The following is a 576,716-nucleotide window of genomic DNA, read 5'->3' on the forward strand; positions in this document are numbered from 1 at the left end:
TTGACTTGAGTCATGACCGACTAATCGTAGAACGGTCTAAATTATAGGTTCGTGGTATTATTAGGTAATAGTTTAAAGTGATCTAAATATTTTGAAAATGTCATTGAGTTTATAATAATATGCGTAATTACGCAAGTTTTAAGTCCTCATGAATAATATTTTTAAATTACAAAAAAAAGTAGAAAGTAACTAAAATCGTTTTTATTCATTTAGATATTTAATTTATTCTAAGATGAATTTCATATAGTTCAAATGTCTATTATTAAAACCATAAATTAGGATTGAGAAGCTCAATCTACGAGTGTGTTAAATTCTCAGTTTCTAAGTGTAATTCAAAACAACATAATAAGTTATAACGCAATATTCTATAACTTTCTACACAATTTAAAATAATTTGGTAACAATGGTAACTATTTTTTAATATTTACTATTCTGAATTTATACTGTATTTCAATAATTTTATTAATGGCTAGTATAAATTTACTTTGAATAGAACAGTTTTAAAATTATTCATTTATTCAACTGTAGTATTAAATTGTTTATATTAATAAAACTCTAGTTAAATGTATTACTATAGATTTTTTTTTTAATTATGAATATTAATATTAAAATGGAAATTATTAATTTGGATATGACCTATAAGCGGCTATAACCCTATTATGGACAAGAAAATAGTCAATATTGAAGAAATGGTATATTATAGACTATAGTAATTAGTAAGACTGATATGTTAATATTAAACAAAAAGAACAAATATTTCAAAATTTTGTTCGCCCACAGATTTATGAATTAATTATTATTATGTGTTTATATTTCTATAGAAATAAATTTAATCTCATATTAACAAAAAGTGTAAAATTGAATCGAACAAACGAAATAATTTATGTATCCTTTCAACAATATCAACAATCGTATCTATTTAGGTACCGGAAATCAACGAACGGTCGGACCGTCGGGAATATTTTAAAGTAAACTAATGTTTAGAATCCTTAAAGGTCCTTAAAGTGCCTACTTTTATATTATTTAGATTTCAGTATCAATTACTTAAGAGAAAATTTATATTACATATTCAATCCGTCGATATAGAAATGGAATATACATTTAATATATATTTTCAATTGCAAAATAATTCGCAAATTTTACGATTATTTTCCAAAATTTGAATTTTAAACGCTTTAAAAAAAACAAAATTGTTCATGTATTTTAAATATATTTAAATTGCTAAAATAGCAACTTAAATATTTGGAAATTTGTAATCAATTCCAATAACAGTTTAAATATCGTACACACAAGTTTTAAGTATGTCAGTCTTTATTATAAAATGCAATGGGGATTTCCTTTTCATTACCTATTAGCCATGAAAATATTTCAACAAAAATTTCGATTTTACTGAAAAATAATAACAAATAATAATGATGTACCTATTATGTATTACACATTTTGTCAGGTTTATATTTTGCACGTTGTATAATGTTAAACTCATTAATCTATACTTTAACCATATTTGAGTGAAATACAATTTATATAAGTGGAATAATAAAAAGACTGTTCAGTGTTTTTCTGCTTTATAATGTCAAAAAGTGTGATCTTGTCTGTCACATTAAAATAATTAACTTTTTTCTCATACATAAAATCATTTATACTAATAAAAAAAGTAATAGTATACAATTCAATTTGCGTCGTCGTGTACCTAATAACATTGATTATAAATACTATTTATAATCAATGGTATAGATATGGTGCAGTGGCGTGGCGAAGTGAAATATTTGATTCGGGCAATTCATTTTTTGAATAGTCTACCAGTTACCACCCCTTGATTCTTACGCAGTATCCGCTACCCATGTAGCATACTCTACACAACAAAAAAGTGTTACTTTATTCCGAATGCTATAATTAAAGTATTAATTACTATGTATGTGTTTGCTTTGTATAACTATTGAAGTTGTTATTCTTAATAAATATCAAATTAATTCAGATGATGTAGTAAGGTAGTCTTGTATAACAATTTCTTACTGAATCCAGTACCCATCAACCCAGCCACCCGGTACCCACCCTTTATTAATGATCGGGCAACTGTCCTTCAAAATCACGGTCAACACGCCACTGGTATGGTGACCAGACGTACTCTTTTTCGACGTGTGTTTTAGTGTCCTTAACAATAGTGTTAAGTATATGATATTGTACTTTTTTTTAAAATCATTATGAGCTAATACGTGTTTGTTTTTTACTGTTTTTTATAATTTGATTATTAATTTATATTTTATGGTTTGACCTAAAGCATTCTTATTGGTCGGTAGCACGATTTAAGATAATATACTAAATTGTATATATTTAAGTTTTACACTTGGTATTTGGTACCTTTAAAAAATAATCTATAGTTTAGTTTAAGTTTACTTTAATTTCTTCAATATCGAAGTATTTTCATCATAAAGACACACACTAAATGAGTTGACGTTGCAATTTCAAATAATGGAATTTTATAATTGATAATAATAAAAATAAAATAGAGTAATCAGATGAAAAAAAAAATGTATAGAAGGACCTATGGAAATATGGGTAAAACGGGTAGAATAGTATACGCATTGGGTAATTACGACGGAGAAGGAGTTTTAAAATGTACTTTTTTTTTAAATTTTTATATCCGGTCACCATTATAGGTCGTCGCCTCGTCGGGAGACGAAAAAAACTAAAAACTGTTTTAAACATATCATTATTAATTTTAAAGTATCCATTGTAAAGTACGGTCTAACGACGAAACGGGATAAGACTGGGAGAACATTTTTACGACATTCGATTATATTTTGGGAGTGCTGTTCTTATAAAATTACAATACGAGAGAATACGGTCGGCGTTCTTGTCTAATCGACGACGACGGACGAAATAGATGACAACGACAATATAAAGTGGTAATAATAAATTAATATTTAATTATAATAATAGCCCCGTCGGAAGACAACATAAATTCTTCGTAACGGGCAACGGGTCTATTAATAATCGTAATAACAACGAATAACGACGACGCCGCCGCCGCCGCGCACGACCGGTGCGACGAACGGCGGTGGCGGGGCGGGTGTCCGAGGTTATTCGCGTCGACTTTTACGGACGCAGATGCGCGGGGAACGGGTGTCGAGCGGAGCAAGGAACCGGAGGACGGGTGTCGCGCGAGTCGGCGCGGCTCCGACCGCGTCGCCGGCTCACCGCAACAGTTGCTGCGGGTAGCGTAGAACGAGGATCGCGGCGGAATCCGGATCGATAGCGGCGGCGGTTGCCACTGCTCCGTTGCCACGGACAGCAGAGCAGCCGCGAGCGAGCTAGCGCGACGGAATACGCGGAACGAATTGAAAATACATTGTAACGCGTGCCGTGCGCGCATCGACCTCGAACGCGTTCGCAGAACACGGACGTCGCGGAGTTAGCGAGGCGAGCGAGCGAGCGATCGTCGCTGCTCGCTAGTGGTCGCTGAGCGATATTTGCCCACACCCGGCGTTCATCACCGCCGCACGCGCTCCCGTCGGCGGGCGGGCGCGCGCGCACAACCGAGCAAGAACGCGACGATAATAATAATAGTAATAATAATAATAATAATAATAATGATAATGATAATAGTGTGGCATAATAGCGACAAACTCGCCGTGGCGGCGCACGGAACTATGCGTGCTCAAATGCTCAATAATACTGGCCGGCCGGCCAAACTTTGCGTAGGGTGGCGGACGGGTGGTGGTAATGTCATCGGTGGCCGGGGCAGTGCGCGACACTTGAGAGAGCCGTGAGTTCGCGACCGGAGCAGTGAGCAGTGAGCGCTCGACACGGGCACCGCTTGATTTCGCCTCTCCGGCCGGTTCGCGTGTCGTCACCTCGGCAAACTTCGTGCACCGTCGTCGTCCAGCGACTCGCTCCGTCGCGTCCGTCCGCCGATCCGCATTTCGTCCGGGCCGGCCGCCGTGTCCGTTCTTCTTCTTCTTCTTCTTCTTCTTCAGCGTCCGTCTCGACTCGCTCGCGTCGTTCCGCGTTCGCTTCGGCGTGTTTGTTTTTCTTTTCCGTTGGGAAGCGTATACCCGTCGGCCGTTTTATCGTGTACGGTTTCGCGCCTGCGCGTCCGTCCGCGTGTATCGATTGCCATTTGTCGGTCTGGTTGCGAGCCAGATATCACACGCCGCTCGTCGTCGTTAACAATTTATTATTATTATTATTATTATTATTATTATTATTGCCGTCGCTGTTGATAATAATAAAATATTAAAAAGATAGTGTAATAATTTAAATATTATATTTTTTACTGTGCGTGTGTCCGTACGGCCCATCGACTCTTCCGGCGGAGTTTTTCGTTGTTTGCTTAATTGGTATTACGTATTATCATCGCCGTTATGTCTGTCGAGTGTGCGTGAACATCTGCACGACCACACGAGACCCGACTGAAAAACTGAATAAACATTACGACAGAGAAGGTAAGCCGGCAATAAGGTGGATCGGCGGCGGTCCGCCCTAACGATATTTCCAAGTATGATGGTGTGTGTGGATCGTGTCACAACACGATCATACGACGTTTCGGGCGGATCGGACGTCTGTATTGTCATACGAATGCCGGGAGTGGTAAACTGAGTCCCAAATAATTGGGTAGATATTGGGGCTAGGTAAATTGGATCCGGAAAACTTTAACGTGACAGGTAAATCGAGTCCTAAGTAATAATATTTTTCTAAAGAAAAATTTATAAATAACGACGATGTACCTACTTAAAAATTAAGTCTCAACATTCAATGAGTACTGTATAGTGATTAAAGTCACCAATTAGTCATTATCGATTATCGATTTGCTTACTTAAATACATTCAAATAGATATATCATGTATGAAAATATGTAGCAGATTTAGGTAATTAAAATGAAAAAAATAACAATAGAAAAAAATTTTTTTTTGAGATAAGAAATGTTGAAATATAAAAATAAAAATAATTCAAGGTTTGAATTTGCTAAGAATATATCGAATAAATTTTTACCATGTACATAATAACATTTAATAGTAATGAATAAAAAAAAAATTTGATTTGAATTTGTATATTATATATATAATTAATTGTGATTTTTATATACAACAACGTGAATTATATTAGATATTAAAAGCAAAAAAGCATATTCTTAACCATGCCAGTTATGTTAACATAACAGATAGTACTAAGTCTGTAAAAGTGTGAAGGAAAATGTGCTGTTTTGGATTCTAAACCTATTATAACCAGGGACTCAGTTTACCACAAAAACGGTATTTCGGACTCAATTTACCTAGCCCCTATGAATTCTTATCGGCTGTGATTCAAAATTTTAAAAACGATCAATCGTATCAACTTTATAAGCGTCTACTGTACATACCTACTTTTAATGATATTGACTGTTGACTAGATGATCTTTTTTTTCGCGTTTTACCATGTAAAACTGGTATTATTACCGTTACCCACCTGTCCTTTCATCGTCTATCATTTTGAAATTGTTATTAAAAAAATATTTTATACGTTAAAATTATACTACTATACACGTCTTGTTGTGTTTCAACGATTCTTGTAGATAATCGTGTTTGCCTTGATTTTGAAAATTCAAAATGCAACACCCACTGCTACCCTAAAATTTACTCTAAATAGATGTGTTCCTAATCTTAAGTTATTGCCCTAGTTAATAGTTCTGAATTGTCTCGTCTACTACTAGAGTGGTTTTCAACAGTATACTGTTTGATTTAAATGAGTCATGTCAGCAGATCTGACTATTCTGTGGTCTTTGCATCTGTCTCTACAATTAGAACGCATTGATATTTTCTCTTATTTTCTTCATAATATTGAATTCTAATTTGATATTTGCTTATCAATAATTTATGTCAACCAATTAGATTAATGCTCCAACATTATCAATTTATCATTATTAAATTTAAAATTATTTGTTGTATTGTTTTATGTGAATAAAAGGACTTTTCAAAGTTATAAGTAAATGGTCCATACAAGAGCGTGTACGATGGATCCAGAAAAAATGAAGAAAAATCAGAATAAAAATCCAAATAGAAGTAGAGCAAAGAACTCTGGTTAGTGCTTTATTTTGTGATTCGTCCTTTGAATTTAAGTATAATATAAAGCTGTTTTGTTTTTTTAATTTCAAAATTAAAACTATATAAATATTTGAAAATACATTATAACAAGCTAGGTACATCTAAATGTAGTATGTAAAGGTAGGTTCAATAATTAGTATTAAATAAGAAGAAGTGTTTAATGTTATAATGTATAATACTTAACAAGATACCTGTTTTGAATTCAATTTTTTTTAACCTTTTGTAAAAACAGAGATTTAGATACAATGTAGATATATAATAAAATATAGTCTCAACCTTTTATGTTTAATTTTTTTCTATTCAGTAATACAATTAGTTTTTAATAAGAAAAACTAGATTTATTAAAGTATTAAGTTGAATATCAAAATAATGTTAGCGAAAATGATAGTGTTTTCTTTAGGTACAAGCTATACACCCTAAAATATTCTCTTAAGAGGAGGTCTCACCCTCATGTGTTGTCTCCGTCTTACACACGAACAAAATAGTAAATTTTCGTTCACCAGTTTCAATAGTGTGCTTTTAGTTTTAATATTAGAGTGAATTGTCCTATAATCAAACTTTTAGATAAGAACATTATATGTGTTCCCTCATTGGCTTTTTATGATATTTTAATTTTTAGTTAAGTTATGGGTATGAAATTATTTAATAAATGAAAATCATCATAACTCACCTAAAAATTAAAATATCATAAAAAGCCAATGAGGGAACACATATAATGTTCTTATCTAAAAGTTTGATTATAGGACAATCCACTCTAATATTAAAACTAAAAGCACACTATTGAAACTGGTGAACGAAAATTTACTATTTTGTTCGTGTGTAAGATGGAGACAACACATGAGGGTGAGACGTCTTCTTAATAATTCTTAAACTGGTAAAATATGCTTTTTTTACTTATATATAATAGTATATACTTACATTTACCATCCACTAATGCATATCATATTATGCTTTAACTTTAAAATAATTATTGTATACATTTTTTTTGGAAAATTATTTAAATTCAATTATTTGAAATAATTTCTTATTTAGTTATAGAAATGTTATTGAACAATTTCTATCATTTTTTTATTTTAATTAAAAACATTTTTATCTTGTAACAAACTAATTAAAATTCAAGAAATAAACAAATGTGATTTTTTTTATTATGAAATATAATACAATTTATTCTTAGAACATGAAATATAGCCATATAGGCTTAATATTTCCTAATCTCCAAAATATGTTTTAATTTTAATATTCTTGAAAAATACATTTTTACTACAAATCCTGTTACTAATATGTCGTCCACAATTTTTACCCTCGTTCACCTGTTGTACTTATTCATGAAATATAATGGAGAAACTTAAAAATCTGCTTTCTAGTGATAACCATCACATTTGTTGTATAAATCAAGCTGTTTAAGAGGACGTTATACCCGCATGTGTTGTTTCTGTCTTACTAATGTAGATCATAGCAAATTTTCATTCAGCAGAACACATTTTGTGATGTTAGCTTTAATATTAGAGTCAATTTACCTATTATCAAACTTAAAGGTAATAATGTTATCTAAGGTATCTTATAGGCTTTTATTGGTATTTTAATTTTTAAGTGAGTTATGAGCATTTTAAAGTTTTAATATTTTATATAACCATAACTCACTTAATTCACATAACACACAAAAATTAAGATATCAATAAAAGCCTATGAGATGCCCTAGATAATATTCTTATCTTTAAATTTGATAATATGTAAATTTACTCTTATATTAAAGCTAACATCACAAAATGTGTTCTGCTGAATAAAAATTTGTTATGATCTACATTAGTAAGACAGAGACAACACATGCGGGTATAACGTCCTCTTAATCATTGCGCATTTAGATAACTAATAGGGTACTAGGCACCTCGTCAAACTATATACAATTGAATACTGTAAACACCTTTCCATTACATTTTTGTTTGGAATTTATTTTTTGCTTTTACCAGATAATTAAATCACTTTTTTGAGGGAATTGAAAATTAACTGTAATTTTCTTTAGTTGTGTTCTTTATTAGTATTAAAAATTCAAAAGGTTCATAATATATTGCATACAAAAATTTGATGAAACATTGTTTGGCGTTTCAAGTTAAGTAAGGCGTCCAGCTCTAGATTATGCAACCCAGTAATGAGCTTACTCAGAGTACCTATGATATTCCCATTTAAATTTTCTTATTATACTATCAATATAATACCATGCAATTTCAGAATGAAATCATCTATGGTATGTTAAATTTATGTAGCTACTTTTTTGTTGAATTAATAATGAAAGTGGTGATTGATGATATATTTGTAACAAAAATGTATTTTACCAGTACGTATTGGTGTTACTTATTGTTTTTTTTGTTAATAGAGGTAGATTTTTAAAAGTATTTTTCAATATAGATCATGTTTAAACTTAAAATTTCTTCATAATAACGTTTACATTTATTATTTTTTAACAGGAAATGAAAAATCAAAAATGAAACCTGACAGTAAGTCGTCCTCTAATTGTTCAAATCCAGAGAGTGAAGGTAATTTGATTTAATTTTTATTTAAATCAATAAAAGTGTTTTACTTAAAATTATTCTATTATTATTTAATTTAAATTATTTACTTTAAACTTTATTATTAATAAAGCGTGGATTTCTATGTACCTAATTGCATATTTCTGTATATTTTTATGAAATTCAAATTGCATTGAATTAAAGCAAAATTTTTTAAAAAAAGGTATAAAATAAAATTTTATCTATTAGAGAAATCAAAAATTAAAAAAATTCTATTTATAATTTGAGGATGATAATGTTGTCAATGAATTAATATTTCATATACACACATTTGCAATTTTTATTTTTTAGTGATAGCAATAAAGAAACTAGAAACTTAAAACGTAATATTATATAAAAGCGTTTCAATAATTGATGAAATAAAAGAAAAAATTCAAGCTATTACTATTGACTATTATCTATTACTATTTAACTATGTATATAGTTGCTTCAAATATGCCCCATCCATTTGGTCGATGTCGAACGATCGTTCTCTGTATTTAAAATTATTTTGACAGAAAACGTTACAGCTTCACTGAATAAAAATTAGAAATATCTATGGTTATTCATTTTAATAAAATATAAAAAAATATATTAATTTATAAATATATAATATATTTATAATTAATATGTATATAGGTAATATACCTTTTTTACAATATTTAAATATAAGTATCAATATTAATATTTCTATTAGTATTGAAAAAAATTGTCTAGTAAATAATTAAAACGTTCTTGCATATTTTTCGTGTATTTGCATATTTGTTTCATATTTTTACAATTTTGATTGCATATTATGATACTTTTTAGTACATGAATATCCACGCTTTAATTATTAGTCTATCATTGATTAGCGATAATGTATAAAAATTTTTTTTTAATTTATTGTGTATATTATGATTATTATCATTGTTAAAAAAATATTTAAAAATTACTGATTAAAAAAAAACGTTATTTATTAAATAACTACAATAAAATATTATTAAAAAAAATAAATGTTAATTTGAAATCAGTAATGTTATTAAATTATGAACTGATTATCAATAGTAACTATTATTTTTATCTGAGATTTTAGATATTAGTTTTACTAGTGGCAAGATTTTTTTCTTTGTCAAAAAGCTTGAAAACATAATAATGAGTACAAAATGTTAATATTATTCAATGCAAATTAATATGATTTGTAATTTTAATACTAAGGCTTACAAATATTGCACGCGGTTACTTTTTAAGTTACAGTAATTTTAAATCATCGTAATTAGGCATAATTTATTTTAGCCACTTAAAATTTTAAATTGTTAAAATATCAACAAAATTGTATTGCTTTTAAATTTCAAATTATATAAATAATGTATTAATGTATTTTTTTTAAATTGTATTGTTTAGATGATGATCAAAATATACCTACAACAGCATCAAATCCATCAGAATTGGCTGGGTCATCAATAAAAGTAACTTTAAAGAAAACAAGGTCATGTAGCAGTAGTTCTTCTAGGGAATCCACCCAATCGTTTGAAGTGAGAAACTTTACACTATATTTTAGTTATTTATCTTTTCAATTAATATGATTGCACCGAGTAATACCTAAATATTTTTTCTGAATTTTGTTAATTGGGTTTAAAAAAAGCATATTATTGCATATTGGCTTAAGTAAAAATTATGTATAATGTATTATAATAGTTAAACATTTAAATTTAATAGATATAAGAGTAAAGTATATTTTTTTAACTTAGTTCATATTTTGTTGATGATTGATGGCTAATAATTGAGCATTACGAGTATGGTAATTAATTAATGATGTTAGATTCTGAATGGAATGATGATTGTATTTATTTTACAATGATGTATGTTTTTTTGTGTTTGACATCACTATAAGAAAAAGTAGAAATACATCAATCTATAACTCTGTGGACGGTATTTGGTAGAAAAGTTGATCTGATTGGAACATAAACCACATTTTTATGCGTTATGTATGTACAAGATGTATCACAAAGTTCTAACAAATGAAATAACTTGTGTTCTAATAATAAATATTTTTTTTTTTATAAAATTAATAGATGCTTGTACTACACGTGTAATATAAACTTTTTTATTTTTATTTTTTTTTTACAGAAAATAAAAAAATTAATTTTAATTTAAATTATTTTGAAAAAATCAAAATAGCTAATTTATAAACATATTTAAAAAATTAGTTTTGATGTTAACAGAAATTTTTTGAGTAATCCATTTATGAATTATGAAAGTTTTAGTATTTGTTCAACTTTCTGCTACTGGGTATTTAAACAAAACCAAAAGTAAAAACCAATAGTCAAAATGAAATTTTTATCTGTAGTTAACGATAACCATATCCAAATATTTATATTATTATATAAAATTTAGATAAAGCCGTTATGGTGATAGGGCTGAAAGGTTATAGATAATAAAAAAAAATGGTTATCAAATTTGTTTTGACTTGATTTTGATTGAAAACTTGATGTTAGTAAAAATGTTTATGTTTGGTCAAAAAGTTTAAAGTGGGTTCTTATAGTTCTTTAAAAAAGAACAATTTTTACATTAAGGCAAATTTTTTTTTTATTATTTAAAGTTTAAATTTTGATTAAGTTGGATAGATATATAAATAAAAAATAAAAATTTTAGTAATTTTGTTACAATTTAAAAAAATTTTATTCTTAATGACTTTTTGCCTCTAATATAACTACAGTAGAACCCGTTTAAAACGCTCTCCAAGGGACCAGTTAAAAATAGTGTCTTAGGAGAGAAATCATATTACGTGGGTACAAAAATGTTTATTATATTTTACAATACATCCATGTTATATACATACAAATTATATTTTTTACTTTGCAGAATGAATTATTACATATAAAAATATTAAAATTAAATTAAAATATTACAATTATGTTACATATATTATAACCTATTTTAAAAAAATCATCTATCTTTGTTTGTTTCACATTTTTGATGTTTTTTGAATACAGAAAGTTTTCAATTTTATTAAGATGATGTTATCGACGATGGTTATCGTTCGATAACCAGTACAAGTACACGTACACATAATTTGTTATCATTATTATTAGTAAGGTATTTCTTTAAATTGTATACAATGTATTTTTATAAAAATCATTGACAAGATGAGCGTCTTATCTGGGAACATAGAGCATCTTAAACAGGTTTTACTGTATTAAAAAATTATATTATATTATGAATTTTTTTAAATATTTAGATTATTTTTAAACTATTTTTCTTTACAATCATTTTATAATACTTCAATATTGACGTATAAGGCAATAACAGGTAGTTATTTCGCTTAAAATATATAATTAATAAAACATAATAAATGTAATTTTTTTCATAAAATTTAATTAATCTACTGATTCAAATAATTCGTATTTATATTTAAGTCTTCTATTTCTATTATCTGGTTCTTTTTTTTCTTATAAAACTATATGTATTAATTATAATTAATTTCAGGTTGTAAGAAGACTTCCACCTACAGCTGAAAGTGTTTCTGGTGAAGAAGATTGTGAAAATCCAAAGGACTCTGATCCGAAAAAATCTACTGACAAATTACCTTCTGTTGATGAAGGTGAAAATGAAAAAGAATCTGAAGGAGAATCTCAAAATGCTAATAGTTCTGACGACAGTGATGTAGAAATATTATCTGATGATTCTCAAGAATCATTTACTGAAAGACCAAGTCCAGCTGTTTCAGTTAAATCTGAGGAGAAAAATGTATCTATTAATACAGTAATAGATTTAAAAACTGAAGATTTACCTCAAAATTCTACAGTGGTTAAGAAAGAAGAATGTAAAGTGCGCCTTAAAACATTGAAAGAAGAACTCTTAAAAGAATCAGACCTGGAAGGTGATATAGTTGTCTTGAAAGATGATGATGAAAATGATAATAATCAACCACAAAATGGCGTTGAAAAGAAAGAAATAAAAGAGCAAGTCAAAGAGCAAGTTAAAGAGCAAAAAGTTAAAATTAATGTCCGTTCTTTTGATGATTTAGTAGATCCCCGTACTGCGATTTTAATTAATATGCCACCACCTGGACAACAAATAGATAGAGCACCAAATTATTTAACTCAAAATGGTGGGTCTTTTCCACCACCATATTTGTCATGTGATGTTTGTGGAGTACAATATGATTCTCCAGAGTTATTAAATGATCATAAAGTAACCATGAAACATTTCAAATGTTCTTTCAAGGAATGTGAACATTTAGTAGTATCGAGTCAACAAGAATTTCTAGATCACCAGCGTTTGGCTCACAATATCATGCCATCACCAGTTCAGCAATTAGCACATCAAGTAATAATAAATTAATAACATTTTGATAATAGGTTGCAAATAGATTTTATTTTATTTTTTTAGACGGTTTCAAATTAAATTTTTTTTTTTAAATTATTCTTTCTTTAATACAATATATGTTAAACTAATATTTATTATAATGCAATTGATATTTAGTGAAACCTTCCAATAGTAGACAATTTCTTAGAGATAAGGACATTTTAATTATTTTCCAAAGTACTTCCCAAAATTGGACTCTCTAAGAAGCAGATACTTCTTTTAAAAAAAAAATCATGAATAACAGAAACTTTTATGCAAAAATAGTATTTGACAAAATTGATATTTTTTTTTTAGTATAACCTAAAAACAAAAACCTCAATAACAAATGTTCACAAAATATTTATATTAACATTTCCAACTTGAAACGATTTTCTAAATATTTTCTTTTTGAGCTGTTTATAGATATTTAAGATTTTAAATTTTTTTTCTTTTAATGTTGATTACATTGTTTTGGCTCAAGATACTTGAAAATTGTATCTAAGTTTTCCTAGAAGTTGTTCATTTACCAAAATCTTATATAAAATGATAAAACAATGAATTTAAATTGAACACATTCATTACAATAGTTCATTCGAAACTTGCCCATTTTTTTATCTTGAGATTTTTTTAATGGGAAATTGGGTGTTGTATTGATATTATATTTTAATCGTTAACAGTAATATTTGTTAATATTTTATTTTACTAATTTATCAGTTGTTAAAACATTACAATTAAATGTTATATAGTGCATATTTTTTCCTTTGAAACATACATTGTATAAATTTCAAAAATTTACCCGCCTAAATAGCGGATAAAATTTTTGTTACCAAAAATGTCCGCTATTAAGAGGTTTCACTGTAAATATTTCTTTGTATCAAAGTTTTAGTATCAAGTTGAATTGATTTATTAAAATTAGGTCCAACGTTTACCAGCAATGGGTTTTGATCAACAATTGCAGTCTGGTGTTCCACCATTACCTGAGAACCTAACTCCTAGTATGTATACACAATCATTAAGGATGCCAAATCAGCCAGTTTCTATGCAACGTGCAATGCGTCCAATGATGAGGCCTGCCATGCCACATATGATGTCTTCTCCAAGAGGGCGTAATGTACAAAGAGGATCAACTATGAGTGGGTCTCAAAGTGTTATAATATATTATTAATTAATTACAATTATTTATTATTCATTATATTGTATAGGAGGAAGAACGCCTTCTTTAAATTCAACTCCAAGAGGTAGTTCTTTAAAAAGACCATTAACTACTCCTAGGAGAGGAGCTCCTCCTATGAAACGTACAAGTTTAGATAGGTTAGTTACATATTATTGTCTATAAAATATTCCATATTCTTTTATTATACCCAAGGTAAATATATGAAGTTGTCAACACTGTCTATAATTTATTGTAATGTCTTCACCAGTTGTAAATACTACCAGGCACTAATAACTTGAAAAGGGCTCATTTTCTATAATCTGTACTCTATAGCATTGAACAGCTATAAAATATAAATTAAATTAAAATAATTAATGAATTAATGAACTTTTGATATAAATCCATCTTAAATTATAAAGTTGTCAAGTCAATTAGTCATATTTTCATATTTTTTAAGGAATAGTGTTTAAAGCAGGGACTGGAACCGTACCGAAAAGAACCGGAACCTCACCGAAACCCTAATTTAAATTAATTTAAAAACCAGAACCTTACTGGAACCGTTACTTTTTTTATAAATGTTGTTTACGATTAATTTCGGTTTTTAATAGAGTAAATAGTATACTATAGATATAGTATGTGGTGATAATAAATAAAAAGTTGGTGATATTTTAAAATTTGAAATACCGAATACTGTTGATACAATAAGTGGTAATTAGTAAATAATAAATATATTACATAACAATTAAAATATAAATTAGGTATAAAAATTAAAAAATAAAACAAAAAGGGTTATTTAAAACAGGGTTATGTTTAATGTGCATAACATTAGGGTTTAGTAATTTTTATAACATTTTTTTAAAAATTCGACACAACCAAATTTTTTTTGACAGAAGTATAAAACCAAAATAGGAAACGTATTTTTCATTTTTTAGGAACCGAAAAAAAACCGAAACTCAAATTTAAAAACCGTAAATAAACTAAAACCGACATTTTAGTTTTTTTAGGAATCTAACCGAAACCAGAACCGTAAAAGTCATTAAGGTTCCAGTCCCTGGTTTAAAGTAGGTATCTAACTCAACATTAAAATTTCAACTGATGTAATTTATCTGGCTCACTTTATAATGATAATAAAATATAGGAAGTGTTGACACATATAATATCTACATTGTTTATAGTATAAGATTTAAATATTATTTTGTTTTAGAAATTCCTATACAACTACTTTGAACAAGACTCCTCCGATTGTTAAATCTATAGCAGAATCTTTAACTAAATCTGTAACCAAAAATTCAGCTTCTCCTGCTTCACAGCAAGATGTTGTTAATTTATTTTCTAAACGAGGGCTCACTATTAGCACGGTAACTTATATTTTTATTTCTAAATTGATATTTTTGAATTTATTATGAATTAAAAAAAAAATTGAATTGTTATAATATAATATTAATTATTATTATTAAAATATTCAATACTATTATTATAATATATAATATTAATTTATTAGCAAATTTAAATATCGATAGTGAAATAATATAATAGCAGGCATGTATCTAGGCTCAACAATTTTAAATCAAAGCCTGGTCATGTCAATAAATATAATATTTTTAATGGTCTCAAACACTTAAATATGAAGATATTGATAAAGATTAGTGATCTGCTTATGTCTTTAGTACAATAGACCACTCTATTTGGACATATTTGCATTGGTTGAATGTTATTTTGTCTAAATAAAGCAGTTGTCCCAATAGTCAGAATTAAAAAGAAAGAATCATAAAACATAAACATTTTGGTAATTAATTATTGATTTATTAAAATGTAAGAGTATTTACCAAGCCTATACATTACTCAGCAGGAATTGCCCATTCATATAGATAAAAATGTGCACCCATTTTTCATGTAGTATTTTTTCATTTTAAAATAAATATTTTTTTAATCCTTTACTGTATTAATTCTAAAGTTGATACCTTGTTGACAATAGGTAAGGCTAATGGCCTGACTGATCTGACCCATAGTTTTGCATTTGCTTCTGAATCATGAATGTACTTATTTATATTGAGTAATTAAAATAATACATTTTACTTTTTAGTTAATTTATTTTATTTTCAATTTAGAGGTTTAGTTATGATTTTAGTATGTAGAAACTGGCAAGTTCTTAGTTCATGTAAGCTATGCCAAATTCTCAACCCAAGAAACTATTTAATTTAAGTGAATTTAGAAATTGTTTCCTCATATTTTTTTCCTATAGTATTACAGTCAGTTGTTATTAAAATACATGTAATTTATGTGTTCTAAGTTTTATTTTATGTTGTTTGGGTAAGGCTTAGATTACTAGATCATAACTATAAATAATATTTTTGTTTTATATGATAGAAATACTATACTGGTTTCTATGAATTAATATAACTTACTACATAAAATATAATTATTGAGTTAAAATACAATTCTAGCAGAATTAAGTTATTTTGTGCTTAACACAGTACACTAGATTATGGTTTTTACTTATACGTTTTTCTTTGATTTATTTACATTAATATATTTTTTTAAACTTTTAGGTGGATAATGGAAACAACTCAACTATTCCTGCTGGACTTAGCTTGAACTCTGCTGTTTCTATTATACCTACATCACCTCATAAGGTATCTAGCAATGTACCTAATAAGATATCTAGCAATGCACCTAATAGTGTATCTAATACAGTATCTAAAAATGTACCACGTAAAATAATAAGTCAGGTAAATTTAGTTTTTGATATTATTTTTCAAATATCTTTCATTCTTAAAAATCAGAATCAATTTTTACAAGAAAACAAGGTAATTTTTTCAAGTGTTTTGTCATTACAATACAATTCATTTTGATTCAAATATTTATGAAAATATATGAGTATTTATATATACATAAATATCATACCTAACACTTGTCACTTATATTATATAACATACATATTCATAAATTATTTTATGTAATTTATAATAAGTAAGTTGGTTAATATTAGTAGCATATGAGTTTATGCCCATGTAAATATACTTTAAGCATAAATTTAATAATGTTGATAGTTTAATATTTGAAATACTTAAAATTTATCTCAGTCTGAAATAATCTTTAGATGTAAATTATTTATTATTATAAGACTGATAAAATTTTTTAAGTTTTATTAATAACAGTACAAATGTAGTGTATTCAGCAAATATTTGATAGATTTTGTGAATCTAACATTTGTCTGGAAAAACTGCCATAATATTATTTAAATTTTATTTATTTGTATTAATATACATTTATTTTATCTTAGAGTATGGATACTGTTGATTTAACTGGTCCAGATAAACCAAAAAAGTATTATCCTTGTGAAGTATGTTCAAAAACATATACAAGTTCTGAAAAAATGTATGAACATTTAGCTATTGCACATAAATCAGTTTCATTTCCATATAAGTAAGTAATTGTTTCTCTATGGCTTTGTTACACAAAAAAAAAAAAAAAATTGAAACAAAACAAATATAATATTTATTTTTTCTTTATTTATAGAAATTTTTTTTTGATATGTTTACAGATGTAACTTGTGTCAGTTTGCTTCTCAAACTATTGAGGCATTAAATCGGCATAAATTAAGTCACAAATCAGAAACCAATAACATGTCAATGGTGATCCCTATTGTAGACTTAAGTAAATCCAATACTCTTTTCAGAATGAGGCAAATGGGTATCACCAATTACATACCGATTGCCCAACTAGATAATCAAGGTGGTCAATTTGGTGTGCCAATCATGACTTCTAATAATAAGACCGCCCAAGAAGGATTGAATTTTACTAGCTATTTCAATTTTGGAAGTTTACGAAATATACCATGAATATTAGACAAAGACTGTTTTTAAATAACATCCATTTTAGTTGTAACTTCTGCATTTTCCTCAATAATAGCAGTTTTACACATTTTATTATAAATTCATTATGTATCAATATATTTTACTTTAATTTGGTACAGTTCAAAACATTAATTTTGATTAAGTTATTTTTTTAAAAACAAAATAGTTTCAGTTTTTCAAGTAGTATTTTTTTATGATTTAATTTGTTACTCATTTTATTATTATTATTTTTTATGTTTCATCAAACTAAGCCAAATTACAAATTCTAATTTTGGCAAACTGTCTTGTATAGATAAACGACTACTTCTATATGATTATAAATAATATTTGTATATCTTTATTATTTAAGTGAGAAATTGATTTTTAAAGGTCATAACTCCAATGTTTATTTTTTATTATTACTATTTTTAATAAAATGTTAACCATTGACATTTTTTACTTCCTGTAAAAAAAAAATTATAATTTTAAATTAATATATTATATGACATTTTTATTTTATGTCTCAGTGTGGCATTTTTGTTATTGTATTTTTATTATATGTAGTCATGTAGGACAAGATGGCAGATATGTCATACACTTTATGACATAAATTATGCTCTAATAAACATTTGACCATATATTAATTAACCAGTGTGTCTATAGTTTTTTTTAACAATAGTTAACTTCTTTGTCAGTTAAGTTAAACAATATATATATATATATTAATAATACTATCAGTAAAATTTAAACAGCACGTGTACATTTTTGTCACCAAAGACTTCAAAAATAATTGAGTTTAAAATCTGTGGTTCTATGTCTTTATTTAAAATTGTCTTATTAATTAATTACTAAGTATTATAATATAACACAAACATAATTTTATTAAATTTATTTATAGTATACTAATATCTAGTGTAGTTGTTTATATTTAAATATACAGGCACATTTCGGTAAGTTTCTATATTGACATATAGTATATACATATATATATATATATATATATGTTATGTGAAATATATGTGCAGTTTTTGTGAGATGGTCCAATTAGATTTTAATAATTTATTTGACTCATATTTTCTATATTTCATAGTAAACTTCAATAATAATAAATCATTGTTCCTCAAAAAAACATACCTAAATACAATTTGAGTGTTTGCTAATCAAAAGAACACAAAGTTAAGGACATTTCATATAAATTTGATATTTTAAATTTTATTAAAGAAAAATGTATATATTTGTTTACTTTTCTGTTCAGCATACTACATTATATTGAATTCTTAGGTATAATTAAAGCTATTAAAATTTATTTTTATAGTTATATTACACAATACAATGGTATATTAAAAATCTTTAGGTCAAAATTTATACATTTTTGCAGCCTTTATTAATTATATTGCTACACTAAAATATTTTTAGTATATTTACCCATATAAAGATAGGCCCTATGTCCTTAAGGTTATACATAATAATTATGTATAGGTTAATTGCATAGACGAATTATATTTAGTAGGTAAGTATTTTAAAATGGATCTTGTCTTATCTGCAGACCCGGATTAAGACATAAGCAGTGTAGGCTGCAGACTACACAACAACGGATTTCTGCTGTCCTGATATTATTTTTATTAAAATATCTGAAATCTGAAATAGTAAATTAAAGCCGGTATCGGGCGGTATTGCACTTTCTTGTATAGATAAGTGTATTTTTTTTATAATTTTGAATCCTATTTTTTAACTGTAACATAATATGTATCTTATATTTAATAATTATATTATCCAAATTAATTTTCAAAATTGTTATCACTTCACGTATAATATTATATACTTATATAATGTCGTAAGCATTTTGTAATAGTTGTATACCTATGTTGTTAATATATTCCTATATTTTGCATTATTGAATAATACCTACATAATCTATCTTGTAGAACCTACAATTGCCCTATATTGCTGCCCTTATATAAAACGTAGGTAATATACTTTATTTAATACAAATACTATCTGTCATCACTCATTACCCACTAAACTACGAAAATTATCGTACGTGTTGTTTATAAATAGCTAGGCTAATTGTTGATAATTGCAGGTTAACGAGCAGCAATGCCTGCTCGAACGCGGATCGATTATCGCATTATCGAAATTAGACAATTCCCCCCAGATCGTGCAACGGATGACGAAACTTCTCGAGCCGGTTTTACCCCCTCCCTCTTCGAAGTTCGCCACCGTTCTGAAACCGTGAGTGCTAATTTTATATAAGCTGTGCCGCCAGCCTTTATATTATATGACACCTTTTTCCAAGCGTTCGAGCCCGACGCACCGTCGCGTCCGCTCGCCGCCCCGCGCCGTGTTGTGCGGCAAAACCCCGTGCGCGGTCAATGCGTTTGTGCCATTTTGCCAACTTATACGCGTTCCTTTCCAGCGGTCGACCGCAACGTACGGTATGTCTTTTTCGTCGCCCGTGTGCTTGGCGCGTCGTCACCGCCGTGGTGGTGTTGTTCTGCGCGTCTTATTCCGATCCGTCGAGTGACCACTTCCGAATTGGTCCTCTTCCCGATGTTTTGGGCATTGTCGGCCGATCCGAGTCGCCAGTCGTTTTGCTGTACGTCGTTGTCCCGTCTGGCCGTGCGTGTGTGCGGGTTGTACGAACCACGTGTTTAATGAGCTCTTCCTGTGCGTTGTCGCCAAAGAATCTCGCACGTTTCCACCACCGTGCATGACGTGTTCATATACACCAATTTTATATACGCATATTTGCGTCGCCGTGCGTGTGCGTCGTGTATCGGCGCGGCGCCTATCTGTGTGGTGTGCGTCTACCGCCCCCAGTCTGACCATCTTCATATTATCATCCTTCCAGCGTCCCGGACCACAAGGTGAAGATCGAGCGGTGTCGGTATCGTTCTATTGTTATTTGTATTTTTAGTGTTTATATTTTCCTGATTTATGTAATTATTATACATGTAGGATTGATTATATTATTATTATCTTATGGGCGCCCACCTCTATTAGGATACTTAAGTCCGATTGTGTCAATTATTATTGTCTATTTGTTTAATATACATTTTTGGTGGTGTTATATGCATCCGTATTATAATCGATGTGCTATTATATTTTATATATACCGGGTAACCTTTTTCCGTTTCCAACACCTCGCGAGTCGTGTCCGATATAACCGTGGAATTCCAAAAGTACGACCGGACTCGGCGCCCACAATGCCAGTTAGCCATGCCGCTTGTACCGGTTTTGGACCTTGAGGCTTCGGTGTTGGACCTACTGGCCAATGAGTCAGTATAAGCCAGCGCCCAGCAAAATGGAGATAAGTCTGAAGCGGTGGACTCGGAGCCGAATGTGCTTGAAGCACAGGTTAATCGCCAATCGGCAGGAAGTGACGACCAACGTTTTACCGAAGCCGTGAACTCAGATCCCGCTAACCTACCGTGCGAAGAAAATGAAATAAGTGAAGCGATGGACTCGGTGCCAGAGCCGACAGCACACTTTGATTGGGCCGATGAGGTAGATAGATATTTATCAGGTCAATAAACCCAAAACGAAACATGGAACGCTCTACATTAATTGTGTTCTAAATTATATGTTATATTATGTTTATATTAAAATGGATATACTCAAGGTGGATATACTTTGGAGTAACTGACACTAAATGGAATGTTCGGAGATCATTATCAAATGGTGAAAATATTGTAGCATCGTAAGTGTTATTTACTTAGTATGTATAATTTGTATTCATTCTAGTTCCAATATCAGTAATAAATACCTAATAATGGATGATTATTGATCAGATTAATATATTTTTAGGAACCTATTCAACTAATTATCAGTAGTAGCATACCTAAATAGGTACATTTTATTAAAAACAAGCCATGGCAACATAATATATTATTATCTTTGTTAGCTACGGTAATACGTACCTATTACGTATACAATCGGAGGCTAAAGTCCTGTAGGTATAATAATACCATACGAGGTGTTTCAGTGAATGGGTACATATGCTTGGGATGAAGAGGGATTCTTTATCGGTTGGTGGATGGATTCAGTGTAAAGTACGAAGTAAGTAGACAGTTAAGTCTTTGTGCTAAAGTTGAATAAAAAGATAAAGAGGGTAGTTTTATCTTGGTACTTTTAAACTTTGCCGTTAATTTTTATAAACATTTTTTTTTTTTAAAGTTGTTCATAGAATATAATGCTTATGTTATTAAATTAATAAATTTAATGTCCAAACGTGGGGCAACATGGGGCGATAGTTATTTTTTTTAGTTCTCTCAATAATTAACTTTCTAAGACTATTAAATAAAATAAAAAAATCATACGTAGGTATATATTAATGATCATATTCTATCTACATAATATAATATAGTGTATAGGTAAGTTTGAAAAATCAATTTGATTTATATATGGCTTATAAGTTTTTAAAGGTTAGCCTTTCCACTCAGTCTAACGTTCCTCTACGACCTTACGGATGTCGAATGAAATAGACATATTTACCCGATACTTACATCCTTTGTGGTCGATTAATAATATGTTCCTGTTTTGGATTTTTTAATAAAATTTTCCATGATATATTGCAAAAACGTCGGGTTTTAGAACACTTATGCAAAGTGAGTAATAAAAAAAAAAACATTCAATTTAAAATATCTGAGCCTCTTTGTACAGTATAGGTCCCACACGCATGGTAATGAAATTGAATACCTACTTTCGAGTACAATGCAACGTTTGATCAAATGTATTGCTGAATTAATCAGCACTCAAAGTAAAAACGATCCTTATTGGTAGTTCATTTTCAAAGTAAAAAGAACGTTAAATGAAATGGTAGCTATGAAATGATATAAAGCGCCATAATATGCTCGTTTAAGTATATATATACTGTTGTACATAATATTTTATATAATATTGTTTAATATGTATATATTGACGTATTACCCATGATTACAGTTATCACTATCATTTATAGCACTCACGTAGTCATGTGTTTAAGCGTAACATTAAAATATTCGTAAAAAGTGTTTATATTGTTATTATTGAGTCGTTGATCCTAAACAATATTTGGGTTTTGTTTTTGAAAACTATATACAATACACCTATTCAGTTAATCTAAATGTGAAAAATTAACTGTTCTATAGTATACATTTTTTACTCTCCGTGTACCTACTTACTGATTTAATATATTATTTATGTCTTAATAGTTAATAGTTATTATGTACTTACGGTTTCGTCATTTTTAAAATGTTTTTAAGTTCTAATATACCTAATATAACCTACTATTTTTATTTATGTCGATTGACGAATAACGATTATTAAGAAATTAGTTATCTACGAACTCTTATTATAAGGAATGTAACGTAGTTACATTACTGGTTAGAATATAAAATAAGTGTATAATAACAATTTTATTTGAATAGCGGGTAAATAAATTTAATTATTTTATAAAAGTATCTCACCCAACATTGAATTTTAGACGCTTGTAGCAACCTTCATGCAAATTTCAATTTTAATAGTGATTACGCCTTAAGTAGGTATTTACATATTATTTTTATTCAAATAAAATTGTGCAAACTGTAGTCTGTAGTAGATAATTATAGTCATATAGGTAGTACTATATTATGCACTATTAGCATTATATACAATGTGAGGGTGTAAAGTGGACATTCCTTGCACCTTGCATACAATATTATATATTATATGAAAAATGTTTTCAAATTGAGTTTGTGTAAGTAATACTTACACTAACCGTATTTATAGACAACCATTTTATACCGTTGACTGTCCCTAGCTGGATAATTACTCGGAAATACACCAAATAAGTGCTCTAACTTTACTGTTGGAAAATGAAAAATAAAAAACGAAGATAAAACATTATTCATACTCGACAAGAACATGAATCTTCTTATATATTAAACGTAAAAGGTATGCGAGTGGCAAGAGGACGGAAATAGGACAAGAGTAGCCTTTGTGAAGGGCCTGAGGGCCTGTTACATTTTGAGATCATCACCACTACCCATCAGCCGTCTCAAAGTATATGTCAGTTCAAACAATAATTATTTGTCAGTTTTAACCGTGATTTTACACTGTTTAGTAAATCAAACAATACGAATTTTCGGTTGATATCTTATTAAAAATTTATGGTTAAATATGTACATTTTAATTCGTATTACATTTATTTGAATTTATTAAGGTCACTTTTTAATTTTTAAAAATTTTTTTTTTAGAAAAAATATTCGCTTGTATTATAATTATTGTCGAAATAAACTATTTGATTACATAATGATTTCTACTTTTTAAATTATAACCAATAAAATAATTAAGAAAAATATTTCATATTCGACACGAAATAATAAAATAATAGTTGATCTTGGCGCTTTGTAATGACTATCTACGTTACTTAGTTGTCTCACTAATCAATCGGTTCTGTTCATATTAGCATAAAATATATGGCTCCTATCTAAATCGTTGTCGACAATCCGTAATAATATCATGACAACGGACGAATACGTATTACTATCTAGTATTTACTACACTTGTATGGGCTCGTGCCACTCGTTTTAAATCGTATTCGATCCGTTTTCGGTCTAACACGAATTTTAGGATCTTGACACGGTAATCCTCGAGGTGTGTAAATCGCAGATTTAAAGACGTCTAAATTGAGTGGCAAGATAACAGTCGACGACAAAGGCTGAGTATCCTACAAAAAAGATCCGGTCGAGTATAAAAGATTTTACACATTTTTCTTAGGATTTTAGTGTATTTTATTTATTTTTTATACCCTTCACTGTGGAGTGGTCGGACATTTTGCCTTGGTATCTGTATTCATAGCGTACGCACGTTTTGCAATATATTTTTCAGCTACCATTTTTCAGGGAAATGAATAAACATTTTTTTGATTTTATCAAAAGTAAAAACTTTTTACTACATTTGTAAAAAAACTAAATCAGTAAAAGTATTTGAAATCCTCTTATAGTGCGTTACACAACGTACAGAATACGAATACATTTAATAATAAAATATTGCATCATCATCATCATACACAAATCCTACTAATATTATGTAGAAACAACTATATATATTAAAAAAAATATAATTTTAATTTATTACTATAAAAGTTTGTGGAACTTTATTTACCTAACTTTAATCTTTTGGCACTCTAGGAAATTTACCATATATACATGTTTCTGACTTACCAAGTAAAATAAGTAGTAAAATTACCAAAATTAGGTATATAATAACGAAGAGTTACAATATTATATTGCTATATTATAAATTATAATACCAGTAAACTGTAGACAGAAGAACAAAAATCCGATTCATCGAGAGCTCATTAATAGCTACTGGTTGTTAAGCGTTTATTCATGACAGTCATTGTGCTTCATTGAAGTAAATTATGTTGTTAGAATAAAACCGTATCGTGTTGTTTCAATGAAATAATGAAAATCTCGAAAGGCGATTTTTGTGTAAGTGATGGATATATTTTAGTGAATTTGAATGTGCGTTTAAGGTGTTAAAAAATGATTATGTATCGGAGTTCATGAATAATGTTGCAGTGCACTCGGAAGCGACATTAAATGAACTATAACCGCTTTAATTGGTTTTCCATACAACCACATGATTTAGATTCGATATTATAAGATGGTTTTTGATCACTGTTGTTCTTTATCAAAACTCCAAGGACCAAGATGTGCAAGAGACTTAAAATTCAGCAAAAATGTTGCGGTGAAAAACAGAATATCTGTATTTTTTTTATTTTTAAAGAAAATTCAATTTTATTTTAAAACATTTTTTTTTATTATTCAATCTGATGTTGTTGTATATTTTATGATAATACAAGTATTCAGTATTTAATATTAAGTATTATTAATATTTTTTACACTTTCTTGCATTAACCGTGCCAGAAATAGACAGTAATGTAGCTAAAATGCCTATGTAAAGCGCCGCGTGATCTTAATTGTATTAATTACCAAGCCATCTGTGGTAAGGACCTGACGTCAGTATAAAACTATTTTGTACTCTAAAGTGTCTTTAGATCGACTCGAAATGAGTACTACTGCAGCGACGAAGTTGATACTTTGACTTTGCGTGGGATTTGTTCGTGCTGATTATGCGTCATCGTCAAAATTCTCGTGTCTTGCGTATAATTATTTATTTAGTAGTACTCTGAAATTGTTTTCAATAATATTTATGTCAATCAATCATATCGATATTAACTATAGTTTTTTGTTTTTTATTAAATACACTTATTGGCTTTTAATAATTGTAATAATTACGTGTTAACGTTTTAAAACGTTAGATGTAATTGCACGCAGATGAACTCAGAATCTTGGTTAAGCGTTATATTACAAAATCTGTCCGAATGAAAAAGTGGGAAAAAACAAAATAGATACCTGCTACAGATTTAAATAGTGGTAATTAAATTAGAATGAAAATGTTCAGGCGTTTAAATGAGTCTGTCGTTTCTGTTTGTTAAATAATGTATACAGTTAACTAGTACCGGAGTTGGGTTTTTGTTTTGTTAATTTATCTCTTTCCTTATATTATACAGTGCAATTTAACTATCGCGTAAAATATTCCATATTGTATTTATTTTTGGAGATTTTTGTTGTGTGTACTGAAATCTCATTTAATAAAAAATAAAGCAATCAAATAGAATTCTTTGTACTATAAATAATAAATAATTTGCGACTAATATTACTAATCAAGTGTTGTATACAGTATTGTAGTAGTGCCAAGTCACTTAAATGTTTTATTTCATATTAAATTTTAATAGTCATATGTTTTAAATTGGATTTTTATCGTTTATTTATATACTGATATTTATAAACTCTTGTAAGTGATATGATAGACAAATAATTTAGTCGCAATTGTATTTAGTTTATTATTGGTAGAATATGATATAGGTTTTACTTTAGATTTTTATTATAAAAAATGAGGTGAATATAAACAAATTTATGAAAGTTTACAAGAAATAGGTTATAAATTATTCAATAACGCATTTCATCAAAATATCAAATACAAATTCATATTTAATTTTTTTACTATTGTTCATCCTTACGAGTAATAATTAATTTACATAAATTTGTATGCATAATTATTTACAGCATATATTAGTATAAATAAACGACAACAACAATCTAAATAAATATTCAATTAAGAATAAAAAAAAATAATGAGAAACTTGTAGAGAAATATAGAACAAAATGGTACTTTTAATAATAATTATTATTATTGAAATCCGTACATTTAACACTTGTAATACTTTTATGATTATGTTATACTATATTATATAGTTTTTAAGTAGTTCATTAACTTACTATGTATATGATTGGTATTATAATTAGTTTTATTGGACAGTAATTTTATAATAATTTGTTATGCGCTAAGTATTTTAATAGGTTCATATAATATTGATAATATAATACTCATAATAGTGATATTTAGAATTTCCAAATCGGTCACGGTATCTATACTCATTGTTTTTCAATTCTATATATGCAACACACACACACACACACACACACATATATATATATATATAGGTACTTATTTGTAGTCATTATAATGGAATGCATTTAAAGATTTAAAGGAGATAATGTAAGTCTGACAGTAAAAGTAAATTGAAAATTGGTTAAAATATATTGAATAAATAATTCAATAATTACTGTAAATATAAAGCACCTATATTATAATATGATATTAGTTATTAGTAAACTATTAAGTTTAATAAATTATAATGAAGGAGTACAAACATATTATCGGAACGTTCTTTGCATGGATATATTTAATTAATACAAATGGAACTATGGAACTATGGTTTAAAAATATCTTTTTACAAGCTCTTTTAGTCTTAAATATACAAGTATCATCTACATTTACATTGTTTAATAAAACTTGATTAATATGATAGCTGGTTTGTGTCCCGCAAACTCATGATATTTGACCTGATGGTTGTGGTAGTGATGATGTTTGGTGTTATACAACACGCTTTGGTAAAATAATATAATTTTTTTCTAAAAATTTATTACACATTATTAGAAGTACCTATGTAATTTAAACCATAGAATAATATTAAATTTCAGAATTAAATATTATCATTTACAAAAGAATTATAGCAAATGGTTTTTTAAAAACATAAAAACATACCTACGTGATTTAAATTTGTAGTGGATTGAGGAATGCACTGGTAGTACAATAGAATGTGTTTTTATATAGACTTTTTTAAAGCAACAATTTTTGTTGCAGTAAAAAAAAGTTCAATAAGTGTTTTATGGTAATCATGGAAAATAATGAAAATATTAATATTTAATGGTTAGAGTTCTTTTTTAGAATTTTATTGTTATTAAGTTAGAACCTATTAATGATTTAAATATTTTCATGGATTATTTATTCTGATTTAAGATATCTAATTTACTAATTCGGTAGGTTAACTGTTGGTTCTTACTTGAACCAAATTAGAAGTTTCAAACTTGATCACAATTGATAATTTAAGAATACAAAGGTCTTAGTACTATTCAGAGAGTTTCAGTAATAGTTTGTAAGTTTTATGTGAAATATGAATTGTGTATGATACCATAGTATAATAATATATATTGAGGAAGTTTGTTGTAGAAAATAGCAATAGATGGTTAACTTTTAAGAAATACAGAATTTTGTGTGAAGAATTATTTTTTTTGTGTATAATGTGAATATTTTGTATAGTTAAAGTGGCTACATGATTAGGAAGTTTTAGTGTCTCAAAATGTATTTTTAACAGCAAAAAAAAAATATTTTCGGAATAATAATATTTAAGTAATTATGATATTATAAGTCTAAAAAGTATGTGTATTTCATAAAAAATAACATCGTTTTAAGCAGAAGTTCTTATTTTGTTTTTAAATAAAAATTATAACTAAATATTAAAATATTATTATCAATATTTTTATAAAAAAAAAACTATTAAAATATTTATGCCAGTTACTGGAATTTTCTTATAAAATATTTTAGTAGAATTGCTATTTTAATATTTTCGTAATAAAATAAATACGAAATGAAAAATACCACGGAAATAAAAAAGTTATACTCGAAAAAAGTTGTTAATTTATTTGAATCTGAGTTTTGTACTTAGATACTAAAACATCTGAGAAATGGATTGTTTTATAAATAAAATTAAACTTATTTTAGGTGGATCAACATTTTATCAAGTAAGTAGATAAAAAATTAGATATTTAATTGTAGAATATACCTTTTCTATAATATATTATGTTTGTTTAATGATAGTAATGACGTAATTTACTTTTTATTTAATTTTTTTGAAGACTTTACAATTGGGTAATATTGATGTTTAAATTATGTTAATAAAGTATTTTTTATAATTTTTTCTTTTGTATATTTTGAGTTTTCTCAAAATGCTGAGAAGTTAGTGTTGTCTGCCTGTAATTATTGTAACCATTATTACACTTTTACTAGCAAAAACATTAACAAAAAATTACTCATTTTAGAACTAATGTTATTACGTATTTCAAATGATACTGATATTCTTAACATTAATATTAGACCCATTAAATTAAAACAAATTATTTGTTTTTATTGATACTTACGTTTGTATAGTCATTTTAATTTTAATTTTTTCTAGTTCTACCTAATCATTATCTTAATACAAATTACAAAAAATGCGTAAATATTCACTAGTTTTTAATTTTACCTTTTTACCATCATGCGTTAAACTAAACCATTAGTATCTGTTCGGAGACATGTAGTTTTGTCAAAGACACGGTTGAGAATACACTGCTGAGATCATCAACTGCAGTAACAATGTAAAATTGAAACAATTGTAACTTATATGAATTTTATGAATCATAATAAACATCAAGTATTAATGACTTCCTGGGTAAAATTTTTTATTTTTTTTTATTTATTTTTAATGTTCATCATATATTTTAAAACACTTTAATAATACTCGACAAGAAAAATAAAAACTTCTAAGAATACAAAAATATTCTAAAACGATGTTTTAGTAATATAATTGCATTTTATTGTGTAACATATTAATTTTGTTATTTTTTGGCATTTAGGCCGTACATTTTTCATAGTATTATTGTTGTAGTCATAACTTTTCATATTCAACTTATTTTTATTTCATTTTTCTTTGCAGAAATATTTGGGAGACATTCTACTGGGTGAATACATTTTTAGATTTTGATATTTATAATCATTTAGTTCAAAAAAATATGATTGAAGAATTGAATATTTTCTAGTATTTATTGTTGAATTGTTGTAAAATAAAAATTCAGAGATCAATCCGTCAATCCGTGTTGTAAGTAAAATGTAAATATTTTTATAATAAACTTAACATAATTGAAAAAAAAAGTATAATTAACAATAAATATTATTATCAATATTAATACCTATAATTATTCATTTTTATACATCTAAATACTATAGACTATTGTATTACCCATGTTATGAACTCCTAAATCATGTTTATAATTTGTAGAACAAAAATAATTCATCTATAATATATTATATACAGTAGTAAACAAAAATAACAAGATTTATAATTGGTATGTTGAAATTAAACGAATGGAAGACAAAGCGAGTAAAACGAAAATTATGAAGAAGAATAAAAATGATTTTTTATTTTTCACTTTTTGTCAGTAAATTTAAGTTCACTATTATCAGGTAACCATACTATCGGAATTTACATTAATTTATTACCAATATTCTAAAGTCAATTAATTTGATTAATCGGTCAAACACGCCTCTGCAGTCTGTACCCTAATTATATTATTCACAGTCACCACATTATAGCTGATTAGTTTAAAACTAATATTTCAAGTAAAATGTAGGTGTAGGTATGATATATTTAAAAAGTATAAAAACCAAATTATAAGTAATTGGAAACCTTTTTTTATTTTTAATGAGCTATAAAAAAATGTTGAAGAATAAGATTATTTATTATATTATTGTTCAATACAATTTTCAATATATTATAACTTTTTGTATCACGGTGTTAACTTAATAATTATGTTTTTGGATTTTTTTCTAATATTTATTAAAATATCATATTTAATATATATCGTATATATATTATATACATTTTAAACTATTTATCTTTTATTAATTTTTTTTGAAACGTAATATTTTTTTTTTCTATGATTATTTAATTTTAAAATTAATAAAATGCAAAAAAAAGTTTTTATAGTTTTATTTATTCTTTCACGTATGGTTTACTATTTAACGTAAAAAACCCTAAACACGAGTTTTTGAAAATAAACTTTGTACTATTGAACTCTTAAACTATTGACATTTTAAATGTATATATAGATAGAATGTACTAGAATATGGTAAAAAGCCGGAATGAGAGTTCACCAACTACTCTAATCCAAATTGAAATATTCGAATGGGAGCTTTATATTTGGGCTTATTATCTTTTACACAAAGTGCTATGTATATAACTATGAATTTATCATTTATAAAATTTCAAGATCTTGAAATATTTTTATACAAAATCAATATATAATATGTACATAATATTGTATTATATGCCCGTATTCACGAAATTTGTTCTAGAAGAAAATTTTATAATCTGTAACGTTTTCATTGTTTTTTATTTTCATAACAAGTTTATCTTTACAGTTCAAAAATGTAATGTTTGAGTAGTTTCGTTTTTCACTCAAATGTATTTGTGAATATAAATTTCAAATAGTTATCCTCTAATTGATTAAATTATTTTTTCAAAGTTAACACGTTGAGTTTTGGCTTCTTCATTGCTAATGACCACGCAAGAATGTTTTTGTGTTTAAGGTGATTTAAAATTCAAGACGAGTATACGAATTTTTTTTAAATACTTTGAGGTACATTAAAACAGTTAAAATATAGAGTTTGATATCAGTTTTAAGAAAATAACTGGATAAGTGTGCTCCAAATATTTTTAAATAATATATTAATGTATCAGGTATGTATTATGTACTAGTCCTTTAATATTAAAATATATTAGTCATCATATTTTAGTTAATTTATTTCATAGGAAAAATGGTTTTGGAATAAAATGTGTACAGTATTATGCGTGATAATTTATTATATTTCAAGATTTGATTTTGAGAAGTTGTGTTGTGTATAATACTTCAAAACTCAACTTTTACGATGACTCAGAAGTTTACAACCACATCAATACAAATCGACTATTTTATGCAAGCTGTCGGAGAAGTGGGTAGCATTTTTTTTCTCGGAACACTTATTATGCGAATTTTGGATTGCACTTTCGTAAGATACAAAAATATAAATATACACGCGCGAAGAAATAATAATATAATTATGATAATAATAATAATAATAATAAAACATCAAAAACAATAACAATCACAACGCACTATATAATATGGAGTTGCGTGGCTAAAACTTATATATTAATATGCGATTTAAGGACCGTCGACGTCAACATAATATTATTATTTTATTTATGCACACTACCTACCGCGTATAACAATAATTATATTGTCATTTTCGTTCGGACAGCGTATATGGCTTGCCGCAACTTTGCCATAGTATGACGCACTACTGGCACGCGGCAACTATAAGTACACTTATCCACGTTATACGTGTATAGAACTACCGGTAACAAGAAGTCAATAAACAATACACGACATCGTGCCGTAGGTACATTATTGCGTAATGAAAAATATTATGCGACGACGATAAAATATTATAATATTACGATTTGAGTACGAGTCCCGTGAACCGCACCCGCAAAGTCATTGCGTCCGAGACGGTCACTCGTATTGGCGTCATAATAATATATTAATATGATATTTTATGGTTTAATATTATGATAATAATATAATAATTATAACAAAAAAATTCGTCGGCACTCCGTTCGGTGACGAGGACGATTGACGACGACCCCTGCGCGCTTGGTTGTATTACTATTACTATTTTGAGACGTCATAATAAAACAGCGGCCATACGACGACAACTAGCTATATAGCTAAGGGGTAATATACGAAATTAATACATTTTTATGCGTTGATATCGTGTGGATTTAACCAGAAGAGACCACTTTCCGTTTGCCACGTAATACGCCTATATTATGACGCTTGTAATAATATTATGTGTTCAATATTGTTAAATAATAAAATACACAAAATTGTTAACACATTATCATCTAGTAGAGATCACTGTAGTTTATTAGATTTATTCTGTTTTATTTCGTGCAAACATCGTGATTCGATTATATAAAAAAATAAAATAGTAATTTGATGATTACTATTTGTGAGTTATGCTAGGTACTCCTCTTGTGTATATAATAGTTAAATCATACGGTGTCGGGACCTCTCTCGCCTATTATACATTTACCCTCCCCCCCTCTTCCTCACCATTAAATACTACCCTCGCGTCGCAAACCTGATAAGTTGTTATAATTGCGCTAGTCATATATACACTTCACCTACAGCTCTTTGCTATATTATTATTATTATTATTATTATTTGTAGCGAACTCCGCGGGTAAGTCTATCACGGATGTTGCACCGCACGTGCGTGACGGCAATAATAATAGTAATAATAATAATAATTATTATTATTATCGTTGTCGTCGTTTCACGACAACTACCCGACGCGCGTATAGTCGCTACCGCCGCCGCCGAGTACGTACTTCAAGCACGGCGGTGGCGCGCGCGATTTTGACGGCGGCGGCGTACAATAAACGTGGCGCAACCTCTCGCCCCGCGGCCGAGTCACACATCATTATTATTATTATTACCGTCTGCCGACCGTCGTCGGCCGGTCGTCGCACGTCGTTTCGCCGATCCCGCCAACCGCCGCCGGTCATCGCGTTTCCTGATGCCGTCGAACCGTTGCGCGGACGACGATCGCCAAAATATAACGGCAATAATAATATAATATTTTATCAACCATACCTACGACATGACGATCGGCCGCCATACCGCCGCATGCCGTTATTTATAAATTTATATACCTACTACCTGTTTACCGCGGGCGGTTACCGCTGTCGCCAGTCGGGCTGTTATTATATAGGTATTATTGTGTACATTCTTAAAATCAAGTCGCATACCGTGGTAACCTGCAGTCTGTACGTTTACGCCGTCCGCTGCGCGCGCGACCGCCGCCGCTGTGTACAACGTCCGCGAACAAAAATTTTTCGCCGTTAAAATTTACCTTTAGCCACATAATTAGCTTCACGCTCCTTGAATTGACGCGAAAATCACACCATCAATGACGTCTTAACGTTTCCGAAAATGTATAATTATTATTAGATATACATACTGTTTAGTATTTTTATTTTTTCAAAAGCTGTTATACCGATTTACTTTGACCCTCTATCCTATAATAGCTACTGGTGTACGCGAGTGTAGTTTAGTGTATTCGATACGGCGTGGTTTAAGTTATAAGTATGTTCACCGAGTATAAAGTCTGTCACGTTCACTGTGAGTATTATAAATTATAATATTATTATGTGTTAAGTGTATTTCTATTTACGATCGCGTTATGTCATACCGTACAAGTACGACTTACTATTCTTTCGTAACGTGAAATATAGTTCCTATACCCATATAATATAATATGGCAGTTACAGTTGAAAACGTTATTAAGATATAAGTTATAACGACTGTCCTTCATATACTATGAGGAAAGCTCATATTATAATACATTATATGGGGAAATGTGGTACGCAAAGAGAAGTTTTTTTGTATTTATTTCTAATAAAATGTATACAATTATTATTAAGTAATATAAATAAAAATGAAATTATGAGTACTTTTTTTAAGCTTGGCTTGTGGCTGAGGCACAGAGTTACAAAGTAATTATTACTAATTATATTAATTATTAATATTATAATTAGGTACGAACAATATAATATAATAGTTATTTACAAATAAAATAAAAATAGATTTGTTATGCAGGTTTAGAATTAAAAGGCATGAAAATAAAAAAATTTATTTAGAAAAATACAAAATAAGCATTGATTTTTACTTATAAATATTAAGAATCCATTTAAGAATTGATATTTTTAACTTTTATACGATTTTTAAAAGTATTTTTTTTTATATATTAATAGGTAAAGAATTATTTTATGTCGGCATAAAGTTACTTACGAATTTCTGACCAAACGACTTTTACAAAAACATTATTCCATCATAATACGTTTTCTGTTCTCTTTTGTTTATAACTTGTGTAATTCAATCCAGTTACCTAAGACCTGAATCTTTTACTATCTACATAATTGATATTTTTACATACAAAAATTTTATAAAAGAACATTTAAAATTTTAAAATCAAGATTAGTAGAGCCTTTTAATTCTTTTTACTTACCTAACCTTATAGCGCAAATTCAGTTAAACCATCCCAAATCATTAAATCGTACTGAACAATTGACTAATATAGAACTAGATAAAAGGTTTTCATAGTATTTATTGATACAATATAAGTAATTTTTATAAAACTAAAAATGAAAGTACATAAAACGCTTAACTAGGTTGTTTATATAAATATTTCATTAAATATTACAATCAAAATGTATACCTAAATATCGAATATTATAATGTAAAATTTTACTATCTGTATTGTAACATTGGTTAAATTCGGTACAAAAAGTAATTCATCAAATTATTTTCAAAATTCCGATTGAAAATTCATAAAATTTATTTATTTATTTTTTGTAGTTTAGTGTCAGTTTCCTAATTAATTACTTTTTTGAAACCAATAGATACTTTTATGTAAACATTACACTAGGAGTCAGTAAAAAAGATTAGACAAGTGTCGTCAGCATATGTAACTATTATAGTATTAGACCATTGATGTTTAGATCATATATTTTATTTATAAATAAGATAAATTATGTTGGACCAAGAACATTCCCATGTGATATACCGCAATTTATTGACATATAGACTCCAGTTATTTCATTTATTTTAACTTTTTAGTTCTTGTGTTGTAAATAACTATAAAAGCAGTTTAAATATGAGTTCTTAATACCAAATGAGGGTAGTAGATTAATAAGTATAGAATAGTCGACGGAATCAAAAGCCTTTGAAATGTCCATACATATTTTTATGTTTTTTTATTTAATTTTGTCAAGTGATTCATAAATAAAGTTAGTTGTATTAAAAAAAATTTAAATCCAAATTTGTGTTTTGAGAGAACTTAAAACTTTTTTAAATAGGACATCAGTCTTTTGAAATATTTTAGAAAAATTACATAACATAATATAAATTATAAATAAATTATGTTATAATTAAATAATTATAAATAGACCTATAATTGTTTATGATTTGTTCATCTCCATTTTTGTATAAAATTTTGACTATTGTTAATTGAATTTTATCTGAAAATAAATTATATTTTATACCTTGATTGTAGATATACAGGGTGATTCTTTTATCATGAACGACTAATTATTTCAAAAAGTATTCATGTTTTTGAAAACATTTTTTTACATAGTTTCAAGTTGTTAAAAAATCAACGTTTTTATTAAAAAATTATATTTTTAAATATTTTTTATCCTGAATATTTTTCTGAGTATTTTGATACATAACAACCGAATTTAGGGCGAGTAGTTTATGAGTTATAAGTATATAAAGTTTTTGTTGCGCGGAGTGGAGTGGTACGGGGTAACCCCGTAAAATGTTTGTCCACTACTCCACTTGTCTAAACTTTAAATACGTATAACTCATTAACTACTCGCCTTAAATTCGATTTTTATATATCAAAATACTCAGAAAAATATTTTGTTTTAAAATATGAAATTAAAACTATGTTGTCATTCAAAAAAGTAAAAAATTTAAAAAAATATAAGTATAAAAAATATTTAAAAATAAAATTTTTTAATAAAAACGTTGTTTTTTCAACAACTTGAAACTATGTAAAAAAATGTTTTCAAAAACATGAATAATTTTTGAAATAATGAGTGGTTCATGATAAAAGAATCATCCTGTATATATATAGGTTTAACAATACAAACAGTTACACATTACAAAATTCTTATAGATACACTATAAAACCCACAGATATTTTGTCTTTCAAGTTCCTTGTAATTTGAATAACTTCTGATTCATTTATAATTTTATTAAAATAGAGTTTAAGTAGTTCATTTGTTTAGTCTTCTGTACAATCAAAATTAGACGTAATACTATTTGTAAGATTTTAATCTATACACTATATTATTAAAAATGTTTAAATTAAATAAATTAAAAAATAAAATTATTAAATAGATTATAAACTCTGGTTTTTGTTAGTATCAATAATATTATCACCATTATCATTAAAATTAGTTTTAGCAGTTATTAAAATGTATTTTTATGTTAAGTAAAATAAGTGAAAATTTTATAATTATTTGGATGTTTTTTAATTTTTATTGATAATTGTTGTTTATTTCACAAAGAACGAAGTAATTCGAAGACATACATTCATTTAAACGTTTATTCTTCTTGTTATTGCTGACATATCAATAGCCACATTTATTTATTTAGTTATGAATCAATAAATTAATATAGGACATTATTTTTACTTTGGATATCAGATTACTTATCATTAATAAGTTTATCGTGCAATTTATTGTAATTGATAATTTTTAAAATTATCATTAAGATTTATTTTTGCGTTTATATCCATTGCTATAATAGTAGAATAATGATCTGTAATACATGTTTGTACAACTCCTGTATTTAGTGTTTCTATTGAAATGATTTTTTTAATTAAAATATGATTTACACACGATTGTTTTATATCCAAGTATGAGTTTTCATCATGGTAACGTAATTTATACCTATTTATATTCATATCTCTAATAATTGTAATATGCTAATTACTAGATTTAATAAAATCTAATATATTTTCAAATATGGATAGAGATTCACGAATATCACTAAATAAAAATCAGCTGTGCACAAATTTAAAAAAAAATTAGTCGATAATATCAAGATGCTCTTTAAAATATTTACTTCTACATGATCATATTCTAGAAAATGAATATTTAAGTATTCTTTCAAAAAATAAAAATACAGCCATTTCGGTTTCTTTTAACTTAAGAGTAAAACATTTTGTATTCGGTAATTTAAACATTACATAAATGAATACCATGCTAGGTTTCTGTAAGTAAAATAGAATCTAAATCGTTACCGTATACATGACTTAAAAAAAAAAAAAAAACTCATCAAAGCTAGTAGGTATTAATAATTCTTATGTTACAATTAAATATTTTAACAAACAAGTTATTAACTAAATTTAAATTTTTTAAAAATCTTATACTGATATGAAGTATTGTGTCTTAAAATCTAAAAATCTATTTTATACGTTAATATTTATATCAAACTTTAAGCGAAAAACTTTTCTTTGTATTATGTACACAAAATAATAGAGTTTTCACAAGTCATTTCTATCATGTAAAATAATTAATTTAGAATTTTCGTTCTTTTTATAAACATTTAAAAATTTTTTAAATCATAAAAATTTAAACCCTTTTTATTTTACTAACGTTTTAGTCTTAAAAAAGATTTGTATTAAAATTAGTGATAACACTATTGAAATAAATTCAATAGTTTTAGTAATTTATTTAATTTTTAATTCTAATTCATTTACCGTTTTTAGACCTTTTTTAGTCATTTCCCAAAATCAATAAACTGGTTAATCATAAACTATATAGAATTAGTCAATTACTCAACACAGTTTCATTAAAGCCAACAAGATAGTGTTATTCAGTGTTACCAGTAGATTTTATCATTTTCATCGCAATTGTATAACATTTTGCACAGCAGAAGAATAGAAATTATTTACAATTTGAACACTTCACTTCATCTCCATTCAGTATGTTTTCCATAAACAATGAGCATAGCATGTTTAATTTAAAAATTATAAAGATAAAATATTTCGATTATACTATTATTATAATTCTAAAACCACAGATTATAAGAGCAAACGACAAAATAAACATCCTACTTTATCGATAGCATTAATCACTAATTCAACTGAAATAGTTTAGATTATCATTTTGAAGTTTTTAAATATTATTTAGTTTCTGATAGAACCGTTCATATCATAATTTCTCATCATAACTGTACTTACTTGAAACTTGAAAGAGCGTTTTTTGAAATAGTACATGGACATTTTCAAGACATAGCAGGCGATACTGAAATATAAACAAACAAACGTTAGAGAACAAAAAAGCTTATACCTTAGATATATGGATACCTTTATTTGATAAGTTGTCCTCATGTTTGATAAGTACGTGGATAGCCACGATAATAGATGTTATAGTATCTGTCGGGTTTCGCGCAAACACGCAACGGTGTAATGTTGTCAGAATGCTATTATTGTCATTAGATGTTATAGTTTGATTTGTCTACTGTATCGTGACGTCAAAATTATTTTTTTTGACCGTTACTTGGTTGTCCGATTTAGATATAAATATGGAAAAAGTATGATTCACTTTGGATTTGTGTATCTAATTAACTACATGTATTTTATTATTATTATTATTTGATAAAGAAAACTACAATATTTGTACAATTTTAGATTTAGTAATTGAGATGTAAGAATACAGGTAATAACAATGAATATTTCGAATATGGGAAATTACCCAGTGACAACACCCAGAAAACCTATGTGTATTTAAACACAACTTCTTGAAATTTAAAGTATTATGTTTTTTATGTTCAAACTATGTCACGCTAGTTTTTGATAATGATTGAGTTATGATTAAATACCTAAATCTCAGTATCGAAAATTGGGTTTTGAATGTTTTGATCACGGGTACTTTTCGTGGTGACTACAACACTATTTGGTATAATTGTTTTTTTTTTTTTTAACTACAATTCACTCTAATTCTTAATTATGTAACATATCGATTTTTGTTGGTTATGGACGTGCGTACTCAAAGAAACACTATATAATAAGAAGATAAATACATAATGGTAGTCCATCATTATAAGAGTTAAGTGGAAAAAAAACTATATCTTTATGGTTGTCTACACTAGATCCAAGAACTAACTAATTGGATTTGTTAAAATAAAATGTCTATTTAATTTAAAAAATAAATTATTATTATTATTAGAATTTGCATCTGTTAAATTTTAAAATTATATTTATATACAATATACATGATTAGTTGTACTAATTACATAATTTTATATCAATGAAAAATTAATATGCAAATGTTTCAACGGCTAAATATTGATTTTAATTTTTATTTGTAACATATTATTAGTATACCATTTGAAAACACTACAAATTGTGGTTATTTTTAAAGTTTAGATAAGATTATTAGGTACTATTATTTAAATTTTTATTTTTCTATTATTTTATTAATCTAATCAAGTTAAGTTTAAAACATTAAAATATAATTTATATTTAGTTTATTGTATATTTGTATTAGATATCTAAAATGGACTATATAGATTAATTATTATAAAAAAGTACTGGCAGTATTGTGTTGGAAATAAATTGTTTTTATTCAGGCTTCTATAAAACAATAAGTGTTAAAACTGCTTAATTTTTCATCATAGATTCTTAACTATTTAATTATACGATTATAAGTTACATATTTTATTTTTAAGAATAACAAAAAAAAAAAATCACCCGAGAACGCATAATGTATATAGCTATAATAATTTGTTATTATTAAAATAATTAAATTATATAAATTATTAAAATAATGTTATAAATTGTTTTTTTTTTTAAAATGAATATGAATAATTTGTTTACAAAAAATAAGTTAAAGTTGTAAAAATTAACTTTGTTGTAAATAATTCATTGAAAATTAATTTTATTAAAATTATTTGTTATTTTATTTATTTTTTTAACAATAAAACTTCACATAATTTAGTACTTAATGGCTTTTAATAAGGTACTGTCCTTTTTAAATATACAATTACGGGCGTTTTAAATAGTTTTAAATATACCTTGTTAATTATTTACGGTACAATAACCAATTCACGGTGATTTGGGAACATTGTCACTCATGGTGAAATTTGTTGATTTAGGGTGCAGACATGATGGCTGATTTGTGTTATGTTGTCAACCGTCCTAAAAATAAACATGCCATTGAATAATAGTACAACACTTAACAATGCCCTATTATAGGTATAAATATTGAGAGTTATTTTACTGTTTGTAAGCAATTAGTATTCTTTTTGACATGATTTTTAACATCAATTTTAACACAACAAATTATTTTAGAATAGTAATTCAGTTTTATATTATTTTCAATAATTTTTGAAAATAAAAATAATATAGATTTTATTTGAAAAAAAATAATAATTCATAGCATCAATTTAATTTATTGTAATTAATACAACTATAAAAAGATTTTGAATTGTGACTTATGAGGTTGGAAAAAATAAATTATTTATACACTTTTAATATCATCTATTGAATTACATTTACAAACTTAAGTTATTAAGTAGGTATTAACAACTAATGCAGTTATCTAAATTCAAAAGTATAAAAATTATATGAAGTTTAATGTTAATTTAATTTTTGATTTAAACAATAATTATAGTTTCTTAATTAATCGAAAAATAATTAGGTATCGTGTAGCACAAATACTCTATACTGTGTGTTAATTGAAATTGATGTTTGTTCATTGAATCTTTATTTATAAGTTAAATAAAAAAAAATAAGTTAAAAGAAAATTAATGAAAATTTCCCGTTGTGTACTGGTCAAAAATATATAATATTACATTATTCGTTGAAAAGAGTTTTTGAATTAACTTAAAGTTTACAAATAATTGTTTTTATTTAATTAATGTTATATCATATTTTACTCAATATATGGTATACAGAGTAAGCACTTTTTCATTTCAATGTAAAAATGTTTTTGCAACAATTTGTTTTTATTCTTCATAAAAACAATTTATTTGAATTATGTATTTTATTTATTAGTTAGTATTTTATGTGTAGGTATATATATTTTTATATAGTTAAAAATTTAAGCATATGCTGAACTAATTCGAATGAGTTCAAATTATATTCTTTATAATAAGTGTTACAAAAATATATAACTTATTTAGTTACGAGTTAAAATTTAGGAACAATTTTCTATAATAAAAAATAAAATAATTTTAAAGTTGATATGTTTTTAATAATCTTATTATAAAATATGTATTAAAATATTTATTAATTGTGGTGATACATTTGTTTCTATACAACGAAATTGTTTTTTGTTACATTGCGCTATTTATTTTTAGTTTTTGATTATACAATATCAATAGAAAAATTATCAACATTAGTCACTAATATAGAGATTAAATGAATGTTTTTTTTTATTTATATTTCATAAATCTTTCGAAACTGATAAATCTTAGTGCATTTTTTTTCGAATTTAAAGAAAAAAAATACTCGTATCTATAAATTATTGATCATAATCAATATAAATACTATATTCTATAAATTTTATAAGTGATAAAGACAGTTTATCTAAGTACATGGTAGTGCATTTTTTTAATACAAATTAGCCAAAACAACTAAAATCAGTTTGATTTTTTAGTAAATTTTGTAATTGTTTTTATATAAAGTAAATGCTTTTTTTTAATTATAATTTTTTCGAATTCGAACCCTATTTATCATGAATAATAATTAAATATATATTAACTTACAACTTAAATTAATTTCATTTTATGTTAGTTTTGTTATTTTTATATGTTATTCTTTACATTTCAAAGTGACAATAATTTATAAAAATTGTTAGATTAGGGAGGTTTGGCGTGAATTTCAAATTCATGTAAATTAATTTAATTAATTCCGTGTAAGGTATGAGTCCCACCACGATTTTCCCAGTCAGTGATATAAGATGGTATAAGGTTAAAGATGATATAATATATATATATATATATATATGTAGTAGGAATTTTATATAGGTGTATGCGTTGGACAGCTACGGTGTAACTAAATAAAGAAACATTATTGTGGCTCAAAAATTTTTTATAGTAATATAATATATCTGACTTTATGCCATGTATTGAAATTCAAAACGTTGAATGGGAAAAACTGTTACGTCTGTCACAGATGACGTCACGTCGGTCTTTCAGACAGACGAGGAATCATTGGTGTACGCATTGAACGTATATTTACAGAAAGTGGAGATGGTACTTAAATATTACGAGTATAATTATTATTGGGAAAAAACGATTTGGAATAGGACCGTTATAATTGCAGTGACTGTTAGAGACTTTTTGGCAACGTAAAATATAGAGTAGATTAGGAAATTGATGCTGGAACGGATTTTGGAGGTTTTTCAGCTCCTTGTATTGCGATTTCTCAATAGCCACACATAAGAGTGATAACTTGGGCTTTTTTTCTAACGTCGACGTTTAGAGCATAACTTACTGGAATATCTAACCGACGAATTAGTAAAATAAGTATTGTACTCGTGAAGGTAATGTTCGAAATTCATAGATAAGTGGGGTTGGAATTGATCCGATTAGTTCATATGCATGTCATGTAGGCGGTCACACCGTTTTCGTGTGCAATGATGTGTGATATTGGGCTCGAGTTAAACTGGTGAGGGGAGTCGTTAAAGCCAAAATGAGGTATCGGATAAACCTGGAATTTCATGTGGGATCAATTTGGTTACGAACGTTGAGCGTCCTAACCTCTCGTCCAAACACTTGTCCACCCAGGATTTGCATTTGGAACCAGCCACATCAGTACAAACGGTACTTAGCCATTGACCAAAATCGTACATGTAGATGTCGATTTAATGATACCTAGTTATTGCGTTTCTCTTATTTTTGACCTTCAATCCTGTTTAAATTGTATTAGTAAGTTTCAAGAGTATTGTTCACCGTCGAGTAGATTATTTATAGTTTGGTTTTAGTGTACCTACCAGAGTATCTCAGTCCACATGTATAAATTAGCAGCGGTGTATCTTGCTTTGTGTTATTCGACCGAGATAGACATTATGTGACGGATTGAATATACCACTAAGTAAATTTTTTAATATGATTGAAACTACTCTCTAAATTTGTTTGATATCTCTAAGAACAATCTTTGAAATTTTCAAAATCGATCGAGTAATTTTTAAGTATACAAGTTTAAACATACATTAATTTATACATGGTATAATATAGATTGTATTCCTGTAACCAATGGCAACCTTATATATAAATAAAAATTATTCAATTGTGAACAAAAGTATAATTTAGGTGTGAGCAACCTAAATAGGTTGAAAAAAGCTATAATCACTCCCAGTCTCATTGACACAAGACTTAGTCTCAGGTATGCAAAATATGTTGCCATTTAGTTTAGTAGTTTCAGAAATTACTGGATACTAACAAACACACAATTATTTTTATTCATAAAGATACTAACGATTTAAGTAAATCAATGTTTTATTGTTATTTAACAATTTAAAATTAAATTCACTATTTCAACAAAAATTAACTTGAATTTTGATGTAAATGTATTTTATTTTTTCATGTCGCCTATTTGTATTTGTAGTCTACCTACACATATAATGTATACATATAGACATGACATCATTGGTCTTACGCATAGTATGAATACAGTAAAATATATCATGGCTGCATTACGAGTGGAAACGTTGAATCTTTGAGTATAGATTACTACGGTTGATGTGCATTCAAAAGAACTTGAAGGAGGTAATCATTAATTTTATATGAAATACGTATCATTAGATAATAAAAAGGCGAATTTTTTTTTTAGAAAACTAAAAAACATACTAATAATAATACTATAGTAGAATAATTTTAGTATTTGTATAGTTAATCACTATTATTATCTAATAAAATGTTTTACTATAATTAACTATGATACATACATTCCGTTTTTTAAATTATTTTTTAATTAAAAAAAAATTTGTGTAGATATATTGTTTTTAAATTATAGCTTAAATTCCAAATTCTAATAATTTTTATGAATTTTTAAACTGCTAATATTGTATAGAAGTATAATAAGTATAATATAAAACATGGAAATATTAGATTTTAGTGTTAATTTACTTCATGTAACATGTGTCTTAACGAAATCGTAAACATCTAAACTGTTGATATTAATTATTTTGTGATTATGTAATTTTAATTTTAATTGAGTTACGATATCATTTTCTCCCTTCTATCGTTATTTGTATTAATCATAGTTATCTTTATCATGTCAAATTAATCCTTGTTTTATTGTATATTATTGTAATATTATCAAACTATATTAGCCGTAGCTGAAAGTTCTAAAATAAAAAAACATTGTTGATAATGATAATATTTTGATAATAGGCAATTCGAAATAACTTGAATAACCTACTCGTTCTTTTTAATTTACCATCACTTAAATAATTTTTTTATTAGTTCATATATATATAATATGTTAAGGTTAGGTTATGTTAAATGAAAATATTTTGTCAAATAATATAGAAAAAAATTGATTGGTTTTTAAATAATAGTTTTAAAATTAAGTTAAAATTATATTAGTATTCATCAATATTATTATTCAAATTGTGGGTGACTACAGACGGTATAAAGTCATGGTACGGGTGGCATGGCATCAGCCCCTGCTTATTTCTTGTATCCCCATCTATTAAATATTGAAGGAAAAAATTTTATTTTTTATATTCTAATTTCTAAGCGGAGTGAATATAATCATGTGTTTTATTTGCGTCTAAAAATATTAAGTGTTAACTGTAACAAACCAGATAAATGCTTCAATATTGAGAGTAGTTTCTGGTTCCAAATGGTATTTTGGGGTTTTAAGTAAATAAAAAATGTTTGGTACTTTTTATAAAACTGAAGAAAAACAAAAATAAATTTACAAAATACGTTAATATTTACGAAACACAAGTTTTTCCATAACAATTTAATTAACATTATTGTTATTAATTTCCAAAATATTTTAGTTATTTTTTTGCTATTTGTGGGCATTTTTTTTTTTAAGTTTAAGTTTTAATTTTTGATTTTGTATTGTTTGATTAAATGGAACAAAGCTTATAAATTTAATTAATTAATTTTTATATATTTCAAGTAACTGTATTTTTTTATTTATTAATGAATATTATATTCTACCGTGTTATATTATAATCATCGTGAAATTTTGATTAAATCTCAATGAACAAATTATTTATACATTTTTTCATACTTTTACTAATTTTCATATTTTTATAAATCAATATCCCAATTATTTTATTAATCAAAAATAAAATATTATAATATAAATTGAATAATAAAAATAATCAAATGGTCTAATACAAATATATTAAATCTTAATTTTAATTGTTGTTATACAGCTTGAATGTTAGAATAAGTATTTATTTTCAAACAACGTTTATTATACGTAATATACCTAGAAATTTAAGTCTTAGTAATCACTAATCAGGATTTAATTTAATCTTTAGGTATTTCATTGATATCTCAATTATAAAACTATATTGTTGGGTATCATTGTATAATAATATTAAAGTTAAAAGTTATAACTATTATTATCACGAAAGTGATATTTATAAAATTGGAATTTTAAAAATTTAGATAAATATTATAAAAAATTATTTGTAGACCATATTATGAAAGTAGGTAATTTTTATTTGCATTGATTAATTATTTTTTCATTATTTTGATTTTAAATAAAAAGATAGCAAATTATTTTTTATGATTATTAATAATACAAAATACGGGATGTTTTTAGAAAATATAAGTTAAGTCTATCGAATTAAGAAAATACTAATAATAATTTAGCATTATTCTTAAAAGCGATAAATCGTATATATTCAATAAAATTGTGGTTGCCGGTTTGTCGTTAATTCTAAGTGGGTGTGGTGGCATGCACATAACGGTTCATTTTGAACTTTATTTTTTAAAAATAAGGTCACATAGAAAATTGGTAAATATCTTTAGTGGGATGTATCTATATTCTACACAAAGGTTGAGAACTGATGAGCTTAATGGTATAGTTAAATTCAAACGAAATTGTACATTGAATAAACAGATAAATAAGTGTCTAATCAAAGACAGAGGAACATAACATATTTTGTAATGGCTAGTAATTTTTGTCATAATATAATTTTCAGTGTTAGTGGTGAATAAATAAAAGAAGGTACTACTTATAAAACAAAATTCAAAATTTAGTGTGTTGAATTAATTATTTATATAATAATTTTCAATTTAAATATATTATTTTTAATTAAAATCATACAAGTTTAAATGCTCTTATTAATTATAGTCGTATGTTATAGAGCTGACAAGAACCACCTATCTGGCTCGTTCTGGGGCAAATCGATTAAAAAAAAATAACACATGATCTATAAACAATATTTATTTTTCATTAATATGTGTTCCTCTATTAAACCTTATATTTTATCGTATATTATTATATTATCAATTATCATCGTTAAATCATGCAACACCGTTCTTCATAACAGACGTGTAGGGTTGGATTCGAATAACCAAATAATGGTAGCTTAATAATAATAATGTTATTCAAAGAGCATGGTGCGATAAGGACGCGCGGTACGGATAGATAGGCTAACTTTACTATGTGAAAGCGTATTTCTATACATCTTTGTTCTATCACACATGTGTAGAGGAGGTGATGGTGACGGCCAAATGTAAGTTTCCATACGATATATAGCAGATACAAATCACCCTTGGATATGCTTATGTAAGTTCATACATGAAAAAAATCTACTAGTATGTAATTTCCTTCACAAAATAATAATATACCGGTACATAAGTTCCTACAGTCTACGCGAATTAAAATTATAACGAATACAAATTTCTTTCCCTCTTTTGGAATTGAATTCCGAGTAGAAACTATTACAGGCATTGTAGTAAGACTTCTACAAGAATTAGTACTAGTCCGAATGAATACTAGGGGGAACGTACATTTTTATTCTATGTAATTAGTAGGCACTTATGTACATGCATATTTTTTTCATTTAGAAACTTATATTATTTTGTTATCCAAATGGAATTTGGCACCAGACGATTTCATTTAAATTTTCTATTTATAATAGGTTCATTATATAATAATTAATTACGCAATATTATGATCAGGGCTGTGAATTTTATGTACTAAAAACCATTTAATATGCATGCAAGTATGCACTGAAAACTAACGAAATATGCACTTAACAATTTTAAGTCATAACTTATGGTTATTATGAAATCATACTAGCCATACATGATTTTATATGGGCATAAAAATGTATTGTAATGTTAGATTATTCAAACTTTTTTTACTAACTATAACAGTGTTAACAAGTATTTGTTCACATGGATACCTATAATATATAAACGAAACAACAATGTATAAAAATATAGTTTTTAGAATTTCAGACTGACCAATAGTTTTGGTATGATAGGATAACTTTATTTATACAGAGATTGGACAAACAGTTTTTGATTAAAACTAAAAAAGAAAATTTAAAAACCTAATTTATTGTTTGTTGTTACGTCTTGTTGAGGTCACAACGGGGTCGCGTAGGTTCTTAATAATTGCATTGTATAACACAGCATATTTTATTGTTTCATATAGTTATTGTTGACAATATTGTTTGTCGAATCTCATTAAAATAATCATTATTTTAAAATGATTTAAATGAGAAATAACTTAAAATCAGGCGCAATTCTTAGTAAAACCCAAAACGTTTTAGATACTTAGAACACATTTACCGAATGCGCAAACGAGGATTTGATACGTACGTGATAAGTGAAAACTAAAATTATGAACTGATTTACCAGAAATTGTAATTACGGCCCCATTTATTGTGTAATATGAATTTAATATTTTTGTGTCTAGGTATATCAATCGACTACTAGCTGGAAAACGACACAATTTAGTATGAGATTGACATTGGTTGTTAATTATAGTTATTGAATCTATGAAAGTGTTCTATGTTTTATATTATACTGTTATTATTGCTAGAAATAACATTTATTTTGGAATTGTATTGAATTTATTTTTAAAAAAAGTTTATTGATTTAGATTTAGAATTGTATGATATATGTTTAAAAAAATATGCTTTCAATGAATTATTATGAATAAATAATAAACAAAAGATGTTTCTCTTTCAGAGTACAATGAGTAATATCGATAAAACTGTTCATTCTGAAGAAAATATTATCAATGACCCGGCACCAGCACCTGCAGTGGCAAATCCAGTTGCGGAATGTGAAATGGACGCACTACTGCTCGGAAGAATCGGGGTAAGTAAAATTTATTTTAGTATGGATTAACTAAAGGTAGTCTGTATTGAAGAATGGTATAAGAATTTAAAAAGAAAGGAGTTTTATTTATCTTACGACTTGACTGCGGTTAAGAGTAAATTTATTTTTATACTTAACGTAATATAATATTACTTTTAAGTTTAGTGACGTAAAAAACGTTTTAAACGCCACGTGGCAAATAAAAATTATTACGCATATGGGCGTTTTAAAATAGGCAAATATCCCTAAACGAAATCATCCAACAAAAACTACTACTCTGTTCGTTCCCGGGCTCTTCATAACTAGAAGATATTTATTAGATTATATATTAATTATATTTGTATGTACCATATTGATGGGGATAACAAGTATCTATCAATTAATATAAGAAAAAAACCAATTATATACATTTTGAACAAAAAAAAGATTATCACTTTTATTGTTTTTGATTTATTGAAGTGCTTTTAAAACTTAGATAGGTAGCTCCGACGTAATGCAAACGTAGTCCGGAGTTTTTAATGATTTAGAATAAAAAAAAAGTCCTGGAAAATACCCTTCTTGTTACCTTTAAACAATGGATTTTCTCACAGTTGTTACTTATAACATTTAAAAATAAAAATTTTAAGTATATTTATTAATAAAACTACTTAAATAAATTCTAAAATGGATATTTTAAAATAGGGTTTTAATTCAAACCCGCTTAATTTACAAACTATAGAGTAGTATTAGTTTTGTGCAATAAGTAAAGGTAGGCTTAACATTGTCGACGTGTGTTATAACTATTGTCTTGGGAAATTCCGTTATTGCCAGGATAGAACTTTTAAAGAAATTTAATTATTTCTTCAGATGCTTGAATGTGATTTACAACTCCCAATAGATTATTACTAGAGTTATTTTTTCTTGAAATTGATTTCTACGTATTTATCCGTATAATGTTAATTATTTCATCCAATTTTAATCAAACAAATTACATTTATAATTATACATACCTATAAAATAATGTCTATATTTTATACCTACGTGTTTAATAGAACAAGGGTCTTGGAAAATACCTAATTGTCATCGAGAGGTTAAAAGTATTTCAAAACTTTCATTTAATCTCCTTAAAATTACAATTTAGGAATAGTATTTGTGTCATTTTACTAAATTTTAGTTGTTACAGACAATTTTTGATAGTATAATTATATACATATTTTTTGAAATTTTTGTGTAGATGCTTCAAATATAATGTTTATGAAATAATTGCAAGTAGGTACTGAATTGAAAACATTAATAAATACCTTATAAATATTTTTTATAATATTGTTATATTTAACAAAATGTATTGTATATAATAACTAATGAGTAGTATATTTTTGTCAAATATTATTAAATTTTATAGTTTTAACATAGCTTATAAGTTATAACTTATTTGTATATTGTACACTGTACAAGTAATTAAAAACATTTTTATTTTTTATGGTTTGCATTTAGTCAATTAATTCTAAGTGTTAATGTCATATAATTGTACATATGTATCAATACAACTGTACAAAATGATAATTGAATATATTTCATGAATTAGCTATAGCTACAGTATACATTATTGACATAAATAAAATTTAATATTATTTTTAGAACATTTTAAGAAATTAATTAATTGATAAACCTACTAATTATTAAATTGATAAGTATTCGATTGTTGAAATATAAAACTGTTCTAAATATTTTGTATAAGAACTAACAATAATTTTGGTTTTAATTAGAAAAAAATGTATGTAAAAAATGTATGGCTTCTTTTAAATTGTTTTAGAAGTCTTTTAATTAAAGAATTGTGGTTCTAATTATAAATATATTTCTAGCGTACGTACTAGTTTAACAAAAATTACTTGTTTATACGTTGATAGGGGAAATTTGCATAAAATGTATCAATTTAAATACATAGACTAATCATTGGTTTTGTTCTATTTTAATACCACAGTTTATTTTAAATGACTGTTATATACTATTTGTCATAGCATTGATTTATTTTATTTTTTAAACATGTTGTTTTATTGAATAAATTCGTACAGATGTGAGTATTGTAAACAATTTTCTTCTTTAAAATTTAAATAAAAACACTTTTAGATGTATGCTACATAATACGTTTTTTTATAATAATACATTTAAGTATATAATTCCAATAAGTGAATTTTAATGTTTTATTATTTTAAATTTATAAAGTGTTATTTAAATAAATAACATTGTATAACATACAGATTGTTAAGTATTTAAATTATAGTGAAACTTTCACTTATTATTTAAAATTGGATATAGAAAAGAATGCATTACTATCAATAAGTATACTTATAATATTTTTTTGATTTTACAAATATAAACTTCTAGAAACTCACTAGAATTCCTGGTACCTGAAACTAAAACAGTGTCTACTAATATATTAATGAAATTTATAAATAAAAAATAACTAGAAGTGAACCATGGTTTTATATTTTACATTATAAATTATATAATTATATATTTTCACTAATTGTTAATAGTAATACGTGCATACCTAATACACATATATATATATATGTATATACAATATATGTGTTTATTATACACTTGATATTTCAAAAGGCTTTTGGGTAATAATAATTATTATTTATTCAAATAATGTTTATAAATTTTATGATTTGTTGAGTTAAAGATGAAAAAGATATTTGCATAATTAATGATTTTTTTATTTTAAGCATATTTATTTTGTTAATGGAAAAGTAGTTTTTAATTTTAAATTCTGAAAGAAACCCGAAAGATTTTGATTATTCAATAGTTTAAAATTATTATTACTTTTAATTTTTTCTCTTTTTGAAGTATTAGTGGTACTACTATAATTGAGATTTCTTAATTTACAGAGGGTTTGGTTTTAAACGATTTTATCAGTGCTTACTTATATCTGAATGATATATAGCAAATGTTTTTTCTTAATTTTTAAAATAATTTTGGTTAAATTAAGCTTTATTAAGATTTTTTTTCTAAAGTGCAATGACTCATCACTGTATATCGGTAAATTTATAATTTAATATAAACGATAATATATGGATTTACGAGTATTATAATGATAAATACTTAGTGTAGTTGATGTTAACGAGATTACATGGTTAAATGTTTTTAATAAATGTATATATATATACATAAATAATATTATATTTTAAGTATATATAAAATCTACCTACTGTAAACTGCTTAAAACTTTATAATTGGTCAAAAATACAATTCATAAATTATTATTAGGTATACTAAGTTGAAACGTTAAAATATTATTATGCTAGGATGTAAATAAATATAAATTAATTTGATTTTAGTCTAACATTTATTAGTTATTATATTTGTATAAATAATTATTTTAATTATTGATCATTATATCTAATTAAATTCGAAAAAAATGATGTATTATAATGCATAATATGAGCACTCGGAAATTGGGATACTATTATTGTATTATTTATATCAGTTAGATCCGGTGATAAAGCTAATATCTTAAAAAACCTTAATTTAAATTAATAATATTTTTGATGAAATTAAAAATTACGAAGTAGGGGAAAACCAGATTTGAATTTGTGAAATTGTATCACATTATTTAAAAAAATAATAATTATTATTTTAAAAATTATTGTTTTATATTGTATATTTATTAACACATTTTTTTTTACATTTTATCGGTTATAAAATTTATAAATGGTTTAAATTCATAAATTTTTTGTGTTATACATTTGTGGCCCATTCGTATAATAAAATGTAAACAAATATTGTATACGGAGCAAATTGATAAAATGTGAACCAATTAACGACCGTCTTATAATATTAATGTAATGTTACCTACATGTATTTAGTCCTTTAAAATTGAATATTATAACAATATAACTTATGAGGTTGGATAAAAATAGTGGTTTATTGAGTATAACAAATAAAGAGTAAAAAAAAATGATAAGTTTTTACAGCTTTAAACTTACACAATAATAATAATAATTGTTATTAAATAGTACTTTATAATTTTATAGAAGATTCTGTTGGTGTAGCCGAAGTTTAAGTTCAGAACTTTTTTATCCATACATATTTACAAACTAAAGTTTTGATGTTTACGGATAATTCTTCATAGACGTGGTGTGCAGATGTTGTTACGGTATTAATGTAACTTGTTCAAAGCTATAGCTACAGATACTAAAACTGAACTGCAGTCGTTTTTAGTAGGTAGTTATACTTAATGCGAATATACTCGTTGTATATTGATGATTGGTCTTAGTGGCGTTATAATATCTGTAAACCCATTTTGTATTCAGTATTCGATTTAAGTGTATCACAGTAAAATCTGCACTTTGCAGTATAAATAATACAACGAAAGGTACTTTGTTTTTTTTTTTTTTTTGAGGATTTTATATTAAATTAATTCTCCTAATCTCTAAAAATGAGGTAGTACTTCTTTCAGTTAATATCCGTCTATATTAAGTGAGATACAAGGAAGATAGACAGCTGATTGGAAAACCATCTTCGTGATTTCTCAAGGTTTCCGGTACGCGGAATTGTATAAAAAGCACACTTCCACAAATTAGCATTTCACAAAAAAAAAAAAAATAATAAATAGAAATCAACGTTTCAAAACGTCAGAATCTCAAATAGTAGGTAGGAATAGTTTGTCTGGCTTGGAAACCTATACAATCACAATATATTATATCATAACGCCTTGGTTTTAATTTTACCATTGAGATTTGCTTTAAAAAAATCGAAGAAGTCACTTTTCTGTATCTATTCAGTGTACCACCATAGATAACTGTAATGGATATGTTAAATTTAAATTTAATATTAAACCATTTTATACTAAAAAGATTTGAAGCTGAAGCTAGGACGTATCAGAATTTATAATAAAAAGTACTAAAGAAGCCAAAAAAAGAAATGTTCAATAAACTGAAAATGTGTTAAAGAAATTAAAATAATAGATAATTAATATGTCGATCTATATAGGTACGTTAATGTCGATTAATAATAATATATGATTATTAACCAATCATATTGTTTATCAGATTTATACGAGATAATTTATAAATATGATATTCGATAAGTATATGGGTATTATGTCTAAAAGCGTCTGTAATATGACTGTATTATGTAGTAAATCTCATCATAATAAAACCATAAATAATAATTTTTAGAGAACGGATTTAAATGCTCTAAAAAACAAGAAAAATTCTTTAAAAAAATACTATTTAATGCACTCATAACAGATTTTTTTTTAAAAGACACTAAAAAAATGTTCTAAAAATTATTTTTAACATTGATAAATGTTTAAAATTTACTTTGAAAATTCTTTCAAAAAATGAATATACAGTTTTTATAGATACATTCGTTATAATTTTACTTTGTGTTTCATAATAGCACTGTATAATTAAGTGCTGCTTAATTTTTATCAAATTTTATCAATTCCCATACACGTATTAATGACTTAAAAACATAAAAAATGCACTAAAAATATCATAAAATGCAAAGTTACATTTTTTAATTCCTTGATGTATAAAATGAACTTTGTGCTTTGAAAGCAATGTTTTCGGCCATTCAGAAAAAAAGGCAATTTGCATTTAAACCTGTTTCCTAATAATTAAAATAATCAAAATATTTTTTAAAAATGTAATTATTTTCTTTGGCATTTTAAATTTAAAAACTAAAATGTATACACAAATATAAAAAGTGGGAAAATCGGAACCAGTACATTTTTACACTCAAATTTTTTCATTTATAATAATAATAACAATTTATGAGGAACTTAGTATTACATTTTAAAGTTTTTTTACATAAAAAATTACTATGGACATTTATAAAAAACTAAAAAAAAATAATTGAAGATTTTAATTGTCTATAAATAGCTTAAAAAGAAAATTATATCGTTCTTAAAAAAGGATAATTTAAACACTTGGTAAAATTTCGAGTTTTTACGTTTATTCGTAATTTCTATTTAAAATATTTGGTGGACATTAAAACATTCAATTATTTATGGGCTACAGTTATTTAATAAAACATAATCGATTTTAATTTTCCCGTTTTTTTAAATAATTTTTAGAATTAATCTGATTTTTTTTAAAAAATCTTGAGAATTAATCTACTATGATATAGCAAAGTACCTACTATAGCAAATTTTTTACTAGAAAACCATCATTAAATTTTTACTGCTCCAAAAAGTGATGATAGACAAATAAACTTGAATATTCATACATTTTTGTAAGACAAATTACATATATTTACTAAATAATTATGTTGTTAAAAATATTCTTGTATAAATCATAATATTTAAATAATAAGACTAAAGTACCAATTATTTAAAGTACTATTTTTTAGTATAGTTAATGAATGGATAATTTAATCAATGTTTTTGATAAATAAGATGTATAATCTGCACTAATTTAAATTGTTTAAACTTTAAGCCTGTTTTTTTTCCCGAGGCGTGATTTTTCTATGTGAAATGTTTTATGAATGTATGCTGTTATTATCAATTATATTTTTAATTTACTTGAATAATAGTTATGATAAGAAATTCATATTCTGTAATAAAGATTAATATGTAAAATGTAATATTAAACCATACTTAATTTTTAATTCATTAATTATAAATTGATTAGTTGGATTAATATTATTGTATTTTATGATGTAGGTTTTTCGTAAATGTTTAGAAAATTATATTATAGCATGTTTTGAAATTAATTTATTAGTACCTATTCGATTAAAAAATATACCAATCTTATTCACACGTGATAAAATATATTTTTATTTTAAATCTTGGATTTTATATTACTGATAGAAATCTGAAAATTGGTAAGGTCTAGCAGTCATCATAAATCTTAGCGATATCGTTTTTCAATCCATCAATGGTTTAAGTATTAAATAAGAGCTATAAAAGAGCAGTAAAAATGTAACATAGTATAGAATAATGGTTCAAGTAGAATACCAGAAAAAAATAGAGTGATGTGCAATAAATTCGTTTTACGACTGTTGATTTTAACGCCTATCATGGTAATAGTGTATTGTTTTTTCGAAGAAGAACTTTTTTCGTTTGTATCGTTTTAAAGAAATGTAAGGATTCTACTTCATAGTAGTTAATTAAGTTCAACAAAAAGCAATACAATGTTCGGTCAGTACCCTTGAGGGTATTCTTATTCTTCTCAATTCATTCCCTCTCAAATATTCGAGTAGGTAGTAATAAAATATATTTGTTTCGATTTATTTTTTAACCAATAAATTTTTTTTAGAAGTTCTCGTTTTCCATTCGCACATACGAGACGGATTGTGTAATTTAAACCTGAATTAAATACAGTTTTTGTTTATTTTATGAATTCAGTTGTATATAACAAACTGTTGAAATTGTTATTATAATGTATAATTAAATTTGATAATTTTGTGTTAGAATTTCATCATACCAAAATATTAATGAATTACTTATAAACGTATCAAATTGAAAATAAAACCACTGTTATTTTTAAAATTAGTTATTATTTTTTTGATAATTAAAATTAAAATTATCTAAATTGACATTAAAAAGCATTTAAAATTATTTTGTTGATAAAAATACATAAATTTTAAATTTTCATTTAAAACATTATATTAGTTACTAGAGAGAAACTATTATAAATATTGATCTATAGATGTACACTGATGTTCGTGTATTTTGAAATTGTGCCTTATAAATTATCAGCCTTTTATTATATTCGAAATATTGTCTAAATTAGGACAAAGCTAAACATAAATAATTATTTCTGGTTCAATAAAAGAGTTAAATCGATTTTTAATTATTTCTTTAGGTTTTAAATGGGTTTTTTCTTATTATTTAAATTTGAAAATAATTTAATATTTAATCAATTAAGTCAAACAAAAAAAATGCGTTTTCTACTTTTATTAAGTATATTAACATTATTAAATAAATAAATATATTTATATTATTAAATATGAATTTGTTGTTTTGGGATATAAATATTTTTTTTAACTTCTATTTTTTTTAAATTTACTTTATAGTAATTTATGGTTTATTTTTAAAACGAATATTTTTCAACTTTTTAAATCATAATAGTGAATATGGTTCTTGGATTAAAAAAAAAATATCTACTTCATAAAACATTAAAATATTATGTTATTTATAGGCAGATAATTAAATATATAATGGAAATGAACTAAATTATGAAGTAGAACAACTTGAGTAAAATAATCTTGTTTGAAAATATGTGTTTAATGTTCATAATTCATAGTAATTTTATAAAATAATGCTCTTTATTTATTGAAAATCAAATAATACCTTCTTTAATTTCCTTCGAATTTATGGTTTTATTAAAATTCAAATATTTTAGTGTTTTCAGTTAAACTCATGTTCAACAATAGAATATAGTTAATACATATTTATCCAGTACAAATAAAGATATATTTTAATATTAAACATTTATAATTTAATGTTTTTAAATAAAATAACAACAATTGATTCAAAAATAATAATACTTACTGATATAATTAAATTTGGTTTGGTTTGTTTTTCATTACGTTTAGGGAGTTATGTATATAAAAATCGAGAAACAACGTTTTTAGAGTGTCAAACAAATTAAATTTTCTAACTGTAAAGTAAATAATGAAACTCATCGATTATCTTTTTTACATGTACATAAACAAAAACAAAAAATTAAGTTGTGATTTTAGTATTTTACTTTAAACTATAGTTGATGAAATATAGAATAAAGTAAGTGACTGCAAAAATGCGAGTAAAAGAAAAAAGGATTAGAATTATCTTATTAGGTAGGTATATAACTTTACTGTTCACTGCAAATGAAGTGTCTCAGTGACAAGTCAACGGGTGGTTTTTTTCAACTGAGTAAAGGACCCCGTAGGGAAAAAAAGACAAAAATGCGTATTTGGCGTATTTGTATATATTTGTGTGACAGACACACTGCGTCCAGGGCGTGGTCGTTTCGAATGTAATAAAATTACATATCAATTCAGCTCTACTACCACTATCACCTGCTCGACAGGAAACACGATTCTCGCTTTAATCTGGCAGCGTTGTATTTGAATAGACATGGAAATTGATTGTGTATAAATAATTCAAATGGATATCCAAGATGTGTTAATGAGACATCGAAGAAATCAAATAATTTGTCTTGTATAGAAGTATCATAGTTTACTTTCAATTATTTTTCAGGTTTTCAAGCGAAGCATGCATACAATGAATTATCTTAAAATTATGTTTTTATTTTCAACTTTATCCGTGATAATTTTTTCGTGTAGAATAAAGTATAACAAAAGTTATAGTTACTATAGTTAGACTACATATTTCAATTAAAAATTGTATCTAATTGGTACACTTAAGAGAGTTAATATTTTTTTAGTTTCTCATTCGATTTACTATACAAGAAAGAACTTCCAAAAATGTCGAGAATATTTTAAAATGTATTCCATGTCTATTTTTAACAAAATCGATTTTGATAATATTATGTTGTGAATAAAAATTTACTCATCTTAGAATAGGCTTAAATTGTTTATATGTATTTACACGAATAATTCTTATTGTATGTAAAAAAATATCATATTTTTCATTATCATTGTAACCAACAACTAAAACCATCGATAAAAATTTTTTATTTATAAATATTTCTATGAAATAAAATATTTTAACGAATAATAACGATTACGTTTTAAAATAACCAATTAAAAGGTTTTTTTTTTAGTGGTCTACTTTTCAATTGATTTGTTTACTTTTTGAAATATTAAACGAAAATGTCAATTGGGAAGACCTGTCAAAATCAACAATCGTTGTACGAATAAATCGTAAAACGTTAAAATGTGTACATCCTTTTTAAATAAACTGAATAAAGCAACAGTGTAAGCTTTAATATAGCAAAATGTCACAATCATACCAGAATCAAATACTTACCTATACTACCTATACTTTCGTCACATTTTAATTTTATTTTTCATGATTCAAAATTGTACTTCAATGTGTTTAGGTAAATATCATAAAATATATACAAATTCAAAACAAATTCCTGATATTATAATTTATTTATAAAATAAATAATGTATTAAATATAATTTTCTCAGTTTAAATTGTTTAAACTCATAGTGAAATAAAATGTTTGTAAAATAAATTGTACTATTATCGTTATCACATTATAGATGAAAAAAATAATTCATTACTTTTGTTATTATTTAACCATACACTGCATGATGTGCCGTATACGGTACAATTATTATTTACAAAGGAAAATTGTAGTATAATAACAGAAAATATGCTATCTATTGAACAATATAATAAGTAACATAAACATATAGCATACGCCATATGAATAGGGATTTATAACATAATAATTCAATCAATAAACATTTATAATTCTACGAGAAAATATATTTTAATTTTCATATCAATAATAATTAATATCTTGAAATTTTTTTATAAAATAATAATATTAAACAAAATACTACATAGAACAATGTTTTCAACTGTTATTTGAAGTGATTTGTTTATAAATATTATGCTACTCTTACTCTAATGTTTCAGAAGAAAATAAGATATAATGTGATGAGTTGTTTTTGTATTGGGCTGATTGTGGTAGTGACAATAAATAAATTTCATTAATGTCCTCTTAGTAAATAAAGGTACTTATTCATTCGACAAAAAAAGTATTTATTGATTAAAATTACTATAATACGCAGTTAAAAATTTTTAATTAACAGTGGGTATATGACAAGTTGTTGAAATTTAAAATATATTTGTAATACACATATGTTATCGGTAAACCTACTACAGTTTTCCTTTTTTTTATACATACAAATATAATATTTTTTCCGGCTCGGAAGCTACAGATGATACATTTTTATTATAAATAAATCTTTTTTATTAGGATCCCATCGGAATTTTTAGGTGACTTAAAATGGTGGTATTTACATTAATATACGAACAAATTAAACAATTTTATGATAACTTTTTAAAATAAACAAAATATATTTATTAGGAATTTTTCAACAGCTAATACAAATTGAAAATGACACTAAGAAAAAAAAATATTGGTTGAAATATTGTACTGTTAAATTTGTTCTTAGTTACTTATACTTAAATATAAACTTCTCAATTTAATTATTATTTAAAGTTTTTAATTTAATATAAAACATAATGTAGGGGTAAATATAAGAACATTAGAGAGTGTTATTGTAATTTATGTAATTATTTTTAAATCATATAAATCAGTAATTTAATTAATAAAAAACCTAGATATTGATATTTTTAGATTTTGAGCGGAGTGACGAATGTATTGATTTTACGATGATAAGTTTTTTTTTTTATTGTTGTCACCATTTAAATCAACAAAAACGTTAAAATTTCTAACTTCAATACCAACTCAATTTTCTGTTAGGAAATTGAATCTTTCTGATAATTTTTTTTTTTTTTTTGGGGGGGGGTCAATAGTGAAAATTCCCAGTATTTTTATTAATGAATAGGAGAGACGATAAAATAATGGGGGACGGGAATTTTTAAGTAATGCTAGTTTTTAACAAAATACATTTTTTTATTTTGTCATAATTTAAAAAAAAATGAATGTAAACACTTAAAAATCTTCATATCTTTAATTGTATTTATACACAATATAATTTTCAAAATATTTTAAATTTTATTAAGCGTTTAATACTCTCAAATTTATTTTGGTTTTAAATCTAAAAAAAATATGTAAATAAAAAATTTTCAGTCACTCAGAAAGTTTGAAAATGTAGTGCAAAGTTACTAATAAGTAAAGTTTAATGTTAGATTTTTGAAAATATTTAAGACATAAAGTTAGTATTATTTTTATATAGGTATTTTAAGTCTACATTTTGACTAAATTAAATATTTAAACAACGAATAACAATTTTACTTATTTTGTAGTAATTCAAAAATATTATTTGTGAGATCTCGAAACTTACATACGAGTACATTATTATATTTTATAAAGAATGACAATTTTAAAGCTTTGAAATTTATACCACGAAATTATTCTCACCGTTAAATGGTAGGTTAGTATTGACTAAAATATTATTAATAATAATAATAAAAATATATGAGTATAGAATATACAAAACCATGTTATTATGAAAATCGATTCTGAGTGAAAGAAATTGGAAGAACCGCATATATATATATATACAGAGTGATTCTTTTATCAAACAACACTCAATATTTCAAAAAGTATTGATTTTTTTCAAATTTTTTTTTTTCAAAATATTTAGTTTCATACTTTTCTAAGACTATACAATATTTTAATTTGTTTCACCTTTATATTTAATAATGAAATAACTATCAACTTTTGATTTTCAAATGGCAACCTATACTTAAAATGTTAAAAAATAGTAGGGATATTTTTTTTATGATTTCTATTGTTTAAATTATTATTTGTCATTTAACCGTTCGCGAGTTATAGCTGCTCAAAGTTGGGTGGTTTGAGGTTTTCAGGTGTTAGTCCCAAAGGTTATTACGGCTGTGAGACATTGATTAGAACACAATTATTATTTGCAAAGACAATAGTTCAAATTATAAACTGTTATCGTTCGACCAAAGGTACTAATATCTTTGTAGTTTAATTTGTACCTCCTACTACCTATACGAATACGGAATACGAACTATGGGCTATTGTGGACTATGCCACTATATTATTCGTAATATCACAAATTATGATTAATAATAAATCAGATGAAACAGATCTTATCATTTTAAATTTTTATTATCGTGGTTTCATTATGATAATAATATCATAATATGAAAATACTTCCTAAACCACTACACGTGACAAATGACAATACTTTAATCACAGATAAACTCTCATCGAATCAAACCGTTGGGTATTCCCAATAAAAATAGATAATACAAATATGTACTTATTAGTGCTATGGCCTATGCTAATATACCAAATAATGTCCTATAACTTTTAAACAAATAAATATAAAATTTATTTGACATTTAGTTTAATTTAAGTCGTTTTTACTGTGATTAAAAATTCAATTATTTTATTACTTTTATTACTAACGTAAAGAGTAAACACTTCATACGCCAACATTCATAATATAATTAAATATTGAAACATTTATCTCTAATATAATGTAATATAATTATAATAATTATGATGGGTAATCATAAGTAGATTTTTATGACGTATTTTGTTTAACTACTTATTTAAACCTAAGTTTCATTTAAATTGGTATTACGCATGTGAATACTACTTGGCGACCTATTAGGAACTTGCAATAATTTATTGGTAAGTTTTACTAATTTTGTAAAAAGCTGTCAAAATTATAATAAATAATAACAATAATGTATTTAAAAAAATTTAATTTCAGTTTTATCAGTTCTATATAATTTTTGTTCAATTGTATATTGATTGGAAATATTATAGATCTATTATGCATTATTCATAAATTGATAATGTATAGCTAGTTTAAAATCAAGTTGCATTGTAACTATACAGCTATTGGCTCCAATTAATCCAGAACATTTGTTGCATACTAACATTTTAAGATAATTACATGTACTAAGAATATTCAATGGACAGATGATTTGAAGAATATACAAATTATATACAATTGTATTCAGAAAAATTGAGAATAATTTAGTTTTTAAACTAAAAAATATACAGCTAAAATACTATATTGGATTTTAATGTTTTAACATGGAATAACATAAATTATAGGTATGTATAAATATTTTTTACCTGAAACATCACTCAATTTTATAGGCAAGTTATTAGGTTTTTACTGATTTTTTTTTAGATAATCTAGTTAATTTCAAAGAAGTGTGAAATAATCAAGCCTGCCCAACTATGTTCCTGAGGAAAACTGTAACCTACTAATAAATAATATGTAAAGGAAATTAAAAACGATAAACAAAAATTGTGAATGATAAAAAAATATTGTAAGTGCTAATGTACTGTAATTTTAATGCTTCATATGTAGTTAAATTAAATATGAGGCAGCAACATCAATCATTAAAACTTAAATGATAGGTAACTCTTATGTATTTAATAATAATAATTAAAAGAAAATAATTATAATACATATAAATAGAGTACCTAAATTAAATTAATATTTAAAATAAAAAAAAGAACTTATCACATGTATATTATGATTATCACTAAGTATTTGTTTATATATACGTGTTGGTAATTATTAATAAGTTATTAGTTATTATTATTAAATTTATATAATAATAGTGCCACTTTTAAATGTTACTATCGTTCTAAGTCTGGGGTTAATGGAGAATTTGTTCTGAATTTCTTGAACACATTTTTATCATTACTCATATTTTGCATAACTGCTTAATGTTCATTTTGATTAAACTGTGTCATCAAATTTGGAATAGAATTTTTCATAATCCTGGACTTATGAATGATATTAACCAAATTAATATATAAATATAATTAGGTAGGGATTCATTCGTATCTAGGGCCTGATCTTAAATGCAAACAGTTAATTGTAAAATAGAACATATTTATTAAACATATTAAAAATTTATATATTGTTTGTGAATATTATATTAATATGTATAAATATCTATAGTATAATTTATTTCTTAGTCCACGTTTTTTACTTATACTGCAGTCTTTACAAACAAAATGTACCCATTTATTTAGAGTGATAAGCACTTGTCCTAAAAATGATAAGAGTGGTAGACCTTTGGAAGACTGCCCCCAACTAAATCTACAGGTACAGGTACAAAGTTCATTATCATTACTTATAACATTATTTCACTAATTTAGTAAATAGTAATACACATTTATTTATTTAAATAGAATAATTGGTCCTATTGAGTATGCTTGTATGAGGACCATGAAAATGTATTTCTTTATGTTAATTTGGTATTATGGATTAAATTACAAATACAAACCATTTACAGTGGATTAAAGTTGCATATATTTACAATTACATGTTCATGATTAGTTTTATTATTTTCATGACATGGACAGATATGGGCAATATGTTAACTTTAAACATATAAACATTTACTTAATTTATGTATTTTTGGAATTTTTAGTTATAAATAGCTATAAAAAAATATGATAAATTTTGTTTTTAATTTAAGACCAAAGTTAATGTTTTATGATTTCAAAAAATATAGAAATAACTACATGAATATTAAAGACGGTGAAATAGATTAAAGAATTTTAAAGAAAAATGTTTTGTTTATATTGTTTATTACTTTCTATATAATATTTTATAAATTATTTTTAAAATTATTTTTTGTTAAGTCATCAATTTTAAATATTAACAAAACAATAATTATTTATTTTTATTTGATTAAAATAGTGTATATATATATATTTATCATATTGTTTTAATTAAATGTTACTTTAACCACTGAATTGTTCGATTTAGATCGTTTAAGAACTTAAAATGTTGAATGTTACAACTACATCATTTTCTATATTGAATAAATTGATATTGTATAATATAAATACATAATAATAATAATATATACAATATACATAAAATATATTGTATACTTTATTGATACATTTCAAAGTAAAATGTAATCTATTTTGTTATTAGCTTAATCCTACTTTATTAGTTAGTTTTTAAAGAAAAAAATAAAGAAACAACTGTGAAACTTTTTGTGTACTTGTAGAAAGTTCAAATTTATCTGTCAGACGGCCTTTAAAAATATGTATAACTTATAGTGGAATGGAGGTTATCATACAATCATAAAATCAATCCTTTTTTATAGTTTGATATAAATTTGCAATTTTAATTGAGACGCTACTGAATCTTATTAATGATAAACACATATATAATATTAAATTTAAGGTTTTAACAAGTAATAAATATATGTTTTCTCATTAATTTTGAGTAAGTTTGCAAATACTATATATCAAACTAAAGATTATTTTTTATCATTTGTAAAACTATAATATTTAATTTATGTTTGTCTATTTTTTTAATATAATATTTGTCTTGAATAAAATTAAATCTGAATACAATCTTTACCATAAATACTTTGGAAAAATAATTTAATGGATTCGGGTCAACAAAGGTACGTTAAGGATATTTACATAAATTACACAGTTGATTTTTTTATATTCATTAATAAAAATTTAGTTATGAATAATAAATTATTATAGTGAATTAACAGTTTAATAATATTTATTCTTTAATGTTTATAATTTGAATAATGACTAATAAATTTATATTTGAAAGTTAAATACATTTCCTGGTAAACAATATATAGATTTTATTACATTAAAAATACGCTTATCTACAATAGTTTTTAAAAATATCGCATGTATATATGTTTTTTAAACATTTAAAGTTGACTACAGAAGACGTCGAAACGAAAAATAACTATGTTAGTTAAGATGTAGTTCAAAAAATATTAAATGTGTTGTTTACAATTTTGATGGTAATCGTTTTTATAAATAATCATATTTTCAAAATATTTTGACTAACTGGGTGCTATTTAGAACACCGTTCCTTTAGTACTCGTTATACTGAATTTAATGCCAGTAAATATTATACTATGTGATAGAATATTGTAATAATTTATTGCGCAATATATACGTTTTTGAATGATGATAAAAATTAATTCAACTTACTGTGTTAATAAGTGTTATATTAATACATTTTTAAATATGCTTAAAGATAGCGGTTGAAACACCGCTTTCGTTTATATTCGTTTTTCTAATTTATTATTAAATTAAAATTGTACACATTTATTATATTGGCTTACTTAATAATCAGTTGCAAATCCGAAACATACTTTAAACAAAGCAACTTCCCTGGTATATATATTTTTTTATTTAAGTTGTATTTATATAGTTTATAATAATTAATTATTTCACGGCTTATAATATACATGCTTCTTTTATTAATATGATATAAGAAAATGTAGTTGATCATAAGCTATATACATATAGTATTAATAAATTTCATCACATGTTATGTTTTGTTATTTTAATCAGCACAGAATTCATATTATTAATCGTAACATTAATGTCTCAAAATTTTATTTGAATCATATCTTACAATAATTTGAGGTTTTATGTTCTTGTCTTTTTTCTTGACGTATTATTTTTTGTAACTGATGTTACTCGTGTTTGACGCACCATTGGCTCCAGTGAAAATTATTTCACTCTCATCCGTTCGAAAATAATAAATAAGACAGCCCTTTCTTTGCTTTTCTCGACTTTTTTCCTTTTGATTTGTGAGCTTTATTTTTGCTACATTTGCGTCTGCCTATAGACAAAACTGAACACATTCAACACATCCGTGCACACATTGAAAATATGAATGTACGCAATATGTTTTCATGTACACCATAAATACATCGTAACACCTAAAAATGTTAATAATATAAAATTGCGCTGGATGGATGGTTAAATATTTATATGTACATTTATTTGCTTATTTTTTAAATATAATATTAATTTATTATTATTTGTATGATAGAATATTTTTAAATGATGGAAGTTTTATGTATTTCTATAAATTGTCGTAAAATTCTAGTTGAAATAGTCGCGCATATAATATATAAGTATATACATGATAATATTAAGAAAACCATCTTTATGACATAGCTGGAACATGAAACATTTTTGAATGAAAATATCACCGTCATAAATAATTTTATTAAACTATATTGTAAAATAGTTTTTATTATATAGCACTAAGAGTATGCAAAATAGTGTAAACGGGAGACTTTTTTTACCTTAGTACTAGACAATGTTGTGCTTGCATTATAATTTTTTAATTATTTTAATTTTGTTAACACGAATTTATGCCATTTGGCTTTTGTAGGTACAATAGGTATATATAATATGGAATATAACAGATTAATTAAATAGTATATGATAACATTATTAATTATTACAAACAAAATGGTTTTAGTAGGAATGATAATTTTTATTGACTATGAAATCGAGCATCATTCTTACTATTTGTGATTTTTTTCGCAAAAGTTGTTTTACTTATTGGCGAATAAAAAAAACTTTGAAATATAGTATAACCTTGAACACAAGTGCAGAATCGTTTTAATAGACGGGAAGTTTCAATGTGCCCTTCTAATATTATTATAATTTTAATAATTTTATAGTAAAGTTATTACGAAATTTATTACGACGATCTATTAGTAGTTCGATTAATATTTCATAAATAGTTCCATAACTGTGTGGTGGGTGAGTAATATTAAGATAATTATCTGCAGTGAAGCTGAGGATACGATTAGGTACACTGAACACCTTATATCGTTGTGGAAAAGTCCTAAAATTTTTATTTTATCTATTCATAAAAGAGACTGTATGTCTTGACAGTAAGAATATCTTAATGTATCCTACGTATGATAAAAGGACGAAACCTTGCATTTGCCTATATTCAGAGATAAAACGATAGTTTCACACCAAATAGTTAATTTAATATGGTCTGAAAAATTATTCAATCATTCTATGGATATATTTTGTAAAAAATTTTGGGATTTCATCAGCAAAGAGCCTACATGGATAAATTATGGAATATACAGTATTAAAAAAAATATTAAATAGTAATGAACCCAGGTGACTGCATTCAAAAACTCCAGATAATATCCGAATTCTTACTAGTTGTATTGAAAAGATTTATGAAAATATGGAGTTGCTCACCGACACCTTATCAATCAAGGATATAAGATTGTGTATCATAGTTAAATGATTCTATGGAAAATCCTGTAAAAATTACATCAACCTGCTGTTTAAAGTTGAATTACCCGTGTTTCTAAGAGATAAAATCAACAGCACTGGTAACTGTTGAGTACCCAGAGAAAAATTCACATGTTGACTAACTGAGACAGTCGTCAACATTGATTTAAATACAATATGTTGGAGGTTTTAATTTTTTTCTTTTAAATTAATACATTGACTTTTTTTTCGTTATTGTATTGTTATTATTTTCTGAATATTATATTAAATGAACAATTTTATTGTGCATTGTTTTGTTTTGTGAACAAAATAAAAAATGAAATTTATCCAGAAAATCCAAACTTTCATCTAAAAAATAATCAATTTAGTATTTACTCAATTTATTATACCATTTGGGTCGTGTTTACTTAAAAATTAATAATACAAATTAAAATACGTAGAACATAGATACGTATATAGTACATGCGGCCTTGTGTGGGTGTACATTTTACAATGCGCATACATGAATATGTGAGTTTTATGCGATTTTATAATTTAGTTTTAAATAAATAGACATGAAAATTATTATTTTCTTCTAGATATTCCTAATAATAGATAAACACAGAAAAAAATAAATCGATCAATATTAGTTGTATTATTCACATAAAAAATAATTATATCAAAAAGAAAAATCCAATCATTCTCAGGATCCATAGAAAAAAGTTTTATTTTGATATGTATTTCAAAAATAAAAATAATTAAAAACAATAATACATTTATTAAAATCAGAAATAACTAGAGTAAAATTTGGTTTAATTTACTAAGGTATAAAAATCGACATTTTTTTTCGGGACTTATGGATTCCAGAATTACTGTCCATAATTTGTCACTATTATATATATATTTTTTTTTTTTGGTGGTTTATAGTCTCTTATTGTGTGGTTTGTTGTATTTGTTATTTTAAATCGGTTGATACAACCTGAAAATATTTAACATTATAAAACAATATTATATTAAAATTACTAAAATTTAGTGATGCAGCTTTTAGGAAATTAGCTAAACGTTTTGAATAATGTACCTACTTGATATTTCTTAAGTTTTTAAATTGACCAAGTATTTTATGATGAAGAAACCAGCAGATTGTACATGTATGTATCAAATGTTAAGTGTTTGAATGCTCTCGAAAACTTTTTGCATTCAAATAATTGCCAGTGATTCATTTTAAGTAGGAAGGGGAGGAGGAGAATTAATAGGATGTGTTTAAAGTTAGGGCATCAAATCTATAAATACGTTTATGGATACCTATTTTTTAACTTATCCCGTTAAGATAATGGTATAGAAGTTTTTATCTATATACAGCAATATAAATTGTAGTACTATAATTTAAATACATGAAATTATTTTCTACGTATAGTGTTTTTTTTACCGTAACATTTGTATATTTTAGTTGAAGTACAATCTCATAGAGCGCACCGATTTAAAACATAAGATTTTTAAAACAAATTTTTTTAATTTGTAGTCTGTTTTATACCAATAATCTAAAATATATGAACTATAAATTGTGGTATTAAATACGATAAAAAAAATAAAAATAATTATATACAATCACACATATGTAAAATATACATAGTGCATAGTTTAATGTTAATTGATTTTAAACTAAAATCCAAAATATCAAATTTATGCACACCAAAATGACATAGTGATAACTGATTAGCAAGGCTAGGATTTATATGCAACAGCATGTTTTTTTGCAACTTCTGATTATTGATTTTGTCAGTAATGTCCACGAATCACCTTAAGATGAGATAAATTGTGGTGTTTTTATTTTGCATTTTTTTTTACATATTTTGGATAAAATGCATATTATTGCATATATTGAATAAAATGAATATTATTTCATATTTCGATTATAAGAATACAAAAAATTTATGTTTTATAGTATATTTCGTGATTAATATTTCTTATTTAATTATAGCCTTGCGTTGATTAAAGTATAAAACTTTGTTTTTTTGTCAAACATAAATTTTATTTTTATAAATACAATTTTATGGTATAATTAAAAGGTATGCGATAAAATCTTCAGCCAATATAAATCAATACTAAATCGCCGATCATTTATAATCAAAAATTTAAAAAAAGTATGTGGTCGTAGCATGTAATACGTATTCCCACTGTTGAATGTGAATTATAAATTTTATTTTTAAATTATTTTATTTTATTTCTCGATTATACTATATTAAGACAAACAGCCAATCACTAATGTATTTCAATAAATAAATAGGTTTTTTGTAATTATATTTTTGTTTTTATCTTATAAAAATTTAAATGCATATTTTGGTAAATAAAATGCATATTTTACAATTTTTTATTGCATACAAATCCTAACCCTGCTGATTAGTGAGCGAAGTTGGCCTAATGTATTTTACTATTTCCCATGTATACATAATGCATACATATTTAATATATATAATATATACATAGTTTTACCTCGGTATATACCTGTGAATCTCGATAATGGAGAGGTCAGCCATTTATGGTAATATGGTCACACATTAATGTACACACGGAAACTTATTTCATATTATTATTAATATTATTATCTCTGGTCGTTGCTCAGCCGTCACCGGTCGAGCGGATAATGGAGACTTGATGGACTGCTAGTGTCATGATGTGCTGAGAGATTTCGTTTAATATTGATATGTTTAAATTAGTTAGTCCAGTTGACGGAAATTTTCACTATCCCCTTATTTTCCCCTATTCACTCACTTATTCTCCGTGAGCCTTTATTTATGAATACGTTTTATAATATAAGAGTTTATCACAAAGTTACGAAGACACATTTAGTGATTGTTTAAATATTATTCAGATACTAGATAGTATGAATCCGATTCAAAGACATACAAAAATCATTATTTCGTTTTAATGTTTTAAGAATGTCATATTAAATAAACAAATAGAGATCTAATGATTGTTTGTAATCAGCAGGAATCAGTAAAAGCAGGGTTCACTTAAAATCATAAAAATATGCCAATATGCGTAATACACGTGTTAAAAACAATCAAAATATTGTCATCTTCTGTCAATTAAAACCTAATATACGGAAAATTATAATACATATTATTTAATTTTAAAAATATTTTGAACTGTGTTACATTGTAATATTAGATGGTTTTTATGAGATACCATTTAATATAAATATATTTTGATTATTTTTTTTAATGTAAAAACGATCTTTTGTAATATATATATTGTGTATTTTTAAAAACAGAGATAATTTGTATTTAGGTCTTCGTGCACGGTTTATTATATTTAAGATAAAAATTCACCGTTTTGAATTTTTTGCAATTTATATAATTACATATTTGAAAACAATATTTTTCTTAAACAACTTCTATTTAATTTTATGTAGACATATTGTCTTTTTATAGAATTTTAATGTAGTTTAAATTTTTAAAGATGTTAATTGAATTGTCTAAAAACCAATTTTGTGATTGTAATATCGTGTAACTATCTATATAATATCACATTATGTTATGTTGAATTTCTTTTACTAACATTTTTGTAAAATTTTCATAGTTTTAATTTATTTTAATGGAAAATAAGATTTTTCGTGTAAATAATTAAAAATTATATAAAATATCAATTAATCTTCAAAGTATGCATTTATGAGGAAATATACTACAATATTATATAGAAATTCATAAAGCCTTAAAACTAGATTATTTAATTATTTAATTTGTAACTCATGATTTCATGCATTTTTATCAAAAATTCCAATATTTTATATTAATATACTTATTATAGTAATATTGACATTAAATATTACTATTTCAATTATATAGATGATTTTACTATCACACTAATTAATTATTATTAAAGCTAACAACACAAAATTGGTTCAACCAAATGGAAATTTGTCATTTTGAACGTTTCACGTTTGTAAGGCAATGATAACAAATGATGCGGGTAGTATCCTTATATTCTTTATAATTTAAAACCACAAACTTTATGATTCCGAATTCCAGTGTCTGATATTACCGGTCATCTGTAGAATGTAGACCATTTACCTTACTGGTTGTATCTACAAATAATACAGAACTGGATTTGACAAATTTACAGTAAAGCCAACGTACCTATTCAATGGCATTGATCAATAGTTATTACAGTTCACAAGGCGCGATTGAAAATCGCATTCCTCGACTGTGCATTGTATCGAGTATGCGTTCTATAAGTTGACAGTTGCAATTTAGAATTTTCTGATACTTCGCTCGATACTGAGAACTGACCAATCATTGTCCAATCTTGTATTATGGTCTATGTCGTGTAGTGCATTCCCAAGAAAATGCGATGCATATCTGAAAAGTATTTCTTTATGAACAAACTAAATTCATGAAGTACTATTTATTTATTAATGCAATATAATAAGAATTAAACAACAAAATATGTATAAAGTCATGGGATAGTTATTTGAGAAAAAATACTCTGGGATAGAGATTCCTTTGGTCTTATTATTTCTCTTTCGAATACTCCATTGCGTACAGCCCATTTAAAACCAATAATTATTTCATGTACAATCGAACAGTGATAACCCGAAAATCTTGACAACTAGGTCTTTTTTTTTATTCCCCTTGAAATGGTTACAATAGCAACACTCAACGAATTATTAACTGGACATGTCTGTAAACACATGAATATGTTGTATGATAACTATTATTGGGATCCGACTGTATAATAATAAATATAGTACACAGAGATAGAAACGGATTTTTATTGTCTGCGAAATTACATAAGTAGGTACTGGTTAGTGTTGTATGTCTGCCGTGCGTATTATTTGAGTTTTCATTTAATTTTTGTTTTAAACATGTTTCAAAAACGAAAGCTAAACTGTTTTACCATTGCTGAAAAAGTTCAAGTATAATACGATTGGCGGAGAAACTATAAAAAAAAAACAAAATATCGTGAAAGAATTTAATATTCATATATAACATTTTTTAAAAATAAAGTGGATATTTAAAAAAAAATAAAGGTGACAATAAAAGATCAAAACCAACCGAATATCTAAATTTAGAAGTATGTTTATTTAAATGGTTTGCTCAGTGTAGAGGTACAAACATACATATAAGAGGAACAATACTAAAAACAAAGGTAGAATATTTTGCAACTCAATTTGGTTATTTTAATTTTAAACTAAGTCAAGTCTGTTTGGAAAATTGCAAAAATCGTCGTAGTATAATTTTTGTAAAATATGTGGCGAAAGTGCTTCTGTAGATGAATTTATATGTAATAAATGGCAAAAAAAAGTTGTTAAATAATGGAATATTCTCCTGATGATGTATTTAATATGGATGAAACAGTATAGTTTTTTAAATGACTATCCGATTGTATTTTTTTTTTTTGAAAAGAGAAACTTGTTTAGGTGGTAAATAGAGTAAGGAACGGATAACTATTTTTTTAAGATTAAGTATGTTAGGTTTGGGAAAAAATCAAACTATTAATAATCGGAAAATCAACTAATCCACGATTTTTTAAAGCAGTTAAAAATTTACCGTTAAATTACGAGTCAAATAAGAAAGAGTGGATAACTGGTGATTTATTTAAAAATTGGTTTATACAATTTTATTAAAAAATAGGTACGATGAAATCAAAGAAATTTTTTATTATATATTGATAACTCAATCGTCCACATTGTTCACATAATATACAGTTCATCATTCAGTAAACTTAATTTAAAATCGATAAAAATTGATTTATTATCTCCAACTATTGTATATCAATTTAATTTATCAGGGAATATTACAACATTTTAAAATATTGAACCGTAAAAAATTATTTATGAAATTGACGAACGCATGCCACGTGGTTCAATAAATTGATTACAATCTATCCGATTGCATCTGTGAATGTATGAAAAAACATGGCGTAATATATAACAATTATCAATAGTATCAAAAGTAGCTAATTTCTATTTTAATAAAGAGCAGTGTGATGACGGTATATGTTTATAAAACAATGACAGTGATGATGGTGGATTTAATGGGCAAATTGTACTATAATATAAACTTAATACCGATCAACAAACTATCTTTCAATCGTAAGTAATAATCGATGATAATGTTATAGACAGTGCTCTGTTAACTAACAACAAAACCACGAGTATAAATATATTTATAAATAGTTCTGTTTCCAAAAATAATAAAAATGACGAGTCTCAAAGAAAAACTCTAAATATTATTACGTTAAACCAAACAATATCATCGTTACAAAACATCATAAATTAATTACCAAATATTTGTTTACCGTATAGAGCAGGGGCGGCCAAACGGTCGATTACAGGCAATTTCAAAGTCGATCCTTAGAGGTGAAGTATATTTTTAGTAAATCGTGATCAAAAAAAGGTTGTCCACCCATACTATAGAGTAAATAATATAATTGGGGTTTTTTTTAAAGTTATTATAATATTTATGTATATATTTATCATAACGTTTTTATCGTATTTTTTTTAAATGTTATTATATTACATAGCATTATAATTATTAACAAATATTTTAAAATTTTATTACATTATAGGTATATAACTCGAAGTTTTGACTTAAATTTAAAAAGAGTAAGGTATTTCTAATAATACATAATTTCGAAGTGATTTTTTATCTCCCTTCAACTACCAGTTATCGCGACTCGATTGTAGTTTAAAATGTAACTATAGACAGTAGGTATATAAATATATCTAATTTAAATAATGATTAATGGAAACCTATCTGATTATAACATTGATTTTACCAAAAATAATTCTGTATGATTTGAACAAGATTTTTTTTTAAATATCATGTATTATAAATTCCTATTATTTAATCAGTTATATTTAATAATGTCCCTATTGTTAATATAACGGTTTCTGATATAGGAGTACCTATAGGACTATACTTATATCTAAAATGTAATAATAAAAATAAATTTAGGTTATTACAATATTATTATGCATGTTATAATTGTGTGGTTGTAAATAAATTAATAAATTATACCTGCATAATAAAACTACAAATGATAAATACAAATATTGACACAATAAAACATATATTATATATATGTTTATAATATATTATATATGTTATATTATATAATTTAAAATATAATATTTATTCATGATTAAAATTATATAATTACTTACAACTTCATTTGTTAATTTTGACACGCATTTAAGAATTTATACATATTATTATTTTAAATTGTTTTAATTCTTCTCCATCAGGTATTTGGATGCTGCAGTCATTAAATAATATGTTTGTTTTTAATGATTGGTGTATTTATTTATTTAATCTTTAGTTTCAGTTGATATTTTCAAGCATAATATTTACTTTAATTTATATATTTAAGGCTATACATATTGATAATTATATTTTAATGACATGTACTTAGTTAGCTCAGAAATTCACAATTGTTATAAAGTTTTATTTTGAAATAAATGTAGATAACTAATAATAATTATTAAAATTTCTGTACGTTTTTATTATAGAAATGTTTTACTCGATATATAGTCGTTGGTTTTAAAATGTTTGTTTTCTACTTTAAACGGTAGATAACGCTTCTGTATATTTAACAGGCATCAAAACCGTACGCATACTATTAAAACGTGTAAGTACAATCCGTAGATAGTAAACCAAGAATTAATTTACAATTAAATAAAAGTTATTTTTTTAATGAAGTAATATATAGTTATGGTAATTAATATCATTAGTATTTTTCTTAAAAATTAATTGAAAACTATTATAAAATGTACGATAAATATTATCTTTACGTATAGGCTATAACTATTAATCCCAATGTAGTAAAAAATTTGGAAAAATAAATAAAATTAATAATAGCTAATTGTCAGTTTATAAATGTGTTAAATACTTAATAAACGTGTACTTATTAAAAAATAATAAAGCAATATAGTCATATTATACATAAAGACTATTCTATGTTGTACCTGTGTAATAATATTTAGAATACGTTATCTTGTACTATATATTCAAATTTTAATAATTTTTATTTTCGTTACATAAAAGTACTAATACTAGGTTATTTTTTTAATTATATTTAATAAAAGTATAATGCGTGTAGTTTTTTGGGTGTGCTATTGAACACTAGAAAAACGAATCAAATATCGATTAGATAGTAAACCAAATAATACTGAGATACAGTAGTATATTATGATAATAGTGTATTTTATTACGAAGATACCTAATAATACTATGGCTTATCGTTGAATGTTAGTATCTTAATTAGATTTCATCAACACTATATACTATATTATAATGTTTGGTGTGTACCAGTATAATTCACCACTATGGCACTAAGGCGACATCCTTTGGTGATTTTTTAAACCATAGTTTGCTCTAATGATCGATGAGAGGCATTCTTGTTATTAGTCTTTTAAATGAATATTTAATCAATTAATATGACAAAGAAAACTACAAAAAAAAATAATTAAATAAAAAATAAAAATAGTTTAAGAATACATAAAGTTTAATTATTCAATGAAAGATAAAATAAATATAAATTTAAATGTAATTTATTGAATAAAACACATAGATTACAATTAATCAATGGTCGGATAATAATTAAAATTGTCTATAAATCAATAATAATTATTATAAAATGTATATAATGTATATTTATACAGGTTAAATTATTATAATATAACACAATCATTTAAGTTGGAATATCATATATTTTAAAAGTACATACATTTTTAATTTTACATGAATTCATAATATTTGTTTGTATAGGTATCTAGCAATATTAAATGTTGAACACATATTAGGCTAGAAAAATGATATTTTTTCTAGTATTATTTTTTTTTTATTTTTCATAGTATAGGTAATTTTGTGTTTTATATTTTAATTAAGTATTCAAAATCAATTGCATCCATACAAATTGAAAATTTTATATAATAACTAAATTATTTAAATTGAAATTTTTTTGTACTCATAATCGACATCAACAATGTTTACTTATTCAATAATTTTCTATTTAAATCGATATTTTCTATAACCTTTTCTTAGTATTACACAATACAATTTTATTGTATGTACAATAAAATTACCTATATTACGTTTCAATAAAATCTAACTTAAAATGACATTTGTCATCTTATGAATATTTTTATTCATATAAAGTTATTTGCTCCACTCGAAATAATTGAACACGCAAAGAATGGAATGATTTGATTGGTTCAGTTTTTTTTATCAACTACAATTGAACATCATTTGCCAGAATTTTGCATTGCTTGTTTCGTACTTGTGTTTGCATGTGGGTGTCGTTCGCGTAAATAAAGGCGCACATCCAGTTGTCAGATCAATTTTTTGCAATGGTAACTCTAAATAAAATAGCACATTGTATTTGTCAAACAACAAAATATTCATCGTATAAAATTGTTATATTTGATCAAATTGTCTAAAGTAATAACAATTCTCCGTGTAATGATTATTATTTATTACTATATAGTATTGTTTTTTTATTTCTTGTTCAACCTTTAAACATCACGGTGTGACAAAATTGTCTTTTGGAATTTTGAATTTTATCAATAAAACGAGTATGTAAATGAAATATTCCTTTTTTCAGTGCTATAATAATATCGATTACTATTTTTCCATTTTAACTGACTTTACTAGTGCTCTGTGCTCTTGTCCAATGTCATAGGCCATACGCCCATAGCATACCAATAATGAAAAGGTGAAAACGCAAAAATAAACACATCATTCATTTTTATTTAAAAAAAGATGGCATAACATTATAAAGGTACATATTTTTACTTTATTGGACTTCTACGACCTCAATACATATTTACATCCGGTACGAATAATATTATGTGTTTCCGTAGGACTTTTCGGTTTATTTCGGTAGGAAATCTCTACGTTATTTATGGATACTATATTTCTACCCATTATTACATTTATAATTTTCGTTATTTTTTGATTTTATGTGGTTGGTAAGTGAGACATTTTATAATCTTTACTTATATAATTGTTATATTCTTTATGTTAACGTTTTTTGTTACAAAAAAAAAAAAAAAAGAAGAAAATATTTCAATAAATCAAAAAAAAAAAAAATTGAACTTTCATGGTATTTTAAACTTATTTTTCATATATCAGTGGTTATAGATAATATTTCGTAAATGAAAATAAGCACTTAAGTAAATACTTATTGATATAAAATAAGAAATATTTTTGCTGAAATCAATAATATTCGTTAACCCATAGTACCAAACTGGATATAATATATTATTATGTTTTAATTTTTTTAAATTTATATCCAATTGCATATTAAATTAAATATCATAAAAATGTTTTAAAATAACTATATACAAATAATATAAAGAATTTTAAAATATATCAATGTACTTAAATTATAACAATAATATTCAAATATACATATTTAATAAAATAGTAATTAGTTGATTTATTTTTTTACATTATTATATTATTATAGAAAATAATATGTTATACATTTCTACTTATAAAAAATAGTTGAGTTTATATTGTTATCGAAGAAGAAAAATAATGTAAATGAACTTTCATTTAAATAGTCGTTTATGAATATAATTTTTGTAGGATTTAAATCTAAAAACTAATAAACTAATAGTGTACAATAAGAATTTGAAAATTTAAATAATTATATATATTATATATAATAGGTAACTAAAATTAAAAATAAAAGTTATAAGTATAATAATGATAATTTCGCATATAATTATGCAATTTTTTTTTTTAATTAATTGCACATTTAGTAATAATTTTTTTATGCTAAATACTTGATGATTTTATATTAAATACATTTTTAGTTACTTATAAAATATATGTGACCAACAGCACGTTCTGATGTTTGATAATAAGGTTTAACATATTTATGTATATGGATAATGAGTCTGTATGAAGGCAGAGTTCGTGTCGAGGGCTTTTTGACCTCAATTGGTATCCGTAAGGGTAAGGTATATTTTAATTTATCTGTATAATTGTTCAAGAGAAAAAACTAAGCAAAAAATAAACTTCTTTTGCTGAAAAAAAAACAACCATATAATAGTAAATCCTCGTGACCTATTTCGGCAAATGTAATAGAAGTTATTCAGTAGAGATGTGTGACAACTGACAAGTATATTATTATACATTGTACAAAACCAAAGTGTTATTTAAATATATATAAAGTATATGGTAATATATCGATGTATAACACAACAAGAAAATCAACTATGTTTTTATAACCTACGGAATGAATCAGATACAAGTTTTTCATTTTATTATGTTAACATTTTACAACTTTTTAAATAAATAGTAAAAAAATATCACTTAAAAGATTTTATTTTTAGTAAATATATCTGATTGCTTTGAAAAATATTCGTTATGATGATTCTAGAGCTAATTGTTTATATTCAATGTTTCTATTGAATTTGTATTATAATATGTTGATCAATTTAAATTAAAATATTTCTTTTATTGTCAACATATTACACGGTATTGTTAAAATAATATAACCATATTCCCTGAATATCTTTAGTAAGTAATTAAAAACTGTCTCTTTGGTAATAAAGTAATAAAATACTTTCTTTATATTGGGATGAAATACATAAAATGGTAGAATATTATACAGAATTATATTTACATACAAATACGTTTATGTTTTAAGTTAAACAAAAGTGTAGATTTATATTTTTGTATTTTATGTTTATTTTAAATATAAACAGTTAAGTGTTTGCGAATTAATCTTTATTAAAAGTACATTTCTAAATTTACAAGATTAATTTATAATTTTGACAAGTAAAATAACACAAAGTTTACATAATAAAACCATTATTTTTTCTAATAAGACTAAAACTATTTTTAGATGTGTGCAATTCCATAAAATTTAAATCTTAATTTAAGATAACTAATTTAACGTATCTATAGGTGTAAAACTCTTCTTATAACAATAATATTAAACCTTATGTTAAATAAAGACTTTGGATAAATTCAAATACATATTAAACATATCTTCCTGTATAATTATTTTAATTTTGAACTTTGAATAGATATTTATAATTTTTTCTTAACAAAAATAATTGTGTAATACTATGAATATTGTACTTATGTCACAAATAAAACATATTGACTAAAATGATTCAAAATACAGAATATTCATTTATAACGATTAAAACAGTACCTACTATATAATATTATTGTGTATTATTCCAATTGAAGATTAGAGAAAAATTGTATTTTACTGATTATGTGTATTACATACAATATTTCGATAAAAACATATAATTGTTTAAAGAAAGTATTCATTGAGGAATATTAGTGTTTTACAATATCATCACGATATCTGGTATGATAAAATTAGATAGATACCTTTATTTAAATTATTTAAGTGAGTTATGTTGAAAAAATTAACCATTTAATAATATTATGTTTTTTTATGAACAAAATATAATCAGTTTTATATTGTTTTGTTTTTATGAAATTTTAATTATCCATAAGACTTCACATTTTTGTAATTTTCCATTTGTATGCATTAAATATAATTTGATTTAAATATTAGAAAAGTTCTAAAAATGCTAACAAGAATAAAAGTATAAACAGAAATAGCTTATATTAATTGCTTAGAAAATGATTTTCACGACATAAAAGAAAGATGGACTTTTTAAATTAATCTATAGACTTAAAAACAATTTAACTAAATGAAGTGTCTTTTATTCTTAAAAGTTTATATGATCGTAAACGGTCATTTGTAATAATATAAAAAAATTTTTTTTCTTCATAAAATGCTATTATTACTTATATTTTATTTTTATAAATAATGTTTAGTATTATAGTATGTTTATTGAATGTCACTTGTCTTGATTATCATAAAATACAAATTTTGACATACAAAGTTCCACAATTTGCTCATTTTGGAGCGTATGTTTAGTTATATTTAATTAACATAATGAAGTCGGTACAACAAATTATTTATGAACAATAAGACAAAAAGTCATGCTTTTATTTAAAAATATTATTATTTTTTTATTGATTGTTTAAAATCAGTAAAAATTAATTTTCAAAAAATATAAATTTCGTTAGTACATACGATACAAAAATTATATTCATGTATTTATAAATTTTATGACATTTTATTATAAAACAGACAAAAACTTAGCCTAATGTTATTATAAATTTATTTTATCTTTTCTATCAGATGTTGAATATTATATAATATATTTAGAAATATTATTTATATTTTTTGTGTTGAATTACACATTTTAAATTTGTACATCTTTATTAGTTTCTAATTTAATCACTGTAGTTTTATTAAACTAGAGATATAAATATATTTGATATTTAAAACTTTATTATTTATTACAATTTAATTTTATCTTAAATAGAAAATACTTAAATAAATAATGTATTATAACCTGTAAAATGTTTAAATTCGTAATAATGTTATCACGTTCATATCTTATATGATATCACAAATCTTATTTAAAACTACATAGGTGTTCTCATTATCTTTGTCCAATATTTAAATTTGTTTTTATTTATTTGTATAATTATTGCATTTTACTCCATAAATTAATGATCATTTATTTAGGCCAATATTTTATAATTTGATGTTTATTGAACCTATTTTGTGTACAATTTATTGTTCTTTAAGGCATTGTCATCCAAGTTCTAGTTTAGATTAAGGTTTATCAAATAGGTACTAAATTTATCTGTTTGATTGTAAAGTTACAAGCACCGCAAGTAGTTTTCAATAGTACCTACCAGTTTTCTCCTTAATATTATGTTGACAGAGTTTCTGAATTAACTTGTGATTTATATTATCAAACTAATCTTTAATGTTCTCTTTTCATTTATGGTCGGAATTAACTACAGTTTATATATCATTCTGATATTAAAGTATTTCCATATTTTAATCATATTATTAATATAAACAGAGTTTAAACAAATAAATAAAATTATTTTATAAAAATAATATAATATATAATTTATTTGTATTGATTGTAACATACCTAATTATTATACATATTTGTGTGCGTTTGTTTATAGCTTACCTAAATACGTTGTACTACCCAGTATTATCTTTTTGTTTAAAACAAATACAATATATATTTTTCTTAAGCTGTAAAAGTACTTCTATAAGATTTTTTAAAAATCAATAAAACACTGTTTTAAAAAAATTACTATAACATTACACATTTTCTTTATATTCATTATTTTTAAAATCAGTCAAGAAAAAATTAAGTAAGAAATATTTTGTGAATTTGATGAAGCCGAACATGGTTTATGATATCAGTTTTGTATCGATGTCGATCTTTCTAACTTAGTAAGGTTCACCAGACATGTGATTTTCCATCAACTGCCATGATGGATTATCTGGTTCAACTCTTGAGTGAAATACACACGTCTGTATAGTAACTTATACAGCGATATTAATATGTACATTGTGTAATACATGTGCAGTGAACATAATATGATTATCGTTAAATTTATGACACACTAAAGAACACGGATTAATCAGAATTATTTTTATAATTTGGTTCGTTGGTTTTTTTTTTTTATGTGATATTTAAACATTTTTATTTTTGCAATAAATATGATAGATGTTAATTTTATATGACGTATTTAAAGCGCAATTAAACACGCACAGTATGTTAAGTTTGAGAGTCGCAGAATCGAGAGTTTCTTATTAACACGTGCACAATGCATACACAATTTGTCTTGTAGAGAATCGTGAGTTACAACAACAATTAAAAATGCTGAACAACGCGCAGTCCTGTACTATTGTAACGATTGCATAGTAAATATTGTACAACAAATACACTCATGCTACATGGTATATAGAAACTATGATAAAATGACGTTTACATCAATAATAACTATAGTAAACAGTCATATATTTTCTATCGCTCGCGTAAACATCGTGGCCAAACATACCCGGAAATAAAGTGTGTGAAAGTCGACTGCGCAATTAATACACTACTTCCAGTTTCAATGCGTCGAGCGTTGTATAGGTTTGGTTTTCGAATAAGAGCTGTAAGGCGAAGTGATGAATTGTGGGGGAGTTGGTTTATATATATTATTTTTTTTGTTTTATCGTTTCACCGATAATGTTCGTCACATAATATTATCGTCGAGAATACAATGTTTAATTCTACTATAACTGAAATACGTGCACGCTCAATATTCGATTTTAGCCGATTTTATTAGTATCATAATCGTATAACATCGTTTATTTGTAGTTTTTTTTTTTATTTTTTTTATCCGTACTTATGATATTAATAATAAGTTATTGTAACACGGCGAATTGAATAGGCAATTTCACTACACTATTGTCGGAATTTATTCCCCCATACAATTTCATAATGATAATATTATATGTATTAAAAGTAATGATACGATATCACGTGGATGTTAAGTGGATGTCGATCGAAACAGTATAATATAATCTTTATTTTTGTGATATCACGACGTGCACTGAATGATTGAAAGTATTATTATACATAGTAATATTTATTCATTTTATTATAGAGGTACGCAGATTATCTAAAATTCGGAATTGTATTAGAAAGGTTACTATTTGAATCCATACTAAGTTTATATGTCTCAGGAGATGTAGTTATCTTTGGATGATGTACGAGAGCAAAGGATGTGTAAATTCATGAACGTAATCTATTTTAAATTTAAATTGTATTGTATTACCATCTAAAATTTAAATTAACACACGAATATATAAATTATTAAGGACGAATAACGAATATTAATACCTTAAAATGGCTAGATGTTTTAAATTCAACTACCTGTATAGGTTACAAAATAATTAAATCTTCACAATTCTGTAGGTATTTAACTCATATATTTATTTTGAATGGTAAAAATCATATAACTGTGCCTATTAGAAATTATTAATATTGTTGAGTAAAAGTATTTATACAAAACATAATATTTAATTTAAATTTGTTTAATTCAAAAAAATATTTATAATGCCTTAAAATTATTAAAGGTAGTCTGTAAATTAGAAAAATAAATATAAAATATAATGTAAGCATAATTAAAAAATAAGTAATAGTTGAATAATTTTACATTACAACTCATACCATTTAGATTTCAGTGGTATGAAATATTATTTAAATAATATCTACTCGATAATTTAGTTTACCAAGATTTTCAAGTAGTCATACACTTTTATTTTTTATATTATATACTTATTTTTTGTGTAAATACATATTGTTAATTTTATTGTATTAGTTATTTATATTTTTATAAATATTAAATTATGTATTGCATATTTAGTTAGGTTTACAGATATTTTGTCATATAATATTTGTTTAAAAAATAATTTAAAACATATTTTTCACTTTATTCCATTGAGTTGTTCGTACATTATAGATATAACTGTAACTGATTATCTAAACAAAATAAATATGTACTAACTCAATAAAAACTATTTAAGTCATTTATTTTAAGTCATTCTTTATAATATTGTAATATTTTCTTGACATTTTTCTAAGACTTTATTTTCATGAATTGATGATGCAAAATTTGCATTGTATAAAGTAAATTGATATTTTTAAATTTGAAATTCAATGCAATAACTAAGATGACGCAATAAAGACTGCAATAACTTTTATATACCTAATAAAATTCTTACATGTTTATATAGTATTGATAAGAAAACTTATAAATGTATCGTTGCATTGCCATTATTTAGTAAGAGCTATTATATTTTATTTGTGTTTTAATGATGTATTTTTTTATAACCTTAAATCTATATAGATTATCATTTTTGTTTCAAGTACGTGACTGTACATAACTACTTCGAGGTATCGCAGTTAATAATTTTTTATATTATAAATGATAATTATTGTTTAAGCTAAAAATAAATTATATTATTCTTAATAGTTACAATATAAATTATAGTAATTTTAAATTATATATATATATATATATTTCACTTGAAGCTGTATTTAGCATTAATAAATTAATAAAATATTATATATATAATAATATATTAATATTATAATATGTATATGTTCAACGTTATAATAAAAACATTGAATGATAATACACTTTAAAACTATTACCTATTGAGAATTCACCAAAAAATGGCTTAATTTCGATGTAGAGATGAATATATATATAGGTATTAGATATACGTGGATATATTACGACTGTCAAATAATTATAACTGATCAAAAATATAATAAACAGTAGATATAGAAGAAAGAAATAATTCACTCATAACAATATTGTCTTATAATTTAACAAATAATTGCTTATTCATAAAATTATAATAGTTATGTTTCAATACGAATTTAAGTAAATATTACGAGTACATCTTATAAAGTATTTCTGTAAAATGAAATATTTTTGGAAAATCAAATATAAAACATTTTATTAAATATAATTTTATTTTATACGTTTATTATGTTGTATATTTTGTTTTCGTTTTTTATTTTGAGTTCAAAATCATATTATTATTTATTTATTGTTTATACGTGTCTAACGAGTAGTATTGCACGAAAACTGAATTACGTTAATGCAATTTTCAAATATTATTAAGAAAATTCCAAAGAAACTGTCACGGTTAAAATTTAAATAGGTATACTGAATATTCATGTTTTTAAGCTGAATTTAAGATGTCATTAATGAATCATTGGGTTTTAAAAATATCATAAAGATGTCAAACCTTTGGTGAGTAATAATATTATACTCATATTTAATATTTATATTTATTTATATCTATATCTCTTTATTTTTTATTATAAAACACTAACATCGATATAAATATAAACTAAAATGAAAAATTTATTCTAAAATATATTTTCAACAAAAAGTTTGTTAATTTTGTATTTGTATTACTGGAAAATTTGTTCTAGGCATTGTAAATGATTAATTCTGTGAGAAAATGTTCTTACTCGAGTCACAAGCATTCATTAGTAACATTATTATCATTATTATAAGCTTTTTTGAATGTTAAGGACAATAATATTATGTATGTTTTAGTTGACATTAGACAGTTCTAAGGTATAATATATAAACAAGTGAATAAATAAGTGTCAACAACCTTATAACTTTGAACAGCTTGGTTTTCTAAGTGAAAAGTTTATAATGTTTGCCTAAAACTTTGTGTTATTAATGTAATTGTTAAGGTCATATTATATTAATACTGCTGTACGACCGTAAAATAGTGTATTGTTGAGAATATTCGAGAGGAGTTCATAGTTCTAGAACAGCTAGTATTGTATTAAAAATTATGATATAACGTTAGTTTGTATTTTAAAATACAGTTTATTGTTAATTTAAATAATAAATAGTTGTTGGTCGTTTATATTTTGTAGGTAATTAAATGAAAATTATGATAAAATTAAACATAATTTTCTTAATACTTATTAATGTATACACGTGTTTAAAGCTATATGTTGTACTTGGGTTATATTTAGATCAAGTTTATATCTAAAAATTGAGCGTGTCATTTTATTTTTAAGTCAACGTCACATAAACGTTTTTGTCGATCTGCCATATTTAAACATCTAAAACCTTTGAATATTCTAATGTGAGTTTTTTTAAATAAAAAAAAAAAAAAAATAGTAATTAGAGTTTGGCAACTGTATACCTATGGGTTAATACAATGTTCAGATGTAGGTGGACTCCAATTGATTTGTTATTGTCAGTATTTATGCCAGGTTAACACTTTATATTTTATGTATGACATAAGTATTTTATATTCTCAGCTTTTTTTATAATTCTGAACCGAGTGATTTGTTCGTGATTTTGCAACTATGTATTATTGTTATTAATTTTATATTTGTATGAAATACTTAAAGGTTAAAAAATATACTCATAAAGTTTGTTTTAATAGTTTGATAAATTAAAATCGAACCTGTTTCAAATATTTAATATTTTAAATTTTTGATAAAATTCAATGGAAACCGTTAAAGAAATTTAATCAAGCATCAGTCATCCAGACTAGGTTTTAAATGTAATAAATTATCATTGTTCTTAAATTAAAAAAACCGGCCTGGAGGCCCTTCAATTATTCCTGTATTTTACTATATTTTTTTGTAGTTTAATAAAATATAAAAATATGCAAATTGATGTCCTTAATCCATTATAATGCTCACCGTTAAATGAAAATAGTATATATTTTTAAGCTTATTGCTTAAATTTAAATATTAAACACTTAATAAGAATCACACTTTACGCATAATCGTTTTAAAATGATTTAATTCAAATAAAATTTACAAATGAACTCAAGCTTTTATTAATTAATATATTTATCAATTAAGTATTAACTATTTGAATATTAATTATTATTTCTGGAAAACATAGCTTTTCTGTATATTATATTAGTATAATTCTGATACCTAATTTTTACAATACTCAATAATTTTTTTAATCATTAATTACGGTTATTTATAGGTAGTGGATTTAAATTGCATAAAAAAAGTATCATACAACAATTTAATGAAAATTTCTCATTTGAAAGAGGTATATGGTTATTCTATCTGTTTTATTATTGTTATAAATGGATATGGTAAATTTTTAAACATAATTTACGATATTCAATAATCTATTTTTAATGCGCATTTTATTGTGTTTAATACCAAATTTACCAAACCTACATGCTACAAAAAAATTGTATTGAATACAACTATTTATTGTGACTACAATTTTAACTATATATGATTATTAGTATTTATAGTAATTATAAATAATTTATTTTAATTACCTACAAGATACTTGTTTGGAAACAATCTACTAAAATATAGACAAAATATGAACGCTATGTATTATGTATTATAATTTAAAAAATTTAAAAATATTCAAAAATATTCATTAAACACTTTTAAATTTTAATTTACAACAAAACAAAACGTATTTTATCCTTACATAGCATTTACTATAATATTATACTGCAGGTGACTATTAAGTGCAATACATTAACTGCTGAACAATGCCATAGTTGATTGGTGTACCACTTATATAGTATTATGCAGTATATACACTTAAAGCTTGAAATGATGTTTCATCTACCTTATGGCTATGCCACATATAGTATTCAAGTCAAACTTCAGAATTTGAATGACATTGAGATACTCGTTGTTAGTTAGAAACCATCATTATTAATATGAAATAAAAAAAAAATAAACAAATGGTATAGGCACATGTGTGTGTTTTTACAAAAAGAAAAATATCTTTTTACAATGGTACATACATGGTTTTATCTAAAAAAAATATTATAAAGATTGTGGTTATAGAAATTCTTATTTCATTGAAAAATGACCCCATTACGCATTTTATTGGTAATTTTTAGATTACCTTACATCTAAAATTCCAAATTTTAATTACATTAATATTTAAATACGATTTAAAAACGTTAATAATAAACAATAATTATATTATAATAGTTCAGTTTGTTTAAAATTGCATATTAATGATTACCGAATTAACCATATTTCTCACGATCGTTTTAAGTTCATGTCGAATTACCAAATTACTAAAAAAAATAGATAAAATTAATATTGACAAACAAATGTCAACTATTGTAACATTCGTTATTTACCACGGAATTATGCGCACATATAATTTAATAACTGGTTATACGAATTATTTTAACCTTTTAAGAATTATACGGATGTTAGTAGTAAAATGATGCGCGTGAACGTTAGATACTGATAACTGTTAACCTTATAACTTATAATGTAACATGTATAGCCTTATAAACAGAGAGTCAGTATAAAATATTTAATTATTTCTTTGAATAGTCTATTTAAAAAATGACTCGTCTGACAAATTAGAAAATGGTGTTTGCATATGTGTGAGTATGCATATATGTTTGTTGTAGTGGATAGTTAGAGGAGACGCAGGTAAAATGCGTGGTAAATTATAACGTTATATTTTGTGTGCACAATGATTTGGAACGTTACCGCGAGGAGGATTTCCAATTAAGCTGTCTGGTCTGTGTTGTTTGAAAATGGATTTGCCACTGCAGCTGTTTGTTCACACCTTGTTGTGTGCCGTGCCAGAGACAATGACTGATTTTAATTTTCTGAGTGACAAGAGACAGACCACCGCTGCAATTGTGAATCCGCTACATGCCTCAGCTTACGGCTGACTTTAATCATTAGCCTTCAAACATTCACCTATAGTCGTGGCATTAAATCCAACGAATCGCCCATTATTATTATTATTATTATTATTATTATTATCATAGTCATAATCATCATAATCATCATTATCATCGTCGTCATCATCTTCTGGCAACTGTTTAACGAGACTCCATTTCGCCACTGGCCTCCCTATTTATGACTGTAACGACGTCAGTTTGACTTTGTTTCGAGCGTAATAATGATGAATACGCTAACACCGAGAATTGAGTTCTATCAAAATGGATAATAATTTAAAATCCAGTGATTTACTAAGATAACCTAAGATTACCTATACCTAAGGATTATGAAGCGTAAAAACATTGTCACCTCAAATATGCTCCTCAACTACACAAAAAAAAAAAAAACGGAAACGCTAATTAGTAAAATACGTTATGACAAGTGAAAAGCATACTGACATATTCTATAATATACACAGTTAGTGTGGTTTTCATCAAAAAAGTCAACTAACCACAAGCCACGCTCAAATTGACGTAAACAGTATAAATGTTTGGTGCACCACACCCCAATTATGTCTTCAGTTTTCATAAAATTATCTTAAAAGTATTAAAACCTAAGACCGAGGACAACTAAGAACCATCAATAGTGTTCTAGTCTGAACCTGCCACATTCCCCGAGAACCAGCAATCGTTTTGCTGAGTATGAATAAAATCGAAAAGAAAAACACATGTATGAGCTTTTTCGTTAATTATCCTGTATACCCTGTATATAAATTATAAAATATTATGTACTTATATAATAAATATTATAGTAAGTTTAAATAGTTATGTTCGTTCTAAAAACTTCAGATACATTATATACACTATAAAGTTTATATTACAGAAGTCTCTTAATGTTAATTTATAATATTCTTTATTCGATTCATATATTAATATTTTATAATATACTATTTAATAATATTATGTAGAAATAACGATGATTTCCGTTTTCGTGTATGAAAAATAGTACGATACCGTGCAAAATTATTGAAACCAATATTAATTGAAATATTAAAATATTTCATATAATGAAATTATTCCATGAAATCAAAATACACAATTCAAAATAAAAATGTGTTTGTTACATCAATATAACTAAAAATAGCATTTATATAGTGATAATTTTTAATTATAATGGAATAATTTAATGATGAATATTGTAGGAACTCTAGCTACCATTGGTTTAAAATTAAAATTTGTTTTTTAAACATATTCTATTGTTGTCAGTTTGTTTGATAATAAAAGCAAATACTGATATACTAAAATTGTTTTCTCGTTCTGGATCACATTTCCACTGTATTGCTTCAGTCCTCTTTTTAATTTTTCGTATTTTCGCTTCATTAATCACTTGTTGATCTATTAAAATATCAATCTAAAAATATAAATAAATTACTACCAACATTTTAATAAATAGTTTTTATATATTTTATAACTTGAAAAATAGATGAATGTGGTAATTAAACCACAAACTCTGAATTTTTATCTTAGTACTCTTTATGAAGTATTGGAATAGAATTTATTTTTCGATACCATGCTTGGCATAAATTAAACTGGCATGCTTTAACTTTAATATTTTCAAATACATAACCCGTTGTAGTATGAGCTCTGACTTCAAAACCGATAAGTAATAGTTGTGGATTTATTACATTGCTATCTGTTAATAATTGTTAACATAGGTTTTTTAAATTTTTCTACATGCAAATATTACATTTTAAATTTTTAAATTTTTAAATTGCAAAAACAAAAACTATTGGAACGTATAGGGGCTTCTTTTTAAACTATATATGGTATATTGCTGAAAAAATGTTTTGGTCAATACCGTAGGCTAAAAGAATTTCCGTATTTTCGTTGAGAAATAATAAATTGGTATTACAAGTTAAAATTATTATTATATCCACTTCAACTACGTGAACAAATAAAATTTTTTTAGTTTAATTATCAATACAAGTGGTTAAAGTTACTGAATAATATCGATTATAAATTATGGCAAGGTAGGTAAAGTTTTGCGTTCTTCTGGATACATGGATTTTCAAAGAGCATTTATATATTAGTTGAACATACCTGGGGGTCTTCGATACTTGACAATTCTTTTCAAATTATTTTTCATATAAATTTTCAATAGTTTTGCGTTTCATAACTATACGAATTGTTTGCAGTTATTTTTTTTTGTCTATTATTATTTTCATCGTGTTGGTGATCTTTAATATGTTTGTTAATTAAAACCGTATTTTCATTGTTGGTGAACTGCATTTTATTTTACATACATCGTCAAACAATATCCTGAACTTGATTAATTCTAAAAATAACGAAAGTTATAATGGTCAAAATTATTGAAACTATTTCCTTGATTATTTATAAAAAGTTTAATATTATATTTATTTTAAATTTAAATGTCACGATAATTTAAAGACTGAAAACAGAATAAAAACTCACTACACAATTGTATCCTTTGGATAAAATATTTTACAAATAAAGCTTAATAATGTCTCACAAACTTGATTAAAATATATTTATTTATCTATAAATAACAATAATCGTGAAGTATATACAGCTAAATTCGTGTACGGTTATGAGATATTTAGTACTTTAAAATCTGTATGTGGTTTGTCCCATGCGTATTTTGTGCATTTGCGCGGTAATGGGTGACCCCCAAAAATAATGTAATAAGTAAAAAAAAAGAAACAGGAATGAAAAATACTTCATCGTTGAACTTTTTGGTCTACATTCAAAAACATGATATTTTTTGGGATGAAAAAAGAGTTTTTAAGTTGTTTGAAGTTAACTAGTGAATCTAAATAATGTATTCGCTTACATTTGTTTTGAAGCAAATGGGATTCAAAATGAAAGTATTTCTCAAACTAATAGTAATTATTGTATTTCTTAAAACATTTTTAAAACGAATTTAAATCATTTTTAAATGTACACAGTTTTTCATATTGTTGGGTTGCAAATAAAAAAAAAAAAAAATTAAACATTTTATCAAGTTCTCAACGCAAGGGATTTTCATTTTTAGATATATTTGGTTTTGTCCCCGTGTAAAATGCTAAATTAAATCATTAAAACATAATACAATTTTGTTTTTTTTTATTTTTAACTCATTGTATGAAAGATAAAAAAACAACATGTACCGTAGAGTATTAAAAACACGTTTATATTTTTGTGGTTTACTCTAGGGAACATTTTTATATGAATACATTTTTATGATTATGATTATTTTACATTCGGAACGTTTTATTTTTTTTCGTAGTATTTTCTTTTATCATTTATTTTTATTAACTAGTCTTGTTCAGACTTTGCGCTTATACGGATCATAAACCACTGGTTTGGTTTAAATTCATTTATCATTTGCTAAGATTTGTGTCTAAAGTTTCAGTCGAATAGAACCATATAAATCTCATATAAATCATATCCACAGTCACTTGTTTCTTTTAGAAATGTTTTTTGGGCTCATAAAAAAGACAATTTTTTGTACTCTGTGTGTAGAAATTGTACGATGATGATTATTATTGCTATTTTAACTTGCAATTACTTTTCAACATGATTATTTTTCACATCTATATTTTTTCCATTGTAAATTTTATTTTTATAAGTATTTTAAGTATTCGTACCTATTATATAATTATTAATAGTTGCATGTTAAAAACATTAAAATTAAATAGTTAATTAAAAAAGTTTGGCTGTTTAAGTAAATTAATTACAGCGAACAGTTAAATAATAATAAATGGGAAAGGTTTCTTTGTAAAAAAGATAAATTACTATAAGTGTTAAGTTCTTAAAATCTTAGAAAAAAATTGTTTATGATTATAATAATTTTAATTTAATAATTATCTATTATAAATGTATAATTAACGCATCACATGATAATTTATAATTTTATTCGAATATTAATATTATTAATATAATAAAAATTAAAAATTTGAAAAATTTAAATTAATATAATTGTTTTTTTTTTATTATTATTAAAAAGAGCTCATAGAATGTTAAATATTAGACTGAAATAAATAAATTCTTTAAAATATAAAAACTTTTAAATTGTTAAAAAAAAAAAATAATCAAATAATGTTGTATACATAAGTTATTTAAAGTTTGATGTTTTCAATAAATTAATAAGAAATACAGAAATATATACATTATGAAATTTTAATTGAGAGAAAGAGAGAAAGACAGAATATATATTTGTTATCATGATAAATGGAAAAATAGGGTAGAACTGTGTTCAAATGTGTCGTAGTCGTAATGATTTTTTTTTTCATATCAGAAAATAAGATAGTTGCGGAAACGCTTTGTCCGAAGAACGTAGCAACGTAGATACGAAGTCAACATATTGCATTGTTTTTTGCTAATGTATATTTCAGATTCATCATAGGAAATTAATGGATATCTACTTGATTCCGCGCTGGTAAGTAAATATCGTACACGGCAATAGCCATGTGGCTTTTCGTGTGTATTTAGCTTAATCTACGTGAAGTGAGGAAGGTGATTTTTTCATTATACAAACTATTGTATATCTATGTCCGGGGGTGTAACGCACAATTCCCACTGCTGATATTGATTAATGTCAGGAATTGAATTATTTAAACTGTCTACATCCACCGTGAACTAGGATAATTGATTCAGCGATATCAAAGTCATCGGGGGTTTTTTTTCATTGCTTCAGGAGAGAGACACGCGACAAAGAGAGATTATTTTCAGTCAAGTTCGTGTCATTGGTTACTGGTGACTGTGATTAACATACAAATTGTTATTTTTTGTGTTCGAATTTGTGACAAAAACGATGAGAGGAGTCTTAGGTGAAAGTTAACATTCGATATACCTGTGTGTAGATTATATCACATTTTAATAATATAATATCAGTGCTACTTTTTCCACTACTTTTATTTGAAACAAAAAAAATCTTATTTTAAGAATAAAATAAAAAATCCGTAATTTTGAGATGAACTATTAATAATATAATATTATAATGGACAACAAATATTTAGCCGGGGTAAGATACATTTTGATTAAACTCTTGCAGAGATTATATCTACTATTGACATTAATTATTCATTGTTCTAAGTATAAGAACTAATGAAACGATTGCTGTTACTAACGAAGATTTTAATGTAATAGTAATCCTATTGACTTACTCTTGACTTAATCGTAGGTTAACGATAAACAATTCTATACTACCGTTCTCATTGTTTGTATAATTTGATGGTATTATGGTAAGCAAGATCAGCATCTATTCTATAGATACCTTCCATTTGAACACTATTATCCAAAGAACTTTAATGTTGTGACAAATTATTATTAATAATGGTTAATAAACCTATCTGGATATTAAATGATATGGTATTCTACAAATGTTAAGTAATATATTTAGACAACAATACTATAATAATAATTAATTAACTTTGAAAGTTTGATAAATAGTTAATAGTTATAAATTAATTTCTAAAATGTCTAGACATAAGAATAATTATAATTTAAATAATATGATTGTACGACGTATAGTACATACCGCATATACATTCATCATTATTATATTATGTGATCTTGTTAAGATATGTAAATTTATCAGAAGTTTATTTATAAGATTATAACTTTTGCATTTTAGTTGTAACAGAGAGATTTTAATATGATTTAAAGATATATGGGTTTTAAATGTATACTCGTAGTAAATTTATGTTAATTTAAATAACTTTTTTTTCATATTTATAATAAAAGTAAATAAAATTGGTATACAATGTATATTTTTAACTGTATATTGTAGTAAAAAAAAAGTATGTGTGCGTATATCAACTATTGAATAATTAAATTATTCATCATTATTATTATTATTGTAAATAATAATATTATTTAAATCGTTATAAACATTAACATTTTTCACTCTGAAAAGATGATTTTTCTTTGTTGAAAAATAATGTTATTCTTATTCATGCATTTACAACTATGATTACTTCTCATTTAAATTGTAATTTATTTCATGGTGGTTCATTTTATTAACTGTGCAAAATTAGTTGACATTATATTTGGCTTTAAAAATTGTTTCAAATATCAAAATCGGTATTAAAAATATTAAAATATCTTCACTAATCCTTATGACAATTATTTATTAATTTAATATTTTAATAGGTAACAAATACAATTTTAATATATTGTAATTTAAATGATGATAATAACTATTTATCCGCATGCACATATTTAAGGGGGAATTTTGAATAGGTAAAATATTTAAATGTATTGTAAATAAAATAACAAAAAAAAGAAACATTTGTTGATGTATATTTATAAAAGGTATGTTTTAATTTTAAATTTTTAAACAACATACGCTGTATTTATTTTACTTCAATTTCCTATTTGTCATCTTTAAAAACAACTTTATGAAAATCCTGTATAATTATAATTTTACTGCAGGTACATTTTGATATTATGTATAATGTGCGCATATGTTGGGTGTAAATTATATAGTAATATACTATAAAAAATGTAAATAATAATAGTTAATTAGTGTACCATAACATGGTGTGTTAATTATGTTTACTAAAGTCAAATCTATATAATACATTATACGACTATAATTCAATGTAATTTTGAAGTTATTCTGTCCATTGTAGTGTGTAATTTATAATTAACACGATGTCGTCTTTTGTTGTCTGGTGGTTTTATGGTATCAACATAATAATATCCCTTATGTCTAAAATTACTCCTATTGTATGCCCTGCGTATCTGCTATACTTCAGTGTTAATTAATACTTAAGAAAAACGTTGAATTTTTTTTCAATTTCATTAATTCGAATTTTATCGTTCATAGTAATATATAGTTTTTTAATTACGTTTTCACTAAACAAGTAACATTGCACGGTGAATTTTTTGTTTATTATTGGTTTCAATTATATATTGTGTGCTCTGTAATAATTGAGTATCATATAAATAATAGTACGATGCTTAGTGTTTTATGACGCTCGAAAGGTCTGGAAAACACGAAAACTATGTCAATCCGAGGAGATTTTATCGTCTGTCCGTCGCGGGCTTCGCGTGTTCTACGTCTGTCGTCGGTATAGAATAAAACAATAATATTATTGTTTTCTGGTATTTCGTAATTTTCATCGATTGGTGGTCGTACAGCCTATATTTACGACCTATACGCGATAAGAGTTTATTATCTACATAAAACACGACGTTGTCATACCGTGGCACATATATAATATGTATTTTTTTTTTTTTTTTGGTCGACGTCCGGGAAACACCGTTAGATTTTTGAAAATAAATATTAACTCAAAAAAAAAAAAAGACAAAAACGTTATTTCATTCCGGAGAAATGCAGAGCCCACTCTCCGAATTCGGCAAACCAGGGGGCGGCACTCCTGGCACGCGGACATGTTAATACAGCTCCCGGAAGTCTGGAGGGAGGGAAATTCGGCTGCACGGGTCGGGGGTCGGGTCGGGCGCACAATGGACGAAAGTGTCATAAATTTTAAAAACGTGTCGTGTGGCGGTGGGTCCTCCTCTTCAAACCCCTATTCGCTCCCCCCTTCCCGATCTACCAAACACCCCTTCATCAGACCTCAACACTCCCGGACCCTCTCCTACCGTGGTTGAGACCGTGTCGGATCACGCCGCCGCCGGTAGTTTGAGAATTTGTGTGTGGCGCCTACACGTTGTCGTCGGTGGTCGGAACCGCCGGAGAGGGCCGGCCAGCCAGTTCGTACGGACTTTTCGCAACAGTCAGACGTGTGCGCACCGTTCGTCGTCGTGACGTCACCGCCGGAGTCTCGTCGTCGTCGTCCGCGAGTTTGCGTATATTTTTATCCGATGCAATTTTCGCACCCGTCCCCCTTCCAAAATCGGTGGATCGGACGCATTTTTGTCGTCAACTCATACGTTTTCCACATTGTCTCGTGTCGATAACAATATTGTTTACACGTCGTATAATTATTGTTATTATATTTTTGTTTTCGACGTGCTTGTAGTCTGCACTGGTGTCGACTGATCGTACATCGTCTTGTCTGAACTGCCGTTTGTTGTCGGTAGGTAAATACTCAATTATATTCTAAAATACGATGTCATCGTTGTTACACTCGAAGACGGACTCGATGTATCCCAAAATTTCAGATCTACATTGATTAGTAGTAGTTATATTTTTACTAGGTAACAGTGTAACTCACGTGCGACTTTTGCGTCGAGTTATGTTATTTATATAGTGTTATGCTATATACTGTTGGCTATGACGAGAGATATAATCGCACAAGTTTGATTTCTGCGCGACGAGGTTTAAGAGTTATATTAAATGTCGGTATTGCATTGTTTAAATTGAACGGGACGTAAAGAAACATAATGAAAATAGATATTTTTTTCCCTTTGTATTTATTATGTAATATTATAAGGTTATATTATTTTAAAACTAATTTAATAATTTAAATTGAAAAACAAACGATGTATTAAATATTTATTAGGAAGTATAAATGTTATAGTTTTATTTTATTTTATACTTAGACGCGTGACGGTGAAATTAAAAACGTTTTGATTAAATTTTGACTGTTGAAAAAAAATAAATATACCATGTATCGACAACAATTTAGGTAGGTAGTTGTTTAAAATTTAGACAGCAAATTAATAATAATAAAAAAAACCAGAATATTATACCTATCATTATTATTTTTAGTATACATATAATGTTGTCTGTGCTTGAAGAGAAAAAATATATTTTAAATCGAATATTTAATAAAGTAATTTTCAATTTTTATGCGATTGTTTATAATAATGTTACGTGCAGCTAAATCGTTGTTGAAGCATTATTTTTATTTTATTTTTTTGTTATAAAAAAAAAAGCTACACGTTTATTGTTCTAAAATAGTTCAGTGTTTATTAAGATGTTTAAACTAGGTATTTAATGTATAACATGTTATACAAAATCTGTATTATATAGCTTTTATTTATATTATATTGCGTTCACTAAGTAGAAACGCCTTTCATAAGACTGGAAAGATAACATTAAGTCACGACATGATAAAAGTCGGGTATTAAACGCTACACAATAGATTAATCGGAATTTAGACACGCGAATAGAAACTGTTATTAAAAAAATTAATACATCATAAAATACTTTTAACTATTTATTTTTAAAATAAATATTATTGTATTTGATTAGAACATATTCGGTTGCATGACGAACTTCATGTCTTGGATCATCGAAATAGTTGGTATTAATTAAAAACAGTTAACCGACGCTTTAAAAAGTTTTTGATCATCCATTATCGGTGCCAAATTTAATAATGCTTTGCAAAAAGTTTCTCTCGTTAAATTTGTAAGATGACAGAGATCGAATTATTTTTAATTTAATTTAACATATTTGAACTATTTTTGTTTTTTACTACGTTTAATTTTAAACTAGAAGTCCTGTTCAATTACAATTTGTATTACTTAAGAAAAAGGCACGGAACACATAATATGTCGAATTTCAGTTGTTTTGTTTAAGTAACTTATTATATTTTCAATACGTTAAAATAATAAATAATATTATCATGTGTTGGTAATGTAAACATTTTAAGTACTAATCTTAGTTAAATTAATTTTTTTTTATCCAGTTTTAAAAAATAAGAAACTGAACAGTACCTAACAATTAATCTTGTACATTCAATATATTTCGATTTTTACTTTACATAACTATAATATCTATAAACTTTTATTCTAGGTATGTAGAATAAATACGTCGGTCATAAAGTTATCCATCTTATTGACCTATTTATTTAATGTTCATTGTGAACCATAAAAATACTGATTTGCATTTAATTTTAGGTTCCCTTATGTTAACCAACTAGTAGCTACATTATAACATTATATTCATATTAATTATTCTTTTAAGTTTATTACATGTAAGTAGGTATTTAATATGGTTTGTGTGATTTTTTTTTTAACATTTAACATTAATAATTCCGAAAAAAATGATTTAATCTTTCTGAAAATATATTATTTTTTATCGTAATAATTTAATTTTTCTTTCTATTAATTACAGGTTAGTGTTCTAAATTTAGTTCAGTGGAATAAAGTTGTAATAGGGTACCTCAGATGTTTGTTTACTACTCTGCTCAACTTAACTTGAAATACTTACAATTAGGTAATAAGCTACACCATTAAAATTTTATTCAAAAAGATTCTCAAAAATATTTTTTGCATTGGAATAGAAAACTAAAAATATATATCATTTAATATTATATAGCAGTTTTTCTCAAACTAGGTGCTAAGGCCCCTTAAGGAGCCGGGGCTATATGACTGGTGGGCCGTGAAATATATAATATATACTTAACCTAATTTTGGTACGTATTTTCACATTAAATCTAAGGTAAGGGGCTCCATGACAAAAAAAAATTGAGAAGTACTGCTATAAAGAACTTAAAAACGATAATGATAAAAATAGATTATTTCAATGTCTTATAAACAAAAAGTGTGTTTTCAAAAACGTATTTTTGAGATAATAGATGTTTTCCAATAAAATTATCACTCCGTGTCAACTATATTCAATGCATTATACAATTAATTATGCCCAGTATTTCTTGGTTAAAAATTTATTTCTGTACTAATTTATATTATTTTTATAATTATAAGACCTAATAGTTCTTGTATATATACCTATTTTAAAGTGTTTATCTTAATTTTCCTAATTAAATTATTTTGTTTAGTTTTAAGTTTTTTTTTAATTTTAAATTATATTCGTCATTTTCATATTGAATGGATAGTTGTAATGAATGGTTATGATTTTTATGGGAAGGTATAGTATATATATATATATATATGGTTTTAAAATAATGCAAAAAGGGAACATACAGATTTTTTTTATTGTTTTTACATATTTAATTACAAGCATTGTAGCTTATGAATGTATGTATCTTGTATTATTATCCATATCAATTTAATTATACCACAATTACTTCTTACTTTCTTAGTTACGTTAAATACTCATAGTTATAAACAGTATGTTCTTGGACTATAATATTATTGTCGTAAGCATTTTAACAAAAAATAATAATGTGATCAATACTAAAGTTATATGATTTATCGCGGATAATATCGATATTGATTAAATAACATAAATTATAAATATTTTGTTAAAAATTAAACAATCCTATAATACGTGACTGTTGAGTTTCCAAAAATTGTGTAAGGTATTAAAAAAATCACATATTCCATGATCGTCGCAATGCTTAACTTAACTTGAGAAAATTTTGATCTTGAATTTTAAAATACATTTTGAAATTTAATACTTTAACCTTGTTTTTATTATAGTCACTGAAATACGTTAAAATTGTTTGCCTTACTTATTTTGTTTACTTAAGATAAAAAATAATGGCTATCATTGTACCTTTATATTTCGTTTTCGTTTTCAATAAATGTCATATATCTTTTATGTCTTACAGCAGCACATATTATATTCCTTTTCTTCTTATTATTTTCATGTTCATTGTAAATTATGACTACACAGTTGAGATGTATTTATAATTTATTATCTGACATCTGTACTCGTCTTTACCTCTGAATACTTTCCCTGCGTTAAAGTGTCAAATAATTAAATGATTTTTTTAGCATTTTATTTCATGCTAAATTTGAAAAAAAATATATTTCATAATTTATTATTATTTATAAATAATGAAATGCATGTGTCTAAATTGTTGAACATCCAAAATAATTATTAAATGTGTTAATTAGTTTTTAATTCCGTGGAAGTAATAAATTATTTAGATACTTAAAGTGTATAAATGTATTATTAGTTGATTTAAAAATATTTCAGATTTAAATTGTTTTCAATTGTTGTATTGTGCAAATAATATAATTGATTTGTTTGAATGATTTACAAAAATATCTTGATTTGGGTATATAATATAGAAAAAAACATTATTAACAATTAAATAGATGAATATTTGTTTTTGAATTATCGATTTTCATGTATTATAATACATATTATAAAAACTTTTTTTTAAATTGTATTAAAACCAAATATACTCACTTTTGATACTATTATCATTATATAATTATTAGTTTTACTGTACTCTATTATTTAGTTTACTATTAATTTTCTAATATGGATTAATAATACTTACATAATATTATAAAATTTATTTACTTGTTTATATATAAAACGGACTTTTTATTGCCACAATTCAAGAAATAGCAATATTATATTTATTTTTCAAACAACTTTTAATAGTTATGTTTATTTGATTCAATATTAGTTTATATTTTTATAAATAGTTTATTAATTGAATAGCAAACAAAATCTTTATCGTAAAAATTTGTACATTTTTTCAGTTGAATAAGTCGTTTTAAATTTTTAACACAACTATTATATTGTAGTTGTATGAAAAATCAACAAAAATATTTTATTACCTAGTTATATTTAAAAATATTTTTATCTAAAAATGAAAAACATTTCGATTTGAAGTATCGATAGCCCTAAGATAAGGAGAATGCTTTTTTTTAAATAAAAAAAATATTTTTGTAATAATATCTGGTTCAATTTAGTAAAAAACTTTTACAAAAACTTTGCTCCTCGCAATAATATTCTACTGTATATTGCTGCCTGGGCCACATTGTTCATTTTTTTTTTTTTTTACAAGAAGTCACTGCTTACAGTAGTCTTCGAGTTATATTATGTCCTTAAGCTTCCTACAGTTCTTCCCTACCCATCCAATCCCTCACACTATTTCAAACTTATAAATTAATGTTTTTATCTTTAACGTCTTTTTCGACGATAACCACCGTTACCACTACCATTCCTCTGTTTCTTTTATTTGCTCCTATCGAATATTGTGCAATAAAAAAATCATTCATGTATCTAAATTGAACGGTGGCCAAGATCCTGGGAAGTCATAAACATAAATTATATTTAAAATCGCCTATATATGTGCTATGGGGATACATCATACAACAGAGAAATGAGCTGCCGAAAATGAATGAAAAAACTTGCACACAATGTATGTCTGAAAAGTAGACGGTCTGGGTATTATTGTTATAGTATGTTCCTCGTAGTTTGTTCAACTAGACATAAATTTTAAACGTCAACGGGTTTTACGGATTATTATTTGAAAATATATTTTTGTTGCATTATTTTTTATTTCAAATCACGTACGGGTCCTTCAGTGAATAGCTTTTTCTTTATTTTCTTAACCTCTTCTCACCACACAATGCCAATTGACTTTTGAAGCCTTAAACAACTTCAATAATAATAATAATAATATGCCAGCTGTTTATTCACTACGTACAAGCGTAGTCGATATTATCTACTTGGACCGTCACCCTTTGTCATTTCATTATTTTCTCAGAGATCTAAAAAAAAAAATGATTTATTCAATTTGTTGTCGTAAAATTTGTATTGTATTATTATACTTGTTTGATATTATATTGCATTTTTAAAACCATTACACTGTTAAACTGAAATGAAAATTATGTAATATATTTTTCACAAAATAACGATGTAAAATTTGTGAGCTATCTAGAATTTATTTTCAAGCAGATTATAAAAATGTTAAGTGGTGCTTGTTAAATAATATTTTATAATATTGTATATGTATAATAAATAAGGAATAAGGATTTTTTTCAGTAATTTGTTTAACTCGTTAAAATATTATTTTATGAAAGTCGGTATTTATAATTAGGTACTAACATAATACCTACTATTATATATAATTAAATTATACGAGTATAAGCAAAATGTTAATGTTTAATGTTTATGTGAAATTTTGAACAATTTAAGTAACGTATATCTTAATTACATACATAGTTATCTATAAAATATATGATAATATACATTTAGTTTTTAAATGTATAATAAAATACCTCAGATTAGGTTACTAATACATTCTGCACATTTTAAAATTTTATTCACATTTCTCTAGTAAAGTATTATAAATAATTTAATACTTATAGAAAGCTTATATTGATTCAACCTTAATTTTGTTTTACATAAATCTTATATATAAATACTATACATTCGAAAAAAAAATAAAAAAATTAGATTTTTTTAATAAATATAGGTTGATAAATTGATGTTAATTATGTAAATTGCATAGTCATTTTCTATTTTGCTAGTCCTTATTGTGTTGAGGTCCGTATCGATTTTCTAATGCTTTCAGATATATTATTTTATTATAATATATTTTACTGATAGTATAGTTCAACACGTCAACAACGCCCATTGCTCAGAACTCGGTTAACTTCCCATGGGATGTGTGTAAATCGTGTTTCTTTCCATGTAGTTTTCGGTTTGTCCTTCGTATGCAATACGCGTGGGTGGTAATGTGATACTTAGGGCGGTACGTTTCGAGAAATGACATAGAGGTATAGGATGATCGTAATCTGATTTAAATTATTGGACAACGGCGACGACGATGACAACGAAATGAAACGAAATTAATAATAATGACGCGAATATGTTTCTAGCTCATTATCGATGACATTTGAGCATTGTCTGGCTTTTCATATTCGTCCTTTGCAAAATAAAGACTAGAGAAAAGAGTGTATATAACCATAGTGGTAATTTATTTTATGTATAAAAATATCTTTTATATCGTTTTATCCGTAGTATCGTTGGTCTGGTGCAATCGAACAAATAATGACTTTATTGAACCAACGACCATATAAAATCCAGTAATGCAAAGAACAATATAGTCTGGGAAAATAAATAAGTTTTTGTTATTGTGGTTTAAAAATTTGTCTATAAAAGGAAATACACGAGTTAATTAAATAAAAATAAAAATATAATATTTTAACTGGGACATTTTATTGTAAAAAACATTATAGCTTATAAAAAATACAAAATTATTTTTCTAATTATTACTACATTAAATTTAAGAAAAACATAGTACAAATAATCATAGAAAAAAAAATATAAGATTCTTTATTGTTGAAAAAAATCTAAAGATTCTTTATATTATCTAAAATTTTTTCCTAGTTCATGATTAAACGACAACTCTATGAATGCATAGTGAATTTTGAGTAAACTATTATCAAACTCTTGATGCAACAACAAAAGTTAACATTAAAAAGCTTAATTAATTACTATCAATATGATTTTCCCTTGCCATCCACAATCACACCATTAATCTGAACCAAAATGTTTTTTATCGGATTCAAAAGTAGTTGCAGAAAATTCGAATAATATTAGTTAAAACGATGTATTAGTGTAAAACTAAACGAATTATGCTGTTTCCGATAGAATTTGATTATTTTCATCTAAACTAAATGTATTTTTGATATATTCTCACATATATATGTTAAGGACGCATATTTTATCTTCTGAATGTGTACAATGTTCGGAATATTTACTAGGTATATTATTATTGAGAATTAACATTACAGAGGGTATATCCTAATCGATATTTAAAGGTTCAATAAGTTTGTTTATTATTATATTTATTCAATGTATTTTATTACAAATATTATTATCTGTTTTTACAAATCATGTTTATTGCTAATCTTGTTTTATTTGACTAAGTAAGTTTTACAGTAGAATTAGAGAGTGGATTGTTAACCCAAATCTGTACCCTTATAATCACTTTGGTAACTTTCAAAGAATCCTCAAGCTTCGTAAAGCAATTTTCGGATTTCAGACATCGAGTGATTTCCAAATGATCGTTCATTTTAGTCTCTTGTTTATAAAGTTTGCTAAGAAAAAAGGGAGTATATGTTTCGGATTTTAATAAATTATTTGTTTTTTAGAAAAAAAATATATTTTCGACTAATAAATTATTTTTATTTATTTTAAAATCCAATTGGTTTAAGTATGAATGATTGATGACCCTTCAAAAATATTAAAAATTCATCTAAATTATCTCTTATAATTATTTATTGTTTTTACATAGTATTGATAGAATTTACTTTAATTACAGTAATCGTCTAACAAATTGTGATTTACTGTTTATATTTTAATTAAACGTAGGCGAAATGTACGTATTTAATTTTATACAAAATGTATATGTATATAATTTATTATAAGCATAACATTTTGTAAAACATATTGTTTTTTTTATCCCAAATTTAATAATAAACGAAATCAAAAAAATAATTGTTTTAATTCGCGATTTGAATCTACTTTTATATTCTATCTTTTTTTTAAGTTCTAGAGGTATTTTAAATTACTTTAATATACGTCCAATGTTTTAAATAAACTAATATTTTTTAAAACATTAAACTTTGTAGGACATAAATATTTTTGTTATACCTACTTGAATGATTAGGTATTCATGAAAGCGTATTAAACAAAAGATAATAACTGAACTATGTTTAAAATTAGAACTTTATGAGAACTTTTTTGTAAGGCATATGTACTCGTATTATAAACAATGTAATTTAAATGTCTTGTATACTTGAATCTTACACGGAAGTTAAAATATGTTATAAAATAATTCACTTTATTTTATGCAAAATAATAATATATTATATTGCATACTTTTTGCATATTTCAAAATAAGTTGTTATTATATATGTTTTGAAAGTATAGCATTGTATTTTATACATAAAAACTAAAGATAATATTATGTGTAAATCAATTGTATTTTTGATTTTTTAATGAGCATTTTTTAACCTGAAGGAACATATTTATTATTTAATGTATATTTGATATTTTTTTTGTTATTCAAAGCCTTATATTTCCAAAGCAACATGCCTTTAATACATTAAAACCTATCTTACTTTTATCCTTAATATAGTTTTTACTAAATAATACACTAAAACATTCCGTATTAATTTTAAACCTAATAATTATCGCGATATAATAATTTATGTTCGAATAATTATTTTCTTTACTGAAAAAGTTACACATTTCTAGCGGGTACTTATTATTTGTATTATTATACAAATGTATATAATATGCATAGTATATAACAATTAATATTCGCATACAATAGCATTTGATCGGATTGTTAAGCATTTTAGCTGGCTTCTGTCCCGACCGCAGTGTGCCTTCCAAAGCTATAAACTTTCGCAGAAGACAGCACAATCGAATGTCGATCGATAAAATATAATCCGTTCGGAGGAAACCGAGATTTACGTGCGGATTTCGCCTGATCGAAAACTTCGTCGACGGCTCGTGGCAGTATCAAGTGGTCTCTGGGAATCGCACGATGGCTGTTGTACAACTACGCGTGCCTAACAGCTCTGTACGCCACCGCCATTATTACATGTGAGTGCTACAGATACGCGGGCGCAAACAATAATATTATTGTCGTCCCGTTATCAGAGATGAACGAAATCGAGGTTTGGCATCGGTACTTTAATAATCCTCGAGCGGTGGTCGTCAGGTTATTATCCGCTGTTTGTTGGTTCACGTTAAAAATAAAACGGCAAACAAATAATTCAAACGATTAATTGACCGTTGTGAAAAAAATGTGGAGAGAGAGAGGAGATTACTACTGGAAACCGACAATTATTATTCCGCAATTGTTCAATGATAAAGCAAACGCACTAGAATTTTTTTTCAAATTTTCAACGTCAAACTCGGAGGAAGTCGCATCAGCTATTGATATCGATAACGTTTAACAAGGCATGAGTGCATGTTTTAATACACATGTTCTGTATTCGATTATCCAATACAGAGTACATTACGTTTCCTAACCACAATATATTTGTTGAGAATTAATTTATTCAAATTCTTATTTTCGGAATTGTTAGGCACAAACACCATGTTTTTAAATACTTGAATTTTTTATTATAACACCAAAACACCAAAAAAGTATGTTGTGATAATATCAATCTCTTTTTCCTGAAGTTGCTAACAAAACGACTTTAAATAGAATTTAAAAATCTAAATATTTGAGAAAGATTGTCTATAAACATAATTAAAAATCCAAAAATTCAGAATTTGAGAAAAATTATTACTGTAGGAAAAATAGGGGTAAGCCTGCTTAATAAATCGATCTGTTCATATGAATTTCCGCACAAAAACAAGTTATAACTACAACACTAATAATATATGCTACAGATATGTGATTGATAAATTTCTGTGTGCGGTTTTTATCTTTCAGTGTACACATACGCACATAATCACGAGGCACCTGGATAGAAGAAAATTCGAGATTAAACAAACGCTATTGTTTTTTGATAACGCGTTTAAAATCGAAAGGAATATCTGATGGTAGCGTTCATCTTAAACTATATTGGCATACCTGCAGGAGATATCTTGTTCACAATATGCTCGTGATTATTGTCTTTGATGGTTTTGAAAAAGCCATAATAAATCTTGTTTGTGATGTATTGGTTTCTGGTTGTTTTCCATAAACTATGCTGTGTGCACTACGTTTATGTTTATTTAAAATTTAAACGGACAATATGATTACGTTGTAACCAATAACTAGTGCGACACGAATAGTTAAATTAATATAAATCCACTAAAAATAAATAAATGTAAGGTTTTTTATACAATTTTAAAACCTTACAGCAGAGTACTTAGCTGGAAATTATTTTAATTAAATGAATAATTTAGTTAATAATTTAATTTATTAATGTACCTAGTCTAATTCTGAAAAATGACGATTTTTGTGTTATTTATTTGACACGTTTTTGCAATTAAATAGTGTCATGCAATTGATTATTTCTACACATATATGTATTTAAAATTTATATTCAACCAGATTAATAGGTCAATCGGTATTTCGACACTTTTAATTTTTGAACAAGTTTATTACCTATATAATTATTATCCATAGTTATTAACTGTAGCCTCGGTAAATTTTATAATAATATACGTTGATTTGAGTGTGCTAACAAATAATGGTAAAAATATATCTACCATCAAGTATTTGTCTACATTTAATGTTTCATCAGATTTTAATAAGTTTAAATAGTTTTGAATCGTACTCAATCTAGATCATTCATGTTCATTTTAAGATTATTTTTTTAAAACAATGTAATCTCGCGTAGAGCGACAATATTGTAATATTTACAAGTGAACGGTATAATATGGAAATCATATTATTATTATTATTATTCATCTTAAATTCCTTTAACTTGTTATTCAATAATGTAGTTTATCATCGAAAAAAATCTACTTTGTCATTTGTATAATTCAAAATGATAACTAACCCATTTTTTAGAAACATATAATATGGCTAATTTTATAAAGATTTCACATTCATGAAGTTTTGTACGGTATTTGTATATTCAAGCATTATCAAAAAGAAATGAAAATGAAATAAATGAAAACATATGAAACATAAACAAATGAAAAATAAATATTTTAAACACATTTGATTGTATCGCTATTTTCTTTTAAATAATCATATATTTTAAAAACTTAACACTAGAATGCATAATGACAAAGAATATGTCTGTGTTAGCTCCGTTGTTTAAAATATGTGTTGTTCAAGTAAGTTCAAGTAAGAAACAGTCGGTCGATAACAACGACATAGGTACTTGCACGAATGCAACCACCATATAACTTATACATAATACATTTTAATTACAATACTTATTTTGAATGATTTCTACATATAGAGTTAATTTTTTATAATTATGACAACACTCGCCACCTCTACATTTTAGATAAGCAACCTAATGTAGAAAAAACACTGTTCTCAAATCACTGACAAAATATATTCTTCGAATGGAAATTTAGGAAGATGCTCATTAATAATACATTGATTATTTATAATATAGATAATATGATACATAATATATGCCATTATGTATAATGGAAATATGTTTTAGTAGGTATAGAACAATAACTATAATATTTAACGTTTATCATATTATTATATTCACTACGATAGTCCAATCAGTGTACAATTATGTAATATTAAATTTATAATATATTTTTTAAGTATTATTTTTGTCGATTTGTATATAATTTCATACAATTGTGTACATACAATAAAATAATATATTATAGGACATGGGTAATTAATAAAAAAATGTTTTCATTGGTGTTTTGAATTAAACAGTTATTAATAAATAATAATTAATATAATTAACATAGTATGTTGTATGCTATTTTTTGAGATATAATTTACAATTTACTTATTAATTTGTTAAAAAAGTAATGAACTAAATGCATCACTGAATCTTCGAATGAAATATAAATTAATAAATAATAATAATAAAAAATAAAATCAAAGTAACGATAGTAACATACATTTTAAAATTGAAAATAAAATGGACCAATAATTAATTCAAAAAAACATTTTAATTTAAATTTTGAATTATTACAATCGGTAAAGTAAAATTACAGTGAGTATTTCCGTTTATTGCTTTATTATAATCACTATACAATGCAAATACATTAAAATGAATGATTATAATAATAATAATTATATTGCTGAAATAAAAATGTAACTATCATCAAAAAAAAAAAGGATATATACTATTTTGTTGAAAAGTGGTATAACGATGGTAGTTAGTTATTTCAGTATTTTCAATTTAATATATCTACAAACAGTAGAAAATAAAATTAGTTAAATAAAATATTTTCAATGCGAATGTTTTATAGGTTTGCTTGGCAGTTATAATAATTGTTACTATTTACCCCAAATTGGTATAGTATATAAAGTATAATAAAAAATGATTCAAATGGTTATTATTGCGTACTTGAGATTATATTCAAATTTTATGAAATTGATAATATTATGTGATACGTGAATATAATAGCCGATTGTGGGTTTCACAGTCTAGTTGGTTTTTATTTATGTACCATTTGTTTTGATAATTTGATATTATTAAAATAATTTTTGCAATTGTGGTAAAATGTAAATAAAAATCGGGCGTTTAATACAAAGATAAGATTATATTATTTAATAAACAATTTAATTTTAAAATTTAAAAGCTATTACAAACTATTCAGTTTTAATTAAACGTTTGGTTAGGTAAAAAAATGTAAAAACAATATATACGTATTATACAAATATACTCTTTTCACATTGTCTAAAAAAAGGATAATTTTTCAGTAAATGATATTTTTTTTGTTTATAGAGATTTTATGTTAATATTTATTAGGTATTAAACTTTTGTTTTATATTATTCTGAGTTTGGAAACTATTTTTAAATATCTAGTCATTATGTTATTAAACATTCGTTTTTCGAATATTTAAATGTATGGTTCTAGCACATTCGATTAACTTACACCGGTAACCACAAATTGTAATCAAAATTTGAGCAGAAAAACAATTGGATACTTCACTGCTGCATTATTTCTTAGCAATTAATTACATAAGTTTTTATATTTATCAGCAACCATATTAAACGTCACCGGCACTGTTCGGTGATACGAATCTAAAACATTGGCGGCACTTTAATTTTGCACGACAAGCAGTTACGTTTTTCCTCAGAAATTTAATTATATCCTGAAAACGTGTGCACTGCGAACAGATAATTTCTTGTAATACGTCTTATTAAATACACAGAAATACTGCGAATGAACTTCGATGAAAACATAACAATATTATAGCGATCGGTAATTTATTACCAAAATGGCGAATGAGACGTAATTAGCTGCTGTATGAACAGCTGGGATGTACCTAACCTAACTGTTATTGCGGTATATTTAAATGCCGATGTGGTATTACAGACAAAAACTAATCTTGACGGAGAAAAGAAGAAAAATATTTATACTATTCGAGCACTGCGTCCGATCGCGAAAAACGTGATCAACGACTATAATAGCAGCGGACGTTACGCTCAGATTTTAATTTAATATAATGAAATATTTGTGCGGCAGTGGCGTGTGATCGGTGCGCGTACGAGAAGCGTCCGAAAAGCGGCGGCGACATATCTCATATAGCAAGGACAATGACAAAACGGGAAAACTTTTTCGCGTTAATAGAGCGTAGCGGTAACCGCCAATAGCTCGTCGGTGAGCCGACACACACTCATTTACTCCACGACTGGCGCAATCATAAACTCTTAGTTTTCCAGCGTCGGATTTGGGGGTGGGGGATTACCGGACTTGAGTGGAAAAAATGATTAATTGCTCCGTCGCGGTATGCGGATAGTGTAAAAATCGGCTTTTGTATAAATTGTATCAGATTTTGGTGGCCCGAACAGAACGTTAACCTGGCTGTGTGTTGTCGGACCTACTTTTTGTGGTGAACTCTGCTCTACTCGTGGTTGATGAATAATATTCTTACCAGCACAACAAATATTCGGTTTCTATATTATGTTTTGCTCTTTTCACTTTTGAACTACCTCGATATGTTAAGTTCACGATTGAGCACAAGCCTGTACTTCGAATTAATTTTCGGGAGTGAAATAATTTCTAAATTATCTCAATGTTAGAAAATGTTATGGAAGGGTTTGATCCCCTCCCCCCGGTTGATTGAGCATATTATTTAATATGACTACGTTTACACTATCGCAACTGGACGACGTAACTTCACTTATCATCGTAGTAGGTACATATTGAATATATAATACATATTTCGTATATTGTTAGGTTCATACTCGATTCCAATCACGATTTTTGTAGTTCGATTGATTTTTCGTTTGACTCATTTTATACAAATCCCATGATGTTTGACCGCAGAGAACAGTTGGATGATTTGCCGTGTTTGCAATTCCAAAATTGAAATTAAAAAACGTAACATTATTCGATCAAATAAATTATTACAGTACGTAGTGAAAATAAAATATTATATGTATTTAACATTTAACTAGGTACACATGCTGGTTTTTTCAATAATTACATGTTTGGTGTATTTTATATACCAATTTGGTTTACACCATAGGCGAGCGAACGGGTGCGGCCTATACGACCTGCGCCGCCGACCTGTGGCGGTTTCCCAACTGCAAATTCAAAGTATTAATTCCGGGGAATCGCCGATTAATCTTATAAAGTTAAAACTTTGTGTTTTTGTGTGGCGGATTTTTTTTTCGAATATATATATATTCTTTTAATTGTTTATTTTAACTGTAGTATTGCCACAAGACATACACTAAATAAAATTACTATTGAGTACATAAAAAATTGTGCCGTACCTGTACCAAAGTTCTGCGCACGCCTATGGCTTACACAGAAATCAATGTAGTGTTGAGTACATAATTTCCTTTATTTTTACTTATAAAACAACAAAGTGTTACAAAATTTTGTTTGAAGTTTATCATTATAACAATGTATAAGATATAAAAAAATGTTGTAGGTAATCTCTATGTTATAATAATTCATAGGTAAAAGTAATACACGTGCGGTGTATTTCTTTTATCATCACAAAAATAATTTAATACGGGACTTGTTTATGCTGCTACAAACATTGAAAGGCGGCTGAAATGGATTTCTAACTATTAAGGGTACCATAAAGGTTTAATTATAAAAATAATTGAAGACAAATATGAACCAAAATAGAATAAGTTAAATGGAAAGGTTGGCGTTCAAAGTACAAATTTACTGTACCAATGCGTGTAATAAAGGATTAATTATTGTTTCTATCGTTCGATGTTTTATTTATTACGATGACAATCGTGTTATTTAGTTTAAAACATCAGTTTTTCGTGTGCTGTATACATAAAATATACCTTCTAATATATCAGTCGTATAAGTGTCAATTTTTTACATTCAAAACAGTTTTAAACAATATGATAATGCAATTGTGTCACTCGTTTCAAAAACAGTGGTGGAAAAGGTATAATATCTGTGACACAGAGGTGCAGTAAAAAAATACTGCCGTCGTTTTGTGTGACAGTTTTACGGTGCAGTACTATTTAGCAATAATATAACGCCGTTTCATGCGTTATTAAATCCAAAACACATGTTTATAAATTTATATAAATGAGGCATGAACACAATTTCAATAAACATGGTAATAAATGTACGATATTGTTCTGATAGTGATTGAGTGGAGAGCAATACTTAAAGATTTTGTTCTTATTATTATAGTTTATAAGTTTTCAGAAATGTTTAACATTTGAAGCTCCAAATACTAATAAATGTATTGTTATTATTATTTTTTTTTTTGAAAATGCGTTTTTAGTGATTGAAAAAACAATTTAAACCAATATCAAACTTGCGAAAGAGGGAAAAGAGAGATTGCGAATATAGGTCACCACAAAAAAAAAATTTACTACTAGAGCCGACAACGTAAATAACTCAATAATAATAATAATAATATTCTTATTCCCTACTCAACAAAAAGTCGGTGGTATTAATAAATATCTATTTTTTATTTTCATTATCATGTTTTATTTTAAGAAAAACAATTCTTGATCATTTTTTCTCGGCCTTATTCGCGTCAACTAGCTGAAGTTTATTTTTATCAATCAAATCCGTCTTTATAGCTATGTTTTATTTTATATACATTTTATAAGTCATTCCGTAATTATTTTATTATATAAAACGATAAAATCGTCCGTTTTGAGAAAACCATTTGAGAATTGAGATGGCGGCAGTATGTAATTAACCACGGATGAATAATTTTGAAACTACTGTAGTTAGTAATGTAAAATATAAAAACAAATTATTATTGTTCTGTGCGCATACTTTATAATTTTTTTTTTTAAGCCTATTGTGTATAATCTGTACCTATATTATAATAAATCGTCAACCCTCATGATTAAAGTACTTTTTTTTCTCCACTAGCTCTCATCAAGAAACGTATTTCTTTATATTTTACGATTTATTCCTCTCTGTGAATTAATTTAAAACTAGAAAAAAAAAATATAAAAACAGCAAGAGAATCGGTAATCCCTATGACGTATTCATCGAATTTGCATTTCACGAATTTCGAAGCGATATTACGGTGGTTATACAGTTCCGGTATATTAGAGCTTCAAACACGATAGTCGATGGATTAAGATTATTATTCTTTAAAATAAATATTCATACCACTTAAAAGTTATCTCGGGGACACTGAACGTGCATTTCCATTAAAATCGTGTCCTCTAAAACTACAGTGAAAGCTTATACTTGCTCAGAATAAATACTATTGTCTGTAATATGTTTGCGTCAGGTTTACTATTTATTTATTTTGATGTTCAAATAAACTTCCACATTACATATGCGCATGCGTTATTATTATTTATTATAAATATAATTACATATTCATTATATTATGCAATGTGTTTATGATATTGTGAAAAAAAATCATTTTATCAAAATAATAAATAAACCGCACAAAGTTAGTTTTGTATAATAAAATTGCAATACGAATATACATTTATATTTATATATACCTAATATTGTTAAAATGTTTATAATACCTTTTTATTATGTTGGAAATTCTCTGTTTACAAATACGGGACTTACCTCATAAGCGTTTGATATTTTTAGTTTTTATAAGTGTCCAACACAAAGAAGTTTCGCTCTATGAAGTTTTTACAACAATTACGGAATAATAATAGGATTATATTTGAGAAAAGTAGTTTGTTATTTTGTTTTGTGACAAACGTCTAAAATTTCCCATGTGATGCTTGTATTTTCAAAATATTCATTGTCTCGTATTAAACTTATTAGTTTTTTGAGATATTAAATAGTTGTTTATCCGCCAAGATAACTTGAATTATGCATATAATAATGAGGTAGGAGATTGAATGGATATGGGGGTTACAATGTAAATATTAAGTAGTCTGAAGAAACAAATGCTTAATGGAAATCTAACACACCACCACCGTGTATTCATAAAGTCTTAACACGTATTTCGTATTTTGAGAATAACAAACTAAGTTTTAACAGGTTTATTTTTTATATTTGTTTTAATATTAAAACTTTAAAACTGGGTCATGTGATTTGATTTACCGACATTATTTGCAATGACCGCAATTACTTACGCAGACTGTATTCCTATCGTGTACTACGAATGATGATATTCAAGTATATGTAATATGTATGTCTTCATAATCACCATACATATCAATGAAAATCGCATTAGCAAAATACAAATGTTAAAACAAATTTTCAATCTATAATAATTTAATTAAGGATATGCTAAAATAATAAATCTATTGATGAGTAACTAATAATACCGTTAAAATAGGTATAGGTATTTCAAATTAAACAAAATACCATGAGATATAAAATACCTGCTGAGATACAATCATTAATAGCCGTCTACCGGCCTGTCAGTAATTTTTTGTTTTTCATAAATTAAGTAAATATTCACTGTTAATGTATGTACTCAAAGTTCGAAGGTTAATTGCAGTATTGCATTGCACACAATTTAGAACACATGTGTAAAAAAATTCGTGTTTCATTACAATTAAACAGAGAAAGTTGTATAGATTAATGTAAATTATTTTAGTTTAGTATTATGACGATATGTTTGGGGAATTAATATGATGATAATTTGATTTTAGGAAAAAAATAATTTAATTTTGTACGTACATTACTTATGCATTACCTATCCTGTAAAATATTTGATTTATTCACGCATATTTATCAAACAATAATTTAATATTAAAATAGATGACTATCAGCTATTTACATACATTTTTTAATAATATTAAAGCAACAAAAAAAATTAGAAAAGGTAAAAGTAAAATATTTATTTGTGCACTTCATTGAACTAGAACCATCGGAATCGATACCTGTAGTTTGTTGCAATTTATCATATTTTGTTATTCATTTACAATATATATTGTTGTGTATTATAAAAATGGTTATGATTAGTGTTGAAAAAAAGTTATAAGTTGTCGGTAACGTAGAAGTATTATCGTACCTATGTAAAGAAAAATGATTAAAAGTTGAAAATTAATAATATAATTTAAATGTATCTAATGAATTAATTCCCACAAAGTTTACACTAATAATTTAAGTCAATTACATTTTTAATATTGAATCAAAAATTGTTGTAATTGCATAGAAAAAAATGTTTCGACAAGTTAAGTCATTTCGTTTAATGATTGGATGTGTCTTTATAGACACAATATAAGTTTCTTGAGTTTTCCAAGTTAGTATTAAATATTGATAAATTGATTTCCTTACACACAACTATGCCACTACTGGGATTAATATTTTGTAATGTGAAGTTTAATATTGTACATTTTATAAATATTTTACTCTGTGGTTATATATATTTTACCTAGCTCTAAAATAGAATTAATCGATTATTATTCATAAGCGCATAGTGACAAGCATACCGCATTTAATATTTAAAACTGGTAAGTCTTAAGTAGTTTAATTATTAGTAACTGAATATAATATTGTTGTTAATTACATTTTCCTGAATCGTATGGTGTTTATAATATTTGTATTAGGAAATAATACTATGAAAAACACTCAGCAATGTGATACGGTTTGAAATATTATTTATTATCGACCGATAGAAATAAACAATATCGTAATATAACTTCAACGGATATGTTTGAAAACAAATGCACTCGACGTCGGGAAAATAAACATAAATGCTACGAAGAGTTAGTGTATTGAATGCTGATACCTTTTGAAACACGTTGAAATAAATACGACACTGACAATATCCCAATCACAACATCGAGTCCGTCTGATTAATCCGTTCCGACGGATCATGGTGATATCAATATAATAAATTATAATATATCCAACGCGTTGTACACTGGTGGATTCATTGTTTTCATTGTTCAAAATTTTTTTTTTTTTTTAGGCGAAAAGGACGAGCGCGTTTCACCCGATAAAATATCACGTCGTTCGTTACCGGGGCATAACGTGCGTTATTATTAGCTAATAACGATATGATTATTATAACCTAAAACAGAGATACCTTTATACCCGCTGTTATATTTTATAATAATCGACGCGATCATGTTGTTATATCATAAAATATGGCCACGGGAAAATCGCGTTTCTCGCGAAAATCACCGCCGGCGATAATGCCGTGTGCGCAGCGGACATCGATTGCGACGACTACAACGATAATAACAACAATAAACCGCGGAAACAGAAACAACGACAACGCGACAACAATGACGACGGCTGCAATAACCGGTGCAAAAGTTATATTATCAGTACCGTAGTAGTCGGGGCGCCGGCACATTAGAAAAGATCGCGGTCGTCGTTAAAGCGCGGAATGATAAACGATCGTAGTCGGCCATGAACACCGTGCAGAGTTCCCACGGAGGCGGTGGATCCGGCAAGGAAAAAGGCATCGAGGTGAGTATATAGGTAGCATATAGCGCGGTGTGCAACGTAATAATAATAATAATACTAACGCATTATAATGATATCACATATTATTATTATTATTATTATTATTGTAACGGTTAAGGAGGAGTATCGGGGTCGACACGTATATATAATAATATATGGGTAACGGTAATATACAATACGCCGCGCGTAAGTACACGATACGCGTATTATAGGCGACGAAGAGATATTGATAATATTACGGGGGCGCGCCTGTCCATTAATGTGGCGGGGGCGGAGTAAAAAAAAAATAAAAAAAAAAAATGAGACGGTATCGAATGCGCATTTTATCGTGATAATATCGTGTGCGCGTGTCTAAGTACCTGTACATAATAATATACATAAATATATATATATGTTATAGGTATATATTATTTTTTACTATATCGAGTGTAATATAATATTATACTTATATTTTTTTTTTTGCGCACCTACGGCGCGAGAAACCCCGTCTGACATTTACCCGTCAACGTTTTCCACAGCACTTTATTAATACTTGATTTATTGTTATCTCTGATAATTTCGCGATTCGGTCAACGTGTGAAAATACAGGTGTTTTGCCAAAGATTTTTTTTCTAATCGTCAGCGATTCCCGTCCAACTATCTCTGGAACGTATTTATTACGCGTTTTGTTATTATTTTCCGGGGTGTGTTTTTCCAGCCGGTGGTCTTAAGCACAACACCGTTTGAACTAGTACTCGGTCAACCTCAATATAGTAACCATACGTCAATCGCGTCTACTCAAAACTAGCTTAGCCTCGTTTAACGGACTTACATCGTTTCTGATGACAAAACTAGTGACAAGGGGGACTATCGCGAAATCAAAGCGAGTGGAAATTGTCTTGAAACGCGAAACCCGCATTATTGAGTGGTTAGCCACGGATGCATCTGGGACGAACGCCGACGATTAACGACATGGTTATATTTCTGAGATGTGTATTATCATGATATTATCGCTCGCAATGTCCTTAGGTGTGGATTTTACTAGAGTGTATTAATTTTAGATAAGCATGTTACCATGGCGACGAGACATCATTGTTCAACAGGTGTATATGATTAATTCTGTATTGAAAAGAAGGAAAAACACCTGATGTTTTATGTGCTGTGATGAAATTGTTTGAACATCGCAACAATTATTCATGACAGTATTTCAAATGACCTTATATTATATTTATAAATATACCCGTGCATAGTAGACAGCCAGACAGGGAACCCGTAGATTCGTAAAATACATATTATAATGACTGCATTGCTATTATTTTATTTATCCAGTAAGACATTTTTAAAATACCGTTGATACTATGAACAATTCCATAAGTTCATTTCTTTAAATTACATTACAGTTTTTATTTATTTAAAATACCATAATATAATTTATGTAAACATATATTAATATTCCGGTATCTTAGTAAGTAATAAAAATGTATATCGCTTTTAATAATAATATGCTGCTGCTTGTTCGAGTATTTTTTTTTTTTTTTTTTAATTGACTATGTGGCCTGCAAAATATACTTACTTACAAGAGCAGTTGCTAATACTTTTCACAAAGAATAACACACGTGTATAGCCACCTCAAACAATGTTGTATTTCTATACACAACTATTAAAGACTTAATAATACTCATTTATCACACTTACTTTATTTTTTGGCATAGTTGTATGTGTGCGTGTTACGAATACATTTTTACTTTTGTTCTTCGGACAACAATACAGTTTGAGGTGGATCGATAAGCTCCTATGATGTGACCTGCAGTGAAGTGAGTTCATGTGCTCAATGAATACTAAAACAAAACCCGAGAGTCCAATTAAATGAATTATATTTGAACGAGTTAAGTTTTTAATTAAAACTGGCATAGCCGCCGAACAATTATCTGAGTTTAGAGAAACTGCAATTTATTAAAACATTTAACGATTAATTCGTGTGTAGTATTTAGTCGACCGTCCGACGACGATATACACAGACGTGATGGAATACAACAATAACAGAGTGAAGGGAAAAAATAAATAATTAAACTATTCGTTACATTTTTATGTATTTTTATTTAATTTTTTTATTAACAAATTAATTCCCGGTATTAGGTCTACACCACGTACACATTGTCTTATTACTGTCGTCCAACGCATTTTGTGATATCCATTTTTTTTTTGTATTTAACGAAGCAAACTTTGCCACGATTAAAAATTTCAATCTTTTTTTCCTTCTCATTATTTCATTTTTTGTTTCCCATAAACCGATTTAATTAATGTCTCAAATCGAAATTATATTTTTGTGCGCGGCGATGCGAAAAAAAATTAAAATTATAGAAAACAATGAAAGTATAATAAGTTATCAACAGTTAACGAGATTTCCTTATTGACGGATCTATTTTTTTGTTTTATTACTTTAATCAAATTTTTATGCAACACCAATGATGTATTTGGGCGAGTTTCCCAAGGAGAACATTATGGTGTTTTAAAAGAATAATTATTGTAATATAATCATTGCTATGACATGTAACATACTGACAATTTTATTTTTGATACCGTTTTTTAAATACCAAATAAAAATATAGATTTATTTTGTTTATTTTTATTTCTTCATTAAAAATTAGCAGTTTCTCAATTAAACATAATACTGTGATGATTACTATTCAAATTCCTTAATTTCTGTTTTAATTAACTAATATTGATTGTGAATGTTCTGTAAATAGGAATTCGAAGAATTGTTTAATATTGCCGACGGAAATTTTTTTAGAAAATTATTTTGTATTAAATCTTTGCAGATATAATACGTATAAATATTTTGAATGAAATTTAAATTGTTTTTTAAGAGTTTATGACTATTAAATAGTAAAAATATATACATTTTATATAATTTAATGTGGCTCTCCAAACACATTGTTGCAGTTGATGAATTTTTTTCTTATTATTGTGTTTATTAAATTTGATTGTTAAAAATAATTATTTTTGTTTTATATAACCTTATATCTTATTCATTTTTCAAAAATGTGATATAGTATCTAATTTGTAGATCTGACTTCAACAAAATTAAAAAGGTAAATTATTAATATCCATAAAGTATTCACAACAAAAAGTTATTAACGGTAAAAAAAACACTACAGAGCGGCATGTATGTAAAACAATATTATATATAGTAAATATATACAGGATAATACACCAAAAATGCTTATTGCCATTTTTTTTTTTTTAATAATTAATTTATTCAAATTATGCTTTTTGGAAATAAACATAAATGCCGTATTTTAAAATGCTTATGTTATTTTTGTCCTGTGGAGATAAATACTTAAATTTTAATACAATTCAAAGTTTTCTCTATACATTAATAGTGAAATATTATTTAAAAGATATTGATGTAGTTCCTCAGTTATTAAAATACTTATATTAAGATTAATTATTCTAAAAATAATTTTACAAACATATAAATTATATGTAATTTATGTTTATTAATTTATTATATATTATTATACTTGGATATTTTTAATAAATTATAAATGCTGATAATTATTAATATTAATTTATAAAATATTAAAATTATTATAGTTTCATAAATTCCAAATCTATTATGATGGACATATTATTCAAAATACACAAATTTAAATAGTTCAAAAATTAACCGTTAAAATTTTGATATATAAACATTTTTAAAGAAAATATCCAATAAATAATGTAAAAACAATTAGGGGAGAAAAGCTCTAATTTGAAAAATAGAAGTTTGTATTTCCACAGGACTAAATAGTACAAAAATCTGAAAAATCTTAAAAATTGAAAATTTTCATAATAATGATATAATAATAATATATCCATCGAATAGATTATGTTTTACTATTATTATTTTTTAAATATTGATATATAATCATATTTTATGACTTGCACACTATTTTTATTACACATTTAATTTTTAATAAATGTGTTTAATTATAAGTTAATAATATTATGCTGTACTTAAAAACTACTTTTTTTTTTAATACAAATTTAATTTATTATTTTATGTTTGATTATTGAATGTGAATACTTGTTAGTAATTATTGATAAGTTTGTGTAATTTTTGTTATCGTAAACTATAACTATATTTTTTGTTAAATATTTTGCTGCTTATAATGCGTTACAATACGGATAATAATATTTGAAATTAATTCTTTTAGAAATAAAGTTTTCCGTATTCATTTTTCAAGTTTTAATCATTTTAAAATGATAATTTATTCATAATATGCCATTATACTGAAGTATATTTTACTATTTTACAAACAGTACAAAAATTTAGTAACAAATTACAAGCTATTTAGAAGGTTCTTTTATGAAAAATAACTTTACCCTTCTGATATTTTGTAGATTTCCTTATATTTCTCATTAGTTAAATTATTTTATAGTATATTTTAAGTCTTTAAAGTATATACATGATATATTGTATATTTTATGTATTTTTTGAGTTGTTAACTTTTATGTATAGCTTGGAAATTGTTTGCAATTAATACATAAAGTATTTAAGTGGCGATTATTTAAATTAATGAAATATATTGAAAATGTAAGTTGTACCAATATAAATACTATTATATTTTTTAACAATATTTCCGATTGGATTAATGACCTGTTTAATGTAAATCTCTATGGAAAGATCATGAAATATATTAATATAAGTGTCAACTTTATTAAACTGACTCCAGTTGTATGAAAATTTACACTAATGAAGTTCTATATTAATAATATGTAGAATATTAATAACTAACAACATTATTACATTTTAATTTAAACATACAGTTGTGTGACTAGAATATAATCATGCATTTAAAATTTAATAGTCTTGAATATTACATTAATAATTTCGTGAAAAAAAAGAATAACCTGTCGATGAACTTTAAAAATTGATACCCGATGAAAGTCGTGGGATACAAAATATCAGTATGAATAGAACGATTTATGAACTAAAAGACACAATTTCCTGTTAAGTATGATTGACACACAATAAAAAATTGAATATTAGGGTTCTATATACTGGTTTACAGCTGCAAATTTTACTTGCTATAGTGCTATATAGATTATATAATCAATTTTGGTTTTATAAATATATAATTTTCACGATTTATTGTTGTCAATGTATATTGTTTTTTGTTTATACATTAATAATATGGTTTCATAGCTCATTATGTTATTTAATATTTAGCTTTTATTATTGAGATTGAATGACCGTTTTAGTAATTTCAAATTACTAGGTACAGAAATCAATTAGGTGGTAACTTACATTAAATATATTTAGAAACCTTTTCAGTTTAATTTTAGATTTTTCAATCATAGAAAGAAATCAAGAACTTTAATTACTCACCGAGTTTGAATTTTTATTATTTTTTTATGATACAATGTTGTATATTTATATATATATATATATTATTTTTAAGACGTCATACGTCATAGTACATAGTTACTAGATTAAAAATCAAGTAATTTTTTTATTATAATTACTTAAAATTAGATTTAAATTACATAACCAATTGAAAGTGATCATTATTTAACTACCCTTATAATGGATTGTATATCCAAGTTTATGATTTTTGGCATCAAAATAGTCTATTAACACTTTTATAGGGTAGACAATTTCCGACGTTTAATATAGAAGCTATGAGCGGTTGGCCGGAAGGAAAGCCATTAGTGATTCGATCCTATCAATATTATTATACCTACATGCGTTATATAATACGAGTTCATTTATTCAAATTCAGAGTATTAACATTTTATGGTTGCTCTCTTGAGTTTATTTTTTAGTACTCTATTTGATTAATATTACTTTTTGTAAATTAATTGTGCACAGTACAGAACCATAAGTATTTATAAATTAAAGTATAATGTTTAATATTTTGTAATAAGTTAAAAATAAGGTAAATAAGGTGTATAGGGTAAAGAATATATTATTTTAATAAAACCATATAATAAAATTATATCTTAATATTATAAATATATTTATGCAAGGTATAACTTAATACTATATATATTTATTTGTGGGACCAATATTCTTGTATCCAGTAAGACTTATGTGTATAAATAGTTTTAAAAATGTAAAAAATAATACACATATGTATAGTATTATATAAACCATTATATTTTCATAATTAGATAGGCAATGAATAATCAATGTGTTTATAGTTATTAGTATTATTAATATTTATCCTTAAAAATAAGATTTACAAATTTACTTTAATAGTTGTACATTTTATATAACAATTCATACTATAATATTTTTTAATTATATTTTACGTACATTTATGCTAATGAAATGTATGTTTATATTATATAACATGATTTAATGCTCTATATTTAATAAAACAATAATATTTTAGATTTGTGATATTATATTGTATTATATTATTGCCAACGATTATTAACCCCTAAAAATATATATTAACTGTAGTTCTTGATATATAAGTAACACATGGAAATACATTTATAATAAAAATACTAACTAAAAAATACAAATTTTTAGAAAAAATATTATATATGTCTATTGAAATATTATCATAATAGATAAAAAAACCCTGTATCATTCTAAAATATTATGTTCAACTAGAAACATTTTCTTAATAGAGTAAAAGCTTAACTGAAGATGTTTATGTAATTAATGTTTTTTGGAATATCATATTTTAAAGTTTTTATTTTGATTTAGTTATTTTGTAAATGGTTATTTCGATGTGAAGTCGGTATTTTTGGAGGAGAAGTTTACAGTGCAAATTAAATGCCATAAAGTTCCGACTATCTTCCTCCATTTTCAGTAAATCATTATGTATAATTTATTTGAATTATTAGAGTATCTATTAAATTGGGACGCTCAAAGTTCCAAGCTAATAAAATGGTCAATTAGAATCCGTGGATAAGTATAATGTTTGTTTAGTGTTTTTGAAAACACAAATATAAATTAACTATACAAATTTTAAAATAGGAGGCAATGAATAACAGTACTAAATATTATAATATGTGGTACTATTATTTTGTTTACATAAACATAGAACACATACAGTGTTTGTTAATTTACTTGTTATTACTTCTAAAGGTTATTTTTATTTTGAGCAGTGATAGTAATAATATCTTATTTCACGTTTAATCTAATCGTGCGACCACCAAACGGGACTGTCTTATATTCTCCGCTCCGTGGGTGGCTTATTGGGCATATCAAGGGTAAAATGTTATTTTTTTTTTTTTATCGGCTTACATGTAATTTATCGTTTTTTTTCTAGGTCATAGTTGCCCCTTACGTTTTAATCTAGTTATTTTTGACTGTTTAATTTATATTTATCGTGACATAAGAGTATTCTTTTATTTTTAGACATTTTTTAGTTGAATATTTTGTTTATAATTATAGTGTCAAGAGTTTGGTAAGTGTATACGAGTATCAGCGTTTATAAAAACGACATATATACACAATATAATTTATTAAAATGTTTATACTCCAAGAGCAAGAACTAGTTTAAATATCATTACGTCTATTAAGTTAGATTAAATTAAAATTGTTCAATGAGATTTTATTACACTATATTTGTGTAATAATGTGTATATTAATCCTTTATATAATTAAATTTAATAATACAAAAATTGATATTTGATCTTTTAAGCTATAGTATAAATATTTGCAATTTGACTATATAATTTATTTTAAAAGTCCTCGAGTCAAAAACCAATTACCTAATAATAAACATAATAAATATTGGGACTTGTGTTTACTGAGCTGAAATGTCATAATATTTGTCCTAATTTACGATGCTTTTTTTTTTTCATTTTATGTTTAACATAATATTTACAGCTGACGGCTTTCCTCCTTTGGTAATAAAAGTTAATGAATATTTCTTGTATCATTATCCTATCCTAACTACCTATCCAAAAAGCAAAATATTTAGGTTATATATATACATAATTTTTTTTTAAAGTTCAGTATTACATTCATTATTATTATTATTAACTAAGTATAATGTAAAAACATAAAATTCAAAAATATAATCAATGTAACATCGTTGTTTCATCGAAACCTAATTTATATCAATGATTTCAAGACACTTATAAACATATCCTTTATTATAAATTATTGTTATTGTGCTATACATTTTCCAAAATCAGAATATTAAAATAAGAGCAGGTTCATTTTTTTAAACTCTTATTTTATTTCACTTAGGTAAATACAAAAAAATATTTATCGTTTTTAGTTACGATATAAAAATTTAAAGCATTCTTACCACATAAATAATTGATCAATTTATTTAATTGTTTTTCTTTGTGATTGTCTTTATAAATGTTTACTTGTTATTTCCGGTAATTATAAAATTGAACGCTAAATTTGTTTTCTTAAAACAATAAAATAATCTTTCAATAACACTGTCTATAATGTAGAGTGTAGACCATCAACGTCATATTTTGAGGAACAATACATATGTTAAATGATTATATTATATTATTGTTTCGTCATAAAAATATTTCTACACCTTAGTACTTATAAGTATTATCTTATAAATACAAAAAATATAATTTTTAGAAAAAATAGATTATTTATGTTATCGACATTTTTAATTTATACTTTTAATAAATAAACAATTATTTGAGTATGATGTTTTATGTAAAATAAACATTTGAAGATAAATTGACAAATTTTAGATTTTGAGCGGAGCGATTAATGTATTGATTTTAAAATGATATTATAATGTGTGTGTGTGTGTGTGTGTATTTTTGTGTATTATACGTACATGGTTTATGGTTGAAAGTAGAAAAAATATATGGATTTTCAATTTATATATCTATTTTGGTAGGAAAGTGGATTAAAATACTTTTGAGAGATCAAAATTAAAAATTCATAATACTTTTCTTTTATAGATATTTGACATTGACGACTTATTTTTAATGTTTTTCCATAAATATTGATAAAAAATATTTAGTTAATCGGAATACTTTAAAATTTAATAAAAAATTTCTCATAAGCCGTTGATGAAACAATAATTTTAAAATATTGAAGGTCTAAGTGTACGATTAATTTTTTAATGCATTTAAACTTCAAATTTTCACAAAATTCACGTTAAAATCATGAAAGTTTTTAAATAATTTTATAAATTGATAAAAATTGTAATAAATTGTTATATAAGTTTTATTATATGTACCTAATTCATACTATCATAAAAAAAATCTAATATAATTATGAATACTATTTTTTTTTATAAATATTTTAAGTTAAAATAGAATGATATTAGATATTTAAACAAAAAATAATAATTTGAGTTATTTTTTTGTAATTTAAAAACTTTATTTATTGTTATTTAAAAGATTAGCTAAATTTTGCTATTGTATATTATTAACTATTATTTTAAATTGTTATGAAATTAATTTATTCTGTATTATTAGGTATATATTTTATATATACATTTTTGATAGTTTTTTAACGAACAAAACCCACTTATAGCCGAACTTTCAATAATTTCACCCTTCCATCACTATTTTCCCAGACCCAGATCTAACATAGAGTATTCAGATTTTTTTAAATCGATTCCTTAAAAAAATGTTAAAAAACTGAATAAACCCAAGATTATAAAACGAAAAAAAAATAGTTTGTACAAAGTAAATGTTAATGTTATCACAAGGTTGAATAAATACTTTTTCAGAGTCAGAATCTCAAATGGTTGTAATGATAATATACCGTATCTGCAGTACAACAGTACTTATACAAACCGATAAAACATTTTATCCTATATTTTGTTGGTGAATCATTTATATATACATAAAATATATTAGTCATTATTCAATGTTTCAATGTTTTATGTATTCTAATTGACTATATAAACTTTTCGGATTTATCAACTGGAGAAAATCTTCACTTAATTGTTATTGTACTTGCACATTATTTATTTAAAATAGATTGCAGTATGTGAAAATTGCTAACCTTTATATCATGAATTATTATTATTTACGTTATTCAATAGTATTATTTTGACTTGAAACTATTTCAAGGAATATGTTTGCTTGTAACTGAATTCAAATATCTCTACAATCTGCATTCCAAATTATTCAATTAAATACGTTTCATTTAACGTTAGATCAAACGTATCATAATATACTTTTCTAAGAAATATATTTTACAGAATTTAGAAACTCTTCTGATCTTCCAAGTATAGTTGAAATTTGTCCAAAATTATTTACTTTAAAGGACCTGGATCAACCTATATGTCTCATGTGTTTAGAATACTTAAGATAAATAATCGGGAAAAAAAAACAAATATTCCAATAGCTTGGATTCTTATAGTTATTATGATTTTATTATTTTTAATTTAAATAGCTATTTTCTAGGTTTGCTCGAAATTGGATTTTTTTTTTTAAATAATGGGTAAATTAATTAATTTTTTCAAACTTATTACTAAACGATTAAAACAAATTGAATATTTTTCTTTTTTTGGAATGCTTAAATTATATGTGTGCCGAAGTAAAAATATTTTTTTTCATGTTTTTTGAGTATGTATGTTTGTACGTATGGGTGAGAGAAAGCTTTTGAAGAATTTTTGTAGCTGTAACAAAAATAATACTTTCATTATAAATTATTATAAATCAATGATTTATTCAAATAAATTAAAAAATAATGTTTAAGTAGGTAATGTTTTTTTTTATTATTATTAACTACAAATGTCAGTTATTTAACTAATATTTACTAAACATATTAAACTATTCAATTATATAATAAGTAAATTGACTATTACAAACAGCAATAAAAAATAAGACGAAAAATATTGTCTCACTTTGCAACCTTGATAGATAATTTTATTTTAATAAGTCAATGAATCAAATATGATTTGTGTAAAACTGAAGAAGTAGAGTTAGAAAATAATTAATACTGTTTAGGGGGACCGTTGAGTTTTCAATGAATTTTCTATAATACTTTATTTTGAAGTTGTTAATTTTTTCAATCCGTGTATCAATATAATATATACGTATAGTTATAATATAATTTAAATTATGAATATTAAAAATATATAATTGGATGGATACCAAGGCGCAGAAGTTATAAGAAGAATAATTCATTGGCACAGTCTTATGTTTACACTCTGTATTTTCATAAGTGTCCTAGTTGGAATATATAAACGGTGTTTGTTAAATATATTCGTCCATAATTAGTAGTGACGTGAAAAGAGGGACTGTAAATACATTGTTCAGTATGTATCAATGTTTAAGCAATGGTTGAACTAGTAATTATAGTATATGACAGATTTTTTACGTAAATAAAAGTTTTTCTTTTCAAATTCTCGGAGTGCGAACACAGTATGAGTCCTTAAATTAAACATCTAGTACTTAAAAATAGAATAGTTCCTTTTCATATTAAATGGATTTATAATAGTTGAACAAGTTGTCGAAATTTAATAGCACCACGCAATGTTTTAATAGTGCTCCGTAGGTAAACTCTATTGTTATACTGAATTCAGGAAGCTAAAGTTGATGAATTTATCTTGACATGATTCCAAATTACTTCGTATGTACATTAAATCTCTATTGTTGTCTTTAAACCAAATATCTTGAATATAAATTAACTAAACGTGTTTGTGTTACAAGTTTGAAACCCAGTTAGAAAACTAATTTATCAACCTAATATTTCACTGATATTTGTGAAAACATTAAATACATTTTTGTATGCAAAACACCGTTTACATAATGTTTATTCTACATTTGATTCTACTAACCACATAATATTTACAAATAATATTAATGCCAATTAAAATGTTTTGTTAAATATTATTAATTTCTGGAATGAATAAGAAATAAATAATTATGCAAGAAAAATGAGCAAATTACTTTTTTATTTTATATCTTATTTAATATTTAAAAAATAAAATTAAATAAGTCAATGAATTTTCTTAGTAATTAGAATCTCTTTGATCTAGTGGATTAGTCCCACTTAACATCTATCAATATTTAACTTTATTTGAACACTTAATTAAGATTAAATTCTGAATGTTCTGCAATCAATTTTTGGTTAATATAAAAATTAAATTTATTTTTAAAATATTAAATTAGTATACTAATCAATGATAAATGTTTATTTATTTTTATTAATCAATAACTTTTTTAAGCTCTTATCAAAACCAACCTAAATTACAACCTATAATAACATATTGTCATATCTGATTTAGATAAAAATCAGAGATATACTAGTAGTTTTTATAAGAAATTTAATAAATAATACTTTTCGTTTGTAAATACCACGACATAGGTAAAAATAGTAACTACACGTTTAAAGAGATGAGAGGAATATAAAAGACGGTAGAGATAATGCTTATAATATGCTTATATGCTTATTATTATGTTTTTGGAATAATATAAAGGTTTTAAGGTTTAAAACCTTACATAATAATATAATATCACAACTCGATTAACTTAGACAGTGGTATTCTATTTATAGAATAAATTATATTTTAATATAATCTGTAAACCTACATTCTACCTGTATTTCTTTCAAATTATAGCAACTACCACGAATAATGAATAATATCTTAATTCGTGGTAACCACTAACCATTAGTAATTTAATCTACAATCTTTGTCTATGCTTACCTAGTTTTAAATATTATTATTTCTTAGTATTTCTTAAGTGATATTAAATTTTATTTTTCGTTTATGTATTATTTTATGTGGTACAATTATAAGTACAAATAGGCTTTGATATTAATGTCATAGTATTTATAAGTAATAAATAAAATATAGCACAGTTAAATTTTAAATAAAGGTTACCATTTATTAAATCAAAAGTCGATAGTGGTTTTACTATTAAATACCTATAAAAGTGAACAAAATTAAAATAATATACAGTATCCCGTGAGGATTTACCTATTGCAATATCTCCTGAAATAATGGAGATATCATAATTCTGGTTTTTTAATAAAATTCACAGGGACAAGAACTACAAATATTTCATGTTTTAATTTATTTTTATTTTTTGGTAAAAAAGTTAAAAAATGTATTTTTTTATTTAAAAAAAAAATTGAAGATAGCCATTCTGTAGTTTTTTTTTTTTGAAAACGACGTTTAGACATTTTAATTTCATCAATCTCCTGAATTTTAATATTTTTTCTAGTTTCGAAAAAACTGCGAATTATTTAATACGATAGTGTCATAGTGGTATCATTGTATCAAACATGTGGCCCGCGTGCTCGTATGGCTGGCGAACGGGTTTCAGTGTGGCTTGCAATAAACTTCATATTTTATTTCTTCAACATTGTTAAATTTTTAAATAAAGTTAATAACTATTGTACAAAATATTAATATGTACATTTTTGTTATACCTAGTATTAAATACGGTTATATCAAAATAATTATAATAAATATATAAAACAAATGTATTTTGTTTACTTTGAATTTAGTAAAAAAATAAAGTGTTTTGTCCGCGAACGTATCAATATGTAATAGTTAATATTTTATGGTTTGTTGGTAATTTGAGTATGGCATAGTTCACAATTTAAATACCTAATTTAATGTTTTGATATTATTATCTTGTCCCATTTTTCAGCAAGACATAAACATAATAATAATTTTGCAGTTTTTTCAAAACTAGAAAAAATATTAAAAATCAGGAAATTGATGAAATAAAAATGTTAAAACGTCAATATTCTCAGAAAAAAAACTCTACAAAATGGCTATCTTCAATTTTTTTTAAATAATTAAATAAAAAAAATACATTTTTTAAATCTTTTACCAAAACATAAAAATAAATTAAAACATGAAATATGTGTAGTTCTTGTCTCTGTGAATCTTATTAAAAAACCAGAATTATGATATCTCCATTAATTCAGGAGATATCGCAATGGGTAAATCCTCGCGGGACACTCTGTATCATAGTTAAGGAAACAGGAAACTAAAAATGTTGAAAAAAAAAATTGATAAAAGTCAACATATTTTAAAATAATGAGTGTTTAATGATAAAAGAATAACCACAACATAAACGGATTGAACCCAATTTATAATGTATTAAAGTTAAACAGATAAACCAAGATTCAGCAAATTTAAAAATGTATAAAATGTAACAGTTATTAAAAAGGTAAGAAAATTAAATTAAAATAGTATAATTAAAGTAATAGTAATAAAAACAAATAATAATAAATTAAAATTAATTAATTAATATTAGTACTCTTTGGGCAACTTCATTATCCTGTAAAAACCATGAACAAAAAGATGTTAGTACCTATGTAGTAAAAAATAGGAATATAAATGTATTGATAATAGCGAAGATTCTGATATAGGACAAGGAAATTTGTAATGTCCAATAATACTGTAACATATATATGACTGAATCAATAGTTCATATGATAAAACACAAGATAACTATCAACCCCTTTATTAGTTAATGATTTTAAGTTGAAGATAAAAACAGGAGAGTAATCTTGCGATGGACATTAAAATTTTAAAACAAAAGAATAAAAATTAAGAAATTTTCGCTGGACACGCAGAAATTCGAAATGTCTAAAGCACGCTAATGCCATAATTTAAAGTATGACAATTTTGTATTTATGCATATTCAGGTTCACCCTGATTTTTATTGAAAATCGTTCAAAAAAGCTTTAAACTTAATTTACTTGTTTTGATCGTCAACAAAGTTCTAAGCGTTAGTTTGAATTACAAATATTAAATACTAAAACGTATAGATCATACAACTAATAAAATATAATGAGAGAACAGTGTTATACGATATTATGAGTGTGTGTGGAGTGACTGTGCAGATAACTCTTGAAAACCGCTTTGAACTTGAAACACACTAGAATCTTGTACCTTTTATGATTTTGTCTTAAAGAACAGAATTAATTCGGGTCAACTTTATCAAACTATAAAGAACTCAATTGGCAAGTAATCAAATAATTTTACAGGTAGGAAAAAATCAATTTTTAATAAAACAATTTAACTTGAATACATTTCAATTTTATCTATTCATCTGATTAATGATTTTAATTTATTTTGTTTTAATCTTCTAACTAGTTCATACTATATCATATAATTAAACCACGGTTTTTATACAATCATATATTATACCTTGGTAGGTGGTGTATGGTTTTGATAAAAAAAAAAAAAAGTATGATGTATAAATAATATCGTATATAATATGTATATTCAACGCATACGTTTATAACATCACGTAATTATAACATGTAATGATTGATTCTATGTCGTTGTATAGTCCACCATTCCTTTTCCGGGCGTTATGTTATTTTTTCAATTAAATATGGTATTTGTTAGTGTTACGAGTGATTAGAACAGACAAAAATAATATCTCCTAGTGTTCGAGATTTTATTTTCTATAATAAGTACATACATTTTTGTAAAAAAATATAGGTAAGTTCATCATATTAAATAATACTATTATTTACATTATATTACTATTTACTTACTAAATCTAGCATCTTCTTGTTTACTAAAAATATAATAATATGTATTTCATCTATAACTAATCACAAGTTTTTCATGAACTCGTACTATAAATACTTTAAAATTTAATGTTTTGATACGTGTTTTATAATAACGAATATTAAGAGCCAAACATTTATTTAACGGATTGAATTGTTATTGTTCGTAAAAGACCTATACAAAAACAAATTTATAAAATTCAATTAGAACTAAATCTAGATATTAAAACTTTAAGTATTAAACATCGTTATATATAAGATACATAAACAGTTATTCTTTGATCTAAATAACAATCTGTATCCAATATTCAGTAAACAATTAATGCCGATTTTACTTTAGTAGTTTAAATTGTTAGAATTTTTAATTAGTTGGAAGTCTCTAAGGATAAAGTAAATGTGTTAAATTAGTTAGAATAGTTCTCTACGTTTTTTTTTTTTTTATGGGCTCGAGTAGAACTACTAATCATATTGATTAGACATAATAATTTTTAATTAATCGGTCAGTTTTTGTGGGATTGATGTTTTTAAAGTTAAGACTAACTATATTTTTGCTGTACACGGTATTCATAATTTAATAATTATTATTGTTAAATAATTGAGAAATATATAATCTGTTGCCAATAGAATATTTTCGGTTCACCATTATACATTTATACAATTACTCATAATTTATATTTTGTTTTATATATATTTAATTATTGGCTTGATTATACATATTGCTTTTATATAGTTACAGTTAATTTACTCAATATACAATTAACAATTTTTATGAAATATTAATTAAAATATAAAAATAAATGTAGAAATTATAGTTTGAAAATACCACAAAATTATATATTGTGGAATGATTCGTTAAAAACGAAGTTTATTGGTTTGGAAATATAATATTAAATATTTCTATTGTTGTTTAAGAATTAAAAAAAACTAATAATTATAAATGTGAACATCGGTTTTATAATATTATTCATAGTATTATAAATGTAAATTTTATGCGAATTTAGTTTTGTTTATCTAATGTATTTAAAACAAATATGTTTATAATATTATGGTATGATAAAGTTAATAACATAAAAATAATTAATAATAATCAGCAAGTAAAAATAAAAAATTCCACACATTTTAATATTTCATTATTTTTATGCTTCTTACACACAATATTTATGCATAAAATCATAAAAAATCATTTAAATTATATTAATTTTCATTCAATTTAAAACTGATGATTTAATAATTAATATTAATATAGAACTATTAATTTCATATAAAATTAGTTTAAACTGTATAGTGTATATTCGCGTGATCAATATTCGGTCGTATTGTTTGAAGTTTCATGGATTCTTAAATTCCACATGACTAATATATAAGTAATACCATTCTACTATTGTATTTTGAAGGTGATCAAAATTCAGATAGATGTTTCCGATTCGTTTGTAACCATTGCATCAAAGGCATACCAAACGTTATTTGGGCTAAAAGATCGTAGTCCAGTGCGTGGCATTAATAATAAAATGTGCCAAACATCCCAAGAGAAAAGGCTTAACTTTTTTTTTTCAAAAGGTCGACTCGTGTATTTTAGATAGGTATCTGTAGATCTGATTACGACTTTACCTCGAATATAATATTCAAAGAATATCCATTTTGTCTTCCCTATTTTAAGTATTACTGTTGTACTACAAAAAAAAAAAAAAACCTCTATGTATATTATTAAGTACACCAATTTTTATTATTTTCGTTTTAAAATACAATTACTACGACTATATTTTTAGTTAAAGTTTTTATTTAGTTTTATTTTAGTTGTATAAATTTAGTATGTTTTTTTTAACAGACTATTCAGATTTATACTTTTTTTTTACCAAGTACCCAACGCTATACTTAAATATAACTTTTATGGTTATAACCAATAAATCAGGTTTTTATAATACCATATTATTGTTTGTAATACTTATATATTCCTAACAACAATAAGATTTGTGTAAAATGTTCTTTTGTGAAAATTAATGATCCGTTAAAACTTTATAAATTGAGCATTTAAATATCATAAACTAAATTTATTTGTGCTTACAATATATTAAAAAGTTTACATTTAATTTTAAATATTACTTTAAGTACTATTTAATATTATATTGAATCACTTAAAAATATTGATGAAAAATTTTGATTTTAGTATTTAATTACAAAAGGTTTAGTTATTATCTAAAAATATACCTAATAAGTTTATTATTAACAGGTGCCTACTTTTCATGTGCGGAATAATAAACGTATTGATTTTACATAAAAATTGTCGAGTAATTAATATTGAATATCAAAATATATATTAAATATATAAAATAAAATTCCTAAAATATTTAATTTTAATTATTTATCTATTTAACATCATCAAAATTTTTTTTTTTACAGCTATTAAAATTTTTATTGTAAACTAAGTTAGTTTTTATACGTTTGAAATTTCAATTTTCATATAATCGGATATTTGAACGAGTTTGTTATTTTATTATAATTAAGAGTAAAAGTGGAATGCACTTTGACTAAAATAATCATTTCTTACACAAGCTATACACAAAGAACATTTCAAAATAATTAAAATGAGCTTAATAAGATATTTTTACTTCATAGTAATTTACAATTTTCGTATTTTCTTTAGTTTATTTTTATCGGTAAATAAGTCTAAAAATGTAATATTATGTTTTTCACTAATTTATCTTATCAAAACTTAAAAATATGAATAATATATAGGTAGACATAGTCAAATTATATAAATATATATAAATTCAAATTAACTTAAAACTTTAACAGAATTAGATTTTTCAATGTTTCCCTGATATCTTTTTTTAATTCAATAAATGTTTGTGGCGTGAACTTTAAACTGATCTTACAAATATTAATTATTATTTTTTGCAAATTGTATAATTGTTAACATATTTAAATACATTTAAATATATTTATAGTAGGATAGTAAGACTACTATTGACACCATTTTTCTGGGTGTTGGTATTGATATTTAAATTAATAAAATACAATTACATGACATAATATATATAATAATATAATTATGTGTATAGCAAAAATTAAATTGACACATTGTATTAATATTAAAAAAATAAATAATTACTAATAGTAATATGAAAAAAATTATAAAATACCTTTAAAAATAGAGTTTCACACACAATCTCTGCTCATAATAGTTTTTATATGCAATGATTTGTCATAAAAATGCATAATTAAGTAATTATTAAAATTGTTAGTATTGATTTTTAACATAAATATTTCAAAACTAGTACCTAAATGTACTAAATTAATATTTAGTTTGGTATTCGTATCTATTGAGTAGGAATACATGATACACATATTTCAAAAATTGAGTTTAAGTATAAAATATTGTTAAATATGTACACATTGTACACAGAATTTTCTATTATAGTTATACTAATAGTGACATTTTAGTCTTAGAAAAAATGTTCGGATCGGATTTTGTATCCTGGCATCGACACAAAAAACACTATATAAGTAATTCAAAAAGCCAAAAACAATCTTAGGATTTCCACTTTTTATTTTTACAAAATAGTCTGTGTCTTACTTTGTTTGAGATGATTAAGTGTGATACACATCCATTATTCGTGTAGTTTTCTTATTTTTTTTAATACATACATGAATTATGATACTATGCGAATAAATTGATGATTGGTCACAAATTCTATAATTTGTATAGGTATTGTCTAAATTAAACATACTTTTTAATCTGCTTAATAATATTATATACTAAAACTATTTTACATTTACTCAAATAAAAGTGATTTAAATTAATAATGGATGCATGTTGTTTATAAAATATTACTATTCAAAAATAATATTAAGTATACATGATTTTAATTTTAAACTCTAAAAATGTCAATACAAAATATACAAACCGTATTTAGTTCGTTAAATTATAAAGATAATGATTAATAAAAAAAAATATATTTCATATAATTCATTTTAGTTTTGCTGGAATTTTTTTCTTTATTTTTTAGTATAACAATATAAAATATTGATGATATATTGTTATACATATAATATTACATGTTTATATAAAGGCAATAATAGAAATTATATAACTATAATAATTATCATATTTTAAAAATAATTTAATTTAACGTGCTTAAGTGTTGTATCCATTTGACGTGTTACTGTCATCAAGAAGTAGTATAATTTAAAGGTACCAAATACATTTTAACACTAGAATATTGACTGGTGAATTTCTTTTTGAATCAATGCCAATGGATTGTCTAAAATCCCAGCCAACATGATTTTCAGCTTATTACAGCGGATCGTGGTCACGACAATTGAGTTAGTAGTGGGATACTAATACGAATTACGGTTAATTTTCCTGTCCAGATACGGCAGGGTCCATCCATCCAGCATCTCTCACAAATTCTACTGTGGTATTTGCATTTTTCTTGTTGCGGGGTTGGCTGTGAATGAGTGTTCTGTGCTATGTTTCTGGGGGTGGAAGAACTACTTATTGGTACTGACTATTCTATCGCCATTCCTGGAAGTGGGGAGAATTAGGCCGAGGTTTGTGGAAGTTTTTTCGAGTCCCGTTCCTACTAAACTCATTATTGGACTCATTCAGTCTCTACGCATTTCGTCACTGTCTATTGGAAATGATGGATGCGTCTAATGTCGTCTTTGCCGGTGGTGTCTTTTAGGCTCTCGTGACGTTTAATGTGCACGGGAATCAAGAAACCCTATTTTGTACGATCGACCACTCCGTCATTGTGGGTTGAGGGTCTACAGGTCGAATAAGTTGTCCGACTTTGGACTGGCATAGAAATAATGAAATCCCGCGAGAGTTAGAAATGATAACAGGTGACGGTTATCTTTTTAAAAGTTGTGTGAGATTTTGGGTTACCCTTTGTAGTGCTTTCTGTTTCTGAGGTCCAGTGACTGTTGTTTAAGTAGATCATTATGTCCCGAATGTTATTGATCTAATACCGATTGCGTTTATTTGAAGCAGTGAGTAGCGACGCAGAATACAGTATGATTACCGTATTGTTTAGTGTAGTCTTAAAAAAAAAAAATACCTAATCAGTTATCACCTATATTTATAAACACTCTTATGGTAGTAATGGTCATCGGCTGTCTATTATTATTTCAAGGTCGCGGTAATAGGTATCAAATAAATAAATCGGACATCAATGCTTATCACACGTTAATTTATTGATAAGCTTTTAATAATACGTTGCTCACAAAAATATCGGTATTGTCTATTCCTCTTGAACAAAAGACGAAAACTATCCATTTTATTTTTCAAAAAAACACCGTGTAGGAACTTAGTTGGTACAGACTGTTTTATCCATGATAAATCATCCTTTTATTTTATACGGTCGTGGGCGCTTAAGTGTTTTGCTTGCTACCGGTTGCGATGGATTTTAGTCGGATATTTGATATCACGATTTAGTTATCCTATGTAAAGATGTACACAGCGTGTGTCTCAGTCGTTTTACTGTATTTCATCAAGTACTTGGTGTATACGTCATGTCGGGTTATTTCATTGCTTGTGAATGGATATCGACACGGCAAGCACCATAATGAGTAACTAGTATACCTTAGTTGGTCTATATTAAGATGTAAATATAACAGAAAATCTAACAAAAAAAATAAGAAAATAAGAGCAAAAAAAAAAATACGCTTTACACGTTCTGCGTTAACCATATGGTTTAAGAGATATCGTTGTGATAAAAAATATCGGTTTACACATTCCTATTAGCCGTTGTGACTTATACAAATTCCAATCTTTCGAACACCCGGTCATTAAAAAAAGCGCGAGTCTTGTGCACCGTGGATTGCTGGATCAACAAGAGAAGCATAATATGCTGTGGTTAGTGTCAAATGGAGTTTGTTTGGGTTTGTTTTAACGTCTCTTATAATTGTTTAAAGTGATTTACTGCGAGTAGTCCATCCAGTTTGAATTATTAAATTAAAGTTTAATAATTAGGATAAATTAAAGTTGTGTTGAAACTGTTTGTACGGGAAAAGCCGGAGGCAAAGCTGAATTTCAATATGTACCTATTCATGTTAATTTAGTTACTTCTATGCAACTGTTTTATTACTCATTTGATTATTAATATTTATTAATATAATTTATTTTACAATTTTGAAATTGAGTTACATTGTTAAAAACACTTCTGCATTTATTAATAATTAAGGTGTTTTAATAATATGTATACTATTTTTTTTTAAATTTAATTTTATTACTATTTTAACTTTTTGTAGAAAAAAAAGCAATGTTAAAAATCATATTTTATCAAAAGTCACAGCACTGAAAGCATTTTTATAGAAATGATAACATTAATTTTATTTATAAAATAATGTATAAATATTTAAAACTCTTAGGAGTTATGAACTCAAAAAGTAATTTGTTCTTAAAAAAATCCATAATACGTACATCGTTAGTGAAGTTTAAATTAAATATCATGTGATGTGTAGCATCCTTAAATTGAATCTTGTCAAGTATGAAATTAATTCATCGTATGACATAAAAATTGCATTCGTTTGATATTAATATTTCATATATTGCCATACATCATTGTTTGTTTTTGAAATGTGAAAATTGTAATGTTCATTAAAATATTTAGAACTAATATGTATAAATGTTTTTTTAATATGGAATTTCATATAACTTTAAGTATGTCCTACAGCTAGTTAGACTAATTAAATTATTACACAAATTATAATCGTAAAAAAGCAAAATTAAGCATGGTAAATTGTGATAAAAATTTAATTTAGTTTATTGGATAAGAATGAAGATAATTAAGAAGAGATTATAATGGGTCATAAAAACAATACGACTTTTGATTCTTTTCAGTGTGATAAAAATGCGATTACTTACTTCAATTCTTGTATAATATGTATAAAATAAAAATGCTTATGTTCATCCAAAATTTTTAAGTTGATTTTATGCGACAAGTAAAGTATTAAGAATTTTAATTATGTATAGTATAAACTGTGTACTATGCATACTTAAAAATTGTAATGGATTAAGTATGTGCTATTAAATAGATGAAAATCTTTATTACTGATTTATTTAATTTGAATTAATTTCACGAATAATAAAATTTTATTAATTACAATAATCAACGTTGGATCAGAAATTTTTGAAAGAAAAAGTTGATAAAAATATGATGTTTTCAGTAAAAGTATATTATACGCCAATTCATTTAATTTAATTCATTCATTAAAATATAATTATATTTATCAAAATGTTTATATTATAATATGTTATGATGTTGTACGTAACCATATCATTTTTTGGTGTACTCGTAATTTGTAAATTAGTCTCAGTTAGGAATTTGGGGGTTGTAAGCCATAAAATAATATATATTTTTTTGATTATTTTGTAGTATTTTAGTTATTCTTAATGTACTTATGTAAGACGATGATTAAAATTAGCCGTTATTATTGTTGATTATTGATATTTAAGTATTTTACGAACACATATTCTTCATTTTAATGATTTTTTGCTCAATCAATCTGTTTTCAATAATCACATAATAATATGTTGACTTAATTTTTTTAAATATGTTATGTTTAATAGAAATTTTAAACTTTTTCAATAAAAGTTCTATTAAAAAATAAAAACATGACTTTTGTTATAAGCATTCCTTTTAAATCTACCCGTATCTTAACTTTTTACAATAATTTAATAATATAAGTTTACGAATTATATCTCATTTATCAATATGGATAAAAATATCAGTCTTGATCGATATTACTCTTATAAGTCTCTAATCATTTTATTGTTATTATGTTGTACCTATATTATAATATATGGTGAAATGTTAGATTACTTTATTTTGATTTTGTAAATATAGATCGTCATCAATACCATCGATGAATATACGTAAATGGTGATTGACATTGTCTTATAGATTTTGATGTATAATTTAAGTATATGGTAAATAAAAAGAAAACTGTTAATATATATAATTAAGCTTGTGAATTTCATGTAAGTCAATATTTTTATCGAATTAGAAGGAACATTTTTTTATTTAGTTACTGTTTTTAATTAACTACGTTTTAAATTTGGTATACTCATTATTACTTTTAAAACTTAAATCATAAAGTAATTTTATTTGAACGTACTCAAAATTATTTTAAATTCTATTAAAAAATATTTAAATATAAATTTAAATAAAATAAAATTTTATAAATGTTTAAATGGAATAAAAAAAATGTTTTATATTTTTTTGACCCCAGGTATACTTATAACATAAATTATATCAAATATAATGAATAAACGACATGTTTCATGACCTAATAATATTGATAATGACGTTCAACTACTCGGTGGAATCATATATCAAGTGTGGTGGAGAATGTTTCAACGGTTTTCTTGTATTTCGCATTAAACGAATAGGAAGACTAAATGTGTATACGAAAGTGAACGAGAATTACACGCGTCCTCACTGTACCAAAGTATAAAATTTTAATAGAACTTGCATATTTTAAAAGAATATAATAATAAAATAATTTCAGCAAAACTGCGTGACTCATTGTAAGGCAAACTCAGTGTTTAGTTGGGTATTTTTTCAACCTCACCAGTTCATCTCGCACCACCTTTGACGTTAATTTATGTTAATTGAAAGCTAATTTATGTAGACCCAGGAGAAATGAAATCCTCTCGCAGATTACGTGAATTGGATATCTGAGTGAAATTAATGGACAAGAAATGTATTGGTTAATTTATTTCCATCAAATTGCTATAACCAACTCCATCAGTGCTACGTGGGTTTCTTACAAATTATTATATTACTTATAAATTGGTAATTAAATTAAAACAAAAAAAAAAAAAAAACAGAAAGTTAGTACCTTTTATTGTAATCGTTGTAGGTAATTAATATTTTTTATTTAAATTAAATATCTAATTAACTTTATTTTTTTATATTATTATATAATTTTTTGTTAACACTTCAAATTGTGTACCATTGGTTATTATCGTTTTTTTATTATTTCGTGTCAAATTTCATTCAATACTTCTTTTTTGGTAATGTACTAATATAATAATATATAGTACTGTATAATGGCTATAATGTATATAGTAGTATACAAGTATATTATATTTGTATTAATATTTAAAGTGTATAATATTAAAGATATACCTTATATAGTATATTATTTAGTCATTATTATTTTATTGATAATATACAATTTAATATTTATTATTTATTTAAACATGTTCGATTGCAGCTTATTTTATTTTATATACTTGCGAGTTGCTATATCAATACGAATTGTCCTGAATAATAACTAAATATTTAAGATATTATATAAAATATAACCAATTAATAAGATCGAATATTCTGAAAATTATTTATATGTAGACAGAAGTGTTTTATTTAAATTTCTGTTTTTGAAATTATATTTTACTGTCTGTTATAAATAATTAAAATACAAATAGTTTGTATTAAATTTAATTTAGTTTCGTTTTTAATAAATTACATCTCAAACAATGTTTAGCGAATTTAGTTCTTTTGTTCTATATTAACGTAATCACGTATGCATAGACTATTTACAATGGATTAATATATTACTAAGTAATCAAGGCGAGAAAGCAGTATTGTGTTGAATATTAATAACTAATGTTATATGATGTCGGTGTTTTCTGCAAAAAAAATACATAACTATACGTTACACACTATACGCGTGTTTTATATATATATATATGTAATTAAAAAGAAACCATTAGAAATAAAGTGGTATGAAAAAAAATTGATGCGTTGTTTGAAAAATAAAATAATATGAATATGGATCAGCTTCCATTTTATGCAGGAGAAAACGTTTGAAGTTAAAAGATATGTACGCGTTTTCTACTGTTCTACAAAAGCATACTATTTTAATGGGGAAACAGTAGTTTTGTAAAAAGTCGTCATCGTACTAAATGAGCGGATGGGGAATAAAAACAGTTAATTTTTCAAAGTGGATATACACACAATTCAAGGACGGTTGGTAGGTAGTCCTTTAATTTAAAACGGAATACAAATAATAAAATACGCGGTTCTAAAAAGAAAATGTTACCAGTCACCGTACACTTTTCTGCGCTAAAAACAGTTATTGGTAGTAATAAATTGGAACTAATTAATACTGATCGATTATTGAGTAATATTGAAGATTGTTGTTTATAATTTAGAAATCGACGTATGTCAAATCTTTTGGGCTCAAGATCCGTTCAAGATGATGTGTAGTGACTTGTCAGGCGCTTCTGTTGGTAGATGAACCGGAGTTTGTCTCAACTCGCGATAACCCGTGATTACTCAAATATTAGTTTAAAAGTTAAATAACATACAAAATACTCGTTCAAATTGTAATTTAGTTTTTCTCGTATATTGTACTTTCAAAAATTCATATATTTATAATTTTTTAAAAAAAGGTTACTTTTATTATGGCGATAAGTTTTCCTCTATAGAGGATCTAATGGTGTTAGTCTCCATTTTATGCCTATAAGTATTAATATAGTTAACCCTTTCTGACCAACAATCTAGACAAAATATAAGGTATATAAAAGGATCCGACATCGTTACTGTCACTTCAGTCTTTTTTCCGCCTTTGAAGTAAGACCCTCCTAGGCAGACTTATATATTAGCTGGAAGGATAAACTTATCAGGAATTTGACTATATTTAGACCGACCTAAGTTTACCAACATAGTTCAAATAGAGCATACAACACAAGCAATGGTGCAGTTAGTTGGAACTTGACATCTTTATCAAAATATACAGTTATAATATCATTTGTTGCGTAGAACGAAATGTTTTAAACATATTTATTATTATTTATCATCATACGTCATGCAGGACATCATTTTTATACTAATAGTCATATATCAAATTACTTGAATTATTATTATTGTTTACTATTAAAAATAAACAGTACATTATAGATTTTATAACTTTTAGTTCCTTTGACATACCAAATACATTTTTTAGTATAACTTTTTATAACATCGTAATATTACTAGTGGATGGATTATGGATATGGTATGAATCATAAAAATATGATTCACGTATTGATTTATTAATATTTATTATACATATTTGGACATAGATATTACAAAAAAAAATCTATAAAACTGCATGCGAGGACTTAATCCATTAAGCCCTCGCAAAAAAAAAAAATCGTAATTAATTTATCTTTGTCATAATATAAATGATTCAGTGCTTAAAAATAGTCAAATACTGTATACTAGTTAATAATATTAATTGTGTCTGTAGGTTACTACAAAAACGTTTAAATAAAATATTAAAATGATTAGCCACAGACAATAATCCTTTTGTTGTTGTAGTATTGTATTGTGTTATGAATACTTATTTCAGTTAAAGAAATTAATATTAGAGTTATAATATGATGATAAATATGTATAATATAGTGGATAAGATGTAATTATATAAATATAGTCAGTAAGATTGAAACACAAAAAGGTTTTAGATGAAAATATGAAAATATTATGCCATTACTAGGTAAATGCATATACATACCTAGTACCTACCATAAAAAAGAATAATCATAATATTTTTCTCATTTCCAGTGTAAGAAAAAACATGCAGTTAATCCAAATAATAATAATAATATCTCAAGTTTTTGAAACTTTTAATGTTTCTAAGAGTTTTTTTTTATTTCTGCCACAACCACAATTAGAATGGACGATAGATTTTCCCCGGATATCCGTAAATAGGCGTGTGTCAAAAACTCAAACCAACAATAATGAACTATTTCAAGTGTAAAGCGCGCGTTTATTAAAAGGACAGGATCCTGGACATTGGGGAAAAAAAAGAATACAATAAAAATACTGCTGACTTTTTGACCTGTCCGGTAATAATTCATAAAGTCACGCAATCGTTTTTAAAAAAAAACACAGGAAGGGTTGGCATTTTTATACCACGCAATATACTTTATTTTTATACACCTGTGTTGTGAGTAAATGCATTTATGAATATTTGTGTTCGTTGTATACGCGTATCTGTATAATATATTCTTGACGTGTTAATAAAAAAAATTACAAATACACATTACCGACCGGAAAGACTGTGTGCTCATCCAACTATACTAGTTTTAACAAATATTGTATACATAAATGTTTGAATTTTTTGTGGCATTTTTACACGTAAAAATTTCAACTGTTAGTTATTATTTGGTTCTTTGACTCTTTCCGGTACAACAGAAATTGTAGTATGAATTGTAGTGGCGGTGGTGTATATTAACCTCTCTTTAGCTTTTGTTGAGTCTCAGCAGTACTGTTAATACTTATATAAAATAAAATTAAATATAATATATTATATTGACATAAGCCGTATGATTTAATAATGAGTTTAACTAAAAAAATGTAACTCAAAAAAAAGAAATCGAATAATATTATATTATTGTCAAAACATTTAGACTACCTGCAATGAGATATAATAAAGGTAACCATCACTTATCAGTTAATATTTAATTTGAGTTTTTCTTAGTGCATTATAAAATACTAAAATATTAATTAAATATTTAAATAAGTAGGTAGTATTAGATAATAAGTACTAATATTGCGCGTTATTATATTACTCTAATACGTAATTTGATCAAATAAACAATATACATTATGAAATAAAATGGTCTTAAAATGTATGAATACCACAAGTGTATCTTAAAATTGTTTTTAATTATTTAATGTATTTTTGTGTTTCAGGTATGTGATCTTCATAAAAATACGATATAATTTTAATTTCTAGAAGAAAGAGGTACGTTATTGCCATTATAAAATAAGATATTAAAAAAAAAACACTAGTAGCTGAATACTTTAATTAATTTAATCGTATAATTATTATGAAGTACTCAAAACAAGCATAGTTGTTTAATTAGGAAAATAAGGTAAAAAATGTATTTAATTTAAATAATAACCATACTAGACCGACAATGAGATAATGTTAATTCAATTATTTGTTTATTCCTATAGTATGTACAAAATAAAATTAAGTAAACAACAAATAAAATATTATTATTGTTTTAAGATTGATTTGGTTAAAATCATACAAGTCGAAACCGCATTATTGGCTTTAGTATTAATGCGGTAAGATAAATGATGTAAATACATTTATACTATGTACTTATAGAAAATTAATTATAGACCATATGTACAGAGTGATTTAAAATACATGATCAACCCTATCTAAAATAACTGTAAAATATATATCCATGTATATGTATAAAGTGATCGATTTAAGTTTTACTTCATTATTCCAAAAAAATTTTTAATTTTTAAAAACAATTTGTATTTTTATTATTTAAAGTTTTTATTTTTAAATGACAAAATATATTTTTAAATCCATACTCGAATCAGAATGACTTTCTGAGCATTTTGATGAATACAAATATATTTTTTGAACGAATAGTTATGACATAATTAGTTATATAAGCATTAAAGTTACCTATAGGTAATTAATAACTCATTCGAAATATAATTGTTGTATATTAAAGTAATCCGGAAAACATTCTGCTTCAGAATGTAATAACAATAATAATAATAATCTATTCCTTTTAATATAAAATGCAGAAGCCCGATTTGTTATAGCAAATTATACATTTCAACCTGGCAGATTAAATAAAAATAGAAGTGAATAATTTGTAACAATAAATAAACTGATAGAAAATAAAGTTATAATATTAAAGAAAACAATACAGTGTTTATAAATAAGGGTCACTTCTGTATAGAAAAATTAAAATTATGAGATGGGACGTAGTAGAAAAGCGAAGGAAAACTGTGATTATGACGAAGGACTTGAAACTTACTAAATACGAAGAGTTTATATGGCCATTGCGATAATGTAATATAGGAATTATATATTCGCCGCTCTTCTACGAGTGACCAAGGTGTGCAAATGTTTTTGTATGCAAATTTAACCGTAGTCAAGGGGCTCCAAACGGAGATTTTGATTAAATACGTTTTTGAATTCGTTCAATTGGCTTGCAATCTGAATTAGAGTGAGGCTCTAATTAGTTTAGGGCTTTAAATGATGAAACTTTACTCTAAAATATAAAGTGAATCAGTATAAAGAGCTTTAGAAGAACAGAGGTGACTAAATTTAGAAGATTGGTAGGTATTTGATAAAACCTATCAATAATAAGGATTTAACCATAAAATATTTGTAATATAATTACGGAAAATTAGGTCACGTCAAAAAATTATGTAGTATAAAATGTTTGGTGTAATTTAATAAAATAAAAAGGTACAATATATATATATATATATGTGTGTTACATTTTTTTGAATGTCGTTTTGCGATGACTGACATTAAATTACGTAAAAAAAGTTATTACAAAAAAAAATTCAACGTTGTCTAAATAATGAGTCAAGACACTTAAATGGATCACTTTATGTTATGTGTTAGGTATTATATATATATTATATAATTAGAATGCGAAATCGTTAAATGGAAAATTTGTTCGCCAATTTGTACATGAAAAATGTTTTCAATTGTTGACACTCATTGTACGAGATAATTTAATATGTTACAATACATTATTATTTACATCGTGACATGGTAATATTATATGTGACTACGCGCAATGCGACGAGGAAACGTCATTTCATCCGTGTATCATAAATGGAATAAAAACCGCAAGAAACATTTCGTGCGCGTTCGAGAACATTATAATTTATTTCATATCAGAGAATTTACCCCTTCATCATCCCAAACCGCATAATCACCACAGATGTGCACTCTATTGTGGGATCAGAGTAATAATCAAGACAAAGGCGGTGTTTGAGCAGCATACGCGAGTACTCGGGTTTTATTTAATATTATTATTTATCTGCCCTCCTTTACGTCGTAATTCTCGTCTTTTAAATATTCAAATATCAAAAAATAAGACGTGCGCTTTATTTCTAGTAAAAACGATGCCTCTATCGGTGAAAGTGAGTAACACAAACAATAGGAACATGCAAAATTCCTGTACCTACATAATATATTTACTGGTTGTTAATAATGGTAATAATAATATAAATAATTAATTAATTTTAATTTGATTTAAACCTTTTTAATACATTTTTTAAAATGGTTTGGGAGAAAAATAAATCAAACACCACCAACTTCATTAAAATAATATTTTTTTATTTTAATGTAACACGTATAATGCAATATACAATTATAGGTGCATATAGCATAATATATAGCATAATATTTAAACATACACTGTAACATTATAGTATATGACTTAAGATTGTATGAAAATATTTATGTTATGAGTACTATATGTTACAACGAAACTAATGATATTACTCAATTATACTAACAATTATAATAGTTACTAATACTTTCCAAATTTTATACTTGTGCTTGGAAAATAAATTATTATAACGTAGTCCTGTCGCAACTTACAGTGCTCTATTGGTATAACTTCATATATTAATATTATTATAATATTATAATCAAAGTGTGATATATATTATGAAAACTCTAGTCAGAAACTGTAGCGTAGTATGTAATTATACAGGTTGATTTATTCACCAAGTATGCTCATCCGAATTTTTCGTTTAATAATTTTACTGAAATTCATATTTCTGAAATTGTTTAATTTACTCAAAACCCTATTTTAAAATTCTTGAGATTTTTCTAATACCTAAGGATTAAGATGCTTATTATAGTGATATAAAAACTTCTGTTTTTAAATTAATTAAAATAAACCACCTTTATATTGCAAATTATTATGTGGATAATTTTAATTTTGATGTGTATATCTAATTTAATATTCAAACAAGTAGTTTTTCACTTATAAATATGTATATACTAATGATTATAGTCCTTAAAAATGGATTGTAAAAATATATGCAATATCAGATCTAGTATTTATTATTTTTGAACCATTTTTATAAATTATAAGTATTAATATTTAAATTAATAAAAATTATTAATATTTTCAAACTATCTTACCTCCCATATCTTCCAAACTCATTATCTTAAAGCTATTATCGTTAATTTACGTAGTCAAATTTTGACGTGTCAAAGTTTTCAAAAATAATTGTCTGCTATATATTTTATTATATATAATGGAGGGTTTGTTATTTTAAAAGCAGTTTATATTCAGAAAACATTCCTAAAATAATATGGTCTTTAATATATTAATGTAAAATAAGTGCATTATTGGAGAAGAAAAAATAGGAAGTGCATATGCTTGGTGAATCATTCTGTATATTATAATATAATTTGTTCAAGTAGAGATAAAACTAGTAGGTATTAATCATTTACAACCTACCCCCAGACCGTTTTACTATGGGTCTGACCAAAGCGATTAAATAATATGTTTGAAATTAAATTGCTAGACGCAATCAACTGTGCAAATTTATAGCCCGATAACCGTATAATACGGTCTTGACTCTTGAAACATAATATAATTATAATTAACATTCAGCAACCATTTATTAAGATTCCAAGCTGACAAATACTCTGTTAATTCTAACCGATAAACTGGAATATATAATGTGTGTTTAAAAAAAATATATATTATATGGCGCGTTTAATTCAAGAATAACTGTTTTAGTATTTTTTGGTTTCTCAAAAATACGTCTTACTAAAAATATCTGCTCGGTTTATGGATGTCACATTGTAGACGGAATTTTCTATTTTAAATTGAATTTTCACGTTAACGAGAGGAAAAAATCCGAATTTAAACTCATATTTAGCATATAATATACGCGCATAATACCGTTGCGGTCTGACGTACCTTCCTTTGGTGTATATATTCGATTTTCGTACAACTTTCTACCTACTTCGTTAAACCGCTTATGTAGCAAGACTCATATTATATGATCGATATCATTATTCATTGGCTGGTATATAATATTTCGTAGCTAATACGACGAGTAAACCATTTTATATATACTTTGGAATAATAATAATAATAGTATAGTATCTTCGTTATTATGCTCATATAATATTCCGGAACGCGTTAAATCAACGAATGTGATGTAAACACAATTTTCCCTTTTTCGAAATGCACCATTTTAAAACTCGCAATGAAATCCTATAATATATTTGTGCCTTAAAATAACAATACGTTTGTTTATTTAAGTGCGACCATTATTTTTGAAAGCGGACTTTTACGGTTTTGTGAATTTGGAAAAAAACTATTATTATTTATATACTTTAGTTGTTCACGTGCACATTGCATTGCATGGAAAAAAATATCCATCTCTAATGTTACTTTGTATGTTTTGTTCACGTTTTGGTTATTGAATAAAAAAAAACATTCAATAATACACATTAAAAAAAAAAAAAAAAAAAAAAAAAAAAATAGGTACTAACTATTTGCATCAACTCAATATTGAAATTGGTAGTATTTATTGTGATTATATTTTTAGAAACTTTGATAATAGCCTGGAGTATTGAATTTTAAATCATCGTAATAGTTTATCAATTTTTGATATTTGTTTTGACTCTTTTATAAAATTTAAAAGAATATTGTAATGAAAATGAAACTTAAAACTATAATTGTAAGTTTTTGTTTGTTGATTTTTATCTTTTTTTTTTTGTATAAGTAATTATAATTTTGAGTATATATTACTTGTCTAATATTATCTAAACTCAATACTTCTTTGGGGTATTAAATTAAAATATTTACAAATAGATCGTTTTAATAAATATGGGTTATGAGTTATTTTTAGTTAAACAAATGCATTGTTAAAAATGCAATACATATTGAAACTAAACTTAATTCTTATTATATTTCGAAAATGCATTTATCGTGTTTCAATAGGTTTTATTTATCTAAACTTATTTCCTATACTTTAAAAAAATATATTGTTTATATCAATTACATTTTGTTCCTTGAGAATTAGCATATTATGACCTTTATAACTACGCTTAGATTGTTTATTGTTTATTATGTTAGTTTCTTTTCAGTTTTCTTTATACTAATTTATTATTCTAAATTCTAAAAGAAAATAGTACACTGTGACCACGTATTTATCGAGTAAAACATTTAATGTTAAATTAATTTGTTTGGCAAATGAGGTTGAAATTTTGATTTTGAGTTATTATGTTGTAATTATTATTATTATAGTACATTTGCCGTAGTATACATTAATCATCTGCAGTAGTTTCTAGGTTCTTAAATCAAATGCAAAAACAGAAGTTTTGATGAATACATTCAAACATCCGATGACTTTCATAACATAATTATCGAGATACAAATAACCTCGTAGTCTCATCATTAAATAATTCAGTTTTAGAACAGTTCAGTTTCAACATTTAGATAATAGTTATACACATTACACTTTATGTTATGATTCCTATGTTCGTTATAGTTATTTTCCATTTTGGCACCAGATGAATTTTTTGCTGCATAAAAGTATATTCAATAAAAAAATATGAGGATGTAATTACATTGGTTAATTGATCACAAAAATAAAGTATCGATAAAGTTTTATTTCAATATAACAATCAATCTTTAACAAAGTTTAACAAAAAAACAGAGATAGAATGGAATCAAGAACAACTACAGAATGAAGTAATGCAATTAAAAATACTTGTTTTTTACTTGGATTATATAGCGAGGCTGTTTCAACCCAAATAGAATTATCTACAGATTATTTGTAGCTCCTCAATTACAAACCAGCTATTTGACTAGAATGTATTTTTGAAATACTATGAAAGCAGATTTTTTTTTCATTGTAATTTTTTAATTATCTTTGGTCTACAAGATCTAATGCTTGTTTTATTATTACTATTATTGGTATATTTTATGATTAAACTAAAATAATAAATTTTCATTTCAGAAAATTAAGTGTTGAAAAAAGATAAAATACATATAAAATAATAATACATTTAATTTGAATTAAAAATTAAATACAAACAGAATACATGTTATATCTCACTCATATCACCTTTGCAACTATACGCATTAAACTTATACTTATAATTAGGTATACACTTTGTTTACATTTATTGAAGATTTTTTGTTAATTATTCTATCATTACAATATTATGTTAATACGTACATATACATCCAGCACAAAATATGAATAAATTACAAATAACAGTACTTTTTATTGCAAATTAAAATAAATAACTCAGTTGTAACTTTTTTCTGTTGAATTTTATTTTAAATTACAATATTTTTTATTTTAAAGTTTGGTCACTCAAACTTTTGGTTTCAATTTCCCTTAAGGCTTATTGGCTTTCTAGGATTTATTCGTACAGAGTGGGAATCAAGAGCAAAGATTAGTGGATTTAAGTTATTTACAAAATGGGAGTGAAACAGTTTGTAAGTTAATTCTATCTAAGAATGTTTGAATTTTTACGGACGTAATCTTTTACTTTACCAACTCAAGTTTAAGACATCCGCGGAAAAATATCGTTGTAAAATGAAAGTGCCATAAAAATGCCACTTTCATAATAATACCTCGAATCATACATTATTATTATCAGTTGAACGGCTTTGAAAAATTCAAAAATTCCAATTATTTCCAGCGACTCAAACCTGCAGTCACCGCAGATAAGCAGTGCGTGCTTTAACAACAGTCAAGCACTGAAATTTAAACATTAAGACAAGTCAATTCACGTGTTGTGCACAAATTCGTGTTTCATTATTATTCACAGTAGAAAATCGTATTCCATACTCAAATATTGCCGTTTAGACATATATTCCAATATAATTGTATAACAATGTAAAATATAATATCGCATCCTGTCAAAAAGCATTATAACAATAAAATTCAAACACGTAATAGTATTGAAATATACTAACCTGATTAAAATAATTTAACATTTATACAACATATAATGTAGAATAACTTATTTTAAATATTTATAATGATTAAAAGCCATAAAATACTATACAAATATTTAAAAAAAATAAATACAAACGTTACATAAATTAATATTGTTAAAATTGATCGATTATGGATTAGAGTAGGACAGTGAAGGAAACACTAAATTATTCTCAATGAGTTTAAAGTCATAATTAAGCAGAAGGAAATGAACATAGACTTGTACTGTATATAAATTACACAGCGTGGTTCCTAATGTAACCGTTTACTGGTTTATCATAGTTGTGACTTCGAGTTTAAGTGGTTTCAGAGTCATCAAAACAAACAAGCTAGAGTTATTAGAATAACCGTTACTAATGGTGAAACAGGAACAGAAATTAATAGAATATTATTGTTGATGCCGACGAATTTAAATACTTATACGAGACAAGGAGTAAAATATTTATTTTTATTTTCCTGCGTTTTCCACCAGCGACTTTATATGTAAAAGTGTAAAACTGTTTAGCTAGTTTTAGAAAAATGAGAAAATCTTATTGATCATAATTTAAAAGTTGTGTGACTTTGGTGATTTGGTTGGTTTCAGTCGAACCAGAATTTAATACAATAACTTTGCATTAAATTAATTAATATTATGTATATTTTCAAGTTCAAACACATGAAATCATTTGCCACCACGTCATCAACAAATCATTGCTATTACTTTACACGCAATATCGTCCTCCAAAATGTAATCATGAGTAATCATCGACGTATTTCCAAAAAGATACCAAAATATACAAATATATAATTCCCTATAAACATTCAAATATATTATGATACCTATGTAATTGGAATCTATAATGTTGTATTGACATGATTAGACATTACCATATTATATAATAGTATTACTGTTTATATGTAATGGAAATACTTCGGTACTTGTTATATTGTTGCTATGACAATCATTTTATTTAATTTTTAACCACAATATGATTTATGAGTTGTTTGCATATGACTTGGTCCAGTTGTACAGATTAAAAAAATAAACTAGTATTGCGTAACAACGATTAGGTAGTTTAAGCAAATTGTAAAAGGCAGTGATGAAGCCTAAGTTTTTAGTTGGGGAGACATTGATTAAAATAACACTAATACGCTTGGATTCCTCCTTTTTTTATTTTACCTATTCGATAATACATTTTTTTTCATATGAATAATTAATAATTCCATCGTTCAAAATGACATAAATTAAATCATCTGCTATGAGGACAAACTATATAATATAAAAACAACAATATTAAGAAACACGTAGGTACCTATCGGCTATCAGTAATAGCGATTTACAGGGGACGATGGCGTGACAACGCGATATCGATGTCGATAATTGAGGAAATCTGAATAGCGAGACGTCTCTCATAGCGAAGATAGTAAACCCCACTTACATTAAAATCATCCCTGTACCCGCGCGCCCATAATTGGGAGACGTTGCATCGTAACGTCTCTTTGATATAATATAATGTTTGGAATGACCCGCGCGCACGGCCGTATTGCGACATCTAATCTATTTTAATAATTCTCAAAGACTATAACTCTGCAACGAAAAACAAATTTTAACAAATATTAAAACATATATCATTTTTATAATATAAATGACGTTAAAATTTGTAAATATTTTATGAAACAAAATTATTTGTCCTGTGTTCTAATTTCTTAATGGGTAGACGTTGTCTCATTGTCTCCTATGACGCTTCGCCACTGGTAAAAGGAATATATATCATGCAGCTCGTGACATGTTGAAAGTTATTTATTTTTGTAGAGGTTGTTTTATTGATGGAGAATTCACAGTTTATCGTTCAATACATATTCAATTTTTATGATAATTTGAACCACAAAACCCATTTATGAGGGTACACACATCATGTATCTATACTATAAATAATTATCAACAGATTTTCAATTTGGGATATATTTAAACGATTAAAGTATGTTTTTAAAAGAGAATGATTAAAAGGGAAATAAACTAATTTAGTAATTTTCACCATTATTAAAAGTAAATTAATGATAAGAATAATTGAGTTACATTTTAATCTTTGCAAAAAATATTATCTGTACGATCAGATTAGTTAGTGCAAAACGTGTTAAATTTTAACATACAAATAATTAAAATATCTATGTTATATATTATATTATAATAATATTTAAAGTTGCTTAAATTTTGAAATATAATATTATAGTGATTTAAAAATGCATGACTTGTGTTATTTTGGTTTTAATTTTAAGATCTGATTTTTTTTTTTTATTAACGTGCTTAGTTGACATTTTTGAGTTTTTGAATGGTATATTATCTATTGGTTCATTTTGAATAATATATTAAAACTTTTTTGAGAAAAAAATACGCATCAGAAGCGAAGACATTATCCTGATTAAAATCATTCTACATGTATACAACAGATAATATAGAGTAACTTATTTTTAATATTTATAAAGATTAAAAGTCATGAAATACTAAAAAAATATTTAAAAAAAATAAATACAAACGTCACATAAATTAATATATTCATATGGTTCATATTATAATATGTTATTGTAATTATTTATTATACTATTGAAAAATCAATAGTTTGGATGATGATGTTTGTTAACAAATAAATTCAAAATATTTTTAACGTATATTGCTAAAAATATACAACAATGCGAAAGGTACAATAATAATGGTAATTATACTAAAAATTTAACATACGTGTGTACTATGCCTGTCGTATTCATCAGTATGACAAATGACAAAAACAAAACTTAAAGCAATTGTATAACTTTTTTATAAAATTTAAAAAAAGTACAATTGTAAATAATATGCATAATATTATAAAAGTGTTTACAAAACGTATTAAGTAGATAAATACAGTAAACCGCAGCTCGTTTTAAGACCTGCTGTTGAGTCACATTATTTTTCAACTTATGTTATGATCCGAATTGTGTTATAATTTATGAGATTGTAACTCTCCTATGTTTTGTTGAGTGCAATTCTCCATTAAAGTTTGTATTGTTTACGGTTTCAACGATTTTCCCATTCTAATAATAATCGCAAACCAACTCACGTATTGTGAAAAATCATTGGACGCTATATCCTAATATTGTTAATTCTATATGATTGTATATTCTAAAAATAGTTAAAACCCAATATTGTATTATGTTAAATCATAGCTACTTTCAACTTTGGTACTTTAGTTTAGTATACATCGAATATTTCTTGGAAAAACAAGTTCTTCTCGTCAACATATACTATATATTTATAATTGTATTACAGGATGCCGTAAAAGTTTTCTTCGGAAATTAAAAAAATTGATCAAATTTTAAATTAGTCGTAAACTGTACTAATACTATTATTAAATGCATATTAAATATATATTATATAATAAAAATAATATAAATAATAAATATTTATATTAAATAAAATATGAAAATCACCCATAAGTAAGAGGTTTGATGAGCGTACAGTTGCAGAGAGGCCAACCAAAGTATATAATAGATGTACTCGCTTTGTTTGATGAAAGTTATATTGACCATTCCACCTATTGAAAACCAAGTAATTCAATGCAATTCAATAAAAAAAATATAAAAATATACATTTACTTGCACGTATACACAATGACGATAATGGTTCAACGCGTTAACTGATCTTTGTAGCCAAATAAAAATAAATTCCTTACAATCGAGAAAACACTATACATTGATGGTTATCGAGAAAAATAAAGTGAATATTGTTACGCGTTCCCGAATTTGAGTGAATGTTAATGTGTGTCTCAGTTGATTCGTTTTCTTATTATCACTCAGTGTGGAAAAAAGTAATTTATATTCTGAAACAAATTGAATTTCTCATAGAACAGATTAAACAACTAAACGATAAATTGCAGTTATAAATGTACAACATGTCGAAAGCGTTTAGTTCAAGTTGTGGATTTTAATTTAAATACAACCCATATACATATTATATAGTTTGAAAATAAAACATTTACATATATTTATTCTATTTTTATCAGCTTCTCGAGTACTTAATAGCCTAATTGCTTTTCAGAGTTAAAAAAAAGAAATACGTATAGTTTGTTAGTGACATAAATTTAGATTAATGTTGTCAGTATAGTTTTTTGCTAAAATAATGCACTTTTTAATGTATAATTTTTCTTATTACAACTGTCTTACATGTGTCGTTACAAAAACATCGTTAAATATTCATCAGTTTTTGCATGTATAATTGGCCATGGTAAATTTATAAATAGTTTAATATTACTAGTTAAAAGTTATTTTATTTAATGAATTATCGAAAACAATTTTTCCAATATTTACTTTATTTATAGCCACTTTTTTTGATAATAATTATTATATTATTTACTCATCTATCAGGTTTCAAATTTAAACAATCAAAGAACACTTGATGCATGGTTTATATAAATTATTCGTAGAATTAGTTATTTAAGAATTTAAAATAACTTAAAAATTAACATTTCTATTTTATAATTTTTTCAATTGGAAAAACCAAAATTCTACTGTGAAAAATTTTTTTTTTTTTTTTTTTTTCTTTATTAATATATATACAATCTGTACACAAGGCACAATAAGAATATAGGCTATAATATTACAGGAGGAAAATCTTGAGTGAAGAAGCCACCCACTGATGACACTTCGTCTTTTATTTTACATACGTATATGTTATTTTAACTTATACAAATATTTTTTTTTTTTTTTTTTTTTTTTTTTTTTTTTTTTAAGGGTTTAGTAGGTCTCTGCACCATTTACGCTTGAGACGCCGAGGAGGGTTACCAGGGATGGTTAATACACCTAGATTTTTATGAGTGGGTTTGGATGTGAGTTAAGGCGTAGGTGGAACCGTTTGTAGTAATTTTTTGCCTCTTCCTGGATTGTTTTCATATGCAGGTCTTTATGAAGTGTGTGATTTGACACATATGGTGGTGAATTGGTTATTTTCCTTAACGCTATATTTTGGAACCTTTGGATTTTATCTAGATTAGAATTTTCGCATTGCCCCATAGCTGTAGGCCGTAAGTCCAAATTGGCTTTAAGAGAGATTTATAAAGAAGTAATTTAATATTTAATTTTGAATGTTTGTTGTTGACAATTAGGGTTTGAGCATTCGTAATCGGGAGTTTAATTGTAATCTTTTGGCTTTGATATGGTGAGCCCATGTAAGACGGCGGTCGAGAGTTAGTCCGAGATATTTAACATTTGGGGATGTAATCTTTTGGCTTTGATATGGTGAGCCCATGTAAGACGGCGGTCGAGAGTTAGTCCGAGATATTTAACATTTGGGGATGGGGGAATTTGAGTACCAAAAAGCGTTACTTCAGGACATGGTGTTAATTTAAGTGTAAATGTAGTATGTAAAACACAATAATTATAAGAAATGTGATTTTTTAGTAATATTTTAAAAATATTTATTTAAATTACAAAAATGTTGATACATATTGTTTTTAATAATATAATATAGTTAGGATAGTAATTTAAAATGTTGTATATTGTGCATTGTGATGTTTTGAAAAAATAAATAAATAATAAACAATCTTTTAAATTGTTAGTATTATGTTGTTTATAAACATTTTACATCAAACTTTTTAAATATAAATGTAATTAATTTAATTCATATGTGCTTCAATCAAGGATTGTATTTCAGTTCAGTATGGATTCTATAATTACGATTGGCCGAAAGTTGTCCTTAACCAATATATGTATATGATACAATTATAAAAAGGTCACACGCGTGGATAGCATTTTATTTGATAATGATATATTACATATAATATATATACGTATATATATATATATATATATATATATATATGTATTCTAAACGAGAAGCAACCGAAACAATTGTAATAATAAGTCTTTACTATTGACATCATTGCCTTTTCTATATATCTTCCACTGTATTGCGTATATAATAAACAAATAATAGTATCGAGAAAAACGAAATAACAACTTCACTGATGATAAAATCAGGGCGTTTCAATTCCATTCATTTCCTAACTAGTAAACACAAATTTAGCTGTCCATGCTCATGGATTAGTGGCCAGTTAGTAATTTAAAAGTATTTATTGCTGACGTTATCATGATATAATACAAATAGTAGAATTTCAACTTTCCGAAGACCTAGCTAAGTATGAATACATGATTAAATATAGTATTTATAGTATAGTTGTTTAATTAAAAGATATAAAGAACGTAAATGAAAAATTAATAACAATATATTTCATAAAATAATAATAATAATAATAATTTTTCCAACGGTTGCAGGATTTAGGTTGCTCTTGAAATGATTTCAAATGTATATTTTCTATTTTTATTTGAATCAAAAACATAACCATGAATAGATTTTTTAGATAAGAGATTTTTGAAGTCTGTCATTTTCCAAAAAAAAAAACCTACCTATCTCTATAGTCTTAGATTTTAATATCCAATGTTATCAAACATTAAAAAAAAAATTAATAATATTGTCAAGCAGACAATAGTTATCACAAAAATATATTATAGCTGTTTAATGTGTGTATTATACTGAGTATAGATAATAAAAACATGTTTGGACATTTAAAATAAATAAGATATATTGTATTGAAAGTTCGTTCACAAATAATAATATTATTAAAACCATCTACAAATTGGTTTTACAGGACAGAATAACTTATAATAACTAATTGAACATAAAATATTAAAATATTTCTACTATAATACATAGTCTATTGTTACACTATTCTAATTTCTGACGGGTACAATACAATTTTTTTACTTTCATGTATTTCATAATAACTTTTATTTATTTTTGATATAGATTTTTCATAATAATGCAAAATACTTAAATGCAGAATGTAATATAAAATTACAGTTAATGAGTTTTTGCAATATGTACCGGAAGGTAGTCGGTCTATTACGTTTGTGATATATCACGTCGTTTGCTGCGGTAACGTAACAACCAGATAAAAGTTAATGATATGTAATTTTAAAATTAATTAAAATAAAATCTAATACACGTAAAACGTTTTTTTGATGCTTACATTATTATGAAACGCGACGTGTTACATGTGAATGGTAACAATATTATAATATAAGCGTTTCCTCGTTCAAAAAAATCTCATTAGTTCTGACGACAAAACACAACACGATTTATTATAATAATACACTATATTGTATAGGTACCCGTTGATTTATTTATCATTCGCGTGTAATATTGTTATTGTACATGATTGGTAGTAGTATAATTATTTCAGAGTACTTTATAAACTAAAACCTTATTATCATCACTTATACACACATGTTTAAAATATTATTTAATTGACATATTGTTTTCGTGACAGTGTAACGGCGATCACAATAAAAATAATTATTATAAAAAACCTTATATCACGATAAAGCCATACATTTTTTGGTTTTTTTTTTCATAAAATAATACATTGTAATATTATAATATATCTAATAAAGTTTATGCTAAACATATAGTTTGTTTATAAATAAATAAATTTATTATAAATCGTTCGTGCGAAGATTGTTAATTTGATATATTAGTAACATTTTATGCTCCAAATCATAATTTAATCTGAACTGTTTTTGGCATAAACGATATTTTTAAGCATAATTTTAATATTTTGTTCCTCGTCGAAGTAATAATATACCGCAGCACGTAGGGTAAATTTTTGTACACAAATTATAAAAAAACCTAACGTCAATCGATTATTGTTAACTCGAGAAGAAAAACATAAATTGTTTAATATAATTGTAGGTGCATGTGTGAATATAATAGTTAAGGGGAATGGTTTTTTTTTTTTTTAAATTTGTTTTTAAAATTATTTATTATACGTGGATTATCACAGAATATTTATGAGCATAATTATATTTACCCGTTAAAGTTTATATGTATTTAAAATTTTCAAACAATTTATCCACTCACAGGACGAGTATACCTATTTAATATTAAATGTGAACGATATAACATACCCTTTGTTGATGCTACGATATTTTGGTACAAAACTGTTTTAGCTGATAAAATGTTTGATGCATTTATAATTCAAACTGGTTAAACAATTTCCATGAGGCCATAGTTTAATATTTAGATTAAAGAGACGCAATGTAGTGGGTTAAAATTATTAAATTTCTTTCACATGGTTCGTTCTACACACTGTTTATAGTAAACTGTATAATATATAGTATAATATTATAATATTATATTAAAATATTTTGTCTAGTACTGTATAAAAAAAGATGTTTTCGTCAAAAATTAGACTGATGTTGTTATTAAAAATTTTAAATAATTTTACCGTTTTAATTTCCTACAGCTTAGAAAACAATCCAATTAAGTATAAATATTGAATAATAAGATAAATAATAATAATAATAGTACTCACTATTTACTATATGTACTATGCACAAATAATATTTTGGTACTGTTAAAATATAAACTATGGACGAAATTCCTTGTGTCCAAAAGAAAACAGTACAGTAATGTTCAACGGTATACCCTTTAATGAGTGTTTGTTTAAAAAGTTAATAAACAATAATGAACCTTTCGCAAATAGAAATTTTTCCTCGACAATCCAATTGTAAAACAAAATACGTTTATATTCAAAACCCGAATTTACATTACGCACGTTCATATTTTGCTTAAACGATCATTGGAACCCAAAGTTTGGTTTAAGCCGAGTGTCCGGTTCGATTCCATATGTTTATTTAAGAGAAAGTTTAGTAGCTTCTGGCGAGTGTCCATTAAAATAGAAAACTTTATCCTGCCGAAATACGCAATAATATAACTATACTACATAAATGCGCTTTTGCCGTGTTCTCATCGTTACCGTCACGGTGCAGTGCGCTGTAAATGGTTAACTAAAATATTGTTTTAGGAATCAACTACGGTGGTGCAGTAATTTAAGATGTAAAAACTACAAAGCCTCGGAGTATAAACGTAATATTTTATTACACGAAAGTGGCCTAGAACGGCGCATCAGTTGAGAAAATAAAGAGGTGCCGGCTGTCGGAAGTCGGCTGGAAACATGATACACTTCAAAAATGATATACGTGTAAGGCGGTAAAGTGCACGGATATTTGTCTATAGTATACACTATGCAGTTAACAAACTATTATACTTGAGAAGCACCGAGGTCATAACTCATAAATTATATATCGCGGTGTATGAATACAGTCAATACGCTATACTTAATGAAGAATAATGAACGACTCGCGGTTGAACGTGGTGATGATCTAATTAAATTTGTTTTACGCAAAAGCGGCGGAGAATTTCAATTAGTAAACAATTCGTTTTGTTGAAATAGGAATATTGTAGCAAATTATAACAGTGGTTAAGATTTTAGTGACTTTAAACTTTAAAATATATAATTATTATGTTTGAAGTAATTGTTATAATATTATATTTCATTGAAACCATGTTTTTTATTAGGAATTATTAGGAAATAATCTAGAAATCGACGAAATATTATAATGTTTAACACAGATTTTGGGTATTATGTGTGTAAGTCATATACGTTATTTAATTTAAAATAAAAATAAATATATACATATTTAGTATTAAGTGGTTACACAGTTACTACTTATTTTTATAATAGAACTTTTAATGTGGGTTTTCTTTGAATGTCAAAGTACATTGCATGACTGAGCACTGAGCAGCTTTTATAAATGTAACATTGTATTTATAGTATTTTGATATTATAATTTTTAATGATATATTGAATTTTTAGATTATCGTAATTAATGAGAATTCCAATTATTTTTTAGATAATGATTTACAAACTATTTTTATTTTTTGAGCTAATAGTTGTTTTTACGTTGCTGTAAAATGTATATTATACATGCTCTTTAATCTTTATAAGGTCGATAAAGTAAGACATTTTTAAATTTGTAATCATATATTTTTTTTTTTTACAATTTTAACATTGATTGTGTTTGGTTGTACAAAATAATATTAAAATATTGTAGTTATAAAGCCATACAAATAGTCGAAAATATAAAATTGTAAATACTTAGTCGTATTATATTTTTTAATTATAAATTAAATATTACTTATTCATTTTTAATGTAAAATGATTATATTTTTTATTTTTTTATTTAATTTCATTATATTAAATACGTACTGGTATAAAATGAAATGGAATTACTTTTTTTGATTAATTTTATTATTATTATTATTATTATTATTATTACACAATTTATAAATACATTTTTTAAGTGTAAGTGTTATAAGATAATTTAGTGGCTTTAATATACACAGGAATGAAAAAAAACCTTCCAATGAAGGCACTTCGGGGATTTTGTATTTTAAAATGAATATTATTTTTATTGTTGATATTATAACAACTATTTTATAGAATTGTTTTTTATCTGTACATCTTAAATTACCATAAATTGTATGTACGTATATAATAACATTTGTTAATAGTCACTACGATTTATGATAATATTGTGAAATATTGTTCATTAACTGTTTAGTAAATATATTTTTAGTAAGCTGATTAAAATTCTTAGCTTAACGAGTAAATATTATTGATTGTATCAGTATGAATGATTTTATTTTATTACCAACATTTTTTTATAAAGTAAATAGACTACGTGACGTGATTTATATTGCGTATTCAAATAAAAAGCTGAAATCATAATGAATAAATTATATTTATGATCTTAAGAATTGACATATTTATAAAAGTTGGCTATGATCCTTATTGTTACTTTTTTTATACAGCCTGTATTTATAATGCTTATATAAACATTTAAATTCTAACTCTGGATTTTGGACTTAGGATATTTTTTGGAAGAGGTGACTCCATATGGTGTTTTGCACAATGGGATAGCGAAGTGGGGAAGACCTAAAATCAGCCGTTTATACTATTTTTAATAATTAAATCTTAAATAAATTTTCACTAAATCGAATAATTAAGTTTATTAAAATTAAACCCATTTATATATCTCTATACATCTTTTCACTAATCATTTATACTTTATAGCTAAAGTATATATATAAAATACCCATACACATACACATACATATATATATATTATATATAGTAATACTTATTCGTTATGTGTTCACTAAAAATAAAATATAACTATAACATTTGTTTAATGTATATTAAGAGGACGCTATACCTGCATATGTTGTCACTGTCTTACTAACGTACACCATAACAAATTTTCGTTCAGTAGAATATATTTTGTGATGTAAATTTACCTATTATCAAATTTAAAAGTAATAATATTATTTAGATAATGACATATGATTTTGTTAATATTATTATTTTGAAATGGATAATGAACATTTTTAAGTTGTAATATTTTACATCACTATATAATTCACTTTAAAATACTAACATCAATAAAAGCATATACCATTGTCTAGATAATATTATTACCTTTAAATTCGATAATAGGTAAATTTGCTCTGATATTAAAACTATAATCACAAAATGTATTCTACTGATAGAAAATTTTTTATGATGTACGTTAGTAAGACAGAGACAAAACATGCGAGTATGGCGTCCTCTTAAATATCAAAATAAGTATTTTTAAATTCATCATGTATATATTTTACATACCTACATCTAAGTGATCATACTTTATATTTATGTTATATTTATATGCAAAATAAGAAAACAATTATTTTAAAAACAATAGTTTGTATGTGTGTGTGTGTGTGTGGTTTAGGGTAGAAAGATAAACAAATAGTACAAGTGACCAACTTGTGATCTCATGACTTTGAATATGTCTGCGCTTCATAGTCATCTCTAGTCTTAGAACATTTTAAATTCTTTAAATCTTAGAATTTTCATGTCATCCATTTTATTTGTTTATTATCTTCATTCTTGTTAATAAATAATTATTACTCAAATGTGTTCTCGTATGCCGTATGGTGAAATACTGAAATATGTATAAATAAATTAACAGTAGTTATATATTTTGGAGTGGTTCTTGTCCGTATGTAAATGTACTGACAATTTTTTTTTTAATTTTTTGATCGAAGTATCTTATTATTTTGGTTTTGATACTAAGCAAAATATATTTGCATAATTTAGACTTAATTACTTAACCTTTTCTTGTGCCTCAAAATTGTGAAAAATTATTAAGGAACTGCGTATTTTTTTATATTTTACCCATATTTTAGCAAATATTAAATTTACAAAAACAAAAAAAAACAAATATTTAAATACAATTTTATATATATTAAATACTATATTTTGGTTTTTTGAATTTTTTTATTGGGAATGAGAGAATTTAAGTGTTTTGCAAAGCTTATAACGTTGATAATAATCATTGAAATATTTATTACATATTCGAAGTACCTAATTATCTTTTGTTGTTAGTATAGTATACAGATAATTAAATTATCTTAAATAAAATAAAAAGTTTAATAATAATTTAATTGAGATAATCTCACACTTTTAGATAAATATGTTTGTATGACTTGATAATTCTAAAGGAACTATACTGGTAAAACTACATTTATTGAGAATCTATAAATATATTTGTCAATTCATTAAACCATAATATAATTCTTTATGTATATTAAAATCAAATACGATGTCAAAAGAAACATAATAAATGGAAAAGAATTTACTATAATTATTATTACAAGATAAATAATAAATATATATTAATTAGTAAGTTCTTATTGTTAATATATTTTTACATAACTCAATGACACTTTTACATTAATAATTATTTAAATTCTCATTATATATAAACTATTTTTCTTATGGTAAATGTGTATTATTTTTTTTTGACAGAGTTTGTTTAAATTTGCCATGTGAAGAAGGTCTCACGGGATTTTATTTTTCAGAGCAGAATAGTGTTATTTCTTTCCAATTTCTCAAGAAAAATAACTTCTAAACTGATAAAAACAAATCACACCCTCTGGGATCAAATCAGAAAATACATATTTGACTTATGACTTATGAGCATATTTATTGTATTTTGTTGAAGTTTGAATAGTATGATTTTTCCATCAGATATATTAATAAAGTTTATGAAGACTAACTCATTTACAGTACGTATATATAAAATATTGACCTTTTTACCATATAATAATATTGTATATAAAACGTAACAATGATGTTTCGCTCAAATTGCCTTGGTAATTTTTTGATGTTTTTAAAATAAAGATTTTTAAAAACCTCTACGACTTACACGCTTGTATTCATATAGTCTGTCTTTTACCATATTTACATAAAAGGGTACAATATTTTTGTTCCCACATTTTCATTTATTTTGTCTTTTAACACTGTGAAATGTTCATGTATAAAGATCACTTCTGGCACTTCTTATGGATTTTTACCAATGATATTGTTTAATTTAATTTGATTAATAAATGCATTTTTAACTTAAATATGATAGCTCTAAAGTTATTTGGTAAAAAAAAAACCGCATATAATATTACATTACAATTAATTTAATATTATATAGTTCCATTATATTATAAATATACTACAAGTTATCGACGATTTACCATAGTGACGGTGTGAATAGGTATATGATATCAACGGCTTTAAATTAATCAAAATATATTCAACATTTATTGTGTATAAAGTAAACGATAATTTAAATTATAGTACAGTTTTTAAAGTCCAACTCAATTTATTTTTGGAATAAAAAAAATTATATTAAGAAATTTTCTTTTTTTAACGCTTAAATGTCTACTTTTTTAAATTTGAACTCGAAATTATCATAAAATACAGATATGGCTTTTACATAAAACTATTCTTTCAATAAGAATAACAATTGTTAATGAAAAATCTCCTATATCTAAAGTTAAGATATTAAAATAAAATGTGCTATGAATTATTATCTATGAAATAATTTATAGATGAATTTTATCATCAGTGTTTGAAGCGGTATAACATTTTTAATTTTGAGCATAGAAATTTCTAGTTGAAAATTAAATATTATATTGTTACTTTGTTGGAGAGAGAAAGGGTATATATAAAAAAAACATTGAAAATTTAAAATTTATTGTGGAAAAATAATACGGAATTCGGCAAACCATTAGTTTTTAACAAAATAACTGTTTTTAGAGACTTAGTTGTTGTACCAAATATTTGTATTATAATTTTGTAAACATAAATTATATAAATTTAAAACATGTATCTCTTTTTTTATAATTTATAAATAATAAAATTGTAATTTTAGATTTTTTTTATTGTTTTTATGTCAAAAAGTTTGAACATTTAATAGAATTTTATTTATAAGGCTTAAATGAGATATTATATGAACGCGAACATGAAATAAATCAAATTAATGTTATTGTTTTCCTAAAACATGTTGATAAATAATTTTAAATTATAAAGTTCCGTAATAATTTTTTACCTTTCAGAATGTCTACTAGATTTTTTTTCTAAGCTGGAATATTTTGTTTGTATTATAAATTGCATATAATTTACATGTTATACAGTTGAATGGAGTTTGCATAATTAAAATTAAAATTATGTTAAGTAGAGTGGACAGTTTAGAATATCAACATTTAATAATAATTTTACTTTAAAGAACTTGCATGTTTATAAAACTATTTTAAATATATACAACCATATGGGTATAATACATAAAGTTGATGCAAAATTTAAATATTATTAAAACTGTTTTATTTTTTACCCGCCGTCTGATGGTTGTGTCTAATGTTGGATCCTTTTCTGTGTTTGAAAATACGTGAATAACTAATAATTTCTAATAAACTCGAAATACATTAACGAATAAATTAATGTTTTGGAAAACAAATAAATATATGCAATTCTACGTGGAAGCAATATCTGCATTCATAGTTAATCCATTTTAACACAGGTATTTTGTTTTGACGTGGGCGTCTACCGAATTGTATCATTGTGTATACCGGTTACTGTATCAATAGACATCAGATTTAATATAACAATATTTTGAAAACAATAAATATGTAATTTGCCTCATCTCAATGCTAAAAATCAAATTAAATAATTTCGCGGATTTTAATTGTACCTACCTATAATTCTCTCTTTAGTCAAATATATAGTACACGCAAATAAATAATAAATCATATTTTTATATAATTAAAAAAAAAATAGTGACTGAGTTACGTTTATTTATTATAGAAATGTTCATTTATTATATAACATCTGAAACCTGTACAATCCAAATAGGTCGTAGTTGACAGTTTCGATTTTCCATATACCGTTGTTGGTTTTGATCAATTACTTCGTGTAGCTTACGGTCGGGTCATCAACTTTGAAAGGCCGTACCAAGAAATTATATTCTTCGTGGTAGTTAGTACTATTTTTGTTTTATTGTTTACAAACCATTCAATTGTTAATAATAGATAAACAAATTTACTACCGAATATATCGAGTTTATTTTATGGTTCACTAAAAAATATTCACAAATCAACTAAATTGATTTAAATAAAACCACATGAACACGTACTTACAAGCTTACTTATTATAAGCTAACTGTATGTTAATACTAATATTATTATTATTTTCAGAAAAATATATAGAATTTAAATAAATATTGTTAACTTAACGTATTTGGTCGGCATTGAGTTCTATCGTAGATTTCTATGGAATAAAATTGAATATTGGAATTATTATTTTTTTCAATTTAAACGGTTTAAATAAACATTATCAGTTGGTGTTGTAAAGTCTTATTAAAATATACCAAAGTTAGGTTTGAATGTTACTTTAGACTTTCAAACTATTTTTACAAATGTAATAATTTCCAGTTAAAATGTTTATCGTATAAATTAAAACTGTTTAATTTTGGTGTATGTTGGTACGTATAAGAATGAAACATTTTTAACAATTTCGAAATTATTTTATAACGTGATTTATGAATAATACGATGCAAAATTGTTAACTTAATTTATCCTAACAAAAAATGAAACTTTTATGTTAGTTTTGTGCACTTTAGAGTGAGGTGAAAATGATAGCGTGACAAATATTCCAGTTTATTTTTTATGTTTTCATAATAGTTGCAACATTATAAATTACATTTTTCACTTAATTATCACTTAAATATTTGTTGGAGTAACCTATATAATTATCACAAATTATACCTATCACACATAAAAAAAAAAAAAATTATATGCACGAATAGAGCGAATTTAATAGTGTTTTGTAATTGTTTGGATTCTTTGATTTCACCCTCTACTATCAAGTATAGTGAATAATATTATATTACAATAACGTATGGTGTTTATTACCAATTTTAAAATCGATCAACATAAAATGAAACTATATTACATGTGTACAGTGACGGTTTTGGTTGTATTTTTTTAGTGAGGCGAACTATGCATACCCCCTCCCCCTATCATAACAAAAATTAAACATTACGAATGGAATTTAAAAATATAAAAATAGTTATAATATAATATAATTTTAATTATATATATAGTGATATATATATATATATGTATTACAACAATAACAATTAATTGTTTAATTTTTTTTTTTTTTGAACGTGCCGCAGTGCTTTTAACCGTGGCTGCGGGCGAAACATAATAGTAAATCTATTTTCAGTACGTAGAGGCGATGACAAAACGTGCCTCACTATGATTATTGCGCATGCGTAATTCTACTTAAATAACCAGTCGCGTACATACGCACGTGTGTGTAATTCGTGTACACAAGTACAAAATCAGAAGCGACGTTTAACGGTGCCTCTATGACGTCATTGGAAATACGCTGAAATACCGGCGTTCGTTTACGACGTTTACGTGCTAATCATTTCGCGCATTTCATGTCGGTTTATCGATATTTTTGATAATTTACACGGAATGATAGGTACGACAAAATAATAAATAACAATTCAAACTAAAGTGAAACGAAGAAGCATTTTTTCCCAAATTAAGTCATTTAATACGTTAAAAATTATTAGTGAAATATGTGCTATTAGTGAACCAAGAAGTTCACATTTTGAGTATTATTTACCACAAAATTTTAGGCGAGGCGCCGCCTCACTTGCCTCAACCCCAAAACCGCCACTGCATGTGTGTAACAAATTCAAAACTACTAAGCTCAGACATTTTAATAACTACTTTGATTATACAGGAATTAATAATACAATACAGCACGACTGATCGATAACTGCGTATTGCATTTTGTTTTTTTTTGTCTGTTCGTTATTATTGTTTTGAAACAAATATAATAAAACGATGTCTGCTTTAGATAATTCAATATATGAAACCACAATAACATTGTGCATCGAAAACTGTACTAACGGTATAATGTGTATTGTCCTCTAAGACATTATTATTTACCATGACTCATTCGCCTCGTAATACACATACCCCGCACGGAATAATAACACAAACGCCAGAGGCTAAACAAAGTTTAGGTCGATGCGAAAGATTACTCCATGTCTAAAGTTCTGATGCGTGGTGGCGGTGCTCTGCAATGAACGACGTTGTTCCATTATTTTTATTATTATCGTTATTATTATTTTTTCCCCTTATTTCTGTTATCAGATAAAGCTTCACAGTAGTTTCGGCACCCGTTGATGTATCCTAAGGACTTTTGTCCTGTTTGACAATGTATACATGGTTTAATGATGTCACTGGAAATTTTTAAATTTAGACGACAACATCACGGTCAGACGACCGAGCTATTTTTACGGAATAACCAAGTAAGCCCGGTGGCGACATTGGGTTGTTGATGTTATTTACATTTTATTATGGCATGGGAGTTCGGAAAAAAAAAACTGTAGCCCAAAAGATCATATTATTAAGTAAGTACATAATATTATATTGATTATAATCATCGTCCCGTGAACAACGGTACTTGTTATAGTAGCACTGAAACTTTATAGTATTACTGTATAATATCAATAATTTAATGCATAATGTGCAGTAGCAATCATACAAATTCGACGAATTGATTATAGCGTATCGGGTATAAAATAATAACGATTATGTAAGTAATATTGTTTTAATCGTTGAGATTTATGTTCGAGGTAAAACAATACAAGTATCGTCGGGGAATCATCAGTTGCTCTTCGAAGTAAATAAGTTGTTCAGTTATACAATATGTAAACTAATTGGATGGTCAGTACAGCTTTAATTTGAAATATAATGCAGATATTGAAGTGCAATTTTTTTCAATGTTATATGTGACCAATACTTTTTATTTCGTGATGGTCTAAAATAAACAAATAAATAAAAAACCATTTAAAACTCTTTTGAAAACTGAAAAATAGCTGTTTTGTAGAGTAATTTATTTGTGATATTGAGAGAAAAATAATTTTGAATTTACGAATAAAGATTCTATTTAAAAAAATACAGCATGAAATTATTGTAAAATTGTATGGTTTTTACACTTTCATGACTAATTTGTTAATTCAATAGATTTTAAAGAACACACATCTCGTTGATATGTTCACGTACAATTTTTTATTTATTTTTTGAAATTGTTAAAAATGTCTACATTAATTGGTATGACCTTTTGGTATTATGCGATATTGATAAACAAACACTTGTTTTTATGTCACATTTAAGGGGTTAAATATTACAAGCTATACAGAGAGTCATTAATACAAGTTAAAATGTGTAAAATGTGTTCCATTTGAATGGAATTTCACTTTAGTCTACAATGTAGAATAAATTACAACACAAAAAATCAATTTTCATCATCAACGTATTATAATGATATGATATCATATTATTAAACATTATTCACTGAATCGATTATATATATTTTTTTAAGAAAAGGATGAAAATCTTCAAAGACAACTCAATAATACATTTTATAATGTAAATAATAATAATTTTAAAACATCTTAAAAACTTTACTAGATTTTTTCATATCGTATGTATAATGTATTCCTAAATTATTAATTTTATAATTTGAAAATATAACCATTTTTTACCACTAAATCAATTCCAGAAATCATGATACTTTTCTATTTAGGTATAGTAAGTACATTTTCATCATATTTAAATTCATATATTAAACAATCTACAACACATTTTATTTTAACACTTGCATGGTACTACCACTTAAACAGCGGTCTATTTTGCAACACTCCCCACGTATGACATAATTATAATGGTTTTTCGAATTTGCGAATTTCACAAACACTACAGTATGTTGATGACGGTTTTTAAGTAATAATAACATGATAATGTTTAATAATACACGGTTGGCACCCATTATATGGATAAATTGTATCATATTAAGCAGTTAATATTTGTTTTTGCTGATATAACCATAATGTTTGTTTGCATTTTTATTAATATAGTATATTTTATTATAATGTACACTAAAAACATATTAGTTTTCATAATGAAATGATTTCCGTGTGATGTCATTGGTCAAATTAAAATATAATTTTTACCTTAATAATAATTGCATGTTGAGTTCAATGTTTTACATAAGTATATATATATACATTAATATAAATAATATCACTGAGAATAAAATAATAACATATTTTATTAGGATTATTATAATCATTAATAATTTAAATGTAATATATTTTTATTTATGATTATTGAATTTTAGTTCTAGTGTATTAGTTAGTACTTACTACTTGTCTTATATATTTTTCACGCCCTAATAGTTGAATATAATATTATTTATAAGTTGCTGTTATACAAAAAGTTCTTCCTATTTCTCCTCCTACCACCTTGGTATTATTACGAGTATTTATTCATATTTTTTGATTGTCGGTCGTATCGAATAAATATATGCAATCACTATGATACAGTGACACTACAGATATATCAGATATATGCCGAAATGTATCTCAATATGATTTTAGTTTTATTTTTTTCCATGTATCTATTCGGTATTGTGTATGTCAACCATAGTATAGGATATCAGCTATAAGTGATAACACTTGATGATTTATTGAATAACACTGTTGTTATTCGGTTACGTCGGAAATGTGGATTTATAGTCGACAAACAGATAAAGTATTCTCATTCTAGCATATCGTTATTCGTTGTATTTGTTCTTGTTATCGTACGTTTGACATGATGATTTCTCGTCAAGAAAAACCTCTACATAAAGTATTTCATTGTGTCGACTTAGGTAATCTTATTTTTATTTTTTTATATTGTTCTCATTTAGACGTGTCTTATATTATTGTATGTGATGTATGTGATTTTCGAATATTAGTTTTATTCGATTGAGGTTGAATTTCAATTTGATATTCCAAACTATAGGTACATTCATTTTGTTGTATTAAATTCATACTTTTGTAAACGATACATGCGATTTGTTGACAAACGAATTAGATGACGTGACCTAAAAATAGTTTTGTAGGTTTTGTTGTAATACTTCATTTTTTGATGGATACAATATCAAGTCAACAAATTAAACAAATTATTTTTAATTAAATTTTGAAAGTTTTTTTTGTTTTATTATTTTTACGAACATAATCCCAGAGTTTTAACACAATATTAGTGTTCTCTAAAATTATATAAAAATAAAATAACAGATTCGTCTTAATTTCAAGAGTGCCGTTTTAAAAATTTAAAACTGCATTGCAAAGTGTATTCACGTTAGTTGTTTAAAATAAGCTTGTTTGTTTATTTTTGTATTAAACACAAACTAAGAAGAATTAGTGAATATAAATTAATTAATTAGGTACACGCGTTATCCATGTTTTTAAAGTGAATTCTAATATTTTATTAAGCAATAAACATCTGGTACCCTTTTTATGTTAAACATTAAATAAACATTGATTACTTCTTGTTAAAAACAATAAACGAGTGATCATAATACATAATTTGTAATTTTAACATTTTAAGAAAATATGTTTTAGATGATAACATTTTAAACCGCAATGTTATGTAATAATAATTTTACGAATACAGACAAAATATATCACTTAGGTGTTTGGCATTTATTTATTCTAATCTCATAAATACCTAAATATTTTTAATAATATTGTACGATTTTAATTTAATTTTAAAATATATTTACTTATCACAATGGTTATAATATGTACATAGTGTGATTAAATAACGTATTTAGTATTATTGAAAAAAATATCTTTAATAAATAATTCAATATAGGACGTTATAATACTAAGATTTTTAAATTATTTAGAACAATATATATATTTAATTATACACTTCTTACACAATTAAAGCAGATTAAAATTAATCAGGTAGGATATCAATATTTTTCGAGCAAATATTCAATATACCCCTCCTCCCCTTAATATACTCTCCTCAATGATCCTTTCAATTATTTTCCTAGGTCTTCGAAAGTTTTTGACAGTGGTGATAAAATTAGAGACTCATTTGGTCGATTTGATAATATCAATAGATCATAATCAAAACCTGTCGAGTTTTAATTTTCATTTATGTAATTTTATGAAAGCAGAACGTTTTTTATAAAATACTCCGTATAAAACTGAATTATAAAGTTATTTGTACGACTGTATGTTTTTTCGGGGCGGTGTTGATAGCGAACCACGCGGATATGTCATGTATTACCCATACATCTATCTAGTTAATTGATTTCTACTTCAATGTTTTTGTTTAATTATTGTTCAAAATAGCGGTTTTAAAGGTGTTGGATTGTACACACCGTAATTGTTTTGAATTTATTAACTTCGATTGTTCGATAGTGTTCTATTTTTCATAGGTTGATCTGGTTTAGCGGTCAGAGTACATGTCAGTACAGTAATACACCTAATTTGGAACTCAATATAGAGTTAATAACACCACATCGTAGTCAATCAAAATCGATTTTTAAGGTTAGGTATATGTATTTATACTACATTTTCAGTGCATTACTAGGCGTTATATCGAAATATTTATATTTTTTGTATAATGACTAAATTAATGGCTTGTCGAGCATAATTTTCATCAGAGGCTTCAGAGATTATAAGTTGTTATTTAATTTGAGATTTATAATGTCTTGGAGAAAAGCTTAATTGAGTGAATTTTTTCAAACTCAAAACTAAATAATATTATAACATTTTGAAGTGAAGCTATTTAAATGGGTTTTCGATAAATTTTAGTAAACAAACTCTTATTTAGTACAATAAAATAAAAAAAAAATTGACTATTAATTAACATATTATTATAATCATAATAAATTGCCATGTTCGATCGTCGATCAAGTGTAATACGTCGGTGAGCACTTCTTAGAAATTTAGGAATGAGAATTATTATTGCACAAAGTTTACTATAACTTTTAATATTATCAAGTTACGTGACTTACCTTACATCCATGTCATAGCATTGGGTTTTAATAGTATTCAATATCTATAATTATTTTATTTACTTATTTTCCCTGTAACTTGTTCATTAAGTTTCAATGATATTATGTTTATGTATAATACAATAAAATCGGAACATTTGTTTTAAAGTTCAGAGTTTCAGACCACGATTTATCGGTAACATAAGATGTCACTTTTATAAATTCAATGAGAGAATTGCATGAGCTTGACAAATTTAATTAATATCGATATAATATGTAAAATTAAATTTAAATTTTTTTTCAAAATTATTATCATGAACTCGTATATTTTACTTATCAATATTTCTGGGTTAGATATACATATGGATGCATTTATACAAAAATTAATCAAACCACTGCACTACACCGAAAATATGGGCTTCATGTACTGTTAACTTTGTTCTTGATGCATGTAAAATATTAAATAAATCCAAAATCAAAATTGGTCTCTCCTTTTTTTTTTTTATTCTATAGTTACAGTTATCGATAGTATTTTTCTGTTTCTTCAACCTTATCTCCCATTGAAAATCCTGGTAGTGCCATTGAAAATAGGATAAACTTTGTTTATTCGTAAAATTATATAACTTTTAAAACACATTGATGATAGGACAAGTTGCGTTGGAAATGTTATGTATAGTATAAAATGTTTTTATTTATTCATAACACAAATGTCTTTCTTCCGGTCCGCATATTTGATTGTTCAATAAACTATCAGAATTCTATGGAAATATGACTATAGATAAAAACTTTCAATGATTGTATACTTTTTATTTTGTTTGCAGTGGACACCTCGTCTATATATATATCGAATATTATTGCAGGATAATAAGATTCTCCGTTAGACTTCTTGAATAGATGATTGATCAACAATTGTGGATTAATAAAGCGTACCAATTATCTAATATGTATCATCATGATCATCATGATCAGTAAGACTACAACTCATACGTAAGAGCATTTCCAACTTTTTCAGTTTTTTTTTTTTTTGTATTAATGAAATCAAAAGAAAAACACAAACGTACACATTTTTATTGATCTCCACATAATTTTACTGTTAAAATTAAATTAAAGATGTAATGAACGCACTATTCGTTTTCTTTCAGGTAACATAAACAAATGTACTTGTATTGTTAGCTTTAAATAAAGTGAATTGACTTATTGTCAAAATTAAAGTTAAAAACATAATTTGTGATCATATAGTGGATATAACATTTTTTAAATAATAATACTAAAATTGTAATATTTTAAATATTCATAGTTTTTACATACACCGAAATATCGTAAATATAAAAAGCCAATGACATAAACAAAACGTTCGTAAATCATAACTTTATAAGATTAATAGTAGAGTTAAATAACTCAAACATTAAAACTAAAACACAATGTATAATTATATAATAATTGGTTCTAATAAACATAAATTTGATATGTTGCGCGAGGGTTAGAGATAAAACAAATAGTACGTTTATAAAGTTGAGAGAGAGAAACAATAATTTTATAATATATTTAAAACAATATATATTTTTTGTATTTTTGTTTATATTCATTTGTCATAAATTTTATAATCAAGTATATTTTATTGTTAAAAAATATTACTTGATTATCGACTTTTAAATATAACGTGACTAAACTAAAAATCAAAATTAAGTCTTGATACTTTGGTATATAACAACCTTTTATTTTAGTATATAGGTCGGAAAACACTATACAAACTATCTGCAAAAATAAAAAAGTACTAGATTTATTCTACTGTACAAATATCATTTGGAAACGGCATTTGATTTAAATACAGCAATGTTTTCCCCTGAGTGTATACATTTCAACACAATTGTATTCAAGTTGTATACGATGTAGTGATATTACGCATTCTATCATTAGATTTGTTTACGTTAATAATAATTTATAGCAAGGAAGTTGTGCAATAACTTAAAGCAACTGCATAATTAAAATAAATCACTATAAATAATTAGTTTTAACTCATAATGTAAGTGTTAAAACCTATATTCATTATGTATACTATTATATACATGTCTTGATAACTGAAATAAATTTTACCATGTCTCACTTTGGTCATATTTTGTACGATTAATATTGAATTATTATAAACATAATATTATGTATATTATGAATACTTAAAAAAAAAAAAAAATTAGTAGATGCCTAGTTTTTTAAAAATTTAAAACATACATACAATATACATGCAATATCGTTCATATGATAATGTGTTTTAAAATAGCTTTGGTTTAAAAATGTCAAGATTGTAATCCATGAAATGTCTGAAAAGTAGAATTAATTAAGAATTTAAAACGTTTTTTCCATGTTTTACTCACGTCATCTTGTTAATTAATTTTAACAACTAATGTTTTTAGACTTTCTACCTAACAACGAAGTTACACGGGTTTGATTTAAAAAAATAATGACGAAAATCAAAAAAAAATATGTAAATGAGGGTTTCAATTTAGAAACTATGAGTTTTTTGATTTATGTGAAATATTACTTAAAAGTAAAATGTTATTCTAACAAAGTTCAAAACATTGAGTTATAATTAGTAATATTTTTAGGGGCACGACATGAAAAAAATGAGAAATTGCTTAAAATATAATTAACGTAATATAAAAAGTCAAATGGTTCTTTTATAATTTAAATATTAATGAAGCTTATAGGTGAATTAAGTAGTTTGTGCATTATTAAAAGTAGATATTTAGTTTACACAATGACTTATAGTTATTTTTTAATAACATACTTACCTACTATAGTTTAATTTTGATCGATTTGTGTTGTTGGTATATTTTTAAAATAATTTAAATTATTAAATAAAAACTATGTAATACCTATAACTAATGTCTAATTTTATATAACTAATATCGTTGTTATTCTTAACAGTAAATCCATTTACAAAATATATGTATTATACTGTTTAATAGACGTAGATATCTGCTATGGAAAATAAACAAAATAATCACTCTCAAAAATTTCTTTTAATACATGTTCATAAGTTTATATGATTAATATAATCAAGTAACTGTAGTGAGGTTTAGATAAATTCAATACACATTATGTGTACATTTATTTTATAATAGTTGGTAAATAGTATTATTTTATTAATAATAATAATATTAATATGATTATTTTTTTTTTTGCTTTAGCCATGTACACAAAAAAAGCTTTTTGTATAATACTTACTGTTAATTATATATTGTTTTTAATAAAGGGCTATTTGATCTGACTATAGGGTAACAAATTACGAACGCTACACCAAATTGAATAATAAACTAAAACCATATGATAATTCTATAATACATTAATTTCAACTTTCAAATTTTAAATTAAAAATGTAATTTTTGTTTTTAATGTTACAACATTTAAACAGTTTTTAAAATATAAAACAAATGGCTCATTAGTTAGTTGATTCAATACATTATAGAAATAAACGTTCATTAAAATTATGTATCTATTTTATTATTATTGTTTAATGTAATAAATTAATAATGAACATTTCATACCTTGTAATTCTGTGAATAACTCAATTAAGGTATCATAAAAAAAAAAATAGCTAGATAGAGCCACGTTAATAGTTATACCACTAGAGCGTGCTGTAGCTTATGTATATATTTTATAAAGTAACCATGCTTACATTTTTAAAACTAGATGACTCTTCAAATACTCGTATTATTTTAGATTTCAACTTAAACAGTTAAACAATAATATTATCGAATGTAATAACCATGTTTCAATGTTTAGGAGTAATGTAATTAAATAATATTATTAATTAATTGTATAATATGTTATTTTTTGAAGATAATTATAAATATAAAAAAATTAAATCAGTTACCATTTTTTATTAATGCATTTAAAAAAAGGCAATTAATGATGAGTCATAATAGTATAGAACTTTCGATTTAAAAAAACGCAATTTATCTGAGTTATTATTTTTTTGATTGTACGCCCTTCTGTTGACATATTAAATGTTGAATAATACAATTTAAGTAACTAACGCATTTTATTATTTGTTTATTTTCATAATACACAATACACACACACACACACACACACACACACACACATATATATATATATATATATATATGCAGTCTATCGTATTTTTTTTAATCTTAATGCTTATTTATTTAAGATTAAATAAAAATTATTGTAAAAAATTTGTCTTTTTTTATGCGAACAGTTTTGTTAACTGGGTAAAATAAAAATTAATTTTCTTTACATTTGTAAATTGTACCTTACTTTCAGATAAGTATATTAGTAGATACTCTTAGAAAATCACTGGAGGTTTGTTATATTTATTACTAACAAATGTTTGCGTATTTTGTTGCAGGTTAAAGAATTTTTGTTAAAATTGTTGGGTTTTTTTTTCAAAGTAAAGAAAAAATGAAAAACTTTTAGAATGAAAAAAAACTTGGAGTTAGGCCAATTCATTTTCAGGTTTTTACTGTAAATCAATAATAATACAAATTACACAGAAATGAGGTATATAGTAATGTTTTAAAATTGTTTGACGTATTGAACTTTAGTGCCATAACATTGTCATTTTTTTATGTAATAATCTTAACACTTTATCATTTTAGGTTATTACTTATTAGTTTAAAGTTGTACATAAGAAGCAATAATATTAATATAAAAAAATGAATAGTTTTTAAGATACAAGTGTTACTAGTAACAAGTAAGTATGAATTTGATAAATTAATGAAATTATTTGTTCTGATAGGTTTTTATTTTTCAATACGTATTTCATTAAAGATTAAGAACCGAATGTCTTCATTTATACTTGGCCTTTCTTACAAAAATTATATCATGTAGTGATAGTATTTCAGCCAGATTTAGATTAGGTTAGGCTGAACTCTGGAGTTGTAAATTATCGTTTGACTGAATATTTAGTATTTTTTAGTTTATTAGTTAGTGGTATGTACTAAATGTTGTCATTAATTTATTTCTATAACAAATTTATGATATTATATATCACTAGATGATGCATAATAGGTAGATGACAATCTATGTTGTATCTCCAGGTGTTTTTTTGGACATTTCGTTACCATTTATTCTTGTGTAAGGGCTATTGGAATTTATTTACTTCAATAAGAAAATGTACGTAATCAATAGTTGACATTAGACTTTGATGTATAAGTATATGTTAATTTTTAATTATTGTTACTCAGAGATATTTTAGTTTAGTTAATTTTGTTTTTATAATGGCAGTAATAATTTTAGTTAACTGTTAATTAAGGCACACCTCAATACCGTTTTAATTTCTAACTATATTTATTCATATAAATTATGTAACTATACGTCTAAATGTATATTCAAAATTTCCTCTTGGGATTGATATAACTGTTATTGTTGTTAGTATATTTCAAGACTCATTTACATAACAAAGTGCACCCTGTTAATTATTATATTTTGATACCATTAAATTATTTAAACAAGAGTTTGGTGTTGTGCTTACATTCATTAGAATATACCAAGTTCATAAAAATTAAACACGTATATTTTTTAATATATTTAATTTATATTCTTCATCATAATGTACGTCTCGAGTATAAATATATTCTTTTGGAATTTTATAAATATTATTAATATTATTAGTTAAGGGTATATAATTATGAATTTTAATTAACTTTCAAAATAATTTTAATATTATTAGACACTATACTACATCCTAATTATATACCTATAATATATGTACAATATACATATTTAACACTACATATATTAGGTATATAATATAATAATTCATAATTTATTAAGCTTGTATACACAGTATTATGTGTATCATATACATTATACACATAACAATATTAAGGACTACTGAAATTGTGTTATCTTCCTTGGTACTTAATAAAAGTCGTGGATCTGAGATAACTAAACGTTTAAGTTGATTTTAATATATCCTACGATTCTATTGGTAATCTATTTATCAATACAATTTTAATATATTTATACATATAATATTTAATAAATTTCTTAATATAGTTAAAAATATAAACGTTATCATTAATTATTTATAAATAATAATCATATAGCATGTCATATACGTAATTTAATGTCATATAATTTACTGCAGATTGAATCACTAATACACTTTATATTTTCCCATTAAATGGTTAAAAATAAATTAAGCTTACTATTTGTAAAAGAGATGTTTACCAAAAAATTATTTAAATTTTTTTATTGTACCTCTATATGTATATATAAAAACTTTTAAGAAGGTTGAATACGATTTTAATCAATTTATCTTTATTGAACAATTTTATCTAAAATACTTCAAACCTCATTATATTATATATTTTTTCCAATTTTAAAACCTTGACACGAAACTGAAAACGTGTCGTAATGATATATATAATTGTATTCCATTGAAAGGTAATTTATTTATTATAAAGGTTACTCAAAAAGGTTATTTATTACTGTCTTTAGAGACGGTCACCTAAATTGTATATAGTTCATAAAATCAATAGTAATATATTTTCATTTTAAATATACATTGTAACTATCTCACTTTATAAAAATAATATTAATATTAGGTACTTGTAAATTCATCTATTAAATATAATTAAAACTTAAATTATTTCTAATATAATTTTATATAAATTTGTATTTTGTATGTGATATCCAAAAGGTTACAATTAATTGTAAAATACTTATAACATTATATATTAATAATAATTTAAATTTATAAGAATTTAAACAATTTAATTTTCACTTCTGCAATGGAATTCAGCTAACTATAAATTACATAGGTACCCAAATTATCCAGAATTAACGATTTAATTTATTAAATAACTAATAGTATACTATTATAATTTATAATATATTTATGTAGCTGTTAGTAGCCTTCACTAAACCCATCCATTTATTTCTCTCTGTCTAGAATTTATTCAATCTGAGTAAGCTGAGTAACAAGCAATAGGTACATCTGATATAACTTACCATGATCAAGAATTATAAAATTTATTTAAAGCTTGTTTTATTATACATCTGTCGAAGATCTATGTTTTTTTCTGTATTCATAATCGCTTTAAATTTTTATCTTTGTTGGTCTATGGACTTTCCTATTATCAAAGGTTAAATAATTTTCTTTGTCGAACTTTGCAATTGATTCCGTTTGGAAAATAATTAATATATTCTAATCATTCGAAATCCTTTAAGTTGTCTTTATAATTTAATTAGTTTGTAGTATTATGTTATTTATTGAATATTTGAATTATTTTGCATATGTTTGATAACTTCCAGTCTGGGAATTTGTTATTCTTTAATGATTGTGCAATGGTTCCACAACAAATATATAACCTTTATCATATAAGTTGTGATTAGAAGTAATAATCGAACTTTAGAACTAAAGTGAATGTGTGTTATTCGTTGTTTTGATAATGGTATATCGTGTCACTTTATATCATTACCTACAACGTGTGTCGTGAACTAATATCCTTAATTATATTATTTATTTAAACAATTTTATAAATAATACATAATATAATACAATATTACTTTAATATTTTTGTATACATTGTTTTGTGTTCTATTAATGATTATAATAATTGTATTGTATTAATGTATCTATATAATTTTTATAAAAAGGTTTAAATAGTTTTGAATTAATATTTACGCGGGATATTTTGGTTTTGGGATATTTTGACGTGTCACCGGCATGAATATCTGTATCGTGAATCTCGTATAGGCTATATCAGTACAATTTACTTCATATGACGTACATATTACACTCATATATATACTTTTTTGCATTTACTGTATAGTGTATTTGTAAAGTGCTAAAAATATATTGATATTGTTGTTGATTATTGATATCTACGATAATATAATAAAACAAAAATCATTTTTTTTTTGTGATTAGGTACTAAATAAACTTTTAAGTTGTACATAATATAGTACCATTTATTATAAATACTAGTATTAAAATAGCTTGATATTTTATTATTGACTGTGATTAATTGTTGACATATTTTATAATATCAATTATTATTATACTATTGTGCATTTTTTTGTTTATATTATACGATATAATAAATAATTTTGTTGTCTTAAAGTCTATTATTTTATGATTCTCCATTTTCATACAGGTACATAGATAAATTTGGTACCAAGTAGGGCCTACGTTGTAGGCTGTAAATGTTGTAAAATTAAAATTTTCCATGAATCTGTATGTCTTATTATTGTTTTTGATGCTTTAAAATTCAAAATGTCTGCATAATATTAGGATTTAATTTTTATATTTGTCTTGTATTCTTGTATTATCTAATTATTTTATAAAATGTTTTTAAATTAGTTTCATTAGTCTTTATAATGTAAAATGTATTCTCTTCATTCAAATTGAATGTTCATTATTATATTAAATTAATATGACTGATATACATAATTTTGAATAATAGACAAATAGTACTCACTTCATTATATCGTGTTAGAAAACCTATTATAAATAGGTGATTTAATAGTTTACGCCAGTAAATAATGAAAATAGTTATTCTTCATACAATTTATAGTTTTAGATAACTGTGTTTAATAATTATGGTCATCGGTTATATTATGCGTGACATATATCATTTGATAATATACGATAATATAACAACAAATTGTTATAACAACAAAAGTTAAAGATTATAATATTTCAGACGACTATACACCGATGATACGTATCCCTCAATTTCTTAGAATTATAACAATATATATATACATATATAAATGTATCAATGAAAATACATGAAATAAAATTATCAAGCAATGCATTGCATTGTATAAAATTAAAAATATACAATAATATATGAATTTGGCACAGCTTGACAATAAACGTGAAAACCGGAACCACGGGTTCGAAATAGGAAATAAGCAGCTCGTAATAAGTTCGTGACTTGGAGTTGTAAGCAACGCCAGTTTGAAGTTAACCTTTAGTATCTAACCACGTATTGTACGCGACGCTCCAGATTTTAATTGCATAATATGCAAAATAACTACAGACGTCCAGGAAAACGTCGTCAGACAATCGGAAATCGACCGTATTTTTATTGGAACTCAAATTGGCCTTCACATTAGCAGTAGCTGTGTGATGACTCGCATTACAGGCCATGTACATTGTACGTCCTTGTATAACGCTCTTGTGATACCGAAGAGTTACCGGTTTTACGCTGTTACATATAATAGATTTTGTAAATGTGGAAGTCGTTACCTTTAGTAATTATAAATTATTTATTATACTTTTCGATCGCTATAATATTACTATTGACGAAGTTTATAAAACAAAACGTCATTATAAATATGAAATATCTAAGGCTGCAGACTAAAAAAGCACATAGCACTCTGATTAAACGTTATTCTGTGATAATATATAATAATAATAAATTACGTTTTTTTAAATCGGATACTTAAACCACACCACATTTAAAACTAATTAAAAATTATAAAAATTATACGAACCTTTTATTTTGATTAAAATCTAATACAACTTATTTTCGATATCATTAACGGAAACTATCTCCCTCATTTTAACTATAGATTAAGGTGAATACAATTATTATGATTAGGATTTTAGGTTATAACTGTATTTTCTTCGTTTGTTTGTTTTTTTTCTTGCATTTTTTATTATAAAAGATAGGGCTAATTTGACCTTTTATAGAAAAAGGTGAAATGAGGTAAAAAAAAAAATATATATATATTGACGATAAAACAATGTGAGTGGTGGATGTCATTTCATTTTGCGCCATATTTATTTATCGCAAGTCTTCCAGAAGGGAAGTTCTAGGGTTGTCATTGGGTGTTGGGCAATTTATCACCTCTTTCTTGAAAGCACTATTCCATGTTAGTAATGTCTTTAGTAATGAATAGGTTTTCGTAGTATGAGGAACCAGGGATATTACTAGATATAGTATAAGGTTAAAGATAAAGTAGCTATTGAGATGATCTTAAAATAGGCTTATGTCAGTATGAGTTTGGACTCGTGGGGTAATAATCTTGTCAAACAATAACCATACAGAGTATACATACAAACATAAGTCAGACATAAATTATTGTAAGAATATATTCTATGATTCTTAAATATTAATTTTATGTACAAGGTTTATTCTATATACATTATTTAGTTTTTTGTTTTTATATTATTAAACAATTAATATATTTATTAATCAGAAATTGGCCATAATTTTTAACAAATAAAAATTTAATTAAAAATACAATATTTAAACATGATTTTTTCTCTTTAAAAATTATAAATCCTTCAAAATGATTTGATAATAACTGTTTTCTACCACTCATCTGCTGATTAAAAAAATATTTTATATTACTTTAAATTGTATTTAAACATTCTATAGAAATAAATTATTATTGTACCTATTAAAAATTATTTAAAAATAATATTTTTATTGTATACGTTTTAAGTTTTAAGTAATACTTATTACTTCTAACTCAAGTAATTGTTATTAATACAATTATGTATTCGTAATTTAGCCTAACGCAGTGTGAAAAATGTATTATTTTCAATAATAAAACATATTGCCACCAATCGAAAAAAATAATAAGAAAGTATGCCAATGAAAATCATGAAGAATTATATAACGTAGTTTATGTCAAAGTGACATTGATTTAACACTATTTCTAAAATACTGTCAGGACACAATGATGAATTAAAAACACAGTTTTCAAGTTAAGAAAAACTTCTTGGACAGTAAATGAAATTTCAAAAAAGTTTGACACAATTGGCATTAATAAATAATTTATTATATATCTTATAATTACCTTTTTAGACTGAATCATATCTTTCCAATAACAAAAATATTAGATCAGAACAAAATAATAAATTGTATTAGTTATAGTTCTTAAAATTCAAATTCAAATGGATAAAGCTTTTTAAAAATCAACAATTTAATTTAATAACAAATAATTTATTGCATTTTTTAGTGAAGAAAAACATTTAAATTTATTTTTGAGGAAATTGAATATGTGTTGTGAATAAGTGTTTTGGTTTTGAACTTAAACATATATCATATTTAATATTTATTCTTTTAATAATTTTAAGACCTCGTGTAATATTATTATCAGCGTTTCTATCGTTCATCCATCCGAGAAAAAGACTTCTGTCCATTCGTGCGTTTCCTCTTTCTAAACTATCGTCTGCATTATGCATCAGTTGTTGGCGTAAAGGTTTTCGTCACTCTCTTTGGATATGTTGCCTTTTTTATGAAAAAGAAAAGACTATAGTAAAAATTACTCGTTCGCACAAATCATGGAATAAATCAATATTAACCGATTGAGAATAAAACCACAGAGTAACAAACTCAAGCAAAGGACATTAAGGCCATGTGACCCACTTTAAAACTATTATATTCAAAACGTATCTGATCTACTGTTCTATGGATTTCTGGATTTTTGTTTTGAGTAAAAATATATAGGTTTTGAATAACTTATCAATTTTAATTGCTTAATTTTGCAATGAATCTATGAATTTAACTAAAAAATAATCCAAAAGAATTCTGATAAGATAATTCAAAGATATAACATTTATGATATATGCTACCAAACAAAAAAATTACTATTACAATTACTATTATGATATATTCAATATATTTTCATTCACTAATCCAGTATATCTTGTAGTTTATTAATTTAATTTAATTAAAAATATAATTTTGAGAAAAGAGAATAGGAAACATATTAATTTAGTAGCTTATTATTAAATCAAATATTTTTAGTACTTTATAAAAAAAGTTAATGCATTGTTCTAAAAATAAACAAATTATTTTTAAATTTTTGAAATAGATGATACATTTATTTTTTATATAATATTTTACATGTTATAAATTATTTTTTAAACTCAATAATGTGAATACTAACCACCATATATCTATGGATAAAAAAATTGATTAGGATCTAAAATTAAGTGATAATTTTCAGAAGAAATAATTATATTATTATAAAATCATTTATTATATATTGCCCACAATAAAGTTTGCTGGAAAGTGTAATATACCTAGATATAATCGTAAAAAAAAAACAACAGTCGTAACCTTTAATATACATCGTGCAGAATATTTTAACAGTTAAATCGCTGATAAAAAAAATGGAAATATGATAAAATCGACTGAGGAATAAAAATGTAAACTGAACAAGGCGTGAGTCTTGTTACAAGAAGTTGATACGCTCGACGAATATTTAACGGATGCTTACATTACGTCGTATCTGTAACGGGCATCTTAACATAAAGAAAAAAATTGTAAGTTTATTTATATTAGGTATAAACGATTTCCTTATTTGTTCTAGTAGGTGGGTAGGTAGGTATTGTGTAAATATTTTATTGATCATACAATTTAGTACTTACTGGTTATCCCAATTACCTATACAACTTTCTGGTTAACTCAATTATATTATTATAACAATCAAAGGTTATATTGTATACATTTTTTAGACAAAACTTGGGTAGATGTAATTGGAAGGAACTCATTTATATTTCGGAACATAAAAAATGGAGTATGTATATTTATATTAAAAAAGGCAATTCGTGTGTTCAAACTACGGTCAAGTCAATTACATTCGTGGTTAAGAAATTTGGTACGTTATAGAAATCATATAACCAAGTACGCGCAATGTGCATTTCTAAACCAATTTTTTAAGTTTAACATTTTAAAGAGCGACTCACATAGTCACATCGGGATTGCTTGGCTTGTGGAAAAATAATTTTTTATGTTTTTTATTCGTATACGGTTGCCGTTGGTTACGGAAAATAAAATAGTTATTTTAATCGGGATATAATTTTAGACCTTTATTTTATATTTGGTCAAAACAACCCAAGCGACTGTGTTAAAAATACGTGTAGTTTACATTTAACCGCAGAGTTTAAGTCGGGGTAAATCCAATGGCATCATTTAATTTGTCACTGGCAACGCCGTGCAGGATGATAAGCCAGTATATTTTATGAGTAGAACATATATATATATACCGACCGACCTATGTAATCGTTAGGTATACCGCACACCGCAGATACCTATAATGTTTTACGAGGACAGCCATTTCGTCTTCGTACATCCTTTATGTTGTAGGATAATATACGAAGACGGCCGGGTCCGCGCAATTCGTATAATGTTATTTTTGTGCCCGAGGCCGTCGATCGCCGGCAGGTAATTTAATTGTTATACTGCCGCGCGTCTCGAGTGCCGATGATCGAGACGTATTTTGGACGTCGGCGGCACCACACACACACAGAAACTCGCCATAGTTCTAGTACATGTCATATATATATATATTGTATTTTCTTTTGGGATATCGAACACAAAAGAGAAATGTGCGTAGCGCGTGTGTGTTTGTGCGCGCCCGCGCGTGTGTTGGCGTGAGAGTGAACCGTAATGAAATGGGTAAAAAAAAAAAAAAAAAAGAAGAGAAGAGAAGAGAAAAGGTATATTTTACCGGGAGCCGGAAAAATCCGGGGTGTGTTGTTTGGCTGTTCGGCCGTCGTCGGTCGCTGTCGGGTGGTTTCGCGTTTCCCGCGGTAACGTCGCGCCGGGCGTCTTCCGTCCGGCTCGGCGGCGGCCGGCGACGGATGACTCGCGTATCGGCCCGTACAGAAGCGTGTCGTCGCCGCCGGCCCAACAGCCACGCGCTCGTCTTCGTAGTTTGAGACTCGTAAGCGTAATCGAATAAACCTTCGTGTATGTATATATATATATATATATCACGACATCATAGTAGACAATAATAATAATAATATAGTAAAGACGAAAACAGTTTTTTTTTTAATTGAAAATATACGCGAGTAAAAACCGTCATTCTCTATCTCCGACGTGTCCTTTACCCGAAAAGGTTCCGTAACAACAGTATAATATAGTTATAAATAATACGATCGCCATAATATCATACGTCTTATTGACGGCTGTCGAGAAGGCAATGGCCATCGTCGGGTCTGCAGTCGTCCACCACTACTACCATCGACAGCAGCAGCACCACCACCACATCCGCCGCACGCCGAAACTTTCCGTCTTGGCGTTGTTTTAATATGGACGACCGGTTTCTGCAAGACGTAAGAGCACTATATAATATTATTATGACATATCGGAGTATTTTTAATATATTTTAAAGTACACATTAAATTAGCGAGATTTGTATTCGTTGATTATTATTTTCACTTTTTTATTTTCGTTGCAATGTAATCGAAAAAAAAATACACCTTTCCGAGCTTGTTAATTTTTTATCAGTATTTTTTTTTTCTGTTGATTGACATGTTTAATCTCGAGCACAACTAAAGTGACGTACTAAAGAATGAAAAAAAAATTGGCTTGTATATTACGACAATTTCATAATAATAAATATCGTGTGACAATGGTTTTGTAAATTGCGTACCGAACTAGACACTGTGTTCGGGTACACTGGATGCTTTTAATTTTCGACCCTTTAATAATGCAATTCCATTTAAAAACATGAAAACAAAAATTCCAGGAAGCTTATAGTCATTAAAGCACCTTGGTAATAAAAAAAATCTCGATATTGTGTCCTCAAAGTACCACTTCTATAATATAAATTATGAAAAATACTTTTGATATTATAATTATTATGTTATTGTCGTATACAATAAATAATACTATTAACAATAATTTACTGACAATGTGAAATCTTTTGAAATAACTGAAGCAAATTATTTTTGATAAAAAATAAAACGAATATCAATTTAATTAAACAAATAAAAAAGGAAAAACTCAAATATATGATTTAAAATTCTAGGGAAATTTTTTTTGAATAAAATATATGTGATATTCGTATCGTTTTCGGATTCTAGTTTAGGTTTAATTTAACTTAAAGTTGCATTTAAATTTAACATACAATCATGAAAAAAAACATTAAAATATAATTCTCTCTATATAAATCTAAAATTTGAAAAAAAAAACAATATAAACGTATCAATAAATATGTATTAACTATAATAATATAAGAAATAGAAACATAGATAGTTTATTAATAAATCAAATAATCTATTTGAACAAATTGATAACGTATTATTTAATATTTGTCATATTAAACATTTAGACAACTCGTATAGGTTTATTTTATTATTTTTAATAACTTTCAAATATTAATAAAAACGTTTGTTCTTCCGCTAATTAAAACTTATGAACACATCTATCGTTTTTATAACACCTTGTTGAAATATTCATAAACTAATATTTTAAATCAATAATAATAAATGTTTTTTTTTAGCAGTTGCATAAATGTCTTAAATTAAAATACATAATTTAAAGTTTTAGTAGGTGTACTAAATCGTTACTTTTAAACATACATAAAGACATAGAGAAGGTAAAAAGGATATAATATCTTGTAAAACATAAATTTGTTCGCTTCGGTTTTACATTTACTTAACTCAACCTCATCAGACTTTCTAAAACTTGTTTAAATAGTATGCTTATGAACATTAAAGTATACATTTACATAATTTTCCAAGATAATAAAATATTTAAAGTAAGAAATATTGAATAATGTTTATATAAGTTATAAAATTCCCACACAAAATATTTTACAGTAACATATTTTTACAAAAAATATAAGCAACCATATTAACTATTTTTGAGTTAATTTAAATAATATCGACCATTATTCGTAAATTATATTAAACAAAAATTATATTTATATTTATATTTATTAGTTAGAATGTATAATAATTACGAAACATTGTATAATACATCAAAACGCAACTTACCAAACTTTTTTAAATATTTTTTTTCGAACTATCCGAACAAGATGTAAAACTACACGTTATAAATTTTAAAAATATTTTAATCTTTCCATGCATGAATATTCATCGTTAGAACTTGTATTCAAGTAAACGAGAGTTAATATTGTAAAGTTTTTTTGATGTGTCAAGTATGCATCATCGGTACAAGAAAATGGACTTTATGTTTTAACGACGAAAAGAAAAAGTCGTTGTATAAGAAAACTTTTTTCCTTAAGTTGTACTCAAGTGCATTAACGATCTTAACCATATATAGTCTTTCATATTATATGTAGTAAATCAATCGTAGTGTACTGTGTAGGCTGGTTTCTATAACATTATTTAGTTTATAAATTTAAACGCTAAATATTCAGCACTCTTTAGAATAGGTGTACACTTTTAGAGTCATGACTGTTTCGTTTTATAAAGATTAATGGCTTTTTAGAAGTTGACATTTATAAATTTGTATTATTTTATAACTTTAGTATAGTTTTGTTTTTATAGTTGATTTTATAAAATATACTCAATATATTATTTTATAGACGTGAATTTATAATAATTAGTTGACTCTCTGTAAAATTATAATTGTCATATAATTTAAAGTATGTTTTTTAATTTTATTAAACGTTCTAGATGTTGATTTGTTTATTAAAATAAAAATCAATAAATCATACGTATTATGCGTATCCAATGGGTTTTAATTAGGGGACGTGTATACAAATATATTTTCAGCGAACCGAGTCTCTGCGATGACTTACCGTAAGTTAAAATTATATTGATTAAATGTAAGTTAACATTATAATCGAATTATTAAATTATACACGCGAAAATGCCGATTAAACTTATTCGTTGTCAATTAATTTAATAACTGTGGAACATGACGCACGAGAATAAGAAAAGAAGGAATCGGCAAGAATCATTTTTTTATAATTATTATTATTATACTTACTGCTGACGACTACTAATTGTCCACGATATAATCTCGCAACGTGTTTCGTATTATGATTTTCGTATAATTGCACAATTTTTGTTAAATATACGCAGTTATTTTTAGTTTTAATACATCTTTAAAAGTTTTGACAGTTTGCGAGAGCAGTGATAGATTGCCGCGCCCGTCCGCGGTGGAGAGCGCATTTCGGAACTTTCCGCATGGATACAGTTTTGTGGGAGACGGGGTATAATGTTATTATATATTACTCGGAAATCGATTAAAACGCGTACATAATGCGTTATATACCTAATACAATTTTACGTTGCGACGAAACATCATGCCGTATTATACATGTAGGCACATATGACTGTCCGTTTCTACATGAGCAATATAATAATATTATTGTACCGCAGCTGCAGAAATTGGCCCGTGTTTGGGGATTTAATGTTTTAAATAAGTATACGCGGCGTAGTAAACGGGCGGCGAACACAATCATAATAATAGTAATCATTTTATCGAGCCCGGTCGCCCTTAGTCGTTTCGTACGAATGGCACGTGGGTACCGCAACAAAAGTTGTAAAATGAGTTCCACCGCGTTTTAACGATGTGTTATATTTTTATATTTTAGTGAACCTTATAATACTAAAATAATATTGTCAGGACTACAACTGCTGGAACCCGTTGCATATACACCACTTGTATTTTTTGATACGATTGCCGTTCGGACGACAGAGAATATCGAAATCGTTTCACAGCGAAAAACCACGACTATATAAAACCTATACCTACAATCATACAGATACATACATATATTCATACCTACTACATATATACATATAAACATACATACATACATACATACATCATGCATATATACATACATACATACGTACATACATATGACGTATGGGATAGCATGAACGTCGAAAGACATAACGCGGGGTTTCCCTAATGCAGTATATACGCAGTTTTCCCGGGGGTCCAAAAGGTCAACATTGACTTTGTGCTGTAAAAAGAGAAAAATAGAAAGAAAGAGAGAGTACAGAAAGGAAAAGTGGCGGCTGTGACGACGATACGCGCGTACTCAAATTCACGTGCGCGAGTGTGCGTCTGTGTGTGTATGGTCGTAGTTTTATTAGTGTGCCGCTATAAAACCTCTCGCGGCATTCCGTCGCCGCCGCTTTCGGAGTCCCACGTGTATTTTTACTTAAATAAAAGTGTCTCTTTTGTGATCGCTGTCTTTTGTTTCCGGCACAGTGTACGCAGTGCATTATATACGTAGGTACCTATTACTACTGCAACTGTGCACGTCCATTAATCACCCAGACGTCCGGCTTGGCTCCCGAGCCCGCGGGGGGGTTACGCAGGTACCGCTGCTGCATGTTCTAGCGATAAACCCTGACGCGGAAGAGGGTTACCTATGCATATGCCCGCCGTGTCGTTAAAGCCGTCCGTATACGTTAGTCAACCCGTTCCGGAGAAGTTTTAGATTTATGCCGGCGCCGCCGCCGCCGCCGGAATGAAGGCAAACGTTTCTTCACCGTTCACAATAATAATAATATGTCCGACACGTAAAATAATATTATAATTCGCGTATACAGGATTATAATAAAAGGGAATAATCGTTGTGTAAGCAGATTAGGGGGGTACGAGTGAAATACCCAAACGGTCTTGACCGGGCTACGTCTGTTTGGTAAATATTTACTGTAATAATTGACTACTGCAGTGACGACCGCGACGATCCTATTGTGTATGTATGGGATGATATTGGGCGCCGACCAAACGTGAGATGCGCCCCGCAACGAATTTAATTATTGTCCTGGTTTTATTTCATCGTAGTTGTACCTATTTAAAATACATGAGTCTAAAATATAAACACGGCCCGTTTGGTTTATACTATTGTTGTCGCCATCATTGTTTGCACGCTGTTTTATAATATTTTCTTTACATACGATGATTTTTTTCGATAAATATTATTCAGAAAAAACACCTAAAGAGGAGACAGACGTACCTACTTAATACAGTTATTATTCTGGAACAAATAGTTTTTACCAGACCTTTTAATAAACTTTATTTTTTTTTCCGAAATAAACTGATTTATAACGAAAAAACAACTGTATACAATTTGTATTCGGTTAATTTGTAATTTTCATGTTAAAATAATTTTTTTTTTCTTTAAACTAATAATTATTTGCTAGCTTTTGTGCTACTAACTATATCTTTTAAAATGATAAACTGACTGTGTAAAAAAGTACCACTACCAAGAGAGTGCCACCCGGGGCGATTGACCCGTTCCTAACACCTCTAAATATGCGTTGCACTTAAATAAATTGCTTATTATTCTATTTTTTTATACAAGCTAACTTATATTTATTATTAGAAAGCAGCATGTTCTACGGTCTTCGGTTTTTATAAAAATAACTACAATAACCCGGAATTTTATTATTAGCCGATTAAATGATAATTTATACACAATTATTATAGAAGTAAAAAACAAAAGCCAAATTATAAACTGATTTTATATTTACAAATTAAGCGATAATGTTTTAAACCAATTTAAAGCTCTAAGAAGTTGTACTCTAATTTGCATATTCTATTAAATCTAATTCCTATAATATCCGTTAACTAAAAAAAGTTAAGTCGCCGATGAATAAATATGTGATAATAATGAATTATCACACTATTTTTTTCGATTTATATATAGAGAATATTTTATTATTATTCTTTTACTAGAATCTGGTGATAAATAATATAAATTTGTTTTGTTTATCGATTTAAAAACACAATGACAGTATAAAATAATTTTGCGTGACAACTTATTACATTTAAAAAAAAAAAAAATAAACGTTTATCTTCATTTTCATAATTTGTTCATTACTTAAGTTGTGCTCTCTAAAATGTTATAGAAATACTCTATGTGTTTAATATTGATCTTAAATAGATATCAGAAATATAACGTCATGTCGACGGAGTCACACAAATTTACATCTCTAAGACAAGCTAGGAAATCAGTTTCTATCGCAGAAAAAGAGGTAAGAGTGTTGTTTAATAAAATAATTACTTAAACTATTACATATACTACACTATACAAAACAAGATTTAATTTGATTCAATTTATGAAATGATGTTAAATATGTATACACTATATAAACATAGATATAATTATAAAGTTATAAACACCTGTTGGTTTTATACGAGACTTATATCATGTTTTTACATAGGTAAATACTAAATATGTGTGAATAATATGTGCTATCAATTGTCTCGACTATCTTAAAATAATAAAGTCATGTATTTAATTGTTGACATTATAATTTTGTTATATTTCACTTATAATTTACTTTTCTCTCATAGCTGTGTATGATCACCCTACTCAAATTCATAGTAGCATTTAATATGCATCAATGTAAAACAATATTTTGTCGATTAATATTGCTTTTATAAAATAGTTTATCATAATTTATTTATAAACCATAAGAAATTTAAACAAATATTCCATGCCAAATATTGTAATTTAAAAAGTATAATTTTGATTTAAATTTAAATACAAATAACCAATGACAAATTTGAAATGCCAATTGATTACTTTTTAGTCAAGTGTTTGAAAAAAGTCATAACTTATTATACAAATTATTATTATTATTATTATTATTATTATTATTATAGATCAACAATTCTTAATACATTCTTAAAATTAGTTTTTAATACCAAAATAAAAATTATATCTAATGCAATCAGAGTAATAATATTTTTATTGTTATTCCACACTTTGTATTAATATACTAATATAAATTGAAAAATTTTAATTGTTCGTTACATTTTATAGTAGAATGCATTACAGACAATTAATTTGTTATATATCAAGCATGCTAACCTATATTTAGTCATATAATAATTAGGTTTATGTAATTTTAATTTATGAAATTTATTTAGATAGAAACTTATGTTTAGTACCAATACTAATGTTATACTTTTAGGTCTCTTGATTTTTTAATTCTTCTAGACCAATGTATATTAACCTTTTTACTGTAGTAACTCCCTTTGTAAATATACATTTTTAGTTAACATATATATTTTATTATATATTTAAGCAACGAAAAAATTATTCTTGTATCGTATATCGTCCAGATCGGTATCTACGTATCTCACATAAATTAATAATTTAGGTTTATTGGTAATATCAGTAGATTTATCAAGTAAAACCATTATATATTATATATTGATTATATATAAAAAAACTTTTTTTCAATTATTTGAGATTTTTAATTTATTTAATTTATTTAAATCATAGGTTAGTATACTTCCAGGTTGAAAAATACTGATGTAGTCTAGCTAGAGACTTTTGTAGTAAATTTAACATTTTGTTTTAAATTGTGGTAGTTCTTATTTGAAAAAATATTTGTATCGCTACCGGAAGACAGGACACAATTAAATTGTAAAAATAATTTAATTTTTTTTTTTTAAATAGAATGTTTAGGTAAATTTAAAAATAATGTAATTTTGATAAATTAATTATTAAAAAAAAAATGGGATAAGAATGCTTGGAGAATCATTTTATATATTATGTTCATAGCAACTGCCATACTTAAGAACATATTTTTTTGAAGTATTGTGTGTACAGTAAACTCTTTATATGACTGGCCTAAATAGTTAAATGCAACAAATCAATGTTTAAGAGAAGACACAGTTTATGCATAATAATCACCTTTTTTGGTAAGATTATTAAAGTTTATTTGTAAATGTTGCATGACATTTAAATTATACAAACATTTATGAGTAACATTTTTACAATAAAAAAAAATTGAATGTTACGAAAATAATTACTATAAATTTGCCGAATAAAATTAATAAATAATAATTAATCTATAAAGTTTAATGTTTCTTATTTAGAAATCACAAAAAAAATAAACGGTATAGAAATATTTAAAATATCAATATTTTCTATAAATAGACATATTATACTACTTATGAACTACACAAACAAAATGTTTACAGAAGAGAAAACAATTTATTGCTGAAACGACAACTATTAGAGCATAGCAAACTCAAAACTTAATTAATTACAGTGTTTTAAAGACAGTTGAAAATTACCTAATCAAAATTTAATTATATAGCTTTTATATGTGGTAAAATGTGAGTCGTGTTCAAGAACAGAGTAGTATCCGCTTTGTTTTCATTTTACTTCAACAAAGTAGAAATTATAATTAACTAACAATATTTTTCTCCTTGTTTGTTATGGTACACGCAAAAGTTTATTTGTCTGGCATATTTATATGTATGTAATATTTACTTTCATTAAAAATAGGGTTTTATTTATTAATATCGTTATGTTTTTTAATAGATAATTTGATATTCCGCAAATATTCAATAACGCTCGAAAGTAATGTGTAAAAAAAAATAACTATAACTATAACTATAAAGTTTTATAATATCCCATAATATAATATAACATAAAATAAATAAATTATAAAAATATTCCATGATAATAATAATAAACTATTAATACGGTTGAACAATTTTCACGAATGCTTGCGGTGTCATAAATGTACACGATTTGCATTTCCATCCAATTTTATATTATAAGCTCAAACAGTCAAGAACGGAAATTCCAACGAAAATTCCAAATATGCTAAATATGCTAAGACAATAGGATAACTAAAATAAAATAATTCAGTTCTGTTGCATGCGTTTAATTAATATTTAATGGTTAGAATATTGAATCGAACCACAAATTTGTCTAGCTTATATGGTAAAATATGTATAATATTGTTATTTTGACGAAAAACATGGAAATCAAAATTCAACATATCACAAAGTAAAACTCCTTAAAATGTATGTATAATATAATATATTATATTTGATAATTTGTATTGTTTTTAGCCAATAGCTATACAGTTTATAATAAAAAATATTTAAATCGTATTAAATTGTTTTTTATAAATTAGAGCACAACGCTATTATTGTGTATTTATAGTATTTCCAAGCAAACAAGTATTATGAAACTAAGTGTAAAATTGGATACTCATAATAAAACATTAAAACATATATTATACACCAAACATGTACTCATATCATAAATATTGTTATTTATGGCCTAAAATTATATATACCTAATGCTGTTAACACTACATTTGTTCGTAGGGTAAACAAAGTTCATAATATAACACAATAATACTTTGGAATGTCATAATTACTATCGTATGCTTACCTATGTAATTTGTATTGGTACTATTTAATTCGAAGCTAATGTACCGCAATAATGGCGCAGTTAGCACGAATGTCTAATTGGATAGATCAGCGTAGAAAGTCACGTAATTTCGTCATAATGTTAAATTCAATATAATTGGACTAATATTTAATAATGACTAGTAAGTGGGAAACATTCATCGATTTTGATCAACACGAAAATGTTTGTTATAATTAGACATATTTATACAATGAACATAAATATATTTATTATAATATCAAAAACATATTTATTTAATTGTAAATTGTATTATTGAATTGATGAAGGTGGTAATTGAATATTGATGTTCTACCTATATAATATGTTTAAAATTTAAATATTTCTCATGTAGTCGTGTTGAGTTTTGACATAATAAAATAAAATACACATTTACGCAGGTAATTATGTCTTTATACTTCGGCGGAGGAATTCAATGTATCAATGTAAATGTGTATCAAATGAATAATTTTGTAAAACGTAATACCTTTACTACCCATTATTACATTATGTGTGTATAAATAAGACTTAGAAAATATATTCAAATATAATTTTAATTAATATTGACCGTGTCGAGTACCGAATATGAAAATAGCTTAATCAATATTTTTGATTGTCAACAAACTAATGTTATGTATAATTATCACACATATTATTAATGAATATAATGAATTATTATGCATTTTCACTTGCATATCTATCACGGGAAGGGCAACAAAGTTATAAAAAAAAATCAAATGTTTTTGTATTTATTTTTTTTTTGTGATTGTTGTTTTAAATGTATTTATTTTTATAGGCCAAAACGCGTTTCTCAAATCCCCGAAGTGCGCTGCTATTTCAGAAGGGTTTGACCTTGCAACCCCATACGTTTTATTTATTTGCACAATATTTAATCTGACGGAGAAATTTCTGGGTAGCTTCAGTCTTCCGGGAGTACTTTATTCCTCACGCACTCGTTCCGGTAGTTATGGTGTATAATAATATTATAATAATGAAGTTTTAAACTGCGAAAACCGTATGCACCGTATTAATGCGCGATTGCCACGAAAATTTTAATGCGAGCAAAACGCGGTTCCAGAACGTTCGTTAAAATATTCAAATGTTACCGATCGTCATGGCTACCTATAGGGACGAATCAAACGAACCCATTTAGATTCACATCTCATTTAAAACCAAACAATATAATCATCATCGGAGATAACAATTTTCTTTTTGTCCTCTGAAAAAAAAATGTACCAACGTTTAATTCATTTAAATACGTGACAATTACATCATGTACAACATTTTATTTACATCTGCAGCAAGGAAAAAAAATTCATATTATGATTATCACAATATCATTTATCAAAACGTCGACGAACGACGACGCGGTTGTCGTGGGTTTGTAAAGTCATCGCTGACGGCGCGAGACGTGATGTCGTCGTGCCACGAATATTCCGTTCACGTCCGGGCACCTACAGCATCGGACAATCGAATTTCAGCATTTCGAACGCGTATAACGTCGCGCGCGATGACGATCTGCTTCCGTGCATTTCGAATATTTAACCGACGACGTTGACTAAAATAACAATAACAACAACAACAGCAACAACAGTACAGTGTGCTCATTATTATAGACGAGATAATTTATTATTTTAGACGTTTCGAAACGGTTTCAGATCCGAGACCCGCCTCCGGGTCCTTCTCGACGGAAAACCAACTCTCCCGCCGCACCCCTTACACACGTCGACGGACAACCCCCAGCGATGCGATAACCTCCTCCTTCTCATCCAAAAACACCCCGCCACTTCCGAGACGAATTATATAGTGCCCAGAGTTTGCGACGATGGAAGCGGTGAGTAATAAACCGCACGCAGAGGGATAACGAACGCTCGCCGCTGCCAGAGTTTACGGCGATTTGCGCCGGCGGTTAATCTAATAATTTCGGCGAGTTACGATGCCGCAGCTTCCGCGCTCCGTGTTGACTGGATCTATCCCGCGCGCGCAGCCGTAATTGTCAACGGATTACGGTTTTGGCGGTGGTGGGAAACTAAGCCTCGTCGCAACCGACTACGGAGACGACGTCGAATAATACTACTACTACCACTACCACTACTAATACCACAGCTAGACTATACGACTACCACGACGGTTTTAACAATAAACCCGAGCCCGTTTCGATCGTAATTTGTCGATATAGTGTGTGCACTTGATATTACAACGCCACAAACGTGTTTAATGTATTATATTATATGAATGTTTAATATACTCGTGGTGCTATATTATTATACAGGACTGTGATGATGGCTGTATTGCGTCTCGTAGTCTCCGTCTTCGTCGGTCAACGTTTGTCTGTCGAGATGATTTACGTGACGTTTTTTTCAAATATATCTACTCGCTTATATTACATAGGCATCGTTTAACGCTTTTTTATTGCTTGTAATTTTTTTTTTTTTTAATTTTAACAGCAATATATCGCGGAAATTTTGAGTTCATCTTCCGCAGTTTGGGCGCATAGACAGTAATCGTATGCATACGGTAATATAATAATATTACGATATGAAATATTGCCAACGTTATAATGTTATAAAAATATGCACGAAATTTATAGGTGAACAACTCGTGTTGTTGAAGTTAAGTTAAATATATTTTATGATACAAATATTTTCAATGTGGTAAACTAGTGGAAAGAATTATTCCTATCGGGATAAATGACCGTAAAACGAACACCCTGTATGCTGTCCATAACACACTGGTGGTTCGGTGATACGACGAACAAAAAATTATATTCTCACTCATTCACCGTATAATCGTGTAGATATACTATACCCACAGATATCGTATAATTTAATACGCACACGACACCACGCGCGTGTACTATGCATAATATATTATAATATCATAATACATACACGATACACGTCGTGTATAATATCATACGGTGCCAATCGGCTTGCGGTCCTGTTTACGGGTTCGACATGTTCGAAAATGTCTCATCCAGTATTACGTAGGTACCTCCTATACTATGACGCGCGTCACTGTCATAACTATAATCTCTCGTTAATAAAATATATCGTTTTAACATTTTAAAAATCACATTATATGCCCCTCAGCACGGATACGAAATGGCATAGTCAGCGGAAGGCGTTTGTGGAAAAATAACTTCGATGATAACAGTAAATTTATAACTTACACCAAGGTTATTTTTCATTATTACAACGAATTAAGATAATACACATAAATGGTTAGTAGCTCAAACACGATCACTACCATTGGTTTTGCGGGACCAATGAACAATTCTAAACACGGAAAATATTTTCTTTTAGAAAAACTGAAATAAAAAGATTTTATGCGTGCTCGTGGCGCGTCTCTTTCTGGATTACCTAAACTAGAGCAATGCAGGATATTTAGTATTGACAAAAACCGCAGTCAGGATTACGATATATTTAGGGGTGTACGTGCAAATGGTTTTTTTTTACAAATTCGACTTTTGTCGAGGACTATTTATATATGTTTACATTTATTTATAATAACTTAAATAACTTGCTATAATGCACTATTGAGCAACTTGGAGGAACGCAATGTATATTTTTACCGAAAAAATCTCGCGCATTTCCATAAAATTATACGGTAGTTTCAAATCTCTTTAGCAGCGTAACTTTAAACCACAAATTCCGAGTAATATATTTTGCGTTAATATTATAAAACGTAGAACAATTTCAATTTAATTATATTTAATTTCAGAAATGAATCAAGCGCTTTATCAAATGTCATTAATGTACAATCGTGTATTATGCATAAGTTAATTACACTTTAACATTTTGTTTTATGTTTTTATATACAGTTTTAAATAAAAATAATTAAATACATTTATATTTTTAATATGAAATGTTTTGACGTCGGCAAAATTAATTTTTATACATATGTTAAGCTGGATCTAATATTTTGTTTTACCTTTATAAATTGGTAAAAAGTAAAACTTATTTTCAAAGACTTTATTGCTATTAATACCTTATTTATAGTAAATAAAAATATTATAACTATTGCCATAAATTTATAATATTATTATTATTTCATAACTTAGCTCTTTTTTCTACATAATAATACCTACAATTTACATAAGTTATTTTAATTATGATTTAAAGTATTATTATTTACTTAAATCTAACGCTAATTAAATGGTAAAATATAAAATAGTTATAATTAAAACATATATTTTATAATGTTTTAAAATGTTAGTCACCTAACTGTAATCCGTCAATTTCGAAGAATATATTTTATTTTTTATTATAGTAAAACTTTGGAATTGTGTTAATAATATCATTAGACACGACTAAATTATTATAAAATATAATTTTTTTCAAAATAAAACCTAAATGCTAAACTGTTTTAAAATCACACAATAAAATATTAATTTAATTACGCGTTGACACGATACATCGAAGTTGTAGTTCTTATACCTAACTTGCATGCATTTCACGATTCTATAGAATTTACCGCGTTGTTATTTTTTGCTATAAAATTTGATATTAATAGTTCATTACGGTTGGTCGAAAAGGATTTACTTATGTCTGACAACGCCAGTTATCGGTAAAGATATATATTATGTACCAAACACTGCCGATGAAATTGTACATGCCATGTTAGTTTCGTAAGTTATGGTCTATTGGGAATCACAGATATGGTGTTGGACTTGAGAGCGTCGTTGACCAACATGTCGTCACATGTTTTTTTCACGCTCCCCACCGTATGCGTCGTGGCGGTGACCATAAAAACGTCAAAATCGATAACGGAAAATTATCTCTGATACTTCTTCTCCTACTACTGAACGTACTTCAATAGCTCAATATAATATATTTTATTATGGTATAATAATATATATGTAATGCGAGAAAATCTCATATTGCTTTTTTTTTCTTTTATCCATTTTAAAGTCATAAAACCATAATAAATCGGAATAAAAATATGAATACATAAAAGCGTTGATATTTTAGGAAATCAGTGCGTAATAGAAGTAATAGGAGTCGAAAATTACTTTGAGACGTCAAAAGTATTCACGAAGAATCGAGATTTCTGTTGCAAAGTCCGACGTGATGCTCAAAATCAAACTCGAGATTCGGGCTAATAATAATAATAATAATAACGTTATTGCTTAAATATTAAAACGGCAACGTGGCACCTGCAATTAGCTTTATTAATATTTTCCCGTAGCGGGACACACCTACCATATAATATGATATATTATTATGTTCTCGTCGTGTGTACTAATATAATATATAGTAATATTAATAATACGACTATATACCGTACACATATATAGCCGGTCGGTTTAATGCATCGCACGTAACGACATGGGCGTTTTGCACATCACACATTCGTATATTATCATCGTCGTTCTGCCTTTTGTTGACTTATATTATAATATGCGAGCGCACCCGCCGCACTCGTAACTTTCAAACTTTCCGTTCGACCCGCACTGGCGCGGGGTACGCGCTAATAACGTTTCCGCGCGCATTACGAATGTTTGTCGGATATTATTATTATATTATTCTCGTTTCTCGCGTTTAACAAATACTGCTGCAGCCGACGTGTCGCGCGATAAAACACGAGCCGCCAAAGTGTGTTGTTCGACTGTCGGCGGGTTATTTATTTTTTGTTTTATTTCTTCGGGAGTTTCACGCATAGTTGTCGTCGGTACGGCGGAAACTATCCGATCGTGCACACTTCTTCATGCATATATTAAACGACGCCGCCGCCGACCGACAAAGTTTATGGATATACGGGGAAAATACTTTCGACGGCCCGACAACGCATGTTGGAAATACGGTACCGTGTTTAGTGCACGTCACATTTCGAGCACGCGAGTTTCGCTTTTGAGTAATTTCCCTTTCAAACGGTAAACGATGCGGACTATGCGTCGTTCGACTATTACAATATCGGAGACAAACAGTAGTTGCGATTACACGTCGACCACGTACGGAGATCAATTGCAGTTTACCCGGTGATGACGACGATATCGATACATATTTTATCTACGGCAATATTTAGTTATTAAGTCTTGTTGTGCGATACGTTCGCTGTTTCAAATCGTTTAACTAGAAATAGTTTTCATCACAGAAAAGCAGTATACCGCCTTGTATAGTGTTGGAGTCGATAAATGGTCTAGATGCGACTCGTAGACGAACTTTTTCTGGCCAACAGACAAGATATATTTTATTTTCTAAATAAATTATTATTTTTTATGCTGAATTAATTGAGGTTTTCATTAATTTAATTTTAATTTTTCGAGTTTGCCTATACTTTCTTTGGATAAACATAATTTTTAATGGTCCCGGAAAACTTCTGAGTTTCTTAAGTGGCTCTCCATAAATTTTAATTGATAATGCCTTGTATAGATTTTAGTAATGTTGGCATTACGAGAGTTACAACGCGTTTTCGATTCACAAATTCAATTATTTTAAAATTATTATTAGAATTTTAATACGTAAAAATTGTGTTGGATAAATTTAAGTTTAACTTTGTTTAACTGTTTCAGATTAATCTACATAAAAGAACAGTTAACTGGTGATTTATTCATATCATTATAAACATTGTTTATTAGATACAATGTACTCGCAGATAACCGTCACTTTATAATATATTACGAATGAATTACTGTTACACATGTCTGACTCACGTGTTATACCTAACCGTTCAGTATATATATTATTGAATACGTTTTAAAAAACAAATACAATTGTATTTTATGGAACGAAAATAGAACCTTTTTTTTATTGGTGAGAAATAAGATCTACCATAGCGAAATGCAAGTTTTAGTTCGGATTCGCAGTAGTTTTCCCGGAATAATCGGCATTTGGTCGACGAGCCAGGAGCGTAAAAATAAACCTTGCATATATACAGAATGGACTATTGTTTTTCCATGTTATCTAACCTTATGGGAAAATAAGGAAATATGTGGCCCACCTTGTATGTGTAAATACTATAAATAGATACTCGTCTGCGATTCCAGGTAATAAAATATAATTCACCCTTCGCACCGGTCGCCGTCGTAAAACTTGTACGTCGATATAATAATAATAATATTACTAGGTATTATTATTGTTACGGTAGCATGGAAGACGAATGTCGTCGTTATATACTCTGACAGACGAAACGCATCTTTTGTGTATGTACTAACAGAGTAGGTACATAATAATAATAGCATACATAATGGTTCTTTTATCGAACAACACTCATTATTTCAAAATGTATCAACGGCTTTTAAAATATTTTTTTTACATTATTTTCAGTCAAAATAAAACAATATATTTTTTTATTTAATTATATTTTTATTTTTACAATTTCTTAAGCTTTTAATTTGTTATATGACATAATGCATATTTTAATCATATTCTTAAACTGATTATAATTTGGAATATTTTGATACATAAAAATATAAATTCGAGAGAATAATATTTATAATTTATGACTATTTAAAGTTTAAGTTAGCAGTGTAGAGTGGTATAAGAATAATACCAAAAATTATGGTCTACTATACTGCTTATTAAAACTTTTTTTTTATCTATTAAAATACTGCGAAAGATATTTTGCTTCAAAATATTATTTTAAAAATATATATTATATTTCGCCTGGAAATTATGTAAAAATTTTTTTCAAAAACATTAATAGATTTTTGAGGTAATGAGTGTTGTTTGATAAAAGAATCACACTGCATATAATCAATTCGATGGTACTCGTGCGATTAGATCGTGACAATGTGGTTATTTTATTGTATATTGTATATAGGTAAAATGCAAAAACCTGAATGAGAACACAGTGTAAACAAAATAAAGGATCTGTGAATTATTTATCGAGTGTGTTTGTCAATGCGCTGGGATAAGAGGGCCACCCAAAAAATATGAACTTCCGTTCTTATTACACTTCCGATTTAGTGAACACGAATCGACCTATCTCCATCAGCAGATTGTTGTGTGTTAACAATAGTAACAATGGCAATAATATATGACATGTAAACGAATTTAACCAGTGCCAATGATTCAACACTATCTTCTGCCCCTTAAAAAAAAAAAAAAAAATATGAAGGTATAAACGGTTTATTTATATATCTAAGGATGGTAAACTCTGGTAGCTTACCCGGTCCCCCTCTTAGAGACAATTTTAACCAACCCAGATGTTAATTTAATTTATTTTTTACAAATTGCGAAGTCCTATAATAGTTAACCGCGATTTATTTGATTATTCTACGCTTAGTACGCTTATGCAGAAACCAAATGAATGCCGATGATGACGACCGCAAAACTTAATATTGTAATATTATACAAGGTGGACATTTCATCACTCTTGTAGTTATTTTATCAATTATTATAATATGATGTGTTTAGTAAATATTTTCTTTTTAATTTTATTAAGTCATTGAATTACAGCTTAACTTACGATTAACAAAAAAAAAAAATATATTCATTAATTTTTTTGTATTATTGTAATTTGTTAAGTTTCTTAATTTTGTTTATATCAAGGGCACAAGACACAATTTGAATTTCATTTCCTAAAGCAATATATTTGTTGAGTATTTTGATTTATAAAACTTAATCTCTAATAAGTAGGTAGACCAATATTTGTGATAACTTAAAATCTAGACAAACAATGTAGACACAGCAACATTTTGTGAGGTATATTTTTTCCAAGCTGATAATTTTCTAGCTGTAAAATAAAAAAAAATAATACATCGTGTTATTTGAGAGCATTTTGTACATGTATTATGCAATTTTTTTTTTTTTATTTCACGCATGATTGAAAAACGTCAGCTAGCCGGAATAAAGCATAGAGTGTTGGTAATGCATAATACAATGTACGCACAATAATATTATCTAAGTACTTTAATATTTTACATGCCAGCTTATGTCGCTGTGGATATTTACTCTTTTGAATGGCATCAAGTTTTACGCTTTCGCTTATGGAAGAGAATAAATCTAATACGTTTAGTTAGATAAAGTCTGTTCGTTAGTTTAAACAATGGCCAGCAATTATTACTGTCAGCATACGGTTGTATTATATTATTTGAATACGCAATTTAAACATACTAATATAACTATATTATATTATAAGTGAGACGAGTTATCTCAATTGTTACAATACATTTTATTTTAGATTTTTTTAAATGTATTCTTTCTTCAGTGTCAATTAATTTTACTGTTGTTTATTAATTTATCTGTTGATAGTAAATATAAAAAGCCTTGCGCAGCTTATTATTAAATAGTTGTTTGAAGAAAAAAATATATATACTAATGTATATTTATCTAATTAAAAAAAAAATAATAATAATAAAGAAGATTTTGTTATTTATATCTGATATAATAGTTAAAATAATATTTGTCTGATATACCGACTATATTTGTGGAACGTAAATTTTATTTTAATCTATTAGTTATTTCAAAATTGTGTTGGTTATTGTTCAATCTAATTCAGGAAATAATTCATAAAAGCATAGCTTATTAACTTTTTTTCTGAGTCAAACCAAGGACAATTTAATTTAATATTATTTTTTATTTATATTTGAGTACCTATATTACAATATGATCCAAAATAATAAATAAGATGAACGATTATGACAAATTATTATTCAAATAAAATTTCGGAAGTGTAATATCACAGGGAAATTTGAATAAACCATAACGCCTTATAATAATATCAAAAGGACTTACTATAGATCATCAATCACCGAAATAACATAAAATCGAAATGCCTGTATATATTTTGTGTCTTATATATTTTCATGTTAACACGTTGTTAGACAAAAATATCTTATTATTCTTATCTCAAAAATATTTATCACAGTATAAAAATATAAACTACTTCATTTATATACTCATATCTGTTTTTATTATAATAGGAAATTATTATCAACATGTTTGTTATACATAAAATTTTATTTTAAATGTTAGAAATATAAAATCCTAGTAAATTATAGTTTTTTGATTCAAGTCATTATTATTGTGTGTCTTTCTATTGTAGTGTTGTAGTGGTGTGTTAAAATATTTTATAAATTTGAAATCGAGTATAATTTATCAATAATAAATCGTTCAAAAAATGGTTTTTCAATAGATCTCAATTTATAGTACCGTTTTCAAACTTATAATATACATAAGAAACTCATGAAGACAATTGTTCGGTAGATATAGATTTTAAAAATGTTAAGTATCTATAGTACGTAATTTATTTATTTTACGGGTGGAAGCCCAATTGAAATATACTACAGTATTTTGTATTTACATCCGTAAATATACATTAATATAAACTTTATTATTGGATAAGAAAACAAATTTAAAATTTGGCTATAACAGCATAACCAATTAAATTAGGAGAAATAATTACTGTTGTATTAGAATTATTAATTAATATTTTAAATAACATTTTAATTTTAATTTTAAAATGTTTAATTTTAGTATTGTAAATACTTTATTATTAATTAATATAAAATGTATAACGGGGCAATGTATAGGCAATTTCACACCATTGATGTTAAATTTTCAATAAATTGCATATACCTAATTTTACTCAATATTATTCCATTAATATGTTTATGTATAATTTAATAATAATTTTCCAAGATTTAGCTGTCGATAGTACATTTTTTACACTTATAATTTCAATAAATGTTATGGTTGTACAAGCATTTAATATAAAACCAAAATAACTACTACTAAAAAATTATGCAATAGTAATACAGAATCATATTATAATTATGTATGCACTTATACATTATTTTATTGTGTTATGGATTTATAAACAATAATCAATGCATGTTTTTCAGTTAATTTAACAATGTTAACATGTAACTACTTCTTTTTATCGAACTGTTTGTAAAAACATTTTTTCAGTTTCATATTTCTTGGCTGTCATATTTTCGAAGTACCCACTACTTCAAAATTATTTATTGCCACGGAGCTTGATATAACACACACTTAGTCTTGAGATTTTCTTGTATGAACTGACACATTATAAGTGGATTTCCACTATTTCTTGTTATACAACGCTGATAGGGTTCGCTTATAATAGTTCTCGGAATAGTGTGATAATTTCACAATTTCAGAATGTGTAGAGTTTCAATGTACCTATCTCGATGGTATAATTCACAAGCTTATATAATAGTTTATCATTTTTTTTTTATATATAAAATACTGTTTTTTATAGTTTATAGATAAACATTATATTATATAAACACTACATGATGTAATAAAAACGAAAATATAATCTAAAATATAATATTAATTATATAATAATAATAATATAATGTATATAATGATATAATATATATTTTCACTATAATATGATTTTTGAGTTTTCAATTCATTGAAATATAATTTATTATTCATAATCATCATAAAATAAATTATTTTGTATGTTACTGAAATAATATAATGTATTTTAAAAATGTTACATTTAAAAATAATTGTTTCTCGGATCTATTATTTATAGTTGAATGTATAATAAATAAAACCAAATAAATGTATAATGAGTGTTGTGGTCGGTTCTAAATCGAATATAATGATTTTTTTTTTTACTTTAATATCCGGGACATCCATTATCATGCCGAACTCGTCGTACGATACGACTTCCGTGACAAATGATAGTGTCATTATGCATTACATGCGAACTCGACGCATCAGAGGTTGTACCTTTGTTATTTTTTTCCGATGGAATTCACTATTCGGATATCCTGTGTAGATGAAAAACGTTTGAACCTCTGCCAGAATACCGCGATATTTTATTTCAGACCAAATTCCATCCCTTTCAGGTGGTGCTTGTACGTGACTGCTGTTTAAGAGGCCCTACGATGAAATCAGACGATACTGTTTGGGTCTTTTATTGTGCATGACGTTTGAAATAGTTTCACCGTTAAGGATTTTAATTACACGATTTAAAAATAAAAACAATAAAGTGTATACGAAAATGCTTTTTGAGGGGCGGAATAACTTTCGGCAATTTATTACGTGTTCTATTTTTGGTACACACAATAATTATTAATGTACAATTCCTACGTATACTGCAGATATTAGGGAATCAACGTGATCTATTTGAATTTCTGTATACTTATATTATATTGCTGTGAGGCGTACATTTTATAAATTAATTAATTAAATACTAAATAACATTGTATATAATATATTTAAATCGTGAATATTGGTTTTAACATTATAAAATAACAACATTGTATGTGCTACCAAACAAGGAAAATCATATTTTATTGCCTACTAATAGAAACATTATTATTTATAGTAAAATATTATTCGTTATCTTAAGTATTCAGAAAATATATTATTTATCCTGTTAAATAATTCAAAATTAATTTTTAAATGTTCGACTAAAATGTTTTCCTAAGCTAACGTTAAATTTATTTCACTTTATGGATATATAATCTATATACTATATACATAATGTATATCTACGGTATATCGTATTTTACTTTGTAATGTTTTTGTTTTTGTTTATATTTTTATATTTTATGCGCAGTTATTCGACTAGTTTCTTATTAAGATAACTGTTAAGTGTATGATAGTGTACGTGTAAGAGTCTGTTCTTTTTATGTCTCCCCGGCGAATATCTACTGACTTAAATGGTATGTGTCCTAGATGCATTCTCCACACTAAACGTAATATGTGTCAGTAATTTACGGGAACGTTTTGTTTCCGCGGGGAACACAAATTCGCGTTACTCTTGCAACAAAACGTGGCTTCGTCATTATTCTCCACTTACTCATCCTAAATAGATAAATAAGATATATTTTATTCTTTTGAAAAAAAATAAATATATCCATATGTTCCACTTGCTGCGTTTAAAATACAGAAATAAAATTTTATAGTTCCTATACTTATCTAAAAAGTATTTGTTATATTTGTATGTTATATTATTATAAAATATTTTATATAAAAGCATAATCGAATGTTTTTTGTTCCAGAATATTATAATAAACGTTACTAAAATTAAAATTATCAGATGATTTTATTTTTTTTAAATTTATTATTAAATATTAATAATAAAGTTAAATGTAAATATTTAAATTATATTTTCTTAGAAACAATCTTATAAGTGTATTAAATTGGATATTTCAGCGCTATTCTGACTTTTAATATTCAATTTTAACTTTCAAAATAATTCTTTGCGTAAAATTATAATAATTTAATATTATTTTGGATAAAAATTGCGTATTTAGTTCATTCAGCTTGAAATTTGAATAGTAAATTCTCAGAACTTATACGTATTATCTAAGTGCAATTAGGTGTGTTGGTATTTATATGTATATGAAAGTATGTATGTATTATTGATTTATATTATGTAATAGTTAGGTATTCTTTGACTTACAGTAAATTATTACTTAAAATAAAATTTCTAGATAAGTATGTAAAATTTTTTTAATGATTATTTATGATTAAATATACAATTATTATTAATTACATTTTTTTACAGTAAAAAAATAAAAAAAAACAATGTAACTTATCCGTATACAATATACATGAATGGCATATTTCTTCAGTACAGAGTAAAGAAACCTTAAATAATACAAATTAATGTTATTTTGTACTTCTCAAAAAGTATATAAATCTTAATTAACTAGATGATTTGTTAATATGATAGGAAATTTAATGTTTTATTTTTATTCATATTATATCTCGCCAATTTTGGATATGTCATTTATAGGACCTACACACAGTATTTAAACATTATAATATATATATGTGTGTGTGTGTGTGTGTTTAAATGTTTCAATGTGTGAAATAAAGATTTTGTTTAATATTGCTTACACGGTGTTTGAAATAAAATGTTTATTAAAATAAATAATTTTAAATGATTCTTATTTGTGTTAGTTTAAAATGGAAGTAGATATAAGAAAACTAGCTTTTCATTATAAACACATACTGATTTAAATATCACTATTTAATACGATATTAGTTAAATAATTAGGTATTTAATATAATAGTTTGAGATAATGTAGAGAAAAAACTAACAATAATAGTACTCATACTGGAATTCAATATTTTTATTAATTTTATAACAGTATTTTTTTTTTTTTTTTAAATTTAATTCATAACTTATTGAACTGAATAACTTAAGTGTATAAAATATTTAGTTGAAAAGAAGTGGTTTAATGGTTTTCAAGTATGCATAAAAAATCATAAGAATATAATTTTAACATTAATTAATTCAGATGCATTATGTATATTTTAAATAAAATATGAAAAAGTAGCTCCTTGTAAGAAATCTAAGTTTATTGGGTAAAAAGAAAAATGTATTACGTTATCAACTTTGGTAGCAAATAGGTGATTATTAATATTAAATTGTTATGCAGCGACTTAAATTTTCCCATATGTGTATAAAATAATTAACTTTATTCAATACGATATAATATTATTTTATTAAAAACGAATTATTCTATACTTCTTTCAACATTACTATATTCACCAAACAAATATTTCTATAATTGTATTATAACAGGGAATTGATATCAGAATGATTACTTGGTAGATTATATTTATTTTTATGAGAGGATATTATTCATAAATTGTAATTCACTCAAAGTTATTACGCAAAGTCCGCTAACGAGTTTCGGTCCACGCGTTATAATATAATATTTTTTACAGCAATCGATATTTATGACTGGTGTATTTCACGCGTTCAAAATATGATTACAGTGTTATTAAAACCTAGACTAATTTGATTTCCTGAATTTCACCATCCGACGCTGTAATATAACTTTTTATTCGTTCACCATTGTACATTTTTCATGACTACGCAGTCGATGAATATCGGATATTCGCAATAATAATATTCAGGAACGACATAATATTATACTTGCATGTATATCAATGTGTATTATTTTATTTTTTGAGCCAATGACGTGGTATGTCACGGATGGTTTTTAAACTCGATTGTTTTTATGAGCACTAAAAAATTTCTGAGTATAATAATAACTGTTCTTAAACGCCATACTGATAAAGTATAAATCTTGGTCATTTATGTGGAGTCTTAGATAATTTTTAGTCTACATTTCTTACCATGAACATAATTATGTACACAAAAACTTTTTCTTTTATAATATAGAAATACCAAAAACGTTATTGTAATGTTGATTTAGCAGAATAAAGAAGTTTAACACAAAACTTTATAAAATCATTTTGCATTTAAATGAATAAAAATGTTAATTATCAAATATAGACATTGTTTCCGTTGGTTCAGTCGAATTGGTTTTTGAATAATTTAAAAATAGTTTTTACCCGTAAAAATGTAATATTTATTATAATATTGTTGAAAAAATCTAATTGTTTATTTCAATTTTTAATGTAGGTTTTAAAAATCTTATTGTGTATGATATCATTATTTAAATGGTAAGTTTTTTTTCAAAATTGAATTGATTAAGCTTAAGATTTTGCACTCTATTAAATTTAATAAAAATTTTAATTTCTCAAGAAACAAATATATAACGTTCAGTTTTATCGCCTATTTCGCTAAAATCGTAATAATGAATATAATACACATCGATACTATATAGGTACACAAATAGAATTATTGTTTATTTGGTGACAAAAAACGTTTGCCAATTATAGCGTGGTATTCTATACCAAAACAATTACGATTTCGTCACGTATTAACGACTGACCGGGATATTTTATTGCTACTGCAAAAGCGGTGACGCGTGACTTTGGCAAATATCGCAAACTCAGTGAAATCTCGGACGGACGCTATTATAGACCGCCTCTCTCTATATAATATAATAACCTAATATCGTCAGGAATTATTTCTTTCAGACACGTGAGCTGCAGGATAAGACGAGTAGAGGCCGATACGAAAACCGTGTGAAAACTCTCATAAATGCCAATTGCAATGTCCTACAAAACTAGAATTGTATTGAGATGGCGGGGTAAGGACACGTCCGGTAGTCTTTATAGCAATTGTACTGCAAGCGGCGGATGTGAAACTACGGCAAAATGGCCGAGAGGCACTGACCGGAAGCGGTGAACTCCTTCCTATATATATATATACATATATACACATATATAGTATATACATGATATCGATGAGGGAGCCTGGTGCACGTGTCCAGGAGCTAAAGTTATCTAGAACACTGTAGGATAGGGGTTGATAGTGGTGGCGCGTGCGAGTATAATATCTTCTTTAAACGTAATTTATGCATTTCCCGGAGATGGTGACGATTGAATTTCCCGGGCCATAGTGCAATTAACCGTTTTAATGTATATATATATATAATATATAATATATATTATTACCTAACCGGAAATAAACGACTAAGGGGACAATCGCTGTGCAAACTCCCCTCCTTTGTTTCCAAGCATCACACGCAACGAGCAATCTAAGTTGCCAACTGCGCTGACATCATCCCTGTCGTCCCGATGGTTAGCTATAAGTTACTCTGTTATATTATAATATATGTGTATGCATATATAAAATAGATTGTGACCTGCAACATCTCTATTGATCTTTGGTAAATCGGTGCGCGCAAGTCGATAATAATTTGCACAAGGGAGATTTTTTTCGAATTTTTCATAATTAAATTTTGTATTATATCAAAGTCATTCAGATTTTATTACTTTGTTCTTCAAACCGGGTCTATATTGAATTTCGAGTATAACAAACAGCCTCACGCTTAACGAACTTAGGCAATTTTACATTTCAGGTCTTAGAAATTATAAGAGATTTTATTTGTGTATGTAAACAACATAATATTTTAGAGCAGATTTTTTGTCTCAGTAATCAAAATAAACACCTTTTGAGAATTATTTCTTTTAAAAATTATACCTTATTTTTATGTTGAATGATCAAAAAACAATAAGAACATCACAATTGGTAATTGTATAAAAACTATCATAAACAGTGAGGTAGTAGTAATTTTATGCCGCACCAGATAAAATAAATGCATCAAGTGTTTTTTTCTTGAAATTCTGAAATTCAGAATATAAAGACAATACAAAACTTGGGATTTCCACGAAATATTTATATTAACATTTCTAGATATAAGATAGTTGTTATAATATATCGTGTTGGTATTTCTATGTGACAATATTCCACAGAGGTTGTTCTAATTATGGATAAAAAAAACGCAAAAGTTGACAATATTATTTTATTTCCTCCATTATACATAATTGATATTATATTATTGTTTTCAATACTCAATGAAATGTTTAACATATTATTTCCTATAATTTAATAAATATTTTTTACTAATTCTAAGCTATTAAAACTATTATCGTATTTACACTATTCAACGGTACGTTGTTAATGGCGTATAATTTGTATAATATTATTATAGTTAACAATAATAGACCAACCTACTGAATTAAATATAATAATAATAGTGGTACTGTACAATATAATATGATGTTAGACAGAATAAAATAAACTTTCTTTAGGAATACACGAGTGCTTATTCACTTGTTTCTTTGACTCAGAATCGTTTTTTTTTTCGGTTACAATGGTTTATCATTGAAATTCAAATTCCATTAAAGTGATGAAGTATCTACATTCAAAACTATCTATAATTTGGACTAGGGTTCTAAGTTTGTTTTTTAATTTTAAATTTTTAGTTGGGCTGACTTGAATTTAATTCGATATTTTATTTCATTTAATATTTTTACCTTTTTTTTCTAGAATAAAAAAAAATGGAAGTAATAATTTATCCATTTTTGAAACGAAACACGTTTTATGCAATACTTGATAATATCTTGAAGATGTTTGTACAAATCGATGTGAATTGAATGCTGTAATATACTGTAGTTAATATAGCATAACACTAATGTTTGCACGTTATAATATATACACAGATATTCTTTCCACCTAGTATTCATGAAAATAATTAGCATTTTTTTAAAAATGATTTTAAACTATCTTACACGCTTTTATATTTCACTATAAATAATGCTTTGTGTAACTTTCATTTATACTATTGAAAAATTCAACGTTTATTGGGTTTGAAAATGCTATTTCAGCGATTAGTGTTTTTAAAATAGTTGTAGTTATAGCACGTCTAAATATGTCATAATGTAATATTTGCACGCAAAAACATTATGAATGGAAAAATAAATAACACTGTCGATTAAATGGAAAATGCTGATATTTTTTTTTCTTCAATTTATTATATAACTTCAACGCCACGTACATTACTTCATAAGATTTAAATAAGTTACATTTATTTTATAAATGAGTCACGCTGAAAATTGTAAAAATGTAAATCAATACTATTCACGGCGGTGAATGTGCTAAACGAAAATTAAAATATTACATAGAAATACTTTACTATAAAAATAAAAAAGTAAACTTATGTATATCAGAAATAAATTAAATAAATTCTAATTGATTTTGTTAATAATATGTATATAGATTATGTACAATTATATTATTATTATTTTATTTTTTGAGTATTGAATAAGACTTTTTATAACCGTTTCTCAAAAAAGTGATTTAAAATGTATGAATTATTTGCTTCATAAGGTAAACTTAAATAATATATATTATAGTATCATATAAATATATATTTTTTTAACTCGTCACTTTTTGTTTTTTATGCCAAATTCACAGTTTGTATAGATCAAAATAATGTCCTAAGATTTATGGCTTAACTGAAACGTGATTGTAGTGTAGTGGTATAGTAAATAACTAGTCTGTTTTAGACAGAATACTATTCTGTGGGTTTATTTTCATTAAAATTCTTTCTCGAAATGCATACCCTAATATAACGTTCAATAAAAGGTTATCTACAACTTCTAAAGCATCCCTTTCAAAACAATGGAATTGTTTATAATGAACTTGAGTTCGAGGGCTTGATTGTTACCATTAAATACCTTTTATTAAATGTTTTTGAAAAAAAAAAACATTTGTTCCAATAGCTGAGGAAAAGGAGTTAATACACAACGTATTATTTCAAAAGTTGTTGTGTAGATCTTTCCGATAAACATTCGCAAACTATGCTAAAATATTTTCCATGAAATCCCGAAGAATAAACTAGATATATACCTTATATGTTTATTAGTTGAATACCTGTAATTAATTTCTGAGTGTACTTGTAATACTTTAAGCTTACATATTTTTATTTTTTATTTACGTAGGTATGCTTTTTAAATAAGTGATAAATGTAATGATTTAACAACAATAATTATGATGTGTATTTTCATTTTTTTGTGTCTAATACTTTACTAAAAGAAAAATTCTTCTGAACATTAAGTATGATATTTTAACCAATTTATTCACTATAATGAGCACTTATCTAGGAAAATTATCATCGCTTTTTCACTGTAAAATTATTTTGCCATCGTTATTCAAAAAAAAATCCCGATTTATTTTAATAGGTACTATACGAGTTCTTGTAGGGATCATATTTTGGCATAATAATATCCATTGCATATTATATTGCTATAAAAATAAAATACATATAAATGTGTACGTGCATGTTCTATATATATAAATTTATTATGAATACAAAACATGCTGTTAATTATTGTGTAATTCAAAAATATAAAATTTCTTATTGTAGTTATAAAAGTTTGAATTTATGTTATGTATAAAATATGAACGGTTTATAGTTGCTCATTATTATACTTGTACAAAATTAAATTATTAATTAATAAAAATATCTAACAAGTTATAAATAAATTTAAAAATTTAATTATTATAACTATTTGACTTAGTGTATAAATATACCATAGTGTTTTTTTCAGGGTGATTATTTATTTGAGTAAATAGCTGTATTCAATACTTTTCCTTTTATAAAATATCTGTTAGAATTGAAAATTTAAAAAGACTCAATATTTAAATTAAAAATATACTCCTAATTATTCTTACAAGACCACAAAAATAGTTAATTTACGTCATTCTGTAGCAATTAATTTAACTAGAAATAAATACAAATAATTATAGCCCCGGGTGTAAGAAATTATAATTAGATGTTAAAAAAGCAGACTTTAATTACTAAAAAAAAAATCTCTCTGTAGGATATCCGGAGCTTAAAGATGGAATCCTATAATTTATGCGAAAGTAAAAGGATGTTTTTGTGTTTAGAATATAATAATATTGAGACAGGGATTGGAATATTGATCAAGCAAATAAATTAAAATAATAAAGATTTTTATACATGCATATGGTTTTAAGATTTTATTGAATGACAATTTTAGATAAGTTTTATTTAATTTAATAATAACTTGTGTAAAATATTTAATTTATCTAAATATTATATTGTACACTTAAATATTTAAGCTTCTTGATTTCAATTTTTTTTTAGTGAACGTGTATAAATTTAACGCTATAATAAATATATAAAAATGGTATTTAGAATAGGGTAAATATATTTAAAAAGATAAAATACAGGACTAAGATAATCTTAGAATCCGTCAGTATCTCCTAAAAATAGAAATTAAACATTTAATTTAAGTTCAAATTCCTTTTCTTTAAAGATTAATTTTAATTTAATTTAATTTGTTAGTACTTTATGAGTATATAATATATTCTAATATTATTAACATATTATATTTTATATTAACAATTGTTAACAATACCAATGGAATTAAAATATAAAAATAAAAGATTTCAAAGTCACATTTATTTTTATTAATCGAATTTCCGATTAAATCACGATTATTGCTTGACATGAACCTATATAATATAACTTTCGTATTTTAGTTTTTCATCAATATCGATTTTTGTTATAATTATTTATACAGTCACATTATAATTTTATCAGTATTTTTTTTTTATTCAAAAAAATAATAATACTATTATTATTTATAAATTATAAATAAGAATTAATATAATATAATATTGGAATTGACAATAATAAAACATCCTGAAAGAATTAGGCTAAAAAAAAGAATAATCATTGTATAATATAAAACATTACACATATGGTCACCATAATTTAGAACACATCATTTGAGATACTAAATTTTAATTAAAGAAATTAAGAATAAGTAGAAGATCTACTTTTTTTTATCTGAATTGAATAATTTGTATATACATTTAATAAACATAAGAAATAATATATAAAATAATTATTGTGCCTAAATGTTTTTTTTTTGAAGAAGAAGAAGCTACCTCTACCTATGAAAGACTTAACGAAGATTCATCATATACCTAATGACCTAATGTAAAATCATAAACGTACACAATTAATACTGTGAAATAACATCATCAAATATACTTTCTTTATTTAGTTTTTTTTTTTATAATTAGTTTCGATAAATGCATCATTTAAATTATTTTAGTTTTAAACCTCAATATTTTAGATTAGAAAGAGATCGTTTAAGTTATTAGATTTAAAATATATAATTATACATATATACTTTCCTGTAGTCAGTAAATTCCTTTGTATCAAAATATTAACAGTTGTAAAATGAACTCAAATTTTAGAATGTGTTAAATTTAAATGCAATATGTGTAGTACTTTAAGCTATAGGATTATAATTTAATTATAAATTTTTTGAAAAACGGTTATGGTTAAATATAAAATGCTTATTATTTTAAATAAATAAAAAATTTCAACTTTGAAAAATAAATATTATTGTATGAATATCATAAGGAGTATTTTGTTCATCAATAAAATATATAATGTTTGTTAAATAACAATGATAATATTCATTCAAACTGAATTAATGAACGTGGACACTTGGTCAATTATTTATAGAATATCATTTTTTTTAAAAATATTTTTATATTTTCAATTTATTTTTTTAAATACAAATGTATCTTTATCTAAAAAGTTCACTAAGATAATTAATGATTCCTATAACGATAAAAATAATTTATGTTAAATAATAAAGTATAAAAAACGCTCTTTAAATTAATTAAAAATGATAATTTTGATTATATAATCCATTATGAAAATGAAAAATCAGCGATTCAAAATGTTACTGAAATGAATAGTATATTTCTTATACTTGGCGTAAGTTTTTTAATTGTTTATGCTTCTTGTTTTATAACCCCCAGTCTAATCGTAATGGCTACACTTTGCAACTTAAGACAAGAGGTGTTGGTTTTCTTAGTATTTTAAAACAACAAAAAGTGTTTCGCATTTAACATGGCCGCTGTCGTTCTGAGTCGGGTGAATATTATACATAGTAACGCACTAACATATATTTCCTGACAGCGAACATCTTAGTCTATTGCATATCAAATTATTATTCATGTACGTCAAAATGATATTACACGGGTAAATTGCATATGAAAAATAACGTCTTACAAAAGAGATTGATGATACTATATATACACTTAATTATATACATAATAGGAATTTATATTTTGCTCTCACTTGATTTTACTCCACGGCATGGTATACATATATAACCTGTACAACAACTGGATACGATCCAAATTGAAAATTAACATTTTAAAATTAATTAAAACATAATTACTTATTAATGTTTAGCAGCTCCGATTGTGAGTTTAAACTAATATATTCCTCAAATTGTATGATGTTATGTTTACTCTGTTTATAGAGATAATAACAATATTCGTTATGGAATTATATTGAGTATGACGGACGTATTTCATTTAAATAAAATAACAACACAGTAAACGCCATTACAGTAAAAAAGAAATGTTGTTTTAATTTATTGTTCGAAAATCGTCAATAGAGAATCGGGAAACTTTCGAATTTTTAATGGTAACCGTTAATGCATTTATGGTACCTATGCAATATATGTACACTGTATAGCTACTATTCGTATAAACAAGAACGTATTGCCAATATATCTCCGTACTGCGTCACAGACAAAATGTTTTAACCATCATACCGCATTATACGGCAGATAACTATAATATATTTGATAACATGGTATAATACGTTTATAATAGGTATTACGTGAATAGCGGCTATACATATTATACAGTTGATGATTCGGCCGAGTATTACCGGAATAATAACAGCCGTCTGGATCGAATAAAGCAAAATTCTCGCTGAAAATAATAATTTAGTTCTCGCGAAAACTCGCATTGCGTTACGAGAGCGGAGATTAATGATATTGTGCTCCTCGAAACGCATAATCTTATCTATGTGATTTTTCAGTTTTATTTATGTTTTCGTCCGTTTCGCACCGGCCAGGCCTATTTTATAGCTGCGTACGAATTGTACGTTCAGGTTTACACGCTGCGTGCTACTATATCGCGCATCGCGTTTACCGCACGTCGTCGCTCTCGCAACACACGAACTACAGCGAAACGTGTTTAATAAATAATAGTGCACGATGATTTAATTGATACGTCTTTGTACCGGTAGTTATGGGAACACGAGAGGATTTGTCACGCGCGCGTGCGCACCCGAGCCGCGCGTAACCCGCGGGCTGCAAAACAACGAATTTATACACCGGGAAAACGGCGATGAATTACAACGCGGCGAAATGTTAATTGAGGTAAGTGTCGAGGAAGAATATAAAGGGAACGGCTGTCGGACACCCGAAAACTAGCACAGGACCGCCAACGCCCCAAAACAATAGCTGACGCGGCGGCCGTACAAAATTGGAGTGCACGGTCTACTCGCATATATAAATATATATTATTTTATTATGTGATATACGCTCTTTGCGCGCACACAGCTTCCTAGTGTATTGTACTCATGTGCATACGTATATAATATAAAACAAGGCGATTATAATAGTCTGTCGCGCGTGGATACCGTCGGTTCTCGCGACCAGCAAATAAAAGGCGCTTTTCATTATTCGTTTAAGAGTATTTTAATGGTGAACGGAAACGGGATTCTCGGGGTCTCCGTCGATGTCGTTCGACGAGCGATATGTCATGTCACAATTTTTATGATTTCCAACGGGACGGTAGTCGTCGATATTATGAAACAACGAGGATTCTGCACGTGCAGAGTGCTATCGTGAAGTGCACCGCTTATCGGCTTACAAATATTTTCGATTTATAAATCTCACCGGAGTGAATGGAAACTCGACAATCGTCCTCATTCCATTTTTTGATAGAATGTTGGGGAAAAAAACTGTAGTATCGGGTAACATATTGGAAACAGAACGCGAGATCTAAAATTGCATGTCCAGTCACAGAAAATCAACGTTTTCAAACAACGATCGCCTTGTAGGAGATGAGTGTGACAATATGTTTTTACACACCGCACTATACATCGTTCTATGATTATCGACGTCAGTTCTTAATGTATGTCTCGATGATTACCCGAAGAGAAGTGCATTGGATTTTAACGGTCGTGAACCCGAAGATAACGTTTCACGAAAATTCTTTATGATATGGGACAGTATACAATCACATCCAAACGTGTATTAGTCGCCGCTGCCGAAACACGAGACGATACACCAAATCGAAATATGAACACACGCACACAAACACACACACATGCACGTCCGCTAATGCGCATCTATTGTCGACACGTCACCGGAGTGGAGGATCGAAGCCGCAATGCGATAATATCATATAATATTATATTTTAATGTACCTATCACATTATGCACGTAGAAGATATGTTTATTTGATTTTTTTTTCTCGTTCTCGGATAAATTTATTGTACAATTATTGTTGTATTATGACTTTATCTACAGCGCGTGTTGGATATATTTAACGTTTGGTTATATATTACGTCTGACATATATTTTTATCTTTCACGCATACCTACGTGGGTAATATATTATAATATCGCCGATTACTCTAACGTTATTTACATTAGTATATCATTATCAGTAATAGTAAATAGTAATGGTGTCAGTGATAAAAACGCACGTCGGTAAAATTCTGAACGACAGAAATTCAGAAAACTCCAAATAATCGGAATAAAAAAGCTCGTGGATTGTATGGAAAACAAGTAGATACGTATATAGTGGTTTTACGAAATCGTAAAGGAAACATAATCACGTTTTCACGATTATAACACGTGTAACTATGTATAAAGAATATTAAAATTTAAATAGGTTTTATCGAATTCATAAAATAATAACGTCTCCAATCAATATTGTGCTATAAACACGTAAGCTAATAATTTCAAAGATTAATATAATGAATATTGTTGCAAATGGCTACACGTATTGATAGGGGGGATACTCGATATAATATACATTTTGCGTGTCGACGACTATTCAATTATTATATCGTATTGTGCATAGTTATTGATATAAGTCAATATTAGAAATACTGATTATATAATACTTAATATGTTCCACTCGAACCGTTGGTTAGCTGTTATTTAAATTGATATTTAATTTGTGTGAACATCATTCAAATATTTGTCATTCATTCATTCAAAAAAAAATGAAAGGATGGCATTTATAATTTTAAAATATGTTAAATTAAATCAAATTTGTAAAATACACAAATAATGACATGTATTTTGGTATTATGTATATTTTGGCATATGCTAATAATAAAAAAAAAAAAATACAATTTTATTCATAAATTCAAAAATCAAGGTATCTATCGAATATATTTATTAAATTACTTTTGTGATAAATATTTTAGTATCTAATAATTTAACAAACAATTTGTATTTTTTTTTCATTTTACATAGCAGATTAAACTGAAAAAAAAGTAATCTGATTTTAGTTTGATCGTTATTTTTACTTTTTAAGATTTTTAAATTTAAACACAATATTTATACATATTATGTATCTTATATTTAGAATATTTTATAAGTTAATAAATTAAATATTATGACAAGCGTATTCGTGTTTTCGTATGTTAACAGTTTTTTTTTTTTTAAATCCTTTTTTTTTTGATCTTTTTATAGCGACTTTATCATAGTTTTAATATTAACAACAAAAGGTATATTATGTAAATTGATACAATATGCTTTAAATATAACAATGTTAACTGCTTCGCGAAGTTAAATAAATCATTGTTTACTATTCTTAAAAAGTTGTTTTGTTTTTATTACTTGTGTGTACCACAATATAACTCATGATTTAATTAATAAGCTTATCAACGAACTGAATCGTGTAGACCATAGTTATTCTCAAGGAAACTATATAACACATTGAATCTCTAAACACGAGTAAAAAAAAAAATAAAAAATAAACTTGATAAATTAGTAAATTATTTATGTTTAACAATACCTGGACAATGCATATTTATATTTTAGATTTCTAACCTATTGGGAGTTATTATTTCCATCATAATTACCAAGACAATAGAGATTGCACCTACATAATAAAGGTTTTAAAAAATTTACAAATTTAACATTTAAAATATTATTTTCATAATAATATGTAAATTCATCATCATTGTACACCGCCCATTGTTAATCGTGATTATTTATGAATTTTAATCTGATAAACGATTTAAAATTTAATAAATTATTTACACAATGCACGCTGTAAAGTTTTTTTTAAAATTTATAATGTATTGAGTATAATTCAAAATATAAGCACTTCATTTTAATAACCAACGCATTAGTATAGATTGGTTCAAAATATTATTGAACAATAAATAAAAACTTGCCAAAAACAGATAAAATGCACTTTTAGATTATACATGCTATATAGATGTTCAAAATCTGTAACTATTTTTTTCTAAACTAAAAATTTAAAATATAAAATTGTAATAAATTGTAAATTATATATAAATGTATCTACTGAAAAATCAAAAATTTATATCTATATATTTTTTACAAATTATTAAATAATATAATAAAATTTATTAATCTTTTTCAATTTACTTTTTTTCATATGAAATGTATTAAAACATTGCACTTATATAATAGTGCGATTTTGGGGGTAATAATAATCATACATAGTATATTTACCAAATATTAAAATATGTTTTTTCTTTCAATAATTTATTATTTGACCTAATTATACACACTCATAGAATCAAATATGTTTGCAGTATCTACACCATATATACATATATATTTTAATATCTATTAAAAATCATTACAATTTAAGTAACATAGTCAAGTTTTGATTATCAAATTTTTAGTTTTTAATGTTAATACATAATTTATATTTATAATACGAGTAGATACATTAAAATAAATAATTATGAAATACTATGCATAGTAAAAATCGCTATATTGACTATATTATAAAATATGATGTACGACTAAATGATATTAAAACATGAATAACACGTTATTATTTTATGTTTTGTTTTCAGGAATTGGTCGTAATCACGCCAAATGAGCGAAACTGGCGCGGTATTCTTATCGCGCTTTTGGTCATTGTAGCTGTTTTGGGCTTGATAGTATTCTTTATTGTCCTACTGTCACCGCCATACAAAGGTCCTAGGAATCTCGGAAGCAAGTTTACGGTCGATCAAATTGCCGGGGACACATTCAAAGCGCCTTCTTTTAATGGCTCGTGGATATCAAGTGAGTTTATAACATTATATATATATATATATATAGGTACAATTTACTACCTAGTTATTTATCGTTATGTATTTGATTAAATTATGATCTATTTATATAAATTCATTACGAAAATATGATAAGAAATAATAACAAATAATATTATAGTATAATATTATGGCGATAATTTATAGTTAAAATTGCTTTCTATCTTTGTCAAGCAAATCGATCAGTTTAATTGCATATAATAATCTTAAGTTGTATATTATGAACATCTCCATAAATCATAAAACTGACAAGCCTATTGTATATTAAATACACTTTAATGGTACTTCAATGCATAATTCTACGAAATATATCATCTTTGATAAGGAAATATACAATTATGTTGAAATCTCACCAAAAATAGAACACGATCAAACAAAACCAATGATGAAACTCGCTGATAGTTTATATAACAGCCATAAGTGGGATTTTTATTTTTTTTTTAAATATATTCGCGTATCTACATTTACCTGTGTTCTTAAATCAATTGATCAATTGAGTTTATTTTAAAAATACAATTTCACCACCGCAAACATAGTTATATAAAAGTCACTGAAATATATATATAAAAAAAAAATAAAACTTAAAAATTTAAAACATATGAAAACAATACTTCAGAATATAATAAATTTATGAAGCAGAACTTAATAGTAAATTTAATAATAATAATAAAAAAAAAATAAGTTAATAATGGTAATTGAAAAATCAGCAAATACCACGTTGTTAATACCTAAATTCAAACTAAAATAAAATCTTAACTCAAAATATTGTATTGTCAATTATCTTGATTTATCCTTAATTTTTATATAATATACATTTTATATATCATAGTATATTATTAGCAAATATTATTTTCTTTCTGCATAATGAAATACCTAATGCAGTTTACATGAGTTCAATATACTATTATTGAGATAAGGTTTTATATAATATATATTTTTAATATTATCGGTTTAACAATAATTTTAAATTTTAAAAATATAAATATTTATTACTATATTTTAATGATCTAACATATTAAAAGTATTTGTTCAATTGTATTTTTTCATTTATTAGCTAGAGAACATTAAAGATAAAAGTTCAATTTTGAAGAACTGTTAAGTTTTTTTTTTTAAATTCTTTCATGGATTGAGTCAATTACAAAGTATTTTATTTTTTTACCAGCTTCAGATCCTTATTGGATTTTAAAACCATCCGAAAACTCTTATCTAGAGTATTAAATGTGTCGTTTATTCTATCAAACTTCTTTTTTTTCTTTAATTAATGGATTTGTAAACGTAAACATTAAACCAGCCAATGTACTTCTTTTACATTTAACTAAACCAAATGATATGTGAGCTTTTTACTATATTATTTAATTTTACCATACAACTATTATACTAGAATATCTTAGTTTTTTAATAAGGCAAGTAATATATTTTAATTTTTAAAACGCTATTAATTTTGACCTCTAAATTCTAATACAGCCTATATAATATGATTCCTTAATCGACTAAGGGGACAAACATCGTGGTGAGGGTGACTATATTAATTCAATGGGTGCTATTGTCAGCATATTTATGTATTATTATATTTAATTTATTTGCATTTATTTATTTGTATAGTAATCTCGGAAATAATTCTATTGTGTTTGTAGTCCGCATTGAAAAAATAGAGAAAGATTTTCATCAATATTTGTGATTTGAAAAACTGTTAAGTGTGTTAGGATTTTTTATATAACACTATTATTAAAATACAATGTATTTATGATCGTTAATATTTTTACAATTTAAACGATAAGTATGTTTTTAGTAATACATTTTCGTTTGAAATATAGTCATCTAAATAGTTATAATTTAAAATCAAGTTTATCTTTAGACAGCCCCAACGAAAAATAAATAATAAATCATCATTTAATGGTTTGAAAAATGTTGGAATGTCATAATAATAATTATGACGCATTAAATTTTTGAATACGTTTTTAACACATTAATAAGTGACATTGGATTTAAATACAAGAACAGAATAAATATTATATTAAAGAATACGATTTAAAAATATTATTTTATTAAAAATGAATACTTATTCAACATTTATGACTAGATATTGTATAATATTTTAACGATGGTTTAAGTTAATAGATTATAATTCAATTTTTGGATAAAATAGTATATAATTTTGTAACCCACAATATTTGTAAATTTCCAAAATTATTGTAGCTGGTATATATTCAATGTTTGGTTTTTTAAGATAACACATAAAACATATAATTAATGTAATTTTTAAGTTCTGCTAGTGAATTTCGGTAAAGTTATGAATTTTTTAGTATTTAACAATTATATTGTGTTAATTTAAAGCAATTGTTTAATTATTTGTATACTTTTATTAATTATAAATTCATAAAATGAAATATATAAATAAATAATTATCATAATATGATGAAATTATGCATTTAATTTAATATTTTTATAAATAAAAGCAAATAACGATTGTTAATATGTTATTAATAATAACTATAATATTCACTGGTTTTTTTACAATTGTATAAATAGATTTAAATATATCTATTTATGTATATTTTTGAATGTGCATAAGAAAGAATTAATTTTTATTTTTTCGACTTTTATTATTGAATTTTTTATTACACTAATATAATTATAATAATAATACAAAAAATAATGTTAATTCTAAAATATTACCATATCACTCGTTTAATTTTACTTTGACTTTATGAAAATATTCTGCCAACGAAAAATGTATAACGGTGACGATGTACAATTTATTCTTATAACGACTTATGTTCTATATTGTACCATAATATTATTGTTCATATTTACTCATTTATATTTATTAGACATTCTTTTATGCATATTTTTAATACTATGTTAAGTTAAACATAGCATGATAATATTTTATTTAATGGTTGATTTACCGATACTTAACTGTACATCTAAACAAAGTATTTAATTTAATTTAATTAAAAGTCGGCACCTAACCTAAGGGCCATTAGTTACAAAATAATAAGCTACATTGTCATCATAATATTATTCATAGCATAAAAGCATAATAATATTAATATGATGCCTGCGTATTTAAATAATATCTGAATTTAATAGACATTTTTCCTCGGATGTATTTTTATACTCGGCCGTTTTCATTAGAACGGATTATAATTTAATTATCGCTATACAAAATCGGCCGAAAACAATTGGCATTTTCATTCGGCCGGTTTGCAAATAAATACGTCGAACGGGTCAGTAATATATGGCTGTTATCAAAAATATATCCATTCATCAGCAGTTTAAAGCGTTGGGGTTGCAATTTTCCCTTATTATTAATTACGAGTTTCAGAACAAAAACAGAGAGATAGGTGACATTCTATAGTAGTAATCCACGACCACCGATTCGGGCCCGGTAATTATATTGTAGTCGTTTTCGCTCTAGAGATGATTTCGTGATAATAGCCGTTCGCCAACTCACCGTGGATGACATCGGTTTCGCATAAAATCATTTTGAACACCTGTAATGACCTGTGAATAACATGCATTTGGTGTATAATAGTCGATAGAGCTCTGTGGCTTTATACGATATTATGACACGTCGCAATTTTAACAGTCATCGAATAATAATACAAATAAAACATGATATGACAATATTGTTATTAATGTATACTTTTTTTTTATAATTAAAATTATTTTAGTTTAGATAGCAATAAAAAAAAAAAATCAAGGTAATTTTTAATAAATAAATTTGATTTAGCACATATGTATAATAAGGTAGTTTTTTTTTCAAAATGTCATATTGATACAACCAATTCCAGATAAACTTTATGAAGTTCATATGTGAAATGGTGACATTTAAAACTGTTTAAGTAAACTTTTTTGGTTAATAATAACTTCACTCCATCTATCCCACCACATAAAAATAAATAAAATAAAATATATAATACACTGATAAACACTTATATTTATCATTTTCTTTTATTAATTTATATTATAACTTACCATTATATAATGATTTAAGATTGATACATTTATTTAAATTAAATCTAATATGTAAGCATTGAAATACTATTTCCATCAACCACTTTACTTATCTTTAACCACAAATACTGATTGTTAATCAGTCAACCTAATAAAATTCTAAACAATTATTCCATAATTTAATAGTTCACCTGAATTTTAAAATATTTATAAAATATTCAATTCATAGTTATACTTTATAATATTATAATTTTTAGATCAATTCATTCAATATAAAACATAATACTATTGTATTCGTATTTATTGAGATATTAAAAAAAAAAAAAAATCTTTAAATTAAATGAATTACGAAAAATTGACCTCTATCTAGGTTCAAAGTTCATATTTATTTCAAACTAACTATTTTATATTTTGTGATAATATTTAAATTGATGATTTATTTAAATTTAGATTGACGGTATATATTCTTAACTTTTTTTTTTAATTTAATAACAAAAAATGCATCTTTTCAAAATGTAAGTAAGTATTTGAAATATTTCCGTTGGTATATTGTTTTAAAAACATGGACTGAAAACAAAGTAAAACTAGTAATTTCCCACCGAATAAAATTATCGTGTCATGAATTATAATAATTTTATTATTTTGACATATTTAATATTCATGCATTTAACTTCTAGGATATCTTAGATTATCTTAGAGCTAATGAACTTTCCCGAAAAATGTAACATTACAAATGAATTGCTGACAGTGCTACCGGATAGCCCAAATATCGTGCCGGAATCGTTCAATAACCTTGCAAAAAGTAACATACTGTTAAAATGCTCACCTTTTAATAAAAAAAAGTGAAATAATCATTAATTATCATCTGAAAAAAATCTTCTTGACATTATCTATATCATATTATCATCAGCTAATGATTTCCGAGAAAGAAAATTACTAAAAAAACTTAATTACCATCAAAAAAAATAATAATAGAAATAATAATTTAAAATTCTTTTTTTTTTTTTAAAAAAATCAGATAAAAAATATATACAATAATGGATACATGACATTTGGGATATAGTTTATAAATATAAATTATAAAAATCTTAATAGTTATATGTTTTTAATTCTATATTCATAAATAATATTTAATTTTATATTTAATTGAAAATCAATTTATAAATATATATATACTTAATATCCACATATCGTGTAAAGTTATAAAAATAATTCAATAATTAAATACGTAAATATATCCATTAATTAGATATGATTATATTATTACACTAAGTTTATCAAAATAAAAGGAAGACAACATTTATTTTACTTTACATACTTAAATTGTTAAATAAATATTAAATAAGAATTCTTATAAATTTTCTAGATTAGTTTTGCAAGATATCTTGATTACTATTTGTATTAAAAAAACTATTGGCTAAAAAGTAAATATATATGAGGAATTAATAATAAAGTTTTGAAGAATAAAATGATTTATAACTTTAGTGAAAGCTAATAAGAAGTAACGATAATTGGTTTTCCTTAGGTCTCGCCAACTTAAACCTCAAAATTAATCCAATGAAACTAAATCCTAATTGAAAATAGGCGATTCTTATAATTGAATGGATCTTTAAATAAAACTTTTATAATAAATTGAATAAAAATATAATATATAAATATATGTAAAATTATTTTATTTTATAATGCAAAATGTCAACTTAATATTATAGTATAATGGCCTAAGTTTAATATATTATATTATAATATCATAAATTAAAATTTGGCTGCTTCTAGGTATGTGTTGTACAATGATATTAGAAAATTAAATTATATTATATGATATATAGATAATTAATGAGGAATAAAATTGAAGGAACTTTCTATTTTTATTTGTTGATTAAAACTCACATTTGTCAGTATATATATATATATATTTATTATTATCTTAGGTATTGTGTTTGTTTAAACTTGAATATAATTCCTTAGAGAAACGGAGACAAATACTAGGTAATATTTCATAAGCAATCGACCTAACTCGACCTTTTTTTTCATATTCGAATATTACATGTAAAAAAAATTAAAGAACGATTATTCACAATTACTTCACCGTTTAATCTATAAAATAAAAAAGTAGTTATATACCATTTTTTTTAACGGAAATAAATTAAAGATTTTTTTTAATATACATATAACATAAATAAGTTTACAAATATAATTTTTTTCCGGTATTTAATATAGTTTAATTATAGATTACCTAATTTTATAACAAAATACTCTTATAAAATATTTCAAACAATTAAAATACAAATTAACCAAATAAACATTGAATAATATCTTAGGAGAAACTAAGTGCCAAATTCTTAATATTATGCCCTTTCCTAATCTTCATTTAATCTGAAAATCTGAATATAAATTATGTGTTTAATATGTATTGCCAATTCGATGCGTGTATTTACATTCATTCACATGAAATATAGGTGTTAAAATAATTTACAATAATGATTAACGAGATGATATATTTAGTATTTATAACATGATCAAAATGTTAAATTAATTAACAGTTTTGGAGATGAGTCTTTTAATAATAATATGTTATTGTACATATAATAATATTATATAGCATTGATAATAAAAATGTGTATTTAGTTACTATTTTCATAAAATATTCTATTACCTAATTAAAATATAGTCATAACATTTAGTAATAAATGTAATAATAATAATTTAATCAATAGTATTAGCTTGTAAATATATTTGTAGTTTGTACATTAAAAGGAAGTCAAACTTATAAGTGATGTCACCGTCTTACAGACATACAATATATAACATTTAAGTTTAGCATAATATATTTTATATTTTTAGCTTCAATATTACAATAATATTACCTTTCATCAAATTTTAATGTTAAACTATTATCTAGAGTCTAGACCATGTCATAGGATTTGATTGATATAATCATCTTAAAGTAAATTATTTAGCTATGTAAAATATTAAAATTTTAAAATGCTCATGGGTAACTCATTTAAAAATTATAATGTTAATAAAAGACGACGAGATGACCTTATTTCTATCTTTAATTTCGATGATAAGTAAATTTACTCCAATATTAAAGCTAAAAACATAAATTGATTGTCCTGAAAAAAAATATTTTATATTATATATTATATTTTACACTGAGACAGCGCTTGCGAATATAGCATCTTCTTAGTTTAATATAGTTAGAATACAAGTATTATAAGACAAGCATAAAGTTATTATCAATTAGTTTTATTTTGTCTTAACTTTTTATTTAATATATTTTAATTTAATTTTTTTATATTTATTTTAAATTTGAAAAAAATGAAACCATAATATTATATTTTATATAAATTAAAAAAAATAATTAATTATTTATTATAATTTAATATTATGTAGCTATGTTTAAAAATTAAAGACTTTAATTAATATTAAAAAAATTAATTTTATGATAATTAAAATTAGTTAGTTTTTTTTTGTATAGCAGTCACGTAATGCAAGCATTTATATTCAAAAAATAAATACATTTTCAAATTATATAAAATACCTAAGCTACTATTTTTTCAATCGTATTCAAACTGAATATGTTTTGTTTAAATTTATTTCTAAAACTTAATTAAAATTGACGTGTTTCTATAGTTATGTTAAAAAACTCTTATTTGAATTAGTTCTCGGTGAATAAATAAAAAAAAAAAATAAGCTAAATCAAAAAATAATAATGAAATTGCATTGCTAATTAATAATTGCTAGGTATAAGTTTATAGCTGAAATTGTAAACTAAATACATTTGAAATTTGGTGGAGAATTGTTTAAGTATAAATTAGTCCGTTTATTTCATATTATTTTAATGATCAAAAGCAATTTTAATAAATTTCAACAGCTATAGTATCTTCACGTTTAGAATACATTAAATATTGTTACTAGAAATGTTATTTTAGTTGATATATATATTTGGAAACAATGATAAACTTCAACTGAGCTTCATTATAAAACTCAGTAATAATTTAAACAATACTATAATTTATTATTGAAGAAGAAAATGGGTAATTTTTATATACGTGTATCGTGTACAGTAAAATATAACAATTATTTATTTTTATAAGAATAAATAATTGAAATATATAAAATATTTCAAACCAAGTATTTTGTAATACATATTTTATACATATATATATGGTTAAAAATAAATATTATCATTGTCAATTAAATAAACTATCCTTTAACTGCTGAATACATGTTTATGTTGACAGGATATAAATTGATAAATTGTATTGAGCGTATATGAAAATAATAAATTATATATATGATACAAAAGTGCATTGAAAACAGTTTACTCACATATAAAATTAAAAATTAAATTTTTTAATATATTTACAATGCGTAGCTAATTAGAATAGTCACATATAAAAGAAAATAGATTAATTCATTTAAAAACAAAAACAGGATATCAACATTGTGATAGGCTCTAAGCCTGTAGCGTTTGTTACTTGCGGACATGAATTCATTGAGATCACTTAGATATACTGTTTATATGTTCAAATTCTGATTTTATTATCTTGAAATTCTCATAATAATGATTTGAACGTTTTTTCACAGAATTATTATAGTGATATTGTAGCTCATAAAAATAAATATCGCGTATTTGTAATTCTTTTATTTATTTATTTTTTTTTTTTTGTACGGTGAACAACGGCCGCAGGCCATTACACAAAAGTAGTTGGTGAACAGAGGACAGTTTGGAAGTGTCTTCGAGATATATTTTTATCATGTCGATATGATGTAAGGATGTGAGTGAATTGCAACTGGCGGTCATGTCATAATAATACAGTTGTGGTGGTTGATATTCTGAGAAACATACCAATTTTTTTTTCGGCTCGTCTTTTACAAAGTAATATGATATTTTGCACGACGACTTGTTGCGTCGCCGAAAACAATTATTTAAGCATAATGTGATATTATCCGGGAAGGCGTCTTGTGCGACGGAGCGCCGGAAACACGTGCACTTTCTCGCACGTACCTACGCGCACGCTTGTGTGCGAGAGTGGACAATTTATGACGTGATCGATCGTCCAAAAGTCCACCGGCTGTTACTACGGCGGTGTTAGTCGGGCGCATTGGAATGGTATAAACACGAAGCGACTGGTCAGAAATATTACGATTTATGTACGCGTGTGTATGTGTGTGTGTTTCGTATTGGCTCTGCAATAATATAACACACACGACGGCGTCACGTTATACGTACATAGGGCACTACGGCCGATATACATCCCGAGTAGATCATTTGTTATTATTTCATATGTGCGTCCTCGCCGAAGTTGGTGTTATAAACTTTCTCACACATACACCTCCGCAGGTTTCGACTTTTAGCTGTGTGTGTGTGTGTACCGTGTCCCTCGCTACACGCACTAAATTTGCCACTGCTTCACCTGGATTAACTGTATTTATAGACACGCAACGTAGTCCATTTTGATAGTCGATGACGTGGACATCGATCGTATGATAATATAATACTATGGTATAATATGCGATTATTAACGTTAGTTAGCGTCGTACAAAAATAAATATGAGTTTATAAAAAATATTATGTATTTGAAACTGATACATTTTCTTAAATTTTGAATTAATTATATTTGTCAAAAATTAACCTTTATCGTCGTACGTATAGTATTCGTTCTCGTTGCTCGTCAGATTATTTATTTCCGTTTAAATAAAAAATGTTTTTTTTTTTTTTTTAAATTAAATCGTATACTTTTTAAAACTTTCTCATGTGTCACGATTATAATACAAATATATAACATTCTTGTTATTGTGTGATACTGATTATATGATAGAATAAATCATATAATATATGACTTATATGAGTGTAGACAATTAATAAAATAATTTATAGCATAATATAAAAAATAAACTGCAGAAAATAATTATCCAATGGACGTCGTAAAAGAAGAATTAAAGTTATGTTTCTACAGTTTCAATATAAAAACAATTACAATTTAACTTTAAAAAAAAGTTGATGAAATAAATCATATTAATCCACGATGAAAAGTTTAAACTTATCCAGGGTTAGTTTTGTTTTTATATATTTGTATTAACTTAAGATAATTATGATTTGACTATATTGACCTATTAAATGTTAAAAAAAAAAATCGATAGTGTGTATTTGTTAATATTTATGAATCTCAAAATATCAAATATGTAATTTTAAAAAGCCTTAAATTATTGTTAATCATAGAATTTAGTTGTCGTACAACATTAACAACCACGCTGTATCCAACAGAGTGAAACAAAGTAATTATAATATTTATAATATTATGTATATGGTAAATTCACAATTAATTTATTTTAAAGACGCTATTGCATATAATAATACTGCTATAGATGTATCAGATCCAATAATATTAATATAGATAACATTGATAATTTTAGATAAAGTAAAAATTATTTAATCTCGAACATTCTAAAGTTGATCATTATTTATAACATTTTTTTGGAAATTAAACAAGCTTTAAGTATATTATGTTTTATGATATTATACCAATCTTTAAAGGAATTATTTTGGGAAACTTTTCTTTTTAGTATCGAATGTACTATGTTTTTTGTTTTAACAAATTATTTGATAAAAATGTGTTTCTGTAACATGTAAAACATTACTTTAGTTTATTAAAACGTAAATAAGTAAAAATGTCTCATGCATTTTTATCGATTTTAATGTGTTAATAGACAAAATGGTCATTAAATTAAATTATTTAGAATTCAAAAAATATGTATTTGCAACTATGTTGAAAAATGTTCTGTATAAGATAAATTGTGAAAATGCACTTAGGTAAATATAAATAATATAACACTTATTGGTATGTTTTTTATTTTATCTTAAGAACTTTATAAAAAAAAATAATAATTTTAAAGCTACTATAGTGTCTTCTTTTTATTCTTATTAATAAAAACATAACATTGTTTTATTAAATAAGTAGTGAATCCATGATCGTAATGATTGTACGTTTTGATGATTTTATAATTTCTGCAGTTATCTATGATAACAATACATTTTTTTATTTGATTTCAATGATAATTGGTTGAAAAAAAAAGAACACAATTCAACAAATATTTATAAAAAAAAAGGTTGTTTTAAATAGGTCGATCAAATTATAAAACAATTAACAGCTTTATCGTTCGGTTTAACATTTACACATAAAATCGTTATTATTCATATTACAGTCTACATATTTTTTACATATCATATTATATTCTATCTTCTATAAGACTTGAAATATAAAACTGTGATATATTATATCCCCTGACCCAGAAATACCGATTGTATTCAATGCAACATCTATGTTTACAATATTAAACGCGGTTTTTGTTTTTGTTTTTTTTTTTTAGTATTATTTATAATATCTAATATGATAAAAATATGATAATATATCTGTCAATACTTTTTGAGCAGTTTCTATATTATGAGTATGAGATACTTTCAAATGTGATATATAATTAATATTAACATTACCAAGACTGTTACTGTATGTTATGAGGTATATGTTGGAGTTGATATTCATCGTTCATTATTTTAATATGATACCTGTAAACTGTAAAGCAATGACGTGAGTTCAAAAGTTTTAAATTTCATTAGAAATTAATCTACACTATATTGTTTGTTTTCAAGTTCAAATCATAAAAAAAATATGATAGCCAAGAAAAATATTTTCATGGTCATGTATATAAATATTTCACATTTAAACACTTTTCCTCCCACTGTAATTTTTTTTATTTCGAATAGTTTCTATGTGTAATAAAAATATCTTTTAATTTTTAATTGAATAATAATACAACGTTAATGAAAGCGTTGTATGTACCAATATATTTTCAATCAAAATAACATCAAACAGTCAAAACAATTAAATTTAATTGCATTTCATGTGATATGTATTTATGCAAATATAATATCGAAATATACGTATATTTATATTTGCATAAAAAATAATTTATGGAGGTATAAATTAATATATTTATATAAAAATAAATATTTAATAATTTTCAAAATATTATTCATAGTTCTTGACCACAAATATATAATTTTCGTACTGAAAGGAACAATATACTTATGACAAAATAAATAACAGATAGTCGATGGAATATTTTAAATCGTTTATTCTATTCAAATAATATTATAATATTTTGCTTTTTATAAATGATGTCAATGAAATATAATTGTATTGTTATTTTTAACTTTAGTCAATAAATTAAGTAAAATAAAAAATTTATTTTTGGAAGAAAAAGAACAGTAATAAAATTACCCAATCCTTTGACGACACCACATTTAAATAAAAAGTAAAAATTATATATATAATTATTTTTATAAACCGAACTCTTCCATAGAAAAACATTATACATTTTTGAGGGAAATAATAATATAACATAGCTTTTTTCAAATAATAAACCATTACCACGGTTACTCTATAATAATATTTTCGAAAAGTGTATTTTCTGTGTTTGTATTTATGTCGATATTTCTCCGGCAACATTTAAACTTGAAAGTTAAATCTTTTTTCTTACTTAAACTTTATATTGGACCACTATTTCTAAACTTATTTTTCGTTTGTAGATATTGTGATAAATTATAATTACATGTACTTTTGTCACCGTTTATTATTTTATATGCAATAACCAAATTATTTAAGTTGTTATTGTAATACATTGAAATCTAGTTTTTATTTTAGGAAACATATTTCTTTATTTTTAATGACAGTATGAAATGTATTTTATTTTGTTCAAAAAAAGATAAATTCGATAAAATACATGTATTATGTCTGTAAATCGTTCATTAAAAAAGCTTAACAATACACTCCTTGTAAATTGAGGATTATTACAGTCAGGTTTTTTTTCATAGATTAGTAGTTAAAATAAAATACAGTTTTATAAACTGATATTAATAAATTGATTTTTCTGTATTTTTTTCAATTGTATGTGACTTGCAAAGATCCACAAATTTTATTTTTGTCTATGAATTAACGCTATTTTAGAATATTGTGTTAAATTATAAAAAAACCAATACAAATATATATTTTAAAATATTTTGTCTTTTTTACTCTGATGGCTGAACATAATCAAATCATACAGAATAAAATAATCGCATTTATTTAATTTATTTGTACGATATTATGTGTACTCGTATTCGAAAAAAAAACTACATGTGAAAATACTATTATGGAAAATTAATGTATTATTTATGTATAGGTATACAATGTACATTATCAAATTTTTAATATCATATTAAATTAATGTTTTTTTTTTTCATATCATTAATATATTACCTCTTTAAGAAAATTAACCAAATTAAATTCTAATCATAGTAGGTATATTTTTCAGTTTAGTATTATTATTATCATTTTCATTCGTAAACCAAATTGGTATATTAGTGATTCGTACTTTTACATTGTATATTGTTGTTGTGCAGTTGAGCTAATTTCTTTCTTTATTTTTCTTTTGTAAGATAAAATATTAAATGTGTAAATATACCTGAATAATATCATAATTTATAAGTTTTATTTTTATCAGTGCTATCACGCCATTCAAAAGCTTCAATATTACGATATTATGTTTATTGTATGCTTTTATGTTGAGCAATTAATCATGAATGGTAGACGGAAATCGTTATTTATTGGCTGGCTTTTTATTCTTGGAAATCAGTTTTTATGTATCTAAGTTTTTGGTTTTTATTTTATCCATGTAAAAGATTCACAATGTTACATAGTTGGAACTAAACCGTTATTATTTTTTACTCATTATATAAATTGTTTCATGTTTTGAAATGATATAAAATTCAATCAGTTTTGCATTGGTTTGTTATTAATTTTCAAAGAATTTTTTCAAACATCAGTAAAATAGTATTAAAATAAGTCATATTATAAAGATCATAAATTAAAACATTTATCTTGTAGGAACTAAATATAGACATTTTAGTTTCTAATACTTAATTATAATTATTACAAACATTTTTTGTGCGTTCACAATAAATATTATTTGATTACCCAAATATCGTTTCTTATTTATATTATATCCTCATATTATAATGTTTATAAATAACTTGTTTATTTTTTTTATAATATTTTATTAACATAGTATGATTTATATTTAATTTAAATAACTACTAAATGTATTATAAATCAAAATATAGTGTTTTATATTTTATTCTTTTAGTATACTGTAAATCATCGTTATGGTAATACATGTTGTAAACTTCTCAGGTCGATATTTTTTTGAACTGATAATATTAAGGATTTAGTGAGATAAAACTATTTCCAACAAAAGGGCATTTTTGGTATTTTTTTCAACATTCTAACCTATTTAAATCTAATAATAATATATTTTATATTCATATATTGTGTATAATTACATTTCATAAAAAAAATAAACATTTTCATAGTAGTAGCGATAAAAATAAACAAACTATTTATATTTAAAAGCTCTATCTTTACATTAACATCTTAATGGAAGAATTTAAGTTTCAATAATGCTGGGCAGAATATAGTCTAAACGTTTGTCAGACTTCTCTGAAGAAAGACACTTATTCACTTTTTTTTAAAAAAGGTTATATATTATTTTTTTGAACTAAAAAAAATAAATGATAAATGATCGCATTCACAATACAATAATTATTAACGATGCTCGGTTATAACCACACCTTTCAAGATTTCGTCAATATTGTTTACTGATCGTTGGTATTTTTATCTTTACGCTTGAGGAAAAGTTTATAAATCTAAAAATGATATCTTCATAGAACCATCCCGAAGTTATACACATTCGTAGATTGAAATGAATAAAAATATATTTGCAGTACTTACTTTTTGATTTTCAATTTAAATGTAAATAAATCGTTTTATATTTTGTTACACCCTTTTTTTAACATATTACAATGATAATGCAACAATAATGTATGCCATTGCTGTTATATTGTAATTAAATTAATATCAACTATAAAAGTTATTTGTTTATATAATTCTACTTGACATTTTATTTTCAACCAACGTGTTAAGTACGTTGTACTTTAATTTTAAATTATTAGCTTCAAAATATGTATACTGACATTTAACCTACGTCAGTTAATTTGTAGCAGTAGACAAAAAACGTCCATTACTATAATCAAGACAAATACAATGTGTGATGCCAAAATTATTCGGTACCTATACATGAGCTCAAAAATGAATTTGTTATAAGTACAACAGTGTATGTATTGTGGAATTTGTTCTGTAAAAAGTAATTAAATAAATAATACATCATGCATGAGTAAAAGCGTAGGTTATATACAATTTTCATTTAAATTACTCACTTAAATTAAAGTTATTTTTATTCATAGTTTACTAGTTATTATATTTTTTCACCTTAAAATAACATTTGGATTCTATGCAGAGGAAATTGGTACAATGATTTGGATAAAAAAAAAAAAAAATGTTGTACTAATATATTTATACACTTTAACATTATCTATCGATGAATACAAATTTGAATTTAGTTAGAATATTGAAAAATTGTAATTTATTGTTATTAAATATTAAAGTAAAATAGTAGAATAAGTAGTAAGTCTATAGTGAATATTGTTAAGTAATGAAAGCTTAAACAATGATTATGTGAATAGGTATTGAATATAATTGAATTAACCTTGCAGTGTCATATACAATTATTAAATAATGTTGTTAAAATAATATGATTATAAATTAGGTGTTATACTGATATTTTGACGCATGGAATTTATTACGATACTGAAAAAATTACAATAATCCTCACAAACATAATATAATAATAATTTATTACGGTAAAATAGGAAAAATTATGGTTTAATTATTTAAGAAAGCTCTTTATTTTCTCTTAAAAAACTTACTTTTTTAAAAAAAATATGCTTATTAAAATTTCACATTGAATGTAGAATGTATTATTATGTTGTTGATTCATTATATGAAAATTATGTTCTAAATAGAAAATAGATTGTATCACAAGTCACGACAGTCGATGAAAGGTTCAAGTTCGGTTTACTTTTTTTGTTCTTTAATGTGATTTTCTTATTTTTTTTTTTTTTTTTGATTAATGTATTGATTATATTTAATTATGTACGCGTCAATACGTTTTATCAAGATTAACTATATGAGTTTTTATTGGTTTTAATAAATTTGTGTAGTATTTTATTATTTGTATAAGTAGTAGATACTTACTACTTAGAACAAAAAGTAATATAATGTGCTAATAATTATAACACACAATGAGTGCTAACATATAATATATTTTTTTATTGTGAATTTTGGTGGAAATTTAATCATCTCTGATCCATAGTGGCTATTATTTATAGATATTTTACTTATTTTCATTAATAAATACTTAAAATATACTTACGAACTCTTAACGAATCTTTAATCATCGATACATATTCGATGGAAACATATTAATTTTTATGTTATTTAAGAAGTTGTTCGGGAATCGAATCTGAAACTCTATTAATAATGCAGAACCTCTTTTGTACCTTTATTATAGATAGGACGTAGCTATAATACCAGGTAGTAGGTAGTGCAGAACACAATAAGCTGGTTTTGGCATCGAACTACTATCATAATTATGTGATTATAAAAATCCTTTTTTTGCAACATCAACGCCTCGTTAAGTCAAATCTTTATGCGTCAAACGTCAGCGGTATCGATGAAACTGAAAATTAATTTTGCGCTCCATCGAACTACGATGATCGATTCGATGTTGTGAAAATATCTGTTATTATTCATCGTACATAGTTGTATTATATAAGTACATAATAAATCGTTATAACTCCATTATTATATTAATAATATGTTTACAACGCTTATTTCTGATACTAACATATAAATGTCGTGTTAACATTGTTATAGCGATATTATATTCGTTATTATCTAAATTTATTATTATCGAGAAATTTACATTATTTGATAGATCGTAAATATTATAATTTCAAATTTAAATTTTTAAATATTTATCCTAGGTATTAACAGTCAATGTTTAATAATATAATTTAAAAGTTTTTATTAAATAGACCATACTATATAAATGCCAAAATTAAATGACAAGCCCACACCCGCCCATCCATGCAATCGTGTCATAAATATTTTATAGCATAATCAATACAGTTTGACATATTTCTCATAGTAGTACAATATATTTAAAATGCTAAAATATATGGATTTCTTTTGAATACACATTGAAAGCAACAACTTTTAGGTCTAAATTATGAAACGTTTTCTTGGAAAAAAATTTACTAATACTATGCTCTGTTTGTATTTATGACAATATTATTTTAATCATATAATGAAACAGTTTTTCGACGAAGTTTTTAGTAAAAATATCAAATTTAATGTCGCTCTAGGGAATATTTCTCATGGTTGTTTGCAGTAGACTGTAAAATAGTTTATAAAACTTAAGCCATCATATTTGACTCATCTCAATGTAAACTTTGATTGCAAGCTTTTAAAAGATAGTATATTTTTACAGAAAAACATTTCATTACAAGAATTTTAAAGTTCGCCTAATTATAAAAGATTCAGTAACATGTGCCACTATTCTCTTACCATATAATATAATATATACATCATATTTTCGTGAACTTTAAGTTTAAAATTCAAACAAATATATAGTACTCAAACCACAATATTCATAATAATAATAATAATAATAATAAAAATATATAAATTATTCAACAACGCTCGGTGCACATGGTGTAAATTGTATGTTATTAGGTTTAAATATTATAAATTATATTAAAATCCGTATAACTGTGTTGCATAAGATGCACGTTTAAAGTTTATTTTTTTTCTATTCACACATTTAAGTCATGTTTAAAATTTAGCCAGCCAAATAATGTAATCATATTTTTTTTAAATTAAATATAATTAAATATTGCAAAATCCACGGGTATATTTATTTATTAAAATAAGCACAAGTTATATTTAAAGTGCAAAATATAATTAATTTAAGTTCACTAATTTCATAAAGACGAAGGATTTGTTTGAAGTAATAATTTATTGATGGATTTTTATTGTACAAAACAGTGGAAGTTTGATGATCAGAAAGTCACGGTGTTTAGATAATTTGAACTAATATTATGACTCAACATATTTTGATTTTACGAGACTTGTTAAAATAATGTAAGAATGTGTACAAAAGAATTTCAAACAATAGATTTGAATAAATTAAGGAATTTAAGACGTGAGATTTTATTGTGCATTATTGGAATGTAATTTAATTTTATGATTGGTAACCTTCATTTTATATTTCCATAGCTGACAACATGGTGTTGTCAAATTTTAAATGGCTGGCTGTTGATAATTGTGTTCATGATTGATTTTAAAGTTGGATGAAGATGGTTCTTAAAGTTTTTAGGTATAGACCGTCGGTATGTTTTTGCTTTGTATTTTATTTTTGACAGTGTGTGGTAAACTATAATTGATTATTTTCAAAATGAGGATAGACGATTTTCTCCACATTCGACATACAATATAGGAAGATATAAATAATAGGTTTGGGCGTAGGTTTGGTAATTTTGACATTATGGCAATTGTCGAATTTTATAAGGTTCTACAAATTATATTTTATGTCTAAAAGGAAAGTAATGGAAAATATATCATAACGCTTCTACTACGATCGATATCAACAACGAATACATCAGGTACCTAGGTATGGGTTTGTTTGCTTGTATTTGATATTCGAAACATTTCTCATTCTCTGACATTTTTATTCTAACGCTGATGTAAAATAAGCTTCTGAGACGGATGAAGGTTACTGCCAACAACCCTCGGAAGCTTATCAGATTTTAGTTGATAACCTAAAGCGGAACTCGTTCACACAAATGCCCGTTTCGCTCAAATTTAGTTATAATGTGATTCCCGTTTCGACCAGATTAGCTTACATTACATTTAAATTAAGTAAGTAAAAGATTGTTTTAGTACAATTATTAATTTTCATGTTTTTGGTAAAGTCGATAAATAGATATTTTATAATACATACATTATTATAACATACTTATAATAGAGTATAATTTAGTTGTTACTTAAGTAATACACCACGTGGAAGCGATACTTTATTCTTAAAAACATTTTTTTTTAAATTTAGATTTAGTTCTCATTAATTTATTAAACATTTATTAAATAAAATACTGTGATTTAGCTTATATATATATTGAAATACATAATTACAATACAATTTAATCAAATTTAATGAACAATAAAATAAAATAAATTACATTGTACATTTTAAAACAAATATTTAATATTTTAAAATTATATTATATATCCAGTGAATTTAGAAATATATTAGACTGTGACAGAAATATATTAACGTAGGAATAATTATTTGTTGGTAAATATTTATTTTAGCTCAAATTTTTAAGAAATATTTATTATATAAGTCGAAACTGGCAATAAAAAATAATATTTTTTATCTTTGACGAATTTCAGTCTGTATTACTTAACAGCATACTTGAATATAAGAATATGATATTTTTACATTCTAGGTAAATTAATAGCTCAAAAAAAAAAAAAAAAAAATACAAGGTAACTTGAAATTAAATTTGTTCAAAATGTTCAAGCTAAAATATTCACATTTATTTAATTCTCTAAATCTTATGATTTTTTTGTAGTTTATACAATTTACTTGTATAGTTATATCAATCTCCAAATAAGAAATCATTTTTGCTTTAGCCTTAAAGCTATAATTTATTTTTTTTTCTTATTAAAAAGAATAACCCTCGGCAACATGGCCATTGGGATAATATACATTTTTTTTTTTAAAGGTGTTACATAATAAAAAAGCTTAAATAATAATACATGTCTAAATTATATGAGAAATTATAATGATATGTATAAAGAAAGTTAAATAAGTTTATCCAATCCTGTTTCTTGGAGAAATACGAATATGTCCGGTGATTGGAGAACTGGCCCCAGTATGTCGTATAAGTCGCTGGATAGGTGGTTCCGATTTCTTGCGTCGAGGTATGTAAGACATTCCGTGAGAATATGTCTTACGGTTAATTTGGTCCCGCATGTCTTACACACGGGAGGCTCATCTCGGGACATTAGGTAACCATGTGTTATTCTAGTGTGGCCTATTCTTAGTCTGTTGATGATAGTTTCCTTTTTCCTATCAGGAAAAGAGTTAGGCCAGTGAAGAACGGTTGATTTAATTTCATTCAGTTTTGTTTATTGTTTTGCCAAGCTTGTATTGATATGTGTTTTATCGATTTTATAGTATCTTGCAAAGTGATAAGCGGAGTGATTATAATTTATTGTAACAGTATTTAAACTCATATCTCTTTTATCTTATAAAAGAAACCATCGGTATGTTCGATTTTATTAACATTCATATTGATGAAAGAATATAGTTAAAAACTTAAAAATAATAATAACTAAATCAATAGGTTTTATCGAATTAAAAATTGCTATTAAATAACCAATAAATAAATAAACATTCTACAGTGCCTAAATTATCTTTCTTGTGGTTATGTCAGTTTGTGTATATAACATCTTTGTTATGAGCTACAATACACATCATAATATTTTTGTAAAACCTATGTAAATATCAAAAATAATGGTGGGCTTAAAAAATAAACATTATATTTGTGCTTAATTTCTTAACGTTAAACTATATTAGACTAAAAATTAATAAAATAAAGTATTATTTTTCTAAAAATGTAGTAGATTACGACTTATAAATGATTTTTCTAAAGGTTCTATATTTCTATAATATTAAATTGTAATTGAAATAATTATTCGGTTTATTGTGTTTATAAAATATATTAATACAAGATAACAAAATTATTTTAATTGACAAAAATATTATAGGTTAGGTAATTAATATAGCAAACATACTGTTCTTCAAGACTATATCAATTTTTATAAAATCATAAAATAAAATTGACTAAATCCTAACTAGGAATATAAGTACAATAAGTACATGTATTAGTATTTAATATTTATCGTGAAAGTATTTGTCTGGAATAATTTATGAATGGTACTAAACAAGAATATTATTGTTTTGGAATAATATTTTATAAAAATCGTAAAAATAAATGACAAATTTCATCAGTAAAATCAATTTCCTGATATATAATCAGTTAGTAATATTTGAAATTAGGACAATATTATTCAGAAATAAAAAAATTAGAACCAATATTAAATAGGAATCTTATTTTACGGTAAAATAAATTTTCTATTTGTTATCAGTTCCAAAAAAATATGGTCCCGTAAATTAGTGTCCCACATTATTAATTTTGAATATTAATATTTCTATTAAATATTTTTACTGATTTTTACGAACCTGAGTCATAATGACCTAATAATAATAGTATTCTGGATAGATAAAATTCCTGAGATTTATTTTACTGTAAGTTGTCATCTGCCATATAGTTCTATTAAATACTAACTTGAAGGAAATGTTATTCCTAAATTATATCATTTATATGCTTATCTGTTCCTATCGAATAATTTCCTAATTTATATGATATCCTATATAAATAAAGGTACAAATGACACGCCATTTAGTTTAGGGGACAATACAAATATTATTTATGATTTATTATTGACGAAAGTTAAAATTTCATTTATCTCCCATTTAACAATAATTACAAAGTGTCTAAAAGATAAATATAATATAATGCATTTTATGCTTTTGTTAAAAATGATGAAAAGCTTCAAATGATTGCTTCGAATCAATCTGCTTTAATTTTCTGTTAGATTTTATACACGATACAGTTTTGAAATAATATAACCGACGTAGTATGTAATTCGACCACTAATAGAAGTTGTTTTATTGATTTGGTGAAATCGTTTTCGCTCTAATTTACAGGGATTTATATCAAATATGTGTCTGGTGGGGGGGGGAAAGTAGAAAAAAATAACAAATCTCACTTAAGATTAATCTACGTTCACGTATCAAAAGACCACACTTGTATACATTTTTTGTATTTTCCTACTTCGGGTCTCGAGTAGTTTCTATCATCAAATCGGAAATAAAACAATTTTCTTTTACAAACACTGTATGTTAGCGTAGAATAATATTGTCATGTTTTTGTGTTTATTTGCAGGCGTGGAGTTGGTGGTTCGAGACGCACAAGGTGGCGTCAGCGTATACAATGTCGAAACAAACAAACACAGGGTACTCCTCACGAGTTCGTCTTTTGTAAGTGCCAATTTACTGGTATCAACCAAGCATACGGTTTTCGCTGATTGACGTCAGATTCACAAAGCAATAAGTTTTTTTTTTTTCATACGGAATTGCATTTCCCCGTTCTGGCGTAGTTTGTTTTTAAAGAGAAGAGGGGGGAAATAACAGCAGTCGACGGATCGATGGACCAGACATCTATCGAAAGACCAATTGATTCGAACGGCTTTTAAATAATCCCCAAGCGATTAACTGGATTTAATCTCTATAATATGAAACGAAAACCAGACGACATGTATACATATCTGCCGTATATAAATCATTTGTATTTTGTGTTATAGATTGTTTTTGATGATATTGAGCAATTAAAACAATAACATTTAAATCCCACACGAGCCGTTGCTTACTTTATGCAAAGCAATTTCATATAGCATGGTGATATAAAATAGTTTATATGACGTATTTAAGTGAAAACGATTTTGTACTTAAACACAGTGGAGAATAAACGACAACGATAATTTTTTTAAATGTAGTGAGAAAATGAAACTAGGTTGTTTCGGCTTTTCAGCAAATTCGTATAACGGGTTTTTTTTTTTTTTTTCATTAAATTGTTATTATTATTATTATTTTTTGTAGAGAACCCTCATTTTATTATTATTAAAATGAAAAACTCTTAAAAACCACGCTTCTATTATACTTTAAATATCTAGAAAACTGACCAGTTTTTTCAATCCGTTAAAATGATACAGCCCCATTGAAGATTTATATCTCTCAACAGTTTTACTTAAATTTATATTATACACCAATAATTTAATAAATATTCTAACGTGCATATTTTTCACCAAATTATTATAAGTTACATTGTAATATCCATCTTATCGTTAAAAATACTTAATTAATTAAAAAAAAAAAAAAACAATATAATGAAAAATCTTAAGTAATAACTTAACTAATAATGAATAAAGTATTTAATAAACATCAACGAGATCAATAAATTATAGAAATAACAATACTATTAATACGTTATTAATGTATTTTTTTTTTTCTATTGTCCGATCATAAATATTTAATTTTTACTAAAATGAACTACATTTTTAATGACAAATAAAATATATTTATTGTAATACTTTATGTCGTATTATAAATAATGATTCTTTTATCAGTGAACCTTATTATTTAAAAAATAAATAAAGAACATTTTTTTAAATATTTTAGTCATAACTGAGCACCATAAAAAAAAAAAATCAAAAAAATACATTTGTAAATCTGTAATAATGAATTTTATTATTTTATTTATTAAGCAGAACATTTAATTGGAAATTTTAATACATAAAAACCTAATTTTGGATTAGGCATAACTGCTAATTATTATTAATTAAAAGTATTTTAATGATAGATGAACGGAATAACGGAATCAACATTTTCGTTGGTACATTAGTTCTCACTCCACTCATCTAAACGTTAAACACTTATAATTCATAAACTAATCACCCAAGATCCTCAAATATTTATCACAGTACCCCCAACAATATTCTGCTTTGGAAATAAAAATGAAAAATTTATATTTTCATTAAAAAACATAAGACATTTTTACAGAAAAAAAATAGTAAAAATAAAATGATTGTTTTGTATATTAACTACTTAAATGTATGTAAATATCATTGTTTTTTTTTCAAAAAGTTTAATTGTTTTTTAAATAATGATTTTTTTTTTTTTTTGATACAAAAATTAACCAGCGTCTGATGTAATACAATATATTGTACCAATGCGTTATATGAAATAATAACTATATGATAAAATGACCGATGTTTTTTTTCAATTTTTGTGTTTTTCTAGAAACGAGTGAACGCGAATGAATTTCAAACGTCAAGCGATCAAAATTACGTGCTGCTGGTATCGGACGAGAAAAAAGTAAGTGAATCGCAGAACGCATATTGGCATACAAACGTCGCACATGTCACGTTGATATAATATTATTATTTTTTTTTGGTAATAATTTACGTTGTGATGCGTATAAAATATTATAATTTATAACAATATTACTCGTGTATAATAATATCATAAATTATAATGCGTATGTGATATTATGTGAGTATGATTTTGTCTCGGTATACTTTACAGTTGGTTTACAGTGAAATCCGTAGTAAAAAATGATTAAGGCAACTGGCGATGTCCATAATAATGTGCGAATATGGGTGGTGGCCGAGTTTGATTTACGAATATGGTCGAGATAACGTTGCCGGTCGACTGGTCGAATATTTCTGCAAATATATAGGGTTTTCGACACCGTCGTTGTTCCATCGCGTGTTTTAGCCTATTTGTCACGGTAACCGAACCGAGATATTGCCACTTACCTTTTTTTTTTTATTTATACCTCGAAAAATCACTCTCTCTCTCTCTCTCTCTCTCTCTATCACTCTTTCCCTCTCTTTTTCTATTTTTCCGCGAGTTTCTCCGTCGTTCCTCTTGATACCTCTCCCTTCTCTCTTCATATCCAAACACACTCAACTTCGAACTCTGAATATACCAAATGAACTGTAAAAACAAAAGTTTTTGTCTGCCGCATACCGTACCGGTATCATTAGTTATCGTTTTCTGAACGATTTAACCCGCACTCGTCGGCTGATGGGTTCCATTCGTAATCGTACGAACTTCGTTAGCAAGATACACACACACACACACACATACACACACACACGTAGTGTATATATATATATATATATACGTAGTGTATATAATATAATTTATAGGATATTGTATCACAGATCTATAGAGAAAGCTTTATATCGTCGAAGGGTACGATGCGCATAAAGGCGAAAACATTTTTTTTTCCATTTCCCTTTTAGAAATATTCGTTCGTCTCTTGACCGCTGTCCGACGAACTTTCGGGTACCAATTTCCTGAAAGCATTGTACATTTCGAGGAATGAGAAACCTCATAACTCGAGTACGCGTGAATGATTTTTTTTTTTTGTATTTAAGTTTCTAGTTAAAAATAATAATAAAAAATAACTAGTACATAGATACGAATATATTCAAAAAAAAAAAAAAATTAAAATTAATGTACTAAATATTTCAAGTTATACTCACCATTGACGTATAATAGTATGCACGATGCGAATATCAACTATAATAACTTAAATCAGGTGTTTATTTAAAGACTATTTGTGTTTAAGAAAATGAATGTAAAACTTAAACACTGATTCGATTTTAAAGTTTAGTTTTTACTTTAAAATTAAAATAATTAATTTTTGTATGACATTAAAGTTATGTTTTAACTATTGAGGCTTAACATTTTTCATCAATGAAACGTAGTATTCAATATAATTATTATATTCTGCATGTGTATGAAAAGTCTACATTTAAACCATTTTGAAAAGAATATATTTCTAAGGTAGAAAATATCATGTCTATTAATAAAAAGTAATTCAATTAAATTACAAAACCACAAAAAGACTAAAATTTTAGATTTTATATTTCCTATTGATAAGATTAAAATTAAACTTAATAATATTTTTTTTAATATTTGTTTTAAAATATCCAAGATAATTTAATTCGTAATTATTCAATTATTAAAAATGTATAAACTTTATGCATAAAGCAATTAATTTAATTATTTTTACGTAAAATTATTGTTTTTAGTATTAATTAGATATATCATTGTATACCTATTATAAATACAACTAAGGACCTTTTAAAAAAAACGTTTTCTACCAAAATGTATAAACATTTATATTAAGAATTTAAGTTACGTAACACAAAAATAAGTGACTGCATTATCTTAAAATCCATGTAACTACTTGTTAACGATCGTGAACATTTCCTATGTTGCATTTATTTTCTTTTTAATATCATAATGGAATTCTTTTTTTGTTTTAAATTGATTTTAGTAAAAAATATGTCAATATTGAAACATTTTTCACTGATATTAAAATCAAATAAATAATAAATATTACGGTAAATGGAATCTGACGAATGATGCATTTAAAAAATAAAACAAAATGGAATATAATAAGATTAATCGGTTTCAAATTAATATTATTGGAGGGAGTTTGACCCGATGGAGATAAAAAGAAACAATAATAAATTACTAAAAGCACTTTGAATCTGTTACAAAAATACATTTAAAAATCGCTGAGCAAATAACTGTCAAATTTAATATTATCTTATGAATTATACCAATTTGTCATGCTATATTTCCGGGATTATTTTTCAGAAAATTCAATATTTTTCTATAATTGGATTTTTTCGTTTTTTTTTTTTTTTTTTTTTTTAATATAGTATTACAATAAGAAATGTTTGTGTGTAGTGAATTGTATTATATTGTCTTGCTCGGGTAATAACCAATAAAAAGTCGTACAGCTTGAACTATATTACTATATAGATTTACGAAAGTATTTTGTTATTTTAGTACGTACGACGAGTGTACCTAAGTGTATACAGTGTACAATAGTGTGCTGTGCGCCGTACATTATTATATTTACGAATGAAATCCGTATAAACTATACTACCGTGCACTAGTAAAATATTTCACCGATGGCTTTATTGAAAACAATATCTACGATAACCGTATCATAATTTTAAAAAATAAATTAAAAAATCGAAGAGCAAAAGTTCAAAAAAAAAAAGAAAAGGCAAGAAAAACACTTTTGCTATACGCGCACTCTCGAGAAATGGACGTGCAATTTTTTATGCCGAAAAACGATAAAGTTAAAATGAATGTTTGATTTGCATAAGCCGGAATAAAAAGTTTTCCGTCAACGTCACGTCCACGCGCGTATTGCAGTTTTTCTTTGGCCCGTCGACGTTTGACGTGAACGACGAAAAGAAAAAATGTTTTAATATGTAAATACTACACACGCGCTCGCAGTAATGTATACGTGCATATTATTCTATAGCCGTGCCCACGTCGACCGGATGCCCAGGAAAATGAAGAAATAACGAATACTCGATAATATATTTGAAAAAGAAAAAAAAAAGAAACAAAACGAGAGACGGATGACGGCATAGAGGTCTTTAGTTATTACGGTGATGTATATACGCGTTGAGTGCCAAACGTATACACTTTGAAGTGCAATAACAAATTTGAAAAAACTCGGTTCTGTAACATTTGGACGGGCCGCGTGAACGATTGTCCGTAGACCGTAATTCAATTGATGTCCGTAAGACGAATAATATCCGTACAGTGCATAGCTATATGGTATTAATGGTAGATAGCTATAGCTGGATACCGATACCGCAGTTTTATATTTGTTGGTTTTTTTTCCGTCGTATCAACTTTTAAGGACAGGCTGCTCGTCGCCAGTAGCTTTTCGCTGAACATGTTATTATCATGTATCACTTATTCTCATAATGTTTTTTAGCGACCTTGCTTTTATATGTTTTTGTTTCCGAAAAATGTCATCGATATAGTCGCAATACATATAAATATAAGAGTATTACGAGCATTATTTTTTGGTTAAACCGGGTATATTATATTGAATTACTCGTACAATTTTTTTTCGAGAAATTCAATTTCTATTACCTACCACGATCGAGTTCGTTTTATGTATGCGACACATGCAAAACATAGACTCCATACGCTCTTTATTACGATACCAAACTTAAGCATACTTTCCTATAAATTCGGATTTCATATTTTATATTCAATTATTTTAAATTGAAAAAATATAATTTTTTTTTTTTGTCATTAATTCAGCGATTAATTTATTTCTTAAAAATAACAGGACATGCAGCGATTAGTGACCTTAAATTTAAAATATTGACTTCGAAGAAAATAATGACTTCGTAGATAAGTTAGAGTGTCTCCAAATTATATATAATAAGTATATTTTTCATTTTAACGTTAGAAGAACGAGATTGCTTTCATTTAAACAAATAATAGTTAGATATTTGATAATTTAAGATTTTATTGAATGAAAATTGAATAACATTTCATATCCCATATGATATACTTTCCTAGATATCGATAAAACTGGCAAAAATAAATTGAGATTATTTATATTTAAAAATTCTACAATAGTTATTTTTTCGTTATAAAACTTTCACACTTTCTAAAAACAACTTAAAAAAATTACAAAAATGCTATAAATGAAATATGTATTATATTTTAATGTTATAGTAATCCTAAATAGTTATTTTAATAACAAAAGCTAATAGGTGTACAACAATGTTATGATATAAAACAAAACTATAATATTAAACTGAAGTTTTCCATGCATTTATATAAAAAATGTACCATCAGGTTTTTTAATAACATGGAAGATTTTCATTTTCAAACACCGAATGACTTGGATATAATAATAGAAAATCCAAATGAACAATTAAACAATTAAAAAAAAAAAAAAAAAATAGAACATTACTCATTTTGATCAACATTTTTCAGAATACAAAGTACCATTCGTAGTATATATTTTGAAACTTAAAGTTATTACTTTCATACTTATGGATATAATGTATTTTATTGATCGTCAAAAATAAATAGAATAATAATAATAATTTAAGTTTGAATTTATAGAATTACATCATTAATATTTGAATACAGTCATGTCTTTTCGTAATACTTTATTTGTTCGTTTGTTTTATACATTTTGTATGAATAATTAATGCATATATATATATATGTATGTATATATTTAAATTTAATAACACCAAATTATAATCAAATATTTTTCGTTATGTGTAATTAGTAATTACATTGTCTTAATTTTTTAGGTTACAATTTAATAAAATTAATTATAAGTAGGGATTGAATAAACTGTATTATGCGATTCAGCTCCATGATAACCCACAGATATCAATACTATTAAAATGTACATTTAAGTTATTTACGCTAAGAAAAAAACTTGTGTATAATAATATTACAATACTTTTCGTGTACATTAATTACAATTATTTAAAGTAAACGTTAACATATTACACCAAATATTACAAAGCGGGTACCTACGTAGTATATACAATACAGACTGAATCATTTATCTTAAAAAAAAAAAAACTTGTAAATCTGACATACCTATCCGGATGAACTCTGCACAGTTTTTCAATATCAAACCAAATTATTCGACCAAAAATTTTCCTGGTAGTTTTTATTATATACCTCACAATGTTCGTACACTTTACGAGAAAAATAACCTCTTACTTGGAATTTTTTTTTTACCCGCAATTTTCATGACGTATTTTTAACCCGTCCTCTGTTTTTTTTTTTTTTAAAAAAGACTTACAGAACATAAACTTTTACTAGGATGCTCGAAGAATTCATTACTGCACCTTGCCGCGCCATCATTGTGTAGTGTACATAACGGACAAAATGTACATTTCATCACAAACGTTTATAATGGAGACCCGTTAGCGTTATGGGGAATGATATATGTGTATAGTGGACTAGCTTAATATATTTTTAAGAATGAATTTACATTTTTATTACGCTTTTGGATACATGTCTGCCACACGGTTAAGCTTTGCGACAACCGTTACCAAGGACACCGAGGACAAAATCACGAATTAATACATAATAAAAAAAATAATTTATCCAACGTTTTTATCATTTTTAATTTTAGTATTTTTTTTTCATTTCAATTAATTTCAATCAAAATGTGTTAATGTTAATTTATACTCGTGTATTTTTTTTTATTACTCATAAGTTAATAATAAAATCAAAAAAACCAGTATCTATACATTAATTATATCATAGAATTAATAAATTTAAATTACTTATGCTGAAGATTTTGTTTTCTATCTTTAATAAACCACGCAACAAAATCATCATAACATTATTATATTTAGACTTACCTAAATATCAAGCCTAAAACAGTCAAAAATAAATATCAATATCAATAGTTAATTGTCCGTTAGTGTATTTTTATTAATAGGTATTTGATTCTATAAAATAGTAATTATAAATACGTATGCCTTCATAATAATAATGTACAACAGCTGCTGTTAATGATAGTTTTTTGTGCTTGCTTTATTATATTCTGTAGGTCTGCTTTATTACTTCAACATGTAAAGCACAAAGTCTATGATGTATTTTTATGCGCAGCTGAAGAAACCACACAGTTTATTTCACTTTATTGTAATTTTATAATAAAACTTAATTAAGTCAGATGCTTATACCTATTACTCTACAATCTTCTTCTTTTTTTTTTTTTTTATTAAAAATAATATTTTCCTAGCCTTGGCTATCTGCATCTAATGATATTTACAATTGTACATTTTTAGTTATTTGAAAATGATGAATAATTAAGATAAGTAATTTAACTAGTGAGATAGAATATTAGCTATCTACAATTACAATATATACATTAGTGAATTTTACGCCATTTGACGTAACTATAATAATACTTTAAGTAACAGTGAACTGATTAAATAATAATAACAATATGAGACATCAACAAATAATATAGACATATACAACAATAATGAAAGCATATATAACAATAATATTGCGAGTTTTAAACTTTTAACAGATAACATATATACGATCTTCTACCCACGATAATTCAACGTGATACTTACTACGATTATAATAATACGATCTATTTATAATAGGTACCTATAAAGTGCAGTGTTATTACCGAATGTTTAATGCTTTTAATTCAGTTATAACTAAAATAATATTGATGGAAAGATGATTAAATTATCGATTCCTGTTTAAAGCCAAGACAATTTTCTTTGCAGTTTTCAATAATAAAATATTTGAAAAGTAATCCAAAAATAATCGGCTTACAGTAGATTGAAATGAGGGGAGGGGGTATAATATGAATTTTGACTATACTGGACATGCATATATTATAAAGGTAAAAAAAACTAAAAAAAAATATTAAAGCTCTTTTTATCCGAAAATGTATAGTAATAAAGTTATATTAGTATTAATACCGGAATAATAATTTGAATCTGTGGTTTTTTTGAAACTATCATTATTCGTCACACTCGACAGTAAATAGCTACCTACGTGTTAATATTAAAAACGCTCAGCACTTGGCATTTTACACACTCGACATTTTTGGTTTTTTAGATTTACACGAACACGCGGGAGGCCAAGTATCACGTTTTTGAAGTATCAACCCAGTAAGTTGGAGAGTGAACGGATTCCCCGCAGTGTCCTTCATCCCACCGACTCCTCTTTTCATGTCTTAATAATGGGGTTTTTTTTTTGCGTTTTCGACAGAAATGGCGTACCACTTATGACTACCTCCAAAACAGTGGATGATGGCGAACAAATTTACATACAAAAAGCGCAATGGTCACCGACCGGTAGTGGACTGGTGTTCGTGCACAAAAACGATTTGTACTATAAAATCCACGGGAACCGTCACAGTAGAGTTCTCAGGATTACGGACACGGGTTCGTCAACCGTGTTCAATGGTATACCAGATTGGCTGTATCAAGGTAAGCAAAAAATTTAAGATCATTGTATACTGTGTTAAAATTGTTATAATTATATTACGTATCTAATTGTGCATGACACAGTTTGACGGTTAAGAAATGCGAAAAAGCGCACGTTGTAAAGGTGAATATATTTCAAAAAATGTACAAAATAAATTTAGGTAGTGATTTAATAAATTTTTAAAAACATTATATAAGCATTATGTTGAATTTAAATAATTCAAAAATCATACAAGCTAATTAGATAAAAGTTTTTAACGGAAACAGCAGTAATGCAGGCAATGTATTTTAAAAATGTTTAAAATAACAATAAATCATTGGTCAACAATATGAATTCAGAGTAAAATATATGTGTTTAATCATTATTGCAATAATCGTAATGAATCATAACGTCACGATAATTTTTTCACATTTTAGAAGAAATTTTCAAATCCGATAAGGCGTTTTGGTTTTCACCAACTGGACGGTATTTAGCGTATGTGACATTCAATGATTCATTGGTTGGCGAATACAAATATCCAGTATACAACACACGATTCCAGTATCCATATTATCAGTCTTTAAGATATCCAAAGGTACGTTTATAATATTATAATATGATGTTTTCTTAAATCAAATCAATTTAGTTTTTAACCTTTATAACAAATTATAAACAAAAATAAAAATTTAAGAATGGTTTTTATAACTACTATGGTAATATTTAAATTTTTGATATACTACAACCATACGTATATTTATTAAATTGTATCATAATAATATAATGTCCCACTGAATTAATTTATGTCTGTTCACCTTCACATATTTCTTATTACATATAACACAAGTAGAGGAATATTATACTATTGTAATTATATTCAATTTAAACTTACAAGTTATTGCTTATTCCAGGCGGGAACCCCAAATCCATCGGTGACTGTGTGGTTGAGAGATCTGAAAAACGATAGTTTATCAAATGTTACGCTATTACAAAAACCACAAGCATTACATACGGAAAGGTGAGATGTTTTTTTATGGTCAGATACCTTTAGCTATTAGTTTATAGTTAACAAATGATAAATTTAACTTTAAATGTTTCAAGTAAATATGGAGGCAATTATAAACTTAAAACCGTGAAAAATATATTAAATTATTGTTTTTTTTTTTATTACTTTTGATCACACATAATATAGTGATTATGTAATTTTATTTTGTACAGAAACCAAATATCTAACTAAAAAATGCATAATATATTATTCCTTTTTATTGAACTACCGATGATAGTGGTTTAGGCAATTAAACGTTTGCATCAATTAAATCAATTAAGTTATTAAACCAAGTAATATTTATATGTTTTTATTATATTTAAAATCATTTTAATTGATAACTAAATAAAAACACTATAATTAATTAGTTTAAACTACAGCTATAGATTATAATTTAATGTCTATAATTATGATAATTATTTTAATTTATCACATTATTTTTCAATTTCACTGGAAAAAGATAAGTTGTTAAAAGGTGTTCTTGAATTAAAATTGTTAAAATAATAATAATTAGAAAATAAACTTATTAGTGTCGATTTCGAAAGTTTTAAAAAAAATGAATTTTTAATTAGGCAATGTATTTTGCTATCATATTTTTTATTTGTATAATATATAATATATTTTTATTATATCATAGTTATATCTTGTATACATTTTTATAGACTCAAATTTCATAAATTATTGTTTTTATTTTTTTTCTGTTATTATTTTATAGTGAACCTTATTTAATGCATGTCAAGTGGGCAAATGAAAAACGTATTGGAGTTGTTTGGATGAATAGAAAACAGACAATAATGGTGATATCTATCTGCTCGGAGCCAAACTGGGAGTGTCAAGACGTGAGTATAAAACTATAATGTGAATCTGTGATAGTAGTATTATAAACTTCTCACACTGTCTACTTTCAATGTTGTGCTTACTGGCATGTGATCGATAAACATATTATATTAATGTATTATAGTATGATATAATATCATGACGAACATATAACTATGAATAAATTATATTACTATAATATGCGATTGGTTTAAAGAGCATACTGAGTGTAGATGAATAAGTGATTGTATAATATGTTTTTTTTTAAATAATTTATATAAAATCCTATCATCATTAATATCTGTCGATATGTCAGCTGGTAAAATTTGTAAAAAGAAAAATTATTTTTCAAACAACGACATATTATAGTCATCACACATTTCCATGCATTTAAATAATTAAATATTGCAGTGTGGTGATTTAAAAAAATAAATCGTTACGATTGCAAATAAATATATATTTTTTTTTTTTATCTTTGTAATAAGCTAATAAATAACGTTTTAGTCCTATGTGGAGAAAATCGGTGATGGAAAGGGATGGTTGGAAAACACCGAAGTCGTGTTCAATGAGGAGGGCACTAGTTATTTGGCAATATTACCTGTACTTGACGGTCCACGCGGAACATATCCACACATCTGCCATGTTGATATATTTACAAAAATCGTACTGCCGCTGACGAGTGGAAGTTTTTGCGTCGTTCGAATCGTCCAATGGGACCAGACGAACCAACTTATGTAAGTGATAATATTTATTGCACGTTAAACAGGATGACGATAATTTTGTGCAACAATAATATGTTATTATGATTTGATAATAGATCAATACAGATAAAAATGTGTGAAACGAAAACATTAAAAAACGCTAATCTAAAATAATCTAAAATGGTTTATAATATTTTGATTGTTAAACACTATTTTAAATAACACTATTGATTATTTTTAAAATAAAACATAGTTTGATACAATTTTCGTGGGAGAAACATCTTATTATCGTAAATGTAACGTAACCTCTTCACCGCTATATACTGTTTGACGGGTAAAGTATTCGATTATTGATTTATATAAATATATCTATTATGTTGTATATTGGTAAAATATTATACAAATAATTGAATGTATAATGATGTATAAAGTATATAATGTATTAAGGTTTATTGATCTGTATATGGTGTGTCGACGTGCCGTGAATGTGGGTTTTCTCCTCTGTCGTATTTCTATCTGTGTCGCACACTCTCCTCAAGCACGCATCACTCATTACTATTTACCACGACGTGTGCCGGAAAACCTTAAATCAGCAATCGGCTTTTGCTCGCCATTTCTTTCATTCAGCATATTAGTCGTATTCTACCTAAAGAGCGATGAACGATGTCATTATACGGAAATAATTACATGTATACCTCTGTCCATTTAAATCTGCACCAGCTTTGAGAAATAAAAACAGCAGCAGCTGAATTGAAAGTTTAGATTTTATATTATTATACTACTGATTGAAAAAAATAATGACAGTACTCCTGCAACCACCTCTGGCCGTATTTGCTTGGTTGGACTTAATATAGTAATATATACTGGACCAAGGCAAGTAGGGGTGAATTTATCTTTTTTTGGTTGAGTTTTTGACAAATAGATAAACTCATTATATTACCTAATATAACATTTCCACATTCACAAGTGACAATGTGACACGTAAAACCAGCACATAAAACGTATAAATATTCTTCGTAAATGGTTTTTTTTTTATATATAAAGTGTACACTGAAATATATGTATATAAATGTTTTTTTGCGGGTTGTTCGATGAATACACGAGCGTCTGTGTTTAATTGGATAAAACCGCAGTTGCGTCTGTTTGAATCGTTCAATTATTCGTTTTATTGCAGTTACATCGGTGAATTATTTTACACATTATAAAGGCTAACTTTAATTTATAGATACTTCGAAGCGATACCAGAAGGAAAACCGTCGCAACGGCATTTATACAAAGTGCCGGATAACGTTAACAGCACAGCGGGCTGGGAATGTTTGACATGCCCTCCGAATGGACCGAAAAAAAATACTTCCAAAATGGACACGATGAGTTCGGATATCAGGTAAAACAAAAACTCATGTGAATGTATATTAATATCGGTATAAATTGGCAGTTAATGTGATTTCACATATCACATTGAATAAACAAAAAAAAACAAACAAACAAACACCAAAACTTTAAACTGTTATTGGGTTTTATATATTTATAGTTTTTTAAATTCTATAGTTATCGTCTAACTTGTTAAGCGCGCTACTGTCGCTTATCGTAGTAATTTATGGATTATTCAACAGATGGAGTTACATTATTTATTTTTTCGCAGCGATTCATTCCGGTTAAGTCTTAAAGGATTGGAGTCTTCGAAACTACCACACGATTCGTGGCCAGTGAGGACGAACTCGTGTCTATATGTCCGATCTCATTTTTGTCGGTACCCGAATTCCAAATACTACGTTTTAGAATGTTTAGGTAAGTTGGTAAATTACAATGAGTACTAAATGTAATTTATTTATTTATGGACGATCTCGCTAATGGTGATTCTAAACATGATGAAAAAATGTCGGACAACGAGCTATACATGAAAAAATAAAATGTTATCATTTAGATGGAAACAGCATTACCTAACCAATTTTCAGCTAATAACAAATTCATAAAAATTACTAAAGATATACCATTAATTTATATTATTTTATAATAAAATGCTCGATAAATATAATATTTAGGTAACTTTATACGAACAAATAATTATTTATGAAATACTATTATTTTTATCAAATTAATGCAATTCAGGAACTGTACTAATGTCTAATACTAATAATAATTATATAATATTATAATTATCGTATATCATGACAAACGATAATACCTTATTTGTATATGATCATGTTTATGTCAGTGTCGTGTTCATCACGTCATGATAATTCATTATTTTTATGTTTAAGCAAATGTTTTAATTTGTTTTACATATATTATTATGTGAATACATTATATTATGTATATTAAAGTATAGTTCCCTGAAAGTTTATTTGAATATGTAGTCTGAAAAAGTGAGTTTTTCTCGAATATCGTTAAAAAATTAAAATGTTATTCTACAAAATAATACAAATTAATTACATTCTAAATTATTTAAGCAAATTTAATCATATTAAAAAAGTGAATATTATAAAATTTTTGAATTTAGTAATTTTGTTATATTATATAGAATAAGAGAAATTTCAAAATTAAATTTGTAATATGATCTTTCTTAATGAATACTCTTTTATGGTTGTCATATTTAAAAATTAATAAAGTTATTCTACCTCTAAATTAGTTTTAAAAATATTTTTTTTTCTAAACTGAACTTATGTAAAAACGATACATAGTATACACAATTTCAAATAAAAACCAAAAGAGTTCTAGAAATATAGGTCTAAAATGTAGGTTGTTAATATATATTTTTCTTTTGTTTGGCTCCAAATCAAATGTTTTTCAAAAAAAAAAAAAAAAAATGTTACATAAAAAAAATTATGTATAATGAAAACAAAATAATACGATGAGACTATTTAAAGAATTATCCATTTATTTATTATTTATTTGATAAATGTTCTACAATAATGAAACATTTACAGGTCCTTTAGTGCCCAAAGTGATATTAATGAACCTGCAGATAAATCAAAAAGTAATGATATTAAACAATTATACAGCACTGGCAGCTAAATATTCTACAATGGCTAAACCTAACATACAAATAATGCAGGTAGAAAATAACAGTGGGATTTACATAAAAGTTTTTTTAATGATAATAATAAGCAAAAAAAAAAAAAATATTTAAAAACGATTTTTTCAGGTGGAGGTCGAAAGCGGATTCATCGCTCAAACCAAATTGATGCTTCCTCCTGCATTTAAAGAATACGACGAAACCGCGTTTCCGTTTATTTTATACATGTAAGAATATGTTTGTGGTTATTATTTTTTTTTTAACCGTATTACAATTATATAGTAAACCTATAGTGACCGAACGTTTTCTAGTCGCACGTGTTTTTAAACAGAATAACAAATAGATCATAATACCACACTATAAACGTGCATTTCGTAGTAAACTATTTTATTGATTACAGTAAAGGAAAGCCTGGCACTCAGTCGGTTACCGAAGAGTGGTCTGTAGATTGGGCCACGTACTTGTGCAGCAACAAGAATATTATCATCGCCATAATCGACGGTCGTGGAACATTAGGCCAGGGCGACAGATCTAGAACGTCCATTTACTATAAAATGGGAACCACGGACATCCAGATCAGCTTACAGTTTTATTGTAAGTACACAAATTTAATTTGTACTTTTTTCCATAGATTTCTAAACATAGTACATGCACACAATAATATTATTTAATTTTCAGGTACCTTAAAGACACGCTAAAATTTATAGACAAAGACCGTATTGGAATTTGGGGCAAAGGATACGGCGGATACGCCACTGGAATGATACTTGCCAAACGACCAGAAGTGTTTCGATGCGGCATTGCGACGTCACCAATTACGAATTGGGCGCATTTCGGTAATTGTTATAATATTAACTATAAAACCTTATTGATATAAGCACGTAGTTAAGTATACAAATATATTACAAAAATAAATAATTAAATATTTTTAGGACATTTATTATTGCATAGAACCTTACTTTTTCACTGTACCCTAAAGAATAAAGAAAGAAAAATAATGATATTTTACTGTTTTATTGATTTTAAAACCAATTTATATCAAAAATGATTTGCTAATTAATCATGTTGATATAATTTAAAAATAATTAATAGTTATAAAAAAAAAAAAATAAATAAATACTTTTACCATTAACCAATTAACCAGTCATTTTTAAACTGATGTTTTTTTTTTTTAGATTCGGCTTGGACTGAAAAGTTGATGGGCACCCCAAATGTGACAGACAATTATCGTGGATACGAAGACTCAGATTTAAGTAAAAAGGCAATTACATTGGATAAAAAACTGTTAATGTTAATTCATGGCAGTGCAGATGAAACAGTCCATTATCAGCATAGCATGATGCTGATTAGGGCATTAACAGAAAAAGGAATATTATTCAGACACCAAGTATGTCTTCTGTCATTATTATTTATTATTATTAGACAGTTAAATAATTATAAGTTATAAATTTAAAGACAAGTAAAGTTCAACTAAAAAGCACAAATGCATAAGTAAAATATTGTCTAAAAAAAACGTCAATTTTTTAAGTGATTAAAGAAAAATTGCTTTATTAAAAACATTTAGTTATGGCAAACAAATTAAATGCATTTCATTTTGTGTAAAAAATTTAAAATAAATTTAAAATCAGATCACATGAGTAATATTATGATGTTAACTGTTTTTTTAGAATTTTGATTAATTTATAGTTATTAAATTGAGTGATGTGCTATACAAACTAATTAACTACGTTTATTATTTTTTAGAATAGAAGGATTATATTTTCAGTACTTATACTGAAATATAATTACACATTTAATAATGATAATACATATACAACACATATTACATATTATTATGATGTACTCCAAATACAATTATTATATTATTTATGAATAATTTATTTAATACTAGTATAATTTTATGGTATCTATATGATTAAACTATATTCTTAATCTAATCCTATTTTATTTTCAGACATATCCAGATGAAGGACATACTTTCGATGGATCGACTAAACATTTATTGCATGCTATGGAACATTTTTGGGATGAGTGTTTCGGTCCATTGGACTTTGATGACTGGGACGAGAGCTTAAACTTTTTTGCTTTTACGCAGTAATTCAAAATACAAACCAGTTCAACCCAGTGATGTATTTATGACTGGAAGCTTGCAGTTAATACTCCTAAAGAATTTCTTATATTCCTATATTATTTTAAAATTTACACAGAAAAAAAATTGAATATTGTTGATAACATTTTTTTCCTGTTTAAGAGCATTTGTTATATTATGTTGATAAAGTATGTTATTTATAATATTTATAATATTTATATTATTTCGAATTGAGATAATCCTGCATCCAATAGCTTTCAGAATCTGTTATTTTTAATGTATTTTAAAACGCTACCTATACGTGTGGATTCACTTGGGCGCTGCGTTATCAGCTATGTATTTAAAATCGTGGCAATCATTAATTTAAATGTTAGAAATGTTATTATAGCAGCTTTAACAATAAATTACTTATCACCTCCCCTCCCTGTTAAAACAAAAAACAAAATGCGTAAATATACCACCGTATCGACCAATACGAGTCCGTCAATGGCTTCAGAAATGTTTTCCGATTATAAAAACATATTCACAGGGTGATCAATTTCATAATAAAATCAAACTAATCGTATTGTAGACCAACATTGTGATTACGAAATGAAGACAATCTGTGTAATTTGCAAACGAGTGGAGTCTTAAACCAATAACACCGGTGTAAAATTATTATTTATTTGTATCACATAATCATTCAGAGCTTAATGTATCAATGTAATGTATTTATCAACTATTATACTGATCACAATTTATCATCGTAAAATCATTTTTACGCACAAATTGTTTACTAACAGTGGTTACATTTTCACATATTACAATGTAAATGTTTCATTCAAATGTACACTTTGCTTATCCATTCAGAATTAACTACAGTAGAATGTTTTTGTAACGACTACATTTATAATTTTATCAATAGTGTAATTCAGACATAAATTTACCGATTATCAAATAATTGTGTTGAAATAACATAACAAATAGTAAAATGTGTTCTATTAAAATATAGTCGATTTTCTATTTATTGTTGTGTAGGATATCGTATACATTATTTGGCTCAAGTAACTGTGATAAACAACTATACAAAAAAAAATTGACATTTGCCATAGCAGTAAAACAATAATAAATGCCACTTTTTTTTTTTTTATTAAATATTAAAAATGTATGTTATTATTTTATACACAGTGTATGAAATTAATGATAACTAAAAAAATCATATAAATATTTAACTGCCTGAATATCTGTACATTAATTTTGAGAAGAGCTAACAGTTTATTATTAGTAAATACTTTTTAACTGACAGTTTATTAAAAAAACTATTTAAAATAATAATTATAATAATCATTTTGATTGTATTATTTTTCTTGCAAATATGAAATCATGTTGGAAATAAACTATTATTGATACACGCTGTCTGAGAATTAAAATTTAGTTTATCGGATTTTAAGACTTAAAGATGTTTTAATTTCCAAAAAAAAAAAAAAAAAATGTATACCTCTTAAACATTTAAGTCGTTATTAAAAAGTGTTTTGCCATATTATTCAATATTGAATTCAGTGAATTAAATTAATTAGAATATGTATTGATATTTGTTTGTTGATATATATTTATCGTAGTGCTTGGTACGAGTTGATCTGTTATTATTTAGTTATACAAAAAAAAAAAAATATCTTTGTTGTTATATATTATGTTGTTTATACATTCCTTTAATAAGTAAAGATTATGAAGTGTTTAAACGTAATCTTTGTGCATTTTGTGGATTCAAATAGTTCAGATTATATTTAATACAATTTCAAACAATTTTGAATATAATAATTATAATACTGTATAGATTTATTCGTTAAGTACTAAGTTCCGTTGGCATGTAAATGTTATTTTGGAAAAAATCCAAACTAAATATACATTTGTAATCAATATGAAAATGTATTTTTTTTTTATCATATAAATATATATATTAATACATGTTATATGAATAATATTAAAATTTAACTCGATATTCAACGTTAAACTTTTGTCTTACGAAAACAATAAGATAGTCCATAAAAATATTATATTGTAAGAAAAAAAATATAATGAGAAATAATTGCGATTAAGAAAATTATTATGTATCCCAATTTTCGGATCTTTTTTGTGAAAATTTTATTTTTATATATCTCAAATGTTTAAGATATATTGTTGCTTGTGATGAATATTGTTTTATGTTAATTTTGTAATGAATATTTTTTTTTTATCGCCATTTTACGTTAAGAGTTTTACCAAAGAGGTGACTGCAGACTGATTAATATTTCCATTAAGCCTTCAATTTCGTATTAAATTAACCAATAGCACACTTTTACTTTACTTAAACGCATTTCTAAAATTAGATTCACGTACATTCCAATTTCAAAGAATTTATAAACATAAAACATTACATTTTCTTAAACGGTGTTTTGCTTTTCAAAAACCTAATAATTTCTTGTCTTGTTCCACAAGTTGTATTTAATACTACAATACTATTACCATATTTATCTTCGTTTCTCAATTACTTAATCTCCATTCGAAATGTTCATAACTACGTAATACAAATTCTATGGCATTGTGTAAATTTAATCTAATTTAGTCATTAGCTATTTTTACGATATTATAATTTATTAAACGGTTTATTTCATTCAATAGCCAGCGATACAAATTATTATGATAATATTATTACTACGTCATCGACCGTAATCTCCTAACATTGATGACGTTTCCGTTAAGATTTGATCTCTTGGTTTTGTTTAATACGAATAATTTGGCTGTGTTTTGATATATATACGTTTCGTTTTCATAGTTGTAGTGTTTAGCATCGTTTTAAAATTGCATGTATTGAGCCCGAGGTTCTAAAGTCCGTCCAGCGCGTACAACGTAAACCGATGGTTTATGTCTCGATTATTATTTAGATTAGATCGCACGGATAGCTCTTAACATCATAAAATATAATAATATTGTTACCGCGGACTACATATAGTCAGCCGAAACCCAAATACATAATATTATGTGAACAATATTAACACAACGTTTTTACTCTTATAATGATATATTATTACCTATATATTATCATTATCTTAGGTTAAAGTTCCTCAAATATAATAAACTATTCTAGTTTGGCTTCAGTGTTTTGTTTGACAATTTTTAAAACATATCAAGTACGTAATTTTTCGATTGCGAAGTACCTAATGATATGATATTACATAAGTTCCCTATATTTTATTCACCAACACTTGGTATCAGTGGCGATACAAGTGTTAAACGCTTTCGTTTAGTAGATACCTAGCTGTTTTAAAATTATTTCGTTAAAACATTTTGTTATCGTATTGTTATGTACACAATTTATAAATATAAATATATAATATATACATATGCATATGTCATTATATTATATGATTTATTTTTTTTTTTTTTTTTGATTGAACAAAAACTATACTATTGTATTGAAATGTAATGTTAATGTCTTACGAATATCGCCCTCAGTTAACAGGCGTATGCTTTTGTTAAATATATACAATCCATACAAATAATACAATACGTCATGTAGATTTGTACCGATGTATTATATTCATTCTTAGCTATATACTACCCACATTAAAATATGAAATTGAAAATGTTAAATGTAATATTTTTAACCTAAGCGTTTCATATTTATGCTTTCGATGTACAATGAACATTAATTACCGCATTAACATATAAATTAATATGGTTGTAATATTATGTTATAATAATTATTAATATACTATAATATACGGACTTAAAAAAGTAATTTACATATTGTGTGTTTCTAATAATTAATACGTGTACAACAATTTTAACGTATTGTTAAGTATACGGTGTTACGCGTGTGATTAATTGATGTTAATGTTTAAGAGTTGAGTACTTAATAAAAATATTATAAATCTATTACCGTGTTAAATGTTTGTGAGTTCTGATGTAATGTTTTATTATAATATACTGAAAAACAAATCAAAATATTATATACTATTCATTCGTTTGTGTTTAGATTAGAACTCGTTTCGATCAAATGTGCATATTTCCTATAACCACAAAACCAAATTATATCAAACAATATTAATAACGGTTTGAAAATATTAAAACTTTCACGATTTGGTACATGAATAATTGTTCGTATATTAGATTCTGAGTAGAACAATAAATGATTTTATTTTACGATAAACTATAAAATGTGTTTTTATAGTTATTTTTTTTTTAAAAGTATACGAGTATAAGTAATTGAAAAAAATGCTTTAACTTAAGGTTCCCTTTAATAGAATATTGTGTTTAGTTGTTATTTTTGAGAGCTAAAAATAAAAAATCGCAGTATTTTTCAAAATAATCAGAAAAACAAACAAATTCTTAAGGAAAAATTGTAACTATTTTTAAAAAAAACCGATATTGTATTTTCTTTAACTTGAAATAATAACTTATAATAAGTACCTACTTGAAATTTGCACCAAACGTTTATAACAGAAATTACAGTACATCACAGAATTTAAAAAAAATATATTTTTTGTAAGTCTATTAAATTTTCTATTTATTTCTATTTTCTATTTCTACAAATAGTGATAAAAAATTGTTTGATGGTTAAAACACTTGAAAATATAATACACGATTCCTTATAAATTCATTTATTTACCATTAAAAAAATATCAACAATACATGGTTATTGGTCACGATATTTTTTATGATCATTTACGTTTAAAAATATGAAAAAATTGGAAAATATCAAAAATTTCTAATTATTTTGTAATAGGAAATTCATTCAAATTGTATATATTTACAATTTAAATGTTTAATGTAAGATTTATTATATGTTTTCTATCTATTAAAATAATAATAAAAAAAGGTTTATCTAGATTCTAGACTTAAAATGTTTATGAAATTAAATACGAAAATAATAATAAATCTCCCAAGAAAATTGTAATGATTTTGTTATAAATTAAAAACGAACAACTGTAAATACTTTAAAATTTCACTAAATGATTTTTATGGCCATTTTGTATATATTATGAGACAATACAAAATATTTCGACTTTTTTAAGATATTTATAAACAATTTAATCTTTTTAAATTTGTTTCTAGAATTTTCGATTATTATAAATTATTTACTGAATAAAATCGTGATATTTTGACTATTTTTGAGGTATTAAAAGAAATTGTAAATAATATTTATCATGTTTTATAGTTGTATATTTATAAGTATCAATTTTAATTTCAAAAAATTATTCAGTATAACTTAGAATCTTTACTTATGTCATTATATTTTATACACACTTAGGTATTTTCTAATGCAATGGTTTCAATAAAGTTTAATTCAAGGTATTGTATGAGTTATTGTTAAACAAATCGGCATTTGGTTATTTATTGATTAACTAGCAATATAAAATATACATTTTAATAATCGAGGCTGATAGACCGTCCCTACTTAGAACCGTTTTACACGTTCAATGATATAATTGAATTCAAATTTAACAAATTCACTACAGTAACACACTCGATGCTTACTTAAACTGTAATTGTACAGCAGTTTTTTTTAATTAACATAAAAATAGTACATATTAGAACTTACATGTACATAACTTATTATAACTGAAACCCATAAAACCGTACTTTACTCAAAAATAGCATTTTAAATAAAGAATCATTTACACTTAGATTTAGTAGCTTACATATCATTATTCCAGTAATTGAAAGGTTCAATAAAACTCAATTTTTGAAATATAATGTATGATTATTTCTGTTTTATTTTTCAATTTTATGACAAAATAGAAATTCTGTTCTATAATAATTGGCATAAACTGTGTTACTGAATATTTTAATATATTTTATGTGTTGAATGAAAACTGTTAACCATCAACGAAAATAATATCCCACTCAATTGTCTACTTCATAAGATTAATTTAGTTTGAGTAGTATTATCAACAACTAAATTAAACTTTTATTGCATAACTGTTGTTATCTATTTAATGAATATTTAACTTAATACGAAAACTCAAAAACTCAGTTTTTATAAAGCAACAAATTTTTCTCTCGTCAAATAATACTTTAACAACGGATATGATAACAATGTGTGAAATTAATTTTATGATATATGTAATAGATTTATATACGAAAAATATAATGAACATTAACGTTCTCTCAAACTATTAAGTATAGTTCAAAATATTTTTTCATAATTGTTATTCAAGTTATTTATTTTACTTTTAGTAATACAATAGATTGAACTATTTTTTTTTCCAAAGCCATTACATTTTTAATAGCATTATATACATATATCGTTTTTAACGTTTAAGTTAATACCATCTTACCGTAAAACAGGATAAAAAGGTAATAGCAATATAGCATTAATCTCCGTATTATTGAGATTTACAAAATTACATCGAGTAAAGGAAATAATAAATCAAGCCGAAGTGGAAATTTTCAAATATTATGGTAAGTATTTTTAAAATTATAACCTAATAAGCGTTAACAGAAATTTTGTAATTAAAATTTTAATTTTACTTAATACGTTTTCGTTTAATTCATCATAAAAACATATTTAAATAATAAATACATTATACATTTATGATGAATCTTTCATTGCATTTTCCTATATAGGTTAGAAACACTCTACACATTTATAAGTAAAAACTAATTTCCAAAATGATGATTGTTATGAATTTATAAATAATAAAAAACAACATTAAGCTAACTTTGAACAGTTTATAGAGTAAAAAATAGCCAATATATGTTTAAGTGTTGTCATGCCAAAGAAATTATAGGTTAAATTCTCTTATAGTATATATATTTATTATTTTTTTTTTTAGCAAAGACTGATGTAAAATTAACTGTCATATATTTTTTTTTCCAATTGTTTAATAATTCTGCGAATTGGATTCTCGAAATACAAACTAAATTAAATTTGCTACCCAGAAACTTATCTTTGGTAAATATTAAAGCATTTTTATATTTTCAAAATAATGAAAATATAAGTAAAAAAAAAATTAATATTAAGCAGGACATCTATCATAACAATAATCTAGAAATTATGAATTTACATTGTTGCATACCTAAACGTTTTGGAATTATATTAAAAGAAATGTGTAACTATTATAATGTTTTGTGGAAGTAATAACGGACGAGTGAAACAATTGGTTAATCTTTGATGTCAATAAATTATGGCCTATGTTCGAATATTAATAAAATACCACGTGTTCAGTGATAATCTTTACCATACTCAAACGTTTCTATAACTTCAATATAACGACTCAATACTTGTAATATACCAATTCTTTTGAAAAAGTTATCGAAACAATAAATACAATTATACATTCATATGATGGCTATATAGGTTAGGTAGGAAAATACGGTATTATATAAACCTATATTATAATAGTACTACGTGCTCTGATATCTTATACTAATAAAATAACACATAATAGGAATACTGGAGTCTGGAATACCGTGACGTAGACATGAGCATTAAAACAACGACCACTGATATATTAAAATAATAATATACATAGTAGTTCAGTCCTAACATATAAAAACTATGAATCATCGGTTTGGTCCGGTTCAATATTTTTTAGGAGTAATTCAGTTCAGTCCTCAGATAAAATGCATAATTTTCAGTCCCTTTTGGTTTCGAAAAAAAAAAATAAAATAATAAAACAGTCCGGTTCGGTTCGGTCCCGCTAACGGTTCTTAAAATCTAAGTAAGTTATTTTCACATAATACCAATGATTATAAATACTATAGATAGCTCACTTAAAAACAATATCTTTCCATTGTAATAAAAAACGCATCGTTGTTCAGTCTGAGCTAATATTGACTGAACCTTACGATCCGAAATGTTTTAAGATCGAACCGGCAGTCCGGTCCGGTCTATAAATAATACGTAGCCATGGTTCGGTCCGAATTTGGTCTTCTATTAAACTTTTAAGTGTGGTCTGGTCCGAATTCGGTCCCTTCCTCAAATTTTAAGTCCGGTCCGATCTTTAAAATAACGGACCGCGCAGACCTCTAATACATAGTAATGGTACTGTGAAGTAAACATAATAAACATTTAACACATGACGGGAGGAAGGTATCTACCACACCTGGGACGGAACACATTATGTCTAAAATCAATATACAAGTATAAACGAGGCAGTCACTTCACTCGGACTAAGAGATGAACCATTGACGTTCCCGTGTGATAATATTATTATATAATATCAGTTAGGTACGGTAAACATATAATCAGTGAAAACTACTAAAGGAGCACCTCCGGGATCTTGGACGCAACGGTTGCGGTTGAAAAGCCTGGGCGTGGGGAGAGCGTCATCGGGACGCCGTAGTTACGGTACAATCATCGTACGTACGCCTGCATCCTGAAATGCATAATAGCGTGAGAATATAATGACGCATGTGGTAGGACAGACATTTTGAAATATTTTCGTCATTTTTATTTCTTTGTCACGACTACGTCACATTATCAGCTGCTTATTGACACTTATTAGTTGATTGGCTCACTAAAATAGACGCAGGTTCCCATGATATTATGATCATATTATTAAATGTACCCAATAAATATTTAATAGTAAACGGAATACCTATCAACGTTTTATATTATTGAAAATAGCATAGTCTATAATGTATTTAACATTTTTAAGCCATTGATTTTTGTATTTGATAATAATAAATCATCACGTTGATGCGAACATGTTATGGCTAACATATTATGTATTATCTGTTTGTTAGAAAAGTTACGACATGCGTTATAACGTCTTACAATTAAGTGATAATTTGTAGATTTTCAATGAATAATATAATACATAATATATTCCACATAAATAATACCGCATGACTGTATATTATTCCATAGTACAAAAGATCCGTTGCCGTATACTGTATAAGATGTTTTAATATTTTTTTTAACATTTAACATAAAATATTATTTCGATCTTTTTGAAATCTAAATATTAATAATAAAAGCCTTTTTGATAGGTTTGCTTTCCACGTAAAGCCATTCTCTCTGTTGGACACAAACAAATGAAACATGATTTTGTCTCTCCGTCGTCTTGGAAACAAGGAGCAAAAATCGAATCGAACAACATCAGTCATTTGCTAAACGGTCTTAATGTATCTACCGCACCATAAACATTGCCATTATGTTATCAAAGTTTGATGCCACGTCACCACGAGTCGAACGCTATATTTGCACGTCAAAAACACGCGTTAAAAGTTATAGTATGTTTTGTTGTTGGTAAAGCTGTTCATACTCGTACATGTCTGAAATATTTATGGAATTTCTATAATCTATCTTTAGGCATCTATTATTTTGTATTTTAGTATTATGTATACCACAAAAAACAAAAAATATTTCAAACTGTGATCCACCACAACCTATATGATATGTTATCATTTTGGAAACTTTACTAATCATAATAATGTTAATTACATTATAATACATATTGGATTAATAGTTTTTTTTACAGTGTATTATTATATGAACACAAAACTTTCTAAATAATATTATCGTTTAATATAAGCATTAATTTTAATTTATACTTATCATATTATTAAACACACATGATGCACAGTAAATTAAATAAACGTAATTGTTATACAGATTATTGTGAATAGGTACAATTTAGAAATCAACATCGTTAAAACGCATTATTATTTCATTTTAAAAAATCAGTTTTCATTTACTTTTTATGTCTAAATTATATTTATCGTGAAATATATAGGTATGTTTAAAACATAATAAAAGGACACTTTATGCAGCATACAGAATAATTAAATTTAAAATCAGATGTGTAGACACGTAACAAGATTAAAACAACTTATTTGTAACATATTAATTTGTTTTCAAATCGAATTATCCGTCGGATGAATAATACAATTTATTTTTTCTGGACACGTCCTTATTGAAATTAATTTAACTTATAAATTTCTAGTTAAGTACTTATAATTAAGTAATTTATTGTAGTTGGTAGAACATTTATTTTGCATATATATTTTTTAAGATACTTATTTAAGTATTTAATCAATTCATCAGTACTGTGATATAGTATAAATAGTCTACAGAAATTGATAACCATACTTGCATTTCAGCTTTAAAAAATATAAAGTAATTTTTATAACTATGAATAATATTTTATGTATACTATTTGTTATAAAAGTTTCAAGTTTTATTTTGAAAAACTTAGATACATTTAATATATTAAACTTTGAAAGTACAATATTATAATAATTTGTAAAAATGAAATTAATTTAAAAAAACCGGGAAAATTGTGATGCTGTATAAGTTTTGAGTGTGCTTAATCATTGATTTGGTCTTGTAATAGAATAAAAATGGAGTGCGCCAAGTATGAAGGATATATTTAAATATAATATGTAAAGAAATGACGGGAAAATGAGAACGATAGTTTCGAAAAATTGCAGAGAGAAAGAAATAAGTTGGTCGATGTAGGAATATTCATAACTAATTATAATAAAAAATATGTGAAAAGTGCACAGAGGAGAGTGTAGCCTTACATTATAGCACTTACTTAATTTCGTTTATTAAAATGTATTGCAGATGCGTGTTTTTGAAATATTGTTAAATATATTGTGTATATTGGAATAGGTTTATGTGCTCTTATCTTTACGATACATCAAGTCGCCGTTTGTCCAGTTACTGCATACATTTTCAACGGAATCTAGTTTGATACTCAATATGACTATTTGTTACTGAGCTTATATATTTCAAATTATGAAGGTCGCATAGTAGAATTGCATTTTATATCGTGAACTATGTTTAAATTATACTTTAATGTAATATTGATATGAATTGTAATTCAACCCACGTACTATATGGGACTTTATAGCTCATTCCGTGATTGTATAGCCCAAGAACATCGCGATGTATGACCATATAACACGAAAATTTTGTTTTAAGGTTAATAATACTTTACTCTTAAGTCAAGTTTATATTATGATTGTATTATAGTTATGAAATAATATTTGTATGTAAATAATCATAATTATAATGAATGCAAAACACCTAAAAACCTTACAATTTCACTTAAAAATAAGTAATTTCCATGTAATAATTACAGTAAAAATAACTGAAAATACATATCACTAATAACATTTATATTTTTATTTTTTTAGAAATATTGAATCGAACTTCCTACTATAACACGCAACAGACACAATACTTGAAACATATATTACATTTTAAGACAAACATAATAATATTGGCTCTTTACACTCAGAATTTAAAATAAATAATAGGTAAATACGATTTTAATTTTTTTTTAATTTAATTTTGATATTATCGACAAGTATTATGTATTTATGGTTTTTGAGTCCACTATTTAAAGTAAATATTTTGCTGATGAAAAAATAGATACACCCATAATAATGATTTATATTAATAATGAATTTGTATACTACTCGTAAAATCACAAACTATTTCATTGTCACTGATGAGTGACTAATGAGCCACACAGCAATATATTAACCGTATACAATACTATTATAATAACGCAATTTTTTCAAAGGTTAATTTTTTTTTCGAATGGACTAAAATTCTTTTAGAGTTATATTAAAACACAGTATTTACATACATTTCCTAATTTTATTAGTGTAAAGCACGTACATAATATAATATATTTAATTAAAGTACTTAAAAATTAACAAAACATTCTAAAGACTACTAATGTTCTGATATCAATTGAAAACTGATTCAATTTAAGTTCCATTATACACTTATCTTAGAAATATTTGCATATTATGTTAGTGATATAAACTGGCAATAAATTTAAACTTATCTTGATATTTTGAAAATGCATTATACAGGTAGTAAAATAATATACATAAGAGCCTCAGTCCCAAAAAATAACATTTTTGAACAACTTTGATATATTCTTATTTAAATACTCATTTCAATGATTATATTTTGTTAGTATAATATTTGCATAAGTACTGTATAGTTAAATATAATCAAATATATTATATTAAATTTAATAATTAATGTATTAATTAAATGTATCACGAAATTTAATATTTGTTACCTATATATTATGTATTATATTATTGGTTGATAATTATTGCTTATTGGACTAGTTTATTGATTGAAAGCCGTGTATGCATTTTGTAATTTCATTTTTTAGAGTGTCATACTAGTATGTTATATTTATCAAAATAGTTAAAAGTTTAATGTATTCTTTTTTTATTTTGTTTTTGTAGATAGATTATAATACTCTATAAGCCATTGTCATTTGATCGTTAGTTGTGAATACACGTAACTAATATCACATACCATTTACTTGTTAAAAAGTAAAACCATTTCATAATATAGTTGCTGGTTATAATAATATTATGTTGAAAGTTGATACAACGGCAGTATAGTATAAATTTTTAATGAATGTTGAACGTGGTTCTTTTTCATTGCATATGGGAATATTTAATTATTGTTTTATTCTATATTTTTGGGTTCATTGATTTTTTTATGACCCAGTTTAAAATGAGCTTCATTCTTCTGCAGGCCATCTGTGGTGAATCGGGCTCGACTAGGAAGCTATTTTTTGCTTAAATATAATATAATATTATACTATTTATACTCGATTAGTGTCCAATAATAGAATATTGTAAATATTATGTTCTAGAGTTCCGTTTATTTGTAAATACTAAATTATTTATGTACAATACATTAATCGCGTGTACAGAACAACTATTTATTTTCAAGTACGTATTATTATTTTTTTTTTTTTTACATTCACTAGATTTAAAAAATAAGAACTTATAAATATATTGTTACAAGCACCGAATTATTGTATAACTATTAATTTGATTTTGAAATATTTAATTTTTTTTTCAGGTATATTATATTATATATTATTGTGTCCTGTTGTTTTGTTAATAACGATTTATTATTATGTAATCTACGAATTAACGTTACTATTGGAATAAATATATATATATATATACATACGAGATAATTATTTTAAAGTTAATAATTTTAGCTAATTTTCTCAAAAAGTTGTAATTATAATAAAAAAAAAAAAAATGTAAAATTTCAATTAAAATAATTATAAAAATGTATTCGGAAAACATTGTTAATTTCATATTCCAATGTGGAATAGTTTTCAGGAAATGTAATACTAATATTTTATTAATTTTTTTTAAGTACAGTAGTTGCCGCTAGTTGGACTTACTAGCATTTAAGTATATTACTAAACGAATTAATAATCTAAAATGCCCAATTATTAAATAATATACGTGCATAGATACATTGTGTTTTTGATATGAGGACCATCATTTTACGGGATTTTGTGCGACTTCGCTTAATTTATCTTAACTTTTAATATTAACTATTAATTAACTTTACAACTTAATTTGTATTTATTAATATTCTTGGTAAAATATAATTATGTTAAATATATGATGAACAATAAAATATTTGCTGTAAGTGAAAAAACTAAGAACTTTCAAAAAAATTATAACGAAAAAACTACTAAAACTATATATTTAAAAAAAAAATGTTGTTATCTAATGGTTAATGTGTTAAAATCACGTAAAAAAAATATTACCAAAGGCGTGTATACTTTTTGAGAAAATTAGTGTGTAAATATAATTTTATATTTTATCATCTTAATTTGTTTAATGGAATGTTTTTTTTTTTGCATGTTTAGTTGTACGCATTTTTTTTTTGTTTTTCCATATAATTAATTTACAATGACTAATTTCAATGTCACAAAACCATAAAACGATAGATATAAAAAAAAATATGGTAATTGTAAAAATAATCGATACAAATAAAATAATAAAAACTCGTGTTTTAAGAAATTTACTTTATATATCATATCTTGTGAAAAAATAAATAATATGATTTTTGTTCTAATAAAAATATAATTAAAATAATAAAATAAAATATTAATATCTTGATGTTGAACTAGTTATGATTTGGTAAATTTTTTACGGATAAACTGAGAAATTTAATCATTTGAAATATTTAGTAAAGAAATATTCCTTGACTATTAACGAATATACAATTTAAATGTATATTCATAATACATTATTCTTAGATGCATAATAAATTTACATGATATATTATTATATTGGTTAACAATTATTCATTGTTATGATGGATGGTTTTTATGCGCTGAAAAATATAAACGCAACATAAAAAACTGTTTTAGGTATTTTTGAATTGTTCCTTCGAACTTTCGAAGACCTGTCTTATTCATTATTTGAGTTTGATAAAGTTACAAAATCGGGCTTACGTAATATGTTGTATTCACCATAAATACAGATTTTGACAGATAATAAATGTTTTTCAGGCATAATTTTAACCTTTTTATAGAAAATGAGCGTGTACGTTAATAATACAACTAAAGTTATATTCATAATAAAACTATAAAAGACTCTTGTTCCTAATAAAGTATCCAAGATCATATTTTAGTCATCCGGTAATTTCATTTTGTCAGTCAAAGTATGCTGTAATACATATTTTTCTCATAGAATATGTATCAACGTCTTATAAAAATTACTAACGATGAAATGTATTCTTAATATACTAAACAATAATCTCGTATAATCATTTTAAATATTAGGTTATTTTTTTTAAATAGTGTTTAATTCATTATTATCATTGTAAAACTATAACAATTATTTATTGAATTTTTGCATTAAAGAAAATCTATTAATTTCAAAAATATTTTATATTACACACATACACTAGTTTCAGTATTCATAAAAAACATTAGAATTATATTTTACAAAAATTCCAACTAAACATCACTTAAAATGTTAAATTTTTACAACATATTAATTAAATTATATAAAAACTGACGCAAAAACATTATATTATAATATTATAATCTTATATAATTTGTCTCTTCAATTATGTTTATTGTAACTATGGCAAAATACATTTAGTCAAATAATGTTAAATTTTCTTTAAAATAAAGAAAAGTAATTATCTATAATTTTAAGTGATTGTTATTATTATCTTTTTTTAAATTAGAATCAATCAATAAACAAAATATTGCACTATCATAATTATATATTAAACTAAAGTTACGATACTTTTGAAATTCAAAATACTTCAAAAACAAACTCCAAATAGCTAGCAATAAATAATTGTGTTTATTTGCGTATATAACAACATATACATTATGTTTTTAATATCTTAAAGAAAATTAACAGATGACAAGAAGATAGTGTATAGGAAAGCTTTGAAATTAAAGTACAAGCATCTTACACGAGCTCTTTATTTGCAACGCTTAATTCTGTGAAAATGAAATATATTATAAATTAATATTGAAGATCGTTCTCAATACAATTAAAAACTAAACTACTATAGGTAATTAAATTTCGTAAATTATATCAAACATGCAGACTAGATGATAATTGAAACTTTGAGATTGGAGCGCACAATGGAGATTATTCTTACGGAACTCCAAAATGTTATATACTATAATATTTTGATTTAAAAAAGCTTAAGTGATTAAAAATATTCTCTCGGATAAAATCATTGTAATCTTTATAATTTGAACATATTACCATATTTTACGTACTGATTGGGCGAAAACAACATCGACCACTATATTCTAAAATATTACAATTAATTAAAGAATTTAAATTCTTTCTAATTGAACCAATATTTATAAAATCAATGTAAAATAATTTCAAAATGAATGTTGAAAATAAAAAAAAGCGTAATTTTGACAAACTTTTGGTCAACTATTACCAATTTAACACAGATTAACATTAAATAATTTGAAAACAAATTGCAAACTATAGTTATTTTTTAAAATGAAAAATATTCAATAATAATGTATTAATAATTAATATTAACTAAAATAAAAAACTAATATAAATATATAAAATGTAGTAGGCTAGTAGTACCGTTCTGATAACAAGTATGTCCCAAAAGTTCGGAATAAACTTTAATATCTCCCGTAGAAAATTAATATAATATTAAATGCGGTTTATTTAAAAAAAAAAAAAATCAGCACTCCAATTGAAATCGATAAATTCGCACAATTCGTGTTTCGGTAGGTAACAAATATAGTAAAAAATATTATTGGCCCTTAGTTGTTCAATTTTTTATTTTTAACTAATTAAAAAATATGATCAACAAAATGGCTATCTTAAAAAAATAAAAAACTTTATTGCGTAAAAAAATTGTTAGATAATTTTTAAATTTTTGAAAATTTTGGAATCTTATTCCATTCAACCAGAATCTACATATTACTGTAAAAAAGCCGCATTTAATTATAATATTTTGATTTTTTAAGGATATACTAAGGGAGTTATCGGACTTTCGGATATCTGTACATTAGGTGTCGAATAGATCACTATCAATAATATGTTAAATTTGAATTCTATGATATATTGTTACAAAAAACGAGTCTGAGCGACAGCCTGTTAGCCTATATTATTAAGTAATTAATTTCGTGATATGTTTCCTTAAATAGCCATTAAAGTAATTTATTGTTTTATTTGCTCTTTTAAATAACGTAAAAATATTGAAGAATTGATTGAGGGGAAATAATTATTTTATGGGTTAACATCGTTAAAATCTAAGGTTGAAAATTTTTAGTTTGAACGTGCAATACACCTAAGTTAATGTTTATACACAATTAAATACATAATAGCTGTTTGAAAAATTATCCGAGATTTCCTAACCTTTGACATATTCATTTTCACCAATTATTCAGTTTAATATAATTCACGATTATTAAATAACTTTGTAAAATACTAACAATATTGGTTTAACCACTATATTGAATACCTACAACGTACGAGTCAGCCATTGTAGATATAAATTGAAAGTTCATTTGAAGTGTATTCCTGGAAAACGCTTTAAAAATTATGTTCAACGTGATTGGTAGGATCAATACTTATACAAATATTTTCCCTCAATTTATTTCCTAATGTTTTCTTTTGCATATTTTGTTATAACATATTGATCAGTTAAAGTACTGTAAAATACGCTACCTAGATGCTATTGATCACTTCTAAAATACAATACTTGTATCAGATTACTAGTTTATCGTATATGTTGTTATATTATACTATTCAGATGAAAAATTACCAACAGACAAATATTGAATAACATGAAAATATAATAATAATAATAAATATGTTACGGGTATAATTTTAAAATATGAACGTGTACCACGTTATCACGGACATAATAATAACGTACACAATGTTTAATTTATTTTGAAATCAGACAAATTGCTGTGTCTAAATAGCATATACACACCGAAAATCCAAGACCTACCTAATAAATTACAAAAACAAATTCAAAACGTCACTATCTAATAGTGTGGTAACTAAATTAAATTTGGACCAAAATCAGCCAACACTGTAAAGTGAGAGTGCCATATTTAGTAGAGTTGATTTCAACATATTTTATTTACGTAACGGGTAAATATACATCAAAAATATTTATTCAACCGATTGAAATTATAATATTTATAGTGTTATAATATCTAAGTGTATCAAGAAATAAATGTATCCTTATATGTATTATTTATTCTCAATTTCAAATAATTATGTGAAATAAATACCTACAATTTTTTTTAAAATATGCAAATTGAATGAACTATTTATAGGTAAAGATAAAAATATATATTATAATACATAATATTTAAGGATCTAATAAACTGATTAAAAATAATATACACAGTAATTTCTGTAATTATGTACTACGTGTCTACGTCACATAATATACATATCAATGTATATAAATATTATAATAAAATGATTTTTTAAGATATTTTATTGAATTAAATTACAATATAAAATCTAAAACACTTGATTTGTTGTTCAGTTTACAAGGCTCGTTAGTATTATTATATTGACAAGTCTTTATGACTTCTTTATATTAATTTTAAATTTCGTAACAAATTACAATTATTATAAATTACAAATTTATGAATATACATAGTTGTTAGTTCATTGATTGGTTTTATGAAAAACAAAAACATATATATATATATTTATAAATAGTATAATACATTTCGTTTACAAATAAAATAATAATACAACAAATCCCCAAAATATAATTTAATGATCGCATAGGTATTTTTATCGAGTTATTTGTCTTCTGATTCCCTAATTGTATAAAATACGATTATACAATTATTTACGATGTTAACGATCTCAAAATGTGTTTAATAAAGATTGATTAATAATAACTAATATCATTCCGATATTAAATTTATACTATTAGGAGCTATTATTGCATTATCTTCAGTTATGATGTGGTACTTTGCACAACAAATTATAAACTTTATCATATTTATGTGTTGTATAATATTATGTCGCGATCAATAAACCAAATCTGAAACAATTGCAAATATATTATTACCTTACTCTCAATTAATATTGTTAGCTATATTGTATTTCAGCTTTTACTTCACGATAGTTATCATACAAAATTATGTTGAATTATTCATGTTGTCGGTCGGCGAATATTGTTGGTACCTAACTAAAACTTGAAACCTGCTGTTGTCAATAGTGCATTCTTTAAGAATTTTTCTTATTCAAAGTTGGAAGTAATGTGCAATTCAGAAGGTCTGTTGTGAGTTTGTGACCAAGTAATAAGATTTAATTATTATGTAAATATCAATCATTACCAAAATCGATCATCATAAAATAATTAGAAATAATTAAGTTTGAATATGTAGAGTGATCATGCACGATTCTTGAATTGTTATGTTCCTACATTAAACTTAAACTATGACAATTTAAGATAAATTTATTGTGATTTGATGCAAAACTAAAATATGTCTATTGACGATTTAACTTTAGTCGGTTTATTTTGTAATATAAAAAACATTTATAACACAAGTGGAATTATTGATATGTAAAAATAACTAAAGTATCATGACACGATACTGGAAAACGTTGTATTAAAAATATTAAGATTATTTAATAAATAATTTTCGAAATTAACTTTTGTTTTTAATTTTCATTATAAATTATATTAATTTCTACTGACAACTCTATAAGAGAATGATATAATAATTTATTAACATATCTATAAGAAATATTTTACTGTATTTTATCATCACTTTTTTATTATACAATTTTTTCTTAAAATACATGTCGATTTACAAAAAAGTTATATTAATTTTTTTATCTGATATGCTTAACAAAAACCTGGTTTATAAATAGAATTTATATGTATAGTTAATAAATTATTATAACTAGAGCCATAACAATATAACGTAGTTATATCATTTTAGGATAATACAAACAATAAATATAACTATACTCAAAGTGCAATAAACCATCAATAGTTTCATTTCATTATTGTTTCTATATTGTTTTTTCAATAACGTTAAAAATATGTTATCAAATCAAATATTTAATTTAATCAAAATGTAAAGTACCAATGTAATATTAATAACATTTATTTTGTTTTTTATATTTTATTCACTTTTTATGAAAAAGAAATAATACAGATTTTTTTTTAACAAATTAAAAATTGGTTGGAATATTTAAATACAACTTGAACTCACTATGTAATATGTATGTTATAAATAATAAATCGTAACATTTAGATCACAAATTACTTACGTGTGTTAAGTTTTAGTCAACATTTGCTTTTTTGAACTACAGTAATAATTTATTAGCTTTTATTATTATACAGCGAACTATGCTAATTTTTAGGTACCTATAAAATATTATTATAAACTTTCAGTGAAAGTCACGTTAAATACATAATGCATTCATATTCTTGTAAATATAGTTTTGGTATAAAACGCATAAACGCATTTCTAGTTACACTTTTTGATATTATATTCTACATAATTTCATGTTTATTTGTTTTGAAGAATTCTCACCCTTACATTTTATACAAGAAAGAACATGATAATAATGATATTCGTTTTATTTTGATGTAATAGAGTTCTAAACTAGACATATATTATATTAAACCTTACACAATTTCACTATATTCAACTTATTAGTATTATATTTCTAAGTATTATGAAAAGTTTGTTTATTTTTGTAACTAATATACCATTCTTGGCGAAACAATTTTTAGCGTTTTAATAAGAAAACTGTTCAAATCGTGTATATTATTGTCTTACTGACTTTTGCGAACTAAACTATTATCGTTATTAATATTTGAGATATTTTGATGAAAATTATATTTAAAAAATTGTAAGATATAATAATAGTTAAAATTTTCCATTAAATTAAAAGTATTATTAAAATTGTTCTTTATTTTTCTATCATATGAGTTTTAGATTTTCAAATTGTATTCAAAAAATGGTTAGTCCATGTCATTGATAACATCAAAAAATACATTACTTTGAATACAATTTAAAACTGGTTAAAAAAAAGTGTTATATATATTTTTTTAATTTAATCAACATTTGTTATTGTTTTCGCAGTGCATAATGTTTATCTTCATAAAACAAAAACATAAAATCTAACCATAAGCAGTGACCGTTAATCGTTTATCGTTGACCGATAAACCGCTCTTTTATTATTGCATAAAATTTGTTATTTATTTATGTGCCTAAGCCAATCGAATTATGGTGTGGAATCAAAACGATCGGAGACCGTAAAATATACTCTCGCCGTGGCGGGTATCTTATTGTGAGCTTATTCCACGTCATCACAATGTAGCGACTGTAGCCGACCCACTGCATACCATAAGCTCGGCGGTTTAATTAACGTAAGTGTCCACGGAATTATTATTAGGCAACGTGGGGTTCCCGGTCAAACACAACAATATAGTCACGTCCTACCCAGAAATCACACACACACTCACACTCACACTCACACACACATATATATATATATATATATATATATATTATATTTACAATATATGTATATATATGTGGCCGGTGGTTTGGACTGGAATGCACTTCGTGGAGGCAGACCGAATAGTTGCGAACGGAAATACAAATCAACTGGACCGACATACCTTTACCTACTAACTGGTATTTTAAAATAACGTTTTTTAATTGTTTCCGTGGCTATGTTATTATATTATTATAACGTTACGTGCAATTTCGTGTTTTAGTGCGATTCTATAACGAGTTTGACAACACGACGTGCATATGGAATATCATAATAATATAATATGATACATATCTACGTGAAGACAATTAATGGTTTAGCGATGTGACCCACGTGTCACTCGTCCCCTTCATCGGTTGTATTTTAATTTTCATATTCATATTAATGTATTATAACTGTTTATAATTAATAACGCGCTTAACGGAAACAATTTTCGAGAATTTACGATTAATATATTATATTTCTTTTTTTCAGCAAAAAAAAAATGTACTTAAACGGGTTAGAAAAAACATTGTTATTTTTAGTTTTAATATCCATTTCATAGAAATTTTAAATACCTATCTATAAAAATAACTTGGTACCTGAATTTTTCGATAAATTTAAAATGCTGTAAGGATCACTCGAGAGGAAGCTTGTGATACACGCATTTTCACATAGAAAAAGATACGTAATATGATTGGAATATTAAGAAATTGTAATCACACAATAGTTTTAAAATTTTCTAGATTTTTATGATCTTTATCAAATTTCTAAAGTTTATGTCTATCTATATTATTACATGTGTGTATCTTTAATAATTTTAAATAATTGTAAAAATACCTTTTGGGAAACTTCGTATAATATTTTCAACGTAGCTTTGAAAAAATTATTAATAATATTCTAAATGATACATCAATAAGGTTTTCGTTTAATAAACAATGAATGACATTAGATTTGTTTGGTGATAATTATTTAGCTTAATTACAAAATAAAAAAATAACAGAGCTCTGTCTGTGTTTACACGGTTGTATTATTATTACTATTTGAACTCTATCTCAAATGGTATGTGAATATTAAAAAAAAAAAATTGTGGAGAAATCTGAGATATAAAAGTAATAATAATTTTTGTTTCGCATAAAAAAAAATGTGATCATAAACCAATTATGTAATCAGTAGTATACATTGTTGAAAGGAAACATAATCTTTGTACAATTAAAGGGAACGTGGATAAAAAAATTACAGTTTTTTTTGTGTATATCAACGTATATAATTTTTTAACAGAATTAAAAATATATTCAAGAAAATGTCAATATATGTGTTTTAAATTTTAACTGTTTTATAAAATTTCATGTAGTTCTTGATTTTCTCAATTTGATATTGAATACGTTTACTCGTTAAGGTACTGTATTGTATCTGTATTAAATTCACTTGTCGTGAATCATACAGAAAGACAATAAATTTAATTTAAGATCGACATTACATAAATATAATATACTTCATATTTATTGGTAGGTATATTCACATTTATTTAATATTTTCATATTTTCAATACACAGTTTTATTACATTTTAGATATTTTTAAATTCAATGTATATCTTAACATTGATATCAATAAAATACACTTATCTACTCGTATTATGCTTTATATCAACTTTTTTTACATGGATATTTTAACTTATGACTTCAATAATTAAGTATTCTATAGAAAAATAAAAACAAGATAGTATCTTCTTGAAAAATATACTTTTCGTTAGAATTTGTAAGTTTTAATTTGAGACATATTATATTTGTTTGAAAAATTACCTTAATAAATTTTCCAATCCTAAAAAGTAATAATAATATAAAAAAAGGAATACATTTTTATCTATAAAATAATTATCGAGTTGTTAAAATTTCTAATAAAATGTATTTTTCTTTGTATAAATTATATTTTTTAATTAATGCAAGAAATCATAAAGTGAAAATGTTATTATTTTTCATGATTTAGACAAAAAAAATGTATCAAAAATATCTAGGACTAAACTAATAAGTTTACTATTTAGAATGTGTATAGCTCAAAGAAGTATTTTTTAAATCATATTGTTTTTTAGGATAGAAATATTTTATAAAGATTTAAAGTCTATGTGATCGTTTATTTTTTAATAAAAACAAAACACATTTTCTCAAAAATCGGTTTTACATAAATATTCAAGTTTTTTGTGAAGTTTATTTTTTTTTTTTTTTGATTATTTTAAAAATGATTGGACATTTTATATGCAAAGTATCAACAAGAATTTATTTACATCCTTACTACCTTAAACAACTCTCAAAGTATATGGTTTTTATTTTACAATGGGCACAAATGAAAATAATTACATTATTTTAAAACCGATATATTCCTCAGCTACACTTTGAATTTAACGTTATGAACGAATTGAAAACTTGTACATAGCATAATTTATTTTTGTTCTTACAAAAGCTCAGAAAAGTTATACATGAATTAACTTTATTTTACGTTGCATGCTGTTACAAAACTTCATAATTATAAAACGCCTCATACGATAACACTTCAATTTAATTCAATAAGTCTAACAATACATTTTAACGGATAAATAATATACTATATGGAAATTAACTTTAACACGACATCATGATATAATTATATATTCCAAAATTGTTATTAAGGAACCAAACAGTTCGTGGTAAACTGTGGCTTTAGAAATGCTGTCATGTACCGTCAGCAGTTTGATTTTAATTGAAATTCGATCAAAAGGATTATAGTTTCTAGAAAATTCTACGGACCATGCATAACTAAAATTTACAATATATTCAGACATCGTTTGGTCACGAAATATGTTCGCTCGTGTTTTTTGTATGGGTGTTGTAGGTAAGCTACATAATCGAAAATAATTACTTTTCATTAGATATAAATAAATAGTTATTTTAAATTATATTGTGTACCGATATGAGTAGATGCTAAAAATGATTTCATAATTATTATTTGTATTGTTTTATTCAAAGTTTTTTTATCTATCTGTTTTTTATACTAATGTTAAACAGTGTTGAATAGTATGTAAACAAATACAGATTTTTACATTTATGAAAATATTAATATATTTAAAATAATACTTAATATATATTAAATATAAATATAAAATACATAATAACAATTATTATCGTTATATTTTTGTTGAAGTATTTAATATACGTCATTGTTAAAAAAAAAAATGTTAATAAAATTTTCATTCAATTGAATACCAACATTAAATAAATGAAAATAAAAATACAATTTAGTATACTACCCATGAGCCATACATCGAATTTGACCAATAGAGTTATCAAAAAAAGTATATATTATACTTGCAAGGAAACATATTTTGCTTACATGCAATTTAATACAATACAATAATTATGGATTTAAATAAAAATACACAATTTATTTTAAAAACGTTCATTTAATAATGTATTACACTACAGAATGATATACATATATATATTGAGTAGATTTTGAATAATGCTTTTTTCAATTTATTTAATAATTCAATCTATTTTAAATATATATTTTTACTACAACAATATGCGTGTGGGGTTGTAATAACTAGTCAGTTATGACAAAATGAATCATTTAAATTGAAAAAAAATTCAATTATTCCGTTAATTGAATTTAGTATTACTCATCAAAATATTAAATCAAAGTCCTATTATAGCTAAACTTATTGTTTTACCCAATACCATTGATCAGAAAATTTTGAATTAAACATTTTAATTTATCATCATATAGATATAATTTAAAACTTGTGAAATATTACCGGAAATAGTTGTTATAATATAATTATTCTGTTTTAATACAGAGCATTCGATACTCGCAGATTATAATATGATAAAAGTATTTTTAATTAAAATTTAAAATTAATGTTATATGTACAAAAATTGAGTCCAGTTGTAATACAGCATAATTATTTATAGTAATGCTATTTTTTTTTTTTTTTTATTAAACATAAACCTTAATGAAAATTTGGCTTTATTAAAATAATATTATTTACAAATATAATGGAATTTCGATAAGTCAAAATTTAAGGGAAATAATTTTTTTTTTAATTTATCTTAGATTTTAACTTAATACGATTTTAAAATTTGCTATAATTTTTTATCATTACATATTAAAAATTACAGTTCGTATTTAATTATTATTAGATATAATTAAATTATTATTATTATGTGCATATTATTTTTTAAATTATACAATTATTTTTTAAAGTATGATTTATTAAATAGTAAGTTAAACAATGTGTATAGTATTAGTAATATTACAATTAAATTCAAAATAAATAAATAATCATTTACTTTGATATTTATTCTTGTATATATTAATGGTATTTTCTACTACATTAAGAACATAGTACATTTTATCTTTCAAAATACTAGATTGCTTGGCGAATATTCGTCCTTAGCAATCTTAGCGCAGTTTTAGCTTGTTTCATTGAAACATGAGGTACTGGCTCATTCGATTTTTTTTTTTACATTAATATCCGCAGTGCTATGAAGCAATTCGGTACCTAATATTGTTAAAATACCAGAAATCTTCGTAAATTTCTATATTATTTTTAAATATTTCTTTTGTTGCTATCAATGTTCATTTCGTATCAATTACGGTATTTTCGATAATGAATGTCAATGTGTCCTCTTTCTCAGAATCAAATGAAATTCCACATTCTATAAAGCAAATAACAACGACTTTTGTCAGTGTTTCGTTACTCCATTAGTTATTATTAATTCGCAATAGCCGAAAATCATCGATTTTAGTGAATTATTTGTCATCCATATAATTTATTATTTTCATCAAAATTGCATGTCTATAGAGCATTTTGTACGTTTTTATTATTCCTTGATCTAAAGGTTGAGATTTTTAAAAGGTATTTGATGACAGGAATTATAATTTTACAGATTAACAATTTGGTATGATATTGTAAGATCGTCAATTGTCTATAAACAATACAATCTTGCATTTTTGGTTTTATTATTTGATTATTGATTCGTAAGTCTCATTTCGAAAATAGATCACTAATTATCCATTCTTTGTTATTGGCTGTGGCTGTGTATTCTATTGGAAAAGATTGTATATCAGAAAAACACCTTTTTTTCGAATTTTTTGATTTCCCGATCAATAAAAATTATATTTCATCTATGTATTAGTCATGTTTACAGTCAATAATTGTGCGAGTCTTTTTTGGTATTCTTACAGCCATTACATTTTCCATTTTTGAATGCTAGAGTTTTATCTGGCATACATTTATAAAAAGTAGAATTTCGTCTGGATTGTATACACCACACGGTTAATAAATATCCTTCCAGAATTTCACTTAAATTTATTTTCCATTCATTGACAACATCATCACTGACAGCTGCACTTTTACCACACACTTTTCTAAAAGCAATATCGTGCCACCATTTTTAAAATTTTCAAGCCACTCGTTACTAGCATTGAATTGTTCATTGCCTAATCATTTTGCAGAATTTTCCGTTTTTTCTATAAGAATAGGACCCACAATACTAGAATTAGCAATTCTGCATTACTTAAACCATTGAACTACACATTATTCTGTACCAGAAAATTCAGGGTCTTTCCTTCTTTTCTAAATTGTTTAAAATATCAAATCAATCGTTCTAGTATTCTTTAATATGGTAGATAGTGTTATTGTTGGTATTCCAAATTTTTACCTACCTTCTTCTTCTTTCTTACACTTTTCACTACTTCAAGGATCTTTTATTTTTCTCCGATACTAAAAGTTTTTAAATTACGTGTCATTTTTGTATTCAAAACTGTTAACAAATTTAACCTAAAATCTACACATGAATTACTTACACGTAATTGATCAATCGGTACCAAATGTATTGACTGTAAACAGACTCTTATGGAAAATAAATGAAGATAATAAACACTATAAATAACGTCATCTGGTAAAATTATCGGCACGCACAAATCTATTAGATAATAATTGTAATAATCAACCAAAAATAATCGTTTTTATCTGACTTTATTTATTTTACGAAATACATTAGTTATTCGTTATAAATTTTGCTTTAGAGTAATCGAGGATATTTTTATGGAATAGCTATTTTTTTAAGCCGACTTATAACATTTTTCATCTTATCCAAGTTTGTCTGTATTGATGTTATTTATGCATTGAATAATAAATAGTAATTAATTTAAATAAAAATAGCAAAATGTGTTTTATTGATAGTTTTTATGACTTTATATTTTATATATAAATAAAAGATACATTTTTTTGATTTGTTAATGATTGTCCTTAAAAATAATGTGAAACTTAATAATGTTGTTTGTTTTCAGTATAGGTTAGGTTAGTAAATTATTTTTATATTTAAAAAAAAAAAAAATTAATAACTTAACTGTTACAATTATTAGAATAAAAAAAATGATAATTTAACACACAAGAAGCTTATATACAGTTTTTATTTGCATTTAAGCTATTTTATACTATAGTACAACACTTCAATTCACTAGAAGAATTTTTGTTAGACATTTATAAACCTCCTACGTGGTAAAATAAAAATATAATAGAGCATTTATTACGTGCGTGTTAGAATATACATACCAGGTGCGACGAACAAACGAAAAATACCATAATAACACCATAATAATATGTAATTCCATATTTTTTAGATACAGGTTTCAAGTTTAACCACGATTAACTTTTTTTTATTTGTTCATATATTATAAGCTTTTTTGCCAATCATTTTTGCAATTTCGTCCGAACAAAACAAAAAAGTCGAGAACTATAATGAATGAAAACTTACAAAAAATAAAAACTTTAATCATTATAAATGACATCGATTACTTTATATAATACGATATAGAATCAATCAAATGTATATCTCATCAGAATATCATGGTAGCAATCAAACAAAACATTAATTAAGCTTATTTGACAGAAATTTGATTTCATTATTCTCCAAGTTTTCTATGAATATAGATAATATGGAATTGGGATTTTATAATATTTATTAATATTATTTTAAATGCATATACGTCATCATTATTGTGAGATAGCAAGCGAGATAAACTTGTTTTGTTTTGTATTTTTATGTTGCCATTAAACCAAAATAACACCTAAAAACTAACAAACCCTGAGTGTATCAAAAACTTTTAAAAACACATAAACCAACGAAGTAAGTATAGAAAATACGGTGCTGTTGAACTGGTGTACTGTACATTAACTTAAAATGTGTTGCTGTAACTAGGAAAATCGACTTATACGATAAGATAGCATTACGTGAGTGAATTAAAACTATACAATATACAGTCATACATAGTATTTTATTTTTTTTTAAATAAATTACAATAAATTGTGATTCCTGTTGTCAAAAAACACAATTTAAATATTTAATCAAAAAATAATAATTCAATTTTTTTCAAGAGTTTATTGATTTTATTTTTTTACAACACATTTTATTAACACAAAATAATACAAATTATTTTTAAAAGTTACAGAATTAGTTTAAGTAATCTTCTATTAAATTGTCAGTCTCATATAATTTTATTGTATTAATACGTTCTTTTTAAATATTCAATTTTGTATTTAACAAGAAAAAATAATAATAATTAAACACTTGTTTACATACAACTGATTATAGAATACATATTGAATATTTCACGTTAATATGCATTATATTTTGGCGAAGTATTTTTAACAGTATTAACCACGCAATTTGTATTAATTGCCTAAATTATTATAAAAAAGAAATTCAATATTTAAAATTGTTTTAAATTATTAATGTTATTAAATCTGTTTTAAAATATTCAATAAATGAATAAAATATAACAAAAATAAAAATATATTTAAGTTATTATTATTAAATTATAAAACTTAAGTACTAGCATTAAAATATGGTACTAAATTAATTCTAAAAGTAGGAAAGTTACATTCACTCTAATAAGTCTCAATAGCACACGGCAACAAACGGTTAGTTAATTAAAACTGTTCAAATGTATATATAATAAAACTTAAATATTATTGTGTTAAATTAAAATTTATTAAATTCCTATTTTATCATAGAAACTAAATTGGAAATATCACAAAACAAATAAAAATTAATACATTTTATGAGACTATAATAATAAATAACAGATATCAGTATAACTTAAATACATACATTTCCAACGCATAATAACACTAGAATATTATAGCAGAATTATATTAGTACGCAAATATTTTGATTTTATCACCTTAGATTTTAGAACACTCTGATAATATTTTTGATTGTATTACCTATAACACATAAGTACTATAATTATTATAATGTGTAAGTATTTTTAAATGATATTTCATAGAAATAATTTTAGAAATAAAATTTCCATTTAAAATATTTTTATACTACAATATTTTCTGAGAAAAATATTTTACAGGATCTAATGATTTATTTCAACTCTATATCTTTATTAAAGCAACTAAGAAACAATTTTTATTAAATTAAAATTATCTACAGATATTATGAAACTGATTTCTTAGAAATTCTCATAGAAATTATGTGTTAATAATTTAAATATTTTGTATAAAAACCTCATTAAGTTAAGGGGATCGTAACTTCGGTATAACTTACCTTTATTGATTAAATAAAATATATAATTAATATAGTATTAGATACTTAGAATATTAATAAAATATTTTAGTATACAGTATTATAAAAATTAATTGTATTAACCTATACTATTAAAAATTAAGTAAGTATACAACATTGGTAGTTAGTAATATAGTGCATATTATAATGTGAAAAGGTAGTACATAATAAATTGTATTTTAATATTAGATTACATATGTATAAATTATTTGTAAGTAATTCATAATAGTTAACTCTAGTATGGGTGTAAGTTCTATGGAAATACATTTTCCAATAAATTATTAATATTTTGTATAGTTTCTTAGGTGAATAAAGACTATAGTAGTATATAATTTTAATTTAATTAAACTTTAATATACATAAATTAATGATTTATTGTACTGTAAATACAATCGGCCTTAATACTTTTTGTTGAATTAACGAAAACTTTTTATACATTTTAGACTATTCATATACAATGGAATAGAAAGGAATTTTCAATTGTACCTTATTTTAAAAATTTAACTAGCATATATAACTAAATTTATAAAGCATTGTTATTTACTGTTAACTTTAATATATTGTGTATTGTACTTTAGCGTCATGGCGTTTATTCAATAAATAAATAATCACATTTTTTTTTTAATAGGAATCATAAAAATAATAATTATAAAAAAATAACAATATTGGCTTATGCGATCAAACTATTTATGATTTAAGTCTATATTTTTATTTTTCCTAATAAATAATATGTTTTAAAAAGCTATTAGTATATTTATATTACAAAAATATAGACACTAACAATTTATATTAAAAAATAAATATTACTAATTTTGTAGAATATACCTAAAACTTAATAATAAACATTTTTCTAATTTTAAAACTGTGAAAGGGCTCGTTTATATTTACTTATTATTTACAGAAAATAAGTTTTCACAAAACGTGAAGTTTTAGTATCAACAGGGATTTATTTTTCCCAAAACTCTAAATCCTTCAATTGCAGTTGGTTGGGTGGCAGAATATAACAATGCGATTTGACCAAGATCGCATGAAATGAGTTTTCAATCCATAAAAGATCCTCATATTCATTCATTAGAAAGGACACGTTTTTAAATTAAGTTCCAAACGACAAATACTAATTTAATTGTTTTATTTTTATTACTGACATATGTCTTAAAAGTTAAGAATTTTAGATCACTTAGTGAGTATTGTATTGTTATTTTAGTATATCTTATCAAAAATACTTGGAAAAAATAAAAACGATATATACCACATAAAATTGTAATTAAAAAAACATTTTAATTTTAATTCTTTTAGACTGTTTAATTGAAAAAAAAAATGTTATTTTGCATTAGTTACACGTTTTCTGGACAAAAGTATAAAACTATGTTTATATTATAAACTGTTATATAATTAGTCAATTTTATGACATAATTTAAAAAGCTTGAGCAAAAAAATTATATGTAAATAATGTAAAAAATATACATATTATAAAAAAGTTAAATAAATCATACGAATAATATAATAATTTGGTATTATAAAAGTAATTAATTAATTTGAAATAAGATTTTAATTTTAAATGTAAAAATCAATAAAACTTGCATATGTATTTTTGAGATTTTTTGAGCATTTATTAGTTTTTAGTAAGAAATCTTATTAAAAACTGTATATTAAAATATGTTTAAATCATAGCTATTTATAATTTAAATAGTATTCAATTTCAGTTATAAAACATAAAAGTACATATTATGCAAATTATGACAATTACGATAGATTTCGTAAAAATGTGAAATTTTAATAATTACTAAATTTATATAATTAAAAATTATCAAAAATAATTACTCTAAGAACATCTTATAAGTAACATGGTATTTAATTTCCAAACTTTTAATACTCACACACAAACATTTTATTTTGGTAAATAGGTCAAACCTTGAAGGTTATTAATTTTCGATTACAAATAAACTATTTTCATTTTGTTGATAAATACCTTGTTTTTAAATAAAGTATGTATAAATTACCGTTTTTTTTTAAAAAATTTTTATTTTATATATAATAAACCTCTATTGGCTTTTTTTCAGTGGTATTGAATGATTAATATAAACTTTCTACTTATAAGCTATAAATAATTATAACATTAAAATATTATAACCTAAATATAAAAAAAAAAAAATAATTTATGGAGGTTAAAGATTAATATAATTATTTTTATTTAGATTCACATAGCTAACTAAAGGGTTCATTTCATTGAAAAAATAAAAAAATAATTAAAATGTAGGATGGAATGGCTCTTATGATCTGATATTAATATTCGGTATCTGTAAAATTATCCACTCAAGAAGTTTTGAAGGGTCAACCTTCCCGCGAAATAGGTTAATGACAAATACTAAGTTTATCAGTGCTTTGCCGCCTATCTACTAGTGCATAGAGATTTAAAGTTCTAATGCCTGATATAAAATTATGTGAAAAATGGTTAATTTTTAGTAGAAAACCAAAAAAATTAAGGAAACGAGATTGAATTCGTTCATTAAGTTTTCTCTCGATCTGAAGAAAAGGAATCCAAACTATTGATTCATAGTTCAAGATAGATCTTACAAAGGAACAATAAATATATAGTGTTCCAATAGTTGATATGGAGTGTCCTTCAAAATGTCTTGTAAAAATCGTAAGATCCGTAAGATCTTACAGGAAATCAATTCAATATATGATCTAAAAATAAATATAGTGAATATTTGAATCTTATATCTTTAATTTCAAATACTTATTTTAAAGGTGAGTCGTTTAGGAAATGATAGTAATATATAAGTTTTCAGGATATAGAAGAGGACTTGACTTTACATTTGTCAGCATTAAGAACTATAGTTCAACACTAAGGAACCAGTAAATAAAACTATTTATTAATGATTGAAGAACTTCCCAGTCACTGGATAAGGTTGCCCGATAAAATAGCTTAGTATCGTTGGTGAAAAGTTAAATATAGCAAAAATGAGTATTAATAAAAAGTTTGGATAATAAGGGGGCTGTGTTAAAAATTCTAAATTGAGTATTATTTTTATGAAACTTCGAATATATTGACATATATTCATCTATCTGCTCGACTGGAACCATGAGGTATATCTATTCTATCTAAATTTTTTATTAGATTAATATAATATACTAAGTCTAATGCCTAACAAAAGTCCATGAATATAGTATCGACTTGAATTCTATCATCAAAAGAATCATGAATATAACAGGATAAATCAAAAGAATTTGTAGAACGACCGAGGAAAAATCCATGTTAGTCTACAGATAATTTAGGTAAAAAAATTTTTTCAATATATATTATTGACATAATGCATTGAATGTTTTATAAATGGATAGATTTATCATATTTGGAAATTTTAAAATCAATTTTAAGACAATGGAAATAACTAATAATAAATATAATTAGTTTATCACAGTAATCTTCTATTTCTTTTAACCCGTCTTTAAAATAATATTTTAATAATATTAATTTGTAGGAAAAATTATAGCTGAATATGAATACTTGGAAATAAACATAAATTTAATATTAATCCATATTAATTTGGCAATACATTTATATCACAGAAAAAAGTATACCATAGAAACGGCGTAAGTCCAGGAACATTACGTCTTATACCTAAATCAGGCCAAAGTTTTTTTTAAATTATGTATCTTGCTATGATGTTCTTTCCATTAGTCTTCTCGGTTTATCCACCACATAATATAACTGGTAACGTAAAAACAGTTTCTTATTATTTTCTTTGAATTACATTTTATTGACTTACGTCGTTTCTCAAATGGGTGGTTCAATTAATAACAACTGTAAAGTTACATGTTTTTAAAATTGGAGTAACTCTACTAAAGAGCAGAAAAATAATTCAAAATTTAGTGTTTATTTATAAATAAAAAAAGTTTAAAAAAATATGTCGTGTATGAAATATAATATTATACTCATAAAATATGTTAATTTGGTAGGTACACGCAGTATTACACAATAACCAGTTTAAACTACGTTTCAAATAAAATACTGACGATATGCATTGTTTAAATCGATGGAAAGTGTAGATAAATTATGTTGAAGAATTTGTTAGCCGTTTTAAAGTAAGATATTATTTATTACGTAAGATTAATCAGTAATTTTTAAACGAAATATTATATTGAATAATCCATATACTGTATACAGTATAGAAGTCTTAACACGGCGCATTGTGTAGGCAAATCACGTACATATATGTGTAGGAAATCAGAAGGACCGCACTCAAATTTTCGAAAATAACAGTGTTTAATCTTTTTTTTTTTTAATTTATAATATAATAACTATAATGAAATAACTATCTTCTGATATATTCTAAATAAATAATTGGTAGATAGATATTTCTAAATATAAAATGAAAATTATGAATTATTATTATTTAATTTGGCTAAAATCCTATATGTTTAAGAAGTCATTTAAATACAAATAATATTATGGTGCATATAATTATGTAAAACAAATGTTTAACTTATAATAAAATACAAATATGTACAATAGAAAATAATTTACATTTTAATAATAATAATAATTAAAATTACAATAATTTATTAAATTAAAATTAAATTCTGTAATACAAAGATCTTTATATTTTAGATTTAAAATATACTTAACAATAATTTTATTTTTAAATCAATTATTTGACTTATTAAGTTTAATTTAACTTTCCGATAGTCTAAATGTAAATAATTTAAAATGTTAAGTCTTATTCTCCAAGTTTTATAAGACATTACTAAATATTTTATTTTTTTTTTAAAACATTGAATTGCTTACACATTTTTTCATACACTCTAAACTTTCTAGTTATTGCCATTAACCTTGAAAACACCAACAATTATAAAAACATATTTTAAATGTGCTAAATAATTTCTTAAGTTGGATAAACAATGTAATAATTACAGAATAAATTTTATTGGTTTAACTATAACAACCACTGTTATTTTTCATTTGGTAACTTAATATTCTTATAGCGCGCGTATAGTAATGCATTAAATTACATTAAAATCAACCACATATTACAGTAGCTGTTACTCGTTATAATACGGTTAAGGTTTGATATACATGAACGTTATATATTACTGATTATTATACTTTTATTTTCCATTGTTATACTACCATTAAATACCTATAGCCAGTTAAATCATTAAAAAAGCACCCTAAATTTAAAATATTTAGAATTCTATACCTTCTCTACTAATAAAATATATCATTAAGTTTATAATGTAACACGTGTGCCTAAATGGGTAGAATTTAGAACATGAGATCATTTATTTTTTCAAATCAGTCAAGCTTAAAGACTTAATAAATTAAATTAAATGAACCATGTTATTATTAAAACTATTTGTATTTTATTATGTTCTGTTATATGTAAAATAATGTATTGTATTCCTAACAATTAATCCATATTATCTTATACAGTTAAATTAATAAAATAAAAATCATATTATATTCCCATTTGTTAATAATCATATTTGTAATTAATTTAATATTAAAATTTAAAAAAAATGTTAATTAAAAATTGTGTAAATAAAAATATTTATATGTTCTGCAAAATTGAGTATTATATTATATTACTTTTTAAATTTAAAACGTTTACAGAGCTCAACTTTAATTTTAATCATAAATTGGTTCATTGTATATAATTGTATTACTAAGAACATAATCTATTGATATTAATTTTATAATATAAAAATATCATATCAAAAACTTTAAATAGAAAATTATTTTAAATTGTATAATAATAATTATAAATAAATAAATAAATATGTATATATATATATATATATATATACAAGGAAGGCAAATGAATACTGTATGTTGCGCATTAGTTGTCAAGTGGAATTCGTTAATAAGTAAATCTAAAAATTTGAATTTAATAATAGCACAATGAAAAACGATTCTAAGCGAAGACTGTCTAAATTGTGATTACCATTGTTACAGAACAATTATTTTAAAATAAGTATTGAATTTGAGTAAAAATTCCGATTTTTCCTTGATATTTTGTTTGTTTTATTGATTATAAAAAAAGTAGTTTTTATTTTTATTTCAACCTGAAAAAAGGAAAAACTAGATACAGTTTTTTATGTTCAAAGTTAAAATTAAAGAATTTTATCGACTAGTAGTCATGTACACAAATACAAAAAACACACACATCAATGTAATCACTTTGCTCAGAATCTAAAATAATTATTTAGTTAAATAGTGAAAGAATAATGCATGTTAATTGTTCGTAAAAATATTTTTTTATATAAATATTGATTTTCAAATTTATATTGATAAAATAATTTGTACCTAAAATAAACTATTTTCACAATTTTTCACTTTTGGCAATACAAAATAATTCCTATTTTTTTCAGATTTCTATTAAAATTATTGGTTTTTTTTATACATTTATGTACTCAATAATAAGATAAATACATTTTGTAATAATAATAATAATAATATGCAATATTGAAAAATCACATAAAAATTAATTGAAAACCACCCTTTTGTCATAACATTAAGTTTATAAAAACAAAGTGTAGAATAAAACATCCCTTTACTTTGGTTGCATAAAAAAAAACACCAAAATATAGCTCCGGACGGGGTATTGAACCCGAGTCTCTCGCTTGCCGGCTGAATATTCTACCACTAAGCTACCCGGTAGTCTTTTACTAGTATTTGTTTTCAAGCATTTAAACTACATTTTGATAGAAATTCAACACCAAAAAAGTACAGAAAAAATAACAGATTAATCAGTATGGCAGTGTATTATACATCATAATATTATAATTAAATACAAAATAACATATTCAAGATGTTTTCATATTTATTTTGAATAAATACATCTTAAGATTCTTAAAATTAATAAAATTAAAGCTTTTAACTGAGAAACACAATTGTCATCTTAAGACTTCTATTATAACTTTTTTACATATATTTATGAGTATATTGAAAAAGTGTTAACATTTTAAATGTGGTACAATACGTAATAATTGACATTAAATAGTTAACGTCTAATTTCATCTAAATTTAAACATCAAATTAGCAAAAGCTAAATATTCGGTGAAAATGTAAGGTCCAAAAATTATGCTTCTTTAAATTACAATCAAAAATAAAATCAGTTCTATGTATAATAATTCGCGTTATATATAATATTCCCGTATTTCCATTTCTTCCTATTTTTTATGTGGCCATATGACACGTTTCTCCAATGTTCATACATTTTAGAATTTATCTTTTTTTAATATAAATCTAAGTCCCCATAACATAAAATATCTTGTCAGATAAAACTTTCAAGGTTAAATAATGTACAAGCATATTCTTTGATTCAAAACAAGAAAACAAATTAAAATACATGTATTTAAAATCTATACATTCCTTATTTATGTCATGATATAACATACAATTTGAAAAAAAAAAAAATGTGAATTACCTTTATTATTTTATTCCACAAGCTTCTAGAAAATGTCTCGATAGAAACAAAATACCTTTATAGTTGCAAAACATTGTTTGCATTGGCAGTCAGCTAAGTACACGAACTCGAGACACGTACCATATAAATTGTGTTAGGTATATCGTGTGTCCGAGTGAAAAGCAAAATAATAATTAACCGCTTAATGAACACGCGTGCGTTTGACAAATACCTAATGGGTTTTTACATGGTGAGAGGGATGAAAGGGATTGTTCACGACGTATACTCACGAACTTGCTTGCAGATTTAGCGTTTACACAGAAAATCAATTATAGGAATATACAGGAACGAGTGTTCGGATATACGCCATACCCAATATTATATCCCCAATAAATACATTCCAATGATAATATTGTTTTTATAATCCGTGGCTTAAATGTAGGGACGAAATAAAGCAGTTACACTGACTTGATTTTTGGGGCAGCACACAACTTTTCGTCTGATTAATATTATATTTTATTTGAATTGTGTTTTTCGTCGTGCAAGGTAGTAAAAAAGTAATAACACCGGACACCAATACAACATCAACTTACTACTGATGCATGTCCTATAGAAAAAAAAATGCAGAAACATCACTGCAGTGAACTGTCTATATATATATATATATATATATATATATCATATAAAAAATATCGTATAAAAAGGTATGCACACGTGAATGACAACAAATGGACTACAGTTGACGTAGTTGGATGAAAAGGTTGGCGGTTTAAAATAGACGATAAAAAAAATGTATTACCTCATATCGACAGACGTAACAAAATCACGTATAACACGCGTTTGCGAATATATGTTTCCCGTGTGTAACACAAAACCGACAAAGGCCGTCATATCGTCGGAGTTGTCAATTTATGTCGTGGATGATCGGCCGGGTTGTAATACATAGCGTGTACGTGTATAACGAGAAGTTACTCAACGACCGAACACCAAATGTCGTTATTTTAAATGTTTGATTTGAAACAACTAAACGATTTAATTTATTTAGGTATATATAATACCACTATGGACAATGCTATAATTGATAAAAATGTTTACGTGTGTACCTTACTTATGTTTCAGAAATTAAATTAACCTAACCTCTGTGTTGTGCGCTGACCGATACTGTCAAGTATTAATTAACTGTACAGCGCTACATAATTTGACTATTCTTTATTAAATACAATGTATTGATCGATGACGTTACCTAGGTGGTGAGGTGTGAACAAGAATGTCATTCGTGAAAAATATCTCCATCGCTTGAAAACAATGAAAATCGTGTTGTTTAAATAAGGTAGGTCAACATCAATATTTCTGTAGGTTACTCGTTGATTAAAAACCTAAACCAACGTGCTGTTGAATTAAGTTTTATCGTGTACTAATATTTCATACGAAATATACAGTACTAATGTGCCACGTGCAAGCATTAATAACATTATTTTGCATTTTATTTCAAATATATAGGGAAAATTCTATTAAAAAAATTGTATTATTTAGGTTTTCATTAAATTACATTAGCAATTGACATTGTAGTTAACTCACAAAACAACAGATATAAAATCAATCGAGTTCAAACATGACTAATGTAATATTTTTTTATTTTAATAAGTACTTTGAAAATGAGAAGAGTCAGTAGAATTCTTAAGTCATTATATAGCTTAAATCATATTATAAGGAAACAAAGCTGTTGAAAAAAAACTCAATTTTTCCAAAAATGAATAGTTATCTATAGGTTTTATTTATGTCATGAAATAAATTATTTAACTAGATTTCTAATTCAATTTTGTTTGAAACATTATATGAATTAATACAATATAAATACATTCATTGATTACTTAATTAAATAATTTAAACTATTGAATATTATATTTTAATATACGTTATTTTTAAATGAATTTCTAAAACATTTATTTCTGATATATAACTATAAAATTGTATTATATAAATTTATCTATTATACAGTGTTATAAAATATTTAAAACAATATCATCTGGTGTAATTTAGAAAACTAATTAATCGATAATTTATAATAAAACAAATTTGGACGTCAAATGCTTTTTTGTAGAATATTCCTATTATAGTATATATCTATTATTATTATCAATGCTGTTATTTAGAGGCCACTGCAGACACATTTTTGTCACACACAAGAACATTTCTTAATACCAGTGGCGCGATAAGAAAAAAAACCCCAGGGAGTGGACTTTAAAATCTCTCTCTTTAGTACCCTTCTAGTTATTACAAAAATAAGTGTTTTTCGATAGATATTTTCAGAAAAAGTATCACCAAATTGAATCATTTTACACTTGTTAAAGAAAAAAAAGAGAAGTCACTTCTGCTGTATAGTAGGTACCGAGCATTCAGTATACTTCATCATTAAATAGATCATTATAATGAATTAAGTTAAATTTCAATTCAATGACGAATCATTGTATACTATAAAAACGATTTTAAGCGACGAAGGGTTAATAAATAATATGTTATATATTCCAATGTGTAATTAAAGTTAATTAAGTTAATTAAGTTATAGCAAAAATAAACTAAATATATTTATTTGAATTACAAAAAAAAATGACTAAATTCGTTTTTGTTCAATTAAATATCAAACTTTGTAAATATGTGATGAAATATATAATACAAAAATTATTTTATCTTATTTATTATTAAACCTAAGAAATAACTAATCGGATCTAGATATTTTAGAATTAATGTTAAATAAAAATATATTTTTTCATTATTCATGAGTTACAGATAGATTCAATTTAAAATATAAATCATTGATAGCTAAATAACATATCCTAGACAAAATTTACTATTTTCATGTATATATTTTGCAATTAATTTGTATTTAGCAACGTCCTTGATATTTTGAACGTAAGGCAAAAAATACTAAACTTATAATTATTTGCGATCCAAATGTAATGTTGTCTTTAATATTATAGGTGTTACCACTATATAATACCAAACGTAAAAATGACACTAGTATATTATAATTATTCTATTGTATTGAAAGTTTTAGATTTTAATTTTTTGATATCAAAAGAGATGCAATTTGATAATTTCAATTTAACTTAAGAAAAAAACTTTTAGATTAAACTATTGGAAATAATAGACAACGGATCAGGGATGATTTTATCGCCTTTTATATTCGGTAAATTTACTCCAAACGTTATGTCAAAACTGTATTGGATAATAACAATAGGTGGAACGCACCTATATTTTGTTATAGTATATAGTGGATAATATTATGTATGTATATAAAACAGAGGCAATGGTCGTGCTTATGGCTGGACGTCGCACTCTTAAAAATATGATTTTTTTGTACAAAAATCGGAAGTGGCAACGAAAGTATTGTTGTAAATTTCGCTTTTGCTCACCACACACACACACACACACACGCGCGCGCGCGCACACGTGCACAAAAAATAAATAATAATAATAAAAACAATAACAATAACTCGTGTGGCACGACACCCGAAGTTCGGCTACCAAACAGCTTACTTTTTACGCAGACGGAATATTAACGTCGCGTAGCACCGATGATAGGAGCCCTCCGAAGCGTGTCGCATAGAAGAGCGTGCCGGGCGATTAGCACGAATGCCTGACGCGCCATCTTCGGGGAAAAAGGGTCGGTCGCCGCCGCCGCCGCCGTCAGGCCCGTCGTCGGTCGCGCGGCGGTTTTTCAAGCACACGTGTTCAGTCGGCCGCCTGCGGAGCATCAACGACGTGCGCGTTCCTCCCGCAGCCGGACACGCCACACGCGCCGGTCAAGTCGCACGGCGGCACGGTCGAGCGCGCGCGCGCGCGCGAAAACGATCGCTTTACACGCACCCGCGAGACACTCGCACCCACGTACAGTTGGTCGCCGCTGTTGTGGTTCTTGATCACCCGACGAAATATCCAGACCCGTTTGACGATCGACGTCCGATACGTTTTTTAGGAATTTTTTATTTTTTATTTTTTCTTTTTTATCAAATTCGACCGCCCTCCCCTTCTCATTCGACCCCTAACCCTTGAAAAAAAAAAAACTTTCCTATCGCATTGCCCACCGACCCGCCGAGTTCGCGGCCCTCGACCGTTTGTCTCCCGCCGTTCCCGATGGGTTAAGCGCGGCGAATGACCACTGTCACCGCCGCCGTCATCGACATAATTACGATCGTTGCCATTGCGCCAAACACGTGAGTATATATTTTTTACGTTGCAGTACTATTATTATTATTATTATTTTTATTATTACGACAATTACAGTCATTAGACGGGTCGTCGCCCGTAAAACTATGTCGAAATTCCAATACATAGCGTTTTACTATTTTTCTGTTGGCGGTAAACGTGCACACGCTTTAGATATAATGTTACGGACGGACGAGTAAAGTATGAGTAGTAACGCACATTAATGATTCTCTGTGTTTCGCCTAATAAATGTGCATAGGTACGCTTACTAATTACGTAGGTATATTGAATATTGATCATTTCGGGCGACGGTGAAGCGAAATGTATTATACCCACTACAGTGTCAAATAAAAATTAACGCGCTCTTAGAAGACACCGTTATACTCACTAAAAGCACTATACCATGTCCAATGATGTATAAAAGCATTCGCATAATTAAAGTTACCATTATAGTATGTATATATAGTACTCTAATATTGGTTTTTATCTGTGATATGTCATTGAACGCATGCACACCACAATTGGTGAGTCATATCTTTTAAACAATCTTTAAAATCTTTATTAAAAACAATATCAAAAATGGTAAACATAAAAAAGCCAAAGTTAGTTTTAGACTTTCACGCAACTCATTTCAATTCATAAGGAAACTCGATGTTGTGCATTGAGTGCTGTTAATGCATACATACTTAAGGTGCATATACATTATACATTGTGCAATACCCATTAGAGACTTAAATAAATATACTTAATATTAGCATTATATGAGTAAAAACATAGTGTATAATAAAGGTAATTTATTTTTAATAATAATTTTTTCCAATACGATATTTGTGATCTTCAATATAATTAAAAATTAAACAAATTGCTTGTTTTATTTTTTAAATATGATTTATCCTAATCAAAGTTAACAATATTATAAATCTAATTCAAAAAATAATGATTAAAGTGTTAATGAATTTGTAAACCAAAAAAGCTTCAGGCAATTCTGTATTTATAATAATATTATAATAAGATATATTTGAAAATAATTTACCAATAATTACCTTTAAAGATTATAAAGTTTACATATTGGTTAATATTATTGACGTTGTAATAAATAAATAAAAAAATAAGAAGAACATGCATTATCTAATAGAGAATATTTATTTTCTATTTAGTTACCCTGAGAAATTTGGTATTGAATTAGCAATGTTCCTAAATTAAAGGTTCTATAAATTTATAATTGCTAAAATATACATTTTCAGTTAATCTTCGATGATTAGCATTTTAATTTTCAACGAGTACCCCATACAGATTAATGATGTTTCAAAAAAACTTTTGTTTCTTATTATACTCCAGTTAGAACTTATTTTACTAAATCGTGGTAATTTTAAAAATAAAATATAAAGTTAACTTAATAATAATTTTTGTATGAATATTTTAAAATTAAATTTAGTATGTATATGTGTTGATATTAAAGTTGTTAAATCAAAATTAAGATAATGATTTAAGACAATACTTGCCTTAAAATACAGTGCAAAAACTTCTAAAAAAAAAGAAAATAGTTTTATTATATAATTATTTATTGAAGCAAAGTACATTAATAATAATTGAACTTAAATGCATAATATAGATTATGTAAATTAAATTAAATACTTGAATGTAATTTTACGTTACTTTCCTTTTTGGGATTCTTTGTGCATTTAATTATAATAAAATTTGAATATTATTGAGTTATTAAATGATAATTAATATGACTATTTCGTGCTGGTCATTAGTAAAACCATAATAATGATTTTAATAAGGCTTGTGTGGAAACTACTAAAAACAGTAAAATAATATTATTAGTCTCTAGGGGTGAAAATCATATTGTGTGTACTCGTCCACCACGCTATGGCCCACTCTACAAACTACATTTAAATTAACGAGTTTATTTAATTTTATGAAATGATTCATACCATGTGTGGAATCATGTGCTGCATTTAGGTGATATTATTATCGTATCAAATAGGTTCATGCACTTACATTTTTCAGTGCATTAAATGATGCATTCAGTTTGGCTAAAGTTAATCAACTTTTATAAGTTTGAATAAAATATCTTAATATCTTACGAGAGAAATCATTTGTACAGTAAATAAAAATTCTCACATAAAAAACCCAAGAGATTCCTAGACGTATACGACTTTTGGTCAGCGAATGATTGCCAATTTCCATATTCGACCTGGTAAAATGACTAAACTGCCAAGTTTAAGTCATTCTTTTACAATCACGTGCATGATTTAAATTATTCATGCTAGATGATACTTGTTGCACATTTAACGACTCAAAACTAGGTCAAGCTATGTTTTTGTATTCTATAGAAATTGAAACGACAACAAAAATGTTGAATAACATAATTTTTTTTTATTCACTCAATATTAAGCTATTATTTAAGTGTATTAAACAGTATAAAGAATGTATTAAAAAAAAATATAACATTTTATTTTCAATTGTGTTAATCACGCTTATTGATAACTTTTTTTTCATAAACATGATATGATGATATTATACTGGTACACATAATGCTGAATAAACGGTGTATTTTAGTACAAATTTACTAGTTGCTTTAAAAGAATTAAACAATTTACGACACTATTAATATTTATTATTGATAATAGGTATAAATTATAACATTATTCAGATTGTATATAAATACGAATATTTGACTACAATGAAAAATTTAAATGTTATTATATTTGTATTATAGTGTTTCAAGATAGCTAATTATACTCTTAAGGTATTTGTTACACAAACATTTAATTTTATTTATGTGATAATATTATAACTGTAATCCTTTCAAAATTAAAACGCCATAACATTATTAATTTACATATTACAAAATATTCTTTTTTTTCGTTGGGTGTTGTATAAGGATTAATAGACATCCTTAAATTAGTCTTCTTCAATAGCAAAGCAACAAAACATTTATTCGAATAGGTACAGGAGTTAAATAATAATTCGCTGTAAATGCTTGACAAATAGAATCAAACGATTATCACGTTGAGTAATGAGTTTTAATGATAATAGCAGTAATGTATAATTGGCGGGGAAGGGATAGTGTAGTAAAATTGTTTAGCATAATATATTTTAATCCATAATCATTATCAAATGGATATTTCAGTTAGGTCATAAATTATTCCAAATATTAAATAATTATTTTAAAAATTATCAAAGTTATAAACGAAATTTTTGATGATACATGTTTTTAATATTTTAATAATATAATAAATTTAAAATTTATGTATATCTTATTATAATTAGGTTATTAACTAATTATTATCTTGTTATTTTAGAGTAATAACTAGTATAGCGTTCAATGTTAAAATTTATATTGTGTATTTTTATTTTTTTTTAATAAATCATAATTTTAAAATTAATCAAATTAAACTGTAATGTTTAATTAATGTTATGTTATATTGTAACATATTTTTAATTATATAACATAAATTATATTTTGCATGATTCCATCATTAATGCAAATTATTAATGGAATGATATAAATTAAGATTTTACATAAAAAATAAATAAATAATGAAATTAATCGATTTTTAATTAGAGTAGTACTATTCTTTACTCTGTATCTATTTAAATAACTTCTATGAAACTCCGACTAATTCAAAATTATTTACTTTTTTCCATCTAGGGACTTAAAATATAAATGGTTATTATTCACAAAGGAAAGTTTGATGTCAGATTTGTCTGTTTAAATTATTTATTAAAAACCGTTGTTATGTTATTATTGGTGAATATTATTAATTTTACATATGTAAACTCAGTTAATTAAATCATGATAAATGTTAAAATAATAAAAGTAATACTTAATTTAAATTTAAATTCATTTATTTTATTGTTTAAATTTTGTATTAAATAAAAACATGAATTATGACTACCAAAAATCTATTTTAATTTTATCTAAAAAAGTCAATTATTAATATATAATCATATTTTTACCATTTAAATAATAAATTGTAATTTAAAAATAACTATAACATTACAATCAAAGCATACGATTAATTTTAAGTAATTTTAAAAATAATAATTATAGTATTATAGGTTTAATTTATTGATACAATCACTGATTTATAATAAGTTTAATTAATATATTGATTAAAGCAATACTATTCAATGAAACAAAATTGTTGTCTAAAAATGAAAGTTCGTTCTTAATTATTGTAAATATATTATTTTAAATGAGGTTTATATTACTTTGATAAATATATGTTTTAATATTCCAAAATGTAAAAAAATATTAATTGTATAACTTATAAATGTTTTAAAAAAAAATCATATAAGTTAAATAATTCCTCAAAACAAAGTACAATCCTCAAAGAACAAGAGCAATTCTTCAACATACACACGGACATAAAATTCACTATTGTGAGTTAAAAAACAAAAAATGTATATTCGTAATTGGTATATATTTTAATTAACCATGCTTTAGCCTTAAAACTTATTTGTTCTATAATCTAGTTAAAGTTTAATTCCTATTTAAATATCTATAATATCCTTATTCATTTTTTCATATTAATTATATTTTTGCAATTTGACTATAATCACCAAAATCTTAAGAAGATAACTTAATATTTTTCACACTAGTGAATTTGTTACATAACTATTTTTTATTTAAAAATATTTATAACATTAAAGATTTGTATTACATTGATTCCACTTGATTTTAGAATAAAAGTAAGACACAATGCTATAGTATAATATGTATATATATATATATATATATTTATAATTTCCAGAATAGTTATATTTTATCTGTAGAAGAAATATTATTTAATTTTCAAATTATTTTTTATGAACATGTTTTTCTTCTGAGTTCTGACATTGTTTATATTTTGTATTCTTGAGTACTTATATTACATTGTTTAGAATGATTATGCGAATAATTTCCATTTCACATTATTTTGACTGTTTTAATTTTGTTCAACTGTAATATCATACAAATCCATTTTAATTTTTAGTAAGTAAAAATGACTTCCGGCAAAAACGTAATTCCTTTTTGTCAAAGTTACGTTTCATTCATGTTTTTAGATTAAATTACATAGTTAAGTGGGAGTTTATTCAAGAATCTTTGTAATAAAGAAATGTCATGATTTAATTCAATATTTAATATTAAATAACTAAGGATTGGTTTTAATTTTAATATGTTGAATAAAATATAGGATAATTTAAATCCAATCGTTAGAAATTGAAATATTAAAAGAATACTCCATGCATTATTCATAAAATATATTATAAGTGATTTATAATATTGAAAACTATTAATTTATCATGACTCATTGCTCTATTATTTTTCATAAAACATTCTTATAATTCTCAAATAAGATCTATAATTATATATATATATCGTTGTAAGTTTTAATTTAATAATATTATGAAATCATCAGTACAAAATCTTTAATTTATATAATATTATTTATTTTATATTTTCTCAATTCTTACATATTATATTATGTGAACTGTAATGGTTCGAAGAAACTGTATTTAAAATTAAATCTTGTATTAGGGTTGCATCATATCGATGTGTATTCGCATCAACAACTTATTACGTACAATGATGACATTATAATAAATAAAAGTGTATCTTTCCAAGCCTATTTATTCCACCAAAAAACATATTTAAGATTTGTACTGAGTAGTTATACTATCGCATGACGTTTTAATGAATGATAAATACAATGAGGGCATGCTTACAAAACAAATGTGATAATTCAGCGATCTATGCTTATTGTGATTATACGTATCTCGTTGAAAGTTATCGTGGCGAACAGTCAAAGGGACTTTCTTCCTCGAGAGTACACTCACAAAATGAGAACTTCCATCTCCTAATTTATGATGATGAAATTAGTATAGGTTGTTAGTGTTGAACCATACCGTCAATTCGCTCATTATTAACATTACACCAACATTTTACGTTAATGCATCGTAGATAACATCAAGGAAACATCTTGTATAACAAATTTAAAGCTTGTCGCCAATTTAAACTGCTGTAATATTATAGATGGTTTGAAACCAAATACCAAATGTATATCATTATTAATATCTGTACACAATTAATCTAATCAGAATCCAACTGTGTAACGCGACAGTCTGGATGATTAATAGCAATATGTCCATAACGATTTTGGGTAAATTAATAACGTATATTATTTCATATTCGTTTTATAGTTATTGGCAGTGTCATTATTTTAATAGATTTTGTAAATATCGCATAATTGATACGATAAACATAAACTAAAAGCTAAAAATAAATATCTCCGTTTATATTGATTTATTACATTTCTTGTACCGATTTGATTAGCATAATTAAAAACAATAAGAAAAAATCAACGAAAAATGTGATAAACGGAATAAAACCTCAAAAAAGTTATCTTTTCATATTAATATTAATAAGTTATACAAAACATACGCTTAACCATTGGAATTAACTGTAGTTAAGCCAAAACAACAAAACTCAAGGAAATTATATCAATTATACATTCGTGTCGAGTTTTAATCTTATTAAAATGTCAGGAAGTAATAATCTACAAATTTTAAATTTAACACGCGTGGTGGTCCCAAATATATCATAAAAAAAAATACGGAAGAAGCTATTGTCAAACTTGCAAAAAAAACTCTCTTAGTTAAAAATTAAAATCCTAATAATACTTTCTCGTAACCATATAATACAAACCAAAAAAAAAAAAAAAAAACACTTTCCATAGAGTTTGCGTGAACTAGCAGTTATTAAGTTAATTTAGTAAGTTCTGAAAATAATAACTAAATAGATAAATACATACATATTCGATTTGAAGATTTAATTATTTTTAACAAACGACCCACGTTATTTATTATTAAAAAAAACCTTTGTAAGTCAAAAAACGGCGTTGCGTAAATATTCTCATTTTTCTAATTTTTTTATTTTATTAATTTTCTTAGTTATTTAAAATGTATTGTGAATTTTATATTGTTTTCTGAAAAAAAAACTAAAATATAATTATAAGACAATTATAGGAAACTGGCCTCGATTATAAAGATTAAATAACTTTTTTTACAAACAATTTTCTCTAAAAGGGGTCCTTAAACACAATAGAAATAAAAACTTTAAAGTTATTTTATTTGTACTTTTAAACTATTCGTATATTTATTAATTTACTTATTAATTATCGTATTTGTTAATAATCTACCATATAATATTTTGGTGAGGTATTAGATAGTATAATATGTTTCGTCGATGGCAACTAATAAATAATCCTTACTATGTTTGTTTCTTAAATTGAACGTACAAAACTATCTTAAAAATATTATACACAATTATTATTGATATAATATCTTATTGTACATTTGTAATTGTAATAATAACATTATAAAATATTAGTTTTCTAAGAATATAAAATACACAAACAAATGTAATTATAAGCCCACTTACCTGCGACGATTTATTTAATCATAATATGTTAACTAAATGTATTGTTGAATTCTCGAGATAAATACGATAACATTTAATAAATATCAATTCATTTTAAAGAGGTATACTAATAGGTAATAAATAAAAATATATGTATATATATTTTATTAGAAAATTATAATACTCTTATTTATATTCAAAATATTATTATTTAAATATAAATATGTGTATAATACTAAAGTCCTTAAATGGATCATATTTTTTGAGAGAAGAAGTCATTAAAAATTAAAAAAAAAGCCCTTATAGTGTATTTTATTATTCATTTAAGCATGTTTTTACTTAATTTATTCAGTGCATATTACATAAATCAAAATGTATCGTTAACTCAAGATTAATATTTTTAAGAAAGTTATATAAATATTCTAACCATCATTATTTAACTATTAAAAGTTGTTCACGCTCGAAAGAATACTAATTATTTTCAAACTGGAGCTTTTGAACCTGACTTAATTAAAGTTAAAAGTTTTGATAAATTAATTATAATAATATATACACTGTTATAATATAAAATGTGTATAAGTATAATTTGTATAAGATATACCTATTTTGGCGCTCCAGTATATTTTGATGGTCATTGATAAAATTAATCAAACATATTCGAAACGAAGGGAGTTGTCGTTAACTTATCGGTCTACACAAATACACTTTCATATAAATAACCAATGCTTTTTTGTAAGTGTAAAATTTAGTTAACTTTCAACTCAATAAAAACTTTGAACTAAGCATTATGTTCATCCGTACAACATATAATAAAAGTTAACTCTTTCATTCGTATTTAGGTCAGTACAAGGATAATGGGAATTTTAGGAAATGTGTCATACCACGCTATATTATAATGATGTTCTTAAACTTTACTGGATCAATATAGAATTCTACATTTCAAACGATCTTTGTTTATTTTTGCGTCTAAAATTAAATTGATATTATTATATAATAAACAATAAATATTAGCTATTTTAATTAATATTGAACAGCTTTTGATTCTTTTAAATTCAAATGTATTTAATTTTTAATTTAACATTGATTTTATTAATTTATTGAATATTTAAAAAAAACATTTAACTGAATTTATATTATATTAATTTATCATAATAAGGCTATATAATATTATTATGAAATTAATTAGTTCAGTTTACTGGGTATATATTTTTAACTATTCCATTACAAAAGTATTTTAAAACAAATAATAGTATAAAATAACTATATTCTAAAAGTATAAACGCATACCACAAAATGTATAATCATATTATTATATGTGCGGACTCTTAATAACCATTACCTCTATCTATAGTTTAATATTATATTCTTTGGAAAATAAAAGATGATCTAAAAAAACTCTCAAAAATCTGAGTATCTCCAACTATCATAATATTTTGTATTCTTTTACATACATTTATAATTAACTGATAAAATAATTTAAAATGATAAGATTGATATTTATGTAAAATATTAAAAATAAAAATAAAAGCATTCAAACCGTTGACGTTTGTTTAATTTAAAATTAAATTTATAACTTTATAAGTTTCTAAAAACCTATCATACACGGTATATGTTACGGTGAAAAATAATAATGAAGTTTAACAAATGATTTACTTTTTATTTTATATTTTCGATTTTTTTTATACAATTTAAATACAAAGAAAGATTAATCAATAATTAATAACTCATTAACACTTACTCCAGTGTGTTGTATGTACAGTAAATTCCCTTTACAACGAAAAATCCCGTTATAACGAAAGTCATAGAAGTTCCCTGCTGAAAACCAGGGCTAAAAACAGCTTATTCGAACTTTCGTTACAACAAAATTTTTGATATAACAAAAAAAAATAAAGGTCCCCTGGAGTTCGTTGTAATGGGATTTTACTGTATATATATATATATATATATTTATTTAGATACAAATGCAACATTTAAAAATATTTTATAATCAAATAAATGTCAACGCATGATATTTAGGTTTTATTAGGTAGCAGAATGACACCATACAATGAGGAAACTGTTATGTGAATGTATACATGGAATATGATATTACAAATTTAACTTAAAGTTTATATTATATCTACGTGGACAATCGAACTCATAATTTGCACTATGACACAAAGTTCGAGCTATCCAAGTATTACTTTTGACAGCCAACTCGGATTGAGACCGAATTTATGAAGGTATTACGAACTTTATAGATCAGTAACTACTTCCACTTTTTGTTTCGAGTATACTTTTGTCGACAAAAAGACAAATTATTCAGTATAAATTATAAAATACATCTAATTGGCGATAAATATGAATTTGTTTTATTCTTTATATAAGTACAAAATATCTATGTATATACTATATATTGTATACGAACATAATAAACGGTATTTTTTTGAGTGTAGATTTTATTAAATTATATTTATTTTTCCTTTTCATATTTTAGATGAAAACTAAATATCTTTGCATATTTCGACAGAATACGATACTCTTTCATGTTGAAGTAAAATTAAATTATAAACTATTAGAGCCTAATAAAGGTGTAAAATAATATGTTATGAGTAGAAAGTTCTTATAATAAACCTCGGACCAATCGTTTATTGGTAAACTTATCGTTTTTTCTAAACTTTTATAATTTTTATCAGGAAGCGATTTTTTTCTAAATTATTTGGTTTTTTGTTGAACAAACTTAATTATTTAATATCAGATATTTCCTAACCTAATTGAAATATATGTTTTATATATATATATTATATTTTTATAATCAATGGTATCAAATAAACTATTTAATTGTGTTAATTTCGTTTTACTATGATCTATTAAAAAATCTTTTTTTGCATACATTTACGTTTTTTATAGAGTATTATGATAATTTTTAGTGCATAAAAATCCATGCTCTAGCTTTGACTAACTATTAATTATTTTTCAATTTTTATGGAATCATAGTTATAGTAAATCAATACACCTTATCGTGTTTAAAAAAAGATTAAGATTAATAACCATAATATAATGTAATCAATTTAATACCAATATTACCAATATATAATCAATATTATTATACTTAACTAAAATAACAAATAACTTTTAAATTTTAAATTTGAGTAAAAGCTTAATATATATTGTAACTAAGATATAAATAAATCAACTGTAAGTAACATAGAAAAGTTATTAGTTTTAATCCAAATTAATTCATGATAAAATTACGCACAAGGGAGTATAGAGCATGGTGTTAAGGTTTGAAAAAAAATAATTAAGTATTAAAATAAATTTTGCAATATCTACCGCAATATAGTCATTTTGTAAAATATCAACAGAATTGGAAAAGATATACTTCATTCTTCAAATTTCTATAAAATAATCATCATAAAAAACAAAAATAAATCAAATCAAATATGTTCAAGCATTAAACCAAATCATAATTTATCTACTAGTAACTGAAACCTTTAACCTATCAAAACCAATATTTTTTTTTTAAATTAATTTGTTTTTTTATTTATTAGGAGACAATATTACTGACAATATTCAATATCTTATGAAAAAAAAAACTAGGAATTTTCCAATCAAGGATTTTATAAATATGACCACTTATTTAGTAAAATTTAAAACTTAATATAATATACCTAAATATGTAAACATAAAAATATGTTCACTGGTTTAAATTAATAAAGTTAAAATCGATTCTCGTGTTTGAAAGACATTTTCGAAGTTCTTCTATTGTGTACACACGTCAGTGGATCAGCAATATAAAATACCAGTCCCAAAAATATAGTATACACTATAAATATTACAAAGAAATTCGTTAAGCGTATAATCCAACCCCGTGGCCTGATCACCGTGTCGTTTAATTATGAATTATTAAAATTCTAAATTTTGACATTTTTATGTATACATAAATAATTGCATACTTTCAAACACTAAGATTTTTATCTTTTATCAAGTTATAAATTATTTTTTTACATTAGAAATTAAAAAAAAATATCAGAATAGATAAAAGTCATCGTTCTTATTTTTTAACGCATTTAATGTTCAATTTTTAACAAAATAAATTAGTTATTATGGTAAAAATAAAGGTTTTTTTACTTAATAAATAATATTTCCGTTGCGTTTTTCTCTGTTATCTCATTGTAAATGGCAGAATAAATGATTTTTAATAAGAGTTACCAATGTTTTCTATTTATATTCTATATTGTCTATAATAATATAAATATATTTTATCCTAGAATAGCTTTTGACTAAAATAAATGTGAATTGAAAAAAAATCATCTATTTAATAATTTTATCTAAAAAATAACCATCTCACTTTTAATTTGTAAAAAAAAAGTTAGTATCAAACTCAAACTTTTTAAATATCATAAATATCATTTGATTGAAAATTAAAAATTGTAAATATCAGAATTTGAATAAATGCATAGGTAACCAAACATATATGAATCATGAGATTTAACATGTGATTAACGAACCGTTGTCGATACACAATCTAATACCACGTATCGAAACCATTATAGACAAATATAATACCGATTAAAATTATGAGGAAAATATTAAATTTTCTATGAGTGCTTGATTACACAACGTATACGAGTGCAACTGCATACCGTTAAGGGCATACAATGTGATTATGATATTATTAAATCCGTATTTAATAACATGTGAATAAAATTACAAATTGAATATCAGAGAGATAAAAATAATGTTCTATCATAATATTATTACGGAAACTTTTTTGAACAATGCACCAATATCGTTGCAGAAACTTTTTTTAACAACTCGCCAATATCATTATTAACGTTGGCAAGTACAATTACTGTAGGCGTGAACTGCCGTAAAGAGTGAGTGCATCGGCGTGAAGTGGTCAACGGAAAACCTTTATTCGTTTCCGGTCGGCGGATAACGTTCAGTTACCAATTGAAAAAAAAAAATCCTCACTAAAACTAACGAATAAGTGGCTGGTGGCTTTTTCCACCCTTAAACGCTTCCGGATGGTCTTAGGCACCCGTCCCAAAGTCCTTTCAGTCAGTACAGGGTTTTTTTTTTTTACACCAATATATTTGTTCGTTATATATATATATATATTCTAAAGATAAATTACTTTTTGGGGACTTTTCTAAAATACTTTTATACTATTGGTTATAGAACGTACAATTTACATTAATTTATAATCGCCATTCAAGCACAGAAGCGCTTAGTTAACCAGTACCAATTCGTGATATATCCCATGACACAATCAACCACAATAATTATACATAGCCTTTGTACGCCATGTCAAACGCATAATTAATCAATCGCGATTTAAACATTAACATTTTTAGAGCACAATAATTTCGTTTTAGGATATGTGACAATTAAAACAAAACGTAGCATTGTATATTGGCGTAATAATTGCGTTAAAAAAAAAAAAAAAAAATTACTAAAATATTATTAAAATTATTTCAAATAGTATTATAGTCGTATAACTCGAAAACAGTTCACCTCAAACTGCTTAAACTACTCTCTTCTACTGTAAATCGTGTATCTTCTGCAACATAAATAGTCAATTACTATTATAATATATATTGTACACATTCTATATTATACTATTTGTCACGTTTCGCGCTCGCCGCAGCCCACGGGCATCGGCCGGGGTGACGCCATCCTTATTTCGTCGTCCGTCATGCTCGATTATAATAACAAAACAGTGTCATAGTCCGCGATCGCTGAATCTGCAGGGTCGGTCAAAGAACTAGGATCAATCCTCTCCGTGTCTCGCGTTGCCGTCTACACTCTTCCCATTCGCGCCACCGCCGCCGGAGGAGATTCATTCGTCGACGACACCAACGACGCAGGTTATTAATTACGAAGCAATTTGAACGCTCGCATTAGTTTTTTTGGTAAACGGCGTCTCGCTTGCACGTGGTCTCATTGCGCGTAGGTACTCCCCGTACAGTATAATAATTAATTTCGGCTGTCATTCGGGAGCCGCCGTGTCCGTATTGTACATTCGCTCTCCGTAGACGGCGACACACTACTACTAGACACGACACGAACATGCTCACTTTGCAGTCTCGGAAATCGCCGAGCATAACCTCGTTATCTGGTCTCAAAATATATTCGAGATTTTAATTATTATTATTTATAACAGCCCACGCGCTCTGCGTACCTGTGTTTTCATTTTTTTTTTTTATTTACAACTCGTATAATAATAATGCGATGTCGAGTACTGAGATAATATGTTATTTTAATTGATACAAACGCATCGATATAATTATAGCTACGATCGTGACTTGTACGATCGGATAATAATATGTCGTGGGTACTTAATATTATAGTTTTAAAATAATTTTGCGTAATCACTGACACCGACTCCGACGTGCGGTATAATAACTCGGACATTTGACGATTATTCTAAAACGCGTGTTAATTTTTTATTTTTATTTTATCACAATATAATACATACTATATATATTAATTATGTATTCGAGTAGGCAAATCGTTTGAAAAAATAAAAATGATAATACATGTATACTGCAGTTTTTCTGGATTTTTCATAGGTAGTGGAAGGGAAATTAAATTTGCGTACACCGCCAGATTAGACTTTACACCCCGCACACTCCAAACGGTACTTATGACCTCGATATTACATTTTAGTGTCCGATAAGCACACACGCCATCGATGTGTTTTTGCGACAATAACGCCATCGTGTATAATACAGTGTAATATATTGCAATCGCTTCACCCCACACTTACCCCTTTTACCGATGTTTGGATGTGTGTGCGCGCGCTTACAATTGAGCTGTCCAAAACGCGTTTGTTTGTCCGATGTACATGATAACGATATACCGTAAACAAACGTAGCGAACTCACGCGAACGTTCAATAAACTCGCATTATCATATTATTGTTTATAGTGTCGACCCGATCACGTACTGTTTACCAACTGACAGAATCGTACTATATAAAGTTGCTTTAGCTGCGAGTTAAAAATATTTCAATCGGTCACGTCGCCGTAAATACAATATTTTTTCGTGGTGGTTACCAAAAAAGACTATTCGTCGTGGTATATATATATATATATATTTTATTATAAACTGTCGAAAGTATAATAATAATATCTTTAAAAAAAAAACACCTTGTCCATGTCATACTATACTATTATAAATATACATATAGAAAACGGCATTCGTATATTTAAACAAGAATTCCATTAAGTAAGAATTTCATTATTATTGACGTATATATTTTATAAACAGCCCAAGGCGGTGAACATAAGAAAAATTCCGTTGAAGTTTTTAAACGTTAAATGATTCACAAATATCTCTAGCTTGTTCAATACAAAGAAAAAACTTTTTATTTTTTAAGATTCCTTTAAACGCTCGAAAATATGTTGTAAAAAAGTATATTCATTACGTGTTTTTTTGATAACTAACAAAGTAACAAAGTTAAAGTTTTACAGCTCAGCAGAAAAGTTTACTGATATAATTGTGATAATACAAATAGTAAAAACCCTAGATTTAATTTATTTAATCAAGTGTGTAGAAAAAGTAAATTTTAATAAATTGTTTATAGTATTTTTAAGAGATAATTTTTCATTTTCTCTGGTGATTTGTCCATATTATATATATATATTATAAAGTCATAAAAGGTGACTACTGAAAATTGATATACAATATAAATTTGATCAGTATGTTCGTGGTACACTTAACGTATATCCACTTGGTTTTTCAGAGGTTGATAATTTATCGTACAATAGTGAGTAAAGTGAAGATTAACGGATTAACTTCCCAACAGTGTCAACACTGAACGACCTCTCCGTCTTAATAATATTACCCTATATTATGCGGTTAATATGAAAAGTTGAAATTAAAAACAGTAGTTTCTAGGATCTTAAATAATTTAAGTAGAGAATACATTCTTAAGTTAATTTAAATCCATCAAAATGGTTTTTCAATAAAATAATACTACATGACGAGTTGAAACTTAAAATAATTACTTATATTTCGCAGAAGTGAAAAAAATCATAAGCCAAGTAAAACAACAGAGTATTAAAACAATAAAATAGATATTTTATTCTTGAAAATATATTTTTGTTAGTTATGTATGTTTGTTACATTTAAAAAATTACTTTTTAATTTAAATTAAAAGGTTATTGATGATACGAGTCTATAAATATATCATACATTTTCATTAAACAGATTATTATAAATAATATATGTATACGTAAACACCTAACAAATGATAAACACCAATGAAACTCAAAATATCGGAAAACGTACAATTTAGAATTTTTAACACCTGAAAATTGAATTATTTATTGAATTCAATATTTCAATTAAAGTTTGGTGAATGTATATTATTTTAATTATCTGAAACAATTATAATACAAGTGTATATAATATGTTCTATATAGCAATTCAAATAATTTAACCAAAATGTATACACAATTGTAATTTACAACATCAATAATATATTATAATATTACACGGAAACAGTATAAGTAAATTTTAAGTAAATTAAAATAATAATTTTTATAAATGTTTACAATGTTATAGATAACTACAATATTAGATAACTCCGCTAAACGAATAATATTTCCAAAATAATATAATTATATGTGTACAATTAATAAGTATCTTTTTAAATGTACAACAGCTTAAATTTATAATGGTATAATAATAGCACGAATATTTGTTTAGAAGTATACAATATTTTAAAAAGCCATAAATCGAACTAAAAAAATGTAGATAAAATAGGAATTAATGTGATCCATGTCACTCGTTTGGAGTTATATATTATATGGTTACATGTTTAAAAATTGCATGCTAAGTTTATATATTAAAAATATACTACACACACGATAAATATATACAATATATAAACTATATGATTATGATTACACTATAAACGTGAAAAATAAGATTTTTATGTTAAAATATTTTTCGTCGTGCTTTAAATCAAAATGTTTTGTATGATTAACTTATATAAATATAATATGTATACATAATATATGAGCAATACATTATTATTTTAAATATAATTACACGCAACTATAATGTTTCCGTAATGATAAAAATAGTTTTGTGGTTTGAGAATGATTTTGAACATGTGTTGCAATAATCGACTGTGGTTTGTAATTGTGTCTCTACTGGCTAGTTATATTGCTTGTATAGAGCTAATGTTATTATATACACGAACAAAACATTTTACACGTAATCAAAGTTCAAATGACTTTTATAGATTATCAGTTTTGATAAAATACGTTACGACAAATAGATTACCTACGTTTCGCGTGCTAACGACGTCCTGCGTAAAAGTCGACGTTGGGCGAAAGGGGTTAGATAGCAGTGCGACGTATTGATTGCGGTTTTTGTGAGCTTCGACAACGAAAGACCATTGCTAATATTCAATAACGTTTGGCGCGCATCACGTTCATTGACATCTATAAATGATAAAATTCTGTAGTTAATAATGAACGATCGTTTTTTTTTTTTATTATTATTTAAATGTTTTTAATATTAAATAAAATAATTCTTTTTGCCTTTTCCACCATAATAATATGTTAAGTGAAATATGTTATTAATATATAATTTAGTAATTTACAATTATTCCTAAACTATAATAATATGCCTTGTGCTATATTATCCTTTTTAGTATTAACGATTATTAGAAAATGTTCCAATTACTTCCATTAGTTCAAAAATTTATAACATTGTTTCATAAAAAAAAAAAAAATATTTTTGGTAGTTTATATTTTTAAACTATACGTATTATTAATCGTTTATTAAAATATGTAGACACATTTAGTAAGTAATAAACTATATTTTTTTTCTGACCAACTATAAATAAAAAATAAAAAATCAGTCTATCAAAACAAATAAAACAAAAAAGTTACAACAAAAGTTCAATACAATTATTTGTGTTTGAAAATAAACATTTAATTAAGGTATAGTTGTTATATACGAGTAAATAGCTGAATTTATTAACTATTTAAGTCCAATAATATAATTTCTAGACATTTCAGAGTTTTACATTTATAATTATTATTGAATAACCTATACACAATAAAACTGTTTATAAATAATGTGTGTATTGTGTGTAAAAAAATATTGATTTAATTTTCATATTTTAATATTATGCATTTTAAAATGCAACCATGTATTCAAAAGTTACCCATAGTTGATGTTTGTCGTGGACCCATGCTATATCTTTAAATACCTGTCCATAGTTTAAATTGACTGATTACATAACATTATTTTGATCAAATTACTAAATGTAATATTCTAACTGTTTATGTTTAACATTTAAGGATAAACGGTAAACAAATACGACAGTATATAAACAGTTAAGAGATATTACATTTGGTTGAGTAGATTGAGGGGAACGATGAATTTGACGGTGGTGAAGATGAATCAGGGTTTTGATTGAACGATACGGTCAGTGATTCCGGAAGTTTTGAATTTTCTCTTTCCTGGGAATATATGCTGCATTTGGTGAACATATACTTAATGTTCACACAAACTCCGCAGAAATTGAATACTGGGATGTTACACTTTGTATTGAAGCTATTTTATTTGATTTCATGAAGTTTAGTGGAACGAAAAAACCTTTTTTGGCTAGTTTCTACCATGTAACTGAATTACTTTTTTTTTATTATTATTAAGGTTAGTAAATTACTTCTGAGTGTGAATATGTAACGAATAAATATATCTTTTTAGATATATATGTATTTTTGGTGGCCTCATCGTAGTGTCTGTTGAAATTTATATTAGAGTAGATTAGAATTCAAGGTATTTTAATTTTTTAGTTATTAGTATAATAGATCGTGCAAATCAAATTTTGAATATATAGACTGATATTAATATATAAAGTGTCCTATAAATTGTCGAAAATTTTGGTTGCACTAAGTTTATAAAACTGATTGTATATTTAAGATTGTGTTTTTAAAAAAAAATTAAGAGTGAAATAAATATTACAGCATTTGTATAAGACCACATATTTAACATTAGCAATTATTTAAGTGTTTACACATTTCCTTAATAATAAGTAAATAAATGATTAATTTAATTAATATAACAATATGATTTACAAAAAAAGTCGAATATTATAATAATAAAAATAAAAATTAACCAACGTATTGTAATGCTAAAATTAAAAAAAAATGACTAGTAGATATATCAAAAAAACATATCATAAAATATACTTAGTGATATAGAATGACAAACCGTCCGAGCTCAGAATTAATTTTGTATATTATGATGTATCATTAAATTTTAATTTAACATACCCATAATAATGCTGTATTCGAAATCTAATGTACATCAGATCGGTAATCACTTGCTTACATTTTTTCAAACACAGTGACATTTAAAATAATATGTAAATACACGTATAGAACATAATTAAAACAATAACTTAAATAAAACATATTAAGCACATGGTAAAACTGATTAAATGACTAAAAGTCTATATAATATAATAATATTATATATATTATATTTTAGGTTATTAATGTGTTACGAAATAATTGATCATATTTTGGTAAAATATAAATACACTTTTTTTAATTTTTAGATATCTTTATTAAAAAGCCTAGATATTTATTTATGAAATTCAAATTATGTTTCATCTATATTTAACTAACAGAACCCTCGTAATAATGATTAAATGTATACATAAAACAATGTTAGATCGACGCTTTGAAAATGCTTTACACATATCACGGTTGTACAAAATTAAATTAATTTCTAATTTCTCTTCATGAATATTTTGATTAGATACATTTAAATGCATACTAACAGTAATATTGTTGTAGTGAAGCAGTATTAAATATTTCGTTACAGAATAAAATTGGTTCTACTTAGTTTTAGAAATGTTAAGCTTAGTTTACGAGAATTCATAGTTTGTAAACTTAGTAAAATTAACATTAAATGTTCGATAAATACATTTGTTTTTGACAACATTTTACACTACTAAAGTACTAGTACGTACGAATAAATTAAAAAATTAAAATAATGTCTTATCGTCATAATCATATTGTGACTATGGATCATTCAAAACTACCACTATAATAATAATATTGAATAATATCCACTGATAATAATTGTATAGTAGAAATCAAAAGACAAGACATATAAATCATATCAACAATATTTTAAATAAAAATAAAAATAAACAGTGTTTGGACTAAAAAAAGTACTTCTGCTGTTAGTTAAAAGATCTGAGATAATAAAATTATAGGACTAATTTATGTTAATATTTTAAAAGTTGGAATATTCATTTCCATTCATACATTATGAAAGTTTTTAAGTTTACAGGCTGTTTACTGGAGATGAGTAGGAGAGTTTATAATATTATTATATTATAGTAGAAGGGTACAGCGATGTACGAAGACAAACATTATGACATCCTGTATATCTTATATGATGTATAATTATGATATTACAGTGAGTTTTAGTTTAATAATATTATGAAAACATCAATAAAAATATTATTTTATTATATTATTGCACATAAAAATTTAAAGTTGTATTTTAGTCTTGTAATGTATTAACTGAGAATTATTTGGTGACTTATGGACTTATGTCATATATATATAAAGCGTCTAATTTATTTACAATTTCGTATTTATTGGGATCTAAATATTAAATTCAAATATTACTATATCAATCAAATATCGTACGTATTGTGAATGAATATTATGTTTTATAGCAATTAAATAAATAATTAGTATGTTTTAATTTATAATTTATATAAAGTAAAATATATATATTATATGGATTATACTCTCAGTTATTTGGATAAAATATTTAACAAGAATATTAATTCGTGCTATCAAGTTACTCGATGTTATCACTTAAAAGTATAAACACGATATGTTACGTGTTATGGTATCTTAACTCATGGTGTTCATGAATCAAACAAATCAACTATTTCCACTTTACTCTGTTACATACGCGTTCATATTATTATGACGTGTTTCATTATAATTCCCAATGTTAAAATCCACATTTATTACTTGTTCGTTACAATAAACTTTGAACAATTGTTTTTGATTAATCTTTTGTTTGTGTTTTTATTTGTATTAAAGTATTAAATTTAACTTTTGTTTGAGGTCGGTGAAATAATTTTAAAAATATAATTAATTTTAAAACACCAAAACATTTGACAAATTTATTCTGCTGTTATAACACGGAAACTTCAGTATCACATGCACTCATGATTATAAAATAAGGATATTTTTTATTCAAACATAATATCCGCCATTGTGTACAGAGCTATTATGTAAGGATAATTGTTTTTCGGTGAGTAAAATTAAATAGAGGATTAAAACTATTCAGTCTTCTTGGTCCGAATAATCTGCATTATACATTTATATATGATTTGAAGATTTCAAAATGTCAGCACGTTAATCCTTATTATTCAATGTAAAAACTCAAACAACAATGGGTTATAATATAATGTAACCATAGATACGAAAATATGCACTAAACAAGCCATGCACAAATATATACAACATAATTTCAAAATTTAATATCTATGGATCGAGGTAGTTTTTACCTATAAAAGCCATCTGTGTGCTATCTATATAAAATATTTAAAATAGCTCATGTTATCAAGTCTAGTAACACATTGAAACATATTAGAATAAAATTATTTGTACCATTATTATCAATAAACACGAAATGGATAAATTTATTTTTATTTGTATTTTATTTTAATCGTCACTTGAACAATATACTACATATAGGTAGAAATGATATTAAGACTTGGGAATAATAATAATAATAATAATAAAATATGTGCTATTTATGTTATATTTCACATTAAAAAGAACACTTGTGGGCATGACTTGAAACTATAAATATAAAATTATATTTCACTTTAATACGTAAAATAACTATGTATTATTCTTTTTAAGAATATTTTACAACTCAATATAATAAAAGTTAAATCATATAATATAACTTAGTATGGTATTTGTTTACTATTTCATAAAAATAAATAATTTTGTATCAAACGTTCACATTGCTTAAAACCTTATTTTAATGATTAATATGAAATACACAAAATATTTAAATTTTAAACTCATTGGAAGTAACTGATAAATATTTTTTATTAAGTATTATATACGCTCACAACGGTTTTAATAACATAAAATATGTTAGTATTTTTAACATTACTTTAAAAAGAATAGTAAACAATTTTCTTTTTAATTTTAATATTTGAAAGTGAATTCTGATGGATACATTGATGTAGTTAGTTTTTTTTTTAAGTGGTTAAATATAATATATTTCCTGTTATTTTAATAATTATCGGTAAAAAAAAAACAAAACAACTAGGAAAAAACAGAGAAAATTGCACAATACCAGATTTTAAATCTATAATTTGTAAAGACTTAAATTTTTTATAAAATAGTTGTAATAGAAATTTATAGAGAATATATTTTGTTTATTTTTAAATATTTTGAGATTTGACTATGATGTTTTTTTGCCGTGTATAATATAATAACATCTTTGTTTTGATTACTTGGTATAAACGAAAGTGAATATTTATTATAAGGTTTCTCATCAGTTTTTTTTATCCCGATAAAAAGAATGAAAATTGTCATTCACAATTTTCATTTTCATAATTCAAATCCTTAAAAAATATATTTACTATGATAATTTATTTAATGATATTTAAATGTAAAATGTAATTCAAGGTAATCGTGATTTTTTCTCGAAGAACCCTAACAATTTTTATTCACGATTGTATTTATACAAAATATTTTTAAATATAAATGCCGACAACAATTAATATCTAAACAAAAAATAACAGTTTTATCTAATTCGTTAAAATCCGAAATTATTGTTTGTGGGGATTTCAAACTTTTATTACTACGTATTTTATTGTTACTATATATATATATAGATAATACAACTTTCAAAATTTGTAGATTAATTTTAAGCTATATTTATATCACGAACCCATTCACACAGTTTTACAGTTTATAAAGGTCATTATTGATTTATATAAGTTAAATAACAACTAGTTGTATTATATAAACCAAATATTTAATAATTACTATGAAATAATTTCCGATTGATTTTGGTAAAAATAAATTAACTTTGACCGACCTTATTAGGGATATGCTAACTAAGCAAATAATTATTACGAAATGCAATACAAATATATAATAAAATATCCTTAGAAATATACCATCTAACCATCTATCTACAGAATTATTTTTTATACAGTACATTCAACTTGTGCAGATTTTTTATTAATATTGTTTAAAAATTAATTGAGTTTCTCTAATACAATGCGAATCCGTGAATGATACTCGATTATTAAAAATACTTATACAACTATTAAACAACTTCCATTTTCATATAATAATAATAATAATAATAATAATAATAATAGTAATGAATTCGCGTCTGCCAAAGTCGATTACTTAAAGGCGTGCAAAATATGAAAAATCAATAGAAAAATATTAAAAAATATTTTATAATAAACCTTTATAATACTTTTTTTCATTATTGTTTAATACAATTTTACGTTTTCAATTAAATATCACGGCTCACTCATTACATTGTTTGTACTATGTTTTAACTTTTACAAATTAAAAATACAAATTAATAAGGACATACTTTGGAATATCTCTCCAATATATTATTATTGACATTCACATTATTCTTTGTGTATACATTTTTATAGACACTATTGTTTTTTTTTCTTGACGCTTAACTGATTTTCTACGCCTTATAATTACGTCAAATTAATAACAATTTACATCATTATGTCCAATGTTTTTCGTGTAAAAATATAATTCGTTGGTCTGAAACAATCTTTATAGGATACCTTGATTTCATAATATTATTTCCACATCATAAAGTTTTTTTTTTAATTTTCTTTTTCTAATTCGTTATTAAATACTACGACATAACTGACATTTAAACAGGATAATATATTATCATCGTAACACTATCATATTTAAATTTGATTTTATCTAAGAAATATAACCAAAAATAAAACATTTATTCATCCAGTGTTCAAGACGTTTTGATAAACGCCCCTTGATCTATACGCACGTAATATCCATACATTCTTAAAAATTTACATTTCAATACAGTATACACGCCTAATGTCATAATCTGACGCATAATGTAATATTTTATAAATACTGAATATAAAATTTGAATTATTTACGTTCCATTACCTAATTATGTATTTTTTATATAAATATAACATAAGATGTGTGTTTTGAGGTTTTAGTTTATTTACTATCGCGTAAATAATGAACGAGATACATACAATTTTTGTAATCATTAATATTGTTTATTTTAGCGTGTTAATTAATTTACACGTGTTTGATATAAAAGTATAGTATTATACATACATATATATATATATATATATTTGTATACACATCATAAACTTATAAAGTTGATAATATATATGTATATTTATTTATGTTAAAGTTAAAAAGCGTTTATTTGTATGTACGATGGTTTTTTTTTGCGTTTGAGTATTTTAACTGCAGAATGCATAAATTAAGAAATAATTAAAAATAAACGGTATGTACATTTTATATTTTAAATTCTTATTTTACTTTAATATACAAAAACTTTTTATATATATTATATAAATAAAAGCGTATTATTTAATTTTAAATACTTAAGTTTTGAATCTCGATATTTTATGTAATTCAAACTGTACTAATAATTTATATTTATTTACCGCTTTATAATTCTATCTAAATAATTAGAATTTTATGATAATTAATTGCATTTTTTAAAATAAACAGTATAATGTTATTAATATTTAATTAGAGATATAGAAAATATTATACAAGATACAGTTTAATGTGTAACTAGACAATTTTAAATGAATTCAAAAACGCACGTTACAATATTATATTTATAATACTGTTTAAATACTTAGCGTTATATTTTTATCTGCAGAACCAAAAATGTATTAAATGCATTTTTTAAAAATTAAAATTTTGTATTGTATTTATTTTGTATACGTATATAAACGTATTAAAAAAATAAAATAGCGTAGATTAAACCGAGAACTTATTTAATTATATTTATTTAATTAATATTAATTGAAATACTTGAAGACTTATATAGTGAGTTATTTCATGAAATGTTACATTTGGTTCTGACAACATCAGATTTCGTTACCAAACGTATAAATACAATTGAATAAATAAACCCAGTACGCTTTTTTAAATAGAACTCCTATCCCTGCTCCAATGCATAGTTGTTTTAGGTAGACTTAATTTGATCGTTATACGAATTCATTTGTTTATTGTAATACAAAATTGAATTTGAAATAAATTAGATGCGACAAGTTCAGAGATTCACTTAATATTGACGTGATGTACAACTAAAGAATTCTAAAAATATTAAAAATATTATCAACGGCATTAAAAAACAAAAATAAATCAAATCATAACAATAACAATAAAGGTTTACGATATTATAAATACGAACATTTTAATTTTTGAAAGAAAAATCAAATTAATATTTCGACAAATTAACACGCAATGATATTGATTCTTAACTAAAACATTTATTATTATTTATTATTAGTATTTTAATTATATTTGGTTGTGAACAGAATACCTAAAATACACATTTATTATAATGTGTTATACATAAATGTTATAATTTTTTTTCATATCATTGAAAAACGTAATTAATTCCAATGATTTGATAGATATTAAAGAATTTAATATGTTATAATGCAATGCGGTGTCTGGTATATAGATATACTATTGAGAGTAATACGTCTCTTTCAAACCGTTAGTATGTTATTTCGGCATCTATAAGCTCTTGCATACCGAACAGACAAAATATAGAAGAAAAAAAAGAGGAGGAAGGAACAACTAAAAATAAAAACAATCCGAAATGATATCGTGGGATTTGGTGCCGAATATATTGTACGCATACGGCGAATTGTTCGACACTAACCGTTAGGAATCGAAGCACTATAACGATGGTGGCAATTCCAGTCGCTCGCGATTGCGGTAGTATACACAACAACTATATTATATACATTGGGTGTGTGTATCGATAGGATTAAGGCGTCTCCTCTGTTGTGCGGTAAGACATTGGAGAATCCACTCGTAAAAGACGTCACGGTGTACCGGGGGACAATAATCCCGAGCGTGGCGAAAACAACATTCTGAAAAGCGATCGGCAGCGGTCGGAAGAGAGAGGGTGAACGGGAAATGAAGTGATAACCATGAAAAAAGTGAAATAAAAAGAACCGATAAATGATATATATATATATATATATATATATATATATATATGTGTGTGTATGTGTGTGTGTGTGTGTGTGTGTGTGTGTGTGTGTGTGTGTGTGGCCAACGGCTAGGCGTGCGAAATCAGACACGTGCTGTATATTGGTCTAACCATCGACTGCAGTAGTGATGTCGCCGGAATTCTGGCGGGGACAATTAATGGTCATTATAATGCAATAAGATAATATTATAATTATGGTGACGCGTTTTTGTTAAAGGATTTTGGCGGGATAGTATGATAAATAATTTCTCATTCTACCCTGCACACAACCCCTAACGACGATAACGTCGATATTTAAGTACTTTTTTTTATTGGGAGCCTCAAAAAATGCGTTTACAAATAGTGTAAGTCTAATATAATATGATTTACAGTTTGGTGCAGTATTGCAACTATTATACCACAATGAACCTATGACCAGGAAATATTTTCCAGTAATTTATCATAACGAAAATTTAACACAAATACAAAAGTTATCACTTATACTGGTAATACACATAGTATACACTTATAATATAGATTTATATCTAATTTTAATAGGAGGACGTCTAGTAAATAATTCTTAGCCATAAATTAAATAGCCAATAACTTAAAATTAAACTATCTTGATTTTCTACATTGTCGAGAAACCTAAAATAGTAATTAAATATATTTATATGTTCTAGATACAATTTTTAAACTTGTTTAGCCATACATTATTAACGATCAAATACGCTTAATTAAACGAATAATTTCTTAATATTACAATATTTTCTTTTTTAAACCGGACTTTTAAATAATGAGATTAAAATTATTAAGTTAGATTGTTTAAATTATAATTTATAATCTTTCCGAAAAAAAATTACCATAGTAGAATAAAATATTTCTACTAATTAAATGCAAGAGAAAAATTAGGATACAACGAAGTGAATAGTAATACACATTCTATTAAAAAACAAATTAAAATTATAAACTTTAATTAAATTCGTCATTATTATAGTTTCTGAATTTAATAATAAATAATTTAATTAGCAATTATTTATTTTTTTTTTGTGGATTAAACATCCATCCAATAAATATGGAAATTTTAAGCTAGTGTGCAGTTGAGTTAAAATATTTACATAATATATCTACATTATATAAACATTTTGTTGGATAGGATGGTTTTAAAAATTTAATTTATTTTTTTATATACTATACATTTAATTGAAGATAAGGTTATAAAAAGTAGAACTGCATCAGTCAAAATTAAAAATAATATGTTCGACAGTTAAGCAATCAATCAAAGACAAATTTAGCACAAAAAAATTAATATTTATTAATTTTATATTTATATCAAAAAAAATAATCGATTTTTTATTTGTTTCTCGTTGTTATGACATTTTAATTTAACTTAGGTACTAGACGTACTATTTGTGTCATGTAAAAATTACATTTTTTTTTTTTTTGTATGTATATTCCCAACAGAAGTCCAAATTGTGAGATTTTTACAACCTGTATTTTATAAAAACGCTGATTTACCACTTTTGACGAGATTATTTAAAAGGTTTTTGTTATTTAATACTTATTTGTTAAGATTTTACATACCATATGGATTATGTGGTTTTTCATTTATCAACCCTAGTGAATAATGGCATCTAGAAGAGATGAACTGCCAGCTCATTAGTATCTATATACAAATCAGACAATGGTATAACGTATAAACGCTATAATAGCAATAAAGAGTTTGGTTAGCTGAACGCAAAAATAAGTTTCATAATAATACCTTAATGAATGTAACTTTTATTTAAAAAAAAAAATATGTATGAATTTAAATGAAAGTAGCATAAAAAAATATTTACGTTATTAAATTAAATTAGTTATATCATCACTATCATGAGCCCAGTTCGAAGTCGGAAATAAGTGTTGGTTGGAGTTCCGGTTTTAATTAGTTAACCATCATTTTTCATAAGTCTTCCTCTTTGTGTCTGAAATCAATACATGATACAAAGTTATTTACATAATGTGCATGTCTATAATATTATCGTCTTATTACCAAAATGGTCACGTGTTGAGCCGGAAATCATTGGATCAAAATGTCACTGAAATGACCCGTTCCCAATAAAATGCTTAGCATCGCGTCAATTATATTACATCTAGTACAACACCTGTATCTATAAAATAAATAAACTTTTATTTATAAATGTTATTATAGACTATAGAGTCTCTCCCTGGGGAAATTTACGACCGCACTACTCTGGACCTAACCATAATAATCTGAACATTTTGAACCAACTATAATGGTATATTATGAGTATTATACTATTATTATTATATAATATAAACACTCACGGGCTTCACACACACCACACACTATATTTATAAATACAGATGTTTGATACTGTTGAAATTTCAGTTCGATAGATGCCTGTCCGGCTGGTAAACATAATATAACACCACGGCCGTATGATGCATTGCACGTCATTATTTACAGTTAGTAGATACATTATTTGACACTATATCGTCTGGATTATTTCGATTATAGTTTGTTTATCGCATGATCAGTGCACTGCCTATTATTAATTCCATCGATGAATGAGGCTTAATAATTTCTAACAACCATATTGTTTGTTCGATAAACGTAACATAATAATATGGGTCGTAGCCTTATTATAGGTATCGAAAATATTTTAATAGCCGTATAATATTTATACGATTTTTTTTTATAATATTGTAATACCGTTAAAATCATTATTGGACATCATACCCGTGGCTCGGTGGTTTACTCGATAAAGTGAACCAGAAACAAGTTACGCGTTACACTAAAATAAAACATCGGAATAAACGTTGGGTTAAATAAAATAAACATGTTATATAAAAATTCGACAGTAATTTTTCGCTCATGTATAGTTTCCTATGTGTTTAATGATATTTTTGTCATAATTTTCTGTTTTCGATTTCAAAATCTAAAATTCGATTGTAACGTGTTTCGCTGATTTCATTCATAATTTAATTGAATATGAATAATGTTTACGGTATACATGAAAGGTACGTGTATATAATAATAATAAAATACATTTAATTACCTTTCAGTGTGACTAAGTAGTAAGAAACTGAACTGCCATACTTAAACTAAAGTATTGCTTCAAACTGACTGCCTAAGAACTATAGGCCATAGAATATATATTTACTAATATCGATTGAAATTATTGTACAGAAATATTGAACATCTAATTATAATAATAACTCATGTTCTCGTAATGTTTGAATCACGTACACTTTTTCCGCTTATCATGTATTATTTATGAAAAATAAAACTGAACACGAATGCACGATAATTTTAAAGTTTAAATTAAATTAATAGTTATAAAAAAGTATTTTGTATCTATTAATTGTAAATTATTCCCGCCAAAAAAAAAAAAAAAAACTGAAATATATGTTATTTTGTTAAATGTTACTAAATTAAAAATAAAATTTACTAATGTAATTTAATTATGTATTTCACTTACCATCCTGTACTGATTATACATCATTTTTAATTTAATTTTTTAAATTGTATACTATTTTCTATACATTATGATTAAATATTTTTTTACGTATTCTTGGATTCATATATACAATTTTATAAAATTATATTTTTAAATTTTAAATTAATCCCGATTACTAATTTCGTAACATTATATATTCATGTATTATAATTTTTCTCAATATATAAATAATATTTTAGTATGTTATTCAGAATATATAAATCACATTATGATCGTCACTTTAACATGAAATAAGTTGAACTTTACTCTTTAGTAATTTAATTTAATATTACTATAGCATACGAACATTAAAAATTAATAAAAGTTCACTTTTGCGTAACATACTATATTATTTATTGAGTTGAATTGTTTTATCACGTTAATGATATTATTATTAAACATTAAACATTTTAGTGTTTAAATTGAATAATTCAATTAAATCATCATCTAATACTTGGTTTTGTTACAATCATTGTACAAACCAAACCGTGATGACAAAATATAATATTATAAATTTAATCGTTCACATCATTAACAAAACATTTTTGTTTAATTAAAAATTAAAACTTCAAATAACTTTATTTAGCAAATTTTTTTTTCAAAAACATTTAAAAACATGACACATTAATACTTTACTAGACGATATAATGATAGGGATTCTGTAATTTATATTGAAAAATAAGATATGAGATATAACAGATTTATTTTGTAAACATTAAATAGATCCGTTTCATTACGAGAAATGTACAGGTTACTACAACTGCAATATATTACTAGACAAATTTTATATAATGTTCATTTTTCATTTTTAATACTAACATAAATATATTAGTTTATATATTTATAGTAGAAAACCATGTATACTTTTAAACATTTTAGTAAATGACAAATGTTAACTTAAACGATTTAAACCAATTTCGATAATGAAAACAAATCTCCAAAATAACTTTAAAGTAAATATTCATACAATAATTATTTTTGCGTGTTATATAAAATATTTTATACTGTAATAAATACTTTTCTGTCCTAACAACACTATTTTCACACAAAGCCTTTTCTAAAAAAAAATGCGAACTTTTGAAAAACGGAAATATTATAAAAGTTAATAACAGTACAACACAAATTATTTTACTTTTTTCCACTATGAGAAAATATTTAATATTCATTACTACTCTTATGTATACCTGCTAAGAGATAATTTATGTTGTCGTTTTTTTTTTTTTTTACAGGTTTTTAAGAAATATTTTATATGATTTCATTTTATGCTAAAGGATTATGAACTATTTTAAAATGTTTAACTTAAAAAATTTTAACGTATTATTTTTAAATAATTCTGATCATATTGTATTCATAAGTAGGAACGATGTATGAACTATATTTTTTTTTCTTTAACATATAAAATATGAAATTTAAGTATGATTAATATCTACATATAATTTGGAGGATCTTGTTTTTTTTTTAAATTCCTACAAAATTAAATTTGTTTTTACTTTTATATTATTTTTAACAAAATGTTATAATAATTTTCTCTTAGTTTTAAAGTATAAACCTAGTAAAACGTATTTTTTTAATTTTATAATTCGTAATTTTGAATGCGTAGCATATTATTTTTAAATATTTGTTTACATTTATAAGAACATAGAGATTTTATATTCACTATTTTAATATGTTGGCTGAGATGAACAAAATATAAATCATTATAATGTTAAAATTTTAACTTTGTCCTAAAATTAATTTAGCATATGTCATTTAAAACGTTTTAAAATTATATATGTTATGAATTTTCTTCAGATTATCTACAATAAACCTTATAAAGTTAAAATTGCATCTCAGTCTCATTTTATTAGGTTTATTTCCTCCATGTCACGTATTGTGAATAATTTTGTAAATATTATAAGTAAAATAATATAAACTTCAATTAATTCCATTTTAAGTAATTACCGTAATAATATTATCTACAACATTTTATTTTTTCGTAGTCTCAGACATTGATAATGTTTATATATATATATATATAAACATATAAATAAATAAATCTGTAATTATTATAAATAAAAATAATCTACCGAAAACATGATTTATTATTTCATATTTCACCTAATTGACTCTCGATTTCAAGTGTAAAGTATTGGTTGATACATTTGTACATTAATAATAAACAGTCACAAGAAATATAATATAGATTTAAATATTTTGTCTACTTTTACAAACGTTAATCGCTAATCATCACATATATTACTTTACTATCTATACTTTTGGCACAATTTTACCTTTTCAATTATAAATTAATAGTAATTACAATATTATACTTTTTTATGGTCACTGTTTACAACATGCGAGAATATCACAATACCATCAATAAATAATATGGTATAGGGATCATGATGACCTGCTAAAAACTTTAAATAATAATCTTTGAGAAACCGTGATTGGTTAAACTTTTTAACTATTTATTTTAGAACAATACACCCATATATTATATTAATATACTATAACAACTAAAGGTCACTACCGAAATGATTTAAACGTAAAACTATTAAAAAAAAACTGTACATTTTATTATAATATGTATATGACGTATTTAAGATAAACATTTTAATAAAGTGTTGATTTGTGGTGAAAAAAAAATAACAATATTATTAGATTCATAGACTTTTTTTTTTATATCCAGCATTGGTACTCACTATGACTTTCTTATTGAATACATCATCTAGTAAAAATATTTTCAAGTTAGATTATAAGATTTTTTTATCATATTGGTCCCTGATTCTAAATTTAATAAAATTAAGATATTTAGTTAATTATTTACGAATTAAACCAATATTAATATGTTTTTACCAATCATTATCATAAATAAATAATTTTTCTTTAACTATAAAATAATCATATATTTAAATAAAAAAATAGTACATAAAAGTATATTTAATAAATTTCAAAAAATCTCTTAATACTTGTATGTACATAATTATTATTTTTTAATATTTTAACGCAACGCTAAGACGACTATTAAAATAATCATATTCCAATAGAAACTAAAATATATTTGTGGTTTTACTGATCGAAATTATATTCATTATCCAAAGTATATTCTATTCTAAAAAAAAAAAAAGTCGCACAAATGACCATATTGTTGTTAATTTACCTTCCCATGACAATAAATCTAATAAATTGTTATAAAACACAAATTACAAGTTTCATATTATAACGTGTAATAAAAATAATTACTAAAATATTTTATGGCCAATACCTATAAACCAGATTAGTAAGACAAAGTTATTTAATTTAATTTACTGTCCATATTATGAATTCATGATATTTATTAAATTGATGATTTAATACGAACATGACCAGGTGTTGCAACTTTCTACTTACTTTTTATGCAATTTTGAATTTGTTGAAAGTTTTGTATTTTAGATCCTTACACAAAATGATCGTAATTCTTCGACACGTTGTACGTATACTTAAAAATACTTATTTTACTACTGACGAGTAAAAAAAACTCATTTCATACAGGTATTTTATATATTTTGAGTGATAACATCAACTGTATGTCGAAAAACCATTATCGTATTATATATTATGAAAAAAAAACATATATGTATATAAAGTATAATATAATATGCACATACGGTAAATTTAATACTTGTGTTTTAATACAATAATGGAAGACTTTTTTTTATTACATAGGTGTTTTAAATCATTTACTGAAATATTCCACTGTTTTTTTTCTTTTTACATTATATTCAAACCAATTTCTCAAGTAAAGTTAAAGTAATACTATACGATTTTTCTAAATCACAAATAGAATGCGCAGACAAAATATAAGAGCATATAAATTCCTTTAAGTCGAATATTTATCAAAAAATATCCGCACATTTTTCTTAAAAGTGATATAAAATTGAATTGTTCTTTATTCTTAAATTCTTAAAGGATCATCTTTATTATTTATCTCTTGGTTTTAGCTTTCATTTCGTGCCGCTAAACTGAACTCAATTTAACTTACAAATAATACATTACGATATTATTATAGATAAAATAATTTCATAAAAATAACGTTGGTACTTGTTTTTGTATAGACCTTCAACACAAATTAGAAAATATGATAACCAAATACCATTTAAACATAATTTTACCTTTAAAACATAATATCAAAAATGTATTTGTATGCATAATACCACGTACTTATGACTTCTGAGATAAGAATGTACTGACAAGAATATTAAATGATCAAGTGAACGACAAAATATTTTTGTTGTATTTTTAGTTTCCGTTTTTAAAGTATCATCAAAAATATCTTTCCAATAAAATAAAATATACAAATATATTATATATAATATATTTAAAACTATCGCTTTATTAATATATACGTTTATAGTTGGCTTTTTGATAAAAATAACAGATATTAAATTATTTTACCTCTTCAATGACTAAATGTGCGTACGATTTTGATACATAGAATACATTTTTAGAAACGAAATTTATTTTGAGTCGTTGTTAACGTTCAAAATAATCATTCAATTTAATGTGCAAACTTCATTAAATTATTTCACGAAATAAATATTATATTATATTTGTTGTCTACATCACTTAGAAATTTACTTTTTTTTAATACACAATGTAGCAAGTTAATCATATAATATAGTATGCGATCTTATAATACGCTTATTGAATTTACAGTATCGGCATCTTAAAAAATTAGTAATTTCTGTATAAAACTACATTTCATTTTAATGTTACCAAGACATAATGTCTTGAATACGCATCATACTGAAACATTATTAATATACTTGGCTTGATTTGAATTGGCACAAAATGTTATTTTTCGTTTGTATTCAAATTAAAATTGTTTAGTGATTAACGCGAATTACTCAGAACCACCAAAATCGTCTGTTGATTCTGCTTAATATTACGAACGAAATAATACGACATTATTCTAGTGATATTATATAATTTCTATGTATTTTGTATTTGTTTAGTTTAAATAATGTAATATAAAGTATTTTCAAATAATAAACTAATTAAAATGAAAAAAATCTCCTGAAATATGTTCCTAAACTAATTATTTTGTTTAAAAACAGTATTTAATATTTGGATTATGTATTGAGTAATATATTTAGCTACCATCTTAAATTTACCAAACAAAAAAACAAGCTGAAAACATCTATCTATTCTTATTATAAACTTGAATTAAAATATTTAAATTAAATATATTATTACGAGTGTAAAATATATAATTGTGTAATTTAATATGTCTATAAAATAAAATTAAATAATATTAGCTATGTTGTGTAGTTATATGTGATATAAATCATATTATAAAAAATTTTTATCACTAAAAGTTAAAACCATTCAAGTCACATAAAATAAAAGAACTGCATCCTACTTAGAAATAGGTATTAAAAGAAAATACTTTAATTCTTTTGCGCAAGTTTTATTCCTTTCAAAGTAACAAATTATGATCACAATTCTGTCCTAATAATTTCTATTTGGTTTCCAGTTTAATTTCCTTCAGTCGGTCATTTTTATTGATTTACGCACAACTAATAATTTATAAGCGAATAGGGTTATGACAAATAATGTAATAATTATTTGTTCACTGATACAATAAAATATTTATATTTGTTAAACGCACAAAACATAATATGAAAAAACTAAATTAAATGTAATCAATAACATCAATTATATTAACATAATAATACTTACTCTTATGTTTAAGTATTAAACATAGATTATTATTCATTGCATTCAAGAAAAATTAATATTGAATGTAAATAAAAAATAATGTAACAAATAAGTAAAATTAAAAACGTTTAAATATTTATCTAATTTTTATAAGGTGTAGAGATTATAGAGTGGTTAGGATGTTAAGTGATATTTTTTATTTGAAACATTTAATGGAAACTTAAATTTAACTCAACATAAGTATAAGCCGCAGTAACGTTATACTTATACAAACAAATAATTTGTAATTAGTAAATTCTTCAAAGTAATTTATCATTAAACGTTTCTAAACAATATGTTTGAAATGCATTTTTTATATTCATTAGACGATATTTTTTAAATTTTTTATGAGGGTTGTAAAAGGTTGGTGGCATATTGAATATAGCTGTTCTATTTACACATACCCTGGCACGTGTACCTATATATTGTTAGGTTACACTTCAGTACGATGTCTTCCCTATTATTTTCGTCACTCAAGTCGTCACCAGAACGTCATATCGGCGTTCTTACAATATTGGGTTAACAAGTTTACCTAATATGTAGAAAATATACGTTGGTGGACTTTAAGGTTTCGACGATTTCGAGGGTCCTATTGTTGAACGCAGACGATTTTCACCTTTAAATTTATTATAACGGAGAATACGGTATCTGATGTATTTGTCGTATTGTGTGTGTGTGAGAGAGTTTGAAAGAGAGAAAAATAGGTCGTCGAAAATTCTGAGGGCGGTGACGTGTTAAAAACAATAATGCAGTTTGTTTATCAGTGGTGATTCAGAATACGACATTATTCTTCGCAGGCAAAGATACAGCAAGTCTCGTTCCAACCCTTTACCATGGGCGTGATACAAATATATCGTTTTTATATTCTTATATTATATTATTCTCTCGTTTTCGACGGCGGAAATTAAAACTATGATATTTATAGTTAGTGTACGGTCGGTCTGGTGGGAGACAAGAGTAATTATGAATAATTTCACATTTGACTCCACCAATAAATTGGTGACTGCGAGAGTAGATTATTAGTTTCACAACTTTATATTCTGGATTTTGGATTATAATTATTATAACTGATGTATTTTGAGCGGTTCTCGTGATCAAAAGAGAGCCTTCTTTTTGAAAAACCACAACTTGCGCACTCGTCCAAGACGAATTATGTCAAATTTGAAACGTGTTAGTAGACAGCCTTCAATATACTACTCATTGTATTTCGCGCCAGAGGGTAGGGTTAAGTTAGGGCTATATCCGTCTGCGATTCGATGATGGTAGATTAAGTTCGCAAATTCATATCGAAACGTCAGTTAAAACTAATACAACTAGTGCATTGAATAATAGTAATAATTCTTTAACATGTGGTTCCGAAAACGCCTCGCAGTATTCGAGATCGTATTATTACGACGTTCATACTATGATTTTATTCGTCCCACACGAATTGCTATCTATAATAATCTAAATGTGGTGTAGATAAATATATACTTAAGTTGTTTATTCATTACAGTGCATCGTGGTTCGTCCTAACCCATGAGTTTTAACAAACTTCTGACGCTTATGCTTTAATTTCTCTGAACTTTCTCTTGAACTATAATATTATACACTGATTTGAAACACATAAAATGTCTTCAATGATATAATTTACTCCAGTGTAATGTGAGTTTTATTTCTTTCAAATCCAAACTAAGCCAATCATTATGGATTCTCATACAAATAGTTATGATTGTATTGGTGAATAAATACAATAAGTCAATAAAACAATTAATAAACATGAATAATGTGTACATATGTACTAAATGATTTACAGATTATCATATTAATAGTGGTATTTAATTATTTAAATATAAATTATATTTTAGGAAAAAGGGGTAAATATTTTGTAAAGAAATTGTCACAAAGTATATTAAATCTGATACATACATTCCCTGTTGAGAATTTCTGTTAAAATATAGCTTTATTCAAGTGACATTCTAAGCGAACATAAAAAATGATTTATATGATAATCGGGATTAATAATTATTAAAGACATACAAATCAAAATATAATAATGTAATATGACTATGTTAGACACCTAATGATAATCATTGTTTATGAACTAAGCTATTTAAAATATGATTTTGAGTATTCTTAGAAATTAAAATGTAATAATAAAATTAGATAAATAAAAAACAGTTATTATGTTGGTTAAACCGCATTTTTTGAGATGAACTGTAGTTTTATAACTTACCGATGTTAAGTTGTACTGGAAATATTAAAAAAAAACACTACAAACTAGATTTGAATTCCAATCGATAGATAAACTACTTGAAACTCTTGAGGGACTGTTTCTACTTATAACATTGTGAAAAACAAAACATCGTCGTACAGAAATACATTCATTGCATCGTCAGGCGTTTAAAAAAAATGAAGTATAATACCTGTAATAATTGGTTTCACTATAGTATTATATTTTATACCATGGTAAACATGGTATAAATATTATAATTTATTGCTCAACTATAAAAATGCGGCTAAAGTCGTGCATAGAATAATATATACAAAAGTTAAAATATTATTAAAAAATATTATAAAATATTTGTTTTTAATATAAGTAATATTATAATTCTATATTAATCATTATTTACGAGATATAAAATCCGTTATTTTTGAAAATACAAGATTATTTATCAAGTTCTGTATACATTAATCTTTTTTCAAAATTTTTTTTAATCAGTTTTTAAAAATTAAAATAAACATTAATGTACAATTGATAGAGGCTTGATTATCAACCAATTAAAACCTGATACTCCAACAACTGAATAATACGATCATTGTTATTTGTACACCAAATGTAATAAATAAGCACGCCGGTAATCTTAAATTATGAATATTTATAATAACATTTTAATTTGAAAAATTTAACTACAAAAATTATGATTTATATAAAAATCAAACGAGATTAATTCTAAAACTCATTTAATTGGATGCTGGATAATATTTCATCAACATTTTTTTTGACGTGTATTATATTTAGCTGTTTTTGTTATACTTGTATTGTTCTTTTATTCTCGTATGATTTTCTAACCAACCAAAATAAATAAATTTAACTGGGGTTCCCATATTCTAGAAACGATAAATCATGGAAAATAGCGTCTATTATATTTAGAATAATTCATCACGGCAAGATTGAACACTTAATAGCAGAACAAAATTATTTGAAATATTACACCTTTCAGCGTTTCGTAAGAAATAAATTAAGGATTTTCCATCGTTAACGTAAGGGTATAATACTTTTTTTAAACAGCGGATGCGTTGAAATATTTGTTCACTACACTTTTTTGATCTAGAGAGTTCTTATTATTTTATTAACAGTCCTTTTCATTGTCTGTTTTCCAATAATATTAAACTCTCCAACCTTATAATCATAATAAAAAAACTACGAAATAAGGGCGCATTTCTGTTTGGTATAATTGTATTTTATTTATATTTTCTGATGTATTGTAGATTGCCTGATTTACATTTATCTTTTAAAGATACATCAATTTTTAGGATTTTTAAATCAACTTTAATTAAATGTTAATTTTAAATTTGAGTCGTTATTATACGTTAAAATTGGACTTTGTATCTGCCTTTGTTTTATCTAAAAATCGATCGAATGTTTTTATAGACTAGACTAGTTACTATGGCTGCGTGAACGTATAAATATGTCATATTTGTTAAACTTTTAGAATACACTATATATGGATATACTATAACAAGTTAAAAAAAAAATCCATAATTTTGCATTATACAACGACATCTTTGTTGTCATTGTAGCATTAATTTTAAATTTATATTTATAATAAACTTGTGGATTAACTGTTTTTTTTCTTTTTAAAGATTAAAGTATTTTCTCTCTCTTAAGCTGTACGAAAAATATATAATGTGTAAATTTAAAAAATAAAACTTGAAAATAAATAGTTAAACAAACAAATCATTATTAATTTAATACAATATTATAATAATCATTTATGTTAATCGATTTGTGTCTTGAGTGCTTAATATACTTAATTAGTTCAATATAACCAAAAGAAGTTAATGAAGAATTACCCATCAAATCTATTCGTCAAATCACAACATGATAAAATGACAAAACAGATAGCGTTACACATTAATCATACATTTATTTTCGAAATTACTTTAATTATTTAATGTTTTTTCGCAATAAAATAATTTTGAAAATGAACTAAATCATATAAAATAATGGATAACTTTCATACATTTCTACAAAATTAATTTCAGAATAAAAATAGCAATTATTTTATATTCAAATCAAATATATTTATACTGGACTAATAATTATTATAACAACAATTTATCTCATTTTGTAACTCAACCTTTTATTAATCAAATTTTTACTTTTTTTATCATAAATATATTTTTAAGCTTGTAGGTTTTATTATTTATATTAAAAATATAAGTGATATTCATGATAATAATTTATTTAAAAGTTTAAATATTTGAATTCAACAAAACTATCCACTTCGTGGTATCTTAATGGTCAACTCAACCTTGACATGTCAAAATTATTCCGTTAAAATAAATATGGATTAAAACAATTTAGTTATTAACTTTTTAAAAACAAATTATTTGTTTTCTAACACTTAAACCAAATACAAATTATTCAGTGTATTTGTTTTTATACTACCTACAATTATAATTTAACTAACTTAGGTTATATAATACCTTCAAAAATAATAGTCTTTTCTGTTAAAATGTAGAACACGATCAATATAAAAGTCATATATTGCTTATCCTTTGTAGTCTATCATATAAAATTTACATTTCAATTCATCCATTTCTACGTGATATTTAAATTTTCATTGAAATGTTATTGATAAAATATCCACCGTAACATTCGTAACTATAGGATCTATTTAGAGAACGAAAGTTTTATTCTAAAATTTAGAAAGTGTTTTTCATTTCAATTAATACAATAAAGCGTTATGTTCTTTTTACACGATACCAAAGAAAATTTTCATAATATGAAAATCGCACGAAAAAAAAATTCAAAAATCCATAGTAGCAATCATAGTATAGGCCATGACCAAAGATCTTATACAGCTATATTTACACGTAGTGTGTTGTGTTTCATTACATTAACACATATATCTAATGATCGAAATCACTATAAATATTACATAGTTAATTTATAACTGCATTATGCAATGGCGTTTTACATAGTTAATCAACCACAAAAACACATTCAATTTTATTGCAAATAGTGGTGTTAACAATCAAAAATTTCACACGTGACCATTCGTATTTTGCGTTTTGATTAATGTCCGTGATGGTGTTTTTACTAGGTGGAAGAATATTTATTATCCCCCGAACTGGCGGAATTCCAATAATAAATTGATATCGTTATATTTCAGCAGATCTAGATATGCCGGATTCGTGATTAAATAATAAAAATCATATTTACGTTTATACATTATATATATATACGAATCGAAGCAGAGAATGTTTGTTTTTCAATAAAACCCCGTGCGAATTCTCTACACTCCTATGGCAAAGCCTTGTCGTCAAAAAAAAATCCCGATAGTAAAAATAATAATAACTCGATCAGCCCGCCGATGAGACCGGTCCCCTCTTCCACTTTCCATTTTTAAGGTATCTACTCTTCCTCTTCACGGTCGCGATAAAAGCTTTTCATCCTTTTCACGAAATTACCGACAAAATATCTCCACTAACATATCACAAAACCAATATATCGCATGGAAAATATCGTCAGCATAAAATACAGCAACAATTTAATTATAATATAATATACACTTATAACTCGAATACAAACATAATAAATATTACATTTTTAATATAAAATATGTAAAGTAATATAATATAGGTAATGCAATAGAACCTATTAAATGCACATTCCAAAGCATATAATATTAATATAGAGTAGTGTTATTATTTATAGTTTAAAAAAAAAAACTATAATAATACAAATATGTATAAAACAAATTAATGTAAGTATCTAGATATTAAATGTATTAAATTGAATAAAGTCTTCGAACCTTTTGGGTAAATGCCAGCTACGTAGTTCTAACTTATAAAAACTTTTATTACATAATTGTATTTATAATTATATACCTATTTCATAATAAGTTCGTTTTATACTTTTTTTAATTTATTTTTAATTTAAACCAATTGTATACACACGTAATACATAATATTATAATACATCACAGTATAAATATGCAATAATTAAATTTAAATTTATAACTAAAATAACATAATCAAGTATAATATACAAAGTACAATTCACTTAAATAAAAATGAAATAAAAACAATACGTAGAATAATATAATAAACACATACTATAAATAATAATTTTCAGCGATAAACCGTAATATCATATGTTTTACTACGAAATCTGCACCACGTTTTCCTTTCGTAAAAATGAAACCATTATGTATTATAGATAAACTTTTTCCTCTTGCAATTTTCGCAATATCCAATGCCATTTAAAATAAAATAAATAATATAACACTAGTAAAAATACAGTACGAGAACAGTAATAAGCAGTGTTCAGCGAGCGTCAGTTAAAATGTGAAACAGTACAATGTCGTATTACAGTAGTTCACAAACAATGAAACGAAGAGCCGGAGTACCGGAATGTATTTATGCTGTAGTGCTGCTGCGGTCGTCAAAAATATAATATGGATAATACAGTGGGACGAGATCAGATTATAATACGAGTATAATATTAGACACGAGCGATATATTATTGGCGATATTATTTCTTTACTACATTATATTGGTTTAGCGATATTTTACTGGAGATGTTTTTTCGGCTTACCCTTTTCACGTATACGGAGTATTTTTGGGGTTACGACTACAGTTGCGTAGACACATATTTTTTTATTATTATTTTCCCTCGTTCCTTTGGATCGCGGTGCCGGCGGACGGCGGCCAGACAGCATCGGCAATAATAACAATCATATTTCTCTCAACCATCATCAGTATACGCGCGTTATTAGAAACGCATACAAATAAAATATATATGTATATATATATTATGCATATTGTAAGTAGGCAAACACACTATATCATGTTAAACTGCATTATGTTAATAATTGATTTTCGTAAATCTGTAGACCGTATGCACTTGATCAGTCATTCTTGGCCGAAGTCCTATATAAATAATGTACGTGCACATACGCACGTCGTCTCGATCGTTATTCGTTTGCGGACGTCGGGTGGTAATTTTCCGCAGCCTAATCCGGAAGCGAGACTCGTTCTAACGCGGCGAACTCGTGGCGTACGTCTCCGTGACGCCTGAGCTACGATTAGGACAGGTGAGAGGAAGACCGTTGCGCGGATTATACACGGGGGTGTCGTATTGCGCAAAACGTCGCCGAGACTGTTAAATCGCATGTACATGTATATATATAAATATATAACTTGTACGTGTAGAGACAACAAACGTTCGGGGAACGCGATTACGCGTGACTCGCCATGGTCGAATCGATCTCGTCGTCAAAAATGACATCGACGCACTGTCAATCAATGTGTATTATAATAATCGCCACTTTAACTTTTCCACTTTCTCGAGCGATGAACATAAAATGTAACATTTCGTATAATTTTCAACTGTAAAATTAAATTCAAATGAATACCGAGCTGTTATTTTTTTTTTATCGGGAAATAAATGTCATAATACTTGACAGTTTGATCGATACTGTGTTGATTTTTTAACATTAGAGAATAGGTATAGAATAACTGCATTTAATATTATCATCTTAACTACTTAAACAAAACAATAACGATGCAATAAAGTTATTGAAGAAAATCCAAATATTTTATTAACAATTTTCAGACCAATTCATAATAGATTATTCCATTATTACTATTACGATATTATTATATATATCGTACGGATATCATGCATTACTTGCATTATGCATAATATGTATCTATACTTTAATCTTAAAGTTTTCTAATAGATTGTATTTTGTCTCTATGCGAGATCAACATATTAATAGGTAGCTATAATAATTTAAAAAAAATTATTTTTACTTAATATGTAAGTCTAATGGACTGATTGACGTAAACGAGATTCAGTTTTCAAGTTCAATGACAAAAAAAAAAAAAAAAAAAAACATTTAAAATGTTTGGAAATAATATTTTTATTTATCACACGTTAACAAGTAATTAGTGTAATGCCTCTTAAATTTGTAAAATACCATCGGTTTTTTACCGTGTATTTCTACTTTTCAATTACAGTCTGTGTAATTATGATATTGAATAGATTTTCTTAACCAATATTCATTCAAACGTAATTTAATTATCATTTCAAGTCTCGACTGTATGGCCGTAAAACTTGAAAGTACTTTAGGTTTATATTACAACACGACAGTCCTCATATCGACGATTTATTGATGTAAAAGTATACCGTGAACGGCAAAGGCACACGTACTTTCTACAATACAAACATTTTTTTTTTTCTTATATTGTGTTCGTTTATTAAACTCAACGAAAAAATATTTCTTTTTCAAATACATCACATGTATAGTTATTGGAAATTTAACTGTGCTAGCTCGGATCTGATAAAATGAATATTGCGTTAACATGTTTGCTTATTTTGTGGTATGTTTTCTTCTATCAAAATATATTCAATCGTTCTTCAATTTTTTTTTTTAGTTATATCGGTTTCACGAGTAAGTCGTTAACATAAATACCGAGAATCAAGATAACTTTTTGAATACTTTCTGACTAAATAATCAGATAATATCAACTATATTATTTTATAGATTATTGAAATGGAATTTTTATTTCATATTTTTTCTCGAAACACTTAACATAATATTTATTCATCTTCGGATAAAATCGTAAAATTGAATTTAATTTATTTAAACATTTACCAAAGACTAATATGAAATGTACGTTTAATATTTAAATTATTTACGTAAAATAATGATTAATATCGTTTATTCGAGAAAAAAAATAATAATATATAACACGATTCGTTTAATTTTATATTAATATTTACAATAATATGGTTCATAATAAAAATTATTATTATTATTATCCTAGTTAATATAACTAAGGATTCCTCTATGATCTAACAATATAAATAAAAAAAAAACCAAATATAATTAATTTATTGTAGTATTTATCATGGGACATTTAGTATTTATTTATCAATTGTTATATTAATATTAGATAAATATATTCTATAACTAATTAAATAAAATAAGTAATTAAAAATAAGTAATGATTAATCATACCTACTACTCGTGGAGAGTATCTAGAGATATAATATAATACCATAAATTATTGACATGTTTAATAATTGACGACAAGTTTAATTCACTTACAAAATTCAACACCTATTGAATTAAATTATTTTGATCCACATAAACATAATATAAAGCAATGCAATTTTCAGAAGAACATAAAATGAACGGAATGACAGATGGAAATTTTGGCATGAATTATATAGGTTAATGCATTACATTCTGGTTTAATTTTACTGGCTTCCAACCAAATTGCAATACAAATTTTATTCGTGGGTTTATAAATTTATTTTCACCGATAGTTTTGATATATATATATATATATATATATCATGTATGTATATTGTATATATTATTGCCATTTTACATCTAAAAAAAAAATATAAAACTTAATTCTATGTACCTATATCAAAAACCATATAAACCCATATAAACCAAGTTTTACAATTCTTTAGTAAGTTAAATTATTAAACACACATAGATACGTGTTTTTATGAAAAGTATAAAAAACTTGTATGACTTTCATAAAATGTGTTTGGCTTATTCTAAATTTTACAATTTAATTTAATTTAATTAAAATATGAATCGAGTGTTAAGATACTTTATTTTCGTAATTTTACAAGAATACACGCATAGATATATTATTTTGTTTACATTATAATAGTATTACCTTATTTAAACTACTAATTATATTATCGCTAAATTGTATTAATATTATAACAATAATATTTACAATAGTTTATAGTGCGTCGTGACAAGTACAATCATTTAAACCATGTATATACTTGTATTTATTATTCTACCGATGAATCTGTATTTTCAACGTTTAAAATATAGGTACTCAATTTAAACTTATTATTTAAACACAACACAGTACACACATTCAAAATACAGCTGTACAAAAAGTTAATTTTCGGATTTCTGTGTGACGGCTGTTTCCGACTGAAATTTCCACAATGAGACAAATACACATAACGCGAGTTTAAATTTAATTTCCACGTCATAAATAATACGACTGGTGTGTGAATTCTGTAGGTTTACCCGGGGGAAAATTAGTGCTCAACCCTAATTTATGGTCCATAACTATTAGATACGTTTTGATACCGTTCGACCCCATTTGATATATTATTTAATGTGAATGAACTTCACACAATAGTTGGTTATGTCTTTAAGAGTCTCACTTGACATGCTGGACATTACATTTATTCGAAATAATAACCTTTTTGTCTTTCTGTTTTTACAAATGATCGATATGAATTAAAAATGTAAAATTAAAGTATTATAATTATTTTATTTTTCTGTGTGTAATATAATATCCTTGTAGGGATATGATATTATGGTACACATTTTGTTTTTGGCAGTTAAAAAAAAAATCGATTTATTTTATTATTAATTAATAAACAAAACATAAAAAAAGTATAACTTACTAGTGATTATTTTCAATTTAAAACTGACACTTAATTATATATATTATACTCATGTCAATAACATACATAATTAAATTAGAAATTTACAAAGTTTTTTTTCTTTATTTATTGTTACTTATACAACTTTTAAATTGTCTCAATTTTTAATGTTTAAAAATAATTTGTTAAGGGAACTTATTCCTGCAATGTGCTATCTCCATCTTACTAATCCAGTGATTTTCAACCTTTTAAAATACGCACATTTTATCGTTTATGAAATTTCCACAGTACACAAAATCTCATCAGAGTATAAACTCCAGTTAAACTAAAGATATAGTGAGTAGTTATTAATTATAATTTATTTTCAGTCAAAATATTTGTTGAATACTAGTAGATTTGATATAAAATGTGTTCGTTGAAAATAATACGGTATCAAAGTTTATATAAACTGATAGAACTACATTTGGAATATTCTAACATTGGAGGAATAAATTAATAGCATAACTTTAATTTTTCAGATAACACATTGTGTTTTGATAGAGTTTTTTTATCAATCAGTTAACGGGTGAGTCGGTAGCAAAAAAAGCTCAAGTATTAATGACTTGAACATGAGTGACACATCAAAAGAATAAATGTGTTCGATTTTTTTGTGTCGTGTCCATCTAGGATATGAATTCCATTATTCTGTATTACATAATATAATACCTATATGCTCGTTTATCAAGTCCTCTCTATTATGTAACGCGTATATAAATATAATATAAAGAAACTGTTTTCGTGGACGGATGTTGAGAAATATGAAATGGATAACTAAAATCCAATACGTATTGATATGGATAAAATGCTACGAAAAATTGTTGAGTTTGCTATAAAATATAAAATAATAACCTCCAATATCAGAAAAAATATATGAAGAATAAAAAATAAAAAAAGGACTTATAAATAAAACGTGAAAAATAGAAAGTTTTGTAGGAATGTTAAGTTTTATTTGTACACGTCTATTAGTATTTGGTTTCCTAATAACTAGGCTACTACGCACAAAAGCTTCAAAATGAATGAATCGATGGATGAATGACAACATTTTTGTTTATTTTAAATATCGTTTGTATAAAAGTTTTTCCATTAGTATTTACTAATGCGTGCTATAAAAACTGCACTAGCGTACATTATCAATGAAACTGATAGGTTAAGTTAATTCTTGTGAAAACCCCATACATATGTAAATATACAATAATGGACAATATATTGTATTTATAATTGATTGTGTTTAATCATTTTGGCTTTTATTAATTGTATGGCTATATACACACAAAATTACAAACATAATTGTTGTGCTTGATAATATTTTAATAATTAATATATATTAAAACAATAGACCACAAAATAATATCGAACATTATTTAGATTAATTTTGATAATGGAAAATAATGTATTCATATTTTATAAAATAATATCCGAGTAACGGTGTCAAAATAATATTACTTAAACGAATATATATTATGTACACAATTAATTGAATTAACAATACAAATCATTTAAAGTGTATAATTTATTTATATTTTTTTAATGTCTTACAATAATTTGCATCAATTATTTTGATTTGCTGATGTTTTTAATAATTAAAATTTGTTTCAATTCATAAAAATCCGTTTATTAGTGATAGTTAATATGCATATAAAATCAGTGTATGGAATAATTATTATAACAAACTATCTTTCTATTAAAGCTGAGCTCACTTAAGCACAGTTTATACCAACGAAATTGAAGAAACGTAAGGTTCGGTTTGAGATTAAAGTCAAAGTCGCGGGAGAAAAAGCCGAGCTTGAAAAAATCGAAATTTAATGGTTAAAAAAACGTTTTGGTTAAAGGGAATTTGGATAAAATCTCTGGTATAAAGAGGGTACGAATTGTTTAAAAAGAGTAACGTCCGTAGTGAAATCGTTCCTAAACAAAATTACCTTGTCTCCTCGGTGTAGCTAAAAGTGGGGATTATATTATCTAAAACATATTATAGTGTTCTACCCTAACTATTTATATAGCTGTGCCCTATACGTTTGCTGTTTTAACTGTACGATTATATTATGATTCATATAACTGGTACTGAGAATAAATAGTTTTCGTGCCATTAGACTTTATCCTACCTATTTGTCTATAATAATATAGTAGGGTAAGTAAGTATATATTTTACGTATTTTATTTGGCTTGAAAAAGTCGAGGTTTTAAAACAAAAAGTTTGAATCTTGGACAAAGTATATTATACGGATCAGATAACAAAATTTAACCTTCTGGTAAGGTTAGGGCGATAATAATATATTTTATATCCGGAATCGTACTTGCTTATGCTTACCGATAGTTTTGATATACGCGTTTAAATAAATAAAAAAAAATCAGTAATAACTAATGTTATTCGAATTCAAACGCATAATACTAGTATATGAAATATCGAATAATTTTATACACAATAAACTAGTTAGTTTTAAATAATTAAGCATGTATATTTTATAGATAAATTAGATTTTTAAGAGAAAAAAAAATAGCAAAATTACATTTTTATACATTATATTGTTTGGATAACATTAAATTAATCATTCTGAGTAATAATATAGTTCCAATTAAACACTAGCCAGCAGCTGGTGTGTAAATTTGACTTACATATAGTAAACATTTAAACGATTATAAAATGTAAGGACGATAAAAATTGGTTTAGAAAGATAGTTTTAAAGTTTTCCAAAACACAAATGAAGTACTAACATAATGTTTTGAAAACTTTAACACAAGATCTAAAACACACCTATTTAAAACATCATTAAAATTGTTCAAAATTCAGCCTTTAGTTGTATAGATTTCCATAATATGAACAAACAACTTTCACTTTGATTTTATTTTTAATAATATATCATATTGATACTCATTAATAAGAAGTAAAAATGTGTCCTGAACTATTTAATTAAGATTTTATGTACCAAGATAAAAACATTTTTAAGTTAAAACATAAATGATTAACAAAAATCTACTGAAATGATAGTTAATATTTTTTCAATAAACCATGATGATATACAAAATAGAATAAATTTTAAATGTTGATTTAAGTTTATTTGTACGTTTAACAAATCAAGCTCTTTGGATTAATAAAGTAAAATTACTAACGTAAGAATATTTAAAACGTCAATATAACGTCTATACAAGATTTGTATTTGCTAGTATAGTGTTATACGGTTGAATTACAAATTTGCCTGCAGTGGAATTGATTTCAAACATTCAATAGAAATTTAAATCCCTTTTCCATTTGTATGCTGAACATTCTTAACAAAAAAAATTGGCCCCCAGAGAAAAATGACATTGTTGCGCGTCTGTACCATGAAAACGTATGAAATCTACACGGGTCCCATGGGAACAACACGGCGTATAACAAAGGTTTCGGGGCGCATTTTTAACCCAAAGGAATAGTTGCCCGAGAACCGAAGCCAACCCGAATATAATGAGATAGAAAAATAGGAACCGCGCGTTCATCAATACGCAAGAAAAAGATTTTATCGCTTATTATCACGAAAAAAAGGTGTTTTCACTGTTCGCGAATAAAATAATAACTTTTATGATATATTTAACTTTAATTACCTTAGTTTATAATTATTTTATATTAAACATAATACATATAGGTATATTATATTGTTTAACTTACATAGAATATTTTTCAACAAAATAAAACACATAAAGTATGATTACTTTATGTTTAAATCAAAAACTTACTGGATATTTTGTTCAGGAATGTAAAAATATAAAAATATATATATTCAAACACAAACTTACTTTTAAAATTTAAATTGAACTTTTCGTATAAAATATGATGTTCTAAACAATTGTTCAATACTGTTTGTGTAAATTGTTAGTGATTTGTTACGTATTGGAACAAATTATCTTTTTAAAAATATTTTATTGCATACATAATACTTATAGAAATTGTATTATCTTTGATATAGTTTATAGATCAGTATGAGTCAACCAAAAGAGCATAATATTATTATATTTATCAACCATAATCAGGATTTTGTCATTAATACAAGTTAATTTATTATACTATGATATTGCGCAGACACAGTAGGCATGTGAAAATTCTTCAATTTTTTTCCAAAAAGACATATAATATGAATTATATCTGTATTAACCAAAAATATTGCTTTTCACGTTTATAATAAAAATCATTGTTATTAACATCAAAAGTAATAATAATAATAAAAAATATTTGATTAAAATCTCCTATATTTTAATAATATAAAAATACAGACTAAACTATTTAGACGTTTGTTAATACATAATCTATAAAAGCCTAATACAACCTCTTGATTTTATATAATTTAGTTATTTATTTATTTTAAAATATGTAATTTTATACTATAATATCATGTATATTATAATATATTGATCTATTAAATTACACGTTACATATAAAGTATACTAATGTGCATAAACCCATTCAATTCAAATATTATATATTATGTCAATGGAACTCCCAATGATTATAACCCAATATGTGCTAATCAAATTTGATAGTAATATTGTATCTAAGCTAACATAATCATCAATATAATATTGAATTCAAAAGCTTTTCTTGGAAATATTTCAGATTTGTTACTAACAATATCATATAGGTATAAAACACCACGTCACCGTGTGTTAAACATTTAATTTATTTAGGTTTAATACGCAAGTTTTTAATTTGTTTCATGAAAAATAAAACTAAATAATTTTGTTTCATAAATATTATTAGTTGTCAAACTATAATATACAATTAAACCAGTCATTTAAAGTTGTATTCACGTACGTGTACAATAGGCGTTTAAAATGTACGTAACATTGATAGCCATTCTGTATTTTTTTAACTTTTAAATGATGTAAACAATGAGTACTGACAACAATAATTATTATAACATGACAAATAATCTTAAACGATAATGGTTAATAAATAAAAATATATTTAATATTTTAAGGTAAACAAATAACGTAGTTTTTGAATTGTATAAATATAATTTATTAGTATAACTAATGATTTAAATCAATTGAATGTTTATACTTTTTTATGTGATATACGAGTGTATACACATAAAACAATGATTATTATTATTTTCTTGAGTAGTAAAACACCAGTCACTTCTCGCACATATCTACTATAATTTCTAGTTTAATATATTATAATATGTTAATATGCATAGTGTAATAAATAATTTAATCATCTTAATCATCGCGTTGTTTTTAACTTAATTTTTTAATGTTTGATATCAATATACATATTATTATTTATCCCACGGATACCTTCATTTTTGGCCATTTAACACCGTAAATGATCTGCCGTAGTGCCGTAAATAATATTTGAATTTACTGTAATATATTTTTGTATCAAAAACCATAATTTATTAGACATTTTAATTATTCAATTTCATCGCGAAGTTACCGTGATCGAAAATGCGTTGGCGTCGGCTTAATCAAACTGTGTAACGCACGCGTGTGTGTATGTGCGAGTTTCACAACGAAACACCCTAAAAACATTTTCCCGGGTGATTGTCATGAACACCGAATGAGTCGTTTACGATACTGTCTGTATAATATATATTAATATTTTACATAGTCACTTGTCGTCGTTTGTGGAACATTATACGACATTATTCCGATCACGCGACGGATAACATTATATACTTCACTTCCGTTCGAGTACGGTACCCGTACCGCTAGTCGGAAAACAAGACAACTCGGGGACCTACCTATTATACCGTGTTATAATGTTTTCACGTGAACCTACAACCTAACCGACAGCTGTCGGGAAAATCGTAGGAATGCCGATGGCCTTCGTTTTCGATTATATAAATTTAAGTATTTTCAGACTATTCCGGGGAGAATAAAAGTTAACAAAAAATAAAAAAAAATGTAAGAATATTTAAAATATTTATCAGCCCACCCCTTCCTAATCCGTATTGGTTTTTTTGTTCCAAACGATATTTAAAAAAAATAAAACTAAAAAAATTCGATTGACACAAAAATAGTATTTAATAGCTGTCGTCGAACGTTTGTTATGGTTATTATTAACATGCTATAATATACATTATATAATACGATATAATAAAGAAAATTAGACGTGTATACATTTTTCATATAAATATAATTTAAATTATGTAATACTAATAATTTAGATTTCAGTGGAAAAGCGGGTTTATTTGCAACTAAAGGTCTATTAAAGGTACCTGCTGTAGAATAATATTCCCCCTCTTATGATAAATTCGAAATATACCAACCATAATATATACAATTATATCTAGATGTAGCGTATACGAGCTGATATCGCTACTAATTGAAAAACTCAAAAACAAACGTCTGTATCTGTTTACCACTGCGTAACAACATATTTTGAATATAATATTATATAACTGTGTAGTATCAGTGACAAGTTACATAAAACTAAATAAGTAGTAGCTGTACGATTAAATAGGTATATACGATATTTGTAATACGTATAATTCTTGGATTTGACAATACGTAAAAAATTCGTTTTTCGTTGAAATGTCTTCGCACTTAATATTACTATTTAATAACTCCTAAGCATTTGCGCTCAACGACGCGAAAACGATTATATCAAGAACATTACGGCACGCAGACGCAGAATAAAAAGCCAGCTACGAGCACATTTTTCTAAAAAAACATTTCGTACAACACTTAATGCGCTCGTAAACGATGAAAAAGGTTTATCGAAAAATTTTCAAAAATAAGCGACGCAGTGTACGCAGTGAGAAAGCGGTCGGTGGCTATATTGTTTTCCATAAAAGTATATTGACCATGGGAAATATCGTGGTTGTCCGCATGCATGTACAACGTTTACAATTTCAACTTTAATCGCCGAACCTCAAACCACGATTGAAGCGGTCAAATTCTATACCGTGATCGGGGTGTTGAAGCGGTAGAGATAATGTACCGCGACTGCGAACTACGATATTTCCCGTTGTCGGCGAGTCTTAATACATAAAACAGCGGCTCCCAACCATATTATCTTATACCTCTCCGTATTTTATTCCATCTTTGGCACGACCTTTGATTCTCAATCAAACCAAATCTCTTTGTGTAAAACGTTCTATGTGTACATAGATATTTTCAATTGTAATTTTTCTTTTGTAAAATATTGTCATCTCATTGAAAATCTCTCCGTTTTATTAATCTCGTTTATCGTGATCACGATGACGTATAGAGAAAAAATCGAAGAGCATTGTGTCACAAGGCTTTGGTTGTGTTTTTTAATAATTAGGTAAATGTATTTGGAGGTCTTCGTAGATTTTTTTTATAACATAAATAATATAATAATATAAAATGTATAGAATTAATTTGCCAATCATGAAAAATTGAGTTTAAAAGAGTACTATACGGTTGTGAGAAACACCACGATCAGTACAGCCCGGTTAGGTTAGGTTACCGAACATTTTGAATAAGCCCTAGTGTCGGGTCGGTACGAAAAATCGTATGCCACTCTCCAGCGTTTAAGGGGGTAAACGTATAATAATAATGATAATAATGATGATAATAATAATAATAATAAAAAAAAATTGAAAACCACCACGCCACACGGTCCTCCGGTCGCGCTCCACCGCCAGTCCCGCTTTCCAATCACTCCAGCACACGCACGTGGATATAATCGATAACCGAACATGCACTACACCGCCGAGCGTCGAAATAATAATTTTATGCGCGTGCTAACGGCAGTGCCCCCGGCCGGGGTTGCTGTACACGAAAAACGGGTTGAAACACTTACCCTCCCCGGGACGTTCCACATATACGCTCACTTGCACACACCTTCGACCAAACTTACGGTGCCCGCCATCTCCGCAGTCCCCTTTGTGTTTACGGCAAATTTTATGCGCGATTCAGCAGATTTGGCCCTACACCAACCAATTCTCTGTCCACCTGCCCTCCACTGGCACCTCGTCCAGACCGCATTTTCCTAACACCCCCCGGCCACAATATATCTTGTGTATACCTCACTGCGCGTCACCGATTTATGTGCGCGCACACACACAACCACACGCGCATACGTGTACACTCCTCTTCGCCGTAGTATTATGCGTGGCTACATTATAATTTCACTTTGTCAGGTACCGCGCACTCTTTATCGTATTTTTTTTCAAACTTTATAAACTATTTACCGTTCTAATACACTTTATACGAGGTTATTAGTGTATAACGAGGTGGTATGGTACCGTTCGGTTGAAGCGCAACCGTTTTTTCAACGGATCTCGAAGTCTTATTATAATACCTATAGCGAAAACCCTTTTTACAAAACGATGATCAATTTCATTACGGTAAAGGATTTGTTTTTAATTTATTTAACAACGTGAAAAATGGACGACAATTCAACTTTTGTTGATCGTTAGACGTCGTTTCACTAAATATAAAGTACGGGCTCACATAAATTATCGAACATAAAATATGTCGTTAATTATTTATAAATAAAACTCAAACTTTAAAAACGCAAAAGTTTACATTTTTTATCATTTCTAATTGAAATTACTTTTTCGATAATTAATTTACAAATGATTCAATATTTTCATCATTATTATTATTTTCATTTTTTTAAACCTATCTATAAAATACTGTATGTATTCCGGATATATTCTAAACAATTAGTTAATCGCATTTATTATTAGTACATAATAATTATTGCAGTGGTTTGGTTATTTGAATGTTTCTTACTAAATTACTTTAGTTAATTATGATTGAGTAAGTGTCGAGTATATATTGAGAGCAATGCCATGTTTTATTTATCAGATAATAATTATTAGTTTGCAAATGGGTTTTGATTGAAATAGTAGTGTGGTCGTCCGTGGTATTATTCAATATTTATGTTATTGAATAATATTACATGTCAACGGCATTTTTCATTTGGAGTGAATAATTTTCATTTTTTTTCTTATAAAAATAAATAAAAAACCAAGGAATAAACTGTTTTTGTTTGAAACTATTTAACTAAGCTAGCCATATTTTACAACATAAACTAACATTTAAAATTTTGAAATATTATTTAAACTTCGTGATTACAATAGTATAAAGCACAAACAAATTTTTATCGTTTTATTAAACATCATCATTCACATCATTTCAATACTTATTGATAATTATTATTAGATTATGTGTTAATACTAAATAGTATATTAAATATACTAACACAATTAAAATATAATTTGAAGAGTTTGGTAAACATTTTAAAATTGTTACTAAACAATTTTCATAAAAATAAAACAACAATAGGTAAATGGTAATAAGTAGTAATTACACTTAAATGTCGACATGCACATGTTATGATATAAAACCGTAAGCAAGCAGCAATTTTTAACGATATCATGAAATCGTTTTGGTATATTTAGCTCATTAAAAGACGATGCAGTTTTTAATGTTTAAAATTATTCATTATAATGTATTATGTTTATGCATATAATATTATACTATTTTAATTCGAAATAATAATCTATCGTGATGATATGTAATTATTGCTGGTAAAAAAAACTGTATACAAACATTTATATTAGATGAAAATTAATGTAACTAATGATAATACTAATAATTATTATTATTTTTATGTGTTTAGCATAAATATAAGCATATGATATTTTAATTAACAATAAATTATGATAACGAATAGCATAGTCAATCTTTGTAGTGTTAAGTTAAGTGAAACTAAGGCAATTCCCGCCGGGATATCCAATAGACTAGTAAAATTTTCTTTAGTGCGTTAAAGATAGAAATTTCCCATCTATATTTTAAAAAAAAATGTATTATATATGAAGTATAAATTGATTTTTGTTTTTTTTTTTTTATGTATAGTAAAATAAAATAACCTAATTTTTAAATATTTTATTTAAATAATGATTAATATAATAACAAATATTATTATTATTATGTTAATAAAATTAACAAGTTATGCCTATTGATTAAAACAAATAAAGTATAAATATAAATATTTTATAATTTTAATTTTATAACATAATATGTTATACCATTAAAATTAAAATATATAGACGCATAGATAATTCACCATGAAAATTATATATTAATTAAAAAGTCTATGATTTATAACTATTTTGTTCTTAAAATGGGTTTTTTTTTCATTTTTATTTTGAATAATTATTCATACCTGCTTGGATATTTAATAGTTTGATATGAACTATAACGAATAAAATAATTTAATTCTAGATTATTTTTAATAAACACCTTAATATGCACGTGCTTAGTTCTTTTTAAAAAATATAACTAAATAAACATGAAAAATGTTAAAAACCTAAACTTCAGTTGTAAAATTGAAAAATTGAACCAGAAGAGTGAAGGAAATACTTTCAGTATCTTAAAATAAGTTCTAACAACAAACGAATTATTAAAAAAAAATATTTTCAAGTCAATGATACGATTAACTTTTTTTTTTCGGAATTAATTTATTATTTTTTTTATCCACTTAATGTAGATAAAAAGTTAGTGTTATTTTCACACAAAATGGGTACTTTATTTACTCGTGTTGAATCTGATTTAATCTTTGTCAATGTAGTTTCAAAGAATACATTATCCATAGTACAACAAAATAAATAAATAAAAACAAATTAATAATGAAGCATTTTATTTTTCAGATGTTAAAGTTAAGTGTTTGTGGTGCCGGCGGCGGATGCAAGGTCGAAGAGATGGCGTGGTTTGTACACCGGTAGGGCAAACACGGAGGGACTGAAAAGCGCCCTGGCCCGGCTTCGGCAGAGGACCTCTGGACAGTCCCATGAGAACAACACTGCAGAACCCACTCGCCACCATGCTCATGTGAGTATTCATCACGTGTAATATGACGCAATATTATAGTATAAAATATAGTTGGTCACAAAACTATTAAATGGTCACGTGCAATCACTATATTTTAGGAAATGGTTGCCATAACGCGCGGGTAAATGGCTAAACAAAATAAAAATTTTAAAAACTAAATAAACAAATCATTGCGAATAAAATTTATTTTAACTTGGAAACAGTTTAAACCAAAACACATAAAATTGTCGATTTTCATATAACTTTTTTTCTTTCATACTGCCATTCAAACATATTGGAAACCTTTCAAAAAACAGATGACGTAATGTGAATAGAAATTCGTAAAATATTTACCTTGAACAGAAGTGATGGCTGATGTATCGTGCGTCATGTGCTTTATAAACAAGTCGATGATTGTCATGAAATAAAAAAAAAAAATTACTGTTATAATAGAAAATACTATATAGTTAGTTATTATTTAATATCACACGATATAGTGGTTTGATGTCACTGAATTTACACTTCAACTGATTACAGTTTGTCATTTTGTTGGACTAAATGTTCGTCAAATAAAATATATTTTTATTTTATAATCATAACTAATTTTTAACTATGAAAAACTAATAAATGTATTAATTTAAATAATAATAATAATAATAATATTAACTTATTGTATTTATTGTAAAATTGTAATATTTGTCTTAGCGCATAAATAATTAAATAAAACTACTTAACAATTATAATAAAACAAAAACAGAATATAGTTATGAGAAAACCTGGTCTGGCGTTAGGCATAAAAATAGTACTTATTTATATTTTAAATCGGAAAAACTATTTTAATATATTAGATAAATTAGTGATGAATATTCATTTTTAAATGGTAAATAATAATAATAATAATAATGATATACCTGAAAGTATATAAAAAAAATTTGGTTTAAAATTAAAAAAAAAATTATTTTTGTTCAAATATTAAAACTGTGTAACAGTATAAATATAGAATATAGATGGTTAATTGATGTTGTTGAGAATAAAATATTTTATACTTGTAACATTTAAATTTCTATTTATCAATGTTCATGCTTTGTATTTATATTTATTATTTTAACATTAATTTTTTTGCTTTAAATCCTAGAATTTTTAAACTAGAACTGTATGTAACAAATTTACAATTATATTAAATCGACGAAATCGTATATTATCTTATGTTGATGATTATGATAAAATAACAAAAAAAAGCATCATCATATATTTAAATATTTATAAAATCTCTAAATTGTTATTATTTATGTATATATACATATATATTACTTAGAAATACAAAACCAATTATAAGATTTTATAAATATATAAATATACAATGATGCATTTTTTTGTTATTTTTTTATGATCACTTACACAAGATATTATATAATTTCATATAATTTTTCAATTTTTAAGTAAATCCGTTACATACAATTCTAGTTTAACCAATTAATGATTTAAATGTGTATATATATATATATATATATTACTTAGAGATGCAATACTAATTAGATTCTTCTAATATAAAACATATCGTATTAAAAAAAATCACTTTTAATTATACAACAAAGTTTCATAAATTTATTTTATGTGTCCAGAAATAATACATTAACGTTGATCATTAATTAATTTATTATTCATAATAGTTACTTATCACAAAAGTTTTTGTCGTTAGGGTTCGAATAAGTTTACAGCATATTATCTATACTTGTAATTCAAAACAAACATGAATAAATTACAATTCATGGTCAGCGTCTAAGTCAAATATATTTAAAGTTAGAGGCAATTGATTAATTAAGTTGTTGGTTGTAATTGTCATACAAATGATGGAAAACATCTAAAACCAAGTTATAATGATTATAAATGCAATTTATTAAAATGTTATAAATTGTTTTATAATTTAAACATTAATAAAAAAAATAATAGGACATACCTACTAGTTGTATTACATTAGTCACTGGTTATTATTTTTAACTTAACTCGTTAAAGAGGTTAATTTTGTATAAAATTGTAAATTATATTTTAACATATTATTTTTATTTGATACTACAAGTTTTATACTTTCACACACCCAATTTGGACATAACGTAATAGACGACTACTATACCGAGTACTACACACATTGCTAACAAGATTTTTTAAGATTTCTCTACAATAAAATTCCATCTAAAATATCAACAATATCGACATCATTACCACGAACAATCTTTTTTTTTAACGTTTTTGTTTTTACTATCACTGAAATTCGACAATACATAAATATATAAGGTATATACCGTACATAAATGAGTTACCAACTTTGATTTATAATGGAGCACATTATATCTAATTATAATCAAAAAGTACTCCAAAAGAAGTAAATAAAAACAAAAAAATCATCGTCGTCGAGAAAAATACTAATTAAAACTTTTGGTAATTATACGTAGTTTGAAAATAACCAGAAAAGAACAGTTTTTATTATTATTTGTCATTTCAGAGAATCAACCTTACTATTGTAACTAAGAAGAATAATAATTTTACCTTAATGCTAATGAAATGGTTTATTATTATTATTATAGAACAAAATATAAAAGTAACTATTTTTTTTAAATTTTTTTTTTTAAAAAATGCTTTTTGTAAACACATAATATACTGCAGTTAATAAGTATTATGAGGTATGATATTATAATAAAATCAGAACATAAAATAAATGTTATATTTTGTTAAGAAAAATTTAAACTAAAAAGTATTTTAAATTATGTCTTTAATCGTAAATATTCATATATAATAATTATATACATACATATATTTATGAGTTAAAATATTATTAACTGATCATACTGCCCATGTCCCAATTATTTTAATATTATTCATTATAATATTTAATTGCGTTGTCATCATATTAATTCATAAAACTCTGCCTTTTATATGCATACCCAAAATGAATAATTAAATTACATCAAGTTGGAATATGAAGGTTATTATCTTTCAAAAAACGGTAGAGATTAGCACTGATATTTTATCGTTATACTCAAATACTATTAACTATAATTAATTATTCAGGACACCAGTCAGTGCTGCAACTAAAAATATTTCGGTTCCTTATTCTATATATGTCATGCATATTATATAAATTCTTAGACTTTGAATTACACATGTAGGAACAACTTGGACTTCCCTAATTTCATGTTACCAAGTTTATGAGGAACAATAACTTAAAATTATCATATACGCATATTTGTACTTGTATTATACTTGCTCATATATTCCTTTTGGTAATAGTGACAGAAAGTATCGTATCATTTTGTTGAAAAGATAACAATGTCATAATTTAATGCAATTTAATAGAAATATGACCAACGAGTAATACTTCAAACACTGTCGTTTTATTATGCTCAATATTTCTAAATTCTTATTAAAAATTAAATAAATAGTAAAGCTTTACTATCAAATTACCCATATAGTACTTTAAATATAAATTTAATTAATATGGTAATTTTTTATAATAAAGTCCAAGTGACCAACACTTGGTTTGATTGATCGACTATCATATTTCATTATCAAATAGTTACGTATAAAAATAAAACAAATGCTGAATCTTAGACCAACGTAGATAACGACAGTGCAATCAAAAAATCAATGGATACATAATACTGTGTATTATAATAGTCTTATCATGACAGTTTAAATTTAATCCAGATAATTCCATTTCATAAACCTACATATATTTTAATGTTCATTCCATCAATTAATATTTTTTTAAAGTATACTAATTATTTTTTTTTCGTTTAAAACGCAATACATTGATCCAAATTAGTTTTAAAATAATGACGCTAGGTCGATATTGGTTTTACAATGTCGTTTTTTGTATGAACACTTTATCATGCAAAAAGAGCGCTCCAAAAGTTTCAAGAAGTCCTTTGAAATCGATTGAAGTATAGTTTCATCGTACTTTTAAAAGGTCAATTTTTAGGACTTTTTTAAGTTTACTAATTAAAAAGCTTATTTTTGAATATATTTTATTAAAAAAAAAACCTTGTTGTTATATTTTTAAACATAATTAAAGTAAATAATTAATAAGGAATAATGAGATTATATATAAATATCGTATATTAGTTTTCAGTGAAGTAATTTAAAAATATTTATTTTTGCAGAGATATAATAATATACTTACTTAATTAAAAGATAAATACGTCTTAAATTATAATTTTATTACAATTGATAGTTTTTAATCAGCATAAAAACTGAATTGGCCAAATTTCCTCGTATAGAAAAAATGTTTTTCTTCTCATTGTTTTATTGTGCGACCATACTGTAATCAAAATTTGGGGTGCATCCAAACACCAACTAATCAAACTACTATTTCAATTGTCTCAAAATCTTAGATCATAATATACGTATATCCAATGAACATATATATTTTAACCACTAATAAATAAATGTCGACCTCGGTTGTCGGAATACACGAGTACATAACCATATTGGGGAAATGTCATCCGCATAACAACGTCTCTCTAGGTTCAGGAAACAGCGGGTGTGACTAAGTCTGGACCGGAAAATAATAATCGCTCGAATACGTTTGACACATCGGCATCGGTGTGTAATGCGTGTATGAATAACGTATATATATATATATATATATATATAACCTTCAGTGACTTCGTACCGTATCACGATACTGGAAACGTACATAAACATGCGTGTGCATGTCTACTATTGGCCTATTTATTGAACAATACAATACAACATAATAATAATAAGGCATTTAAGCTAAACATTATCCAAAAACCTGTAAAAATATATGATATAAATTCACGAATTTCTAGAATGTACTAGAGAACCGGAAAAACGTTAAACCGTTTCGCTTACTAAAAGGCCCCCTGTTGTCAACAGTGTAAACCGAACTCGGTTGGCCACCGAGTACATAAACAATGAAATATTATTATGGTCCTTTTGCTTTCTAGACTCAACGAGCCCGTTTCTAAAGGGTATTGCATTGCTATGGGAATACAAGCAACATCGACCAGATGAGTGAGTCCTGGGGCAGATAATTTTGTACACAAAATGGTATAACCACGGAGTAGGAAAAGCCACCAACTGATCTCGATATAAGGCAGACTTTTCTGCTAGAAACTATCAGCCTTATATTATACTGTTGTTATATATTTTTAATTTAATATTAGAGTACTGACATTTAAATAACATTACACGATCACTTATTGAAATAATTATACGTATAACTAACACGAAATTATAATTTAACGACGTATGTTTTTTAAAAAACGACAATTTAAATAAAATATTTGCATACATTACGTGCATCGTCACAAGTTACTACAATTTTGTTTAGCTTCAATGAATATTTATTTTTGGTCTTATAGAATAAATAGTCTTAACGCGTGTTTTTCCTCGACAAGAATACATACAAATTCGTATTTACGTATAGGAAATAAACTGTATAATTCAATAAACTTACTGTAATAATTAGGCTAATGGTAATGGTCAAAGTAAACAATAATTTAGGAAAAAAAGAAAAAGTTCTTTACAAACATAATTTTTAAATATGCACAAAAGCACACTAATCTTATTTAGATACTGACTGCTGAAGTTTTTCTTTTTTTTTTAATTGGATATATTTTCCGTCTAAGATAAGATTTATAATTCGTATTTAAATTTCAAATAATATTGAGAGATTGAATCACTAAGTTGTGAATTTTAATTGTAGAACACTTAACTATAGAATACATTGAGTACACAAGATTATTTTTTTATTTATATAACGATAGTAAAAATACGTGTTAGTTCATATTAATATTATAAGATTAAGAAAATAAACACGAAAATATTTATAGAAATAAAAATACACAAATAACCCTTATCATTTAATTTATTTATATATATTTACATAAAACATAGCACATTTTACTTACCAAATGTTCTGTAAGAAAAATATAAAAATATTTATTCCTTAAACGTTTACATGTTTACCGCCAAATTCTCAACTATTGTACCAATTCATATAATGCTCAAAATAAATTAGAATCCGCGAATTATTGTTATAAACAATTTTAAAATATTTAATGAATTAAAATTAATACTGACCAACAAACTTTCGAATAATATGTAAATAAAAATATTAAGGTAAAAAATACGATCAACAAAATAAAGTATGCATTAGTGTATGAAAATATTTACTCCTGTGATGTTATTAATAATTATTAAAAAATGTTTATTTTTTGGAATGTGTCTTTTTTGTTTTATATAATTTTATTGATATACAAAATAAAACTTCGCTTTTAATTTTACAACGTCCCAAAATGAATTTATATTTTGTAAGCATTAAAAAAATATATCCAAATACAAAAAGTTCTGAGCCCTTAAAAAAACAAATATGAATTCAAATATATATTGAAGTGCACTTTCGTCATCTTTGATCGGCATGACCACTCGTCATGATGAATATAACAATGTACACATACCTACTACAGACGAAATTATATTCAAAGTGAAATATCCATGCATTATGTACATATTAGCATTTTCAAAGCTCTACTCCATCGATAGATTATTAGTCTAAAAATAAACGATTACATTAAAAACACATTGATTAATAATTGTTATTTATAATTTTTAATATCATGTTGCAAGGTTTGAGTAGTATTTGATTTGAAACACATTATCAATGGAAATTTAAATTTTACCATAAAAAAAATGCTCAGTTATGTTTTTTGCATCTATTTTAATTACTTAAACGAAAATCTAGTAAACATTGCAAACCTGTACGATTATTGATTTTTTTTTTATGTAATATAACCAGGGCCATTGTCAGTTTTTTCATTTTGAAATATAGTTTTTATAGCCATTTATCAAAAAATATATATAAATTACGTAGACCTAATAAAAGTTATTACATAAATAACTTTTTTAAACAGATGGACCGCTCAATTATAATGACAGTAAAAAAAAAAAAAATCGTTAAAAATTATGGTTATAAAATGTAAATCTTAAATGCTTAACTTAATTATCAAAGTGACCGGGCCTACGTATACCAATATAAAAAAAAATATGTGAACTCACTATTGATTTAAAAAACAATCTGTATAATAATATAGTATCGGACTTGAATTATAATTTCCAAAAAAAATATTATTATTAAATAAAATATCATCTTTGAATTAAATTATGGCCATGCAATAGGTACAAAGTACGTGTAGATAATATTTCAATTTCGACCGCACCGCACTGGAAACTCGTAAACTCGGAACGGATTGCGTTTAGCGCTGTCGTATATTATATCGGCCATACTGCTATACATATAATAGCGCCTAGCAATGGATACGTTCGAGAATTTACGCCGGAAGTGCTTAGGGGCACCGGCCACACGGCCCTTATGACGAGACATTATTAAATTTGTCACGGAGCGGAATGATCCGGAAATAATAACGATACCACCATTGACACGCGCACCGGAGGCTTAGATATATTTTATACTCGAATATTTTTCTGTGTTGGTTTTCGCGCTCACATTCCGTCGAACCACATTCGCTAGACGTTTATCACGGCATTCGATCATATGAAAATATTTTTCTAATCATGTGTAGGCTTCGATGACTTTCTGTATCGACCATTATAGTCACATTGTACGTCGATAGGTTGACGTGATGACGTCAAAATATATAGACAAATAATTAACAATAATTCACAATAAAACATAATATAATATACTTAATAAACGATAAATTAAATATGAAATTAAATGCAAAAAACAAATAAGAAATATGGTGTTAATAAAAAAAAAAAAATATCGAAATTGTATTTTGATTTTTAAAATATATTACAGATGTTAAATTCTAAGATGTTAAATTTAGTCATGTACACTCCATCGGTGGGATCAAAAGAAGGACTAGACTGCTAAACAAACAAATTTAAAATAATTATTTCATGAAAATTACTCTATTGGCATCTGAAGTTTTAGACATTTTAGTGTATTTACTACTTAAACTGTAGCTTAAAATACAATTTTCTTAGAATTAAATAATGTTAACATATGCAAGTTCAATGCACTAATGCGTAGGATCTATTTATTTAAAACGAAATAAGATGTATTATATATTCTATGTGCATATTCTTCGGAAATCAAAACTCAGAATTACTACCCACGCTTACCTTTAAAATACACATAACTTACTGAACTCGGCATCAAACGAAATACTGGTAAACACAATCTAACTTAATTTTAAACATTACAAATTATAATACAAAATACAAAGTATATAATATAGATTATACTGAAAACATTTTAAGCACTCAAGAAAATTTAAAATTGTCTAAAAATACAAAAATTTGGTCATACCTTAGAAGTATCTACTTTTTCTTTAAATTTTAACTAGTTATTCAAAATAACCAATTGCTGTTTATAATATTATTACAAATTAAATTAAAAAAAAAAATAAGAAGAAAATTAATATTAATTATAAACTAAAAATATTCCATCACCGTTATGCATTAAACAATATACCTACTATTGAAGTCTTTAAAATAAAATATATATATACATATATTATTATAATCGTTGATTTTTTTTTCTTTTTTATCTTCCAATATTGTATTTGATACATCTTAACAATTATTATTAATAATAAAAATATATTATTAATTGTTGTTAAATTTAATTTAAAAATACGACAAAAGTAATAACCAGTGAATTCCATAATATAGTATAACATAATGAGATAATAAGATAATACCTATAAAATAATTAATGTCATGGCATTAGGTAAAATCTGATTATAAAACTTAAAAATTAATGTCATTTATAAATGTAATAAAAACAGATGAGATTATAGTGAGGAGAAATTGAACGTTAAGGAAAAAAATGAGTGTAGTGTTTTAAGCGATGAGTGCATTTAGAACGAAGGAAAGGAGTGTAATTAGTGGGATGATAATAGCATTTAGATTAGAGTAGAATTTGGAAAAATTACCAGAGATATGTTCAAAAGATGTGTTTTGGTTGTTTATAGTTTCCGCATAAGTTTTAGTTTCAGGTTGAGTATGTTGGTCAGTAGCCTTAGCTGATAGAACCTTTGGAGAAGTTTTTTGAATGCTGAGTATCTTCTGAAATTGACTGAATGGTCCATTGAGCAAAGGGTGCATTTAGAGCCAATTTCTTCATTAATAAAAAATATGCAAATTTTCAGCAGTTAAATTATTTTTTTTTACAAATTTATATTCAATATACGTAATTTGAATTATTTTAGATTGCTTGTTTAAATTTTAAATAAAATAATTCTTTTTATTTTTTACAAACTTTAATGCAATTTATACTTTTTTGATTAGATTCCATTATTTTAATGGGTACCCAATTCTAATATTATAATTTCATAATAAATACAAATTGAATACTCAATCTTCTGTGTAACTATCATTTTACCTAAATTATTTTTTTTCGTCTTGATTTAATGTTTCAAAGTATATTAACATTTAAAAATTTACACATTTGGTCCATAACATTTTTATGAGTAAGATAAAAAGGATTTTTCAACGTGGTATTTTATAGTACATCGTATTTTGTTTGTAGTTCAATGTGCATAATTCAAAGTACATTAAAATAATACGAAAAAAAATCATAAGATAATCATTAATTTTCTGTACATTTTAGAAAATAGATATTTATGTAAATAATTAGGATTTATTTTATGACAACATCAAATCATGATTTAGTATAACACATAAATATATTATTAGTTTAGAATACAAGTGACTTATTCGTCATGACAAAATATGTATTATGATTAATTTTTTTTTTCATTATTATACGGTCGATTAAAATTTCACGAAAATATCCTCGTTTTTAAAAATAAATAATTAAAGTTGCATGCGTATATAGACACACATATCCGTATCCGTGTGTGTACGCGCGTGTGTGTGTAAGTGTGTGTTAATTTATATAAGCAATAGAATTGTTTTGTTGTTGGTAAACGTAAGAATCGAGTACACCCTACCCCACCGACCATCAATATCTAAAATTCTTGAGTAGTGCTGTAGTCGGACGACGTGGTGCAATTAAAACGTGTTCACGTGCGGAAAAGATCGCAGCTGTTGGCAATATTTCATCGCTTTGAAAAACAGTGAAACGGGTAAAGGTTTATATAATATACGTATATAAGACGGTATATGTGGTTGTGAAGGCGGTGACTAATGAGGCTTTTTCGGGACTCTTCGGACCGTTTCATTGCAGGCTACTGCCGAATGTTATGTTTTTCTGGATTTTAAATCCACCGTTTCCTCGTCCTAGTCATGTTTTTTTTTAATTATCACCCAGTTTTCATAAAACGAACAAGCAATGTTAAAAAAAAATACGTTTTCAGTTTTTTCTGGGGCTTATATATCTAAATATACCGACGCGGCACCGGCACCAACGCCTGTCTATCTTACATGATATTGTAAAAAATAATTCACTACTGCCGAAATTATCGAGGGGGTGTGGGAGAATTTGACTTTTCTTACGTTGTCGTGGTCGTGTCATAACAAGATACGACTGCTGTCGTTCTAAAAGTATTATTACTCCGCTCGTATCACACGTTTCACCCTTTGTTCCGCGCCGGCAGCCAAAGACGGAAATGCCGCCATCAATTCCGTTTTGAAGTTCTAACGATTTTTTATTGTCGCGTTTATTACACGAGAATATTTCACGTCTCTTTATTTATCCGCAACTACCTACCCAAGTAGGACCGGGGAATATTATGTTTCAGTCAATTACCGAAAGGTTGAAAAGCGTATTTCGTACCATAGTTTTTCGACTTCTTGTATCCGTATAATATTATAAGGGTACAGAGTAAACACGATGTTGTACATAATAGATCCGGTCAATAATTGTTTGACTACACTGTGTGAATGTCTTTGATAAAATTCTCTATCAAAGCCCATGCGGGTAAAAAATATACGAGCGTACTAACTTAAAGTATTAACATAAAAATCTATTAAAATGTTCAAACAGTTCTGCTTTAAACGAATGAAAAAATATAAATGTTTGTAGAGCAAGCTGGTAAATCTGTGTTCGGTATTCTGAAATACCATTCTTATTTCAATTATAATAAAAATCATAATATCGAGAAATGGTAATAAAACTAAAAATAAAATATTTTAAATATTGTAAATAAATAAAAAAACCATTTATATAGTTATAAACATTAATCATAACGACCATTTTTTTCAGATTTTCGATAACACGTAAGACTTAATAAATCTGTAACATAAGGTACATATACCCAATAGTTATTTTTCATGTAAAATATTTGAAATTATTTTTACACTTTAAGAATTACATTTATATTAAAATACGAGTATCATATATTTTAAAATTTCCCTATCTCAATCAAAAACACTCAACTCGTACTAAATTTAACGCTGATACGTTTAAAAAAAAAAACTCTTTTTATCAACTTAAATATATACATGATTTGAATGGAACAAGATTTTTTACAAATACTGAAATTAATGAAGCATACAATTTCAAATAGAGTATATTTTTACGAAGTGCGAGCGGTATAAATTTTTATTAACATAAATATTGCTTTTATGAGTTCCTGGTTAAAAAAATAAAAAAAAATACTTAAGATACTGCGACGGAGATAAATATTATTCTGGGCATAAAATAAATTTAATTTATTCACACGTAATTCAATTGGTTTTTTAATCGGAGTTCATTAAGACTCCAATTGTGTTCAATCTCGGTTAAGAAGAGGTTTACATTGTACCAATTTGAAGTGCTCGACAAGATTTTAAAATTATCCGCTGCGGACTGAGTTCATTTAATTAAAAAGTAATGATTATAATATTTAACATAAATTTCTAATCGAATGGATCTACATTTAATTTTGCCGACGATGTTTAACAGCCCATCACAAAACTATTATAATATACCTATATACAGTTGGACGAATGCCAGGTATTTGACCGTCGATGTAATTTAAATTCCTACCGACACCGACGAACACTAACAATTATAACGATAATCGGTTAAAAACAAATCTGCACAAACGCCAGAATATTTAAAAAAAAAATCATGAAATAAATATATGTATATATCAATTTGCAATAACTATAATAAACTTGAATCGTTTTTGGCAATCGTTTATAAAAACGTACATTTATTATATCGATTTCAAGTGGTGGCAATTCAACGGTTTTGATTTGCTGCGTTCTTATTTTAAACGCTGAAAACACACAACCCACTTATTATTATTTTTTTTTTTTGTATCACACAAAGTTATACGTAAAACATACGATTTTATTATTTTTGACAACGTTGTCTTGACATACCAGTTCTTAATAACTATTTTTAACATAATGCATTTTAATATAACAAAAAAAAAATATTGATGTTTACATGTTAAAACAATATACATTTATAATATTTCATGGTTAATAAATATAAGTAATATAAGTGTACACGTCGACAATTTACAGTTGTCATATCCAGAAGTATGCTACCAAATTTTGATCGAGTTATGTTCTTGGGTGACTAGATCAGTTAAGGTTGAAAACTTTTTCAAGAATTAACTACTGTTCGCAATTCATTTAAAATCTCACGGAAGGTAGTTTTGTTTCAAACGTATAACTTTAATGTAATTACTGATTAAATTAAATGACAACTGTGTTAGAGAAAGATTGCTAACCGTTAAAACTTTGTTAGAAGAAACCACGAGAGAACATTCGAAATAATACCAACAATGTTTACAAATATTCTCTACTCAGAGAAAATTTAATATTTTATTGCATTCTGTATGGTTCAAAATCAGATTAAATTATTTTAAAAACGTTTATGACAACTAGAATAAATACAGAACTTTAACTTATTGCCAATGACATAAATATTATAATATTATATATATTGGAATCTTATAAACATAGTGTGATAATAAATATTGTGCGCTCATTTATATTATGATGGTAATGTTGTTCCTATTATTTTGTAAAATTATATTATAATATGTTTATATACTAACGATAATAATTAATTTATATCATATATTATTTTTACTATGCCATTTGTTACTACAAAACTAAAAAATAATCTTAATTGATAAAATAAATTAGTAAATTACAACAAATATATACTATTTTTTTTTCGTTAAATAATGAAACTTAGTGGAAGTATTTCAGTATAGAACAAACCATTTATTACTAATGGTCACGTAACATGATTCTACCCTCGCTGCTGAATTTTAAATGCAACATTGTTTTCTTTCTATCCATAAATACTTTAAACTCCTAAAAATCAGTACTGTTTTTACGTTTTAAACTATAATAATAACAATAATAATAATATAATGAAACATTCAATAAAATACAATAGGTTCCTATTATGATGTTTATGTGTTTACATATTATATTTAAATAGATATATTTATGTCTAGATAGCAAATTAAATTGTACATAAAGACGATTTAGATAATGTACACAACTATTATGAATTGCCCGCTCTTTTTTAAACCGAAGGATTATATCCATAAACACGATGTTTTTAAAATCACGTGTAGTGAAAAACTGAAAAAAAAAATGATTTCATAAGTTTTTGTGTTAATTTTAATGTGTGCATGTGTGTATAATACTTTATCGTACAGTCTACCGTGCACTTTCGGTCCGTTTAATAATAATCACAATCGTTGTCGTACATAGCGATGCTGCGGCGTTGTTTAATCCAATTACGAAGGTCCAAATGCTTCGTTAAGAACTGCGTCCCCTTGATCGCCATCACTCAGTTGCTTTACTGACACATATCGGTAGGGTACGTGCGTAAGTGCGTGCGTGGGTTCATTTTTTTTCTGGTGTGATCTATTCAAACGAAACGCATGGTAGGAAATGGACAGAAGGTTTTTGCTTTATTATTATTATTTGTTTCCTTTTTTTTTTTTTAACGAGAGGTCAAAAAGAGAAGCGACTCGTCCTCTCGGTGGACCCATTTATGGTGTGTACTACAGATTTATTTCCAAGCGGTATGCCCTTTGGACCATGTTATGGTATAAATGTTTTAGACTTTTATTATTGTGCAACGTATGCAGTAAACATATATATATATATATTAAAAAATAAAAAACTATTTTTCAAAAAAAACAATATTCTTAATAAATATAATGTACACAATATACGTCCTGGCATTTTCGTGATGTTCGTAGTATAAAAATGAACGACCGAACGAATACACCTCTGAATAAGTTTTTACGTACACTTATCCAATAGATAAGAAAAAAACATAAACATTATATAATACGTCTATCAAAGACAAATTTACAGTAAATGTTCACATTTTCTTATTTTATTTATAGTTGTACATTTATCAAATGTATTTATATTATTTCCGATGTCGTATAACTTTTTGAGATATTTCTACAATTTTGTCAAATACATATGACGACTATCAGTCTATTGTTATATGTACCTATATTAATTTGAAAGTAAAAAGCCAAACAATAGAATTTTAAGTTACACACATGAGTGTATGACATATCTTGAATCCTATAATAATTGAATAATTCTGTTTAGTATAACATTGGGAAGTTTTTAATGTTAATTATACTTTTATTAGATTAAAATGTTTATTTATTATTCGTACACGGTTGATTCGCATTTTAATAGAACAATATTGGTAGTTAGCTCATTCCGTCACATAGGTACTAACTATTGCATAAGAGAAGTACGCATAAAATCAAATTTGTTTACTATAATCCAAATGCGTATGTTATAATTCATTTTTGACTTTTTAGTTTGAATAATGATAACTATAATATCGATATAAACGGCATACAATTAATACGATTTAAACTAAATAGAGCTGATTGACAGACAAAAAATGATACATAATATAATAAATATTTAACAAATAACAATAAATAAATTGTTTAAGTACATAATAGGATGATAGTTACATTGTAAAATGTTGGTGTTCCTGAAAATACCTCGATGATAAATAATAGCTATCCGATATGTTTTTCCTGACGTGGTTTTCATTCATTTTCGCTGTAATACTACAATGGTACAAAAGGCTGAAAAGTACAATTAAAACCGAGTCTGTGCTATAAATTTCCATCCGCTAACCACAATCAATAAAGCATTATAAACTCATATTTTAAAATATACCGCAAAAAACAATCTCTTTATTACAATACATACGGCGGTCGGGCGGCTAATGAAAAGTAGCCTCGTTATTTTCGATTGTAAAATATTACAATATGTAAGGAAATAATGTATAATGATACAAATGAGTCGGTGAGCATGCGAATAACGTTTTTTTGGAATACCAATGAAATAATGGTACATTATCATGGTGTAATGGATTCGTATTTTATAAATAACGATTATTACAGTTAATATTATTGATTACCCTAAGTATGTTTTTTTTTTGTTTTATCATTATTATAATAGTCTAGTCACAGACAAGGACTTTTCTATTATAATATGTTATATGACTGAATAATATTTATTTTTATTTATTTTTGAAAATCACGTTTATGAAAAATTATCAAGTACATTAAACTTAACTGTCTACGCGTTTCTGACAATAGGTATATACAGATAATTATGGTATCTATTGATGAATGTTTTGTCTTTCATAATGATACATTTTACATTTCTCCATTTATACGTATGAAAAAACATGTTTTGATGAAGATTATACCACATAGAATTGAGACGAATTATATACTAAGATATTACCTCGTTTTATATTTTGACGGTTTCTGTTTTATAGAAAAATTATGTTCAATGAAATTTGTATGTAAGTTCATTTATACATAAAAATTTAATTATAAAAATATTTAAAACATAATTTACATTTTCTAACGACGCAGTTAGTAAAATATCGAAATAATATTAAATTTTGTAAAATTCTGACGCTTTATAAAGGATGATTTAATATAAATAAATGTTCAATAAAAAAATAATTTAATTTGATTTTTCATTTGCTGCAGGATTCATTAACTAAAGATGAACGCTTATTAGTTTTAATATAATGCATTTATCTTACGGTAAAATTTTGATGGATTTGCTTATAGTGCGTAGCTAGAAAATTAAAATAATTTTATCAGTTCGTTAGGTTATTCAAATCAACGTCGAATTACGTGTTTGTAATTCGTTCTATCCATGATAAGTCACGTAAACCAATAATTCTTCGTTTTCTTCCGGATACCGAATCGAAATAAATTGAAACTTATTCAAAACAGTGAGTGGCTGAGGTCCGTACCGTATTATTTTAACTGTTTGGCTGTTTGTCCTGTAACAGACGTGATTCGAATAATATTATAATTCAATAATTAAACAAAATATAATTAATGCTTGATTAAATAAAATAAATCATCTCTTGTCAACTAAACCGCCTTAACAGATAAAATGATCTATATATTATATATTAAAAAACCAATAATAGCTTAAAAATATACTTTTATATTTCTTATACATAAAATTACAAATAATAAATATTAATAATAAAGGTAAAGTCAAAACATTTTGTAAAAATGTAAATAATTATATAGTATTAATTTTAAACTTGTGGTCTCATAACAAGGTAAATTATTAAGATTTTTTAAAAAAGTGACAATATTTAATACTATTTATGAAAGCATTTAAATGGCTTTTAAATTATTCTTAAGATATAAATACATAGCTTAAAAATACTCAACTAATACAACAGTAATAATCTAAAAATGAATAACACAATTTTAGTTCTTCTTCTATTTTTTTTAAAATTATTATTACGTAAACATTATATATTATAGGAATACCATTTTTGATGTATTAATAATATGCCTACATATCCCATTATTAGCAATGCTACTATAATATTTATCTCTGATATATTTTAAAAGTCACAACAGTTCAATGAAATAGCAGATACATTATAAGGGTTAAAGTACCTTCTACTAAAAAAATGTATTTTTTTTTTTTTATGAGAATATCACCAAGCTATTCCATTCAAAAGAAATGAAAATCACAAAAACCCCCTAATGTGTCTACGTCATACCTCAACACCATCAATATATTATCCAATTATGTTTTGTTTTATTTTTTTCCGTTCTAGTATAATATGATATTGCTTGCTATTGGACTTTGATATTACATAATATTTGATAGTATTGTTATAATTGTTTTTGTAAAGTAAAAACTAAATTCGGCTTTAAAATATTGCAAAAAAAAAATAAAAAATTAAGAATTTATGTGTTGAGGACGATTTGTTGCAGTGTGTTCACGGTGAGTTACATCACTTTCTTCAGTTCATTCTAAAAATGCAGTGTTATACTATAATTTTGAACAGAAATGTAACATTAAATCGTTAAATAAAAAAAAAAAAGTATCTGGATTATTTAAAATACCTTTTGCATGTGCTTTTAAAAATCAACTAGAAGTATAAATAATCGTATATACTTTTAAATCGTGTATGTAAAGTAATGCCAATAGCTTAGAACTGTAATTTACATTCGATTCAAATAAGATAGCATTGAAAGACGCAAACATATTAGACGAGTAATGTATTTTGTGAATATTATCTTTAGCAATTTTAATTTAATTTTATTCATTAGTTTGCTCCTGACCAGAGGGAATTTGTCGTACAAAATGTGTGAATTAAAAAAAAATACACGAAACTGAAAAAAAAAACAAAAACAAATCCTACCTTAGGGATAATAGCGACGGTTCGTACGTAAAATATGTTGAATTCGTTATAAAAAGGATATAGATACCGTCGAAACTGTCACAAATTATCGCGGAGCTGCGCTCGTTCATTTCGAGTGTGTATAGTATAATATATTATATACGTATGCATATAACGTGTATACCTGTATGATTTAATCCTCTTCTTGCGTCGAAAAAACGACGATAAAAATATTTAAAGCCTCTGCCTACAACACAAATTTATGTTATTAAATATTATTATTTATCAGTGTCATATTGCCCGAAATCATCAGTATTGTGCGTATATTATAAACGGCGTTTTATCGAACTGTGTAGTTACTATATACACTTGTTGTACTTACAATCATTACAATACAAATAAATATTATGTAACGTAAAAAGGACTGGCGTTGCGTACACGTGTAGAAATCGTGTTCAGTCCACTGCGCACTGTATATTATTAAAATATATACATATCAGTAGACAGGTACACGCGTATATAACATGACAAAATCGGTTCGCCATGACGGCCTCTGTGCAAAAAGTGTAGGTACGAGTATACCGCGCAAATTGGATGTTATTACGGTGACACTACATACATAGTCGGTCAGGCACACGAAGTCTGAGAAATAACACAACCGCCGCCGTGTCTGTACACGTGTATAAAATATATATATTACAATATGATCGTGGGATGTGTTAACGAAAGCAAACAAATCTACATTTTGCAGATTACGGAGGATAACGTCGAAAATATTTTATACAGTTTGTTGTTTCCGACCTAATAATTTACAAGAAACGCGGTACATACTTATTATGATATATTATTATATACAGGTACAACAAAGTATACTCTTTGCCTATTGTAAATATTTGCAAAAGCAAATTAAATATCTTTCTCCGGATTTCCATTTTATTTTTATATTAATTTTAGTCACTTAAACAAAAGGCTTACGTTTTATTTCATATTCAAAAAAAAATATATTTTTTTTAAAACATTGAACGTTTTATGGATGAAAACTGCTTTAGGTTTAAATATTACACAATATATTATATAGTGTAATAATAATATAATACTTTTATATTTTATACATTGTATGTGTATTTATGTATAATTATTGTATGCGTATTATTATTGTTGTATAATTAATTAAAAATGCTCAAATAGTTATAAAACCTAATGGATTTTAAAGCTCTGCGGTTTACGTGTCGTAGTTATACAGACTCAGAAAATTGCATAAACAAAAAAAAAAGTCATACATATTATATTTATGATGTGATACTTATTAAATTATTATCATAAATAATTATTACTCGAAATAAACATAGTTTATTAATTAATCGTCAATACGATCGCAAAAACGGAAGCATAAAATAATATGAATTATAACATTATTATTATTATTATCATATAATAATCAATAATTTTAGGTATGAAGCCAGTATAAAATAATGCATTAACAATGAATATCATATTCAAAGCGATGTGTAGGTTATTTTTCAATAATAATATTAAAACTAATAAAGCAAAAAGTTTTTGCTTTATGAATAAAACTTTGCTTGCTATATTGCACTTAGATTGTGTTGATAATACGTATAGACCATTTATAATATATACATATTGTATAGGTATACATTTATCATAAAAAGGAACAAAATTCTAACTAAATCACAAAATATTATTAAAGAACAAACTATTATAACAGTAAGTATTATGCTAATAACATTTTTTCAATTTTAAAGTTACGTTATAGTAAAGTTTAATTGGGAAATTCTGATTGTACCTATTTTAATTAATAAAAAAAGTTGCTTTCAACTATTAAAAAATATTTCATTGTGATTTAACAAACATCACTACTCTATATTCTATAAATAAAATACTGTCAAATTCCGTGTTAATCAATTATTAAGTTTCGTTCACAGAAGACTAAACATATTATATTATTGCTGTTGTTCGTAGTACTTTTTAAATTAACATTTAGTTTCATACAAAAATCATCATTTTGTTGTCATAAATATTTTAAATAATAAAACATCTGTAATCTTGTTTTTGATTTGTATGTCCTTAACTCGATATTATTTCTTGCCTACGCATCGAAGAATTTATTGTTATTCTGCATGAATACCTAGAAATGTATTATAAGGACGTCCACACGTGATCTATTTTGAATGTCTCTTCATCGAACAATACGATCTTAATTTATTCGTCGGCTCCAGGCGCTCTGCTCTTATCCAAATCGTTGTCACGTGCTCGTAGAACTACATTTCACACGCTGAACTTCGCAAAGTGAATTTCATCTAATATCTTCTCCTCTCTGCAAATTCGTGCTATTTGCATTGCACCAATCGGCGAGATGATTTGTCACAAAGAAAAAAAACACAACAAAAACAAACAAACAAATAAAACAAATTTGAATGAATGCGAAAAACTTTAAACATACGAAGTCTAACATATTAAAATATATCGATCGTCATTTGATTCGACCATTTATTTTTTTTTTCTGAAATAACTTAAGAATTAATACATGTTACACGTATTATGTTGGTCTTATAACTCACAAAATAGGAACAATTTCAAGAATATTATGTTGTATTATAAGCGATGTATTAGTACAGTCCATATAATTTTGAAAATCACAACACCCATATGGTTACATAAATTATGTCTTTGAGTATTACATATATTATTATACTTTGTTAAATCCTAACAAAATTACTAAAATATTATATAGGAAAATCGATATGTCTTGTATATGATTGCAGTACAAATTAAAATTTAATTAATAATAAACCACGATATTATCAATGTAAATTTAAACTTATATGATAACTTACATCAAATGTTTAAAATTAATATTATCTGATATGTTCGATTATACTCAAATGAAAAGATTATTAAGAAATAATAATATGCCTTTAAATATATTTTATCCAATTTATAGTTTTCTGATTAATTAAAAATTATATTTAAAAACAATAATTATTATGGATGATGAATTTTATTGTTTTATCATTTAACAATAGTCTCGGAATTTCGTATTATCATATTCAGATAAAGTAATGAAACGTAATATTAAATAATTTTTCAAATTGATATACATTTCGCAATAACATTATATACAATCAATTTTAAGTTGCATAGTAATTATAATATTCTAAATACGAGTAGGATGATAGGTCATACTAAGGGTAATACAATGCAATTTAGTCTTTATAGTATGTACTGTCTATACAATATATAACATCGATTTTTTTCAAATTATTAACTACAAAAACAACACACTTACAAATACATTTTTAAAACGCTTAGGTTTATCTGAAATATATTTATAATATTATTTCTACTGCAATCCTACTTAATGTTGTCAATAAAAATTCAATTTTTCCAAAAATTATTTTGGCATTTTAATAATGATTTTTTTTATTTCATATTACTTTAATATTTGTAATACGCACACTTCTCTTTGTGCAATATCTCTTTTCATTTATATTTATATGAAATGAGAGTGCTTTGTAGTACAATTGAAATTTGATTAGTTTTATATTTATGTATTATAATATGTTTACAGTGAGTTTTCCAAAAACTCGAGGTCAAAATACTTTATATTATTTCTCATCTGTTTTCATTGCATCGTTTTAATCTAATAAAAATACACATTTGTGAATTACAATAAAATGTTTTTCAAAATGATTTTTTATTTACATTTTTATTGTTATTGTTTTGATTATTATTATTTTTTTTATTTCGTCAAAAATAATTTGAAATCTTCCTATTTATTTAATATTATATTATTAATTTTTTAGACATGCAGTTGTTTTGAATTTAATGTTTTTCTCTGTTGAAGTATATTCAAAAATGTACATATTAATAACACGATTTCATTGCAAAATCCTTTAAGAATCTATAATGTTTGACTTTTAGTAAACTGGTATTCAATGAATGGCCAATGATACACTCTATTGTATTAAGTATTTTATATGACACTATACTAAAAAAAAAAAAAAGGCGATAATTCTTTTTAGGAACTGAGAATGTAAACAATTTCATCAAAAAGCTACACCATCATGAAGCTATTATATCTAAAATGACGTCTAATGTGTTTTAACAGCGCCTTGAACTCGTAAAATGGAAAAAATAAAACATTTTATAAAAGCGAAGTACAAATATGGTAAACGCCAAATGGAAAAATGATGCTCTTAAAATCATTTACTAAAAAATTTTTTTGGTAAAAAATGAAGATGCAAAGGTTCATCATAGAAAACATTTATCTTTGTATATGAGCGAAACGAAGTGAATCTGTATAATTAAATAACTATGAAAAAAGTAACATAAACATAACTATACATAATAGATTTTGTGAATTAAATACTATAAACAGCAATATTTTGCTTAATTAATTATAGGTTTCTATATATTTGTATATTTTGCTTTAAATACTATATCATTAAAAATTGTTGAGCCCCATTTCCATTACATTTGAGTTAGTTAAAAATAAATTGTTTTAATATTAACTGTACAAAATACGTTGTACTATAAGAAAATTGTCTTTAGAAATTATAGCAGTGAGCTTTAAAAAAATGACATTAGTTATTTATCTCGTCCAGTTTGTTTTGTCACAAAATATACGAAAAGTTTTTGGGACAATCAATAATTAATAATATATAACATAACTTAATATTGACAAGCATTATTATACAATCTACATTCTACATGTATCAACAATTAAAAGGCTTATTTATTATGTACATATAATTTCATTTTATTTTATTTATACTTAGAATAATTGTGGGCGATATTTGATTTTCTTTGCAAATAAATTAAATGCTTAAATATATGACATTTATAAGTAAAAGTTCTTAGTCTAAGAAATTTGATAAAAAAATAAATAAATAGTAAACAATGTATGTTATATTCTACTTTATTTAGTCAAATTATATAAATTAAATAATTATTCAAAAACACGAGAAATCTTATAAAAATATATATTGTATTTATTTTAAAAATCTTTTTCACACAATTGTTAAAAGTATACACAAATATTAAACATATAAAAACTTTTTTTGAATATGCAAAAGTTTTTTTTTATTAATATAATTTTAAATAGTTAATACATTTCTTAATATGTCAAGATCCGTCTGTCCTGTAATTTAAAACCTTTCAAGATTTGAAAACTACATATCTAATGTGTCTATAAATCTTAGCTTAACGTCAAATAAATTACTTTAAAAGTTTCTGTTTGAAGGTTTTTTTCTTTGTTAGTTTTTATTAAACATTTTCTTTGGTTAGCTGATAAATATATAAACGAAAAGTATTTTGTTTTAAAATTGATTTAAACATGTAAACAGTTTTCTTGAACAAATATAATATTAATTTAAGTTTTTCTATACATAATATTATTCTATTTATAAGATACCTACAAAAGGTGCACATAGATATAGGTATTATATTATAAATATAATAAAATATGCATAAAATAAATTATTCGAAATTTAAATTTTATATTATTCAAATATTTCTCGTATATATATATCACAACTAATTAATCATTGACCCATTTTAAGTAGAACAATTAATTTTCTTTGTTATTATTATTCCCTTATATATGTCCGACATACGTAAATAGGATATATTATGTTATTTTTATTCCATTATTAAGCGAATTTATTAACTTTGATACAATTATTTGATTATTGACTTAAAATCTCTCCAACTAAATAGGTGCTGGCGGTTCAAAAGTAAATAATTATACAATGAAGTTTATATATATTTTTATATTCTATGCATTTGTCTATGTACAAAATGCCGTTCACATTTAATAATTAACATTATACTATTTGCATGATTCATCACTCATATTATTATTTTATTTTGTATCATACAGTAACTTTTTCCCTTGATGTCATTAAATCAAAAACCTTCTTTAAAAATACAATGACTAGTCTACACTGTTTATACAACAACTATTTTAATTAATGTTTCTTTCTTAGCCTGATGTGTGAAAAACTATGTAACGAGCATGAAGTTCCCAAGGGTATGTAGAAAATACAGCAATGTATTCTATGTAAAGTATGTAGCAAGGTGTTGCTAGTTGTCTGTTTAATTACAATTGAAACATTCTGAAAATATGTGTATCCAAAATACTAAAATTTCAGAATGAGATTAATATTATTATAGTCATTTTTACTTATAGTATACAAGTTTTTAATAATTTAATATTTAGCAATTATAAAAAAGAACATTAATAAATATTATTTTTAGTATACTTGTAGGATAAATGTTGTTTGCAGTTAAATAGTATATTTTGTCTCTTATAAATAATTATAAATAAAGATCAAAGTAAAAAATCTGTTGTAAAGATATGTATCTTCACAATATGTCAATTTTGAATATTGATGAAAAAATAAAAACATAATGTTTATGTTTATGTATAATTTGTATGTTTTTGTATAATTTATTTTTTGTTTTCAATTCTGACTGACCATATTTTTCTAAAATTCCTAAAATGTTTATATTATTATATTTATAATTAAATACTAAAAAATTTAAAAAAATTATATATAAATTGATTCGTAGACATAATACATTAATTTAAAATCAACCTTAAGTATATATTATTATAGTCTAAAGTGCACCTCAAACCCGAGTATTATGTTATGTCATTATTGTTGTTGCACGGCCGAAATGAGCAAATCACGCAATAATGTTAAGTGAAACTCAAAACACGTTGTATGTATAAACTGTGGCTACATCTACCAGTTATACGACTTGAAGTATTTTTAACTTGTTCGAGTATATTACACATTATAAAATTATATTATACTCATGCGAGAAATAAGAGAAACACAATAAAGATAACAAAAATCCACTCATAAACACTACTTTATACAAAAATACGAAATGGCTAACATAAAAGTGGAATTACATGAAATTAACTATGTTGGCTTGATGAATGGTTACTTACGAGTATATTATACAAAGTAGTTATCTTGAATGATTGCTCGGGAAATTCCTTGGATTTTCACGTACTTGTTTCATAGAATATTTTGGTAATCCTTCGATCTATTTATTTTATGTTTAGGGTTTACACATTACATAGAATAGGTTTTTTTAACTTATCACCACCACTATATAGTTATAGCTTGTCACTGTCTGTTACTCTAACTTTACGCATAATACAAAATATATGAATGCCTAATAATTTCGTGTACCATTACATACTATTATTGGATGACAAACTCTAACAATCACAAAAAACTTTTCTCACTTGTTTGTTAAACAAATTCAAAAAAAATCCGATATATGTAAATGATAAAACATTTGAAAACATTCTTTATTTTATGCAAATATTTTGTCCAATAATTATACTATTTGTTAACATAAACAATATAGCTAAAAATTATAAATACGAGACTAAGCAACTATTATTTTGGTCTACGCAGGCTGTACAAAACAAAATTTAGTTATTTTAGTAAAAACTAAATGTTTTCCGTTTATGTTACATCAATATAATGGCAAATTAATTTAGTTTTAACGTTTATAATATTCGTATAGCTATCAGTTAAATTGTTTGACCATTATATTTCTACGAACATTCAACAGAATGTTATTCATAGTGTCGGTAAAAAGTTTTTTTACTACAAAAAAGTATCAAGTATCAATACTTTTGATGTTAGAGCAGTGGTATCTTGGAAGAGGTTACATCTAACAGTGCACCAAACAGACATTCCATGTAATGTGTGTATATATATGCACGAAACGTTTTATAAATATGAAAGACGTTTCTGGTTTGCTTCGACACAAAAATATCAAACGTGGATTACGTTAAGTGTTATAGAACCGGAGTACGCACGAAGAAACCGTATTTTAATATATCGATTGCCATATCGGCATAGCATATAACATTGTCATGATGTTATGTGTGGTACAAAGTTTATAACATACACTTATTATTATTAAGCTTAATATCGAGACAAATATAAAATATTAACAAACAGTACGTTTTATTAGCTATATAATTATATTATGATAATATAAACATTGATTCTGAAATTAACATGCGTATGGAATAGAATGTTTATTATGTTCAGATTTTTTATACACACAAAAAGCTTCATAATTTAAATGTTATACTTTACATTTAATTTATTTAAATGATTTATTTATATGTTTAATATTATTTTTTTAAATAATAACAATTATAACTAATGAGTAGTATGAATATCTAACGCGCTAATGATACTAATATATTTGCTTATGTATTTTAGATTTAGGCAATCGTTATACAATATAGTATTTTCATTTTTTATTAATGTGAGTTTATAAATCACACTATTAATTTAACTGTTCCAAACGCGTGTTATCTTTTTAAAGAGACACGCATGTACGATATTCTATGCTTAAACAATATTATGTATTTTTAATGATGTTTTAGTAAAATAATATTTATTTTATCTAAAATTATAAGTTATTACTTATTCTAAACAGCGTTATTCGACTTTATTTTATTTTATAATTTTAAAGCCAATCGTAAAAATACATTGATAATAATTTCCATCTGAAATAATTAACAAATCATGATGGGAATTATTTTTATTAATAAAAACAAATATCCATATTTGTATTATGTATGTTTCATTTGGTTGTGAAAACTCTTGTAAAAACAAAATGTTAATAAATGTTTTTTCCTGTTGATTTACATTAGATACATTACAGTCTGTGAAAAAAATTTTTAAAATAAATGTACAATTAATTTTTAATTATTTCGAAAAATTATGTTTAAAAAATATGCATTTAAAAATATGTTTATTGCATTTAAACTATTTAACAGTCATCAGTAGTTCAATACACATATATTTGTTAATTGTTCAATATTTTGACGCAAGTTTTTATTCAGAAAAATTAATGTTTCTCAACAATCAGTTTTATTTGCATTCATGAAAACGGTAATAAATTGTAATCAACCGTTATATTATTATGAACTTATGTGATTTCTGTATGTTAAATAACATAAATAAATAATATTTATAAAGATTAACCATAGAGACCAGGTTTTATTTTTATATTTTAACTAAATTATATAACATAATATTTAACTAAATATTCATAAATAAATAAACAATACGTTAAGTATATAAATACATATATATTTTTTAAATTTAAGTTCACTAATCCAGTATAATGATATTATTTCAAACATGCCATTAATTATTAAAAATGCCACACAACACTGCTATAGCTAAATTACTCCATTGGTAGGGACATACCAAACTACAACACTACATTCCAATCGAATAATACCCAATTTCACTATTGTCTTACACGGAAATTAAACTGACCTTTATACGGCATTAATTTTTCAAAAATATTACATAATAGCATTATTTTTATTGGAATATAATAATAATATTTATTATTGTATACAAAGTAGGACGGCGACATGTTTAGGCAAAATGATTACATAACTCTATAGGTGGACGAAATATTATAGTAATACCGATTTTAATATTATGATCATCATAATTATATTATTATTTATTATAATAATGATGGTACGTGAAATAATATATTATTATAAAATATAATAATTAAGGCATGATATAAGAAAACAATATTAAAGTAAGTTTTAATAAATCTAAATAAATTACAATAAGACCTAACAAAGTTATTATTAAATACTGATTACTGATAAAAGATAGATTATTAATACAATTATGCATTGAAACCTCTAAAAACCGGATACTCTAGGTCACTGAAATCGTGTCCACTATTTAAAAGGTTAAATTTGTTGAGTGTTTATAGTATTTTCCCGAAAATAGTTCATTGTTTAGAGGTGTCTATTGATATGTTCCACGAGGGGAAAGTTTCACTGATTTATTTAGATTATATGATAATACAGTTTTTTTTTTTCAGTCAAGCTATGACAATAGAAAATTCATATTAATGCGTTTTCCATTAAAGTCAATAAGATTCTTATAATAATGTTTCAGAGTAAAACTAACCAAGTAAACAAAATTCAGATTGAATATAATATAAAAGATAAAACATGGTTTTGAGCTCTTATTTAACGACTTCCCTCGTATTGGATTAATTCTATGGTATCACTTTGTATTGAAATCTAAAATTTAAAAGCAATAATAGGTTGTCGCATTCAAAAATTGATTTGGAGGGTATTCTATACAAAAAAGTTTTCAAAATTGAGTTATTATTCAACTCAAGGTACATGCTTGAAGTAAAAGAATTTAATGGACCACACAATAACTTTCTAGAACCATTTTGTACATATTCTTGTATGGCACTTTTAACTTCTATTGCCGAAACTCAGGGAGGGTGTTTAAATTACTATACTAAAGCTGTCGTATCGACTCAAAGTTAGACAAGATTCATTCGCATAGATTACTCTTGTAGATAAATTGAACCATATTTTATATGACCGGAAATAAATCACTCAACTACCAGTGACTATTTTTCTGTAATAAATATTAATTTAAGGTCGACCACACCTTAATTTATTAAAATAATAAAGTACAATGTACCTACAATATACCAATTTTTTCAATTCAAATTTAAATGAAAATAATTATCTCATAAATGTTATTTGTTTTGTTATTAAATACTATTTTCTAGTTTTTTTTAAATAGTTATAAAAAGATACATACACTATATACATTTATATAGAAAGAATTATTAACTATTATCTAATAACAATTAAAGCTAAATTTATAAAAATAAAAAATATTCTTAATAATTTTTGACTGACATGGAAACAAAATATCAAAACCTTGTTTCACTAAATGATTCAAAGCGTTATATTTTATTTTAGACTTATATATTAGAACATTTTTTTTTTTTTTTTAATACAACTAGTAATTCTGCTTTTGGGATTTTCTTTCAAATGAAATAACTAATTCGGACTTTGTAGTGTAACGTTCAGATATATTATTGTGATTTATGATGTATAAAGTATCTCTCAGAAGTCATAATCACGGGCCGTAAAATTTCAAAGAGAACAACGTGAGAATTGTATTGCCAAAATAGGTTTAGATATGAATTGGCAACAAAAAATAAAAATCAAAAAGCGGGAAAACACAATGCGATTTCAGATAATAAAATGAAAAAAAATATATATATACAATCAAACATTCGATTTAATATTTTTGCTGATTCAGTCAAATGTAATACACTTTTTTTACATTCATATTTTCTTATGGTAAAAACCGTTTTTTTTTCTCTAAGAAAAAATCGTGATTATTCGGCGAATATACGAATGTATTGTTCGAAAGGTTAAAGTTTAAATGTGCTAACAACAATAATTATAGTAATACAGGATTTTATTCATTAAATCCAATTTAAACTTGGTCCACTTGTCAGAGTCTCGGGACAAAAAGCAAACGCGCTATAATTACATTGTGGATAAACTGTGTTATATACTATATACGCATCGGATGGATTTCGGGGAGGCCAATAAAACCTTGTTAGAAAACGTCTGTCTTGAGTTGTTCTTTCGGCGAGGATATATTATTGTACACGATAAAGTCGCGCGGCGAATGCCTCCAAACAGTTGATAGGGAACGGCGGGGCAGAGGCATTAGGGTGGTTTTCGCAGTCCCAGATTAACGGTAAATCCTCATAATATAGACCCCGTCCCGGGCGACGAATCCCCTTTCCGCGCTTAAAACTTTCGAATGTTTGTGAAATTCGAGTTAAAAGAAATGAAACAAAATTCAAATAAAACTCTGCTTACACGTTATCATAAATCGCTGCTGTTTTCGTATTCGTCCGATTATATTTTAATAAATATATTATTATACACATATAAAATGCGTGTGCTCAGTAGACTTTAGAACAGAAAATATTATATATCATAAAAACCTATACATTATGTAAAATATGTTTAAATGATATTTATATTTATATATAAAGCGGAATATAATTTTATTCATTTTTGTTTTAAATTATTTACTTACACGTTTTATATTAAAATATAATGTATACCTATTTATGAATATTACAATTTCGAATTTTCTTGTGATACACGCGAATTTCAAATATTCATTGCTCATATCGCATCAACTAGTGTTCTTAAATTGCTGTGTTTGTCGAAACTATACGGTTTTTAACTGGTTTATCAACCCACTCTATGTCATTTTAGATAAACATAACGAGAAGGATTCAGAAAAAAAATAGTAAAATGATTCCCCTTCAGTCATTAGTTTACGTATTGATTGATCGATATTGTTTATTCAATATATATATATATGACGTGTAATGACGTTTTTCGAATTTACTAAATCTTAGTATACACGCGTCGCACATACATAATATTATATGTAATTATTATGACATGTGGTTTAATGTAGTTGTTCGACGAAAAATATCGTTCAGCGTTTGCGGCGCGTGTGCGTTACGGGCCGGCATCGCACATCTATCTTTACCCACATTATGTGTATTACAGCTTAGGGTTATACCGCAGTCACGGTTGCACATAACTTATTTATACGGTCCCGGTGTATTACACGAGATACGGCGCACGTGTTATATATAATAAACATAGTCAGTTGTCACTCCGCGCCGTCAACGCTGCACGTACCTATACGGCCACCGCGCGCGTCAACCTCGCACGTCACAGAACACAAGCCGCGTGCGCTTCGACGGTGCGATATCATCGTACGAGCGTTGTAAATTATTATTATTTATCGTTACACCTACGCGCAATGCGCAAACGAGAACGACGCGATACGGTACACGTCCTAACTACCTACGTACTGCCATTCCGGTGAAACGTAAGACCCCGTGGCACACTCGTAGTAGTAGTAGTAGTAGTAGTAGTAGTAGGTAGTGGTGGTGGTGGTGGTGATGGTAGTTAGTGACTTTGCGATCCCCATCAGCCAGACGACTTCATTCCGCCGCGCGTCCTTCCGCCATTCGGCGGCATATATAGTTAATCAAAAGACCGCGTTCTCAAAAAATCCATTTCAAATATTTGCACAGTATCACATTTCGATAAGTACAACACCGGGTGTATAATATTACTCGGCGTATTATAATATTATATTATACACGACCGCGCCGCCGTGATTTCACTGTCATTTACTCTTACCGTGAAACACCACGTCTGCAGCAAAAACATATCTTGAGTTTTTGAGGTCCTATGTAACGCTGTATGTGAGAAAAATAGATTTGCAACGTGCACGCGACGTGACACGCAGTTAACTAGACTTATTATAAAATGATCAATCGTAAAACAACTATGTATAATAACTATTTTTCTGTCACTCTGTCTGTCCGCGATAGACCGACATCAAAAATATCAAGTCAGTGGTATTTTGATTACTTACGCTGTGAATAGGCCACGGTATTGGACCATCTGTGTAAGTGTATCAAATTAATAAGTGTTAACATCATAATATACTTGTATATCGATTTTGGATTTTTTTTTTTTGTAAAAACCGCTGTCTTGTTATAAAATGACCTTTCTTTTATAATTGACAACTCTTAGGGGGTAAAATACGCAGTGAACAGCGCAATGTATAATCGGTCGATTTCATTGGTAAAATATAAAAAAAAAAATTCATTTAACGTCGATCAGTGAACACGATATTAGCCATAATGTATAAAAAAAAAATTGTCGGTGTTCATAGAAAACGAACACAAAGTTACCATGATAACTTGACTTTTTTTGCTCGTGGACATTTTCCGTGTATAAATGTTACATTGTATAATAACGCCGCTGCAACTATTATACTGCGCCTTATTCAGGTGAATAACTTCAACCGTGTTACCCGTAGCAACCATCATATCTGAACTTTTTGTGAGGACATCTGTCGAGTCCCATTTTGGATAAATACTTGTCACCACACTGCACTCTAAGTATTACAATATTATTAAATTACCACGGATATGTAAAAACAAAAAAATAATAATAATAATAACGTTTATAAAATATTAGCAACACATGGATAAAAATTAATTGTATTTAAACGCTGGGTTATTTTTTATGCACACACATATTGCATGAAATCTGTAGTAGATTTGGGTTTAAAGTCAGAAGTGGTTGCATTTCGCTTAACATTTTAAATAATATGTTTTGTATAATTATTAATAAATAAACTGCTTGATCCATTGAAATTCCTAATTATTTAAATAGGTAATTTTAATTTTACTATATATTATTCATGATTTTAATTTCTGGCAAAAATTATACCATTCATAACTGTTGAAGATTTAATTTTTAACAATTAAAGTCTGCAATCAAGCAGATGTAGCTCAATTTTCGTGTTTGGAACAAAATGAACAAACATTAAAACATCGTAAAACAATATGAATAAGATAACGCGTAAATTAATTCACTTGAAAATAAAGTCAGAATTGTCAATGCTTGAAATATAAGTCAACATAAAAATGATTTTGTTTTACATTGTTTTAACGGTTTCCGTACACAATACAATATCTAAATTTTGAATAAACAAATTTAAATTGCGTATTTTTTAACTTTGCATTCCCTAAAAAAATTTACAGCACATTATATCTATAAATAATTTTAACGTTTATCACAATTTATTAAAAAATATATTGGTTTTTTTTTTTTTTTGAGGGTGGGAGTAGCTTATACATTTTATTTTAATCACAATGTTTATATTTATATTTTTAGTTGCTTTTTTATGTTTCATTTTTGTCGATAAGTCCATTTCTAAAAGTCGTAAACATTAACTGATTAAACTACAAACAATTTATTATTTACTTTAAATTAATTTACAAGAATTATAAAAATAAATTATTTAAAAATATTCATTAAAAAAAATAATGAGATATCAAATTGAGACAAAAATGAAAAATAAAAACATAGATTATTTTTATAAAGTACGTTATTACATACTAAATTATTATTAAATAATTGTTCGCATACTATATACACTACTTTTACATATTATACACGTCGCGTCGTCGCCAACTTAAATATATTTTTTAATAAGCATGGCTTCGTGTCTACACATATATTAAGCCTTAAATACAAGAAAGACATGCTAATTAATTTAAATTTCAAACCCAATGTACTAACAATAAATTAGGATTAAATAAAATTATCAAGTTATTCTTATGAATGTGGCGTACAAATCTTAAGATTAAACTTTATAGCCGATTCCAGTAAACAAATTTCCAATAGCAGCGCTATCTCATTGCAATAAAATCTAAAACCATGTGCATAATAACATTATTAACTATTTCATAAAAAATAATGGAGAATAAATTTTAAGATTTATTTTTAATCTGGTCGGGTGATAAATAATAAGATAAGGATATTATTATTCATCAATCAGCAGTACATTAAAAGAATAACAAATCGTCTTATTATTGTTATTTTTGTTATTTTTAAAATAATAACAAATTTACTGTAATTTACAAAATCGAATTATAAAACCTTATGTGAGATAGTCATTATTTTTTTTTTTAATTTGTAACTTTAAAATAAGTAAGCTTAACCAATTTAAATATCGTATCATAAATTGATAACATTTTTATTTCATACAGATATAAATTAAACATTAAAATTAAATTTAACTAAATATGAAAATATTATAAATTCATAACTTTAAGTCTAAATTAAATAAAAATATTCACAAATATATATTTTAATTTGTTTTCTATTCATAGAAGAAAATAAATCAAAAATCAAATAAAAATTTTTGTAACGTATTAATCTAAAGTTACTTAGAAACTGTCTAAACAGTAAGTTGTTTTAAAATATCGAAAAATTCTACAGTATATAGAGCATATTACACTATAATTATTCATTGATAATACACACATTTTTATTTAATATGGATAATTACGACATTGTAAATAGCAAGTAGAAAATACTAAAGGAGATAAATAATTAGTTCACAGTACATTTTCCTAAGATACAAATATAATAATATATACTTTAGGTATATTACAAAATTAAAAGTCAATATTTTCTTTCGTATAAGAGAAGAAAAAATATAAGTATTAACCACACTCAGTGCAAATGCTATAAAGATTTTAATTTATCAACTCAAATTGAAGTGATGGAGATATTAAACAAGTTAGAAAGCTTAACTGCAGTATCAAGTGATTAATTTTACATAGTAAGTGCTTCAAATGCTGCAGGTTTTAATTGCATCACTAATTCAATTACTATATATCACTTAATATTATATTTAATATAAATCACAACGCGTACGAAAATTACAAATTGTATTATCTAAAGAAATGAAACATTTAATTTAAGGATTTCAATTTTTTTTAAATATTACATTAGGAAAATAAATTTTTATTCTTACGAATAACAAACACTTTCAAGTTAAAAAACTATAAAAATATTTTTAATTATTGTTTTTTGTGATAAATGCATTTTTTACAATACGGCTAAATTATTAATAAATAATTATAATAAATGTAAGCAGATTGAACAAATTATTAAGTAATTTACTAAGTAACAATTATTTTGTAGTTAAAAATATTCAATTTTATAAGTAATTATTTGAATATTTAAAATAATGTTCCTCATAAACAGTTTATACTGAAATTCAAAATATACGATCACAATATTATGTTTTTTGAATATATAAATAATTAATAATTTTAATAATTAAAATAACCTACCGTAGTACTAAATATAAAATAAATTACCTTAATAGCTATAATATCTATAAAACATATAAAAAATACTTAGTAATATAAGCTAATAGACTGTCTCCGATCAGAATCGTTTTTCATATTATAGGTACAATGACATATTATTAAATTCAAATTTAATACATCCATTATAATGAACCATTCTAACCTTCTTCATTGTAGAGCAGTATCCATTTTCTCAGTTTTTTAATGTATTAGTTATATTGGTTATTATTACAATATACGTTTATGTATGTAAATATTTATTTTACAAATTATAAGCTCAAATTATTTATATTTTTAAATAAATATTTCTTTCTATGTATATATAATATCCATGATAAAATTCTGTACACAGAACAGTGTATGGAAGTAAAAATGTTATTTAGGGAATTTAAATAACTGATTTATATTGATTAATTTTTAATTTATATATATTAATTAAACAATTTATCTAATTGTGTAAATTATACAAGGCATAATTTAAAGAAAAAAGTGAAAATACTCTAGCAACCCATTAAGCCTTTTCGTATTTTAAGTGTACATTAAATATTTTCTAACAAATAATTATATTTTCAACAATTCAATAATTTAAGACCTCAATAAGTTAGTTTGTTAATTAATTTTTTCACTAAATTTATTTATGTTCTTTATTGAACATTTAATAATATGATACCTTTACTAGGAAGACTAAAATTACTTAAAAAAAAAAAAAAATCCTCTGAAGAAGATGCTTTTGTTCTTTCTTTTAAACATTGTATTTGTTTTTGTATCCTTGACTATTGAACCAAATTGTAAAATAGATGAGCATTCAAAATATTATTAAAATTCACAGTAGCAATGGAAAAAACTTGATTTCAGTTACTTCAAAAGTTGTTTATCCTTTACAAAGTCCCAATGGGTGTTGAATTTGTTTTTTGTTCGTAACAAACGGCATTGTTTAAAACTTTCTTTACGAGAACGGCTTAATATGACGAATAAAAGAGAATGATGCTATGTTAACCATTTGATTTCTATAGATTTAGATAAATTTTAATTATAATTGTTCAATGTTTGAAAAATAATTTCCAAAAGGTCGATAGTAATTTCAATATAAGCAAATCATATTTATTAGTAATAATTAATTATACGATATCAATAAAATAAGAAATGCTTTTATAAAGTTTATGCAAAGATCGGAAAAGCTTTCATTGCTTTAATTGTTTGATTATTAATTTAGTTTTAATTTAAGAGGATTTGATACCAACTATTTTTGCCTTCGTTTAATACACGTGGAACATAGAAGTTGAGATGTGTTCTTTTCCAAATTAACCGATTGATCTAGTGAAGTGATAATAAATCTAAAAACAGATTCGAATTTATCATTAAGTCTACTTTACATTAACATTCCCAAATATTTGATTTATTTATTTATAATCACCTTAAATCCAAAAAATGTATATTAAAAAATTGTCACATTTCATTTTTTTAAGAAGTTATAATAAATAAAAAAAAAACGTAGGAATATCAATCTTAAATAGACTTAACCGGAAATTTAAATCGGTTTTCAGATTTATTATCGTTGCACTAAATCAATCAGTATGTGTTGCAAAATACACGTCTACATTTCTATATTCCTCGAATATTAGACAAAAACCAAAATAGTCAATATCGAATCCCCTTAGAGCATAATTTAATTTTACGTTTAAAAAACTAAAATAATTAAATTCAGTCATTCATTAAACAACATATTATTTTATAAGTATCATTAAAATTAGAATACAAACAATATGGCTTGACAAATGCTTGTTAGTCTATTTTGATTATATTAGGAATTTATAATTTAATTTAAAGAATAAATAGATGGTGTTAGGCAAATATATATCTGATTGGATTAAGTGTTATGGAAATTCCATCTTGAAGATTAATTCTGAACCTACTTATTGTCACCATATTTAGTATTAATTACTTAGTCATAAAGAGTGAGTAGACAAACCCAATAGTTAATTTTGAATTTGCAATTCAGATTGATGACTGTTAGGTGTGCATAATATATATAATATATGGGATGGCATGAAATCTCTCCAGAGAGAAATGCCACACTTTACTGAGTTTGTATAGAGGTGATGTGGGTTTTTGGTATAATGACAGTGTTTGTTATAGAACACCTGCACAATAATTAAAACACTACGGACATTCAATTTAAAAATATGAATTCTCAATTTTCAAAATTATTTATAATCTGTCTAATTGTTTTTGGTCGTTAAATATGATGACAACAATAAATAATATATTTCAATTAAGTTAATCGTATATAACATAAAAATTATAAACCAAATAAAATATTATACCTAATTAATGTGTAAAATCACACATATTTTATTTATCCATATAGTTCTATTCAAATAATAAAATATTGTAAATACTTTTTGAGAAATTTTACATGAAAGATATATTTTGGTTTTATTGCATGCGTTAAATAGAACTACGGGTATACATTTTTGAAAGATTTTTACGAATGACCAACTAAACTCATTTCAAATGACTTCCGAGTAAAAAGTAAAAGATACATTTGATAAACTTTAACCGAATTAAATGTTTAAATGTTCAATTAATTATAATACAAGATCAAAATAAATTGATTAATAGAAAATCATTCATATGAAAAAATAGATATTTGTTATTTATCTTTACTAAAATTTGTTAAAATAAAAAAAAAATATTTAGTACACTGTTTATGTTATTGTAGGTATAATTTAATAATAGTGCATTTTTTTTCTTGGTTTTTATATATTAAAAACTTTACATACAATGATATTTGTAGCTTCATACTAGCTAACCATATTTCCACTAAATATTAGTTATTTAAGAATGAAATTAAAAAATTTAATAACGTTAAAAAATAAGCTTAACATTTCCAATTTATTGGTAACACTATTATAAACAATTATAAACAATAAAAATATGAATTGTGTTTTATTGCTATATAGTTTTCTTGGTGTAAATTAACATACATAATACATATTAATATATCATATTATGTAATTAAAAATTCGTGATAAACCAGAAATGTCATACTTGAAATGTTTACACGATCGAGTTCATGAGTACGATTCAACAAAAACGAATCAATTGTCATCCACGCGACTACCTATTATCAGAATATTTGTAATGAACAGAAGTTTGCATTTCTATGACCTGTGTTTATATTGACGTTAACACGAATGTGGTTTACATATATTAAATGACTTAGACGGCCACCAACGTATACTCTAGTACAATAGTCAACCGAACAATATTACACATAAATTATGGAATAGAAATTATTACTATTATAGCCGAGAGTCGACGACCGCGCGTGGGAATTTCATTAGAAGTTTTGATCAGTTTCGCCAATAATACGGTAGAACCGTAACCAGTGCTTAATAATAATAATAATAATAATATCGACTTGTTGGAAACCATGGTGATATATATATCACATTGTTCACATCATCAGTTGATCAAATGTGTGTTTAAATATCAATTAGTCATGACAATTAAAATTTAATCGTATTAAACGTGTTAATCTATAGGAAACATATTATTGTAGAGTAGGTACCTGATAAATAAATAAGTCATATAAAAAAAACATTCATTATTGATCAGTTTTAATTATTTGTAGGAAAGGTGTGCTTGTTTTTTGTTACATGTTTTTATTAATTAATAGCTTTAAGTCTTTGTAAAATTGTGAAGATCGATATAACTAAATGGAACCTCTCGCCATCTTTTATTACTTTAAACATTTTGAGTTGATAGACTTGAATGTTATTGAAACGAGTATCTGTAACACAATAGAAAGCAAAGTATAATTTAGAAATAATTCCCGATCACTATATTGATGACATTAGTAGCTCAGTAAATACTCCTTTGACAGTCGTTTCATTGAATATTAAAAAGATTCAATGTACTTAAACACCCCAATTAATATCATTCATTTCCAAATTTATAAATGTGAATAGTGACATTTATATAAAATATTTTACATTCAAGGGCGCTTGGGACTTGTTAAGTAGACAGCTTTTAAGGGCACGGTGATATTAGAAATCGGAACTTTTGATCATCAGACGTGATTTATCAAATAAACCATTGCTGATTTTCGATTCAGATGACCATCGTATTAAATATAACTTTGGTTCCCTTGAGTTGCTCAAGGTTTTGATATTAATCACATAATATAGTTTGAAAGTTAAGCTTATAAAATTTGTAGCCCTCACGAAAAGGTCATACCTATTAACCTGGATATAGCCGCATACGTCATAAATGAAATGTTATTATTTTATAGTAAGTACATTTAAAATATTTCATATTCTGAGGTTTTGTATTCTGTTAGTAAAATGTGTTTTGTAAGCTAATTATTTTTTTTTTTTTATAGTTAAGTTTTTATAGAAATTATAAATAAAATTCATTACTCATTAGTCATTAGTAATTAATAAGATCGCCCATATTTTATATTTTGAAAGAAGCGGAAAATATATTGATTTTACAGCAATGCGTGTTATTTGTGTGTATGTGTGTGTGTGTGTGTGTGTGTGTGTATCTATCATCGAATTTTAAAGCAGTAAAAATATTCAAAGATTTTTAATTTTGAGGAGGTTTCTGGTATAAAAATATTAGATTTAATTAGTACATTTGGGAAGCTAAAAATACAAAATGTTCAATATCTTATAAAGTAATCGAGGGAAAAAAATGAAAATTGTTAAAGATTTTTACACAAAATAAAATAATTAAAAATAGATTTTATTTTTATATACTAAAACTAAATAAATACTTGAAATTGTCTTCAGATATTTAAATCACAACTTCATATGTATCATAAAATATTAAAAATAGTTTGACTCTTCTTGAGTTATAGCTATGTTCTATATTATAGAGATTTGATATTTTCAGTTTTTATTTATTTTTTTTTTGTTCCATAGATGTCGATTAAAACATTTTTACCCTAGTCAAAAACGTTGAAAATTTAATAACTCGTACGTTGTTATAATAGCAATTTAAAATTATTTAAGATGCACATATTTTTTATTATCATTTTAAAGTCTATAATATTTTAACAAAATTTATCAAAATTACAAAACTTTAATTTAATAGACGATTTAATTCAATATTTGTATGATCATTAAACTTAAATTATAACTAATATAAGTCGCTATATTTAATATTAGAATGCATCAGTACATTAGTTAATTGTATAAACACTTAATATTTATTTATGATAGCTATATAGTGTACATAAATTCATCTTCCGTCAGAAGAGAAAAGCATTTAGATCCACAATGAAACCTTTGAAACCTCATAGTAGTTCAACGAGCATCCATTTTATCTTAAACCACGGTAAATACATTTATAATATTAATTCTATTATTTTAAAAACAGCGGATACGTTTATACAACATAAAATTGCTGCTTAAATTAAAATTAACTTTTATTTGAAGTATTTTATTAATTTTCGTTGACGTGACATTCAATCATAAAATACATAAGTATGCAAATAATCTATTAGACTATAAAGAATAATAACTAATAACTAATAATTATATTTTTAAATATTCATACAATCTAATTTTATATTTCATGTGGTAATATAGTACATTAGTACATATTACTTATGTTTATTCTAAATCTTTATAAAGCCATTGTATATTTTTCACAATGTCGTTATAGTATTGTACATATTTACAAACAAAAAAAATAATAATAATAATAAATAAATAAATAGTATGTAAAGAATAGAACAAATATTCTGAAAATCTTGTTTTAATTTAATAATAAAAAATAACGGAAACATTCACATTTTGATTATATTTTACTTTCACTGTAAAAATTGCAGTCAGTAAAAGTTTGAACAGGATTCGATACAGTAAACATTGATTTGGATACCTTTATTTTACCTCTTCCCGTCGATTTTGAATTTATTATTATTATTTTTTTTCATCTTTATTTTTATTTTACCCTTGGTGTGACGTGACAACTTTATTGGATGTGTCTTAACACCAAAACATAACCGAATCGTTTGTTTTTTTTCGCATTCAATAAAATCAATTACGAAACAACTACAAAGCTTAGTACTAGTGTACTAGTGTAAACAATTGATGATACCGATCCTGTACATAAATATAGTAATCGTACTATCGGGATACAAAAGAAAATAATTTCATTACATAGTATATAGTAATACTATCTTATGAGTTATGACATTTATAAATGTAAAATACTTGTTATTTTTATACAGTTTTTAAATGAATCAAAAAACGATTCTTTTACCAATATTGTACACCAGAAATAAATCTCGATAAATGATATACCTACCAGAATGTATTGTACTGAACATTTTTTAATCAGTTGCGAAGGAAAAAAAAATTCTTTGTCGTACATATTTTGAAAGACATGTAATACAATTGTTTGAAAATAAATAATTTCCATTCGAGTATTTCGTGTTTTAATGTTTGCACGATGCATAAAAGTGTGATTGGCGTTAATTAGCTATACCGACTATTTGTGGCCGGTGGTAACTACCCTATGACAGTAGAGTAAACGCGTTATGCGAACAACGATTTATTTTTAGTTAAAAACCTACAACTTGTATCGCATTTATGGTATAAAGTTTTTATTTTTTTTTTTTTTTTAATGTCATAATTGTGCTTATCAAATTCGTCGTGGCTTAGCAACTAAACGGACAGCCGCACCACGATGACGCCGGAGAAACAAAAATTTATAACCGTACGGCATTTGTGTTTTTGTTCCATTGGTGGCCTCGTCGGCCGTCAAGATTTCCATAATGCGCATGGTGTTTTGTCTGATATAATACACTCCTGGCTTGTAAAAACCTTCTCGGAATTCCCGCTGAGGTCGCTTGCCGGTAGCAACGACATGACGTAAAATCGTGGAGCTGTGCTCGACAGCCGTCTAAATCCAAAACGGAGTGGCCATCGCTCTTGCCGGGGCTTTTGCGGCGAGGAGATTAATGAGATGACTTTTTTCATTTTTTTTTTTTTTTTTTTTTTTTTTTATATTTGATTTTTCTTTCCATCTCTTTGCCGCCAATTTTGACTCGTTGTCGGGGGATTTGGTCACACAATGGCATCAAGGCGTGTCTACTTTTGCAATAACTTTTTGAACTTTTCAAAAAGTTTCACCGTTCCTCCGCGTTTTCGTTTATATATCGCGCGTCGTTTATATACCTACGCATAACAATAATAATATGCCCATTATATTATAGCGACACATACGTTATATAGTCACTCGGATATAGGTATGTTTACAGGTTTGGCGCTCCGGTGATGGTCAGACCAGTGAACTTAAATTAGCTCACAACTAACTTTTACATATATTTGGTCCGTCGAAAAGGGTTTATTTCTGATGAAGGGCAAGAGACCTGTTAATATACCAATAAATAAGAGTCTACGTACTTCGATTTAATTGTGGTGCCGTTTATTGTTACTGATACTATTATCTGCATATTGTTAATTGAATCGCCTCGTTGGGGCATAAGTCGTGGTTGAGTGGTTTATATTGGCGATGGATCGTATACGTTATTATAACGAAATAGTAATACGAAATGCCACTACAAAGTACACTGGAATTCAATAAACTCTGCATGCATACGAGTGTACGTATAATACTTTTGCAAGTGTGGTAATATTATATTGTGATATATTATTATAATAGTGTGATGTGCATCGGTGATTCGCGGAAATGTGTATCGAACCACGTAAAATAACAATTTGCATACTTCAGAGGAACTCACACTCAAGAATGCTTTCGTACATTCCAATTAGGTATTAACTTCACGTTTGTATACTTTTAAGACGGTAAAAAAAAAAAAAAAAATATGTTATTCACTTTACCTTTACATTTTATTGTACAAGAATATGATAATATACCTATAATTTTGGTATATAACGTATCGTATTTAAAATTTTTTTTACTGTTTAATATTATTATTATTGTAATTTATAATATAAAAAACTGCTTGCGTTAGTTTTCATTTGTAAATTGATAACAAAATATAATTTGTTTGACTTTTTTTTCTACTAGGTGTTAAATAAGTTCAAAATAAGAAAAGACGCTGGAAAATTAAAAACTATTTTAAATTTTTTAAATAAATATAACAAAAGAAGTTTAAAAAATAAAATTCGATTTACAGGAAAAGAAATGTCGAATCAATAGGTATCTTACAAATATAATAAACAATATATTATTCAATTTTAGCACCTTATTCTAAGCGTTTAGTTATCGATAAAACATTTTGTTCTTTGAACCAAAAAAGAGGTGAACGTTTTCCAAAAGTTATCTTTTTTCACATTCATACGATCTCGAGGGACCATTTTTCGTCTTTTATATATTACTGGTTTGGTTACTGGAAGAAAGAAAAACAAAATAAAAAAAATGAAGATCGAACGCAACACACATGAAAACGATCGAAGCTACCCGGGGGAATGGTATTTCACGTCCAGCGGCTATTGTTTTTTCTTTTTATATCACTCTCTCTTATTTTCCCTCTCACTAGCTTACACACACTATCTCTCTCTTTCTTTTCGTGTATGTGTGTTTTCAGCATGCTTATGTTTTCATTCTTCTAACACTGTTGTTGTTGATCACCCAAAAAATGTCCGTATACTCCGCTGCCAATACGCGTGATCATTTACCCGTTCACTGGAAATGTTAACACATTTGTAATACTTCTACAAAAAATTCGTGCCGACGACGACGACGTATTAAATTGTGCGTGTGTAAAACAAAGATACAAAAATAAATGCGTTTGTTGTGAACGAATGGGTGTGTTTATCACTGACACAGTTTCCGCAAGATTTGTCGCCAAGCGAAATAAAAGGTCGTACTCTTTAACCCGCACGCACAAATCTTCACTCCGGTCGCCACGTATAGCGGGACCTTTGACCCGAGATAAACCGACCTCGTCGCTTAAACCCCTTTAAGTATTTACTAGAGCTTTTCGTGCCGCGGTTCGGTCGTCGTTATATTTTAACAACGGCCACCGGATACAATTGCGAATGATTAATGACTACCTACCGGTGGGGTAGGTGGTGGCGACGACGACAACGGCGACGAAAGGACAAATAATAATCGCGACAATAATAGCAGTGGTCAGCCCTCCCGAAAACCACCGCGGAACATATGGCTATAATGACATAGAATTGCTTCGAGGTGACGAGAGAAGTTTTGTGTGTAAACTTTCACACCGAGTCACCGCATCTGCACCGAAACAGTGTTGTAGTTTCAGTTTCAGGTAGTTCGGTTTTGCATGCACATACGTAAAATAACACACGTAGATATGTAGGTACTCATATTATTACTACAATAGGCACCTGTTTTATATATGTGTATGTGTGTGCGTGTTTGCGTGTTTGTTTTTGTTCTATTGTCGTGTGTTTCGACCGATCGGTGGGTTCACACACACACACACACACACACACACACATACACAACACTGCGGTAACGAAGAAAAATCCTCGTGGTGAAAAAATGCACATTTTTATAAATTCCATTTGCATAAATAGATCCAGTCATTAAAAAAAAAAAAATAAATAATCCCCAACACCGCACTACAACTGCATGTTGATTTATCGCGCAAAACCTTAAGCCGCACGACCCCTCATGGTAACTGCACGTGTTAATTAATAATTATTTTTCTGTTTCACTTTTTTTCGCCATATATAATAAGTGTACCTATATATATATGCGATGTGTGTGCGTGTGTGTATTGTGTTGTACAAGGTAGTACCATTTTATACGACAACATACCTAATGCGTATTAAGATAATTTCGATTAAAACGTCCAAGGAATTTAAGAACAATTAGTTTATCAACGTGAATAATAATTACTGCATAAGCTATTATAATGTAATAATAAGTTATTAAAAGCTATATAACTACAACTAACTGCGTTGTAACGTAAGTTCATAAAAATAATTAAAAATTCTAAAATTATATAACATAGTGCTTTAAGTTATCAAATTTTTAAGATATAATAATTTATGTAAAATGATAAAAAATAACAAGTCAAGACATTAAGTGCTATATAATATGTTGTTCTTATAATCATAATTTATACAGATTTTCATTTTTAAGTAGGTATTATAAGTCATGTTTACTGTTATTAATATTAATATATGTACAATGTCAATTAGAAATTTGTAAATTTTCTTGCATTAGGTAACTACTATGTTTATTCTAGTATCGTATTTTTTTTTTTTTTTTTTTTTTTAATAATTATGCACTTTATACTCTTATAATCCTGTAGCTAATTCCATACACTGTACAAGTATTTTATCATCAAATTTTCATTTTACAATAATGTGTTCACAATATTAATGCCATTGTTTTAGCGAAATGAATGATTAAAACGCTTGATATAATTATATGATACATTTTTCTATATAAATCGTCAATTAATCAAATAAAAACATGATACAGAAAGTTCTAACTTCTAATAAGTGGTTGTATAATTAGTGTTCCTTAATTTAGGCGAAACGTAAAAACATCTCGTAAATCTGCAATAAGATTACAAAACTCGTGTTTCCAATAAATATATAATTTAATATTATTTATAAATTTGTTATAGAATTTTATAGACGCGTGTTACGTCATTTTTGTACCAACTATAATTCGTTAAGTTTTGAACACATTTTAACAGGAATATACCATGAAAGACTATAAACACTATTAAATTTTATTTCAATCATTTTGAGTTCAAGCGATATGGAAGCACGAGTGAATATAGTTCAAATATACAAAACGCCTTAATCATTGAGCGTTTTTATTCGGCAGACTTTAAAAATCCGCACAGTGTATAATAATATAGTCGCAGTGTATTCGAGCATATAAATTATTGTGTATGTATATAACACGTCGTTACTTAAAATCGTTATTTTATTGCTTGACACTGAAAACAAAAGGACAAGTAAAAGCTTTTCTCCGTTAAAAGTTATACCAAGCCTGTTTTCACTTACGGCTTTACACGTTTAAAACACCAAACATCACATTTTTGAAACTTGATTACACGATGAAATTCGTAAAAACTAAAAACTCAAATAACGTATAAACAATTTATTGTAAATCCATATTAGATGGTATCACTTACTCGAATTACTCTTTTTATCAATTTGTGATGAGCTAACAATAAAGCTTCACGGATACACTCTTAAATTGTATTTGATATAAATAGAAAATATATGATTGTAATGTACTCTACACCAACAATTATAGGTCATGATATACTAAAAAATTGATTTTGAAAATTCCACTTCTTACATAGTTTCAAGTTACATTTTTTTCCTGATGTATATCTATATTATACTTATCGTTTTATTGAAGGAAACAAATACAAGAATATAATATACTTGGTTATTTGGTAATTGTATTCAGTATATATTAATACATAATTTTTATTACTTTAATAAGAATTTCACTCGGAAAGTATAAATTAAAATTGTAGTATATATACATTAATAAATTAAATAAAACCATTGAACTGATATGAAAGGCTATTTTTGAACTTTGTATGTATCTTATAGAAAATTAATTTAACATATTTTATTTACAATTTGGAGTACATTAAACATATATATTTATTAATATTCGATTTTTGAGAGTATAGATAACAGTATATTAAAATAATATATCGTCTACAGTATCAGTTATTAGACACACGGTCTAAAAATAAATTTGAAATATAGTTATAATATTTTACTTTCTTAAACGAAGCTTAAGAGTATTGAAAAAAATTAATTAGTTTAATTTTTCAAAATTGAAACATAAAATATTATAGAATATAAAAAAAAAAAGAAAAGAAAAAGAATACAAGCTAATGGATAATGTGTAAAGTAACTTTTTTTATGCAGACTATTTAATGTGCATTTTCAATGAACAATAACTTACCTATTTTATTAAATATATTTAAAAAAAACATAATAATGGTTAAAAGTTTTTATATGATTCATTATTGTATTTAATTTATACAAACAAATTCAATGGTGTTCTAAGCCTCAATTGTGGATAAAAAAATTTTCAATTTTGAAAATATGTACCTACACGATTATTATTTATAGAAATAATTGTTTACGTAAATTTATAGATTATTAATAATAAAACGTTATTCGAGTTTCTACATTACCATTTATGCGTGGACTAGAGTTTAACATGTAAAAAAAAAACATTAAGCTATAAAAAACCACCAGGAGATTGATCGTCCCCTCACATCATCCCCATCTGAGACTCACTTTTACGAATTTAAATGGAGTTAAAGTGATGCACGTTCCATATATTTCAAACCGTATCTCTTTAAGGATTATTTAGTTTAGTCAGAAAAATAACAATTTGTATTCACTCAAATAAGTCAAATGTGCTGATTTAAGTAGAGTTCATAACTTATAAAATTTCACCGACAGATTATATTTTAAGTACGATAGAACACATGAAAGCACTCAGGACCAATTAATATCGTGGATTAACAATATTCTGTAGTTTTCTTTGTCCTGCTGTTTTTATATACAATAATACTATTATGATACAGGTGCGAGTAATATGATATACAACTGATTAAATTGGTTATTTTTTATTTTGTTAATATTGAATACGTCTCTAATACCTTTCTATATATTTTACATTAAATCTGCATTTGTCCGTTTAATATTATATAAATATTTTAGCATAAGAAATAACCTCAAAAATATTTTATTTATTTGTTTTGAGAAGTAAAAATAACAATGAGTAATTCTACAAAATATCCTACTCGTATATATTTTATAAATTATAATTTAGGCACTAAATTTAAAAATTGTTTCTAATTATAAGGCTCTTTTTTGTGTTACCTAGCTAGTAATTTTAATTATTTTCATGTACACGGCTCACATTAATCACAAAACAATGAATTTATTATTTTCCATGACGTTTGATCGATAATCAGCGTTTTATTTGTGTAAAGTCCATTAATTTATTTCAGTCTTTGTTATACATAATATTTTGATTAATTTATAAATTCCTATTACATTAGTATGAAATTTAAATGTCTATTTACGTATACTCAAATAGTTGGAATATTATTTGATATCGATACATAAACATTACAAAGATTACGATATATTAAAGAATTTCATAAATAACGAATAATTATTTTTATTAAATATTAAATTTAGTTTTTGATAAATCATAGTAGGAAAATGTCAATATTATAACATACTTTGTTTGAAAATGTAATGTACATTTAACCGGAATTTCAATGATTACTGTCAAATAATTGTAGATAGGTATTATGGTTGTTCAATTCCAAGTACTGTAAATGGATTTAAGGGACATTACGTATCAGTTATAAACTTATAACTTATAACTGACAACTGCAGACTGCATTAGGTATTTACTTTGTAGGATTTTCTGTCTGTTATACAAACTTCTCGATGATTACTGACTACGAATTTCAATTGAATCGGTCATGTGACCATTTTTTTCGTTACCAAAACGATAAAGTTATTATTATATTATAATTAATTTTATTAGGTACAATAAACTAAACTATACTGTCTAGTTAAATATAGGTACAATACTAATATTTTTATCGTAAGCCAAATGAAATGTTTATAAACCATACTCCATACGGCATGATAAATATATTTGGGCTAGAAAAAAATCGTCATTTCATCAGGTTCGTTTAACAGACCAATAAAAAGAAAGACAGAAACTGTAATCATGCGGCAAACAGAGCACAGAAAAAAAACATTAATAATAAATACAAAAAACCGCAGAAAGGCGGATCAGTATTAAAGAAGTCCGGTGATTTAAATTTGATTTTCTACCTCATCGGTCATACGTGGTTATTTGAAAAAAAAATAACATTTATACCCTTTCACGCACACTCGAGTAAATAAAAAAAACGTACATGTATTTGTTATTTACAACTACCATCACTTTATTGCTCTGCAAACGCGTCATATCGTCAGATTTTGAGCCAGTTACTATTCAGACATTTTTACCGGCCTCCAAAGGCAATAAGTACGAGTTTCCAGTTGATTGCTGTCTTGCTCCCAACGTCAGACCGACCCTCATCTCATAAATGTTATAATGTATTATATTTTCCATTTTTATTTCCATTCGACCGGGTTATCAAACCCGCAAAATAAATCAGTCATTGGCGTAGACAACAGGAAATAAATAAATAATATAAATAAATGTAAACGACCAGATGACTATTATTTTAAAATCGAAACAACGACGCAGTTACGCCAAAAATCGAAAACGGATCAAAAATAAGAGATAACAATCGATATAATTTAGAGTTTCTCAATCACTGCCCGGAGACCCGATTTCAGTTTGCAAATAATAATTTCGTCCGAATTGCTAACATATAATAATTTTTCGTTGAAATGTGTATACAAATTCGAGGAGTTTGGCAAATGTGATTATAAATATTATTCTTATTTTTGGTAAAAAGTTCATAATTTAACTTTAGTGGTAATTAATAAAAAATGTACACTACAGTGAAAAGAACTTGGGCAGTTAAAAAATGTAATTTCAGATGATTATTGAACGCTGTAATTCCAACATATTATTTACAATTAACGGAAGAATATTCTTATACTATTTTCATATTATTATTATACTTGCGTGTACCATTTGTATAAAATGTTATGTCAATTTTAATAACGAATGTTAATGGATACTCATAATGTGAAAAAAAAAATGTTGTTCGGAGTACTTTTACAGTACACGCTCTATAATTGATAGCAGCCAACTTCAATAATATTTATACAGCACAAAAAATATGTAATGTTAAAATGGAATAAGATATAACTATTTTATCCGTGGAAATGAATTCTCGGAAAAATTTGAAAAATTATTCATGTATCAAGGTTTTATACATATATATATAAGCATTAAAACAAACACGATTCTCGAGTACGCGCACATGCGCCTAAGTGAAAGAATAAAATAAAAAATAAAACGTGGTGAATAAAAAATGATGTATTTCTCGTGCGCTAATTGCGCTTAAACACTCGAAAAACATCTGAGCGGACGTGTTTTTTGCCGACTTTAGGAAATATCGTATGGACGACTCTGCAGCGCAGTTCGTTTAATTATACAACACTTGACACGAGTTTACTGTGACGGCGGGGGGTGGGGTGGTAGTGGAAATACTTCCTCCGCGTATCTATAATACGGCCGTGTTCCGATAAAAATTGATTGCGACGTCATGAATAATAAACGTTCGTTGTTTTTTTTTGGATTTCAAACGCAACCTAAATATTCGTTTTCCGACTATATTCCGTCCATCGTAAGTCACCGCTGTCGTATCGTATTTCTTCTCTTCCTCTATAACAGCACTACCGTGTGCTACGTGGGCCGAAAGCCCAACGGTATCGTCGTGATTCATTACTAATTCCCGCGTGCAAGCCCCCTCCCCCTCACTACAACCGCCGCCACGCGATAACGCCCCGCTTAACGCTGTCATGTAAATTTTGTCACGTTTTGGCATTTTTTTTTTTTTTTTTTAAGAACCCACCCGCCCGTCCGCCGCATCCAAATTTCTATTTTCTGGCAATCGCATAGTAATGTTTACAAATTAAACAACCCGACGACTTCGGTCAGACAATATTCTTAAGCACTTGCGTGTGAGCACAAGGGTACATAATGTACGTCATGTACTATGGTAGAATATAATGTATTACGCTTAATATGCATAACGTGCTATATTTATGTGAGTGCATTTTCGTGCATACATAAAAAGTTGTAAGTATACTTAACATAAAATCTGATAACAAACTACTGAATAAGCTCTCGTATAGTTGGCGTCGAAGGTTCCTTCAAGAAAATATCGTTCATACCAATCGTTGCAGGTCAAGTTCATACGTGTATTTTCCATTGTGTAGTTTCTATACATATTGTTCATGTACCTATCTATAAATATATTATAATATATATATACGTATGAACACGGTTTTGAACGATACGTGTTTCACTATACTCTATACCTATATAGTATTATATTCACCAAACATTTCATTCGTATACGCGTGCGTTATTCCATTTCATATTTCTACAAGAATATAATATTATTTAATTTCTCCTCAGCAATGAAAACTTCAAACTTCAAAGTAACAAATTAAGTGTTACAACAATATTTAATATCATCTACCTTATTCGACACTCTGGAGTATAAATTCTAGTGTAAAATTAATAAAATGTTGATTAGAGAACACGTATACTCCAGAGGAAGGTACTCAACTTCGTACTTGCATTTTATCTCAGGTGATATTCTTTGAAAAACATTCCTAAGGACTCTTTCAAAGGATAATACTTTAACTAGAGTGAAAATTCGACTGTGTGTGAATTGTGGGCACAAGATAAAGTGTGCGTGTAATATATTAAAAATTATCTCATACCATGAAAATTAAATTATATCTATAATATTATGATATGCTATAGTATATCATCATATATATATATGTGTGTATATTTTTTATATTAAAATAGAAAATATATAATATAATAAAAAAATACACTTAATATATAGCTAGAACCAATTATTAATGAATTTATTATTTCGACTGAAAACATTGTTAGAGATAAAATACGATTGATATTAGATAGTGCTTAAAGACACGTTTTTAATTACATTTTATCTTATGAACACAATGAGTTACAATTTTTCTTTTTTTTTTTTCACAACACGCGATGGTTCAAAATCCTTTAGAAAAATACATGACTTAGTATCTACTTTGTAATTAAAAAATGTATTCCAACCATTTCCGTATCCGACTTTAACTAATATTTAATTAATGTTAATGATGTATATTCAGGTCATAACCTACTATACCTGTGGTATAAAAGAGAATAAATAAATAGCGTTTTATACGAGGTACTAATTCGTTTATGACCAAAAGCGAGCAATCGCTTTTAGAAAACTAAGTGATCTGTTAAAAGATTTTCACGCTGATATTGTATATGTACGCACATACACGCGCATCACTATTAATAATACCGATAACCACCGCAGTTCGCTTCCATTTGTATACGATTTTAATATTATATTAATATTTTAAAATAATAAATTTCATGATAAATATTAAACTTGAACTGTATAATGTTTGTTTTGGAATAACTCATTAGTAACATATCCGTAATAAAATATTTTATTTCAGTCGCGAGTATAATTAGCATAAACTATAAAATTAACTAAGCATACCGAAACATACGAGTAAAATATTATTTTCCATTTGAAAAAATAAGCGTGAATAATAAAGTAGGTATTAATATACTATTAATAATTCGATTTAAAATAAAAATAATTTAACAAATATTGTTCTTAACGCTGCCGATTTACTGAAAACCGCATCATAAAACTTTCTTAATGTTTACCGCACAGCATAATATATTATGCGTATTTAGACTAAATAAATAAGTAGGTTGTTCCTACAAGTTAAACTGTTCCTTTTACAACTGGGGTTTATTAAAAAAATATAATTTTTTTTTTTTTTGATAACAAATTAAAATAGCACTTTATTCGTGCATATTTTATCAACAATATTATAGATCATTATTTTTTGTTCCACAAACAGAAAAAAAAAAAACACCTAGAGCGAGATTTATCACTCCGATCTCGCCTGTGATAACTGCCATTACATAAAAAATATATTATTTAAATTAGGTGTGCAAGCAATAAAACAGTAATGATAAACATGAATATGTATAATATAATGTAAGTACCTACTGCTTACATACATTTGTTAAATTCGTTTAAAAGTAATGCTGCAGTATTCGAACGTATATACATATTTTCTATCGCCCATCAATATAATGTGGACGCAGAAAAAGGTGTATACTAAATGGATAAGATTAGACCTTTCGTCCATAAAAAAAGAAAAAAAACTCAGCGAACCTCCGGGCACGTCTTGCACGCCAGTGCGTAACAACATTCGTCGACGACTGCACATATTACAGTGTGTTGAAGTGGCGAACACATTTTTTATCAATATATTATTTTAATATCGAGTGGAGTCGTAGTGTGACGGTGTGTGTGTGTGTGTGTGTGTGTGTGTGTGTGCTATTGAGCAGCTAACGGTCGTTTTCACCGCCGCGCTGGTTCGTGCGGTAAGTGCCTCTACAACAATACACGCCGATGTCGAAACGCAAACACTATAATGATAGTCGTGTTATCAGTATTATGTTTGCACCGCGGGAAAACCGCCCCAGCTAATGTGAATAAGTGTACCGCACGAGTTGCCTACGTGGAGCGCCGCCGCCCGACGTGTGATAACGCTGTATGTAATATGGCCGTTTCGTGTAGCGACGCGCACACCGCTTACAACAATAACAGTTGCCTATTATGTATACGTATAGGTGCGATAAATTAATCTGACAGAAATGTATTTCCGTACGGCTCGATTAGGTGTCGGCACTCCGCAAGCGAACGGTTTTTATTTTTATTTCATTTTTTATTTTTACGTTTCACACACGTGCAGTATAAACACGGTCATATCATATTCTATTATTTTCTCGGTCGCCGATTACACCCGACACGTTCCAATTGATTTATTATCCAGCTTCCCACACACGATTCCTGACTATAATAATATTATCGCCGATTAATTCAGCCCTCGCTGTAGCACTCCCGACATAACTATTTTTAAACAATTCTTGTTAACACACACACACACACACTGTCGACCATCGTTTACCTACTTCGCGTGATGGAGGCGCTTTATATTAACCTCATAACGTATACCTAGTATGTAGGAACAATGGATGATAAACACCACTGAGCGAGCTATACATAGCGATATATTTTACTGTATCGTACCGTAGACAGATTGGCAGATATAAACGTACTGAATGAATATTATTTACTGAACTATAATATAATCTTGCAGCAAAAACGACCAATTCAATGCTCCAAAAGTATTTTACATCACAAATCATAGCGATAAAAATAAACTTACACTTTTGATTTGGGCTTAAAATGTTAAATGTCTGTATGCATAGTATATACTGTATCATAGTATGACGTATGCATTATAGACACGGTACACCGAGCGTCTAAATGAGAATTAAACAATTTCTAAAAAAAAAATCTTAGGCTAAAAAAAGATTTTTAAATACACAAGACGAATAAGCAAGGGCACAAACAACATTAAACAGAAATACAACTAGATAATCGGCTATAACTCATTAGTCGAGTTATTTATATATTTTAAAAGACGCATACGGAAATACACAGTTTTTGACCAATTGGCGCCAAATTGTGCGCACATATTATTTGGGACTCGGAATGGGTCATAACTCGTAAGAGTATTAGACTATGATATAAACCACTAGCTTGTAGTAATAGCTATTATTTATAAAAGGCAAAGTGCACAGCCGAGGCTTATAGAAACAATAAAAATACTCGACTAATTTTGACACTACCAAGGAAGGTTGAGATAATACTTCGAAGTATCGAACCAATTTTTTAGTGTGGCTTATCCGTTATTAATAACAATATAATCATAACTGAATATTCGTTTATTTATGCTAGCGATTGTGTTACACATAAGAAAAAAAGTTATTTATTACTATTCGCTCAATGTGAATAATCCATCTCAGTTTAATTTATCATCGGACATCATCGATGTATATAGCTTTAAATACGCTGAACATACCAGTAAAAGAACAAACACTCAAATAACATATTTTTTAACCTTATATTTACAACAGAAAAAAAATACAACAATTTTAATTGAAAAAAAAACGAATCATAAAAAAAATTTACATTTTCAATAAATCGAAACATTGAATATGTTAGATACCTATTAATTTAATTTTGTTTAATTATTTACATCGATAAAGATTTTTATTACTATCATCATCTTGAAAAACAATGCTATTATTAATATACATCAGCATTCAGCACCATTGCAATGCATATATATATATAGTAAATCACTGTGGGGCATTTGGAGTACACATAAATTACAAGCAACGTTACGAATATCCTATATGTTTATAATTAACGCAAAGCGAATGCATGATACAGTCAAGAACAAAAGAGAGAGGACATATTGAAGCCAATTCAATTAGGGTGATAAATTAAACTATAACGCATATCGAAAAATGCATACATCCAATAGATAATAATAATTGTATTACTACGGTAAAATATTTAATGGTATCAGTCATTTTTTCCTAATTACATTTAAATTATGATTACTGATATGAAAAAAATATATATATAATTTTTAATATCGAACAGTATAATATCATTGATTAAATATAAGATCAATGATAATAATATTATATACTGCAACAGTTTAAAAATCACAAAAATGATATGACGAATATCTGAAAACTGATACGTTTCTCGTCAGCAAGATCGTCAAAATAATCTAGACGACTTGGTTAAGTAGTTGAAAATTCTGATTTTAGTGCTAAATATTATCGTTATAGAATCACATAATTATATAATGTCCTTAGGGCTTCTAAATTAGAAGTCCAATATGTTTGTTAACTCTTTGAAAATGCTATAAACGAATATAGCAATGATTGTGAACTGAGCGTAGGTATTTCATAATTTAATATTCTCATAAATCTGAATTTCTATTGGTATATTATGTTACATCATACTATTAAGAGATAAACATCTGCGTGAAGAACAAGATAAAAAATATGTAATATAATAATTATGTTAAATACGGAACATTTGAAACTATAATTTCTTCAGTGTCACGAATTCTAACTGCTAAGCCGTATCCAGCAAATGATAAACGGTTTATATTGTATTATAATGGTTTGAAAACACGCAAAATACAATTCTTATCAACCGCAACAATAAACAATTCTCTATACATCAATATACCATACAGTCAGTGAATTTGAACCACGTCCTGCTCTACTGCAACGATTAAATGATAAAAACTGTATATATATATATATTTAAAATTTCAACCATCGCTAAACGATATGATAGTATGAAAGATGTTTATCTGGATAATAAAATGGAAGTTATTTACTGAATTTACTCAGAAATTAACTATTTGTTACAAAAATGTAAACTATGTATGTAAATATTTAAATTAGGTATTACCTTTTTTCCAGGATAGTCGCGTGCGCGTTTTTTCTTTTAATATAACAATACCTTTCAATGTTTCACAAATTCAGTAATATATGTATATATTTATTTTTTATTATTAATCATTACGAAAATTATATAAAATTAAATTTAAATAATATATTAAAGTAACATATGTCGACGATCCAGTTTTTTGCCTTCCGAGTATCGCTTGTTGCCGAACCATGTTGCCGCATAAAAAAATACGGTAAATATTAATACTCATCATAATACTTTCTATTCAATTTTTTCACAATACGTTTTTAACTTATAAATCATTTCACCATCCTGTCAGAGGTATATAAAAAAAAACCTATGACGCCTACTCGCAAATATCGAATGCTAAAATGTGCGTGTTTTTTTTCTGAAGAAGGCAATTATGTAGTGTATTCGAATGTACTACAAAGTGCCAGATAATGGAATTAAGAAGAGGAAATCTATGAATGTATATTAAGACTAACTAAATTTATAAGACAAATATTATTATAAAACATTCGACTAAAGAAAAAATATTTATGCATGACTTTTACGACAACTGAAAACGAATGTCGTACGTATATCCATTAAGCGTGGTTATTTAATAACCATAAAAGGAAATGTGTGTACGACGCATGTAGCCAATTTCATAAAACATTTTTAACATAAGAAGACGGAAGAGCGCCTGAATATACAGTGACGAAACACATTTTTTTCATAACTCTAGCGAATAACGAGATCTTTAGTGCTAACCGACACGCACGTCTGTTGTGCACACCGCTGTGGCTGACATAAACAAAAGTTCTTTATATACCTACGCGACAAAATGAAAGGGTATGCACATAATGTATAATAGCAGAATACACTCACATACTACAAAATGCGTCTGGTAAGAACGGACGAATTTTATGAAAACTTTGTATACCTCAAACAGTCATCACCGCGGCGCAGCGGTGTATTGAACCGCAGGATTTTGGTATAACAATAACCACGGTACCAACGTGTCCTGACTCGATATACGCTCCATCGGCGCGGTATTGCGGATAAAAGATTGTGCGACGTCTACAACACGCCGTTACGACCGAAAAACTATAGTGGAATATGATGGTCTGAATTGGCGTCGTTTATTATATTGCGAACGTGTACGTAGTGTAGAATTATAGACATTACCGCGTGATCGCACTGCGCACGAAAAATAAAATTGCTCTTTTATAAAGTATATTTACATGTATTACTCATTAGTAACAGTGGCGGATCCAGGAGGACAATCGAGGCGATCCTCCCCCCCCCCCCGATCTCTCACTCAAAAAAAAAATAGTTTGAAATTCCTGATTTTAGTTTTTGACGTAATTATACTTCAAGGGTTACAAAATTATAGTGATATATTTTTTTATGACTATTACTATAAAAAAATTTTGTTCTGTTCTGTACGAGACTGTGGAAAGTAACATATGTGTGTACCTAAATAAATACTTTATCAAAATTAATGTGTGCCCTTTAAAAATCGCCCCCCCCTGTTATATTGGCCTGGATCCGCCCCTGATTATAGTAATCATTACTTCTTGATTCACGGCATAATATAGTTAAGGTGCAACGCGATACCGTATCATAGTCATACGAATGGTATTTTTATCGTTAAATTTTCAGCTTAATCGATTTCAGAAATTTCACACAAATTATATTTCTAAAAAATAACGTTACTTTCAATTAATTATTTATAAACTATATGAAGACTAACTGCATGCCGGCGGCTCTGCTGTGGTTTTTGAACGATTTCGGTTCGGCTTTCGCGCGGGGACCGAAATTATTATTATAGTGAAACAACGGTATATAGGACAGACAGTCAACCGGAGACGAATATTAATGCAACTGTGGTGGTTAGGCGTATGTGTGTGTGTGTACTTCGCATTGCCGAGCGATGGTAGTGCCGCACGTCGTTCCGGACCCGGTCATTTTTCAAATCGTCCTCTTCCACTCTCCGGCGCTATATACCAACTCGCCATATTATACGTATATTACGATGCTCGTGTAGAAGAAAAAATATAACCAAAGCACAAAAGTCGTCTCCGCTATAAAATATTATATATGTTGGCGAATACGATACTTCTCTGGTGGAGTACAAAATATCATTTTTATATAAACGAAACCAACCCAACGGAACAACAACAATAATAACGAGACCGTATCGGAATATTCAGAATTCATCATTGTCAAAAATTGATTAGTGATATTACGACTGCAGTAACAATAATATACTGTTTGACAAAACCGGCCAATTTCGTTATGTTTGGACTTGTTTACGATAATAGAAGTTCTAATACAATATGTATTATCTATATATATTTATTAGGATAGTTGTGTTATTATGTGAACATCTGACTTTTATTCGCACGTTACCCGTAGGTACCCACCGGAATAATTTGTTCGCGTTCGTTGGACATTTTTCACTCAGCGCTGAAGGTTATTACTTATTAGTTTCATTATTTTTACTTACATAATATTACACAATACACGCCATGGTGTATATATACGTGGCAGTGTGTAAGTGTGTTATTTTTTTTTTAGTTTTGTTCAATAGTTGGAATTTGAAATTATACATCTCAAAAATAAATTAACTAGGTTATTCTGCTTAAAAAAATATAGATAAATCTGAATTTTTCTGATGATTAAGTTTGAATTAAGATTTCAAATTGCATGATGCATTATATTAGACTGAGTATAATATAAAATTTGTGATGACACCCTGATTAAATTTAGTCTTTTACAATTTTTTGTTTCAATGTATTAAAAATACTTTTATGAAATATTTTTGAAGAACGAAAAAAATGTTTTATATTGAAAAATATTTAATAAAAATGAATACAACGATTATCAAAAAATGATCTGAAATGTGACAAATAATTTTATTGAATTTCGAAAAGAGTATTTTCAAATACAAGTACATCCCAGTCAGTATTTAAATACTTATCAAATACTCTAAAAGTATTAAAAACATATTTACTTAAATACCTTATAAAACAGCTGATAATATGTCCTTAGTGCACGACAAAAATATTGTTTTATAACATGATTAACACAAATAAGACTAACTTCCTTTGTCAAAAGGAATTCGCATGTTCTATGCAAACTCTGTTTTCGTTACGTCTCGAGTTTGAGTTTTGTCGTCAATTTATTCTACTTTGATCTCGTTTGAATTTCTCGGTATCTTAATTTTTTTTTCAAAACAATAATATTAAAATATAAAATCACCGAATATAACGCGACATGTCGGATAAAGAAATACGATGAACCAAAACAATATATGATTATCGTATCAGTCGACGGCGAAAACTTGACAAGGGGGTAAATATATGGCTATGTTATTTACAATTGCCTGGTTTTCACGGACATAATCATTATTCATCGAGGACATTCATATGGCGACGTATATTATGGTGTTCGAGTATCGGTTTTTGGCGTTTACAACCACTTTTATTGTTATTGAAACACGAACACACATATATTATCATAATCATATAGATATGTACAGACGGGTATAAATATACCTACTTCGTATTTATAGCCGTTTAGATTTAGCTAGATGTGGCAGTTTGTGCGCGTATAATATGGTGATTTATTACAATCCTTATTCGAATAAAAGTTCACCGTAATTATTGAGTTAATGATAATAATTAATGAACGTTGACCTTTACACCCTTACCACAACACGTGTCAGCGTGTACGGTCGTTTGAGCCTTAGATGATATTATTTCGATGAGTTCGGTGAGAAATATATAAATTACCCGCAAACGAATCTATAGAATCAGCTGTAGACTCGCATTATAGCACGAGTCATAAATCGCAATCCAATATGGTACAATACTTAATTGTTCGTCGGAGATTTGTATGCCGTCAATTTGGATTAACTGTACTAATTTAATATCGATACCATAATAATTTATTATAATATACTTACCCGTAAAATACGCGTATACGCATAAATGCATAATAATATATAATAATGTGTATACGTACGCATATAATATTAATATGCACGTACGATGTTGAATATTAATCACAGAACTACGGCCTACTACGACTCGCCCTGACATTATGTCCTTACAGCATAATATCAGCCATTATATTATTGATCACCGTCGGAAACGTTATTCGACTAGGTAACAGAGAACTGTTGTACAGATTGCTGTGAAGTGATATTTTAAAAAATAACACAATTTTATGCATTTTTATCATCACTCGCTGATAAAATATATTATTAAGGTGCTTCAGATTTGTTTTTGAAATAATTTTAAATTTTATAGAATGTATTAGTATTTTGTCGCTCAAGTTTATCAAACGTTTTGATACAACTATCTGTACATTATCGTTTTTCCAAGTTTTTCACTTTAAAAATATATACATAATACTAGAGAATTATAATTAAATAAAGAATTACATAAGTATTTTGGAACATAAAATAATTAAATTGTATTTTTTGATTAACAAACATCTAATTTAATACAATAAGTAATATTATAGTGTTTATGACGTGCTTGAAAAATAATAAGTACTACCGCAAACACATTATTTTATTTACATAATTCATAGTTAAATGTTGTTTAAACACTATTCACTTTAATATACCTAATAATATTATTTTACAAACCATATCGGTACTTAGATAATTATAACTATAAATGTTAATGATGTATGGTTGATTTATTTACAATCGCATTCATTACTTTTATTATAGGTTTAAAACTGAATTTGAATATAATAAAATTCCTGATTAATTTAAAATGGCCTAAACGTTTTTAATTACAAAATTATAATATTTCAATTATTCTGGTATGAAGGTACTCGGAGCTCAGTAACTATATGATGCGTCTGGTTAATCAGTGTGTTTCAACCCCCCTTGTAATATCTCTAACCTGGCTTGGAACAGCAATTTACGTGTAATAAAATCCCAACTGCTCGTATGGCGTATGCATTAAAATTATTAATCGTGTATTGTTATTACATATATAGGTATTGAACTTTTCACCGATCACTTTGCAAATTCAATAAATATTTAAAATATCGAGGACTTGGTTTCTAAAATATAATTTATCACAAAACCGATCTACAGAGCTACAGACTATACAATAACGTAATTTAAACAACTTAAGACAAAAGACAATACTGAATGTCATATTTCAGTAATCCATCACATCAGACTTATATTATATAACCTATATTATAAGGGTAACTTGCATGTTTAATTAAAATTTATTTTTAAGAATAAAATATGAGATATTTTAGCTGATGGTTCTAGATTTGTCATTGCAGTGGGCTTAAGTAACATTAGTGAGTTAGTAGACAGAATTATGTACAATTTATAAACATATTTTAATATACTTTTTCTAATGTATTAATTTTCAATAGCGTAAAAATATTCACTTCACTTGTAAATATAATACGTTCACGCAACAAAAATAAATAATAATCAACTTTATTTCCATAGAAAAGAAAAAACACCATCAAAAAGTTGACTGTTTGACAACCATTATGAGATTAGAGGAAGAGTATAAGAATAACAAAATTGAAAACAGACATTGTCGTTAGAGAGTTATTTTTATTCAACGAATCATACTCAATTTAAGAGTACATGAATTAATGTATTACAGAGGCGAAAATGTAAATTGACTTTGTGATTACAATTTTATCTGTTTAAAAATAAACCCACTACAAACCATAACAATAAATAAGTAAATAAATTAAGCTAAATTAAATAAACAAGAAATGTTATCAATTTTTTTTACGTAAATTTGTCATAATAATCTCCACGAAGTAGCTAGTTACATCGAAAATAACAATAAATTCTACACCGAACAAAATAGTTGGTTGTATAAAATTACGGACTATGGTTAAAAATAACGCCCTAGTTTTCAAATCTCTTGACTTAAACGAATAAGTAATGTATTATTACGGAGAAAGCAATATATTTCCAAAATGTATTCTTAAATATTTCATAACGCTGAAGTAAATTTAATTTCTCCTATTTTTCCTTTTTTTTTTTACGAAGCAAGAGATAATAGACTATTTACAATAAGACGTTTTTACACTATACAATATACATAATATTAAGTAATATGTATTTTATCGATCCTAAACTAAAGTGTAAGCTCAATAGTTCAGACGTATATCCGTGCAATTATGTGATACATTTCGTGTATAGTCGCGGACCAAACATTTAATATATTTATAGATTAAATGGACGAAGGGATATATCTGAACAGTTGTTCGGACCAATTTAAATAATATTTTGGATTGCAGCGAATGTGAGTGACCAAAATACAATATTTATGTTATATATTAATATTAATGAAAGATTTGACTCGCCGAATATGGCGTGTTATCGTGAACGGAAGTTCCATAAACGATATATATGTATGTATATATATATAATATTTAAATATGTATGAATATTGCGACTCTGCTCGATTCGGGTAGGTATATTAATATCGTGTAGGTAAACATAATATAATGACGATAGCATACGGCTGATGGCAGCAACCAGCGATTATTTCTAAATTAAAACCGTCATCGTCGACTGCCATCAGCCATCGTTCATTAATAACAATTATTACCGCGTTTCCGCCAGTTCATGATTTATCATTGTCACCGGTTTGCCTGGTGTGCGCGCCGGACTCGGCGGACGATTCGCGCAAACAATAATAATATATCTTTAAATGCTGTCCTCTCGACGTTACTCTGCACGATGCGAAACGTCATATGGGACCAACCGTTATGGCCGTTATGGGTACAAACAACCTCGAAACCAAATCCGGAATATGACTTATCATATTTTTTGTCCGTGACCGTTTCCAGTAATAGTCTCGAGAACATTTACAAACGTTCCTCAGCAGACTCCAAATTGGTCATAATATTAATTCAATCACACTTACACAACAAACTCTACGAAAAAATTGCGCATACTATTATTAGTGTTTGCCGTAATATTTTTCTTACTATCCAATACATTCTAACGAAATAACCTACTGACAAGAAACGGCGATAAGCTACGAGATTTCTAACATTTTTTCTGAATCATTCCATCGTCATCCGTTGAACTGTTATTTTCCTAAAAATAACCGACCTCCTCAAATGTACAATATTATATTTGGAGAAGGACTGAAACGATGAAGATTGTATGACGTCTGGCGATTTGTAATAAATTAAATCGATAGGTCATAGGGTGGCATAAATGACGGACAAAATATAGACGGATACGGTACGAATGACGTTAGGTATATGTATATTATGCAATGACTCAAATATCGTATTCATTTAAATTTAATCGCATAAACTGTACTGCGTTCGTTGTGACATATACAAAATATATATGTATAAAAATTTTTTTTTTTTTGTTAATACTCATACGTAACACGTCAGTGTTACTAGGACGAAACGTGGAAGGGTGGCGAGGGTGGTCGTATACCATTCTCAAAATAAAATGATAAAAACGAAAAAAATAAAATAACTTTGTGACACGGTAAATCTGACATGAATGAAATCGTTTTTTTTTTTTTTTTAATGTCGGACCGGCTGTTTATCGTAAAACGTAACGACCGTAAGTTCGGCGTGGCTCAATCCCGTGTTCTGTTCCTCGCGTGTTCGGGGTAATGTGTGGAGAGTTTAACCTAACCTAACCTAACCGAACTGCACTATTTGTACCTCGTAGTGTGGCTTAAAAAAAGCAACATGCAGTGCTTGTAACTTATAATATTATGTGCTTGTGACTGCTGCTATGGTATGTCTAGTTTCAATGTACAATATTATTATCAGATGCCTGTGATACATTTTGTAAATAATAAAAATATATTATAAATAATTACTTGACACGACAACAGAAACTACAATAAGAGAATACCATTATATTATGTTTAGCAACTCTACCTCTTACGCGTGTCGAAAACATATACCACTGACTGCGGTTCGAACACCGGGAACGATTCCGCAGGGAGGATTATTGTTATAATTATAATATATCGTACGTGTGGAGAATTTTACCACTCCCTTCCCCGTCATCCACTAATGGTGTGGCTGAAAACTTTATTTCGCGTTGTTTTTACGAATCCTTGATCCCTTCGCCGTTGAAGGAATTAAATATTTTTCGACCGATAACCGCTTACGAATAATGAATAATCATGATCATGGAGTATTTTATTTTTTAACGTCTATTTGAAATTAAACTTCCAGATTATGATTAACGAGAGCCAACCAAGCGCTCAGGCGTAATCATGATTTAGGATTTATTTATTATTTAGTTGTGTATGTTGTACACAATTGTGTATTCGGGGGTGAGATTTATGGAGGGACTACATTTTTTTTTTTTTTTTGTACCAAATGTGCAGTTCAGATCACGCTGTACACCTGCAGTGAGACAAAACATAATTATACTGCTATTATTAGTTAAATTTCGATAAGAAGGTATATGTTAGTAGAATATGATATAAACAAAAAAAAAACCCATTCTTTTATAAATGATATAGAAAATTAAGACTAGTGAATTTAGTAAAGTTAGATTTGTTAGTCTATATTACCCACAATTTTTAAATACAATTGAATATTCGAAGTTTTATAAATAATTTTTAATAATTACTAATTATATTTTAATTCTTGAAAAATAGTTACTGTTTTTCATTCAATTTATATAATATTTGTATATTTTTAACTTATTATTACTCATTTCATCAAAATACTGTTCTGTTTTTATTTCTATCATGGGTATTTTTAAAATTATAAACTTCAATAAAATATTATTAACTTAAAATAATATTATTTAATTTAGAAAAATAATTGTATTTATCAAACAATCAATTACTATTTGGCGAATTACTAATCGCAATTACTATAATCTGAAGAATCCATGTAAAAGTTTTTTATTTTCAAATGTAAAAGATTAATAGTATGATTAAATTTAATTACTCGATCAAAAAATATCTAAAAAATTTTGGTAATTAATAAGTTTTACATTTGTTAATCATATACTATGTATAATATCTCCATATTTATAGAATTTCCAATTATTCTTATTCATTATTTAATACGTTAATCAACTTAACTTATTGACATTGCAATATTTTTACTTATTATATTTTTTGAAAATCAAACAAATGAAGTGATTATTGTTTATTTTCACCGGAAAAATCTGATAATGTTATAATTTTGGTTTTTGTAAATCATAAACTATTTTAACGAATTAACCAAACATAATATTTAATAGAATAATAGCAGTAGTATAATGATAAAAGTGTATAATTGCAAATATTATTATTTAAATGATCAGAAAAAGGATTCATTTTAAACGTTGATATTTTATGTTATATAAATGAAAAGTAAAACGTGTGCAGAATATAATTAAAATCTATACCTACATTTTTTTAATATTTTCAAGTATTTTAGGCGGTATTAAAATCATGTAATATTAAGTTTTTTTAAGTATAAAATATGAGCAAAACGTAAATAAATCATACACAAATCAAAAAAAAATATGAATAAATTATGAATAAATTATTTATAAAATATATTGTTACAATCGTATTTAAATTTACAAGTTTATACTCGGAAACAGCGCTTATGACCATACCAATTTCCACGCATCGTATGATTTCCCTAGCGAATTTCAAAGAAACAAATTATATAGTATAGGACCTACTAAGTATACATAATCTATAGATTCAACATTTAACTCAATATAAGTCACTTTGGTTTACTTGAGTCCCCGATGCGACAAATTTTACTATCAGATTCTGTTTTCCATAAAAACTAGTTCGTAATATCTCAGGGGATAGTAATTGAAGACGATAGGCTTACGTGTATCTAAGTATACCATGGGAAATAATATAAGAAACCGTATTATTCTAAGACGCTCAACATTATTTCATATATTTGAGTATTTAATTATAAAAATTATTTAATATAATATTATTGTCACCTCTGTGCAATGAGTGTTTTGATTAAGTATTATACGACTCGTATTTGTGATACGTGTTTTTTTTAATAATTATTTTTTTATTATTATTAAAATCCATCCAGGTCTATTGATCTATTCTAAAATATACTTATTTAACTATAAAATGTAAGACTCAAAACAAAAATACAAACATTAGACTAAAGGAAATTTGTTTAAATTTTACGTTTCTTAAATATTTATTAGCATCATCAAATATAAATTATTAACACATTATGCATCATGTTGTATTTCACTTAGATCCAATAAATAAGGATTATTCATTACATAATAATATTCATATGCAAATAAAAAATGATATTAATAATAACTATTGTAGGTACTTTTTTTTACTGAATATAGTTTTGTATATAGGTTTGAGAGTATATAACTTTAATTCCTTGGCAAGGTATGATACGACTATAAAACTATAACTAATTTCATAAGATCAAATGATCGTGCACCATTTAATGATGAATTTATCTAGAATCTAGATTCTAGGGTGCACCCATAGTAAAGTATACAATTAAATATAAGAAATTATATGAACGCTGATCATTATTATTTCACCTAAATATTTTTTTATCGTCTATTAAGATGATAATATTTTAAATATTCTAATGACAATATTGGATATGAAACAGTATGATTGATGAAAATTTGGTAAATACTAAAATTAAAGTTTAGATATTTATATATTCATAAAACATATTATATATCTATAAAATATTTTTTTTTGTCCAATAGCTTACATAAAAAAACTAATATTTCCTAAGGGAGAACCCTCTGAAAAACGCTACTAAGTTGAAAGTGATTCAAAAACTTTACGTACATTTAATTCATGCGGTTATTTTTGGCAATGAAACCTTTTTGTATTTCCTTTTCAAATATCCGAAACCTTTCAAAAAAATGTCAAACATACCTTTGAATACTTTATTGCATGGTAACTTTTGACAGAGCCGGTCGGACCACAGTATATTACACAACTTTTACACTGAATATATATGCAATTTATTATTAATAACGCTTCAGGAACCCTGATTATATAGCGTATCGACGAATCGCTAAATAATATTTTATCATGATCCAACTCCGACTAGCGCGTTTCAATTGAATCCGTTCAACCGTTTCTAAATTAACGACAATCGAAAAACGGCGTGTCGTTGAATCAGTGAAAACGCATCGATTTATGCTTCTAAACTTTTAACCCGTATTTCTATTGTGAGATTATAATAAGAGTAACTTTCAAAAAAATAAAAAAAAAATAGCTTATTGTTATCTATACGATTCGCGTTTAAGACGACAAAATGTGTTAAACTTTATTTCGGTAAACTTACCGATTGTTCTTGATTAAAATATTTATAATTCTCAGTATTTAAACATAATTAACTTAATTAATTTTATTTAAACATAATCAAATGGTACTTGAGACATGGGAATATCGTACACGTTACTCAACAAAAACGGACGATTTCGCTTAGCCCGCTTAAGCAATTTATTATTCTGCTTATTATCCCTTTATGTCTCATTTAAATAAATAGCTTTTTCATCTAAATTGAGCCAGAGTACGGTGTAAAATTATTAATATCTTTTATTATAACTGTAGCACTAAAATTGGAGTTTTTCTCGCAATTTCAATTTTTAGTTGAAATAAAAGTCACTATTACTGTGTATTAAATTGTATTATAATGTACTTAAAATGTAATTAATTCTGAATAACGTTTAAAGATATATTTTTTTTTGTTTAAAGTGCAATTTACGTTTATTAAACTTCCAAAAATTAATTTTTAATACTTACTTTGAAAATCTCTATAACTTAGAAATTATTTATGAATGAATCATTAAAACGCCTTCATTGATGATACAATTATTTCTTAATTTTAAATAGGTACCAGAAATAAAAAAAAAATATATATTATCCGCAGCGATTACTGTATTATATTATAATATGTATACTCACAGATACTCGCGAAAAAGTGGTATATATTGATATAAGTTATTTTAATTAACGTGATTTCCCATTTGAAAGAATATCAATATATCTCATAAGTAATCAAAAGTTATAAGCACAACTTATTTCGGAATAAAGTTTACCCAAATATTGTAAATTTATTAAAAAATATTAAGTTTCAATCAATTATATCTATTGATTATTAGGTATGTCTGATCTGGCCTACTCTACTGCACGGCAATATTGACTAACGCCGTGAAATTTACAACGCATTCAAAATAATCTACACAATCTTAAATATCCTTAAATTCAATACACGTGCAGAGTATTAAATCGTCCTCGTATGGTAGTTTTATAATATCTAAACATTTCAAAACGTTAACTTGCTGTGGAAAAATATCAAAAAATAAATGAAACTTAATTTATGCAATGGACGAGTTACTCGCTAAAAGCCGTATTACCCTCGGGTATACAAAAATCTATAAGGGAATATCCTAAAAATTTACGAACAATAGAACTCTAAAAGTCAACATAAGGTCAACGTAATTTCACGAAGAAATAAAACTAAGTGCTATTTTTAACAACACCGTGGTTATTAATAGTTGGAGCCCATTCTACTATTCTACTGCTGTTAGTCTTAAAATTAATAACATTCCTGGAGTAACATTTAGCTAAAGGGTTGACACATTACTAAGGATTAAATTTCTTACAAAATACTGCTGATGTATTATGATTCAACTCACTGTTAAATACAATCTTTTATAATTCTCAAACTTGAACTATGTGGCTCTCATTATAGGCTTTTAATACATAGGATATGAGCATTTGTAATTCGTTCAAAATATTATGATAACATTTTTTGTTTGTTTGTTAAATATTATAGAGCCACGCAACGATTAAATTCGATTTATATTTAAATATAAGTAATCAATAATCATATACGATTGATACCCAATTTATATATTATTTTACCTAAATAAATATTGGAATATAGAGTAGGAATATGTTATTAGCGTTTGACTTAGCTATTAAAAAGTGCATAAGTAAATAATAATTTCATAGTAAAGTAAGATAGACGGAGTTATCTTTTAAATCTCAAAATAACTAAAACTAGTAAATATTTAGCTTAGTGGGCTTAAGATGTTTGAAAAAAAATTGGAAAACTCTAAATTATTTATGTAATAAATGAAATTAAGATTATAAAGATTTATAAAATTTATCATGGATATCAATTAACTTTTTGACAATTATTGTACCATACATTCTAATTGTAATAGTCGATTTACATCATAAAACTAATATTAGACAAAATTTAAATTGATTTAAAGTTACTAAATTTACTATCATATATTTGTAGACAAAATAATTTACAGATAATTACAATTATGTACATTTTACATAATATCATATTAATTCGATATAATTTTAAAATATATAAAATCATATTATTGTATAACTCTTTTGAACATTTTTCCATTTAATTTACAAAATACATGTTTTGTTTGAAAACTACAGTATATACATTTTTTATAAGCTTTGAGGTATATAATATAAATATTTAAATAAAAATGTATCATAATAACACCCATTATAATATACAAGCAAAAAAATAATACTCTACAATAAGGGATTATAGATTGCATTGCTAGTGTTTTTGAATAAAGTTCTTTGTTGAAGGATAAAAGTGAAAAAACACTTTCAAAATAAAGGTCGTTGTCTTTACGAGTTGACCTTATTTTTTCGCACTGAACGAAAAAACGAATAATACTTTGACCAATGAAAATTGCGACTAAGATTAGATTCTATGTGTACTATATAAATGACTATGAAACACGCAATAGTTAGAAGAATGGTAAAATGGTGGGAAAATCTTTTAACTATCTTTCTTACTTACATTTTGTAGGATTTTACACACGAACACATTTTACTTTTTTGATTCTTTCATTGTAGCATCTGTCAATCATAAAGAACATAAAACAAATATCTGCACACACAACAAGAAAGATATATATATATATATATATTATATATATATATACCTAGTATTCAGAATCGTTTTCGTTCTTTACGTGTATAATGCTATATATTGATTTCTAAAGTGAAAATACATTTTTAAGGCCATTACCATAACCAAACTATTCATATTTATAAAAATAAAATTTTTATTTAATCATCAAAATATTTACTTACACCGGCTACACCGTAACTTCCTAATATTCTCTGATGACAAAAAAAATATATGTCTTGACCAAAAACCATAATTATTTGAAACTTATTAGAAATAACCATTTATAAACTCTGTATTTTAACTCGTACTTTATATTTTGTAGACGGTACTTAGTTATAATGAATGTTTCATTTTGATGAACGAAACAGTAAGAAGATTTATTTTTTTTTTTTTTTGTAACGGATTTACATAAAAAATAGAATTTGTAAATATTCAACTTTAAACCAAAATATACAATATTATACATATATTTTATTTATGTTTAATGTGTATATACATGTTTTTAAATCTTTTAATAGATGCAATAAACATCGAGCTGAGTTTTCATTATATTATTTTTTTTTACTTAAGTCTTAGAGCTATAAAAAATGTTATCAAAATGTATGTTCGAGGGTTAAATAATAATAATAATAATAATATCAGTGTCCATAATGACTTGTTACGCATTCTTTTTTAGTTGTATTTAACATCATGCATATTGTATATACCTGTGAATTTTAAACATAAAGCTATAGTTGACTGCTGAATAATGCAAGACTATTGTTATGATGTACACAGATATTATACATTATAGAATTAAATTTAATATTACAGATATATCATCCAGTGACGTCATTTTAGTTTTTATTTGACTAGGGCAACTACTAATTGATTTGCCAACTCAACATTTTTTCCTCGCAGTTCACATAGAATAGTGCCATAGTTTGTGAGAGAGAGGTAAATTTTCAGGTATATGAACGTCACACACAGGATTTTGAAGTATTAAATACAAACAATTTTGTCAAATATTTATTAGAATTAGAAAGTCAAGTACAGAATAATTGAGTAATGTGTAAATAAATAATAAATAAGTAATAGGTACCTTTTAATACTGCAGATTTACAAGTAGTTAGCAGTATTTACAGTCACATATTGTAAATACTAAAGATCTTGATTAATAATATAATTTACTTCTATAAAAAATACAACAAAAAAATCAATAATAAATCTTTACTTATAAAATATCTATATTCAATATTATAATTTATAACAATGGCCTTTAGTAGTTAAAAATAAGACTTCTTATAATTTTTAAATGTGCTGACTTAAGGTTGATGTGAATGTTAGGCTAGGGCAAATGCCCAAGTTTCCCCTCCCCCCCCCAAATGACGCCACTGGTATCATCGTAGGTTTTTTTTTATAAGTATAATAAAAATGTGAATAATTTCATATAAAATTAATATCTAATTTTATCATCAAAAAATAATACATGGAAAAAATGATTACTTTGAACTGTCATCATATTTTTAAAACAATATCCTTCTAGTCCTTCTTTAGTGTGTTCGTTCAATGTATGCTTTTCTGTGATTTCTATCATTCTTATAGCTTAGAAACTTTCTCAGAGGGGGTATCATACTTCTTTCATGTAATATTTGCATTTAGAGCGTATAATTTTTCCATAACAAGCTCGCATTTCTCTTCGCCAGGCATTTTTTTTTTCACTACCGCTTTTATTATCATCCCTCGGGTTCACCGGATGATATTACGTTTTTATTTTTGTTAATAAAAGTGAAAAAACCTAAAACAGAATGTCACAATCACAACTTTTGTTATTTGTGTCCATGGATAGAAGAACCAGAAATGTGACAGACAGACGCTTTAAACCATTGAACATTTCCATTTTATTCTTATATTATTTATTATTTTATTTTTTTTTTTTACGGTATACTATATACTAAGATTATTTTTTCATGATAAGACTTTCTGCTTTGGATACAGAATGCAATAAAGAACGACCATGTATTAATAACGCCTTAAATTAAAATTCCAACGTTGAAACACGCGCGGACGATCCTGAAGGTACTACCATCACGTTAATATATATTTAGGAGATAAATAGTCCAATTAAATAGAAATTGACATTCTTGTTTTACATAATGGTGGCTGGTTAAAGAACCGTATTTTCAAAATAATAACATTTAATTATAGTTTTTCTCCCTAAGAACGTTAAATTTTAATAAACTGTATATAATATATTTATTAAAAAGTTTTCACAATGCACAAAGATGTAATTTGACTGTTTGGGTTTATTTAATTGTAACGTTCATGATATTTATCTTTTCATTACATTATACTAATACTAAGTGTTTTTATTTTTTGACGAAATATCATTGTTTGTTTATTTAACTCAACTAAATTAGTAGAAATGTATTATTAATATAGCACTTTATGAAAATAAAAGATCGAACGTTTAAATAATTAAAAAATATATAACTCACGTATTCGATTTTTTTTCTAGTATGAAATAATGCTACTACACAATTATATGTATCACAAAAATATTAGGTATGTTTTGTATGTATTTCTAAGTTAAACACCAAACAAACTTTACAAACATTAATCATTTATCAAATTTAACATACATAGAAATATTGAACTTACAGATTTGATAATTGAATTGAGGGATGGTAAATGCATGTCTTAAGACATGCAAAACATTTTGATAGATACATGTAAAACATTCAACTTGAATATTAGTAGGTACTAAATGTAGGCTGACGCAAAAAGATAAACGTAGTTTGACTAAAACGAATTAATTGAAGATAATAATAAAACATTTTTTTCATATGGTTGCTTTTGGTATATTGTACAAATTTACATGCAAACCGCAGATTTATTCAGCTGTTCGAAGGTGAAACCGGAGTATGCTATTGGTTGAACTTTACAAAGTCGACGTTGAACTACATATATGGGTACCTATGTAAAGTGATATAGGGGCTGTTTTTCGAACCCTTTTCGTTAGAGGAATATCCGGTAATAACTTCCACTGAGCAACTCTATTGCTGTTAGTATAACAACTACGATATTCTAACGGAACACAAAAGACGGTTTTCAGTTTCGATTTCGTTATCAAGTTTAAACAAGTAGAGGTAAAGGATACCCTATAGTCCTTAATACCACTTAGCTGTTGTACGTAACCAAATTATTAATTATAGTATCTTGTCGTCTTATGTATTACGCGTTCCCGTGTAAAATTAACGAAAATCTATTGAGTCAAAATTGTGTGTTAAATACGAATGGTTTAAAATGCATGACCGTGTTATAAGACGGTTCAGAAAACTGTTTTATGAATTTGACAAAATCAATAAAGATAATATTTATTTCTAAAAAAAATTAATTTTTACATTAATAAGCTAGTTAAGCTACATTTCAATAAACAAAGCTTTTTTTTAAATTTCTATGTATTTAATGAATACTTATATTGGTACAAGAGAATAAGAAAATATTAAAGTATTGTATTTCAAATACTTGTTTACTCTTAATATTTGAACAAAAATCAATAACAACATGACCTTATTTAAAAATATATTTTTAAATATTTTAATGTGCTTAGGTTCTCAACAAATAAGTTAAATAATAACAGGTTTTTAGGTTGAATAATAATAGCTATATATTTATTCAATTAAATAATATGATTTAATTTTATAGAATTATTTAGTAAGTAGCTTATTATAAATTTTAATTTTCCCAATAAATGTCTAATATGTTTGTTATTATTCTATTATTGTTCAAGCCATTTCATAAAATGAATTTCCTTAATGTATTTAAATGTTTATATTGATAATAATAACAATAATTATTTTTACCTTTGTAACAAAAATAAATAACAATTCAATCATCCATTTGATTATAATGGTTAATATAAAACGATTTTTTGTTTAAACTTTTTGATTTTCCATTGAATTTTAACAACAAAAATTTTGATTGTAAACAGATATCAGGAATATATATATAGACGTTTGCTGATGTGTGCACCCAAAAGTACTGATTTAGTAGGTACATAATGTTTTAACAATTAGCAATTATTGTTTTGAAATATTTATATTGCATAAGAATTTCACAAAACATTTTATATTAAGCCCTAAAATTGTATGTACCTACATAATAAACAAAAAAAACGAAAAGAGCACAAATAGGTTATTAACAAATTCAATCTATAAAATGTTTCTAGATAAAAATTGTACACCTACTTATGCTAACGTATTTAAAATAAATAAATAAAAAAATATCACTACCCATATTACATCTTGTGTGCAACTTATACTACTTTGTATAATATTTAATAATAAATGGTTTACATTTTAAATGACACATTCGACGACATAAAATGCCATTTTTCTGACTTCCGGAATTTATACATATATCAATCAAACCATGTTATATAACGATTTATTTTATAAGTTTTTTTTTTGTGTCATACATTTTATATAAACGTGCAAAAGACTTAACATCCAATCGGTTTCTGACTTTGACGCACATGCAAAGATCAAACGAAATTTTTACAAATAAATGTTCTTAGAATGTGACGTAAAATAAATCTCTTATAAACAAAATGATATATTTATGAAGTCTTTGAAATATTGTTTAACATCAAATAAAATGAACATTTTTTTTTTTTTAATATTGTCAGTATTGTCACAAACTAGGAAACGTTTAATAAAAACATATAAATATTAACAAAACATAAATAGTATCATATTTTAACACAAGTTTATATATCTTTAAATCATTATATTATTGTTACATTCGTTTTACTTAAATTAAAAATTATTATTTATTATTTTCAAATTATATACATTAATTTGTATACTGTCTTATCTCAGCGATTGAATTTTGTTATATTAAATAAATAGAACTGTAAATCTGAAATTAATTATTTTAAACTTCAAAAAAGTACTTAACAAAAACAATGTAATTAGAAAAATAAACATAAAAGTTTTTTTTGTAATTTTTATCAACAATCTAATATATTATAAATATTATTATAAAAAATAATATATATACATTTTCTAAAAATATTTAAGACGTGTTTCACGTTGCTTATTATAAAACCCGGATATTATTGTTATTATTTTTAATTATTTACAACTTTATTAGTAACTAAAAACAAAAAAAAATAGCAAAGTGTAATTTATAAATAAAATATTCATATTTATTCCATATTTGTTTTATCAAAAATTCTAAGGATACAATAATCCATGATATAAGCCTACCTTCAATAATACAAAATATGTTTTTCTTAAAAATGTTGTACTAAAAAATCAATATATATCACAAGTAAACAATTAATGGTGATGGGAATGGAAAATATTTTTCTAAATTTTTTCAACGATCTTGTTATAGACGGTAACATTTCTAAATTATTTTTTTCATCTGAATACTATATCACGACCAATGACGTGCTATATTATACAACCACTTCTTCGAAAATTGAAAAATAACAATATTATTGTTGGATACTATTTAGAATAATGAGAATTTATATTTTTTCTAAAAGAAATAAAATTATATAACGTTATATAATAATATAATGAAATTTCATTGTAACTGTAAATATAAAATGCTGTAAAATTCAATTGCTACAAAAGCGAAAGATGATTTTTTTTTAAATAAAAAATAAATGATCCTAAAGGCTAGAATGACAATAATTTAATACCTACCAACTCAATTAGACAGTTTGTAATTGTAACAGTTAAAGGATGTGTTTTCTGGTATAATTCTCACACACACACACACACACACACAAAATGTTTTATTATTTAAAATTCATTACTTTAACAAAACAACATTTATTAAATTATGTCCAATTATTTTTATCGTAAAAATAAAATTTAATTATTAGTATTGACTTTTCATTTAAAAATTATATTTTTTGAATTTATTGATAAAATGTATTACGTTCTTATATAATTTATAATTTGCGGATTTAAGAAAATTAAAATGTGTCAGTTACTGACTACTACAATCATATTTTGTAGTTATTTTCAATAATGCAAAAATATGAATCTTTAATATAACATACTCTTGAAATCGAATAAAAATCGTCAAAATAAATATAATTTATATTGAAACTAGTTAATAAAAAAAAAAAAACTTACAGTAAAAGCTATCATCAATACTATCTATTTGTACTATATATATATGTATATAAATTAATAACGTTTTCAATTGTAAGAGGGGGTTAGACTAAGAAACTTACATTTCCCTTGTGATAAGTTCTTTTTTCAACTCATATTAGTTTGATATACGTAGAGTGGCACATACAGTAATTTAGTTTTGGCTCACGAAAATCGAATGGTTTTTTTTATTTAGATATAGAATTATCATTGTTGGTTAAAGAAATTGAATTTAAAAAAAAAATGGAATAGACTAGCCCTGACCTAATTTTTAGAGATATCAAGAAAGTTTAGAGAGTAGTTTAAACCACATTCCAATACCAAGTGTTATCTTATATCCAAACAGCTACAGGTAAATTTCCCAATTAGGTCGACTTAGTTCATAAAGCGAGGTACACCGACGTAAAACCGAAAATCATATAGCACTATATTCTATGTTTGTTCATTTTATTTCTGAGTGAAGTCTAATTTACAGCTAGTATTTAGTTACATTAGAAATCCGAAAATAAATTTGTCTATTTCATTTTTATGGCTAAACTACCGGATCGATTTTGATAAAATTTGATATGAGATAACTTAACTTATAAGAAAGGAAGTGGGCTTCTTTGAAGAAAAAAAGTCAATTCCTAAAGAGGTGAGGTGTGAAACTAAATAACCACACGATATAATTTAAAGTCAACTGCGTAGATAGAAAATTACAATTTGGAGAGGGTATAGGTTTTAAATTGTAGAAGTAATTTAAGAAGAGTTTTTTTAGATATTCTACCCCTAGGGATATGAATTTAAATGTTATATTAATATATTTATGGTAAAATATACTAGAAACTTCGTATAAATTCTCTTAGAAACAATTGAGGAAACAAGTATTACGGAGATTTTCAAAATGCAAACCCTAAGAAGTTGAAAAGGGTAACAAAATTATAGGTTTTAGTAATAATTTTGACTATAAATATTTTTTATTGTTTTTTTATATTAATAATACATTCAAAAGTTAAATAAAAACGTTATTTTTTAATTTCACAAAAGACTTGTTAATTTGAATAATTGTTTAATATATTAATCATTCAATATCTACAAAATGAATATTAATAATACTAAAAGAATATCTCATCTCGTTAAGTTATTAAAAATACACGACATTTTGATGAGTAACCGGAAATTACTTTATAACCATAAAATATATTGCTTATATATTATTATCATAGATACATAAAAATATGATACATTGTACTCATATTATGTAATTTTCAACAATAGAAAACTTTTGATACTTAATATATTATTTAATATGAATGATAAATTAATTATGTTTAAGTAAATTATTATTTATTTATAAAATATTATGCAAAACGCACATTGCGACACAATGAAACATTTAATACCAATAAATAATTCGTATTTTTAATAAAATTTATTAAAGTTCAAATGTCAGTGTTTTCTTAAGATATTTATAATATTGGTGTACTAATTTATCTTAATATTTATATAGGTAATGTATGAATAATGAAATACATTAAATTTATATTTTTAATAATATGTTTTAAATCTTAAATACGTATATCAGTAATTATAAGTATAATATAATTAAGATTAAAATATCAACAGATATTCAGTTGAAATAAAAACTTGTTTTTTTTTTCTTACGTTTTGAGTTTCCATCTAGATAGGTTCGTATTAAGTGTTTGACTGATTGCCGACATTGGCACACAATGGACAAAACTGAAAACGTTTGGGAATGAGACATGTATTATAGTTCCATATTATGGGACAGGGTTGATTGTAAATTCACGCATGGTCGTGTTAAATGGAGCCTACGAAGAAACATTATACCGAAACAATTATCCTTAATAATCAGTACATCCATTAAAACACAATATGAGAGGTCTTGTTATTGTTTTTATTTTTCATTTGTTGTTTTTCGTCTAAACTTTTACTGTTATTATGCTGTTCTCCCCGTTGATAAATTTAAGTGTATAAATAATAAAAGAAGAAAAAAAAATCAATTACGAAAACACCGGATGATTGAAGTTTGTCGATGTAAATGCGAGAGTACATCCGGCCGGTAATGGTTAGCTTACGCCGCTTTGCCTGCAATCTACCCCGATAAAAAAGTATTGTATGATATATTGGATGGTTCACCAAGTATGCTGTTTACCATTTAATCCTTCAATAATATAGTGGTTAAAATCCGGTTTTTGGAATTCTTAAATACATCTACTTCAAGACCATATTTCCAAATTCTAAGAATTTTTATGGAGTGTACTGATAGAAAACAAACTCATGTTCTTCAAATTACAACCCAACCTTTTACATAGTAAATTATTTTGTGAATAATTTTATTGAAAATGTTTAAAGAATAAAAATTCAAATTTCTAGTTATTAAAGTTCGTAATTTATAAATTTTGGTAATTTATATTAATTGATCATTATTTATAAATACCAATTTATCAAAACGGTTCAAATATAACAAATACTAATAGATTTAATATTACTTATACTTTTGTATTATCATTTTTAAGGACTATTATCTTTATAATTCGTTCAAATTTTGAATGAGGTACATCAAAATAATAAAAAAAAATATTCAATAAATATTTTACTGTAAAAAGAGGGATCGTTATTTGAAAAATAAAAATTTGTATCACCACCGTCCACTACCCACCGAACACTCATTAAATAGTACAAAATAAAACTTGATAATTTGAAAATATGATATTTAAAAGTATTAAAAAGTCAAAAATCATGATAATTTGAATAAATTTATTATTAAATAGAGCTCGTACTTGGTGAATCACTCTGAATACATGGAGAAAAATAATAATAAAATGCATCTACTGGCTCTTTTAATGGGCGTAAGATATAGCCTTTCCTATTTTCTACCCAAAAAAGAGCGAAAGGATAAAATGTAATTAAAAAATGTTAACTAATTGAGTTTTTAATTAATTTGAAAAATGTGGGTAACGTCCTTATCCTTTAGTACACCGGATGATGGTCTGGTACAGTTAAGGATTGGTCCTCTTATCTAAGTGTCGGAAACGCGGTGCTTTACATGATACACCGTGGTACTATTATAGTTAGTATGGTTTACGAGTTTATTTGATTAACAGTTATAATAATGTAGTGGGGATATCCTCCGTACAAAACATATTTTTCTCGACATGAAAAACACCTTAATTTACCACCCTCCGCGATGGCGGTATGTTAAAAATTTAATTTACGAAACACAGCCCTAATATTGTACTCACTTCCTTTGTCAAGGGTATAAACAATAAATAATAAATTATGATAAAAAAAAAATAAAATAACATTTTCATTTGTTTTTCACGGTTATTATAAAAATGTCAATTGATATTATAATTTGTTAAAATTTATCTGCTATATGAAAGTACCTACTTCGCAATTGTTAATTTTCTATTGGGTTCATAGTATTATCGCTCAAATGCACGGGATACTATTACTTACGTACCTAACTGGTATATAATATTTTAATTTTACATCAGCACAAAGTATGATTATATTTTAATAGACGACGGTAATTAAAACTATATACGATATAGATATATGTAGGTTACATCGATAGAATTATTTATTAATCCTCCAAACACTGCCGGTACTAACTGATGACAAAGGCCCGTGTTTGCGGATCACAGTCCCTTCAATAATTGATGAGAACAAGGTCTACACTAGTTGATTTTGAGTGTTAAAACGGGTTTCTATATAATGTAAGCATGTCAGTTGATAATTCTCATTGACAAATCATCGATGCCATGTCAACTATAATTAATCATTGTCAATAGTGTGAGTCCTGCGCGTGTAGTACAACTTTACTGTAGTGTAATAACTGATACCTAACTAAAACAAAATACATAAAACTATTAATTAAAAATGTATTGATCTCAGGTATTCAAACCTGAGGTATGACCACTATAACCTCTACTGTATTGTAATGAACGGCGAGGTAAATCGGTAAATGTATACAAACGACGATTTGTAGGATAATAGTTTATTAGACGCACCTTTAATTATTAACGCAACGTACTCGTAGCAGGGACTCAAATTCTCTGTTATTCGACACACTTTGTGGAGTACGATATGCTAAGTGTGTGATGACCAAACTGTTTTTTAGAGTTCTGGTTTTATTTTTTATTGATTGACGTATTCTGTAAAAATATCTTTCCTGTATAATATACTATATAATATTACAAGCAAAAGTAGAAAAGTAGAAATTGAACAAACTTCAAAAATTCACGGGGAAAACTCGGATTTCTCACAATAATTGAGAAAAATGTAATATTTCGACTTTTTCCTAGGTACATCTAGTTGTGATCAACCTCATTTAGGAAAAACCGTAGTGACTTTTATCGTAAGATTTTATTACGATCATTAATGACCACACGTAATTAATTTATCGTTGTTATCGTATTTTATCTACTCCTTAAATTATAGGTTTACGGAACACACTTTCTCTAATAAGTATGACATTGTAAGTTGGAGGATAGGAGGATAATAACTATATCATTATATTATAATCAATCATATTGTATAATATAAGCACCTCAAAATTATATTTCTGTCTACTGTACCAAATGTTTTAATTCTTAATACATATTAACATTATACCTAATATCATTATATTTGTATTATTATTTATGCAAATTTAATCATATTTAATTATATTAGAACAATGATATTTATTTTATAATTACTTATATTTAATATTAGAGTGTTTAAATCGCTACAGTTTTACCCAAATAAGGTTGGTCAACAAGACATTTTGCCTAAGCAAAAGTATTTTGCGTTTTTTCTAGGCATTTCTGAGGTTTGCCTCGCGTTTTACATTTTTACCTATTTAAATATTTATATCATAAAACAACAACTGTAACATAAATTTTAAATCACCTTGTATAGTTAAATATTATAAAAACATAAAATTAAATATTATTATTTAATTATATAAATTAATAAAAACGCACTTATAAGCATTTTAGATAACTAATATATATATATACTTCTAAAATGTTCATTATTATTTTTAATATTTTTTATCAATATGAAATTATCTTCGATTTAACTTTTGTTTTTGCAAATTATCAAGTTTATATTATTTTTAAGAAAGATTTGAAGTTTCGACAAATCTGCAGAAAACTTACTTACAGAAGTGTGAAATCTCTGGGAATTTTTAATTTTAATCTGTTTAATGTACTAACTAGAAACAATTTCTTATCCAAAATCACCCTCAAAGTGAAGATTGAAGTATTTAATGAACTACTTATTGCGTATATAGACATAAAAAAAAACTTGTATAATTCTAAAGTCAATATATTTATCGTTCCGCTCAGAATCTAAAATATAACAAATTATCCATAACTAAATTCAAGTACTTTTGTAAGTTATAATAAAAATATTAAATACATTTTCCTTTATTGTGATCTCGTACACTTTTATTTCTGTAATTTAGTTTTTCGTTTTTATTACTTTTCAATGAATAATTTTGTTGTTCATTATAAAATGAGCGAATATGATTCTGTCGATACTCGACTCAACGTTCTTTTTATTACTATCAAGTATCATCAGGTTGATATTTTATTTATGAGGTAATTATGTATTGTACTTGCTCTTGGTTATTTACAATTTCATTTATTAAAATGATGTATTTTTGTTTTTATAAAAAGTGTTATTGAATATTACATTCTATGAATTTATACAATAATTAAACATAAGTATAACGATACAAGTACTGGGTTCAGTTCAAATGTGTAGAATGTGTTTGTCTATCAACTATATAAATTCAAGAAAATAGATCTCTATATCCACGGCGTTTAAGACATCTTGTCATAATCTCAACACTATTTATACTTTTGTCAATTAAATAAATAATAAAATAGTATTCAAAATGTATTCAAAACGTATAAAATGTATAAATTGTAAGCTCAGCTTTTAAAATCAAAATTCAATAATCGCATAATGTTTTAAGTACCTATCAAATACACACATAAATATCTCGAACCATAAAATTTTTGTTGGTAAATGAACTATTCAGAAATTTAAAAAAATAAAATAAAATGTAGTTAGTGTATATTTTTTTTAATTTTAAATATACCTATAAATCGTGGAAAATATATCAAGACGTATAAACCTAACCAAATATGTAATTGGTTTTCTCGCCGAAGTGAATTCGGACGATCGTCGTCACACAATTTATTTAGAATGTAAAAGCGTGACTACGACGTTCTACAGCCGAAAGACGGGTATAAGAAAAAACGTCGTGGGCCATGAAACGTGAAATTTAAAACATAAAAAATTATAGGTGTACCATTTCGTGTGTGATACGTTTTTCTAACTGTGTATGTTTTCGAAATTGTTATCGACCGGAACGATTAATACGCATATGCGACAGATAAACGTACCACCACCGTACATAATAATATTAATAACAATATCGGAATGTCATTTTCTCGGTTTTTCAGGCAGGTGGTGGCTGGACTCCAGCCGGCGTTGACGTGGTCAGCGGCACGGGCAAACACCGAATGGCGGTTCTCGTGAGGAAGTCGGCGCCGGGATCGCCCACGCCGTCGTCGGCTTCCAGTTACGGTACCGCGTCATCCGGTAACGATCTCATCGCCAGCGCGTCCAGCGCATTGCGCCGGCTGCACTTCAAGTCTGCCGGCGCCCAACGCATGCTCAACCGGTCCAAGGCGGTACAACAACAGCAGCAACAGCCGCAGTCGCAGCAATCGTCGCCGGTGCCCAAGCTCAAGGTGCTCGGGTCCAGCTCGGTGTCCATCGAATCGTCGGCCACGGTCAACACCAGCACCGATTCGTCCGCGGCGACCATGACCACGGTTACCGACGACACGGAAAACGAGGACAATTTCGACAACCCGGTGAGTGGGACGCGCGTACTTCCGCTCTGTACCAACCGCCGTCGAAAACGGATTCTTACGCGCGACAGCTCGTTAATTATTTTGAAAAATCTCGGCAAACCATTGCCGGAAAACGGTTAACGCGATAGTGACCCGCATACGGCCCGACGGTGTTCAATGCACAACATTAGCCGTGTGTGTGCACGCGCGCCAGACGCGGTGTAGGAATTCAATTATTCCGAGTTGGATAATATTTTATACCGCTGCAGTGCGACTGGTCAGCGCGGTAACCCGACGAAATTGAGTGACCGCAATATATTATTATCATATACTCCGGGCGGCCGACCCGATGTTCGGGTACCGCGTGTCCGCATGACTATGCAAATGATGATAAGGTCGAATTTAAACGAATTTGCGAATTTCAAATATTGTAATTTCAAATGTTATATTATTTATTTCAAGTCTTCTGAACCTACATTTCAAATCGATACTTCGCACAAAAATAAATTACTACCGACAGCGCGCGCGTTTCTACGAAATCCGTTGGTTCTATTTTAATTTGAAAATCAAATCTCATCGTTTTTACTATCGAACGAGTAATAAATAGTAATTTTATACCGTAATAATGAAATAGTACGATGTACATTCAGTACAACACGAAACTCTTATAAACACACTTTACAAAGATAGTGTAAACCGAAAGTCTCTACGCTCGAGATGAAATAGATTTTAGTTTTAGACGATCCGTTCAAGTCGCATGTTCAAGACCGTAGCCAGAAAAAAATAGGGGGGAAGAGAGTATAATTATGTCGTATTATACAAGTTTCAATTATAATAGGCATTTAAACCTATTCAATCTCATTTCAAGAAAAAATTTCGGGGGGTCTTAACCCTGAAACCCTTCCACCTGGCTACGACCTTGCGCATGTGTGATACTATAGTACTAAATATGCGCGTAGAGAATAATATATAGTAATAGACAATTATCGTAATGCGAAAAAGAAAAAAAAAACGATCTTGTTTTAAAATGTGTCTAAATAATAATAGCGGAAAAAACCATATGCTGTACCACACGGCCGTACACGCTCGGCCACACGACTCTCCAAAGGCGTTAAGGGAATTATGTGCATTATACCATAGTTTAATCCACAAACACGAGCAAGGATGTATTATACATGCATTCTGTTTTGACCCAATGTTTGTTTTTGTTTGAAAGTGGATATTAATCCAAGCATATACGACTACTTCGCCCATTGTATAATAACTCACAAAGGGCATTTGGAAATCAATTCCCCATCGTCCAATTTTTATTATCCGAGATTATTATATAGGGTAAATATACAAAGAACGTATACGATTTCCCCTTAGCGAATTTGATTAGTGACACGCTATTTTAGTAGTATGTATAATACCTGCGCAGTATGCATATTATTATATTCGATTGAATTCAAATATTGTGTTTTTGTTATTCAATACCGAATATTTTCCCGTGCGTTAATTAAATTCTATTGGATATTTTTTAATTGCTGTGCGAAATTCGTTTTTCAGTTTTTCAGTTTAAGCAATTAATCTAATTTAACTCAAAAGTGATTCGCGAATACCTGGAGCATACAACTACGTTAATTCAAATCCCGAATCAGTATACACTTTTTTTTTTGTTTTTACAACAACAACCAGAATAATATGATATCGATTGTTACGGTCATTTATTTACTTATTTATTTATTATATTTGACATTCATGACGATGAATATTGAAACAAAAAATACAATTCCGCAAATGTCATATTTTTTCATCATAATAAAAAAATCATTAAGCGAATCAATCTTTCAACCCCGAAAAATATTCCATTGTGAGTTTCAATATTTATTAACTTTATATGCAAATAAGTATGATACAAACATTTCTTCACATGTGTGCTAAATTATATTTTCACATTTTATTATATAAAATATATTATACTAATATACAAATTTTTTAAAATTTAATAATACAAGAAATTAATGTTTATTATATATTTATGTTTTTACTTTTTGGTGACATGGTTTAACTATTAATTTAATAAATAAAATATTTATAGCATCTATACTAAATTTTAATTACAAGAAATTAGGTAAATAATTTAAAATATAAATTATAATTAAAATGTAGTTATATTATAGTTATAAACTTATAATACATTTATACCATTGCGGAAAAACGCGAGTAAATGCCGTTCGAATGTGTTGAGTATTAAATACATCACGCAGTTGTGTATACCTAATACCATACATATTTACTATTGCACAAACTACCATAATATACCTACTATTATAGCTAATATTATATTATGTTTGATATTCGATTTCTCTCAGTACATCTCTCGTCATCGTTATTATAACCATTCTGGGAATATTATTATTACCGACATTTGACTATCTCGTATACCCACACCGTATACGTGTATTATTGCAATATTCATAATCCTGTGTCGAACACGGGCAGCTTTAGTTCGATTTAGTATAACTTTATTTGGATATATCTAAGTTTCTATATTGGTAGGTCTTCAGTGTACATTTTTATAATAGTATAAAAATTAGATGATTTTGTATTCCTGTACTGCTTTAAAGTTTTAGATGTTAGTTTCTACATATAATTTAAATACATTTTCTTATCACTTAATCCAAATTTATGTAACTTATGGCAGGTACTTGGTAATGTTAAAATAAAATGATTTTTGTGTACTCAAAAAGATATATGTAAATTTATGAACGAAATCAATAGAAATATATTTATATTTTGTCACAGATGCCATAAATACTTAAAAAAAATATATAGTGGTGAAAAGTTTTAAGTGTTTACGTATAATATTTTTGGAAAACCAATAAAATATAATTTTAATAATACTTTGTAGTAGTTTGAACTCGAAATGTCTACGAGTATTATCGTGCATTTTAAGTTTTATTTTAAGTCGATTTTTGAAAAAATAAGATTTATATTAAATTGTCGAGCTCGACCATAACATTTGTACAAAAATAAGAATGCTATTAAAAAAATGTTCAAATGTTTGCGATTTTGGTAAATTTTTAATTTATTTAAATGACTATAAAAGAATAATGTGATTATGTATTTTTGATACTTTTTGATTAAGATATAAAAGCTACGAGAAACGTTTTTGTTGTTTATTGGGGGTTATTTTAGTCCAAAACATACATAATATTATTATAATACTGTGTAAAAAAAAAATAAATATCTAGAAATTACACATAAAAAGCTTAACGTCTTAAAAATTATATCACCTATTAAATTATAATACAAATATTTAATGAAAATTTCAATTATTTGGAGTTATTCACTTAAGATTTATTGAAAAAAAAATAATTTTGTCAATATTTGTTTTTTGTATGTAAACATGTCCATTCAAATACTTATAAAAATTGTACTGTTTTTTTTCGGTGATTAGTAAGTTTTTACTAATTTTTGTTTTTAACATATACTAAAGTACTCAAGTCCAATTTTCTATTAAATCCATTATCAAAATTGAAAATTAAAGCATTTTTACTGCTCTTAAAGGTGACGTCAGATAAAAAAACGGATAATTTTTAAACCAATACAATCATGCTCCGTTCAAAATCTAAAGGTTTTATACGACGTATTATGAAAACCCAAACACAATATACGGGATTTTTTATAATTGTAATCAGATAGTTATTTACTGAAATAATTTTATGATATATATTATATTATATTAGGATTGATATATTTTAATCAAAAGTCATAAATTACAATAAACTATTACATAAACACGTGCATCGGTGTATTATGATAATATAATTTTAAATATAAAAAAATACGGACAAAAATAATATTTATCGTGTAATATTTTGGTATAGTAAATGCTTACCTATAGTCTATGCCTCTTTGTTAATGTGTAATATTAATAGATGTATAGTAGCGATCAATAATCGTTAATTTTATAAATTTTTGACAGTTCGAACCGAAAATGCGTATAATTCCGAACCTGTTGGACGAAGTGCTCAACGGCACTCAGTCTTTGTCGTCCGCGGAAAAAGACGACGAGTTCTACAGCGCGTCCAGCACCGAGGAACAGCCCAGGGACGATCCAAAGGCCGTTTTCACAGTCCAGGACACCGCGCCCGAGGAATACGAGGACAGCGGAATGCCGCTGATGCAGTACACTACGTTGCCGAGCAGCTTTCACCAACATCACCACAACAACAACAACTATAACAACAACAACGACAACAAAACGAATAACAACTACGGGAAAGACGGCGGTGCCACGGAGGAGAACACCATCGCCGAAGTCGAGGACTTCCGGCCGGCCGATAAGGACAGGAACGCGGACGACGACGCGGACAACACGCTGGAATGGCGTAACATCATGAAGCGGCAAGCGCTGCTCGAGAACCTCCACCGGAACACCATCATAGCGAACAAGAGGTAAGTCTGGGACCCGGCCGGAGCTTATAAAATATATACTACAGTTATATGACACAAGATTTTAGTCGTATAACACTAAATCAATTATGAACACGCCTCGTAGTTTGTAATACGATTAGCTTTTAGTTTAAATAAAATAGTTTAATAATAATTTCGGTATCTATTCGGTATCAAACAAATGTTTAATATAAAGATTAACCTAATAGGTGTGCGATTAAATTAAAAATGATTAAACCGTTTAATCAAAAAATAAAGGAAATAATTTCATTCGTATGACGCAGTAAATAATTATTGTACCCTAGCCTGGAATTTGTACCACTCATTATAGTAGTTTTTATTGCATGCGTAGAACTACAAGTAAACGCTCTAGGGTTTTACATAAAGGTCAAAATGAATTACATTTGAAAAATACTTAAATATTTGACTACGTTTCGTACCCTTAGTAGTGTGAACTCATGAAATTCTAATATTATGTACACTCAGTTCGAGATAAAGCGAGGAAATAAACACTATCGGTTCCCCACCAAAGGTTAACGATTGTAATATTCTTAGTAACCAGCTAGTACCGACAATAAATACTCCAAGTACCTGCACATTTAATGTCTAGAGATTATTTCGCTGAAAAGTATATTCCGCTATATTACGGCTAACTCTAATAAATTATGTAACCGGTGTATGTAAAAATATTGAACCAATAAAATAAAAACCATAAAAATATAGGTATCCTATTTATAGCGGTTTAACTTTAATGTGATTCCGAGGTGATACTAACGGGTTACCTTCTCTCTCGTGTCTTCATGTAAATTCGTATTTTTTTTTTTTTATTCATATTTATTTCATTCGTTTAATCTACTTAAAATGTTACTATAAGCATGTATAATATATACAATAATCTTTTAATTAAAAATAATAACGGTTATGTTGATTAAATAAAATTGTTCTATTGAAAAAAAATTAAAAAAACCTAACCAACAGTATTATTTTAAAATAATTATAATAATATTAATTAAATAAAACAAAATTTTTCAATTTTTCGGAAAAATATAATATTCCTAGTCAATTTTTTATCTATAAAATGTAACTAAATTATTCTAATTAATTACAGCATTATTGTTTTTAACAGCTTATCGTAATATATTATTATCATTATTCATTAATATGTCTTATGCCTGTGAGTCGAAAAAAAAATGTGTCCAACGAAAAAATTCAAGGTTTTTTTTCTAGGAATGTATTATTTCGCGTTGTGAAAAATAACAAATGGCATGTTCTCAAATACACTATAAAAAATTTCCATGTTAAACATTTACAAACACAAAATCACATTTCCTTTTTTTTCCCGTTATGAAGCCTTTCTTAGAACTATTTGTTGACATGAATAAAAAATGCTCAAGATCAGGACATAAAATCAATAATTATGTCATATAGCAAGCCGTATTAATGATCTTATGTTTTCCTAAAAGGGAGAAACTATAGGTTTTTTTTTTTTTAATTAACGTTGAATTTAAAATATCGTATATAATTAAATAACGGTATATGAAGTTGCACATAAAATATTATTATAATAAATGCATACTGTAAACTAGTTTTATTTATCGACTTTATCCGGGAAAAAAATTAAAAATATATAGCTTACTTTATTTCCGTTTGAGTATTTATAGTTTATACCCACTTCGGTTCTTTTGCCAGTTAATGTCGGTTAGGTAAGGCACATCACTGTGTACATGCATCGGAGATGAGGACCTATCTCAACCTATTATCGATGCTTGGTGCATTTCAACTGTACAAGATATTATGGCCAGTTAAATCAAATTAAATAATAATGTCTACTTTTTTCTTCTGTGCGTCTAGTGGAAATTTGAAATAAACAAAAATATTTTTTTTTTTTTTGTATCTTAATAATAAAATTAATCTATAAGCTAATATTTAGGAGTTAAATTTCGGTACAAAAAGTAACCTATGTTACTCATTTCCAAGTACTTTACCTGCCTGTGAAAATTTCATCAAAATCGATACAGCTATTTGAAAAATAACTCTGACAGACACTTCAATTGTATTTGTGTGTATATAATGAATAAGTATAGATTATAAATTACCAAAAGTAATACTTTTGCTTCACTTTTATAAAACGTTCTTCCTGAAAAACATAAAATGCTACGTAGAAATATTCTTATGAATAAATGATTAATGTTTCTAGTCGAAACCAATTTTTAACAAAAAACATTTTCTTATAACATCTTAATAATATATTATATTACTTACGGTAACCATTATTGTGATCTACAATATATGCGTGAGTTCTTATTCACATTAGTTTTTTACTTTTTTATTTCGACATATTATTATGAAATGGTGTTAAATTGCTATACTTATGAAAAAAAAAATATGATAATAATTAATATTAGTTATTAATTAATTTAGAATTTGAGGATAATAAATTGGAATATACATTTAAATTTAAAAAACTATGATTATTGAATAGCGAAATTAAATCTTATTACTAAACATTCAAATGTACTAAATATTAGCAAAAGTGTGCCTACACGTTATTTACCTATACTTTATAATGCGATACTACGACAGTAGCTAAAATAATATTATAATATGCAATGGTTATAATTTAATGACTTGTTATCCATGGTTCATTACAATTTTCAATAAGGTTTAAGATGTAATAATAAAAATTATTCAAGCAACTACTTATTATTATTGGTTTTTAGTAATTTGAAATATTCAAAGCAATAAAAATACTGATTTCATAAATAATTCATTTATTCAGATTAAAACTGCTCTCGAGAAGATATGCTAAAAGTCGATTCGAAGAAGATAGGACACGAACAGAGATCGGTCGTAACTCTTCAGGTTTTGCCGCTGAACAGATGACTATTGACAGCGAAGACTCTTTCCAAGTAGACAATGGATCACCACCAATTCCTTCGTCACCGACTGGTCTTCCAGGTTCGCCTACTTGCGATGACGAATCGTCACCTACAAAGTCAAAACAACATTTCACGTTCCCCACAGTCAACGAAACAGACGAACCTAACGATACAACTAAAAGGTATGAAAAATAAGTTTTTTTAAATGTTAAGAATATTATGCTGATAGTTATAATAAAAATTTCATAATATTATTATTAATATTTATTCGCAAATATTTTTGAATAATTAAATATAATACTTACTAGTCAAAAGTCTCCTTTAAATGCTACTTCTTATTGTTCTCGTAGTTTCAAATTTATCTTATCTTTAAAATTGTTCTTCTCAAAATTAAATATATATTTTAATAAATTTTATAATTATTTTTATAACTCCCTTGAAATATCTTGGGGTAAAAATATTGCCGACTGCAAATATTTTAAAATAATTATATATAACCCTTATACTCCAAAAGTAATCGACTATTATAAGAATGGTACTTATATTCTTCCGCAAAGTAGCTGTTTTTCTTAACATGTATAAGAATTTCAATGAACGTAGAAAATATTTTTATTATTATTTTGAACATTGTTACATCGTTACATTCAAATTAATTATTTTTTTTTTTATAATTATTATATTTAACGTTTTATTTTTAAACTTTTAAATACCTGAATAATTATTTATAATAATAATATAGAATTATCATTAATATTATTCAACAACATTTTTACTGACTTGATCTATACTCAAATAATATTGGATTACTTGTTTAACTTGTTTAACAAAAATTAGATACACTATTCTTAAATTTACCGTTACCGTATTTTAATCATTTGAATTAACTTAAATCATTTAATTTATGAAGGAATCTGTTTAAAATTTAGTTGACAAAATAACTTACGTCATGGACTATCTACATATTTTTGAGTACCTATTTGCTATATTTAATACTATTTAAGTCATTTGTATATAATCTAATTAATACTCGTAATTAGTATGAAAATTATGCATAAGACATTTTACATTTAACACTAAAACACATCAGTGAATATTTCATTAGAGAGATTATTAATTAAAATATAATATGAACTTTTGACTGTAAATAATTGTAATATATTATTACATTTGATAATATTATTAACGTCATTAACGTACAATATATTACAGACATCTGACATCTTGTAGTGATTTCGATAACAAGCCACATCTAAAAGTGTAATTCATGAAACTCGATTAATTTTGAAAACATCAGGATTAAAAATAATTCACTTTGTAGTTCTTGATAATAATATATATTATAATCAGGTTGTTTGTTTAATAATAAATAGACATTTCGCATGTTCAATTTGCTAATCCGTTCATCAATTTATCATTATGTACTATTGGCGTTCTCGTTAAGTTTTAAAGTAATTGTCGCTTTTGGGTAATTAATTTCAACATCCATTATTTATCTTATTTTGAAGCAGCTTAATTTATACTGGTCACAATCAATATTTACAACGTTAATTTATAATAATGGCAATCATTTTATAAACATCCATAGAATTAAAAAAAAATATGTATATATAACCAAATTAGAATTTATTTAATTTTATAATATTACAAACAGTTATATATTGTTAAACTTCATTTTATGAATAATCGATAAAAAATACCTTCTTCAGTCCTTAATAGTCATAGTTGGCATCTTCCCAATACTTAAATTATCTAATAATGATTATTGTGAACTCAGTCCATAAGTTATACTTTTTATATTTAATTTTACTTATAGAAACAAATTAAAACAATATAACCAACTATCGTAAATTAGTAAGTTATGACTTAAGCAATGAAATTATTATAATAAGGAAAATTGCAAAAATACAAAAATCAATTTTACCTTTATGGTTTATATTATACTATTTGTATAATTAAAATATCAATTATGTATATATTATATATATTTATACATTGTATATATATATATATATCACTTTTAGTCAAATCAGTATAATATTTTTAAAAAAAAAAACACTTATATTCTTAGTAAAAAACAGTCTGTAAGATAATATAATTTTTAATGACTTTTGTTATTAATCGACATTTATTGTTTTTCAAATATATTTCCATAAAAAACCAATAAAAACATATCAATGAAACACACGCTGTTTGTATTGAGTTTAAAATTATAAAATCTAGTCAATATAATTTTATTTTAAATATCGATATGAATTATCTGGTACAAAGTAATCAATACAATATTATCAATAAGCATTAATTGCGAATTTGAATTCATTTTCCTTACGATCATATAATTTATGAAAGATGTTTTGCGTATGATCGAAAATAGAAAAAAGAATCTCATCGTATTAACATTATGGATATAGGTAATAATTAATATTAATGCATATTGATAAGAAATGTATAAACGCGTTAGCATACATCACATGTTTTGTAACATCTTTATAAGTATCGGACGCGCGTAGTAATTTATTAAAAGTGATATTATACAACGTGTAAATTAATTTGATAAAGTTACGTAGGTATACGAAACCTACTGCACGAATGTTGTTCATGGATATCACTAGATTAATTACTGTTGTACAATTACGATATGTCAAAATTAATGGTTACTAATGATAGTATAATACACTATGTACGCGTTTAAAAGATTTTGCTATCCATTAATAACAGTATTAAAATCAAATTACTAAATTATGTGTATTGATATAGAAATGTATTATATTTTCAATTATTATTGAACAAAAACGAATTTATTTTGTTTGAGTAATTACACCAAGCGATAAATTAATCGTTATCATTCTTTTTTTTTTTTTTTTTTGCTTCATTAAAATATAGAGGATAATTGATTCGCTTGTATGATATAATTACTAATAACTAAACAATAATACCATTATTTATGGTTTTTTTTAAGAAAAATAATATTCCTCGTTGTTGCGTACACTACTTGCATTAGTAATCAAGAAAATTGATTTCTCATGTTTGTACACACAAACTTAGGCCGTAGTCTTAAACTTTAGATTTCTGTAACGTTAAAAATTAAAACTTTTAAGAACAAACTCAATACTTAAAACATTAAAATGCGCCTAAAAAATAAATCAAATATAATGTCATATGACCAAACGCTATTCATTAATAATATTTTAAACGGTAACAATGCTAAAATGTTCATCTCAAAAATACCGTGATGATGAACGTGTCATTATCCAATACAACGGCGGCTACAGCTGTCGTTTGAATGCGACGGACGCGTCGATGCGGAGAGTACGTATAAGTCTGGTCTTTCTTCTTTTATTTTTTGGATTTCATCCGACCAGGTCATATTATGTGGAGTCGTGTTGGCTTTGGACCACTCGTGTGCGCGTTATAGGAGTTCCCCCACTAGATAATTCTTTTGCCACTTTACAAATTGCATCTGTATCATAGCGCAGCCACGTACCACGGCGTCGTGGATCACTGTAATACGTGTGTAGCGTATCGCGAGAGCACTAAAGGAGATTTAAATTTATTAGAAACGATAAATACGATAACATTACCTATATATTGCACTATACTCACATATTATACTATTGCGATTCACGATATTTACAAATGATCGTCACGGGCCTTTGCGCGATTTCCAGGAGACCGTCGACGGTGTACAACCGGACGCCAAACTGGAACAACAAGGAGCGGAAAAACTCGGCGGTGCTGCTGGACGCGTTGGTCATCAACAAGAGCCAATCGGCAGCGGTGGTCATGTCGGACACGGGACAAGTGGCCACGATCGTCGTCCAACAGCCATCGCTCTCTGCCAACTCGCCCGAGCAGGGGCACGAAGGGTGTCAGACAGCGCCCGTCGAACTTCCTATCGACTTCAACCGGTGGCCCGACTTCGCCAACAGCATAAGTTCGCAACAGTATCACGACTTCCAGATGAAGTGAGTTGGGCATCAATACACTATTTAAGCATGCGATATTTAAAAAATAGGTTTTGCATTTCGGTACGTCGGACTTTTTGTCAGTCGGTAAAATTAGGTTATAACGGGTAAATGATGCGTAAATTGCGCCCGACGAATGGACATATCAGTCCTAGATAATTGTGTCCGACAACAAAATAATAATTATTTATAATATGACATTAAAAACGCTTTCATATAAATATCATATCGAATGCCAACTCGTATACTTTAATAAGGTGCGTATCCCGTATAATAATATGATGGCGTCTATTTGCCGCAATCTTTTCACTACCCGGGAATGCAATCATTTACAACCGCTCGTTATAGCTGAGACGTATAATTAAGGGGTCTAGTTGATGTTTTGGTCCAGTGAATCTCGAAACTCTGCTAAACAATAAATAATTATTGTATTATTATTATTATTATTATGTAACGCTGAATACTGGCTGTGATTGTTAATATTAATGACATAATGTTTAATATATAATATGTATATGAAGATAAACGTAAAGAAACCGTCCAGATATGGATTAAGGTTAGGGCGTCAGTAATTGAACGTGTACTTAAAGAGACAAACATAGATCGGTTATGGCAAACATAGGTTATTACTTATTAAAGACGCCCGGAATTCCAATTTATTCAGGTGACTATCTTCGTGTCATAGAACCATCCAGCATTTTATTGAGGAACAATAAAAATGTGTTGGAATTGATATTGGCCGGCTGTGCCGTGTTTCGTGTCGTCGAAACAGCGTGTATGTAAATAATAAATCATAAAAATAGGAATAATATAATAATAAAAGGAGACTGTATATTTTTTTTTAAAAGAATGTCCTTTTTTTTCAATATTCATTCTTTTATGAAAAATTTAAGTGAAAACGAATTATCTTGTTTATATGGTTATATATAAATGTATATACTATTCATAGAACGTATAATTTATTTGATATTTATCATGATTTCAAACATTATTAACAGGGCTCGGCAGTTCTAGCAAATGTATATTTTTCTTGGTTCGTCCTAGAAACATTCAAAGTAAGATACAAATATGTTTCACACTTCTCTAATGTCATACACAAAATTTTATTTTACTATTTTTGGGTATATTTTCACATGAATACATATTGAGCTATTTTGGTACGTTGGAATTATAAATGCTGTTTATGGGCATATTTTTAAAAACTAAATTTAGATAACCTACCAAACAGCCGCCTGCAAAAATGTGAACTAAAACAAATTGTTATATTTTACGATGGTACGCATCCAAAATAAACGGCCTTAGAACGTTGTTATCTTCGATTAAATCGGACAATCCCGTTCGTTTTCAATAAATTGTTTAATTTTAAAATCGCGTCAGTCACATCGTATTATCGCACTATCATTGGATTAGTTGTATTATCGTACTGCAGTCGTATTTCGGTCGATACCTACAATCATACTCTATGAAAAACATTAAAAATGTGTAAAATTAAATACATCTTAAATTAATTCATGTTAAAAAAAATTTGTTGAAAATGTTATTTTACATATTTTCCAATTTTTAGCTATTTATAGCGCTGATATTAATGTTTTTATGTGCATATTTAAGCGCTAAAAATTAATTTTTTTAGTGCTATAATTTCCGAGCCCTGGTTATTAGATATCTATCACATTTTTTCTTACACCCGCACAAATATTATTGAAATAAACAACACAATACTTGAATTTATCGAGCTTACATGTATTTATCGAATTCGCAATCCTGAAATAAACAAATCACCACCCTCTCCTCGCATTTCGCAATGAATCCTTCCATATCAGAAAATATCAACGAATAAAATAATACAAAAAAATCAAATGTTGATTTTTCTCGGTATCAACAAAAATTAAAAATGTCTGTTTTCATATCAAATTTAACTAATTCAATTTGAATAAAATAAACTAAAATGTCAATTAAAACCACAAATTTTCTTAACTGGATCGAACAAAAAAAAAAATGTTTCACAAATAAATTACCACAAAACATAATGCAATCCTAATCTAATTGAATGATAGTAACTTTTATTATTTTAAATCATTGTAAAGTAAAATATTTATTGATAATACTAAAGCAGTAAGGCATAATAAATACATTATACATTTTTCCTAAGCTTTTGATAGAAAATTATAAGTTTATCAATGTATAATTGGTAATATAATTCACTTAAAATATGTCTAATATTTTTATTCTATAAGGCATATTTAGGACTGTAATATTTTTATTTTTTGTAATATAAATCTTAACTTTCAAACATTTTCGTGTCTGTAGGTTGAAATATTTTTGTTTTAATAAATTTGATTGGGTTGATATTTTAGAAACTAAATAAAACCTTTTGACCATTTTACTGAATTGTTCCTTCATTTTTACTTTTTATTTTTGTTTAACACTGTGAAAGTTATTGTTTTGCTCATTAGAGTGTGTAAATTTTATTGGTTTTAAAATCACATTCTATGACATATTAAATTGAAAGACTTTATTTCATCAAACACTTTTATTCGTGTTCTTTTATTTTTATTTTTATCTTATTTTTACAAAATATTTACATTCTTTATTTAATAAGAACATAAATAATATATGCTTGTGACATATAATATTAATGTAAACAACCAAATCGTATTTCATAATATTATAAACTTTATTTAGATATTTATACAAAAACAATAAAACTATATTCCAATTAAATCTCGATAATTTTAATCTATAATATTGCAAGATAGTAAAATTTTAATTTTCGCATTTTTTAAACGACATATTATTTCAAGAACCTGTAACCTAACCTATGGAAATATTATTATTTTTTTATTTATTTATTTTATTATTAATACTAATTATAATTTACTAAAATTATAATGTGTTTTAATATTGATAATTATTTGCTGTAACAGTTAAAATTTGTTGATAAGATCTATTTCTTTTTTCAGTCAATATAGATTCAATCTTTGTTTTATAATTTATAAAGTACAAGGTATGTAAACGTCATTCAGCACTGAACTTTAACCAAGCTCAACAGAAATTACCAATTTTAGTAGAAATATTTATTCAGTAACGATGAAAAAGGGTGTTCAATATTTTTACGACAATAACTATAATTTATAAGATTATAATTAATATTTGGATACACTTTTTAATAATAAATATATTTGATAACAAATTCCAAGAAATATAATATTAATTAAGTTAAATGTTGGTATTTGAAATTTGGCTGAGGAATCCGTCAATTATTTTACCGTGAAGTTAAGTATACTCTGAAAACATAATTGGTTTCAATAGTAAGTTTTAAAAAATATTTACACACTTAACATTTTTTTTCTTTAAAGAAGGTACTCCCTAGAAAACTTTCTTCAAAATGAACGAAAAAAGTTTGTAAACTTAAAAATGATTTTTGTACCAATGTAGTATTTTATATAATGTTACGGTAAGTTAATGACTAATACAAATTAAAATTATTATTATAAAGGTTTAACATTTTATTAAATTATATTTATTTAAGGATACTGTAGTTTGGAAATTGAATACAATAAATCCATTAGTTGAATGTAATTTTATAAATTATTCTGAAAGCAATTAAATTACATTAAATTACACACTTTATTCAATAATAAACATTATATTATTCAAAAATCTTACAGATTTAGTTTTATAAATACTTGATAATTATTTTTGAAATGGTATTGTGCTGTTTATCATGACTTTGTCTGAAACACTAATTTGCATATCATATTATGTATTCAATATTGTTTTCAACCTTACAAAATATACGATTTAAGTTTAAATATTCCCTTGATAAAAAAAAAAAAAAACTATTTACTGGAAATAAAGTACACAATCAGAAAACAGAATATGATTATTACACCAATAATCGTATTATTTATATTTTAAATCAACGAATCTCAATGAACTCAAAAAAAAATAAAATAATAACTTAAATTGTATTTGTTTGAAAGAATGTATTAATACACTTACTATAATTATAAGCAAAAGAAATATATTAAGTATTATAATACATATACTTTCAAAGTATAAACCGGGACCCGCTTTTCCATTTAAATATTATAATAATCTATATGTTATAAACATTGTTATTGACGAAATATACAAACTTCTCAGGAAGTTGACCTACGTTTATGTTTTTAGAAAAACATCGGCTTTGTCATGAACTGTAGTTTTTATAATGTAATTTTTTTTTCCCATCACACTAAACTGTCCATTCATTTAACCTTTTGTGAAGAAAAAAGAGAATCATTAATCAAGCTTTTTTTATGGCCACCGCCCGTAAAAGGACGAAAGACTCGCTTTACCCTGATGTAAAATGAAGGGTTTGCGCATAACCTATATTTACAAGTTTCCATGTCAAATTTAATAATAGCATCATTTTACATGTGTGCATCTACTTATTCTACTTTTCATTTTTTTTTTAGTGCATGCATTTTACGATGTGACTTTACAAAATTGAAACTGCGGCTAAGAGCAATGAACTGTTTGGTTTTAATGATATATCATGTGCTGCGTAATGATTTACGACTTGGCAAAAAATATAAAATGCCTATAACATTTTTAATGGCAGCATTAGTAAATTTCTTCGTGAACACTGGTTTAAAAGTCTCGTATAATTTATTCAGTGCAATATTAAACCGATATATTTTATTGACTAATTATAAAGGACACCATAATATTTGTTAAGAGATTTTCGTATATTGTTAATATTTCTCCAGAAATTACATCGTACACGACGTCATGTATTGTTTTCTCAATTATTAGGCATTCTATAACATACTAATAATTATGCATAAGACGTATACCGTGATATACTGCGTGGTTTTTTTTAAATATCGAGCAATTTTAATCGTTAGCGACTACTTATTTATTGATTATTTCAAATTCTCATGATTTATATGGTAATTTCCATAACATTTATTATTCAACGACATTTTAATTTAATTTGTTTATTAATGACTTATTTCTTTTTTTTTTTTTTTTATATTTGTTAAATACCAATATTTTTAAACCCTTAATGGTGTGAACGAATTTTGAATTATTTGTATGATATATTATACGTATTATAACAGGTAGAGCCGGTAGTACTCACTGTATATCCGTAAACATTAATATATTTTCTGGTAACGTTACAATCATAATATGTTATATTATAAAATATATAAATTATATTATTACGATTTATAATAATGTAATACAACAGAAATATATGACGTTATATTTAAGAATATTTGGCATTTATTTTTAGTTCATTGAAGACAAATATTCTTAATGAATTCATCAAGGAAATAACGTTTTCGTGATTTTATTTTTTGAAAACTTCGCGTAATTCATCATCTTATATAATATTACTGTGACTTTTTTTCGAAGAATATTTTTCCAATGAAAATAACAAACTGTTTAAGAAAGATAATCTACATTTGATATCATTGAGAATAATATTTTTATACAAATAACTCACAAAAAAAAACCTGCCATTTATATGTATATTATTTATCCAGCGATTATGAAACGCCACAATACTAACTAAGCATAATGCTTAAATAACTATTCAGGAAATTTTTATAATAATATCTAGAGTTGTATGTAAATATTATAACTCAATTATAATTACTAAATAGGTATGTATCTTATTTTATTTCATGTTTTATAATTAAAAGTTAAATTGAAACCAGCCAACGATTACAATATATATAAATATATAATTTAAAATTATGTATAAAATCACCTTAAAAATTAAATAAAAAAAAAAAGATTTATAGTGATATAATAATCAATTTTTTTTTCTTTAGTTTATAACAAGATCTTCTGGTCTACAAGCGTAAAAAATAATAAACTATATTTATAAACACGATCAAATATATTATGAACGTCATAGGTTTTAAAAAAAATGAACTAAAATATCGTGTTTTTTTATTTTTTGACTACAGTGTTGAATAGGTGACAAAAGTGATAAAAAATAAATTATTTAAGTATGTATATGTGATAAATCCTATATTATGTAAAATTAGAACAAAATAAAAAAAAATCTTTCTAATTATTAACATAACTGGTGTATTATTTTGAATTTATTATTACAATTGTATTAGTAAAACATATTTTCAAAAAAGTACTAAAATCAAAAAAAAAAAACAATCATAATGTATACCTACTCCTATTAGTTAAATTGATTCTATATACCACTTTACCAACTGATTGCATAACTAAATTTTACATTTCTTACTAGATTACCCTTAAAAATATTTTCAGAAAATAAGATTCACACAAAATAAAAATATGACATAATTTTAGAGTTGATATTATTATCAACACCACTTAAAATATTTTTTTTTTATTTAAACTTTGTTATTTACAATTAATTTCAACAGTTAAATAATAACAAGGAAGATTACGACATGAGTAATAATTTAAGAATTATTTACATAAAGTAAAAAAAAAAAATAGAACAAAAAGAACTTAAATTAAAAAACCTGTATGGTTAAAAAAGGTAATAAGTTATCAATGATGTTTTTTTTGTTGACAATAGAGGATATATTCGGTGTTAAAAAGGGATAATAGGTGGTTACGTTGGAGTGAAAGGCTGGAGCAATTGAAGATGAGGTGGGCTATGTCACAAACCATTGGGTCATAGTGGAGTGTGCAGAGAGGAGAATCGTTTAATGAAAGTTTGAAGGCATTAGAAGGAAGTAGGGTGTGGCCAAAGCGTAGACGGGAGAATGATACTATACTTTTCCTGGAGAGATTGAGGTTGTGAAACTAAGGTAGCGGTGAGATGGTTGGAGAAATATTTCTGTACCAGGTGGCAAAGTAAGGAGGGAATGATTCTCAGTGTTTAAGCCATAGGTTAGTAGTAAAAATCCTAAGATTGGAGATAAAGTCAGATCATAAAATTTTGGAACTCGGAGGGCACCCGATAGATGCTCACTTAAAATATTAAAGACACATTTTATTAAGTTAAAGTTGAATTTAATTTGAATGAATATTATAAAAGATTATTATTAAGCATTATAAAATGAAATTGAATAATATTTGTGTTAGAGGTGGTTAGTTTCACAATATGATTTTGAGATGAATATGAATTGAATTTTCTAAACGTATCATTCTACAGAATATCTTTACCTTTTCATAAAACAATAAGAATGGATAGCGTAATGGAAAATCATTTCAGAATCGAGTTCACAATAAAGACTACGGTGAGTTCTTGAAAACAACACTGCTATTTTCTCGTTTGAAATTGGTATGATAAAAACAGTAAAAGCCCCCCCTTTCTCACAATTACTATGTTCATCGGGTGGGTTGCAAATTCGTTTTATGATCCATAAAACAACCTTTGTAAAACGCTATATAGAATCATTTTTCTTATTATTGAGTTTTATGTTGTTAACGGTGTACATTTCAATTTTTGATTGTTAGCTATAACATAATTGGTTTTACGTTTACAATTGTATTATTTTTTTCACCGAGTCGCAATGCTAGAATTGTATTCATCATCATTAATATTATTAAAACAATTATATTTTTTGTCGTAAAAAAATGAAATGAATAAAAAATTACTAGTGTTTTTGATAAATTCACAAATCACAAAAATTGTATAATATTTCTAATTTCTAGTGGTTAAATAAGAAACATCTGTGTTTTTCGGGTCTGTACCTTGATTGACAAAAAAAAAAAAGAAAAAAATATTTTTTACACTTGAAATATGTTTACCTATTATTAATTTCAAATATTAATATGATCGTTAACTTAATTCTTTGGTAGTAAATATAATATATCATTCTAAAAGATGGATATAATTATAAATATCATGTGTGCGAGAGGGATGTCTAAAATATAAATTATATTTAATCTTTATAATTTTCTGACCTATGGCATATGAAATAATGTACTGACAAGAAGTCTAAACATATTTTTTATTGTTATTTTTGGGATACAAACCATTATGTTTGACTCAATATACCTACCTTGAATCATTTTATATTTATTTGAAGTTTAAATATAATATTATATAATATACATTTTATAATACTATATCAGTTGATTCATTTTGATTGCTTTATGCGGAATACAATATTTCTACGTTTTGTACAAGATGCACGCTCTTTTAAAATAAGACATCAAAGTGACGTATTGTAACAACGTCCACCCGAATATATTAAAAACGTCAGTTTCTGGGAAAAAATATAAATAAATAAATACCAATTTTCGAACAAATGACGAACACCTTTGACAGCTTTATAAATATTATATTTTCTATAAATATTATTGGGAAAGCTCGCTGAGACACTTTCATTTATTATTATTTTACGTGTGCACGTTATTGGGTGTACTCGTCAACATACAAAGAGCTAAAATATTCATGGCGACGCAGATTTTATGGCATAATAGGGTAAGTTTGAATGAACACAACAACGCTCCCTTTCTCCGATCTGCAGGCGCTAAGTTAATGGGTACAGTATATTAAATCGATGAGAGTCTGTAAATGAACTGAGACCTATTAACTCGGCGTTGGATAACTGTGTAAAATACATTAACCACTAGGAACATTGAAGTGTATAGACAAAAGTATATCGGTATTACATTGTTTTGTTATTTTTCAGAAATAAAACTATATATATCAAACTCTAGTATGAGGTTGGTTGTGTTACAAACAGGTACATTTTATAAGCTATAAATATTTCATTCTAAATTAAGAAAATATAATATACTCGTACGTCATATACAATAAGAATTTTGGATCGACGAATTTACATTTTATCACAGTCAAGAAAGACTTGAATCCTCTCATCATAGGCACTTCAGGCGTTTTTTAATATAAATTAAAAATTGTACATAGAAAGCAGATTATAAATAGAGTGTATGGTACTATCCATTCTTTTTTTTTTTTGATATTAATGACTGTTCAATACCTTTAGATGTCTCTCTGTAGTATAACACATATTTTTACCCTATACAGACGTGTCTAGTGTCCACGTGATGATTTATTGTTATTATACAAACGACATTATACATTTGTGCGAATATACGACGTTTTTTCTCGCAACAAAATATTCTTTATACAAAATCATTCAAAGTTTATCGTATTGGATACTTCACCGTGTATAATAAAACAGCTGAAAACAAATTTCATTGGTTATTCAATATTTTGGGGGTTTTTCTTTCCTATTTGGCGTTTTCAAGACTGCTCGACATTCCCACGGGATTGTGTTGTCAATATGAAAGAGCGACAGGGTCATTTCAAAATTTCTAAAGCTATAATCGAAACGAATAAAAATTCAGTATATTCGCGTTTTAAAATAGTTGAGATAAATGAAACAAAATATTTTTTCCAACACATATAGTTATGTTCGGCGAAGAATTGAGTTATCAAACGTAGAATAAAATAATACCTAATATAGAATTTATTATAAACACGCAATGGAGTACCATAATAATATAATACAATATAACATGGACTACAGAATGTTGGTTAAAATAAAAATATTGATGTTATACGATACAATATATTAAAATACCAACTTAACTATTGCAAAATACCGTGACGTTTATATTCTGAATTTACCTTTCATGATTGCTGTTAGTTTAAATTTCCTCTTTTTAAATCGTAAATTGTTGAGTAAATATGAATAATGGCATTATATTATTTATGATTTACTCGGTTTTTTTTTTTTTTCAATGTTTACAAAATTAATGTACTAAAAAAATGCAAAGTATACATAAAATCATATACATGTATATAATATTAGAAAAACGGAATGATTAAATAAGAATATATTATAGTAAAATACATGGTTTTGGCAATACAATAGTTTTAAAACATGTATGATATTGTGTATAATAAATCAAATTGTTATTGATCATCTGTTGACAGATTTTTAATTGACAACGTAATTTTAAATTTATTTAATCAATTACCTACTGCAGTACTTTATCGTCATTACTTTCCATTTATATGAATAACTGAAATATCATAGACCCGTTTATAGTCTTTTACAGTAATGTGATAAAGCCTAATGGTTTTCCAATGATGATGAGTATATTATTTGATATCTAGGTAACCACATTTTAGACTTTTAGAGTATTAGTACTTTCAAAGTGCTCTGTGGTATGTATAAAATTGATCGGAAATTAAATTTAAATTGTATTTCGTGTGTATCAAAATTGCTAACTTCCATTACTATTTATGAGCAAAGTGCAAAATTGAAAAAAAAAACGAATCTACGGTAAAATAAAACGATGTATCAAATTGAGTACCAATTGGTATATTTTTAAGATAAAAAGTTAAAACAATTCGAATTTAAAATGAATCCACGTACACGATCACTAAAATAATAACATTTTATAAATCGATCTAACCTTTGGTGACATATAGTACACGACGAAGATCTACAACCAATTGCTACCAACTACGTATAAACCTTCTAAAAGATGCGTTTCGGTTTTCAACAAATTGTCTGTCAATCTGACATCAATACAATGTCACTGTTACAAGCACATTTTATTCAAAAGAACATAAGATAATTTCCATACATCTCCATACACGGAATAATCACTTGTTAATTTTTATACATAGGAGACTATAATATTTATAGATTTATAAATTTTTATTGGTTTATAAAAATAATATAAATTATATAGTATTATTATGCATTATAGTCATTCACGCTCGATCGTAAATTGACAATAACTTTTGATGAGTTTATTTAGCTTATTTTATTGATGTGATTTAAATTACAACGAATTAATGGAAATTGTTTGAGGATAATTCATAATTTTACGGTTGAATATTCAATGTCGTCGACATTTGAACATAAAATACTAATAAAAAATTAATGTGACGTTATCTACAACTTTTTTTTCAGTAAAAAAAAAATGAACAATATCGTAATATTAAATATTTATGTCTATTTTAATAAATTAAAAAATATAACTATGAATGGTCTATTATTTCTGTAGCACATAGCCATAGTTTCATTGACTCTAATGCAGTTCCATAAACTTAAAGCATTTTAATCGTATTTTTTTAGGTATGGAAGTCCTCATCATAGTCGATCACAGAGTGTTCGGACGCCTGGCAGCAAAAGCACGGTACAATTGCAATTGGGACCCAACGGCATACCCAAAAACCGTTCCAACCAACTAACCTTGCCACAACAAAGGTCTAGAGTTGCTAGTATGCCAAATACTGGTGTCGAAGAAGAATACTATCGAATCCGTCAGTTTTCAATCTCTGGTAAAGGGATTATCAACCGAGGGGATTCGCTAAAAAGTCGAAGATCAAAATCTAACAACAGTGTCGCATCCAGTAATTCCAGGTAAGTTAAATTGAATTAATTTAAAAGTATACTTAAATTTTCAATATCGGTACATTAGAGAAGCCTTTGGAGACATGAAGATTAAACACTGATGATAACCTTGAGGTCACTAAAGCCACTATGTTTCCTTTTTTTATGGATTTTATTAAAAAAATTAAGTTTATTCTGATAAATGAAAATTTATTATCTAAATTACTAAAAATGTATTTTTACACTATGATAAATAGTCTTTCTTCTAAATATGAGAAAGTATTTCTGTGTAAAATAATAATTTTTGTAATTCGTAAACAAAATTTTGCGTTTTGTGACAATTTTATAATTTCCATATGGGGCCATTCAAACATTCTTCCTATAAAATAATAATGTCCCTATTCGACTCTGATAAAATATGGTCAATATATTGTAATTGTCAGTGCAAATTATTGTTATCGACCTGAACAAATTTTATTCTTGAAATAATAAGTATATTTTTAATAATAAAACCACACGCTTTTCAAAGATCAGTATAAACAGTAATTATAATGTCTTATAATTTTAATACATCTTAGATATTCAACTGCTAATCCTTATATGTGACAGGTTTATTTTGATTTCTTCAAACTTTTAATAATTTATTATGTTTGCCTTTTATGTACTTTTTTTTATTCTTCATCCATCTTTCCCGATTATACGGGGTCGACCACACTTAATCCATATCCACATAGGATTCTCTCCTCAATATTCTTTTTAGTTATTCAAGTTTTAAAATAAAATTAAAACAGCTTTTTTTGCTGATTTAAATATAATATGCATTTTTTAATAACGTTGTAAACACAACTTAATGTATAAAATTATAAACATGGATATTCTTTATAATAATATATTATACATTCTTTCCTGGCCAATTAAAAATATAAATGTTATAAGTATTGTATAGGCGTAGAAATCGAGTGTAAGATTTAATTTATCGTTTGAAATATCAATTATTATAAAATATATTTTATCAATGACGTATTATAAACATTATTCAGTTTTTATTAAATAGTTAAAGAATAATTTATGCACGATATGCAAACGATTATTCCTTACAAGCTTATTATAATATAGTTTCACTTAAATATTATTAATGGATCACTTAATATTACAAGAAGCAATGTTCAATTTTAAACATGTATTATATTTATATAATTAAGTTCACGTTTTTACATAATTAACTGCTTGGTAAATGTTTACAAAATTTGATTTTTTTTTAATGTTAAAGTTTCAACGCATATGAATTACAAATTACAAAAATTTAATGATAATATATTAAAATATTTCACTATAAAAAAACTTGATTAATTGGTAGAACTATTATAAAATATACGAACATCCTAATAAAACTTTTGTTTATAACTTATGGCACAGTCAAAAGCTCGTAATTTTGTTTAGGCATTTGATAACACAAAAACCATTGGTCCTTATCCTTTGTATATTAATTGCCCAATCAGAATGTTTATTGTGATTTTATTATTATTAGGATGCTGTATAATGTAGTGACGTCTGTTTTTATTGCACTACGATTGCGAACCACATTGTGGCCAAATCACTATTATTCAAAATCTTTGATTCTGGTGTTACGCGTTTGAATTTTTTATTATTATTATTATTATTATTATTTGATTAATTGTGTCAATAAACTTAATGTTTTTAGTTTTTACAGTGCTATATAAAATACATAATAAAATATCTTATTTATCAATCGTCTAGTTGGTCTTCCTGATCTCCCAAGAAGATATCACGAGATAGGGTTGGTTTTAATCTTTACTTAGAGGTTATTTTGGTGATTTTATTTTTATTCGGTCTGCCATTATTAATTTATTTGCCACTGCAGCAACCTATACTGTTCCTTTTGTAGGTTAAGTTTGGTTAAAAGCTCAGTCTTGTTATTGACATATATCACAGCAAAGAACATTTCATCTGGTAGATTTTAAACGTGTTTTAATGAGAGGAACAGATGTTTATATATTTTTTGTTAATATGGGTTTTTCAGGTTTATTTTTCTTTTAGGTGTATCCCCAAGTATTTTACTAAGGCTGCAACTTTGTTTGAAATTTGAATGCCGTTCGTTGAGTATCTTGTACTGAGAAATAAATTAAATCATATATTTCTCTTGTTTGACTGAATTTAATAATAAAAAAATACAGAAGTGATTGCCATGTCATAATTATTGTGGCCGTTCAATAATTTAAATTTTCAACAATCTTTTTTAAAATACTTATAACATTTGATAAGTAATCAAGATATACCAGTGAAATTTTTGGTACAAATTGTCATTAGATACGACATAATAAATAAAAAACACTAAAGCACACCAAATCACTAACCACGATTCGAGTTGCACATTTTGTACTAGAAGTTAAACTCATTGTCCAAAATAATTGTAATAATGTTAAATCTATAAAGTTCAGACAAATTCGAAAATTCAATTAAATTGGTTTGTAATTTGCATTAGGTACCCACGAATATGTATATTATATGAGAATGCTAAGGAACCTATATCGTTATATATTATTTTCATTATATTATTTAATAAAAACAAAAATAAATTAAGTACAAATATTTTTCTGATACAATTTGTTTCTGTCTATTTCAATGTATTATAATAACTGTTACATTCATTTTCCAAAATATAAAATTAACTAACAAAACAGTATACAAAATATTTGAATAAAGTCAGCGAAACTTTAAGACTTTTAAATGAATAAAAAGCGTTTAAATATTTTAAAAATTAACTTTCATTAAAAAAAACACTTAAAATCTTTACGTTTAAGAACATTGATGCTTAAGTAAACGAAGTCACTCTATCCTTTTACATTTAGTCAATGTTTAATATGTTACATGGTGGTTATTTTATTCAAATTTTTATTCTGTCTTATATTTTAAAGGCTTATGTTATTATTAATTTAAGCATATAAATTGTAATATCCATAACCATCATATTATTTTTGCAAAATTTTATCATTTTAGTATTTTTAACATAAATATATTATAGCTTTGGCAGGTGTTGAATAACAAATGCCTTTTCTTTTTCATCTATTTCACATTTCCACGAAATAATTTAAAATTTAATACAATAAAAATGATTTAATTACCATTCGTATACTTTACGACTTAACTCTTAAAACAGGTGTAATTTAGAGCTATTCATTACAATTCTCTCTGTGACTGGGTGACAGTTATAAATATTAATTTTTTCATTTTTACCGCAGTTGGTACCAACGAAGACCAAATTTAATTCAATATTTTATATTTCGTTATTAATTGTATTTAATTATCTAATATTTCAAGTTGTTAAAATTACTTATTAATTGCATATAATATTATATTAAATAAATACAATACTGTACATATTTATAATATATTATTTAAAATGCAAAAACATTTATCGAATGCTTATTATAAATGTATTATATTTAACTACAGTTTAACATAAAATAATACAACTGGATTATAACCATCAGGACCAGAAATCTTTTTTAAAGGATGCAGTAAATTACGTCCATTAATAGTGAAATTTTACTGGATTTATTAAAAATTAATTTAAGCAATCGCTAATCGCTAAACTGATAAATTATAACAATTTTAAATACCTGCATCATATAAAATGTAAATAATAAACATAATTATTCAGAATACTAATGATAATATATTAGTTGATACGTAAATTTTCATGCAGATTCTCTAAAATAGTGATTTATAAACTAGTATTTTCCTACCCGAACACAATTCTTTGCTACTTAAAGATGCGGTATAGTTTCAACATTCAATAAACGCTTTATACTTTCCAATAACAAATAATTTTAGGTCCGTGAAAAATAAACTTCATAGACCAAATTAACATTAAAATATTTACAGTAAATATTAAAATTTATGTTTACATATTTTTTTCTTATTGTTATTTCATTCCAAAAAAGTTATAATTTAAATATTTTTGTAGCTTAAAATATTGTAATATTTTTAAAATGTTTTTTTTTTCAATAATATTTTTGTTTTGATAAAAATATATTGCATAAACTTATAGATACAATACAAAATAAGAATCGGTATTTGTTCATCGTTCATTCAACGATTTTAACAGGTCTGAGATTGGCTTGATTTTGATCAAGTCAATTTACGAATCGAGTGGCTTATTTGTAATAAACCACTCGATTCGTAAATACACAATTCCCTTTTTTTTTAACAAATTCTATACAAATAAAAAAATATATTAATATAAAAACCGAATAAATACAATATTTTTTTTATAAAATAATCATGTTTTAAAAAAATATCGCAGATATTACTATAAAGCTAAAAAAAATCCAATTAGAAAATTAATTAAAAAAATGAAAGGCAATCATTTTAAATTCAAATTTTTATATAAAAAAGTAATGCCATTAATCTGAACAACGTAAATACATAATAATTACCTATTAATCTATTCAAAACTAAATATTCTGATTTTAGATTTATCATATTTCCAAAAAAACTTTTCGTTTGTTTAAATACATATACCTAACAAATAACAACAAAACATAAACTTTTCAAAATACATTTCAGTAATTTGTCCCACATGGCCACATTTAATAAATAAATGTGTCGTAGCACTACATACAACTATTTAGTATATTTTATTTAAACATAATATAGAGAATTATAATTCGTATTGGTACAATGTTTTCCCATATAAACATGATATATAGCTGGATAAAAGCAAGGTAATGAGCTACATGCACATGTACTGTGATATATCTAAATTAAACAGAAAAACCTTTCTGTTTTCACAATAATATTTAATTTTAAATGAGTTTAATATGAATTAACACATTAACATAAATAAACTACATATATATATATATATATATATTCTTAATATTTTTTAATTTTAATTTAGAATTTGTACAATCTTTAAATATTTTTTTATTTTACATTTAATCTAACATTAAACACGAAAATAAAATATTTAAAGCACATGAGTATTCAAAAATTAGAATCTGAAATTATTTATCGTTTCAAAATCGCATTTTCAATTATTACATTTATCCGACACCTAATAACTGAAGTGAGTTTATATACTCAAAAACCACTTAAATTGTTTATTTTTTTTTTAAAAAGTTATCAAACTATTACTTTTTACTATTTTTTTTATAGTTATTTCAGTGAAAAGTAATTACTCAGCGAAATTGCAACCATTATAAAAATAAATTCTTTTACGGCGAGATAATCTGACATTACCAAATGTATTAAATTCGGATATGACACTACCACAGGCTACATTTGGACACGCATTACTATCTAGACTTTATTCGCCCACAAAAGTCACTAACTAAATAAAGTATATCGAAATTGAACGAAAAATACTATACATATATTTTTAAAATGACTGACCACTCATTTTTATTAAATTGACAATGTGATTTCACATTTTTGACGAATGGTTATAGTTATTTCTGTCACACAATAATATCATTATTAAACAACTGAGTCTCTTAAATTATTATGCCCAGCAGTCGTTTTCTCCGTAAATGTATGCGCGTTATTGAAAACACTTTATTTACACTTGATTACAACACGTCATATTTTTTACTGCTATTTATCATAATCGTTGTTTAAAAAAAAAACAGAAGTTAAAAAAACATTATCTAAACATATTTGATTTCACATTCCAAATTTACAATAATAATATTAAGGTACCTATTATAAAAACAATATAGTCACCCGGTCGTTTTCGTCGAAAACTTAATGTCTTCGCCCTCCTTCTCCTCCACCACGACGATATAAAAATAACAGTGTCTGCTCTTTCAGCACCGAACACTTGACGACTTCCAACTACACGGTAATCGGCGTGGGCTATGGAGCTGCAGGCGTTGGCGGCGGTGGCTCCTACCCGGGCTCGGCGAGAACCAGTGCCGGCACGTCGTTGGCGTCTTCCAGGGAGTCCAGTTGCGCCAGTTGCCCGGGCATCACACAGCCGTTCCGCATAGCCATGTTGGGAGCCACGGGCGTCGGCAAGACGTCGCTGGTGTGTCAGTTCATGACATCCGAGTCACTGCACATTTACGACGCTTCCATAGGTGAGTGCGCATTCTCGTCATCGGTAACCCCGTCGGTAACCGGGTTACGGGTGTCTAAAGGGGTGTTATACCACGTAAAACCGCCACCGAAGACTGTGGCGGCGAACGCGTTGTGCCCTGGAATACACGAGACTAGTCTTTCAAGCTATAGGATAACGAGGTAATACTAGTAATCTAGAAAGCTATAATAGTAATTTTAGCTTCGTGTAAATAGGGCTACCTTTGTTTTTAAGCTAGCAAGCTAGTGAATATTCTAGTGAGCTAGCGTGTCAAGCCAGTCTGGTCTAATAGGATTGCGTTATATATTTTTTTTGTGCTATTTTCTTCCAAACCAGGATAGTAAGCCAGGATATGCGTTGGGAATAGCTAGTTTGCTATTATCCTAGCTTGAAAAACTATCATCGTGTATTCCGAGCATTATGATAAATATTACGTTCTTAGTGCAATCGACCGTTCGTTTTTCTCGCAGCTATCGTAATATTATTACGTATACAATCATCAACGGTATCATTGAGAGGAAAAACGATTTTATTATTATTATTATTATTATTATTCAATTATTCGGTCGGTTAGTGAGAAAAAAATAGTAAATAATTATACCGTAGGTTACTCGTCTCTTTGATGCCTATAAAACCTATTACGATGCTTTCCCCGCCGAACGTTAAGGTAATCGACTACTCGTTTTATACACGATAAATAATACCTAATTGACATGGGAGTATTGACTTTCGTCTGATAATGATACTTGAAAGGTTCATTTTGTTCATGAAAATTGTTATCGTTTTCCTTTGACAAACTGCAGGCACAAAATAATCATTGAATGGTTATTTAAGTATTACCTATAACATTGTGATTACGCTCACTTATAGCTGTATAAGACATCGTTTGTTATTTAAATAATAATAAATCTTCACTTCGATACCTACTTAAAAGTTAAAATACTGATGTTGGTGCTTCGATAAAACTCTGTTTACTAAACTTCATTGGTAATTATTTATTATTATCAGACTTCAATCAAATATATTAATCAAAAATTCAAATATATATCCATGAATTGTTTAATGCGTGATTTATCAAATTAAAAAAACTTATAAAAAAAGTATACTTTTATTATTAATTGGTATAATATTATAATAATATTCTGGATGTTTAGCTGTTATATTGAAAACGATACATATTGACCGATGTATAAATATATTTTAACAGTGGTAAACGATAATTGTAATGTAATTTAAATGAATTTAATACAGTATTCCATATAATGGTAGATTGCATTATGACATTACGGTTAAAAACGTCTTATCGATAATATGTCAAGCATAAAATAAAATGGTTTAAAATTTGACTAGTTCATCTAATGAGCACTATAATTTCGATTAAAAAGTTCCATTATTTATTTTGTTCATTTCTCTACATATTACATATTATTAAATATAAATATTCGTCTTTCATATTTTTCACAGTTAAAACTTAAAAATGATAGATTTTTCAGTTATATAATAACATTAAACATAATATACATTTATTTCAGATTTCAACACCTGCGTGTGTATGTGTTTTTCACTCATACATTTCTAAATAACACTCTAAATGATGATAAAACATAAATAAACAAACAATTTCATTGTATGTATTATCGGATTTCAGTATCTCTAAAATAGTAGATTATAAAATTTCATCTAGAAATCTTGAGTAATTATAATTTATTCAGTTATTATTAAGTAGAATGTATTATATTATCAAAAACGTTTAATTTTTAAATATTATTACATTTATAACAGAATAGTACCTATACTAATTTAAAGCAATAATATTAAATGATCAATTTGTTCAAATATAATTTGTATTGCACTGTTCATTATATTTTAATGCGGATTCACACAAAAAACGCCAACTTAAGTTTAAAAATCATAGAATTAAAAAGTAAACATAGAAAAATGACAATACTTAATTATTTTATATTTGTTTATAATTGATTTTTTCTTAGACAAAATGCTTGAAACAACGATATTTCATATTAAATAAATATCAATGATTTCCAATTTTGCTTTATTATTTTCCTACACAAGTTGAAAAAAATACATAATTTTGCAATTGTTAGCTATACATATAAAAAAAACCTTGTAATCTATAGCCAACTGATTTATAAAAATTTGATAATCTCATAGATTACCTACATTATTTACGTTTAAACAATTATTAATTATCATACACAACATACAATCAAACATAAACGTTTACAAAACAATTAAAAATAAATTAAAAGTTAACGGTGAAGTACCTATTATATATTATTGCGTTGATAAAAATTCACAATGAATAATCTATTTATATATCTGAAAAAAAAATCACTAATGCATTTATATTTAATACAATATATATTACACAGCTGCGCATTAAAAAAAAATATTAGGATAATCAAAATAAATATTTGCAATAGTCGAAATATTTAACCTATCTTTAACTATAAGTACTTATATTAATTTTAAATAAAAAATACTGTATTAAATTTAAAAAAAAATTATCTGTAACTAATGAACCATTCTCTATTACTATTAATTTGAAAAATCTTAAACGTTGAAAATAAAGTCTTTGATTCTTTTTAAATTTAAATTAATAATTTCTTTTTTTTTTTTTAATTACATTTTCTTTCTTTAATGTAAATGTCAAAGCGTTTTAAAGATAATAAGTAAAATTTGTGTTTTATTTGATTTTTTAAGTTTTTTTCCTAAGACACCGTTTTCTAGTAATAAGATGTTCAATAATTATTTATTTATATATTATATTTTATCTTATTTTTAACGAAATTGTGTATCTAATTATAATATTTTAATATTATTGAAAAATTTGATTTTTTATATTTTTGCACGTGTGAAAACATATAACATATTTTATGTAAATATCTTTAATCTTAAAGATTAAAGCTTCAGAGCATATTTAGAACTAATATTTATATGATCTATATTTAAATTCATTTTTCATTTTTTATAATATTTAAATTTAATCTAATGCATTGACCTATTATATTAACTGATAAACTGTTTTTTTAGTTTTATAACTAATATTAAAATTTAAAAGACAGTATTCTCTTAAACTTCGACATGTTTATATATTATAGGTACATGTCATATATTTAATTTACTATATTATTACTTATCCGGAAAACGACAATGTGAGAGGCGCTGATAGAGATGGTTGTACAGAATAAAACAAAACATAAGAGTGGATGATGAATTCTAGAAGACTCCGTAGATGGAGGAAGCTGATAGAGATGGATAAGTTTGGTTGAAGAGCCTCAAAAGCATGTACAGTCATAATAATTACTCTTCAACTTGAAAATACTATATACTGTGGAAACAAAAAATTCATATTATAAGTAGTATACGAAAACCTATTCTGAAGTTTTGTCGTAGAACAAGTTTATTATTATTCTATAAAATTAATCTAATTAAAGTTAAAGTATACAATCGAATCCTTAGTGAATAAAAGTTTCTATAATCAAACAGCTGATTAATAAAATAGAACAAATGTAATTATTTGTACTATTCCATGTACTTATTAAATTTTATATTCGATATTGAACTTTTTCTGTAATTGCAAACTCGTTAAACACTCATACATTTAATACAACCAAATTCTTTATTAGATTATTACCGTAATCATATGATTTATGATAATCGATTATTGTCAGCCCGACTCTAATCCTCCAACAGATTATAGCATATTATGAAAAATTAGTATGGAGGTTATCTATAAAGTGAACAGAGTTTAAGTTTTATATCGAGTGATTCACTAAAATTTAAACACAAGTCGTTATTGATAAAGAAAAAATAATCTAAATTATTATTATTGTTCAGATTTATAACACTCTTAAGTAAGGATGCTAAAAGTGTTTTATTACTTTTACCCATTATAAGGTCAGCCATTAATAAAAGTCCTAAAGAGGAACAGAGATGTTATAGATAAGGTTTTTTATGAGGAACTTAGTAAGCCTAATACCCACCAATTTTTATAAATCCTAACTGGAGAATGACACGCAAAGTTACATGGATAATCATCCACCCATCCATCTATGTACTACGCCCACATTCGATGAACATTCCACTATACATTGCAGGCATTACATGCTTTCAAACCAAACCACTCCATCACAGGCGATCTTTTAAAAGTTAAAAAGCGTGTCCGTGTTATTAGTTTTTTAAGATATATTTATATACATAATATGTATATGGTTAAAAGTATTGAATAACAGTATTATATTATATACCTTCATATATGTATAATATATATGTGTGTGTGTGTGTGTGTGTGTGTGTTAATACAATGACATACATACCTACAAATATTGATTTTGGTTTTTAACCCGGAACTTGTTTAATTCTTTTTTTAAATCTATTATCTATATTCTATACACATACTTTAAGAATGTGTTATTTTTACTAAGATTTTATTGACATTGATTCCAAATTATCATGTTAACCTCAACAATTAAAAATACAAATTAGTTATTAAATAAAATATAATTTCGGATAATCCTTTTAAGTGTTACCAAAAATACTAAAAATTAAATAAATTAGATCGTTTTTATAGACATTTGAAATTTAAATTTAAATAATATTCGATATTTTATCGAAGAATATTGATTTTATTTATTTTGTTGTAATTTAAAAGTACTGTTCACGAAGATTTAAAACGATTACGCATATTATTATATTTTATATACCTACTAAATTACATTTAGATTAATTTTATGCAATTACTTATATTTATAGTTTATACGGATATAATAATAAGGTACATATTTTATCTATTACTGTATAGCAGAATGTTTACTAAAGTTTTATTATTCTAATTATTTTTTTTAATTTTAAAGTTTTTATATAATAGCAAGCATTTTTAACTTCCAAACAAAATATTTTTCTGGGAATTTTAATACACAAAATCTTTATTCAAACGAATTGTAAGTTATAAATATTTTTAAATGGAAATTAACAAAGTAGAAGATCAATATTTTTCTAGATAGGCCAGTGCCGCTCGTTTTAATTTAGATAAGCTTTAAATACTTATAAATAAATAATTATTTTTTTATATAGGTATTGAAATTTTCTGAAAAATATTCCGCTTTGGGATATGTATCTAATTAAAAAGATGTAGTTTCGTTATAAAATAATCGCTTAAAAAAATACAACGACATAAATATAGTTTTAGTTTTTTAAACATGTTTTCAAAATATTTTCAAAAACGTTATAGTATTCGAGGAAATTAATATTTATATTTTAACAATATGTTTAAATTTTAAATCAGAAACTTGATATTATTACTTAAAATAAATAATAGTTGACATGTAGGTTTATTATAATGATGTAATAAACACGGTAACGGATAAGATAAGAGTAATCTGTTGCAAAAATAGAAAAATAAAACAAGATTTTCTGTGGGTATGATTTATTTTTTAAATAATTCAGAAACCTTAAGGTGGTGTCTTTAGAAAGAACTATCTAGGTAGTTTATCTGATTTATTAGCGGCAATATTTAAACGGAGGTCGGTGTTTGTGAACCTCGGATATGTGTATATTTTAAAAACAAAACAGCCACAAACTATATCTCCCTCTCGAACAGTAAATATACCCGTAATTTTCATTTAACACTTTCCAAGAAGGAAAGTAATTTTCCTATACTAACGTTTGAGCTATTTTAATAAAAACATAACATACACGTATTTCCTTTTCAGTCATTCAATATTCATTTGCCATTATGACTTTCCAGAAAAATATATTATATTATTTATATTACTTCGATTTCTGCTTATAGAATTCAGTATACTTAAATACATGGTGAAAAGTACAATTTTTTTATAAATCTGAACACTTACGAGTATAAAAGAGTATATGTACCAAATACATTATATAAAATAAAACATGTTTTATTTTAAGGAAAAAATAATCTAATTCTCTAACCAAATAATATAAAGTATAAATGATAAATATTTACATGATCCAAACAACTTTCGGACTTCTAACGTTATAATAAAGTTATCAAGTCACGTGTCGATATAATTATTTTCTATTTTAAAAATATAAACTGTTAAAAAATGTATGATTAGATAAATTATCAAAATGTATGAACCTACCTAGGTAGTTCTCTCGCCATAAATGGATTAAAATGATTGTTACGAAGTTTAGAATAAACAGCATACATATTATAACAATCTCATGCTAAAAGTTGAGGACGAGAGAAATTTTGTAGCTTTGTAACATAAAATGAGAATATATGCTGAGCCGACAGCCGCTGTTTTTCCATCATTAGCCATCTCTTTTCGTAAGGACTAGTTATAAAATCGGTATGTTGTCTAAATAATTTCCAGTAAATCGGACGTTTAAACCATTATGTTACGCCTTGCACATTATTATATTATATCATATATGATACAACTACGATAAAAAAAATAGCGCGCACGCCTACTGATTTTACATAGGTAATACCTACACCTAATCGACATAACGTAACCGCACCAACCCTCTAATGGTTGCTTCCCAAAGGATTGGATGATCCGTCTACGCGTGCACGGGGTTACCGCATATCTTTTGTACTATTATTGTGTATCTATCTATATAAAAGTGATCATATTTTATGTCCGTGTACACGTCACAGGCATATCCTTTTGAAACAATTTAATACCGAAGAATAGGATATGAATATTTACACTCTACTACACACCATGCACTATTTAATAACGTAGAAATACATTATAGTAATATGTAAAAAAAAAAATAATAATAATAATAAATAAATAAAACGTTACAATAGGGAAAATTTAGGAAAAAAACGTTGAAATATAGGGATGATTAAAACAGAAAAATGTGACTAAAAACATACTATGAATTTAAAAAAACATAAATGTAATTCATTATATTCAACAAGATTATGAACAAATATAATTTCATTTCCTTTTTATGTGTGTAATAGATATATTCTTTATATTAAATAAAAAAAAAATAGATTTTAGTATAGTATATTCCAAACTAATATACTAATAAACTACTATGGGTCGATTTTTACGCGATTTTCGTAAAATAGTCTACGTTATCCGCAGAAACTATATAGCCATTTAAATCATCCGATAGTTTCACTACCACCCTAAAACTAGTTATATATTTATACAAAAATAAATAAAATAGTTTAAAAATGGGTAAATATCTATTAAGTTTAAATTTAATGGAGTTTATGACAGGTGTGAGGTAAATCCATGGTCAACCAAATTAACATGAATACATTTTTTACAGGCGACGAAATGCATGAAGATAGATCTTATAATAATATAGTATATTGTTATTTTTTTTTTTAATATAAAATATTATTTTCTCTATTATATTATACTGAATTATCTTACCCGTCAAAAGTGTAAAATATGTAGGTTTATTTAAACGCTTTCACCTTCAAGTAGAAATTATCTACTATTTAAATCAAAGAACATTTTTATTTTGTTTCATTCATAAAAATACCTAGTATATTTCATAATTTTTTTGTTGAGATTATTCCATTTATATGTGTCCATTTAAAACTAAAATATTATACACTATTAAATTTATTATTTTTAACGATCTTAAAATATTTTCAAGCCAAATTATATAGCTCATATTTTAATATTATATAATTATTTATAATTTATTATAAATAAAATCTAAATAATTATTAATTATATTTGTATAATTTTCAAACTATATACCATTAAACCACGAAGTCTATTTATATATGATTAAAAGTCTGATTTTCAAAAATTCCAACAATACCAGTGAAGATTTAAGTTATTATTATTATTGCCATACGAATATATATTCATATTAATTATTATAACGTACATATTACAATATAAATATTTTCATTTAAAAATAAAATTGAATTATTAATTGATTTGTAATGGATTAGGTTTTTAAATCAATCAATTAATTAATTCATTAATATTCTATAAGCGAGCTGAAATGTCATAATATACAAAATAGAATAGAATAAATAAAATAATAAATCGTTGAATTTTTTTTTTGTTTTTTTTATAAATGAATTTGTTTTGCTTACATTACTAGAGCTTATGGTTTATTTTATTCATTTTCGTACTAGATTTACCAAAGAGGAATTTTAAATAAGTAAGATGTAATGGGATTCAAAAGCGAATCACTTAAATAAATACATACTTTTGCAAAAAACATAATTTCCACAAATTCACAAACGTTACGAATAATATTATATTATAATGTATAACAAAAATACAAAATAAACATTTTTAATAACGAAACCGTGAAAATGAGAAGATAATTGTATTTGTTCATTTAGATACAAAACATTTTAAACAATCATGTGGAAACAAATGGAAAAGACTACGGTTGTGTTCTTCTCAATAATGGATAAAATGCTATCGTGTAGTCCAGTCTAAACGTAAAGTCATTACCGTTTTAACTCATTTTCTGCGAATAAAATAAATGCTCATCTATGGTTTAGTTTTAGTATATACACTTACAGCATACTATTAAATTGCGTAAGAAAAGCGTCATAGTATCTATCTGTAGAATCAACTATCTTTTTTGATTACTATGCACCTACAATTTTAAGTATATATTTAATTACACGTATAACAAATGTGCAATAAATTATATATGATAGTTCTGATAAATTTAAGTACTAGTGTAAACGCAAGAGTATATAATTTGAGTATATTTTTAAGTTGATTAAATTAAATTAACTTTTACTGATATATATATTATCACGATTTAAATTTAGTAAAATATTATCAATTATTAAAATCATTATTTTTGTACTAATTATATAGTAGTATAATATATACATATGTAAATAAGTTAGGTCAATATTATTAAATTGTTTTGAGAAATACGATATTAAACATTATTAAGTAACTTTTTCTTTCGTATAGTTAATGGATAATGGTAGTTACATATGTAACTAAGAGTATAATTATAATTATTTAGAAATATCTACCATTTTTTTTTAAGTTTTTCAACGTCTTTTTGAATATCTTTGAATTTGTAGTAACCTCGATTATTTTACATTCAACTTTTTTAATTTTTTAAGCTTCCATTAGGTTTTTTAATATATATAACAATTAATTTAAATTGTGACATGTGTACATCACACATTAGTATTATACTGTCAGAAAAAATTATCGCATAACAGTCGTTATTACTATGCGTCGCATATCAAACGTCTTAAAAATTTAATGAGATGTTATAATTTTAAACATTATTATTGTGTTTGTTTTATATCCAATCTATACTCGGTAATTTTTAATGAATAAGATCATTTAAAATGTCGAAGGAGATAAATATTGCTATTATTTTTACTTTTAGTTAGTTTTACCTTTATTAAAACAACAATCTTATGCTTTAGCAAAACTTTAGTTTATTTTGAATATTAAATTAAAAACTTAAAATGTATATAAAAATAAAACTCTAAATACTACAAAATATAACCATTAGAATAAGTTAGTTTACAAACAAAATTATTCAATTAAAAATTTGTAAAAAAATTAACTTTTGAACCTATTTCATAAAAAAGCGTCAATTAAAATATTCAAATTTCAATTTTGTCAAATATATAATATCATGATAATACGAGCATAATAATTTTGTCTACTTACACTACCCAAAATAATATGTAAGGTTATTAACCCGTCAAAATATATATTGTTAATATCGAACTTACGTCATGTGAAGGATTTCAAGTTTACGTCAGGTTAATCTCAGAAAATAAGAGTTTCAAATGTCATCAAACCTTGAAATTCATAATCACTTAATTTTAAAACATCAAAACTCTTGTTTATACATACATTTATCTAATAACTAATATTAGATTACTAGATAATCAGTTTATTTAAAAAATGAAATATTAATATGAATCTAGGTTTTGCACGAACAAATTATAGTATAGAATTTATTCCTTTTTAGTTTTTAAAAAGAAAATTCAAATCATATTCGTATAAATTATTGAACAATATACATGCTTACTTATGTATTTATAAATATTCAATACCCAATGGTAAATTTGTTAAAACTCCATTATTCCCATAAGACCAAGGTAAATCACAAGTACAAATAAAAGTAAAATATAGAAAAAAAATACATAAATACATTTTTTTCCTATATTAATTCAAACATAAACTAAAGTTAACGTTTTTGTAAACAATTCTCTTTTATGTAAGTACCTCTAATTTGTTAACAACAATTATTTTTTTTCGTTTTATAAATATTTCCACAAACCGTGAAAACTAATTTTGAAAATAAGTATTATTAATATATGTTTTATTTTTGTTCATTCCAACTTAAAATATTGAACAAGGATATTAATTAAAATAACGGGAGTTATATTGTCCTAATTATAACGAGTGAATTCGTTAACTAATGATAATGAAGGATAGTTTAAAACTATATAATACATATATTACTTTTTAAAATGTAAGCTAATTTAATTTTAAATACAGTTTAAATTAAAGATAAAAACAAACGAGGTAAATGTTTAAGGTCAAAATCGACTTATAAAATAATTCAGACCATGACATAGCTGTTATATTATTAATCGATTATACCTACGTACACTAAATAAACATCATACGTCCATATAAAATCAAACGTGATGACGAAAATGTTGGTTCAGTTAATTATCTAAAATAGCTCTGATTAATCGTAATTGTACGATTGAAATCAATAGAAAAGAAATTAAAATTAAGTACAATACTAAAAAATATGTATAAAAATTGTACAAAATTAGCTATAAAATTATAATTGAACGGACGAACACACACATTCTACTTCCAAAATCAGTTGATTTTAACTCCGATTACATAGATTTCAATTATAATAGTATTCGTACATATGTATACATAGTTATTTAATCATTACAGTCCTAGACTACAAATATTTAAATTCTTACATAATATTGTAGATAATATTAACAACAGTAATACCTAATAATAATTATTAACTAAATAAAAAATAATTTAAAAAAAATTATTGAAGGTATAGGTTCTTTGTTTCTTAAACACATCAATCAATACTGCAAAAGGGAGTTAAGAAAACGGTTAATTTTAGTGAAAGGAATAAAAACAGGGGTTGTGAATCAAGTATGATGTGAAGGGACATTAAAATTTAATTGACAGTCAATTGAGTTGGTTACAATTTTTAAAAGAAAAGATTAATTGATAGAAAGTTTTTGTTCAGCGAGGCTAGACAAATTATTACTGATTTATAGATACGGATGTAGTCATGTGAAGGACAAAGGACCCTTAATAGATAGGCGGCAGAGCGAATACATTTGCGATGGACTCCATCAATCCCTAAAGAATCCGTAGAATGAAGATATAAAGACAATAGTCAAAATAAACGACTTGGGAGAGAGAAAAAAAGTTTGTCGCTATTTTTCTTCTATCATCAATATTATTTATTTTTTATGTTTTTTTTTTTATTCTGTATTCACACTGATTAAAATATACTTTGTTATTGTAATATTTAAAGTTATTTATTAATTGTTACTTTGTACAGCAAGCGAAACCGTGTTGAATACTATGCAAATAATAATCATTATAATCGTAATTATTTTGTTTTATCTGATATTCGTTTGATATTCAATTTGTTCTTCAGAGTATGAAATAAGCGCAATATTCATTTTCTCTTTGGCCCACGCGCGACATAGTAAATTTGCGTTCAGCAAAACCAATATTATATTGTGTGGTTGGTTATAATATTGAAGCGAATTAACCCATTATCAAACTTAAAGGTAAGACAAAGGACCTTGTATGCTGTTATTGATATTTTAGTTCTAAAGCGAATTATAAACATTTTAAAATTGTAATATCTTACATAATATTATAACGCACTTTAAAATTAATATATCAAGAAAGTTAGGTATAATGCCCAAAATAAAATCGTTTCCTTTAAGTTTGGTTATAAGTAAATCCGCTCTAACAGTAAAGCTAAATACACAAGATTGGTTTTGTTTTACGAAAATCTTCCATGTTACGCATTACTCAAAGAAAGAAAAATAAATTCACAACATTCTCTCTAGGTTGTGATTTATAATTTGACGATTAGATTAAGTTGAAAAGTTATAGTTAATAATATACCTTGTCACTGAATTGTAAATAAAATTTACTGGTAACAATATTCCCGTTGTAATGGCAACTCACGGTTTAATCAAGTCTAAAATATTAAAAAAAAAATGTCTCTTAGTATCAATAAATTGTTAATGAGTTATAGCTATGGATTGTAAGTGTTAACGATTTAAATGCATTTAAGAGAAAACATAATCCTTGAGATGAACATAGAAAAATCACGTCGAAAGTGTGCACCTTCATGGTGTATAATATGAACGTTTTGTTTTATTATGTATATGATGTACTTTATAGTATACAGAATAATACATCGCATAAAGTTAAAAATGTATTATTTGGTCATTCAAATGTTTATAGACACTTACTATTTACATATTATATTTTTATAAATCTGTGAATTTATATTATTTATTTACCCCAAGTTGCGTTAACGACTTAAAACGGTTTATAATAATTAATATTTTCCAAAAACAAATTGTTATTGTTAGCCGAGTTATAAACCTTAGTTATGCCATTAATAATTTAATATACATAATACCTTTATATAGCGTATTTTTATAAACCAGCATGCGAGAGATCGTCCATTCTCATTTGCCAATTTTATTATGTTAGAACGTAAAAAAATGTGCACAAACTTTAAAACCAATTTTGTTTTACCCATAACTTTTTTTATCGTAATTTTAATTATTTATTCTTTGTACACTTATATAAGACCCCACATTTTAATTTTTAATTAGTTTTAAATTTTTTTTACCGTGAATATTGATGTTAATAAAAGGTATTTTTTTCGTTTAATTATAAAAACTAGAATACTCGTTAAAATTATTTCAAATAGTAATTTAAATGCTTAAGTTTAATTAATTATTTAAATGTATTGAGTTAATATTTGTAACTTTAAATCTGGATTTGGGTAAAATAAAAATAAGGTAAAAATTATATAATATAATTTTATTATTACACAATTATCATCAGTGTCATTCTTATTTCAGGTTTTATAGAAATTTTTAAATAAGTTAAAAATAATATTCACGGGGCTTAATATTTAAAATTGTACTATATATATTTTTAATGCTTTTTTTCTAAGACATACAAAAAGTATGTAAACAGATATTATATTATATAAATAATATGTATTTATACTATTTTTGTAGCTAATTAATTTTTTTTTAATTAATTAATACTAGCTTATCAATGTTTGCCAGGAATACTCTCCGAGGACATTACCGCATATATCACTTTCTTTCCTTATACCTATACTATATTAGTGTTTATGTTTACATACTTAATTAGTAAATACTCAGTTTCATCATTTTATATTTTATGATGATTTCAACTTACTAGCCCCGCCTAACATTAAAACACTGGTGGACATATTATGTAACACTTGAGTGTTAGCATTATCCAATGGGAAAGCGCCGCACCGCTGGATTTTAATTAATTACCTATTGTATATTTCTAAGACAACTACACCACCAACACTTGAGTCGACAAAGTAGGTCACTACCCAACATGTTTTCTGCATTCATTTTTTTAGTGAGCAGACAGCTTGAATACATTTCAATTTAAAACTATAAATTATTCGAATAGAACATTATTATACTACTGAAATTAAATATAACTGAATAGAGCTTTCAAATTTAAACACGTCAAATAAACAGTGTTAATTATTATTTTGAGGTGTTTCAAATAATACAATTAAATATGATTGAAATGTGTAAATAATTGAAAACTATATACCAACATATATTATTCTTTCAAAAAAAAAAAATAAAAATCAATTAATAATTTATAGACATAAGCTATATGTGTATATAAATAATTTTAAGAATACATATCTTAAAATTTAACAAAATATACAATAGGACATAATATTATGTTCTTCAATAAAAAAATTATCAATAGAAAATCTATTTTTCTTATTTCAGTGCATACTTGATTAGTCAATAAAAAAAAATGCATATGGTTTTCCAAAAGATATTTGTATATCCTTAAAAGCAAATCTTTTGAATATTTTATTTTAACAAGTTTCTTGTTAAATAATAATATTAAACATTAAAATTTTCCCAATAAAAGAATGAAGACAACTTAGTAATGTTCATATTGTTCATATACTGGGAGAAATATAGAATTTACATAAAACGTTTTTTTTATAAATGTCCTTAGAACTTTTCGAGAGTATAATATTGAAATACTGGAAACTCCAAGCATCTAAAGTCAACCTAGCCAATTTTTATTTTATATATGAAAAAAGAATCAACCCAATGCTGACTCCCAATATTCTATTTACCGAAAGAGATTTTTCAGAAAAGTTGGTATACATAGGAAATATAAAAATCGAAATGTTAATAATAAAACTTTTTACTTTCCGGGCACGTTAACAATCTTATTATTTCTTATGAAATTAAACTAGATTTGCGAAGCTCCTAATTGAACAAAAATAAATCAATAAATTAAAACATCTACATTTTATGAGAAAAATATTATTAATTTGCATAGTTATAAAATTAATCTACAGTTTATCAAAGTATAACACTTTAAATAACATAAAATTATTTGTAAGATATTTTATGATATTAAAATGTGAATCTCTTTAGAAATCAGTCGCTAGGTACCTAATTGTGCCGATAGCTTACAATATAATATATGAAAAATAATACGTATTTTCTTCATAAAATTATTTATTTTGCGTGTATCGTGTACCCAAAACTATAACTTCTACACTGATAACATATTATTCATTAATTTTTATATATAATCACAAGTTTCATTTTTCATAGCATCAAATCGTTTGTAGTGGTAAATATATTATATAAAATGCTTTTTAAATAGGAATTAATTACAGAATTTTTTACGGTTATAACAAAAGAACCGAAGAGTTTTAATGATGTGTTTATATGTATCTTATACTTTTGCCAATAAAAACAGATTAACGTCTACTAAACGACTTCTAAAACAATTCAATTAATCGTCTAATTTATAACACCCACTTAGCCAACAAATACGAACTTTCGTGTCTGAAAAATTACCGCACTGCTCGCAGCTATCATATTCGACTAAAATCGATATCAAAAGCTTTAAATGAAAACTTAAAACTAACAAAACCGATAATACTTATGACCGGTATTAATAAAAATATAATTATTCTATGTATGCTTAGTGATTTATTAGTTGATATATAGTATAATATACTGTATTCTTATGAAATATATAAAACTTGAATACAAATAATATTGGTATATTATAATTATATTGTTTAAATTGAATAATAATTGTTACCGCCAATTCGTGTTTTAATAAATTCAAACAAAATAATGTTTGCTTTTATTATTGGATTTTTGTACGATTTATTTTTTTAGCACGTACTATTAAACTATTAAAATATTAATAATATCAATGCGCACGTCACATCAATTTAATGTCAAATAAATACCGACGAAAAAGACAAGTTTGGTAGAATAATAAGCATTTAAATATTTTATCTTTATTTTTTTAATTCGTTTTGGTAGTTGATTAAATCTAATTTATATTTCCTCATTAATCACTATTATGATTATGCATAAAATATATGCACGTATTTGAATTGTTGTAAAAATTCGATAATTTAAAAAATCCAGTTGATTTGTTACTGACACTAAAAACTTGATTAGAGTTAAAACTTAACAGAACCAAATATAGTTTAAGAACTTTAAACTTAGTTTTACATCGGTTAAATTTTAGATTACATCTTGTCATTACCGCCCCCTTACACATCGTTATGTGTGACAACGGTAATAACTAATAAGTAAACGGGCTAAAACTCTTTAGTTATACATAGGAACAAATAGCAATAAAACAACTCTCCATGATTCCTTTTAATTTGATTATTATACGTTTAAACTGATTTATCAATAGAAAGTTTTTAATTGCTAAAATGAAGAAAAAAAACCATTAAATTATAATTTATAAATAATAATACTACCAAAAAGTTATAACTTATAAGTAAGACTACTCATTAAAAAGTCAAGTCTAACAAATGTTATATATGTTATTATATTATATAATTATTGATAACATTTTTAATCATTGAAACAATCGAAATATGTATTTTTAATAATCGAAATTCTATTACTTTTATATACTTGACAATTAAATGATTCAAAAAAATAATATTCTAGTATAGGTACTTACGAAAATAATATTATAGCACATAGAATATAACTCAACTCCGTGTATCATATACCATAATTCAATTTTTAAAACATTGGAATTTCAAATGCTCAATCAAATTGTTTCAAAGTATCAAAATTAAAATAATTTACTATGAATTTTCGACTAAAACATAATTTGCATATTTTCATAAATTTAACGAATTGAGTCTAAATTTTTATTTTGAAATGATTAATAAAATAAAAAAAAATATTGTGGTTATGTATTTTCGATATTTTTTATATCTAAAAGACGCTTTTATTTTAAATCTTATATTATTACATAATAATATATAGACTCTAGCACAATATACTTATTTTCACATTATAAAAAAATCTAGATATTAATATAAATATTTGGTGGATATTTCAAGTATTTGCTTATCTAAGGTTATTAATTTTTGAGTAAAAATAAAAATATGTTGGAGATTTACATTGTATAAATTCTCCAATTTTACAATTTTACATTGTCTTTCGAATCTAAGTACTGAGATTTGTTTACTTTTAATAATACACCCCCACCTCGTCCAAGTACCAGCTAGGCCTAATTTATAAAAATAAATGCACTATTTTAAAACCATTAGATAAATTGTATAGTCTTAGTCGCTCGGTTTAAACTGTAAAATACAGTTGTGTTGTTTTCAGAAACAATTCTCTACACAAGTTATTGTTAATTTTTTCAATTTTAATCTGATAATAGTTATATTGTATTTAACAAAAAATATAGTATTATTATAATATATAAGCATACATAAATATTGAAAATAATTATGTTCCTATTGTTATAACTAGCTAATACTTCGTCTTTGGTTATTTTTATTTAAATATATCTATTAATAATTTTTAAATTATTTAAATAAATGTCAAATTATTATTTGACCTGTCTTTTAAATAATAATATTAACATATATTTTTATTCATTCGTTTGGGATGCCATCAATATGCAATATTGAAATATTTGAAATTATAGATAAAATAAGGTACCCTACTTAATAAAAATCTCCTTAAATATTTTTTAAAACCAAAATAGTTGCAGTGATAACAAAAGTTAAACGATTAAAAAAAAAAACATAAAATTTGGTCCGGCTTACTTTACAGAATTCAATAAAGCTCAATGTACAATTTTCATAACTCTGTAATTCAACAACATCTTTTAGATCCTCGTCTGCCAGTGAAAAAAGAAACATTTCAAAAAAAAAACTTAAGGTCAAAAAGTTTTAAAAAACAAATATCAATTGTGGATTGTGTATTGACTTTTTATTTTTTTTTTTGTCGATTTGTTCGGGTCACCGATACAACGCTAACATATAACAGCGATTACGCAATGACAACACATGACTAGTAAACGAACAAACGACCGCATGTTTGCTACTAAAACCAAACAAATATGTATATCATTGTTGTTATACTTTGCGATTCAAAAACCGTTAGAGGGGGGAAAAATGAACGCCGTGCAGTCGATAAAATATAAAAAACACTCGTTGTCCGCCGATGGCTCGCCCGTCTCAAAGTGAAAAACAAAACACGTTAATTCGTATATACTATCGTAATATATCTCTACGCCTATCCGGGTGTCGCCGTCGTCGCCGGCAGCCTAGAAAGTCATCGAAAACGTGTTAGTATTTCAAATTAGGAGGCTGTACTTAAACACGTACTCATACCTACTGTATTATACACACACACACACACACACACACACATATGTATTGCGGTCGCTCGCGTATGTTTAAACGTGCACAAAACCAAAGCGGACCGGTAACGTCGTCGTCGGAAGGGGTGGTCGGTGAAAAGGGTAGGTAGGCGAATGTATATATATATATATATATATATATTATATTCACAGCCTCTGCCGATTGATGAGCTTTCCACGCTACCGACGTGCGTCGCGGGAGGGAGGAATCGCCTACCTCGGCCACACGTGATTTATCATCCACGGGTCTACACACCGTTGGCCATAATATACGTTCGAGTATTGTATGTGAAATTTTCCGGCTCCTTTTCCGCTCATCCAAACGTTCCTCTTCCCGTCCCTCGCCTACCATGTATAAAATAATATAATATGTATATATTCTGCAGTGCATATATGTATATACCTACGCGTATATAGGTCCGCGTTGTTTGGCAAAGCCGTTTTATCCGATTGCGATATACGGTCTGGTTGCTGCTGCTGCAACAATATTTTAAACAACAAAAATCACGGCAGAAAATTATCATGCTAGTATATAGTATAAAAAAATAAATTGCCATCGGAATCCCCACGAATGAAAACGATTTAATGTAGACACAGAATTGATCGAACGTCCTGTATATAGTATTATAAAAACCATTCGGTTTTTTTTTTTTCAAGTATCTTGGTTAGTATAAGATAACCGTAATGTTGTTCCCAATTCCTTAAGTTTATTATGAAATTAAATCTATTAGAAATGAAATATTTTGCAATTTATGTATTATTCGATATACTCGTGCAAGAGAAAAAAAACAGATTTATCAATATTTAAACCTCAATAATTGATTTGTTTCTGTTAAAATTATTTACCTATTTAAATATTCGAGTGCGACAGTTTAATATGGACAAAAAAATCATAATATGATATAATATCTATATGCTATACAATATAGCAGGAGTTACCAATTTACGGATCGCGTATTATTTATAAAATCATAATTTACTTATTATATTTCTATGAATTACAATTTTTTTTTATATACAATTATAAACATTTTGACTCTTGGTGTAATTATTGTATTTATTCATATCGCTCACGAACATATTCGTGTTGACCACCTCTATTCTATGACTTACATTTATATGTTTTATAACAGACCTACCTATTAGTTTTTAACCTTTGGCAACCATATTAATTTTATGATTTAAGCCAAGTCTTAGCAATAAGTTACCTGATAATTAAAAAATATTTAATAGTGGTAAATAGTATTTGTCATTTAAGTAATACAATTAAAACAATTTTTTGGGTGGAAGAATTAATGTTGTTAAAAACTGTCCTGTATTTTATTCTGAAAATCTGAAACCAATGCCTAGAGAATACCTACTTTTCATCATTTTTTTCATGTAATATATTTAGGGTTATACAAATAGGCGTATTGCCATAATAGCCACGAAGATTTGACTACGAATTATTATGAAATAAAATAAAATATACAAAAATATAAATATATACGAGTATGCGATTGGACAAAACCCGTTTCGGTTTGTTTCCTACTATACAGTAAATATTATATTCCTTATAATAATATAATAAAATAATACAAGCTACGATCGTGTTGGGTAGGTACCCCACGCAAAATATTTAATATTATATTTTAATAAATTATAATACGCGCACTACGTAATCCTAAACAACAACGGCAATTTTAGAGCATAGTACAGTACTATAATTATAGTATAATAAATAACCGATCGACCGAGTCTGTTGTTGCGAAGATAATGTTATCGGTAATGACATTGTCGGACCAGGAAACGACCAATAATTCCAACGATTAACACTCTAAGCCTATACACCTACTGCTTGCTGGGGCGCCATTCACACGATATCGCTAATGTGCACGGGTGCACAATTCGTTGTTAACCCTATTTCGATATCCTATATTATCTATTCAAATCTAAATACGCAATCATCCGCATTTTTAGGTAAAATACGTGAGAGTGGATCACATCACAAGCTAAATTGAATTGTTTTTTTTTTTTATCGTAAACTCGTTTTACTAAGTATTTGATACGTCGTTGTGAGGAAAAAGAAAAGGTTAATAAGATATCATAGTATATACTCGTATGAGTCGTATGTAAGAATTGTGATACAACGTGAAAAAATATAATATTATTAAGTTTCCTAAAATAAAAATTATCTAAAATTTACTGAATTTTAAAATTTTAAATCATAAAAGGAAAAAATTCATAATTTATTAACTGTTTTCTATTTATCTAAAATATACCTATTACTGCATCTACTTAAATCATAGATAAAAACATGTTATTGTTATAATTGTTTATAATATTATCATTTTGTTTTTGTCTTAGCGGTATTATGTGTCTATGGTCTACCTTATCATTTGTTCAATAGTTTTTTTTACTTCTATCTCGTATTCTTTGTATTTGTGGAAATGTTGTTCCGTTCAATCTTTATTTTCTTAGCTATCAAACTTATTTTGAACTCCTATCCTCTGTCTATACAAAACTTACCTACATTACTTTCAAATATAAAAAAAAAATCGGTTACTTTATTTAATTAATATTCTTTCTTTAAAATGTTTATTAATTTAATATTTGATATACGTATAAATATATAATTGTTGTGTATACAATATACAGAATGATTCTTTTATCAAACAACACTCATTATTTTATCAAGTATTGACATTTTTACATTTTTTTTTTTCAAAATATTTTGTTTCATAAATTTTTCAAACCGTATGAAAATTTTATTTTTTCACCCTTTTATTTAATAATGAAACCACAATCAACTTTTGATTTTCAAATGGTAACCTATATTTAAAATGTAGTAAATTAATAATGAGTGTTGTTTGATAAAAAAATCACTCTGTATACATAATATATATATTTATATATAATTACAAATTACCAATATTGTTATAATTTGTTGTTCGTCTATATTTCATAAAATAAAGGCAATCAATTATATTTTTTTTTTTTGAGTCAATAACACGCAAAGTACTTAATTATTAAAAAAACTTTAAATAACTAATATGAATATTTAATATATACGTAAATATTATACTTAAAAGTTTTGAATTTTAATCGTTAATAAAATAAATTAATTGATATAGTTAAATTTCTATAACGAACTTAAATATCTCTTAGACTGTGTAAATATCCATAGGGTTATAATTGAAGCTGAATAGTGAACAACTAAGTGTATCTAAATAATTAATCTGTCGCTGAAAATATATTGTAATGAATGAATTAAATAAATAACCCACAAAAGTGTGTTGTAAGCAATTATCTTGTTTCGCCGCCATGGAAACTTTTCCACGTTGCATATTATGTAAATCGCGTATGTCATTAATTGAACATGTTTTGTTAACATAAAATAATGAAACTGTACAATTAATTTTCAATTTTATTAAGTAAAACTTCTATTTTAATAAGAATATAATAAAAATAGGTAGGTAACATACTTTCAAGCTTTACCGTCAGCTCGATATAAAAACATTTTCTACGTATTACTATAGTAGTAGGTAGGTGTATACAAAATATGATCAGAGCATCATATTTTATAACTTTGAAGTTCCAAGTATTGGTTTTAAAATCACGTAATTTTATTTTTATGTGACCATTATTTTATGGTAGGACTACTTAAAAAGTTTTATGTAGCATTTTTTTATTACAAAAATGTCGACTAGTTGGTACGTACTTAAAAGATAATTGTCAAAGTAATTTATTCCTCTTAGAGCCTAAGCGCAAGGAAAATTACAAAAAAAATCAGGAACTTGTTTTACTATATTATTTATATTTAAAGTAGATTTTAAGTGTACCTCGTAATTGAGCACCAAGTCGGACCTAACCTAACCTAACCAGCTATTGAAATTGATGTATAGAATTTAAATGCTATGATAAATAATTGTAAACACTATAGGGAAAACGATTTTGATCAGAGACAAATTTTAAAACCAATATATTCATCACACTTTACTCACAATATAAATCGTTGAAATAGTAAATAATATAAATCTATAATTAAACAGTTTTCGATTTATTGTAGATTGTAATATTATAATAGAATGTACGCTGTATATTTCATAGTCTTATACTGTTCATTAAAACATATTACTACCATTTGCTACTCAAATAATTGTTATTTATTACAAACAAATATTTATCAAGTACTTCAAAATATGTTCTTCTTATTTTATATCTTGTTTATTTAAAAACATTTAAGCTTTATTAGTTTACCATTAATAATTCAAAAAAATGAGTTTTTCTGGTTTTTTTTTTAATAATAATAATACATTTATATTACATTATAATAATCCCATCATTACAAATAAATTCTAAAAACGTATTGAATAATTTAGTTTTTTTTTTTAAAAAAAAAACATTCTAAGTACAATGAAAAACATTTTTTATGATTATAATAAAATAATAACCAAAGCATAAAAATAAATGTTAATTAATTTTAAAGATTGAACAAAAATTTTCTGTTTTAATCGTAAAAAGCTAAATAATATTATAAGATAAAATAAAGTACGGACATTTTATCGGCTATTCTTTAAATTAAAAAAATATATGAAACGACTAACACCTAAATAGATGAAAATATGACTCAACAAGTTTATATTTATTGCTAATTGCAACTAAATTATTAAAACAAAGTTTTACGTTACTTTTATCTTGAGAAGTTTATGTTAACTTATTTACATTTATTACTATTAAGAAGACGCAACAAAAACGATTTCTTAAAAGAATATATTACATTTTGTTGAAATCTTTAGAATTTACCATTTGAATAATTTAAAGATGTTTTAATACATTTTTAATCAATTTACTAAAAGATATGTTTCCTGATATCCGTTGAGATTCTCATAATTATTATTGCGTAATCATGAAGTTATTCAAATTTAATTTAATTTATACTGGTTTATCAATTACAATTAGAAATTCTAGTTTTGTATTTTTAATGTACTGTAATTGTTACTTCCTATAATTATAACGGAAAATATTAAATATTGACATGATACATGTATAATATTTTCATAAGTATATACTTTATTAGTTTAATTTAACCAAGTTCAATATTCAATTTAAATAAGCACTTGAACTAATAACTAATAAAAAAAATTCTATAAAATTAATAATGTGATGTATACACCAACAAAATCACTTTAAATTTTACTTTTAATTTAAGTTACTTAATCATTAAACTGTTAATTGTAAAATATTTTAAACAATATTTTTTTTTCTTTTGTTTTAGACGAAGATGGAGAAAAATCTGTTTCTGTATTATTAGATGCAGAAGAGTCAGAGCTAATTTTTTTAGATAAATCAAATGCGGTGAGTAGTAAATAATAAATAATACATAATAATAATGCATTGTATTAAATACAATATATTTTAATATGTAGCCATGTATGTCACAATATTTCAGAACCAGAATACTAAAATGTATAATTTCTCATATTATGATAAGAAAAATCGAATTTTAAAAATATTTATAGACATTTCATTGTTTAATCTGATTTAATATTAATTCAAATAAAGCAACTAACAAATAAAACTTTATTCAAAACACTAAATTCTTCCATTATTAGCACATCATTTAACAGTATATTAAAATATGTTAAAAGGTTTTAATTTGTTATAGTTGAATATCTATTCCCTCATTTGTCAATTGTGTAGGACGTAGGTAATAATTAGAATACAGCGTTCACTCTTCTCATTTATTTATCTTTAAAGCGTAAATAAAAGTGATTTAAAAATATAATTTATAATTTCCAATTTAAAATATGCTGTGAATTTATATGAATAGCATATTATACTATGCAATAAAACTCTAGTGCATTGTAGTATGTATTGTTTACATAATTTATTCAAAGAACAGAAATATTATATTCTGTTAAATTGGTTTCATAGAATCAATCTATTATATTTGATTACATTGTAAGCTTTAATATACAGTAGTAATTAATTAATGAATAAATAATACATAGTACATACAGTAAAAATAATTCACATAACCACGTAGATAGCTTACAAAGTCTGATATGTTTATCAGTAATACAATAAACGAACTCGGAATAGGTATACTGCAATAACCATTATTTATTGAACCATATTTTATACCTAATTTTTTTTTTTAATTCAATATGAACAATTTGTTTATACTAATATTATATCATATACCTATTTAAATTTAAATCTGTCTCAATAATAGAGCAATATGTTTATACAATTCTAAGTATGAATGAAGGACTAAGATGAAGGGCAGATACCTATACCTAAAACTAAAAATAACAGTATCGACAATGATTTTGGCTCTTAAAAATATTTTTCCTATCTTATACAACTGCTGGTATCTTTTAATCTTGAAATTCGCGAAGAAAACATTCGGCTTTATGTATACAGTTTCCATTTAATTAACTTTAACCCAAGATTTTTCATTTGAATTTCATATATTACCTAAAGTCAGGAAAAAATCATTGTCTACAAAAAATACAGTAAATTGTTATAGTTAAAATTAAAAACTGATGAATTTCATATAAACTACCAACTATGCGTATCCAATTTGCTACATTAACCACTCTTCAAAATTGAAACATTTTTAATGATTTAAAAGGTGATGAACGATACGAAAACCAATACATTAATAATACTATACATAATCTAAATAAATACACACATACGCTTCATTATAAAATCAATAAATTCATCGCTTCGCTCACATTAAAACTATATACTTAAATACTCTTTAAACAAATTTGGCCTAGCCGATTATGTAGATCAAGTTACGATAAAGTTTTATAAATTATGTTACCTATAGGCTTTTCTCTATCACTTCTATTTAAGGCACTAAAGACACCCTACTTGATACTTCACATTATAATATTTTAGTAGTCATGCGCCCTAAGTCACTCGAGGAACTCTCCGAAATTTAAAGTCTGCATGGTTAATAATAGTATGGTACACTAATTATATCATATCGTATAAAATACAATACGATTCTTGTCAAATAGTTAAGTAAGGTAAAGCCAATTTCACTTAGAATAACAAAAAAACATATATATTACAATATTAGTTTAAGTTTATAAATATGTTATACTCTTTGTACTGTAGAGACATATTTATTAGGTAAATATATAAAAAACTTCACAATGCCAAACATATGTTTTATTAAAAACTGTATTATTTTGTTTAAAATATACGAAATAAATATCCATTTCATAATAGAAATTTAGAACTACAATAGATTTCACTGAACCGTTATAACATATTACAATATTATATTTATATTACTATATTATTAAAGACAAATTAATTTCTAATAAACTATAATTTATTTATTTTTATTAAATTGCATTATATCATATTATGCTTAGCACGTTTTTAATTAATTATCTGCACTAATATATTTTACCATTTGACATCACTAATGAAGAAACTTAGTTTAAACTAACTAGTGATCATTGATGAGTGATTCATATAAAATAAACATCAATTATTAGTCTAAGAGTTTGTTAAACGAGCTCGTCGTAATTAACTAAAACGCATTCTTTACAAATGAAAATAAAAGCATTGAAAACCACTTCACAAGAAAGGTCGCTACAATTTCAAAAATCAATAACCGAGTACCCTCCTATTTCAATAAAAATATGTAGTAACGTCAAAGACAGCTACATCGCGTGATTGATATTACACGTAATACAGTTTACACAAAAGCCCTTGTTACATCACCAAGAACTTCAATACTTCATAAAACTAGAATTATATCGATAAAATACTATATATACGCTTAATTAGTTTTATCACTCCTTCGTAATATTGTCATAAGTACCTACCCTAAATAAATATATATAACCATACTCAATAAAATCCAGGTAACTATATCGTTTTATTATCCCGACATTAAGAAAATTATAAATTGAAGAAAATATTTGAATTTATTTCAAGTAAATTACGTTAAATTCATAAATATTAACATAATTCATTTTTTACATTTATTTTATTGTTTGTGTATATCCAATTTTTAAATTAAAAAAATGTATTTAAAGTAAAATAATTGAAATCATTTAAATGTTTTATATTTTTACAATCTTATTTACTTAATAATAATAATAATATATGATAGGTACTTAAAAATAAATTATTATTGATATAGCAACAGATTTTTCAAACCTATAAAATACCAAGAAATATTTTAAACATTGATCTAATACAGGACAATATTTTAAAACTGTTATTTAAATATAAGCTGGATTTAAAAACTTGCGAACTTAAATAAAAAAGTTATGTTGAATAATGATACTTGCGTAAGTTTTTATAAAACAATTTACTACGCAATTGAATTAATACTTTTACTTTATTGTTATTTTTTAAAATCGTTTATCGTCAAAAAAGTGAATTCAATTAAATATTCATAAAAAGATACGATAATATTGTGATCATTTCTATCATATCATAATAAATTATTAGAATATCACACATATTTACAAAAAATATCAAAAAATATTCTAAATATATATTTTTGCGCAAAACTGTTTAAATAGTATTGCCATTTTATTAGTTGAAATAAATGATATATGAATGAACAAATAATAATATTATTATAATTACACCAATTATTGAAAATATCTACAGGGTAATTATTAACAAAGCATGTCACCTCCATTAATAATGCATTTATTTAAATTCTTATTTTTCAAATTATTGTGCTTTTTTGTACAACTTACGGAATGCCTTGTCTTATAAAAATAATCAAAACATAAATACGTGATAGTATTTAATATAAATAAATTAAATATTAAAAATAAAAATAATACCGAATAATTGTATTGAAAAATTCCAAGTAACTAAATTTGAAGCATTTTCTTGGAGATGTCGCGTCATCGTCACTTTCTAAAATCATATGAACTAGCAATAAACTACATCCCGTTAACATAATTAATGAACACGATAAACTACTATATAAGAAATAGATAAACTATTTGCCGAATAAAAAATAACGTAATGCGATAAAATATGTTTTCAGCCGGCCGATTGTAATGACGTCTTCGAGGAGTCCCCGCACGCCTATTGTATCATCTACTCGAGAAATGATTGGGACAGCTTCAAACAAGCCGAAGAATGGCTACAAGCTTTATGGAAAGCAGATGTGGTCAGAAATAAGGCTGTGATATTAGTTGGTAACAAAAACGATATCGTGAGACCAAATGTCGTGCCGTCAGGAGGTACAGTATAGTATTTTACATTAATAAAAATGTTAGGCACCTAATCAGTAATCATAAATTATGATTCATTATATATATGTACATATTATTTTAATGGTTATATATTTTTGTTCTATCGGTTTATCACCACGGGGTGTAGGACGTATGAATACACGTAACGAGTCCGTTTTCATTCCTCCCCACGGCAATCCACAACATGTTTGACTGGCAGTTTTCGATTCATACAAAAATATTTACCGTGTCAGAGTCTGTATTGAATTTCAACGTAAATCACACAGTTTCCGACTGCCAATTAGTCCAGTAGCGTAATATTGGGGTATTGCAAGTATAACACTAACTATACGAAACAAACCAATAACAACACACATTTTTGTAACAAAATATTAAGGCTAACGAAAGATAGATACGATGGGATTAGTTATTTATTTTATAAAATAAAACAAGTTTATTATAACACCAAAAATGTAAACCAAATTACTTTAAATTACCTACCTAGTACCTACCGTGCGTAATATCCCTCTAATGTTTGTTACAAATTTAACGCATCGTTGTTAGTCAAACGCAGTGCGATAACTGATTCGGGAAAAAATGAAGACGGACTGAGAATACACAGACTGGTGATAAGTTATTGATGTCTATCCAAATCTGTATATTTTTCACGACATATATTTAGTCAACAATCGACATGCCAATCGCCTATATATTTACAATATACTTACAACAATGACCGTCGCCGGATGATATGTTCAACGTTGTTTCTTTCACCATATAAATACCCTCTTTCCAACGATACAAATTACTAATTCAAATGTCTGTACACAACGATTGTTTTAGTTGGCAAACAAATGGCTACTCGATATGACTGCAAATTTATCGAAACGTCGGTGATCATCAACTACAACGTGGACGAATTACTGGTAGGCATACTGACGCAGATACGATTGAAGTTGGACCAACCACCGGAACATGGCGTGACTCGGTCTTCGTCGATGCGCAAACGCTCCAAGTCGCCTTTAGGAAACTGCGGGCCAACGTTCAAAAAGTACAGGGGATCCCGGACGTCTACTAGTCTCCGGGTGAAGGGACTGTTAAGCAAGGTGTGGGCCAGAGATTCCAAGTCAAAGTCGTGTGAAAACCTACATGTGCTTTAATGACGAACTTGGAACAGACAAAAAAAATTGATAATTTCTATTTAGGTGCATTTTGTATTTTCATACAATTCTGTTTTGCAAAAAAAAACTACTGTTATAAAATATTCATTACAATCGCGATAAAACGATCAAATCCCCATATCAGCGAGTAGCGTATTATGTAGGTACCTAACTACCTATAGCCGTATCATATGGATTTTTTTATAATTTTTTATTGCTATTATTTTTTTTCCTTTTATCATTAGCATGTGCAGCGTGGCTGAACTAATGCAAAAGAATATCTTTACCCACCACTATTCCCAGTTTTTGGATTTATATTCACAATAATTAGATTTCATAAAAAAACACGACATTTAAGTTCAGTTCATTAAGTTTGATTTATGTATTAATATTTTAATCGGCTACTTGCCAGATACGGCTACAGGAAAGTAAACTCAATACTAATGTATTCATATAGTACTTGTTGACAAGTTCACAAGGACGGCAAAAACGTACGTTTGTGTAAATATATAGGTAGTTATAGATGACATTTTTCAGAAGTAAGCCTCGTTTTGTCTTTTCGTAGGCAATTTATTTTTGAGCAAAAAACTCTGAAAACGGTTCTGATTATAATTCGATACTAAATAATTATAAGGTTAGTTAAAATATAGTCTATAAGTCGTAGGAATAATGTCAATCCAAGTACAACTACTACGATGACATGCCTGAAGTTTATTAACTATCATTTGACGATAACATCTCAGCGCTCGAATAGGTAGTAGTTTTCTTGGATGCATAATATTAATATTAATTTAATACTATAATCATCTAATTTTAAATGGGTTTTGAATTATTATTTCGTTTTTAAACGTTTCGCGTTTTTTAATTTGTTGTTTTTTCAGTCATTATTCTGACGATAATGATGATGGTTTTAAGGGACCATTACTGTCATTATTATTGCGATCGCGTTCGTAAACAAATTCATTTTATATTTTATAAAATGTTGTTCGAATGCGTATTTTGTATTGCCAGCAGAATCAGGGACCACGAAATATTGTTAGTTAGTAGTTGTACGCAAATAAACGTTTTATTACGTATTGTGTATAAATTAATTTGCAAATTAATGTAGTTTTTTGTAACTGTAATATATATTTGATCTATTGTTTTCAAACTTACCGAACGTTTTTCGCGAGTTTTCACGTTCGCTTGAGTACGTACATTTCTCTCTCATATTTCTCAACGCCGTTTTCTTTGGTCTTTTACATCACGCAACATTACGAAAAAAAAGTGTCGGCACGTGCAAAAAAAAATATATATATATACTAAAATTAAAATAATTTAATAATGTTTGTAGTGGTTTGGAAAATCTTTTGCCTTCGAATCTAAAATTTAAAAAAGAAATAAAAGCGGGTTTTAAAAAAAATTGTTTTTCATTTTTCTTTACACAAATAATTAATTTAAAGTTATTGAAAGCTATCAACTAAAATACGAATAAGGCATATTTTCTCCAGCAATAGATACTGAAAATTTCAGTAGAGTATTTATAAACTTAATACCATAATATTACCTGTTATTTTTTATTTTTAAATGTAAACATTTAATTTAATTTATAAACCACACAAATACATAACTCGATAATATAAAGGAAAAATGCCGTACATATTTTTACACTAGCATGTTTATTCAAAAAATATTTTAATTATGGATGATAAATTTTGAAAGGCTACACGATAAGGGTAAAAATTGACAAAAAAAAACTATTTCAAACAAAGTAATGTCCAACTTAAATGTATCGCGTAGATATATGATGACATCAATATATTCTGTAGGTGGCCACAATTCGTAAGGAAACCTATCTGAAACCCTAACCTGGCATGTACTTAAGCTTACGTGGTTTTTCCATATATTATGCACAATCCTTTGACTCGTGTTCCTTAACATACCTACGTTGATGGTAAACACTCTAAGGGCTAAACACGATATGCCCATGTATAATACACCGTGTACTAACACTAAACATTTATAATCAATAAACGATTTTAGTCAGTAGATAGTCGCTCCTAAAAATTCGTGTTTGACCTATACAATATGTTTTAAGCACTTTCCGTTTTGTTCAATGACAAAATTGGTCGAGTTTATTATTTGTTTTGGCAATATACATTTCCCAGAACCTGGAATAAATTAGCTGGCCAACGAATAAGACTCCTAAACTTAAGTTTAATTGTGTGCGTAATGCGTATTACCTGCTAATATGCGTAGGAACTATTACATTATTCAATTTAAAGGGTATATTTTTCGTATTGTTTTACGTACCTACTTATATAAGTTTATAGAATTTTCTTTCAATAGTATAAGATTATAAAATCATAATATAAGATTATAATAAGATATCAAATATTATATACATAGGTATCTAACACCTATATATAATATTTATATAATATTAGCTTTTAATCAATTTGTTTTCTTTGTATGATTTGTATTGTTTTTTTCTCATGCATATATGCACACAGAAAACAATACAACGGATATTAAACTTGTATATGTACCTACCTATCTCAAATCTTCCAAAGCTGATTCTTCTGTAATTTTTTTCAATCATATCATTATTTCATAATATAATATGTATAATGTACACATATCTAAACGTTGTGTATATCTACGCTGTGTTTTGTATTTATACTACATAATATTACTTTAAGTTTCTTTCACACTTTCCATCCATCTGAAACACATATTTAGAACTTAAGCTATTTGACGATCTATCGGTTTGTTACTGTTTTGTTTATTTAGCGATTTTTATATTGATGAACACGACATGGTCGTTCATACAGTTCGGAGTATCGGGTATCAAGTAGATTTTAGACGCATATGAATTGCAAATAGCTTATATATTTTTTTCCTCGTATATTATTATAATAATTACAATTATAAATGTGTTAATAATTTATGATAATTATATCAATAATAATCACATTTGATTTAAATATTATATAATATTATAACAATAATGTTAAATTGTACGTCAATCGATGTTGTTGAAAAAAAAAATAATATTAATAATAATTGTGCGTAGATTGTGAAATTTTTATTAACTATTCAAATTTTGAATAAGGGTGATAATATTTTTGTTTTTTCCTCTATATTGTACGCATTTACTTAGCAAAAAATTTAATACACATTAAAAAATGTCATAGCTTATTGTTACTATGGTTGTATTAAGATTGTATAATTTTAAACTTTTTCGTAAATTATACAAGTAACAAAATTTAAAATAAATCTACTTGTGGATTAGTTTTAGAGTAAATACCGACAATTGTAAAAAAAAAAAAGTCATAAGTCTAAGTCAGAGGTCAGAAGCAATTCACTTTAAAATTAAAATATGGCTAGGTACCTCTACTCTATACATTTAAACAAAAAATATTTTATTCTTCCATAACTCCACATTTTAATTTGCCAAAAATGTCATTTTTTTTTTACTATTTTTAAATGTTATGATGACACATATAACAGTCTCTATTTACACTTCTGACTTATTAAAATACTACTTGGCAACTTGCTGTATATTAAAATTAACTTGAAGTATTTATCTAATTAATTACGATACAACTTTTCAAGTACAGTGAATTTATGGTTTAATAATACAATTAATAATTATAAATAGTTTATTGTAGCTGAAGTCTTACCCACTTCTTTTATTTATTATATACCAATAATTTGCACAAATCATATTTATTGTTGTTGCTTCTGACCTTTCCATAATTATTTACCTAGAAATAAGATGTGTTGATACAAATATATATAATAATTAAATAATAAGTTGTATTATTATCTTAGAAAACAAAAGTATATACATGATCAATTAAGTTTCCAAGTGTTCTGATTTTAATTTTCCAAATGTATAATGCAAAATTGGTAAAATATTTTATTACACTAAGGTGGCTGACAGTTTTGTAATTTCTATTTAATAATTATTTATAATAAACTATTGAGACGATTTTAATCCATTATTTCGTATTTATTTAATAATTTCTATATCAATGTAATATATTTAAAAATATATTATTATAAGTTATAATATACAATTTTATTGTGTTCAATAACTTACTAAATAAAGTTCTGCGATATCTACCACAAAAAAAATCTAAGTTCATCATATATGAAAACTGATTATTCTTTATGATTAAGTGATTAAATTTGTTGTCAAAAATCATATTAACACAATAAACCAAAATTACCATTCTTCATGTTAGTCCGCAAAATTCCAGGACAGGATTTTTATTAACAAAAAGTCTTTTGATTTTATTGCTGTAAATTAAAATTCACACATAGATCATGTACCTATTTCATAATGCAGGTTAATATTCAAATTTTTAAGAATCCTAGTATTTATGTACCTACTATACAGTATACATTACTAATGTTTTTTATTTTTTTTTAATATACTAACATAATATCAAACATTCAATACAATTTAAATCAAATTTTAGTTTATTAGTTGATTAAACAATTAAAATACAAGTAAATTATAGTAGTTTCAAAATAATTTTTTTTTTTTTTTAATAATTATTAGCATTAAATTATTCAATTGTTGTCAGATCATAAATAGGATTAAAAATCTATAAAAATCAACATAACTAATACATTTTTAAAATTTGTTATAAAATATAATTAACTAAAAATATTTCTAAAGATAGAAAAAAAATCACATCACAGTTTTAGAATTATATTGCATAGAATTTGAATTACTTCTTGTTTAAGGTAAATAAACAATAGTAATAAATCTAACATAGTATTTTATGTTCAAAATATTAAAAAAAAATCAATGTGTTAAAAATGAGACCTAACCTAAATTATATTTGTAAATTAATTTTAACATCACTAACTAATGATTGATTATGAATAATAAATTTATATTAATAACAATGAGAAAATATTTCGATCACAAAATTGAAATTATTTTTAAAAATAAAAGATATTATACAACTTTTAAAAATACAGTCTTAAATTTTACAGACACTCAGGTAATGTAAAATGTGACTTTGGAATAATTCATACTATAGAAATAATTGAATATTATACCATATATCAGGTAAATAAATACCTTTTTTTATCATGTACAATATACATTATACAATATTATAAACCATGGGTAATTATTCTCGAGTAGTTATGTTGGAGTACACAGAGTTTACTTGTTGAGTGCATCGAATAAATGTGGCACGCTTAGGCAACTCTTTTAATGTATGGGCTCCAGTGTAAGTACATGCTGAACGAAGTCCACCGAGTATATCAAGAATAGTGTCATTTACATCACCTCTGTATGGTACTTCAACGGCTTTACCTTCAGCAGCTCTAAAATTATCAATACAAATTAAACTAATAATTATTTCCATAATACATAATAATAATAATAACAACATACCTGTACTCTGCTTTGCCTCCAGAATGTTTTTTCATAGCTGTTAACGAACTCATACCATAAAATAATTTACACTTAGTACCATTTGGTTTAATGGTTAACTCGCCTCCATTCTGATCATGCCCAGCTAGCATGCCACCAAGCATAACAAAATCTGCTCCGGCACCAAACGCTTTGGCAACATCCCCAGGACAAACACATCCACCATCCTGTAATAGTTAAATAATTTAAATTCAAATTCAACATTTAATAAAAAAAAAACATTTTGTATCAAATTCTTTAGCATATGGTCAATAAAACAAAATTAATAATTATGGTAATAGCATTGATTATAAACAGTATTTATAATCAATGGCAATAGTAAAGTAAATAAATACTCACAGAAATAATATGTCCTTGCAGACCATGAGCAGCATCAGCACATTCAATAACCGTACTTAACTGAGGATAACCCACACCAGTCTTAATGCGTGTGGTACATACTGATCCAGGACCAATACCAACTTTAATGATATCAGCACCAGACAAAATTAATTCTTCAACCATTTCACCAGTAACCACGTTGCCAGCCTTAAAATAATTATTTATAAATTACGTTGTATATTAAATATTCTAAAATAGTTTATTATAATAGTATAGCAATAAAAATATAATTTAATCTATAAAATGGCAGTGGTTTTAACCAAGCTCACCCAAAGTGATATAGGTAGTTATATACATACTCTGACCAATATAACCAGAAGTTCCAAGGATGGGATGCAAGACAAAAAACAGGTAAATACAATATAGCCATAAATATAAATTCTTGGAACGGAGGAAAAAAATGAATAATAATTAATTGGATTAGAAACACTAAGACTAAAGGATAACTTATTTAAGTCTTAAATTCTATATTACAATGTGATTGTGTTGTTTAAAAATAGAAAATACTTACAATTATGGTATGTTGTGGATATGCTGTACGCGTTTTACGAACAATATCCACAAATTGTTGAGTGTAACCGTTAGCTACATCAAGGCAGATAAAGGATATATCTGGTACAGCTTCCAATATTCTTTTGAGTTTTTCAAATTCGTGATCATTTATACCACAAGTAACAGCTATATGAGGTAAAATGTCTTTATTGTTGTTAGCAAATTCTAACCATTCTTCAGGTTCGTAATATTTGTGGATTGTAGTAAACAGCCCATGCTAAAAATAAATAAATTTAAAAATTATTATATTTATACAATAATTTAAAGCATAGTGGAAAATATTAAACAAGAAAATTATATTTGTTAAATATTAAACTTAAAATGTTGTTATCTGAGTACAAAATTTTTAAATGTTCCATATTATATATCAAATATTAGTGAAAATAAATTCAAAAAATATTTCGTGGAAAACATATAACTGGAAATGACAAATGTAGTTTCAGAATGGTAGGTACAATAACCAATGTTATAGGTTCAAACACAGTTTGTCCAATTTTTATTTAAATTATTTTAGACCTCCTTCATAAAAAAACACATTACTCTAAAGTCTATACTAATCAAAAACGGGTTCAACGATCTACGTCAGACACAATGATCATTATTAAGAAAATAATGAATTCAAGATGTTGTGTAATGTCCAAAATAATAAGCTAAAGCAATATTAACAACATTGAAGTACAAAGTGGACTAAATTGACGTCAATGAATATTACACGTTGGATAGACTGGATGGAGAACCACAAAGTAATTTTGAGATTTTTTTAAATTGTTAAAACTTTGGAAGAAATTATCTATGTAATACTATACTAAGTAATCTAGTACTTATAAGGAATAAGGATTACTATTTTTGAAAGCACTATAGACTATAATTGTACAAAACTATACTGACCAATAAATTTGTAAAAAGTTTAGTGACTAAGTGACCTCTAATATTCTGTTCTCAGTGGCATTACATTTATGTAAAAATGTATACAATCAATTAATCGCGATTTATTAAAATCCGTAGAACACATAAAAACAATTATAAACGAGCTAGTGAATTTATGTGCAAATATGGAGTGTACTTTTAAATTGATTAAATATAAAACAGCCATTGAAAAATAAACTAAAATAACTTTGTATTATCATACAATTTAAAAAAATATTTTTCGTATTTAACTATTATTATTATTATTATTATTATTATTATTATTATTATGTATATAGCATTATTTAGAAATTAGCACGATGCACCCCCCTGATAAAATTTCTGGTGGCACCTATGATTAAATTGCTTTTTTTAAAATTCGATTGATGATCAAGAAAAAATAAAAATTCCCAGAATAATTGATCATCAATAAAATCATATAAATATAAATTCTGTAGATTGTACTGCAATAACAATTTTTCATTAAACAATTAAAAGCACGTTTTACAAATCATAAAAAAAATATATCATCAATATAATACATATGTATTTATATAATATAACCAATAAAAAATATTAATTTATTCTGTGATATTAATACAAAATGAGTGCATAAATTTGACAATAGGTAGACAAGCAATTATGATTTGTATTTAGATTTTTTTGTTTAAGATTCACTAACAACCGAATTAAATCTCTGGAAAAAAACGTGGACAGATAACAATTTTCATATCAAAATTGGAAATAGCCATTATTGTACTGTAGAAATTAAAGCATATTTTAAAATAGGCAGTCTAAACTTTTTCCAAATCTTTCTTAATAAATTTAAAATTTTTACTATAAAATTGAAGTTTTACTGTTGAATTGATAACAAACCTAATTAATGTATGTATGTGTAATTAAAAAATTAATAAAGAAATTAAACAATTAAACAATTAAAGATCTTCATTATTGTATACACCACGCAACTATTATAATAGAAAAGTGAACTAGAAAAGTCTGCAAATAATTCAAAAAGAGCCAAAATATTTTTAAAATTATAAAATATCTAGAAAATGCTAGTAGTAGTATAAAATAAATATTTAAGGGAATATTTTAAGTATTTTTTAATTCTTTTAGATTGCAACAAAATTTTCGATAATTTTTATAACTACTGAACATTTTCCACAGCCAATTTACTACCAGAAACCACCATATAATTTTAAGATTTTATCAATTTTAGAACCTAAGAAAAAAAAGAATAAATACTAATGCGTTTATTGTTCCATTTAGAATTCATAATCTTAAGTGCATTTTAGTATTATATAAATTTTTTCTTCTTTAATTCTAAAAATAGAAATACAATCTTAACTTAATTATATTAACCTAAGTGATGCTATCTATATCTGTAACTATAGGGCCTATGGTTATACGGGCCGTATAGAATCACGAAAAGCGGGGAAAAAAAACATTATTTTGTATAGAAAACAGCAAAACAACTTATATAACTTTCATTATATTATATAGGTAATAATGAGTAAGCAGTCACTTTGTACGGTCCATTGTTTAAACTGCATAACACGGACACTTTGTACTATTATATACATAAAGTATATAGTAATGTATATAGTTATATACCTCAGTGTTATGTGTATATAATGTAAATTATTAATGTAAAAATTAAATATAAAAAAAAGTAAATTTACTAAAAACGTTATATATTATAGTATATTACTTTATCAGTTTAAAATTTAAATCAATTAAAAATGTGTACAATATAAATATATGTTAAAAACGAGAAATAATATTAAAACCAACATAATATAATATATGAAATTTAAAAATTCAAAATTATTTCTTTGTTTTGGTGCTGGTTACATAAAGTTAATAGGTAGCTTATTATTTTCACCAGAATTATATTTTTGCCACATTCGTCCAATACATGTCCAATTTGCAAAACTGTCCAAAAACTTGAGAGAATGTATAAGATACTTAGATTTACCAAATAATATTTAAACTTAATAACAAATTTAATAAGATTGTATATAATATATACTTTATGTATATAATTGTACAAAGTGTTCGCGTTCTACAATGTTCCTTTTTACCCGACCGTACAAAGTGTCCGTGTTTTGCACTTTTGATGCTCGACCGTACAAAGTGACCTAGAACCGTAATAATGTAATATTGATCAGTCATCAAAACAAAATGCGGATATATATTTAATTTGATAAAATAATCTCTCTGCCTCGTGCCGTGCCATTATTTTGCATGTGATCACGTGAATAATATAAATATTATTCAGTAATCAGAAGACAAAACAAAGAAGAAATTTATGGATACTAATTATTATTAATTATTGTAGATAATAACACAGATATTATGATAACAATTAATACTAGACACATGCCAATTCATAGTACATCAAAAGTTTGTACTACGTAAATTTAACGATCACGTGATAGGTACATATTGCCATTGTGTGGCATTGAGTTCAGATGACTATCTAAATTCTACACGCATTGGACAATGGTAGAACGGTTAAATATCATTTACTTATAGATGGAAATCGTAAATATTAAATTATTACCAATCATACATTGTTGGACCTTTGTTTTTCAAACAACCTAAACAGTTAATAGAATTTGTATGAAAGTATTTAAGAGTAGTTTAAATAATAAAATTAATATTTCATACACAAATCAGTTTTAGATTTCTCGTAAATATTCTACACGACGATAACTTATTATATATTTATTTTGATCAAAGTGCATAGAGAAAACCCGAGCCGTTTATAACATACAAATATAAATAAATAGTATACTGTAACAATAATTTCAAGCTAAATCAGCCTTAAGATAGATTATAATTACAATCCAATTATTAAACCAGATATGTTTAATTGGATCCAACGAAACCAGATTATTTATTACATACTGCTAATTTGTCAAATGAATAATAACAAATTAATGTACTTAACACAAATAACAACTTTTTAGTATGACAATATATGTACATAAATTATACGTAGTAATTGTATAATACCTATTTTATGTTATAATACCCACAGGAAAATAAAATAGCTAAGAAACTAAAGAAACATATTAAATACAACTTTTAATTCCAATTAAAAAAATGTATAGATTTCGTAAGAAAATTACATAAGCTATCATTCTATAATATACTTCAAACATAAACCGTACCAGTTGCGTACCAGGCTTTATAGTCGTGTCTTATTATTATTGCATGCAATCTAGATAAATATTATAATGGAACATCGAAGTACTGCTATTATAGTATTACTATAGGTAATGCTATGTAAATTTTGAACATAAAATAACGATTTTTAGTGAAGCCGTCGTCGAAACAATGATAATGATCATGACTCACAATAGTGTGTTACAACTTATAAAATTAACAAGTTTCTAAATTTAGTATTAATGATTTATATATACTTTAATTAGCTGATATTTGAAGTCGAAATAATGTGAAAAACAATTTTGTCAGTCTTAATCAAGTATTTCTTTAATTTTAAATTACCTATAATTGAAAAATTCATTTTTTTTATGAGATTACTTATCTTATCTATATAATAGACTTCCTATTTTAGCTATAATAATAAGAGAAATCTACAACTAAAATTTTACCTATTGATATTTAATTCCATTTGTCGTAAACAGAAATTATATTATGCATATAAAATACATACATAGTACTGCCTAATAATGCTAATTTATAGTTACTTAGTTACCTACAGTAAACATAAATATTATACATAAACATTTTTAATTTAGGTGAATAATATTCATTAATTTAGCTGGATTACGATTCTAAATTCACAAGAATAAAATATATGATTACATATTGTACTAGTATATATAACCATTTATAGGGATATGTGTACTGATTAATACATTTACATTGCTATAGGTTGAATAACAATGATTAATGTAGTGAATACAATATTTTAAACTAAAATCCTATATATTTTTTTTATTATTATTTTAATTCACAGTAAAAATTAATGTAGTTTTAGTAAAAATATTTTTGATCAATCAAATTTAAATGAGCTAATCAGTTATGAGAACTGGTAATTTAAAACTGGCTTACAATTATCAATATTTTTATAGAAGGTACATGATTTTGGAGTTAAATAGAAAATGTTTCAAACCGCAAATACCCCTGCAAATACCTACTGAAAATTGTTTCATATTTTCATATTTAACTAAAAAATTGAAAACTTCTATAACCCATATGCATATTATACAATATTCATAAACAAACATAGCAATATTTTAATAAAATTAAATAATTTATATTTTTTGTTAAGTTGCCAATAAAACATTCAGCAGTCCTTGCCTTACTTTAGCTTAATCTATTTATAAATATTAATGTAAGAGGTGTTTTAAAATGTAATTATCATTATTGTTATGACAGAAGGATAAGAAAAATATAAGTAGGTCAGACATAGAAAGTTAGATTTTAGTAATTACTAAAAATTTAATTACTTTCTCTGTAAACATGAATTATGATAATTGTATAAGTGATAAATTTTAATTTACTAAAACAGGAATAATGTACCTAATACATTATAAAACTATACCTAATTTAACACAAATAGTAAAAAGAGGAAAAATAATTAAATATTAACTAAATCTGTGCAACTGAGAAAAATTAAAAATACATATTAAAAACAAAATCTTTTAAATTATTTGATATTGAATAAAATTTTAATGTCTAGGTATCTATGAGGAAACAATATTATTATGAATTGATGGACGTCAACCAATGTGTAGTGTAAATCTAAAACGTGTGTTCTGGAATATGAATAATTTATAACTATCAGGATATAATTATTTTCATGACTTGGAAAAAGTCATGTTATTGTTGGAATTGGATTGCTTACTTTTCCCAGGGCAGCTGCCATTTCGAACGTTCCAACAGTGTCCATATTGGATGCCATCATCGGTATACCCTGATATGTGCGTTTGGAGTTACGAAACGTAATGTGTCGAAACAAGTCCACCTAAAACAGAAAAAAAAATTGTAGTTTTTTCACATTTCGATCTTGTTCCTTAAACCCAAGTATTGTGAGCAACACTCACTTGAGCCCGGGTCTTCAGTGTGCTCCTTTTCGGCCTAAGCAGCACGTCTTTGAAGTCCAACTTCACCTCATTGATTATGTTCGGCATAGTTGTCGTTCAATGACTCCTAGACTTGTGTGGAAGACACCGATCAATGTGATGCGCGTGCTATAACGGATGAACGGGTGGTGTGAACGTGAGATGGTGCACCAACGGTCGCTGAAAACGCACTAATAACTATTATGTGCGTAGCGAAGTCCGACTGTCTGCGACCGGCTCACGGTGCACGCTTGTCGATCGTCTAGGCCCGGCAGACTAGGAGGGGATTGGAATATGACTCACCTCGACGTAGCCGACACCAACTTTTGCACTTTCGTCGTCTTTTTAATATTATTTTATTATTTATTATTAATAACTATTGATATTATTCATATTATGACATAATATATATAATAATATTATACAAAAATTACCTACCAACTGATTATTATTATAAATTGTATTATTATCGCATAACACATGCCGCCGCTACTGTAGGACACGCCCTCATAGCCAGTACCACTACCGCTACCCCTGAAAAACGATACCGCTACATTCATATATTTATTGTTCCGTGCTACTATTGGGGTCTCGAAACATCGATATTCGTAACCCGCGGTTTTGATTTTAAAGACCATCATGATGCAGTAGAATTTTTCTCGACTTTTTCGATACAATATGCACTGAAAGAGCTTTATCGGTCTTTGCAGTAGTTAGTACCTATACTTTACGAGTTATACCTACCGCTCAGTCGTACTTCACACAGATCTTTTAATAAGAGAGGCTCTCATAGTTATATTATTGTTGTTTGTTAAAATTATATTTTTATATAGGTTTGAGGTAATTTAAAAATATCGTATTTAAAAAACCATATTCGTTATACCTATTACCTAATAATTATTATTCTTATAATGTTTGGTAAACTATAATACAACAAATAATAATATTAACTTGAGTAGGATAACCTAATAGAAATATAGAATAGGTACTTAAATTTATATTTTATTTCAGAATCTCCAATGCATAATTAAGACAACAACCTACGGCCCAATACATATTATGATACTATTTACAACTGAATATCTAAAATATATATCCCTATATATGTATATCAATGTATCTATGTGTTAGGTATATATTATATTGAGTAGGTACTGAGTATTGGGCATTGCCGCATTGGCTTATTTAACTACATTGTTACGATTGAAAACCGGTAATTTGTTCAATAATAATGATACAATATTCAGTGTTTAACGAGTGTAGTATTATTGTTACAATGTCACATTTAACGATTTAAAGATGTGTAGAGGACAAGCTGAACAAGGACACTACTTTGCTGTCAATAATCGTTGTCTATATAAACCATTACTGCAATTATCTATGTAGTATATAGAAATATTATTGTCTTTGTCCAAGTTTTTCTGTTATTAAAATTGTGCGTTACAGTTGTTTCAATACCCCAGCGTTATTATATTATATTGAAAAAAAAATATAAAATATTACGATGATTTTGCGAAAGCTGAATTATTAACTTTAACTTACATACTACATAGGTAGTATACCTATATACCTAATAAATACCTCAATTATATAAACTACAATTATTAGTATTTAAGAATTAAATTAAAAATTATAATATATCATAAATAAACCAAATCAGTAACCTTTAATTTTATTAAAATAACCATATATTTAAACTACCTATTTAGAATTTATGTAAATAATAAAGTATAAACCTTATTAGTCTAGGTACATGGTATAGAACATTAACTACACAAAAAATCGGTATTGCCCCTTCCCCAATAAAAAATATCTGGCGCCGCCACTGGAAAACATATTTAGTGATTTATTATTGAATATGCCACTAGACGGATATATAACAAGACAATAATATATCTATAAGGACAAAGGCTTGCAAACACTACAGCGGTGATGTTATAATGTAATCAGACACAATTTACTGCTGCGGTAGAATACAAAATTATTTTACTATCACCACTGATATGTGTACGCCGTATGGTTTTTAATCCTTAATGGGTAGTCTATACAACTGCATAATTAATATAGATATAGATAAACATGTTTGTCATAATATATTATCTTTAACAAAACTATAGTAGTGGGTATATATTAGAATCCAAAAATTAGAGTATGTTCAACAATATTAATTATAATCACACTATATAATGTTGCATTGTCAAAGTGTAATACTTTGAAATATAATAGTTGTTTGAACACTAAGTTAACTGTTATCATACAAAGGAATTAGAACATAATATAAAACCTACCCTTGCTTACATTTATAAATAGAATTCCATTTATTGAAGTGTACTCAAAGTATAAGTTGTTTTCAAACTCATAATTTAACAGACCATGCCACTAAATTAAAAGCTTGATGTAAAATATTCTTCAGTTCTATAGTGCTCACACACAGTGAACACAATGGTATATTCCCTGATTTGAGGGTCATATTTTCAACTAGGTTCAACAATATCAACAATGGTTTATTGATACATTATACCTCTTTTTACAAGTAAAATTCAAGGTTCATTCATTCACATTTCTTTTGCAATCCCACTATATACCAAAAACTACATCTATAAACATCATCTAATCCACTATATTATAACTCTCGCAGTCTCGCTGACTAACACCACACTAGCTCCATATAAAAATATTTGCTTTTCGGATTAAGTACTGTTATTAATTATTGTATACTATATTAAAATGTATTCTTGTCAGTCTAAGGTCTTAGCCTGTTTTGTATCAAAAATAAACAAAATAAATAAATGAACCTAAATACTAAGTAATTATACTAAATTATAATTTTTAATCCATAAATGGACTACAAAATAAAATAAAATTAAAATATTAGATGGCTAATAGATTTGTTTTAAAAAGAAATTATAAATACTTATTAATTATTAAAACCTCTAGGTCAATAATTTCTAGATTTAGTGTATGGATATTAAACACAATTAACCAGCAACTAATTTTATAATTTATAAATAAGATGAATCAGTAGAGGGGAAATGTGGAACTTTTTACTCAGTTTGATTATCGATAAACCACTCTACTTCATATCCACATCAAATCATCACAACCACTTTAATCTAAACTCTAGTAAAGACAATAAATAATTGTTATAGAAATAGAATTTAATATTTAATAGTGTAATAGTAAAATTAAAATTAACCAAATGAAATTATTGTATAATACAAAATATACTAAGCATTATAAATTTATAAAATATGAGGGTCTAAAAATATTTTTAAATTATACACTTAATTTTTTTAAAAAAAAAAAAAAAAACAATAAAAAATACCATAATATTTACAGAAATTATTAATCTCGTAGGTCCTCTTCAGTTTGTTTAATCCTTAGTTGACATACACCAGTTTTTAAACCCTTAAAAAAAATGTAATTATATTTATAAATCTTTCTACTAAATGTTTTAAAATTATTAAGATTACCATTTTCCATGTTGACATGTGCATTTCAGAAATTATTTCCTCATTTGCTTTAACCATATTAAGAGAAAAAGCTTGTGATTGATCAATAAATGGAGCACGTTCAGCAGCCATAACCACCAAAGATTTTTGATCTATTTCCCATTTTGTTCTGTATAATTTTCTTAAATCTTCTGGCAGCCCTTTAATTTCCTAAACACATTAGCTCATTAGTGTTAAATGTTTAATACCTAATTTTTAACAAATTACCTGAACTGAACCCTTATTATTCACCAATACAGATATTATATTCTCATTCCAAAGGTTAAGATCATGCAAATCTTTTAATAAGTATGGATTAACAACCTTAAAAACAAACAATTCAAAAAATAAAAATAAATAAATAACTTAAACACATTTAAAACTACCTGAATTTCTTTTGGTTTACTTTCTCCCAGAGAAATATATCTATGTTTAATATTTGTATCTAATGGTTCAATAGAATTCATATTTCCAAAAATTGAAGACTCAATTTCAGTGTTAGAAGTAACTGTAACTAGAGAATTACGTAGTCCGTGTTGTGCAATTTTTGTTTTTAGGCTATTCCAATCCCATAAATTAGAAGGTTTTACATTCCACAAATCAAATTGTAATAACTGCATGAACCAAATTAAAAAGTTTATGTACAATTATTAATTAAATATTAATTTTTAATTTTCTTACCCCTTTACTTGTCGGACTATTTGAATATGTTTTATATGGTCCATTTTTAGCAGCTAGTTCATTACTAGCTTCTAAAGCACCATAATAAATAGTTTCGTGAATTTTTACATTAAGATCTCTTGCTTCTTTATTATCGAAAGGATATTTCATTTTAAAAAATAAATCTGCTAATCCTTGGATACCAATTCCAATGGCTAATTGATTTTGTTTTAAACCAAATTTCAATTGTTCTTCCTAGAACAAACTTGTTAAACAATTGTTTAAGAGATTATTATGAAAAAGTATAGAAATTCACCTCGTTAAGTATAGCATTATTATTTTCAATTATTTTATTCAAATCATAAGTTATTTTCTTTGCTACTTCCTTCAGTTTATAAAAATCAAAATTATTTTCTGATGTTAAAAACATATCAACTGAAATTGAAGCAGTAGTGCATGTGGCCACCTATAAAACAATTTTGAAATTAAATTTACAATAAACTCTCTGTGCTTAACATATAAAATGGAAGATAATTTGCCTTCTAATTTTTATTGTTATAAATTAATATATTTCCTATAGGTTAAATAATATATAAAGTTACTTCATCAGATGCAGTAAATTGTACAGTATCTCCATTTCTTCCTGCACACTGGATTGTTCCCAAATGAGATTCATTACTTTTAGCATTACACGCATCTTTAAATAATAAAAGTGGTAATCCTGTTTCAATCTGAGATTGAATAATTTGTGACCATAATTTCCTTGCTTCGATTTGTCTTAAAACAAAACTTTTACTTTTCAATTCATACCTGAGAAAATAAAAACAATTGTAATAATTTAAATACGAGATTTATTCAATTATTTTGTTGAATTATTACTCTTTATAAAGTTTATCAAATTTTTCTCCATGAACTTCTATAAGACCAGGGCAATGATCAGGACTCATAAAGCTCCACATTTGGTCATTTTGTACTCTTCTCATGAATTCGTCAGGTATCCATAAAGCCAGATGACTGTGTTTTAATTTTATATCTGCAATAGTAGTCTTTCTAATTTGGTCAATAACTTTCATTATATCTGCATGCCATAATTCACAATAAATTGCTACGCCTTTAATGCTCTTTGGCCTTTCTAATGTTTCTGTTTTACGGACCATGGAATCATACTGCTTCAACATAAGAGGAAGACCACTAGATTTCCCATTGCTGCCTTTAATATAAGTGCCTGCAGCACGTATTTTGTGCACATGGACTGCAGTACTCGAATAAGGTAAAATAAATGTTGATAAACGGTTTAGAGTATCATAAATACCATCAATACTGTCTGCTATCATTGCTACTGAATAATGACTAATATAATAATAAAATACAAACATTAGTAATATTTTTTTTATATATAATTATAAATAGTACCTTATAACTGATACATTTAATTTTCTAGCAGCTGGCTGCAATTGCATAACTACCGGAGAAAACATACACAACTTTTGAGATAACATTTTATATGTCTCAATAGCTGAGTTAATATCATCTCTATGAATACCTACAGAAACTTTCATAAACAAATGCTGAGGTCGTTCAATAGTTTGGTTTTCAAATTTAACTAAAAAGTTTTGGATTAAGTACTGAAAAAACATAAATATTAATAATGTAGATATATAATATAAACATGATGTACACAACAAAATATAATATTACTTTTAATCCAAAGTAATCCAAAATATAATCGTTTTCATAATTAATTGCTTCATTTAATTGATCTTTATTTTTCATGATAATTTCATAAATATCATCTGATAAACCAATATTCCAATAACCATCATTTTTATAGATATCCTCCATCACATCTATGAATAAAATAAAATAAATCTATATTTGGTGCATAAGTTACATTGCAATTACTTATTATTTTAAATACTACATAATTTACAATTATTTTATTAGATTAAACATAATATTGTTTTTACTTAAGTACTTAACACTTATTTAAAATAATTTCCTTCTTTAGATATAACAAATATTTAGTTTTCTATTTAATCTATATTTAATGACAATATGTACCACTAAATTTTTCTTTAGTTTGCTTATGCAAATTAGAAATAGTAATACGAGCTGCTAATTTTCCATAATCAGGATGAATAGTAGCCATGGTAATTGCCATTTCAGCAGCTGCATCATCAAGTTGAGATGTAGTAATACCAGTGTAAAGGCATTTTTTGATTACATGAATTGCAGTTGCAGCCTAAAAAAAATAATATAAGGTTTGAGATATAATCTAAGATTTTACACTAAAAAGATAATACTGCTTAGTAACTTATTTTATTAAAAAAACAAAATGTGTGCAATTTTATCACAACCTTCTAATAGCATATTATGTTATATAAACTCAACTATACTGTATATAACTTAAATATAAGTTGTTTAATTAAAATATCTGTAATATCGTCTTTAATCATATTATTATATATTAATTAAAATATGTTCGATTAAACTCACTGGATCAATTTTTTCCAAGCCATAACATAACTGTTTAATACGTGCAATAATTTCATCGTAGTGAACACTTTCAATACTGCCATCTAAAACATTAATTATAACCAAATTATGTACATATTATTGTTTTTCATTTTTATTTCAGTTAAACCTAGGTATTATTTGAAAATACTAACAAAATAGACAATGATGCATATTATATGAAAATTATTCATCCTAAATTAGCTTTTCATAGACAACACAATAGCCTATAATAATATTTTGTAGTACACATGATGTGCAGACACACAATCTGGAACTTTAAATATAAGATACATACCTCTTTTTTGGACGTACAAATGCTTCTTTAGTTCGGCCATATTAATACTGAAATTGGATCGAATATTAATATAAAGTTAATACAATATCAATAATGCGCACTTTAAAATATTATAAGTTTTCAATCGAACACCGATACAACGAACATTGACGTTAACCAATGATCAATGTGCGCAAAAAATGTAAGGCGCAGGACGAGTATCGACTAACGAGTAAGGACCAAACGGACGTTAGGAATAGCAAATTACCAAAATGGTTCCTTCGTATCTACTCTACAGTCATTAGTTTCTGCGCGAATTACTATGTAATATCAGTAGGCAATCGGCAAGGTGGATTTAAATACATAATAAAAAAAAACACAAGGCTGTAGTTTCGCGCCAAAACTCTATTGTCAAAACAGTGAGACCAGTTTTGAGAAAAAACTTGTATCGTTTGTTGAACAGTGTCGAGTTAGCGTCAAGTTTAAAATAATAGTATGCATACAATAACAATTTCAAATTTGCATCACGCAAATATGCAATTATAAACGAACCAATACGACATCGAAGGTTTCGTTACCTATTTACAATTTACAACTTTTCAAGTTGTCGTCTTTGAATATTTTTTTTATGAGTTCCGACTTCTTCATAATGCTTATTCGACAATTACTGAACCGATATAAATGATATAGGTAGGTAATTACTAATTACTATAATATATTTAAATATATTATATTATTATAAATAATAAATAATATATAGTAGTATAGCACATATGTGACTGGCTATGTGACACAGCTTATATTAATATATTATTAAATCGATTATCATAATATTTTTACTGAGCAGAACTGAAAAATTTAAAATTATAATATTTAACCTTCAGTGTTTGATTGCAAAAAAATACGAACATTTATCGATTGTCAAATTTTGAAAAAGATGTTGTAGGTACCTAGTGGATAGTACATCTATTATAGTAGGTACAGTTTCTATTTTAGTGTGACAAATAGACGAAATAATTCATGTTTTCTAGTTTCTAGAAGATATTTGTCTAGATATGCTAAATATATGTAAATGGTGAAGTAGCAAAATTTACAAAAAATAGGGACTGCTATAGTAGAAACTAAACCCAGTAATAGGTACACCAATAACTGTATACCTGTCCCACCGCCACCTGCTCAAATTTTATACTGTATATGCATAGTAATGATTTTTTTGTATGTCGAGGACATGAATAATTCTATAACAAAAAAAAAAAAAACAAATATTATCTGTACTTTTTAGTTTTTAGTCTTAGACCCTATAGGAAATGGGAATTATATTTTAATACTTTTTTAGCAGCATTAACAGGGTAAATAACTATATGATTATGAATAGTTTTTTAGGCCCTAATTTTTGTTCGTTGAAACGCGTTCGCAGACCCAGTTGAAAAAGTTCACAGCTCGTCAGTTTGGCGCAGACTATGAAAATATTGAATATTTTGTATAGTCTGTAGTCTGTACTCTGATTTGTAGCTTGCCAGTTGCCACTTAATGCTTATAAATTATAATATTCATCTTTATTATTATTATGCCGCACAATAATTATTATTGTTTCAGGCTCCTACACCTACTATAAAAGTATAAATGTCTACAGATCAATATCGATGTGATATATTTTTACTATCGCGTGAGGTACGACTGTAAGTCGCGGCATATGGTAGAAAAAACGCGGGAAACCTTGTGCGACTATCTTTATGTAATCATTATACTCATTATGTGTTTCCCGCCGGCCGTCACTCCGCCAATTGTTGCGAATTTTGTGTTGTCCGCTATTCCGGTTTCTGTGTATCATTTGTTGGCAGTTTATAATTATTAATTATTCGAGGCTACGTCTACACTTTAACGTTTAACTAACTATTACTATTTACTATTGAAGTACATTCAGTTCTGACGGAAACGTATTCGGCAAAGCACAAATACTACAAATCAACTGCTCCAAATACACGTTGATAGCTTATTTATCATAGACCATACTATAATATTATTATCCGTCGTAGGTACTTTGTTATCCAGGTGTCAGGTATTGTCCGATTATACGATCGACCGTCGTTGATTTTTAATCAGGTTAAATTTTAACCGTGCTCACGAACCTCCCCAATCATGTCCGACTATGCAGGAAAGCCGAACACAAAACTATTTGTTAAAAAGCGTGGTAAGTACCGATGTATTTGTTATACACAATTTATTTGTTTATTATGGTATTGGTACCTTTATAATCAGCGCATACGAGACGTGATAAATTTACATATTAAAATTTGAAAAAGTGTTTCACCTCTCATTTTAATGATAGATAATATATTAGAAATGTACCAATTTAATATTTATTTACCATGTACAAACTGGGTATTTAGAAAGTCATGTCTCTTATATGCCAATATACCCTCTTCCCAGAGATTCCCAAAAATTAAAATTATATAACGTGTCTTATTGTATTCAAAAGTCCTAATTAATGAGTGGTCATCCAATTGGAAAATTAAGATTAATCTAGATAAATCAATTTATATTCCATTTATGCTAAAAAAAATCTATCTTCCTCCTTTTCGTTTCCAAGGAATACCAATTCCAATATCTTAAAGTTAAATATCTCGGTAGATTGACTTGGGATCCTCACATCAAATCTAAAAAAAAAAAACCCTAGACAACTTCATTTACTTCACACAATTATTCTAAAATCAAAACTAGCTTTTTACACTTGCCAAATGCAATATCTACTAATTTCCATTAAGACCTATTAGAACCTATGCAATCTTATTCTGGGGTTGTGCAAAACTATCCCAATTAGTAATAACGTACCCTGCAAATTTTTCAATTCATCACTCACTGCGTTATCTCTTCTGCATCATGATACGTATCCAATTCCACATTTTAAAATGACTAAAGTATAACCAATTAACCACAAAACATACAAAATTACAGACTCACTTTAACCTTCTAATTGCTAAACTTGCATCCATCAACTCACTTCTTGGAAATCCTACACGTTGTTTTAAGAGAAAATGGTGTCCATATTTATTGAATGATTAACACTACGGTCAACTAACCATTTATAAATAATTTGCAAAAAAATAACTTATTCTATCATTGGATGGCCTCCCACCTCATGTATATATTGTGTATTTTTTCATTTTTTAATTTGCTTATTATTATACCTTGTAGCATAGTGAAATTTAAAAAAAAAAAAATCTATTATCATTAAAATGTATTTGTTTAGATGGACGTATGGAAGAAGTGATGATGGATAAGATCACGTTGCGAATTGAACAATTATGTGAAGGCCTCAACATGGACTACATTGATCCGGTTATAAAACATTTTTGAAACAAGTTTACTTTATCAAGCTCTTCGGGAAATTATAAAATAATTATTAATTAAGTTAAGAATGATCAAAATGAGATTGAAATTATCATTCAGAATTTGTTTTGAAGTTAATCATTTATCACACTAATCACATTTAGTTGAGATATTGTATGTGTTGATAAATTACATTACGGGCGATAATATCAAACCAGGTTTTTAACTATATTGGATGTCATGTGATTGTTGGTAGGAGTTAAATTATATTTTGCTTGCTCCAGTTGCAAAATATTGCAATATCTATGGACCATATAAATATGTTAACACTTATAACTAGATCTCAGTGTATTTAACTATATGATTTATAGGCAGTCTGCAGTCTTCATATGGTAGTAGCATTGATTATATACTAATATAGTATTTATAATCAATGGTAGTAGGTTAAACAATTGTGTGATTAGTGATTACCGTAACAAATGATAAACTTCAAATAACTAAATTAAAGCAACAATTATTTATCACTAGGACCTGGATTTATATGCTTTAAAAACCTTAAAAATATGCATTTATATCCTTATTTTGTAGAAATATATTCTTAAAATTAAAAAATATGCTAAAAAAATCTAATTATTTTTAATATTTTTACATAAAATTATTTTATATTATGATAAATTTTCAATGGTGATGTCACATATTATAATTTTAATCTAAAAAAATCAATAACAGAAATATTTCTTTTTTAAAAAATTTGGTATGTGGCTAAATTAAAATAAATACATACCAAAAGTAAATTGTATTGACTGTAAATATAACTATAAATATGTTATTTAATTAATATAATTAAAATATTACATATTCATTCAAAAACTATCTATATGTAAAGAAAAATCTTAAAATACAGAAATATGCTGTACTTGTTGAAAAATGGCAAAATATGTACAAATATGCAAAATAAAACTTTGTATTTCAGATCTATTGACTATAATTTAAACTTGCAGCTTATTCAGTTACTTTTTGGACTGTTTGAAAAAAACATACAATGCATATAAATCCTGGTCCTACTAATCATATTGTTCTTAACTGAGTGATTTCTATTAGTTTCAATAAATATTTTTAAATTTCCCGACGAACTTGGCAAAATAAACTTTAACCTTATTTTTTATTAGTATTTAATAACATTAATGTAATAAAAGAAAATGAGTTTCTTTCAAAATCACAATCAGTTTTATTTAATTTTAATATAAATTTAAAAAAATATATATTATTTGACATATTAATCTATAAACAATATTTTTTATTTATTATTAAATATTAATCTTACCAATGGAGTAAAAAAAAAGTTGTAGTTACAAAGAGATAATTTCTTAAAATATACAAATAGAAAGCAAAATTATGTATTATTTGCTGTAACTAATTGCAATCTTATAGAAATAAAATTATAATCTATTTTTGTGAGTTTTATGAGCCATCAAATCATTGTATGAACCCTAAAATATTTTCATAGTTTAAACTTAAAATAAAAAGCTTAAGCCATAAGTTACTTTTTATTGCAAATATTAAGATAGGTCATTTGGGCAATTACAGTAAGCTCAATTTATGTGTTAAAAAGATATAGGTATATCAAAAATATAATTTCAGTTTAACTAAAAAACATATCACTGTAAAAGAAAATCAAGTTTGAGAGAAGATAGTCTCATAACGATAATTAAGTGTATTTCATGATATTGTTTTTTGATAATGCTGTTAGAGTAATTTTAATATTTTTCTATTAATATTGTAAATTATGATTGTTTCTAAAAACATTGAATTTATTATATAATTATTTAAATAATATATATTTGTATCATTTGTAGGTAAAATATATACATACAAACCTAGTATTATGTTTGATAGAAAGTGTAAACGATGATACTTATTAAACCATTTAATGAAATATATTTAATATTTTATGACATATTTAAAAACACTATATTATAAATCTATAAATTATTATAATACTATAATTGGCAATGTTTAAAACATAGAGTTATATGGTTTTTTTTTTTAGTATTTTTTTTTTTAAAGAATTGTGTGAAAACATTACTACTGTGCAAAGTAACAACACTTATATCCCTAACCTAGAGCTGTTCCTTAATATAATAGATAACTATTTTTTATATTATATGCATTTTTAAATTATATTTTAAATCTTTCTAATTTTTCTATTGAAATTTATACTTGCAACTAAATTTATAGTTTGATAATATTATAATTACTTAGAAAGTTAATATTTTACTAATTTTTGATTTTCTTACTTTTTAGCCTGAAATTACACTCTATGTAATTGGTGATTTATGCCCAGGCATAACTACTGTACAAATTGATAATTTAGCTGCTGAAACTGCTGCTTATTTAACAACTAAACATCCAGATTTTGCTGTACTTGCTGCACGTATTGCAATTTCTAATCTTTATAAAGAAACTAAAAAAAATTTCAGTGGTATGTTATTTATTTTGTTATTTTTCTATTCATAATTATTAATATTATATAACATGATTGATTATACTATTACAGATGTAGTTTATGATTTGTATAATATGCCCAATGAAAGAAATAAAAGCCGTATGCCAATCATTTCGGATTTTCATTATAATATTATTATGAAACATGCTGATCGTTTGAATAATGCTATTAAACATGATAGAGATTATGCTTACAGTTATTTTGGATTTAAGGTAAATACTAAGTTACATAGTTATTCTTTTATAATTTTATTAATTGTAACATTTTTTTAATGATATGTTTCAGACACTTGAAAAGTCATATTTATTAAAAATTAATGGTAAAGTTGTAGAACGTCCTCAACATTTATTAATGAGGGTTTCAATTGGAATTCATGGTGAAGACATCGATGCAGCTATAGAAACTTACGATTTAATGTCATTAAAGTATTTTACTCATGCTTCACCAACAATGTTCAATGCTTCTACACCTAGACCCCAACTTTCAAGGTAAGAATAAAATATAATATTTTATGTAAATTTAAATTTCCTAAAATTTTGGTTTAGTTGTTTTTTGGTGGCTAATAAATCAGATTCATTGGAAGACTTTGGTAAAACAATTAAAACATGTGCCAAAATTTCTCAATCTGCTGGTGGTATTGGTGTACATCTCCACAACGTTAGTGCAGCTGGTACAACATGGACCAAATATCCAAAACACGAATCACATGGTCTTGTTGAACCCTTAAAAGTTCTTAATGATTTGGCTCAATATATTGACCAAGGTGGAAGAGTAAGTTTATTTTATTTAGTTTAAATCTTAAAAGTTTCTTTAATGTATTTGGATTTAATAGAGACCCGGAGCGGTTGCTGTTTATATTGAGCCTTGGCATGCTGATATATATACTTATACAGAGTTGCGTAAAAATACTGGCAATAAAGAAGAAAAAACTAGAGATTTATTTTTGGCTCTTTGGATACCTGATGAATTCATGAGACGTGTTGAGGCTGATCAATCTTGGAGTTTAATGTGCCCACGTAAATGCCCTGGTCTTTCAGATGTCTGGGGTGATGATTTTGTAAAACTTTACAAAAAGTATAACTAATATTTATTATTTAAATTTAAATGTAATTGTTATTAATTATTTATAATACTAATTCAAAGAACTGATATATTGTTAGTCTAAAGTCACAATTGCAAAAAAAAAAAAATTAATTTTAATTCTGAAGAGAGGGATTAATGAAAAGGTTTTACATTTATGTATGTTTATTTTGTGTGTATACTTTTAAAGCAAAATATTGAATTTTAAATGGCAAGCTCCACTTAAAATTATTATAATTTATTTTATTGCTTTAATAAAAACGTATTTATCGCCTAATTATAATACTTAAAACATTTTAAATTATTTACACCTTGAATCATACAACAAAACATATTTAATAAAAATGTATATTTTATTACCATAGGTACGAAGATGAAAAACTTTATAACAAGCAGGTATCAGCTAGAGAGTTATGGTTCCGTATAATAACTTCTCAAATTGAAACTGGTATGCCATATATGTTGTACAAAGATGCATGTAATGCTAAAAGCAATCAGAAAAATCTTGGTACAATTAAGTGTAGTAATCTTTGTACCGAAGTCATTCAGTATACTTCACCAGAAGAGGTCAATAATTATTAAACTTTTTTATTATTAATTATTTCATTAGGTCAATCTTTTTAATTAATAATATTTATATCCTTTGTTTTGTTTGATAGGTAGCAGTATGTAATCTAGCTTCAATTGCAGTAAATATGTTTGTTAAACCTAATGGAGAATATGATTTTCAAAAACTTTTAGAAATTACTAAAATTGTCACAAAAAATTTGAACAAAGTCATAGATGTCAACTATTATCCTGTCATAGAAGTAATTAAATTTATTTAATTAAAATTTAGATATGTTTAGGGTTTGAGACTTCTTGTATTTATATGGAATTATATATATATATACTTTTCTGTAGACTGTTTTTAGATGAGATTGAAATTATTTTCATGATAAAAATAATTTTAATTATTTTTGCAAATTTCATCATATTTTAAATAAAGAAAACATTTGAAGATTTTATAGCATATTAGATCATTTTTAATTTTTTTAACTTTGTATAATCATCATTCAGTGGCTAATATTGTGCTTGTATAACATCAAAAGAATCTTCTAAAATATCTTGACGTACAATTTTAAGATTATCTTTATCCATTCGTAATTATAGGTATCAACATAATATTGTTATTTATTTTATTGGACAAAATTATGATTAGAAACTTAATATAATCTTAACAAAGTCAGTATGTGTATTGTAGTTATTATATTTGCGTGTTACTAATTATCGACTATCCTATACAATTTAGTGTATTTTTTCAAGTACTTAGTTTTATTTCAAGAGTTTAAAAATGTCTAAAACATCAACTAATAGTCACTTTAGTCAATCCATAACTAATAGTCAAAATATATTTTTCTTAAACATTTTCAATACTAAATAACTGATTTATTCTGACTTTTAATTAAACATTTTAGCTGCATGTTTTTAAGCATGTTTTAATAGTTCTGAATGTATATTTTGATTATTTTTAGTGTATCAAGTCCTGAATCCTAGTCATGTCTATTATATCTTAAATGTTATTCACTTAGGCTGAAACATCAAATAAACGACATCGTCCTATTGGTATTGGTGTCCAAGGGTTAGCAGATTTATTCTTATTGATGAGATTTCCATTTGGCTCTCCTGAATCACGAAAACTTAATTTACAAATATTTGAGACTTTGTATTATGGTGCGTTAGAAGCTAGTTGTGAATTAGCTGAAAAATATGGAACTTATTCATCTTATCAAGGATCACCAATTAGTCAAGGAGTATGTACTCAAAAATATAACCATGTATATGTTGATATGTTGATTAATATTTAATTAAATTTATGATTTTAGATTTTTCAGTATGATATGTGGAATGTAAAGCCTACTGACCTATGGAATTGGGATATATTAAAAGAAAAAATTGCAAAACATGGTGTTAGAAATTCATTGTTATTAGCACCAATGCCTACTGCTTCAACAGCTCAAATTCTTGGAAATAATGAATCTATAGAACCATATACCACAAATCTATACTATAGACGTACTCTTAGTGGAGAATTTAGTGTTAGTAAATTGTGTAATTTTATTTAATTTTATTTTTAACGCATCTCATACTCTAGGTAATCAATCGTCATTTATTGAATGATCTAATTAAGCTTGACCTATGGAATGAAGACATGAGAAATAAATTGATTTACTTCAAAGGATCAGTACAGGTAAAAACAAATATTTTGAAAATAGTTTAATGACTAAAATTTGTACTTAAACTTAATATTTTTGTTAACACAGAAAATAGAAAATATTCCAGACAATATTAAAGAATTGTACAAAACAAATTGGGAATTATCTCAAAAAATCATATTAGATATGGCTGCAGATCGAGCCGCATACATTGATCAATCTCAATCTCTAAATATTCACATCGAACATCCAAATATTAGTAAAATATCATCTGTACATTTTTATGGATGGAAAAAGGTAAGTTACTTATACATTTTTAAATATTTTAAGTACTGTATTTGCTTAATTGTTTAACAGGGCTTAAAAACTGGTATGTACTATTTGCGAACCAGACCAGCTGCTGATCCTATTCAGTTTACAGTTAATAAAACTACACTATCTAATAATGTTGCAATTCAAACTGAGAAGAATGACGCACTAAGTATGCAACAATTGGTGTGTTCATTGGAAAACAAAGATGCTTGCATGATGTGTGGTGCTTAGATTATTGTGATACATAATTAACATTTGATCTGTTAAATTATTGATGTACCAAACAATGTTTATATTTATCATTTATGTGATAATATTACATTAATATTATTATAATTTTTTTCTCAACTATTATTTATATTATGATGTATTATCTATAATTTATTATCTGTGGTATATTTTTTAATGTGTTTACAAGTAATTGGGAAATATGTAAAAAAAAAATCCTGATTCATAAACAAAGTTGTATTTTTATTTTATCAATTATAATTTTTTACATCATAAACTTATTTCTTTTTTTTACTAAAAATGATTTTGTTTATTAACCAAATTAAATTCTTTTCTATTGTTTTATTACTCTATCTTCTTTTTTTATTAATTCAAATCAATCTTTTGCTTTGATACGTAGATGTTATGCCTAAATTTTTAACTCATCAAATGTTAACCCCAACTGTTTTGGTAATTGTGAAGTAAATAGAATTTATTAATCAAATGTGTTTAGTAGAAAAACCTATCGTTATATAACAAAATATATTAATTTTGACTGAATACTTTTTTATTTAATTAAGAGAGAATAAGATTGAATGGTAGGAATGTAAAGATATGTATAATATTGAATTTCTAAATCTTAGTACCTAATCCCATAATAATAATAATATATAAGAAATTGATTGCATCCAACTTATAAAGTTTTTTGACCTATTAGAGAGTAGCTGTTTCTTAGCAAAATAGTGTGTACTTTTCATATTATTTTGCCTGATATTTAAAGAAAAATTTTTATCCAAGTATTTAAGAACTGGAGTAAAAGAAGATTACTATTTTGTTTCTTATGTATCTTAACTAAGCAATGTCAATGAGAATGTCTACAGATTCGTTACATATTTCTCAAATTAATCACAAAGAATTTACCAATGAAACTTATCTGTTTTTAACAAAACTGATTAAAAGTCAAAATACTTGAAAACTTCATACAAGTTTCCTTAACAGAGGAAAACACTTAACAATTGAATATATTATTCTAAAATTAAATTAGTTATATTTTTTAGATCCTGGTATACAATTATAATTAATTTAAATAATGAGAACAAGTACATATTATTATCTAGTTATATTATTAGACAATAAACAGAATAGACTAAAGAGGATTTAGGTTTGCGTTCTATTATTTTTGCCTCTGTAACATAACTAATATGCGGTCTGTAAAATCAATATCGTGTAAAAATTATACAGTGGATTTATTGACATAATATCGAAGTTAAAGTTAAGAACATCGTTTCTATGTAGGTATTTTGTAAGATATTTTTAAATCTTTATGCGATTTATAAATATTATATATCAAGATATCGACCATGTAAAATATTAATTTATTACAATTTAACTATGTTCATATTATTATTTATTATCATGCTTTAAAATTAAAATATAAAAAACCCACGTACCGACACAAATAATGTTTCAACAGTAAGTTTGATAATAGTTAAATGCATTATATAAGTTAATATTTCTTTTACTTCAATAATTCCTAAAATTTTCTCTAGAATTATTAATTATAAATTGACTTGTATATTTAAAAAAATTCTTATTTCGCAACAACATGTTTATACAAGTAGTAATAAATCAACATTAACCAATCTTATTAATTTTAAACATTTTATTTTACATTTACAATCAATTTCACATAGTACTCAAGTTTCAAACTGATACTACTTTTATTTTTTACTAACTTTGAATAGGTGTTCAATAGTATTGATCATAGTTAATTAATTTTAGAAATAAAAAACAAATTGGCTAATCTAATCCCTTATTATTATATTGGTTCTCTGGATTCTCATCATCTCATCCTTCATTTCTCTACGTGAGAGATTCAATAAATCATTATATATTTGAAGAACTTATAGGCATGTCCACGGGGAATGTATGGTATGCACCTGAATCCCCTGTGATTTCAGATGGCACCAGGAATTAAGAAAAATTGTTCAAAAAAGGAGGACTAAAGCTCCTTATCCACTAGGTAAGCAGATCTGGACACGCCTACGGAAGAGATTGAAGTCAATTCAGGCATTCCACAAGGATTACCTGTCTCCTTTTTTGCTTTATTTCTTTATTAATGATATTATTTTTTCCTTTAACAGCTCTAATGTCTTACTTTTTACTGATGATATGAACATTTTTCTGTCTAATACTGAGGATCTCCTAAGTGATTTGATAAGCTTAAACAATGATGCTTACAAAACGGCCGTTCCTTAAATATTAATATATTTCTAACTATTAGTTTTTTTCTGAGAAACCCACAAACTTGGTTCTGATTATAATTTAAATGTTATTACTCTCACTCGTACTTAGAAATGTATATGACTGGGGTCATTCTATAAATGCGTGCTGCACGGAGAGCCCGCGAGAGCGTTACTAGGTCGTCATAAACCACCTGCAGGTTAGTTTTAACATTGATTATAAATACTTCAATGGTTTTAGTTTAAGTTCTAAACCAGTTAAGCACAAAAAAAAATATAAAAATATCTATCTACAATATATTGTTCACAATTTTCACTAGCCGTACATAAACTAATTTAAAAAAATAAAATTATATAACAATAAACAGTTAAATAACTTGATAAAAAACTTTATTCACGTCAAACGTAATTTTTAATACACTGAATATAGCTGTAAGTTGTATACGCTATTAAAATTTGTACAAATATAGCATTCTATATGCTCGTCGTATATTTATTAAGCACAGCAGCAAGTCAACAAACGTCGGAAAAACCTTTTTGTCTGTTTCCAAAAATATCCGCGTTAGTTTTTAACGATTATCGATGCCGCGTTCTACGAATCATCGGGCGAAATTTGCAGCATTTCTATTTCGATAGGCGGTCACGCTTATCGAAATATTCGGCAATGAAACACATCGCGGACACACGGACCGGTGACTTCAACGGGGCTGCTCACCACATCCGACGGGCCTTCGTTATGATGTGTATCACCATCGGAACACTGGCGTAACGACAACGAGGGAACCGACGATTTAGCTTCTACGGCTGCAGCAGGCGCCATCACAGCAGCGTTTATGATAGCGATCATTCGTCGCGTCTGCAGTCCTGCAAAATTGGTCAGCAGGATTGGCAATGGACGATATTCGAGTGGCGCGTCAGGATTCTGCGGCGGTTCATCCGAATCGCCATCGCCATCAGAAGTTATTATTTTTATGTTTGGAATCGATCTATAGCACAATTTAGCAATTAAATGCGAGAATTCCGAGGTTTCCGATGATATCTTCGTGGTTCTTTTGAGCGTTTTGCCATTTTTTCACAATGGTTCCCGTCGAGGCCGGTGCGATTTTGCAATTTGTAATATCATCATTATTATGCTTAATTTTTGATGGCCAGTTATGACAAAAAATTAATTTTGCACTGTATTTCTGACATTATAATTTATATAATTATACATATTATCAAATCAAGATCAGAGTATGATTAGAGCGGCACTGCTTAATCACCACAAACGGTAATAAAATTAATAAAATTATATTGTCGTCTAACATTTCTGGGAAGAGGGAGGATTGAGACCCCTGTCTACGGCACTGTTTTTCAGGTATTTCATAATAAGACGTATATTTTTGTCTTATGCTTTGTAATTTTATAATGATAAAATAATGGTACTACGCCATGGTATCCTGGAAAGGCGATTTTGCAACACTTGTTTTTCAATTTTTTGATATATCATTGTGATATATTTTGTCATGCATTTCAATAATAGGTACGCTTATAAAATATAAAGTTATAACGTCTGTACTTCTCATTCGAGATGCTCAACACTAATCGATACATACTAATGCCAAAATAGCTTTATAATAGACCAAATGTAAGAAAATTTCACTTTTAACGTAGGTTTTCCTTCGGAAATAGTAATGTTAGTAAGGAAATTCCATTTTTGAAATATTCAAACAAGTTGAATATCTATATGACTTCAAAATATACAATATTATACATCGTTATGTTGAATATATTTTAAATTTCTAGAAATTTTTATAAGTTCTGTATTAAAAATGTACGTTTACATTATGTTTTAATTTTTAAATGTTGATAACTTCCCAAAAATCATACTTTTTTAAAATTTAACAATCTTATTTGGTGATGTTTGCAGTCCAAATGGAATATTACACAAAATAATTAGCTGTAGTTGACTTAGGTAAGTCGTTTAATTTTTATTATTTCACTAAAATCTAGCATTTAACTTGTAGGTAATATAGTTTTACGTATAGGTACAATTAGTACAATACAAAACAATTTAATCATTGTCAATTTGATCAATAAGTCTAAAGTCTTATTAAACATTTATGTAGTTGACTGAAATCTTTTGGGCGAAAAAAATAAAATAGGGAGGTACCTATAGGTATATTTATTATAAAATGCTATATTATGTCACAAAATCATTCCCAGTTCACTCGATCAAGTCCAATATAATGTAGCCATTCCGCGCGTATCTATAGTTTTTGAAATTATTTTTATTTAATTTCATGATTTATATAATATAACATATATCCAATGATTCCAATGATTTTGTATATTATTTAAAAATGAGGTTACGGAATCGAGAAAATAACTTAAAGCAAAATGGCAAATCGATCTTGCTTCGAGCTAGTGAAACGGTAAGAATACTCAACACGAATTCCCAAATGAAATCGAGGTACAGCAGGTACTACGACATTATTTTCTATAAATTATTAATTTGTCAATATTATCCCTTGTGCCTCATATAGTATAGGAAAGTTGAAAGTATATAGGATTTAACTTTAAGACCTTTAAGCCAATGCTCGTTAAGTATTATATATAATAAATTATACCTATATTATGTATGTGTGTGTGTGTGTGTTTGAGTGTTTCGGAGTTATATTTAAGTTACGGCAGATTATCCGTAAGTTTTTGGAATGATTTTGAGTCAAATTAATTGTTTATTTTGAAAATAAAACCAGGGTGCCTGGCGTAAACTTTCACGGTGGAACAAAAAATTATACGATAAAGTCGGGTCTGCGGTATAGTAGTTTTATCACGAGTGCATAAAACGTAAAAGTATATAATGTAATAGGATAATCATTTATTATTAAACTTATTTCTTGCGTTATTATGTTCTCAAATTATTGAATAAAAGCATAGCTATAGAGTCTTATAATAGACTGTACACATAAATTTGGTGATAAAAATAAGAATTCGGGTTGGTTCAAGAGGTTGTATTTGTGAGCTATATATTTAAAGTACCTGCCTTATTCACGGAATGAACTACATTAATAAAGTGATTTATCGTCACGGTTTTAAATAATACTACAGGCAGCAATTAAGCTGCAGAGATCATGACAATATATTATATTATATATTTGGTAAGTATAGGTAGTTACCAAACTAGTAAATATGTAATAAATAACGCGATCTTTCGTGACAACCATCATATAGTAATAATTACCGAAAGATTAAATAATGATTTTCTTACTTGTGAATCTGAAATATATACTTACTTAGTTATATTTTAAACGATGTTACGATGTTTTGTTTCTGTACATGATAGTTGTTAGCGACGACTTAAGAATATAGGTACCTACGACTTACGAGTTATATACCTAGTCGTGCCATAAGTTCTGTCCCTATTTATCAGTTGTTCCATTAATATTTTACGATAACACTAATGACTTTGTTTATGAATATAATTTTCAACAATTGTAATATCTACTATTTTTGGTTAGTACGATAGTTCACGTCAAGTATTAAACATGGAATGGGGTATTAAAGAAAATCGTGTTGCTGTTATTGCGTTATTTAAGTGTAATAAAACACCATTAGAGATTTTCAACTTGTTGAAACTGTTGAAAATAACGAAAAAATTTGTTTATCGGACCATAAAACGGTTCAACGAGTTCAACACTATAGATGACAAGCCAAGAAGTGGACGTCCACGTGAAATAAGAACAAATGCAGCAGTCAAAGCTGTCGCACAGAGGATTCGTAGAAATCCACTTCGCAAGCAAAAAATCATGGCTAGAGAAATGAAAATTCCACCAAGAACCATGTCACGAATAATTAAAGAAGACCTTGGTCTTGGTGCTTATCGAAGAAGCACCGGTCAGCGGTTGACCGACGCTTTACGTCAAATTAGAACGACAAGAGCGAAGAAGTTACTTAAGCGGTACGCAAAAAATGGCCACAGACAGATACTGTTTACAGATGAAAAAATTTTTACTGTAGAAGAAAAATTTAACCGTCAAAATGATAGAGTTTATGCTCACAACTCTCGGGAAGCTGCTGAAAATATTCAAAGAGTAGAAAGAGGACATCATCCAGCCTCAGTGATGGTTTGGTGGGGAGTGTCATATGAGGGTGTTACTCAACTGCATTTCTGTGAGCAGGGAGTCAAAACACGTGCGGTTAACTACCAAAACGATATTTTAGAAAAGGTAGTGAAGCCTTTAAGTGATACTTTGTTTGTAGGAAAGAACTGGACCTTTCAGCAGGATTCAGCGCCTGCACATAAAGCAAAAACCACACAACGCTGGTTAGAGGTCAATTTACCTGAATTTATCGCCGCTCAAGATTGGCCCTCGGGAAGTCCAGACCTCAATCCTTTGGACTACAGACTGTGGAATATTTTAGAGGAGAAGGCCTGCTCTAAGCCCCATCGAAATATCGAATCATTAAAAGCCGATTTGGTAAAATCAGCTGCCTCAATACCGTTAGAAGTGGTGCGTGCTGTCATAGACGAGTGGCCAGATCGTTTGAAGAAGTGTATAAATGCAAATGGTGGACATTTTGAATAGTATTTATTTTTTTTTAGTTAGTAAGTTAATAAAGAATAAATAACATCAGTTTTTTTATATTTGTTTTATTTTATTTATTAAGTATACACCTTTGTATAAGGGACAGAACTTATGGCACGACTAGGTACATTATTACGAACTACTTTACAAATGGCTATTCCCGTATTTTAGTATAATCGCCCTGAAACTTATACATCAACTTAAAGTTCTTGAAGTTAGTTACTCAACTCTATTTAGGTACGGTAACGAGATCGTACACACAGATAAATAACTAATTAATAGAAAGCAATGTCCGAGACGACCAACGATTTCGGTCTCATTTGGTGTTATACGAAATTGTAATCAGCGCGATAGCACCGGATGTACCCAGCAAACAAATAAACATGTATTAAACGTATAATCTACGGATATTTAGTATACCAGTGGCATGTATTGAGGTGGGGGCCCCTAGGCCTGGGCCCGTAGTGAAATTTCAGATTCAGAATCAAAACATTTTATTATGCATTTTGCTTAATTTACTATATGTATAATGTAATAATAAATATATATTTATAAATTAAAATTCCTCTATTTGTAATTTATGTCATAATTAAAATCACCCGGCCACCTAAACAATGTCCCAGTCGTATATGCAGCCATGCTGGTGGTAAATTTGCCCATAGTGAAAATAATTCCTATATACGCCACTGAATATAATATACCCTAGACTGACAGATCATCTCTGTTCAGAATCGTTTTTCGTATATAATGATACCTGTCATTGCATTCAAATTTAACACATCCATTATAGTGACCTACTTTCCTCCTCTACTATACAGCAGAGCAACAGTCCTAAGTCTGTATAAAAATGTGAAGGAAAATTAAGCTTTTATAATTTTTAATTTACATATTTCAATTAATTTAATTTTAAATTTCTGGCCGCAATTCATATGTAACCAAAAAACTCGGGCCGCAATTCGTATGCGCCCCAAAAAAATTCGAGCCGCAATTTGGAAGAAATTTTTACCGCGGGACGCAACTTGTAGCCACTCTATATGTAGGGCATCTACTCGGTACCTACGTCAAAGTATCAACGTGTAATTCTCGCAGTCTCGTGCATCTTTTGGAACTTGGGAATCATTCGAGTAAAACAAATTTGATTCAAGTGCATTGTACACAATAATATTATAAATTATAATCAATATTTGCACGACACATTATAGATAGAATGTACATTATTACAATATTATGTGTATTACCCCGTATCCACGCGCGATACTCGCAAGCCTCGGCAATGTATTTTTTATTTATAGATATTTTATAAATAATTGAAATTTGAAACATACATAGAAAAAGGGGCCTAAATGATCTAATGCTCTAATCTAGTTTTTACAACAACGCTAAAATAAAATAAAGGTATTTTTTTTTTTTGAAAATCTTGGCTACTTTTTCCAGTGACATGGTTTTAATTTTAATTTATCGTACATCGCTTAAAAATCGGATAGACTAGGGAATGGTATCGGGATAATACAAATGAATAATAATGTGTTATAATGTATTCTAATTTCTTGGTGGGTAGACGTTGTCTCGTTGTCTCCTATGACGCTTCGCCACTGAAATAATTATAATTATAATTATAATTTGCCATTTAGCATTAGCACAATTCGAGGGCGTCAACTGATTACCGTTTGTCAACGCGTGTTATATAAGACAACCATCATACGAGTCTGCAGACGTTGTATCGTACTTTATTCGTTCACCAACTGATCTAAAATCTCAATTTGATAGCTAAATTCTGGGCATGGGACATAGACAGACCACAGTAGTTGTTAGTTTGTTTAGTTTATTACTTGTTGTTACGTATTATCTGTGGGGGATGAGGGATCCAAGGGGCCCGGACTCCTAAATTTTTTAAAAGTAGTCATATTTACTGGTAAATATAGTTTATTGTGTAACGTCTCACACAATCTATTACCCAGGTTCGGTTTGTGGAGCGTACATTGACGTGGTAAGGTCGCCAACCCACAGCCGAGATTTTTAAACCGGAGCGTGTAGGATTTTATAATATTATATGGATGAAGAAAATAAAACAAATAGGGAAGAATAATGAACGCGTTGTTTTAGGTATGGTTATTTTTTCGATATTTATATTAGTAATTGAAAAAGAATAATAAGTAAGTTACGGCATAAAAACTTCGCCCCATAATATAAAATATTATCAAGTTTTTTTTTTTATGTTATTGTCCTGAGTGTTGTCCCCTAGACGCCCTCGGTGATCGGTTTTTCTACTACTCTAACATGTTGTCCGGTGGAGTGGAAAAACAAAAATGACATATAAAAGGTCGTTAGGCGTATCATGCACCGGACAAAGTACGTATCTAATGGTTATATAATAATATTTGGCCGGTAAAATATGTTATATCTAGTATTTTAATTGATGGCACTAATTAATATCTTGACGGCCGATCACTCCGGACCACGGGTACTGAGAAATAGTGATAGTGTGTGTGTGTGCACGTCTTTATAGATTGGTGTCGTCTTTGGGCGGCGACAGAGGGGCCCGCGGGACAGAGAGCACAATCGCATCATATAATATGTTATAAAATAGAAATATTTGACATTGAATTTTGTCCGTTACAATTGTCTATACAATTTCAGAATCTATATTTAAAAAAAATGTTGTACCCCTAAAATTGTTTTTCAGTTACGGCCTTGATTACGTTCATTAGTGCATAGCAAAAACAACTGCATTATTTTATAATAATAATATATTATAATTATACAATATCGCGTCGGTTTCATAGTAACTATACGTGTTTTTGTTTAGTTTATTATTGTGCGTCTCAATTGTGTTTAGATCTTGGCTAGCCGATCGTCTTGAATATAATTTGAAACGCTCGTTGATAATCATGGTACAGTACATTGGTTCACCGGCCGCGGCAGTGAGGTATGGTTCTGATACTGTAGTATTTGAGTTACAGTGCCTTACCACCGAATGTGACAGTGGATCGATAAGTGGTAAGTGATTTGTAATCTTTGTTTGTAATGGTTTTTAAGTTATTGGCTTATAAAGTTAGCAATAATATTGGTGTTCTACGCATTCGCACAAAGCTATATTTCACTTCAGTGGCGGATCCAGGGGGGTGGTGCAAGGGGCGCGCGCCATCCCCTCGACCATTATTTGATTAAAAAAAAATATATTTTCATAAAATTTGTTGTCATCATTGTGTGAGTACATATAAGACACTTTTTTATTTCCCGAATCGCTAGCTGGCGTTAATTTCTACATGTTTACTTTTGTTATTACCTATTGTGATCATTATTTATATTAAATCTAAATAATATATAATACATAAATTAATATTATATATTTTTCATTTAAATAATTTTCGGGCAACGACGCTTGGCACGGTCGGAAAGCTGTTATCGTCGTTACCGCGAAATGTAATATTGTACTAGTCATTAAATTACAATTTTGATTGTACAGTACAATTATACAAAAATGTTTGATTTTTTTCGTGTTTTATACTTGTCACTTGTGTACTTGTGTGATTTTTCTTCACTATTAAGTAGACTGTACTATGACGTGATTAAATTATTAAAATTATTAATTGATTTAATTATTTTTGAATGGTTATATTAACGGTAAAATAATTTATATTATAATATAATATAATAATTAACGGTATATTATTGAATCAGAAATGGACAAATTTGTCATAAAAAAAAATAATGAAGCTGCACGAAGCTCATAAAAATATCTTTTATTTTATAGTTTTAGTAATTGTACCTACAATGTTTATTTCAAATAATTAAGCGTATATACATTTATACCTATAACGTTATAATTTATAATAGCTAAAATAATTTTATTTTCTGGTTTGTTTTATTTTTTGAATAATATAAAATAAAGTTTCACATTTGAATTAAATTGTGGTTAATTTTATTTGAATGTAAGTTAGTTGGTACAAAACATTAAGCATTAAACAACTTTTTATAAAATAGAGATGTTCTAAAAATGAATTTATGTAAAATTATAAATTGACAATACATTTATATTTTATAGTAATAGTATGTATAATTTAAAGTATATTAATTCTTTAACTAGTTATTACTCAAGTAAATAATTTATTTCAGCATATAAAGTAATTATGATTTTTTTTTTATACCTACCTATTTTTACGTATGTTATCTTTATTACATTTTTAGTTATAAATTAAACATATTTGGAAAAATACTTTTCATTTTACATAAATACAATTTTACTTAAATGGAAAGTCTGACAAAAAAAAAAAAGGAGACCAATATAATTAAATGTCTACAAAGTGGACGCTCTTCCCATAGACAATTCCTGGATCCACCTCTGTTTCACCGTGCTATGAAAAAATCTCTGAAATTTTAGCTATACTGCTATCAGTGCTATGAATTGTTGATAGTTTTTGAACTAAAATATCAGCTAGATCTGATTCATCATCACCCCCAAGTTCTATACTTTCGTCTAAACTGTATAGTGATATATTATATCTTTATATCCTAACGTTAACCTAACCTTTTTTAACAATAATATACACGAACCCACCAAACGGTATATACTACAAAAACAGATAGAATGTATTACTTATTAGTAGGGCTGGAGACTTCATGTCCTAAAAAACCTTAAAATATGTATTCATTTATGCCCTAAAGAACCACTAAATATGCTATTAAAATATACATTAAAAAGTAATAAAAATAATAATATTACCTATTCAATAAAATCTTTTTATTTTAATATCAACATAATAATTGCAAAATTGCCAAAGTTATAAATTGTTTATTATTCTTTTCCGATTTATTTACTTTGAATCATGCTTGCGGTATACCAATATAAATAGTAATGCCAGTGATCGGCTAGGAACCATCTGAGTATTATACTAATATCTCAAGTCCAGAAAATCTATTTAAAATGAAGTTTTTCTTTATAAAATAATAAAACTCACACCTTTATAAAATAATTGTCAAATATGTAAAATTTGCACCAATAAATTTCAATATAGGTTCACTCGTATTGCTATGAAACAAATTTATATTTTACTTAGCTATGTTTTTAATGATTTTTTTATTAAACTCATTAAGGTAATTAGTTCATTAATATTAAAAATATTAATGAATTTATGTATTTTTTTGTACAGTTTTATAATGTTAATTTTTTTTAGAATGTAACATACAAATTTGCTAATATTTAAAAAAAAAAAAAAAAAGAAATACATAATCTGTAGGTTTTTTTTATCATATTTAAATTTATTTAGGTGCATGTTAATGTACAGAAAAGAGATTCTGGGATTGAATCTTTAAATTATCATTTGACTAAATCTGATATGGTTATTTTATTTATTTTAATTACTATTTTTTAATAAATTATTTAACACAAATAACAAATTTTGTATTTAGGATATTATATAATCTCAAGCCATACGAATTAAAAATCGTGAACCAGAAATTGAAGAATTAATTGAAAATGGTATAGAAATGCATATACTATTAAAAGCTGCATTAAAATCTAGTAAAAAAAATATAGAAATATTAAATACTTTGAAAGTAAAATTGGCCGATTCCGAGAATTTAATAGCAAGTCTTACACAAAAAGTAAAATATATTTATAAAATATTTAATATAATACAAATAACTAAGTTTGAATATTTTGTTTTCATATTCTTAGAATTTTAAAAATACATTAGAGTTCGAAAAACGGATCGACAAAGAAAAATCTCTTTTAATAATTGTAGAAAATTTAACTAATGAAAATAATAGTTTAACTGACGAAAACGCTAAGTTATCTTTACAATTGGAAGAAGTGAGTGATAAGATTTTTAAATATAATTTGAAATTAATTGATATTATCCACAGTTAAAACTTTAAATACAAACGGAAATGCTTGTATTAATATTCTTTCGGATACTTAAATTATTTTAATTCCGTTTTTAGAATAAAGAATTTTATTTATTATATTATTATTATTATTATTAATTATATTATATTTTATTTTATTTAAATTAACAATTATTAAGAATATAGTATATAGTATATAGTTTTAACGATTAATACTTGAAACAAATATTATAAATAGAGAAATTGACTTTGCAATAATATTATATTTTAGATTAAAATCAGTCGAAACTTAGGTTTTTTGTTAATTTAGTCTTATTGCAAAAATAACTTCCTTTATTATGTATAATAATTTAAATAAATATAATGTAGAGTAATTTCTAGTTGTTTTATGTTTTGATTTGATTATACACAATTTTTTAACTTTTAAACAAATATAGCTTCAAGATTGTGATACAAAAATTTTAAATATACTACTGTTTTAAACATTTTTAGAAGTATTAAATTAATAAACTATTAATTATTGGTACTTATTTATTTTAGGTTATTAATAAAAATAAGGTAAAAGAATCAAAACTACTTGATGAAATAGATAGTTTGAAATTTGAACTGGACAAGCAGACTTCTGCTTTAGTAACTGAAGAAAATGAAGTTTCTTTGTCTAATAAGGAAGCTTTGCAAGACATTATGTTACATAAATTTAATTCAGCAGAAAGCAATCAATTTTTATCTTCAGTTTTAAAAATTATCATTTAAGTTCATTTTATCTAAGAATTAAACCAACAATTCCTAGGTAAGATACCTATATACTTTAATGATAATTTTTAGTGTTTAATGTTTTAATAATCTGAAAAATAATAATTATTATTAATGATTACAGATTATACGACTGAGATATTGAAAAGCGATAAAAGCGATGTTCAAAATTAGAAACAGAAGAGTCTGTGAACAAATTGAATAGTCTAACAAAGATTTTTAAAGAAAAACAACAGGAGTATCTTAAGTATATATAATTTATTTTATTTTATTTTTTCTCATTTATATATTTGTCTATAGTTTCAGTTTTTAAAGTAAAATTATATTTCAAGAATTATTAATAGTTAATTATGTTTATTACAGACAAATTAATGAGAAAGCAGTGTTGTGTGACAATAATGAAGGGGAATCTAGCGATGAGCGTATTAAATCTCTAAACCAAGAGATTTTAAATTGCAAGTGAGTTTTAAATCCATTTCACTAAAACAAGATATTTAAACATAAAATAAGGTTCTTTACTCAGAAAACATAAATTTAAATTTTTGTGATTTCACTAAACCCTTTCACTGTTTGACCTTAGCCCTTATTGTTTTAAATTAGAGTAGACTTTTTTAACATCATATAAATGAGTGTAAAATGTTTCATAGTTTCTATACAAAAATATATTGATATAAGAAAAACTATTATCAATGGTACTGATAGTGGTATTGGTATTATAAATTTACAGTAGCTATGTAGTCTTGTTTTCACTGAAAAATAATTTCGTTCTTTCGAATATTTAAATTAAATTTATTCACATCTATTAATATGTATTAATATAATGTATTTATATTTATATTGTACTAAAAATAAAGTGTCAAAACCAAAATGTATAAATTAACTTGAAAAATGTTCCAATTTCATTAAACAAAATTCTGATTAAATAGAATAAGAAATAGAGTTTCATATAGTTGTAATCAATTCAATATTTATATATTAATTATATTAAATATTATAGCTTGTAGGGACAATGTTTATACATTCATACATATTTTAAAATGATTTCTTAATTTTAAAACACAAAATTTCAAATTTAACTATTTTTTCAAATGGTTTGTTATTTAGATCAGAAATTCAATCACTGAAAAAAGAAATAACAGATCAAGAAACTAGTTTCAAAATTCAATTATCTGCGGCAAATAAAAAAACCCTTAACTATTGGGTAAGTTTCTTATACTTAATTTAATAATATTGCAATTAAAAATTATTATTGATTTTTTTTTTCAAAGATATCATTCAGAAAAGCTGAGAGGAAACCTAAGAAAATGGAACTTCAAACTGCTCAACTCAGAAATAAGTTGACCATGGTTGATAATGGTGCAAGTAAGTTCAATTTATAACAATACTTAATTAAAATTAGTGATCTCTATTATACATATTGTATTTATGTAGTTTTTATATATTGGTATGTAGCACTTAAGTTTCACGTGTATAAGTTTATGTTTTTTTAGTATACATGTAATTGTGTCATTAATTAAAGGCTTATATATTATTTTTATAAAATATATAAATGTTAAAAATATAATCTATTTAGTTCTATGATTTTAAAAAAAAATTTGGTTTATATTTGTATTGTTATAATAATTTAATTTTATATTTAAAAAAGCTAATTAATCGTTTTTGTTTTTGTTTTTGTTTTTTTTTTTTTTTTTGATGAAATAAGTTTGTCAATTAAATTAGTCTAATAGTCTAATCGAACGAGCATTCATATCAATCAAATAATGTATAAGATAGGATTTTTCAACTAAGTGGGCTTTCTTCATTTTTTCTTCATTCAATATAATGATTTAAAATTATAATAATATTGCTTAATGAATGTAATTTTAATTCCTGTAATTAATATTTTAATTGCACGCATACACTAAATACACGGAATTTGTTTACACGTGTATTATAAGAACACATCTAATTAAAACATAAGTTAATTTTTCTTTACTTTTTAATTTTATAGAAAGCATAGATTCCTTCAAAGATATTGAAGATAAACTTTTAGACATACCACTACCTACCGTGTGTTCCGATTTAAAAATACTTGATGTTGAGCCACATCCGCCAATTTCAATTAACCAATGGTTACCTCCGCCAGCTCATATTTTAAGAAAGAGGCTCAATCGATCGTTGACTCAAAGATACAACTATATGAATTGTGAAAGTAAAACGTGCAACATAATAATATTGAAAAATCAATTTTTAATATATTTTTTTTATTCTAGATTCATTTGGTCATTTGGTTGAATCACTTGGCAAATAATTAAGTTACACTTTGTTACTGTTATGATATGCAAACCTCCGAAATTATTTTCAGAATTTTAGTTTTTGTTAAAATTATTGGTGTATATCATTCAATATTTTACAAATACATTTTTGTTTTTTGGTTTTCACTGCGTGTAAAAATAATATTTATTTGAACCATATAATTCGAAAATAAAATAAATAATAATATCTATGAATAATGTTGTGTGTGTGTAACTGGTACTTGATAGTCACAAGTTCATCACTTAATAATTTACTAATTTTTAAAAATTTGAGTTTTTATTTTCAAATCGATTGACAAAATTCCCATGACGTAATATTATGAATGCACGCGACATACACAATGACTTGCTTTGTTGATTCATTCAAATGTGTCAAAAAAACTAACAGATACCTCTTAAAAATAATAAACTTTTTTATTTGGCAAACAAATAATATACAATCATATTGTTGAGACTGCGATGATGTTCATCGCAGCGACACGGCCGATTTATGTATACAATATTATATAGGTAAGTACATGGCGCACCGGCACGGATTGGCACAATATTATATTGTCACTGATTTTGTTTTGATTTCCTTTGCGAAAAAAACAAGACGTGTGTGTTCATATTTTTACGAATAACTTGTTCGATAAACCCATAGAATTTATACTCAGATATGTATATATATATATAAATTTATATTCAGAAATTAAGAAGTTAAGAAAGAAGTTAAGAAGTTAAGTTAAGAAATTCAGTATATTGCAAGATGTTTAATGACGTATAAGTCATTTAAATACTCAATAAAACTACAAGGCTGTAATTCATCTAAATTGTAAATTTTACTTTGATAAAGCCGTTTTAATCATTTTATACATTACCAGTTAAAGAACAATCTCTATAATTTTATTACACCATGTGATGATTGGTGTTAAAATTGATTATCGTAAATATATTTATGTTATTTTTATGGATAAATACTTTTTCAGATTTTTAGCATAGCGATGAATGTACTCGTATATTGGCTTGATAATAATGAGTGTTGATTATTTTATTTTAAATCTAGAGTGGAGTGATAAATGTATATAACAATTAGGTATTCAAAAACAAATATTTGCAGAGCATTTTTATTTTTCAGCAAATGTTTATATTAAATTTATCCAGACTTGATATAATTAAAACGTAAAGTTGTATAATTAAAAATAATTCTAAACGGATATAAAATGTCAGAATAAGTTTTGTTCTATTTAAATTCAATGAGTGCTCAAACACAATTATTTTGTTTAAACCATCAAAGACCATGCACATCTCATTATGTTAGTTTAATAATAGTTTGAAGTATAATGCAGCTTGAGAAATTGATAAGTACCTACAGTATATTCTTTAATTTTTAACAAAAATGTAATAATTTACTAAAACAAAGACATTATAATAGTGTTTCATATTTATATAAAATTCGATTTTGAGGAAATTTTAGGTACTCTGTAAATTGCGTTTTATCCATATAATATACGAATAAAACAAGTGATGCGATAAACTACACGATGTTAAGTGGAAATGTCAGAAACAGCGTACCTATATTTATAATTTGAATATCATATATCTACCAATACGAATGATTGTAATGAAATAATATTATATACATTTGGTTTTATTTTCATGAAAACTATTGGATATTATTATTGGTCGATTTGTCTATAAAAATGAAGGTAGGATGAATTTGAGAACATAATATTTGACTTTTTTACCAAACTTTTAAACTTATTTGAAATTGTTTTTTTTTTAAATTGCAAACGTATATATATATGTATGTATAATATGTGTGTGTGTTTTTTTTTATAAAAATCACAATTTATGCATATGCACACCATGGTAGGTGTACATTGATTATATTTGTTTATTTATTACTATTAAAATTTCAGAAGCATATGAGTTGGAATGATTGTTGTTGAACTAGCACTCCTTGCACAAGGTTGGTGCGTAATTCTTATATATATAAATATATTAAAGGTTGGGTGACCGCCGTGAGCAATATTAAATGTCCACACAGAAAAAAACAATGAATAAAGTATTTATATGTATAAATGTTGTATTATGTGTACAAATAATTACAATAAACAACAAACATATAGAATAAGATAATAATAATAAAAAATATTTAATAAAAAGTACCGGCAATACAGGACCTCCGATGTAGCTGGCTTCGACTGCAACTACACTGCTACTTTCGCTGTGGCCAATATATTAACAGCCACAAACTTTCGCGTCAACGGTGACGGAAAGCCGAATGTTTGCCGCGACAGAACACAAGACGACATCAAAATGCCGTGTTAGTATGCGACGAAACGCGTTACGACAACACTTGCCGTATAGGTCGTATACGACGTGTAACACAACGCCGACACAAGCCAAAAACCAAATAGAAATAAACACACTTTTAAAGGTAGGCACGCAAAAACAAAAAAAAAAGGTCGCTTGCAAAATTGCAACACTCTCGTAGACGCGTACTAAAAAAATGAATAATAATAATAATAATAATAAAATGGCTATGGCGACCGTCCCTAAAACGGTACGCAGCACCAGGCCATAGAGTACAATATGCACAAGACAGACCGGGAAGATAAAAATAATAATGTCTTGTGGCACAGACGTCCGCATTGACCGCTGAAGACATGCAGTAGAGCCAACTCAAGAGTAATGGTAGCTCAAACAATATTGCGCCTATAGTAATTTTTGTTAAAATTTAAAAAGTAAAAATTATTCTCCATGCATGAGTACTTACAATTTAATTCACAATTTCTCTGACAGGTTTAATAGAATTTTTTTAGAGAAAATCTTAGCATATAATCGCACATTTGTGTGAAGGAATAGCCTTAGTACCTACTACTTATGTGTGCATGTCCAATTTTTTACTTTTATCTTTTAAATTTGCTGAGCAGGTGAGGCGCCTGTTAAACATCGGATCCTAAGTACTCAGTTTGAATAACCTGGCGAATTGTAGATACGTCCAGGGGCTGTCTGAATTAAAAAAAAAGAAGTGTGATTCTTCTTTATATTTATGTAAGTTGTCAGCTATTTTATACTTCATAGTTGTAATTTAAATTTCACATGAAATGTTTATATGTCTGTTATATTGATAATTGTTATTACTTTAACTTAGATTAAAACCATAAGATAAATTAATTAATTAATGTCAGCTATAGATTATAGTTTATATGGTACCTAATTATCATATATTTCATGACTCTAAATTAATTTTAAAACTGATCATTATTTTCGTCTTGTTTAATGTGCAATATCATTTACCGATTTAAATATACAATTAACCGTTCCCATAAATGCAATGTAAAAAAAAAAAATAAGCCATTGCGATATACCATATTTTGCCTATTTTTCTCAATTTGCTACAAACAAAAATGTCTACTATTTCCACTACATATCATATATTTTTTCGTATAAATGTATGCTCTGACTAAAATGTGTGTGATTCGTACTTTCATATCAAATTTATTTTATAATAATTATTATAGGTAGGTATCCATAGATAATAATATTTTAAGTGGTAGAATAAAAAATATTCGACAACAATATATTATTTAGTATTTAGCGTATCTGTTAGATGTCGTTGCTCCATTGAAGAGGATTTTCGTCAACAACGATTATGCTCGAGACTTTTTTAATCCATAGGTATATCTATAATTTTTTTTATTTAACAGTTAATTTAGTAATCGAACATTAATAAATACCTATATGTTAACAATGTAGGTTAAATTAATTTTCGGATAGTGCAATTCACTTGGATAGGACGAAGGTAAGACTTTGTAGATTGTTTTAGTGCTTATTACTCATAATAATAATGAGTGATACGATAATTATTATAAAAACGTATTTTATTTTACAGCGATTTACGTGTATTAACATATGTAGATATTTTTACAATAGTGTAAATAAATAATATTATAACTTACACCCTTTGTAATTTCAATTGTATAGTAAGTACATATCATTAATTTTAATTGAATTTATGTAGGTAATGTACTAATTATTCGTACATCGAATTTAGTTGCCATCCCATCTGAGAAATTATATATACCTATAATATATTAATAAAATAGTATAAGACAACAATGAAACAATCCATTGAAGCACACAACAAAAATACCAACAAGTAATGCTATTACATGATACATTTTCTAAAGAAAATTCTTAATATTTTTAACATGGACTACTTAATATCATCTCAGATAACTTTTGAAAATATATTTTCAATACAACTTTGGTTTAAACGCCTATAGTTTATAAAAACAGTAAATTATTAGGTACACTATTTTCTTTGAAAAAACTATAAACTCCATTAACTACTGTATCCCTATGTATTTGTGCATTTTATATTTTTTTTGACATTGCTTTTTTGATTTCCACCTCTGTAGTTTAATTTTCTTGCTATTAAACATTACCACCTTCACGAAGTGAATCAATATATTTTTATATTAGATACCTACTCAATATATGGATAAACATTATCAGTAAGTTTAACAGCGCAAGTTGGAACACATTGCAAATTTTACGAAATTTTACGGAACTCTGATCAGACAATAATACATTTAGAGGTACTAGGTAGTTGAAATGTATAATAAAGCATCTTTCCACCTGCTAGAAAAGTTGAAGCTATGCCTGACGAGGAGACGAAGTAACAGAAAAAGTATTTATTTTTTTTTTACTTCTAACATTTATTAAAATTACTGATGTGATTATATATGACTACAGATGTAAAAGTTTCCCCAGTACCTCTAGGCGCATCCACAAAATAAATGTTACCTTTATCATTTTTAACACTACTTATAATCGAATCAGATATTATTCATTGCTTTACATTTAAATGTAATTTATTTTCTTGCAAATATCTCAGTAAGGCAGTAAGTCATCGTAATTATATTAAATTGTTTTATATTTTTATTGTATTTCCGATCATAAACAGGTAATTTCTGATGGTAACACCACAGATAATATTATTTATCTAGAAACAACATAGGCTAATATTATGTCTACAATCGTAAAAAAGAATTGATAACAAATTCGTTGTAACCCACTTAGTACTTAGTAGTCTTTAAGTTAATTCTGGTTTAAGTAAATAATTGTAATCATAATAATACATTTTTCAATAAATTTAAATAAATTGATTTTAAGTCATTATACCACGAATAACGATTCTGAATGGAGATGGTCAGCTTCTATTTATAATTAAGAAATTTAATACCTTTTAATTATTATATTATTAGTTGCATTTAGTTATCTAGTGGGGCTAGTCGTTACGTATTTAGTCGTGAATCGCGCGTTTTGCTTATAATGTAATAATCGACATAATAGTTGTTATTATTGGTTTATTTAGAATAATAATTAGTGATTATATAGATTCATGTCGGCGTTTTCGACCATTAGGTATATATAGTACACACAAGTATACACATCGGTCAACATCTGGCGTAACTAATAAAATCAAATCATTATTTATTGAAAATCTCAAATACAGTTCCGAAAGTGACCGTAAGTCAAGTACAATTTTTATATTAATCCTGTTTTTTTTTCGTCTTTACCAAGTCGTAGAAAACTCGTTACCTTTATAAAATAGGTACCTAACATGGCATTAGGTTATAATTATCTCTTTTCTCAATCGAAATCACATCCGTATCAATGATAATTGATGTTGCTGTTATTGGAAGCGGTCACCCTAATCAATTCGATAGTTGTTTTTCACTACCTATATTGAATAATCCACTTTGTTTTCATCTTTGAATAACTCAAAAAATAATAAATAATAATAATAATAAGTTACTTCAATCTTTTAAATTAAAATATACATTATAATAGCCATATAATTATTATTCTTACCAAAAGCATGGACTAAAATAAATATCTAGGTAACTGGGCAACTGGCATTCTCTTAAGGTCATTAAATTATTGTTATCCACTAACTTTACTTGTGTCATAAACATAAATTCTGTTGGTTATATAAAAAAAAGAATATCTTTTTTTTTTTTATTACGAATGCTCTGCTTAAATTTTAAAATTGGTTTAAAATTTAAAAAAAACTGATTCCACAGTAAATTTATCGTACACATTTATTTGTTCGTTTAGAACAATATAATTATAATAATACACAACTATGGCAAAAGTGAAATTTTTGGAAGGTCTTGTTCTCAACTCTGATAGAAATTTTTAAACTCATTTCTATAAAGAAAAGTAGAAATATTATTCAGACTTGCATTGGTGAATTGAAATTTGTTGCCCACAATATATATTATTTTTGAAGTTCAGCCAAGTTTTCGATCCCCCGTTAAGTGTAATATTTGTATAAATTTTAAATATACATAAATATATATATTGTTATAGTAACTCAATATTTAGTCTCTGCGGTGTAGCCAAATACTATGTTGACAATTGCTCTTCCATTAAAGTTACTGAGTCTGTCTATCTCTAGAAATTGTTATACTAACTATGTACTCCAAAGTAAATTTAAAGAAAACCATAGCATCCAAAAACATCTGATATGCTCTAGTTATTAAGAAATATTATTGTTATTATTTTACTTTACTTTTAAATAATATACTGATATTATAAAAAGCTAGCCTCCAATTCCTGAAATTATAAAATTTAACTATTTTCTTCGTTAAAACAACTTTCCTTATTTAAATGAAAAACCGCTACTTTTTTATTCTGAGAAAATAATCTCTCATCACTAAAAATAATTCTTTACCATAAGAATCACGTCTTCTCCTATTGGTTTTAATATCTGTGATGTCTTCTCATCCTATTCGTCGTTATAATGTGTTCAGTAAATAAAGTTAACACATTTTTCAATACATTTCGCAGAACTAAAGCAATTGCATCAGTCATTCAAATAACGTTACCTTTATTACAATATTATTTTTATTTAATCAACAGTAATAATAGATGATTGCACTGATACATTGAACGTCGAAAGACCATTAAATAATATGAACGAAAAACCACTTAACCGAGTTTAATGTTTTTTTTAAAAAAATTTTATCGGGTTTTGCGCATTTACTTCTTGGGTCATTAGCATTTCATTAAGTATTTTTATTCAGAAATTAGAGACAAGATAACAGACGTTATGCTGAGAATATAATTATTGAAACGTAAAAAAATAAATTAATAAAAATACAATTAACCATTTACCATTTTAAAACTGTTCAGGAAACGGATACGTAAAAAGTAAATAATCACCATTCAATTTTTAATCGATAATTGCTTATTTATTTGAATATTTTTTCACTTATTATTTTAAAAATGAAGTTTCCAAATTTCAAATGCCCCACACAGTATAATAACTAAATAAGGTATAAAAACGTTAAGTTTGAAAAATCTTAAGTTAATGGAAATAAGTTAGCTACATACTGTGATTAAAATGTATAAAAAATATAACGTAAATGAATCTTTATTTACCTTTAAATATAATAAATCAGTGTTTAGCAAACAGTCGTGTATTCTAATTTTATTGTACTTTCCAATAGAGAAAAATGAATTCAGGTCTGAGAAAAACAATTGCTTAACGTAAACAACGCTGTTCTAGTAGATCAAAGGAGAGTGCAGTACGATGATTGAGGCTCTAAAATATTGAATACATATTTAAATAAGATGATAATTTTAGTTTTGACTAAAGAGGTCCAATAAGTATAAGAACATATACGGAAATTACAGTATGGATTCATATTCACAAATAGAACGTATAAATATATTTTAAAATATATTATTAGTAAAATCAGTTGAATTTCGAGTAAGCATTAGACGATTTAGTTCGACCTGTTTACACTAAACGGAATTACACGGATTTGTATGAGTTAAAAATTTAAGTACAATTTATTTAAAACGTATTAGTTAACTGATAAATTGTTAAAATTTAAAAATTGGTGTGTAGTGTAAGGTCTGTTTATATTATGTACCATGGCCCATAGAACAGAAGTTATCATACGTAGAGTGATTAATAGATTGATTGGAACACGTGTACACCTAGTTGAATGTGAGAAGACTGTATAATTCAAATTTAAATCGTACATACGCATTGCACATAATATAGCACACATCGATTAACAATATTAAATATAACTAAATACATATAATTATTATATGTAATAATAATTACAATCTATTTGATATTTAATTTAAAAATTCTCTATTATTATCGACTATCGTTATTATTCAACTAAAAGTCAACAGGTTACTAAAAATACAGAATATATTTTTTTCTCGAAACGTATTGTTATTTATAAATTACGTTGAAAACTGTGTTTAAAATCATTTCTTTAAAGTCATATTATTTATTGTTTTCAAGAATTTTTTTCGATGAAATATTAAATAAATGTATATTTTTTTGTTATTAGTAAAGTTAAACAGTTTAACATTTTATACTTAAGTTAAGTATACGCACCTACTGTAAACAGTTTTAAAATTTAATGTTTTTTGATTTGAAATAATGTATGTTGTACATTTAACTAAACTATTAAAGTTATGAATCAAATATACCTACATTTAAAATAAATGTATTTGTAATCACTGTTTGAATTGCATACATATAATATTATGTATATTCACTCGATTTGTTGTCCTTAATGGTTGAATTAATAGAGCATAATTAATTTACAATTCCTCACGGTGCTAAAGAAAACTGTAAATATTTTACATCACGTCTTATATTATTATTTATATATCAATTAATACAACATGTCTTGGTATTATAAGGAGTATAGGTACCTAATATATTATGTAGGAATACTGTGCACGAGTGACCAAAAAAATAGTCACTGGTGAGCTGTAATATAGTAACCATATTTCAACTCAGCTTAGATACTATAAACCAACCGTCATCCGCTACCCACGGTATAAAGCCAAAACATTAAGTATTTATACATAAATACCATGATTTATGATCTTATAATTTATTCAATGCATGTAATAATAATATATCAAAATTTTAGATAAAAAATAACTACTAGCAATGAAAAATTAAAATATAAAAATCGTTGTTTCATTTAGATATACACTACCTAAAGCAGAATATATTTCTAAAATTTATTTTAGTAAACAAACATCGAATATTTCATCATATTATAATATTTATAATGGTCATAATATTAAATTATGAGTTATTTATATTTACAAATGTGGATTCGCGAGGCCTCAAATATTTAAACATTTTTAATGAATAACACGTTAAATAATCCAAAATCAAATAAATGTTATTTCCTCAATAATCAAAAATATTATAAAATACAAATAAAAAGGTATAGCCTATAGCAGTATAGATTTCTTGTGTCTATAATTATGTTTGTGACTTGAATAATATTAAAGATTCTAATAGTTATTTTAGATATTTTAACTTTTTTTTATGGCGTACTTACTGAAGAAGCGAGGAAACTTAATTGAAAGCTAATATCGACGCTTCCAGGGAAGAAAGTCGTATACGACATTTTGACCGAAAATGAGTTAATAGAATTTTGGCGTATACGCCACGATTCTCCATCGATAGAGTCAACGATTGTATCGATATGATTTTTTTACGAATTACTATCGATATTTTAATATTTTGCGTAAATGCCATTAATTGTCATGGCGTGTAGTTATATTCGGCGTAAACGACTTTTATGTCGTTTGCGCTTTTTTTCTTGTACCCGACGATATGATGTTGCGAAATTATCTTAAGAAATAATGGGCGTAAGCCCCATATTATCGTTAATAAGGTAATTTCTACCGTAATCATCAGTAAATTTTATAGTTGTAAGTAGAATACACTAAAAACATGATCAATTAATAGATTGATACACGAATTATACTTGTAAGTGATATTCCTATCGAATAGGACAGAAAAATGTATTATATTTTTATTTCGGTTATCTTGTGAAATTACGAAAATGTCGTTTACGACCTTCTTCCCTGGAAGCGTCGATATGTAGGTTTAAGTACCAGAAATATTATAATAGGTAAGTTGTTCATAAAACGAAATCTTCCGTTTATAAATAATTTAAAGTGACACAACTGTGAATATTATAATTGACTGTAGATGGAATTCAGTCGTTAAATTGAAATTGGATTATTTAATTACAATGATTAAATAATTATTGAAAAAATTAAAATTTTATTTACATTTATTAGAATGATTTTTAGGAGTTTTTAATATTTTTTTATAACAATCTTCTCTTATACGATATACCCACCAATTGCGCTCGGTCATTTTCAGGGTTTATGGAAATAAATTGATATGAATATGGTATGTAATTATATATGTTGGCTATTTAAATTTAAAATAATATGTAAAAAATAATGTTTATTACATTCATTTATTAGTACAATATTGTTTTACATTACTTAAAACGTTAAATATAGAAACATTCTTAACAATAATACGAACTTATTATGAATATAATAAAAATAAATTTAAATACAATTAATTATTACACTTATTAAAGTAGGTATATAAATATATAATAGCATCGTGATTGAGTTATTCCATATTATATATATCAAACAGTATAATCCAGTACGACGAACCGATTAGGCCGATAAATAGCTAACGACAATGAAAAATTGAATTCGTATATATTATATTATAATATATCACTCAAATACGTACATCGGCGGGCACATAGTCAGGATATTTTAATGAGTGTTTTTTTCATTTATTTAATTAAATAAATAATATAAGATATGATTCATTTTTAAGAAAAACGAGTCGTCGACACGTATAATATCATACTATTATCAAGTTCCGGTTATTCGGCTGTTGCGATACCGACCAGAAAGGATTTATAATATGTATAATGTAGTAGGTAGTTGTACGTATACATTTATCATATTATGTATACTATACATCAGACACGTATCGTGTGTGACGTACGTGGGCATAGATTATTCGTACAATCGTACCACAGTTTCCCCATCCGTCCAGAGAGATTTAGGATTTTCCGGTCGGTTCTCTGCGGCCGACGGGGTGTTTTTCTCTGGCTCCGTTCCTCCTGATCGATATACATACATATGGAAAGAAGGAGAAAGGAGTCAAGGGAGTCCACCATTGTTCATTTGTGGACATCTGGAAAATGTTTACCATTTACCAATATAATATGCCTATACTACCCATTCCGCACTATACAAATAAACGTTATATTGTATGCAGTATATGCAACTATATATATTATACACTAGCTGCATCGAATAATAATAATAACGCTTAGGTAGTTTATTATTATTATTAATATTATTCGGCGCAGCTTCGAGAAAATGTTAAAATAAAATAAATAGGTTTATCAGCCGCTTACTTTGTCGGTCGGTCAAAAGTCGAATCTTATTAATAAATTGAACACCGTCTGTGCACGATTTTCATTTTCACGACGACTCGTGCGTTTTATCGTGGCACATCAGCCCGTTACCACTACCGGCGGCCTCCACCGCAAAGCTGATGGAGTATTCTATTTTCGAGTATAAAAGTGAAACGTTTTACGCAAATTACCATAATAATAATAATATAGTTCTATAGGTACGGTAGAGGAGTATATTATTATGCTACAGAGGGTTCGGAACGACCATCGTTTATCTCACTCTTTGTATTAATGAGATACAACTGATACGTTCGGCAAATACGGGTTGGCGAATTAATATGAATGTCGTTCCGATGAGCCAGACGGACGGACGTATAGGTCCACAAGATGGCGCAGGACGAAAGATATAAAATAAAAGAAACAAAGAAAACCGAGAGAAATTGAATATTTAATATGAAAAGTGGCTTTGAACTTTCGGCTTGGCCCTTTGTTCCCTTTGGGGTTTGGTTGCCGGGGAAACGGGTGCGATAATACCAACCACCGCAGCCAGAGTTCGGTACTTGGTAGCCGTTTTCGCGCATACCTATACATATATACATAAATATTATATACGTACAACATGTAGGTCTCTACCTGTTGATCTCTACCTACGCCCCGCTCGACCGTTCCGTAACAAAAAGGATAAACGCGCGTATACGTATAATATGTACCTACGTGTATATGTATAGTATATACTATATGTATTATGCGCGTGCATGTATACGTGGTTCGGCCGACGACGGTTACGGAGGGAATATTATAGGGTGTATATAGATATGCAGGAAGGAGAAAAAATGAAACCCGCGAAGAACCCTCCATTCATTAATTGTTATTGCTAATGAAAATACGACGGAGACGCGCGGACCGCACGAAAAAGTAAGGCGCCCCACTTATAGCGCGAGTTTGTGAAGTACACGACGTTATTAATGATATATTATATTATTTAATATTATTATTGTATAGGTAAACTACGATTTATTTATCATTATTATTATATTTTAGGCGTCCATTGTTCTGAATCGCAAGCGCCGAATGAGGAACTGCCATTGTCGCACGAGTTCCGGTGCGTATACCTATTTTATCGTCTTAGTCGTATATCATTGCATTATTTTTGTATATAATACCTATGTAATACAATATAATAATATATGCATAATTAAACTTTTTTTTTTTATATAATCTAGAAATCTGATCAATCTTTTATGCGAAATTGTATTTTAATTTGATATACAGACGCATCGTTGTCTGCAAAACTATACGTAAAACGGTAACAAAAAAAAAGAGAAATCGATAAATTAGAGGCGGTCAAAATCTTCGGGACACCAATCAACAATCTGAAACTATTGGAATTGCTGAACAGCAAAAAGTAAATGGCAATGTAAGGCGATGTTAACCGTAATACAAAAAAAAGGTGGACAAGTGGGTACCGTTCTGCTTTGTAGTAGGTGTCGAATGGATCACTGTAATGGATGTGTTGAGTTTGTATTCAACAACATTATATCATTGTATACGAAAAACGATTCTGAACGGTTAGCTTATATCACTAAATAAATTAATCAGTGTATGTTTTTTGATATTGCTATTAAAATAATTTGTTTTATCTTCTAATAGTATTACGGTAGATTGATTCAATTTTTGGCAAAAACGTCGCATTCGTTATTCTATTAATGTTTAATTGCGAGTCTTTACTCTTTATTGTTTTTTAGTCAATATCACCTTATGTAAAACAGTTTGATTAGGTTCGTGTTATAAGTAGATAATATTCTAAAGTGAATCTACAATTTTCAGAAATATCTACTTAATAACTTATTTTCCTACACAAGTCTTGCATTGAGTTTTCAAGAATATTTATCCAATGAATAATTTTTTTGAAAACAATTTAAAAATAACAATAAACGTAAATTCCCCATGTCTACAAATAGCTCAAAAAGAGTCAAAATATTTTGAATATTATAACATGTATAGAAAATAATAATTTAAACATATGGTAAAAGTAACTAAAATCAGACACATTAAAGCACACTACATATGTATTATAAAATAAAAATGTGCAGTGCTGCAGTTACAGTAAAAACAGTAATTGTGTTTATTATAATTTGTTTGGTGTATACATATATATATGATAAATTCCAGACTCTTGTATGATTTGTTTATTTATTATAATATAATCTGTGGGTCTATTATACATAATATACGTGTAGTGAACGTCGAAGTATTATTGTTTAAAAAAAGTTAACAACTCATTTCAACATTAAAATATCGAAAAAACACGTCTTCCAATAAATCACAGACAATGTGTTAAACGTACATAATGTTAATTTATTATGATAGTAATACTAACTAAACTAATCAAACAGGTATTGACAATAATTTGTCTATGTTAATATGAACTTGTAAGACGAAGACAACAATGAACTATTGCGGGCGTAACATAAATACATTATTATTACTTGTTATAAACATATTCGATCATAATTTGCAATAAGTTTACTATAATACTTGTTTTGTTAAACAAGATGTAGATGTAAGTGATGTTATTAGAAAATATAATTTACCATTCACTATAATACCACTTATAATAACACAAATGTCAAATGAACGGGACAATAAAAAGTGACAAGTATATGAGACAATAGTAATAGCTAGGAAAGCAGCTTATAAAAATTGCTTTACATTTCAAAAAACTAAATATTCATGATTACGACACACAGGAATAAGACTGAAGAAAGTAAGAACAGTGATGACACAAGAGTTTCTGAATCAGCTTTTAATCTAACATCTTCGAGTGTCCGAGTAATTATAATTCCAGACAGACTTAATGACTCAATAGTATGTATTATAAGTAGGGTTAAAATTTAAGTTGTTTAACGTTGTTCTATAAGTAAAAAATTTGATTAAGGAGATCCAGATTATTTTTAGACAAATTCAAATTTTAAGGTATTATTTTAAGTTTTCGGAATATTTAGCAAATGTAAATTATAGTATAAAACATATTTTTGTCATAAAAACCAGCATGTTTTGTACACACATAAAATTATGGTATTCTTGTAAGGTATGACGTAGTAATTATGCAATACTCGAGTACCAAAGTCAGTAAATGATTCTATTTTATAGTATATAATATTTATAAATGTGTTCCGAAAAAAATCCCCATTTTTTCAACACGTTTATATTATGTAATACACATTGTAAGAAATATATTTATAAATTCTCTTGTATTTGGCACATTTTTAGAATTTTAAGGGAATTTTTTTGAATTATTTCAGCTCATTAAACTATTATTTTCTCTTAAGTTTATATAATACTGTAATAATAAATTGTAACAATTTATACTGTTAATATCTTATAATTGAATTATATAATCAATTTTATTTTTATTATAAATAAAGTTGGAAATGTAATGCCCTTTAAAACCCTAAAAGATGCATTAAAAAATGCATGTAAATTGTTTTTTTTTTTTGATAAATTTAGTTTAAATTTTAAATAATATTTGATTAAATTAATTAATAAAAATAACTTGTAATGAAAGATATCGTCAGATGTCAGTATCAATTTTATTGCTCTAATAGATTATTAAACAGATTAATATATTATAGTAATTCTAAATATACTTTGCCACGCCGTCAATCGCAAACTCGTTATCTAAATTTTTCTACGATAAGAGATACGAGTAGGTAAAGTAAATAAATTCATTTATATAAAAATCGCGTTACCATGTAAAATCTTAAAATAAAATTTCATGTTTAAATTTTGACCCAAAATTTCCAATAATGTCATAAAAAATTTAAAAACTGACGTTAAAATCGAAATTATAAAAAAATGTAAAATATATTTTCTTATTCTCATTCAAAAGTTCATGTTACGGATTTGTGACCAGGCGAGCATCGTACCTTCGGAAAAAAATGAAAAGTTCATCGAAATTGGGATTTCGATTTTAATTATAAATCATAACTTAAGTATTGTTAACAATTTAAAAATGCTACACGAGGATGAAGTTAATGACATTGGTGTTACTGTATCACAAAGTTGTTGTTTAGATTAACCTTATAAAAAATAATTTATTACAAAAAACTAAATTGTTTAAGACTACGATAACTTGGTTTTGATTAAAAAATTTTATACTACAAGTGTCAGAAATGCTGTTAAAACTGTTAATAAGATTTAACATTATTCGAGGAGAAACGTTTAAAAGGAAAAATCACTTTTGAAAATCGATAAATCATATTAAGAAATAACCTAATTTAAAAAGGTTGATTTTTGGCTATAGCGAAGAAAAACGAAATAGAATTTATATTATAGATTTTAGATTAAAATGTCAAGTCGAAAGCTTAACAGATTCCCATTAAACTTAAAAACATGGTAAAACGTAGGTAAAAAAGCAAATAACTATCTATTCCTTTAATAATCTAAAAAAGAAAAAAACATGTATTTGAAAATGGGATGAGTCCAATACTACATAAAAAAGTATAATATAGTAAAATGTATATAGTTATGTACAATGTACATTGATTATGAGAGAATGACATATATATATAATACATTGACGGAGTTTGGCTATTTTTATCAGATGGTTTTTCTCTCTCCCTTTCTTTTTTTTAAATTATAAATGTCTATATTTTCTATAATAAAATTATCATTTCAATAACAGAAAACTATTAGTAGTATTATAAATGAATACAGAAACACTAATATAGTTGTAAATTGTGGCAAAATTAATATTATAAATAAGTTATGAAACCTTGTATTTTTCACTTGTATACCTTAGATCCAATTGTTAAAAATTACTTCTATATTTAAAGTTCCATACATTTTTAATTTTTAAAAAGAACATACAACAAATTATTTTGATGCATGAGTACGTAAAATATTCTCACGGAATTTATATAACTTAAATTATTAAAATACAGGCTGTCATATTTTATAATTTTGAGTTATTGTTTTGTTTAAATTTGAAAATGCTGGCCTGTATTAATTTGTAAAGAAAATAAATAATGAAATTTAACTTTCACATTTTTTGATAATTTAATAATTAATCTTGTGAATATTGTTTTAATTTATCAATTATAACATAATAGTCTTCAAATTCTGGGTTTATACATATATTATGTAAAAAGAATCGCAAAATATTATTCATGAATTATTTGTATAAATAGAATTCCAATGTTCATAAATTTAATTTACATTTAATGATAAACCATTTCATTATGAGTGGATGTGTTTTGACAATTTATATTTTTCAATATATTTAATATACTACTATTAGTACACAGAGTTTATTTTTATTCGTTAGATTGACTTACATTTTATTGAAAATATCGCAATGTATTATATCGTATAATAATTATCGTAATATAATATCATATTATATTATTTAAATTAGCGCATAAATCTAAAACGACGTACCGTAGAACGGTGTAAATAGGTTCGTGGATCTAATAGCTTAAAATTAGTCTAAATATTTTGAAAATAACACAGCATATTAATAATTTACGTAAATGTGAAAAGTTTTAAGTCCTTGGGATATATTGAATTACAACAATTATATGTATAGTTGTTAAACTAAAATCGTTATTTCAGTATAATAACAGGTACTGTCGATTTAATTAATTATTAATTAAGATTTATGATTATATTCTATAATAGTATAAAATAATAGGTACTTAATAGTTAATACTGTTGTCTGTAGGGCATTAATATTCATTTAATAATTTCCCAATGTTTAAAATAAGTTTTATGTTTTACATAACTTATACATTATGCATAATCTTTACTAAAATGTACTTTATTTATCCTAGGGAAAACTGTATTTATTGGTTGACGAGATTGACTAGAATAACTTTTTTTTAGAAAATTAATGTAAAAATTGTTAGCTGAGTGCATTTATAAGTTGAAAAAAAAAATATTTTACAAAGATTCTATGCAAAACCAGCTTGGTTTTGATTTGTACTTAAACTTGTAACCCGCATCATATAACTATATATTCAGGTCCGTTTTAATTTCGTCTAGCTGTAGACTGTACAAGAGCTGCTTTCGGTAACAATATTATTTTGTTTTAAATATAATAAATTATTAAAATAAAACAAAAATTACACAAACAATTGTAGTACAAGATTTTTGTAACGAATGTGGTTATTATAAGTTCAATAACCACCGTCATAGTATATTAATGTAAACGTACTCTGTTACATAACCTGAGGAGGGTATACTGAAAACCTTAACCTTAATATCTCTGGTAGGTAACGTTTTTCTGGCTGTTTTTAAATTAACTGTTTCAAGTTCACTGCCAAAATTAATGACGATAAAGAGCGTTGGATGATCATAAAAACTCCTAACATAAACAAATCGGCAGCATTTAATTTATAGTGAATTTTTATTAAATGATGTCAATACTGTGTAAGAAACTAAAGTTATATTACATTTTTGATGATAAATGATGGTAGATACACCATACATTAATCAATGACGTATTGTTATTATTATTTTTTTTTATAAATAAGTTTTTATGGCTTTAAAGCACATATGTTTAGTTCATGATAATTTATGTTTTTAGATACACATTGAGTTATTTAATAAATATAAAATTATAATAAATCCAAGACATAGTTTTATATAGATGCTGTGAGCATATTATTTATAGAAATTTAAATTTCCTGTTTAGAAATTAACATAAGAAGATACCACATCCAATATTTCTACAGCTATATAAACAAATAGATAATATTTTCATTTTTTTTTTTATCAACTGAAAGTAATAATTTTAAATTCACAAATGATCTTAGTTTTAGACATCCGTCTTAAATATAATAATGTAATGATTTTTTTGCTTGGATTTACTTGGAAACCCAAGTACCCGTTTCTACAGTACATAATATAATATGTACAAATCACCTTTCACAAAGTATTAGATCTATCTTAAGCGTGCTGACTGCTTTTATGTTTTCAGTATACTTTTGTACTTTGATAACTGCACCATATTGTATTATCACTATTGCCAGTAAACGGAGTTAACCGGAAGCCAAGTTTTTGTGCCGTTATTGTAACCTGTGAACGGCGTACGGTCCCATTTTTGTTCAACGTCGTTCCATATTTTATTTTTACGTTGAGCAAAGCTCGCTTGTGTGTTAATAAAATAAACAAACTCAATTATTTTTTTCAGCTTTGATAGTGTTGTTGTCGTTACGATGAAACGGGATTCTGAATCAATCGTGATTGAATATCGTGTACATCGACGAAATTGTTTTCCGTGCCTAGCTCGTCATGTATAGTAGGTACGCGATCGGGGTATGCATCACGTGGAGACCGTCCACCAACATTAGGTTTGTCATAGACGATAGACTTTAACCGTGAATTATCGTGAGTTCTAAACTAAATTATACACAATACACAATAATATTATCTATTCGAGTTACTCACAGTAAGCTGAATAAGTAAAGAATGACTTGCAAGTTACGACGATAATCTATAGTTTATTGGTAGGTAACTGGGTATTCACCAACCAGTTTACTTGTTTTCGGGCACGTTTACCATCCAAAATTTAATAATATCACGGATTGCATAAGCATCAGATGACCGATTGAATTACATTATCACTAACAAAAAGTTAAAAGGGAAATGAGCACCGGATGTAGTATTATTTTCACAGTACATCATAGTTTTGTCCAAGGCTGAGTGACATACCATCATAAGGATACTGTTGTAAACAAGTTCGTATACACGTTAAATTAATTGGTAATACATACAATTCAACAGACAATGTAACTTACTGTCTTAAATAATTTTTAATATAAAATACAGTTTGTTCTTATGATATCAAAATTAAAAAAAGTTATAAGAATAATAGTCCAGACTCATGACATAGTTCATTTTATTTGCAAGTTATTCTCATTATAGTCTGTAGTATATGACCTAAGTTTGTGGTAAAGTTTTGAGTATATAAGTTTAATACACATTATAATATTTCTATTCGAAAGGTGTTTTGAGTATCTGTCGTTGGTTTGGGTTTTAATCTTATATGGTTATTTTCTCACTTGCCGAAAAGTTACCAAATAGTCGTCTTCATATGCACACTACTCCATTATTTTTCGGTTGATTTAATGTGCTCGTGTGTGTTAGCAAAGTCCAATCAGTTTCCAAGATTCCCGTTAATATTGGATTTTGGCTCATTTACTTAACTTTCCCTTTCAAAAAGAAAATAAATAGTATAGATTCTCTATAGTATAGATACTCCAAGAAAGGTGTTCTAAAAAACATGTTTGAATTTTAATATTTTGAAAATAATTAATACATAATATGCTGTATATACGTGTATAAATATAATATTTAATTAACTTATTCCCACGCAGATGTAGTGTTGAAAATATTTAACTGAAATTGTAACGAATAAACAATGATTGATTTCATAGATTTACTAATTATTTTATTAATTAATATTAACTATAAATAAACTTTAATATAATTAACACAGTTATTAGTTAGGTAAGTTAGGTAGAGACAACGCATGTTGTGTCGTTATTACTTTTCTTGAGCTACTGATAAACTTTTAAAATATTATTCACCCAATAAATTATTTGGAAGTTGTCTATTGTCATTTTTGTCCAATTTTGGATCTTTTATGAAAAGTAATCCGTAAAAAGATATTTCCTCTTTACAGAATAATTGAACTAAATATATTGTATATATATCGTCTATTGTATAGTTAGGTATAAAGTTCAGTATTATTTTTTTTAATCTATACTTTGAGGTTAGGTTAAGTTTAATCTGTATATTATGTACAATTAAAATTCAATATTAAAATTGATTAAGATATCATTTTGGTGAAATGCATCCCTTAATCGATCAAAATCTGCCATATTACGATGGATCGATTTCCTTATAGTTTGATCACCAAAATTATTTTGTAGAGATTTTTGAAAATATATTTACTCGTATTACTATAATAATAATTTATTTTCCCATTTTTTTATTCTTTAAAATATAGCGTTTAAAAATCTTTTTAGTTAAATCTGTGTTGTACTAGAAGCTATCTAGCTACGTTTGACAAAATTTGATAATGTATTTTAGGTTTTAAGGTTTATGTGTACCATTTATATCCTGCGTAATCGTTAACTAATTTATTGTTCTTGTTGAAAATTGGTTTTGTAGCTTATTCTAATGTATTTTTTATAAATTGTTTGATGTCCAAAGAATTTTTCATTGATCTTATTTTGGGTTTTTTTTTTTATAACCACGGTCATGGCGAGATTAAGATTCTTCAATAGCAAGTTCATTACAATATCTTTGTCATTAACTATCATCATTATAAACCAATTATTTTGTTTGAGAGACAAATTAACTGCTTGGACCTTCTTAAACCCTTTCCCTGTTGAATTATTTTTTCCCAGTTCACAGCACTGTGGTGGGATTAAATTTTATTTTTAAATATTTTTTTTTGTATTGTTTTAAATATTGTTATAGTTCAAATAATAACTATCAATAATAAAAAAAAATTTCTAGAAATTTTTTTAGCAGATATTAGTTAATTAAGTTAGTGATTGGTTCCCAAATAGTCTATAATGAACTATTTTTTCAGTTTATCAAATAATGACAATTTGGGAACTCTGGAAAATCAAATAAATTATATTGCTTATAACTTTTTTAATATTTATCATATATCTTTTTTTTATTGTCTCTTTGAATTCGTCTAATTATTTATCATTTAATGATATTATCACATTATCGATAGCAGATTTTTTTGATTTAGTAAATAGTATTTTATGGACATAATAGTATAAAATTGCATTGTTATTAAAATACCGATAAAATAAAAATGGTTTTTATACTAAAACATCTATGGTCTGCCTACCACAAACATAACAATCGATAAAAAACATAAGTGTAATCATTAACGGAATAATAAAATAATAAAATAATAAAAGGTAATAGAATGTTATTTAATCTTTGAGCTTATTATTATAGTGAAATACGAGTGGACAAGTTATTAATTCGATTTTATTTCGGACAATATATTTTTTTTGAATCTGTAGTTATTAATGATATAGTGATTTGTAAACTCGTTAACACATTAATTATCGTGTGCGTAGTTTATTCATAATACATGAACATAAAATATTAAATAGTATAGTATGATTGTTACAACCCGAATAAGTTCAAGTTTTTTAAAATCAAAAGGACTCTACTTTATACACAATTTTATTGTTAACCAGAGATAAGTAATACATTTTAGAAGTTCATAGGAAGATAAACAGAAAATAAGTGGATTAGTATCATTTCACAGTTTACCAAGGAACCGCTAACAGAGTTTAGAGTCTTGTGTCGTGAATAATATGTATATTGAGGTCACCATAAGATGTTTAGTTACTAACGAATAGGGGTGAATTATTTTGTTTTTGTACCAAGTGATAGTGTGATACGGTCGTGTATTGTAAGGGTTTTATGTTTAATGGCTCGGTTTTCACACAGAATGAGTGATATAATTATCAATATTTTTTAGGGCGTGAAAATATTTGTTTATATTGGCTGTTTAATGCATTATGTACTTTATTGGTAAAGTCCAATAAAACTGACGATTTAGATTAACTTTGGTAAAACCAGCATAGAAAATGATATGTATTTAAACAGTTTTAATTGTTTTAGCATTTTTGTACGATAAACATATCAGTAGTTTTTAATTATAACGTCGATTAATAAAGCACTAACAAAAAGTAATACTATAATAATACAATATACATTGAAATAATAACAATATTATGTTTCATTTTCGCAACTGAGACAGTTATCCGTAGTTAATTTTATAAATTATCGGTACTTACTTTCACACCATACTGCATTTATGTGTGCGTACACATGATATTATATACATGGATTTTTTAGGTATATTTAAACATAAATATGTTTATTTATATTTAACTGGTTACCGGTCGGACGGCTTCATTTACATAATATTATGTCAAATGACGCGAGTTATATAATAATAAATAATAATAATAGTTATATCCTAGAAACCCGCTATTACTCGATGTCGAATTGGGATTAAAAAAAAAAAGACGATTTAAACATAATGTTATAGTAACATAGTAACTCGTAAATTCGACATCGGACGAAAAAAAAAAAATTAGGTTTATAATACATGTTTATATGCTGTGGCGACGTCCCTATAAAATTGTAATAAAATTACAATTTCGACACACACACGCGCGCGCGCGCGCGCGTGTTTATATATAGAAATATATTTATATAAGTATATACTTGTTTGCGTTTCGATGTACTTTATGTGGTTTTCGTGTATATTAATAAAACTTATTACATTTATATATCTATGTATTATATTATTTAATATATGTGGGCCGTTTGTACCTGTCACAGTTGCTTTTAACGCGTACCTCATTGTATAAGATATTACATATATAGTTTCGGTAACAAGTTCAATTTTAACGTGTGTCATCGTGATGCATTTACCATTTCGTTTTTTGCGTGCATGAATACTCCACCAGAATATGTATTGGTAGTTTGGTATTATATTCACTGTCAAAAACAATAGCTTTACAAAAAAATTATATATATTATATTCTGTTTTCTACAATCGATTACCCTTCCCCACACCCAAACGTACTTACAACAAAACCCAGCAATAAGCATATATAATAATAACAATAATAGTTATAGATAAGTCAGAATTAGGTATGATAATAATACGTATAGGAGTTTTAAATTTAAAGACAATAAATATATATTATGTACTTTCATAGAGCTCATATTATTTTATCTGGAGTTTAGTTTAAAAAATATGGTCGAAGGATTTCTGCTGACAATGATATCGAATATTCTATGTATTCAGTGCTATACACTATACAGCTTAAACTATAAATTCAAAAAGAATAATTTATTCAAAAATAAATATACAGGTCACGGTCAGAGTTTGGATATTGCAGTACTATAAAATATTAAAAAAAGTACTTAAAATAAAACAAAAAACTAAAAAGTACTGATCATTTATTTATTTTTTAAATTCATTACTTATTGACGTTTTAATTTTGAGGTATCAGCTAAATGTTAGTAAACATTATAAATCTATATAACTGTTGCATATAACAATTAGTCAAAAAATATATTATAATTATCAACATAAAAAAAATGACAAATGTTGTAAACATTTTTACACTAAAATTGAATTTAAAAGTGCAAATCTTGCAATTATTTTTCTCTGAATATTTTAAAAATATTTCAGGTTTAAGAGTAATAAATAATTCAATTTAAACGTGTTATACTTAGAGATACTGTTGATTAATAATAATTTAAAAAATGAAATGATTTATATGTGTTTGTTACTGTGTCCACTGTTCACGCATTACACCTATCTCTAGTAGTCTAGTTGAACCATTTCAAACCCAGCCGCGTTTATATTATTATGATCTTTATATTTGTTAGTATCTAGTAAGCATACTTAATGTCAACGGACGTGTTATTATATTACCTAAACAGTTTATCTATATAATATACATTATTGTGGTGAGGTCAACGCGCAAAACGCCGGCGCATCATATGAATTATTTAACCGTAATTTATTGTTGTTTCAGAATTTACTTTGGCGCGAAAATAACAACCTATTATTATCAAAGTTAAATTATTTATGGAAATAAATATGAGTTGATAAACGGGAAAAAACGCGAGGCGAAAAAAAATCTATTTATAAATAATTATGAAACGTTGAAACTTGCAATTATAATGTATAGCCGTACGGGGGAAGACAAACATTAACAATTACGCATAAAAATACACATTATTTGATTGTATAATGTAATTTATAAAACTCCGCGTAGTGTTGGATTCAGTAGCTACCCGCTTATATTCAAACTAATTAGTGTTAAAAAAAAACACACACACACACAAACACATACCTTTTGAAACGCCACTACGTATAAATTAGTTACCGTTATAATGTGTCGTGGTTTACGAAGTCCTTGCCATTTATTGGGTTGTGCAATATTCGGTTACATTACATATTATGATGCGGGATGACCAAATTTTTTTTTCGTTTTTTTTTAATACTTAAGTAATAACATTATCGTTTGTTAACATATATTTATATTTATATTTTTTTTATATATTTCTTTCCTTATTATTGGGTATAGTTCTCTTGAATTTTTAATCAAAAAATCTCGCAATGTTACAAAATAACAATAAATTATAACATCTATTTTTATTAAAATAAATGATAAGTAGATAAATAGAGATATTTATTTCGTAACCATCATTGATTATATTGTTTATAAGAATATAATATTTCATTGTATGTTTATTAACTTTAATATACTGTAATTAGGAACTAAGTTAATTAATAAATTAAAAACGATATTTTTGTTTGCCATTATTTATGTCCGCCAATACCAGAATAATTAATAGGAGGTATGAGTTATTAATGGATTTATAAATTAAAGTATAATATGCATACACTTAACTATTACAAACAATCATGCATTAATTATTATAACTGAAATGTCTAAAAATACAGATGTCGAGACGTTCAATATAATTTAAATCGAACAAAATTGTTGAATTAGGTTTAAATATGTAATTTTTTAGTTATAAACTGTTAATAATGAAATAATTTACCTACTATAAAACAATTTTAAAATTGATATTTTTTTCATTAAATGTTAGAAGCTATAAGATGAATACCTGAGAATGTTTTTAATTAGCATATTTTCTGATTAAACAAATCAAAGATAATAGGTATTTTAAACAGAGTATTGGACATACAATACATAAAAAAAAAAATCAATGAAATTTATTCAAAATAATATCATTGGGTAATACTTGTAGAGAAGCAAAACAAAAAAAAAAAATATTGGAAAAACAGTCTTAAAAAGATTTTTATAAATGTTGATAAAAAATTATTCGTTGGATTAAAATTCTTGAAAATTTTTTATAAGATTTCTCAGAAATAATTCGTATTAATATCGAAAATTTAAAAAAATGTATAAAAGCAATTAGGTATTCTTTATAGAAATTTTAGTTAATAAAAAATTTAAATAATAAATAACGATGTTAATTAAACATTATTCGTGGAAATTCAATAAATATTAGAATTTTTATATACCTACATTATATTATTATGATTTTTACCATATGTAATGGCATTTTAAATTTATTTTAAGATAATATATTATATTTATACTATAAATATATTTGTATTGTTTCTACGGTATTTATATAAAGTTTAAATTTAATTTTAAGTTATTTACATTGGTATAAATGTATATCATTATGATAGGTATAAAAAAGATACTATTAAATACTACATTATCCAATAAAAACTTATATCAACCTATCGCAACGTTAAAAGTAAAAGAAATGGCTCTAATATCTATATAAAAAAACATATATCACGGAATATACTTTGTGATATTATAGGCTGACAGGCCATTTTCGTTCATAATCTTTTTTCGTATTCAATGATATATCATTGAATTAAAATTCAACATACCCATTATAGTGACCCACTAGTGTGGTACCAATCCATCTACCTCTTTTAGATTATGTCGATGTGTATGTTTTGTAGATGAGATAAAACATAAGAATAAAATAAACCTAAATTTCAATATGTATTTACCTATCATTATATATGTATTTAATTATTATAGTTAGGTATTTGGAAATTAAAATGTAATTGTCAATTCAAAGATAAGACTACCTATCAGAAATATTACTTGTATTTAAAATAACAACTAAAAAGTATTCAACACTATATTAATTATGTGTGGAACCGTTTTCGGTCTGTGTAACTTTTCAGCCAATACACCAATTTAGAATTACAATATAATAATAATAAAAAAAAATATTTATTTGGTATGCTTGTTATAAGTGCCTATAATAATTATTAAAATAAATGCTAGTGAATTATTAACACTATTATGTACGTGGTTACACTGCAGTATTCAAGTAGTAAGTACACAAATTACAAATAAACAAATTGATAATATCTTGTATAGTTGTATACCATATACAATATCATAATATTTTGGAAAGATAATAATGTTATAGTAAACGGCCAATTTATGAAACTAAAAAGGTTGATATAATTTTATAGATTAAAATAATTATATAATTTTATATTGGTGACCAAAATAGTGTAATGACCAAAATTGGTTATTACTAATTGGCTAAAAAGTGCCCTGCCATTAATTATTACCAATTCTTTTACTTTTAGCATTTATCAATATTACACAATTACGTTTTGGTCTGAATAATAATATTAATAATATTTTTAATATTTATAACTATTATAATTCAATAGTTTGTTCTAGAGAGTTCAAAGTATAGCAAATTGGTTTGTAATGATGAACACGTAAAAATATGGAAACAAATAAAAATATTTATTTTAGTTAACAACTTTTGGTTATTAACAATATTTTAAATATAAAAAGAAAAATTGTCTATAAAAATATACACGGTATAAAAGAAAGATCTAGAAGATTCGTTTTTGTCGGGCTGGGTGGGAGTCGCGTTGAAAGTTCTATTTCTTGTAGTCGAAACTGTGTTCATGGCCGTACAAGTCTCCGCTGCTGTATCCCAGAGATCCACTGTAGTGGCTGCCAGATCCGTAGGACGATAGTCCGTAGCTGGAACCGTAACCGTAACCAGAACCGTAACCAGAACCGTAACCGTAACCGGAACCGTAACTGGCACCGATGGCAGACGTTTCAAGTCCAGAGCTGTAGCTGGATGCGATCAATGGGGTTGATTGGTGTACGACGACTGGGCTGGCTACCGGTACTGGAACTTGTTTGACTACTGGAACAGCGTACGGTTTGGATACGGGCACGGGAACATCGTGAACTACTGGAACTGGGTATGGTGAGGCTACTGGATGAGGAACTGGCCTGTCGACTGCGTACGGGACTGGTCTTTCGACTGGAACTGGGTATGGGGCGGGTACTTTGACTGGGTATGGGGTGTCGACTGCGTAAGGCACGGGGTGTGGTACGGCGACTGGCACGTCGTGTTGAACTGGCACTGGGTACGGGGCGGACACTGGTTGAGCGTGACGGTTGACGATGTGCACTTCCTTGGAGATCGGGATCAGGGGACCGGTGGTCGGTGCCGGGGCGGCAGAGGTGACGACAGCATCGCTGGAGTATCCCAAGCCAGATGACAGTCCCAAACCGGAACCGTATTTCAAACCAGAGCTGTAGCCCAGACCCGAGCCGTAGCTCAGACCGGATCCGTAGCCAAGACCGGAGCTGTATCCCAATCCGGAGCTGTAGCCGAGACCGGAACCGTATTTCAATCCAGAGCTGTAGCCCAGACCGGAGCCGTAGCTAAGACCGGATCCGTAGCCTAGACCGGAGCTGTAGCCGAGACCGGAACCGTAACTGAGACCTGATTTGTATCCCAGACCAGACAGTCCGTATCCAAAGTCAGCGAATCTTTTTTCTTTGTTGGCCGCCTTCTTAGTAGCATCTTTGGATGCGTCGGCACTGACAAGTGCTGCGACCACCAATATGGCAAGAGCTGTAGCCTGAAACCACACACAAACAACAAATGATTATTAAAGCAAATTCAATATGATATAGTCTTATATGAACAACGTTGATTGCTTTTAAGCCAAAACATCGATATTATTTTACCGTAGGTAACTGCGTTATAATGAGCAACGTCGGTATTACAAATCGTTAGAAAATCACTATAGTATATTATAAGATGTTATACTTACGATTTTCATCATGTTGAATGTTGATGGTTGGACGATGTTGGATTGAATGATGATTATTGATCGTGGTCTGTCGACTATATATACGATTGCGGGTGTATACAGTGAGTACCCCCAGACTCGTGTGGTGGTGAAAAAAACGAAGATAATCCGGTCGGCGACAATGATGCGAACCGGTACCGGTGCATATTGTGTCATCGTTGCTGCTCGTCGCAAATGACAAAATCTTGAATGGAATATTATTGCGTTCACGGGTGTCCTCGAATCACGTAATTTTCCGTGCATTATACTATAATACATAATATCATAATATTATACATAATATGCGCGGTGCTCGTGTGTGATTATTTCTAATGTTTGGACACGGGTATGCATGCTGATTATTTGGTGCAGAATATTCGAAAGTCTAATAAAATAGGGGACGGTCTGTTCGTGGGCCGAGCCGAGTGCGGTTTCGGAATCTTTGACCGAATTCCATGTTCCTTCAGTATAATATTATACGTTAATATTCTACGACCCGTTTACATTAAAAATTGCAGACGTGTGTACGTACGGCTGTTAGAGTGCGTTCAAATATATTTTTTTAATCCTGTAATCGGCCATTAATTGATTAATTTTTGTTAGAGTCGTGAATTTTTTTTTTAGCCGATGATGTTTTCATAATATTATATTCAAATATCAGTCATTATAAAATTATATAACATTGTTTAAAATAAAAAAAATTTCATATTTAAATTTTGAGTGGAACAATGAATGAATGAATTTTATATTGATGTGTGTTTGCTTTATGTGTGGGTGTAAACATTTAAAAAATGATTTGGTTTTCAATGTAAAAGTTTTGGGATGTAAATACTAAATAGTAAGAATTTACAATAGATTTCAAAATAATCGAAAAAATGGTGATTTTCACACTAATCCTGATTTGGACAAAATTATTTTTTTTTTTAAATTATGTTTTACCTAATTTAAAATAAGAATTTAAAATGCATAATTTTAAAATTGATCTATGAAATTATAAGATATCATATTATTTTAAAAATACTTTGGCTCTTTTCTAGTACTTATAGATATTAAAATATTTGACTTTTTTAATAAAAATGTAAAAGTTTTCATGTGAGTTTTCCTTATAGAAAGTCAAAAAAAAAAAAAATCGTAAATATATAGTCACAACTTTTTTTTATAAACATTCAAATTCTTTAAAGTTTTAAGTTTTATGAAATTCATCAGTCACATACATTTAAACATTTGCAAAATTATTTTATTGTTAAATTATAAAAAAAAAAAGAGAGATAATAAGTAATCGCTCTGCTATATAATATGTGTTGAGAATCTCGTCTTATTTCGTCTTTAGATGAGCCACTGTCATGTACATATTTGAAGTCAATGATAAATCATTGCATACCTACAAAAAGTTTACGATTCTGAGCAAAGATGGTCTGTTATCTTATATTACTATACAAGTATACATTCTGATAGATTTTTATTGCTATTCGAGTAATTTATTTTACTTTCAGTAATACTGTAAGTTGAATTAACATTTGCTGAAAACATTTCATTTATTATATTTAGTTATTATAATACTATGTATTAAATATTTATATAATGTATTATCTTCATCAAGAATAATATTTCTAACAAAATAACTAAAATTGTTCTTCTTCGTTTAAATATCTAATTTCTTCCTTTTTAAATAGCTATAATACAAATAAAAGAGGAACTTTGCATTTAATTTTTAAGCTTTTGGACCAAACATATACTTTTTTTTCGACAATAATTAAAAACAGTAAAAAAAAAAATTATAAATAGCTCAAAATGGTATGAATTATTTTGAAATAATATTAGGTATGTATTAAAATGCTAATATTTTGTGAAAATTTCAAGTATTCACAATTATAAGTTACAAATAAATAAGAAAATCTTAAGGTTGAAAACTAGTTTTCTAAATTTATTTTTTGTTTTTCTCAATTATTTTCAAAATTGGAAATTTTTAATTTTAATTTATTATATTTATAAATAAATTATTTTTAATTATTGAAGAACTATTTCACATATAGTTAAAAAAAAAAATACATTATTGTAAAATCAATACATTTATCGCTTCACAATCTAAAAAGTTGAGTGTAAAATCAAAATGAACAATATTATTTTTTATGACCTTTTATAGTTCAGAATTTGATTTTATTGAATGTTCACACCTAAGACAATAATTTCTCTTCAGATAAAGTTTTGGTATTGTCTTTTAATTTAAGCTTATCATCATTGAAACTATAGTAACGTTCCATATTTATTTAAATTATCATTGTTTATACATAATAACATTGGCATAGTATTACTAATGATTTTTTATAATTATAAAAATGAATAATATCACCGAAAACTTGAAAATATAATATAAGAGATGTTAGATAAGTTGTTTTTGTAACAGTTTTAAAATATCTATTGTAATAGTTTTATAAATATAAGCATTTTTATTTTTCTAGGCATTTAAGTAGACAAATTTAAACGAAAATCGTCAAAATCAAAAAAAAATTTAATTATTTGTTGTTAATCATTATTCGAAAGAACTTGGCATTTTTCATTAATGCTTTTATTACACAAATAAATTTTATGTTAAAACATAATATTAATTATACACTGAATCTATTCACAATTTTTCGTTAGAATCGATTCAACATTGTAAATCGAAAATGTACATGATATGGATAATAATTATAATAAGTAATAATAATAAAGAATGAACGTGATGTTTTCAGCAAAAATTAATTTAACTTGTTGCATTACTAATTGTAATATAATACTATATAGTAATTAGTAAAAATTTAAATATAATGTAAAATATTCTCAGTAATATAATAGGTTGTCAGATGGTCTCCTCTTAAATCGTTTTTTTCTATTATACGTAATGATTTATAATTGCATTTAAATTTAACACATCCTTTATTATACAGCGACTTACTCAATAACGAGGTATTATCCACTATACGGCAGGTCGGTTACCTACGTACGTATGTTGCCTGTCCAAATTTAAAAAAATATATCGTTTTCTTCTCAATCCAAACGAATTTTAATCGTGAAAGTGATTCAGTTATCAAACGTATTGAAAAAATACCAACGTTTATCGCATTAATTTTTTTCGATTTCGTTTACCACTGGACGAACGAATGACCCATATATTTACTCGTTTCGACGTATTTTTGTGAATATCATATTATTATAACATTAATCTCCCACCGTCCGCAGACAATAGAACTGTTGACTAAATATTATACGATTCGTGTTTTTGGCCGATTTCATCGCGCATATACCACCGCGACGTGGCACGAGGATAACCTGTTCGAAGCGTATAATCGACGGTTAAATCGTCCGGACGACTTCGACGTTCGGAGTTTGTTTCGAGCTGCACGCGGGACACGACGAACGAGTAGGTGTACAATTGAATTCGTTCACGAACACTATTCGATTTAAAACACGTCGTGTGTGACTTTATTATGTCATGTTACTTTGTCCACAATGTATAACTTATACATAATATTATATAGAATGTAATACATCGCGTACACACATCATCACACTTGGTCGCATTATAATAATGCGTAATCGCACGCCACGATAATATCATATTCAAAAGCCTTCCATGTGTGTGCGCGTGTGTATGTGTGTCGCAGTGCACACAACGTATATTACAATAATAA

General features: G+C 25.9%; 7 protein-coding genes across 8 annotated transcripts; 4 read left to right on the forward strand and 3 right to left on the reverse strand.

Annotated features, from left to right (window-relative positions):
• The first annotated feature begins 3,803 nt into the window (after positions 1 to 3,803).
• LOC113549545 lies at positions 3,804 to 18,267 on the forward strand. 2 transcript variants are annotated; one of them, XM_026950898.1, is made up of 11 exons: positions 3,804 to 4,445; positions 5,944 to 6,056; positions 8,543 to 8,611; positions 10,007 to 10,137; positions 12,092 to 12,934; positions 13,869 to 14,085; positions 14,155 to 14,263; positions 15,310 to 15,463; positions 16,655 to 16,834; positions 17,389 to 17,531; positions 17,650 to 18,267. In XM_026950898.1, the coding sequence occupies exons 2-11, from the start codon at positions 5,966 to 5,968 to the stop codon at positions 17,945 to 17,947; spliced, it is 2,235 nt and encodes a 744-aa protein (XP_026806699.1). In that variant the 5' UTR covers positions 3,804 to 4,445; positions 5,944 to 5,965; the 3' UTR covers positions 17,948 to 18,267. The 2 variants fall into 2 exon arrangements, with proteins under 2 accessions (XP_026806699.1, XP_026806701.1); XM_026950900.1 differs by having other exon boundaries at positions 16,655 to 16,738; positions 17,650 to 18,266.
• Positions 18,268 to 34,110: 15,843 nt separating this feature from the next.
• LOC113548959 (prolyl endopeptidase FAP-like) lies at positions 34,111 to 264,809 on the forward strand. The gene is given in 20 exon segments (XM_026950073.1): positions 34,111 to 34,355; positions 48,936 to 49,067; positions 224,162 to 224,375; positions 246,438 to 246,532; positions 248,351 to 248,425; positions 255,527 to 255,579; positions 255,680 to 255,900; positions 256,315 to 256,472; positions 256,786 to 256,892; positions 257,635 to 257,758; positions 258,240 to 258,469; positions 259,662 to 259,820; positions 260,079 to 260,224; positions 261,364 to 261,491; positions 261,582 to 261,679; positions 261,853 to 262,022; positions 262,025 to 262,046; positions 262,131 to 262,288; positions 262,628 to 262,839; positions 263,407 to 264,809. Coding segments are annotated over 19 exon segments (2,640 nt in total). The 5' UTR covers positions 34,111 to 34,355; positions 48,936 to 48,941; the 3' UTR covers positions 263,551 to 264,809.
• A 39,279-nt stretch (positions 264,810 to 304,088) lies between these two features.
• On the forward strand, positions 304,089 to 503,298 carry LOC113555952 (serine/threonine-protein kinase pakA-like). Its single transcript, XM_026960600.1, has 11 exons — positions 304,089 to 304,543; positions 360,752 to 360,932; positions 442,851 to 443,267; positions 447,217 to 447,689; positions 450,466 to 450,747; positions 454,231 to 454,527; positions 465,585 to 465,872; positions 471,678 to 471,946; positions 495,190 to 495,269; positions 498,961 to 499,159; positions 499,994 to 503,298. The coding sequence occupies exons 3-11, from the start codon at positions 442,911 to 442,913 to the stop codon at positions 500,308 to 500,310; spliced, it is 2,562 nt and encodes an 853-aa protein (XP_026816401.1). The 5' UTR covers positions 304,089 to 304,543; positions 360,752 to 360,932; positions 442,851 to 442,910; the 3' UTR covers positions 500,311 to 503,298.
• A 1,938-nt stretch (positions 503,299 to 505,236) lies between these two features.
• LOC113547757 (GMP reductase 1-like) lies at positions 505,237 to 513,042 on the reverse strand. Its single transcript, XM_026948236.1, has 6 exons — positions 512,677 to 513,042; positions 512,478 to 512,597; positions 506,646 to 506,903; positions 506,093 to 506,281; positions 505,715 to 505,920; positions 505,237 to 505,644 (listed from the first exon to the last, which is right to left on the reverse strand). Exons 1-6 carry the CDS (start codon positions 512,761 to 512,763, stop codon positions 505,446 to 505,448), a joined length of 1,059 nt encoding a protein of 352 aa, XP_026804037.1. The 5' UTR covers positions 512,764 to 513,042; the 3' UTR covers positions 505,237 to 505,445.
• Positions 513,043 to 515,990: 2,948 nt separating this feature from the next.
• On the reverse strand, positions 515,991 to 519,987 carry LOC113547936 (ribonucleoside-diphosphate reductase large subunit-like). Its single transcript, XM_026948530.1, has 13 exons — positions 519,658 to 519,987; positions 519,342 to 519,424; positions 518,907 to 519,087; positions 518,544 to 518,692; positions 518,259 to 518,470; positions 517,725 to 518,195; positions 517,448 to 517,655; positions 517,162 to 517,311; positions 516,867 to 517,100; positions 516,572 to 516,799; positions 516,414 to 516,509; positions 516,168 to 516,356; positions 515,991 to 516,102 (listed from the first exon to the last, which is right to left on the reverse strand). The coding sequence occupies exons 1-13, from the start codon at positions 519,695 to 519,697 to the stop codon at positions 516,040 to 516,042; spliced, it is 2,304 nt and encodes a 767-aa protein (XP_026804331.1). The 5' UTR covers positions 519,698 to 519,987; the 3' UTR covers positions 515,991 to 516,039.
• Positions 519,988 to 521,343: 1,356 nt separating this feature from the next.
• Positions 521,344 to 529,446, forward strand: LOC113549848 (ribonucleoside-diphosphate reductase large subunit-like). The gene is made up of 14 exons (XM_026951322.1): positions 521,344 to 521,827; positions 522,887 to 522,975; positions 525,271 to 525,448; positions 525,524 to 525,684; positions 525,758 to 525,960; positions 526,018 to 526,243; positions 526,305 to 526,546; positions 526,918 to 527,119; positions 527,212 to 527,361; positions 528,124 to 528,345; positions 528,418 to 528,630; positions 528,687 to 528,782; positions 528,856 to 529,044; positions 529,105 to 529,446. The coding sequence occupies exons 1-14, from the start codon at positions 521,776 to 521,778 to the stop codon at positions 529,288 to 529,290; spliced, it is 2,409 nt and encodes an 802-aa protein (XP_026807123.1). The 5' UTR covers positions 521,344 to 521,775; the 3' UTR covers positions 529,291 to 529,446.
• A 42,220-nt stretch (positions 529,447 to 571,666) lies between these two features.
• LOC113560915 (zinc finger protein 512B-like) lies at positions 571,667 to 573,124 on the reverse strand. The gene is made up of 2 exons (XM_026967041.1): positions 573,028 to 573,124; positions 571,667 to 572,832 (listed from the first exon to the last, which is right to left on the reverse strand). The coding sequence occupies exons 1-2, from the start codon at positions 573,037 to 573,039 to the stop codon at positions 571,828 to 571,830; spliced, it is 1,017 nt and encodes a 338-aa protein (XP_026822842.1). The 5' UTR covers positions 573,040 to 573,124; the 3' UTR covers positions 571,667 to 571,827.
• Between the last annotated feature and the right edge of the window lie 3,592 nt (positions 573,125 to 576,716).

This window comes from Rhopalosiphum maidis, chromosome 1 (genome assembly GCF_003676215.2).
Source record: "Rhopalosiphum maidis isolate BTI-1 chromosome 1, ASM367621v3, whole genome shotgun sequence".
Lineage (NCBI taxonomy): Eukaryota > Metazoa > Arthropoda > Insecta > Hemiptera > Aphididae > Rhopalosiphum > Rhopalosiphum maidis.

What these genes read in the sequence shown, in the direction of transcription:
- LOC113549545 (XM_026950898.1), top strand. Translation starts at nt 5,966, where the DNA reads ATGGTCCATACAAGAGCGTGTACGATGGATCCAGAAAAAATGAAGAAA. An exon ending in AAGTAGAGCAAAGAACTCTG is followed by an intron (nt 6,057 to 8,542) that starts GTTAGTGCTTTA and finishes ATTTTTTAACAG; the next exon opens with GAAATGAAAAATCAAAAATG. An exon ending in TTCAAATCCAGAGAGTGAAG is followed by an intron (nt 8,612 to 10,006) that starts GTAATTTGATTT and finishes TGTATTGTTTAG; the next exon opens with ATGATGATCAAAATATACCT.
- LOC113555952 (XM_026960600.1), top strand. Translation starts at nt 442,911, where the DNA reads ATGGCGGTTCTCGTGAGGAAGTCGGCGCCGGGATCGCCCACGCCGTCG. An exon ending in AGGACAATTTCGACAACCCG is followed by an intron (nt 443,268 to 447,216) that starts GTGAGTGGGACG and finishes AATTTTTGACAG; the next exon opens with TTCGAACCGAAAATGCGTAT. An exon ending in TTTTAGATAAATCAAATGCG is followed by an intron (nt 495,270 to 498,960) that starts GTGAGTAGTAAA and finishes ATATGTTTTCAG; the next exon opens with CCGGCCGATTGTAATGACGT.
- LOC113547757 (XM_026948236.1), bottom strand. Translation starts at nt 512,763, where the DNA reads ATGCCGAACATAATCAATGAGGTGAAGTTGGACTTCAAAGACGTGCTG. An exon ending in TGCAAGGACATATTATTTCT is followed by an intron (nt 505,921 to 506,092) that starts GTGAGTATTTAT and finishes TAACTATTACAG; the next exon opens with GATGGTGGATGTGTTTGTCC. An exon ending in GGAGGCAAAGCAGAGTACAG is followed by an intron (nt 505,645 to 505,714) that starts GTATGTTGTTAT and finishes TGATAATTTTAG; the next exon opens with AGCTGCTGAAGGTAAAGCCG.
- LOC113547936 (XM_026948530.1), bottom strand. Translation starts at nt 519,697, where the DNA reads ATGGCCGAACTAAAGAAGCATTTGTACGTCCAAAAAAGAG. An exon ending in TTTGTACGTCCAAAAAAGAG is followed by an intron (nt 519,425 to 519,657) that starts GTATGTATCTTA and finishes TTAATGTTTTAG; the next exon opens with ATGGCAGTATTGAAAGTGTT. An exon ending in ATAGTCCGACAAGTAAAGGG is followed by an intron (nt 516,800 to 516,866) that starts GTAAGAAAATTA and finishes TGGTTCATGCAG; the next exon opens with TTATTACAATTTGATTTGTG.
- LOC113549848 (XM_026951322.1), top strand. Translation starts at nt 521,776, where the DNA reads ATGTCCGACTATGCAGGAAAGCCGAACACAAAACTATTTGTTAAAAAG. An exon ending in ACATGGACTACATTGATCCG is followed by an intron (nt 522,976 to 525,270) that starts GTTATAAAACAT and finishes CTTACTTTTTAG; the next exon opens with CCTGAAATTACACTCTATGT. An exon ending in ACTATTATCCTGTCATAGAA is followed by an intron (nt 527,362 to 528,123) that starts GTAATTAAATTT and finishes TTATTCACTTAG; the next exon opens with GCTGAAACATCAAATAAACG.